Source organism: Chiloscyllium plagiosum, unplaced genomic scaffold (genome assembly GCF_037043375.1).
Source record: "Chiloscyllium plagiosum isolate Xiang-an unplaced genomic scaffold, Cpla_swu_hap1 HiC_scaffold_49, whole genome shotgun sequence".
In the NCBI taxonomy this organism is placed as follows: Eukaryota; Metazoa; Chordata; class Chondrichthyes; order Orectolobiformes; family Hemiscylliidae; genus Chiloscyllium; species Chiloscyllium plagiosum.
The window spans coordinates 8,347,107-8,888,845 of record NW_028270187.1 but is presented as its reverse complement, the minus strand read 5'-3'; the positions used below and the strand labels follow the sequence as shown (position 1 = coordinate 8,888,845).

General features: G+C 43.2%; 12 protein-coding genes, 3 long non-coding RNA genes and 3 pseudogenes across 34 annotated transcripts; 9 read left to right on the top strand and 9 right to left on the bottom strand.

Moving 5' to 3' along the window:
• Positions 1-106,939: 106,939 nt before the first annotated feature.
• On the bottom strand, positions 106,940-172,014 carry LOC148135482 (uncharacterized). Of its 7 annotated transcripts, none has more exons than XM_087984821.1 (10): positions 171,716-172,011; positions 127,732-127,834; positions 126,243-126,278; positions 123,126-123,416; positions 119,009-119,338; positions 117,430-117,525; positions 110,352-110,379; positions 110,127-110,179; positions 109,177-109,211; positions 106,940-107,806 (listed from the first exon to the last, which is right to left on the bottom strand). In XM_087984821.1, the coding sequence occupies exons 2-10, from the start codon at positions 127,760-127,762 to the stop codon at positions 107,669-107,671; spliced, it is 1,038 nt and encodes a 345-aa protein (XP_087840947.1). In that variant the 5' UTR covers positions 127,763-127,834; positions 171,716-172,011; the 3' UTR covers positions 106,940-107,668. The 7 variants fall into 7 exon arrangements, with proteins under 7 accessions (XP_087840947.1, XP_087840945.1, XP_087840946.1 ...); XM_087984819.1 differs by having other exon boundaries at positions 127,732-127,855; positions 171,716-172,010; XM_087984820.1 differs by lacking the exon at positions 171,716-172,011 and adding an exon at positions 131,870-131,997.
• LOC148135483 (uncharacterized) lies at positions 137,685-148,834 on the top strand (annotated as a pseudogene).
• Positions 172,015-220,940: 48,926 nt separating the features above from the next.
• Positions 220,941-241,656, bottom strand: LOC122544655 (uncharacterized). The gene is made up of 3 exons (XR_015755246.1): positions 241,266-241,656; positions 227,014-227,121; positions 220,941-221,861 (listed from the first exon to the last, which is right to left on the bottom strand). It is a non-coding gene; the product is annotated as an uncharacterized LOC122544655 (long non-coding RNA).
• A 29-nt stretch (positions 241,657-241,685) lies between these two features.
• On the top strand, positions 241,686-264,263 carry LOC148135481 (uncharacterized). Of its 3 annotated transcripts, XR_015755242.1 has the most exons (7): positions 241,686-242,302; positions 244,085-244,211; positions 244,288-244,379; positions 249,420-249,510; positions 256,236-256,267; positions 260,847-261,034; positions 261,881-264,263. It is a non-coding gene; the product is annotated as an uncharacterized LOC148135481 (long non-coding RNA). The 3 variants fall into 3 exon arrangements; XR_015755241.1 differs by lacking the exon at positions 260,847-261,034; XR_015755243.1 differs by lacking the exons at positions 244,288-244,379; positions 260,847-261,034.
• Positions 243,957-503,347, bottom strand: LOC148135475 (uncharacterized). Of its 9 annotated transcripts, none has more exons than XM_087984818.1 (6): positions 503,129-503,347; positions 501,019-501,102; positions 260,066-260,186; positions 257,777-259,517; positions 249,799-249,903; positions 243,957-244,491 (listed from the first exon to the last, which is right to left on the bottom strand). In XM_087984818.1, the coding sequence occupies exon 4, from the start codon at positions 259,126-259,128 to the stop codon at positions 258,358-258,360; it is 771 nt and encodes a 256-aa protein (XP_087840944.1). In that variant the 5' UTR covers positions 259,129-259,517; positions 260,066-260,186; positions 501,019-501,102; positions 503,129-503,347; the 3' UTR covers positions 243,957-244,491; positions 249,799-249,903; positions 257,777-258,357. The 9 variants fall into 9 exon arrangements, with proteins under 9 accessions (XP_087840944.1, XP_087840941.1, XP_087840942.1 ...); XM_087984815.1 differs by lacking the exons at positions 501,019-501,102; positions 503,129-503,347 and adding exons at positions 279,551-279,633; positions 285,639-285,842; XM_087984816.1 differs by lacking the exons at positions 501,019-501,102; positions 503,129-503,347 and adding exons at positions 279,551-279,633; positions 284,782-284,863.
• LOC148135480 (histone H4) lies at positions 286,027-286,901 on the top strand. Its single transcript, XM_087984855.1, has one exon. It carries the CDS (start codon positions 286,058-286,060, stop codon positions 286,367-286,369), a length of 312 nt encoding a protein of 103 aa, XP_087840981.1. The 5' UTR covers positions 286,027-286,057; the 3' UTR covers positions 286,370-286,901.
• LOC122544576 (histone H2A-like) lies at positions 287,187-287,588 on the bottom strand. The gene has a single exon (XM_043683893.2). The coding sequence runs from the start codon at positions 287,577-287,579 to the stop codon at positions 287,187-287,189; it is 393 nt and encodes a 130-aa protein (XP_043539828.1). The 5' UTR covers positions 287,580-287,588.
• Positions 290,684-291,104, bottom strand: LOC122544594 (histone H2B 1/2-like). Its single transcript, XM_043683913.2, has one exon. The coding sequence runs from the start codon at positions 291,087-291,089 to the stop codon at positions 290,709-290,711; it is 381 nt and encodes a 126-aa protein (XP_043539848.1). The 5' UTR covers positions 291,090-291,104; the 3' UTR covers positions 290,684-290,708.
• Positions 294,316-294,753, top strand: LOC148135479 (histone H3). The gene has a single exon (XM_087984843.1). It carries the CDS (start codon positions 294,317-294,319, stop codon positions 294,725-294,727), a length of 411 nt encoding a protein of 136 aa, XP_087840969.1. The 5' UTR covers position 294,316; the 3' UTR covers positions 294,728-294,753.
• LOC148135478 (histone H2B 1/2-like) lies at positions 297,240-297,654 on the bottom strand. Its single transcript, XM_087984859.1, has one exon. It carries the CDS (start codon positions 297,637-297,639, stop codon positions 297,259-297,261), a length of 381 nt encoding a protein of 126 aa, XP_087840985.1. The 5' UTR covers positions 297,640-297,654; the 3' UTR covers positions 297,240-297,258.
• Positions 300,866-301,303, top strand: LOC122544565 (histone H3). The gene has a single exon (XM_087984841.1). It carries the CDS (start codon positions 300,867-300,869, stop codon positions 301,275-301,277), a length of 411 nt encoding a protein of 136 aa, XP_087840967.1. The 5' UTR covers position 300,866; the 3' UTR covers positions 301,278-301,303.
• Positions 304,887-316,428, top strand: LOC122545918 (histone H2B type 1-O-like). Of its 2 annotated transcripts, XM_087984848.1 has the most exons (4): positions 304,887-305,070; positions 305,674-305,782; positions 311,863-311,944; positions 315,211-316,428. In XM_087984848.1, the coding sequence occupies exon 4, from the start codon at positions 315,396-315,398 to the stop codon at positions 315,774-315,776; it is 381 nt and encodes a 126-aa protein (XP_087840974.1). In that variant the 5' UTR covers positions 304,887-305,070; positions 305,674-305,782; positions 311,863-311,944; positions 315,211-315,395; the 3' UTR covers positions 315,777-316,428. The 2 variants fall into 2 exon arrangements, with proteins under 2 accessions (XP_087840974.1, XP_087840973.1); XM_087984847.1 differs by having other exon boundaries at positions 311,863-316,428.
• Positions 316,862-317,472, top strand: LOC148135477 (histone H2A type 2-B-like; annotated as a pseudogene).
• LOC148135476 (uncharacterized) lies at positions 325,818-357,076 on the top strand. 2 transcript variants are annotated; one of them, XR_015755238.1, is made up of 6 exons: positions 325,818-326,001; positions 333,010-333,129; positions 336,998-337,124; positions 349,722-349,879; positions 354,347-354,531; positions 354,950-357,076. It is a non-coding gene; the product is annotated as an uncharacterized LOC148135476 (long non-coding RNA). The 2 variants fall into 2 exon arrangements; XR_015755237.1 differs by lacking the exon at positions 349,722-349,879.
• Positions 503,348-503,546: 199 nt separating the features above from the next.
• On the top strand, positions 503,547-504,318 carry LOC148135474 (histone H4). The gene has a single exon (XM_087984854.1). It carries the CDS (start codon positions 503,584-503,586, stop codon positions 503,893-503,895), a length of 312 nt encoding a protein of 103 aa, XP_087840980.1. The 5' UTR covers positions 503,547-503,583; the 3' UTR covers positions 503,896-504,318.
• Positions 504,319-504,336: 18 nt separating this feature from the next.
• LOC148135473 (histone H2A type 2-B-like) lies at positions 504,337-506,230 on the bottom strand. Its single transcript, XM_087984851.1, has one exon. The coding sequence runs from the start codon at positions 506,215-506,217 to the stop codon at positions 505,840-505,842; it is 378 nt and encodes a 125-aa protein (XP_087840977.1). The 5' UTR covers positions 506,218-506,230; the 3' UTR covers positions 504,337-505,839.
• A 682-nt stretch (positions 506,231-506,912) lies between these two features.
• LOC122546834 (histone H2B 1/2-like) lies at positions 506,913-532,139 on the bottom strand. Its single transcript, XM_087984845.1, has 4 exons — positions 532,119-532,139; positions 527,408-527,489; positions 510,798-510,912; positions 506,913-507,738 (listed from the first exon to the last, which is right to left on the bottom strand). Exon 4 carries the CDS (start codon positions 507,349-507,351, stop codon positions 506,971-506,973), a length of 381 nt encoding a protein of 126 aa, XP_087840971.1. The 5' UTR covers positions 507,352-507,738; positions 510,798-510,912; positions 527,408-527,489; positions 532,119-532,139; the 3' UTR covers positions 506,913-506,970.
• LOC122541881 (uncharacterized) lies at positions 512,927-532,167 on the bottom strand (annotated as a pseudogene). Its single transcript, XR_015755201.1, has 3 exons — positions 532,119-532,167; positions 527,408-527,489; positions 512,927-515,344 (listed from the first exon to the last, which is right to left on the bottom strand). The product of XR_015755201.1 is annotated as an uncharacterized LOC122541881 (transcript).
• Positions 532,168-541,739: the final 9,572 nt, after the last annotated feature.

The window sequence follows — 541,739 nt, the reverse complement described above, 5'->3', positions numbered from 1 at the left end:
GTAGATCTTTCCTGCACTTTTTCCAATTTAATAACATCCTTCCTACAGCAGGGCGACCAGAATTCCATGCAATAATCCAAACATGGCCTTGTCAATGTCTTGTACAGCCATAAATTGGCAACCCAACTTCAGTCCTCAATTCATTTTTCCATCGCCATTCGGATAATAATCCACCTTCGTGATCTCGCTCCCACATTGGCTAACCAAATGTTGACCCATATTAAACTGCTTCTGTCTTGCGTTTTCCCACTCACTCAATTTGTCCAAAGCACACGGAAGCATCTCTGCATCCTCTTTCGCAGCCCCTTCCCCACTCCGCACTCTGTGTTGAGATGGAAAACACAATGGAAACATGATGGATGCGGCATTTATTAAGCAATGGGAGCTTCCCTTCATGGATGGTGTACATGGGATGGGTCTGATCTATCTCTGAGTTACTCTAAATGCAATTTCTTGGTGGGCTTTGCTTTTGTATACATTAATTATGTATTCAGTAATAAACAAAATTCCAGTTCATAACATATTGGGACTTTTTTTATTAAGTAGATGTAAGCTAGTGAAACCATGTTGATGTGATGTGAGACAGTTATCACAGAGTGAAAAACTAAAAGAATTGTGAATGCAGTAAATCAGAAACAAAAACAGCAATTGCTACAAAAGCTCAGAAGGTTTGGTCGCATTTGTGGAGAGAAATCAGAGTTAAAGTTTCAGGCCAAGTGACCCTTCCTCAGAACTGTTTGGGTGTAAGAGAGATAGAATGGGGAGAGTTTGGAGAGAGAGGAAATGAGAGGAGCTGGGATGGAGTTGGAGCGGGGGCAGGGAAAACACGAGAGTGGCACTGTGTCGAGGGGGTACGAGAAACAGGGGAGCGGGATACCTTGTGAGCAGGGCAAACAAGGGAGGAGGATAGAGTGGGGGATTGTAGGCGAAACGGGAGGAGGATAGAATAGGGGCAGAAGAAAGAGGGGAGGGGGATAGAGTGGGGCGGGGAAACAGTGAAGGGCGTTAGACTGTAGGGTGGCAGGGGAAACAGGGGAGGGGATAGCGTGAGGGTTTCAGGGGAAACACAAGGGTAGGGTGGGGTAAGGGCAAACGGGGACAAGGGGAAGGGGATTCTTGGGGGGAAACGAGTGGGGGTCAGATGAAACATGGGGGGTATAGAGTGAGGGGTAGAGGAAGCAGGAGAAGCGGATAGAGTAGGGGCAGGGGAAACGGGGGTAGTGGTAGAGAGGGGTGCACATAAAACACGAGAGGGGATAGAGTGCTTGGCAGGGGAAACAAGGCGGGGAGATAGAGTGATGGGTCGGGGAAACAGGGGATGTAGATAAAAATGTGGGACGGGGCAGCAGGGGAGTGGGATAAAGTAGGGGCCAAGGGTAACAGTAGAGGGATAGAGTGGAGGCAGGATCAACAGAGGAGGGTGCTAGGGTGGAGTGCAGGGAAAAAAGGGAAGGGGACAAACGATCCCCCTCCCCACTCCATCGCTCTCCATCCCATGCCCCCTCTTTCTCCCCCAACTCTATTCCCCTTCCCCATTTCCCCTCAATAAACCTTCCTATGAACCTCACTACCCCACTCTATTCCCGACCCCCATTTCCCCATCTCATTTCTGTTGAGCCCCGCTCTATCCACTCCTATTTCCTCTGCCCCCCCCCCCCCCCACTTTATCCTTTATTTATGGGTGACACGGTCTCTCAGTGGTTAGCTCTGTTGCCTCACAATGCCAGAGACCTGGGTTCCATCTTGTTGAATGGGGGGTGGGTGGGTGGGGGGGGGGGGGGGTGTGCGCAGGTTGGTAGGGCCTATTCCTGCTTCTATTTGTGATGTGTCTATGATTTGTTGTGTTCACGTGAGGTAACTTTACACAGAATCAACATTCCTTTTCCCTGTCACCTTGGCGTTGTGACTGTGATGGGCAGAATATTTGATTTGTGTTGTCTCTCTCCATACACCACAGACTGGTTAGTGTGCACACTCCCACAACACCGCCGGCTTAACCTGTGGCTGGGGAGCACATTGATGACATTACTCACCGTCATTTCCACACCGAGCTGCCTCACATGACACCAGTGCCTTTAAAGTTCAGTTTCACCCGGCTGTCGGGCACATATTTCACAGCAGGCAGGTTACTGTCGGGGCATTGGGGGGCGAGCTCATCCAGATAGATTTAAGCAGAGATCGATCACAAAAGATTCAATTGATACTCAAAACTGTCCTGCACAAGGGCAATGGGCTGAAGGTCCTCCTTCAGTGCTTTCCCATCTCCATCACTCCAAAGGTCAAATCCTTACCAATCCCGGGAATGTAACTCACTCAACTCACTTCACGTTGAAAAAAGATTTTATTTTTTTTTACATTCGATCATGAGAAGTGTATGTCACTGACTGGGTTAACGTTTATCTCCACATCCCTAATTGCCCCAGCGGCAGGGAGTCTGCAGCACAGAAAAAGGCCCATCGGCCCATCGAGTCTGCGTGTAAATAGTTACCACTTAACTATTGTCTAATCCCATTTCCCCAGCACTTGGTTCATTGCCTTGGCATCATTAGTGAACATCTATCCTTCTTCAATGTGATGAGGGTTTCTTCAAGGTGATAGGGGAGAGATAAGAAAGAGTACAGTGGCGGAATTCTTTCACACAGAGGGCGGTGAGTGTCAGGAACAGGCTGCTGGAGGTAGTGGTGGAAGCGAGTGCAGTTTTGTCATTTCAGAAACATTTAAACCTGTACATGAAAGGGATAGGTATGGAAGAATATAGACCAAACACAAGCACATGGGACTAGTTGAAATTTTGGGCACCACTGACAATTTGACCCAGAGGAACTGTTTCCATGTTGTAAAAATCACTGACACTATGTCTCTAACTTCTCGCATACTCATAATCTGTCTCTCTCACTCACAGATACACACAGACACACGCACAGTCACTTTCTGACATACGCACACACACACTGCTTCACACACACACTCTCAACCAAAAGCACACTCTGTAAACTCTCTCTCTCACACACACAGTCTCACACCCCTCACTCTATCACACACAGACACTTTGTCTCACACATACATTCTCTCAAAAAACACACATCTGTCTCACACACACTCCCTCTCTCTCACACATACACACACACGCTCTCTCTCAACTAAACACACACATTCTGTCTCACACATAATCTCTCCCTCTCTCACACACACACTCTGTCTCACACATTCTTTCTCTCTCACACACTCTCGCACACTCTCTCACACAAACACACTCTGTCTCGCACGCACTCTCTCTCTCACACGCAAACTTTGTCTCTGTCTTTCTCACACACACTTGTTCCTCTCTCCCACACGTTTACACACACATACTTACTCTCAGCAACTCTCTCTCTTTGTCTCACACACAATCTCTCAGAGACGCAGTCTGTCTCACACACACTCACACAGACACACAGTCTCTCGCACGCTCTCTCTCTCACACACATAGTCTCTCTCTCACACACATGCACACACAATCACACATACATTCTCTCACATACACACTCTCTCACACACACATACTCTCTCACAAACAGTCCCGTTCACACAATGTCTCAAACACTCTGTCACTCTGTCTCACACATAAAGTCTCACACACCCACAATGTCTCATACACTCTCTGTGTCTCTCTCACAGACACACACACTCACACATATACGCAGCGCCACACGTATTGTATCACACACACATTCTCTCATACACTCTCTCACACCGATAAGCAAACATGCACTCTCTCACACTCAGTCTGTCACACACTCTCTCTCACACATACACACGCTCTCTCACACGCATACACACATGTACTCTCTCACACACTCTCTCTCTCTCACAGTTTCTCTCTCTCTGTCACGCAGACACTCTCACATATACACACACTATCTTTCTCTTTCTCTCCCTCACATACACACACACAATGTCACACTCACAGTCTTTCTTTCTCTCACACACAGAAACTTACACCTACACTGTTTCACACACACGCTCTCTCTCTCTCTCTGACACACACTCTCTCAAACAATCCCGTTAACACAATGTCTCAAACACACTCTCTCACTCTGTCTCACACGTAAAGTGTCACTGACACACACACTGTCTCACTCACACTCTCTCACACACACACAGTCTGTCACACACACAGTGTCACACACTCAATCGCGCTCTCTCACACACACTGTCACATACACTCTCTCACACAATCACTATCACACACGCTATCCTTCACATACAGACTGTTTCTCTCTCTCACACACACTTTTTCCTCTTTCCCACACTTTCCCTCTCATCCTGACATGCACACACATGCTTACTCTCATCAACTCTATCTCTCTTTGCTTTCTACACACTCTCTCACAGACACACTCTGTCTCACACACACGCTCAGACACACACTGTGTCTCACACACTTTCTCACCCACAGTCTCTCTCTCTAAAACATACGCACACATTCACATATACACTCTCTCACACACACTCTCTCTCACGCACACACTCTCGCACACACGCATTCTCTCACAAACAATCCCGTTCACACAATGTTTCAAACACACTCTCTCACACATAAAGTCTCACACGTAAGTTTCTCACACACCCACAATGTCTTTCTCTCACCCACACACATTGTCACACACACGGTCTCTCTTTCTCTCACGCACACACGCTCAGACATACACTCTCTCAAATACAGTCTCACACACACGCTCTCTCTCGCACACACTCTCTCACAAACAATCTCGTTCTCACAATTTCTCAAACACACTCTCTCACACATAAAGCCTCATAGATAAGTAGCACACCCACACACAATGACTCTCAATTTCTCTCTCTCTCTCTCACACGCGCGCGCACACACACACACACGTACAGTGTCACACACATATTCTCTCACACGCGCACTTTGTCTGATACACTCTGTCACACCCACCAGCACACAGGCGCTCTCTCTCACACACAGTGTGTCACATAGATTCTCTCTCACACACACACATGCTCTCTCTCACACACGTACACACACATACTCTCTCACACACATAGTTTCCCTCTCTCTGTCACGCACACACTCTCATATATAGACACACTATCTTTTTCTCTCTCACACACACACATACAGTCTCACACGCACGTTTTCTCTCTCTCACACTCTCTCACAGGCAATCCCGTTCTCACAATGTTTCAAACACACTCTCTCGCTCTCTCTCACACACACATACACACAGAGAGACTGTCACACACACAGTGTCACACATACTTTCTTTCTCAGACACATAGACACACACCATGTCACGCACACATACACACACATACTCTCGCATGCTCTCTCACACACAGTTTTTTTCTCTCTCTGTCATGCTCACACTCCCACGCATACACAAACTATCTTTCTCTCTCTCACACACACACACCATGTCACGCACTCTCACTCTCCCTCAGGCACCACCCACACACACACAATCTCTCTCTCACACACAATCTGTCTCATGCAGTGTTTCACACCCACATGCACACAAGCGCTCTTTCTCACACACAGTCTGTCACACGCACACTCTCACACAAGTACCTTCTCACTCACTCTGTCTCACACAAACAGTTTCTCTCTGTCACGCACACACTCTCACACATACACATACTGTCTTTCTCTCTCTCTTTCTCTCTCATACACACACACAAACACTCTGGCACCCAAACGTTATTGTCAGCCACATCTCCTTCTCACCCTCACACGCATACACACACGCATATTTACTCTTATCAAATTTCTCTGTCTTTCTGTCTCAGGCACACACTCTCACACAGACAAACTGTCTCTCTCTCACACACTCTGTCTCATAGACTCTCTCACAGACACATTCTTTAGCATGCACACTCTCTCACACACATTCTGTCCCTCACGCACACTCACACGTTTTCTCAGACGTCTGTGCTTTTTCTCACTTTATTCCACTCTTCCTCGCACACCCTCTCTCACACATGTCCTATTCATCCGTGCCTTATATCAAAAACAAGCCAGCTGAAGATACAATGACTGGAATGAGCAGAAACCTCCGAATTCTGTAAATAAAATTGACTTTCTGTTCAGCCAACAGTTAAACCGCCCAAGTACACAAAACAGAGTGCTAAAGTAATAGCCATATGGATAATTTGCAAAGAAAGTGTAATGAACCGATTAGCATTTTTTTAAGAAGTCAAAAGAAAGGGGAAGAGCAAATGTTTGCTTTAAACATAAATAGAAAAAGAGAATTAAATCGAATCAGGGACAGATTAGGGACAAAAAGAGGGGACAGCTAATGCAGATTTGTGGTGAATGCTGATTTTACAGAGGGGTGGGAACGAGATTATCTTGTTCCTCAGGGAGAAAATATCGCCCACTGGATAGGATTAGCAAAAGATCTGCCCTCTGGAGATCTCAAATCATACTGTCACACTCTGCAACGCTGTCTGATGTTGTGGTATATGAGCAACACATTCAGAAACACCAACTGCACTTTGCAAAGGTACACCGATTCTTTGAAGTCCTCAATCAGTTAAGAAAACTAATTCTTACGATTCTTGTGTTGCTTGGATTCCAGAGGCTGAAGCAACTTCTAACAAAGTTGAAACACATTCCCTTGGATAATTTCCTTATCCGAGGGATCAGGAAGTTATTAATTGTGAATAACAAGCAAATCAAAGTTCAGCAGGTCATAGGGCAAGGAAACAACTTTTATTTCAAAGGGAATGTGGATAAAAGTTCGGACGTTTTACTTAAACACTATACCAGGCACAGGTCATACCACAGCTTGGAGACTGTGAATAGTTTTGGGGATCCTTTTTTGAAAGATATACTGGGAATGGAGGCAGTCCAGAGAGAGTTTACTTAGCTGATCCCGGGTATGGAGGGACAGTCTGACGAGGGAGGAGGTTGGGTAGGTTGGGCCTGACCTCATTGGAGTTAAGAAGAATGAGATGTGATCTGATTGAAGATTCTTAGAGTGATTTGGCAGGGGAGATGTGGAGAGGGGTTGTTTCCCCTTGTAGGGGAGAACATGAGACCAGAGGAGTGTCATCACAGAATCTGGGATGGGTCGCCCATTGAAGACAGAGAGGTGGAGGAATTTATTCTTTCAGAGGGGATAGAATCTGTGGAATTCTTTACCACAGAGTGCTGCAAAGGCTTGGTCTTTCTGCATATTGAAGACAAAGATAGAGAGATTTTTAATCAGAAAGGGAATCGAGGGTTATCAGGGAAAGGTGGTGAAGTGGATTTGAGGATGATCAGATCAGCCACAAATTCTTTGAATGGGAGAGAAAACTCGATGGGCTGAATTGCTTAATCATAGTCCTATATTTGTATGGACCCCATTCCCATCAAATGTAGTCACATAATCCTGTGCTTCCTTTCTGATAGAGCGATGCATTTTATGTTGAAATGTGCCAGCCCCGTCATTCCTCTTGATTGAACAGCCGTGGCCACACTTTCACCAGGAGCGGGGCCATTGGCATCTGATACAAAGAATATATTTTGTCAGGTTCCAAAACCAACGCAGTGCAGGATTCTGGAGATCTGAAACCAACATAGAGAGCACTGGGTAAACTCAGAAGGTCTGGAGGCATCTCTGGAGAGAGAGAAAGACAAAGAGAGCGAGAGAGAAGACAGAGTTAGAACATAGAATATAGAACAGTACAGCACAGAGCAGGCCCTTCAGCCCACGATGTTGTGCCGACCATTGAACCTCATGTAAGGTAAACCTAATGTACGAACCCTCAAATGTCTGTGACCATATGCATGTCCAACAGTCTCTTAAATATCCCCAGCTTCCACAACTGCTGTTGGCAATGCATTCCATGCTCTCACCACTCTCTGCTTAAAGAACCCGCCTCTGACGTACCCTCTATACTTTCTGCCAAACAGCTTAAAATTATGACCCCTTGTGTTAACAATTTCTGCCATGGGAAAACGTCTCTGGCTTTCAACTCTATCTATGTCTTGCATTATCTTGTACACCTCAATTAGGTCCCCTCTCTTCCTTCCTTTTCAAATGAAAAAAGTCCGAGATCAGTCAACCTCTCTTCGTAAGATAAGCCCTGCAGTCCAGGCAGCATCCTGGCAAACCTCCTCTGAACCCTCTCCAAAGCATCCACATCTTTCTGATAATAGGGCGACCAGAACTGGACACAGTATTCCAAGTGTGGTCTAACCAAAGTTTTATGGAGCTGCAACAAAATCTCACGGCTCTTAAACTCAATCCCCCTGTTAATGAAAGTCAAAACACCATATGCTTTCTTAGCAACTCTGTCCACTTGGGTGGCAATTTTATGGGATTTATGTACCTGCACACCAAGATCCCACTGTTCCTTCACACTGCCAAGAATCCTATCTTTAATCCTGTACTCAACTTTCAAGTTCGACCTTTCAAAATGCATCACCTCGCATTTATCCAGGTTGAACTCCATCTGCCACCTCTCAGCCCATCTCTGCATCCTGTCAATGTCACGCTGCAGCCTACAACAGTCCTCTATACTCTCAATGACACCTCCAACCTTTGCATCGTCTGCAAACTTGCTAAACCATCCTTCAATCTCTTCGTCCAAGTCATTGATAAAAATTACAAAGAGTAGAGGCTCAAGAACAGAGCCCTGTGGAACACCACGCACCACTGACTTGCAAGCAGAATACTTTCATTCCACTACACTCGCTGTTTTCTGTCGACCAGCCAATTCTGTATCCAGACAGCTAAATTTCCCTGTATCACATTCCTCCTAACCTTCTGAATGAGCCTACGATGGGGACCCTTATCAAATGCCTTGCTGAAGTCCATATGCACCATATGCACCTCTCGACCCTCATCAACTTGTCTAGTAACATGCTCAAAAAACTCAAAGAAATTCGTGATGCATGACCTGCACCTCACAACGCCGTGCTGACTGCATTTAATCAAGCCATACTCTTCCAGGTGGTCATAAATCCTATCCCTTAAATCCTTTCTAACACCTTGCAGACGACAGACGTGAGATTGACTGGTCTGTAATTGCCGTGGATTTCCCTATTTCCTTTCTTGAAGAGAGGAATTACATTTGCCTCACTCCAGTCCTCAGGTACGACTCTGGTGGAGAGCAAGGATGCAAAGATCTTCGCAAGCGGTTAAGTAATCACATTTCTCGCTTCCCAAAGCAGCCGAGGACAAGTCTGGTCTGGCCCTTGGCGACTTGTCAATCTTAACGTTTGTCAAATTTTTCAGCACATCAGCTTCGTCAATCTCTATCCGTTCTGGCATGCTTACCTGCTCCTCAATGGTTTCATTCACTACAAGGTCCTTTTCTTTTGCAAAGACAGAAGCAAAAAAATCATTTAGGGCTTTCCCCACCTCCGCAGACTCTGTACACAAGTTCCCTATGCTATCCCTGATCGGCCCTACTCTTTCTTTGATCATTCTCTTATTCCTCACATACGTGTAAAATGACTTTGGATTCTCCCTAATTCTTCCTGCCAAGCCTTTTCCGTGCCCCCGCCTGGCTCTCCTGAGACCATTTTTGAGCTCTTTCCTCGCCTGCCTGTAATCATCTAGAGCTGAGCAAGACCTTTGCTTCCTCCACCTTATGAAAGCTGCGTTCTTTCTTTTCACGAGAAGCTCCTCCGCTCTCGCCTACCAAGGTTCCTTTATCTTAACCCTCCTTACCTGTCTCAGAGGAACACATTTATGCATCACTCTCAACAACTGTTCCTTAAACAGTCTCCACATGTCTATAGTGCCATTTCCATGGAGCAACTTCTTCCAGTCCATGCTTCCCAATTCACGTCTGATAGCATCATAGTTTCCTTATTCCCAGTTAAATATTCTCCCATTTTGCCTGTTTCTCTCCTTCTCCATAGATATGTAGAATGTAAGGCAGTTGTGGTCACTATCATCAAAATGCTCTCTCACCGCAAGATCTGACACCTGACCCGGCTCAATGCCGAGCACCAAATCCAAAATGGCCTCTCCCCACGTCGGCCTGTCAATGTACTGAGTTAGGAAACCTTCCTGAACACACCTTACAAAAACAGCTCTTCCAAACCATATTGGGAAGGTTAAAGTCACCCATTACAACAGCCCTACTACATTCACACTTTTCCAAAATCTGCCGACCTCCCTGCTGCTATTGGGAGGCCTGTAGTAAACCCCTAATGAGGTGACTGCTCCCTTACTGTTCCTAATTTCCACCCATACTGACTCAGTAGGCAGACCCTCCTCGACAATGGTAACTTTTGTAGCTGTGATACCCTCTCCGATTAGCAGTGCTACACCCCCTTCTCTTTTTACCCCCTCCCTATTCTTTTTAAATGTTCTAAACCCTGGAACATCCAGCAACCATTCCTGCCCTAGAGAAACCCACGTCTCTGTTATGGCCGCAACATCATCAACCAGTGGGCGGCACGGTGGCACAGTGGTTAGCACTGCTGCCTCACAGCGCCCGAGACCCGGGTTCAACTCCCGCCTCAGGCGACTCTCTGTGTGGAGTTTGCACATTCTCCCCGTGGCTGCGTGGGTTTCCTCTGGGTGCTCCGGTTTCCTCCCACAATCCAAAAATGTGCAGGTTAGGTGAATTGGCCATGCTAAATTGCCCGTAGTATTAGGTGAAGGGGTAAACGTAGGAGTATGGGTCTAGGTGGTATACGCTTCGGCGGGTCGGTGTGGACTTGATGGGCCGAAAGGCCTGTTTCCACACTGTAAGTAATCTAATCTAATATCATAGCACCAGGTACTAATCCATGTTCTAAGCTCATCACTTTTATTCCTGATACTCCTTGTATTAAAGCAAACACATTTTATATCAGTTATAAACACAAAATACTGCAGAAGCCCATCAGGTCTGGCAGCATCTGTGCAGAGAAAGAGAGAGAGAGAAAGAGAGACAGAGTTAACATTTTGAGTGTGTTGACTCCAAGTCAAACCTGTTGCCTTGCTGGTAAGTGTTTCTATCAGATAAGGAGTTTGCTGTGTCAACCAGTGATGCGTAGTTCCTTTTTCTTAGTGTTTCAGTTACAGGCAGTCCATCAGACTTGTCTTTACGTGGTTAGTATCATTTCCTGTTCTCTCTAATCCAAGGTCACCCCACAGACGCCTCTAGAGTTTCCTTGTGACCCCATAGCTAATGATTCAGAGCTGCAGACCAATGTGCAGAAGCCAGGTTCCTGGGGTGGGAGGCGTGGGGCTTAATCCTTTCAGGGTCAGGTACCATTTGGAAAGGCCGTGCATAGGTCAGATGTGTTTGTCTGGCTTACTGATGGGAGAGAAAGGGGTAGGAAAACTGGAGGCAATTCACTCTCTGAAGATCGATTGGAGAGATTGATCCTGGTGAGAAATCCTCCAATGAATGAAATAGCAATGCCTGAGGTGCTACAGGAAAGATGTTATTAAACTGGAATGGTGCCGAAAAGATTGACAAGGACTGGAGAATTTGAGTTGTAGGTCGAGGCTGGATAGGCTGGGTCCTCCTAACCCTGGGGTGTAAGAATATAAATGTCTCTAATATCATGAAGGAAATGGATAGGATGAATAACCAAAGTCTTTACCCCGGGAGGAGAGTCCAAAGCGAGAGGGCATAGGTCTAAAGTGAGCTGGGAAAGATTTAAAAGGGATCTGGGGCGTACATTTTTTCACAACTGGTGCTGCATATTTGGAAAGACCTGCCAGAGGAAGTGATAGAGATAGATAAAATTACAACATTTAAAAGGCATTTGTAATGGATTGTATTGGTTTCGATTAGAAAGGTTTCACAGGATAGGGCCCAATCGCAAGCAAATGGGGCTAGTTCTGTTTGGGAAGTCTAGTCAGCATGGATAAATTGTGCCAAAGGGCCTATTTCCGGACTGTATGATTCTATGTTTGCTGAACTCCCTTTATTTGGTGCAGTTAAAGGGAAAAAAAAATTGGAAAAAGGGGAGGTGGGTAGAAATCAATTTGTAATGCATAGATTGCAAGTATCACAGATTACAAATGTCCACGATGGTAGATGGACCGAGTGGCCTCATTCCCTGCACAGTGAAGCCACAAATCCATTTACTTTCAGCCTCAGGAAGACCGGTGAAGACATTAAGTGCCTCCATGTAGTAGTTACCCTCCCAAAAAGAGAGAGGTCGAGTTTGTTTTGGATTCCACGTGATATTTCATATGAATCCGTTTTGCCTGCTTGTTTTCTGTAAGTGGTTGTTACAGATTTATATTTTACTGAAATATTGTGTGTGCTTGTCTCCAGATTAATGCGATGCTTGAGCCATGCTGTTAGGAGGAGCTAAAATAATACAAATTGGTTTGTATGTTCTAGATTGCAATTTTTTTTTTGGAAGAGAGGAGGGTAAGGTGAGACAGATAGAGAAAGAGGAAAGGGCAAGATTGAGCGAGAAAGAGAGTGATGGAGCAGGATTAAGAGAGGGGTGAAGTGGAGATAGGATTGAATGTGTGTGAGAGAGAGATGGGGTAGAATTGAGGGAGAGAGATTATATGGGGTCAGGATTGAGAGCTAGAGAGAGAGAGATGGAGCAAGGTTGAGGGAGCGAAAAGGATGGCGACAGGTCAGAGAGACACAGGGATGGGGGAACTTCAGTGTTTTGGCCCTGACTGCTTTCAGTGTCAGAGTATTCCACAGCCTCCCCAACTCTCTGGGTGAAGCAATTTCTCCCCATATTAGTCCTACCCTGTCACAATTAGACTGTGACCCTGGTTCTGATCGCCTCCACCCGTTAATTGAGAACATCATTTAGTGTTGGCAGGTCCAGTTTGGATGGGTAAAAGGGCCTCGCCAGTATTGTGAGAGTCTCTCGTATTAAAGTGCACATTGCTTATCATGTAGTGTTGTCCATAACAACAGGGCAGAGGTTTAGGGTGAGAGGGCAAAGGTTTAATCAGTAACTGAGGGTAACATTTTTAGACAGGCGGTGGTGCATATATCTAACAAGCAGCTCGAAGAAGTGGTAGAGACGGGTGCAATAAAAACATTTAAAATACATTTTGATAGTAGATGGATTAGAAAGATTTTGACTGATATGGGCCAATCTGCAGGCTAGTGGGACAATTTCACTTTAGGAAACTTGGTCAGCATGGATGAGTTAGGCCAAAGGGATTTTTTTTTTGTGCTGGATGACTATTGTGTGTTTCCCCGAGCTATGGATGTAAACGGATTGAAGAGACATCTCCATTCAATGAAGCTATGTGCCCAGCACTCTTCCCTGTCTCCTCTTGGTTAAACTCTCTAACTTCTTTTTCAATTGTCTATTGTAAAATACTTCCCCGCTCCATTCTGACGTTCCGGAATCAGCTTTCCATTTGGACATCAGTCTGTGGATCCCCTGAAAAACAACATATCGTTTTCTCGTGGGTTGTGGTGCTTCTAACACAAACGTACAAACTCAGGGTAAAAACAAACGGCATATCCCTTTGACAAACAGAAATCCTGCCCCAAATCCTGCAGTTCAAGATTTCAAACAGCAAATTCCTCTTTAAGCAAATGATACACGATCACATAGGCGTGTGTGTCATCTCACAGAGTTTACAATCATAACTAAGAACTTTTTTAGATGTAACGGCGAATTCTCTCTCTTTTCCTTCAACAGGAGAAACATTTTATAGCTGGAGGCACATGGTACGTTGAAAATATTACATTACAAGATTTACACACAAAGTGGAGTGGGGGGACTATTGGATATCTCGCCGACAAACCGCAGTGGAAACTTGATTAGATGTTAGCTTTCAATCTGAGAGAGTTTGCATTTGCTAAGGTATTAATGGGTTGGGGCCAAAGAAAGGTCTATTGATTTAGGCCACATATCAGCCATTGAATGGCAGATCAGACACAGGGGATGACACGGGAGCTCAGTGGTTCGCACTCCTGCCTCACAGGGACCCGGGTTCAATCCCTACGTTGGGTGATGGCCTGTGTGGACTTTGCACATTCTCACCTTGTCTGAGTGGGTTTATATCCGGATGCTCCGATTTCCTCCCATAATCAAAAGATGCGCAGTGGACTGGCCATAGGAAATTGTCTATTGTGCCCAGGCATGTGAAGGTTAGGTGGATTAGCCGTGGGAAATGCAGAGTTATAGGATGGGGTAGAGAGATTGGTTTGGGTAGAATGCCCTTCAGAGAGTCGGTGTGGACTTGATGGGCCCAATGACTTGTTTCTCCACTGTAGGGATTATGAGTTCCTCGGGATCCGCACTGTCAAGAATTGATTGTACTTGCTCTTGACATTGTCGCTCGTTACTCACACAGTGTGGAAATTCTCCACTGTTGTTCATTGCGTGTCATAAATGCATAACAGCTAGTAGTAGGAGGCCATTCAGACTCTTGGAAGCCTGCTCTCCCATTCCATTTCATCATGGAGAATCCCATACCGACCTCAACTCCACTTTCCTGCCCTTGCTTTCTTTAAGTTGTCACTGATTAAAAATTTCTCTGTCTCCCTTTTCAGTTTATTCACTGTCCCCAACACACTCTTGTGGTGGAGAAATATTCCCACAGATTCACGGCTTCCCGGCATTGAACGAACCCGCTACTCCCCATCTCTGATTTCAATCTGCCCCAGCCCCTTCTCCTGAAACGATTACCTCTCGTTCTAGATTGTTACATATGAGGAAACATCCTTTCTCCACCTCCTATGTCAACCTCCACTTTAGCATCCTCTATCCCTCAGTTAGATCTCCTCTCGTTCTTCTAAACTCCAGACAGTATCAGCCAAAACTGCTCAATCTCCGGGATAAATCATTCCCTTTGTCTCCAGTGATGTTGGGGGTGGGGTGGGGGTAATGTTATTTGAATTGTAATTACCCTACTCCAGATCAGCCCCCATTCTTGCCTGAGACAGAGGGTGTGTGTGAATGGGGGTGGCTAGTTAGGATAGTTGCATTGTAATACATTGGAAGGCCAACAGCATGGGTTCAGTTCCCACAGTAGCTGAGGTTACCATGGAGGACTCTCCTTCTCAACCTCTGCCCTCACCTGAGAAGTGGTGACTCTCAGGTTAAACCACCACCTAGTAATCAGTCATGAGAAAGTAGCCCAATGGTCTTGTAAGACTAGTGAATTTACCATGATCAATAACTGACAACAATCTTCCAAAGACGTCTTTCTTCTTAAACGTTCAAAATTGACAGAAATCTGTATTTTGCATCAGCTGTTACTGTGAACATGGATCTCCTTGATGTTGAGAGCACCCTCTTGCTCCAGTTGAATAATTAATTAGATAGATCCCGGCCACCTTGGGAAGTTGGTAACCTTTGCCACAACCACTTGGCATTACTGCACTTGGAAACTGATTGATTCTGTTTGAAATTTCTCACCTCGTATCAATCAGGACAGGAACGCAAAAATGCCTAACTTCAACATCTTAGCAGGTCTGTGGGGGGGGCGGTGCGGTGTGATGGGAGCGGCTAGTGATGAGAGAGGAACAGAATTAACATTACAGGTTATAAACAAAGAAAGTACTGGAGAAGCTCAGCAGGTCGAGTAGAATCTATGGAGAGAGACAAACAGAGTTAACGTTATTGGTCATAAACAGAAAAAGTTCTGGAGGAACTCAGTAGATCTGGCAGTATATGTGCAGAGAGCGAGAAACAACGTTTACATGCCGAGTCATGTAACCATTTATCAGGGTTGACCCATAACTCGCCTTTGAAATGTCCGAGCAAGCCATTCAGTTGTATCCATCGCCAAGAAGTCTCAACAATGAAAGAAATCTGGACGGATCACCCGGTATCACATTAGAAATCGGAAAAAGAAATGGCAGAAATAGTCCTACCGACCCTGCAGAGACCCCCTGACTAACATCTGGCGTCTAGTCCTAAAATTGGGAGTCATTGTCAAACTCACAGAATCATACCTAACAGACATTGTCCCAGACACCATCATCACCATCCCTGGTTATGTCCTGACCTTCAGCAGGGCAGACCCAACAGTGGGATACAGTCTGGGAGGTACCTTGTGAGTCGTCGGCATTGCCTCTGGACAATATAAGGTCTCATGACTTCAGGTTAAACATGGGCAAGGAAACTTCCTGCAGATTACCATGTGCTAGAACATAGAACATAGAACATAGAAGAATACAGCGCAGTACAGGCCCTTGGGCCCTCGATGTTGCGCCGATCCAAGCCCACCTAAACTACACTAACCCACTATCCTCCATATACCTATCCAATGCCCTCTTAAATGCCCATAAAGAGGGAGAGTCCACCACTGTTACTGGCAGGGCATTCCATGAACTAACGACTCGCTGAGTGAAGAACCTACCCCTAACATCAGTCCTATATCTACCCCCCCTTAATTTAAAGCTATGCCCCCTTGTAATACCCGACTCAATACGCGGGAAAAGGTTCATACTGTCGACCCTATCTAACCCCCTAATCATCTTGTACACCTCAATCAAGTCACCCCTAAACCTTCTTTTCTCTAGTGAAAACAGCCCCAAGTGCCTCAGTCTTTCCTCATACGATTTTCCTACCATACCAGGCAACATCCTGGTAAACCTCCTCTGCACCCGTTCCAATGCCTCCACATCCTTCCTAAAGTATGGCGACCAAAACTGCACACAATATTCCAGATGCGGCCGTACCAGAGTCTTATACAACTGCATCATGACCTCAGGACTCCGGAACTCAATTCCTCTACCAATAAAAGCCAGTACGCCATATGCCTTCCTCACCGCACTATTTACCTGGGTGGCAACTTTCAGAGATCTGTGTACATGGGCACCAAGATCCCTCTGCTCATCCACACTACCAAGTATCCGACCATTAGCCCAGTACCCCATCTTTTTGTTATTCTTCCCAAAGTGAATCACCTCGCACTTAGCTACATTGAATTCCATCTGCCACCTTTCTGCCCAGCTCTGCAGCTTCTCTATATCCTGCTGTAACCTGCCACATCCTTCCTCACTGTCAACAACTCCTCCGACTTTCGTATCATCCGCAAACTTGCTCACCCAACCTTCTAACCCCTCTTCCAGGTCATTTATAAAAATGACAAACAGCAATGGTCCCAAAACAGATCCTTGCGGAACACCGCTAGTGACGGCACTCCATGAAGAAACTTTGCCATCAACTACTACCCTCTGTCTTCTTCCATCCAGCCAATTCCTAATCCAAACCTCCAACTCACCCTCAATGCTGTCCTCCTTCAGCTGATGAATCAGTATTCATCCATGTTGAACAACATTTAGAGGAAGCACTTAGGATGGCAAGGGCACAAATTCTAACATAAGTGGGGTTTCAGTGTTCACCACCAAGAATGGCATGGCAGCAGCATTACTGATTGAGCTGTTCGGGTCCTAAAGGACATAGCTGTTAGACTACATTTGCAGCACGTGGAGTGGGAACCAACAAGAAGGAAAAACAACCTGACATTATCCTTACCCATCTGCCAACTGCAATTGCATCTATCCCTGACTATATCAGTAAGAATGATAAGATGCTCAGTAAGATGATCAGTAAGATGATACACACTGCTGCTACTGAGCATCGATGGTAGTGGGAGTAGATATTTGTCAATATAGTTTAAATCAAGTGGGTGCTGATTTGTCCCGAGAATTCCCTGCACAGTCCTTTTGGAGATGGAGCCCCATTGAAGATCATTTCTGCTTATTAGATATGGGTGTTGCTGGTTGGGCCCAGCATTCATTGCCCCCGTCCCTAGTTGCCCCCTTGAGAAGGTGATGTGAGCTGCTCTCATGACCCATCGCAGACTATATGCTATAGGTAGACCCACCATGCCCTTAGCGAGGGAATTCGGGATTTTTACCCTGCAACTCTGAAGGAATGGCTGATACATTTGCGAATAAGGAAGGTGAGTGGCTCAGAGGGCAACTTGTAGGGTGTAGTGTTCCCATGTGTTTGCATACCGTGTCCTTCTAAATGGAAGTGGTTGTGGGGTTGGAAGGTGCTGTCTGAGGTTCTTTGGCGAATGTCTGCAATGCATCTTTAGATGATATACACTTTTGCTACTAAGCATCGATGGTAGTGGGAGTAGATATTTGTCGATATAGTTTAAATCAAGTGGGTGCTGATTTGTCCCGAGATAGTGTTAATTTTCTCTACTGTTACTGGAGCTGCAACCATCAAGGCAAGTGGGGAGTATTCCCTCACAATCCGGACTTGTGCCTTGTCGGTGGTGAACAGGTGTTGATGAGGCGAAACGTTGATTAATCGACCAATTGCATATTTTGCATTGGGCAGAAAAATCAAAGGCATGAACTGCGATGAAGAGTGAAAGGTTTCGCTTGATGTTTCATTCATTAGAAATGATTGTTTTTGTTCTTCGGCAGGCCAATATTCAGAGGTCGTCATAACTAATCCCAGGGATGGTGTCAACAAGAAGGAGAATGGTTCACTCTGAAGTATCAGTGCAACAACAGATTTATAAAGACTTCCTGGTATAAGAAAAACTATTACAAGTTCAAATCTTATGACTTCAGCGGAAGAGTTTGCAGTAAAACTAGAGGCTCTTACCAGTGTCTAATTGCGAACATGTTTTCACAAAGTGAACCTTTCCAAGTGGTGACTATAAGTACGTCAACGTTGAGTGTTGATGTATGTACTCTGTGTCGAACAACAATCCTGTTTTTGCAGAGAGACCACGCAATATATCATACTGTTCCATTCATCAAGTCCTAAAGACACAGCGATGAATGGAGTGCTTCCATCCTACTTCCCAAGGAAGGGAATTCTCGAGCTCTCCAGATTTTAATGTTGACCATCAGGACCAGAAAAAAAAATCAGAATAGTAGGAGGCCTCTTGGTTTCTTGATAGTGATCCACTTTTCAGTCGGAGACACAAATGATCTGGGAACTGGTTTCAAGACCTACCTGCTCCTGAGAGATTTACCCACATTGTTGACGAGGCTGGGCTTCATTGTAAACTGGGACCTAAAGTAAACGTGACATGATCCTAAACTGGGCCTCACCCTAAACTGGGCCTCACCCTAAACTGGCCCACATTCCAAACTGCGCCTCACCCAAATTGGGTCCCATCCTAAATTGGGACTAAGTGTAAACTTTGCCTCATTCCCAACTTGGCCACATTCTGAACTGGACCAAGATTCTGGCGGCACGGTGACACAGTGATTAGCACTGCTGACTCACAGCGCCAAAGACGGGGTTCAATTCCTGCCTCAGGTGACTCTCTGCGTGGAGTTTGCACATTCTCCCTGTATCTGCATGGGTTTCCTCGGGATGCTTCGGTTCCCTCCCACAGTCCAAAAATGTGCAGGTTAGGTGAATTGGCCATGCTAAATTGCCTGTAGTGTTAAGTGAAGGGGTAAATGTAGGGGAATGGGTCTGGGTGGGTTGCTCTTCGGAGGGTCGGTGTGGACTTGTTGGGCCGAACGGCCTGTTTTTACACTGTAAGTAATCTAATGTAGTCTAATCTAATCTAAGATTCGAAATGGGCCACATTTTAAACTGGACCACGTCCCAAACCGGGCCAAATTCCAAACTGAGCTACTTTCCAAACTGGGCTACATGCCAAGCTGGTCCACGTTCCAAACTGGGCCAAATCCCAAATTGGGCCACATCATAAACTGGGTCATATCCTAAACTGAACTTCATTATAAACTGTGTTACATCGTAAACTGGACCTCATCTGAAACTGGGCCTCGTCCTAAACTGGATAACATCCTGATCTGGCCCTCATCCTAAACTGGGCATTATCATAAACTATACAACATCCTAAACTGGATCTTGTTCCAATATGTATTACATCCTAAACCTGGAAATATTCTACGTACGCCACATCTCAATCATCCTCAACTGGTACGCCTCATCCTCAACTGGGCGTATTATAAACTGGGTCAAGTCCTAAGTTGGGCCTTATTTTCACTGGGCCTGAAACCAAGCTGTGAAGCATCCTATACTGGACCACATGCTAAATTAGATGAGATCCTACAGTCGGCCACAATGGAAACGTAGCCACATCATAAACTACGTTGCTTCCTTCACTGAGTCACATCTTAAACTGGGCCTCACATTGCACTCGGCCAATTCCTAAACCGTGCCTCACCCTGCACTGGCCTCGCCCTTCACTTCGCCGTATCATACATTGGACCTCATCCTGCACTCTGGCATGTCCCTTTCTCCCTACACTGTGTCAACATTCTATCCTGACATGGCTGAATCGTACACTCTGTCACATCCTAAATATTGCTGAGAGCCCAGCTGATTATGGAAGCAGTGTCAAACCAGCTTCACCATCTCCCATGGTTTGCTCACTGTTCCCAGTTACAATACAGCGAGGGAGTTCCTGTTGATCTGGAACAACCAGGCCTTTTCATTTCCAAGTTACTTTAGCTTCTCAATTACTTTAGTGAGTGAATCATAGAGTCGTGGTCACATACAACACAGAAGAAACATTTCGGCCCATCAGCACTGCACTGACCTATACACTAGCCCCACTTTCCTGCACTAGGCTCACAGCCCTGAATGTTATGACATTACAAAGCGGTGACCGTGAGCATTTTAATGGCTGGGAGGTACCCCGCCTCAACTATCCTCATAGGTAGTGAAATCCAGATCCTCTTACCCTCTGGGTGAAACTATCCTCAAATCCCTTTCTGAATCTCCTGCTTTTCACTTTAAAATCATGCCTCCCCTCCTTGTTACAGAACCTTTGACTAAAGGAAACAACTGCTTCCTATCCCCCTATACATGTTCCTCTTAATCTTACACACCTCAATCAGATCGCCCCACAGTCTTCGCTGCACAAAACAAAACAACTCAAGCTTATCCAAAAACTCTTCATCGCTGAAATGTTCCATCCAAGGGTACATGCTGGGGAATCTCCCCCCATACCCGTCCAACGCAATCGCATCCTTCTATTGTGCAGAGACTTGAACTGCACACAGTTTTCCAGCTGTGGCGTCATCAAAGGCTTGTCCCACTCCAACATCACCTCTCCACTCTTATAACATACACTTTTACAGATGGAGGAAAGTGTCCCTTCTCCATTCTTAAAAAGACTATTAACCTGTCCTTCCACCTTCTGGAATCTGTGTACAAATACCCCAAGATCCCTTTGTGTCCTATCATTCTTTGAGTCCGCCATTTTTCCAAAGTGCATCAGCTCCCATTAACCAGAATTCAACTCCATGTGTCACTGAACTTTCCATCTGACTGAATCAACTGTAACCTAACACATTCCCTCTCAATATTAACCATCCGGCAGTCTTCATACTATTTGTATTATCGTTTGCATGTTACTAAAATGGATGATTAACTTGTTGCCTCGATATTCCATCCCAATACCTTTTTAGCTGTTTGCCAATGAGAGTTGATTGGCAATAGGCTGGCACCTATCGCCTATCCCTAATTGCCCAGAGGGCAGTTAAGAGTCAACCACATTGCTGTGGGTGTGGAGTCACATGTATGTCAGCTTAGGTACTGCTGGCATATTTCCTTCCCTAAAGAACATTAGTGAATCAGATTTTCTTTTTCCCCTGACAATCAGCTGTTAATTTAAGGTCATCATTAGACTCTTAATTACAGATTTTTACTAACTGATTTCAAACTCCAGCATCTGCCATGGCGGACTTTGATCCCAAGTCACTGGATTAATAATTAATAGTCAATAATACCACTAGGCCATTAGCACCTCAGATGGAAGGCATTCTCGGATCAGAATTGAGATGATAGAGTCTTTACGTGCTGATTATCCCGAGATTTCCCAAGCTTCTGTCTCTCCTGCTCTGCCATCCAGCAGGATCGTGGCTGATCCAAAATTCCTCATGTTCCCTTTCCTGCCCTTTTCCGTTGATTCCCCAGTTGATCAAGAATCCATTTGTCTTCGCCTTCAACGTACACAAGGAGTCTGCCCCCACACAGTCCAGTGCAACAAAGAGTTACAAAGACTCCCAACCCTGTGAGAGAAGAAATACCTCCCTGTCTCATTCTTCAATCAGTGTCGCTTTAATCTGAGACTATGCCCTCTGGTCCTGGACTCTCCCATGAGGTGAAACATCCTCTCAGCATTGATCGTATCCTGACACGTTTCAATGAGATCACCTCTCATTCTTCGAAATTCCTGTGAGTAGAATCCCAACTTGTGTTGCCTTTGCTCATAAGACGGACCCTACATCCCGAGGATCATCCCAGTAAACTTTATGTGAACTGCCTCCAAACACACAATGCAGTTGCAATAAGACTTCGCTAAACTTAAACTGTAATATGTGCTAGTAAGGCTTGATAGATCTTACAAGTTGTACTTTCGTCTTTCAGCTTTGGGTGTGACATTGATTTTGCAAGTCAGTTCAAGGACTCTACTGTTTAGTGAAACCAGACATTCCCGTGGATCTGAAAGAAATTACATCTTCCTTTGGTATCGAAACAATCCCTTAATTGAAGAAAAACATGAACCAGAGTACACGATAGCAAGGGCGAGTTTTCAGACAGAGCAACTTATCGATGTGAGTTGGAGCATCAGCCATGGGCAGGCAGACTGGATGGGCCGAATTATATCCTCCTGATATTTTCGCTGTTTCTCTGTGAATGGTCCAGTTTCCACTGACAGGTGGATGAGAAAGGAAAGTTTTGCTTTGATATATGCAGGCAGTGAAAATGAGAGATAATAATTTCTAGTCGACAATTTAGAGAATGTGGGTGCAGAGCGATCTTTTGAGTTTAGCATCGAATAGTCTGTGTTGAATTGGTGGGATATTGTTAATGAGAGTGACTGCACAGAAACAATGATGTCATTGTGACAGTGAGGGTTTGGAGTGAATTTCACAGAGACAAGGGTTTCCTCCAAATGGACTGGTGTGGGCAGGGGGTCAGGGCAACAGTGAACAGGAAACACTGGGTTTGTGTTTGCTGAAGGAATTATGATATTGACAGGAAATTCCTCTCTGATTACAGCACAGACAAACGCCGCTGAGATGGCAGCACTCATTGTCCCACTGTTTCTGATCCTTTCTCTCCTCACATTGCTTCCCACTAAACTCTGCTACAGGAACCAAGGTGTGGAACACTCCAGCAGGTAATGCTAGCGATCGTTCTCCAGTCGGGATTCAACACGGGTTTCAAACTAACGTTGCTGATGTAGTGTAGACTTGAAATTGTGTGTGCGTGTGCGTGTGTGTGTCATGGCATCTATAAAAATTCTCTCCCTGCATCACCAACGCTCAGTAACACCACTGTATACCATCCACAAGATGCACTGCAGAACTTCAGAGAGCACCTTCCAAACCTATGACCACTTCCATGTAGAAGGGCAAGGGCAGCAGATAGATGGGACACCATATATCTTTTGAGCCACTTACCGTCTTGATTTGGGATATATTGGCTGTTCCTGGGGTCAAAATGATGGAATTCCCTCCCTGAAGGCATCGTGGGTGTACCAACAGCACATGGACTGCTGCAGTTAAATAATGCAGGACCAGACTAACTTCTCAAGGAATCAACTAGTGATGGGGGTAGTTTGCACATTTTCCCCGTGTCTGCATGGGTTTCCTCCTGGTGCTCCGGTTTCCTCCCACAGTACAAAGAGGTGCTGGTTGGGTGAATTGGTCATGCTAAATTTCCCATAGTGATAGGTGCATTAGTCAGAAGGAGGTGGGTCTGGTTGGGATACTGTTCGGAAGGGCGGTCCAAACTGGTTGGGCCGAAGGGCCTGTTTCCACACTGTATGGAATCTAACCTAATCTATGAAAAAGAAAAGACAAATCATACAACATCATTTGGGAGGTGCGTTGTGCAGATGTGGGCAGGTTGGATGACTGGCAGATAAATTGAAAGGGCTGATATACAAAGTTATGTGTTGTGGTCAGACAATTGGTCAGCACATATACAAACGAAAGATGACCATAAGAGTAATTGCTGCTTGCACAGTAGTCAAGGAAAACAGATTCATTTGCAAACAGGTGAAACGGAATACTAACGGTAAAACATCCCCGTTTTTCTGTCTTATTTTCTCCAGCTGATTTTTCCAGCAGTTCCCAGTAGCACAGGTAAGTTAGTGAAGTGGTTGGCAACTTCTAACAGCATTCAAGCAGTCTGAGTAGGTTGAAAATCACTCTGGGTTGCAAAACCAGACATTTAATATTTGTCGGACAAATTGGAGTATATGGACTTTTGTGGCTGACTATTTTGCGGATCTCAAACACAAAAGTTCAAATCGAGGACACTGAACTGTGCGTGGATCAGTCCCATCAGTAGTGAGGCTATCTAGTGTGGAAAAAAATATTGAAAAAGGCAACTTATCATGTGAATGGGAGAGAAAGTTCAAAATATATTGGTCACAGGGATGTGGATGTCCTTGTGCATGAATCTCAGAAAATAGTATACAGTCACAGCAAGTAATAAGAAAGGCATTTATTGCTAAAGGAATGGAGAATGAAAGTGTTGCAGTGTTGCTGCAACTGTACAAGGTATTGGGGTTTCCACATCCAGAGTGTTGCGTACAGTTTTGGTCGCCATAATTGAGGAGGGATGTAATTGAATTAAAGGGAGTTTAGAGGAGATTCATTGAATTGATTATCAAGATATAAGGTTAATCTTATGAGGAGTGATTGCTTCAATTTTGATCTCTTTAATTGAGGACAGTTAGAGTCAGTTCAGAGGAGATTCTCTCGATTATTTCCAGAGACGAAGGGGTTGTCTCAGATCAGAGATTGAACGGTTTCTTGGCATTTGGCCGAGATGCGATCTAACTGAGGGACATAAGGCCTAAAGGGGGTATTGAGAAAGGAGATGGAGAGAGGATGTTTCCTCATGTGGGATAATCTAGAAAGAGGAGTCATCGTTGCAGGAGAAGGGAGTGAGGCAGATCAAAAACAGTGATAAGGAAGAATGATTTCTCCCAAATGTGGAGTGTGTTATGAATCTGTGGGAACGCCCAACCCTGACCCCCAGGACACAGAATATATTGAAAGAGGGGATAGATACATTTTTAATGAGTCATTGGTCAAAGGGAGTGTCGTCAGAAAAGTGGAGGTGAGGCTGAGATGAGATGAGCCGTGGTTCTATCGAATTGGGGATCAGGCACCTGAGGGGTTACATAGACCCAACCTAACCCTATATGTTAGCCCCATAAGCCTATGTGTTCTTGTGGAGTGATATTGTTAGTTAGTAGAAAGGCAATTAACAAAACCACTGAACATTTGTTATTTAAAAAAAAAACAACAGGTTTTAACTCGTGGATATCAGAAAATGCGGCATGGTGGCTCAGTGGATAGCATTGCTGCCTTACAACACCAAGGTGGCAGGTTCGATTCCAGCCTTGGGCGACTGTCTGTTTGCACGTTCTCCCCGTGTCTGTATGGGTTTGCTCCGGTTTCCTCACACTCTCCAAAGATGTGCAGGTTAGGTGAATTGGCCATGCTAAATTGGCCATATTGTTAGGTGCATTAGCCAGAGGGAAATGGGCCTCGGTGAGTTACTTTGCGGAGGGTCGGTGTGGACACTTTGGGATGAAGGGCCTTGTTTCCACGCTGTAGGAAATCTAGTCATCATAAAGACAAAAAGATTCAACACAATTTTCGCGTTGGGTGGAAGAAACTGAAATGTAGGGGGTTGCAATTCGAATGGGGTTATAGGAGCAAAAGGAGTTGTGGGTACATATGCAGAGATCAATTAAAGTAGCAGGACAGGGGGAGACTGATTAATAAATCACACAGAATTATCATCTTTATTGATAGCGATATAGAGTCCGAGAACAGGGAGATGACGTTGAACATGTTTCAGACACCTGCTGGGCCTCAGCTGAAGTGTCTGAGAGAGAGAGAGAGAGAGAGAGAGAGAGATTTGCAGGTGGTTCTTTAACCTCAGGGTTACCATACCTCAGACAGGGGGGGACGCGAAGAAGGAGGGTTCTTTATGGTTAGTTCAGCTGGTGAGAGATTCAAACCCATGCTGTCAATTTTACCGGATATCCAAACCAGCTATCCAGCCAACTGAGCTAACCCAACTTGCAATAGAGAGCAAAAGGCTGAAAAGAAATGAATTCTAGTGAGGGAACATGCATTGAATGGAGAATATTAAGTCATGATGATCAGTCAAAACGTGGGGAACATTTCTTTGATCCGTCGGACATTTCTTTGTGTGTGTGTGAGACACCTTACCTTTGTAGACAACTGAAGCTGAATGTAGAAATACGGTTTAGGAAGGGAATTGGCCTTCTATTACCCAGCCTGGTTATGTTCAATTCTGGACACCTTATTGAAGGAAGGATGTTCCTACCCTCGAGGGAGTGAGAAGGAGATTTACTAGAATTAAACGAGTAATGGGGGATTTTAGATACAGAGGAAAAAGTTAGAGAGATTGAGCTTATTCTCTTTGGTGCAGAGAAGGTGAAGTGGTGAACTTTTTCAGTTGTTGAAAGTTATGACCAATTCTGACAGGGCAAAGGAGGATATTCTGTTTCCCACTCGCAGGCCTACCAATCGTTAGTGGGTCAAAATTCCAATTATTGTCAATAAGAGAGTGGGATGACGAAAAACGTCTTCATGTAGAGGGTCGTTGAGTTTGTAATGTGCTGTATGGGAGATTGGTGGAGACGGTTGCACAGGTTTCAAAAGAGAGCTGGATATATGTTTGAAAGAGATGATGCGAGAGGACTGTGGAGATTGGGCTGGATAGTGGTATCTCTAGCTGGGTATCTCTTTCAGGAGCTGGTACAGACAAGAATGATCATTCGACGAATATAGACGTTCTTAGCCACATTCCAGACAATTCCAGGACGTCGTTCCTTAGGACCTTGGCTCAGTTACCTTGTTGCCACGGATATTCGGACATGACAGCAGCAAATTGTTGTCGCGAACGGGAGTGGAACTTGCTTTGGAAATGATCCAGATTATATCATTCCAAGGGAGGCGATGGGAAATCGAGCTGAGGGCACAACAGAGGACGAACCTGCAGGAAATTTTGAATATGCAGACATCAGGCCAAGTCGATTGAATTGTGAGTGTCAAACTGTGAGCTGCCAATTCAACACCATCACATATTGGTCAGCTGATTGTGGATTCATCTGAGTGAGAAGATCAACAGAAACAATGAACTTTCTGTAAGTGATGGAGAGAAGTTCGAGTTGCTTCCTTTACAATAGAGAAGGTTCATGGGGGAGGGGGACATGATAGAGGTTTGTAAGATGGGTAATTTTGTCGAGCACAAATACCTCGGGGTTCAGTCACATAGTTCTTTGGCATTTGTGTCACAGGTAGATAGGATGTTTGAGAAGGTGTTTGGCACACTTGCCTTCATTGCTCAGATCATTGAATATTGGAGTTGGGACGTCATGTTTCAAATGACTAATCCAGCATCGAATATGGATTTTGGAAGACAGTTCCATACCTCTCCCACAAGTAGTGTGGTATATATTTTCGGTAGACTATTATTCCCAAGACGCAGGTAATGGAGAGCTGGGTTCAAATCCTCCCACTGAACTGAATTTAACTGTTACATGGAAATTAGAGTGTAATGATGATCAAGCAACTAATGACAATTGTCAAGAAAAATCGAACTGATTTACGAATGTCCTTCTGGGAAGGAAAGGTGGTGTCCTTACTTGAATGGGCTACACGTGACTGCCATCTGGGCCATTAGGGACGAGCAATACATGTTGCCTCAGTCAGCGATACCGACATCCCTTGAACAATTATTTTTTCAACTTAAATGCTTCCCAGCATCTCTCCTAAATTGTTTGACCTTAATTTTTAGAATCCACCCCCCCCCCCCCCAGGGACGATAAGTGTGAAAGATAGAGGGAGATGGTATTCAGAAACAGAGAGAGAGAGAGAGAGAGGTGTAGGCAGACTAAGGGCTGGTTAATCAGAAGCCAGTGAAGAAGAGAGGCTGGACAATAGTGATCGCGAGGAGTGGACAATGGGTTGGCAGTGTTGAATGGAACCTATACAGATTTTGGGGATGCGGTTAACATTCCCTGTAAACAACTATCAACAAGTTATTTGTCTGCTTTCCCCTTGTTTCTCTCCGGGCACTGTCTCCATCTCTTCATTTCTGAAGAACAGTTACTGGACTGCAAACGTTAACTCTGCTTTATGTCTCCACAGACGCGCCCAAAACTGCTCATTTACCCTAGTACATTCTGTTGTTGTTTCAGATGTCCAGTGTCCCCAACCCCTTCACCTATTTTAGTATCTCCACCTGTCTGCCTCTCTATTCCAGCACTCAAAGCATTGTTTAGGAATCAGGAAGGCAAGAGTAACCTTAAACCTGTTCCACCATTCAATGAGATCGTGCAGATTGTGGCCTAACTCCATTTGGGAATTCGGTCTAACAAAAACGTTTTTCTCTTAGATTGAAATAACTGATCCAGCACCAACTGCTGTTTGTGGAAGAGAGTTCCAAACGTATGCCACCCCTTGTGTGGAGAAGTGCTTCCAAATATCTTTCCTGAACGCTCTTGACCTCATTCTCAGACTATTCCTTCCTTAGTTCTAAAATACACCCATGAGTGATAATATTTTATCTTTACCTACCCTGTCTTTTCCAGTTAACATCTTCGATTAGGTCTGGAAATGTGTTGCTGGAAAAGCGCAGCAGGTCAGGCAGCATCTAGGGAACAGGAGAATCGACGTTTCGGGCATTAGCCCTTCTTCAGGAAGGGCTAATGCCCGAAACGTCGATTCTCCTGTTCCCTAGATGCTGCCTGACCTGCTGCGCTTTTCCAGCAACACATTTCCATCTCTGATCTCCAGCATCTGCAGACCTCACTTTCTCCTCTTCGACTAGGTCACCGAATAACTTTCTAAATTATAGAGCCTAGTGGTCTAATCTGTCAAATATCACCTCATTACTTTGCATCCTGAAGTCCAAGCATCATTGTTGTGAACGTCCACTGTGCCATTTTATCCGATCTAAGGTGTGGTTCCCAAAAATGCTTCATATGGGGCCTAACCAGGATTTTGTATTACTGCAGCACAAATAATGCATTATGATACTCCAGTCATCTCGATGTGAAGGCCAGCATTCCATTAGCTTTCTTTATTATTTTCTTCTGTGTGAATGAAGATTGGCGAATTAAACCATTATCAGGCTGAGAAGCTGTAACTAGTAACAGTACTTAGTACACTTAACGTCATGAGCTAGATAAATGGACTTCGTGCACTGTAGTGAAAATGCTTAATTCTTTTCAAACTTAAATGGGGTAACAAGGTGTCGGGAGGTCACAATGTTGGTTCAATGAGTTAATGATAGATTAATTTAATGCGCAATAAAAGATCCTAATGTGAGATAATAGGAGTACAGTTCATGCCACTATAATGTGCAATTCTTTAACATGGATTCGCTGTAATGCAATTGATAAATTACGAACACGGTTTCTGAAGAGCAAACTCTGAAAATTGTTTTGTCTGTAATGGAATTACTTCGCCAACACTTTAAGCACACTTTTAAACCAGTTATTTTTCGACATTGCGGGGTTGCATAAGAATGCAACCATCACATTATAGATTAACTGCCTATATGCAATTGGGAAGTGAAAATTAACTACCAGGGTATGATTCGGATGAGGTGTGGACTAAGATTTTTATTTCATTAATTCATGGAATGTGGGCATTGTTGTCTGTGCCAGCAATTAATGGCCATCCTTAATTGCACAGAGGACAATTAAGAGTCCATTACATTGCAGTGACCTGGAGGCCCAGACCAGGTAAGGATGACCGATTTCCTTCCCAGAAGGATATTAGTGATTGCGCCAGATGGGTCTTACGCCAATATTCAACAATGGTTTCATGGTCATAACTAAACTCTGATTTCCAGATTATTATCGGGTTCAAATTCCAACATCAGCCATGGAGGGATTTTAATACTAGTCTCCCAGGACATGATTCGGTCTCTGTATCAACACTGTCTAGTGATGATACAGCTATGGCACAGAATAATCTAGTAGCAAACACTTCATTTTATAAGTAAAAGGTCTCAGCAAGTTTTTAAAGAGACAAGTTGAATGTTGGAATTTGTTACATGCTCGATTGGAATATGGTATTTTGAAATCTGCTGTTGGACACACGTGCAGAAATACCCAACGGTTATATTGCTTTTGTCCCACTTATTTAGCTAACAGGTCCACCTGCATTGTGAACCATCATAGAAAATTCATCTGCTGTTTCCAGGGCTGAAAGTGTGTATCTTAGAGTCAAAGATTGTCCAGTTTGGGCCTATTCACAAAGTGGCTAAGAGCATGAGAGATGAAAGCTTAAAAATTGACACTGAGTTGTTGAGACGCTTGAGATTATAGAGAAATCTCGAGCAGAAAAGGGAAATAAGGTTGATTTATGATGAGGATGAGAAGGAATTTCTACCTGTGGCAGAGTTACTGATCTTTGCAATAGTTCATCTGAAAGCATTGGCAGTTGTGTTACTGATGGGAATGCAGAATTATGGTGATCAGAAACTAGTTTTCACACCAAAACACATAGGAACAGGAGTAGACTATTCTGCCCCACGATCCTGCTCTCCCAACCAACAGGATGGTGGCTGTTTCCTCACATCCACTTTCCTGCCCATTCCCCTGATTCTCCGACAGAGCTAGAATCGTGGCACAGTGGTTAGCACTGCTGCCTCACAGCGCCAGAGACCCGGGTTCATTTCCCACCTCAGGCGACTGACTGTGTGGAGTTTGCACGTTCTCCCCGTGTCTGCGTGGGTTTCCTCCAGGTGCTCCGGTTTCCTCCCACAGTCCAAAGATGTGCAGGCCATGCTAAATTGCCCGTAGTGTTAGGTAAGGGGTAAATGTAGGGGTATGGGTGGGTTGCGCTTCGGCGGATCGGTGTGGACTTGTTGGGCCAAAGGGCCTGTTTCCACTCTGTAATTGCCTAATCTAATCTAATCTCTAATCTACCTTTCTCAGCTTGAATTATACCAAAGGGCTTTGGAAGATGTTTCAAAGACTCCCAAAGACTCTGAAAGAAGAAATTCATCCACAGCTCAGTTTTCAATCTGTGCCTCTTTATTCTGAGACTATGCCCTCTAGTCCAAGACAATCGCATCAGGGGGAAACATCCTGTCAATATTGACATTGTCAAGCCCATAAATGTATCAGTGAGATCACCTTTCATTCTTCTAAACTCCAGTGAGTAGAGTCCCAAGTTGTTTAGTCTTTGCTCATAAGGCAATCCCTCTATAGCGGGGATCATCATAATGCAAACTGTCTGAGCATACTCCACTGAAATGCAATTTTTCCTTAACTAAGAGGAGCAATACTGCTCTCTGTGCTCCACACGTGGTCTGCCCAGCATCTTGTATCGTTGCAGTATGACTTCCTCCTCTAATACTCCAATCCCCTTGAAGTAAGGGCCAACATTCAATTCTCCGTCCTGATGACCTCATTACAAGAGCGAAAATTGTAATCACATTACAGCAAATGCGTTTTCAATGCACGATCAGAAAAAAAAAACATCCTATTGATTAGATGAAGAAGGTTCAATGTCCGAAGTTCACTGCGTCTGTTTCTTTCCGCTTGTTTTGTATAGGGCAACATGCACAGCACAGCAAAAACTGAGGACAGCAGATGCTGGAGACCAGAGTCGAAGAGTGTGGTGCTGGAAAAGCACAGCCTGTCAGTCAGCATCGGAGTAAAAGGAAAATTGGCGTTTCGAACGTAAGCTCTTCATCAGGCTCCTGCTCTTCGGATGCTGCTTGGCAAGCTGTGCTTTTTCAGCACTACAAACTTGGAACATGCGCTGCATGTTAATTCAGAAAATATTATTTGCTTATTGGTGTTTTGGAAGTCCGTTTTCCTCTGTTTGTTCTCTAAACAAAACCATGCAACACGCATCTTTAATGAGTATGTTTCAAAGTCAACGCTTGTCATCGACTTTAAATATTGTGGGCGGCACGGTGGTACAGTACTTAGCACTTCTGCCTCACAGTGCGAGAGACCCGGATTCAATTCCTGCCTCAGGCAACTGACTGTGTGGAGTCTGCACATCCTCCCCGTGGCTGTGTGGGTTTCCTCCCACAGTCCCCAAATATGCAGGTTAGGTGAAGTGGCCATGTAAATTGCCCGTAGGTTTAGGCAAATGTAGTGAAATGGGTCTGGGTGGGTTGTGCTTTGGCGGGTCGATGTGGACTTGTTATGCCGAAGGGCCTGTTTACACACTGCAAGCAATCTAATCATTATGATGACATAAACCAGGCCCAAGGGCGGTATTGGGATTCCAATCGAATAATATCAACTTCTTCTTTTGAAACTCAGATCTGCATGCAAAGCAAAAGACTGATAATGACGTCCAGATTAAGCAAAAGTCCCAGTGACTCGAATGCCATTAAAAGAATATCAAATCATAACGGTCCCTGAAGACTCTCTGAGGTTATTTTAGGGTTCTGCCTGATGCACGAAACGGAAGAGAATTGTTTGCCAAAAGCAGCTTACAAACATACACTGTGTTCTGAGTAATGCGAGTTGCACCTATCTCTCCTAAACCAGTCCCATTAGCTGCAGCGCGACAACATTACACTTCCACAAGCAATAACGTCGAAATGAAGTGGGCAACTGACTGTGCACATTGTGAAATTGTTTGGGACATGGAAGAGACAGTCTCCTCAGCAATTCTATTTGGTTTCGTTTTTTTCTGTGGAAATTGCTGTAAGTTGTTCATATCGAACTGAACTGATGCCTTGACTGATAAAGCCAAGTGTGCCTACTTTACACTCGATTAACTTGTACCGCCATCTCCAGTGATTTGTCTACAAAGATCCCATGATCCCCATGTTTCTCTGAGTTCCTCGTGTCCTGCCATTCATTTGTTTTATTCCTTCTTGCAAGGTGGAGCGGCACGGTGGCTCAGTGGTTAGCACTGCTGTTTCGTAGTACCAGGTTCGATTCCAGATCCTTGGCTGACTGTCTGTGTGGAGTTTGCACATTATTTCCTGCGTTGGTTTCCTCCGGGTACTCCAGTTTCCTCCCACAGTCCAAAGGTATTCAAGTCAGCTGAATTGGCCATGCTACATTGCCAACAGTGCTAGGTGCGTTAGTCAGAGGGAAATGGGATTGGGTGGGCTCCTCTTCGGAGGGTCAGTGTTGACGTGTTGGGCCGGAGGGCCTGTTTACACACTGTAGGGAATCTAATCTTAACTTGTAACTTAATAAGCAGTCGATCATGCGGAACCTTATCAAAGGCCTTGCAAAGGACGACTATGCCAGTACTGAGGAAGGGAAAAGCCTGGGAACTATATTCCAGTGAGTGTGAACTCAAGTGGCATCTAAGTTGTCGGAGGGACTTCTGAGAGATAGGACTTACATGTATTTAGAGAGGCACGGAATGATGAGGAATAGGCAGTGTGCTTTTGTGCGTCGGAACCTGTGAGTCATGAATTTTTTTGTGTGTTTTTTTAAGAGGTGACCAAAAAGATAAATGAGGGCCGTGCCTCAGAAGTTGTCAGGAAGCAGTAAGTTTTGGAGTACAGTGTATAGTTCTAGTTTCCCTGATGTAGGAAGGATGTTATTATGCTCTAAAGCTTCACTTGGATGTTACTGAAATTGGAGGGTTTGAGTTAAAATGAGAGGCTGGATCGACTGGGACTTAGTTTCTTTTGGACTTCGGAGGATGGGGCGGGGCGGGGGGAGGGTACCTAATTGAAGTTTACCAGATCACGAATACCGAAGGTCATGGCCCCAGAATAGGAAAGTCCAAAACTACAGAGGACATATTTTGGTGAGAGGTAAAAAGTTTAAAAGTGACCTAAGAGGCGACATTCACTCAGAGGCTGGTGCATATAAGGAAGTGTGAGAGGTGGGTGCAATTTAAAAGGAATTTGGACAGGAACATGGATATGAAAGTTTTTAAGGGCCAAGTGCAGGGAAATAGGACTAGTTAAGCTTAAATTTGACTGGCATGGGCAAGTTGGATTGAAGGACTTGATTCCGTGCTGTATATATTTATGACTCCATTCCTATCAAGGCCTCAAAAAAGTTATGCATAATTTCCCTTACTCAAAAATGAAGTTTTATAATGTGATTAAAAATATGCTAAACTTTGCATGCGTCAGAATGCAGTTTTGCCACATATTAAAATACTCTTTGTGGTATTCATGATTTGAAGGTTCCAGCGTTGAATTGTCATGGACCAAGATAAAAATCACACAAGAAGAGGTTGTAGGCCAACTGGTTTATTTGGAAGCAGTAGCTTTCAATGCGCTGCCTGTTCATTGGGTTTTTGTATGATGAAGACCTGATGGTGAGGCAGCGTCTCGAAGGCTCGTGCTTCCAAACAAAGCTGTTGGACTATAACCTGATCATAGAGTCATAGAGATTTACAGCTTGGAAACAGACCCTCCGGTCCAACCGTCCATGCCGACCAGATATCCCAACCCAGTCTAGCCCCGCCTGCCAGCATCTGGCTCATATCCCTCCAAACCCTTCCTACTCATATACACATCCAAATTCCTCTTAAATGTTACAATTGTACCAGCCTCCACCACATCCTCTGGCAGCTCATTCCATACACGTACCACGCTCTGCGTGAAAAGATTGCCCCTTAGGTATCTTTTATATCTTTCCCCTCTCACCCTAAACCTATGCCCTCTAGTTCTGGACTCCCCAACCCCAGGGAAAAGACTTCGTCTATTTATCCTATCCATGTCCCTCATAATTTTGTAAACCTCTATAAGGTCACCCCTCAGCCTCCGACACTCCAGGGAAAACAGCCCCAGCCTCTTCAGCCTCTCCCTGTAGCTCAGATGCTCCAACCCTGGCAACATCCTTGTAAATATTTTCTGAACCCTTTCAAGTTTCACAACATCTTTCACATTGGAAGGACACTAGAATAGCATGCAATATTCCAACAGTGGCCTAACCAATGTCCTGTACAGCTGCAACATGACCTCCGAACTCCTGTACTCAATGCTCTGATCAATAAAGGAAAGCATACCAAACTCCTTCTTCACTATCTTTTCTACCTGCGACTCCACTTTCAAGGACCTATGAACCTGCACTCTAAGGTCTCTTTGTTCAGCAACACTCCCTCGGACCTTACCATTAAGTGTATATGTCTGCTAAGATTTGCTTTCCCAAAATGCGGCACCTCGCATTTATCTGAATTAAACTCCATCTGCTACTTCTCAGCCCATTGACCCATCTGGTCAAGATCCTGTTGTAATCTGAGGTAACCCTTTTCGCTGTCCACTGCATCTCCATTTTGGTGTCGTCCGGAAACTTACTAACTGTACCTCTTATGCTCGCATCCAAATCATTATTAAATGACAAAAAGTAGAGGGCCCAGCACCGATCCTTGTGGCACTCCACTGGTCACAGGCCTTCAGGCTGAAAAACAACCCTCCACCACCACCCTCTGTCTTCTACCTTTGAGCCAGTTCTGTATCCAAATGGCTAGTTCTCCCTGTATTCCGTTAGATCTAGCCTTGCTAATCAGTCTCCCATGGGGAACCTTGTCGAACGCCTTACTGAAGTCCATTTAGATCACATCTACTTTACTTTCGTGGTGTTGTAGAACTTGGGATGAAATTTCCTGTTCCCTCATGTATTCTGTTTCATTGATTAAATTAAATAATGTCATAGTTTGCACATACGCCTGCAAGAGGATTAGAGTGCTCTTCTAAAGAATGAAATTGTGCGGATAGCATGCATCTGATACAAACACAGAAAGTGTTGGAGAAACCCAGCAGGTATGACGACATCTGCAATGGGGTAGAGAGAGAGAGAGTAACAGAGTTAATGTTTTGTTTCCAGTGACTCTACTGCAGAGAGACATTTAACAGGATGTTGTCTTGGAGCTGGAAAGCTCATCTACCAAGACAGGTTAGACAGACTCAGATTGTTTTTATTTCAGCAGAAGAAATTGAGGGACATAAATGAGATGAATAAAAGTATGAAAGGCACAGATCGAGGAGACAGGAAGAAATGTTAGTTATTACATGCAATGTTAACTTATTTTTAATGTCTGTCTCCAAACTAATGCCAGAGCTATTGAGCTTCCACATGACGTTTTGTTTATATTCTGTAACGATAAGCTTTTTCTCTCGTTCTCTCGCTCTCTTTCTCCACCACCCCCCCCCCCTCCCACCCACCTGCTGAGAGTCTCGTGTAATTTATGCTTTTGTTTCAGAATTTCAACGTCCACAGTTCTTTGCTTTATATTTGGGGATAGATTTTTGTTTACTGTGTGCAATGCTTTATGCTGTTATGTTTCTTCTTAGTGGAGAAAAGATTTTCTAGCTGCGGAGGGAGTGCAGGGAAGGTTTCCCTGCTTGTTTCCTGGCTTGGCAGGTCTGATGAATGAAGGGACACTGGATGGATAATAATTATATTCACGACAATACTAAAAAAAAGGGAATATCTCAGAGAAACCTATGAAATGTTAACCGGAGAAGACAGGGATAAACAAAGGAAGGATGTTCCTGATGACCAGGGTGGGACTGGGGTTTGAGGGCAAGGTTGGGGGTTGAGTAGAAAATCCAGGATCAAAGGATTGCAATCTAAAGCAGATGGGTGGAAGTGAGATAAGTTCAAATATCTTCTAAGTGAATAGGGAGCCTGTGAATTTCTTTGTCATAGAAAATTGTCGGGGCCAGAATGTTGAATGTTGTTCAAGAAGGAATTGGATAGAGTTCTTAGAAGCCGAAGCAGGTGACGGGGGAATCGCAGGCCAGGAGCACATTTTCCTACTGCTGCTCCTATTTTTTCTGTTTGTCATTCACAGTGTCAAATGAGGAACGCATGGCACAACATTGTAGCAATAACACAAACACGCAGGTCTGCTGCAGTTCCTCAGTGTGGCAGAGATTGAAGGAAAAGGCAGCAGTTATATTTCCAGGTGCCAATAACACGTATTGAGATATATTTTTCATTTTGCTGATAAGAGAAAAGGCCTTACTGGGTTTTCAACCTGCGCTGTGAAAACTGCTCTTTTTTTCCAACTCAACATGAGTGTACTTTTACAATGAAGGCACATGAGTACTGCAAGCCAACTTATGGTTGCAGTGGATGAACCACAACCAAAATGCCTGGAAATAGGATCACAACGGTCACATTGAAAGTGATGGAATTGTTTTTCAGTCGAATGTACTTCTCTCCTCATATCATAGAGTCATAGATTAACAGAGCACGGAAACCGTCCCTTTTGCCCTTTTCTTTACCCTTTCCAATGTAATGATATTCTTCCTATGGCGGAGTGACCCGAATTGAATGCAGTATTCTAAAAGTGGCCTCACCATCAACCTCTACAACCACAATTTGACGTCCCAATTACTGTACTCAATGATTTGAGCAGTGAAGTCAAGCGGGCTAGATACCTTCTTCGCCACCCTGTCTATCTATCACGCAACTGTTAAGGAACTTTGTACTTGTTACCCTAAGGTTTCTCTTTTCGACATCACGCACCAGGTCCCTACCATTAACTGTGTTTGCTTTCCTGAAACGCAAAACCTCATGTTTCACAAAATTAAACTCCATTTGCCACTTCTCGGCCCATTGGCCCAATTGATCAAGTTTCGTTTATAATCATAGATAACCATCCTCTGACCCAGTATACCACACATTTATCCAACAGGAAGAACAATTGCCACAATAAACACAAAACTCTTCCGCCTACATTCATGACTGAGAAAGAAAGTAAAAACAAATGAGATTCAGGGTGCATTTGCAAGTTGGATCCAAAATTGGCCTCGTGTCAGAGGTTGGGGGATGTGATGGTGGTGTGGTAGAAGGCTATGTAGCTAGAGATTATTGTACAGTGGGGTACCACAGTTTTCAGTGTGGGCTCCCTTACTTTTGCAATATTCATAAACAATTTCAATGAGAAGGTGTGGGGAAAAATAAATCGGTTTTGTGGATGCCACAACAATTGGTAGGGTAGTTTGCAATGAAGACGGAGGTGTTGCGTTATATTTAGATATAGATAAATTGGTAAGATAGGCAGATCCTGCATTTATGTCAAAAGAAGTCCCTGAGCTTTTAACAGACTGAACATTGTCAGATGGACAGATGGATTTCAACTCCGATAAATGGGAGATGGTGCACTTTGGAAGAAGGAACAGGATAATGGGATACAAAATGGATCCCTTTCAATCAATGTATCAAGGACATTAGGAAGTTCAGCGTAATAGAGGGATATTGGTGATTATCCACAGATCTCAGAAGATGGTAGATCAGATTAATAAGGAATTTAAGAAAGCATACTGTTTGATTGAATTTAAGATCAAATTTCACAATTTGTAAGTGACACGCATGAGGGTTAGAGGGGGATTGTTGGATTGCTTCGCCCAGAGGGTGAAGAGTGTGTGGAATGCATTGCCTAGAAGGGTAGTTGAGGCGGGAAACATCCCAACTTCAAAAAACAACTTGGACAAGACAGATCAAATTGGTTGGGCCAAATAGCCTACTTCCTTTCCTATTTCTTATGGTTTTATAAAGTGCTTGGACTCTTGTGGACACAGAGAAGCTTTAGCAGTACAGTCTCAATTGGCTAAAGGGCCTCTTCTGTACTGTACAATTCTACAATCTGATGGATTGTTTTTTCCCGCTCAGACATTATATAGAATCTCTCACTTTAAATCCAAACTGAGTTTATTTACAAAATCCAGCTTTTCACATCTGGATGCATCTCAGATGATTTGTAATAACTCGACATGCTTGTTCTTGGTCAACAATATTCTCCAACTCATCTCCTTCCATCGACTGAATGATCGTGTCTGTCAAATTCGTTTGGATTTCTTGAGGTGGTAACCAGGAATATTGATGGGAATTATGGAGTTGATATATGGACATCAGTGAGACTTTTGATAAGGCATCTCATGATATACTGAAGGGAAAAATAAAGTCCACGGAACCCATGGGAAAGTGAACCATGGCATCCATAATAGGGTGAGAGGCAGGAGGCACAGGGTGCATTCTAGGACTGTTTTTAGATTCTGACTTGAGTTGTGAGTCAAGAGCTGTTAAACAGGATATCTGTAAATATTTATTGGTTGGCCAGCACAGAACAGGATGGACCAAATGGCCTCTGTCCATGCTGTGAACATCGAGGAGTCCAAAGATTGGATGGTGATTTCTTATGGATGCCAAACAGTTTCTGCCAAGCACATGACCTTAGAACATAGAACATAGAACATAGAACAATACAGCACAGAACAGGCCCTTCGGCCCACGATGTTGTGCCGAACTTCTAACCTAGATTAAGTACCCATCCATGTACCTCTCCAAATGCCGCTTAAAGGTCGCCAATGATTCCGACTCTACCACTCCCACGGGCAGCGCATTCCATGCCCCCACCACTCTCTGGGTAAAGAACCCACCCCTGACATCTCCCCTATATCTCCCACCCTTCACCTTAAATTTATGTCCCCTTGTAACACTCTGTTGTACCCGGGGAAAAAGTTTCTGACTGTCTACTCTATCTATTCCTCTGATCATCTTATAAACCTCTATCAAGTCACCCCTCATCCTTCGCCGTTCCAACGAGAAAAGGCCGAGAACTCTCAACCTATCCTCGTACGACTTCCTCTCCATTCCAGGCAACATCCTGGTAAATCTTCTCTGCACCCTCTCCAAAGCTTCCACATCTTTCCTAAAGTGAGGCGACCAGAACTGCACACAGTACTCCAACTGTGGCCTAACCAAAGTCCTGTACAGCTGCAACATCACTTCACGACTCTTGAATTCAATCCCTCTGCTAATGAACGATAATACTCCATAGGCCTTCTTACAAACTTTATCCACCTGAGTGGCAACCTTCAAAGATCTATGTACATAGACCCCAAGATCCCTCTGTTCCTCCACCTGACTAAGAACCCTACCATTAACCCTGTATTCCGCATTCTTATTTGTTCTTCCAAAATGGACAACCTCACACTTGGCAGGGTTGAACTCCATCTGCCACTCCTCAGCCCAGCTCTGCATCATATCTAAAAAATGTCTTGGAACTTTGCCTGAAATGTGTAGCACAGTATTAAATGTGGAGCAACATTTGTCCTCAGTATCATTCAGAGTCCTGGATGTGAGATTGCACATAATGCAAAGTGAGCTTGCTTCTTTCTCTCCTGTAAAATGAATGATTCTAAAATTGTGCAAATAACCATTGACTTCCACAAGCCCTTTGGTTTCTTTGGTACGAGCTACCGAGCTGTATTGTAGAAGCTTTCAAATCGTTTACATGCAGAGTGGACAGCAGACCAACATTGTCCTGTTCATACTGCTGGACAGCGCCAAACTATTTGCATCACTCCATCAAATCATCAATTCAGATTGTGTGTCACTCACTACAATGCCTTTAGTTGAATTGGTCATCTGTAAAATTGTAATTGGTTGTCTGACTTGTTTATATTTAATCTATACTGTTTCTATCAAGATGCATCTCCTTATCGACTACCCCACACTAACCCCGGAGGTGATTGTACAGTTAAGGTTGACAATCTGTACGGGGTTAGACCGCCAGACTATCAGAATAGGCTGTGAGTTCCAAATGGCCGATCACACTCTGGGTGAAAGCGTTTGCCCTGACATCTCCCGGTAAACCTCTTATCCCTTACAATCTGTGCCCCACCCTTGGTCATTGATCCCTTAATTAAGCGGGAAAGTTTCCTCCTTGTGACCGTATCTAAAATGCACATCGATATTTATCCTTTTGCTGTGCTGTTGTCGTTTCAACTATGTGATAACCGCTGCACAAGTTTTTTATTTTGTTATTCTGGATATTTTCCACAACCTTTCTCTGCATCTACACACGTCTTCGTGAAACCAGAGACATTTCAGGAGGATTCAATTTAGTGCACAACAAATTGTGTACGTGTTTCGTCTTATTGCAAATCAATACGGAGAACAAAGTCAATATAGATGCAGACGTTAACTCGTTTCACCTTGTTTTTACTTTTCTCAGGGGATGTAGGTGCTGCTGGCTGGGCCCAGCATTGATTGCCTCCTTTCCGAGTTTCCCCTCTTGCGAAGGTGGCAGCGAGTTGCCTTCTTGAACTGTTGCAGTCCATGTGCGGTAGGTAGACACACAATATCATTACGGAGGAAATTCCAAGGATTTGACCCAGTGTCACTGAAGGAACAGTGATATATTTCCAAGTCAGATGGTGATTGGCTCAGAATGAAAATCGCAATGGATGCTGTTCGCTTGTCCATCTAGACGAAAATGGACATGTGCTTTGAAGGTACTGCCCAAAAAGGCTTGGTGAATTTCTGCAGTGCATCTTGTAGATAGTACACCCTGATGCTACTAACCACCAGTAATGGATGGAAAGGATGTTTGAGGGTGTGATGCCAATCAATTGCCTCTGAATGGTATCAAGCTTCTCAAGTATGAGATTAGATTACATTACAGTGTGAAAACATGCCCTTCAGCCCAACATGTCCACACCGACCCGCCGAAGCGCAACCCACCCATACCCCTACATTTACCCCTTACCTAACACTATGGGCAATTTAGCATGGCCAATTCACCTGACCTGCACTTCTTTGGACTGTGGGAGGAAACCGGAGCACCCGGAGGAAACCCACGCAGACACGGGGAGAATGTGCAAACTCCGCACAGTCAGTCGTCTGAGGCGGAATTGAACCCGGGTCTCAGGCGCTGTGAGGCAGCAGTGCTAACCACTGTGCCACCGTGCCGCCCAAATTGTTGGAGCTGCATCCAAATGAGACCTGTGGACACTATATAAGCAATTCAGTGACTTGATAGACACTTAGGACAGACCAGATAAGGGTGGCAGCTCCCTTTCCTAAATGGTATGAGTAACCCAGATGGATTTTTCCAACAATTGATTCATCGTCGTCATTAGACTCAAATTAGAGATTTGTATTGAATTGAAATTTCAACATTTGCAGTTATGGGATTCGAAACTGATTCCCACATATATTCCTGTGGTCTTTAGTTTAATAGTCCACCCAGAATATCACTAAGCAATCACCTTCCCTTACTGTAGATGTCCAAAAAAGAAATCATAGCCAGCAGTGCAGACAGCGTTTCATTATCCTCAGTAACGAATTCAAGCAATCACAACTTCCTTGAAGGTTATTTTTGTGTAGATTTCTTTCTTGTCCCTGAAATTTCAAACTTCCAATGACAGTGGTTCACAAATAGGTGCATTATTGAGTATACAACAAGACAAGGCAGCAGCTCCCGGTCGTCGGGACTGTATGCTGGGACATCATAGAATCACATAATCATCCACTCTTACATTGCAGCAACAGCTCTTCAGCTCATCCCGTCTGTCCCGCCAAAGTATATAAACTACCGACACTAATCCCAACCTGCCGCACTGGAATTTTGACTCTGTTGATGCTGCCCATGGATAAAATTAAAAATGAAATGGCTGTGTTTTTTTTTTTCACATAAGACGGGCATAAGATTTCCAAAGAAAATTGATTGCTGAACACAGCCAGAAAATGTCTCTTGGGAATCTTGGTACGAAACAGTGACAGAAGGTTGGAGAATTTTGTTTGCAGGCAAATGGACCTCTGGCAAGTGGGACGTGTTTAAAAGTGAGATAAATAGAGTTAAAAGTCTATATGTTCCTGTGAGGGTGAACGACAAGGTTGGCAGGAATCGGTTACCCTGGATTACAAGAGACATTGAGGCTGTGACAAGAAATAACGAGGAGGCATGTCTCAGGTAAATGCAGCGGGGATCGAGCGAATATGTGAATGCATACAGGGAATCCAAGAGTTTACTGAAGAAGGAAATCAGGAGGGCCAAAAGCGGACATGTGATAGCTTTGGTTGAGAATGTTAGGGTGAATCCAAAGAGGTACTTCAAATATATTAAAGGATAAAAAGAAAAACTAGAGAGAATAGGGCCCCTCAAGGACCTAAGTGGGTATATATGTGTAAAACCGGAGGTGATGAGCAAAGTTTTCAATTAAAATGTCTCCATTTTCTTTGCAATGTAGAAAGACATGAAGTCTTGGGAACTAGGTGAAGGTACTGGTGACATCTTGGGGACAGTCCATGTCACAGTTGACGTGTTGGATGTACAGTACTACAATGTATAAAGGCGGAAAAATATTCTGCTCTGATCTGATATATGCAAGAACACTGTAAGAGGTTAAGGATGAAATTGTGGGCTCCCTTGCTGACACTTCTGCATCATCGTTAGCCGCAGATGAGGTCTCAGAACAATGAAGGGCGCCGAATGTCGTGCCGTTGTTCAAGAAAGGCTGCAAAGAAAAGCCTGGAAACTATAGACTAGTAAGCTTAACATCTGTGGTGTGTCTGTTACTTGAGGAGATTCTGAGATAAGATATACATGCATTTAGAAAGACAGAGTTTGACTATGAGTAGTCAGCATGGCTTTGTGAGTGGGAGATCATGTCTCACAAATTTCTTAGAGTTTTTGATAAAGTGTCCAAGAAGGTTGCCTGGAGCATGGCAGTAGATGTAGATTATATGGATTTCAATAAACCCTTTAATAGGGTTCCATATGGTAGGCTGCTCTGGAAAGTTAGATTCGACCGAATCCAGGGCGACTTGGCAAATTGGGCACAAAATTGACTTGAAGGTAGGAAGGGAATTGTACTAAGGGAAATGTGCTTGTCGGACTGGAGGTCTCTGGCAAGTGGAGTGCCTTAGGGGTCGGTGCTGGGCCCATTGCTGTTTGTTATCTATACCATAGATATGGATGTGAATGTACAAGGGATGTTTAGTCAGTTTGCTGATGACACGAAAATCACACGAAAATGACACGTTATTGTGGACAGTGAAGAAGGTTATCAGAAATCGCATATTGATCAGCTGGGGAAGGGAGCCGAGAAATGGCAAATGGAGTTTAATATAGATAAGTGTGAGGCCTTGCACTTTGGAAAGTCAACTTAATGTAGCAGTTTAATGGTGAATGATTCGGCCTTTAGGAGTTTAATGGAACAGAGTGATCTTGGAGTTCAAGTTCAGAGTTTTCTGAAAGTGGAGGTACAGGTAGAGAGGGCCGTGAAGAAGGCCTTTGGCACACATCATCAGTCAGGGCATTGAATATATAAGTTGGGAATTTAACTTGCGTATATACAGTACATTGGTTGGGCCACACTTGATGTATTTTGTTCAGTTTTGGTCACCTTGTTACAGGAATGATGTTATTCAATTGGAAAGAGTGCAGAAGAAGTTTGCAAGAATGAAGTCTGGACACAATGGTCAACGTTATAGGGCGAGGTTAGACAAGCATAACTTCTTCCTTGGAGCATAAGAAACCGAGGGTGGACCTTGTCGAGGTAGATAAGGTCATGCGAGGCATGGATAGGAAGAAACCATTCAGTCACTTTCCTAGGGTTGGTGAATAAAGGATTCGGGTGCATCAGTTTACTGTTAGTGGGGAAAGAATAAAAGGTAACCTTATTGGCATTGCTTTACACAGAGGGTGGTATGCATATGGATTGAGCTGCCAGTGGAAGTGGCTGAGGCGAGTACATTAACAATATTTCAAAGAAATTTGGACAAATACATGGATAGGAACATTTTAGAAGGATATGAGCCAAGTGCCAGGAAATGGGGTAAGCGTGGAAGGACATTTTGATCGCATGGAGTAGTTTGGGCCAAAGGGCCTGTTTCCATGCTATAGAACTCTATGTCTCACATTTCCATTCGGGGAAATCGGATGTCAAAATTTTAGCAATCCAAAATAAAGTTTATTGTTTGTTGTGGATAGAAAGCATAAGGTGGGATTGCACCATAATCAAAGACTATTGAGGTAATTGCCATGGCAGACAAGTCGGCAGCTGAAAGGACACAACAAGTCAGGCAGCATCAGGAGGCTGAGACGTCAATGTTCAGGGTGCAACCCTTCTTTTGGATTGGAGTGACTGTATGGGTAGCTGCAGATAAAGGGGTTAGGGTGTTGAAGTCGGGATACATGAAGACAGGCAGAGGTTACAATCTGGTAGGTCGATGAGAGGAATTAATCCAGTTGGTAGCAGGAAAAGAAGGGGGAATGAGAGGAATGAAAGGTGCAGGAGGAGGAGCTGAGAACGAAGTTGTGTGATAGGAAGTGAGGTTATTTGAAATTGGTGATCTTAATGTAGTGTTCTTCGGACTTCAGACAGTCCAGATGGAAAAGTATCTGTTGTTCCTCCAATTTTCGGCCTGGCAAAGGAGGATGCCGAGGATGACCACTTTGGAAAGCGAATGGGAAGGGCATTTAAAATAGACAGTGACTGGGAAGTCAAGTTGGCCCCTGTGGGACAAGCTAAGATGTTTAGTGAAACATAGGACATCGAACAGTGCAGCATAGTACAGGCCCTTCAGTCCTTGATGTTGTGCCGACCTTTTTGTCTTACTCTAACTGTAAAGTAGTAGAGTAGAGTAGATTATATTTGTCATTCCTACCATTTACAACTGATACAATAATAATCGAGATAGGGTTCTTTCGGGAACAAAGTGATATATGGACAACACAATCTACACGATCATACAAAGGGTCATCTGAAGTGCATAAGAATGGTAAAACACGAAATTTACGGTGTAATAAAAGAAGGATAATTGATAGACATTGTTTGGGCAGTAATTCGAAAAGTCGTGCAAAGAATTGCAGGTGAAATGAAGAGTGATTATACAGTGTTAAGGAGCCTGATGTTTTGGGGGTAGAAACTATTGCTTTGAGAGATCGAATGCTCTCGTACATTCTGCCAGATGGAGGAGGGAAAAGAGTTTGAATGAGCAGTGTCTGGGGACTTCCACAATGCTCATAGCCGTTCAGGTGCAGCGTGTGGTGGAAATATCTCTACTGGAGGGGATAGAGACACCGATGATCTTCTCAGCCGTCCTCACTACCGGTGTAGGGTCTTATAAATCTTCCTCCAATCACCGTAAAATTATTTCCCCTTGTAGTAGCCATTTCCGATCTGGGAAAAAAGTCTCTGACTATCTAATCTATCTTTGCCTCTCATTATCTTATACTCCTCTATCAAGACACTTCTCACCCTTCTTCACTCCAGTGAGAAAAGTCTTATCACGCTAAAACTTTCTTCATAAGATATTCCATCCAGTCCAGGCAGCATCCTAGTAAATCTGCTCTGCACCCTCTCTAACGCTTCCACATCCTTCCTATAATGAAACAACCAGAACTGAACACAATATTCCAAGTGTGATCTGACTAAGTGTCTATAGAGTGGCAACATAACCTCATGGCTCTTAAACTCAATACCACTGTTAACGAAAGACAACACGCCTCACGCTTTCTTAACAACTCTTAACAAACCCAGTGGCAACTTTGAGTAATCTATAGACACGGACCACAAGTTCCCTTTATTCCTCCACACTGCCACGAATCCTGACATTAACTGTATTCAAATTCGACCATCCGAAATGATTCACTTCACATTTTTTGCCAGCTGAATCCCATCTGCCACTTCTGACCCCGGTTCCACAACCTGTCAATATCCCGTTGCAACATACAACAGCCCAGAGTTTACAGTTGGTCTCCCTGATGTAGAAATAACCACATCAAGAGCACTGAAAACAGTTAACTAGGTCGGAGGAGAGGCAGGCGAACCTCCGTGTCACCTGAAAGGACTGTTTGGAGCCCAGGTTGGAGATGAGGTGGGTGGTGTGCCGGCAGGTTTTGCATATTTTATAGTTACAGGTAAAGATATTTCGGGGCTCAGTTGGTTGGTGGGGACACTGGCGTGAACAACGGATTATCAGAGGGAACGGTCCTTGTGCAAAGCAGATAGGGGTGGGGAGGGCAAGATTTTCTTGGTGGTAGTGTCCAGTTGAAGAGTCAGAAGTGTTCAGGAATGATAATTTGGATGTAGAGACTGGTGGGATGTTAGGGGAGGACAAGAGGTTCCGACATTCATTGTATTCAGAGAGGAGGACGGAGGGGATATGGAGGATGTGTGCTGGATGGGTGTCAAGATAACAGAGAGGGAAAAGGCACTTTTGACAAGGATATCAGCCAGGCCCGCACGGGATGATGTGTCCTCCCAGTGACAGCCCATTTTAATTGCCATTCCCACTCCCTTTCCATCGTTGGCCTTTTCCATTGCCACAGCAAATCATACGGCAAATACAAGAAACAATGCCTCCTCTTCGCCTGGGCAGCTTACAGCCCGGAGTACTCAACATTTCGGTCTCAATTTAATGTAACCTCCCTTCCCAACACCCAAATCCCTTCCCAGCCCTTCCCATCCCCTCCATTTCTTTTACAGATCCTTCATTTAAGCTACCAAGTGGATTCATTGTTCCCAAATGCCAACCAAATTATGCCCTCGAAGTGTGTTCACCTATCCCTACTTCCCAATCCCCCCCCCCCCACCTCCCTTTTATCTGCAGCTCCCCTTATACCCATCTCCTGATGCTTCCTGGCTTGCTGTGATCTTCTCCTACTCGCCTACCTTGGATTCCAGCATCTTCATATTTTTGTCTCTTATTTATTGCCATGAGATATTATACATGCAAGTATACTGAAATTATAAATGCAATTAGTATTAATGAATTTAGCTGAATTCCTTTATACAAATGGCTTCAGACAGTAGAGTGAAAGCTCTATCCTGCTGGCAGACGTAAGTCTTGAATTATCTTATAACTGAAATATCCCAGACAGCAATTTGTAGAATCACTGCAGTGCAGAAAGAGTCTATTCAGCCTATAAAAACTGCACAGACCCTCCAAAGAGCATGCCACCCTGGCCTCGCAGCTACAGACTTACCATTGCTAACCCATATTACTTGCATACTGAAAGGTAATTGAGCACAGCCAATCCAGCTAACCTACATATCTGTAGAAGAAAACTAGAGCAGCAGATGGAAACCCACACAGACACTGGCAGAATATGTAAACTCCACGCAGACAGTCTCCAAAGGGTAGATTCAAACCTGGGTCCCTAGCCCTATGAGGCAGCAGTGCTAACCATTGATCCATTGTGCTGATAACAGGGAGGATTTATAGCAGGAAGGATGAATAATGGGAGCGTGCCATTATGAGATAAGAATCTCTCACAATCATGAGAATACAGGAAGATGGAGGACGCTCCTTGAAGTTTTCCATCCTTGATTGATTGTACGTTCAGATGTGTAGGCTTCAGGGAATGTGACTAACACTTTTGTCACTGTTGCACATCATCATCGTAATGTGGAATGCATTAATATCCTGTAATTTATTGGAAGTGAGATCGAGTGGCTTAGAGACATTGTATAGAGGCCTTTCCCACCCGGTCTTGGTAAGGAGCACAGAATAAAGACCAATTTGTCCTCCAAAATCCCCCTCCAATATCAGTCGACAAATTGAGAAGCATATCTCTAGCAGTAAAGTTTGTGCCTTCCCCACCAGTGAGTCAAGGCAATAGCTGACAGGTTACAGCAGTGTGCAATATAGTTATTTTTTTTATCTGCCTGCTTGTTTAGTTTCACAGCTTTGGCTTCCACTTTGGCTGGCAGATTTCAATAATCTCCTGCATCCAGATTGTCCTCTTCTGTGCTTTGGTCATCTTCTAATCTCATTGTGATATTTTAGTGCCTAAGAGTGTTTTACAAGACGTGCTCAAAATTTGGGACTGCTTTTTTTCTATTTGTGAAGAGAAAACATGGTGAAAGCTCTCATATTTCACCGACAATCCAAGCATTGCTGATTTGGTGGAATCTTGCAGAATGCATAAGGCCAATGTCCTTAATAATGTCCATGCTCACCATCCAAAGCCCCAGCCACTCATTTCAGATTAAGCAGCGCACTTGTACCTCTTTCAATTCGGTCTATTGCATTCGTTGCTCCCAATGTGGTCTCCTCTATATCGGGGTGACAAAACGCTGACTGGGTGCTCGCTTTGCTGAGCAACTTCGGTCTGTACACAACCAGGTCCAGGACCTTCCTGTGGCTTGCCACTTCAACACACAATCCAGCTCCCATGCCCACATGCCTCTCATTGCCCACATTGCCTGCTGCAATGTTCCAGTGAAGCTCAACGCAAAGTGGAGGAACAGCATCTCATTTTCTGACTAGGCACGTTACAGCCTGCCAGTCTCAACATTGAATTCAACAACTTCAGATGATTATACCATCTCGACCCCTCCGTTTTCATTCTGCTCAGTAATTTTACTTCATTTATTTTCTTTATCTTTTTATTATATTTTTCACTGTTCTGTATCCCTTATTTCTTGATTGTCTCTCTCTTTCTCTTGCTCCCCACCCTCTCATCACTTTTTCCCGCTCCTCTTCCCCCTTTGCTAACCTTCTCTCATGTTTTCCATTTTGCCTCTGCTTCACTCCACCCCCATCCCGCACATATTTTTTCACATAGCACTGGCTTCAGCCTTGGTCATTCACAGCTCATAATCTCCCTATAATCTCTCTATGCACTGTCATTATCACCTCTTTATTGCTACCTTTGCTTCTGGAGCCATGACTCACCTTCTCTCAGCCTAGTGTAAATACCTCCCCATTTCTCCCAATTTTTTTAAGCTTTGACAAAGGGTCAGTTAGACTCGAAACGTCAACTCTCTTCTCTCCTTACAGATGCTGCCAGACCTGCTGAGATTTTTCAGCATTTTCTCTTTTGGTTTCAGATTCCAGCATCGGCAGTAATTTGATTTTGTCCTTGATATAGTGACAGGTTTATACTTGGGTGCATAGATTATAGAGTCATTGAGTCAGAGAGATGTACAGCATGGAACAGATCCTTCAGTCCAATCCATCCATGCCGACCAGATATCCCAACCCAATCCAGTCCGACCTACCAACATCCGGCCCCTATCCCTCCAAACCCTTCCTATTCATATACCCATCCAAATGCCTTTTAAATGATGCAATGTACCAGCCTCCACCACATCCTCTGGCAGCTCATTCCATACACGTATCACCCTCTGCGTGAAAATGTTGTCCCTTAGGTCTCTTTTAAAATTTCCCCTCTCACCCTAAACCTATGCCCTCCAGTTCTGAACTCCCTAACCCCAGGAAAAAAACCTTTGTCTATTCATCCTATCCATGCCCCTCATGATTTTGTAAACCTCTATAAGGTCACCCCTCAGCCTCCAGCGCTCCAGGGAAAACAGCCCCAGCCTGTTCAGCCTCTCTCTATAGCTCAAATTCTCCAACCCTGGCAACATCCTTGTAAATCTTTTCGGTAGCCTTTCAAGTTTCACAACATCTGTCCGATAGGAAGGAGATCATAATTTTACGAAATATTCCAACAGTGGCCTAACCAAAGTCATGTACAGCCACAACATGACCTCCCAACTCCTGTTCTCAATACTCTGACCAAAAAAAGAAAGCATAGCCAACGCCTTCTTCACTATCCTTTCTACCTGCCACTCCACTTTTAAAGAGCTATTAAACTACACTCCAAGGTCTCTTTATTCAGCAGCACTCCCTAGAACACTACCATTAAGTGTGTAAGTCCTGATAAGATTCGCTTTCCCAAAATGCAGCACCTCGCAATTATCTGAATTAAAGGCCATCTGCCACTTCTCAGCCCATTGGCCCATCTGGTCAAGATCCTGTTGTAATCTGAGGTAACCCCCTTCGCTGTCCACTACACCTCCAATTTTGGTGTCATCAACAAACTTACTAACTGTACCTCTTAAGCTCGAATACAAATCATTTATGTAAATGACAAAAATTAGAGGACCCAGCAACGATCCTTGTGGCACTACACTGGTCACAGGCCTCCAGTCTGAATAACAACCCTCCACTACCACCCTCTGTCTTCCAGCTTTGAGCCAGTTCTGTATCCAAATGGCTAGTTCTCCCTGTATTCCGTGAGATCAAACCTTGCTAACCAAGCTCCCATGGGGAATCTTGTCAAATACAACACTGAAGTCCACATTGATCTCATCTACCGCTCTGCCCTCATCAATCTTCTTTGTTACTTCCTCAAAAAACTCAGTCAAGTTTGTGAGACATGATTTTCCACACACAAAGCCATGTTGACTATCCCTAATAACTCCTTGCCTTTCCAAATGCATGCATATCCTGTCCCTCAGGATTCCCTCCAACAACTTTCCCACCACTGACTCATGCTCACTTGTCTATAGTTCTCTGGCTTGTCCTTATCACCCTTCTTAAACAGTGGCACCACGTTTGCCAACCTCCAGTCTTCCCGCACCTCACTGTAACTATCAACGATACAAATATCTCAGCAAGAGGCCCAACAATGATTTCTCCAGCTTCCCACAGAGTTCTAGGGTACAACTGATCAGGTCCTGGGTATTTATCCACCTTTATGCGCTTCAATACATTCTGCCCTTACTTCTCTGTAATATGGACATTTTGCAAGATGTCACCACCTATTTTCCTGTAGTCTATATTTTCCATATCCTTTTCCTCAGAAAACACTGAAACAAAATACTTAGTCAAGACAAAAAGCGTTTTTTACAAGATCATGCAGTTGTGGGACGAGTGCGTCGCTGGCCGGGCCTAGCGTTTATTGCCTCAGTCTCTTGTTGTTCCCTTGAGGATGTGATGCCGAGCTGCTTTTTTCAACGACTGCAGTTCATTTGTTGACCTACAATGCGCTTAGGGAGAGAATTCTAAGATTTTGACACAGTGACAGTGAAGGAATGGCAGATATATTTGCAAGTCAGTATGGTAAGTGGCTTATAGGTGAACCTTCAGGGAGTCATTTTTGCATATATCTTCTGCATGTGGCCTTCCAGATGGCCGTAGTTCTGAGATCGGAAGGCGCTGAGCATCTTTGGTGAATATCTGCATTGCAAATTGTAGATTTTACGCACTGCTGCTACTGTGGTTGTTTGGGAATGTGGTGCCAATCAGGAGAGGCCTGCTTTGACTCTTGGTGGTGTGGATATTCTCGAGTGTTTTTGGATCTGAACTCATCCAATCAAGTGGGAAATCATACTCCTGACTTGTTCCTTCTGCTCCAATTATAACTTGTTTGAAATTGCGAAATGGCTTTCATACTAATGAGTGTAGGGTAAGTTATGAGACCATCAGATGTAGAAGCAGAATCAGACCATTCGGACCATCAAAACTGCTGCACCAATCAATAATGGCTGATAGGTTTCTGAATCCCATTCTCCCACTTTCTCCCCGTATCGTGGGAATGTCTTCTCCATGTCGACTCTATCTGGACCTCAGTATATTGTAACTTTTAATCAGATGACTTTCTCATTTTCTAAACTCCATCTAACACTGACCCAGAGCTCTCAAACTATCCTCACTTGACAACCTGATTCTAGGCTCTCCTTCCAATCAACTCTGTCTAGCTCCTCTCTCATGTCTTTGAGTCACTTTTAGTCGATTGTTATCCCCTTACATCTTTATTTCAGCCTGTCCCTCTCAAACTGTGTGGAAATGCGATCATATTGGTGTCACATTCCATCCCCCCACCCCTCCCGATGGGCTCGTACACCTTGTGTTGCCTGACCCTTTCCCACTTTATATGTTATTAACTTGGAAAGTCTTGATGCATGGGCTATTCTTGCACTGATAAATTTATGTTTTTATGGTGTAGACAATTTCGTTTCATTGCAGAGAATTCATTAATTGAAGACTGAATCGAGCTCAATTGATATGGAGCTGATAAAAGTATTTCGATTTTGCTGTTCAAGGAAAGGGCAATCTCCAAGAGGCAGTGAGAATTTCCTTTTTAGTCCTAGCAAGAAGCTGTGGAGTTCCTATAATGACAAATTGTAAGAGAATAGGAGGAGGATGGGAGCATTGTGCAAGTTGAACTGGGATTAATTGCTTCCAGTCTCGAGGTGATTCAATTTTTGTATCCCATCTCTGATCATTCCTTACTTGGTTCTCCCCTGAGTCGACAATGATTCGCATCTGTGAAAAAAAGTGAAATCGTACAAAGCTCAGGAGAATCACATGTAAAGTCACAGATTTGTACAGCATTGAAGGAGGCCCTTCGGCCCATCTCACCCATGCCAACCAGGTTTCCTAAACCGAACTATTCTCATTTAACTGATTTGACCTATATCCCTCTCAATAAGTTTTGAGAAGATTTGAGAATATCCATCCCTCTCAATCTTTGCTATCAACGGATCTATGCAAAAGTCTTTTCACTGTAATTGTACCCAGCTCCACCACTCCCTCTAGCAGCTAGTTCCATTTGCACACCACAATTTGTGTGAAAGCTATGCCTTCTAGTTTTGTTTACCCTGGGGAAAAGAACTTGGCTATGCACCTTACCTATGCCCCTTGTGATTTTGTGTGGGGAGTTTGTACATTCATCTCCACAGCTTTTGACGCTCCGGGGGTGGGGGGGGGGGGGGGGGGAGGTGGGGGGGAAGCCCCCGACGATCCAGCCTCAATTTACTACTCAAATCCTCCAGTTCTGGTAATATTCTTGCATTTTTTTCTACCCTTTCAAGTTTAACAACATCTTCCTGCAGCAGAGAGATCAGACCTGTACGCAATATTCTAAAAGGATAAAAGCGAGCCTGCAGGTGAAGCTTTGGACAGGACTGAAAATGTTACCTAGTATGATGACGAAACGTCTGAAAATGGACCTTCCAGCTCAGCGAGCAATCCCACTTCCACAACCTTCTACATTGCCCACTATCAATTGCTTGCATATTTTAAGCAATTGCGCTCTGAGCAATCTGGAGTTACGGCAACTCCATCTTTTTCTGAGGCACGTCTAGCACTCAGGAGTGATATATTACCCCGTGTTCGTTACTCTCAACCAAGACCCCGAGTGACCACCTTCCATCATAAATAGGAGCTCATCATAAATAGGAGCAGAAATAGGCCGCTTGGCCGTTAAGCAAGCTGTAATATGCAATGGGATCGTGGCTGATCTGACACTGTTACCAGTTTGCATCGATGGCACCTAGCAAAATTATCATCGAGTCATCCTTCTCTTTGACACCTGACCTCGCATTTACCACTCTCTCCGCTCATCACCAGCAATCCTTTAGGTTGCCTTTCCTTTTTTTAAACCTTATTTTGTATCATAGCAGCGGCTCCGTCACTGTCTGCTCTCCATCACTAGGAACTGTCTACTGTATCGATACCACTCTTTTACAAATATCTTCAGCTCTGATGAACTATCACTGGACTCAAAATGCCTATTTTTCTTTCTCTGGGTCCCTTTACAGATGCTGACAGATGTGTGGAGTATCTCCAGCACGTTCTGCACTTAACATCTGTAACGTTAACTCAGTTTGGCGCTCCACAGATACTGTCAGACATGCTGAGTTTCTATAGCACTTTCTATGCTTATAATCGATAATGTTAACTTTGTTTCTCTTAGCAAATCAGATTTAATGCGCCAAGAACTCATAGTAATTTGGATAAGATGCTATTTATGCGTGAGAGAAGAGTTAGGGGAGGGTTGAAATATATTCCCCCAGTCATTAATCCCTTCATCAATGGGGAATGTATTTTCTCCCTCAACGTTCTAGTACTTACCTTCAATCTACGCCCCAGTCATCAATCCCCGCATTAAGGGTGAATGTTCCTTCCTGTCTGCCCTCTCTGTGCACCTCATCACTTTATACATGTCAATCATGTCACCACCGCCACCCTCAATCTCCTCTGCTCAAATTGAAACAAACTCAGTCTGCCCCATCTTTCTCCATCACTTTCTCTCCAGACCCGCGGTAACTTCTTGGTAAATCTCTGCCTGCACCCTCTCCCAGTGGTGACACATCCATTCTGGAATGTGGATGCCAGAAGTGCACACAATACTCTCGTTGTGTGGTCTAATCAATACTTAACTGAGATTTACGAGGCACACATGTTACACAAAGAATGGTGGGTGTCTGGAATATGCTGGCAGTGGAGATGGCAGAAGCAATATTTCAGAGGCATTTGGGCAGACACATAAACACGCATGGAACAGAGGGACTGTGTGCAGGCCGGTGGGATTAGTACAGAATGGCATCATGATTAAGCACAGACTTGGAGGGCCGAACGGTCTGTTCCTTTGCTGGACTGTTCTCTATTTTATGTAGTGAGGGATGACTGTTATATTATGATTCACCTTCCTCTATTTTTAACACAGCGTTCACATTGTTAATGATTTTGGTTTTCACTTTTTGACCTGTACTCTATGTTCAACTAACTCTTTTGATTTTGACATCACTTCAAACAATTAAAACCAGTGAGACAAGTCAGCAGAAGAGAAAGCAACTACAAAGGAAGGCAAAGAACGTTCGACTGATTTCACTACCCTCGGACAAACATGATTCTCACCTCAGTTCCTCTTGGGAAAAGCGATTGGGAATCTTATTTTTAATTCACCGTTGAATTGCAGAAGGTCAACAGTTGTTATTTCAATGGAATGGAGAAAGACTCCAAAATCAGTGATTTGATGGATGCATCAGGTTAATCACACAGGGCGAGAGATTCATGTTATTTCGGTGAGTGGCTTTTGTCTGCTGGAGAGGTTATGGGCTGAATAGCCTTTTTTCCCTGTAGGACTGTCGATGTCAGTGCAATTAGGCTTGTGCAAGTAGATTGTTTTGATTTGTTTAATTGTGTGTGATTGAACTATCTGTTAAATCGTTTGATTAGTGACACTATCCCATTGGTTGTATCGCAGGTTAATGACTGATGCTCGTGGTACAAATTCTAGTTGGAAAACACTAACATTTTTGTATCTACGTCCTGCATTTGTGTACTGTCTTGTCATAAAGTCACACAGATTGGCAACACAGAAATAAACAATGATCAAACTGACAAGATCACATTTTTCCGTCACTTGGCACATAACCTCGTATGTCTTGGCATTGCAAATGTCCCTCCAAATATTGCTTTAATATTCACTTTCTCAGGAAATTGGCCATTTTGATTTCACTCTATGCATCCGGCCTTCCTTTAAGCTCGACTGATGATCTCTTTTCACACTGCAACCTCTCACTTTTTGTCTATAATCAGTCTGCTGTCTGTTTTTTTTTTGTTCCACTTGTGACACTTCCTATTTACCCTTGTTTTTCTCTCTTACTCCCAGATTTTTCATGTTTCATTATATTTAATTGGAGGAGGTGTTAACTTGTATTCAGAACGTGTACTTAAATTTGTCTCCGTCTGGAAAGGAGACACATTCTAGCATATGCAATAAAATCAGCAAGACGTTTGCACGTGGTTTCACATTTTGGATATTTGAAACCAGAATAAGTGGAACATATGAACAACAGTAATATATCCAGTCCCTTGAGAGCCTCGCTGGGGGGATTGATGACTGGGCACAGACGATAGTTAAGAATCAAAAAGTTTTAGGAAGATGTGTTACAAACTCATCATCCTCCCAACAGAGTGAACTAACTGGCAAGCATTCCTGGAAAAAAAAAATGAGTTTGTGGACTGCATTAGGGACTGTTTGCTAGCCTGAAAGAGGTTATTTTAGCGATATGCACATGTAGTAAAGCTAGATTAGTAATAGATCACATGGTTAACAGTTCTCTTGGGCGGATTGATTAAAGTATGCTGAAGTTTCAAACTAAGTTTCTCTTAGAACAAGAGAATTCCTCAAAATGATGTTCTCAAGTTAATTCAAGGCAAGGAGAGAGAGGTCAATGAAAAGAGTCTGAGGGGATTCTGCATGGATAAGCAGTGGCCAACTTGGAATCAGTATTTCAAAGCCATCGCTGAGAATAAAGACTCAGTTCAAAATGCAGACCTCAACAAGAAAGTGGAATCACCTGATCTTGAAAAGAGGGATTAAGGAGCACTCTTCAATTCATTAATTTAAGTGGACAAAGCAGCAAATTGTAGAGGTAGAGATCAGAGAATTGGACATATTTCAGGAACACTGACATTGTGAATAAAAACAGAGAAACAGGACTATGAAAGTAAAATTTTAAGAAACATTAAAAAATGCAAAGGTTCTGTGTGTTTGTGAAAGAAAAGAGAGTAGCAAGCTGCAGGGAATACTGCAGAGTCCGCAGATTGTTGGAAGATGATCATCAATGCATCTAGTGTTTCAATATCACTTCATTTCCCACTCTGGAATGTTGATGATCAGGTCCCGGTGTTTGTCCAACATTAATGGCATTACTTACTCCAGCATCAACTCCTTCCTAATAATGATTTTTTCCCTTTGCCTGCTCATTCCACCCTTGGTTCTCTAACATTTCTAAGGCACTTACTTCTTGTTTGATAAAGACAGAAGAAAAACGTTTGATAACATTTCTTTATTCCTCAGTATAATTTCACTTCAATTCTGACAGCTTTGGACCGCTATTTACAAACTACTTCTTCTCATATATTTATAGATGTTTATACAGTCAATTTCTATGTTCAATACAATTTTACTCTCCGACACTATTTTTTCCTTTGAGTGTTTATTTTCTGCTAATTTCTAATATGCTCCCAATCCTTGTTGTTATCTTTGTTCTGACAATTTTACATCTCTCCTATTTGAAACTGTGTTCTCGGTAATCTCTTTTGAAAACCAAATTGAGCCACCTTTCTTTCATTTGTTTAAAACATTTTCCAGATCAGAACGTGTAATTGTTGCATTTCATAGGGTGCTTTCTTCAAGCATGAACCATTCCCTATCCACCATCGTTCACTTGAGTATGATTCCACAATCCATTCTTGCCAATTCATGGCTCTAAAGTTTAATGCTCCCTTCATTTAGGACCCTAGTTTCTAGTTGACTACTTGGCTCGTCATCTTAATGAATAATGCTGTCATATTGTTGTAACTATCCCAAGTGACCCAACCATAACATAATCGTTAATGCATTGTTTCTCATTGCACATTATCTCATCTCGAAAGATAATGTGCAATGGCTTTCAATGTTGTTATCGATCAGACTAGACCCCCTGAACGCATTTGAAAAAAGTAGCCTTCTCTCTAACTTTGCTAGTTGTTTTAAGCAAATATGGAGTGGATATTCCAAGAGTGATGTAGCTGGCCCAACCCACTTAGTTTTCAATGAAATAGAATTTATTTGAAATATTTCTGAATGAAACACAAACAAAAGACAACAGAATGTTAAATATCTTAACCTTTCTGGAAACCTAAAAGATGATTGCAATATACTGATACTGGTCCAAAGACTTGCCACAATACCTATGAACTTTTCCTTGGCAAAAAAAAAACACCTCAGGTTCTTAGAGGAGAGAGCAAAATGGCAGGGAGATTCAGCATGGGAAAACCTCTTCCATGTAGTTGTTACTTGGACCAGTCGTCTCAAACCTGACTGACTAGCTGTTTTGATCCCAAACAAACCAGGATTAAGGTGAGCAGGGAGAACTGGCCATTCCCCTTTCATTGTACAAATATTCCTTTTAAAACGTCGTCAAGTAGATGAGATGAGATTTCCTACAGTATGGAAACAGGCCCTTCGGCCCAACAAGTCCACACCGACCCTCTGAAGAGTAACCCACCCAGACCCATTTCCCTATTTATACCCCTGACAAATGCATGTAATACTTCAGCATGGCCAATTCACCTGATCAGCGCATCGTTGGACTGTGGAAGGAAACCGGAGCAAACCCACACAGATACAGGGAGAATGTGCAAACTCCACACAGACAGTCGCCCAAGGTGGGAGTTGATCGTGGGTCCTTGGCGCTGTGAGGCAGCAGCGCTAACCACTGAGCCATGGTGCTGCTAACCTTAGATCAAGACTGACATTTTGCAACCCGTGCATTTGATCCCTTGTTTCACATTCACCATCTTCTCAAGGATAACAGGGATGGGCAATAAATGTGATGCCTAGACAGCGATTCCCACCTCCAACAAATGAATACAACACACGCACACGCGCGCGCACACACACACACACACACACACACACACACACACACACACACACACACACACACACACACGGAAATACACCACCAGCTTGTTATTTTTCAAATCTATATGTAAATTTAGTCATCCAGGTTTACTGTCGCACTGTTATTGCAGAAATCTCTGTTGCCTTCCTTAATGCCTGAATACGCTTTTGGGAAGAAAATTGGAATGTTAGCACTAGCTGCAAGAAGATTTGAGTACAGGGCAGTGAAGTCTTGTTTCACATTGGCTCTCATCAGGCAGTCTGGATTAGTGGTGCTGGAAGAGCACAGCAGTTCAGGCAGCCTCCAAGGAGCAGCGAAATCGACGTTTCGGGCAAAACCCCTTCATCAGGATCCTGATCCTGATGAAGGGCTTTTGCCCAAAACGTCGGTTTCTCTGCTCCTTAGATGCTGCCTGAACTGCTGTGCTCTTCCAGCACCACTAATCCAGAATCTGGTTTCCAGCATCTGCAGTCATTTTTTTTACCTCTCTAATCAGGCTGTACCTGCAGGACTGTGTGCATGTTTGTGCCTCCATATCTCAGGAACGATGCTATGCTCGTGCAGAGAGGGCCATGAAGATTCACCAGACTTCGTGAATCTCCAGACTTGGGGCACTATCCAATGAAAGACGCTGGGCAAATCGGGACTGATTTATCGAGGGATTTGATAGATGTTCGACGATACCATTGAAAATACAATAACACAAACCTGAAACCGAGATGGCATGGTATATCGGTTTACTGGTTGGGGGAGATGAGAACCAGGCAGAATTTTAAAATATGTAGGACTTCAGTCCAAGATTAGCGTTTATTTTGTTTTGTTCATCGGTTTATAATCATTTAGAATTTAGTACCTGCAGGAGGCTAGGGTCATTCCATTACTGTGTATGTTTAAGGGAGAGGCTGATAGATTTGTGATTACCAATCATTAGATGCCTTATGGGAATGGAGTGTTTAAAATGCAGTGAAGTGCTTGATTAGTCATAATCATATTCAGTTGGATTGCAGGTTGAAGGGGCTGATTGTCCCACTGCTGTTCCTCCAGGTACGGATTCTTCCAAGACAAGAAAGAGTCAGCAGCTAGCAGTCTGTTAAAGCGCCTCCCTCCAGACAGAGTGTACGAACCACACTGACAAACAATCTACACGCTCTTTATTTTTTGTAAATCTTTGGATCTTGCACTTTGTTTTTTCATGAGATACTTGAAAGCAGTGTTGCAATTGCAACAAAATAAGATAACATTTGCACGGAAATAATGTGCATAAAATATTGGTATATCAGATGGATGGTGATCAGTGCTTCTTGGAATTGTATCTCATACAACGGGCAGAACTGTGTCCAAAAACTTGTTTTAAAAAAAATCACACATGGTTCTGGGTGGGTTACACTTTGACGGGTCAGTGTGGGCTTGTTGGGCCAAATGGCCTGTTTCCACACTTTTGGGATTCTATGAATCAAGTTACATTGAGTTTAAATTGTAAGGCGGCACTTTGGCTCACAGCACGAGGGATTCGGGTCCAATTCCAGCTTTGGTGGGCAGCACGGTGGCACAGTACTTAGCTCTGCTGCCTCACAGCGCCAGAGACCCGGGTTCAATTCCTGCCTCAGGCGACTCTCTGTGTGGAGTTTGCACGTTCTCCCCGTGTCTGCATGGGTTTCCTCCGGTTGCTCCGGTTTCCTCCCGCAGTCCAAAACTGCGCAGGTTAGGCGAATTGGCCATTCTAAATTGCCCGTAGTGTTAGGTGAAGGGATAAATGTAGAGGAATGGGTCTGGGTGGGTTGTGCTTCTTCGGGTCGGTGTGGACTTGTTGGGCCGAAGGGCCTGTTTCCACACTGTAATGTAATCTAATCTAATCAAATTCGGGCGACTGTCTGTTTGGCCTTTTTACATTATCGCACCGTCTGAGTGGGATTCTTCTGGGTCCTCCAGTTTCCTCCCAATGTTGAAAGTTGTGCAGGTTCGGTGAATTCACCATTCTAAATCGCCCGGTGTTCAGGGATGTGTCGGTTAGGTGCATTATTCAGAGGATATTTAGGTTATTCGGGTAGCGGAATGGATCTGGGTAGGTTACACTTCAGAGGGTCAGCATGGAACTTGTTAGGCTGTAGAGATATTATGTCTATGTCATACTGATTAGTCAGAGTACGGAATGTAATAACAATGATTGGGTAAGTACAACGCAGCACTCTATGCTTGTTTCTTACCCTGCAGCAGGAAGTTTGCAGACCAATGTTAACTGACTTAACATATTACATTTACCATAGTCAAACATTAGTTTGTCGTGGCTCATCCAAATGATAAATTAGAGATTAAAGGTAAATCCAAGTTGGAGAACACAGTCTTATGACAGATATGCAGTCGTTATTTCTCCACGCAATAAGTTTCTGAGTTTTCAGAAAGCTGAACAAAGGCCAAGGGAATCAAATGACTTTTAGTAACACTGAGTTTGAAACTGAATAACAATAGCTCAGGTACAACTTAATTTCAGATGTTGAATTCCGTGTTATAAGAAAACTTTATTCATTTTGAATAAGTCTCCTAAGCTTGCTTCCTCCGCCACCACATGCAATCGTTAATCCTACAAAAACATGACCAAGTTTTTCTGGAGTATTTCTTAACCTCAATAAAATCAAATTCTTCAACACAGTACAGCAGTATGTTTTCGCATCTGCAGTTTCATTTGGTCTATTATTATTTCTTGTATGAACTCACACATCCCGGATTTATTTCATGGTCAAGAGTCTCTCATCTTCCGCATTAAATACATTGTGAAGAGTCAGACAATGACAGAGAGAAAGTGCAGAGCTCAGGTTCTGCAAACTATTCCAACTTAAAATGGCAGCCTTGACATCATAAAATTGACAGAGTAGATTGCAAAAAGAAACTGAACTGTGCAGTGGTTAGACACTGGATTGTCATCTCTCGAACCGACATTCTTCCAAAGCATAGAGTGAAGGCTGAAGGCTTTGTGGTCGGCTGCCTACAAGAATTCCGAAATAGATTATTTATACAACATAGAACATAGAACAGTACAGCACAAAACAGGCCCTTCAGCCCACGATGTTGTGCCAATCATTGATCCTCATGTATGCACCCTCAAATTTCTGTGACCATATGCATGTCCCCAATGACCTTGCTTCCACAACTGCTGCTGGCAACGCATTCCATGCTCTCACAACTCTCTGTGAAAAGAACCCGCCTCTGACATACCCTCTATACTTCCCTCCAACCAGCTTAAAACTATGACCCCTCGTGTTAGTCATTTCTGCCCTGGGAAATAGTCTCTGGCTAACGACTCTATCTATGCCTCTCATTATCTTGTATACCTCAATTAGGTCCCCTCTCCTCGCCCTTTTCTCCAATGAAAAAAGTCCGAGCTCAGCCAACCTCTCCTCATAAAATAAGCCCTCCAGTCCAGGCAGCATTCTGGTAAACCTCCAAAGCATCCACATCTTTCCTATAATAGGGCGACCAGAACTGGACACACTATTCCAAGTGCGGTCTAACCAAAGTTTTATAGAGCTGCAACAAGATCTCACGGCTCTTAAACTCAATCCCCCTGTTAATGAAAGCTAAAACACCATATATTTTCTTAACAACCCTGTCCACTTGGGTGGCCATTTTAAGGGATCTATGTACCAGCACACCAAGATCGCTCTGTTCTCCACACTGCCATTAATGTTATGGAGTGCCCACGATTAAGTGTTGCAATCGTCTCTTGCCTTCAGCCGAGGAAGAAAAAACACGTTGAATTCTACTGACTCAAAGACCAGGCTTTGAGTTTGCATTGATTGCTGAGAGGTTAAAACAAAAGTTTGCTTTGTCTGACAATGATAAACAATGCGTGTGTGCACACATAAACACACTTTGCACACACAAAGATTCAAAGGGAGTGTGATTCCTTCAATAGTGCACGTTGGATCTGCTTTCATTTCTTTCCCTCTCGAATTAACCACAGCCAGTTCCATACTCATTAAATAATCCGTGTGTAGAATCAGCAAGAAGATGTTATTTGCATTCTGGGTAAGTTCTGACAGAGTGAAAAAAAATAACAGAATGCTGGATTATTATCTGAATGAGTGAGGTGAATTTTAAACGAGATTTGGTATCAGTTGTACACCAGTCACTGAAATTGTGCGTTGCACATGGAACAGACAGTAAAAAAAGTAAACTATAAGCTGGCCTTCATAGCATGAGGATCAGAGTACAGGATCAAGCATGTCTAACTGCAATTGTACAGTGCATCTATGAGGAAATCATGAATATAATGTATAGTTTTGGTCTCTTTATCTGAGGAAGCATGTTCTTGATATGGATAGAGTGCACCAAAGTTTTCCCAAACTAATTGCTGGAATGGCAGGACAAATGGTTGAATGGAGATCGAACCGTTCAGATTTTATACACTGGTGTGTAGACGAATGAGAGGTGGGCACACCTCAATAAAAACTACCAAAGTCTGATAGCACTAGACAGGTTAGATGCAGGAAACATGTTCATGATCGCTGGGTGAGTCCAGAAATAGGGGTCATAGCTTAAGTATAGGGATAAACCTTTGAGAACTGAAGTGAGGAAATATGTCTTTACCCAGAGAGTGTGTGGGGAGGGGGTGGGGGGAGGAGGCCGGGAGTGGGGGAGTTCTGTGGGATTCGCATTGACGGAAAATGGCCACGGCCAAACTTTTGTGTGTTTTCAAAAGTGAGGTAGGTACAGCTGTTGTAGCTAAAGGGTCCAAAGCATAGGAAAGGAGGGCAGCATTAGGGTATTGAGCTCGATGTTCAGCCTCAATGCCATTTAATGATAGAGTAGGCTCAAGGGGCCGAATGGCATATTCTTTCTCCTTCCTTCTATGTTTCTATGCTTTCTTCTTGTAAATGTAATCCTGGGATTAACAACTCCCACCTCTTCAGCGAAAACGTCTCAAAGTGTTTCCAAAAAAAACGGTCATCCTCAAACATAATCTTCTTGTACTCTTAAGACAATTCCAACGAAGAACAATATGTATGCTGCAGGAGAACAGCGTGTTGATTGCTTTGCGAGTGGACTATGGCTTTCAGAGGTGCTGCAATTGAGAAAGCAGCAACTAATGCTGATTGATTCCAAATAGCAAATATTGTTTACAGAATAATAATCGTATTCAGGATAAACAGACACCAGTTGAAGACAGAGATTAGGAGGAATTTCTTCTCTTAGGTGATTGCGGATCTTATTATAGACCAGACCAGGCCCGTTCAAAAGAAAGTAGCCAAGCCTTAACTTTGCTATTTGTATTAAAAGGGTCAGCATGTATCTGCTTCTCTTTGGTCAAGCAACTTCAAGACTGCTGGACTGCTTTCAGTGAATAACCAGACTGCAAAAGAAAAACAAATCAAAACAGAGAAAAACTGACCTGGGAGAACTGGCAACGACTCTCTCATTATACAAGTGTTTTTTTTTTACCTAAAAGCCTTTTGCCTGTGGGAGCATCTGTTAGGTTTAATCAAATTGTCCCTAAATCCCTAAAACTTAGACTTCGGAATCTGTGTCTTTTATGACCTCTTTCAAAATAAAACCCACGGACACCATAACCTTGTTAATGGAGCCTCATCGTCACAGTCTTTGTAACTCCGTGCAACAGACAGCTGTGTGACAAGGTAGAATTCTTGTGTACGTTTAAGGCTGAGATAAAATTTTAATCAGTCAGGGAATCAAGGGAAAGGGCAGAAAAGTTACCGTGAGGAATATGGGATCAGCAATGATCGTGTTGAATGTAGAGTAGGTTCAATGGGCTGACTGGCCTACTCCTCATCCTGTTCCGTTTGGGCTTATCACCTGCAAAATAAGCCCGACCCATTTTGTTTCTAGGAAAGGCATTTCATACGATAAGAAATCTCTTATTTTTTTGTGTGCCAAGGGAAGCAGACCATGGATAGTAATAAGATTTTGATTGTTGTACACACACACATTGTGTCAAGCCGTCCCTGAAGTGCTGGATGAACAAAAAGAATAATTATATTCACGCATTTGCGAGTGTTAGAGTACTTTGGAGACTAACTTGAAGCTGCTCTCCAGCGGCCATTTTAAAATAAAACGTCCAGTTTATGCATTGCCCATGCATCCAACATTCAAGTTTTAAAAAGAAACTCTCAGCTGTTAGCGTCACTGCCTCGGCCAGAATTTCTTGCTGATCCGTTAAGAGCGAAATATTATGGGGCTCCTTGTGGCACAGTGGTAGTGTCCCTACCTCTGAGGTCTAGTTTCAAGACCAATCTGCTCCAGAAGTATATAATCTGTCAACAGGTCGAATAGAAAATCCATAAGTATTGTCCTTCCTGAGGGATATGCAGGCCATACAAGGGAAGGATGGCAAATGACCTTCCCTTGTCTGATAGGGTGACACTGAACCAGATGAGTTGTTTTTACTCCTCCCCAAAAATCAACAGCATCATCATTAAACTTATAATGATAGATTTTTAAAAAATATATATTCAAATTCCACCAGCCATGCCCAGGATTTGAACTCAAGTCCCTCGAACAAAAAGGTACATCGCTGGAACAACAATCCAGCAAAAGTGACATTGTGATACCCCTTCTGAGGCTCAATGTGAATAATTAATTAATCTCCTCATGGAGATCACTGACTGCTAGTTCACTTGGTAACATGTAATGGGTTGCCCATTTGGAACTCATCACCTGAGAAGGGCTCATGCACAAAACATCAATTTTCCTGTTTCTTGGACGCTGCCTGACCGGTTGTGCTTTTCCAGCAGCACACGGTTCGGCCCCTTTATAAATCAGACTCGAGATGAGTCTATGGAACTGTGTACTTTGGACTGCCACTAGTCTATGTAAACGTGAGTAGTGACTACATTGTGGTGTTTAACAACAAACAATAGCCCATTTCCAGTTAATCTTAATGAGTTATTAAAGCCAGCAATGCCACCATTGTTCCTCATACATATGGGAAAATGATTATCATTGAAATGTGTTCCTTCATTCAGAATTCCGCCTTTCTTTTGTTTATTGTGCATTTCCGAATTGTGCATAGGTTTCACTTGTTGTTTCTCTCTTTACCTTCAAAGCCCAATTCTTTGGAATGAAACGGTTTGGGGTAATAAAAGTAATCCTGAGGTCTTAATGTAAATTTTCTTGATGTGCATTATATATTGGAAAAATTTCAGTGTGATAGGCTTTTGTTAATAAAAAAAATGTACCCCTGTAGTGAATGAGTGCCTTGGTTCAGTCTTGACATAAGCGTTCCGTCCAACCTCCGTTGGGTCATCATGGGGATAATGTTATAGTACTGTAGTCATAGAGCCAACAGCACGAAAACAGACCGTTCGGTCCAACTCATCGATGCTGACCCGGATTTCCAAACTAAAATCGTCCCTCTTGCCTGTCTTTGACTCATATCCCTCTAAACCTTTCTGCTCATGTACCCATCAAATGTCATTTATAATTTGCAACTTTTAACTGTGTCCACCACTTCCTCAAGAAGTTCCTTCCACACACAAACCATCATCTGTGTCAAAACCACCCGGTCTACCACTGATGCAACTTTCAAAGAACTATGTATCTGAACACTCCACACCCCTGCCATGTCTCCCGGTTCTACAACACAGCCCAGGATCCTAATGTTAACTGTACAAGTCCTGCCCTTTTTTGTTTTAGCAAAATGCAAGCCCTTGCTTTTGTCCATACCTCTCTCATACATACACTCTCTCATACAGACATGCATGCAATACCCCACATGCACGCCCTCTCAGAGACATATACTCCATCACACTCACACATTACCAGGCATGAGCACACGCAAACCACACTGTTTTACGGGCACTCTCACGCACAAACTCACATGCACATACTCACACTCTCTCATGCATGCACGCACACGTATAAGTCTATGGAGTGAATTTGCATTTGCAGAATTATATTTGTAGATATATTCAATTTTGCTCTGAATATAACAGTGAAGCTTTAAAAGAACAGAAGTTTGAAACATGAGTTCTAACTATGAGAAACATACATACTGACATATATCCTGACTAACTGATCTCTCCCGGAATAGATAATCTGATAGCGGCTAGGAAAAGATGGTATATGTGCTGGCGTGAATGGGGTGATGGAAAGGATTGAGCAGATAAGTAGAGACATAGGCCAAAGAGAGAGAATGAAAGTTTGACAAAGAAAGAAATAATAAGTAACCAGCCTAGGGTAGGGGATGGATTGATAGTGGGGACAATGTGTAAGCGAGAATAGGTCAGTCCTGTTGAAAGCAGCCCATGTTATAACAAGGCCTGGGGTATGGGGCTTGGGTAAATGATGTGGAAGGAGGTATATCAGGCTCTGAAATAATTAAACTTGATATTGAGTACTAAAGGCTGCAGGCTCCCCAAGCTGGAGAAGAGATGCTGTGCTTCCAATTTGCTTGGAGCATCACTGGAGTGCTGTCGCAAGACTCCCAAATGGAAATGCTTGTTATAGAATCACACAGTAGAAAAACATACCAGACTCCCAAATCTAATCTAGTAACACTTGTCAACAGTTGGCCCATACCCCTCTAAACCCTTTCTACTCATATAGCCATCCAGGTATTGTGATTGTACCAGCCCCCATCACTTTTCCTGGCTGCTTATTCCATACATGCACCACCCTCTGTGAGAAAATGTTGCCCCTTAGGTCCCTTTTAAATCTTTCCCCTGTCACCCCAAATCTATGCTCTCTAGTTCTGGTCTCCTTCACACCGGGGAAAAGATACCATCTATTTACGCTATCCATGACCATCGTGATTTTATAAACCTCTATAAGGTCACTTCTCCAGAGAAAAGTGCGCCAGTCTATTCCTTCTCTCCCCATACCTCAAACTCTCCAATCCAGGCAAGATAATTGTAAATCTTTTCCCAACCGTTTCAGAAGTTCCATCCAATAGGAGGAAGATCAAAATTGTACCGGAATACTCCAAAAAAGGCCAAACAAATGTCCTGTGCAGCCACAGCATGACCTCACAATCCTAAACTCGATTCTCTGACCAAAAAAGGAAAGTATGGTGAGTGTGGAAAATGGTGAGTTGTTGAAGGAGCGGGCTTTGGGAAGCTCGGGGTATTTTTTAATTATTGTCAGACCATAGGCATTCCACAATGTGAACGCGCAGTCTGTATTTTTCTCCCATGTGTGGAGGAGATCACATTGTTTACCATGAATACAGTTGAGTGAAGTGTGGGTAGATTACTGGTTCATCCAGAAGCTGTGTCTGAACCTTTGGATATTGTGGAGGGAAGTGATAAGTGAGCAAAAGTTCCGTTTTCCGCAGCTCGCAAGATCTGGCAAGAGTTTGGTTTTACTTCCTGCATTCTGCTGTGGTCAAACAGAGGAACTGTACTCAATCACTGGACGGGGACAGTTTGTGGTTGGGGTGAGTCAGCAGTTTTCTTATTTTCAAAAACAAGACCTATATTATGCTGCCTTGGAATTACAAACACTATTTTTTTTCCTTTCTTTCCAGCTCTCTCCATCTATCTTTATATGTTCACAATGATCATTTCTTAAGTTAGACTCCAAAGCACATGCACGTTACAATAAATGAAGAAGTTGCAAATGCTTCTTTTCCAGGCCAGGATTTATATAAAATCGTGTTGAAGCTGTCATTTAAAGAAACACAGATTTGCCACGTAAATTACTGGACATTCTTACTTAAATGAAATAGAACTCAGTCATTGCTAATTTTCAGTCCGTCCCTCAGACAAAGGACAGCTAGGGTCTAATCTGACACATTACATTATAATAGCTACTGCGTTCATTCAATGAAGAAGTCTTCAAGACACTATGACTATGCAGTTCCATAATTCTGTTCACACAACATTACTGCAAATATGTTCCCAATATATACATTGTAAGGGAATAATGCCTTCTTTGAAGTATCAACACAACAGCGAGCAGCTTGACAAAATGTGGTCAAATGAATTCACAATGCTTTGTGTTTAAAGAACGAGACTTTGGTTAATGACTGATCTGCAGAGAACGTGAACATGGCTAATTTATCGGTCATTGTAATGGTACAATATTGTTTTCTTTTTAATTCTGATTAACCACTCCTATCTCTCTCGATTTTAGCTAAATCTAGAAAGAAAAATGTTCACTTTGTTGCAGAATTGCAATTGGCCATGGAAAAATGAATAATCTGTGTGCTGTCCCACGGTGGTAAGCAGTACAGCAAGAAGTCATTCGACCAATTATGTGTGCTTCTGACCATGACGCTGTTCATACAAATTCCGTCTGCCTGCACATGGTCTGTCTCTCTATTCTCTGCCTGCTCATGTGTCTGTCTGTATGCCTCGAAAACGTTGCAACCATATCTGCTTCTACCACCTCCCCGGCAATGCGTTGCAGGCAATTACAACATTCTGTCTAAAATAAAGTTACCTGGCACAAATCCTTTACTTTTGTTTTCGATTTCACCTTAAACCTATCTCCACTTGCCCCCTCTATTCCCCCCGCTACTGTATTTGACATTTCGACCTTTGGAAGAAGACTCCGAATATCCACCTTTTACTTGTCTCTCATAATTTTATATACTTTTATGATGCTTTCCCTCAGCCTGCAACATTTGCTAATGAAAACAACCGTGATTGTTCACATAGTTAATGCACTGTAATCCAGGCAACGTCCTGCTAAATCTATTTTGCATCCTCCCCAATGTCTCCACAACATTTCCCCAAAGCCTCTACAGATATATAAGATAATCAGAGGGTTAGATAGGGTGGACAGTGAGAACCTTTTTCCTCGGTCGGTGATGGCTAGCACGCGGGGACATAGCTATAAATTGAAGTGTGATAGATATAGGAGAGATATCTGTGGTAGTTTACTAACTCAGAGAGTAGTAGGGCCATGGAACACACTGCCTGCATCAGCCTTGCCTGAATAGACTCGCCAAGTTTAAGAACATATGTGTAGTCATTGGATAATCATATGGATTAAAATGAAATAGTGTAGGATAGATATGTTTCAAATTCGTTGCACAGATCGGTGCAACATCGAGGGCCAAGGAGCCTGTACTGCATGTAATGTTCTATGTTCTATGTAATCTAGTTACAGTGTGACAAGCAGAACTGCATACAATACTCCAAATGTGGCTAAAGTTAGTTGTGATAAAAAAAAAATCGTGCGTTCATATTCTAAACATCTAGCTCTGAATTGGGAATATTTCCAAATGAAAGTAGAATCTTGTGAAAAACAATACTTTTAAAGATTAAACTGGTTGTGGTTAGGTATAAAGTACGAAAATGTGTTTTTAAATCTTCTTTTAAAACTCATCAATATTGTGAGCAAACCTGATTCAGTTATCTTTCTGTCAGTTTGACCTCTTGTGGGAAAACACAATCTGTTAAGAAACGATGAAGATAACAGTCAGTATAAAATTACCCAATCATAAGGGATGCTCTCACATTACAGGAACATGACCGGTACTGGTTTAACCTGCGGGTCACTACGCCTCAGGTGAGGAGAGAGATTAGAAAGGAAAATCCTGAAATGGTCAAAGAGTCATACGTTTATACAGTGTTGAAATAGGTCCTCGGAATTAACTCATTCATGCTGACCAGGTTTCCCAAAGTGAACTATTTTGATTTGCCTGCATTTCGTTAATATCCCTCCAAATATTTCCTTCTCACGTGTCTGTCCAAACGTATTTTAACTGTTGTAATTATACCTGTTATGATTGTAACGAGGTCAGGCAAGTGAATATCAAAAGCACTTAATAGGGCTCTTAACTTTGTCCAATCAAGGAACCCTGGCTGACAGATATTTGATTAGATTAGATTACTTACAGTGTGGAAACAGGCCCTTCACCACCCACCCATTCCCCTACATTTACCTCTTTACCTAACAACACGGGCAATTTAGCATGGCAAATTCACCTAACCTGAACATCTTTGGACTGTGGGAGGAAACCGGAGCAAACCCACGCAGACACGGGGAGAATGTACAATCAGTCGCTTGAGTCAGGAATTGAACCCGGGTCTCTGGCACTGTGAGGCAGCAGTGCTAACCACTGTGCCACCATGCCGCCCACATAAATGTGAGTGACAGGAATTCTTTACACTCTGTAAGCTGGCTCTGAAGAAGTCAGGCCAGTGTCAAGTACTATGCAATTGCGTTAAATAAAGGGTGACTTGTTCGCAAGATACCAGTCTTTGTGGATTTTGTTTTTCAACACAAGAATTACGCTTAGTGTATAAAGGTGCCTGTTTTGACTGACAAAGACCCTGCCTTGGGGTTGAGACTGAACTGTTTTGTGGCAAGACCTGGACTTGGTCATTATCACTCAACAAAGAGGAAGGCCTGGGAAACTGTTCAGAATGGCAATGCAGCACACACTGTCAGATTCAGAGTAGTATACGTAAGTGGTATTTCCAACCTCTTGGGAACATTCACTTAGGGGACGTTTCTGCATTGATCAGATTTCATGGAACTTTGAAAGTGGGATTGAGCTCGAAGTGCTTGAAGTCACTCAGATTTGAAGACAGGGAAGTGAGACCCGCTGGTCGAACACATCTGACGTAGGTTATTCTCATATATCATAACACAGGTTAAGCTAATAAATTTGCAATATATCAAGGTGTACTACTTGCAAACATTTGGATCAGATCTGACAGAATCCACTAGGCTCTTTCAGGTTAACATTTGAATTTCAAAACTAAAATAATGATATGAACAAGTTTGCTCCAGTTGCTGTTTCTACCTTCCCATTTCGAGGCAATGAATAGAGGGTCGAGTTGTTCGATTCAATTAGAATTGGATTGGGGTAAGTCTGAACAAAGTCAACTTTCCCCCATGTTGCTTTTGACTGTATGCTGGCGAGTTTAAGAGAAGGTCACATTGTCACATAATCTATGACAACGATTAGATTAGATTAGATTAGATTAGATTACATTACATTACAGAAACAGGCCTTTCGGCCCAAAAAGTCCACACCGACCCGCCGAAGCGCAACCCACCCATACCCCAACCCCTACATTTAAATTTACCCCTTCCCTAACACTATAGGCAATTTAGTATGACCAATTCACCTGACCTGCACATCTTTGGACTGTGGGAGGAAACCGGAGCACCCGGAGGAAACCCACGCAGACACGTGGAGAACGTGCAAACTCCGCACAGTCAGTCGCCTGAGGCGGGAATTGAACCCGGGTTTCTGGCGCTGTGAGGCAGCAGTGCTAACCACTGTGCCACCGTGCCGCCCACGATCTTGAAAAATAACAAGAAACACAGACACGTTCCATAGGAACAGCTTCAACTTTTGTGATTTCTTGGTACACGTCCGAAGATCTACACTGCACTGAAAAACACAACACAGTTCCTTTGAGATATGCAATGCCACAGCATCACCCTGGTATCAAATGCACCGTGATTTTGTAGTCTTTCATTGCAATTTTGGACTCGTGCCAGACTTCAGAGTTTAATTCCTGTTCAGCACCTAGATCAGCCAATAACTTGGCAGTGTGATCGCTCTTAGTAAGAACGCAAAGACAACAAGCTTAATCAACTTCGCTATCATTCCATTTACAACCTCGTGAAATAAAAATATTCAATGTTTCTCAAAATTGCCCAACAGTTCCTAACCAAACTCTAAGAATAACAAACACCTGATAGCAAATTTATAACTTGACCAAAAATTAACAATTTTGTATTAATGCTATACTATTAGTGCAGCCATGTTATACAGCAAAATGTCTGCGATCTAAACTTAGTTATGAGTCTGAAATGCCTTCAACATTCTTCGAACTATAACTAACCTGCAGTTACCTTTCCAGGCCATTTCCCAAATGCAAGCATCCGTTTCTTTTTTATTTTAAAAATAATACAGAAGCAAGCTGCTGATCAAAGTTCCAATTTCAATATTCAACTCCAGCTCACAGCTGCAAAAGTGAAGAGAATCAAATCGGACCAATTTGACATACGTGTACGTTCTTACATTGTGCAAATATATTCGTCATTAGATTCACTGACCCCACAAGTATCAGCTATATCCTTGTTGAATAATTGTAATTCCTTATTTCACGTTTGCGACAATTCTCATTACCATTTGTCTTTTTTCATGGATTAGGGTATCTGTACCCAATATCTTGAGATGGAATTTATTTGTTCTTGAAGAGTCAATATTCTGCCAGCTTCTTGGAATCCTGCACCTTGCAGTTGATGAAGAAATATTTCAATGTGCCATTGTGATGCAAGAGAGTGAAAGTCCTGGGTGAATTATTGATTCACTGAAGGGATTTACTGCTCAGTCAGTTGTCTGGCTTCTTGACTTAGCTGGAACTGCAGGAAGAAAAGAAATCCTTTCCAAGCAGGCAGTGTCTACAATCTGTTTCAGATTTAGTCCCAAATTGTTCAAAACTCTAAAACAACAACTGATCATTTCGATATTGTCAGAATTGTCAAATGGAACTTTCAGAGAAAAGAGTGAATCCTTTGACAAGAAAAGAGAAAGGAGCAACCATTCACTCAACCAGAGTTCCTGAAATTATTTTGAAGAGGGGTCACTGGACTGAAAACGTTAACTCTGTATAAGGAATACTGGTAAATTCACCAAAGATCCTTAGACAGCACCTTACAATCCAACAACTACTTGCATCTAGAACAAGAGCAGCTGGTACATGGGAACACCATCCCCTGCAAGTTCCCCTTCGATCCATTCACCATCCCGACTTGGAAATGTATCGCCTGTTCCTTCAATGTTATTAGGTCAAAATACTGAAATTTCCTCCTAAAGAAGATTTAAAAAAACACAGGATCAAGTGTAGTCCAATCAGGCCTGTCGAGCTTGCTCCACGATTGAGTACGATTATGGTTGATCTTTTCTTGGACTTAGCTTCACTTACCCACTAGGGACGTTGTGGGTTAACTTACAGTGCACACACCTCAAGGGGCAACTAGGAACAGAGAAGTTAATGTCGGCCAGGTAGCGATGCCCACGTCCCACGAGAAAACTTATAAGTTTAACCGGTGTTGATATCCAACAAAATTTCTCTCAAACTATCAAGTTTATTATTTCAAGATATTGACCTGAAGGTAACTTCAGAGTTTGACGAATTTACTCCCATAATGTGTAGCATTACGATCCATGATTCCAAATTCGTGAACTATTGCTATTAAGAAATTTTAAAAAGGTGATGAGAAACTTTCATAATTAATAGGATTTTCACCTTTATTACGATTTAAACTGTACAAGAGCTACAATTTATTTATCAGTTACAACGCAAGGAAGATTGTAAGCAGAACCAAAACAATAAATAGACAATAGACAATAGGTGCAGGAGTAGGCCATTGAGCCCTTCGAGCCTGCACTGCCATTCAATATAATCATGGCTGATCATTCCTAATGAGTATCCTGTTCCTGCTTTATCTCCGTAACCCTTGATTCCACTATCTTTGAGAGCTCTATCCAACTCCTTCTTAAATGAATCCAGAGAGTGGGCCTCCACTGCCCCCTGTGGCAGAGCATTCTACACAGCCACCACTCTCTGGGTGAAGAAGTTTCTCCTGAGCTCTGTCCTAAATGGTCTACCCCGTATTTTTAAGCTGTGTCCTCTGGTTACGCACTCACCCATCAGTTGAAATATGTTTCCTTCAGCTAAAGTGTCCAATCCTTTCATAATCTTATACGTCTCAATCAGATCCCCTCTCAATCGTCGAAACTCAAGGGTATACAAGCCCAGTCGCTTCAGTCTTTCAGTGTAAGGTAATCATGCCATTCCAGGAATTGACCTCGTGAACCTACGCTGCACTCCCTCAATAGCCAGAATGTCTTTTCTCAAATTTGGAGACCAGAACTGCACACAGTACTCCAGGTGTGGTCTCACCAGGGGCCTGTACAGCTGCAGAAGAACCTCTTTGCTTCTATACTCAATTCCTCTTGTTATGAAGGCCAGCATGCTATTAGCCTTCTTCACTACCTGCTGTACCTGCATGCTTGCCTTCATTGACTGGTGTACAAGAACACCCAGATCTCTCTGTACTGCCCCTTTACATAAATTGATTCCATTGAGGTAGTAGTCTGCCTTCCTGTTCTTGCTACCAAAGTGGATAACCATACATTTATCCACATTAAACTGCATCTGCCATGCATCTGCCCATTCACCTAACTTGTCCAGGTCACCCTGTAATCTCCTAACATCCTCATCACTTTTCACCCTGCCACCCAGCTTTGTATCATCAGCAAATTTGCTAATGTTATTGCTGATACCATCTTCTATATCATTAACATATATTGTAAAAAGCTGTGGTCCCAGCACGGATCCCTGCGGTACCCCACTGGTCACTGCCTGCCATTCCGAAATGGAGCCGTTTATCACTACCCTTTGTTTCCTATTAGCCAACCAATTTTCAATCCAATCAAATCCAGTACTTTGCCCCCAATACCATGCACCCTAATGTTATTCATTATCAAAAGCTTTCTGAAAGTCCAGGTACACTACATCTACTGGATTTCCCTCGTCCAACTTCATAGTTACATCCTCAAAAAATTCAAGAAGATTAGTCAAGCATGATTTCCCCTTCATAAATCTATGCTGACTCTGTCCTATCCTGTTACTACTATCCAGATGTGCAGTAATTTCATCCTTTATAATAGACTCCAGCATCTTTCCCACCACAGAGGTCAGACTAACTGGTCTATAATTACCTGCTTTCTCTCGCCCACCTTTCTTAAAAAGTGGTATAACATTAGCCACCCTCCAATCCTCAGGAACCGACCCCGAATTTATTGAACTCTGGAAAATAATCACCAACGCATCCACGATTTCCCGAGCCACCTCCTTCAGTACCCTGGGATGCAGACCATCAGGCCCCGGAGACTTATCAACCTTCAGACCTAACAGCTTCTCCAACACCAAATCCTGGCAAATATAAATTCCCTTAAGTTCAGGTCCTTCAGCCACTGTTACCTCAGGGAGATTAACGGCTGCACTGCACAGGAAAAACATATGTTCAATGGAATAACGACCTGCAGCGAAATCTAAAAGGACACACCCTGGTAAATTTGGGGACGCTAGCATGAAATGAGTTCCAAATTTGCTTCATTTTCTGATAAGTCTGTTGTTATGATAATCCACAGTTACTGCATAAGGACTTGAACTTGCAAAATCTGAACCAGTAAGAGACATTCTCTTCGTGCACTGCAAAGTGGATCTCTTACGAGCATCAAATGGCCTAACAGTATTATTATTGCTCTAATAACACACCCAGGTTACTTGCTCTGGAAAAACGCAACAATCCTGTCAATCAATCTTGTATTTTTGAGATGAAAACTGCAAATTCCTGTAAAATCTCACAAAAAAACAAAGAAGAATATTACCAGTTTCACATCAACTTTTGAAATTATACAAGTAGTTGTTAGATATAGAGTGAAAGACGAGATCAACAGTATGATGGAGAGTATGGCACTCAAAATTGACAAATGAGGGATGCTTGCTGCTCTCTATGGAAGTGGCAAGATGAAAATCCGCAGGGACAGAATTAATTTTACCAATGTTAGGGCCACAATTCAGGTTTCTTTGCAAGGAAGTGTACGATTAAACTAGAAAGAGTGAGGAAAGGTTTTCAAAAAAAATTGCTAAGACTGGAGGTTTGATTCCTAACGAGAGGTTGGATATGCCAGAATGTTTTTTGGCAGGAGTGCAGGAGGCTGAGGGGTGGCTTTTGAGAGATTTACAAAATTGTGAGAGGTATAGATCTGGTGAATTTCAGAATTTCAGAATCCAGAAGTTGAGGGCATAGGTTTAAGGTGAGGAAGTGTTGCATATAATGGAACGAGAAACTGGAGGAAATAGTGGAGGTGAGTACTACTGCAACATTTAAAAGACATTTGGACAGTTACATCGGCTTGTATGCTTACAGGGGCATCGACTAAACAGAGGCAAATGGGACTACTTTAGTTTTGGAAACCTAGTCAGCAAGTTATGAATTGTGCCAATTCATATCCTGCTGTATATCTCTGTGACTCGATTGTTTAGAAGGGGGCAGGGACTGGTATATAAAGAGACCTTGATTATCCAAACGAGATGGGTAGGCAGTATTTCGTTTCGATAAATGATTATTCTGTTAATTGTTTCAATGCCTCTCCTCTGGGGCTCGGAGCTTTCTGAAGTTTCTTTTTTCCTCGCTTTGCCTGCCTTGCCCTTGCTCCCTCTCTCTGTCTCAGGGTTTATATCGAAGCAGACACACACTTTTATATAAGGGACCTGCAGGATTGATGAAGACTCCAGCGCCCTCGCCCCCCAGCCCCCAATCAGTTCAATGAGATTGACACGGTGAGCACTTACTAAGTCAGCTCCCCGTTCAGGGGACGAGGCAGCAGCACCCAGGCAAGAGCCTCCGGCCCCCAAAAATTGCACCCCTTCGACCCGCGCCCTCCGCCCGTGCCCCTACCTCCCTCTGACCCGGCTGCACTGTCCATCGTCCTCCCACAAACCAGCCCGTGCAATTCCCCTCACCCCCCCCCCTCCCCCACTCTGGGACACCAACAGTAAGACTGCTGATGCCTTTGGGGCGGTGAGTCTCAAATATCACAAACAAACACAGAACTTATTCCTGCTTTATTTAACAAGTTCCACCTTTGCCCTATACAAGACAATGTTTGAGATATTATCTGGGGAGCGGGGGGGGGGGGGGTGGTGATGTTTAGAACACCAGGGAAAGTGTGGGAGGAGAGAGAGGGCGGTCGGTCGGTCAGTAATTTGGTGACGGTGACTGGGGTCTTATCGATGTCCAGGAGTGTTCTCATCAGCATTGCAATAAGCCAAATTCACTATTAATTATTGTAAACAAAAGACGTGGAAACACCTCTTTGATACAATGTTTCAATCGGTACCTTGGGATCTTCAGATAATCTGAAATTCAGATAATTGATATTCAGGTAATCGAGGTTCATATGTATTTAATAGAGCACCTCGTTACAATTGTCCTTTCTACCTACCTCTCATGATGATCTTTGTTGCATTGCTAAAAGGTGAAACTGCCAACTGGCCTTGAATTTCATTTTGATATTAACACGTGTAATTGCCATCAGCTTGACTGTTTCGAATGATGACGGTGAAAACTAGTTTGATCAGTGTCAGAAATGTTACAGGGAAGTATAGGTGCTTGTGCATTGTTTCTGTGTAAGAAATATGTACACCCTCTGACATACGTGCCCTTGGCAGGAAAGTTTAACCTTCTACACAACACAAACCACACCACCAGATGGATCACAGAATTCTTGCAGTCTGGAAGCAGGCCATTCAGTATTGAATTCACACCGATCCTCCAAACACTATCAAACCTATCCTACGTCCTATCCTTGTAATTCTGCATTTCCTATGAGTAAGACGCCTAGCCTGCACATCTCTAGACACTGTGAGCAATTTAGCGTGGTCAATCCACCTAACCTGCACACTTTCTGACTGTGGGAAGAAACCCACTCAGACACGGGGAGAATGTACAGACTCCACACAGGCAGTCAGGCAATATTGAATTCGAATGTGGATCCCAAGCATTGTGAGGCAGTACTGCTAACTACTGACCCAGCAAGTCACTTGATTAAGATCACTTTGATACTCAGGGCTAAGGCATAACATAATATAATATATAAAACAATATAATATAATATATAAAACAATATAATAATAATGATACTGAGCCAGCATTAAATAAACAGAGCAAAATGATTTTAAAAATGAAACTAACGTGAAGTTATATCGAGTGAATCAGAATCATAGCATTTTACAATACAGAGGAGGCCCTTTAGCCCATTCAGACTGTGCCATGAAAACTGCACTATTACACGCACTAGTCCTCACTTTCCCGCACTGACCATCCACATCGTTAAATGTTATGAAACTTCGAGTGCTTATCCAACTATATTTTGATGGTTTTGAGGTTTCCCTCCTCAATGACACTCCAAAGCTGTGCATTCCAGACTCCCATCACTCTCCGAATGGAGCAATCCTCCAAAGCCTCTCTGAATCTCCTGCCCTTCACTTGAAAATAATGCATTTCGAGCTCAATCTCACTTTCCAAGTTCCATAAAATCTGACCAATGCATAAACGTCCCCTACGTAAAGGGTACCAAAAGGTGGGAAATGCCACTAATGTATACTACTCTGAATCTGACAGTCTGTGCTGCATTGCATTGCGATTCTGAATACGTTCCCAGGCGTTCCTCCATGCTTGGTAATCACAAGCAGCTTCCGGTCTTGCTGTAAAACAGCAGTCCCAACCCTAAGACCGGGCCATTTCCAGTTAAAACAGGCAGCTTTATACACTAAGCCTTGTTGACAGAACTCCACAAGGGCTGGTACCTTGTGAACATGTCACCCTTTATTTATAGGCACGTGCATAGTACTTGACAATGGCACGACACTTCAGATCCAGTTCACAGAATGTCAAGAATCCATGTCACTCCCATTTTTTTCTTATTTTATTAAAACATTACAAAACAGTTTACAAAAAAAGAAAACAGTTAACATTTACAGCTGTATACAATAGCAATTTTACAAGGGAGAGGAGCAGCAAAGCTAGGCCCCAAACCCTATGGTTCAACCAGTTTACAGAAAGATGAGGACAAACCGCAAAACCCAGTTTCACATATTAAAAGACAGCGACAATGACATTTGTACATGCGACAATACTGTTACATACAAAAACTGCAGACAATACAGACCCAGCAAGCCCCTGTTCCTCCCACCTTCTGGCCACTCTAAGGCAGCCCACGCACCTCCGGCTCTCGGTCCAACCCATGCCCTTCCAGTTCTCGGTCCACCCTGACACACCTTTCGACCACGTCTAGGACAGCCCGCCCCGGTACCCGCCCGGGGTGACAGCGGTCAGGACGGCCTACCAACCTTCCGGCTTCATTAACCACCCTCAGCACCTTTCGACCACCTCGAGGAAGCCCGCCCACGTGACAGCGCTGAGGACAGCTAACCACCTTCTGGCTCTCGGTCTGCCCCTATGTACCAGTGGGCTCTCACCCACCCCGATGCACCGTCCGGCCAGTGGGCTACTCTGACACACCTTCCGGCCACCCCTAGGACAGCCCATACCTTTCCCTAGGGACGACAGCCTGCAGGGTAGCCCACAAGCCTTACGGATCTCAGCCTGCCCCTACGCACCTTCTGGCTCTCGGCTACTCTGACACACTTTTCGACAGCTCGTCCGGATTACCCCTTCTCGGGACGACAGCGCTCGGAAAGGCCTACCCACCCTCCTGCTCTTGGGTTCACAGCTTTCAGGACGACCCATGAGCCTTCCAGCTCACGGTAATACCTGCCAGAACCAGGGACACGCAAGACAGTGCAGGTGATAACCCCAACAAAACATATGACAGTTAATTACCAACAAACAGAGTCCTTTCCAGTACAGAGTCCATTAGCACAGACATTTTTCTTCAAAATGTAGAGTCCATTTCCAGGAACAGAGTCCACTCCAGTATAAAATGTGCATTCTCGGAAATAGAGTCCACTCCAAACTGCAGAGTCCGTTGCTAAAAACAGAGTCCGCAACCAAGGGGTGAGCCCACTCCCAAAGGCAGCAAATGCACACACCACAGCACATAGGTGTTCGGTCTCCATGGAGCCCTGGCACATCCTTGGAGAGCCAGGGCCACTCACAGGAACACAGTACATTTTAAAGGTGCAGTTAACTCACAGGGGTTTTTTTTCCACTCCTGAAGGAAAGGTTTTCTCCCAAACTACAGGATACAGCAAGTGCTCACCTCCCAGCACACACACAGGTGTTCAATCTTCAGAGGCCCAGTCCCAGGGCTAGGCCTCCCCATAGGAACAGCTCCTCTGATAAACTGTATGTTTTCTATAATGGCTCAGTCCAAGCATCAAAAAAAGTGAAGACACGAACAAAAATCAAAGGAAACTAGATTCCAAGCCCTACCATAAAATTCACATTGTCCTTTTCTCCAAAAGAAAAAAGAGTAACACACAGGCTGTAACCAGCCAGTGAAACAACAATCCCCTAATGAGAACTGAGTCACACCTGAAACATATTGTGTGCATCAGGAGTTTAGTAATCACTCCTCATTAAAGAAATACCAGTTACCAAACTGACTAAATAATTCAGCCAGTTCAGGAATCAGGATTCCAACCCCCAAAAAGAGAAGCAGAAAGTAACAGTAACACACTGACTGTAGCACCAGCCAGCATAGTGTCAGTCCCTAAATGGAGGGGAATCTAAATCTCATGTTTATTTTATTAAAACATACAAAACAGTTTGCAAAAAACTGTTAACATTTACATCTGTATACAACAGCAATTGTACAAGGGAAAGGAGCAGCAAAGCTATGCCTCATACCCTACTGTTCAATCAGGTTATAGGGAGATGAGGACAAACCTAAAATTCCAATTTCACATCTGAAAAGACAGCGATAATGATATTTGTACATGAGACAATACTGTTACATACAATAAGTACAGATAATACAGACCAAGCAAACCCCTGTTCCTTCCACCTTCTGGCCACTCTAAGGCAGCCCGCCCCTACACACCTTCCAGCTCTTGGTCCATTCCATGCCCTTCCAGTTCTCGGTCCGCCCTGACACACTTTTCGACCACGTCTAGGACAGCCCGCCCCGGTACCCGCCCGGGGTGACAGCCGTCAGGACGGTCTACCCACCTTCCAGCTTAAATCTCCTGTTTACACCTGTCAGCCTGGGCTCTCTGATTGGATCAAGTCAACAATGCGAATCAGGGAACTCGTTTCATTTGATATTCATTTGGCTGACCTCGTTGCAATCACAACAGGTATAATTATATCATTTGGACCGATAAATGAATAGAGAAGGTTTAGAGGGATATGGACGAAACGTAGGTGAATCGAACTAGTTCACTTAGGGAAATCTGGTCAGCATGGATGAGTTGGGCCGACTGGCCTATTTCCATGATGGATAACTCTATGACGATATGACTGTATGACCAGTTCAGGATTTTACTTAAAATCTCTCTCCTCACCTGAGGTGTGTGATCCTTAGGCTAAGCCAGTACCTCTCATGTTTCTGTAATGACCGAGCATCCCTGATGATTGGGTAATGTTATGCTGACTGTTAACTTCGTCGTTTCTTGGCAATGTATGTTTTCCACAAGAGGTAAAACCGACTCAATGAAAACTGAACCAGGTGTCTTAAAAGTTTTAAAAACACACTTTCTTACTTTATACCTAAACACCGCCAGTACTTTCAATACTTCTTGTGAAGTACTGCTTTTTGCAAGGTTCTGTTTTCATTTGGAATCATTCCCAATTCAATGGAAATCGCTAAAATGTGAAAATATGACATTTTATCAAACCTTGTTTTGCCCACAATTGAAGTATGGTGTGCAGTTCTGGTTGCCACACTGTAGGAAGTTTGTGGAGGCTTCAAAAGAGATTTACCAGGGTGTGCTTGGATGAGAGTGCATTAACTATGAAAAGAAGTTGTACAATGTGGGTTGTTTTTATGAGCAAATGTTGGAGGCTGAGGTGATATCTCATAAAACAATGTAAAATTATCAGACGCAAGGAGAAGGTGGATAATCGGAGTTTATTTCCCAGGATAGAAATGTCAAAGACAATGGTGGGGCGGGGTGGGGCACAGATTTAAGGAGACATAGGATAAAAATTATATGATATATGCGAGGCAACATTTTTTTCACACAGAGTGTGGTAAATGCCTGGAACATACTGACAAGGGAAATGGTAGAAGCAGATACGATTGCAAGGTTTACAGGACATTTCGACAGACACACGAACAGACAAAGAAAAGGGAAACAGACATTGTGCAGACAGACGGAATTAGTATAGAATGATGTCATTGTCAGATACACACATGGTGGGCTGAAGGGCCAGATGCTGTACTGTTTGCCTCGGTGGCACATCGCATAGATCACACACAATTTTGGATGGCGAATTGCAATTTTTTCTTCTTGTATTTAGCTATATCGAGAGAGGGGAGGGGTCAATCAGATTTTAAAAATAAAATCAGTATTGTACCATTACAATAACTGATAAATTAGGCATGTTCATGTTCTCTGCAGATCAGTTATTAAACAGACTGTAGTTCCATTAAACGCAAAGTTTTGTGTATCGATTTGGCCATTTTGACAAGCTGATTGCTATTCCATGGTTCCTTTCAAGGAAGGAAGGATTCACTTCCAAAATATGCATTGGGAACATATTTGCAATGATATTGTGTGAAGAGAATAATGGAACTACACAGACTTGTTGTCTTTAAGATTTCGACACTGATTGAATGAAATGGGTATAAAAATGAACTGCGTGAGATGAGACCCCAGCAGTCCTTTGTCTCAGGATGGGACTCAAAATGAGCAATGACTGAGTTCTGTCTCACCGAAGCAAATATGTCCAGTGAAGATATCTGACAAATATGTGTTTCTATAAATAACAGTTTCAATACGTTTTTATTTAACACCTGGCCTGGAATAAGAGCATTTGCAAATTCTTTATTTCTCTGAAAGTGTAAGTTCGTTGGAGTTCAACTTAATAAATGATGCCTGTGAAGATAGAGAGAAAGATAAATAGAGCTGGAAAGAAAAAAAAGCAGATGTTTTAGTATTTGCAAGGCTGCATATACCGGACTTGTTTTTGAAAGTCACAAAACATCTGACTCACTAAAACCACGAACTGTCTCCGTCCAGTGATTGAGTGCAGATCCTCTGTTTGAACTCTCCAGAAGGCAAGAAGTAAAACTAAACTATTGTCAGATCATGCGAGCTGCAGAAAATGGAACTTCTTCCCACTTACTACCTACCTCCACACTATCCAAATGTCCAAACACACCTTCTGGGTGAAGCAGCAATCTACCAGCAATTCACCCAACTGTATTCATTACACACAATATGGTCTCCTCCGCACAAGGCAGACAAAATATAGACTGGGCCATCATTTTGCGGAGCGCCTGTGTTAGATCTGTAAAAGTGACCCCGAGCTTCACAAAGCCCGCTACTTCAACACCCCACCATTTTCCACGCTGAACATGCTTTCCTTTATAGGATTCGGAGGTCATATTGCGGCTGTACAGGGCATTGGTCGGCCACTTGTGGAATATTCCAGTACAATTCTGATCTTCCTCCTATTGGAAGGATATTGTGAAACTTGAAAGGGTTCAGAAAAGAATTACAAAAATGTTGGCAGGATTGGAGAGTTTGAGTAATGGGGAGAGAATGAATAGACTGGAGCACATTTCCCTGGATCTCGGAGGCTGAGGGGTGACCTTATAGAGGTTTATAAAATCATGAAGGGCATGGATCGGATAAATAGACTAAGCACTTTCCTGGGGTGGGCGAATCCGGAACTAGAGTGCATAGATTGAGGGTGAGAGTGGAAAGATTTAAAATGGGGGTACTGTGTCAATGGGAAAACTTCCAGAAGAAGCGGAGGAGGCTGGTACAATCACAACATTAGGTGGGTACGTGAGTAGGAAGGAATTAGAGGGATATGGGCCAAGTGCTAGCAAATGGGATTAGATTAGGTTAGGATATCAGGTCTGTTTCTGTAGTGTATGAAACCATGACCAGCATTGCGATCTTGGGTCTTGCTGCAGCGACTCAGCGGTGCTCTGAGCAAGCTCGAAGAACAGCATCTCATCTTGGAGACTCTGACATCTTCAGTACTCAATATCGACCTCAATCATTTCAGAGCCTGATGCACCTCCTTCCATGTCATTTATTCATTTAACACATTCCAGACCCTATAATGACATGGGGTGTTTTCAAAAGAACTGACCTATTTCACTTACTCATTGACCCCACAATCAACTTTTCCCCGTCCATAGGCAAAATACTTATTATTTCTTTCATTCAGAATAGAACAGATTACTGCAAGGAAGTGTACCGGCAACTGAACAACCAGGAACACTATAGGCAACTACCAGCTGATCCGACCAAAGAACACACCCGAGAATTAAACACAGTGATCAGAACTTTGGATCCAGTCCTTCAGAGTTCCCTTCGCGCCCTCATCCCACGTACTTCTCGTGTAGGCGACTTCTACTGCCTTCCAAAAGTACACAAAGCCAACACACCGGGGCGTCCCATCGTGTCGGGCAATGGGAGAATCTCTCTGGATATGTGGAAGGCATCTTGAAACCTATTGTACAGGGGATCTCCAGCTTCGGTCGCGACACTACGGATTTCTTACAGAAACTCAGCACCCACGGACCAGTCAAACCGGGAACATTCCTCGTCACAATGCACGTTTCCGCACTCGACACCATCATTCCCCACAGGGATGGCATCGTGGCAACAGCCTAAGTACTCAACACCAACAACTGCCAGCCTCCAAACACCATCCAACAACTCATCCGCTTTATCCTCGATCATAACATCTTCACCTTTGACAACCAATTCTTCATCCAGACCCACGGAACAGCCATGGGGACCAAATTTGCACCCCAATATGCCAACATTTTTATGCACAGGTTCGAACAAGATTTCTTCTCTATGCAGGATCCCCAACCAACATTGTACACTAGGTACATTGATGACATTTTCTTCCTCTGGACCCATGGCAAGGAGTCACTGATAAAACTACACAGTGACATCAACAAGTTTCATCCCACCATCAAACTCACCATGGATTACTCTCGATTGTCTGTCTCATTCTTGAACACGTGCGTCTCCATTAAGGACAGACACCTCAGCACCACACTCTACCGCAAACCTACAGACAACCTCACAATGCTACACTTCTCCAGCTTCCACCCAAAACATATTAAAACAGCTATTCCTTATGGACAAGCCCTACGCATACACCGGATCTGCTCAGATGAGGAGGAACGTGATGGATACCTGGAAGTACTCAAGGATGCCCTCACAAGAACGGGGTATGATGCTCAACTCATCGACCGCCAGTTCCGACGTGCCACAGCAAGGAACCGTAATGACCTCCTCAGTACTTCCCAGGGGCTGAAAAATTACGCCATGTTCTTCGTGACCTGCAACACATTATCAATGAGGATGAGCACCTCACCAAGACCTTCTCCACACCTCCACTACTTGCCTTTAAAAAAGCGCCAAACCTCAAACAGATCATTGTCCGTAGCAAACTGCCCCGCTTTCAGGACAACTCCATACAACCCTGTCACGGTTGACGCTGCAAGACGTGTCAGTTTATGGACATAGATACCACTATTACGTGTGGGAACACCTCCCACCTTGTACATGGTAGGTACTCATGTGATTCAGCCAACGTTGTCTATCTTAAACGTTGCAGGCAAGGATGCCCGGAGGCATGTTACATTGGGGAAACCGAGCAAAGGCTATGACAACGAATGAATGGGCACCACACAACAATCACCAGACAGGAGGGTTCCTTCCCAGTTGGGGAACACTTCAGTTGTCCAGAACATTCAGCCTCGGACCTTCGGGTGACCATCCTCCAAGGTAGACTTCGGGACAGGCAGCAGAGGAAAGTGGCCGAGCAGAGGCTGATAGCTAAGATCGGTACCCATAGGGAGGGTCTCAACCGGGACCTTGGTTTCATGTCACATTACAGGTTATCACCATTGCACTACACACACACACAGATATTCCTACACACACACACTCTCACATACACACGGACACAGATACACACAGACGCGCACACAGACACCCACACACACCCTTATAGACACACACCCTCCCACACTCACACATGCACCCCCTCACAGATTTAAGACACTCTGCACTCACTACACACACACTTTCTCACACTCACAACGCCACCCCAGACAGACAGACACACACACACAGACAGACAAAGACCCACAGACACACATATATTTTGTGGGGCGAATTTGTACTTCCAGAGTTACATTGCACTTTGCTCAAAAACTGCATACATTCATGTAGAACTCTGAGCTCAAAAACTGCATGAAATTATGTAAAACTTTGTTATCTCACTTTTTAGATTAGAATCAATCTAAACATCAGGTTATAGACAGAGAACACAGGGGGGTAACACCTTCAACATATTGTCTAGCTATCACCATTGTTAACAGCTAACCCGAGAATGCAACTTTAAAAAAAAAGGTTTTGTGATTTACACGTGAAAGAAGTGAAACTATCACTGTATTCTAACAGATGAAAGGCTTAACAGACAAAAAATCTTTCAATGTAAAATTTCAGTTACATCACACTGCAAATTTCTGCTATAAATTCTGTGTTACGATCGAGCCCTCCACTATCACCTGCTTCCAATTAAACCTGTTGGACTATAACCTGGTGTTGTGTGATTTTTAACTTTGTACACCCCAGTCCAACACCGGCATCTCCAAATAATGACCATTATTTCTTTGGTAGTCAAACGTTCATTCAGTCTCTTTGGGCCATGTGTCCACTTATCTGTTCAATCTTTTCCATCATATATATCAGTATTCATGCATATTATAGTTAGAGATCATTTTAAAAAGTTCTGTTCCTTTCCAAGCTTCATTGTTGTATTCAAAGCAAAATATATCTACAAATATAATTCTGCAAATGCAAATTCACGCCATTGACGTATATGTATGTGTGTGCATGCATGATAGAGTCTAAGTGGATGCATGTGAGTTTGTGCTTGAGCTTTCGCATAAGAGAATGTATACTTGCGTGTGTGCATGCTTTGTAAAGTGAGTGTAATGGAGTATAAATATGTGAGAGGGTGTGAGTGTGGTGGAGGTTGAATGCTTTTGTCTCTGAGAGCGAGCATGTGTACGAGAGAGGTATGGATAAAAGTGAGGGATTGCATTTTGCTAAAGCAAAAATGTCAGGAATTGTACAGTTAATGGTAGTACCCTACAGTCGTGTTGTAGAACAGCGAGACATGGGGGGGACGGGGTTTAGGTACAAAGTCCTTTGTAAGTTGCATCCCTGGTAGACTGGGTGTTTAAGAAGGCGTTTAGCACACTTGCTTTTATTGGTCCCACCATTGCGTACAGGAGTTGGACGTTCTTGTGCAGATGTTCTTGAAGCCACTTTTGTATAATGCCCACAGCTCTGGTCGCCCTGTTATAGGAAGAATACTATTAGAGATGGTTCGGGAAAACAAACGAAGATGTTGCCAGGACTATGATAGATAGGATAGTAAAGAAGGGGTTTGGTATTCTTTCACTTGTTGAACAAAGCATTGAGCACAGGAGTTGGAAGGTCCTGCTGCGGCTGTACAGGACATTGGTTCGATCAATTTTAGAATATTGCGTGCCATTCTGGTCTTCTTCCTCTGGGAAGGATGTTGTGAAACTTGAAAGGGTTCATCAAATATTTAAAAGGATGTTGCCAGGATTGGAAGATATGAGCTGTAGGGCGAGGTTGCATAGGCTGGAGCTGTTTTCCCTGGAGCACCGGAGGCCGAGGGAAGACCTTATAAAGACCTTAAAGGTTTATAAAATCATGAAGGGCACGGATAGGATAAATATACAAAGTATTTTCCTGGGATGGCGAGTCGAGAACTTCAGGACTTAGGTTTATGGTTGGAGGGCAATGATAAAGTAGATACCTAAGAGACAACCTTTTTCTTTTCATGCATACATGTATGGAATGAGATGCCAGACGACGAAGTGGTAGAGGCTGGTACAATTGCAACCCTAAAAAAGCCTGTGAATGGGTATATGAACATGAAAGGGTTTGGAGGGAAATGGGCCAGGTGCTGACATGTGGGACCAAATTAGTTTGGGATATGTGGACGGCATGGACGAGTTGGACTGAAGGGTCTGTTTCCATGCTGTACATCTGTATGACTCTAAATTCTATTTTTCTTTTAGATTCCCTATGGGGTGGAAACAGCCCTTCAGCCCAACAAGTCCTCACCGATCCTCGAAGAGTAACCCACCCAGACCCATTTCCCTCTGACTAATGCACCTAACACTCTGGGCAATTTAGCAAGGCTAATTCAACTGACCTGTACATCTTTGGACTGTGGGAGGAAACCAGGAAACCCACGCAGACACAGGGAGAATGTGAAAACTTAGACAGACAGTTGCTGAAGGCTGGACTTGAACCCAGGTCCCAGGCGCTGTAATGCAGCAATGCTAACCCCTATGACTGGAGGGTTTGAGTTATAAGGAAAGGCTGGGAGCCTTTTATTTAAGTGGAGCCTAGGAGGTTGAAGGGTGACCGTATTGTGAATTATAAAATTATAAGTTGCCTAGGTAAGGTCTTTTCCTTAGTGTTGTAGAGTTCAAAACTAGGGGGCAGTTTATTTTAAGGTAGGAGGAGAGAGATTTAAAAGGAATGCATGGGGCACCATTTTGAGAGAGCGGATAAATGATGAGTGAAACTAACTTATTGAGGAAGTGGCAGACATATGTACAGCTACAACGGGTTTAATGGTAATTTGGATAGGTACATGAATAGAATCTAAAGATGGATATGGACCAATTGCAGGCCAGTGGGACTAGTTTAGTTTGTGAATCCTCGTCGGCATCAACAAGTTCGACAGAAAAGTCTGTTCCTGGGCTGTATAACTCTACGACTATGATACAAAGATATTATCCCCACTATGACCCAACGGAGTTGTACAGAACATTTCGGTCGAGACCAAACAAAGGCACTCATTCATTACATCCGTATTTTTATCATAAACAAACGCCCATCATACTAAAAGGCTTATAACACATAATGTGCATCACACAAATTTAAATTCGGTCAGTAGGATTACTTTTTAATACACCAAGCTCTTTCATTCCAATGAACTGGGCTTTGAAGATAATGACAGAAACAACAAGTGAAACCTACACTCAGTCTTAAAATGTACAATAAACCAAACAGGGATGGAATTCCGAATGACTGAATACATTTCAGTGATAATCATTTTCCCATCAGTGTGAGAAACAATGATGGCACTGAGAGCTGGAATACCTCATGATGAACTACGGGAAAAGGACCATTGTATGTTGTTGAACATCATAATATAGTCACTACTCGCGGTGAACATGTGCTCGTGGCAGTCCAGGGTGCAAAGTTACACAGTCGCAAACCGAGTCTGATTTATAAATCTGGGGGGGGGGAGAGAGAGTGTGGTGCTGGGAAAGCGCAACCCGTCAGGCAGCATCCAAGTAACAGGCGAATCAACCTTTTGGGGATCAGCCCTTCTCAGGTGCTGAGTTCCAAATGGGTAGATCATTGCCTGTTTTCAAATGGACCAGCAGTCAGTGACCTCATGAGGAGATTAATTAATGATTCCCCATAGGCATTCCAAAGGATAACACAACAGTCTAATACCACAATGGCTGGTTTATTATTCCAGAGATGTACCTTTTATTCTGGGGAGCTGGGTTAGAATCATATGCATGGCTTTTGATGAAATTTGAATTCAATTGGGAAGAAAATTTATCATTAAAATTTTAATGATGATGCGGATGATTGTTGGGTAGGAGTAAAAACCAATCATCTGGTTCATTCTATTCTTACCTTGTATGGCCTACATATCCCTTAGGATGTGCAATGCTTATGCGTTTTCTACCAAATTATTGACAGATTACATACTACTGGAGCAGATTGGACTTGGAATCAGGCCTCGTGGATCAGAGGTAGGGACGCCACAACGAGCCCCTTTACATTTCACTCTTAACTGCCCATTTAAGGATAGACAGGAAATTCTGGCCTAGCCAATAACACCTATAGGCCTGAGTGATTTTCTTTTTAAAATCTGCATTTTAGACATATGGCCAGTGTATGAACAGAATGGTATTGTTTTAAAACGTTGAAGAGTAGCTCCAAATTAGTTTCCAATGTACTTAAACACCAGTAAATGCATGAATGTAATTATTCCAATACCTAATTCAGAACTTCAGAAACAGCTTGCCACAATATGTTTATGTACAACAATCAAAATGTTATTACTATCTACGGCTTGGTTCCTTTGAGACTAAAAATACATTTCTTATTATGTGATGTGTCTTTCAACCGCAGCAAAATGGGTAGGACTCGCTTGTAGTTCATAATCCCATATGAAATAAGATGAGGAGTAGACCATTCGGCCCCTTGAGCCTACTCTGCCATTCAACAGAATCATAGCTGATCCCATATTATTCACCTTCACCGTCCTGCCCTTTCCTTTGATTCTGCAGCTGATCAAAAGCTTATCTTAGTCTTAAATATACACAAGCACTCGACCCCATCACACAGCTGTCTGTGGTAGCCAGTACAAAGACTGAGACGATACAGATCCTTTGACAAGTTTATGTTGTCCTTGTGTTCTTTTCAGAGAGTTCACAAAAGACCCAGACTCCAAAACGTCTAAGTTTAACGATTTTAGGGACAATTTGATTAAACCCAACAGATGATGCCTCAGGCAGAAGGCTTTTAAGTTAAAATAAAACACTTGTACAATGAAAGAGGAATGACCAGTTGTCCCAGCTCAGCTTTCCACTGGTTTGATTTGGTTTGTGGCAGCTTGGATATACACTGAACGTGTTCAGGCAGTTTTAAACTGCTGGACTTAGAATAAACAGGTCCATGCTGACCCCCCCCCCCCCCCCCCCCCCCCCCCCCCCCCACCCACCCCCCTCCTGACATCACTTTTGTAAACTTCTGTGTTTGATTATTCTTTTTTGTGGCAAGGATGTTAATCGGCGTTGTTGTAAGTATTGGAACAGCTTCATTAGCGTGGGATAGTCTGAAGGTTTTTCGGATAAGATGAGTTATTCTGTATTCTGTTCTCTTTTGGTAATCTCGTAAATAAATTCTGTTTTGTTTAAAACTAAACTGTTTGACCACCTGCATCCCTCGTGGCATATCCATTCTACTTCTGTTTAAAACAACGAACAAAGTTAAGGCTACCCTACTTTCTTGCAATGTCTATAACAAGACAAGCTAGCCTCTTAATGAACAAATTCCTTCCCATTTCTGTCTTCAATTGGTGTCTCTTTATCCTGAGGCTGTGCCCTCTGAGCTTAATCAGAGCAAGCCCTGACCAATTAGTGTTATTCAAAACTGAAGGAAAATCTGCTATTTGAAGTCAATTAATATTAGTGGTGGTATTCACCATTACAACACCTCTGCAAGCCATAATCCACTTGGTAAGCAATCAACCTGTTCTTCTCCTGCAGGGAAAATGTTGTTCTTCTTCGGAATTGCCATCAAGAGTACATGAGAATTATCTTTGAGGATAAGCAAAATTTATTCTGGAGCACTGTGAGACATTTCTGCTAAAGGAAGTCGGAGGTGTTAATACCTGAATTACATTTACAAGAAAAAAACATATAATTATAGAAAGTGGGTACAGGAATAGGCCATTTCGTCCCTTGTGCCTCCTCTACCTTTCAAAATGTTTGTGGCAGATCATCGAGATTTTTCCCCTCATCCTGCTCTTCTCCCATATGTTTTCGTCCCTTTAGCTACAACAGGTGTAACTATCTCTTTCTTGTAAACGTACAGTGAGTTGGCCGTGGCTACTTTCTGTGGTAGAGAATCCCAGAGACTCCCCAATCTCTGGTTGAAGACATATTTCCTCACTTCAGTTCTAAAACGTTTATCTCTTAACCTTAAATTATAACCCCTGTTTCTGGACTCCCCCAGTCATAAAGAATAGGTTTCGTGTATCTAACCAGTCTCGTGCAGTCACAATTTGGTCGGTTTCCATGACATGTCCCCCAATCCTCATACGTCTAAACACCAGTAAATATAATCTGATCTGACATGATCTCTCCTCAACTATCAGTCGTGCTATTCCAGGAATCAGTCGAGAAAATCTTTGGTGCCTCGGTCCAAAACAAGAACAGCCTTCCTCAGATAAGGAGACGAAGACTACACATGATATTCATGTGTGGCCTCAACAGTGAACTGTACATTTGCAGAAGGACATTCTTGTTCCTGTACTCTAATCCTCTTGCTATGAATTCCAGCATTGAGTTTGCTTTCTTTACCGTTTGCTGCATCTGCAATATACACTTTCAGTGGCTTTTGTAGTAGGGAACCTAAGTAATGTGTAACATCCCCATCTCTCAATTCATAGCCATTCAGACAAAAATCCACCTTTGAATTTTTGCTGTTAGAAGCTACCCAGAATTTAAACATCATTTGCTAGCACGTTCTTGACACGGATTACTTATTGAGTGGAGAACTAAATGCGGACAAATACGAGTGAGAAAGAAATGAAACGTCATCCAAGGTGCAGGAATGAAGGAATCACACTCTCTTTGAATCCTTGTGTGCATGATGCGTGTTTGTGTGCGTGTGCGTTTGTCTGTGTGCGTATGTGTATGGCACGCGTGCATGCATTGCCAGACAAAGCAAACTTTTTTTTATCTCTCAGTAATAAATGCAAGCTCAACGCTTGAACTTTGTGCCAGTGGAATTCAATGTTGTTTTACTCCCCCAGCTCAAGGCAAAAGACGATTGCAACAAGGCAATCACTTAATTGTGGTCATGATTCGGAGATGCCGGTGTTGGACTGGGGTGTACAAAGTTAAAAATCACACAACACCAGGTTATAGTCCAACAGGTTTAATTGGAAGCACACTAGCTTTCGGAGCGACGCTCCTTCTTCAGGCATCACAATCACCTGAAGAAGGAGCGTCGCTCCGAAAGCTAGTGTGCTTCCAATTAAACCTGTTGGACTATAACCTGGTGTTGTGTGATTTTTAACTTAATTGTGGGCATGCTATAAAGTCAGAAGTCATACGATGTCTGGTTATCGTCCAATGGTTTAGTTTGAAATTACAAACTTTTAGACTGCTGCTTGTTCATCGGGTGAAATGCAGGTAAAAGATAACGAAGGTGCAACGCTTCGAAAACTTGTGATTTCAAATGAATTTGTTTGACTCTAATCTGGTGTCATGTGACTTCTGACCTTGTACATTGCAGTCCAACACCGGCCTCTCCACAGTATTCCATAAATGTCGAGATTTTGCTTCCAGTGAGACACATCTCTGTCAGGGGTAAATCATGTGGAATTTTGCACGGTGTCAGCACACATAAATTCCCCACAGTCCCCACTGGCCATTTAATACGTTGAGTTCACGTCTCACCCTCTGCCTGTAACCCGACATTTCGCATGGCCAACCCATCTAATCTGCACATCTTTGGACTGTGGGACGAGCACGCAGAGAAAACCCATGCAGCCATGGAGAGAATGTGCAAACTCCACACAGTCACATGAAAGTAAATATTAATCCATTATCTCTGGCGCTGTGAGGCAATGGTACTAACCTCTGAGCCACTGTTCTGCCCCTTCGCGATTCTGTACATTGTACCCATCAAAATTTGAAAGACTGCCGCACATGAATGGTAGAATGTTTTGTTTTAAGGATTAAAAATAAACTGAAAATTTTCCTTCTTGTTGGCGTACGACCAGAGGTTTTCAGCCTTCACTATATGTTGTGGTAGAATGTCGGAATGTTCAGTATAAGCCCACTGTGCTGCTCAGTTCTTTTCCAATCCAGTCTATTGATTTTATGATGCCAAGGCTGTCATTTTAAGTTGGAGTAGTTTGAGGAACCTGAGCTCTGCAGTTTCTCCCTTTATTGTCTTGTTCTTCACGATGTATTTAATGCAGAAAATGAGAGAGACTTCACCAGGAAACAATTCCATGATGTATGGAGTTAATGAAAGGACTAACAATAGGCCAAATGAAACTGCAGTTGTGAAAACATATTGCTTATCGTGTTAAAAACTTGAAAAGTTTCATTTTATTCAAGCCATAAAGTTCTCCACAAAAGCTCAGCTCTGTTTTTGTAGGATTTACGATTGGAGGTGGAGGTGAAGGAAGCCAGTGAAGGAGGCTTATTCAAACGGAATAAATCTCTCTTCTAAGGCAGCATTCAACATCTGAATTCAAGTTGCACCCAAGACATTGCTATTTAGTTCCAAACTCAGTATTACCAAAAGTCCTTGAATTCTGTTGGACTTAGTTCAACTATCTGAAAAACCAGAAACACATTTTTTGAAGAAACGAATGCTGCATATATGTCATATGACTCTGTTTTGCAACTTGGCTGTATTCAATTTCCTTTAAACTCTCATGTAGCCTTTGGATAAGTCACGACAAAGTAATGTTTGACAACAATAAAAGTAATCAACAGGAGAGTGCACTTATATCAAGCTGTTGATAGTGGTCCCATGATCGTATAAACACAAAACACACAATGTCCTGTAGGTCAGGCACTGCAGATGAAAAGTGCACAGATTATATTTAATATCAAAGCATTACTAATTTTCTTTCACATCAGATTCAGGATGTTCCAATATCCTTTCTATCAATTACTTTCTTTTTGACACCCCTATCCACCTTCTTCCGTCCCCTTTCTATTTGGTACCGAATCACTAAATGCTTATTGCTCTTTGGCTTTGCCTCCCTCCAGAATTAGAATCCCTACAAGTGGGCAAACAGGACCTTCAAACCAACAGGTCCGCTGTGACACTCTGAAGAGTAACCAACTCAGACCCAATTCCCTACCCTCTTACGGTACATTTACACCGACTAATGCACCTAACATAAACACCAAGGAACATGGATTCAGCATAGCCAATTCACCTAACCTGCGCATCTTTGGATTGTGGGAGGAAACCGGAGCACCTGGAAGAAACCCACACAGACATGGGGATAATGTGCAAACTCCACACTGATTTTCGCCCGAGTCTGCAATTGAACCTGGCGCCGGGTCCTGGAGCTGTGAGGCAGCAGTGCTAGACACTGAGTCACCATGCCGCCTGAAAATTAAAACCAAATGTGACGTGATTCATAGAATCCTTAGAGTGTGGAACAGACCATTTGGCCCAACAAGTCCACACTGACCCTCCAAAGGGTAAACCACTCAGAACCATTCCCTACCTTATTTTCCTCTCTTTACCCCTGACTAATTCACTTAACCTACATATCCCGAAGCATTATGGGCGATTTAGCCTGGTCATATGTGAAAACATTTTTTAAAAATGTTTCTGGACACATTTCTGTCTATTGCTCGAGATGAAATTCCAAGCAGCTTTGATACCCATCGACCTGAAATACCAATACAGTTTTATTTCGGTTCACATTTTCTCTTATTTTGTGGGAATTGCAAAACTACTTTCACACATTTCAAGAAAAAAAAGTCTGTTGGTTTCAATGTGTTATTGGAAGATACTAAGAAATAACGTGGAGATTCTTGCATCATTTGGCAACGCGGTTCACACACTCTGAGAGGAAAGAGGCGCCTGAAGAGGCTGCTAGCTTCACGACTGTTTTGTTTTCCGGGAAGAATCCATACCTATCTCTTCTTGACACGGGTGTCGCATGCAAACATTAGCAGGATTCTCCAGTTCCATCACAACAACGGTTTAAAAAATTGAGAAAATAAGTTTTATGCCTCTGAATTCTGACACAAATTCAGTTGGAAGCTTTGCCAGATTGTGTAACGTTTCAGTGCATTACTTGATCAGCATTTCAACAGCGTTGCGCTACTCTGTAATCTAACCGGAGCCTTTTTGTACACACAGGTTAAAATTGAACTTTTGTGATTCGAACATTTTTAACTTTTAAACTTGCTGAGGGGAACTCTATTTTTTTCACTTTGTTCAACTTTTTTTTATATTTCTTAACTAATGTTTTAACCACAGTGGGTAAATATATGACGGTATAAATTAAGTCATGTACATTATACCAGGGCTCAGGAGTTACAGTGTTAATGGAATGATGTAATACTGATGGGTGTGCACTTCATTTGAAAAACGCTGTTTGAAATTTAAGCAGCAAATGTTATGTTTGTCTATCTTTCTGTATTCACATGTATCGTTTCTTCAGTTGAACTCCACCTTACTTGCATTTTACGAAAAATAAAAGTTACCGATGCTGCTTTTCCGGGTCAGGGGTTAAATAAGCTGAATTGAATTGAATTTATTTTCACGAAATGTGTTGAAGTTGTCATTTACAGAAACACAGATCTTTCAGATACCTTTCCTGGGCATGTTTGCTTCGATGAGGCTTGACTCAGACTTTACTAATCTTCAGTCACTTCCTGACACAAGGACAGCTGTATTCTTACACAGTGCTTTTCATAACTATTGCATTAATTCAGAAAATAAGTATTTGAGCTGACAAGACTGTTTTTTTCATTTCTCAGCAGAGTTTTATAATTAGGGATGGAAAATATTTGAGTTCTTTTCCGAGAAAACAAAATAAACAGGAAGTGCTGCTTCCAACAAGAGAGGAACGTAGAAACAGGAGATTCAGCCATTCAGCCCATTCAACGTCCATCCCATTGAACATAATCACAACTAATCAAGCACTTCACTGCATTTTACACACTCCATTCCCAAAAGGCAGTTAATGATTGGTAATTAGAAATCGATCAGCTTCTACCTTAAACATACACAGTGATGGGGAAACCCTACCCCCCTGTAAGTACAGATTTCTGAACGATTATGATCCATTGAGCAAAACAAAGTAAATCCTCATCTTGAACAGAAGTCCCACTCATTTCAACAATCTGACTAGTTCTCGGCTCTCGCAGCTAGTAAATAATAAACCTATATACCATATCCTTCCCTTTAAGGATTGTGTTACGATATTTTCAATGACATCGCTGCACATCCATCATATCCCTCGATAATACAGGCCCAGTTTGGCCACCTCTCTTCATAGGATATTGCTCCAAGGCTGGTTATTCACGAAGTCTGGTGAATCTTCATGGCTTTCTCTGCACAGGCAGTACATCTTTCCTGAGATATAGAGACAAAACTGCACAAGTTCTGCAGGTGCAGCCTGACCAAAGTCCGTTGTGAAATAAGACTTTACTGCTCCTGTACTCAAATTCTCTTAAAAGAAATGGTAGCATTCCATTTTACTTCAAAACAAGAATATTCAGTCATTAAGCAAGACAACAGAGATTTCTGTAGTAATGGTGTAACCGTAATTCTGGGTGACTAACTTATATATGGTTAAGAAAAAAAGACAAAATGATGTTGTATTTCCAAGTTTGTGTGTCTGTGTGTGTCTGTGTGACTGCGTGTGTGTTTTACTTTAGAAGAATAACTTGTGATGATGATGCTCACTTAAACAAGGTTACATTGTCCTTTTTTTCAGGGGTCACATAGGTTGCAAATTTGCTGCGTTGATCTACTTTAGCAAGCTTTCAACTTTTAAAAACAATACTTGTGCAATGAAAGGTGTATGGCCAGTTCTCCCCGCTTAGCTTAACGCTGGTTTGCTTTGGGTTCAGAACAGCTACTCAACCAGTTTTGAGGCTGCTGGTAAAAGAAACAGCTCCATGGAAGAAGGTGCTCCATGCTGAATATGCCTACCATCTCTCTGTCTCATGTAACAACCTGTGGTGATTTTCTTTTTTAGCAAGTGTATGTGCATGGGAATTGTTGCAAATATTTGCAATAACATCATTAAGTTGGGGTCATCTGTTAGATTTTTGGAATGACAACGATATTCTACATTATATTCTCTTCTGCTTATGTCTCATTCGGAAATGGTGCAAAAAATTATGTTTTTTTAAAAAAATAAGTGCATCACTCCTGGAATATTCACACTAAACCTGCTTAAAATATCTAGCAAAGTTGGGGTCGGGGCTACCTTCTTGAAATATGATGATGGCGTCTGGTTGTTCCAAAACAGCTTTGAAGAACCAACTAGCCAACAGACTGTTCTCGATGGTACAATGCGCGATGAGAAACAATGCATTAACAGGCTTGTTATGGCCGGATACTTGAGATGGATTGCAATTATATAACAACATTATTCATGAAGATGAAGAATCAAGTAGTGAACTAGAAACTAGAATCCTAAATGAAAGGAACAATGAGTGTAAGAGACATGAATTGGCAAGGATAGATTGTGGAGTCTTATTAAAGTGGATTACGACGGATAGGGAATGGTTCATGTTGAAGATAGCACCCTATGAATTACAACAATTACTCGTTCCCATCTGACACAATTTTTTTTGAAAAGGTGGTTCACTTATGTGTTGCCAAAGAGATTACGGAGAGTAGTGCTTCAAACAGAGAGATGTAAAATTGTCAGAGCAAAGATAACAGCAAGTCTAAGGATCGAGTTCATATTAGAAAGCAGCAAAAATAAATGTTGAAGAAGGAAAAGTAGAATGGAAGAGCAAATTGCACTGAACATAGAAATTAACTTTAAAAACACCCATAAATATGTCAGAAGAAGCAGCTTATAATGATAAATGGAGGTCCAGTGCTGTCAGACGTGAAGTGAAATTATACTGGGGAATAAAGAAATGGCAGAAGATTTTATCAAATGTTTTGCTTCTGTTTTCATAAAAGATGAAGTCAGTTCCCAGAAATGTTAAAGAACTAAAGGTGGAATGGTCAGGAAAAGTGAATAGTATCATTATTAGGAAGGATTTGGTGCTGGAGTAAATAATGGCATTAATGGTGCATAAACACTAGGACCCAGGCGAAATTGAGGACTGGAGATGCTGGAGATTTGAGTCGAGAGTGCAGTGCTGGAAAAGCATAGCAAATCTGGCAGCATCCGAAGAGCAGGAAAATCTACGTTTTGGGCAAAAGCTCTTCATCAGGAATCCTGACGAACTTTGATTTACCTGCTCCACGGATGCAGCCTGTCTCTCTGTGTTTTCCAACACCACACTCCACACCCCAGGACCTGATAATCAACATCCGAGAGTGGGGAATGAAGTGATCTTAGAAACATTAGATGCATTGATGAGCATCTTCCAAAATTCTGCAGACCCTGCAGCATTTTCTACAGATTGCTACTCTCTTCTCTTTCACGAAAACATAGAAGTTTTGTGTATTTTTATGTTTCTTAAAAATTTTCTTTTATCATCATACTTACTTGTGTTTAATCACCATCTCAGTGTTCCTGAAATATGCCCAATTTTCTGATCTACCTCGAGAATTTGCTGCTTTGTCCACTTAATTTTTTTTATATTGAATACCTTTCCTTAATCCCCTTTGTCAACAATATGTGATTCTGCTTTCTTGTTGAGTTCTGCATTTTGACCTGAACCATTTATTCGCAACGATGGCTTTGAAATACTGATTCCACGTTGGGCACTGGTTATCCATGGATCTTCCCTTTATTCTCTTTTCTTTGTCCCCTCTGACCTTACGTTGTTTAATCTTGAGGAAACATTTTGAGGAGTTGAGTTGTTCTAAGAGAAACTTAATTTGAACCCTCAGCATATTTTAATCAATAACCGCAGAGAACGGTTAACCATGTGATCTATTATCAATCCAGCCTTTTTATATGTGCCTATTTTTAAAATAACCTCTTTCATATTAGGTTATCAAATAGTCCCTAATGAAGTCCACAAAACCATCTTTCCTATAACACTTGCCAGTTAGTTAAGTTAGATCGGAGGATGGATAATTTGTAATGCATCCTCTCAAAATTTTGTGACCATCACCGTCATTCTATTCGCCCAGACATCAATCCCTCCATTAGGCTCGAGGGGTTGAATGACGTAGTCTTATTCCTATGTTCCATTTATCCTGCTGTCAAATATCCAAAATCTGAGACCAAGTGCAAACGTGTTTCTGATTTTATTGCAGATGTTAGAATGTGTCTTTCTTCCAGACACAAAGAAATTTAACATAAGCCTTCTTCAGTTAAATATAATGCAACATATAGTATTTGAGCATAAGAAAGAAAACAAGGGTACGTCGGAAAAGGGTACAAGTGTAACAAAAAGGCAGAGAGCGGGCTGATTACAGAGAGAAAGTGAGAGGATGCAATGTGTAAAGAGATCATCGAGTTTAAAGCAAAGCTGGATGGATAGAATGAAATTGAAATTGACAATTTCCTGAGAGAGTGAGTATTAAAGAAGCATTTAGTGGGACATTTGCAATGCCAAGACACACAATGTTATGTGCCAAGTGCCGGAAAAATGTGATCAGGATAGATAGATCATTGCTTATTTTTCTGTGCTGTGGATCTGTGTGACTGTGACAAGACGGTGCACAAATACCAGACGTAGATACACAATTTTAGTGTTATCCAACTAGATTTTGCACCACAAGCAAAGGTTTAGTGTCAGGATGCGCAAGGATTCAACAGATAGTTCCATCATTCACATCTAAACATGTCAAAAGAATCTACTTGCACAAGTCTAATTGTAGTGAGATCGACAGTCCCACAGGAAAAAAGACTATTCAGTCCATTATGACTGCACCATAAAAAAACCCACTAATCAAAATAACATGGATCTCTCTCCCTCTGTGTGAGTAGACTGAGTTTGTTTTGCTTTGGACAGAGGAGATTGAGACGGTGGGGGAACATGATTGAGATGTATCAAGTGATGAGGTGCATAGACAGTGTAGAAAGGAAGAAACTTTTACCCTTGATGGAAGGATTGATAATGGAGCACATAAGTTGAAGTCAAGGGCTAGAAAGTTTTGGCAACCTGTATTGCAAACTGGCCATCCTGCCAACTACGTTAACTAACTGGCAAGTATTACAGGAAAGAAAATACCGTCCCTCTTCATGGACAGAATAATGACTGGGTGAATACATTTCTGCCCTCCCCCCACCCAATCCCCTGTCTTCAGCATAAATATCATTTTATCCAAATTACTATGAGTTGTAAAGCAGGGTGACTGTACTTGAAGCATTAAATCTAATTTATATTAGAGAAACAAAGTTAACATTATCATTTCAAAGAAAGTGCTTGAGAAAATCAGCATGTCTGGCAGAATCTGTGGAGTGAGAGGAAGAAACAGTTAAAGTTACAGATTACAATGACAGAACGTATTGGAGAAACTCAGCCCGTCTGGCGGCATCTGTAAAAAGACAAAGAGAGAGAGAGATAAATAGGCATTTTGAGTTTTGTGACCATTCATTCGTCTGAAAACAATCGTGAAAGAGGGACACTGATGCTGTAGACAGTTCCCAGAAATAGAAATCGTGACAGAGCAGCTGCTATGTGAGAAAAAGATAGAAAATAAAGGAAAGAATTGCTGGTGATGAGTCGAGAGGGTGATAAGTGCTAAATCAGGTGCCAAAAAGAAGAATGAATGGATAGTTATGGTGCTAGGTGCAATCGATACAAACTGCCAGTAGTGTCGGATCAGGCACTATTCCTTTGGATGGTGGAGCAGGCACAGGGGCCAAGTGCCTTATTTCTGTTCCTATTTATGATGGGCTTGAAATTGGAACTAGAAGGGGTGACTGGCAGGGGTCTTGGTCGAGAGTAACGAACATGAGATTGTGTGTCACTGCTGATGACTGGACGTGCCTCAAAGAAAGATATAGCTGTCGTACCTCCAGATTTCTCGGAGCTCATGCATTCAATATGTGCATCAAAATTATAGTGGACAAGAGTACAATGTGATCTTGATCAGCTGGGCCAATGGGCTGAGAAGTGGCAGATGGAATTTAATTCAGATAAATGCAAGGTATTGCATTTTCTTAAGACAAACCAGGGCAGGGCTTATACTGTTAATGGTAGGACACGATGGAATGTTGTCGAACAGATAGAGTTAGAGGTTCAGCTGCACAGTTTCTTGTACATGATAGACAGGATGGTAAAGAAGTCATTTAGCATGCTTGCCTTCATTGGTCAGAGCACAAAGTACAGGAGTCAGGGTTTCTGGCTGCAGCTGTATAATATATTGGTCAGGCCACGTTTCGAATACTGTGTACAATTCTGGTCTCTTTGTTGAAGGAAATATAAAGTTTGCACATTCTCCCCGTGTCTGCGTGGTTTTCTTCCTGGTGCTCCGGTTTCCTCCCACAGTCCAAAAATGTGCAGGTTAGGTGAATTGGCCATGCTAAATTGCCTGTAGTGTTAGCTGTCGGGGAATGGGTCTGGGTGGGTTGCGCTTCGGCGGTCGGTGTGGACTTGTTGGGCCGAAAGGCCTGTTTCCAGACTGTAGATAATCTAATCCAATCGATAAAAAACAGGAATGGGTGAAAAAAATGCCATAGTGTTATCAAAACTGGATGGGTTCAGTAGTAAAGAGAGCCTGGGTAATGTGGGGCTTTTTCTTCTCCCTGGTGCGTCAAAAGCTAACGGGTTGAACATACAGATGTCTCCAAATAAACTCACAAGGGACATAGGTAAGGTGAATAGCCAAGTTTGTTTCCCCTGGGTAGCAGAGTCCAAACCTAGAGGGCATATTTGAATGTGAGAAGGATAGATTTAAGAGGGAACTGAGGGGCAACTTCTTCACAGAAATTGTGATGTGCATATGGAACTAGCTTCCAGAGACAGTGGTGGAGGTGGATGCAATTATTTTTAAGACATTTGGACAGATCCTTAGGGAGCAAAGTTTGAGTGGGATGTACGTCCAATGCAGGAATATGGTAATAGTTTATTTTAGGAAAGTTGATTGGCATGGATGAGTTGGGCCGACTGGCCTGTTATCATACTGTATGACTCCATGACTTTATGTACAACTCTTCTCAGTTTTGATCAATTTCACTTTACTTTTACAGATGCAAATCACTGGCGAGTGATGGGAGGACCGAGTAAGTAATCGTCAGAGATATGAAGTAGAAACTGTATCGCCTTGATACTGGGAGCAATAATTTCCAGTTGAGTTTACACAATGCCCCACCTTCTCCCATTCTCTTCCCCTCTGCCGTTATAGGAACTCAGCAGCTTTTTATAGGCCTGAAAAGGAAGCTGTCACAGCCTGTTGGAGATTGATCATTTCTTGAATGATACAGCAAAATCAAAATAATTATATCAGTTCTATTTCAATTCAGCGTGTTTCAGTCTTCAATTTATGAATCGTACCTTACTCTCTGCAATAAAGTGAAATCACTGACATCATAAAAACAATAATCTAACAGTACAATAATAGCCCATGCCTCAAAGTCTTTCCAAGATTACTATACATAGTATAGGGGAGGATCAGAGAACATAAAGGGTAGGAACCCGTAGAGGGAATGACCCCAAAATGATCTCATTTCCAATACAGTTTGAAAGGATGAAGCTGAAATAAAGACGTGAGTATACCAATCGACTAAATGTGACTACAAATATATGAGGGAGGAGATTCACAGAGTTGAATCGAAGGAGAGCCTAGAATCGGGTTGTCAGGTGAGGAGTGTTTAAGAGCTCTAACTCTGTGCTCGATGAGGTATAGAAGATGAGGAAGTGATCTGATTGAAATTTGCAATGTATTGAAGTCTGGATAGAGTGGACATTTAGAAGATGTTTCCTTAATTAGGAGAAATTAGGACGAAAGGGCACAGCCGCAGAGTGAAGAGATGACCATTTTGATGAGGAGGAATGCTTTCAGCTGGAGCAGCGTGAATCTGTGGAGCCCATTGCCGTAGAAGATTGTGGAGGTCAGGTCATTGAGTTATTTTAAGACGGTAAGACTTGAAAGCTTTAAGCAATAAAGTGTTTCTTGATTAGCAAGGGATAAAGGGTTATGGCGAGAAGATGGGAGAATAGGATTCAGAAACATATCATCCATGATCGAGTGCTGTAGCAGTTTGGATGGAGTGAATAGACTAATTCCGCTCCTATATCCTATGGTTTTATAGTATCAGCTTATCTAGACCCAGTACATCCCATGGACAAAACCAACATCATCTACAAAATTCCATGCAAGGACTGCCACAAACACTACATAGGACAAACAGTAAGAAAGTTAGACACCAGAATACACGAATACCAGCTATCCACAAAAAGATACGACCCTCTCTCCCTCGTAGCCCTACACACGGATGAAAAAAAGCCACCATTTCGTCTGGGACAACACATCTATCCTGGAACAGGCTAAGCAAAGGCATGCCAGAGAATTCCTGGAGGCCTGGCACTCCAACCACAACGCCATAAACAAAACACATAGATCTAGAGGCCATCTATCAACCCCTCAGAAAACGAACAGGAAATGACATCACCACAGACCAGAGAAACCCCATTCAGGAAAAAGTTATAAATAGAAAGCAGGAGACAACAGCTTCGCTTCACTTGGAGGTCGTCACTGATAATGTTACCTAGCCAAGTAATGAAACGTCTGGATATCAAACCTACAGTTCAGCGAGCAAACTACACCCTAAAGGAAAGCATACCAAACGCCTTCTTCACTATCCTATCTACCTGCGATGCCACTGTCAAGGAGCTATGAACCTGCATTCCAAGGTCTCTTTGTTCAGCAACACTCCCTAGGACCTTACCATTAAGTGTATAAGTCCGGCTAAGATTTGCTTTCCCAAAATGCAGCACCTCGCATTTATCTGAATTAAACTCCATCTACCACTTCTCAGCCCATGAGCCCATCTGTTCAAGATCCTGTTGTAATCTGAGGTAACCCTCTTCGCTGATCACTACACCTCCAATTTTGGTGCCATCTGCAAACGTACTAACTGTACCTCTTATGCTCGCATCCAAATCATTTATGTTAATGACAAAAAGTAGAGGGCCCAGCACGGATCCTTGTGGCACTCCACTGGTCACAGGCCTCCAGTCTGAAAAACAATCCTCCACCACCACCCTCTGTCTTCTACCTTTGAGTCAGTTCTGTATCCAAATGGCTAGTTCTCCCTGTATTCCATGAGATCTAACCTTGCTAATCAGTCTCCCATGGGAAACCTTGTCGAACGCCTGACTGAAGTCCATATAGATCACCTACTACTCTGCCCTCATCAATCTTCTTTCTTACTTCATCAAAAAAGTTAAACAATCTTTATTCACACTGAGGATAATAATCAAGAAAACTCATGGTTTGGTTGCTTTTCTATCTTGAGGACTGGAGTACAAAGATGCAGAAGTGATGCTGCAGTTAACCAACACCCTGGTTAGGCCCGACTTGGAGCAGTTCTGGGCACTACACCTGAGGAATAATAGTTTCGCCTGCGAGGGAGTAAAATGTCAGTTCACAAGAATGATACCTGGACTTTGCGGTTAAATTATAAGGAGAGATTAGACAAACTGAACCCCTTCTCTCTAGAATTTAGGAGACGTTAAGGATGACCTGATTGAATTTTTCAAGATATTAACAGGAAAATACAGTGTCAAAAAAGAACAATTTTCACTGTCAGGGCGATTTGACAACTAAGGAGGACAGAGTCTGAGAATGAGGCACAGACTATTCAGTAGAGATGTTAGGGAAGCACTTCTCCACACAAACGATGGTAGAGGTTTGGAACTCTCTTCCACGTACAGCAGTGGATGCTAGACCAGATGTAAATTTCCCCTTCCCCCACCTCATCCTAGCTTCTAACCTCCAGCAACTCGATCCCCTGACCTGTCCGGACTTGTCCGACCTGCCCAGCTCCTTTTCCACCTATCCACTCCACCCTCTCCTCCCTGACCTATCACCTTCATCTCCTTCCCCACTGACCTATTGTACTCTATGCCACTCTCTCCCCACCCCCACCCTCCTCTAGCTTATCTCTCCACGCTTCAGGCTCTCTGCCTTTATTCCTGATGAAGGGCTTTTGCCCGAAACGTCGATTTTGCCTGTCCTCAGATGCTGCCTGAATTGCTGTGCTCCTCCAGCACCACTGATCCAGAATGTGGAGAGAGAAAGCCGATATAACGTTTCCAGTCCAGTGACCCTTCTTCAGAACCGATTAGATGAAGGCAGTGTCCAGAAAGAAACACGGGAAAGCAAAGGAAGCATCCATAGTTGTTGATAGTGAATGTTAACCACACTCCAAAAACTGCATGCGTTACTTTCAGCACTGCCAACCCATTGTCAATTCCTCATCATCTTTATTATTCAGCTTCTCTTCTTCCCTAGCTTCCGATTAACCAACCCTTTGTCTGGCTACCTTATTCTCTTTCCCTAAATAACATCTCCTTCTATGTTTTACACTCCTTTACCACCTACTACCTTTTTCTAAACGTTTCTAGGTCTGAGGAAAGATCACTGGATGTAGAATATTAACTCTCCTTGCCTATCTCTCCAAATGTGACCAGACCCGCCCAATTTCTTAAGTCTACATCCAATTTCTCCAAAGTGAATTCACTTACTTTGACCTTGACTGATATTCAATGTCTCTGTCAGTTTTGATAATTTATTTTCAACAGTTCTCTGAATTTTGTTATTTTAGTGTCGTGTATGATAAAGACAGACAAAAGAGATCTTGTTTGTCTGACACGAATTTCATCTTCACAGTTCCACAGATTCTCACACTGGGGCTCAGAGTTTAGGCATTAGGACCAGTGTATTCAGGAGAGATGATGGGAAACCCTTTTTATGCATAATTGTTCATGGCATGCTGGTATCGCCGGCTGGGGCGGCATTTATTGCCCGTGCCTAATTGCCCAGAGGGCAACAACATCACTGTTGGTCTGGAGTCATGTGCAGCCTGTAAAAGTAAGGACAATAGAGTGTCTTCCCTCAAGGAGATTCGTGAAACAGATTGATTTTTTCTCTCACAATCAGAATTAGTTTCATCATCATCATTAAACTCTTAATTCCAGATTATCATTGCATTAAATTTCTAACCCCTGCCATAGCAAGATTTGAACCCACTCCACAGAACATTATCTGATTCTCTGGATTAATAGTCTAATGAAAATACGTATCACACGAAGTGTAGGATTGTTGTGGAACTGTCTTCCACAAATCATTTATTTTAGATCAATTATTTGAAATAAATCTGAGAGAGATTTTTGTTTTCTTGTTAAGCAGAGGTATTAAGGAGTTACGGGATAAAGGCAGGTCTATGAAGTTAGGTTACAGGTTTGCCACAATCTCAATGAATATCAGAATGGCCTAGTCCTGTTCTTCTGACATTCAACTACTTCTATTTTTATATAATTGTTTAGAATGTTATGCGTTTGTTTTGCTGTAATTTTCTTGCGTATCTGCATGCTTTCACGTGTTCTGAATTGTTTTCTGCTGTCTAATAATTCTCGAATGTTCTGACGGACATGAACCTTCGCAGCATTGGATCCCTTTGGCGTAGACATTGCTTATTGAGATGGAAACCTTCAGAAGCAACTCTTAAGCAGAAATTAAAATCTTTGTGATCTCTCTCTCTATCTATCTATCTATCTATTTCTATCTCTATCTTTTACTCTCTGTCTCGTCGTCAAGCCTGGTTCATCTGGGAGCGGAGGGGAATGTTTTGCTTTATTTTCAATCCAGGAAATGTTGCAAAGAGACTTTGAGAACTCGGGGAACCAGGAGCGGATTTTCGCTGCGTCAGTTGATGTAAAGGAGGATGGGGTATTGAATTGATTCACCGGTTGTGCTTCAGTAAACAACATGACAGACAAAGGAAGCAATGGCGATGAAGGGGTTGGGGGCGGTGAAAACGTTGTTATGTTTTCACGTCCATATACATGCACAGCTCTTCCCTGACGACAGAGGCAGATGTATTTTGATTCGAAACTTCTATGTTCAACGCAGCATAAGTAACGCTCTCACAATTGTTGTCGTGTACTTTGGAATACTCGCCCTGCATTGAACAACATAGAAAGTAGTGTTTGTAAAGTATAAATTGATATCTTGTGATTTTGCTCCTCTAGAAAGGCTTTTTAAATATAATTTGTCCATCTATCACAACCTTTTGGTTCCTGTCAATCTCTTTCTCACTACCTCCACACTCTGCTCTTTTTTTTGCAGGCTCTCAATTTAGCTGAGATCACAGTGGTTAGTAAGATTGCGAATGTCATCAAAATTAGTAGAATCTGTGAAGAAGTTTATCTAAGAGTACAATCGGATCTTGATGAGATGGGCCAATGAGCTAAGGAGTGACATGTGTAGTTTAATTTGGATAAATGCAGAGTATTGTATTTTGGTAAGACAAACCAGGGTAGGACTTACATAGTTAATGGTGGGGTCCTGGGGAGTGTTGTTGACCAGAAGGCACTAGTAATGTAGGTGTATAGTTCCCTGTAAGTGCTATCACAGACAGACAGGGTGATGAAGGTTGTGTTTCCACAATTGGCTTCAATGACTGGCACATTGCGTGCAGGAATTGGGGCGTCATGTCGCGGCTGTACAAGACAATTTCAAGGCCATTTTTAGAATACTGCGTACAATTCAGGTCGCCCTGCGTTAAGAGAGATGTTATTAAACCAACGAGGGTACAGAAAATAATACAATAATGTTACTGGGATTTAATGATTGACTTATCGGGATAAACTGGACATTTTTCCCTGGAGCGTAGGAGGCTGAAGGGTAATCTTATAAAGGTTTGTAAAGTCATGAGGGGCATAGAAACGGAAAATAGTCAAGGTTTCTTCCTCATAGTGAGGGAGTCCAAAACTAGAAGGAATAGGTTTAAGGTCGGGGGGAAGATTTAAAATGGAGCTGAAGATGATTTGTGTATGGAATGTGCTCCCAGAGGAAGTGGTAGAGGTGGATTCAATTACAAAGCATTTAGGCAGATACATGAATAGGAAATATTTAGAGGGATATGGGACAAATACCGAGTTCGGTAAATTGGACCGAGTTTGGTTTAGGAAACATGGCTGGCATGGAAGATTTGGGATGAAGGCTCTGTTTCCATGCTGTACGAACCTATGACTCTTTCACTTTGTAATGTGCTTCCTATGTTTATCTCTACCTCATTATTTCATTGACTTTAGTCCCACTCTCTTCACCGTCTGCCCATTGTTCCGCTGTTTGTGTTGATTTTCTGCATCCCTCCCCGTTTCCCATTCTCTGTTAATTAATCCATACTTGTCCTAATCTTCGTCACCCTCCAAGTATATTGTTTATCCTAAGACTCTCTCTGTCTACAGGATAAACTAATTAGACTTTGTATAACAAGAAAATAATAAAATAAAATGCTTTGAGTTTGACTAATAATGGTGTGCTTACCATGGAGTTGCAATAGATCAAGTTGGCGTTGTCGTCTGGTATAAAGGAAGCACAGATATTTAGATTTATTTTTCCCTATTTCAGCAATGAGACTTGGTGATTTATGTTGTCAATAGTTTTTGTGTGCTAAAACCTGGCGCCCAAAATAAAATGTGTCGAAATATTTTAAAATCTCTCGCCACACCCTTGCCTTGGAGTGGGAGAGGGATATCTGGTGATTCAAACTCAAGGTGGCCATTGCTCAGAACAGAGAGATGTTGAGATGGAGTCCTCAGGAAGCCGGTGAATAGAACCCACTTCGTCGACATCACTCACAAGCCATTCGAGAGAAACACCCTTACCAAGCATGTAGGCTATTAAAATGATGACAAATAATATCTTTGAATTTATATTCTGTTGAACAGGATTTGCCTTGGAATGGAGGGATTGCCTTATGAGTTAAACAGATTGGGATTGGGAGTGAACGCAAACGCAATGGCATCACCTCAAACGCTTGTTTCTAAGATGCTATGCTTGAATTAACTTGAAGTGAGTCTCCAAAAAGATATTCACTGTGTCCCAAATTAAATGGCTTGTGTTTTGTCTGGAAGACCTTTAGCTAGCACTACTCAAGAAGGGTTACTTGACTAGAAACATTCATGCTGTCACTCTCTCTCTACAGATTCTGCCAGACCGACTGAGATTCTCCTGCATTTCTGGTGTTATTTTCTTTAGCTTTTTGACCTCTGCAGTATCCACTACAACAGGAACCAAGTTATTTCAATGCTTGTTTCTGATGTTGAGACTCTCACTTAACTGAGAGTGAATAATCATACAATGAACAGGAATGAGGTTTAGGAATTCTCCACTAAAACCATTTACACATTTATCACCTTAATAATCACAAATAAAGATGTTACTTTTTTATCGCAGTCATTACAACCAGTCACTAACTTCTGCAACATACTTACAAATGCCATCTTGGTCTTTGCTGTCTGTAATTTGAACTGCTGTGGATGCAGTCCTGTAAAATAAAGACATATATTGGCTCAAACGTTCTCCCGATGTAATGGGAATTAATGTCATAAAAATCAATAAGGAACAAATACTCGATATAACAATGTTTTAATAAACATTTCTCGAAATGTTGCATATTGTCAAATGCCAGATTATCACGAGTCATATAACATCCTCACCTCGGAATATTTTGACGTTTATTCTGACCTGTGAGATATGAAACAATAATGCAAAGTTGAAATGCCTCAAACATGATGGTCAATGTCAATAATACAAAACAAAGAACTGCAGGGTGTTAGATAATAGAATTAAAACGGAGAATGGTAAAGAAGCACAGCATGTCTGACATTACCTGTATACCATTACAAATAGAAATCTGAAGCACAAAGTGACATGGGACTCTGAGTTCCGGATTCTCTTCAGGTTAACAGAGAGGTTCAGTTGGCAGTTAGGAAAACAAATGCAACGATAGTTTTCATTTTGAGCAGATAGAATGCAAGACCAGAAATGTACTGATGAGACTGTACAAGGTTCTGATCAAACCACATTTGGAAAATTGCGAGCAGATTTCGGCCCTGTATCTAAGGAAAGATGCGTTGGCCTTGGAAGGGGTCTCCAAGAGCGATCCAGGATATAAAGTGCCTTTCTTTTGGGAAGCGATTGAGTACTTTGTGTCTATACTCCATGGAGTTCAGAAGGATGAGGCTGGAGACCAGATTGAAGGTCACAGAATACTGAGAGGCCAGAATATTGCGGCCAAGGAGTCGAATTTCCACGAGCAAAAGAGAAAAGGACCGGAGGGCACAGCCTCATGGTGAATGGACGGCTCATTAGAACTGAGTAGAGGATTTCTTCAGTTAGAAGATGGTGAACCTATGGAACTCATTGCCGCAGAAGGTGTGGAATATATTTTTTTAAATGACTGTATTTCTATAGGTTCATGATTGGAATGTCGATCAAGGCTTACTGGGAGAAGGCAGGAGCATGGGATTGAAATGCATGTCATCCATGATCGAATGGAAGAGCAGGCTGTATGGACTGAATGGCCTAATTCTGCTCCTATGCCCTACAGTCTTATGGTCTTTGCCAAAGAGATCTGTGCGCCTTCGCGTTTTGGGGGACAAGGGCGGGTAAGGCAGAGCCCTCATGTGTTTTTAAGGCTGCAAAAGACATTTTATTCATCAGTCAAGGAATCAAGGAGAGGTGCAGGAAAGAGAATGTGAGCAGTGTCCGATCAGCCACAATTCTATTGAATGATGAAGTAGGCTCTATGGAGTGAAAGGCCTGCTCCTGTTCCCATTTCTTATGGCGCTATGGACTTGAAATGTTAACTCTGTTTCTCTCCCACTCTCCATAGACACTGCAAGAATTCTTCAGTTTCTGCTGCAATTTCGTTTTTTTTATGAATCCAAAACATTTGGTGTCAAACTGGACAGAATCAAACATTTAAACTGAAATCTCCCAAAAAGAAAAAAAAACAATACGCATTAAGAATATGAACATTCGAAACATAAGGAGCAGAATAGAAGACAAAAAAGTCATGCTTTTCCTGTTACAGCTTAGTACCCCCCGCTGCGCAGATACAGGCCATTTGCCCCTTCCAATGAACATTCCAGCCAGACCTACCCTGACCCTCTGCCTGCATACCCAACTTTCCTACAGCTAATCCACCGAGACCACACACCCCGAATACTTCGGGATAATTTAATAAAGCCAATCCGGCTAACCTGCACAACTTTGGACAGTAGATAGAAATCCAACCAGTCAATTAGGAGAACATGCAAACACCATTCAGATAGTCATAGAGTCATACAGCACAGAAACAAGACCTTCTCTCCAACCAGTTCAAGGCCAAACCGTAGTCCCAAACTAAACTTGTCCCACCTGCCTGCTCATGACCTATATATCTCCAGACATTTCTTTATCATGTGCTTATGGAAGTGTCATTTAAACATTGCAACTATATCCACACACGCCACTTCCTCTTGAAGTTCATTCCACACAAAAGACACTCTGTGATAACGATAATACCCCTCAAGTCATTTTAAAATATTTCTCCTCTAACCTTAAGAATATGCCCTGCAATCTTGAACTCCCACCCAACCCCCGCCCCACCTTAGCGAAATGACACCCGCTTTTCATCTTGATTATAGTTATCTATAAATCGCAATAAGGCCACCTCTTAACCTCCTGCTTTCCAATGAAAGATCAACGACTTAGAAGTCCTACAGTGTAGAATCAAGCCATTCAGCTCACCAAATCCGCACTGACCTTCTAAAGAAGATCTCAAATCCATACCCTGTCCCGCTAACCCTACGTTTCCCTTACCTAATCCACCTAGCCTGTACTATATGAGCAATTTAGCATGGTCAATTTACCTAACCTACAAATCTTTGGTTCGTGGGAGGAAACTTGAATACCGGGAGATAACCCATGCAGACAAGGGGAGAATGTGCAAACTCCACACAGGCAATCGCCAGCGGGTGGAACAGCTTTTGGGTCCCTGCCGCTGTGAGACAGCAGTTTTAAACACTGAGTCCAGGAGTGATGCTAATTGCCCACAGCATCCATGGATGCGTAGGTTAAGCGTTTTAGTTATGTGGAATTCAGGGTAATCGAGAACAGGTAGGAGTATGGGCCTCAGTGGAATGCTTTTCAAACGGTCGGTATGGACATATTGGGCCCAATGGCCTGTTTCCACTGTGTCGGAATTCTCTTGAAAAAAAAACCCCAGTCTCTCAGAACTCAAGCTCTCCTTTGCTTGCAACATTCTGGTAAATCTGTTCTGAACCCTTTCCAGCTTTATAACATCAAAAACTAGTGTGAAAGAAGTCACCCAAGGAAGGAATTGAATCCAAATCATTGGTGCTGGGAGGCGTTAGTGCTAACCACTGAGCAACTGGCCTGCCCTGTGGAGACTGGATATTGTTAAGGACAGTGAGTGAGTGATCCATCCTAACTGCTTCAGAAAGACTGCTCCCTCGTGAAGTTTGTGAAATGACTGCACTGAACGGAGTGCTTGACAATATATTTAAAGCATACAAGGAGCAGATAAATCGACGGTTAGGACTGGAGTCCTTCATCAGAAATGAGGCCGAGACCATCAGGGGTGGAGAGATAAATGGGAGGAGGTGGCATTGGCGAGAAGGGAGCTGAGAGTGCAATAGGCGGATGGAGGTGTGCGTAAGGGTGATAGGTCAGGGTCGAGGGTGGAGCGGATAGGTGGGAAGGAGGATTGACAAGCGGGACAGGTAAGGAGGGCGGTATTGAGCTGGAAGGTTGAAACTGGGGTAAAGTGCAGGTAAGGGAAATGAGGAAACTGGTTAAGTCCATATTGATGGACATGGTGTTTTATGAGTGTCAAGGTGGAAGATAAGGCTTTCTTCTTCAAGACGTCGGGTGGGAGGGAGTGGTGACGGAGGAGGCTCTAGAATTTCTATATTCTTTGTTCTAGGCCCAGGGCCTGCATGCCCTCAGCAGAGCAGGAGTGGGAGTTGAAATATTCGGCCACTGGGTGGTGGAATGGCTTGGTGTGAGTGGCCCGGAGATGTTGTCTAAAGTACTCTGTGAGAAGGCATCCAGCCTCCCTAATGTAGAGGAGAATACATCGCGAGCAACAGAAACAATAAATAGCATGTTTCGAAGTACAGGTGAAACTTTGATGAATGTGGAAGGTTTATGAGGCCTTGGGTGGATGTAAGGGGGGAGGTGTGGGTGCAGGTTTTACAATTACTGCGGTGGCAGGGGAAGGTGCAAGGATGCAAGGAGGGGATGGTCACTTGTTATGGCGTGGACCTGACCAGGTAGTCATGGTGGGAACAGTCTTTCTGGAAAACAGATAGGGTTTGGGAGGGAACTACATCCCTGGCGGTGCGGTCCGTTTGTAGGTGGCGAAAATGTCGGCAGATGATGTGATTTATGCGGATGTTGGTGCAAGAGAAGGTGAGAAGCAGAGGGGTTCTGTACTTACTGCAGTTGGAGGGGAGATGAGGGCGGACGTGCGGGACGTGGATGAGATGCATTGAAGGGCATCTTCAAACATGTGGGAGGGCAATTGGGTCTTCTGGTGTGTTCTGTGGTGGGACTGATACTCCTGAGAGCAGATGTGGCGGAGGTGGAGGAATTGGGAACATGGGATAGCATTTAATCAGGAGGTTGGGTGGGAGGAGGTGTAATCCAGGTAGCTGTGGGAGTTGATGGGTCTGTAAAATGTCAGTGTTAAGTCGGTCCTTCTGGATGGAGTTGGAGAGGTCTAGGAAGGGGAGTGAAGTGGCAGGGATGGTCCAGGTGATTTTAAGTTTGGAATGGAATGTGTTGGCAAAGTTTATGAATTGTTTGACCTTCTCATGGGAGCACGATGTGGCACTGATGCAGTCATCAATGTAGCAGAGCAAGAGGTGGGGAGTGGTGCCGGTGCATCTCTCGAAGATGGACTGTTCTACGTCGCCGAAAAAGAGACAGGCATAGCTGGGGCCTATGCGGGTGCCCATGGCTACTCCTTTTGTCAGGAGTAAGTGGGAGGAATGGAAGGAGAAATTATTGAGTGTGAGGTCCAGTTCAGCCAAATGAATAAGAGTGTCAGTGGAAGGGTACTGGTGGGGACAACGGGAGAGGAATAAATGGAGGGCTTGGAGGTCCTGGCCATGGGTATTGCAGGTGGAGAGAGATTGGATGTCCATGGTGAAGGTGAAGCATTGGTGGTTGGGGAAACGGAAGTCTTGGAGGAAGTGGAAGGCGTGGGTGGTCTCCCAAACGAATGTAGGGAGTTCCTGAAACAAGCGGACAGGACAGTATCAAGGTAGGTGGAGATCAGTTCAGTGGGGCAGGAGCAGGCTGAGACGATAGGTCAGCCTGGGTAGGTCAGGGTTGTGAATATTGGGTAGGAGGTAGAATCTGGCAGTGTGAGGTTCCAGAACTATGGGTTTGGACGATGTGGGTGGGAGATCCCCTGAGATGATGAGGTTGTGTATGGTCTGGGAGATGATGGCTTGGTGAGGTCATGTTTGAGGGGGTCGTAGGAGGAGGTGCATTCGAGTAGGTGCCTGGCTTCAGCGCTGTAGAGGTCAGTGCGTCAAATGACCACCACACCCCCTTTGACCGCAGGTTTGATGGTGAGGTTGGGGTTGGCGCAGAGGGAGTGGAGGGCTGTGCGTTGTGAGGGCGAGAGATTGGAGTGGGTGAAGAGGCTGGACTGGTTCTAACTAGGATTCTAACTCTGGTTGAAGTCAAGGTAGAGAGATTGTAATTTTGACCCAATACATTCTGGTGCAGTTGCCAAATATTTTGTTTTGTTTATCGGCCACCCATTGCTTTTGCACTTAGGAAAGTAGCGACATCAGCAGGCTGTTCAGCCCTCAAGCCTTTTGTGCCATTCAAGAACATCATGGCTGATCAGTGGACTAACTCCACATACCTGCCTCTGGCTCCTGTCCCCTTCACAGCTTTACTTCACAAACGCTTCTCTATTAGATTTGAGAATACACCATCCCCTGTCTTTTTGAGTTAAGCTGTGGCTCTGTATGGAGGGAAAGCGACCGCGATTGGACACCTCCTATGAATGTATCAAAGGCCAAGAGGGCTAAAAAATACAAATGTACTGAATGGTTACTATGAGGCCCTCATTGCCAACACAAAAACGTCTCTCTATATCTGAATGTTACTGGGGCACTATTGCAGAGTTAAGGACAAAATGCCTGATGGCCCCATGTACTAGCTCTTGCAACCTATGCCTAATTTCTGGAGTTACAATTGAAAGTTAGTGATTGACTTATCGTTAATTGTCTTTCAAGTCTGATGGCTATTGTTTAAATACATTCATGTAATGTGGGCATCACTGTTCAGGTCAGGATCTATTACCTCTGCTCTTCAGAACCTCGTCTCTAAAAGTGAATTGACCTCTCCTTCATTTTTCTGAAAAAAACATTCTTTTCGGACTCCTTTTTGTACCTATCAACTGCTACTTATCCTCACGTCTACCTTTTCTGTCTAATGAACTGAACATTTTACATCAGTATTTTAAAGAGCCCATTTCAAAGAATATGAACAGAACAAATCTCCAGATGCGCCAGTGTCATTCACTGAATAAACCAAAATGAAAGTAAACTCTGTGTCTAGCTGATCTGAACACACAAAACTAAAACCTTTAGAACCTTAGAGTCATACAGGCCCTTAAGTCCCATTTGTCGATGCTGACCAGATTTCTCAAACTCTACTCGTCCTAATTACTTGCATTTGGTGCATATCCCTGTAGAACTTTCCTGTCCATGTACCTATCCAAATGTCTTTTTAATGTTGTAATTTTGCTCACCTCTACCACTTCCTCTGCAAACCCGTTCCATATACTCACCAGCCTCTACTCAATAAAGTTGAACCTGAGGTCCCTTTTGCAGCATTCTCCCCTCACCATAAACCTATGCTCTCTATTTTGGGACTTCAATACTCTTTGAAAAAGACCTTATCTATTCACCCTATCCATACCTTAGATTATCTTACCATCATAAGATCACCCCTCAGCCTTCGACACTCCTGAGAAAAAAAAAATCCCAGTCCATCTTGCCTCACCTTATAACACAAACCCTTCAGTCCCAGCAACTTCCTTGTAATTGTTTAAATATATTTATTCTAGTTTAACAACATCCTTCCTATAGCAGGATGACCAGAACTCTATGTATTATTTCAAAAGTGGCCGAAACAATATCCTTTAAAGCCACAATAAGAAGTCCCAAATCCTGTTCTCAAGGCTCTCACCAATACAGGGTAGTGTGCCAAACACTTTATTCACCACTCTGTCTACCTGTGATGCCACTTTAGAGGAATTATGTGCCTCCACACACACCCCCACCCTCAGGCACCTCTGTTCAAAACACTCTCAGGCACCTCTGTTCAAAACACTCCCAGGGCCTGATTGAACCTATATTTTCAAACAATATTAATACGACATAAACCTTGATCACAACTATCTGTTCACGTTTCCAAGTTTCCCACTAAACTGTCACAGTTATACAAGTCTACAGCACAGGAAAATACACCTCAGTCCCATGCTGATCTGTGCTGGTCAAAAACGTTTCTAATCCCATTTCCTCAGCGCTTGACCGATTGCCTTGGCATGGCAACGGCACATCTAAACCGTTTTCTCCCACTTTTCCAGGCAGCAAGTTCAAGATTCCCCACTGTCCCTTAGTAAATCTTCCTCTTCACCCTCTCCCAATACTATCGCATCCCTCCTAACCAATTATATTATACTTTTGAATAAGTTACCTTTCTTGACAATAAGAAGGCACAGCACCACAAGTAAAACAATGATCACAGCAGCACATCCCAGTCCAACGAACATATATAATCTCTTCTGGGCAGCTATGTATTGCAAAAGAATGAGTCACATTAATGAACGGCAAAGAAACATCAGTATGTCCCACTGAGAATAATGAGGAGAAAGTGAGGTCTGCAGATGCTGGAGATCAGAGCTGAAAATGTGTTGCTGGAAAAGCGCAGCAGGTCAGGCAGCATCCAGGGAACAGGAGAATCAACGTTTCGGGCATAAGCCCTGAAGAAGGGCTTATGCCTGAAACGTTGATTCTCCTGTTCCCTGGATGCTGCCTGACCTGCTGCGCTTTTCCAGCAACACATTTTCAGCTTCACCACTGAGAATAATATCCATTTTGAAACAGTAGATGGTCCTCTTTTGGACATACATTCCAACTTAAACAAGCAATATAGCTAATCAATATTTAAAAGCTTACTGTTCCTGAGAATTGAGTAGGAGCGAATATCTGGTCTGTCCCATAACAGTCACTACGTGTGGCTGTAGAGGAAGATTTAATAGAATGTTGCCTTGGGGGCCTGGAGAGTTTTCGTGGAGAGAGATTGGACAGACTGCGTTATTCTCCTTAGAACAAAGAATATTCAAAGATTGTGACATGATTGACATCCATAAAATGATGCTGGCTGGGATTAGTTTGACAGAAGAAACTTTGCCACTTGACTGTAGCAATGACTGGGGAGACGGTGAGGGGGAAATGGATTGAAGATAACGGGCAGACAGTTTACAAGCGATGAGAGGATTTTGTGAAGACCCAAAGGGTTGTGGGAAATCTGGAACTCACTGCCTGTAATGGTAGGAGAGGCATAAATTCTCATCCCATTGAAGGGGGCTGTGGATACGTATTCACAATGCCAAGGCAAAAAAGGCTATGGGTTGGCCAGTGGGAGTAGAGAATAAATAAGCTGTTATTCATTAGCACATATTTTATGAGTGGAGGGGCCTGTTTCGGGACTGTAGGACATGAAATTTGAAATCTCCCACTCATCCATTTTTGCACAAAAGCATTCACTGGGCATGTCCACTGTTTGTTATTTTGATTATTTCCCCTACTCTGGGGGATAACCTCGGAGACGTTTCAGCTGCTCTGTTGAATTCACAAAAATGCATCCTTCTGTGCAACTCAAAATTAACCGTGCTACGAAAATTGGGGCCCTGGATTGTCGAATGGTTATGCCTGACAATGCACAGACAGTCTCTGTCAATGCCCAAGTGTTATATCCCATTGAACAATGGCAGTAGTATCTGGCATTGTTTGTGCATCAAGATGACGTCATCCAATTCAGAATTAGGGAGACGCCTAACAGGAGAAAGGGCTTATAACCCACGCTCAGACCTTTGATCAAATTGCATCAAGTTACATCAAGGGCAGAGGACAGACATAAAGCCTGAAGCACTATCAATCATTGAACAGAATTTCTTGCAACTATCAAATTGGATTAAAAAAAACTAGCAGTAAATTTCTTTACCTGCATGTATTTATGAAAATGAGGAAGAATTTCACGAACATATAATTACCTTTTGATGTGTGATCGTCCTTTCTTTTCTCTGTGACTGAAACAGATTGGCTGAACGGGGAAAGAATGGAACGTCCGTTTACCTCTGTTTTATATCGACAACTGTAGTTTCCTGCAGAGGAATGTTCATGGATGTTGATGGTAATGACCGCAGTATCTTCAAGACCAGTCACATGATGTTCCTGTCTAAAATCTTTCCTCCGACTATTGTAAAAGGAGAATATTCCTCCACTGGGCCGAATATCACCTTGGCAGGAAATCGATACAATGTCCCTGCTTGAATTGGCATCGGAATCTGACAACGCTTTGATATTCGGTTTGGAGAGTTGATCTGTTCCATAATTTTAAAGTAGACTTTTACAAAAAAGAACAATCGTATTTTTTAAAAAATCAAAACACTCGAAAGAAGAAAGTGTGGAAGAAAACAATTGCAAAGTCCAGAAAGAGAGATCTTCATAGCAAAATTTTTAAATCAAATGCATAAACATGTTGCAAAGTAAATGTTAACCAAAAAAACCTTAACTGATATCATCCTATAAAATAGTACACTACATAATGTTAGTATTGAGTTTTTGTTTTTCATTTATGGGACTTTGGCATCGTTAGCTGGCCAGCATTGATAGCCCGTCCCTATTTGCCCTTAAGAAACTGGTGGGAACTGCTTTCTTGAATCGCTGCAGTCCATTTGCTGTCGGTTTACCCACAATGCCGGTCGAGAGGGAAATCCAGGATTTTGTCCAATGACTGCGAAAGGAAAGGTGGTATATTTCCAAGTCAGGGTGGTGAGTGGCTTGGAGGGGAACTTGCTGGTAGTGATGTTTCCAAGTATCTCCTGCCCTCGTCCTTCTACATGGAAGTGGTCGTGGGTTTGGAAGGTGCTAAGGATATATGGAGAATTTCTGCAGTGCATCTTGTAAATAGTACATGCTGCTGTTACTGAACACTGGTGGTACTGAGATTGAAAGCTTGTAGATGTGCCAATCAAGCGGGTCGCTTTGTCCTGCATGATGTCAAGTGTTTTAATGTTGTTGCGGCTGCCCCAATTCACGCATGTGGGGTCGTTTCCATCACACTCCTGACTTGTGCTTTGTGTATCGATTTTAGGGTTTCAGGAGGTGAGTTACTCACCGTAGTATCCCTCATCCCCGAACGGCTGTTGGAGCCACTGTGTTTTACGTGGTGAGTCCAGCTGACCTTCCTGTCAATGGTAATCTCAACCATGTTGACAGTAGGAGATTCCGTGAAGGTAATACCATTGTACGTCAAACGGAGGTGGTTAGAGCATCTCTTACTTGCGATGGAACATAGAACAATACAGTCTAGCACAGGCCCCTCGGCCATCGACGTTGCATTGACATGTGAAACCGATCTGAAGCCCATCTAACCTACACTATAACATTATTATCCATATATTTATATAATAACTATTTAAATGCCAGTAAAGTTGGTGAGTCTACTACATTTGCAAGCAGGGCATTCTACGCCCCTACTACTTTCTGAGCAAGGAATCTACCTCTGAAGTCACCCATCCTTCAATTTAAAGCTGTGTCCCCTCGTGCTAGCCAGCATCGCCCGAGGTAAAAGCTCTCACTATCCACCCGATCCAATCATGTGATTATCTTGTATGTCTCGAATAAGTCACCTCTCAACTTTCGTCTCTCGAACAAAAGCAGCCTGATGTCCCTCACCCTTTGCTCATAAGGCCCCCCCACCATGCCAGGCAACATCCTGCAAAATCTCCTTTGCACTCGTTCAAATGCCTCCTCAACTTTCCTATAATGCAGCGACCAACATGTACACATGACTTCAAGCGCGGCCGCACCAGAATTTTGTCCAGCTGCAACATGACCTCATGGCTCCGAAACTAAATCCCTCTACCCACAAACCATACGCCTTCTCAACAAAACTATCAACCAGGGTGTCAATTCTCAAGGATCTATGCACATGGACACCGAGATCTCTTTGCTCACTGATACTACCAAGAGTCTTACCATTATCCCAGTAGTCTGTATTCCCGTTACTTCTCACAGTTTCCTTTGGCCATTGTCTGGCATTTGTGTGGTGCGAATGTTCCTTGCCACTTGTTGGCCCAAGCCTGATATTGTCCAGAACTTGTTGCGTTTAAACATGAACTGCTTCAGTACCTGAGGAGTCACAAATGACGCTAAACTCTGTGCAATCATTGCCGAATATCATCACTTCTGTCATTCTGACAGAGGAAAGGCCGTTGATGAAGCAGCTGAAGATTGTTGCGTGGAAGACGCGACCCTGAGGGACTCCTGCAGTGATGTCCCGAAGCTGAGATGACTGACCCTCCATAACCATAACCATCTTCTTTTGTGCGAGGTATGAAGCTAACCTCAACCATGGAATTCAACTCTTTTTTCCACGTTTGAACTGAGATTGAGATTTGTATTGAGATCTGGATCTGATGGATCCTGGCCAAACCAAAACGGGGCGGCACTCAGCAGATTGTGGCTGAGCAGGACCTGCTTGATAGCACATTTTAGATTACATTACAGTGTGGAAACAGGCCCACACCGACCCGCCGAAGCGCAACCCTCCCATACCCCTACATTTACCCCTTACCTAACACTACGGGCAATTTAGCATGGCCAATTCACCTTACCTGCACATTTTTGGACTGTGGGAGGAAACCGGAGCACCCGGAGGAAACCCATGCAGACACGGGGAGAACGTGCAAACTCCTCACAGTCAGTCGCCTGAGGCAGGAATTGAACCCGGGTCTCCGGCGCTGTGAGGCAGCAGTGCTAGCCACTGTGCCACTGTACCGCCGTACCGCCCACAATTTAATGGCCCCTTCCATCACTATACTGATGACGGAGAGTAGACTAATTGGGCGGTAATTGGTCGGTTGGATTTGTCTTGCATTTTGTGTACCGGATGTACCTGGGCACTTTTACACATTGTTAGATCAATGTCAGTGTTTTAACTGTCCCCAGCAGACATCACTATGCTCATCCCTGGAACTTCTGGATAGCAAGGACACCTACGTCAGTGTCTGACTACAGCTCCGCGTTCAACACCATAATTCCAAACGAACCCATTTCTAAATTCTGAGACCTCGGTCTCGGCTCCTCCCTCTGTAACTGAATCCCGAACTCCTGATACATAGACCACAATTAGTCAGAATGTGCAGCAATGCTTCCTCTATCATAATCCACAATACCGATTCCCCACATGGTTGCGGTTTCAGCACACATCTATACTCATAACACACTCACGACTGTGGGGCCAAATTCTCACCCAAATCCATTCACAGGTTATCTGACCGATAACCACCGTTATCGGTCAGATGTGAAACAATGATGAGACGAAATACAGAAAAGAAACTGTGTGCTTAGCAGCATTTTGTAAAGACAACAACATCAGCAAAATCAGCAAAATCAAGGATTTCAGCATTGACTTCAAGAATCAGAGAGGAGGGCATGCCCTCAGATGCATCAATAGTGCTGAAGTAGAGATGGTCGAGGGTGACAAGTTCCTGGCAGTGATGATTGCAAACAATCTGTCACGCACCTCGCATGTCAACGCGATGGTCAAGGATGCTTAACAGGTTCTCTACTTCCTCAGGAGGCTAACAAAGGGCAGAATGTCCACAAGCTGCCCTTAATACTTTTTTTATAATTGCACCATATTTGACTGCAGCACAGTATAGCAAGTGCTCAAGAAATCACAGAGAGTTGTGAACGACGTATAAACCAACCTTCCATCTTTTGATCTCTTCGATACTCAGGACAGCAACCAAAATAATCAAGAAATCCCCACCACCGTAATTTTATTGTATGCCACTCTTTTTCGTCAGGTAAACGATACAAGGGTTGGAATACATGATTGCACAGATTCAAGAACAACTTCTTCCCCATTGTTACCAGACTTTTGAACAGACCTCTCAAATATTAATTCTGGTCTCTCTCTGTACCTTCTCTGCAGCTGTATCCCTGTATTCTGCACTCTACTCAGTTACTCTGATGCACATTGTAAGGCACGATCTGCGTGTAAAGCTTGTGAAGCTACACTTTTCACTTTATCTCAGTGCATGTGACAAAATTAAATCAAGCATCAAATACAAAGTAAACGTAGGTTTCATGACATACCTCCGACATGTATCTGAACAGGATCAGTCAATCCTGATCTTCTCCATGTTCCATTCTCCAACAGAAATAAACATTCACACATGTAACTTGCTTTGCCTCTGTTTAAGGGTGTTAACGGTAAAGATGTTTCACATTGTCCTTCATGAAGATCTTTGTGATGACATATGGAATTGTAAAAAAATTGTACCCTTGTGACTGGACATTGGCAGCTACAATTCACTGATGTTGCCTCTCCTTCCAAAAACACTCCATATGATGGATTCAGGGATACTATTGGCTTGGGGAAATCATCTGCGGAATTCAGTTAAAACATTTCATCTGTAGAATATGTTTAATCAAAATGTCTGAACTGTTACAATAAGCTGACTTCATGTGAACTTTATTGAAAATGTTTGTGCATCGATTTGTAGCCTGGGTTCTCAGCTGGGAATTGATTTGCAGATGTTTTGTGCCCTCTCCAGGTGGCATCTTTAGTGCATTGGAAACTCCTGTGAAACATTATGTACTGTTTATCTGGTTCTGTTTCTGCTGCTTCTGATTGCCAGTTATGGTTGTTCATTGTAGTGGCCGTTATATTGAGTCCAAGTCAATGTGATTATTGATAGAGTCCGTGCCTGTTTCTATCAAATCTCTCACTGTCCTCTGTTTAGCGTGTGCTTTGATCGTTGTATTGTCCCAGTCAAATTTGTGGTCCTTGTCGTTTGTGTGTACGGCTACCAGGACAGCTGGTCGTGGCATTTAGTGGTTAGTTGGTGTTCGTTCATCCGGATTGTTAGTCTTATTCTTGTTTGCCCTTTATCGTGTTTCAGGCTGCCTTTGCACGAAGCAATGGTCTCATTTGATGTAACAGCACTGTTTATGTCACTTGACAAAACTCTGGCTAGAGAGACTATTTCCAATCTCCTGAACAGGCAGAACAGAAAACATGATGTGGAAACCTACCAACAAGGACTGTGTACTCAAAATACTAGACACACTTCGCATTCAAATATATGAACAGATCAATGGGACACCTATGGGCTCACCCATCCCTGGGCTCATAGCAGAAGCAGTGATGCAAAGATTGGAACAAGCAGCACTAGCACAAGACTAACCCAAACTCTGAATCAGATACAGCGATGCCACATTTGTCATCAGTAAGAGAACATAAATTGAGAATATACACCGGATCATTAATACCATATTCACAGGAATCACATTTACAGGAGGAGGAAAGAAACAATCGATTCCTATTCCTGGATGCGATGGTACAAACAACACAGAACAGTGAATGCACCACAAAAGAGTACACCCTGACCAGATCTTGAATTACAACAGCAACTACCCGAACATCCACGAGACAATCTGTATTAGGGATTCAACACTCTGCAGCACTCCCGGCCTACAAAGAGAATAAAAAACACGTGCACAGAGTCTTCACCAAGAACGGATATCACTACAACTACATTCGCAGATGGCTAACAACCAACGTGACAAGGACATGCCACGTCCTAACAAATTAGCCACGCTACCTGATTTTAAAAAATGTCTCCGAGTTGACATCAGACTTCTCCGACCATGAGGTTTCATGTCAGCCCATAAATCGACAGCCATGCTCAGACAACTCACAAGGACAAAACACCCTTACCCAGCATGTGCAAGACTAAAATAATTTACAAAATACCATGCAAAGACTGCACGTAATAATGTAGATGATGTACAGACAGACAACTAGCAATCTGCAACCATGAACACCAACTGGCCGCTAAACACCACGACCAGCTAACCCGAGTAGCTATACACACAGAAGACAGGGAAAACAAATTTGAATGGGCCAAGACAACGATCACAGAACAAGCTAAACAGAGGTCAGCCAGTGAATTCTTCGAAGCATGGACACGGACTCCATCAACAAGCACCTTGACCTGTACCCAATATACCGGTCACTACAACGAAGAACTGGAAGCAGCAGAAACGGAGCCAAATTCCAGAAGACACAGTGCAGCACGACTTCACAGGAGGCTACAAAGCACTGAAGATGTCACCGTGACAGAGGATGAAATATCTGCAAATCAATTGCCCATCTCGGCGAACATACTCACAACCAAGACTGCATAAGGATTTCAGACTAAAGTTACTCAGTTTTAGCTGATAGTTCCACTTACTGTTTGAAATTAATCAAAGTGTACGGGAATACTTGCCTTTAGAGCACAGAGTTTTAGAGCAGGGAGATGATGCAGGGACTGTATAAAGTGTTGGTTCGGTCATCGAACGAGGGTAATGTGCCCAGATCTGGAATCCACATTCTAGAACGGATGTGACAGCACTAGGAGAGGGTGCAGAGGGATGTTACCTTGGGACTGTAGAGTTTCAGTGAGAGGGCGAGTGGACAAACAAGGGTTATTTTCGCTGCAGCAGAGGATATTTAGAGAGGATCATTATTGGGATGCATAAGGTAGACAGGAAGAACTTTCTGCTCATTGACGGAGAGATCAATGAGTACGGGAGAGGGACAAAGATTGAAGGTAAGGGCAAGTAGGATTAGAGGGGATGTGAGGAAACATGTTTTCACATCAGTGGGGAATCTGAAACTCACTGTCTGTAAGGGTGGGAGAGGCAGAAACCCTCACCACATTGAAGAAGAATTTAGATGAACACTTGTGATACCAAGGATTTTGACCAAGTTCTGGGAAAACGGGTTTAGAGAATAGTGAGGTGGCTGCTTTTGACTAGAATCGATCTGATGGCTGTGTCATATATCTCTGGGACTGTACGACTAATGTTTATAAAATTTTGTTTAATCTTCTTATGGTCATAATATGATTATAAAGTTTCAAACAACAGAACCTGATCGTGCCACGAGGTTCATATTATTCATTATAATTCTCACACTATTTCTTCTGTCCACTGCCAGGAAATATAATCAACCAATCGGTGACACTCCATGATAGACGGACAATAAAAAGACGCACGATAACATTAACTTTCAAAATGATGTCGATAAAGCTGGATACAAATTTTAGCCGTACATTTGTTTAAACTGTTTCTCATCAATCAATCTGATAATCAAGTGGAAAAGCATTTAGACAGTTAAGTATATGTAAAAGAATTAAATGCATTTTAAATTCTCATACTCACATATCTCCTGCATTTCGACCAAAATGTGGAAGTGGACTATTGGGAAGTGATAAAGGAATTGATTAATATTAATATGTTACTATTTAAAAATCTGGAGACAGACAGAGATGCAAATTTCTGTAATGACACATTTGGAGGTCGGACCACGAAAAGGGATTGTATTGTTTTTGGAAGATGTGGATGTAGGTTTGCTCGCTGAAGCTGGAAGGTTCATTTCCAGACGTTTCGTCATTCTACTAGTAACCTATTCAGAATGTCTCCGGGAAAGCACTGTTGATAATTCCTGCTTTCCATTTAGATGTTGGGTTTCTTTGGGTTGGTGATGTCATTTACTGTGGTCACATCATTTACTGTAGTGATGTTATTTCCTGTTCTTTTTCTCGGGAAATAGTGACCATAACAGCATAGAGTTGTTGGAAATTGTGACCATTATACTACAGAGTTTTATTTTAAGTTTGAGTGTGACATCATTCATCTTAAAGCTGAACAATGGAAAATACGGCACAACCAAAGAACTGGAATAAATTTTGAAAGTACACAAAAAATGGTCAATAGGAGATGCGCAAAATTATAAATAAACATTTCAGGTTCCACAACAATAGCCAGTTCCTTTCATGGACAATATCTAATGGGAACTTGGACTTAGTATGTTTTATGAAAGATATCAGAATTTCTAGAGTTGAAAGTAAGTGGATTATAAGAGTGCCAGAAACATAATTGCTGCATTGTTGACCAACTTTCATAATTCTATAGATATTGAAAATGGTCATGCTGACTCGATAGCCTTTTAAATAGCGAAGAAAATGTGTCAATGCAGTTCTTTGTCAGCTTGGCAAAATGGCAAAATTGGACAGAACCAGTTTGGCTGCTTTAAATACTGAACATGCTTCAGAAATCTGATGGACCTTTTTGAGGATATTTAAACATAGAACATAAAATAGTACTGCACAGTACAGGCCCTTCGGCCCTCCATGTTGTGCGGACCTTTTATCTGCCACTAAGCCCAAACTAACCTACATACCCATCATTTTACTATCAATCCACGTGCCTATCTAAGAATGTCTTAAACAACCCTAATGTATCTGCCTTCATAGAACTGTTGGCAGTGTATTACACACTCACACCATTCTGTGTAAAGTACCTACCTCAGACTTCTCCAGTAAACCTTCGTCCAAACACCGTAAAATTATGTACCCCTTCCCCCCATGATAGCCTTTCACCCTGGGAAAATATCTCTGGCTATCCACTGTGTCTGTGCCTGTCATCATCTTGTACACCCCTATCAAGTCACCTCTCTTCCTTCTTCGTTCCAATGAGAAATCCTGAGCGCCCTCAAACTTTCTTCATAAGATATACCCTCCAGTCCAGGCAGCATCCTGTTAAATCTCCTCTGTACCCAGTCTAAAGCTTCCACATCCTTCCTTTAATGAGGCGATCAGAAGTTAACTCAATACTGCTATTGTATCATCTTCGAAGGCAGGCTACTTACCAGTTGTAAGAAAGATTGAAAATGCGAACATTTTCCGACGAAATTTCCACCTGATACTTTGGACGTTGAGATCTGAGTTTGCCTTCTTTCTTGCTTAAGTATCCTATTAGTTGAAGCCAACAGTCTGCATTGAGCATTTTGAAACAGGAACAGAGATGATAAATTGTCATGTGGTTTCACAAAATTATTTCTATTGCGCACGCTATTGCTCATCATGAAAAAAAAAACATGGTGTTGAGCAGTCAGCGCAGATGCAGTCTGCATAACTAGGAGCCTTCAGGCCATTCAGCCAGATTACACAGGGGGCTAGCTCAGTTGGCTGGCTAGCTGGCTTGTGATGCAGTCACACTAAGAGCACGGGTTCAGTTCTCACATCCAACTGTCATTACTACCATCTCATCCCTCTTTTTAGACATGCTGACCCGCAAGATAAGCTCCCCCCTCCCCAAGTCATCTCTCTCTCAATAGGAGAGAGTGGTACTATGACAATATTATCATTACCCAGTGGTTAGAAGCCAAAGTGCATCATTATCTGAAGATTGCAAGCATTGACTGTCAAAGAAAATGTATATATATGATGTCTATTTGAATTCTACTGTAATTTATGAAATCAGTTGCTACATCATGTGCTGGTATAACTTTGAGGACCAGTTATAGGAAGGATGTTATCAAGTTGAAGAGGTCTCAGAAGAGATTTAATCAGGATGTTGCTGGGTATGGAATGTTTAAGTTATAAGGAAAGGCTGGGTTTTTTTTTTCACTGGCACGTAGGAGGTTGTGAAATGATGTTGTAAAATCACAAGGGTACAAGTCAGGTTAATGGGAGTTGTCTTTTCCCTAAATTAGGCAATTTCAAGACAAGGGGGCATATTTTTAAGGAGAGAGGAGAGATATTTTAAAACAGCATGTTTTTGTTTTACACAGATGTTGATTCGCATGCAGGATGAGAAATTTATGCTTGTGAGCAAAATTACAACATTTGAAATACATTTGGATAACTACATGAATAGGATTGATTTTGAAGGGTGCGGGCCAGGAGCAGGTGGAAAGTTTAGTTTAGTATCATGTGTGGCATGCACTGGTTCGACTGAAGGATTTGTTTCTATGCTGTGATATTATAACAATGTGTTTCCTCAGGAGAAGAAAAGATGATTTTGCATTTCGTAAGTTTGTTCCGGAGACATAAAGTTTATTTTTATTTACTCATGGCCAGCAATTATTACCCATCCTGATCTGCCCTTGAGCATGTGGCAGACAGCTTGTTGGAGAATTGCATCCTCATGTCTTGCTCTCAATGCTGTGTCTATTCAAATTTGTTACTCTTATTATTGTTATTATTATTAGTTCGGTGATAATGGCCAGTAATGCAGAATACGTAACGTAGAACCACAATTGCAAAAGAGGTTTCAAGATAGTTGAAGATTCATCCTATTCTAACGCAGGTTAATTATAAACTGCACATATTTTATTAGATCTCAACCATATTGATATTATAGGGTCATAAAGATGTACCGCATGGAAACAGACCCTTCAGTCCAATTTGGCCATGCCGACCAGATATCCAAACCAATCTAGTCCCATTTTCCAGCACTTAGCCCATATCCCTCGAAGCACTTCCTACTCATATTCCCATCCAGATGCGTTTTAAATTGCATCAACCTCCACCACTTCCCCGGCAGCTCATTCCATGCATGCTCCACCCCCCACGTCAAAAAGTTGCCCCTGAGAGAAAAAAAAATCAGGTTGTCAGGTGCATGTTGGTTTTAACGAATATAGAGAGTATTTTAAAGAAATAGTTTTAAGCTAAGAAATAACTTTGAGTGTTGTAACTGACCACAAAAGAAACAGGAAGGGCATTTCGCAATAAGCTCATGGTTTGTAGGCCTGCCTTTTGGACAATCAAAATAGTAAAGGATGATCTCAGAAGTCAGAAGGTTAGAAAAGAGGAACTGGATAAAATAACAGGAAGAGTGTAACGAACAGTGACAGCCAAATGAGACAGATTTAAAAGGAAAACAAGTGTGGTAATTAATAAGTATGATCGGCTTAGGCTTGGGTGCAGGGAATAACCAAATAAGGGGATAAAATGAAATAGACACTTATGATAGGTTTATTGCTTAGTGTATGGGTGTTGAGAGACCCCTCAGAAAGTATAAAAAACTCTGTATTTCACTGTCGGGTGTGACTCTCCTCATAGAGCCACCCATCTTTAAAGATGTTCGAATAAATGTATTGCTTTGGAACTCTTTGATGGGACTGAAAATTATTGATTAAGTGGGTTCGTTTCTCACACCCCTAAGTCCATTTTATATCTTTCCACTTTCACGATACACCTATGCCCTCAAGTTCTGGACTCCCCCACCCCAGCGAAAAGATATTGCCTATTTATCCTATCCATGCTCCTCATGATTTTTAATCATTTATTAGGTCACCCCTCAGCCTCCAAAGCTCCAGGGAAAGTCGCCCCAGTCGATTCAACCTCTCCCTACAACACAAATCCTCCAACCCTGGCAACATGCTTTTAAATCTTTTTTGAACCATTTCAAATTTCTCAATATCCTTCTGACAGGAATAAGACAAGAATTGCACGTAATATCCCAAACAAGTGGCATAACCAATGTCCCGTAATGCCACAGCATGACGTTCCAACTCTTATTCTCAATACTGGCCAATAAAGGAAAGTATAATAAATGCCTCCTTCACTATCCCATCTACCTGGGACTCGGCTGTCAATGAACTATGAAACTGCACTCCAAGGTCCCTTTGTTCAGCAACACTTCCTAAGATCTTACCATTAAGGGTATAAGTCCTGCTATGATTTGCTTTTCCAAAACGCATTTATGGAAAATACATCTGCCACTCATCAGCCCATTTGTCCATCTCGTCATGATCCCATTGTAATCTGAGGTAACCTTCTTCGCTCTCCCCTACGCTTCCAATTATGGTGTCATTGGCAAACTTACTAACTGTACCTCCTATGTTCACATCCAGGTATTTTGTATAAATGATGAAATATATTTTAGTAATATTTCACCTTAATAAAATAGCTCCATTTCACCTTTCAATTCGATGAACAGAACCCAGGTTAAATTATTTCTGCCACAAACTTGTTCAATGAATTTAATTTATCAACTTCATTATTAATCTTTTCTCCATTGTATGGTCAGAAGTGAGGATGCTCACCCATGATTGTAAAATGTTCAGAACCATTTGATACTCCTAAGCTACTGAAGCAGGCTATGTTCAAATGTAACAAGATCTGGACAACATCCAGGCTTGGGCTTACAAGTGGCAAGTCACATTCACGTCGCACATGGCAAGCACTGATCATCTCTCTCCACAGATGCTATCACATCTACTGAACTTCTCCAACAATTTCTGTCTTTATAATGTTTACTGTTAACTGTTCTCTATGTCCACAGATGCTGCCAGACTTGCTTAGTTTCTCCTGTACGTTGTGTTAAAGGAATAAACTTTTACAACTGAGATGAGAACAAGTTTGTTCAGCCAGAGAGTGATGAATCTGTGGAACTCATTGTCGCAGATGTCTGTGAAAGTCAAGTCATTGAGTGTCTTTAAGATAGAGATAGATAGCTTCTTGATTGGTATGAGGATCAAAGGTTAAATGGAGAAGGCAGGAGAATGGGGTTGAGAAATACATCATGATGGAATGGCAGATCAAACTCAATGAGTTGAATCGCCTATTTGTGCCTCTCTATATTATGACCTTATGTCATCCAGACCAGGTAAAGAAGACAGACATATTTTCCTAAAGGAAAATAGTGAATACAGGGAAAATCGAACAGGGCAAACAATTTGAAGAAAATGATAATCTCCCTTACGGGACTTTAGAATAGTTAAGGCACAAATGATGGTAATTCAGGAAGATTTTTCAGTTGTCTGTATCAGTAAATATACCTTGATCTATTCGCAACGACAATTTCTGATATCTCCACACAATTATTTTCTTTGGTACCTTGTCCATTTCCCTGCTGAGATCCAGAATTGGATCTTATGTTTATGGAAATGGAAGCAATTTCAGCTCCTAACTTCTTGCAGTGTGGGAAACAAAATAACATGCATGAATTCAGCTTGAATTCATGATTCTAGGAACTTCCCCAAATGGAAACTTGTGCACCTCTCTCTATATTTTCCTAGAACAGCAATAGTACTGATCAGCTCCCACAAATATCCTGTCGAAGTGGATTTTTTCAAAAGTGTGAATTCCATTCCCTCGTATCCATCCATCTGAACGGAGGCATTTTGTCCTTTAAACTATTGTCTGTCGTTTCCATTCGAAAATTCTCTAAAGTCGTAAAGTAAAACAAAACAAAACAAAAAATCTGAATGAACACTGGAGATCTGAAATAACCATAAAAAGAAGTGTGAGAAGAATTCCAAATAATTGTGAATAACTAAAAGCTTCTAATAGGCTTTCGAAGCCAAAATTGACCTCGCCTTGTTAATCACTATTAATCCCATCCTAGTCTCGTTCTGCGAGGGCTATCAGTGCCTCGTTCCATTGCGTACTCATTCGTGTTATTTGTACATCTTAAGTGCACCTAATCTGTCCACATTATATTTTTGACTCTGAATATTAAAAACAAAAAAAGAGCCAGCTTTAAATTTCATGCTGGGCATAATCACAAGAGTTGAAAAAGTTGTTTGACTTCTATGCAAAACGTGCAGCATTCAACAATAAATTAGTGACCCCACAGAGTTTGCAGCTCTAAACGAAAACTCATAAAAAACACCCGTTTTTAATACATTACTCTAAAAATATGTGCATTTTTGCACACATGAATTGAAAGTAGCAACTATAGCACGTTTAAAACTTAAAGGGATACAAATAAAATCATATCAAAGATGTGGGACGAATTTTAATGGATTAACAAGTAAATGCTTACGTCGAGTTCTGAAACATGTGCATGTCCATCACTGGGTGTCAACACTGTCGGTATTAACTTGGCGAACTATTCTGGTTACAAATTTCACTGTTCATTTTATTTAAATTTCCACAAATACATGAAGACAATGTTTTGAACTGGGGGTTTCAAAGAGTGATGAAATCCCATTACACAGGAAACATTGCTGTGCTTGTAAGTTGACCAGGTCCCAAAAGAGAGTGAAGGGACGTCCCTTTAGAACGGAGAAGAGTAAGAATTTCTTTAGACAGAGGCTGGTGATTCTGTGGAACTTATTACTGCAGGCTGCTAGGGAGGTAAAGTCATTGAGCATCTTCAAGACAAAGATGGATTACGTCATGGTTTGTGAGGCGATTAAGGGTTATGGCGAGAAGACAGGAGACTTGAATTGAGAAACAGCCATGATCAAATGGTGGAACAGACTCAATAGGCCGAATGGTCTAACTCTTTGCCAATATTTGATAGTGTTATATGCTTGTACATCATTGCGTGCTCTGTCGTGGTTTATGACAATGTTATGTCTTAGGACTGAACGGAAGCCACTCATTGTTGTGTAAACAAATGCTTTCACACCAATTATTAGCCTCGTAGAGATCTACAGCACATTAGAGGTTCTTTGCCCACCAAATCTGCAAACAACGCTAAATTTTCCAATCTCAATTCACCAGCACTTGTCCCATAGCCTTGGCATTGCAAGTGCACATCGAAACCGTTCTTCAATGTGATGAGGGTTTCTGCCTCTCCACACTTACAGAAAGTGAGTTGCAGATTCCCAACTACCTTCTTAGTGAAAAGGAGTTTCCTAACAGCTCCTCTAAATCCCCTGCCTATGATGCTACTCTATGAGTGATGAACATGCTTGTGAGCGAGTACACTACACTATTGTTTATCTGGAGACAAGTTGAAGCATTCGACTGTCTCTCAATCCTGCAATACTGATTTCATACATCATAGAGCTTAGGCAAAGCACACACAGCAACAGAAAATGTAAACTATTGTGGAAATCTTGAATCTTACAGGAAATTGAGGCTATTTTTACAATCTCTCTAGGAGACGTTAACATTTAGCTAGAAATTCCTGAAAACTGATTTAACCAAAAGAGCATTAACAAAACAAAAATCTTTATTGAAAGGAAACGACCTTTGCAAAAAAAAAGAAGCATTGCTAACCTATGCACATGCTTCATTCCTGTACATACTATACATTCAGATTCAATTCTTAATTCCCTGAGTTATGATCAGAGAAGGTAGAAACTTATATTTTTCCCAAAGGTAGAAAGATAATATTACTAGAATCCTTGAGAAAATTCTCAAAAACTCCAGGTTTTTTCACAGAAACTAACATCCATTTGCAGCTATTCGTGAATGTAAGTCTCCCAGTTTCTCACAATAATCATTTTCAATGTTATTGGCTTTTTGTTTCTTTTGGAGGTTTATTTTGCTCTATTCAGAATATCGATGGTTGAGGGGTGATCTGATCAAATCCTTCACCGTGTTAACAGGACAAGACAGCGCTCACTAACGAGGGCCGCATAGTGGCTCAGTAGTTAATAGGGCTGCTTCCCAGCGTGTGGAACCTGTTTCCAAAGGTAGCCTCCAGCAACTGCCTGCTGGGAGTTTGCATGTTTTCCCTGTGTCTGTGTGGGTTTCCTCTGGGTGCTCCAGCAACATTCCACAGTCCAACGATGTGAAGCTTAGGTCGATTGCCCAAGACTAGAATTGGGTTAAGGGTTGTGCATCGTTGGACAGCTAACCATGGCATGAGATATGGGATGGTCCTTGTAGCATCAGTGCAAAATAATGGACTGAATGATATCTATCTGCAGTTTAGGGATTCTGGTTGCTGAATCTGTTTCCATATTGTGTTCTTCTTTTAAATTCTTTGATCAGATATGAACATTACTAGTAAGGCCAGATATTGTTGCCCATTCCAAATTGTTCCTGATCTGGTTTGCTTTAGAGACTGTTTTTGTGGGCTATGAAGAGGTTTTAACTATAAGAGAGCTTCAACCCTCTCGAGATGTTCCTTCCCTTTTGAGAAGCAGAGGGGCAATTCATTCAGAATTTAATTAAACAAACCATTTCTTAACTCTTTAGGTATTAACGTGAACGTCTACCCATTGCAATATGTATTTCTCACTTCATCTCACTTAACTTGATAATTAACACATTTTATTTGACTTTACCTCACTTTAATTTAATTCACATTTAACTGTTGCTCTAACATTATAAGCTTGACTTCAAATAAATACTCCTGTGATTTGGATGAAGTAACCAATTATACTCTCCGTGTAGTTCTTGCCTCATGTTTTGCTGTCTTTTTTGAAGGTAGCATCAGATCACGTACTTCTCAAATGTTGATCTTGAGGGCTCACTCCCGAACAAATCCTTTGTTCTGGTAGCTATCATCTCAATTTGTGCTCATCCTCCAGAAACAACGTGGCACTCAGCCAATGAATTGTCCAATTTCTGATCAGGATGTCTGATCACAGCTAATGGTATTTTGTTGCTAAACAAATCACAAATACAGTATTCACTTAGAGACAAAAACAGCCACAAAACATACTGTATATGAACCTATTCTGGTATCAGTCTGTCTACAGACAACCATAAAGTATCCCTTATATTGTCAATACAAGAACCTTCAGGTCACAGGTTACAGGAATGTTCACAACATACCTCAGCTACACTTTTAACAAACGTCAGAGTTTAAACAGAGCGGGACTTGACATGTGGAAGTTGAGGACAATGAGAAGTGATCACAATGAAACATGCAAGGGCTTGACATTCTCATTGCTGAGAGGATGTTGCCCCTCATGGGATAGGCTAGGACCCGAAAGTACAGTTTCAGAATAACGGGGCACTGATTAATGACAGAGGAGGCCAAGGAATTACTTCTGTCAGAGGGTTGAATGTCTTTGGAACTCCTTGCCACAGAGACGTATGGTGGCATCATTCTTGTGTATTTTAAGGGTAATGGTGACAGTTGGGGAAACCACGTTTTTGGGGAAAGGACAGGAAATTGGACGCGAGAAATATCGGATTATCCACGATCCTATTTAATGATGAAGCAGGCTGAAGGGGCAGAATGGTCTACTCTTATTCTTATTTCTTCATGATTTTAAAGACTTGATATATCCACTCTGTCTTTATGTCCAAAGTTGTTTCTAGATCTGCTGTCTTTCCTCAGCACATATTATTCTCCCAACCTGCTTAAACTTTGCTGATGAGAAAATTCCTCTGATGAGAAAAGTCTTCTCTGAACTGCCTCCAATGAAATAATGTCCTTCCATAAATAACGGTAGTCTCCCCAGCACCGTTTACAGTTGCAGTAACACTTCCCTACGCTAACACTCCGACCGCTGTGAAATAAGACCGAGACTCCTTTAGCCTTCCTGATGATCTCATTACAAGAGATATGCATGTTATGGAGAAAGTGAGTGGCAGTAAAGTTTTTTTCCAAAACCCAATCACAAGTAAAATCATAATCGTTTGTGAACCTTGCTAGATGCACCATTCCATTTGAATCTTTATACTCAAGGAATATGCATCTGTTATCGAACGTGAAGTGTTTATTTATAAAGCTGCCCAACTCCTATTGGCACAATTTACTCCCGATGACCTATCCCTTGGATGTCCATACTTCCTTTGTTCAGCTTTCAGATGAATGATGTCGCATTTAAACTTGAAATAAAACCCGGTAATATTATAATCACTACTCCACAGAATTCTACGATCTCATGGTCACTACTTCCTCATAGGCATTTTTAAAGAACAGATACTAATTAACTCTAAAGTATTACATTCTAACCTCGTCCAATCCCAGATTGGTGCCTCAATGCAGTAGCCTAGGAAGACATCTTGTACACACGCTACATATTAATGTTGATTTGATTGTTGAGTCTCCACATAAACTGTGTAATTGCTCAATATTAATTTATTACTGATTAGCAGTCCCTGTGTGTATTATAGAAAATGGCTGTCCCCAATAGTTTTGTTTCAACTATCACTTTACTAATGCCGTATCTTTATCGCAACATCTCTGAAATTTCTTTGGCACCTTGTGCAATTATCTGCATAATTTACACAGGGATAATTTTCTGGATCATTTTCCATGAGGGTTAAACAGGTGTATTACGGAGAATGGTGGCCCTCAGAATAACCAACGGTGTGTTTAATATAGATGATAGCAGTCCCTTTATGTATTTGAGAAAGTGGCCTGGCGTGACAGGTACATCGTTGCTTAAAAGTCGAGTCACAGGTGGACAGGGTGGTGAAGAAGGCCTTTGGCATGTTTGGCTTCATTGGTCGCTACATTGACTATAGGATTTGGGATGTCATGTTGCTGCTGTACAGCAATTTGTTGAGGCCACTCTTAGAATACTGGGTACAATCCCAGTTACCCTTCTGTTGGAAAGATTGTGTTAAACTTGAGTAGGTGCAGATAAGATTTCCAACTTTTAGAATGAAGAAAAGCTTGTAACAGCAGAACGGGACAGTTTGAGTTATAGCTAGAGACTAAATGGGCTAGGGCTTTCTTTCTCTGCAGCGCTGGAGGCAGAGGGGAGATATTACAAGAGTTTATAAAATGACGTGGGGCATGGATAGAGTGAATAACCAAGGTGTGTATCCTCGGGGTGGCGAATCCAAAGTTAGAGGGCATACGTTTAAGGTGAGAGAGGAAATATTTTAAAAAGCACTTGATGTGTAATATTTTCATGCACAAAATGGTGCGTGTATTGAGCGAGCTGTCAGTGTAGATGGTGCAGACATGTCCAATAACAACATTTAAAATGCATCTGATGGGTACATAAACAAGAGGGTTTAGAGGGGTACGGGCCACATGCTGGCAGATGGGGCGAGGTCAGATTGTGTTGGCGGGTTGGCGTGGGTGAATTGGACAGCAGGGTTTATTTCCGTGCTGTCTGCCTGTGCCTCTGTGACATTATCCACATTCTATGTCTGTCTCCAGATTTGACATGAGGAAAATATTAATATTAAGGTATAATTTTATTATTTTCCATTAATTCATTTCCAAGTGCTGGTCGAAATACAGGAGATATGTGAGTATGATAATTTGTAATGTATTAATTCATTAACATCAAAATTATTTCATTAATGTGTTTCCGCTTGATTATCAGTAAAACCTATGATAACCAACTTACCAAACTTAATTCTGAAATTTGTGTACAGCTTTATAGACATCATTTTAAAAGTTAATCTTCTCATTTCTCTCTCTTTTGCATCTGTCACGAAGTCCATTGATTTGCTCATTATATTTCCCAGCAGTTTCCATAACTAACATTGTGAGAATTCCAATGTTCAACATGACCATAGTTACTTTGTCAGGTTCTGTTGTTAGAAACTTCATAACTGTATTATGACCATTAGTATACTTTTTAAAATTCTAACGCTTAGAGGCTTACAGTCCTCGAGATCTGCAGTACCGCAAAAGGCTGCACAGTGGCACAGTGGTTAGCACTGCTGCCTCACAGCGCCAGAGACCCGGGTTCAATTCCCGACTCAGGTGACTGACTGTGTGGAGTTTGCACGTTCTCCCCGTGTCTGCGTGGGTTCCTCCGGGTGCTCCGGTTTCCTCCCACAGTCACAAAGATGTGCAGGTCAGGTGAATTGGCCATGCTAAAATTGCCCGTAGTGTTAGGTAAGGGGTAAATGTAGGGGTATGGGTGGGTTGCGCTTTGGCGGGTCGGTGTGGACTTGTTGGGCTGAAGGGCCTGTTTCCACACTGTAATGTAATCTAATCTAATCCATAGGATCGGCTCTAGTCAAAAACGGCCACCTCACTATTTTCAAATCCCATTTCCCTAGTACGTGGCCCCATAGCCTTGGCGTCTCAAGTGTACATCTTAACACTTTTTCAATGTGATGACAGTTTTTACCTCTCCTACCGTTACAGGCAGTAAGTTTCTGATTCCCGTCCATCTCGGAGTAAACAAGGTTTTCCTCATATCCCTCTCTAAACCTTCTGCACCTTACCTTGGATGTATGCACCTTCCTTCCCCTCACGCCCACTCCCCACCCCAGTTATTACGCCCTCCATCAAGGGCGAAAGGTTTCTTCCTGTCTATTCTATTTCTGGCCCTCATTTTACATGTCAACCATGTCCCCCCCTCAATCTCTTCTGCTCTAAGGAAAACAACCACAGTCTGTCCAATCTCTTTCCATCACTGGAACTCTCCAGCCCTGAGATAACATCCTAATAAATCTCCCTCCCCATCCTCTCCCAGTGCTATCACATCTCTCCTGTAATGTTGATTCCAGAACTGCACACGTTAGTCTCGTTGATTGGACAAATCAATGTTTCATACAATCCCAGCACCAACTTCCTGCTCTTAAACTCTCAGCTAACAAAGGCAGGTGTTCCCATGCACATTCAATTAATTTCAAACAGAGATACCTTTTTAAGAATTCACACATCCCACACACTATTCATGAGTGTGGGATCTTTAAATGCACAAAAAGTCAGCATATTATAACAGGTTCTATCATTTTGATTAGTCATATTCTGCTGATAAAATGCTTCAATTGCATTCCTCAGATGATTTACCAAAGCCGGTTTTGTCTCTGAATCCAACGTATGAGGTATTTTTAGATGAAGAGACAGCATCAATGAAGTGTACCTGTCAATGTCCAGTCACAAGGATACACTCTTGTTACAGTCACGATCCCGGTTGCAGTGTCATAGATCTTTCTGAAGGACAATGTGAAACATCTTCACAATTAAAACCCTTAAAGAGAGGTGAATCAAGTTACACGTATGAATATTTATTCATGTTGGTGAATCGAACATGCAGAACATCAGGATTGACCGACATCATTCTGATACACGTCAGAGGTATGGCATTAACTCCACTTCTCCCCTGTTTTTTTTTTAAATTTGTTGTTGTCACATGTACCGAGATACAGTGAAAAACATGATGTTTTGCATGCTCTACAGGCAGATCTTACCATACAAAGTGCTTCAGGGTAGCAGAACAGAGTGAAGAATAGAGTGCAACAGCTGTAGAGAAAATGTATAGTGTGAAAGAGAGGTCACTATTAATATTTTAGACAACTATTTAGAAGTCTCAAAATAGCAGGGAAGAAGCTGTTCGTTAATCTGATGTCACATATATTCAGACGTTCATAGCTTCTGTCCGGTTGAATAGGATATACCTGTGATGGGAGGAGTCTTTGATCATGTTGGCCATTTCCCGGACGCAGCAGGAAGTTTAGATGGAGTCAACAGATGAAGGCAGATTTGTGAACTGGATTGAGCTGTGTTTAAGACCTAATTTCTTGAGCATTGCCATGTCGCGCTTTGATGCCTCTAAATAGGATGCTTTCAGTGGTCCCTCTATAAAAACTGGCAAGAGTGCTTGTGGACATACCCAATTTATTTAGCATCCTGAGGAAGTTGAGATGTTGTTATGTTTTCTGGACAATTGCGTCCACGTGGGTGGACAAGAACCTGATTGTTGATGACAATCACTCCCAGCAGCTTGATACTGTGCACCATCTCCAGCTAAGCACCTTTGAAGCACACAAGAGGTGCCCAATACTCTGCTTCCTGATGTCAATGTTCAGCTCCTTCGTTTTGCTGATGTTGATGGAGAGATTGTCGTCTGCGCATCACACAGGTAAGCACACAATCTCTTTCCTGTGTTCTGTCTTCTCATTGTTTGAGATCCACCGTACGAGCGTGGTATTGTTTGCACATCTGTAATTGGATTTGTGGTGGAATGTAATTAGACAGTCATGATTTTATAGGGAAGTATAGTAGGATGCTGAGTACACAGCCTTGCCGAGCACTGGTGTTGAGGATTACGGTGAAGGAAATATCGTTGTCTATTCCTACTGATTGAGCATCCAGGTCAGGTTGTTTAGAATTATGGCGTTTGATGTGGAGCTGTAGTCAGTAAGTAGGAACCCGACGTTAATGTCCTTGTTATCCAGATGTTCCAGGGATGAGAACAGGGCTAGGAGGTGATGTCTGCAGTAGAGCTGTTGTGCCGCAAGGTGAATTGTAAAGAATCAAGGTAATTGGTAGGCAATAGTTAGTGTGAGCCATGACTAAATACTTGAAGATAATGGATAATTATGTGGGTCACAACCATCAAGCGGTAGCATGATTTTTCTTTGGCATCAGAATGGTGGTGTATTCTTGAAGCAGCTGGGGATGTCACATCACAGTAAGGAGAGGTTAAGGATGCATTTGAGTACTCCCCCAGCCCCCCCCAACCTGGTCAGTACAGGGTCTGAGGGAATGTCCGAGGACTCCATTCGGGCCAGTCGCTTTACATGGGTTCACTCTGAAGCAGGCTGATCTGATGTCTGTGATGGTGACTGTCGGTACAGGTTCATCCGAGACTGTTGGGAAAGGTGACATTAATTCACTGATCTTCTGTTAAAAGCGAGCGTAGAATACATTGACCTCACCATTTGAGGTGTACACTTGTCCGTGATTCTGTTCAATTTCGCTTTACGTTGTGTAAGCTTTGCCACAAGTGACAGGTGTCTGTGTGGTTGGTCTGAATCTTGTGCTGAGCGTGGTGTTGCCTCTCAGCATTCCGGGTTTCCTTATAGAGGTTGCACCTGGATTTCCTGGACAGGTCAACGTTGCCGAGTTGAAAACCTCAGACCTGCAGTAGGGAGTGGACTTCCCTGTACATCCCTGGTTTCCCGTAGGAGAACACTGGATTTAACATCTTTAACACCCAGTCGTCTACATGCTTACTACTGATGTCTAAAAATAGTGGCATTTTGCTAGGTTGGCCGCTACGTTTTTGAATTTGGACAGTCCAGTGACTGTCAGCAGTCCGCTAGAAGTTTTTCCTTGTCTCAGACCAAAACTGCATTAATTTCTCTACTGGATACTCTCTCTTCAATTTCTGTTTGTCAGTAGGGAATAGGCGCACAGCATTATGATCTGGTTCAAAGAAATCCGGATGGAATGGAGCATTCGGCGCCTTTGATGGTTGTCTTACAACGAGAAAGAATTTTCAGGCCTCCAGTGTGACAGAAGATGGGCTGATGGTATGTTGGGGGAATGTCCTTGAAGTTGGCCTGGTTGAACTTACTGGCTATGAAGAACAGGGTCTCAGAGTATTCTGTCTCAAGACTCTTTGCAGCGTTGTACTCTCAAGTACACTCTTCATTTCTGCATGGGATGGGATGCAGACCGCTGTCAGCAATCACTAAATTAAGATGTCCCAACATCAATCTCATTACGGTCCATTTAACATTTCGCAACCTGATCAACGGGGATTTAATAGAGGTTCGTGATCACAAATGATCACAGGCAATCAGCCATTTGTAATAATTTTTGATTCAGTGCAATCATTAATTAGACAAAGGAAGGACATATGCTACCTACACAGCAGACGTAAACTATTTTCACAAGCCGGAGCCATTCTGTAGGAAGGAGGTGCTGAGCCAGCACACTCACACGTCAGTGTGATCCTGTTGTCTTTGGTGGAGATCTCTCGTAATCTTCGGAACCAACACAGTATGTTCTACCCTGGAGCTGATGGAGGGGAAACTCTGTTAGTACCCCCTTTTCACATCGATTCACTACATTGAAAATGGAGTAGGGAGTCACTTGAGTCAAATCCTTGGTGCTTCTTATGAATTCTCCTCGGTTTTCATGCAGAGACTTGCTCACTTTTGCAAAAGCCAAGTTACTGATATGACAGAGTTACATAAAGTCTGATTCTAAACAGGAAATGCAAGAATGGTATGCTGAGGTAACACAGGTTTAAGATGACTCCTAATTCTTAACACAGGATTAAGGTGACTCCTAATTCTCAACAGCCATAAAACTTTTCAAATATTGTTGCATTTTTTCAGGAGTATTATGTATTGCAATATTATCCTGGCACAATGTGGGAGGCGTTTATGATGCTTTACACAGAACATTTGTTTTCGAGTAAGAGATGTTGACTAACATTATATTGCTTTGTGTCATAGTATGATGTAAGATGTAAGATGATATTAATTAAGTTATTAGTTTTTATGCAACTGATTATGTTATTATATGATATATTTGATTCCAAAATTATTGCTGTTAAGATCTCTCTCCGAACTTTGCAATTGCTTTCGTCTGCACCTTTCAACTTTCAAGGGTTTTGCTTTTAGAGCCAAAACTAAATGTTTTGTAAAAGACTTCATTTTAAAATGATGTGACAGATCAACTCTCCAAACCAATTATCAACGTGCTGGCAAATTCCGCTGCGAATTCAAACAGGGACAATGTCATGATTTCCTGCAAAGGTGAGATTCGGTCCAGAGGAGGAATATTATACTTGTATAACAGCCGGCAGCAAGGTTTTATACAGCATCGTCATGTGACTGGTCTCGAAGATAACTCCGCCTTTACCATCAATGTCCATGAACATTCTTCTACAGGAAACTACAGTTGTCGATATCAAACAGACGTTAATGGGCGGGCCATCCTTACCCCGTCCAGCCAATCTGTTTCAGTCACAGAGAAAAGAGAGGTGGAACACCCATGAAAAGGTAACTACATGTGTTAGCGGTTTTGAGAAGATTTGTAGCTCAGGTTGATGTTCAGGCTGTACGTTTGCTTGCTGAGCTGGCAGGTTTGTATTCAGATATTCCATCACCATGTGTTAGGTAACATCATCAGTGAGCCTCTGGTGAAGCACTGATGTTCTGTCAGCTTTCTGTTTGTGTATCTTAGATTGTTAAGTTGGGTAATGGCGTTTCCGGTTCTTTGACTCAGAAGTTGGTAAATGGGTTCCAAATCGATGTGCTTATTGATGGAGATTTGGTTTGAATACCTGGCCTCTGGGAATGCAAATCACATTCATTTCCACATTCATTGACGCAGTGAGCTGCGTTCCTCATGCCTTTCACTCCTATGAGGCACATCTTTAAAATAAGTATGCTTATTAAATGTTTATTATTATTTTTCTTTTCGGTCTGTTTCTCACCAGAGACAAATGACCTGGACCGCACGTACACTCCTCGGCACCACAACACTTACCTGCACGCTTGTAGTGACCGACATTGGTGTTGGCGTGTGTGCATGCAACATGATGTGAAAGCTGTGCAGAATCCCATCCTGGAGGCGGCTCGGGAGAGTCGCCCCATCAGAAATGCAACAGCAGTTTGCAACAAAAGAAGCAGTTAATGAAAAACGTCAGAACAGGGTCGATAGAAAATCAACACACACACATCAGCTACTCAAATAGAGAAGCAATCATCCCAAATGGAGCTGCATCAGGGCATTAGTTAAACGGGCCACAACACACTGTAGTACTCAGGGGCAGGAAAAGAAAGATATCTATACAACATATTCAAGAAGAATATATATCCAATAAACACAGTCCTCCTATTCCTAAACAACAAACCAAAACAAACAGACATAATGCACCCAGAAACTCTAGCTACATTGCCATACATCATTTCTGAAATGATGACCAGACTACTCAGACTCCTTGGCATCGCAGTAGCCGACAAACCTACCAACACGCCATAAGTGAGGGCTGCAGATGCTGGAGATTAGAGTCTAGGTTAGAGTGTTGCTGGAAAAGCAAAGCTGGTCAGGCAGCATCCGATGAGCAGGAAACTCGACGTTTCGGGAAAAAGCCCTTCATTGGGACCTAACAACACACTGAAACAACGGGTCAGAGATTAACCTAAAGAACCCTAAGCAAACAACCAGCAAAACGAATGTCATCTACAAAATACTATGCACGGACAATAACAAACACTTCACCAGACAAACAAGCAGAAAACTGGCTTTGAACATACATGGACACTAACTAGCTACCAAAAGACATGACGCACCATCACTAATATACTTACATACAGACGAAGAAGGACACGACTTCGACTGGGACAACAGAGCCATCCTAGGAAATACTAAACAGAGACAGAGTTCCCAGAGGCTTGGCATTCAAACTGGAACTCCATCAATAAACACATCGATTTGAACCCTATTTACCAACCTCTGAGAAAAATAACCAGAAATGTTATCACATACCTTAATTGACCAAGAAATATAACTAAAAAGCGGGACATAACACCAACGCTTCACCGGAGGCGAAGGTAACCATGTCAAGGTAACTGATGATGTTACCTAGTATAGTGACGAAACGTATGAAAACAAATCTTCTAGCTCAGCGAGCAAACTTACAGCCTGGTAATTACGAGCTTTAGTATGTGAAAGTCTTCCTCGTTTTCATAAATACGTAAGAATAGGAGAAACTATTAGTTTAATTTGTGTCTGATTTGATCTTTACAAAAAGACTGTTCAATGATTCGTGGTACTTCAGATTTTAAGCCTGTCTTATGCCCTCATTTTAATTGCTTGCAATTTGATCGAAAGTCTGAGAGTAGGTTATAAACCCCTTCTCCTGGTAAGTGGCTATCTCCTTCTGAATTGGCTGACTTTATCTTGATTCACAATCAATGCTAGATGCTGCTGCCATTGTTCAGTAGGGCATAACCCCTGGGCTTTGACAGAGAGGTTTCCATGCATTGTCAAACAAGACTATTAGATCATTTCGTGTCCCCAATCTTCAGCAAAGTTTCCTCCGTTGCTTTTGAGTTGGGTGGAAAGATGCATATTCGTGAATTAACCAGAGCAGGTGAAATTTCTTCAAGAATATCTGCCAGAGGAGCAGAAGTAATCAAAATAACGAACAGTGGACATACTCAGGGAATGATTTTGGGTAATACTCGATTTGACTGGGAGTTCTGGAATTGCATGTCCTTGGGTCATAGAGAGCTACAGCATAGAAACAGGACCTTTCACACATCGAATCTGTGTTGGTTAAAAACTAACACCTCTGATTCTCTGAACCCATTGGCCAACCCATAGCTTAGTCTGCTTTGGCATCGCAAGTGCACATCCACCTCCTCCTTCAGTATGATGAAGGTTTGTGCTTCTTCCATGTTTACAGGCAGAGTGTTCCAGATTTCCACTGCTCTCTGGGTGTTCCCAAAAATTCTCACATCACCTCTCAGATTTCTACCCCTTACTGACAAAATAGCACTCCCGTCTCTCCCGGCATCAATCCCTTCTTCCTGTCTACGCTAACCATGGCCTTTATCAATGTATGCTACTCAATCATGTCCATTTCTCTTAAACTCTCCTGCTCTAACGAACAGAATCCCTATCTGTGCAAATTATTTCCATCACTGAAACTCGCCAGCCTCCAAGACAACATTCTAGTAAATCTCACTCTGCAGCCACAAAATGGTGAACACTCTATGATAGAACAGATATACTCTCCGAATTAAATTTCAAGAACATTAAGTTGTGAAAGGCTTTGAAGTGTCCATTTGTTGTGTTTGCTGTTTAAGTCAGAATGTGTGTGATAAAATACAACATGTGATGCTTGAGGATGGATATTATTGTCAGCGGGACATGTTGATGTTTATTTCCTTTTCATTAATGTCACGCCATTGCTTTTCATTGCATAGGTGCCAAGCCAGGATTATATCTGTAAATCGGACTGGGATCTGCTGCCGTGATCATTATTTTACTTGTGGTATGCCTCATAATTTTCAAGAAAGGTAATTTATTGAAATGTGTAATGCAACTGGTTAGGAGGGATTTGTTAGCAGTGGAAGAGGGTGTGGCGACGAATTACCAGGATTAATCTAGATTATAATGAGGAATGTAGAACTCACTTCTCTAAGGTGGGAGAAATGTATTTTGATGTGCAGTTGTGATGCCAAGGCTACAGGCCAAGTGCTGACGAAATGGTATTAGAATAGTTCTAAACCAGACTGATGGGTCTTTTCCTGTTCCTGTGTTTTCTTTCGCTCTGAAAATTTATCCATTGTAAAGGGAATAGATAGATGTGATCAAGTTCAATAAGGTATTGATGCTATTTGAAAATATGGTGCCAAAGGGGCTCTGGGGAGTATTGTTGACCAGAAGGATCCAGGGGCAAAGGTGCACAGTTCCTTGAAAGTAGGGTCACAGGTCGACATGTTAGTGAAAAAGGCATTTGGCACACTCACCTTCATTGGTCAGAGCATTGAGAATAGGAGTTGGGATGTCAAGTTGCGGCTGTACAGGATATTGGTGAGGTTCCTTTCGGAATACTACTTACAATTCTGGTCGCCCTGCTTTAGGAAAGATGTGGTTTAAGTAGAATAGGTTAAAAAAATTGCTGAGGCATAGTTCCATTGAATCCCGACACTGTGGAAACAGGCCCTTTGCCCCAATAAGTCCATATCGACCCTCTGAAGAATATCCTACCCAAACACATTCCTCTACCCTAAAGCACCTAATCTGCACACCCTTTAACAACATGCGCAATTTAGCATGACCAATTCACTTGCCCTGCACATCTTTGCATTGTGGAAACCAGAGCGCACAGAGGGAATAGACACAGACACAGGAAGAATGTGCAAACTCCACACAGAGAGACACCCGAAGCTGAAATCGAACCCAGGTCCCTAGCATTGTGAAGTAACAGCGCTAACCACTGAGCCACCGTGCTAGGATGCTTTTGAGATGCTGCTGGGATGTTGCTGGGATTGGAGGGTTTGACTTACAATGAAAGTCTGGATAGACTACGATTTATTTCTCCAGATGTCAGAGGCTGAATGGTCATCTTACAGAGAGTTAGAAAATCATGCGAGGCATTGATAAGATAAACAGTCAAGGTCTTTTCCCCAGGGTAACGGAGACCAAAAAAAGAGGTGCATAGATTTAAGATGAGAAGTGAAAATTTTAAAAGAGACTTTAGGAGCAACTTTTTCACACAGTGGGTCGTGCATATATAGAACGAGCTGCCAGGAGAAGTTTTGTAGATGCGAGTCCAATTACAACACTTAAGAGACGTTTGGACAGGTACATGGATCAAATGCAGGTAAATAGGACTAGCTTAGTTATGGAAATCTGGTCGGTATGGACAAGCTGAACAGAAATGTCTGTTTCCCTGCTGTGTCACTCTCCGATTCAAATAATTTTAGTTTCGTGTGCTCAGATGAGCAAGACAGTTTTTAAAAAAAAAAATCGTGTTAGGTGATTCAGCGAAAATGACACTGGCATATCTGGAGATTTTTCTGTTCACACACATCGAAATGGGGTCTTTAAAACCCTGATGTTTAAGTGTTTACATTAGAGAGAGAAAGGTAGACGTGAGGAAAGGTAGCAGCTGATGTGTTCAGAGAGGAGCACAAAAATGTGCTTTTTTCTGAAACCTCAGGAGAGTCAATTCACTTTGAGAGAAGAGGTCCCTAAGAGCAGAGATAATAAATGCTGGCCGGGACAGAGATGCCCACATCCCACGAATGAATTTTAAAAAAATATAAATCAGCTTTCAACCACAACTTAGAAGAATTTCATCATGAACTTCAAGATGGAACCACGTGGTATGTTGCTATCAGTTCTGGAGAAGTGTCCAATAACACTGTCAACACACAAACCCCTCAATGAAGGTCTCATAGCAACCATTCTGTGCACAGAAAGGCAAACAAATTATGGGTGTTAAAGAACGACCCATGTGGTTTGTCCAGCCGTCTGGGCCATTAATATATTCATAGCAGATGTCCAGTTGAGGTCCTTTTCCTTCCATATAGACACAGAACTTAATTCAAAAAGGCAGTGGATGCCGCATCAGTAGCCAATTTCAAATGTGAGACAGAGAATTATTTGTTGAATAAAGCTCTGAAGGGGATATGGACCTGAGGCAGTTACATGGATTTCAGCCTTTGTCAACTGTAGCTAAGAATATTTTCATCAAACGGTCTGTTCCATACAGTCATTTCACCGTGATACACTCTTTTTGAAGCAAGGGATGATGGTTTGTTGATTGGCTAATCATCTAGACATTAAAAAACAATAGAGATGAATAGATTAGGTGAATGGCCATGCTAAAGTGTCCAGGGATGGTGTGTGGTCTAGGTGGATTAGTGATGGGAAGTGTGGAGTTACAGGTATATGGGATGCTCTTTGAAGGGTCAGGGTAGATTCACGGGCAATCATCTCTATCTCCTCTGCGGATGTTCTAAATTGTAACAGGAAAACGTGTTTTTTTCGCTTTTGGTCTCCTCTTTGTACGTTTCAGTGGAAATATCCATAGTTTTATTTAATGTTTCGTTTCAGGAGGTTTCATTTAAATGTCCAAATTAACGACTTACATGTTGTATTCAGAAAATAATTCAGAGAAAGAGAAATCACTGGAGTAACTCAGCAGGTCTGGCAGCATCTGAGGAGTGAGAGAGATAGAAACAGAGTTAACATTTCAAGTCCATAATACTAAAAGAAATAGAAACAAGAGTATACGTTGGTGTCCTGGAGCCTGATCCACCAACAGAATGATCGCTGATCCTATGGTAAAGAGATTTTGCGCGAAACATCGATTTTCCTGCACCTCGGATGCTGTCTGACCTGCTGTGCTTTTCCAGCACCACTTAATCTTGATTCTAATCTCCAGCATCTGCAGTACCCACTTCTGCCATGTCTGCCCCTCCCCCCAGTCCTCATGTCCACTTTCCTGCCTGCAACCCATCATTCCCCAGTTGGTGAAGAATCTACCTCAATCTTCAATATACACAAGGATTGTGGACACCACCCAACATATGCACAAAGAAACACACACACACACACACACACACACACACACACACACACACACACACACACACACACACACACACACACACACACACAGTGAGAAAGAGAGACTCTTGAACGTGGAGTTCTAAAAACTCTCAACTCTCTGACAGAAGAAATCGCTCCTCATCTTATTCTTCAACTGGTGCCCCTGTATTCTGAGACTGTACCCTCTGATCCTTCACTCTCACATGAGGACGAATCATCCTCTCAGCAATGAATTTGTCAAGCACCTTGAACAGACTATAAGACCTTAAGACATAGGAGCAGAATTAGGGCATTCAGTCCCTGTTTGTCCTATCTATCGATCGTGACTGATAAGTTTCTCAAACCCATTGTCCTGCCTTTTATCTGTAACCCTGGATCACCTTTCCCACTCAACACACGATATAATTCTGTTCTCAAGGAAGTCAATGACCTGGTCTCCATAGCCCTCTGTGACAAACATTTCGACAGATTCACCATCCTCTGTTTGAAGAAATTCCTCCAGGGTTACTTCCTCACTCTAAGCCTCCTGCCCTCGGATCCTTATCTCTCCTACTCCTGGAAACATCTTCTCCATGTCTACTCTTTAACCATTTGTCACATGGCAAGCCCTTCATCTCTGGGATCTTTCTTGCGAACCTCCTCTGGACTCCCTCCAAGCTCAGTACATTCTTCCACACATACAGGGTCTAAAGCTGCTCCTAATGTTCCAAATGTGGTCTGACCTGAGCCTTATACGGCCACAGTAGTACATCTCTGCTCTTGTATTTCAACCCTCTAGCAATGAGTGCTAACAATGCATTTGTCTTCCTAACTGCCAACTGAACCTGCCTGTTCACCTGAAGAGAATCCTTTACCCGGACTCCCAACTCCCCCTTGAGCATTAGATTTCTGTTTGTTCTGTGTATACAGATAGTTTCATAGCTGCTGTGTTTTTTAAACATTCTCTGATTTTTGATACTGATATCCAATACCCCACAGGCCTTTGTGTTATATTATTGACATTGACCATCATGTTTGATGTATTTCACCATTACATTATTGCTCTATATCCCTCAGGCCGAAATAAATATCGAAATGTTCAGAGGTGAGAATTTTAAATGACTCTTGTTTTTTTTCTGATACTTGACTTTATGCAACAGATAGACGTGCATTAATACATCTTTAGATCTCGTATTTAATCCTTGATGATGTTTGTGCCATCAACTCCCTTTGCATCTGGAGTACATTTGAGCCAATGTTCCAGGACTCCATCCTCAACAGTTCAAAATAGACAAAGCAAAAACAATGATGGCATTTGTAAGTATATCACTGGTGCTAATGACTAGTTGTAATGATCGCTATAAAAAGTGACATCTTTCTTTGTGATTATTAAGGTGATAAATGGGTAAATCGTTTTAGTAGAGAAATTCTAAACTTCATTCCTGTTCACTCTATGATTATTCACTCTCTGTTAAGACAGCGTCACAGCATCAGAAACAAACATTGAAATAATCTGAATGCTGGGGTCGTGGATACTGTTGCGGTCAAACAGCGAAAGAAAATAACACTAGACAATGCAGGAGAAACACAGTAAGTCTGATAGCATCTGTGAAGAGACATGGACAGCATTCATGTTTCTAGTCCACTGACACTCCTTCAGAAAAGCTAGCTCAATGACTGGCAGATAAAACACAAGCCATTTCATTTGGGCCACTGTGTGCATCATGTTGAAGTTAAACACATCACGTTGAAACAAGCATTTGAGGTGATACCTTTGTGTTTGCATTCACTCTTGTTCTATTCTGTCCTCAAAATAAATCAGAAATGTCAATGATAAAGCTGTAATCCATTCCTACAGCCTGATTTTCCAATACCGTGTCAGGGCATTGGAGAATTTAATCATCTCATAGAGAAGACCCAGTGCGCTGGAATGAGTAGTGTGTGGTTTGTTTTCCTCTGTGTGAAGGATGAAGAAAAACTATCCAAGTTATGTTGCTTTTCAGTTTCCATCTGGACTCTGGTTTGCACAGACAGGGCAAAGATGCAACTTACAGAACATGTTCAGAATTTATCTGGAACCGTGAGATTGGGAATATTCAATGGGATCATAGGAACATACGAACGGGCAACAGTAGTCAGGTATTCGAACCATGGCTGATCCGACATCTCTCACAACCACTTGATTCACTGATTAATCAATAATGTATCTGTTTCAGCCTTAAATATACACAAGGACTCTGCCCACTCATGCATTTCTCTGTGGTAAGAAGTTCCAAAGACACCAAAACATCCGATAGAAGACAATCTTGCTCATCTCAGTCATCCATTGACACCCCTTGATTCTGAGACTTTACCTTCTGGTCCGTGACGCTTCAATGAGGGGGAAACATTCTCCCAACATACAAAGCTCTCCCAGCAGCACGGTGGCTAAGTGGTTTCCACTGCTTCCCCACAGCGCCAGGGATCCAGGGTCGATTCCAGCCATGGGCAACTGTCTCTGTGGGTTTCCCCCGGTGTGCTCTGGTTTCTTTCCACAGTCCAAAGATATGCAGGTTAGGTAACTTGGCCATGCTAAGTTGCCTGTCGCGTTAGGTGCATCAGACAGGGTGAATGTAGGGTATGGGTCTGGGTGGATTGCTCTTCGCAGGGTCGGTGTAGACCTGTTGGGCCGAAAGGCCTGTTTCAAACTGGAGGTAATCTATTCTAATGAGATTGCCTCCATTCTTCTAAACTCCAGTGAGTAGAGTCGCAATATTTTTAACACATAAGACAATAACGCCATCCCAGGAATCATCCTAGTTGAGAGATTATATATCCAATAAATAAACATTGTCACCATTTAATAGATTGAAGGCTATGCAAGGGAGATTCGTTGTAATGACTGGTGGGTGCCTCCAATAATATGGGTTCAATTTCAACGCTGCCTGTGAACTATCCATCTCAATGTTTCCATCCACTGAGGTGTGATAACCAGCTGTTTGAAACACCAGATGTCTCTCTCTCTCTCTCTCTTTCTGTACACAAAGCAAGATTGGGGCTACAGTAAAAAAAAATTGGGCCTATATTTCAATGGGCATCAGGAATAAGCACACACAAACAGTTGACAACATGAACTACTGAGTGTCACTCCTAAAACAGGCAGAGAAAAACTCAACTTCTATGCTTCCTTTTTCACAGGTGGCAACGCCAATTTGATCTATTACAATCCCATGATAAGCACACAATTATTAACCAAACTTTAATCACTTTTATTTTTTTGCTACGCAAAGTCTGATTAGATTTCGAGAGAGAGTCCTGGAATAAAAAAGTCATACTTGGAGTTTGAGGAAGTTTAGGACAAGTATAGATTGATTAACAGAGAGAGTGAGATAGTGAGGGATGCAGAAAGTCAACACAGAATCGAGGGATAATTGGGCAAATAGTCGTGAGAATGAGGGTTATGGCAATGAAATATTGAGGTAGAGATAAACATAGGAAGCACATTGAAAAGCGAGAGTCATAGAATTGTACAACATGTGCACAGACCCTTTTGCCCAACTTGTCCATGTCAACGAGATTGCCTAAACCAAACTAGTTCCATTGGCCTGTATTTGACCCATATCACTCTAAAGCATTCCTATTCATATAACTATCTAAATGTCTTTCAAACTTTGTCATTCTATCCACCTCTACCACTTCCTCTGACAATTCATTACATATACAAACCACACTTAGCTCCCTTTTACATCATTCCCATCTGACCTTAAAGCTATGCCCTCTGGGTTTGGACTCCCCGGTTCTGGGGAAAAGACCTTGTTTATTCTCATGAACTCCGCCCCTTATAGTTTTACAAACCTCTATAAGGTTGCCCCTCAATCTCCGACGCTCCAGGAAAAAACGTCCCAGCCTATGCAGCCTCTCCCTATAACTCAACCCTCGAATTCTGGTTACATTCTTGGATTTCTTTTTCTAATTTAATAACATCCTTCCTATCACATGGCGGCCAACAGTATACAAGTATTCTAAAAATGACCTCATCAATATCTTGTGCAGCTGCAACATGTTGACCTAATTCCTATACTCTGGCAAATGAAGGCAATTTTATCAAATAACACCTTCACCACCCTGTATACCAGCAACGTCATTTACAGGGAACTACGTACCTGCACCCGGAGGTTCCTCTGATTGGAAACATTCCTCGGACCGTTCCATTAACTGTGTAAGTCCTACCCTGGAATACCTTAGAAAAATTATCCAAATTAAACTCCATCTGCCACTCCTTGGCCCATTGTCCCATCTAATCGAGATATTATTGTACTCTTAGATAACCTTCTTCACAAATAACCCTAATTTTGGCGTCATCCGCAATCTTACTAACAATACCTTCTGGAATCCTCATGCAAATTGAGAGACTGAAAAGACAAAAATAAACAATAGTGTGTAGGGTTGGTGTGAAGGGGATTGACAGGAAGCAATAGGTTTGTTTAGATAGGCAAACAAACTTTCGTGAGTAACAGAAGTGCAAGATATCAGTGCATACTTTACAAACACCACTTTGCATGTTTGCTGAATGCAGGGCGAGTATTCCCATGTGAATGACAAGAAATGTGAAGGAGTTACTTATGCAGTCTTGAACATGGATCATATGAGTAAAAATGAATCAGCCTCAGTCGTGAGGGAAGAGTGTACATGGACGTGAAAACATAACAACCTTTGTACTCTCGCCTCCACGGTTGACGTCTGCTTCTGTCATGTTGCTTCCTGAAACTCATCCTGTGAATTAATTCAACCAACATCCCACTTTCCATCCACTGATACAACGATTATCCACCCCTGGTTCCCTGAATCCTCAAAGTCACTTTGGAGCATTGCCAGAAGTTGAAATACAGCAAGATTTCCCCTGGAGGCCTCATTCTGCACTCAGAAGATAGATCAGGCTGGAGTATGAGAGAGAGTGAGGTCAGAAAGATTTTCATTTCTCGTTCAAGGGATGTTTGGAAAGGTTTCCATCTCAATTAGAAAAGTAGATGCCAACGATGTCCAGTGCTGCCAAGATTTATGTACACCAGAGAATTCGGGGACTATGACGTATGACAAAAAGCTTCCAAACAAGTGAAAGCATTTAGATACACAAGAAATATAGAGAAAAATAATAGACTGATAAATTCCTAAAATATATTTAAAATAAAAACAAATAGCAGATGTTAGAATATCAAAGGAACAGGAGTAGGCCATTCAGGCCCTCCAGCCAGTTCTGCCAGTAATCTGTTACCCAACTCCGTAGAGCTACCTTTGGTCCCTAACTCTTTAATACCTCTGCTTAACAAAAAAACAAATGTCTCTATGATATAAATAAAATAAATCAACCAGCATCAAAAATCAACCAGCATTAGTTTGGGATAAATATAAGGTAGGAGAAATGTGTCCAGGTGGGTTACTCGTTGGAGGGTTAGTGTAGACTTGTTGGGCCGAAGGGCCTGTTTCCACAATGTGGGGATTAGATGAGCACACTCCTATGAAATCGCTTTTTCCCTTAAATACGAGGAGCGAAACTGCTCGCAGTGCTCCAGATGAGGTCTCTCCAACACTTTGTACAGTTACAGGAAGACTTCTCTACTCTAATACTCCAATCACCTTGAAGCAAGGATTAACATTCCATTAACATTCCTGATGACTTCATTGTAACAGTACGAATTGCTATTGCATGGCAGAAACGTTCTTTGTAATGAACAATCAGAACAAAAATCATCATAATTATTAGGTAGAGAAGGTTTGAGGTCCCAAGTTCACTGCATCTGCTGCTTTTCTTTATGCTTGTTGTGAATTGGTAAAACTGTATAACATGTCAGTTCAGAAAATATCATTGGCTCATTGATGTTTTGGGACTCCGTTTTCCTCTATTTGTTCTCTGAACACAACCATGCAATAAAGACCTTTGTTACATGTGCTTTAAAGACAGCCGTAGCCATCTGCTCTAAACAATAATAGACATAAACCATGCCCAATGGGGGTACTGGGCGGCCAATGGAATAATGTGAATTTCTTCTTTTCAAACTCACATCTGCTAAAGAAGCAAAAGAAATGACATTGACATTGACACCCAGACAATGTGAATGTCATATTGAGTGCTGTGATATTAAAAGAATATTAAATCATGCCAGTCTCGCAGGTGTCTCAAGCCTCTGAGGTTATCTTGGGTTTTTTTGTAATGCGCAAAATGGCAGAGAACTCTTTTGACAAAAGCAGCTTTCAGAAGGACTGCTCCAAGGATTGCTAGTTGGACCTTCCCCTCCTCAGTCAGTTTCATTGGCTGCAGTGTGACAAGACCACAATTACAGAAGCAATACCGTTGAACTGAATTGCAGAACTTCCCGTCCACATTGTGCAAGTGTTTGGGGCATGTGAGGGGCAGTCTCCTAAGCAATTGTCTTTGGTTTTATTCCCTTCGGTGGAAATTGCTGTAAGTTATTCACATTGAACTGAACTGATGCCTTGACTGGTAAAGGCAAGTGTCCGGTAGTCCTTCTTTACACTCCATTAATCTGTCCTGCCACCTTCAGGGCTCTGTGGGCAAGTACCCCAAGATCCTGCTGTTTCTCTAAGCGTCTTAATGTCCTGCCATTCATTGAGTAACTCCCTTCTATTATTCCTTCTTTCAAAGAGCATCACCTCACATTTATTTTGCTCACCAGTCTATCATGTGAAACATTTTCAAAGGTGTTACTAAAGTGTAATGTGCCAATATTTAGGAAAGGAGAAGCCTGGGAGTGTCTGAAATCATGTAGTGTATAAGTTATTTCAGGGAGTTCTGAGAATTGGAATTTACATGTATTTGGATCCAAGGACTGATGAGGAATATGCAGTATGCCTTTGTGTGTAGGAAATTGTGAAATTGTGTCTCACAAACTTGTGTGTTTTCAAGAGGAGACCAAGAAGATAAATGAAGGTTGTGCAGTAGTCATTGTCGACATGTAACCACGTTTCGAGTAATGTGTACAGTTCTGGTTCCTGTGATATAGGAAGCATGGTATTACTTTAAAAACAAAATCACAGGGATTTAACTCAGATTGGACGATTTGAGTAAAAATAAGAAGCTGGATAGGCTGGGACAGTTTTCCCTTGAGCATCGGGGACTGAGTGATGATATTAGATTACTTACAGTGTGGAAACAGGCCCTTCGGCCCAACAAGTCCACACTGACCCAGCAAAGCGCAACCCAGCCATACATTTACCCCTTCACCTAACACAACGTGCAATTTAGCAAGGCCAATTCTTCTGACCTGCACATCGTTGGAACTGTGGGAGGAAACTGGTGCACCCGCAGGAAACTCATGCAGACACGGGGAGAATGTGCAAACTACTCACAGTTAGTCGCCTGAGGCGGGAATTGAACCCGGATTTCTGGCGGTGTGAGGCAGCAGGGCTAACCACTGTGCCACCGTGCCACCTTATGGATGTTCGTAAAGTCATGAACACTTAAAGTCATTTCCCCAGGACGGGGAGTCCAAAACTAGAAAGGAGATGTTTAAGGTGAGAGATAAAAAGTTTAAAAGTGACCTGTTGGGCGACCTTCAGACGATGGTGCCTCTAACATGAATGTGAACTTGATAACAATATATGTGACTTTTATTATCAAGTTTAAATTCATGTAAGAGTTAAATAAGTAACCCCCTCTGAAACATGTTAAGCATTATTTTCACTTAGTCAGAATGAAGTTTGATGATATGATTTTAAAAATACGCTAAACTTTGCATGTGTCGGAGTTTTAGCACAAAACAAAATACTCTATGTAATGTGATACAACTTGGAACAAAAACTTCTGTTCCCTCAAAAGCTTGGTTTCCTTGGCAAAATTACATTTTTTCATAGTTTGCACAAACAGCTGCAAGACGATAAGGGTGGATTTCTAAAAACGAAATCGTGCCGATGCCAAAAATCTGAAACAAACACAGAAAGTGCTGGAAGAAATGAACAGGTATGACAGCATCCTGAGGGGGTGGGGTGGAGGGGAGAGTGAGCGAGATAGAGATAGAGATAGAGAGAGAGAGAGAGAATGAGAGAGAGAGAGAGAGAGAGAGAAAGAGAGAGAAAGAAAGAGAGAGTTCATGTTTGGGCTCCAGTGACCCGTCTGCAGAGGAGGATTTACCAGAATGTTGTCCTGGGGCTGGAGAGTTTCATTTATGAAGTCAGATTGTATAGAATGCCATTTTTTTCTTAGTGCAGAGGAGATTGAGGGACATAATAGAGATGTATAAAATTATGAAAGACAATGGGAGGTAGGACAAACCTTATATATAACATGAAATATGAAATATTTTTTTCTCTCTCTCTTGCTATCTAGCTCCAGCAACCACCAAACCCCAACCTCACAATGTTGCCAGAATTGCAGAGTTCGTCATGTCATTTCTGCTTTTTTTTTCAGATCTTAAACAGCCACAGTTCTTTGCTTTATATTGGGCAATATATCTCTGTTTTTAATAGCTGAGGAAGGATGTTCTGGCTATGGAGGTAGTGCATTGGAGGTTTTCCACACTGATTCCTAGGATAGCAGGACTAATGTATGAAGGGATACTGGTTAGATTAGAATTACTTTCAATCGATTTTTTTTTGAATGAGGAGATATCTCATAGAAACCTGTAAGGGGACATAAGTTTAAGGTGAAGGGTGGAAGGTATAGGGTGGATGTCAGGGGTAGGTTCTTTAGCCAGAGAGTGGTGCGGGCATGGAATGCGCTGCCTGTGGGAGTGGCAGAGTCAGAATCTTTGGTGACCTTTAAGCGACAATTGGATAGGTACATGGATAGGTGCTTAAGCTAGGACAAATGTTTGGTACAGCATCGCGTAACAGGTGAGCTGGATGATCCTATTGAATTGGCAGCCCAGGCCAGTACAAACGAATGGCCTGCACCTACTCCTATTTTCGGTGTATCTTCGTCATAGAGTCAAATAAGGAATTCATGGCATCTCTGCAAAACTAGCAGGCAGATATGCAGCAGCTTCTCAATGAGAGAGAGAGAGAGAGGTTAAAAAAAAACTGGCCTCCACAGAGATCTGAGCATGTCATTATGCTGCACAGGACACTGTAACAGTTAGATTTTCAGCTATCAGCGGCAAACATTCAAACATATTTCTCTTTCTGTGGACATGTGAAAAGGCCCTTTCACTGCTTTCAACCTTCAGTCTGGAAACTGTCTTTTCCTTCCTAACAGGAGGTTACTTTTACAAAGAAGGCATGTGAGTACTACCAGTTAACTTATGATTTAAGTGGATCAACCACAACGGAAATGATTAGAGATAGGGTAACAACGGTCGCAGCAAAACAGATGGGACTGTGTTTCAGGCGGATGCACATCCCGCCGCAGATCATAGAGTCACAGAGTCATGAAGCAGCAATAAGGCCCTTCGGTCCAACTCATCTATGCTGGTCCGTTTTTCCAAACTGAACCAATGCCATTTGGCTGGGCTCGGCTCTCCAAACCTTCCCCGTTTATGAACCTGTCCAAATGTATTTAATCACGGTAATTGTACCCACGTCTACATTTCCTCTGGCAGTTCATTCTACATATGAACTACCTTTTGTATGAAGAAGTTGCATCTCAAGTCACTTTTTAAAGCTTCCTCTTGTTACATTAAAATTATGCACTCTGCTGCTGAAATCCCCTACTCTGCAGAAAGACTTTTGCTATTCATCTTATTAAGGCTCCTCAAAATTTTATAAGCCTCCATAAAGTCACTCCTAAACCTCTTTTGCTATTAAAATGCCGCAGCTTGTCCAGTCTCTCCCGATAACTCAAGCCCTCCAGTCCTGGTAACACCCTCGTATATCATTTGTTCATCCTTTCCAATTTGACAATATCCTTCCTATATTGGGTGATACGATCGCTCAGTGGCTAGTGATGCTGCCTCACAGTACCCAGGGACCCAGGTTCGATTTCAGCCTCAGGTGACTGTATGTGTGGAGTTTGCAAATTCTCCCCCTGACTGAGTGGGTTTCCTCCGGGTGCTCTGGTTTATTCCTACAAACCAAAGATGTGTAGCTTAGGTGAATTGGCCATACTAAATTGCCCATATCATGCTGTGATATATAGGTTAGGTGCATTACTCAGGGGCAAATTAATTGTGTAGGAGAATGTGTCTGGGTGGGTTATTCTTCAGAGGATCCATGTGGACCTGTTAGGCCAAATGGCCTGTTTCCACACTGGAGGGATTCTATGATAGCAGGAAGACCAGAATTGAGTGCACAATTCTAAAGGTGATCTCACCATCATATTTGATTAACGTGCAATAAACAGCCAGGCCACCTTGTGGTCGAATGTCTTAATTCCCTCTCCCACCACCGAGGACATGGAGGTCCGGAGTCTCCTCCAGTGCCAAATGCAAGCCACCCGAAACCTGGAGGAGGAGTGCATCATCCTCTGTCTTGGGACCCTCCAACCACTCGGGATCAGTGTAGATTTCACCAGCGTCTTCATTTTCGCTCCCCCACCTTAACCATGATCCAACCTTCGAATTCAGCACCAACCTCGAGCTATCCTACCTGTCCATCTTCCTTCCCACCTCTCCGCTCCACCCTCCTTTCTGCCCTATCACCATTACCCCACCACGTCCATGTGCTTACCACTTTCCCAGCTACGAACCCACCGGCCACATCCCTCTCCCATTTACCTCTCAGCCATCTCGGGCCACCCCAGCATTCATTATTTAATGATGTGCTTTTGCCCGAAACGTGGATTCTCTTGCTCCTCGGATACTGCCAGACCTGTTGTGCTTTTCCAGTACAACACCCTTCGACTTTGATCTGCAGCATCTGCAGTTCTCACTTTCTCCCTGCATCTCTATAGAATACTGGCAAGACCACACTTATAATATTGTGCTCAGTTCTGGTCCTCTCGTTACAGGAAAGATGTGGAAGCTTTAGACAGGGTTCAGAGAAGATTTTTCAGTATGCTTCCCTGGAATGGAAGCTATGTCTTATGAAGAAAGGCTGAGGGTGCTAGAGCTTTATTCATTGGATAGAAGAAGAATGAGAGGTGACTTGATACAGGTGCAGAAGATGATGAGAGGCTTGAATAGAATAGAGAGCCAGAGACTTTTTTTCCCATAACAGAAATGTCTCTCACGAGGGACCATAATTTTAAGGTAATTGGAGGAAGAATTAGGGGAGATGTCAGAGGTAGATAATAGAAGGGCTTCAATGGGTCTGCAGGAATGAGGGGGTGGCCCAAGGGGGCTGAGAGATAAATTGGAGAGGGGTGGGGGTGAGGTATGGTAGCTGGCAATGTGTTAGGTAGATAGAGGTAGTAGGTGATGGTAATAGGTCAGGAAATAGGGTGGAGTCGAGCTGGCAGGAAGTAGCTGGGAATGTGATAGGTAGATAAAGGTGGAGGTGAAGGTGATAGGCCAGAGAGGAGGGTGGAGTTGATAAGTGGGAAGGAAAGTGAACAGGTAGGACAGTTCAAAAGTGGCAGCCGAGTTGGAAGGTTTGATCTGAGATAAGGTGAGGGGAAAGGAAATGTGAAATTAATGAAATCCAAATTGATCCCGTGTATTTGTTTCTGTCCTAAGACAGAAGCTGGACCATTCTTCCTCCAGGGGTCGAGTGGCCAGAGTTTGGTGGTGGAGGAGGACGAAGACTTGTATGTCCTTTGCAGGGTAGGAGGAGGAGTTGAAGTGTTCGACCACAGGGCGGTGGGGTTGTATAGTGCGTGTGTCCCAGAGATGTTGTCTGAAATGTCATCTACTGTGTCCATTGCTCTCCATGTGGTCTCCTCTATATTTCAGAGATAGTACGACAACGTGCATAATATTTTGCGTCGTTTGGGGAATTGTAATGAGTCAAGGCAGTTGATAGGCTGGATTTGATATAAAACATGACCAACTTCTCGAAGCACTTGATATGTATGGAGGACACAGCCACCAGGCAGAAGTCATTGAGGCACATTCCATGATTTGCTGACACCAGGAGAGTGCTGCTCATCTTGACGCAGATGGTGAATTCACGTCGCTGTAAGGAGAGGTTAAATATGCCTGTGAAAACTCTCAGCAGCTGGTCCATGCAGGATTTGAATGCATGGCTGAGGACACCATCCGGGTCAGTAGCTTTCCATGGATTCACTGAAGCAGACTGATCTAACACCTGTGGCTATGAATGAGGGTACCAGGTGCATCCGAGACTGTTGGGATAGGTAACATAGATTCATTGACCTTGTGATTAAAGCGAGCGTAGAATGCACTGAGCTCATCGCGTAGGGATGTACTATTGACCATGATTCTGTTCAATTTCGCTTTGCAGACCGTTATGTTGTGCAACCCTTGCCACAAATGACGGGGTCCGTGCTGTTGGTCTCTGTGTCACACTTAGTTTGGTATTGCCTCTTGACATCACTGATGGTCGTAGAAAGGTCGTAACTGGTTTTCCTGTATAGGTCAGCGTGACCCGAATTGAAAGCCTCAGGCGTGGACTTCAGTAGGGAATGGATCTCACAGTTCATGCATGATTTCTAGTTGGGGAACATTTGGTTTGATTTCTTGGCAACACAGTCTACTACACGCTCGCTAATGAAGTCTGTAATGTTAGTGGCACATTCGGTTAAGTTGACCACTGACTTCTTGAAAATGACCCAGTCCACCGACTCGAAGCAGACCCATTGAAGCCCTTCTATTGTCTCAGATCAACACTGGACGACTGTCTGCATTGGGTACTCTTGCTTCAACTTCTCCTTGTAAACCGGGAGAACAGCACGACATTGTGATCTAATTCCCAAAAAATACAGGTAGGTGATGGAGCGGGAAGTGTTTTTGATTTGTATATAGGCAGTGTTAAGGAATCTGTTAAGTGTGTGCAAGCAAATGTTCTGATTCAATATGTGGATGCACCTAGTAGAGAAGATGCAAAACTTGACCTACTCTTGAGAAATAAAATAGAGCAGGTGACTGAGGTGTCTCTGGGGGAGCACTTTGGGGCCAGCGACCATAATTCTGTTAGTTTTAAAATAGTGAAGGAAAAGGCTAGACCAGAACTAAAAGTTGAAGTTCTACATTGGAGGTAAGCTAATTTCAATAGTATTAGGCAAAAGTTTTGAAAAGCTGATTGCGGGAAGACGTTTGCAGGTAAAGGGACAGCTGGAAAATGGGAAGCCTTCAGAAATGAGATAACGAGAGTCCAGAGACTCTCGTTCGATGAGAGATCGAATGAAATCTTAGCAGAGTAAAAAGGCAGTAGGAGTATATTTAAGAGGGAAGTCGGGGTGGCAAAAAAGGGACACGAGATAGTTTAGGCAAAAAGAGTTAAGGAGCATCCAAAGGGTTTATACAAAGACGTTAAGGACAATAAGTTTACTAGGAAGACAATAGGGCCCCTCAAAGATCAGCAAGGTGGTCAGCAAGGTGGAGCCACAGGAGATGGAGGAGATACTAATCGAGTAATTTGCTTCGATGTTTACTATGGAAAAGGACATGCAAGATATAGCATGTAAGGAAATAGATGGTGACATCTGCAAAATGTCCAGAAAACACAGGAGGAGGTGCTGGATGTCATGAAACACATAAAAATGGATAAATCCCGAGGACCTGATCAGATGCACCTTAAATCTCTGTGGGAAGTTGCTGGATCTCTTGCTGACATACTTATATCATTGATTGTCACAGGTGAGGTACAGGAAAACTGGGGGTTGGATAACGTGGTGCCACTGTTTAAGAAAAGTGGTAAGGACAAATCAGGGAACTATACACAAGTGAGCCTGATGTCCGTGGTAGGCAGGTTGTTGGAGGGAATGCTGAGGGAAAGAATGTACAAGTATTTGCAAAGGCAAGGACTGACTAGGGTAGTCAACATGGCTTTATGCATGAGAAATCATGTTTCACAAACTTGATTGAGTTTTTTTGAAGATGTGAAACAGGGGGTTGATGTGGTTGGAGCGGTGGTCGTGATCTATATTGACTTCAGTAAGGCGTTCGACAAGGTTCCCTATGGGAGACTGGTGAATAAGGTTGGATCTCATGAAATACGATGAGAACTAACCATTTGGTACAGCACTGGCTCAAAGGTAGAAGACAAGAGTGGTAGCGGAGTGTTGTTTTTCAGACTGGAGGCCTGTAACCAGTGGAGTGCCACAAGGATCAGTGTTGTGTCCTCTACTTTTCGTCATTTACATAAATGATTTGGATGTGAGCATAAGATGTATAGTTTTAAGTTTGCAGATTACACCAGAATTGCAGTGTAGTGGGCAGCGAAATAGGTTGCCTCAGATTATAACAGGATCTTGATCAGATGGGCCAGTGGGCAGAGAAATGGCAGATTGAGTTAAATTTAGATAAATGGGAGTTGCTGCATTTTGGAAAAGAAATCTTTGCTGGACTTATGCAATTAATGGTAATGTCGTATGGAGTATAGCTGAACAAAGATACCTTGGAGTGCAGGTACATACCTCCTTGAAAGTGGAGTTGCAGGTCGATAGGTTAGTGAAAAGGCCTTTGTTTTTCCTTTATTGGTCAGAGTATTGAGTACCGAAGTTGGGAGGTCATGTTTCGGTTGTATAGGACATTGGATAGGCTACTTTTGGAAAATTGCCTGCAATTCTGGTGTCCTTCCTACCTGAAAGATGTTGTGAAACTTGAAAGGGTTCAGAAAAGATTTTCAAGGATGTTACTAGGGTTGGAGGATTTGAGATATTAGGAGAGTTTGAGTAGGCTAGGGTTGTTTTCCCCGGAGCGTCGGAGGCTGAGTGGTGACCTTATAGTGAGGGGATGGATAGTATAAGTAGACAAAGTTTTTTTTTTTCCCCTGGGATAGGGTAGTCCAGAACTAGAGGGCATAATTTTAGGGTGAGAGAGGAAAGATAAAAATAGATCTGAACGGCAACATTTTTATGTCGAGGGCGGTACGTACTTGGAATGAGCTGCCAGACCAAGTGGTAGAGGCTAGTACAATTGCAACATTTAAAAGGCATCTGGATGGGTATATGAATAGAAAAGGCTGGGAGGGATATGAACCGGGTGCTGGCAGGTGGAACTAGATTGGGTTTGGATATTTGGTTGGCATGGACAAGTTGGACTGAAGGGCCGGCTTCCGTGCTGTAAATCTCTGTTACTCTATAACTCGATGACTCTATGACCCAGTAGCCTGGAATGAGTCAAGTGTGTTATGTTTTCCTCTGTACAAATAAGCAGCCAAAACTATTATGTTGCTTTTCAGTCTCCACCTGGGCACTACTTCGCACTGACGGGACAAAGATGCAACTTACAGAACAGGTTTGAATTTTTCACGGAAGTCCCATGATTGGGAGTTGTCCAAAGGTCGGTTGGGAGCACAAGGACGTTCAGCACCTCGAGACTGCTTTACAATCCAATAGCATCATAGCTGATCGAATATGAGTCACGTTGAATTTCCTGTCCTTTCCCTTGATTCCTCACTGATCAAGCATCTAGCTCTCTCAGCCTTTGCATACACAATAACTCTGCCCCCACACAGCTCTCTGTGGTGAGACTTTCCAGATACATTCAACTTTCAGAAGCACATTGAAAAGTGAGAGAGTCATAGAGTCGTACGGCACAGAAACAGACCCCTCAGTCCAACTCATCCATGCCGATAAAGTATCCTAAATTGAACTACTCCCATTTGCCTGTGTTTGGCACATACCTTTCTTATCCACGCACCTTTCCAAGTGTTCTTTTTTTAATGTTGTGATTGTATCACCTCTATTACTTCTGCTGATAGCTCATTCATATACACACCACCTTCTATGTCAAAAAGTTGCCCCTCAGATCCCTTCCAATTTTTTCCACTCTCCCATTAAAACTGTGCCCATTAGTTTTAGACTCCTGAAATCTGGGAGAAAGATCTTATCTGTTTACCTTATCTATGCCCCTCATGATTTTATAAACCTCTGCCTGGTCATCCTTCAGCCTCTGACACTTTATGGAAACAGGTGTCCCAGCTCATTTATCATCTCCATATAATCAAAAACCCTTCCAGTTCCAGAAATAAGTTTGCAACATTTTTCTGTACTCTTTCTAGTTTAACGACGTCCTTCCTACAGGAGAGAAATCAGCATTATATTCCAAATTCTAAAAGTAGCCTAATCGATGTACTGTCCAGCTGCAGTATGATATCCCAACTCCAATACTACATGCTCTGAGCAAGGAAGGCAAGCATGTAATGCCACTTTCAAGGAACTATGCACCTGCACACTAAGGTCCATTTGTTCGACAACGCTTCCCAGGGCCCTGCAATGAACTTTCTAAGATTTGCCCAGATTCTTTTTACCAAAATGCAACACTTGACACTTATCTAAATTAAACTCCATCTGCCACCCCTTGGCCCATTGGCCGAGCTGATAAACGTCCCGTGAGACTCTGAGATAACCTTCTTCATTGATATCACCAAACTGCAAATTTACTCACCATATCCCCTATATTCCAATTCAAATGAAGAGACCAAACAAAAAAAAAGTGAAAAGAACTAGGTGAGAAAGGGATTGACAAGAAGTAAGAGGTTGAGATAGGTGGACACACAAAAAAAAACCTTTATAGAGTGTTAAAGGCAAAAGATATCAGCGTATACTTTACAAACAGCAATTTCCATGTTACTGAATACAGGGCGAGTATTCTGATGTGCACAAGACAAATATGAGGGAGTGACTTACGCTGCCTTGAATATGAATGGTTTGAATCAAAGTGAATCTGCCTCAGTCATCAGGAAAGAGACACGCATTTATATGGACATTAAAACATAACAAATGTTGTCCCAAACACCCTCCACCAAACTACACTTCACCGTTGCAGTCTGCTTCTGTCATGTTGCCTGCTAAAGCTCAACTGGTAAATCAATTTATCACCGCACCACCCCCCGCGCACACTCTGCCGCCGATCCCGCCTGGCTGAAGTACGAGATAGATAGATAGAGAAAGAGAGAGAGAGAACGTCACCGAGTATACATTTCTGGCGAAAGAAGCGTTTGTGAATGTTTTCATTTCAATAAACAGAGTCTCCGCCCCTTTGAAAGAAGCAGGGTCCAACGGCGTGCAGACTAAAGCACGCCAGAAAATTGGGGAACTATTAGATATCAGAAAGGTTCCAGAATAAGTGAAAGCATGCAGATTTAGAATAAATGTACAGAACAAAAATAAAAGACTAATTATGTCCTAAATTATGTGAATCCAATACAAGTAGACGTTAGAAAAATTGACTGAAGCAGAAATAACTGAAGAAACTCAGCAGGTCTGGCAGTATCTGTGGGGTGAGCGAGAGAGATACAGAATTAACGTTTCAAGTCCATAGCACTCTAAGAATTAGGAGTAGTCCATTCAGCCTCTTGAACCTGTTCCACCATTCAATCAAATTTTGACTGATAGCTCCACAGCCCTACCTTTGGCCCCCTAGCTCCTTTAATACATCTGCTTAACACAAAAGGTATCTCTCTCAGTTTTAAATCAAATAACTTATGAATGGTTTGAATCAAAGTAGTTTGTGGTTTGTAGAAGTTAATTCCATATGTCTCCCGTACTTTTTGTGATATGTACTATCACCAGTCAATTAAGCTCGAGACCCTGGTAATGTCCATGGGAACTGGGTACAAATCCTGCCACGGCAGATGGAAATTGAATTCAATGATCGACTGGAATTAAATATTTAATGATGATCATGAAACCAATGCTGATTGTCAGAATAAAAACAATTTGGTTCACGGCTGTCCTTCAGGGAAGGAGATCTACAGTTCTTAATTGTATGGTTTCCGTCTGACTCCAGACCCATGGTGATGTGATTGACTCTGAGCTTCTCTCTGGCTAATTATGGTTGGACAACAAATGTTGCACCAGCCAGCGGCACTCACGTTCCATGAGCAATAATAAAATGCTTCCCAGAACCTCCCCTGGATTGTATGGCCCTAACTTTTAGTCATTGGCCCCTCGTGTGAGAATCTGTGGAAAAGCATGAGCATGAAATTAGCGACAGACAAAATGGGCGGACCTCTCCGCTCTGTCTTTATCGTAGAGGACAGTAAAATAACAAAATCCTGAGAATGGTTGAAAAGGAATTTTCCAAAGGGAATGAGAGACAGAGACCATTGATATCATTTTAAATAATGCTAATAGAATTAATATTGGATAAATTAGGGTTACCCTTGAAAAACTCAGCAGGTCTGGCAGCAGCTGTAACGAGAGAGAGAAAGTGTTAACGTTTCAAGTCCAGAGACCCTTCTTCAGAACTAGAAGAGTCTAGATAAAGATAGTATGGAGGGATGGAGAGTGTGAGAAATAGATGGAGACAGTGCCCAGAGAGAGAGAGATAAGAGTGAATGCAACCAAAGGGCTGGTTAGTAGGAAACCAGCGAAGAAGAGAGGTTGGATAATAGAGATAAGGAGGAATTAATAAAGGGTTTGCAGTGCTGAAAGTAGCCATATCGGTATTGCAGATGGGTTTAATATTGCCTGTCAACAACTATCAACAATTCCTTTGCTGCTTTCCCCTTATTTCCCTCTGGTCATTGTCTTCAGCTGCTCCGTTCTGAAGAAGGGTTGCTGGACTGAGAACGTTAACTTTTCATGCTCTGTCCACAGATGCTGCCGGACCTGCTGCGTTTCCCCAGCATTATATGTTCTTGGTTCAGATCTCCAGCGTCCACAGCTTCTTGTATTATTTTAGCGTCTCCACCTGTCCATCTCTCTCTCCCAGCGCCCAAACCATTATTTAGGAATCAGGAAGGCAGAAGTAGGCCATTCAGCCCCTTGACGTTATTCACTATTCAATTGGTAAATGGCTGATCTATGGCCACACTCCCTATGGGAACGCTGCCAAGCAAAAATGTAATTGAAAACAAACAACTGATCTGTCATCTACTGATGTTTGTGGAAGAGAGTTGCAAACCTCTAACAGTCTTTGTGCGGTGAAGTGTATCCTATCAACTCTCTTGAATGATACAGACCTCATTCTCTGACAATGCCCTCCCTTGTTCTGGAATCCCCAAACAATGGAAATAATTTACATTTATCTACCCTGTCTTTCACTGCTAGTATCTTGAAGACTTCAATCAGGTCATCTATTAACTTTCTATATTCTAGAGAGAGCAGCCCTAATTTGTCTAAAATCTCTTCACAATTTAAGCCCCGAAGAGCAGGCATCATTCTTGTGAACCAACGTTGTATTCCCTGCAAGGCCAATCTATCCATCCAGATCTGCTGCAAATGAGGCCGAATCAGGGCTTTGTATAACTGCAGCATAACTTCTGCATCATTGTCCTCCAGCCCCCTCGATGTAAAGGCCAGCATTCTATTACATTTACAGATTGTTTTCTTAAGTGCCAATGAAGATTGGCTAACCAGGCCATTATCAGATTGAGAAGCTGTAACAAGTGACCTGTCACAAGGATCAGTAGTAATTATCAGTAATAATTATAAATGATGTCATGAACTGGATGAATGGACTTCGTGCATTGAAGCAAAAAGGTTTTTTTTACAAACTTGGGTGGAGATAACAAGTTGAAGGGGATCACAAAGCTGGTAAAATAGGTTAGAGATAGACCATGTGAATGGCTAGGAAAAGAACAGATTATAACGTGGAAAAATGGGATATTAAATTTGATAGTACAAATTAACTATCAGGTATGAGTTGATTGGGGGCAGCAGTGGTGGACTCTCCCTCTTTATGGGCATTTAAGCGGGCATTGGATAGGCATATGGAGGATAGTGGGCTAGTGTAGGTTAGGTGGGCTTGGATCGGCGCAACATCGAGGGCCAAAGGGCCTGTACTGCGCTGTATTCTTCAATGTTCTATGTTCTATGAGACTGAGTTTTTAAAATTAGTTCATGGATGTCAGTGGCTAGACCAGCATTTATCCCCCATCCGCAACATGCACAAAGTGCAGTTAAGAGTCATTTGCATTGTTGTGTGTCTAGAATCACGTGTAGGCCCAGACCAGGTAAGGATTGCAGTTTCCTTCCCGAAAGGACATTAGTGAACCAGATGGGTTGTTGCACCAATTGGCCATTAAACTCAGAATTCCAGATTATTATTGAATTCAAATCCTACATCTGTCACAGAGGGGTTTTAACGTAAATTCCAGAGGAAATGATCTAGTTTTCTCTATTAAGAGTCTGGTGGCTAAAGCCGGCAGCCTGTGTACAAAAAAAAAGTTTGCTTTGAAAAAAAAACTAAAGGCACAGAAAGCTTTGTAATAACCAAATAGATCAGTGAATTATGTTGCCAGCTGAGATGAAACATCACATTGTGAAATTTACTGCAGGACACTGGTCAGTATCCCCAATAACTGTATAGTTTTTGTCCCTTATTTAACAGTCAATCCATTTCCGTTGTCGACTATTCATACAAGATTCACCGGGCTGGTTCCAGGATTGAAAGGGTGCCCTTATGGCCCAAGATCGTGTAGGTTCAAAATGCAGTGAAGATATGTGAGAGGTGATCGTATCAAATGTGTGAGCGCTGACGTTTTAAAAAATAATAAAGGATACTGAGTTGCTGAGGCATTTGAGGTTTTGGAAAAATTTGAAGCTGCTGATGAGCAGGAATGGTATTCAATTCAATGAATGGCTGCATAGGTAAAAGGAGGATGAATTTTAATTTCTTTTAGTAGCAGTGAGATGGGGTAGGATTGCTTAGCTTTGGAAATGTTAACCTCAGAAAGCAGTGGGAACGGAGTTACTGATGGGCATGCAGTGTTCAGGTCATCAAAAGCTAGTTTTCAGACAGTAAGATGTGGGAACAGGACTCAGCCATTCAGTTGTTTGCTCTGTCATGGCTGACTCCACATTCCTTCTCGAGTCATAGAACTGTACAGCACGGAAACAGACTCTTCAGTCCAACTCATTCAAGCTGACCAGATATCCTAAAATAATCTAGTCCCATTTTCCAGCACTTGGCCCCTATCTCTCCAACCCCTCCTATTCATACACACACCTAGATGCCGCTTAAATGCTGTAATTGTCCTAGCCTCCACCACTTCCTCTGGCAGCTCATTTCATACATCATCCTCTAGGTGAAAAAAGTTGCCCCTTGGGGCACTTTATTCCTCTCTCACTTTTAACCTATGCCCTCTACGTTTGGGATTCACTATTATTGAAAATGGCCTTGGCTACTCAACCTATCCATAAACTTTTAAATGGTGACCAGTAATACTCCATCGCTCCACAGATAATAGCCTATGCAAGGGAATCTCCAATAAACATGTTTCAAAGGGAACATTAGTCATCTATTTAAAGCAATATCAGGACGTAACCAATGCACAGAGGTGGTTTTGGAAGACCCAATGGTAATTAATTCCTTATTTTGAAACTCACATTTGCAAATGGCACAAAGAATGTAATATTGACAATGGCATCCGGACAATATAAATGTCACAGTGAGCCTGGTGCTATTAACTGAATAACAAATCATAAGGGGTGACTCTGAGAGGTCTCAAGTCTCTGAGGATAATTTGGGGTTTGCCTGACTCAAAAACCAGCAGAGAATTATTTTGCCAATAGCAGTTTTCAAAACGATTGAGTATTCTGCTTAATGCTACTTGCAAATACCCCCCCCCCCCCCCCCCACCTTGAGCCAGTCTCATTAGCTGCAGCATGACAAGACTGCACTTATGCAGGCAATACGGTTGAACTGAAATGGGAACAAACTGTGCACATTGCGTAACTGTTTGGGCCACGCAAGGAAGCAGGCTCTTAAGCAATTCTCTCTGGTTTAATTTTTCTTTGAAATTTGCTGTTCTTATTCACATCGAACTGAGCTGTAGCTCAATGCACTTATTCAATCAGCAGGACAGCGGTGTGATGCCCGCTCTGGGATGCCCGCTCCATGATGCTCTGGGACACCCGGACCAACCAACCCAACCACCCCGTGGCTCAAAACTTCAACTCCCTCTCCCACTCCACCGAGGACATGCAGGTCCTTGGACTCCTCCATCGCCAGACCATAGCAACACGATGGTTGGAAGAAGAGCGCCTCATCTTCTGCCTAGGAACCATCCAACCACAAGGGATGAACTCAGATTTCTCCAATGTCCTCATTTTCCCTCCCCCCACCTTGTCTCAGTCAAATTTAGGGCGGCACGGTGGCACAGTGGTTAGCACTGCTGCCTCACAGCACCAGAGACCTGGGTTCAATTCCCGCCTCAGGCGACTGACTGTGTGGAGTTTGCACGTTCTCCCCGTGTCTGCGTGGGTTTCCTCCGGGTGCTCCGGTTTCCTCCCACCATCCAAAGATGTGCAGGGTCAGGTGAATTGGCCATACTAAATTGTCTGTAGTGTTAGGTAAGGGGTAAATGTAGGGGTATGGGTGGGTTTCGCTTCGGCGGGTCGGTGTGGACTTGTGGGCCGAAGGGCCTGTTTCCACACTGTAATCTAATCTAATCTAAAATCCCTCGAACTCAGCACCGCCTTCCTAATCTGCAATCTTCTTCCTGACTTCTCTGCCCCCACCACCACTCCGGCCTATCACCCTCACCTTGACCTCCTTCCACCTATCGCATTTCCAACGCCCCTCCCACAAGTCCCTCCTCCCTACCTTTTATCTTAGCCTGCTGGACACACTTTCCTCATTCCTGAAGAAGGACTCATGCTCGAAACGTCGATTCTCCTGCTCCTTGGATGCTGCCTGACCTGCTGCGCTTTTTCAGCAACACATTTTCAGCTCTGATCTCCAGCATCTGCAGTCCTCACTTTCTCCAGCGGTGTGATGCCAATAGAGTCGGTTCAATGCCTGCGTCAATTGACGTTACTGTGAAAGGCTGTCCATCTCAACCTCTTCCCTCGACTGAGGCATGGTGACGCTCAAATTGAACCACTAGCCAGTCATCTCTCTCTGTCTGTAATGAGGGAACAGTTGCTCTCGTCCACTAACACTATGGTGACTTCACTTTTTACATTGAATTGTAAAACAATTGGAACCAACACGGATCTTGCACAATCTCTGTACCATTGGAAACCTGCATTTTCAGCATTGTCAATGGGAAATCAGACAGTGGAAGTGAGAAATGCTAATTTTTCTTTTGTACAAATTTGCATTGGATCGTGGCATGCTATACATTGAAACTAAATGGAGAGACGCCTGCCCTTTCATATTCCCTGGTCAAGTTCTACCTCTCAGTGTTGTTCCATGTTGTTGATTTTAGCTCCCTACATCATTGCCCTCCCTCAACACTGCCCCGTGCTGTTGATATCCAGCTCCAACAATCAGTGTCCTCTTCACCATCGCACCCTATTGTGGAGCACAAGCTGGAATACAATATTGCCGCGCTCGACGCTTGCCCTTATCAACATCCCCATTTGTGGAGGTCCAGCTCCTTTGTTCACTGTCCTCTCTCACCATTGCCATCTGTTGCAGAGGTCTGTTTGACTGTCCCATTGTTTCCGCAGTGGCCTCCTCATTATCAGCCCATGCCTTGGAGGTCCGTTTGGATTGCACAGCTCCTTCGCTCACAACCCTCCCTCACCATCATGCCCTGTTGTGGAGGTCCTGTTGTGGCCGCTCCTTTGCTGAGTGCAAAACACACCTCCTCATAAAGTGCGCTGTAAACTTCTTTTCAAATGTTTAATACAATGAGGGGGAAGACACTCAAGTTAGTTGGCATCTGAAATTTACTTTAAATTGTGTAAGGAGAGTTTTAATACATAAAAATGTTTTTATGGGCCCACTTTATTTCATTAGTGTAAGAAGTTTCTGTTCAATTGTTTAATAAATTTATTTTCAATTGTCTGATTAAAAACCTATGTCCCTTTGTGAAATAAGCTTATGTGATACTGTTTATGCATTAAATTTGTACCCACTTAGCTAACAACGTTGTTTCCTCCTTTTTCAGGTCTAGGAAAGCAGCTTTGTGTTCTGCCTGCTCTGGGTGTTGTGAAGTGAGGAAGGGAAACAGAGAAGGAAAGGTGTCCTACTGGTTTCTCCAAAGCACGCTCTGCATCCACTTTCCAACTCCACAAGGATTGACTCTTTGCTTTATGTTTGTATTTGGCAAAGGTGTGTTTAACGTGAAGGAAAAATCTTGCCGAATTGTGATTTTGGGAGAGATGGCAAATGGAGTGAGTGAACTGGGTATAAATTCATGATGAGTCTGGAAACCATGACTTCTTTCTGTTGTGTGGATCTCCAAGCATGATAAATATTTTAGGAGAAAGTTACTGCAGTTGCTGGAATCTGTACTGAAAACAACCAATAATGGAGATCAAAGCGAGTCGGACAGCATCACAGAAGATGTAACATCTGCCATTTCACATCCTCCCAGCTCACCATTCAAGAAGTCGAGTGGAAAAGAGAGAATTTGGAGATAAGGCAAAGGTTCTCTGAAGCTGGAGTGACAAGTGGACAGAGCAGTGAAGAAGGCTTTTGGCACGCAGGCCTTCATAATAAGACCATTAGACATAGGAGTGGAAGTTCGGTTATTCTGCCCATCGAGTGCACTCCGCCGGCTGGTGGGCATTTCACCTCCACTTACCCGCACTCTCCCCATAGCCCTTAATTCTTTGTGAGGTCAAGATTTTATTGATCTCTGCCTTAAAGGCATTTAACCTCCCAACCTCTACTGCACTCCGTGGCAATGAATTCTGCAGGCCCACTACTCTCTGGTTGAAGAAATAGCTCCTCATTTCCGTCCTAAATTGACCTACTCTAAGTCTAAAGCTGTGCCCATGGGTCCTAGTCTCCCTACCTAACCGATACAACTTCCCACAGTCCACCATTTCTAAGCCATGCATTATCTTGTATGTTTCTATTCGATCTCCTTTCAACCTTCTAAACTCGAAGTAATAAAATCCCAGGGGATCCTCATGTTGGGCCCAGTGCTAATCACTTATCCATGGCAGAAGTAGGTACTGCAGATGCTGGAGATTAGGGTCAAGATTAGAGTGGTACTGGAAAAGTACAGCAGGGCAGGCAGTATCCGAGGAGAAGGAAAATCAACGTTTCGGGCAAAATCTGGAATTAACACCTTTATTTAATGATGACTGTTTAAACATTCAGCTCTTGTAATAATCCTAATGGTTCACGATAGACTTTATGGAAGGAAATGTGCTCCTCTTACCTAATTACTGTATGTGACATCCAGGTCAGTGGTCACCTCTCAAGTGTCCTCTGAAATGGCCTTGCAAGCAGACCAACCCTTATTAAAGGACAGTTTGGGATGGACACTAACTGCTGGCCAACCAGGGTTTCCTATGTCTCACAAGTGAATACAAAACAATCCCCTGATGAAGAGTCCTGACCAGAAGCATCGACTTTCCTGCTGCTTCAATACTGTCTGACCTGCAGTGCTTTTCCAGCTCCACGTTTTATCGAGTCCGACGCCTAGTATCTGCAGTTCTTACTCTTCCAAGGATTTTCTCCTCCCTCAGAAATGATCTCAGTAGGTCTCTCTTATTACAAACCCCTGGTTATCTCTTCCGTCCAAAAACTCTTCGACCACATCCCGAAACATTCCTGTTACTTACAGCCACATGATCCCGATGAACGGTTCTGACCCGAAACGACAACTTTCCTGCTCCTCTGTGCCTTTCCTGCTCCACGTTTTATCGACAAAGAACATGTGCTTGTTTTGCTGAATGCAAGTAAAAGGTTGCCTCTCGTAACCCCTAGCAGAAGCTGGTACAACATCCAAAAAAACTCCACTATTCATCGAGCGTTGTTACTTGGAAAGAAAGAACAGTGATAAAAAATTACTAATATTCAGTTACAAACTGGTGCATATTCAAGAGTAATCTGTTTTAACGCACAGAACCATGCCACAAAATTATGCGTTTCTGTCTGTGCAACAACTTTATTGTTACAATGACTTTAACAAACCATGTACTGTTTGGTGTCACTCTGTATCAAAACAAGCCATCTCAACCACTGAGCGAACTAATCCCCACACCAACTGAGGTTACCATAAGTGTCGAACCTCCTTGAACTTCTCCAGCTACCTGAGGCATGGAGACCATGAGGTTAAACCCCACCAGTCATCTCTCTCTAATGAGAGCAGCCTGATGGTCATCTAGGGCTAAGATGACTTTCCCCTAACCTAACGGCCACAAATGTAGCACAGTTTGCAAGGAGATGTGTTATGCGAACAGGTTTGCGTATATCTATCCACCAGCACTACCCTTTAAAATGACAAATCTTAAAGTTACTCCCTGCTGTCAAGGGCACCCAGAATTATTGTTCAGTCCTCTAGAAACTTGTGATCAATGCCAGCCACTATCACTGGTACAGTTCCTGTTTATAATCTCATCTCTGTGGATCATTCAGCCGCTTGTCCCTGGTTATAAATCGAAATCTCCAGCCTGATCTGTGCATCGATTTCATGGACACAAATGTCTGTGGAAAGCTGCTGAACAATATCGCAGAGGTTTGGAACAAGTGAAACCGAAATCACGCACCCTCCACATTTCGAACGACAAGTGAAAAAGTGAGTTTTTAAAATTCGCCTCTGCCCGCAGCACATATCCAAGAAACTGCCGTGAAATCACACTGTCTGACAGCGAGATGCAAACGGTCTAGTTTGAGGATGACTTGACATAATGACCCCAGCCATCAGCAATTTTTGATACAGGAGAACCTTCCTGAGCTTCATAGATCAAAAGAGCGAGTCGCCCATTCTGAAATGTCCTTCCATCACATTTAGTTGAATGACTGGATTATGATATTCATAAATCATGTGAGGGGTGATATTTGATTTGATATGTTATTGTCATGTACCGAGATAAAGTTAAAAGTTTTGTTTTGCACGCATCCAGACTTATCACACCACCTAAAGTAAACAACACCGGGTTATAATCCAACAGGTTTATTTGGAATTAGTAACTTTCGGTGAACTGCTCTTTCATCAGGTAGCTGTGGAACTGGACCATCAGGCTCAGAACTAATAAAACAATTCACAGTGCCATGCAATTGAAACGATCTATTGAACAAACCTAGATTGATGTTAAGCCTTAAGACTGATTTGCCGAGCCAGGGAGTATAAACAGAGTCAATGGATGGAAGGCTAGTTTCAACAATGGACTAACTCGTGGATGATATGTGAATGATATGATATGATGGTATCAATGTAACTTTTATGGACGACAGGAAGACTGACTGGGTGGTTGGAAATGACGAAGAATGTGTTTGGTGACAGGAGGATAGGTCAGATAGTGAAATCAGTGGCAGAAGGATATGAACTCTGATAAATGGGAGGTGATGCCCTTTGGCTGAAAGAACAAGACAAGGAGCACTGAAACGAATGTCAGGACAGTAGGAAACTCAAAGGAACAGATGGATCTTGGGGATCTAGTCCACAGATCTCCAAAGGTAGTAGGACTGCTTAATTGGGTCTCTAAGAAGGCATACAGGATGCATGACATTATCAGTCAAGGTGTAGTTTATATGAGCGAGGACCAGGACTTTGGTGAGTCCACAGCTGGAGCACTGTGTGCATTTTCAGTCTCCACACTATAAGAAGGATGTGATTGCAGTGGAAGGGGTACAGAAGAGATTCACCAAGATATTGCCTGGGAGAGAGCATTCATGGATGAAGAGTGGCTGAATAACTGCGCTTGTTTTTATTTTGAAGCAGAGAAGGCTGAGGGGTCCGTGGTAGAGGTGCGTAAGTTTATTAGGAATTTTAGGGAAAATAAATCACCCAGAGAACGATGAGTGTCCAGAATTTTTCAAGGTCAATGTGCTTGTTGATAGAGTTTGTGGCCGAGTATCTTGCTTCAAGGAATTATCTGACTGTCTTTCATTTAGCTCGTACAATGATTGCTGTGTAACCCAATCGAACTTGTGGTTTCTCTCATCTGTGTGTGTATGGCTACTAGGGACACTGGTTGTCGCATTTAGTGGCATGCTGGAGTTTGTTGTTGCAGATTGGTAGCTGTCTGCCTGTTTGTCCTATAAAGGATTTCGTACAGTTTTTGAATTGAATTTTGAAAATTATGTTTGTCTTTCACATGCTGAGTACAGAATCCTTCATTCTGGTGAGTTGCTATCTGAGCGTAGCTGCAGGTTTATGGGCTGTCATGAATCCCAGTGGTCGGTGGAGTCTGTCTGTCAGTTCTAAGCTTTGTAAGGTAGCGTGACAAACAGGCATACAACTAGCAATCCGCATTCAGGAACGTCATCTAGCTACAAGACGCCGGTTACCAAAGACCAGGTTGAACGGCCTGATTGGGCTCTCTCCTAGAAGACGAGACTTCGTCTCTTACTGCGTTGTACAACAATCGGACTAAATGGGCTATAGCACTTCTTCTCCAATACTTTCGATGGGATTAATGACTTCCCCACATTCCTGTGAAACCGGCTTGAGGTGTTGAATTAGCTCCTTTTCACAATGCAGAAATGAGCAATGTCGAGCAGGGCTGTTACATGCATGCTACTTACTCTTTAAAAACATAAAGTGAATGTTGTCTTGTTGCACATGGACACAGACTATTTCAGGAGCTGAGAGGTCACAAATTGTTCTGATCGTTGCGTGAACTTTAAAGAACATCTCCGCTTTTGATTTCAGAATAGCAAAAGCCACTAAATGTGTTTGTGCTGAGGAAGCTACCCTGAGGATATTCTGCAGAGATAATTGATGGTCACTAACCACAAGCATCTTCCTTCGTGTTTTACATCACTTCACCCTGTGGCCTCTTGATGGCATCCTCAATCAAATTTTGCCTTGATGTCATCACCAGTCACTCTTAATTGAGCCCACGTGTTCACCTCCTTTGTTCCTGTCAAAAGGGCATGGTGCAGAGTTGGGTGCAGTGTTCTCTTCTCACAGAAGGTAATAAATATCATGAATACTCAAGCTCGTGAGATAAACTAGATTATTGAAAACGTTTAAAGAGGATTTATGACCTGTAAATGAATTGAGGGATGTGAAGAATTTGTCACCAAACAGAAGTAATAGTGTCTTAGAGTCATACAGGAGAAAGTGAGGAGAGCAGATTCTGGCGATCAAAGTCGAGCAGTGTGATTCAGGAAAAGCACATACGGTCAGGCTGCATCCGAAGAGAGGAAAATCCACATACGTTGTTTTATAAGTCATTATGCTCCTTGGATGCTCTCTGACCTGCTGTGCTTTTCCAGAACTACACTTTTCGACTCATAGAGACTTACAGTCATACAGTTTTGGATAAAAAAATCATCCCAACTCGTCCATGGCAACCAAGTTTCCTAAGCTGAACAAATCCCACAGGACTGCCTTTGGTCCATACTCCAAAACTTCCCAAACCACATACCTTCTATGTCTTCTAAATATATTAAATTATACTCGCCTCTACCTCTTCATCTGGAAGCTTATTCTATGTATACACCACCGTCTGTTTGAAAAGGTTGTCCCTGGTGTCCCTCTTAAATCATTTTCACCCTCAGCTTCAACCTGTGCACTACAATTTTAGATTCCTGTACATTGGGGAAAAGACCTCAGTTAGCTATGTCATCTATGCCCCTTATTGCTTTACAATAATGGTCATGGTGGTGGGTTTAGAAGATGGTTTCTGAGGATCTTTGGTGAATTTCTGCAGTGTGTCTTGTTGATATGAGACACTGCGGCCACCGAGATTCAGTGGTGAATGGAATGTATTTTTGTAGCTGTGGTGTCAATCATGAGGGCAGCTCTGTCCCGGGATGGTGTCAACTTTCTTGTGTGCTGTTGGGTCATTCCAACACTCTCCTGACTTTAACGTGCAGATGTTGGACAGATTTTGGGGATTCAGTAGGTGAGTTCCTGACCACAGTATTCGTCCCCTCTGATCTACTATTGAAACCACTGAGCTTCTGTGGATTCCAGTTCAGTTTCTGTTCAATGATAACCCCGAGGATGTTGATAGTGGGGGATTCAGTGATGAAAAATCCATGGAATTTCAAGGGGTGGTGTTTACATTGTCTGGTACTGGTGATGACCAAGCCTGGCATCTTTACGTCGTGAATGGTTCTTACCATTTGTCAGTTCAAGCCTTGATATTCTCCAGTTTTTATTACGTTTGGATAAAAACTGCTTCAGCGTCTGAGGATGTGCGAATAGTGCTAGACATCGTGCAATCATCGACGAACATCTGTGCTTATGATAGAGGCAATATTATTCACATGGTGCATGTGAAAAAGAATTATATGCATTACTACAAATGTAGCATTATCATTGCCTTGCAGAGCCGTAAGATGACATTCAAATACCTGTACTCAATACACTGATGGATGAAGGCAAGTATGCCAAACTACTTCTTCACCGTCCTAACTACGTGTGACACCCCTTTAAGGAAATATGTACCTCAATACATTTGTTTCTCTATTAATAATACTCCACAAGCTGTCTTGTTTCTGAGCAACAAACCCAAAGAAACAGACACAACAAGTCCACAAATCCTAGCCACTCTCCCTACATCAAAGACATCTCGGAAATGACTGCTAGGCTACTCAGACCTCTTGGCATCATGGCAGCCCACAAACCAACCAACACACTAAAACAGCAGCTAATGAACTTGAAAGACCCTATATTGACAACAATCAAAACTAAAGTCATTTACAAATTAACTTGCAAGGACTGCAACAAACACTACATTGGACAAACAGGCAGAAAAGTAGCCACCAGGATACATGAACACCAACTAGCCACAAAAAGACATGACCATCTCTCACTAGTATCCTCACATATGGATGAGGAAGGACACCAGTTTCACTGGAACAACACATCCGTCCGAGGACAAACCAAACAAAGACACGCACGAGAATTCCTAAAAGCATGGAATTCCAACTAGAACCCTATCAACAAAGACATCTAGTTAGACCCCATCTACCACCCCCTGTGAAAAGGACCAGGAAGTGACTTCACCACAGGAAATAACATCACCACAGGAAATGACATCACCAACCCAAAGAAACCCAAAAAAAAATAGAAAGCAGGAATTCTCAGCATTGCCTCTCCTGAGGCCCATTGAAGATGTTAACTAGTAGGGTAACGAAACATCTGGAAATGAACCTTACAGCACAGCGAGTAAACCTACGTTCATAACCTCAACCTCAGCTACAAATCTTCTCAAGACTCTCTACCAAGTGTTTCCTAAGCTTCCTTTCTCTTAATGGCACATTACATGGCTCCAACTCCCCAACATTATACTGTTCCAATAAAAATTCGAATTGTGGTCAAAACTGCAATCAACTCAGGTATGTATTTTACAAGCAAATGTTATATATTTTAAATTTATAGTACGCTCTGAGACTGCTAGCTAGTGATCTGACAGGTGCTTGTAACCTCTCAGCATTCACTCTCTCTTAAATGTATAGTACACGCTTCATAACACCGCCCTGCATAAGAAAAAATGAATCATCACAAAGAAAATCGGGCTTCTTTTTTTTTAATTCTTAATCGCTTAACAATTAAATACATGGGACATTAATCTAAATTAATGTTAATTTCTGCATATATTTTGTTAACACACACATACATATATAAATATATAAGACTGATATCTGTTCTATCTTTTTCTGTATAATTTTTCGTTAAGTACAAGAAAATGCATCTCTATCATTTATTTACGAACCGCAACACGTACAATTTGTAACCTAAAATTCTGTAACATAAGAATTCAAAGAAATAGTCACCTATTCTTGATTTAAATCGAACCAAGAATGTAAGAGGATTCTGATTTATGTTCGCAACTGTCTATGACACATTGTACATCACATAAACATTACAATGTTTGAGGAATAGTATCAAACTCAAAAATTCGTTTTACATGGTAGATTAATTTAACTGGTGATGTTGAGCTTCTTTGAAAAGTAGCTGAAAATGTGTTGCTGGAAAAGTGCAGCAGGTCAGGCAGCATCCAAGGAGCAGGAGAATCGACGTTTCGGGGATGAGCCCTTCTTCAGGAATGAGGAAAGTGTGTCCAGCAGGCTAAGATAAAAGGTAGGGAGGAGGGACTTGGGGGAGGGGTGTTGGAAATGCCATAGGTGGAAGGAGGTCAAGGTGAGGGTGATAGGCCGGAGTGGGGTGGGGGCGGAGAGGTCAGGAAGAAGATTGCAGGTTAGGAAGGCGGTGCTGAGTTCGAGGGTTGGGACTGAGACAAGGTGGGGGGAGGGGAAATGAGGAAACTGGAGAAATCTGAGTTTATCCCTTGTGGTTGGAGGGTTCCTAGGGGGAAGATGAGGCGCTCTTCCTCCAGCCGTCGTGTTGCTATGGTCTGGCGATGGAGGAGTCCAAGGACGTGCATGTCCTTGGTGGAGTGGGAGAGGGAGTTGAAGTGTTGAGCCACGAGGTGGTTGGGTTGATTGGTCCGGGTGTCCCAGAGGTGTTCTCTGAAACATTCCGCAAGTAGGTGGCCTGTCCCCAATATAGAGGAGGCCACATCGGGTGCAGCGGATGCAGTAAATGATGTGTGTGGAGGTGCAAGTGAATCTGTGGTGGATATGGAAGGATCTCTTTGGGCCTTGGAGAGAAGTAAGGGGGGAGGTGTGGGCGCAAGTTTTGCATTTCTTGCAGTTGCAGGGGAAGGTGCCGGGAGTGGAGGTTGGGTTGGTGGGGGGTGTGGACCTGACGAGAGAGTCACGGAGGGAGTGGTCTTTTCGGAACGCTGATAGGGGAGGGAAATATATCCCTGGTGGTGGGTCCGTTTGGAGGTGGTGGAAATGACGACAGTTGATACGATGTATATGGAGGTTGGTGGGGTGGTAGGTGTGGACCAGTGGGGTTCTGTCCTGGTGGTGATTGGAGGGGTGGGGCTCAAGGGTGGAGGAGCGGGAAGTGGAGGAGATGTGGTAGAGGGCATCGTCAATCACATCTGGGGGGAAATTGCGGTTTTTGAAGTAGCAGGCCATCTGGGTTGTACGGTATTTGAACTAGTCATCCTGGGAGCAGATGCGGCGGAGACAAAGGAATTGGGAATATGGGATGGCGATTTTACAGTGGGCTGGGTGGGAGGAGATGTAGTCTCGGTAGCTGTGGGAGTCGGTCGGTTTATAGTAAATGTCCGTGTTGATTCGGTCGCCAGAGATAGAAATGGAAAGGTCTAGGAAGGGGAGGGAGGAGTCTGAGACGGTCCAGATAAATTTGAGGTCAGGGTGGAAGGTGTTGGTAAAGTGGATGAACTGTTCAACCTCCTCGTGGGAGCACGAGGCAGCGCCGATACAGTCATCGATGTAGTGGAGGAAAAGGTGGGGGGTGTTGCCAGTGTAGCTGCGGAAGATGGACTATTCCACATATCCTACGAAGAGGCAGGCATAGCTGGGGCCCATTCGGGTGCCCATGGCTACTCCTTTGGTTTGGAGGAAGTGGGAGGATTGGAAGGAGAAATTGTTCAGGGTGAGGACCAGTTCAGTCAGTCGAAGGAGGGTGTCAGTGGAAGGGTACTGGTTGGTACGGCGGGAAAGGAAGAAGCGGAGGGCTTTGAGTCCTTCCTGATGGGGGATGGAGGTGTACAGGGGCTAGATGTCCATGGTGAAGGTAAGGTGTCGTGGACCGGGGAATCGGAAATCATGGAGGAGGTGGAGGGTGTGGGTGGTATCCCGAATGTAGGTGTGGAGTTCTTGGATTAAGGGGGACAGGACTGCGTTGGAGTATGCAGAGATGAGTTCGGTGGGGCAGGAGCAGGCTGAGACAATGGGTCGGCCGGGGCAGTCAGGTTTGTGGATTTTGGGCAGGAGGTAGAAACTGGCGATGCGGGGTTGTGGGACTATGAGGCTGGAGGCGGTGGATGGGAGATCCCCTGAGATGATGAGGTTATGGATGGTTTGGGAGATGATGGTTTGGTGGTGGGAGGTGGGGTCATGGTCAAGGGGGCAGTCAGAGGAGGTGTCTGCGAGCTGGCGTTTAGCCTCAGCGGTGTAATGGTTGGTGCGCCAAACTACTACCGCGCCTCCCTTGTCTGCTGGTTTGATAGTGAGGTTGGGGTTGGAACGGAGGGAGTGGAGGGCTGCGCGTTCTGAGGGTGAGAGGTTCACTCCAACATCTCACTCTCGGAACGTGCAGCCCTCCACTCCCTCTGTCAAACTGGCAGACAAGGGAGGCGCGGTAGTAGTTTGGTGCACAGACCTTTACACCACTGAGGCTAAATGCCAGTTCACGGACACCTTCTCCTACTGCTCCCTTGACCATGACCCCATCTGCCAACACCAAACCATCATCTACCAGACCATCCATAACCTCATCACCTCAGGGGATCTCCCATCTACCGTCCCACAACCCCGCACCGCACGTTTCTACCTCCTGCCCAAAATCCACAAACCTGGCTGCTCCGGCCGACCAATTGTCTCAGCCTGCTCCTGCCCCACAGAACTCATCTCTGCATACCTCAACGCGGTCCTGTCCCCCTTAGTCCAAGAGCTCCCCACCTACATTCGGGACACCACCCACACCCTCCACCTCCTCCATGATTTTCGTTCCCCGGTCCCCAACAACTTATCTTCACCACGGACACTGTACACCTCCATCCCCCATCAGGAAGGACTCAAAGCCCTCCGCTTCTTCCTTTCCCGCCGTACCAACCAGTACCCTTCCACTGACACCCTCCTTCGACTGAATGAACTGGTCCTCACCCTGAATAACCTCTCTTTCCAATCCTCCCACTTTCTCCAAACCAAAGGAGTAGCCATGGGCACCCGCATGGGCCCCAGCTATGCCTGCCTCTTCGTAGGATATGTGGAACAGTCCATTTTCCGCAGCTACACTGGCACCACACCCCACCTTTTCCTCTGCTACATCGATGACTTTATCAGTGCTGCCTCGTGCTCCCACGACGAGGTTGAACACTTTACCAACACCTTACACCACGACCTCAAATTTATCTGGACTGTCTCAGACTCCTCCCTCCCCTTCCTAGACCTTTCCATTTCTATCTCTGGCGACCGAATTAACACGAACATTTACTATAAACCGACCGACTCCCACAGCTACCTGGACTACACACCCTCCCATCCTGCCCACCGTAAAAACGCCATCCCATATTCCCAATTCCTTTGTCTCCGCCGCATCAGCTCCCAGGAGGACCAGTTCCAATACCGTACAATGCAGATGACCTCCTTCTTCAAAGACTGCAACTTCCCCCAGACGTGATTGACGATGCCCTCCACCACATCTACTCCACGTCCTGCTCCTCCGCCCTTGAGCCCCGCCCCTCCAATCACCACCAGGAAAGAACCCCACTGGTCCTCACCTACCACCCCCACCAACCTCCATATACATCGTATCATCTGTCGTCATTTCCACCACCTCCAAACGGACCCCACCACCAGGGATATATTTCCCTCCCCACCCCTATCAGTGTTCCGAAAAGACCACTCCCTCCGTGACTCTCTCTTCGGGTCCACACCCCCCACCAACCCAACCTCCACCTCTGGCACCTTCCCCTGCAACTGCAAGAAATGCAAAACTTGCGCCCACACCTCCCCCCTTACTTCCCTCCGAGGCCCCAAGGGATCCTTCCATATCCGCCACAAATTCATCTGCACCTCCACACACATCATTTACTGCATATGCTGCACCCGATGTGGCCTCCTCTATATTGGGGAGACAGGCCGCCTACTTGCGGAACGTTTCAGAGAACACCTCTGGGACACCCGCACTAACCAACCTAACCATCCGGTGGCCCAACACTTCAACTCCCCCTCCCACTCCACCAAGGACATGCAGGTGCTTGGACTCCTCCATCGCCAGACCATAGCAACACGACGGCTGGAGGAAGAGTGCCTCATCTTCCACCTAGGAACCCTCCAACCACAAGGGATAAACTCAGATTTCTCCAGTTTCCTCATTTCCCCTCCCCCCACCTTGTCTCAGTCAAATCCCTCGAACTCAGCACCGCCTTCCTAACCTGCAATCTTCTTCCTGACCTCTCCACCCCCACCCCCACTCCGGCCTATCACCCTCACCTTGACCTCCTTCCACCTATGGCATTTCCAACACCCCTCCCCCAAGTCCCTCCTCCCTACCTTTTATCTTAGCCTGCTGGACACACTTTCCTCATTCCTGAAGAAGGGCTCATCCCCGAAACGTCGATTCTCCTGCTCCTTAGATGCTGCCTGACCTGCTGCGCTTTTCCAGCAACACATTTTCAGCTCTGATCTCCAGCATCTGCAGTCCTCACTTTCTCCTCCTTCTTTGAAAAGTAGCCAAGGGGCCGCTCACTTCCGTCATCAACTTGCTGGACCAGTACATCTCAGGCTCCTGTATTGCTATCATCATTTGCACCTTTGAAGCGTTTCGGAAAATTTGTTGTAGCAACAGCTTGTGCGGTGGTTGTTACTGTTTTTAAATGATCAAATGATTCCTGGCTTTGTTCTTACCGCCGAAATTTAATGTTCTTCTTCATAATTCTGCAAGTGGTGCCACCCGACTGCTGAAGTTTGGAACAATCTTCTGGTAGGATTTGCTTATTCTCAAAGTCTGAAGTAGCTCTTTTCTCAAGATTGGTCGTGGGAATGTCTCGATAGCCTTTGTTTTGGCATTCCTTGGTGTCAACCTTCCATTACCGATGTTATATCCAAATAAAGTCACCTCTGCCTTCGCGAAATCTGTATTCTTTAAGTGTATTACCGGTTTTGCTTCTCATCGTCGATCAAAGAGCTCTGCCAACTGTAACATGTGATCTTTCCTTAACTAATTTTAAGTCATTATATAACCAAGGTAAACACCACAGTTTGTTAACACAGCTCCAATTTTGTTCACGAGTCTCCGGAATGTGGCTAGTGCTTTCTTCATTCCAAAGTGCATCACTTTGAATTGATATAGCCCATTTTGAGTTACATGTGCAGAAACGTCTTTCACTTTCTCTGATAACCTCGCAGTAAGTCCAACGTTGTGATACAACTGGATTGTTAAAACTTCTCTATACAGTCGTCACATATTGCTGTTGGGTATGAGTTCGATGTTGTTACGTTTTTTTTTAGATTACTTACAGTGTGGAAACAGGCCCTTCGGCCCAACAAGTCCACACCGACCCGCCGAAGCGCAACCCACCCATACCCCTACATTTACCCCTTATTACCTAACACTACGGGCAATTGAGCATGGCCAATTCACCTGACCTGCACATCTTTGTGACTGTGGGAGGAAACCGGAGCACCCGGAGGAAACCCACACAGACACGGGGAGAACGTGCAAACTCCACACAGTCAGTCGCCTGAGTCGGGAATTGAACCCGGGTCTCTGGCGCTGTGAGGCAGCAGTGCTAACCACTGTGCCACCGTGCCGCCCACAACTCTCAGAAGTCCAAACATAATCATTATGTCCCATCAGGTTTGTGATGAAGATGATAGATGAAATCTATTCATTCGGAGTCGGTTTGATGATATCTTCAATGATAATCGCGTCCACTTCTGTCTGGAACTGTGTGACTTTGAAAGGAGAAAAAGTGGGGAGGAGGATAGGACGAAATGCAAATAGAACTGGAAAAGTTAATGAAGCACTCCACGCCCTGCGGTGTCCACTTCTCCATGAAGACCTCGAGAGAGTTGGTGGACGCCATGTGCCCCTACTCTGGGTACACCCAGGCCAGAACCTAACCTAATTGTGAAAAGAGGCAGCCAGTCGTCGGGAACATTCCATACCCAGTATCTTTTGTGAACCTCTAGATGTCAGTAAACTGAACTAGAGCTAAGCGTACCAAGGAATCCTTCGTGATCGCAACGTCTTTACTCTCTGTATTAGCAACTGTAAAGATGTGATCGCTATCTGCCCTCAAGTAATCCAGCGTGTGAGAATGTTCTAGAAATCATCTTTTCTGTTGACGTGTTTGGCTGGTTTTAAGGAGGGAGTATGGCTTGTGAATTGCTTCACATTCGGGTAAATAATTCAAAGGTTAACATTTATCATTTCAGCTCTAATTCTTCCAAAAAATCTCTTAATAAAGTAACATATTTGAAAATTTGACTGGACCCTTAATCAAATGGGTAACTTTGTTTCTAGATTGTTTACACTTTGTTTGCATACTTTCCTCACAGTTAACATAGTGACGATCATCGTTCTGCTTTATGAAGATTGTGGACTGTCTCCATGTGTCAGTCATTACCTGATGGCCTTGGCAGTGGTAGATCTACCGGTCATTATCCTCTACCTGATATTGAGACACATTCCAATTGTTTATTGGCAGCAATTTTATTTCCTGAACAACATGCTTGTTTGTAATATCCACGCCATTCTGGCCCATACCGCTCCAAACCCTTCATATTCATATTTACATCCAGATGCCTTTTAAATATCGCAATTATACTAGCCTCCACCACTTCCTCTGGCAGCTCATTCTATACACGTACCACCCTCTGAGTCAAAAGTTGCCCCTTAGGTCTCTTTTATATCTTTCCTGTCTCACCTGAAACCAATGCCCTCTAGTTCTGGACTCTCCCACCCCAGGGAAAAGACTTTCCTATCCATGTACCGCATGTTTTACTTACCTCTATAAGGTCACACCTCAGCCTCCGCTGCTCCAGGCAAAACGGCCCTCGATTACTCAACCTCTCCCTGTAGCTCAATTCCTCCAACCCTGGCAATATCCTTGTAAATCTTTTCTGAACCCTTTCAAGTTTCTCATCTTCCGACAGTAAGGAGACCAGAATTGCATATAATATTCCAACTAATGTCCTGTACAGCCGCAACACGACCTCCCAAACCTGAGGTTCATCATCTTATCTTGTCCTTCTTTTGGAACAGAAACGATCATTGCTAAGCATTAAGAAATATTTGCCTAAATTCCTGCAACCGTACTTCCACTGACCTTCCTTGGGACTATTTTCACATCCCGCTTTAGACTAGATGTCAGACAAAACTCTCCAATTTAGATTATTTGTTCCGTTCACTCCTTCAGGCACAACTTCCACATTTGGCTGAAAATGTGAGGATTCGTGTCTCCATTCTACCAGTTTCTTCACCTGTGTCATTTCTTTTTGATGATTTCATATTCCATTGAGAAGCCTCCTTTTCCCTCAAATGAGAAACCCCACCAATTCTGATAGACAGGGTCTTCAGTTGTGACGGGCACTGATCTGATCGTTCTGTTGTCACCTCTTCCCCTTTTTCCAGCAGAATTTTAGAGATGCCCTTTGTCTTCACTTCCCATTTCACAGGATCCACTTATGAAGAATTAACCTCTGCCACTTCCACCACTTCCAGGAGGACAACACCATCAAACACATCTTCCCTTCTCGTCCACTGTCAGCATGTCACAGACATCGTTCTCTTTATGATTCCCTACCACACCCTGAACACTTGCCGATTCCTTTATGGCTCCATCACGTGTAATTGCAGAAGCTGACACACTTGCCCATTTACCTCTTGCCTCCTGTATGTCATAGGTCCCAAACAGACCATCCAGGTGAGGCAGTATGTCTCTTTACTCTTCCAATCCAGTCTGTTGTCATTGCTGCTCACAAGGCAGTCTCCTTTACATTGGTGAAACTAAACAGAGAGTGCATTGAGGAACACTGCTATCTGTCTGTAGGCATAACTCTGACCTACCTTGCGCTCATGTTAATATTTCGGTCCTGGGCAGCTGCAATGTTCCAATGAAGCACAGCCCAAGCTCGAGTAACACATCACTTTATGCTTTGGTACGAGACAGCCTGTCGGACTTAATATTCAAAACTACAACTTCACAGCCTGTTCTCCATTTTAAAAAAAAGATTCAAGTCTCCCTCGGACGCCGTCTTGTTTCTGTCTTGTTTATAGTGCCCTCAATAGAGAAAACACATTTTCCTGATTCGCAACTTAATTTAAACCTACATTACTTCTATTTCTCTGTCATCCAAAGATGTGTAGGTCAAGTGGGGTAGTCCTTTGACTCTTGCTTGTGGTGGAGGATGATTGTTACCAGGAGGTTTATCCCAAGTGTAATAGGAGTTCTCAGGGTAATTCTCATGAAAGCTTCCTTGGTTCCACTGTGTGGCCCTTTTAGGGCAATTAGAGGTCCAATGGAGGGTGCTGCCACAAGTAAGGCAGTTTCGAGTCGGACAGTCACGAGTAAAGTGATATAGGCTGTTACAATTAAAGCAGGCCGTGAATGGACGCCTGGGCGATTCCCTCTGCCATACCCACGACTGTGGCCTCGAATTGATGCAGGGCCACTACTATGACACACTTGGGTGTTGAGGTTCCTCATTTTGGACTACAAATTCTGCTTTTACACGGATTGTTGGACTGTCTTCATTCTGCCGATTCCACAAGGCCCTAATAAAACAATGGAGTTGATTAGGGGTGGCATCAATCCAGTCTAGATTGTTTGTTTTGACTGCAGTGACTACAGAAGGCGGCAGGCCGTTTAAATCATAGAATTATCCTGAACATTAATTGCATTCAAATTCCAAGCCCAATCGTTGGAATAGGACCCATAACATTCTCTAAAACGGTCAAGGAAATCTTAAGCAGACTCCTTATTTTTGGGGCGAAGTTCAAGGATGCGAGCAAGGTCAATAGGTTTTGCTAATATAGCAGATGCAACAGCGCGAATATTATCTTGTCGCTGTTTTTCCTGGACTACAGCATTCGCGAAAGCAGTAAAGTTATTGTGATTAATATATTCAGTAAAACGGATATAATCAGAGCGGGTAAGCACTTGTGGAAGTAGGACCCAACGGTCATTGGCATTACTACCATAAGTTTTAATTGTGGTGTTTAAAAGTCAACGAACTGCTGAGGAGTCTTGTGGCGGTCGAGTGCATTACTGAGAATGGACATACTTTTGTGGGGCTTCCGTGGACAATAAAAACGGATATTAGTGTTAGGAGAAGCACCTTGTCGGTTCGGTAGTTGCCTGACATAGAACATTCCTAATGTGGGTGCTTCGTCTTTCGCATTTTAAGAAGAAGAATTTAAAGTGGTTTCTAATTGCTGCATGAGTTCTTTATTAGAAGATCTGTACTGTTTCAATATTTGCTGACTGCGAGTGTTGAAAGCAACAGCGTCAGTGAACTGGGGAGGGGATGGGGAAACGGGAGTTTGATTAGTGACTTCTCATGTTGTTTCTGTTGGCGGGGTTTTGTTCAATCACATTCGTTTTTTATGACCTCAATAGATTTCATGGCTCCATCAGCAGTTAGTTCAATTCCCAATTTAGTGGCATTATTTTGCCATGAACACAAAACTGACTCTTTATGAGTTTCATCATAGCATTGTCTCCACAGTCTAATTAGTTCCTTTATCTTGGAATTCTTGTTCCTTTGTCAAATCATTTGCTGGGCTGACTTGATTAATTGAATACTTCTAGGTCCACTGAGTGGCCACTACTCATCGCCCAATGCTTTATTTAGGGAGGCAGAACATTTTCGAAAGGCTTTGGATTTTTTCCAGAAACATCCCACATGTTTTTACTAATGGTGAAAACGGAGCTTCCATCTCATCTATGTGATGACCCATCTTTAAACAAACTTCCTTATCTCACAGTATAACTTCAGTGCCAATTTAAATCATGCCAATCCAACCGAATCAGAGTTTCTCAGCTCTGAGAGGTTCACGACTCTCTCTCTCTTTGTTTTCAGATCCGTTTCTTAAGTCTGCCCTTAGATGTCACTCCCTCCCTTTTTAAATACAAGGTTCTCTTAACCCTTCCTTTGACAAGACCCGATCCTTTCGGGCTGGACTAGAAAATAGACAGTAAGGGGTCAGGTCAGACACAAATTGAGTGAGGAGGAAAACAAAACGTATATAAAATACTCACATCTGGCCGGCCATATTCCTCAACCTCAACAGTGAAGGACTCAAGTCTTTTACACCGCTGTCTATAATCTGTCCGTGCCGAACCAAGAGTCCCGGCACCAAATGAAGATCTAGACCCCTTTGCAGGGCCTCTCGGTTCACGATCGGTCAAAAGAATCACTAGGAGTACGGTCTGTTTAAAGTAAGGTTAACAGTTTAATAAATTAAAGCAGCCTGGCGCAGATTTTTACAGCAACACGGAGGTTAAAAGCTTCTGTGTTCCGTGGAGAAATGGCGCAATTATATTCGAAAATTACATAGTATCTATATTTTTTAAGAGATAGTACAGCCTTAATTACAAGAAGAGACCAGTCACATATAATAAGGTGACGTGATTTACAGCAGGTTAATCTAATGATATTTCCTGGGAAAGGGTTCTTAATTACAAGAAAATTCCGATTAATTGTAATATGGTGACATGATTAACAACAGGCTAATCCAATGATATTCCCTGGGAAAGGGTTCTTACTTTACGTAGATCATCATCTCATGTCGGCAGTTCAAGATTAGTTGGAATACCAAATCACTGTCTTATGGTTCATATTGTGAAAAATCCATTGTTCTGTCTTATCTCTAAACACAACCAACTTAGCAAAGCATCAGTTCAAATTCAGAGAGTCAAATCATTACTTGCAGCCAGATTGTTGTGTTATTTTAAATGGAAAAGCCATTTATGGTTAATGAAAACCTGCATGTACTTGTTGATTCTGACAACAGCCTAAATTCAAAATTTAGATCCTCAAGTGCATTCACCGTAACCAGGCCTCTCATGATCCTATACTCGTCGATAGCATCCTTCCTCAGTCTCCTAAGCTCGCAAGGAAAAAGGGTCTCATTTGTCCAACCTCTCCTTCTAACTCCGTTCTGGCAAGACTCTTGTAAATTTCTTCTGCACTCTTTCCAGTTTAATAACATCCTTTCTATAGCAAGGCGATCAGAACTAAACAGTACTCCAAGGGCAGCCTCACTGCAATACAACTTCGCAGCTTCTATACTCAATGCCATGATCGAAGAAGGCCAGTGATTCAAAAGCGTTCTTTACTGCCCCGTCTACCAGTCTCTCAATTTTCATAGAACCGTGCACCTGAACTCCAAGATCCCTCTGAACCATTAAACTTTTTCCGGCTCTACAATTCACCTTGGAACTCCGAACTTGATTTGATTATCCAAAATGAAAGATCTCAAACTTACCTATATTAAACTTCATTTTCCATTTCTCAGGCAATGTCCCCAAGGTGGGATTAAGGTCCTACTACAATTTCTGATAAACTTCCCCACTGTCCACGACACCTCCTAGTTTACTGTCATCTGCAAAATTACTAATTATGCCTTGTGCATTCTCATCCAATGATGTGGATAAGAAACAGAGATCCAGAAACACTAAGAAGTCTTTCTCACTCATGTATTCCAGTAGTTTGCATTACATTTCGCAAGCCTCCATTTCCTGTACATCTGGAAAGAACCCTGGGTCTGTGTCACACCACTCCCTCATCATTGATTCCTTGCTGTCCAGCTACCATTCTGGTGTATCTATGCTGCACTCAAATTCACACGGACTCCACAAGTCCATATTTTTTCTTGTCTTTCTATGTTTAAATAGTGACTGTCACTGCTGTGCTAACATGAAATGGCTGCCGTGAACAGACTTAAAATAGCTAAATGACGGAGAGGTTCTGAAGAATTCATCCTGGCTTTGCAGATTAAATTACAATTTACACTTTGAGAATTATCACTTATCAACTTTCTACAGATGAAACATGGTGAGTTGTAAACCGATTCTGTTTGGTTGTCAGACTGAGGAGTGACAATATAAGCTAAATGTTACACTATTATCAGCGTCCAGAAACAGTGAAAGCATCAGTATGGTGCATGAGGAGGTGCAAGTGTAACCAAAATTGTTTCCTTTTCGGAATCCCTGCGCTCTAAGAATGTCAGCAGAAGCAGAATACTGAAAACTCTTTCAGAAAGGATGAGCAAGTTTCAATTCATTAAGATGCAAATTCCACAATCTGTTTGAAGTGAACGCCCTGAGAGAATTAAATGTGACTGGCCAACTTCTGAAACTACAGGCAGGCAGTGCGATTGAAATATTCAAAAGCTAACTTGTCAGTTCAGCTACTGAATTCTACCAATGAGGCCTTGTGCAGAAAAAAGTATCAGAGTTCTTACTGGGAGTCAGACTGTTCACTCATGGAAACAGAATTTCCCACACACCACACAGACACACAGTGTCTTCTAACAGTCCGCTGTTTAAAAAGAAAATAAAGCATTGGCCCTGCAAATAAACAAAGTTCTTGGACCAATAGATCTATGTGAGGAAGTGAGTACAACAGTGGGTCAGAGTGAGGGATTGATTGGGAGGAAGTCAGTGCAACAATGAGGGATAGAGTGTTACAGTGAGAGAGTGAGAGTGACAGTGGGGAATGAACCTGACAGCGGAGAGGGAGCAAGCCAGAGGAGGAAAGAATATGACAGTGGAGGAATGAGGACATCAGTGAGGGAGTGAGTGTGACAGTAAGAGTGTGAGAATGACTGTGAAGGAGTGACAGTGAGTGAAAGAGAGTGAGGCTGAGTGTAAAATGGTGAGAGTGAGAGAGATGGATGTTTAGTTGGAGTGAGGAAGTGAGAGTGACTGAACGAGTGAGAGTGAGGTAGTGAGCGTGAGAGTCAGGGAGTGAGTGTGCGTGTGATGGATTGAGAATGTGGGATAAGACTGAGAGCAGAAAAATGTGTGTGGGAGTAAGTGTGAGGGCATGCAAGTGAGAAAGTGGAAGAAAGTGTGACTGTAAGGGAGTGAGTATGACTGTGAGCGAATGTGTGCTACCATGATAGAGTCAGTGTGTGAGTGAATGAGTCAACATGACTGTGATGGAATGAGAGAGAGTGTGATGCAATGAGACAGAGTGTGATGGAGTAAAAAAGAGTGTGATGGACTGTTAGACAATGACGGTCAGGGAGTTAGATTGACAGTGAGATTTACAGAGAGAGTAAATGAGTGACAGTGTCAGTGCCAGAGTGGAAGTGACAGTGAGGAAGTAAGTGTGAGGGAGTAAGATTGTGAGGGAGGGAGAGTGAGATGGTAAGAGTGACAGAGTGAGTACAATATTGAGGAACTGAGTGCGGCTCTGAGGGATGGAATGTGACTGTGAGAGAGTGAAAGAGTCTTACATAGTGAGAGTGAGTGTGATGGAGTGTGAGTGACGGTCAGGGAGTGAGAGTTGGAGTGAGAGAGTAAGATTGGAAATGAAGGAGAGTGAGGTAGTGAGCGTCAGGAGGTGAGGGTGACTGTGAAGGTGTGAGAGTGACATTGAGGCAGAGAGAGTGAGAGAGAGAAAGGGAGGGATTGACAGTGAGGGTATGATAGTCAGAATGAGAGTATGAGAATGAGGGAATGACTGTGAGATTGTAGAAATTACAGTGAGTGTGATAAGAAAATTTTAATGCAGAGTAAATGGAGATACTTGAATTTTGAAATATTAAACAAATTCCATCAAACAATACATCAGTGTTCAGACGATTGCAAACCACAAGAATGACCCACAGCAGCTTCTTCCTGCTCTGTCTCCCTCAGCAGGGAGTAAGTGCGGACGGCTGATGCTGGATGTCAGATTTAAGAGTCTGGTGCTGGAAAAGCACAGCAGGTCACGAATCATCTGATAAGCAGAGGAATTAACATTTCGGGCATAAGCCCTTCATGGACGAAACGTCAATTTTCCTGCCCCTCGGATGCTGCCTGACCTGCTGTGCTAGTCTCCATCAGCAGTCCCACATACAGCTCGAGAAAGGTCTCTCGCTTCACCACCCCCCCCCGCCCCGCCCCCCGCCACCCCCCCCCCCCCCCCCCCACACACACACACACACTCCCCGCAACCCAGTAAATTCAAGTTTATGGACCAGTTCCTGCCCGGCTCAGCTTCTTATAAAAAACTCCTGGTTCTTCCTGAAGTAACTGAGAATCAATCAAGGTGTCGCAGCCCCCCCCCCCCCCCCCGTGTGTCCCAAGCTCACATCCTGATATGCTGCTGGAAGGAGCCTGCTGTTCCCACACTTCCCTGGGCGCTGATCTCTCCATTGCGGTCTGTTTCAAACAAACCTCTTGCACTCATTGAATAAATGCTCCTCAATGGCATCGCTGGGGGAATGCCTCACGCCTGCGCTCCTTTAGTCAGGAACAACTAGCATTGGGGAGAAAAGGTTTAATTATAGATACACTTTGGTGCTGGTGTTAGTTGGAGGCGGATGAAAGTCTGCTCTACCTGTCAAACAGTTTCCTCTCCGGGCTGCCTTTCACTCTCTGTCTTCTATTTCTCAGTCAGGTTGGGCGAGTCTCTATAAAAAAAGGAAGGGGAGGCACTTCTAATGTCATTCAGCAGCCATTGAAAGGACGAAACGTGATGTCTCGAGGAGGCATAGGCCTGGGAAAAGGTGGAGCAAAGCAGCGCCGCTGTGTGCCATTATAACATCCAGGGAATCATGGAACCAGACATCTGGCGCCTGGCTCGCTGTGAAGGGTTCAAACCCATCTCTGAATTGATCTACGAGGAGACCCGCGGGGTGCTGAAGGTTTTCCTGGAGAATGTGATGCGGTCATCTACACCTAGACTGAGCACGCCAAGCGCAAGACGGTCACGGCCATGGATGTGGTGTATGCTCTGAAGCTTTAGGGCCGCAGTCCGTATGGATTCGGAAGCTGAGCAAATTAGTCCCTTTCCAGCAGAACAAAAGGAAATTTTCCTAGGTACCCAAACCCTCCGATTGAGAATGGAGACTTAAGGACGGGGAAGGCAGCACATAGCGAGAGGATAGTGTAATGTACCTGATTATTTCATGTATCATATTGCGACTTGTCATGCTGCCCACACATTAATATGACTTATTGCAGTATTTGTAATTCCTTGACCCTTACATGAGTGATACTTTGTTCAGTTTTGCTTCTGGGACCCTGTGGATGTTTTAATTACCTGTTCTTTCCATCTGCCTGTTACAGACCTTTCAGGCTCCAGTTAAGTTGTCTCATTCTCATTATATTCTGAGTGAAATAAAATGCACCGGTGCATGGGGAGGCGATGGCTTGGTGGTATGATTGCTCGATTGTTAATCCAGAAACCCATCATACAGTTCTGGGGACGTGGGTTAGAATCCTGCCCTGGCCGTTTGTGGAATTTAAATCCAAGCATTTAAAAAAAAACTGAAATTACGAGTCCACTGATGACCATGAAAACATTGTATAAAATTCCAACTGGATCATCAATGCACTTTAGGGAATGAAATCTGTCATCTCTACCTGGACTGGTCGACATGTGACTCCAGAGCTACAGCAATGTGGTTGACTCTCAACTGCCCTCTGAAACGGCTTAGCAAGCCCCTCAGTTGTATCAATCAATAGAAAGTCGCAACAAAAAAAAACTGAAACCAGACGGACCGGAAAAGACAATGACATAAACGCAAACGGTCCTGCCGACCAGGCGGAACCGGAAAAGACAATGGCATAAACACAAACGGTCCTGCCGACCATGCAAAGTTATCCTTAACAACATTTGGCGACGAGTGCCGAAAGTGGGAAAGCTATCTCACAGACGAGTCAAGCAACAGCCTGACATAGACATTCTTACGGAATCGTACTTTACAGATAACACCCTAGACTCCATCATTACCATCCGTGGATATGTCCTATCCCACCAGCAGGACAGGCCTAGCCGAGGTGCATACCATCGGGAGGGTGTTGTCCTGGGTGTCCTTGCCACCGACCCTGGACCTCATGAACTCTCATGACTTCAAGTTAAACATGAGCAAAGAGTCATCTTACTGGAGGAAACACTGAGGATGACAAGGGCGCAAAATGTACTCTGGGTGGTGCATTTCAATGTCCACCACATAGAGTGGCTCGGCAGCAGCATTACAGATCGAGCTAGTCGGGTCCAAATGGATAGAACTGCTAGACTGGGTCTGCAGGAGGTGGTTAAGGAAGCAATAAGTGGGAAAGAGAAAACAAACTTGTCCTCATCCATATTTATCTGCCAGCTGGAGAAGCATCTGTCCATGACACTATAAGTAAAATGTTACCACTGCCCGCCTTGTGGAGATGTAGTCCCCTCTTCACTTTGAGAATAACCTACATCGTGTTGCATGGTGCTATCACAATGCCAAATGGGGCAGACTTTGAAAAGATCTAGCAACTCAAGACTAGGCATCCATGAGGTAACGTAAGCCATCAATAGCAGCAGAACAGTACTCCAGCACAATCTGCAAACTCACGGCCTGGCATATTCCACACTCAACATTTACCATCCAGCCAAAGGATCAACGCTGGTTAAATGGAGAGTGTATGGAGGCATGCCAGGAGCAGAATCAGGCATATCTAAAAATGAGGCGTCAACATGGTGAAGCTCACAAACAGGACCTCTTGCGTGCCAAACAGCATAAATAGCAAGTGATTCGCAGAGCTAAATGGTCGAACAAACAACAGATGGGATCTGAGCTCTGCAGTCCTTTCTCATCCAGCCATGGATGGTGGTGGACTATTAAACAACTCACTGGAGGTCGAAGGACCACAGATAACCCCATCCACAATGATGGAGGAGCCGAGAACTGCATTGCAAAAGATAGGACTGATACATTCGCAACAATCTTCAGCCAGACATGCCGACTCGAATATCTAGCTCGGGCTTCTTCAGTTGACCCCAGCATCACAGATACTATTCTACATCAAATTCGGTTCACTCCATGTGAGAGGCTCCAATCGGTCAAGTGGAGGAGTAATTGGTCTACTCTCTAACATTAATAAAGTGATGGACGGTGTTATCAACAGTGCTATCAAGCAGCACTGCTCAGCAACATACTCCTCACTGACGCCCATTTGGTTTCGCCAGGGTCACTCAGCTCCTGATGTCATTACAGCTTGGGTTCAAACAAGGACAAAACAGCTGAATCCCAGAGGAGAAGTGAGAATGACAGCCCTTGACAGCAGTTGACTAAGTATGGCATCAAGGAGCCCTGGCAAAACTGAATTCAATGCGTATCGGGGGCAAACACTCTGCTGGTCAGAGGAAGATGATTGTGGTTGTGGAGGGTCAGTGATCTCAGAGGGTAAAAACAATGACTTCAGATGCTGTAAACCAGAGTCTAGATTAGAATGGTGCTGGGAAAGTACAGCAGTTCAGGCAGAATCCGAGGAGCAGTAAAATCGACTTTTCGGGCAAAAGCCCTTTATCAGGAATACAGGCAGAGAGCCTGAAGGGAGGACAGATAAATGAAAAGAGGGTGGGGGTGGGGGGAAAGTTGCATAGAGTACAATAAGTGAGTAGGGGAGGGGATGAAGATGATAGGTCGGGGGGGAGTAGAGTCCATAGATGGAAAAGAAGATAGGCAGGTAGGACAAGTCATGGGGACAGTACTGAGCTGGAAGTTTGGAACTGGGGTGAGGTGGGGGAAGGGGAAATGAGAAAACTGTTGGACCTGGAGGAAGAACGCCTCATCTTCCGCCTCGGAACACTTCAACCCCAGGGCATTAATGTGGATTTCAACAGTTTCCTCATTTTCCCCTTCCCCCACCTCACCTCAGTTCCAAACTTCCAGCTCAGCACTGTCCCCATGACTTGTCCTACCTGCCTATCTTCTTTTCCACCTATCCACTCCCCCCTCCCCCCTGACCTATCACCTTCATCCCCTCCTCCACTCACCTATTGTACTCTATGCTACTTTCTCCCCACCCCCACCCTCCTCTCATTTATCTCATTCCCTTCAGGCTCTCTGCCTGTATTTCTGATGATGGGCTTTTGCCCGAAGCGTCGATTTTACGGCTCCTCAGATGCTGCCTGAACTGCTATGCATTTCCAGCACTATTTTATCTAGACAGCGATCTCAGTTCTAGGGCATCTCTGCAGAGGTCCCTCAGGCCATGGCATAGGCCAAAAATCTTCAGCGACCTTCCCTCCAACATAAAGTCGGACGTGATGGCGTTTGCTGATGATTGCAGTGTTCAGTACCATTCGCAACTCCTCAGACTCAAAAGCGCTCCGTGCTCAATTGCAACAAGATCTGGACACTATCCAGACTTGGTCAGAAAAGTGGCAAGTAACATTCGCGTCACAAAAATGCCACACAATGACCGTCATCAGTAAGAGATACTTTAACCACCACGCCTTGACATTCTACGATATTGCCATTACGAGACCTCAACTGTCAACATCCTTGCGGTAACTATTGACCAGAAACTCAACTGGATTCATCACATAAGCACAGTGACTGCACGAGCCGATCAGAATCGAGGGACATTGCAGCAAGATTTTGGGGTGTCCTCCTGACACCCCAAAATCTATCAACAATCTATACGGCACAAGTCAGCAGTATGATTTGAATACTCCCCACTTGCCTGGATTGCTGCACTCCAACAACACTCAAGAAGCTGAACACCATCCAGGACAAATCAACCCGCTTGATTGGCCTCATATTCACAAACATTCGATCCCTCGACCCCCAGCGCTCAGTAGCAGCTGTGTGCGTTATCTACAAGAAGCACTGAGAAATTCGACACAGATCCTTAGCGCTTTCCAATCCCATGACAACTTCCATCTGGATGGACAAGGACAGCAGGTCCTTGGGAACACCAGCATCTGCAAGTTCCACTCCACTTCACTCACCAGCCTGACTTAGAAATATAACTCCATTATTTCACAGTCGTTGTGTCAGACTCCTGTAATTCCCTCCCTATCAACATTGTGGGTCACCCACAGCAAATGGACTTCAGCGAATCAAGAGGGCAGCTCACCAACACCTTCTCAAGGGCAAATAGGGATGGGCTATCAATGCTTAGAGAATACGAGCCCAAGACTCAAAAATGAATTTAAAAAATACAATGGCATTCAACATTATTTACAGAATTAATAATTGGACAGAGATATCAACAATAGCGAGGAGGGGACAGTAACCTGCCTGAATTATCAGCAGTACAGCTTCCATCTGTAATATTAACCATAAACTGTCATAAGAAAGCCAGAAAAAACCCAAAAATAATTTCCTTTCTATTGTACCATTCCAGTTTGTTGTTCTCAGATTCTGATCCATTGTATGAATATCCCAGTTTATTGTTCTCAGATGCTGATGCTTTGTTTTAACATTCCAGTTTACTGTTCTTAAATTCTAATCCATTGTTGGATCATCCAAACTATTCTCACTTTCTTATCTCTTCTCTCCCATTTTTTGGGAGCTGCCTATTCCAGTGGTATGGATAATGATGTATTTGATACAATTGGATAAGACATTTGAGGCAACCCTTTATTAAGATAAGAGGGAAACGCTCCAGTAACACTATTAGGATCTTTGGAGATTGAACTCAACTGCAGACACTGAACAAACTTCTACCTTTCCATACAAGCATATTTAGTATGACAACAAAACCTGGTCTTTTTTGGATATTGACATCACTAGCTATTGGTCCTATCCTTCACCTCCAAAAACTCTACCAAGTTTAGAGATGTTATTGAAAGGTGATGCTTTCTCTTTCTTTGGAGACTTTGTTGTGTTGTCCACATGCAATGTTCAATGTAACTACCTTTCCAAGAACTAATCAAAAGTCTCATCCAACACAATAACTATCGATGTAAAGACTGTTTCTGGGTACAAATGCCCTGAAGAGAAGGGGCGGAGTGAGTGGTAGGTAGAATGTGAGGATTCTAGGAGAGATAGACAGAGAGCACTGGATTTTTGGCGTTTAGAATAGGACAGAATGCTATTTAGTGGGCATCGCCATAGGAAATGATTTCAATGAAGGATTTCAGGGCCAAATAAATGCGTTGCGTATTTCCTTGGCATTTATCCTGACATTTCTACCCTTCTGACGTCGTGGCAATTTCTCTCTCTTTCTTTCCCTGTCTCCGCTTTCATTTCTCTCCTGAGTTATCACTATCACTCTTCGCTTCTACTTAGTTGATGACAGACAGCGTTTGTGCAATAGCGTTAGAGAGATGTTTCCAGTAAGTATTGAGGGTTGGTGTGCAATGTGGAGAGGGCAGGTTTCCTTCGCGTCGCTGGATCATTCTACTTGCATTGCAGCATCATTCTCGCTCTGTCTACATCACTACCTCAGTGTTTAAAATCTCTCTATTTCTCCTTCCATGTCTGCCATGTTCTTATCGCCTTGCGTTCTCTCTCTCTCTGTCGCTTTCTCTCTCTGTTTTGATTCTGTTCCGGGGGATTGGGCTGTCCTGTTGATCTTTGCTGGCACTCACTGTGACTTCCACATTAGAGTGTGGAACCTACAGAGGGAAGGCATTGTATTGAATGGAGATACAGATTGCTTTTCATTTATGGTGGTTGGGTAATGAGGAATAATGCAGGAGAGGCAGTTCGGGAGGATGGGGAAGGGGAATGAAGTTTTAATGTGGAGGGCAAATACACAGGAAATTTTCCTACTTAATTTCTGAGGACAAGATGAGACAGTGTTTGACTGAGAGTTGGCAGTGACAGAATGAGAGAGGTTGACAAGGATGTTGCAGGAGAAGCTGACTGAGATTGGCATGGAAGGTATAACAGATAATAGAGAGATTGACAGGAAGGATATGAGCGAGGCTGAGAGAGATTGTCGAAGATGGTATGAGACAGGCTAAGCGAGAGTGACAGGGAAGGTATGAGAGATGGTCTGAGAGATTTAGAGGGATAATAGGAGACGCACAGAAGACAGGGAGACAGCGCGATGATGGCAAGTGTGGGGCCGGGGAGGGTATCATGGATTGTGCAGCCACATACGAAGAATAATCGATAAGACTGTTCAGGGACATCAGACAGGCGGAAAATCAGATATCAGCTCTTTCACAGCTTGGGATTTGTACCTCTACCTTTCTCCCCTATAAATGACAGACTGGGAAAATCCAGCCCTCCCACGGATTGTACGCAAACGGGATTGTACAACGATGGAGATTGAGAGGGCATTTAAATACAGTAGGTATGTAATGGGCAATCTGTTAGTGGATGCAGTCCGATGAAATGAAGCGGAATATGTGAGGGCAATCGGAGAGAGTCATATTCAAGAGGAAGCAAGTTCTGATACAGATTTGACCGTGAAGGTATGAGAGTGGCTGGAACAGAGAGAGGGAGAGTTTGACAGGAATGAGACAGAGAAAAAGAGAGCAAAATGACACAAGAACAAGGAGTGTAGCACGGGGCAGGGTAACATGGAGTTAGTTTGCCACATAGGAAATATATTAAATGAGACTTTTCAGGGGCTGTTCTTCTGGGATTTCTCGTCCTACGTTTCTGTCCTTTCTGAAGGCTCTCACTCACAATTTATCTGCCTTTCTGTCGCACCTTCCCTGTGGATCGTTGGTTTCTGGTATTTCCTTCCCTCTCCCCGACCACGTTTAGAACATTGAACATAGAACAGTACAGCAGAGGAGAGACCCCTCAAAACTTGATGATTTGCCGACTTTTTATCCCACTCTTTCTGACTCTCTGTATAAAGAACTTACCTCGAACATTTCCCTTAAACCTTTCCCCAATCACCTTAAAAAATGTCCCCTTGTGATGGCCATTTCTTTCCTTGGAAAAGTCTCAGACTACTCACTCTATCTATGCCCCTCATCAGCTTCTTCGCTCCAAAAAGTCTTAGCTCCCTTAATCTTTCTTCATAAGACATGCCTACCAGTTCAGGCAACATCCTGGTAAATATCCCCTGTATCCTCTCTAAAGATTCCACATGCTACAAAATGAGGTGAACACAACTGAACACAATGTTCCGAGAGTGGTCTTACCAGGGTTATATAGAATTGCAACATAACCTCACGGCTCTTAACCTCAATCCTCGTTAATGAGAGCTAACACATCATTCACCTTCTTAACAACCCTATTAATTTGAGTAGCAAGCTTGTGGGGTCTATACAGTGAAGAATCCTACCTTTAACCCTATATTCTACATTCAAATGCAACCTTCCAAAATGAATTACTTCATACTTTTCCATTTTGAACTCCATCTGCCACTTATCAGCCAAGTTCTGCTCCTGCCAATGTCCCTTTGCACCCTATAACAGGCCTCGACTCTATACACCAGTCCACCAACCTTCGTGTCACCAGAAAATTTACTAAAACTCGCTTCCACTTTCTCATGCAAGCCACTTAAAAACACTTACAAGAGCAAAGGTCCCAGAACAAATCCCTAGGAAAAATCACTGAACACCCTCTGTTTTCTGTGGCCCAGCCAATTCTGTATCCAGACAGCCAGATTTCCCTGTATCGCATGCCTCGTTACTTTCTGAATGAGCCTACCATGAGGAAACTTATAAAACTCCTTGCTTAAATTCAATTACACCACAAACTTAACCTTCATGGATGGTATTTGTTGCATCTCCAAATAATTCAATAAGGCTTGTGAAGTATAATCTACCTCTCTCAAAGCCATGCTGACTATCTCTAATCAAACTATGTTTTTCCAAGTAATTATACCTCCTGTCTCTCAGATTCCTCTCCAATAATTTGCCCACCATAGACTGAATGCTCTGAAATTCCCAGGATTGTTCATATACACTTCCATGGAAAAACATTTACTAACATTTCCCATCCTCTAATCATCTGGCACTACTCCAGTGGACAGTGAAGATGTAAAAATATTGGTCAAAGGGAAAAAATGCTTCACTCTTCCAGCCAAATACACCTACTAGTATCCTCTGACCAAGTCCAACTTATAAATGCAAGTTGCATGTCTCATCTGTTCGATACAGTCTTCCAAACGTGGAACAGGATAGGATACATTGACTTTGCGATCGCCCACACATAACTGTTGTGTACCATCTGACTTTGGCACCATTACTATGGGTGAGCGCCAGTCACTGCAACTCACTTCTAATATGTCATATTGGAGCATGCTTTCAATCTCCTTTTGAACCTGTGCCAACTTTAGAAGGTTAGGCATACAAGGATGTTTCTCAATCAGAACACCATTTCCTATGGATATATCATGTATAACTAGGGTAGCATTTCTTAGTTTATTTCCACATGTCTCCCCATGTGATAGCAATAACTCTTACAGGTCATTTCGATTTTCCTCTGGAAGGTAACTCAATAAGTTATCTTAACTTTTGACAAACTCATCATTGTTCAATTAATTTCAGCAATGTCCAATTTCGATTCCTCTAAACTTCATTCATCACTTTGTGTTGTAATTGATAAAACATTCTCCTTTTGCTTTGTTCCCCGTCAAAATGCCTTTTGGGCATATTCACGTGACACACGGTATGAGATTTCTTTCTGCCTGCAGTCGTTTTCAAGTAGCTCACCTCCATTAATCTCGTTTCGAGTTGATAGAGTCCACTGCACATTATTTTAAAGGTTCATTTACTACAGGAAGTAACACTAACACCTTATCTCCGAGAGCAAAATGGCACGTTGTTGATTTCTTGCCTCCTTCCGATTTCATTGCGTGCTGTGGTACTTTTAAATGTTGTCTCCCCCGCTCTATTTCACCATTCTCTAAAATTTGACATTGAGTCCTAATATGCGGTCTCTGAATTTTGATTTACCAATTTCTCCTTAATCAATTTTAGCAGTCCTCACAGTTCATGCCGAAAAACTAATTCAACTGGACTGAATTTCGTCGATTCATATGGTCCATTTCTGATGGCAAAGAGGACAAATGGAATTCCTGCATCCCAATCATGTGGCTAGTTTAACGATAAGCGCTCAACAAATTATTTTATGTCTCATTCAAACTTTCTCACGCTCTCTGCGATTCTGGAAAGTGCGCAATGGATTTGAATTGTTTCATTCCGATGCTGTCCATATCCTCATTGAATTACGTTGATTGAATATTGACTCTTGATCTGATTGTATCTCTGTGGATAATCCATATTTGGTGAAACATTTGAGTAACTCCTCTATAAAGATTTTAGTTTTGATATTACGTAATGGAATGACTCTGGAAATCATTCTTGTGAACAAATACTCTTCCCCACTTTTTCTTTGTTTTAGATAAGTGTCCTACGCAATTAGTTCGATCTCTTGTAAGAGGTTACTCAACTACAAAAATGGGTATTAAAGGTACGCGTTTTATTACTGCCTGTGGCTTTCCAATTATCTGACAGGTACGACATGTCTGGCAAAATTGAAGTGCATCCTTGTACAGTTTAGGCCAATAAATATTTTTTGTATTTTAGCTTCTGTATTTAGCTTTCTTACGCTAACCTGTTATTGGTAGTTCACGTGCTACCCGCAATGCATGCTTTCTACAACCCACTGGCCACAGGATTTTATGAATTTCCGCACATTTCTCATCTGCTTGAATATGTGGTGGTCTCCAAATCCTCATTCAGACATAATTATTTGGAAAGTAGCATTCAGGGATTTATTCAGATTTTTTTTGTGAATACCTTTTGATATAATTGCTTTAGTTTTTCATCAGTCTTCTGTAACTCAGTTAATTTCTCTGAGCTAAAGGTGTCTGCTTTGTCAAACATCTGCTCTTGCTTTGTCTGGACCATTTGACCAAATAGGATCTCTGATAATTCCAAATCAACTTTCTTATTTGTACTATTTGATCTCTCCTGTTCCAACTGGTCAGTTTGTGACCTCGTTACCACACATTCAGGAAATATCCCAGGATATGTTTCCTGGACTACCTCAGTTGCCTGATGTTCCACTGCGTTTTCAAACACAGTAGGCAGCACTCCTACCGTTAGCAAAGATAAATTGTATTCCTGGAGCGAAGAGTTGGTTCAGTATTCTTACCACGACGTCTCCACTCTTCAGAGAACACCCCAACCTCACTCTGAGCACTTGTTGTCTCATCCTGAAATGCTCTCACTGGAACTTTTTCTGGCACTAGCCCTTCAGAGGTGTATGTCTTTGCATCATTCAACATCAATATTTGAGAGGACGCTGTACCTCTTATAGTAGCAACCATTTCCTTTTTAGTCATGGCCTATGCGACTAAACTTTTCCTTTGCAAGAATACGGTTTAAGAAGATCTGGCACTTCGTCCTTGACCAACTTCCGACTAGGCTGTACATTCTGGTGCAGACTGTTAGCCTCCAGTGTGCTTTCCATTACAACAATAACAAAATTCACTGGCTTATCCATTTTGTTTTCTTAGTGGCTTCCCGGTGCTTTTTGAATCCCATCAACACTGTCATTTCACGTGGCCTACTTTATTGCATTGAAATCACCGGCAATTTTAAACTCCTCTTTCTAATTCAAGAGTTTCCTTTTTATACTGTAGGTTATATTTATGATCTTCAATGTGGTCCTTTACCACGTGAGGATTTCTCTTTTTCAGAATTTCTATCCCTCAATTAATGAAACTGATGTTTGAAGCCAAACCTTAATTAATGAACCAATTAATAATCATCAGCCATTGCAGCTACTAATCTGTCCATTTTAAATCTTTGTCTTCAACGTGAGTTCTGACTATCTCAGGAAGGGAATTTTTGAACTCAGAAATTATTGCTTCTCCAAGATCTTCATAGGTTAACTCTATTTTTAATACCCATATCCAAATTACGTTGTTTGATCCTCTCAAACGCAACGTAGATTAGATCAGGGTCACACCTTAGTTTCCTGAAAAGTTTTCTGTTGACTTCTGGCACAAGCTCATGTGCACTTCAATGGCTTTCTTTATCTCCTCATGCGCACCAGATACCAAATCTGATCACGACCTAAAGACCTCACTAGCATTACGTTCAAGTTCTGTTTGGATCAACAAAACCAACATAATCAGTGGCTACTGCATTCTTTTAGCCACCTATTGAAAAGGTATGAAAAAGGCTTCCACATGCTTTTTATCAAACTTCTGCAATGCTTGAAAACGTCTAAACCGATTCCCACCAGAACGGTGGATTTTCTCATCGTCACTCTCTTCCTCACTAAACTTACCTTCAGCCTTCATCTTCACACTTTTAAGCTGACTTTCCTGCTTAAGTGCCAATTTCTGAAGTTCAAATTCCCTCTTTTTTCTTTTCTCTCTCATTCATTCTCTTCCTTCTCTCTCTCTCTCTTTCACACTGTTTCTTTTTGTTCTGCTAGGGCCTTTTGTTCTTTTGCTCTTCTGCTTTTAATCGTAATTCACATAGTTTCATTTTCTTTCCTTTTCTTTATTTTGTCTCAAGATCAAGCTGTTTCGATTTCAATTGAATTTCAACCATCTCCAAAGATTCCGGTGGCATTTCCAGCAAGTTGAAATGCTGAGATATTACTGCAATTATCTCTCCTTTTCAAATGGATGAAGGAAGCTCCATCTCCATCTTGACTGCCAATTCCAGTAGCTTTTCCTTGTTTAAAGGTTTGATAGAGCCTTTAAAGTCACTTCTTCCACCCTTAGAAAACTCTTCTGGAAGAGTTAATACAAGATAAAGTTAGCTTTAATTTTATATTAAAAGAGTAAAGGCAGTTTTATTTACAGTTTGAAAGATTAGATTTAGATTTACTTTTAGTGTGAAGGAAAAGAGAGTGATTTGAAGAATATCTAACGTTACGCTGAACGCAGCCTGTGTGTTTGAAGAGGGCTTTCGGAGGGGAAGTTTTATTCTGCATCTAACCCAAGCTATACCTGTCTTGGGAGTGTTTGATGGGGTCAGTATGGTTTAAGCATTGTTCTGTATCTAATTCTGTTATAGTCCTGGAATTATTCGGCAGCTATTCCACATCACAATTCTATATTTAACCGCATGTTGCACCTTTTCGACTATGCTTGTACCTCTGCTGGACACCTTTGATTTACAGCATAATAGATGGAGCTTAATTCTCCTTCAAACTCTTGCCTAACCTGCCTTTTAGCCCTAAATGTGGGACAGCGCAGATGCTGCTTTATTCTGTATAGATCCCCGTACTCTACCTGCCCTGGGAGTTATTTGATGTCGCTTGAGTTTTATTTTGTGTTTGAATTAATGTTTGATTGTCTGAACGTGAATTCCAGTTACTAGCTCTATTCTGGCAACAGTCTTTCAGAAGTACACATCTCCTCATCTTGTAACAGATTGAGAGGAAACTGTATGTCGTAATATTGTAACTTCTTTATCTGCTGCTCCTTGTCTATGTGAATAAACATTATCTTCGCAGGTATATGGTTTAAGAAGGTCTGACACTTCCTCCTTAACCTACCTCCTAACTGGTTGTACATTCTGGTGCAGCTTTCTAGTCTCCATTGTACTTTCGTACCACTCCAATAAAATACACTGACTTACCCTGTTTTCCTACATCTAGTTTCCCAATGTTTTTCCTAACTCACTAAGACTGTGATATCATGTTGCCTACTTTATTGCAGTGAAAATATTGGAGCTATTCAAATTCTCTTTGCCTTTCAAGTGTGTCCTTTTTACACTGTGGTAAGTTATCCTTATGATTTTCTCAGAGATCCACAAATTCCTTTCCTAGTGAGAATTTTTCTTTCCCCAAATTTCTATCCCTTACTTGTTGAAATTGATTTTCGAAGCCGAATTTTGCTTTATGGACCAAATCATAATCATCAGCCATTTCCGCTGCTCATCTTGCCATTTGAACCCTCTAATCTTCCACATGAGATCTCAGTACTTCAGGAAGTGAAATGTTGAACTCCTTTAAAATAATTGTCGATCTTAGAATGTCATACATTTGGTCTATTTTAATGCCTTATCCACCTGTCGAATTTACTTTGTTTGATTCTTTCAATCTGAATGCATGTTTAACCAAGGTCCCTCTTTAACTTCCGGAAACGATGTCTGTAGGATTCTGGCACAAGGTCCTATGCACTTAAGATGGCTTTCGCCACTTGCTCATGCGTCGAAGTTACCTCCTCTAATAGTGATGCGGATATGTCACTGGCTCTACCTAGAACATTTATTTGGGTTAATAAAACCCACTTGCTTACTGGCTACCGCATTTGTTTAGCCACCTTTTCACATCAGATGCAAAAGTCTGTCACATCCTTCTCATTAACTTTAGGCAATGTTTTTTATATATTTAAACTGTTTATCACCAGGCCTTTGGCTGCGATGGGTTTGGTCATTCTTATTCTCTTCCTCAATAAGTTACTTTCAGCCTTCATTTCTACCTGTTTCAGATGGCTTTCCTGTCTAAATGCTAATTTCTGAATTTCAAACCCTTTCTTCCTTTCCTCTTTCTCCAGGTCTTTCTCTTCTCTCTCTTTCCGTTTCTCATTTCTCTCTCTCTTTCTTTTAGTTCGTCTAAAGCGATTCATTTCTTTTTTTTCTTTCCCATTTGCTTTTAACCATAATTTCTTGTCTTTTGCCTCTAACGCAAGCTGCTTCATTTCGAATTTAATTTGAGCCATTCCTGAAGATTCTGATGGCGCTTCTCGCAAATTTAGATGCCAGGCTATTCATGTAATTATCTCTGCTTTCCTCACTGAATCAGGCAGTTCCAATGCTAGCTTGTCTGCTAATTCCAGCATCTTGAACTTAGTCACCTTTTACAAAATCCTAAGGTCACTTCCTCCACCTTCAGTAAACTCCTGGCGACGGAAAGAGCCGTTACTGTCACAAGCACTGTTTAAAACAACTAAATTCAATACCTAGAACAAAAGACACTAACCCCTACTACTCATTGCCCTCGAGTCCAACAACCCTAATCCTAAAACATAACAACACAGCTGAAAGACCTGAAATGACTAACTAATGCGGTCACTGTTTTAATTGAAGATAGAAGGTAGATAATATGTGTACAGTCAAATCCCAAAGTTAGCAACAGGTTATCCGCCGTTCTGGTGGAAGGTATTTATTGATGCCAGCGCAATGGGAGTAAATGTCAAGGTCTGCTTCCAAGAAATGTTCGAGGTTGGTGGAGCTTAATCAACATTTAGATATTGTGATGGAAACAGGGAGACGGTTGAGCTTGAGAATGAGGAAAATTGCTTTCAAGGCTGGTCAACTGTGTCCTGCTGCATGAAGGGAAGCTGGAAACTCACTTCGTCATGCAATGAAAAGTTAGAAGTACATGTGTCACCGGTAAGAAAAGACACCGATGAACATTTGTAGAAAGGCATAAACTCTCAATCTCTTCCAAAAATCTAAACAGATCATTCCCTGCAGAATTGCAGTGGATTAAAACAAAGAATATTGCTGCTTTCTCTAATGCTAATAGTGGCCTGAACAAGCAGCAGCCATTCTTAATTCTGATCAAAACATTGCTACAATTTTGAAGTTGGTTTTGTGCTTTCCACATATGAATAGGAGCTGTTGCATATGAACCCAGACCTTCTTGATGAGACATAGGAACTTTTGCACACCACCACAAGAGCGTTTAGTAACGTTCCTGTTGTTGTTAGCTCTTTGTGGGTGAGAATCAGCTACCGACGAATTTCGCCTCAGGGAAAGAAGAGTGGGCTAAAAGCCGGGAGTGTACACAATTTACAGAAGTGCTTTCATTTCAGAGAAGTGAGGGGAAACAATGTCTGATCATTGTGGACAGTGGATTGCTCCGATAAATGTTTGCCTCTAACGCGGATCTCGCCGGTCACAATGCTCCATTCAGTCTCTCAGAGATCAACAAAGGCTGTGTTGTCTCACCGCAAAGACTGGAAAATATCGAATATCTCATTGAATGTTTGAATGTTCCATTCACAGGCTGCACACAGCGGAACATCCAAATCTCAGTTGTTCCACAGTACAGATATGTATTACTGTTGACAGAACACTTTGCACACTGCTGAGTCTTCATAAATTGGTTATTTCACAGTACTGTCAATATTGTTTTACCGAAGACAACACGACTGAGTATCCAAATATCAGCCATCCCACACAGTAACCATTGTACTGTTACAGACAACCCAGCAGCTGAATGCTGCTGAAAACTCAAATATGAGTTATCCAACACTGTCTCCAATGTGTCAGACGGTCTTTTTGTGTGTGAGTTTAGAATGTGTTTCAGCATGTGTTTGCATCTTACTCTGTGTGTTTATTTATAACACCTGTGTGGGAATGCGTGAGAGTGTTTGCGTGTGCCTATGTGTTTCTTTCTGGTCGTTTAATTGATATTTATGTGCCTATGTAAGTCTATGTTACTTTTTGTGCAACACTGAATCTGTATGCCTTTGTGTTTGTGAGTATGAAATTCTGTGTGTCTGTGTGTGTGTGTTTGAGCGCATGTGTATGACTGGCTGAGTGAGTCTTCGTGTGTTACGGCACATTTGAGATTTCGTTTATGTAAATGTATGAAGGTCATGTCTCGTCAACTTCATAGAATTACTTGAGGAAGTGACAAAGTTGATTGATGACTGAAGGGCTGTAGTTGTCTTATACATGGATTTTAGTAGGGTATTTGATAAGGTTCCATGGTACGCTGATGGAGAAGGTGAAGTCACATCGGGTCCATGGTGGACTCGCTAGACTGATAAAAAACTGGCTGGCAACAGGGGACAGAGAGTAGTAGTAGGAGAGAGTTTCTCAAAATGAATACCAGTGATCATTGGTGTTCCACAGGGATCACTGATGGGACCACTGTTGTTTGTGATATACATAAATGACCTTGAGGAGTGTATAGGTGGTCTGATTAGCAAGTCTGTAGATGACACTAAGATTGGTGGAATAGAAGATAGTGAAGAACATAGTCAGATTGTAGATTAGGCGGAGACATGGCAGGTGGAGATCAGTCGGGGCAAATGCGAGCTGATGCACTTTGGCTGATCCAATTCAAGAGTTAACTGTACAGTAAATGGAAAAGCCCCGGAGAAGATTGATGAACAGAGAGATCTGGGTGTTCAGTTCCTTTGTTCCCTGAATGTGGCAATGCAGGTCAATAGAGTGGTCAAGAAGGCATACGGCATGCTTTCCTTCATTGGATGTGGTATTGAGTACAAGAGTTGGCAGGTCATGTTACAGTTGTATCAAACTTTGGTTCGGGCACATTTGGAATACTGCGCCCAGTTCTGGTCGCCACGTTCCCAAAAGGATGTGGATACTTTATAGATGCGGTTCACTGGAATGTTGCCTGGTATGGAAGACGCTAGCCATGAAGAGAGGTTGAGTAGATTAAAATTATCTTCATTAGAAAGACGATGGTTGAGGGGGGATCGATTTGAGGTCTAGAATGTCATGAGAAGTATTGACAGGGTGGATAACAAGAAGCATTTTTTCCCCACAGTGGGGCATTCAACTACTAGGGATCACGAGTTGAAAGTAAGCAGGGAAATGATTAGGGGAGATATGGATGGAATTTTTTAACGCAGAGTGTGGTGGGTGCTTGGGACGTATTGTCAGTGGAGGTGACAGAGGCGGATACGATAGCGTCATTTAAGATGCATCTAGACAGCTACTTGGATAGGCAATGAGGAAAGGGATACCTACCCTTAGAAAATAGGTGACAGGTTTAAATAGAGGATATGGATCGGAGAAGGCTTAGAGGGCCGAAAGGCTGTAATTTTCTTTGTTCTTTGTTCTTGTCATTGCACATTAGTGTGTGTGTATATTTGTGCATGTGATTGTGTGTGGTCATGTGTTTTTGTGTGTGAATGTCTCTATGTGCACGTCAGTGTGTCTTTGAGTGTTTGTTTGTGTGTGTGTGTGAGAGACTCTGTACCTGTGAGAGTCTGAGTGTGTTCCTGCTTGAATCATAAGCGAAATGGCCCCTTCACATACGCATTATGCATTCTGTCCATGTTGTGGATTTTGCAATTATTAATCACAGGATCGTCTGCGTTATCATTTCAGGAGCTTTCATCCTGTAGATAGCTTCGATTGCAGCAGAAAATCAGGGAAGCATGAGAACCATTCTGTTCTTAGTTCTTGAGCTCTTGATGATGATGCAGCCCGGCACTGTCGATGAAGGAGTAACATTAATTATTGCCTCTCCAAGTGAGTCCATATCTCCTCAAGTAACCGTTCTAAACTTTCAGAAGGGCGGATTGACGTCATTTATTCTTCTGAAGACCAAGTTCCATTCTGTTAGCTTTCGGCTGACAAGTACCTCAAATCATCATTTGAAATGAATAGTAAGCGATCTTGGGACGCAGCCGTCGCTGGCAAAGTCAACTTTTATTGACATACCTTATTGCCCATTGGCATTTAGGAGTGAAACACATTACTTTGAGTCTGCAGTCAGACATAAATCAGACTAGGTAAGGGTAAAGGTAAACCTTTGCTTACGGACATTAGTCAAGTACATATTCCTTTCCTTCATTAGGCCATTTGAATATGATTCAAATTTTACCATTTGCGAAGGTGGGATTCAATGGAAGCTCCTCAGAACATGAGCTGGGTCGTCCTGGATGGCGAGTCCATTGATAGTTCCAAAAGTCCACAATCGTGTCACCATGTGTTTGGTGAAGAGTTGCGGATATTTTCCATGAGTGAACAACCCCAATTCAGATCTTAAATGTTTTGTGAATATTTTTTCCCTTCATAATAAATAAACAGTATATTGTCTCCATTAAAACACACCATGTCACCACCTGTACTTATTCGCATCATAGCTGCAATCGACAGATTTACCCCCCTGGGGATATCCTCTTTTCATTATATACAGTTTGCTCATCAGTAGCTCAGACAACATTTGTCTCTACAGTTCATGGATAACTCTCCTGAGATTATGTGAAAGTTGCAGCCAATGACTGTGGCGCTCAATGAACTCCTTGCCTTTGTTTTCCAGTTAAATCCATTGGCTTCCAAAAGAGCCAGAGGGATGTGCAGAATTATAGGATGTCACGCTGGTGAATTGGAGTTCTGGAAGTTCTTTTCTATTGCTGCATACGTTATACCCATTGAACTGTGAAAGACTAAATGTGTGCCACAGCTAGGAGCATCTCAGGGCATGCATGAAGTTAACTGCAGTTTCTGCAGTCTGGGTCTCTATTGATATTGCACATCCTCATGAGCCCTTACCCACTGGTTTTGAATTGTGAATAAATCTGTTCACTACATTGTTCATATTCCGTGTTTTCCTTAAATAGTTAATTGATTTCAGATGACAAATGTTGTGCAGCATATTGCAATCAATGCCCATAAGTGGCACAGACCCAATCACCTCTGTCGTCTTTAAACTGACTAGCTTCCTAGAGTCACAGTTTCGAGTCAATGCCCCTCTGCCATGTCTCTGAAGTAGGAATGAGGGGTTAACAGGCAACACCTTCCAAAACCATAATAACTTCCATCCAGAAGGGCAAGGGTGGCAGATACATGCGAATTGATTTGAATTAGATATATTGTCACATGTACGCTCATGAGTTAAAAACTTAAACATTATATTCCTTCTTTCTAAAAAGACTGCAACGACTCAAGGAGTTCAAATCCCCTCCTCCACCCAAATTGCTGAAGGGCAAAAACGAGTCATGGGCGACAAATGCCATCCCAGCCACAGCCACCCACGAACCATGTATGAATAGCAATGAAAGGTTGTTGAAGAGAGCGGAGCTGTGGTTTCAGAGAAGCTGATCTGTGTGATGCCCTTGTGTTAACCCTTGCACTCTGACTGCCTCCCCGTCTTATTGTCCCCACCCACCCCATCACTGAAGGATTTCCCATCTTGTGCCCTGCTCCCCTCTCGAGACCGATTGCATCTTGTAAATAATAGGGACTGCTGCTACTGAGCGGTGGTGGTGAATGGATTGAATATTTTATGGATGTGGTGCCAGCTAAGCATGTTGCTTTGTCCTGGATGGTGTCAAGCTTCCTGAGATTTGTTGATGCCGTACCCATCCAGGCGAGTGGGGTTATTTCATCACACTCCTGACCTACGCAAATAGTGGATAGACGTTGGGGTGTCAGGAGGTGAGTTACTTGCCGCTGTCTCCCTGGTCTCTGACCTGCTCGTGTAGCCACTGTGTTTTGTGATGAATCCAGTTGAGTTTCTGGTCAATGATAACTCCAAGGATGTTGACAATGGGGGTTTTCGTAATAGTAACACTGTTGAAAGTCGCGGAGCGATGGTTAGAGTGTCTCTTATTGTTGATGGTCATTGTCTAGAATTTGTGTGGCGTGAATGTTACTCGCCAATTGCCGGCCCAAGCTTGGATATTGTCCAGATCATGTTGTATTTGAGCACAGACTGCTTCAGTATCTGAGGAGTTGCGTAGCATGCTGAGCATCTTGCAATCATTGGCGAACATACCCACTTCTGACCTCATGACAGGGAGGGTCATTGATGAAGCAGCTGAAAGTGGTTGGGCCTTGGACATTACCCTGAATGAGGAAAATTCAGAATAGACTTTCTTGTGTTGTTGAAGGGGAAGGCAATGGACCTTGTTATTGATAGATTATTAATTAATAAACTATTGTTATTTTCATTTTTATCCAACTGTTATTTATCCATAAAGTCAACAAAACACTCTCAGGTGTTCGATTCTCACCATTCAGATGGTGACATTTGAATTCAATAATTAAACTGAGATTGAGACTCTGCTGTTTATAAATTCCTGCCTCTGGTTTCTCACTTTCTTTCAATCCATTCACTTTATACCAGGAAATAAATACATAAATATTCTCGGCTCCTGGCTCCTGTAGACAAGCAGGAGGCTGGAAAAACACAGCGAGTCAGACATCACCACTAGGCGGAGAAGTTAACGTTTCGGATATAGCCCGTTTTTGAACAGCTCATCTTTGTTTAATTAATGGAGATAAATGTCTTGGTCTGAGTCAGAAGGAACATGCCACTATTTTGCACAAACAGAAATTGTACAAAGGAGCACAGCAAAGTAAGACTTCCCTGAATAACAAATATGGAAGAAGTTCATCTACTTCTGCACATCATCTCTTTTCCTCCACTTTGCCATCTCCTCATTGATGTGATCGGGTCGTGATCCCACACCTTGAGGAACAGGGTGATCAACATGTTCGGATGCTGATCCATTCCCTCTGGAGGACTGTCTCATCAATGAGTTCGGGATATTGATCTATCCACCTGGAGCACCAGGAAGCAGATGCAGGAAAACAGCAGCATGCTACCATGAATTAAGTCAGGCTGGAGCAAATGGAAGCTCCTTTGTCGATTTATAGTGTCCATTCATTCCACCTTTCAATATCTCTTATCGTTGCACTTCTTTTCACACTGCTAACCATAATATCTCCAAATAATAAGGTAAATGATTGTTGATATGGACTTCTGTGCTACCACGTCAGCAACGCATTAGTGCATACTATGAACAGTTGACCTCCCTTAATAAACCCATATTAACAATACTTATCCAATAACCCGAAACAAATCTAAACGTTACACAATCTAGACAATATCTAGGCTTGGCCTAACAAACTGAAAGCAATGTTTGTGCCACATAGCTGCAAATGAATCGTCATCTCGAACAAGGGGGATTGATTTATTATATTTTGCCTTTCAGGGAAATTGCATGATAAAAAAATCAACGTTATTAACAACCTGGCGTTACCTTTGACGAGGAACAGAACAGAAGCAGCGATACGTGTGTCATGTCTGCAAGTCTATACAGAAGTAGGGAATCATGCGTCAAGCAACTCATGCTCCTAAAGACACACAAAAGCCAGGCCACCAACTATAAGGCAAAAGCCAGAAGTGCGCTGTTTGCCTGGATGAACACAGCTCCAAGAATGCTCAGGAAGCATGATACTATCCAGAACAGGCCAAATGATATGTATCACATTAGGGGCATTAATTCCCTACACCAGCCATGCCCACTGTCTTGTAAGAACCCTACAGGTTTTCACTTAAATTTGCAAGTATATTATGTAAAAACGAAACTGGCATGAGGAAGATTATGTAGCAAAATGTGAATAAAAACAATTCGATTGTATATAATAGCAATTTAATTCAATTTAAACAATAATGCATTGCAATATTGATAGCAATGTATTATGCGAAGAGAAGTCAGAAGAAAGAGTGATATTTTATTTTGTTGAAAGGAAGGGACACATGTTGAAAGGTAAGAAATAGCTCTGATGGAACAAACGTCAAGCACACACTGGTCAAGAAAAAAGTGAGCATCATTGAGGCAATGAAGCCAATGGCAGAATAGCAAACGATGTAGGTGAAGATAGAATTGGAGAAGGTCAAAAAAGACACGAAAGGATGTAAACATTATAGCACATTGAAGACGCAGCTGTAATTGTAATATATGAAGAATATTATAGATGTAGCAAAAAGTTCTAGATTGAGTAAGGTATAAGATGGCATGGGCTCCAGGAGTTGGAGAGGGCGGAGAGTTATGAGGGTTTGTGAGTCCGAAATCTGACAATCATTGTGAGTAGGGCAGGAAAAAAAACAAGTCACAGAGACAGATCCTTAGATTTCTGCAGTGTCAAGTTCGCAGTATAGAGATGAGGCTGTGAATATGTGATATTCACTCTGTTCCACAACAGGAGATGAAGGTGAGACTGTAAGTTTATGTGGATGCATGATTGTGATTTTTCTGGGTTTTTTTTGTATGTGTGTCATTATAACAGTGCCCAGCAGAGTGAGATAAAGGAGAGACTGCATGTGTGAGGCATACCAAACAATCCAGCAGATTGCTGAAAGTCACGGTCTCACTGGGTATGCAATGGGTCACGGCACTGTGTTTGACAGTCTGTAGGTAAATCTGTGTCACTCAACGACTTCTAATAATGATAGAGGGATATGCAAGTGATGAAGAAACACAATCATTTAATGGACTTCGATACACTTCACGGGTGATGTTTAATTTTATAACATTCACGTCTCACTGCTCAAGGTTTGTGACTATTTCGATGTTTAATTGCAGGGTTTCGCAGCAGATGGTGAAGTGGCAGTCATTGCCCCGACAATACTAGGCGGCAATGCATGTCCTGCATCACAGACGCAAGCCACAATGCTCACTAGAAAAATGACATGAGCAAACGTTGCCGTTCAATCCAATCTTCTTTCATTTGAGGTTATTACTTCCGGTCTACTCATATTGTCCATCCCATTCTGCAGAAGTGTCCTTTCCTCATTTTGGCGATCCAGAGTTTTGAGGAAAGTATAAAATGATGGAGACGTCATTGTGATGTGCCGAAGGCAACGGACTGACAAAGGGGGAATAGGTAAACGAGAGTTGACACCAGAAGGACCTGAAATCGGTTCAGACGGCACCAGGTGGCCAGGACGGCCTACAATCGCCAGACCCTTCCTGTGAACGAAGGTCAGCGGAGTCCAATAAAGCCTTCTTCTTCCTAAATTTGAACTTTCAAGACTTGTACCAGAATACTTTTTCTCCCACATCATTCTCATTTCTGATCTTGTTCTGATCATTTTTTATCATTTCTCCCACATTATTCTAATCATTTCTGATCCCTTTCACCTTGATTTCCTGCTCGATCTAAGTTTCAGAAATGATTACCTCCTTTACAGCATTCAGACACATCTGTGAATAGTCAAAACAACAGGCATTTTTGGACACCATAAGTTTCGTTCATTAAAAAAAGCCACATGAGAAAAACGAATCTCATCCCCTCAACAAGTCTGCTTCTCAATAATTGACATCCTGTTTATTCTAACAATCCTTAATTGCACTTTACTGCTTTTTACTCTTGACGTTTAAATTCCTCATTACCCAAAAGGAAATTATTACACTTCTTGAACTTACCGAATGACGAGGCTTTAACATCATCTGCACTGTAGAATTTCAGGGATTCAGAACCCTTTGAGATATAACCTCTGTCTTATATGTGCAACCACAAATTCTGCCAATTGCCCCTTCACTCCTAATAATCTGACAAGGGGAAACAACCTTTCTGTATCTACCCCTTATATTTTTGAGCAATTTTGCATTTTAAATCAGGTAACATCCCTTTTTTTTACATTTCAATGAGCTCAGATCCTGTGCTCAACTTCCCTCCATAGCAACTACCAACCAAGTGGAACTTCTTTCGCTTAGGTTCAATGGCAGACTATTTTTCCTGAGTTAAATCTACTTACAGTATTCGACTGATAACCTGACTAGACAGGCTTCATTCCCTGGATGTCACAGCCAGTTTAAAAGATGTGCACAGTATGGTGAATAGTTTCGTTCTAAACAGGATACCAGCAAAGCAGACAGTAATTATAAAGAGACCATTAACAACAGGTAATTGGAACAATTTGAACACAGCTACCAGAGAGGAGCAGCAAGTTTAACAATAGCGTGAAGAGAGGGGATTTCATTCAATCTAAGCACAGTACCTAGATTTAAGCTCCAAACGCGATCATAGCAGGACCCAAAGCTGCAATTGTTTGTAACACTACGCATATTATTTATTAGGCAATCACTAGAAAAGTCCTGATGACAATAATATGCTCTGGCATCGTGAATAAGGCTCTGTTCATAACCACCAACCACATCACACATGGCAGAAATACAACAAGCTCACCCTGTGCAAATGCAATGAGCAGATTGGTTTATGAGAATAGGTTAGAGAGGTTAGGCCTGTATTCCTCAGAGTTTAGGTGGATCAGAGGTGACATAACTAAAACATATAAAATCCTGAGGGGCGGTTTTGGAAAATATGACAGTGGAGTAGGGCTCCTTAGCCGAGGCTCATCCATTCCAATAGGTTTTCTTTTCTTTCTTTCTCTCTTTTATTTTCTTCTGCTCTTTTCATTTACTTACCTACTGTCTTCAGCATGGACGTTATCAGCGAGGGATTCCAGCTTCGACTTGAGTGAGCCCAGAGTGGAACTCGTGGTCTTATTTATATTTCCAGCTAAGCACGACACGTTGCATCAGAATCAGCGGTGGCTACAGGGACAGAGGCGACATCTTCAAGGTAGGTGCAGTGGTGAAAGCTTTTAGCGACTAATTGTGGGTCCAGTGCTAATGGTAGCAAAACGGGAGTGCAATGAGCATCACAGTGACATTGATGGCGTGGGCCGAATGGCATTGGAGTGACTAACATGGGTGACGCTGAGGTGATGGCACAGAAGAATCGGCCCAGCAGAAAAAGATGTCACCACACAAGTGGCAACTTCGATGTTGATTGGGTCCTGTATAGATCGCTGTTTGGCACTATGTGAAGGAGGGACAGCAACAGAGATGTTGTTGATGCTAAGTTGGCTCAAGACTGACTGATTATTTTTATAATAGAGAATAAGATCATACAAACAAGATGTCATTTTCCAATGACTTATCCATTATTTTGATATTTATTTATCCATTGACTTATCCATTATGATTAAATACTTTCAAACATCCATTATCATTGATGTCAGGTGGCTCAATTGTGCAGGTTTAAATCTTGCCTTCATGTTGACTAAACAGGCAAAATGTGCAGCCCTTTTATCCGATGCAATTACCTCTGTAAAATTACTCTAAATACTTTACTCCTATTGAATAATTTTCTCCATACTTGTTTGCAAAAATCTCTACAACATTCATGTCAAAGTTCTAATGTTTGGTGGTGTAAAACTTGTTTGTTTCAAAGGATTTAATATCAATTGCAGTTCATTCACTGGAATTATTGCCTGACAATTTAAAAATAATTGTGGCTCTGGGGGAGGTGTGAGCTGCTTCACCGACTACCGCTGTGTCTGCATGGGTTACCTCTGGGTGGTCTGGTTTCCTCCCACAGTCCAAAGATGTGCAGTGTCGGGGGGATTGGCTGTGCTAAAGTGCCCAGGGATGAGCAGATTAGTGTGGATTAGCCATAGGGAATTGCAGAGCTGTAGGGTAAGCATGTAGGGTATTGGTGGGATGCTGTTCGGAAGGTTGCTGTGAATTTGATGGGCCAAATGGCCTGCATAGATTATATGATGCTATATTGAGAAATGATTGCCCCAAGTCTGCTGTGGGAGGAGTGGATACCAGTTCATGGGACATTGACACCAGGCCTGGGGAAGATGCAATTTGTGCTGTCTCTCCCCCCACTCTCTGTCCATTTTCTCTCTCCTTACCCTCTGCACCCCCAATCCTCACTCTCTGCTCCCCCATTTTCTTCCCCTACCATCTGTCCTCCCACTTTTTCTTTTTGCCCCATCCTCTGTCCTCCTGTCCATTTTCTCGCTCTTCCCCCCTATCCTTTGCCCTCCCCATTTTCTCTCTCCTCACACTCTGCAACACGCCCCAATTCTCTCTGCTCCTCATTGTATGCCCCCTCATTCTCTTTCCCACCACTTTTTGCACCGCCAGTCTTGCTCTTCCCCACCACCCTCTGCCCCCCAAGTCTTTCTCTACCCCCCCATCTCTCTTCCCCGCCCCCCAGCCTCCACTTCCATCCATTCTCTCTCCCTTATGCCATAACCGCCCCCCCCCCCTTTCTCATGTCTTGAGGCCTCTTGATTGATGTATCAAGTCCTTGTGTGTGTGTATGTGTGAGAGAGAGAGAAAATATGATGGTGATGACTCTACCTGGGAGACAGGTGCATGAAAGGTTGCTGACACTTAAAACTGAGAATACCTAAGATACCTTCAGAAACATGACTAAAGTCTGAAAGCGTTTTCAATTATTTTAGGAAGCTATGGGCATCTTTTTGAAACTTGCATTGAAATATGCAGTTAGGCCACACAGTTGAGGACAGGCTGGAAGGGGTGATTGGTCTATTCTTAGTCTTGTGAAATTGGTTCTGGCTATGTAGAAATAATGTCATAAGGTTGAGGAGAATGGAAACCAACATTTCGGTCCGTTCCAATCAGCTATCCTAAATTAATTTAGTCCCATTTGCCTACGTTTGGCCCGTATCCCTCTAAACCCTTCTTATTCATATATCCATCCAGATGCCATTTAAATGTTGGAACTGTACCAGCCTCCACCACTTCTACTGGAAGCTCAGTCCAAAAACGTACCACCCTCTGTGTGAAAACGTTACCCCTTAGGTTCCTTTTAATTTTTTCCACTTTCACTCTCAACCAATACCCCTCCAGTTTTGGACCTCCTCTACCCTGGGGAAAAGACATACAAAAGTTGAGCAGCCAGACAAAATGCAAAAGGAATAAAATGTCGACTCCCTGTGTGTGTGTGTGTGTGGAGGGGCGGGGGGGTGGGGGTGGGGTTGGATTCCGGGTCCAGCCTTTTTTTTTCTGCTGTTGGCATTTGGACATTTAAAATCTGCCGGTAACACCAGCATCTTCACATGTCATATTGCGCTTGTTCACCAGTGTCAGTGAAATCCTACGCATGCTCCTCATTCTCCACAGAAACATCCAGCATCCTTCTTTCCATTGACCAATGGATCCTCCTGCCAATCAGAGACAACCTGTAGTGCACAAATGCAGAAGTTCACCAGGAGCTGCAGAACATTGATACGTGGGATTAGTTTAGTCTGAGAATATAGTCAGCATGGACACGTTAGACTGAAAGGTCTGTTTCTGTGCTGTGTGACTCTGTAACTGTTCTGTACAGGTCTTCAAACCATTTTCTTGCCTTCCCCCAGAAACATCAATTCTTTGTTGTTCAAAAATCAGATAAACTCAGCTTTGAATATATTCAATGACCCCCTAACTGCAGGAAGACATCCCCACTTCTGAACTCAATTCCTCTTGCTAATATACTGTCTTTTAAATATCGTAACTGTACCTGCATCCACCACTACATCTGGACATTCATTCCACGACAAATCACTCTCTCTGTAAACAGAAAGAACTGGTGCTCCTCATATCTTTTAAAAATCTTTCTCCTCACACCTTCAAAATTTTCTCCCTAATCTTGAAACCTCCAACCCAGGAAAAGGACACCCACTGTTAACCTCATCACGACTCCTCATGAGTTTGTAAACCTGCATAAGGTCACCTCGCAACCTCCTATGCTCCAGTGAAATAAAGTTCCTCTAAATGTAGGTATATTCCTCTAAATGTAGGTATATTCATATGAGCCTGGTGCAGGCTCAAAAGACCAAATGGCCTCCACCTGCTCCCATTTCTCATACTATGTCCAGTACAGCAAAAGACCATTAGACATCGGAGCAGAAATTAGGCCTTTCAGCACATCAGGTTTGATCTACCATTCAATCATAGCTGATGAGTTTCTCAACACCGTTTTCCCCATAACCATCGATCCTCTTGACACTCAAGAACCTATCTATCTCAGTCTAAAATATACTCAATGACCTGGCCTCCACAGCCTCTTGTGGCAACGAATTCCATATATTCCCCACTCCTCTGCCTGAATAAGATTCTCCTTATATCCATTCTAAAAGATCTCCCTTATACTCTAAGGCTGTGGTCTCGGGTCCTAGTCTCTCCTACCAATGGAAACATCTTCCTAAGATCCACTCTATCGAGGCCGTTCTTTATTCTATAAGTTTTAATTAGATCCCTCCTGAGTGTGGGCCTGTTAATAAGCATGAAGAGACCCTTCCGGATGAGGTACAGCAGGGATTAGGTTCAGCAAAGTGAGAATGGAGGGAGTGTGTGTGGGATGGAGATTTTCAGCTTTTAGTAAATGTGAGAGGAAAGAAAGTTTGATTATAAATAGAATTGATCAGATGGGCTGATGGGCGGAGGAGTGGCAGATGCAGTTTCATTTAGATAAATATGAGGTGTTGTAGTTTGGTAAGGCAAATCAGGGCAGGATTTACACAGTTAATGGGGAATGTCACAGAACAAAGCGACATTGCAGTGCAGCTTCATATTTCCTTGTACGTGGAGTCGCAGTTAGACAGGATAGTGGAGAAAGCGTTTGGAATGTTTGCCTTTATTGGACAGTGCATTCAGTACAGGAGTTGGGATGTCATGTTGCGGCTGTACAGATTTTGATTGGGCCACATTTGGAATACTGCATTCAATTCTGGTCTTCCTGCTGCAAGAAAGATGTTGCAAAACATTGAAAGGGTTCAACAAAAGATGCACAAGGCTGTTGCCAGCATTGGAAACTTTAAGCTATAGGGAGAAGCTGAATAGGCTGGGAGTGTTTTCCTTGGAGCGTTGGAGGCTGAGGGGTGAACTTATTGAAGATCATAATGGGCCACCTTATTGAAGTTCATAAGGGGCAGGGATAGGGTGAATAACCACGATCAGCGTAGGGGAGTCCAAAACTAGAAGCATAGGTTTGAGGTGTGAGCGGAAAGATCTAAAAGGAACCTGAGGGTGGTGCATATATGGAACGAACTGCCAGAGGAAGTGGTGGAGGCTGGTACAATTGTAACATTTTAAATGACATCTGGATGAGTACAGGAGCAGGAAGGGATTAGAGGGATTTGGGCCAAATGCTGGCAAATGATACTATCTGGTTGGCACAGACGAGTTGGACAAAAGGGTCTGTATCTGTGCTGTCTGACTAATGTGTTTGGTAAAAGAAGTGTTGTGGTAAACATTGGACTTTCAGAGCAGCTTTCAAAGATGCTTTGCCCTTACTGGGAGCAAAAGAAGTTACAGTGAAATATTTCGTTTGTGAGACAGCAACTGAGTGCGTGAGTAGATCTGGGATTTTTGTGAAAAGTGGGAATTCATTGCATTGTAGGGATGAAGTGCATTAAGGTTTAGCGGTAGTAAGTGAAGTGTTAGGTGGGTATTTGTTTTAAATTGCTCATTTGTTTCAGCCTCGGACATTGTAACTTGTATCGTTAGAAGCGTTATGATTTTCAATACTACAGGTATTGTTTCATCAGCATTGTAAAGTTTACAGGCAGCAGCGGGAGATGGGCTGTATTCACTAGAAATTATTTAAGCAGTTAGGTAACTCAAAAAGGGGAGGGCAAGTTGGGACTTGTCTTTCGATTTGCAGACGGTGGGAGATTCTGGGCACTGTGACCCAGAGCAAACAACTGCGGTAAATCATAGAAGCACGACAGTGCAGGATCAGGCCATTCAGCCCATCAGGTCCACACTGACCCTTATGAAGAACATGCCAATCTGACCCAACTCCAACTTCTCCCACCTTATCCACTTGTTTCTGCTGGTGAGTGAGACTGGACTAGGAGACATTGGCCTCAAGGTTAGGGGGAATAAATTTAGCACAGAGATGGGAGGAACTGCTTTTCCCAGACAGCAGTGAATCTATGGAATTCTCTGCCCAAGTAAGCAATAGAGGCAGCTTCATTAAGTAGATTCAAGACACAGTTGGATGGGTTTTTGCATGGTAGGAGAATTAAGGGCAGTCAGGATATTGCAGCATAATGAGATTATGGATAGATCAGCCACAATTTTAATGAATGGCCGAGCAGGCTCAAGAGGCCAAATGGCTTACTCCTGCTTCGATTACTATGAAACTATAACCCTGCATTTCCCACGGCTAACCCACCTAACCTGCACATCCCTGGGCAGTGTGGCAATTTAGTTATGGCCAATCCAAATCAATGCAGGTGAGCAAGTAGTGATGTGGAAAATAAATGTCAGAGAACGACAGACAGAGACAAGGAGAATAAATGTGCTTGCGATCGAAGCTGGATTAAAAAAAAATCACAAAAATTGGAACTAAAAGCTGTGGTGGCTGAACGTGTACTGCATCGTAACAAAAGTGAATGAATTGGACTGCACACATTAAAGAGAATTATGCTCTGACACCCCTTACAGAGACGTGGCTTCAGGATGACAAGGACTGAATCCTGAATATCGAGGGGGTATGTGGCATTCAAATCGAATGGGAAGCTAAGTTAACGTAGAGGGTAGGCATTGCTAATCAAAGCATTGATAACATGGTAGTCTGGTGTCAGCCCAGATTCAGGTCCTGTTTTCTCTGTTTTCTGTTGATCTCCCTGGTCCCACAGAGTAAGATGTTGTCTATTCTCAGCTGTGCTGGATTTCTGCTGAAGCTTTGACCCCCCCGTTAAACCTTGCAGAACAATAAAACAGTAAATCAGTCGATCAAGGCCCAACCCACAATCTCCCAGCCTGTCAACCATCCAGACACAGTGCTATCATAGCAGGGAATAAAACAAGAAAAATGAAACAAAATAAATGCACAATTGGTGCTTGTGGTTAATATTTGTTCATTAGAAAGTAAACCAGAAATCAGGCTCTATTATAGTGCCCTACTTGAGGAATTCTCTCTCCCTTACATCTAAATATTAGTACCTTGCTCTGATTTATCACAATATTTAAGTCAACAGAAATAAAGCATCTGTTATCAAATAGATAGAGATGTACAGCACAGAAATAAACTTCTCAATCCAACACATCCATGCTGACAAGATATCCGATGCAAACTAGTTCCATTTACCAGCATTTGGCCCATATTCCTTCAAACCCTTCCTATTCATTTACCCATCCAGATACTGTTGTAATTGTATCAGCCTCCACCACTTCCTCTGGCAGCTCATTCCATACATGCACCATCCTCTGCATGAAAGATTTGACCTTGAGGTCCCTTCCAAATCTTTCCCCTGACATTCTAAACTGATTCCCTCTGGATTTTGCACCCTCCCCCCCGAGGAAAAAGAGCTTTCCTATTTATCCTATCCATGCCCCTCAGGATTTTATAAACCCCTATAAGGTCACCCCTCAGCCTCTGCTCCAGCGTATTCAGCCTCTCCCTGTAGGTCAAATCCTCTAACCCTGGCAACATCTTTGTAAATCTTCTGAATTGAGTTTATTGTCACGTGTACCCAGGCACTGTGAAAAGTTGTCTTGCGAGCAATACAGGCAAATCACAGTTAAATAGCATAGATAAGTAAATAATATATAAACAGCAGCAAAACAAAAACACAGGTACATGCAAATGTTAAAAGTTTGAGTTCATTCAGTATTCTAAAAACAATAGAGTAGAAACTGTTTCACAACCAACTGGTGCGTGTGTTCAGGCTCCTGTACCTTCTCCCCATTGGTAGAGGTTGTAGAAAAGCATTGCCAGGGTGGGATGGATCTTTGAGAATGCTGGTGGCTTTTCTTTGACAGCAGGCTTGGTAGATGGATTCCATAGATGGGAGGTTAGCCTTTGTGATTGTCCAGGCAGAGTTCACCATTCTCTGTAACCGTCTCAGATCTTGAATGGTACAGTTATTTCCACCCCCCCCACCCCATACCAGGTAGTGATACATCCAGACAAAACACTCTCGAATAGCGTACCTATAAAAGTTGGCAAAGGTATTCATCATCATGCCAAATTTTCTCAGCTTTATTCTTTTCTGAACACTTTCAAGTTTTACAACATCTTTCCTAAGCTATAGCAGGGAGACCAGGATCAAATGTACTGACCAATAAAGGCAAACATACCAAACACCAACTTCACTATTTGGTTTACCTGTGACTCCACTTTCAAGATACTATGACTCTACGGTTGTGAATGATAACATTTATTGGAAATGGGGTGATAGGAATTGAGATTGGAGAGTGATAAAAAAAATTATAATTGCTTGGTGGTATTTCACCCTTGCTTTGAAAAATTATCATTGGAAATTGAGCTCAATGTGTGTCTAATTCAGACCGCTTTGTGACAGCTAAAGTATATTCTTCAGTCTGACTGTGATAACATACCTGCTGTTTGTTAGAAGGAATTGATCACACTTGGCTTCGTACCGAGGGGATGTTACATTGTCTTGGTCCTTCAAGTAATTGTCTGGAGGAAGAGAGAAGAGACATCTCCTGCAAATCAACATTGAAAGGTTTGATACTGTCAAACTCACTTAATGTAACATTCATTTTATAATCATTAGGCTGTGTTTCTTTCAGGCCAGCAATTCAAACAGAACTGCAGGTCTGACTCCATTCTTGGCCCGAGTTGCTTTTTGTCTGGTGATTGTAGCAAAAGAACTCTACCCCAATTCACTGAGAAACAGATACTAACCAACACCACTACAGCTTCACAAATGGGACTTCTCAATGCAAGTGCGTGTCTGGATAGGAGAGTTTACTTATCAATCCATACCTGTTAGTTCCTGCTAGGTGAATGTGTGAGTACAGTTTTCAACATGTACCTGTTAGTTTCTGGTCTGTGAATATCGGAGTGTAGTTATCAAACTGTACCTGTCAGTATAAGCTGTGCGAATGTATGAATGAATGTAGTTATTAATCTGTCCCTGTCACTCTCTGGTAAATACATTTTGACATTGCAGAGACTGAGAGGGACTGATTGATAACTACACTCATGTATTCACATCGCATAAACTGACAGGTATAGATTGATAACTGAACTCATATCCACATAGTAGAAACTGGCAGGGACTGGTTGATAAATACATTTTATACATTTTAAATAAATAGAATTGGTCCCTATGTGTTTCTCTGATGGGGATGTGCGAGTTCAGTTATCAATCTATACCTGTCAGTTTCTGCCATGTGAATGTGAGCGTTTACTAACTAATCTTTCCAGAGCAGTCTCTGCTATATATCAACCTGTCGGTTTCAGCTATGAGAACAGCAGTGTCACTATCAGTATGTCCCTGTCAGTTTCTGCTGTATGAATATTACATGTAGTCATCAATTTGTACTGGTCAGTTTCTTTTGTGAGAATGTAGGTATTGACCTCTACCCATCGGTTTTAGCTATATCAATATGTGAGTGCAATTATCAAATAGTACCTGTCAGGTTTTGCTATTTGACTCCAGAGTGTCATTGTCAATCTGTTTCTACTATGTCAGTATCAGAGTCGATACTAATCTGTCCCTGTCAGATTATTCCCTGTTAATATATGAATACAGTTATTGATCAGTACCCATCACATTCTCTTGTGAATAGGAGCATTTAAATCAAACTGTAGCTGTCAGTTTCAGCTATGTGAATGTGGGAATATAGTTATCATTCCCTACCTGTCAATTTCTTCTTTGTCAAAGTGAGAGTGTAATTGTCAATCTGTACCTTTTAGACTCTGCTGTGTGAATACGTAAATATAGCTGTCAATCTGTACCTGTCGGCTTCTACGTGGTGAACACGTTTGTGTAATTGCCAGTCTCTGCTATGTGAATGTGTGAGCTGAGTTCTCATCTGTCACTATCAGTGTCTGCTTTGTGAATGTGAGAGTTTAGTTATCAACCTTTCCCTGTCTGGCTCTGTAATGTCAGTGTTCAAGTATTTATTAATCTTTTCCTGTCAGGTTGTGTAGTTATCAGCCTGTAACTCTCGGATTCTGCAAAATTAACATGAGTTTAGTTATCCATTTGATTTGATCCGTTTTATTATTGTCACATATACAGAGATACAATGAAAAGTATTGTTTTGTTTGCTTTACAGGCATATCAAATCATACAAAGTGCATTGGGGCAATAGAACAGAATCTGGAATAAAGTGTTAATGGTGCAGAGAAGGTGCATAGAGAGTGATCAACATTAAAATTTGAGAGGTCCATCCAAAAGTCTAACAACAGCGGAGAATCAGTTCTTGAATCTGTTGGACGGTATATGCAACCTTCTGTATTTTCCACCTGACAGATGAGGGTGGAGGAGAGTATAACCAGGGTCGGATGGTCTTTGATTATGTTGGTTGATTTCCGGAGACAGGGGAAGTGTAAATGGAGACTTTGGATGGATGGTTGGTTTCTGTGATGGACTGGGCCGTGTTCACAACTCTCTGTAGTTTGTGGTGGTCTTGGGCAGCACAGTAGCCACACCACGCTGTGACACATCCAGATAGGATGCTTTCTATGGTGCATCTATAAAAATTTGGAAGAGTCTTTATGGACATGCCAAATTTCCATAGCCTCCTGAGGAAATCTGCTTGGTGAATGTATTTGGGAAACTGTCAATTTAAACCTGCCAGTTTCTGCTATATGAATGGGAAAATTTAGTATTTAACAGTCCCTGTCAGTTTTCCCTTTGTGAATGTTTAGTTAAGAATCCTTCCCAGTCAGGCTCTAATGTAAATCTGAGTGTATTTATCAATGTTTGCCTAACAGCTTTTCTTTTGTGAACATGTGAATGTGGTTATCAATTGTACCTGGCAGTTTCTGCTTAGAGTATGAAAATATAGTTAATCTCTAAATAAAAACCCAAACAACTGCAGGTGCTGTAACACAGAAACAGAAGTTGCTTAAACAGCTCAGCAGCTCTAACTGCATTTGTGGACAGAACTCAATTAAAATTTGAGCCAGTAACCCTTCCTCAGAACTAATAGTAGCTAGGAAAATATTTGCTTTTATGCAGAAGATAGGTTGGATGGAAGGGTAAGGAGTAAATAATAGGTCCGAAGAGAGAGAAGAACAGTTGGACAGACAAAGGAGTGGGTAACTGTCAGATTAGGAGGGCGAGTAGCTATTAATAGGGGCTGTTAGTGGCTAACAATTGGTGGTGGAGAATAGCAGAAAATGTGTTCACAAGGCCGGGTGTGTGGGGTTTAGGTAATGACTTGGGAGAACTCTAGCCCTAAAGGTGTTGAACTCAGTATTGATTGCAGAAGGCTGTAGAGTTCCCAAGCAGAAAATTAGGTACTGTTCTTCTAGCTTGCATGGAGCTTTGCTGGGCTGCTGCAGGAAGCCTGAGACAGATATATTGGCCAGAGTTCAGGGTGGTATGTTGAAGTGGCAGGCAACTGAAAGCTCAGTCTTTTTCTGGACCCTGCAAAGCGGACACCCACTCTATACTCAGTTTCCCCAACATAGATGAGACCACATTGTGTGCATTTTCCTAGCTAGCATCAGTTCTGAGGAACAGTCACTAGACCTAAAATGTTAACTCTGATTTCTCTGCACAAATGCTGCCAGGCCTGTGGATTTTCAATCAATTTTTGTTTTGTTATTAATCTCTGTCAGTTTCTGCTCTGTGAATATGTAACTGTTGTTATCAAAGTGTACATGTCAATTTACGTGATTTGAAATTGGGAGCATAATCAATCCAGTTTTTGCTTTGTGAATATGAGAGTGTAGTTATCAATCTTTCCCTGAAATTTACTGCCACCTGCAAGTGAGCTGTTTACCAATCTGTCCTTGTCAGATTCTGCTCTGTGCATTTGAGAGTGCAGTTATTAATGTGTATCTGTTAGCTTCTTGTTCATATTTGCACAAATTAATTTATCATACTGTACCTGTCAGGATTTGCGATGCAAAGGTGTTAGTCTTGTTATCAAACGGTACCTGTCGTGTGTGTGTTTGAGTGAGAGTGAGAGTGAGAGAGTATAGTTCTCTTCCTTTCAGTTGTTGCAAAGTGAGTATGAGAGAGCAGATATAAATCTATGACTGTCAGTTTTGATTGTGTACAGATGAGAGTTTAGTACATGATCTTTACATGTCAGTTTCTGCTGTGTGACTGGGAGAGTGAAGTTCTCAATGAGTTCCAGTCACTTTCTACTCTTATATATCAAAGTTGCTCAATTCTCTGGCAGCCAATAATATTCTAAGGTCTAATGATGTCCATGAATATCTTGTTGATTGTCAGAAAAAACTCATTTGGTTCAATAATGTCCTTGAAGGAAGGAATCTGCCATCTTTACCTTGTCTGGCCTACATGTGACTCCAGACCCACAGCAATGTGGTTGACTCATAAGTACTGCATGGGTTGTTTGGATGGACAATAAATGCTGGTCTCGCCCGTGATGCCCCCATCCCATGAATGAAGTAGAGAAAAAAATCTCTATGGCTGTGATTCAATCTGTGATAGCAGTTTTTAAGTGTTGAGATTGTGTCATAAATCACAAAATGCGAAGAGATTACAGCCCAATCACTGAATTGGTACCACTATTCAGCTCATTGTGTCTGCATTGGGACACTCTATTCTTCATCTGTATTCCATACTAGTTTCCACTAATCGTTGGGATTCTGAGCTTCATCCACTCACTGCCAGTGTCTCGGTGTAAATGCCAATTTGAAATTAGTTCTGTAGTTATCTGCCTTTGAATACATGTAGTGCCAGTTTTGCTTTGGCGGTGATAAGTCGAGTATATGGATGCCATTCTCTTTCTATATTCAGTTGTGTTTTTTCAGTCAGGGTGTAGGATAAACCTGTTCAATAGTTGCTAAACCTGTGATTGAGGAATTAACGTTGTTTCAATACTTATCTTTGCCAGGAATCTGAATTTTATTGTATTCAATCTTCGTTTTTTTTTACATTTTGTGTGTGCAGTAGTCTTTGTCAGTTGCTGCTGGGCACTGCAATAATGTAACATCTAATACTAAGATCTTCTGAAGCAATTAATAATTTGGTTAGTCAATTTATAACTGCTCATGTCTGGAAGTACTTCTGGGCCTAAATTGCAATTTGTTCGCTTTCACCAGCAACTGGCCGTGTGAGAGTGAATTTTCTGTTGTGCTGTCAATCTGCATTACGGGTGCTACTGGTCTATATCCAACTGACATTGTCTGTATGTCTCCTTGTGTTTCCAGTTCTGCATGTCATGATCTAATATACTTTGAGGTGTGTTTAATGCCTTATAAAATAGTGTTTCGTATGTTGAGAAAGTGTGGAAATGCTTCTGCATTTCTCTGGTTCCCAACCAGTATGTAAGTGTATGTTGTGTGTGTTCATCAGCACCAGGCTGAGAGTGAGAGTGGGATTTATTCAGTCTCTGATACTAGATATCAACATGCTCCTTATTATTGGTTATTGTATTTCACAGTGCTTATGTGCCATCTAAATTGAAACATTTCACCTGTTTTAACTGTTAGAGTACTTCATTGTTCAAACTTCTGCTACTTGACAGGTATTACCCATTGCCACTGGAGTCACTCCCATGAGTGAAAGTGAATGTGTCTGGCACTGTACACGTAGTTTTTTTTTGTAAACCTTTATAAGGGCAGCCCTCAGCCTCCGACGCTCCAGGAAAAACAGCCCCAGCCTCTCCCTATAGTTCAAATCCTTCAACCCTGGCTACATCCTTGTAAATCTTTTCTGAACCCTTTCAAGTTTCACAACATCTTTCCGATAGGAAGGAGAACAGAATTACACACAATATTCCAACAATGGTCTAACCAATGTCCTGTACAACCCCAACATGACCTGTCAACTCCTGTACTCAATATTTTGACCAATAAAGGAAAGCAGACCAAACACCTTCTTCACAATCCTATCTACCTGCAACTCCACTTTCAAGGAGCTATGAACCTGCACTCCAAGGTCTCTTTGCTCAGCAACATTCCCTAGGACTTTACCATTAAGTGTATAAGTCCAGCTAAGATTTGCTTTCCCAAAATGCAGTACCTCGCATTTATCTGAATTCAACTCCATCTGCCACTTCTCAGCCCATCTGATCAAGATCCTGTTGTAATCGGAGGTAACCTGTCCACTACACCTCCAATTTTGGTGTCATCTGCAAACTTACTAACTGTACCTCTTATGCTCGCATCCAAATCATTTATGTAAATGACAAAATGTAGAGGACCCAGTACCGATCCTTGTGACACTCCACTGGGCACAGGCCTCCAGTCTGAAAACCAACCCTCCGCCATCACCATCTGTCTTCTTCCTTTGAGCCAGTTCTGTATTCAAATGGCTAGTTCTCCCTGTATTCTGAGAGATCTAACCTTGCTAACCTGTCTCTCATGGGGAACCTTGTCAATGCCTTACTGAAGTCCATATAGATCACATCTACCGCTCTATCCTCATCAATCCTCTTTGTTAATTCTTCAAAAAACTCAATCAAGTTTGTGAGACATTATTTCCCATGTACAAAGCCATGTCAACTATCCCTAATTAGTCCTTGGCTTTCCAAATATATATACACATCCTGTCCCTCAGGATTCCCTGCAACAACTTGCCCACCACTGACGTCAGGCTCACTGGTCTATAGTTCCCACGCAGAGGGTGGTACGTGTATAGAATGAGCTGCCAGAGGAAGTGGAGGCTGGTACAATTGCAACATTTAAGAGGCATTTGGATGGGTATATAAATAGGAAGGGTTTGGAGGGATAGGGGCCGGGTTCTGGCAGGTGGGACTAGTTTGGGTTAGGATATCTGGTCAGCATGGACGAGTTGGACCGAAGGGTCTGTTTCCATGCTGTACATCTCTATGACTGTGTAGTTGGATAACCTCCACAGCCAATGTTCTTTAGTTTTACTGCCTACAGGATCCATGGAAAGGTGCACAGACAACACATTGCAGCAGAAGAGCATCTGTGCTACTCTTCAGAATCAAGGAGAGAAAAAATCAATGGACCTTTGCAACTCCTATAGTGCAGAGTCTAACTGGGAATTGTGGGATGCTATCAATATTTGCATAGAGACATACTTTACTGATGAATTATTGATCAGTAATAAGTAAAGCCATTTGTAACTAAGTGAAAGGGCAATGAACAATTCATCAGCATTGCAGCTGACTGACCGCAGGGTTCTTTGTGCAGGGAAGAGAATTGGCCAATTCTATTCTATCTACCGATCTGGTGCAAGCCATTACCAGTACTCTTGTGTTGCTCTATGATAGGAAGGAGGAAGGCTAAAAGGACTTTTATTTTGCCATGTAGTGAAGAATATTTAAACTGTCAAATTTAATTCATTGAACTTGATTGAGTTTTTTGCAGAAGTAACAAAGAAGATTGATGAGGGCAGAGCAGTAGATGTGATCTATATGGACTTCAGTAAGGCGTTCGACAAGGTTCCCCATGGGAGAGAGGTTAGCAAGGTTAGATCTCATGGAGTACAGGGACAACGAGCCATTTGGATACGGATCTGGCTCAAAGGTAGAAGACAGAGGGTGGTGGAGGAGGGTTGGTTTTCAGACTGGAGGCCTGTGACTAGTGGTGTGCCACAAGGATCGGTGCTGGGCCCTCAACTTTTTGTTATTAACATAAATGATTTGGATGCGAGCATAAGAGGTACAGTTAGTAAGTTTGCAGATGACACCAAAATTGGAGGTGTAGTGGACAGCGAAGAAGGTTACCTCAGATTACAACAGGATCTTGATCAGATGGGCCAATGGGCCAAGAAGTGGCAGATGGAGTTGAATTCAGATAAATGCGAGGTACTGCATTTTGGGAAAGCAAATCTTAGCAGGAGTTATACACTTCATGGTAAGGTCCTAGGGAGTGTTGCTGAACAAAGAGACCTTGGAGTGCAGGTTCATAGCTCCTTGAAAGTGGAGTTGCAGGTAGATATGATAGTTAAGAAGGCATTTGGTACGCTTTCCTTTATTGGTCAGAGTATTGAGTACAGGAGTTGGGAGGTCATGTTGCGGCTGTACAGGACATTGGTTAGGCCGCTGTTGGAATATTGCGTGCAATTCTGGTCTCCTTCCTATCGGAAAGATGTTGTGAAACTTGAAAGGGTTCAGAAAAGATTTACACGGATGTAGCCAAGGTTGGAGGATCAGAGCTACAGGGAGGGGCTGAACAGTCTGCGGCTGTTTTCCCTGAGCGTCGGAGGCTGTAGGGATGACCTTTACAAAATTATGAGGGGCATGGATAGGATAAATAGGCAAAGTCTTTTCCCTGGGTTGGGGAGTCCAGAACTAGAGGGCATAGGTATAGGGTGAGAGGAGAAAGATAGAAAAGAGACCTAAGGGGCAACTTTTTCACGCAGAGCGTGGTAGGTGCATGGAATGAGCTGCCAGAGGATGTGGTGGAGGCTGGTACAATTGCAACATTTAAGAGGCATTTAGATGGGTATATGAATAGGAAGGGTTTGGAGGGATATGTCCCACCTGCCAGCACCCGTATCCCTCCAAACACTTCCTATTCATATACCAATCCAAATGCCTGTTAAATATTGCAATTGTACCAGTCTCCACCACTTCCTCTGGCAGCTTATTCCATACACATACCACCCTCTGCGTGAAAAAGTTGCCTCTTAGGTCCCTTTTATATCTTTCCCCTCTCACCCTAAACCTATGCCCTCTAGTTCTGGACTCCCCGACCACAGGGAAATGACTTTGCCCGTTTACCCTATCCATGCCCCTCAATTTTGTAAACCTCTCAGTCTCCGACGCTCCAGGGAAAACAGCCCCAGCCTGTTCAGCCTATCCCTACAGCTCAAATCCTCCAACCCTGGCAACATCCTTGTAAATCTTTCTGAACCCTTTCAAGTTTCATAGCATCTATCCGAAAGGAAGGGGACCAGAATTGCATGCAATATTCCAACAGTGGCCTAACCAATGTCCTGTACAGCCGAAACATGACCTCCCAACTCCTGTACTCAATACTCTGACCAATAAAGGAAAACATACCAAACGCCTTCTTCACTATCCTATCCACCTGCAACTCCATCTTCAAGGAGCTATGAACCTGCACTCCAAGGTCGCTTTGTTCAGCAACACTCCCTAGGACCTTACATTAAGTGTATAAGTCCTGCTAAGATTTGCTTTCCCAAAATGCAGCATCTCTCATTTATCTGAATTAAACTCCATCTGCCAGCCACTTCTCAGCCCATTGTGTGGAGCTGCAGAAAATGGGGGAGTTACTAAATGAGTATTTTGCATCAGTATTTAACTGTGGAAAAGGTAGGGAAATAGATGGTGACATCTTGCAAAATGTCTATATTACAGAGGAGGAAGTGCTGGATGTCTTGAAACGGTTAATGGTGGATAAATCCCCAGGACCTGATCAGGTGTACCCTAGAACTCTGTGGGAATCTAGGAAAGTGATTGCTGGGGCCTCTTACTGAAATATTTGTATCACTGATAGTCAAAGGTGCGGTGCCAGAAGACTGGAGGTTTGCTAATGTGGTGCCACTGTTAAAGAAGTGTGGTAAGGACAAGCCAGGAAACTATAGACCAGTGAGCCTGACGTCGGTGGTGGATAAGTTGTTGGAGGGAATCTTGAAGGACAGGATGTACATGTATTTGGAAAGGTAAGGGCTGATTTGGGATAGTCAACATGGCTTTGTGCGTGGGAAATCATGTCTCACAAACTTGATTGAGATTTTTGAGGAAGTAACAAAGAAGATTGATGAGGGCAGAGCGATAGATGTGATCTATCCGGACTTCAGTAAGGCATTTGACAAGGTTCCCCAAAAGAAGACTGATTAGCAAGGTTAGATCTCACAGAATACAGGGAGAACTAGCCATTTGAATACAGAACTGGCTCAAAGGTAGAAGACAGAGGGTGATGGTGGGGGTTTGTTTTTCAGACTGGAGGCCTCTGACCAGTGGAGTGCCACAAGGATCAGTGCTGGGTCCTCAACTTTTTGTCGTTTACATAAATTATTTGGACATGAGCGTAAGAGGCAAGTTTGCAGACGACACCAAAATTGGAGGTGTAGTGGACAGCGAAGAGGGTTACCTCAGATTACAACAGGATCTTGAACATTTCCCATCAACTACTACCCTCTGTTGTCTTTCAGCTAGCCAATTTCTGATTGAAACCACTAAATCGACCTAAATCCCATGCCTCCATATGTTGTGCACTAGCCTACCATGTGGAACCTTATCAAATGCCTTATCAAAATCCACATACACCACATCAACGGCTTTACTCTCATCCACCAGTATGGTCACCTTCTCAAGGAACTCTAAGGTTTGTGAGGCACAACGTACCTTCACAAAACCGTGTTGACTATCACTAATCAACTTATTCCTTTTGCGATAATTATAAATCCTATCTCTTCTAGCCTTTTCCAACACTTTACTCAACCAAAGTAAGGCTCACTGGTCTATAATTACCAGGGTTGGCTCTACTCTCCTTCTTGAACAAGGGAATGCTATTTGCTATCTCCAGTCTTCTGGTACTATTCCTGTAGACAATGACGACACAAAGATCAAAGTCAAAGTCTCGGCAATCTTCTCCGTGGCTTCCCAGAGAATCCGCGGATGAATCCCATCTGGTCCAAGGTATTTATCTATTTTCACACTTCCCAAAATTTCTAGTACCTCCTCCTTATGAAACTGGATCTTAACTCGTCTCGTAACTGTTTCTCAGCCTTCTCCTTGACAACATTGTCTTTTTCCAGTGTGAATACTGACGAAAAAATCATCATTTAGCGTTTGCCTTATCTTCTCTGACTCGACAACTTCATCCCTGCCTGACAGTTACATACTTACCAAGGACACAGTGTAGCTGTTCCTTGAAGAAGCTCCATATTTCTATTGTGCCCTTGCAGTTTCTTCCCCATGCTATGCATCTTAAATCTTGTTTAATCACATTGTAAGTGACTTTCCCCCAGCTGTAGCTCTTGCCCTCCGGTGTATACGTATCCCATTCCATCACTAAAGTAAACATAACTGATTTGTGATCACTATCACCAATGTGCTCAGCTACCTCCAAATCTAACACCTGGCCAGGTCCATTATCCAGTACCAAATCCAATGTGGCTTTGCCCCCTGTTGACCTGTCTACATACTGTGGAAGAAAACCCTTTTGCACACAATGGACAAAAAACTAACCCAGCTAAAGTACTTCAACGATAGTATTCCCAGTCAATATTTGGGAAATTGAAGTCCTCCATAACAACTACTGTCACTCTTGCTCTTATTGAGAATCATCTTTGCTATCCTTTCCTCTAAATCTCTGGAACTATTAAGAGGCCTATAGAAAACTACCAGAGTGACCTCTCCTTTCCTGTTTCTAATCTCAACCCATACTACCTCAATAGACGAATCCTCAAAATGTCATTTCTTCAGTCATAATACTGTCCTTGACGAACAATGCCACACCCCCATCTCTTTTGCCGTTTTCTCTGATCTTACTGAAACATCTAAATCACGGAACCTGCAGCAACTATTCCTGTCCCTGCTCTACCCATGCCTCTGAAATGGCCGCAACATCGAAATCTCAGGTACCTACCCATGCTGCAAGTTCACCTACTTTATTCCGGATGCTCCTGGCATTGAAATAGACACACTTCAAACCAACTACTGGCCTGACAGTGCCTTCTTGAAACCCTGAAACCTTATTTCGGGCCTCCTTTCTCTCAACTTCCTCTATACTTGAACTATAATTTAGGCTCCCATCCCCCTGCTGAATTATTTTAAACCTATCCGAAGTGCATTAGCAAATTTCCCCTTCCAGGATATTGTTAACCCTGTGGTTCAAATGACAAGCATCCTGTTTGTAGAGGTCCCACCTACCCCAGAAAGAGCCCCAATTATCCAGGAATCCAAAATCCTCCCTCCTGCACTATTCCTCTTGTTAAAGTACACATTTGAGACCGCACAGGGAATTCCTTATGAATTCAACCTGTAAGCCTCTCTTTTGGTTTGTACCAGAGATCATACTCTTTGGTGGTCTGGAACATATTAAAAAAAACTCTCACAGACAGTTTAGTTTAATTTTAATCATCCCCTTCATTTACTAATACCATCACTGTTACATAACATTGATACCTATATCAAGCTAACTGGATATTGGCCAGCTACTCCGTCCTACTATCAAAAACAGACTATTCTTATACACAGATTTACAAAGGAGTTATTGTCACAAACACAAAAGTTAACAAAAGCACTGCATATTCTGAACTAGACAGGTAATAGCAAAGGACAACAATTTGGGAGATGAGTTAATCGATACAGAATTTCGTTCCGAGATCAGAATTAAACATTGCGAAATTAAATTCACAAAGGAACAGCCGTGAATGTTATCACTCAGTGTCTTGTTTATACAGACTCGCTCCTGCCATGACATTTTCTAGTATGCAGCAAATGTGTTCCATAATTCAAAATTACATTTTAGTCTCAATGATTAAGGACAACATTTAAGGCTATAAACTTTCTCACCCATTTTCCCTATTCCATGCCTCGCTCGCATGGGGCATGGGCGACAAACCAGAGATAACAGCTCTGTTTGTCCTAGCTCGAAGTTTCCATCCTAGTTCTTTGAATTTCTGCCTTAAATCCCCATCTCTCTTCCTACCAAAGTTGGTAGTGCCTATGTGAACTGCTCCGCCTCGCCTGCAAAGATCCCAAAAGCAGGATCAAAGACATCACGAACCCTGGCACCCGGAAGGCAACACACCAACCGTGAGTCTCTCTCGTTCCCACAGAACGTCCTGTCTGTCCCCTAACTATGGAGTCCCTAATGACATGCTCTGATTCTCTTCCCACTTCCCTATCGAACAACAGGGACAGGGACCTGTACCCCATTGCTTACCCCCAGTAAGTCGTTCCCCCAACAGTATCTCAGTTCTAAAGGGACGTCCCTTCAATCTGAAGTTGGGCCATTGGGTCCTAGTCCGTCCTACTCATTGAAACATCTTCACCATGTCCACTCTATCTGGGCCTCTCAATAATCTGCAAGTTTCAATCAGATTCTCCCACACCTTTATAAACTCCATCGATTTAAGTACCAGAGTCCTCAACCTCTCCTCATATGATAAGTTCTTTATCCCTGGGATTTTTCTTGTAAACCCCCTCTGGACCCCCTCCAAGTTCAGCACATCCTGAGATAGGGAGCCCAAAACTGCTCACAATGTTCCAAATGTGGTCTGACCAGAGCCTTACACACCGTCAGTAGTACATCCCTGCTCTTGTATTCTAACCCTCCCGAAATGAATGCTAACATTACGTGGGATAATAGGTAAAGTAGTGGTACTTCTGCAATCATATTTACTTATGCAAGGTAAGTGAACTCACACCAGTGTATAATTGTTTCAGCCAAGAGCTGAGTCAACAAGACTGAAAACTATGTGAAGGAAATACATAATTGTTTTTGTATTAGCTAAAATGTACATGCAAGAACGAAATGTGCCTGCAACAATGGTAGATGTTACAGACAAATAGATAAGGTGCTGTGAGGGGAGGGGGTTAAGCTAGATATGCCTCTACAAACAGTAGTTATAAGCATCTGTTTCCCGCTTCTGCAAAAACAAGAACAAACCACAATCAAGTAGTCATGAGGTCATAAGGTCATAACAAGTAAGGGAGGATATACCTAACAATGGCCCACAGCAGGATGTGATCAAATGGCCCTTTGAGGCCAGAAATAAGCATTTTGTCACAGACAAGGCCGGATAAGGCAAGAGATAAACAAGAGTAATGGGCGCCGGTCTTAGAGAAGTGGGAGATGTAAACAGGGGAGGAGCAATGGGATGAAAGAATAGGAACCAAATTACATAAATGTTGTGTACTAGTTGAATTCAGTGTGTGTCTGTCTGTCTGTCCCTGCCTTGTGGACAGTGGACACCACACCCTCTTGCAAGGGTGCTTATTTCTGGCCTCAAAGGGCCATTTGATCACATCCTGCTGTGGGCCATTGTTAGGTATACCCTCCCTTACTTGTTATGACCTTATGACCTCATGACTACTTGATTGTGGTTTGTTCTTGTTTTTGCAGAAGCGGGAAACAGATGCTTATAACTACTGTTTGTAGAGGCATATCTAGCTTAACCCCCTCCCCTCACAGCACCTTATCTATTTGTCTGTAACATCTACCATTGTTGCAGGCACATTTCGTTCTTGCATGTACATTTTAGCTAATACAAAAACAATTATGTATTTCCTTCACATAGTTTTCAGTCTTGTTGACTCAGCTCTTGGCTGAAACAATTATACACTGGTGTGAGTTCACTTACCTTGCATAAGTAAATATGATTGCAGAAGTACCACTACTTTACCTATTATCCCGCGTAACGTTAGCATTCATTTCGGGAGGGTTAGAATACAAGAGCAGGGATGTACTACTGACGGTGTATAAGGCTCTGGTCAGACCACATTTGGAACATTGTGACACTACTGATTCAGGTTTTGTGTAGGACTGAAATTATTGACGTGTGAGTTTCGTTTCTCACAATTACATTTGCCTTCCTAACTGCCAACTGAACCTGCCTGTTAACCTGAAGAGAATCCTGAACTCGGACTCCCAAGTCCCTTTGGGCTTCAGATTTCCGAAACCTTTCCCCATTTAGGAACCAGTTTCCGCCTCCATTCTTCTAATCCCATTGCATACCCTCCCACACTGTCATCCATCTGCCAACCGAACCTTAATAGGATCCTGAACTCGGACTCACCCCCGAGGACCTTGTTTGTGCTTCAGGCCTGGCAGCATCTGTCCAGAGACAGACAGAGAGAAAGCGGAGTCAACGTTTCGAGTCCAGGGCAGCCGTCCTTCGGGAGAGTGGCCTTTGGTCTTGATATGCCGCCGCACGATTTCTTGTTCACTCCCACCTCTCTGTCTCTGTGTATTTGTCATTATTATTGAGTTTGGCGAGTCCCGGAGCCGGCCCTGTTGTTTCTCTCTCCTGAAAGGGTTGTCCCTTTAAAGAGCCTTTCCCCTGAAGCAGCTGCTAACGGTCACTTGGGGCACGAGGCGGCCGTTAACCGCCATCTCGCGCGGGGCCTGAAGCTAAAATGGCGCCGGGGCCACGCGGGAAGGAAAAGCGCCGAGGGAGAGCGGACTGTGTCAACATGTCCCGTTCCCGAGGGTCAGGATGGTGGTTATTGGGGGGTGGAGGGGGACAGGAGGGATTCCCCCTCCCAGTAAGGCACCTTGTACAAACCGCGTGGTCTTTTTTTTAATGTATCTCTGTCTCTCTCTCTCTGTTTGCCTGTCTATGACTTGCTTTAACTCTGTCGGTTAATCTCGATGACGCTGTGATTTTGTGCCTCTTTCTGACTCTGTTTCTTTAAAACTCTATGTCCCTCTGTATGTCTATGTTTCTCCCTGCCTCTCTGTGACCCTGTGTCTCTCTCTGACTGTATGGTGGAGTACTGTTTCTTGCTGAACACAACAACAACTCCTGCCTTAGAAAAGTGTCCAACAGTTTGCTTTAATCACAGGCATCCCTGTGTTAGTCCTAGAGCTGATTGCCCACACTGGAAATGAGGTAGTGGAGGGAGACACTACCTGATTAAACTGCTCTGTTTGACCCCAATTGAATATATTTTCTGTAAAGATGGTGAAGAGATTTACTGGGAATACTCCAACCACTGCAGAACCGTACACACAATCATCAACATCAGCAAAAGTCGAGAGGACAATTAGCACTGTGCTGTTTCTAACCAGCAGGCAGAGTCTCTCCTGAATAGCAAATATATCGCCATTTCAGTGAGTTTTTAAGCAACTCTCTACAAATTGACATTATCAGAGCAATGAGATAGCACTGGGGAAAGCATGCAGAGGGAGATTTACCAGGATGTTGCCTTGGGGGCTGGAGAGTTTCAGTGATGGAGAGAGTTTGGACAGACTGGGGTTGTTTTCCTTAGAGGAGAGCAGATTGAGAGTGTGGGGACATGATTAAGATGTATCAAATGATGAGGAGCATAGATAGTGTAGACAGGAAGAAACCTCCTCTTCCCCTTGATGGAGGGATATAGATTTAAGGTAAGGGGCAGGAAGTTCACAGGGGAATGTGAGGGAAAACATTTTCACTCAATGGGTGATGGAGATCTGGAACTCACTGCCTGTAAGGGTGGGAGAGGCAGAAATCCTGATCACATTGAAGAACGATTTAGATGTGTACTTGCAAACCAAGGCGAGACTCAGATTAAATGGCCTTTTGATGTTTCATCTGTATATTGCTGCAGAAATAGGGGCTTGTATTAGGTGAATAATCAAGATCTTTTCCCCAGGGTAGGGAGTCCAAAACTTGAGGGCATTGTTTTAAGGTGAGAGGGGGAAGATATAAAAGTGACCTGAGGGGTAACGTTTTCAGAGGTTGGTGTGTATTTGGAATGAGCTATTTGTGGGTGGTACGGTGGCACAGTGGTTACCACTGCTGCTTCACAGCGCCAGAGACCTGGGTTCAATTCCCGCCTCAGGCGACTGACTGTGTGGAGTTTGCACGTTCTCCCCGTGTCTGCGTGGGTTTCCTCCAGGTGTTCCGGTTTCCTCCCACAGTCACAAAGATGTGCAGGTCAGGTGAATTGGCCATGCTAAATTGCCCGTAGTGTTAGGTATGGGGTAAATGTCGGGGTATGGGTGGGTTGCGCTTCGGCGGGTTGGTGTGGACTTGTTGGGCCGAAGGGCCTGTTTCCACACTGTAATGTAATGTAATGTAAAAAAAAAATGTAATGAGCTGCCAGAGGAAGTAGTAGAAGTGAGTACAATAACAACCTTTAAGAGAGATTTGGAAAGATACATGGATAGGAAAGGTTTTGACGGATATGGGCCAAACACAAGCAAATGCGGCTAATTCTGTTTGGAGACTTGGTTAGCATGGACGTGGTAGGGCAAAGGGCCTATTTCCGTTCTGTGACCTTACGACTGGGAGTATGGTGTTAGAGAACAGAGAGGTGATTGCTTTTGACTGGCATGGAAGATGTTCAAAGTGGGGTGAGGGATGGGAACAGTGATGATAACCCCAGGATGTTGACAGTAGGTGGGGGTGGGGACAGTGACAGAAACCCCTAGAATGTTGACAGTATGGGGGGGGGGGTAGAATCAGTGATGGTAACTCCCAGGATGTTGACAGTGTTGGGGTTGGGGTGGGGGTGGACTGTGACAGTAACCTCCAGGATGTTGACAGTGGGATGGGGGTCTGGAAAGTGATGGTAACTCCCAGGATGTTGAATGTGGTGTGGGGGTGGGGACAGTGACAGTAACCCCCGGGATGTTGAAACTGTGGGGGGGTGGGACAGTGACAGTAATACCATTGAACATCAAGAGGGCAATGGTTGGATAATGTACCATTTGACCATCCATAGTTACACAAATCTGTCGAAGTGTAGATTTTACAACAGATGGAAACTTTGCGACGATGTAAAATCACAGTTGTTTTATTTCTCCTTTCTGTCAGTTATTATCTTGTCATAGAAGATAACATCTGCGAAAAGAAAGACAATTTCAACATCCAATCTTTTATTTCCTCTTTGTCTTGTTTTGTTCCAGTTCCTGTTGCTGGGATTTTCCTCACCCCCAGAGTCAATAAAATGGAGGCTCCGCTTGGGAATCGTCTTGTTTGAGAGTGTGTATTGTGTCAAGGTACAGGACTGTACTTTCAATGGTGCTTTCAAAGGTAAGCCTTAAACAATGCCAGCAGGAATTACAACTTTAGCTCAGACAGGAGAAAACTGACCATTGAATCCTTTCAGTCCCAGCACCAAGGCAGATACCTTGTTGCGATCAACAGGGGTTGGAACAATATTTAATGTGACCAGGAATTCCATCAACCTCACAGAGCCAGGTAATTCATTCTTCATATTTGATCTGTGCTCGTTCTTCACTGGGGTCCAGCTGAAGTCTTGGCATGAACACTCTAAAAAGATTGCTTCAGAAGCTCAGCAGGTCGGCAGCATCTGTGGGGGTAAGGGAGAGTGAGAGTAATTCGTCAGATAAGGGAGGCCTCCATAGCGAGAGGATTCAAGTCCAAGTGCAGGGATGTCTCGTTACAAATGGACAAGGTGAGACCACACCCTGGAAAACTGCGCGCAGTTTGGGGTTTCCTTATTTTAGGAATGATATTGTGCCTATGGAGGGAGTGCAGCAAAGTTTTCCCAGAATGATTCCTCGGATGGCAGGACTGACAGATGGAGAGAGACTGGAATGGTTGGGATGATATTCACTGGAGTTTAGAAGAATTAAGGGGGAATCTCCTAGAAACCTATAAATTGAACAAGGACAAGACAGAGTAAGCATGGGGGAGGGTGTTTCCGGTGACCGGGCGGAGAGTCCAGAACCAGGGGGTAACAGTCAGAACGAAATGGAATGGGACTGAGATGGGGAGAAATATCTTCATGCAGAGAATGGGGCGCCTGTAGAATTCTCTGCCACAGAAAGTAGTCAGGGCCAGAACACTGAATGTTGTTCAGGAAGGAGTTGTACTGAGTTCCTTGGGCGTTAAAGAGAGACAAGGGACTGTGTGTTGGGTGATCAGCCATGATCCCTTTATGTGGGCGGTGCAGTTTGGAGGGGCCGAATGGCCTCCACCAAATGGTATTTTTGATGTTTCTCTGTGATTGCCCCATTTCCGCTGACAGGTGGAGGACAAGGGAAGTTTTGCCTCAATATATGAAAGCCGTAACAATGAGAGACAGTAATTTCTAGTCGACAATTGAGAGAGAGTGAGTGCAGAGTGATCTTTTGAGTTTAGCATCGAATAGTTTGGGTTGGATTGGTGGGATGTTATTAATGAGAGAGGCTGCGCAGAAACAATGATGTTACTGCAATGCTGAGGGTTTGGGCGGGATTTTACAGACACGAGTGTTGGCAGGGGGTCAGGGCGACAGGGAACAGGAAACACTGGGGTTGGTATTTGCTGAAGAGATGATGTTATTGACAGGTAATCCCTCTCGGAATCCAGCACAGGCACACAGCACTGAGATGGCAGTACTCATTGTCCCACTGTTTCTGATCCTTTCTCTCCTCACATTGCTTCCCATTAAACTCCGGAATTGGAAACAAGGTGAGTGAGACCTCCAGCAGGTAACACCGGCGATCGTTCTCCAATCTGCACTCGATGTAGGTTTCAAACTAATGTTGCTCACATAGTGTACGAGGGTGTGCGTATGAGAGAGTATGTGTGTGAGTGCGTTTGAGTGAGAGTATGAAAGTGTACATGTCTGTGTGTGTGTGAGAGAGAGAGAGACATATTCTCATTGACACTTACGCATAGTTTCACATGGGCACACACATGGGCACACACACAGTCAGTCAGTCAGTCATGTAGACCACACTTGAGAAGCCGAACACAGTCCAGGGACAATGCAGCCCCTGCTTGACTGGCACCACATCCACTCCATCCACCACCTGTCCTCAGTAGCAGCTACGAGATGCCCTGCAAAAATTCACCAAAGATTCTCAGGCAGCACCTTCCAAACCCACAACCAGGTCCATCTAGAAGGACAAGCACAGCAGATACATGAGAAAACCACGTCCTGCAAGTTTCCCTCTAAGCCACTCACCATCCCAACTTGGAAATATATCAGCCACTCATTTAGTGTCACTGGGTCAAAATCCTGTAGTTCCCTCTCTAATGATATCGTGGGTCTACCTACGGCACAGGAACTGCAGTGGTTCAAGAAGGCAGCTCACTACCTCCTTCTCAAGGGGTCAACGAGAGATGGATAATAAATTCTCGGCCCAGCCAGTGATTTTCACATCCCACCACTGAATTAAAAAAGAAATAAAGCACTATTTGGAAAAGTGCTTTGTGAGGATGGGGACAGGCTGAACAAGTAGCAGACGAAATTACTTGGGGAGACATACAAAGTAATGTGCAGTGTTCAGAGGAATAGTCAGCACAGATATAAACTAAAGGTTAAAATTGGAATTATTGTTGTTTGCGCATCAGTCAAAGAATCCAGATTTATTTGATAGCAGGAGAAGCTGAATATTTGCAGTAAAAATTTCCCATGTTCTTTCTCTCTTATTTTCCCCAGCTGATTCTTCCAACAGTTCCCGGTGGCACAGGTAAATTAGTGAGGTGGTTAGCAACTTCAAACAGCATTCAAACACTATTTGAATGGGCTGAAAAATCACTCTGGGTGCAAAGCCAGCAACTTTACATTTGTTAGACAAATTAGAGCAAATGAACTGTTGTGTCTGACAATTTGCAAATCTAAAGCACAACAGTTCAAATTGACGACACACTCACAATTTCTGTTAGACAGTGAACTGAGCGTTGGTCAGTCCCATTAGCGGTGAGGTTATCCATTGCAGTTGGAAGAATTAAAAAAGGGAACTTATCATCTGAATAGGAGAGAAAGTTCAAAAATATCAGTGCACAGGCTACAGCAGGTCACAAGGAAGACATTTATTGCGAAAGGAATGGAGTATGGAAGTAGGTAATTGTTACTGCAACTGTACAAGGGATTGGGGTTTCCACATCCGAATACTGCAGACAATTTTGGTCTCATTACTTGAGGAGGGATGTAGTTGAATTGGAGGAAGTTCAAAGGAGATCACCGAATTGATTGCCCAGATGAAAGTTTAGTCTTATGAGAAGAGACTGGTACAATTTTGATCTCTTTACTTGAGGACAGATGCAGTTTATACTGGAGGTAGTTCAGAGGAGATTCACTCAATCATTTCCAGAGATGAAGGGTTTGTCTTAGATGAGAGATTGAGCAGTTTCTCTGGGGTTTATAAGAGAGGAGATCTAACTGAGGGTTATAAGATGCTAAAGGGGGTATTGACAAAGGAGTTGGAGAGAGGATATTTGCTCATGTGGGAGAATATAGAACAAGAGGTTATCATTTGAGGGTAAGGGGCTGGGCAGACTGAATACAGAGGGAATGAATTCTCTCAAATGAGGACAGGGTTGTAAATCTGTGGGATCACTCCTCCCAACCCCCACACTGCATAAATTGGAGGAGGAGACAGACAGGTTATTAATCAGTGATGGCTCAGAGGGAGTGTTTGCAGGAAAGTGGAGTTGAGGCTGAGATGGGATCAGCTGCAATCGTATGGAATAGTGGAGCAGGTTCCTGATGGACCAAATGGACTCAACCTGATCCTAGCCTGCATGTTCTTGTGGACATAGAACATAGAACATAGAAAAATACAGGGCAGTACAGGCCCTTTGGCCCTCGATGTTGCGCCGATCCAAGCCCACTTAACATACACTAGCCCACTACCCTCCATATGCTCATCCAATGCCCGTTTAAATGCCCATAAAGAGGGAGAGTCCACCACTGCTGCTGACAGGGCATTCCATGAACTCACGACTCGCTGAGTAAAGAATCTACCCCTAACATCTGTCCTATACCTACCACCCCTTAATTTAAAGTTATTCCCCCTTCTCCATACGTGGAAAAAGGTTCTCATGGTCCATGTTCTCATGGAGTTATATTATTATTTAGCAAAACTACTAGGAGGGAGAAAATCAAGTTTGATTTAACAAAATAGGTTTTAATTTATGAACATTGGAAAATAAAGACAAAAGTGATTCAACACAAATTTGGTGAAGGTTGTTGGTTGAAAGAAACAAAAAGACAATACAAAGTAGGGGGTAAAATTCTAAACGGGGTGCAAGAGCAGAGGAATTTGGGGGTATATATCCACAGATCAGTGAAGGCGGCGTAACAGGGGCGAGAGCAGTGAATAAAACACACAGCATCCTCGGCTTTATTAATAGGGGCATAGAGTCCAAGAACAAGGAGGTGGTGATGAAGTTGTAAAAGACACCTGTGGACCTCAGCTGGAGTGTCAGAGAGAGAGGGAAGAGAGTGATAACTGCTAGATGGTGGTTCAACCTGAGGGTTACCATGCCTCTCATAAGGGGATGAGCGGAGGAGGACAGTCCTTCATGGTAACCTCAGTCAGTGAGAGATTCAAACCCACGATGTTGATTTTACTCCACATTTAAAACCAGCCATCCAGCCAACTGAGCTAACGAACACAACACAAAGCAGAGAGCAGAAAAGAAATTAATTCCAGTGACAGCACAAGCACTGAATAGAGAATATTAGATCATAGTGGAGATAAGCCTTTGATCTATTGGGTATTTCTTTGTATCTGTGTAACACCTTACCTTCACAGGCAATAGTAGCTGAATTTAGAAATACATTTGACAAAGGGAGTTGGCCTTCTATTACCCAGGCTGTTTTTATTCTGTTCTGGACACCTTACTTAAGGAAGGATGTTCAAACCCTGGAGACAGTGTGAAGGAGATTTACAAGGATGATCACAACGATGAGGGATTTTAGATTCCGGAAAAGGTTCAAGAGATTGAGCTTATTCTCTTTCAAGCAGAGAAGATGACATGTTGACCTTATTGAGATGTTGAAAGTTTGAACAATTCTGACAGGAAAGCAGAATTTCCCACTCATTGGTCTATTAGTAACTGGCTGGTCAGAATTTCAAGATTGTCAGTGAGAGAGTGAGATAAGGAGAAACTTATTTGAGTTGTTGGGTTTGGAATGTGCTGCTTGGGAGAATGTTGGAGGTGGATTCCAAAGGAGGTTTGAAAAGAGAGCTGGATATAAATTTGAAAGGGATGATAGTAGAGGGCTATGGAGATAGGGCTGGAGGGTGGGACTAGCTGGGTAGCTCTTTCAGGAGCTGGTACAGACATGAGTGGCCTCCTTCTGTACAGTAAAATTTTATGATTCAATGAACGTACAAGTTCTGAGCCACATTCTGGACAATTCCAGGAGGTCATTCCTTGGGACCTTAGCTCAGTGACCTCGCTGCCAGGGGTTTATGTACACAAACAGCAGTAAATTGTTGTCATGAGCAGGATTGGAACTTGATTGGGTAATGATCTGGAAATATTTCATTCCAGGGGAGGTGATGGAAGATCAAGCTGAGGGCGCGAGTGAGGACAGACCTGCAAGAAATTTCGAATACACAGATTGGGTCAAGCCGATTGAACGGTGAGTATGATTCTGTGAGCTGCTGATCCTACACCGTCACTTATTGGTCAGCGTTCATGCTGGTATTTATCTGATTGGGAAGGTCCACAAAACAAATGTCTTCCTGGAAGTGTTGGAGGGAAGTTTGCGTTGTTTCCTTTACAACAGAGAAGGTTGATGGGTGAGGGGGACATGACAGAGGTGTGTAAGATTGGTAGTGTTGTCGAGCAGAGTGCCTGATGAGTTCAGGTCCATAATTCTTTGGAGTTTGTGTCACATTGTGTTTGAGAAGGTGTTTAGAACACTTGCCTTCATTGCTCAGCCCATTGAGTGTTGAAGTTCGGACACCCTGTTGTGGCTGTACAGGACACTGGTGAAGCCTGTTCTGGTTTATTGTGTCCAGTTCTGGTTGCTCTGTTAGAGGAAGGACATTATTAAGCTGAGAGGGTTCAGAAAAGATATATCAGAATGTTGTTTGAAATGGAGAGTTTGAGTTATAAGGAGAGGCTGGATGGACTGGGAATATTTGCACTGGAGAGTAGAAGTTTGAGGGGTATAGAGGTTTATGAAACCATGATGGGCATAGATGAGGTGAATGGCAGGTGTCTTTTCCCTAGGGTGGGGGACTTCAAGACCAGGCAACATATTTTTCAGTTGAGAAGAGAAACATTTTTGAAAATGACATGATGGGTAACCTTTTTTGATTGAGAGTGGTTCACGTGTGGATTGAACTTTCAGAGAAAGTGGCAGTTACGGGGTCAGTTACAATGTTTAAAAGACATTTAGATTAGTACAAGAATAGGAAAGGTTGGAGAGATAAGGGCCAAGTGCAAACAAGTTGGATTGTTTAGTTTGAGATTATGAACTGCATGGACTAGTTGGACCGAAGGGTCTGATTCCTTGCTCTGTGACTCTATGACTCTATTATGAGGGACATGGACAGGGAGGACAGGAAGCAACTGTTAGTCGAAGGGTTAGTAACGAGGAGGATATCATTTTAAAGTGAAGGGTAAGAGGTTTTGAGAGTGATTTGAGGATTGTTTCACCCAGAGGATGGAATGTGTGAAAATAAAATATTTGGACTTTCAGTTTCTGTTTGAAATCACTAATTGTGTGGGATTGCCACTTTGGAACTGCAGGTGGTTCCATGATTTATAAATGTGGAATATTTGTATAAAGGAGCAGGAGGAGGCCATGGAGAAGGCCCTTGAGCCTGTTCCACCATTCAATGGCTGATCTGTGACCTGACTCCATAGACCTGCCTTTGGTCCTTATCCCCTTAAAAACAAAAAAACTTATCTCTCAAGATTTAAAACTAACAACTGATCCAGCAATGCCTGCTGTTTGTGGAAGAGAGTTCCAAACCTACCCCAGCCAGTATGCGTAGTAGTACTTCCTAACATCTCTCCTGAACAGTCTGGTCTTAACTGTCCGGCTATGCCCTCTCTATTTCTAGGATCCCCAAACAGTCGAAACACTTTCAATTTATCCACCCTGTCTTTTCCTATTAATATCTTCAATCAGATCATCCCTGAATCATGTAAATTCTGGACAGAACACGCTTAATTTGTGTAATCTCTCCACATAACTTAACCCCTGAAGCCTAGGTATCATTCTTGTAAACTCACGCTGTACTCCCTCCCAGGCCAATCTATCCTTCCTCAGGTGTGGTGCCCAGATCTGCTCCAAGTGGGGTCTAACCAGGGTTTTGTATAACTGCAGCATCCCTTCTGCATCCTTGTACTCTCATCCTCTCGATATAAAGGCCAACATTTCATTAGCTTTCTTCAGGCACTCAGTGTAAGAAATAAAAGGAAACACAGAAATCGTTGGAAAATCTCAGCAGGGGCAGATTGTTTGCCACCTGGGGACTGACTGTTTCCTGTTGAAGACAGCTTTCCATCCAATGTGTGTCTATCTACAGCATATGGACTGCAGCAGTTTAAGAAAGTAGCTCATATCTACCTTCTCAAGGGAACAACTAGGGATGAGTTGGGCAATAAGCGCTGGGTCCAGTGGGTGATGCCCATGTGCCATGAGTGAGTAATAAAAAAAAATGTAATTTACCCCAGGGCCTCCACCTTCCCTTTGTGAGCTTGTTCTGGGAGGAGAGCTGCCAACTTTGTAGTGAATATTGATGCAAAATACCCATTTGACGTTATTGAGTCACCTGGTTCATGAACTGCTTTGAAAAGGTTGGTATATAGCCAAGAGCTTAGGTTTGTATTCCTGCTAGGTTGGGTCTGTGACCTTAATTATCATTCCGTATTTAATTTTGAGGTGTCATTTGCTGTTGGTTTAATATTCTGATCTCTAACCTTTTGGTTCACTTTGCTTATTGTTACTTGATTGTAGATGACTCCGAAATAGACAGCAGTTTGGTGTACTCAGTTTTCATAATCTCCAAACCAAGAAATGCTGGTACAGGATACAATATATATATTTTCATAACATTTCTGGTTCAGTGAAATTGGAGATTTTCTCTATCTTAATCCTCAAAAACCCAGCCACTTTTAAACCTCATTAGTGTTTCTCTTGCTTATAGCATGGATTGAAGGTCTGCCCACACTTTTTGAATCTTTTTACATCATTTGAATTTATTAATAATGGATAGTGTTTGCAATTATCTAAATCATAGACATGTTCCATCTGTGGCAACTAAATTAACAACAGGGCAATGTGAATTGGAAGAAGAAACGTTACACCGATGGCTAATTGCTTTATCTGACATCTTGTTTTGAGGTGATGCCTAAATTTTAGACCCTAGGACATCAATCTGTTGATTGCCTCAGTACAACAGCTTATTGTTTGAGAGTGGTCCCTCTGGCCTTGGTCTTTGGGGCAAGGAGTCATTCACTTTGGGTCTAGCATCATTCACATGAGAAGAATTGCCATTTCATTGTCTTGAGTGTTTCTTTGATCATAGTGTTGAGGGAGGGGTGAGGCTGCAGAAGAATTTGACAGGCTTGGAGATTGGCCTTAACTGCTCAATCTCTCTTTTGAAGACAAACCCCTCATCTCTGAACATGAAATATACAAAATCACTTTAGATGGTATCTTGGAAGTAAAATACATAGTCATAGTTTCCGAGTGGTCTGCAGCCCAGAAAAAGGCTAATTGAGCCTGTACTGGTCAGAAACAACCACCTCATATTCTCTAATCCCATTTCCCCAGTATTTGGCCCCATAGCCTTGGCGTCACGAGTGCACATCTAAATCAGTGTGATGACGGTTTCTGCCTCTCCCACCCTTACAGGCAGTGACTTCCAGATTCCCCACCACCCTCTGTGTGAACAAGATTTTCCTCACATCGCCTCAATCTCCTGGCCCTTACCTTCAATTTATACCCCTCCCCCCACCTCCGTCAAGGGGAGAAAGTTTCTTCCTGCCTCCCCTATCTTCACCCCTCATCATTTTACACATCCCTCTCTTTCAATCCACTCTGTTGTAAGGACAACAACCCCAGTCTGTCCAACCTCTCTCAATCATTGAAACTCTCCTGCCCCCAAGGCAATATGCTGGTAAATGTCCCTGTGCATCCCCGCACAATTCATTCAGATTCCACGAGATGGTGAGATGAGTAACAGTCAGCGAATGCAGCTTAACACGTGGCTGCGAGGCTGGTGCAGGAGGGAGGACTTCAGATACCTAGACCATTGGGATACCTTCTGGGGAGAAGGTGGGACCTGTACGTGAGGGATGGATTGCACCTGAACTGGAGGTGCACAAATATCCTGGGTGGGAGATTTGCTCGTGTGATTCGGGAGGGTTTAAACTAGTTTGGCAGGGGGGTGGGAATCAGAGCCACTTGTCTGAGAGGGGGTCAGTTGCTGACGGGATATTGACAGGATATATTGAATCTATCGGGAAGGTTTCTCACGTGATGAAACAACGGGATCGGTTAAAGTGTGTCTTCTTTAATGCAAGGAGTATCTGAAATAATGAGTGATGAACTTAGATCATGGATCAGTACTTGGGGACTATGATGTTGTGGTCATAATTGGAGACATGGGTTTCACAGGGGCACGAATGGTTGCTTGATGTTCCAGGGTTTAGAACGTTTAAAAAGAACAAGGAGGGTGGAAAAAGAGGAGGGAGTGTAGCATTGCTAATCAGAGAGTGCATCACAGCTACAGAAATGAAGGTTATTGAAGAATGTTTGTCTACTGAGTCAGTATGGGGTGGAAGTTAGGAACAGCAAGGGACAGCCACCGCATTGGGGGTTTTCTACAGACCACCTAATAGGAGTAGAGAGATTGAAGATCTCATAGGCGGGCAAATTCTGGAAAATGCAAAAGTAGCAAGGTTGTTGTTATGGGTGATTTCAACTTTCTCAATATCGACTAGAACCTCCTAAGTGCAGATGGTTTGGATGGAACCATTTTTATCAGGTGCATTCAGGAGGGTTTCCTTACTCAGGATGTAGACAGACCGACGAGGGGAGAGGCCATTTTGGATTTGGTGCTCGGCAATGAGCCAGGAACGTTGTCAGATCTCATAGTGGGAGAGCACTTCGGTGAAAGTGATCACAACCGACTCCTATTTAGCATAGCCTTGGAAAGTGAAAGGAGTAGTTACCAAGGGAAGATATTTAATTGGGGAAAAGGAAATTATGGCGCTATCAGACAGGAGTTGGGAAATACAGGCTGGGAGCAATTGTTCCACAGAAAGGACACAGCAGACATGTGGATACTATTTAAAGAGCAGTTGTTGCGAGTGATGCACAAATTTGTTCCTTTGAGACAGGTAAGAAGGGATAAGATTAAGGAACCTTGGATGGCGAGAACAGAGGAACTTCTCGTCAAAAGGATGAGAAGACAGCTTACGTAAGGTGGAGGAAGCAAGGGTCTAGTACAGCTTTAGAAGATTGCAGGCTTGCTAGAAAGGAGTTCAGGAATGGACTGAGGAGAGCCAGGAGGGGGCACGAAAAAGGCTTGGCAAGAAGGATTAGGGAGAACCTAAAGGCATTTTACTCATATGTGATGAATAAGAGAATGATTAGGGAGAAGGCAGGGCCAATCAGGGATAGAGGAGGGAACTTGTGCATGGAGTCTAAGCAGCTAGGTGAAGCACTAAATTAGTTTTTTGCTTCAGTTTTCACCAAGGAAAAGGAACTTCTTGTAATTGAAAACTTAGAGGAGCTGGGACACATGCTTGACCAGATTAAGATTGATGAAGTTGATATGCCAGAAATTTTGGAAAACATTAAGATTGATAAGTCCCCAGGGCCAGACCAATTTATCCTAGGCTGCTCTGGGAAGTGAGAAAGGAGGTTGCTAAGCCGCTGGCTAGGATATTTGCCTCCTCAGTCTCCATGGAAGTCGTACTGGAGGATTGGAAGGAGGCGGATGTTGTTTCTCTTTTCAAGAAGGGTAATATGGAAATCCCTGGCAATTACAGACCAGTCAGTCTTGCGTCTGTGGTCAGCAAAGTTTTGGAAAGAATTCTGAGGGATAGGATTTATGACTAGTTGGCAAAGCATAGTGTGATTAAAGGCAGTCAGCATGGCTTTGTGAGGGGCAAGTCATGCCTCGCAAATCTTATTGAGTTGACAGGTTAACGACAGTCGAGCAGTGGATGTGGTGTATATGGACTTCAGCAAGGAATTTGATAGGGTTCCCCATGGTAGGTTTATTCATAAAGTCAGGAAGTATAGGATACAGGGAGATTTGGCTATCTGGATTCAGAATTGGCTGGCTGACAGAAGGCAGAGTGTGGTTGTAGATGGAAAGTATTGTGCTTGGAGGTTAAGTGTTGAGTGGGTTCCCTGAAGGCTCTGTTCTTGGGCCTCTGCTCTTTGTAGTTTTTATAAATGACTTGGATGAGGAGGTTGAGGGGTGGTTTAGTAAATTTGCAGATGACACAAAAGTTGGAGGTGTTATCGATGGTTATAGAGGCTACTGTAGGCTGCAGCGCAGAGCTGGGCTGAGAAATGGCAGATGGAGTTCAAACTGGATAAATGCAAAGTGATGCTTTGCTGAATATAGGATTAAAGACAGGATTCTTGGCAGTGTGGAGGAACACAGGGATCTGGGTATGCAAGTGCATAGATCCCTCAAAGTTGCCACCCAAGTGGATAGGGTTATTAAGAAAGCATATGGTGTTTTGGCTTTCATTAACAGGGGGATCGAGTTTAAGAGCCGCGAGGTTTTGCTGCAGCTCTACAAGTCCCTGGTGAGACCACACTTGGAATATTGTGTCCAGTTCTGGTCGCCTTACTATAGGAAAGATGCAGAGACTTTGGAGAGCGTGCAAAGAAGGTTCACCAGGATGCTGCCCGGACTGGAGGGCTTGCCTTATGAAGAAAGGTTGAATAAGCTTGGACTTTTCTCTCGGAAGAGAGGAGACCCGAACGAGGTGTACAAAATAATGAGAGGAATAGATAGAGTCAATAGCCAGAGACTTTTCCCCAGGGCAGATTGACTGGTACGAGAAGTCATTGTTTGAAGATATTAGGAGGAAGGTATAAAGGACACGTCAGAGGTAGGTTCTTTATGCGGAGAGTTGTGAATGCATGGAATGCATTGCCAGCTGTGACGGTGGAAGCAGAGTCACTGATGACATTTAAGCGACTGCTAGACATGCACATGGATAGCAGTGAGTTGAGGGGTGTGTAGGTTAAGTTACTGTATTTTACATTAGGATTAAATCTTGGCACAACATCGTGGGCCAAAGAGCCTGTTCTGTGCTGTACGTTTCTAAATTCTATACGTACTGTTGGTAAAATGTCTTTTCTTTCATTTACAGGTCCCTCTCATGGTGCAGCAGGAAAGAATCACGTAAGTTATATTGCAGTGAAAAAGACAGCAGTTAATTTTTAATCAGCAAAGTTATGTTTTTACCAGGCGGTTAATGTAAGTTCACCATTGTCTCATGAGAGAGAGAGAGAGAGAGAGGTGTGGGGGAGAAAGAGAGAGAAAAAGCAACAACTGTTTATGGTTTAACCTGAGGGTCACCACATCGAAGGCACAGGGAATGATCATTCACAGCAATCTCAACCAGAGCAGCAATTGAACCGCAAGCTGTCAGCCTGACTATACATTGTAAGCCAACTGTAGAATCAACTGAGCTAACCAACCCCTACATGGCCAGTGGTAAAATCATTGGGTGGCACAGTGGCTCAGTGGTTGGCATTGCTGCCTCAGCACCAGGGACTCAGGAGCAATTCCAGCCTTGGGCGACTTGTCTATTGGGAGTTTGCATGTTCTCCCCTTCTCTGCGTGAGTTTTCTCCGGGTGCTCCGGTTTCCTCCCACAGTCCAAAGATGTGCAGTTTAATAGTGAGAGTTATGCAGGCTAGGAGGATTAGCCATGGTAAATGCAGGGTTACAGGGATTAGAGAGGGTGGTGGGTCGGAGTGGGATGACATTCAGAGGGTCAGTATATGGACTCGATTGGCTGAAATGCCAGCTTCCATGTACAGCTGAGGGGGATTGGCCATGGTTACTGCATAGTTACAGGAGTAGGGTTGGGGTCTGGGTGGGATCCTCTTCACTGGCTTGGGACAGATGGGATGGGCTGAATGCTCTCTTTACACACTATATGGATTCTGTTAAAAATCACACAACACCAGGTTATAGTCCCAACAGGTTTAATTGGAAGCACACTAGCTTTCGGAGTGACGCTCCTTCATCAGGTGATTATGGAGGACTCGACCGTAGCACAGAAGTTATAGCAAAAATTTGCAGTGTGATGTAAGTGAAATTATACATTGAAGAATTGATTGTCTGTTAAGCCTTTCATCTGTTAGAATACAGTGATAGTTACACTCCTTTCATGTGTAAATCACAAAACCCTTTTTTTTAAAGTTGCATTCTCGGGTTAGCTGTTAACAATGGTGATAGCTAGACAATATGTTGAAGGTGTTAGCCCCCTGTGTTCTCTGTCTATGACCTGATGTTTAGATTTATTCTAATCTAAAAAGTGAGATAACAGAGTTTTACATAAATTCATGCAGTTTTTGAGCTCAGAGTTCTACATGAATGTATGCAATTTTTGAACAAAGTGCAATGTAACTCTGCAAGTACAAAAAAATTCACCACGCAAAATATATGTGTGCATGTGGGTCTTTGTCTGTCTGTGTGTGTGTCTGTCTGGGGTGGGGGTTGTGAGTGTGAGAAAGTGTGTGTGTGTAGTGAGTGCAGAGTGTTTTAAATCTGTGAGGGGGTGCATGTGTGGGAGTGTGTGTGTCTATAAGGGTGTGTGTGGGTGTCTGTGTGCGCGTCTGTGTGTACCAGTGTGTGTGTGTAGGAATATCTGTGTGTGTGTGTGTAGTGCAATGGTGATCACCTGTAATGTGACATGAACCCAAGGTCCCGGTTGAGGCCCTCCCTATGGGTACCGAACTTAGCTATCAGCCTCTGCTCGGCCACTTCCCTCGGCTGCCTGTCCCAAAGTCCACCTTGGAGGATGGTCACCCGAAAGTCCGAGGCTGAATGTCCTGGACCACTGAAGTGTTCCCCAACTGGGAGGGAACCGTCCTGTCTGTTGATGGTTGTGTGGTGCCCATTCATCCGTTGTCGTAGCCTTTGCTCGGTTTCCCCAATGTACCATGCCTCCGGGCATCCTTGCCTGCAACGTACAAGATAGACAATGTTGGCTGAGTCACATGAGTACCTGCCATGTACAAGGTGGGAGGTGTTCACACGTGTAATAGTGGTATCTATGTCCACAATCTGACACATCTTGCAGCGTCCACCGTGACAGGGTTGTATGGAGTTGTCCTGAGAGCCGGGCAGTTTGCTACGAACAATGATCTGTTTGAGGTTTGGCGGTTGTTTACAGGCAAGTAGTGGAGGTGTGGGGAAGGTCTTGGTGAGGTGCTCATCCTCATTGATAATGTGTTGCAGGTCATGAAGAACATGGCGTAATTATTCAGCCCCTGGGAAGTACTGAACAACGAAGGGTACCCTGTCAGTTCCAGCACGTGTCTGTCTCCTGAGGAGGTCATTACGGTTCCTTGCTGTGGCACGTCGGAACTGGCGGTCGATGAGTTGAGCATCGTACCCCGTTCTTGTGAGGGCATCCTTGAGTACTTCCAGGTGTCCGTCACGTTCCTCCTCATCTGAGCAGATCCGGTGTATGCGTAGGGCTTGTCCATAGGGAATGGCTGTTTTAATATGTTTTGGGTGGAAGCTGGAGAAGTGTAGCATTGTGAGGTTGTCTGTGGGTTTGCGATAGAGTGTGGTGCTGAGGTGTCTGTCCTTGATGGAGACGCATGTGTCAAAGAATGAGACAGACAGTCGAGAGTAGTCCATGGTGAGTTTGATGGTGGGATGAAACTTGTTGATGTCACTGTGTAGTTTTATCAGTGACTCCTTGCCATGGGTCCAGAGGAAGAAAATGTCATCAATGTACCTGGTGTACAATGTCGGTTGGAGATCCTGCATAGAGAAGAAATCTTGTTCGAGCCTGTGCATAAAAGTTTTGGCATATTGGGGTGCAAAGTTGATCCCCATGGCTGTTCCGTGTGTCTGGATGAAGAATTGATTGTCAAAGGTGAAGACGATATGATCGAGGATAAAGCTGATGAGTTGTAGGATGGTGTTTGGAGACTGGCAGTTGTTGGTGTTGAGTACTGAGACTGTTGCTGCGATGCCATCCTTGTGGGGGATGCTGGTGTAGAGTGCGGAAACGTCCATTATGACGAGGAATATTCCCGGTTCAACTGGTCCATGGGTGCTGAGTTTCTGTAAGAAATCCGTAGTGTCGCGACAGAAGCTGGAGATCCCCTGTACAATAGGTTTCAAGATGCCTTCCACATAGCCAGAGAGATTCTCACATAGGGTCCCATTGCCTGACACGATGGGACGTCTCGGTGTGTTGGCTTTGTGTACCTTTGGAAGGCAGTAGAAGTCGCCTACACGAGAGGTACGTGGGATGAGGGCGCGTAGGGAGCTCTGAAGGACTGGATCCAAAGTTTTGATCAGTGTGTTTAATTCTCGGGTGTGTTCTTTGGTCGGATCAGCTGGTAGTTGCCTGTAGTGTTCCTGGTTGTTCAGTTGTCGGTACACTTCCTTGTATATGGATTCTGTGGACATCAATGTTTAACTCAATGGTGTGAGGCAATTTATTCTGATATCAATTTTGAAGAGATTCACTTTGAGTTTCTGAAATAATGGGGAAGCAAAATCCTGTTTTCAGCTCCCCAGGGTATGCCCTGCAGATGTGATTTTGAATTTTGCTGTGGCAGGTGGTGGATTTGGAATTTGATTTTAAACAAAAACAGATCTGGAGTTAAGACTCTAATAATGACTGTTGTCAGGAACAAACAACCATCTGGTTCAAAATTGAAGACTGAGGTGAGGAGGAATTTCTTATCTGAGGTTGAGAGTCTTTGGAATTCCTTGCAACAGAGAGCTGTGTGTGGGGACAGTGAATAGGTTTAAGGCTGGGATAGATAGATTCTTGATCAGTCAGGGCATTGCGGATTACATGTTAAGTGCAGGAAAGTGAGCGTGAGGAATCGGGCATCAGCCATGATGTGATTGAATAGCTGAGCAGGCTTGAGGGGCTGAATGGCCTTCTCCTGTTCCTGTCTGTGATTGTCCTTAAGGGAATGAAATCTGCCGTCCTTACCTGGTCTTCTTGACTCCTAACCCTTTGCAAATTCTTCACTGCCTCTGGCTGAGCAAGTCGATTGGTTTAAGGACATTTCAGAATTGGAACCACTTCCCACCTTGGCAGAGATGGCCACGTCCTGTTCAGAGTACAGAGAAATAACATTTGTTAAGGTCAGTTTTAGGCTTGTTCCAGTCATGTGCTTTGCCAAGAGAAACTGGTCTGTAAAATGACCCCAGATTTTCACAGCTCCTCCTGTACACTGTTTGTATTTGAGGCAAAGTTTGTTCTTCTCATCCGTTTTCATAGAGTCATGCAGCACGGAAACAGGCCCTTCAGTCCAACTCGCCCATGCAGACCTGGTTTCCCAAACTCAACTGCATTTGGCCCATATCTCTAATCCTTCCTTATCCATGTACCTTTCCAAATGTCTTTTAAGTGTAATTTTACCTGCCTCTACCACTTCCTCTGGCAGCTCATTCCATATACACACTGCCTTCTGTGGGATAGATTTGCCTCTCAGCTCCTGTTTTAATCTTTCCCCTCTCACCTTAAACCTATGCCCACTAGCTTTGGACACCCCTACCCTGGGTAAAAGACCATTCCTATTTACCTTTTCTGTGCCCCTCGTGATTTTATAACCTGCCTATGGTCACCCCTCAGACTCCAACGCTCCAGGGGAACAGGAGAAGGCCATTGAGTTATAAGCTTCTCCTTATAACTCAAACCCTGCAATCTTGGTAACATCTTTGTAAACCTTTTCTGTAACCTTTCTAGCTTAACAACATCCTTTCTACAGCAGGTTGACCGAACTGCACGCAGTATTCTAAAAGTGCCCTCACCAACATCCTGTCCAGCTGCAACAATGATGCCCCAACTTCTGTCGTCAATGCTGTGACCAATGAAGGGAAGCGTGCCAAATACTTACTTCACTACAGTGTCTTGCTGCAATGCCACATTTAAGGAACTGTCTTTCTGCACCCCTAGGTTTGTTTGTTCAGAAACACTCCTCAAACTTGTACTATTAACAGTATAGGTCCTGCCCTGGTTTGCCTGACCAAAATACAACACCTCGCATTTATCTAAATTAAACTTCATCAGCCATTCCCTGACCCACTGGCCCAGTTGATCAAATTTCCATTGTCCTCTTAGAAAACCTTCTCCTCTGTCCAAAATGCCACCAATTTTGGTCCTGCTCCTACTACAATAGGTGCAGGAGTAGGCCATTCTGCTCTTCGAGCCTGCACCACCATTCAATATGATCATGGCTGATCATCCTTAATCAGTATCCTGTTCCTGCCTTATCTCCATAACCCTTGATTCCACTATCCTGGAGAGCTCTATCCAACTCTTTCTTAAATGAATCCAGAGACTGTGCCTCCACTGCCCTCTGGGACAGAGCATTCCACACAGCCACCACTCTCTGGGTGAAGACGTTTCTCCTCATCTCTGTCCTAAATGGTCTACCCCATATTTTTAAGCTGTGTCCTCTGGTTTGGCACTCACCCATCAGCGGAAACATGTTTCCTGCCTCCAGAGTGTCCAATCCTTTAATAATCTTATATGTCTCAATCAGATCCCCTCTCAGTCTTCTAAACTCAAGCATATACAAGCCCAGTCACTCCAGTCTTTCAGCGTAAGGTAGTCCCGCCATTCCAGGAATTAACCTTGTGAACCTACGCTGCACTCCCTCAATAGCCAGAATGTCTTTCCTCAAATTTGGAGACCAGAACTGCACACAATACTCCAGGTGTGGTCTCACCAGGGGCCTGTACAGCTGCAGAAGGACCTCTTTGCTTCTCTTTACTACGTTTCTTGTTGATCTGTTTTCAGGCTGACCAAGCGGAACAGCAACCACCCTGCATCACATACGCCACCTGAGGCACACAGATACAGGAGGGATGAGGAACCAGATCAAGACTAAGAGGGAAACGTTTATGCCAACCTTCTACGGACATAGTGAGACAGCACAGAAGAAAGCCTGCGAAGCTTCATAAATCGGTCAACAGCAAATCTATCTTCCAGTACATAAGGAGGCCAAGGCATAGCAATGTCACATTTCTGCGCCTTCCTAGGCTTTGTCTCAACTCACTCAACAAGATGGCAGTTCCAAAGGTGGACTTGTTTTGAGAAACCATCTGAATTATGGTCTCTCCCAGAAGTCTCAGTGGGTCAATTTATATCACTGTAGCACAATCTAACTGTTGATGGCAGAGATTTGAGATTTTATGGTGTCCTTTCCTAACTTGAGCATCCATTTGATTTCCTGGTGAATGGGTCGAGGCAGACTAGACAATGGTTTGAATGTACTCTGCACATCTTTTATTTAAATTGTGGTGAGCTGGAAATAATTCAAGACAGGATCATTCATCCGCCCTATCTTCATTGCCCTCCAACTTCATCACTTAAAACACACATCCAGCTTTATTATCATACCTCATATGGAATCTATCTCCACCACGATCCCAGGCTGCACAATCCAAACTCCTAACAACTCTGAGCAAAGACATTTTTCTTCATGTCACTCCTAGCTTTCTTACTGACAGTGTTGAAATTGTGACCCCCTAGTTACTAACATACCAAGTAATGGTAACAAAATATTCTTCTTTGCCCTGTCAAAATTCTTCATAATTTTGAATACCTCTATAAGGTCCTCCTCTTAGTCTTCTCTGCTCCAAGGAGAAGAAGCCTGATGTCACTAATCCTTCCTTGTATGTAAAATCCTTCATTCCTGTTATCATTTTAGTAAATCTCCAATGGACCCTCTCCAGAGCTTGAAGATCCTTCCTTAAATAGAACTGAACACAAATGTAGTCTGACCAATGATTTGTAGAGGTATAGCATCAGTTCCTCAGTTTTATACTCAATGCCTTTATTTATAACCGCAAGGATCCGATAAACCTTCTTCACAATAGTTTCAGCTTGTCTGGCCACCTTCAGAGAATGATACACATGAACTCGGAGGTCCCTTTGTTCCAGTGCTCCCCTCAAAGATGTACCATTGACCCTGTATTGTTGCTCTGTGTTTCTGTTACCAAAATGCATTTCATTTGTCTGCAATGGAATTCATCTGCCAGATTTCTGCCCATTTGGCCAACTTGTCAATCTCCCTGTGAAGTCACTCAGCATCCTCCTCACAATTCACTCCTCTCCCTGAGTTAGTGTCAACTGCAATTTAGAGATTATGTCCTTAACACCCAACTCCTAATTATTTATAGAATCAATGTAGTTTAGATTACATTACATTGTGGAAACAGGCCCTTCAGCCCACAAGTCCACGCCGACCCGCCGAAGCACAACCCACCCCTACATTTACCCCTTACCTTACACTACGGGCAATTTAGCATAGCCAATTCACCTTACCTGCACATCTTTGGACTGTGGGAGGAAACCGGAGCACCCGGAGGAAACCCACGCAGACACGGGGAGAACGTGCAAACTCCACACAGTCAGTCGCCTGAGGCGGGAATTGAACCCGCATCTTTGGCGCTGTGAGGCAACAGTGCTAACCACTGTGCCACCATGCCGTCCGAATTCAATCTGCCAGGTTCCAGTTATCAATGTGTAAGTTTCTTTTATGTGCATGGAAATATCAATTCTACCTGTCTGTTTCCCCTATGTGAATATGTTTACCAGTCTGTTCCTGCTCTGTGAATTGAGACCGTCAATGTTGACCTGTATTTGTCCGTTTCTTACGTGAATGTGTGGGTGTATTTACTGGTCTGTCCCTGCTGTGATTTGAGAATGTTGATACTAATCTGTATTTGTCATTTCTCCTATGTCAATATGGGAATGATATTTTTATACCAATATACAACACAATAGCATGTCATCTCCTTTCTCACCAAAATCAGAATCACTGATATGGTACGGTACAGCACAGAAGCAGACCATTCAGCCCATTGTGCCTGTATTGGGACATTCTGTTATGCTTCAGTTCTGCAGTAATAGTTGGGAATGTGAACTTCATCCACTCATTGTCAGTGTCTATATGGAAAGGACACTTTGACATCAGTTCTGTAGACAGCTGACTTTTAATAACTGTAGTCCTTGGTTGGTCAGATCACAGTTCTGGGCAATTTATTTAAGGAAGGATCCTCAAGCTCTGGAGAAGAGTCATTGGAGATTTCCTGGATCTCATTCACGTGTGTTCAGTTGTGGTTTTGTCTGAGTGTAGCACAAACTCTATAAATAAACTTTTTTCAATGATGCTTAATTGTATTGCATTTCAGTCTGTTTTTTTTACATTGTGTGCGCATGCTGTATAGTAGACTTTATCAGGCGCTGTTGGGCACTGTATGTCCTCAGCTGTGATAAGTAATGTTGAGAATCAATTCATATCTGGAAATAATTGAGGCCAAATTTTATTCTTTTCCTTTCAGCATCCAGTGGCTGAGTGTGAGTTTGCTCTTGTGCTGCCACTCTGTTTCTCTGTTCATGTCTCCTGTAGTGAATGGGAAACAGCCGAAGTTCTTTAATTGTTAGTGCCTGTAGGAATCACGTGCTAGTGAAAATGTAACACACTGCAACAGAAGGGATTCTGTGCTGTTCTTCAGAGGCCAGGTAGGAAACACAATGGACCTTTTGTATCTTGTATAGTGTGGAATCTAATAGAGAGTAATGATGTAAAATGTTGGTCTCCAGAAAGCCATCAGCTTTTGTTTCAGTGCAAAGTGATGTTCTTTTATGAATACTGGTGAAGTACCAATCAGTGCTGAAAATGTGTTGCTGGAAAAGCGCAGCAGGTCAGGCAGCATCCAAGAAGCAGGAGAATCAGCGTTTCGGGCATTCCTGAAGAAGGGCTCATGCCCTAAACGTCGATTCTCCTGCTCCTTGGATGCTGCCTGACCTGCTGCGCTTTTCCAGCAACACATTTTCAGCTCTGATTCCAGCATCTGCAGTCCTCACTTTCTCCTCAAAGTAACAATCGGTGTAAACTGAATCCATTTGCAACTAAGTGACAAACAATTCAACTGCATTGGAGCTGACTGACCTTGTACGAAAAAGACAATTAGCTAATTCACTTCTATTTCCTGATGTAAACAGAACATTACCCTGCTCTGTAGTGTGATGATACACCATTAGCAGTAGTTTTATGTTGCTCTAAAGTATGGAAGAGGAAAGGAAAAGGACTTGTTTTTTTTTTGTCATGCAGTGTAGAATGTGTAAACTGTCAAATTCAATTTATGAAATAATCAACACTGTTCAACTCTGCTTGAAAATAAAATGTGCAATTCTACAAGTCTACCAATTTTGGCTTCGCCCCCCTCCCACTTTTCTCCACTGCTTTGAGGGGTTGGTTATTAGATTCCATTGATGCATTGTGAAAATTGCACCCAGATTTCATGCTTTTTTGGAGAGACATTTCAGGGAGAGGAGGAGGGAGTGAGGAATGCAGAGCTCCTTGTAGAAAATTGCAACACTTACGAAAGAAGTACATAATTACCTAAAAAAAGTTTCTGGGAGGACTGAAACAGACAAAATAAAGTCTTCTACTGCAATATGAAGAAATGCAGAATGATGTTGTGAGAAAGATGGGGATGATAAGCTCCTCTGCACCCATGATCCATTTATGCAAATAGATGCTGGCTGATCAGGAAGAAAATTGTTAGCTGGTTGTTTCTGATCAGTGCAGACTCAAAAGTTTCAAAGGGCCTGAGTGTGTGCTATAGACAATAGAAAATAGGTGGAGGAGTAGGTCATTCAGCCCTTCGAGCTTGCACCGCCATTCAATATAATCATGGCTGATCATTCCTAATCAGTATCCTGTTCCTGCCTTATCTCCATAACCCTTGATTCCACTATCTTTGAGAGCTCTATCCAACTCTTTCTTAAATGAATCCAGAGAGTGGGCCTCCACTGCCCTCTGGGGCAGAGCATTCCACACAGCCACCACTCTCTGGGTGAAGAAGTTTCTCCTGAGCTCTGTCCTAAATGGTCTACCCCGTATTTTTAAGCTGTGTCCTCTGGTTCAGCACGCACCCATCAGTGGAAATATGTTTCCTACTGCCAGAGTGTCCAATCCTTTCATAATCTTATATGTCTCAATCAGATCCCCTCTCAATCTTCGAAACTCAAGGGTCGCTTCAGTCTTTCAGTGTAAGGTAATCCTGCTATTCCAGGAATTGACCTCGTGAATCTACGCTGCACTCCCTCAATAGCCAGAATGTCTTTTCTCAAATTTGGAGACCAGAACTGCACACCGTACTCCAGGTGTGGTCTCACCAGGGCCCTGTACAGCTGCAGAAGCACCTCTTTGCTTCTATACTCAATTCCTCTTGTTATGAAGGCCAGCATGCTGTTAGCCTTCTTCACTACCTGCTGTACCTGCATGCTTGCCTTCATTGACTGGTGTACAAGAACACCCAGATCTCTCTGTACTGCCCCTTTACATACATTGATTCCATTGAGGTAGTAGTCTGCCTTCCTGTTCTTGCTACCAAAGTGGATAACCATACATTTATCCACATTAAACTGCATCTGCCATGCATCTGCCCACTCACCTAACTTGTCCAGGTCACCCTGTAATCTCCTAACATCCTCATCACATTTCACCCTGCCACCCAGCTTAGTATCATCAGCAAATTTGCTAATGTTATTGCTGATACCATCCATTGGCCTCTCTGACAAAGGATCTGTGGGTAGAAATAATTTTGAATGTAACACTCTGTGTTACTTGCAATGTCAATGGAACTGCATGGCTGTTAGACATTGTACTGTGTGTCAGGATGGTGTATGTTTTTGAAACTCATCGTAAGTCGGAGAGAGAGAGAGACTGTGTGTGTGTGTGTGTGTGTGTGGTGGGGGTGGGGGGATTGGGGAAAACGTTTGGTTGCGTACCTACATATCAATCATTCTATGTAAGGCTTTGACACAGATTGTGTATTTGGAATTCATATTATTTGATTGCTCTGTCAGTGTATGTGACAAAAGATTCATTGTCCTTCACAGTTACTGATAACAAATATATCCTTCAATTCAATTTGTACTCAATATCTACTTTACATATAGTTGTTCAAAGTAATCACATCAGCAATTTGTTCACCTTGATTGTAACATTTAAATTATCATTACTAAATGCAGACAATATAAAGATCGGTGGACTTGTGGGTAGTGTAGAAGTTTGTCAAAGGATACAGCAGGATATAGATCACTTGCAGATATGGGCGGAGAAATGACAGATTGAGTTTAACCTGGCAAGGTGTAAGATGATGGACTTTGGGAGATCAAATGTTAAGGAAAGGTATACAGTTAATGGCTGGACTCTGAACAACATTGACGTACAGAAGGATCTTTAGGGTTCAAGTCTATAGCTCCCTGAAAGTGGCCATGCAGGTAGATTGGGTGGTATCTAGAAGGTGGCGTATGGCGCACTTGCCTTATTGTTTGACTTTCCTTGGGCCATACTTAGAGTATTGTGACAAAAGATTAATTCTGTCCTTCTCAGTTACTGATAGCAGAAATGTTTCCTTCAATGTGCTCACTATCTACCTCACATATAACTACAAGCTAACAGCATCGTCTATTTGTTCACCTCGATTGTCACGTTAAAAGTATCCTTACTCAAGTTCAGAACCTGAGAGGACAACCTCAAATTGAGACCTTGGGTTCCTGTCACACTACACACACACATACACACACACACGCAGACCCTCTCTTATCCACACGTTTTCCCTCATACGTACATTCATGCACCTCCCACACTCAAGCACACAACCTCTCACAGGCTTATATTCTACCACACTCATACACACACTTTACCAAGCATACATACACACATTCGCATGTCGACTCACACTCAAATGCTCTCTGTCTCTGTCTCTCTCTCTCACACGCAAGTGCACACATGCAAGTCTCTGGGGAGAATTTGCATTTACAGAATTATGTTTGCAGATGCATTGTATTTTGCTCAAAAAGAACACAATCTACAGGCAGTCAATCCATGTAATAGTTTATAAATTCCTACTTTGGCTATAGAACCAGTCTAATTCAAGATTGGGATACAGACAGACTCTAACCTCACACCTTTAATACATTGTCTGAGCTGAGATGTTACTCTTTTTTAAATAAAATCTGAAGTTATCTTGTGAATGTGATTTAAAAGTTTAATGAACTGAAACCTGCAACCCTTTCTAAAAGATGAAACACTGAACAGCAATCTGGGTTTCTTCAAAATATCATTTCAGTTGCATGACACTATAATCTTTTGCGGTAGATTCTGTGCTTCATGATCCTGTTTCACAGCTACCTGATGAAGGAGCAGCGCTATGAAAGCTAGTACTTCCAAATGAACCTGCTGGACTATAATCTGGTGTTGCGTGATTTTTCAATTGTGGTTGGCACATTACAAGAAGGATGTGAAGGATTCACAGAGGGTGCAGAAGACGTTTGCCAGAATGTTGTCTAGCGGGTATGAGCTATAAAGAGAAGCTAGAAAAACCCAAATAGTTTTCTTCTGAGCAGCAGAGATTGAAGGCAGACTTAATGGAAGTCTGTAGAATTTTGAGAAGCGTTGTAGCTCAGGTTGAGGTTCTGGATCTAGGTTTTCTCGCTAAGCTGGAAGGTTCATTTTCAGATGTTTTGTCACCATACTAGGTAACATTATCAGTGAGCCTCCAGATGAAGCACTGGTGGTGTGGCCCACTTTCTATTTGTGTCCACTACATTGGACAAACAGGCAGAAAACTAGCCAACACGATATATGAACATCAACTAGCCACAAAAAGACATTTCCCACTCTCACGAGTATCCTTACATACAGATGAGGAAGGACACCACTTCGGCTGGGACAACACATCCACCCGAGGACAGGTCAAACCAGACATGCAATAGAACTCCAACTGGAACTCCAACAAACAGATTGACTTGGATTCCATTTACCACCCCCAGAGAAAATGAACACTAAATGACATCACCACAGGAAATGACATCACCAACCCAAGGAAACCTAAACATATAAACAGAAAGTGGGCCATACCACCAGTGCTTCATCCAGAGGCTCACTGATGATGTTACCTACAAAACGTCTCAAAGCACATCTTCCATCTCAGTGAGCAAACCTACATCCAGAAGTCTATAAAATTATGAGATGCATGCTTAAGGTTGATGGTCAGAATCTTTTTCCAAGAGTTGAAATGTGTAAAACTAAAGGGCATGCATACAAGGTGAGACAGGGAAAGTTCAAAGGAGACAGAAGGTGCAGTTTCTTTTAACATAGGAGTGGAACACACTGCCACGGGTGGTGATGGAGGCAGATACGATAAAGGTATTGAAGGGACTTTAAAATAAGCAAATTAACATGCAAGAAATGGAGGAATATGGACAATGGGCAGGCAGAAGGGATTAAATTTCATTCAGCGTCATGTTCAGCACAACATCGTGGGTTGAAGGACCCATTCCTGTGCTGGACCATTCTATGTTCAGATTTTAATGCAGTGTACATTTCGGATGACGATTCATTCAAATTGATTGGAACTGGGTAGCATTCATTGAGAATATAGATAAAAAATATAAACTTCTATTTCCTTGGTGGTGTTTGGCTCTTGGTTTTAACATATCTCTCTGGAAATGGAGTTCAGTGTGAGTCTGACTCAATCCACTCTGTGACTGTGGAAAGGATGTTCTTCGCTCTGACAGCAGTAACATGCCTGCTGTTTGTTTGAAGCAGCTGGTCACACTTGGCTCTGTACTGAGAGAATATTACATTGTCTTGGTCCTTTGAGTACTTGCCTGGAGGAAGACAGAAGCGATACCTCCAATATATCAACATAAGTTGTGATTGGCAACATCAATGTAACATTCAGTTAATGATCATTAGGATTAGTTGTTTAAAGCCAGCAATTTAAACAGAACCACAGGTCTGATTCCACTCCTGCTCCGAGCTGCTCCTTGTCCACTTTTTTCTTTAAATTCTATCACCAGTTGAGTGAGATTCCGAAACTAAACAACACCCATACAGCTCCATGAATGGGGCCACATGATGCAAGTGAGTATGTGGATATGTGAGTTTAGTTATTGATCTATACCTGTCAGTTCCTGCTTGGTGAATGTGTGGGTGTAGTTATCAAACTGTAACTTTTGCAGGGTACCCTTCGTTGTTAAGTACTTCCCAGGGGCTGAAAAATTACACCATGTTCTCCGTGACCTGCAACACATTATCAATGAGGATGAGCACCTCACCAAGACCTTCCCCACACCTCCACTACTTGCCTTTAAACCACTGCCAAACCTCAAACAGATCATTGTCCGTAGCAAACTGCCCGGCTCTCAGGACAACTCCATACAACCCTGTCACGGTGGACGCTGCGAGACGTGTCAGATTGTGGACATGGATACCATTAGGCATGGGAACACCTCCCACCTTGTACATGGTAGGTACTCATGTGACTCAGCCAACGTTGTCTATGTTATATGTTGCAGGCAAGGATGCCCGGAGGCATGGCACATTGGGGAAACCGAGCAAAGGCTATGACAATGGATGAATGGGCACCGCACAACAATCAACAGACAGGAGGGTTCCCTCCCAGTTGTGGAACACTTCAGTGGTCCAGGACATTCAGCCTCGGACCTTCGGGTGACCATCCTCCAAGATGGACTTCGGGACAGGCAGCAGAGGAAAGTAGCCGAGCAGAGGCTGATAGCTAAGTTCGGTACCCATTGGGAGGGCCTCAACCGGGACCTTGGGTTCATGTCACATTACAGGTGATCACCATTGCACTACACACACACAGATATTCCTACACACACACACACACACTCTCATATACACAGACACCTACACACACCCTTATAGACACACACACTCCCACACATGCACCCCCTGACAGACTTAAGACACTCTGCACTCACTACACACACACACACACCCCTGCACTCACTACACACACACACACACACACACACACACACACACAATCCCCACCCCAGACAGACACACACAGAGAAAAAGACCCACATGCACACATATATTTTGTGTGGTAAATTTGTACTTGCAGAATTACATTGCACTTTGCTCAAAAACTGCATACATTCATGTAGAACTCTGAGCTCAAAAACTGCATGAATTTATGTAAAACTCTGTTATCTCACTTTTTAGATTAGAATCAATCTAAACATCAGGTCATAGACAGAGAACACAGGGGGCTAACACCTTCAACATATTGTCTAGCTATCACCATTGTTAACAGCTAACCCGAGAATGCAAATTTAAAAAAAAGGGTTTTGTGATTTACCCATAAAAGAAGTGAAACTGTCACTGTATTCTAACAGATGAAAGGCTTAACAGACAATCAATTCTTCAATGTATAATTTCAGTTACATCACACTGCAAATTTTTGCTATAAATTCTGTGTTACGAACGAGCCCTCCACAATCACCTGGTGAAGGAGCGTCGCTCCGAAAGCTAGTGTGCTTCCAATTAAACCTGTTGGACTATAACCTGGTGTTGTGTGATTTTTAACTTTGTACACCCCAGTCCAACACCGGCATCTCCAAATCATAACTTTCGGTATATGGAAAATATATTTACATATTCACCCAGCAGGTCTGGTCTCATTGATAACTAGAGAATCATAAAAATAATACAGCATTCGTGGGGTTGGAGGGTGACATTCAGCCCATCTTGTCCATGCCCATGCCAATGCCAACACACCCAGGTGCCCATTCTCATCCCACCTTTCTGCCACAGCCCATAACCTTGCTGTTTACAACACTTGGTGCAGTTCCAGGGAATTTGTGTTTAAAAAAAATGTAAGGTCTCGGCCTGCACCACCAAATTAGGCAGCGAATTACAGATACCCACTGCTCTCTACATTAAAAAAAACATTTTTCCACATATCATCTAATCCTACACCACTGAGTTTGAATCAGTGATCCCCTGTTTTTGAACTCTCCTCCTGTCTAATGTCTCCCTCTCACGAGTTAGTTAAAAATCATGCAACATCAGGTTATGATTCAACAGGTTTATGTGGAAGTGCACGCTTTCAGAGTGCTCGTCCTTCATCAGCTAGCTCACTATTTAGTTCTGTAGACCCCCCGTACCTGTGGGGATATATTCCAGGACCTACAGCGGAAACGCAAAACCGCAGATAGGTGCAAAACCATTAATTTAAATGGGAAATATGCCTTCCCGGCAACCTCCTGGTCCGTGGTTCGGGAACATTCCCTTTGATATACCCGGTCCACGGTATGCAGCTATAACTGGACTCGCAAATATGGGGTCTCCCTGTATTCCTTAGCCATGGCATCTTTGTTCCAAGGAATACAACTCCAGTCTCTCCTGATAGCTACAATTCTGGCAACATTCTAGTAAATCTCCTCTGCATTCTCTCCACAGCAATGACGTCCTTCCTGTAATGTCGTGACCCGGCTGCACACAAAGTCCTGGTGTAGCCAACAGTGCCTCATACAGTTTCATTGTTATTTCCCTATTTTTGTATTCACCCCTGTATCCACAATGAGGGAGAGCATTCCATGTGCCTTCTTTACAACCCTACCTATCTTTAGGGACCTGTTCATTTACACACTAAGATCTCTCACTTCACCTGCCCCTCTCAGCATATTCCCATTTATTAGCTATTCCCATTTACCATCTGACTTCCCAAAATGCATTCCCTCACACTTCTCAGAGCTGAACTCCATCTGCCACTTTCCTGCCCACTCCACCAAACCATCTATATAGTTTAGGAGCTTACAGCTATACTCCACACTATCCACTACTCAGCCAATTTTTGTATCGTTTGTAAATTTCACAAATTTGCCAATCATATTCAACTCCAAATCATTAATGTATAAAACAAACAGCAGCGGTCCCAACACTGAGTCATGCAGAGCATGACTTGTAACAGATTTCCATTCACAACCACCACCATTGACCATTATCCTTTCTTTCCTGTGACTGAGCCAACTTGGGATCCAATTCAACACATTACCCTGTATCCCATGGGCTTTTACTTCTTGGACCAGTCTACTGTGATGCTGCTGCTCCTTTAACAAGCCTGTAAAAGACACAGGCTCTGAAAAGCCGGAGTTGATGGGTTTTAGGGCCATTTTGATTATAGTTAACAGATAATGCCTCAGGCAAAAGGCTTCCACATTTTTAAAAAGAACACTTGTACAATGAAAGGGGAATGTCCCAGTTTTCCCAGCTCAGCTTTTCTCTGGTTTGATTTGGTTTTTGGCTGTCAGGCAGTTGAAAAAGCTGCTGAACCCAAAGAAGCAGCTCCATGATGGTACTCCTCTCTCTGATATTTCTACCGTAAGATCATGTTTTTGATTTTACCTTTTGTGCCAAGGGGTATTTATGGGGATTGTTGTAAATGTTGGAAACACCATTAAGTTGGTAAAATCTGTTGTTTTTTTCAGATTTTTAAGTTATTTAGTATTTTGTTCTCTTTTGTTTGTGTATCATTCGGTAATTTTGTAAATCAAACTGTTTTGTTTAAAACTGCGTGGTTTGACCAACTGCATCCCTCCTGGAATATCTTTTTTACACTCGCTTAAAACAACTAGCGAAGTTAGAGTCTGGGTTACTTTCTTGAAATGTTTGGAGGGGGTCTGGCCTTTTCCATAACAGATAGGGGGCTGGTTGCAGGCTTTATTCTGTAGTTCTGATTTGGGATTTGGTTTGTTGGACTCAAAGGCAGGGAGTGGTAAGTATTAGCGTTTTGTGTTCCGGGTGTTGAATTCATTGGTTTAAGCAGCGCTTGGATAAAGTGAGGATGGCAGATGTTGGAGATCAGAGACGAGAATGTGGTACTGGAAAAGCAAGCAGGTCAGGCAGCATCTGAGGAGTAGGAGAATCAATGTTTTGGGCATCAGCCCTTCATCAAGAAACAGTGTTTGGGATAGCAATGGCTCTTTGAGTCATCAAGCGTTTTCTGGGTGTGGAAGAAGTGACTTCAGATTTTTGCAAAAAGTGATTAAGGCCAAGCTGCTGGAATTAGCAGACAAGCTGGAGCTCAACTGCATTCTTCTATGAGGAAAAGGGCGATAATTACAGCAATAGCTCAACATTTAAATTCGCTGGAAATTCAAAGTTTGTGAGAAGATTTGTAGCTCGGGTGCTCGTTGTTGTGGTTCTGTTCGCCGAGCTGGGAATTTGTGTTGCAGACGTTTCATCCCCTGTCTAGGTGACATCCTCAGTGCTTGGAAGCCTCCTGTGAAGCGCTTCTGTGATCTTTAATACAAATGCCGGAGGAAAGATCACAGAAGCGCTTCACAGGAGGCTCCCAAGCACTGAGGATGTCACCGAGACAGGGGATGAAACGTCTGCAACACAAATTCCCAGCTCGCTGGAAATGCCACCAGAATCATTAAAGATGGCTAACATTCAATTGAAAATGAAGCAACTCGAGTTAGAGGCAAAAGTCAAGGAAAGGGCAACAGAAATGAAAGAGTTTGAATTACGATTAAAAGCAGAAGAGAGGGAGACGAGAGAGAAAAGGAGAGAGAGGGGAAAGGAAGAAAGAGGGAGTTTGAACTTTGGAAATTGGCGCTTAGACTGGAGTTCAAAAATTCACTTCCTGAAATAATAAGAACTCATGTGGAAGAGCAGAGAGTTAAAACAGCAAGACTGGCATCGGAAATGGCTGATTATTGAGTTGATCAATAAGTCAAAATTGGCCTGCCAAAATCAATTTCAATCCATGAGGGATAATAATTATGCAGAAGAGAAATTCTCACTTGAAAAGGGAAAAGTAGATCTCGGTGAAGATCATAAAGATGATTTACCACAGGGTAAAAAGGAAACCCTTGAAAGGGAAATAAAAGTGAAAAAGCTCTGGTGTTCTCACTGCAATAAAGTAGGCCACATGAAATCGGTGTTGATGGGTTAGGAAAAGCACTGAGATGTAGGAAAACAGGATAAGCCAGTGAATTCTGTTGCAGTGGTAACAGAGCACTGTGGAGACTAGAAAGCTGCACCAGAATGTACAAACTGGTTGGAGGCTGTTTTTGGAGGAAGTGCCAGATCATCTTAAACCAAACACCGTGAAGGTAAAGTTTACTCGCATAGGCCAGGAGCAGCAGGTAAAGAGGTAACAATATTCAGAGATACAAGGATCGTCTCAATCTGTAATGCTAAAACATGAGAATATATGTACCTCTGAAGGACTATTGCCAGAAAAGGTAGGAGTAACAGGAATTCACATTGAAATAAGAAATGCTCAATTATAAGACATGAGGTTAGAGTATCTAGTGAAGAGTGGAGAAGTCATAGTAGGAGTACTGAACAAACTTTCAGCTCGAGGAATACAATTTGTCCTTGCTAATGATGTTGCTAATTCACCGGTTGGAGTGCTGCCAACTGTGGTTGAAAAGCCAATGGAAATTCAGGTAAATGAACTGAACACAAACCCTGGGATGTTTCGTGATTGTATGGTAACGAGGTCACAAAGTCACCAGTTGAAACAGGAAAGTTCAAAGAGTACAGGTGGGGAGGGCGGTGGGATCCAGGGAGATAGTGAGGAAAGAGATCAATCTGAGACTGGTACACTTGAGAACAGAAGTGTGTCAGGGTAGGCAGGGACCAGGTAGGACTAATAAATTAAATTACATTTATTTCAATGCTGGGGGCCGAACAGGGAAGACAGATAAACTCAGGGCATGGTTCGGAACATGGGACTGGGATATCATAGCAATTACAAAAACATGGCTCAGGGATGGGCAGGACTGGCAGCTTAATGTTCCAGGATACAAGTGCTACAGGAAGGTTAGAAAGGGAGGCGAGAGAAGAGGGGTAGTGGCATTTTTGATAAGGGATAGCATTACAGCTGCGCTGAGGGAGGATATTCCTGGAAATACATCCAGGGAAGTTATTTGGGTGGACAGAGAAATAAGCGGCATTGGAGGCAGATGTTCGCAGGTAAAGGGCCGGCTGGAAAATGGACGGCACGGTGGTACAGTGGTTAGCACTGCTGCCTCACAGCGCCGGAGACCCGGGTTCAATTCCCGCCTCAGGCAACTGACTGTGTGGAGTTTGCACATTCTCCCCGTGTCTGCGTGGGTTTCCTCCGGGTGCTCCGGTTTCCTCCCACAGTCCAAAGATGTGCAGATTAGGTGAATTGGCCATGCTAAATTGTCCGTAGTGTTAGGTAAAGGGTAAATGTAGGGGTATGGGTGGGTTGCGCTTCAGCGGGTCGGTGTGGACTTGTTGGGCCGAAGGGCCTGTTTCCACACTGTAATCTAATCTAATCTAATCTAAATGGGATGATCACCTTATTGGGATTGTATTATAGACCCCCTAATAGCCACAGGGAAATTGAGAAACAAACTTGTAGGGAGATCTCAGCTATCTTTAAGAATAATAAGGTAGTTATGGTAGGGGATTTTAACTTTCCAAACATCAACTGGGACTGCCAATAGTATTAAGGGTTTAGATGGAGAGGAATTTCTTAAGTGCGTACAAAAGTTGAAGTCCTAAGTTGGAGAAAGGCCAATTTTGATGGTATCAACTTTCGAAAGCAGATTCGAGTCAGATGTTCGCAGGTAAAGGGCCGGCTGGAAAATGGGAAGCCTTCAGAAATGAGATAACAAGAATCCAGGGAAAGTATATTCCTGTCAGGGTGAAAGGAAAGGCTGGTAGGTCTCGGGAATGCTGGATGACTGAAGAAATTGAGGGTTTGAATAAGAAAAACAAGGAAGCATATGTCAGGTATGGACAGGATAGATCGAGTGAATCCTTAGAAGAGTATAAAGGAAGTAGTAGTATACTTAAGAGGGAAATCAGGAGGGCAAAAGGGGGACATGAAATAGCTTTGGCAAATAGAATTAAGGAGAATCCAAAGGGTTTTTACAAATATATTAAGGACAAAAGGGTAACTTGGGAGAGAATAGGGCCCCTCAAAGATCAGCAAGGCAGCCTTTGTGTGGAGCCACAGAAAATGGGGGAGATACTAAATGAATATTTTGCATCGGCATTTACTGTGGAAAAAGATATGGAGGATATAGACTGTAGGGAAATAGATGGTGACATCTTGCAAAATGTGCAGATCATAGAGGAGGAAGTGCTGAATGTCTTGAAACAGGTAAAGGTGGATAAATCCCCAGGACCTGATCAGGTGTACCCGAGAACTCTGTGGGAATCTAGGAAGTGATTGCTGGGCCTCTTGCTGAGATATTTGTATCATCGATAGTCAAATGTGAGGTGCCGGAAGACTGAAGGTTGGTAAACGTGGTGCCATTGTTTAAGAAGGGCGGTAAAGACAAGCCAGGGAATTATAGACCGGTGAGCCTGACTTCGGTGGTGCGCAAGGGAATCCTGAGGGGCAGGATGTACATGTATTTGGAAAGGCAAGGACCAATTGGGGTAGTCAGCACGGCTTTGTGCATGGGAAATCATGTCTCTCAAACTTGATTGAATTTTTTGGAGAAGTAACAGAGGATTGATGAGGGCGGAGCAGTTGATGTGATCTGTATGGACTTCAGTAAGGTGTTCGACAAGGTTCCCCATGGGATCTGATTAGCAAAGTTAGATCTCATGGAACAAGGGAGAACTAGCCATTTGGATACAGAACTGGCTCAAAGGTAGAAGACAGAGGGTGGTGGTGGAGGGTTAGTTTTCAGACTGAAGGCGTGTGACCAGTGGAGTGCCACAAGGATCAGTGCTGGGTCCTCTACTTTTTGTCATTTACATAAATGATTTGGATGTGAGTGTAAGAGGTACAGTTAGTAAGTTTGCAGATTACACCAATATTGGAGGTGTAGTGGACAGCAAAGAGGGTTACCTCAGATTACAACAGGATCTGGACCAGATGAGCCAATGGGCTGAGAAGTGGCAGATGGAGTTTAATTCAGATAAATGCAAGGTGCTGCATTTTGGGAAAGCAAATCTTAGCAGGACTTATACACTTAATGGTAAGGTCCTAGGGAGTGTTGGTGAACAAAGAGACCTTGGAGTGCAGGTTCATAGCTCCTTGAAAGTGGAGTCGCAGGTAGATAGGATAGTGAAGAAGGTGTTTGGTATGCTTTCCTTTATTGGTCAGAGTATTGAGTACAGGAGTTGGGAGGTCATGTTGCGGCTGTACAGGACATCGGTTAGGCCGCTGTTGGAACGTCTGAGGCTGAGGGATGACCTTATACAGTTTTACAAAATTACGAGGGGCATGGATAGGATAAATAGGCAAAGTCTTTTCCCTGGTGTTGGGGAGTCCAGAACTAGAGGGCATAGGTTTAGGGTGAGAAGGAAAAGATATAACAGAGAGCTAAGTGGAAATTTTTTCATGCAGAGGTTGGTACGTGTATGGAATGAGCTGCCAGAGGAAGTGGTGGAGGCTGGTACAATTGCAACATTTAAGAGGCATTTGGATGTGTACATGAATAGGAAGGGTTTGGAGGGATATGGGCCGGGTGCTGGCAGGTGGGACATCTGATCGTCATGGACGTGTTGGACCAAAGGGTCTGTTTCCATGCTGGACATCTCTGACTCTATAAGGAAGTTGATGGGAAATTAGCAGAGACCCTGTTTGATCAGATGGCTGAGACAAACAGATGACAAAGCAGACTTCTTTAGCTCAGGTATATTAACTGAGTTACAGCAGAAAGATGAAAATTTAAAGCAATTCTATCAAAAGGCATACACATAACAAATCCGAATGTATCCCTGTATGTTATTATCTTAAAAATCATGTCTTAATGAGGAAATGAAGACCATCACAAATTCAGGCAGATCAGAAATGGGCAGAAGTTTATTAAGTTGTAGTGCCAGTGGGTTATAGAAAGGACATCTTGTTTGAAATTCACATTATTTAATTGTCATCTCTGTATGTGAAAAATATTCAGCAAAGGATTAATTCTTTCCTTCTCAGTCACACACAAACTCCATGTAAATATGCTTCATCCGGGTTGGAGAATTTGAGCTATAAGCAGAGGCTGAATAGGCTGGAACTGTTTTCCCTGGAGAGTGACCTTATAGAGGTTTATACAATCATAAGGCGCATGGAGAAGTGGTGGAGGCAAGTACAATTACAACATTTAAAAGGCATCTGGGTGGGTATAATGAGAAACGCCTTAAAACTTGTCCTGAAACATTTAGTCTAAATGTAATGTTGAATTATAGAATATACTTGCTGCACAGGAGAAAATAAACAGGGTAGGCAGGGAGGCATCAGGTCACAAAAGGTGGAACCCAAGATGTGCAGCAGATAAAAACATCAGTTCTCACCAAGTGATAACAGGATGCTCTGAAACAATTAAGAACATTTGCCCTAGCATCAATGAATTTGTGTAAAAAGGACACAGAGTGATAACATTCACAGTTGTTAACTTGTGAAATTAATAAGTGTTTGATTGTGATCTCAGAAACTTTGTATCATCTTAGAAGCATGTCAAAAGCCTTGTAATAAACAGTCAGGTCCTATCAATAATAATGGGTTCTTATTACCCTTATGAGAGAGAGAGATGCATGTTTTGAATTTATTTGCATTTTGAATTTATTTGCATTTTGAACACTGCTGATTATGAAATACAAACTCTGTAAAATATAATATTGATGAAGCTTTAACTTACTTAGTGTTCTTACAGACCATGCCTGCCCCACTGTCAATTTAACTCATCAGATCTTCTGTCTTCTTTGAATTTGAATCACAACCCTGAAAAGAAAGCATGTTTAATTTGAGACTAATGAATCATTTAAAATTCAACCTTGTGGTAACATTTCAGCCCCAGATACAGAATGATGCTGTGTCTAAGATAAAAAGCAGGAGTCTGCTCCCAGTTTAAAAATTATTCTAAACCTAACATTGAAGAGATTCTGACACAATCTGTTAGGAAGCCATTTTATGGTCAAAGCTTGCACTGCTCGCTAAAAAGCCATTTTGTAAATCAATGATATCTGACATGCGAGCTGCGCAAGGTTACCTTATGACCTCTTACACTTAGTTTAGACTGGTAGCTCTTTGTGATAGGGACTTACCTCACCAAAAGGCACCTGACTTGGCTGGATCAGTTTTTCTCACCTGATGGATGGTTAAGGACCTACAGGAGTGATCAGTTAAGCGCACACAGACCTGTTAATTAACTTCCCTTTCTTACGAATTATTGCCTTTCCATTGTCTGTCTAATTAAGAACATGCAGTGCTTTTTGTGAAGTTTTGTAAAAAGGAAGCCTATTTGAGACAGAAGAGTGGAGTAGCCTGTGAGGGCTCTTAAAGGAAGAGCCGGTATCCTATTCTTCTAAAGTTTTAGAACCTTAGCTAGCCCTTAGGTGTCAATGTTACATTGTAACAGTGATGCTATTGGTAAATAAAGGGGAAGGCTGAAATTAAACTAAACTGTTTGTAAAAGGTTTTCATACCAGACTACCAAAGAGTACGATTTTCATGATGAACCAAGAGAGGCTTAGAGGTCTGAGTCCACAAGGGATTCTCTGGGCCGTCTCAAATCTGTACTTTAACAATATGAATTGGAATGGTTTAGAGAGAGATTGGCAAAGCCGGGTCGGGAAGGTAAGTGATTGTTATTTGAGTGGGTGTGTTCTAGACCCCAGGTCTTACAAAATAGGGCCTCCCTCCCACCCTCCTCCTCTAACCTAAATTAAAAGTCCACAGACTTGCCCCAAAAAGAGGGTCTAAGAACGTTCCTGTGGATTGAAGAGTGAGGCTTTAGCTCAGGAGTCTTTGACAAGGAGGTTGAATGAAGTGATTACGCCACAGTTGAAGAGGGTGAAGACATGACTGCCAAGCTGGTTCAGTGTGCTACGTGCTTGATGTGGGAGGTCAACGACTCTGCTGTGTCTGGCTCGTATAAGTGTGGAAAGTGTGTGCACGTTCAGCTACTGACAGAGCATATTGCAGCACTGATGAAAGAACTCGAGGACCTTAGGCTCATCCGAGAGAACGAGATCTTTCTGGACAAGACCTTCAGCGAGGTTATTACACCGACCATACCAGAAGAGAGCAGACGATGAGGAAGGCAGAGAGGAGACAGGTGCAAGAGACCCCGGGGGAAGTACCTGTCAGGAACAAGTTGAATCTTTTGGAAACAGCAGACAGATGAAACTGCCAGTCCGCAAGGCGGCCAGGTCTGTCAATCAAAAGTTGGCGTGGAGGCACAGCAGAAGACTCGGACATCGCACAGAGCCATGGTAATAGAGGATTCCATAGTGAGGGGAACCGACCGGGGTTTTTGTGGCAGCAGGCGGGACTTAAGGATGGTGTGTTGCCTTCTTGGTGTCAGAGTTAAAGACATCACAGACAGAGTGCAGGAAATCCTCAAGGACAAAGGTGAAGAGCCAGAGGTGGTGGTACATGTCGGCACAAATGATGTCGGGAAGAGGAGGAGGAACATAGTACAGCGGGACTTCAGAGAACTAGGAAGAAGGCTGAAAAGCAGGATGTCCAGGGTGGTTATCTCCGGTTTGCTTCCAGTTCCTCGGGCTGGTGAGGCCAGAAACAGGGAGATAATGGACTTGAACGCGTGGTTGGGGAACTGGTGCAGGAAGCAAGGATTTAAATTCTTAGATCACTGGGATATGTTTTGTGGTAAGCATAAATTATACAAGAGAGACGGTTTGCACCTTAATAGGTTAGGGACTAGCATTCTGGCAGGCAGGTTTGCTACTGCAACACAGCTACGTTTAAACTAAGTAGCGGGGGCGGGGGGGGGGGATGGGACAGACTGGATGTTTAAGAAGGAAATTGAAGGGAAACTTAGAACAAGGGAAGTCAAGAAAGATAACTAGCAATGAAGCAGAAAACTCAAAAAGGGATCATGCTGTAAGGTTGAGTGAAATAGGAGTTGATGGGAAGGGTGAGGGCAGTAACAAATTGAAAATACTATATATGTATGCACGAAGCATTAGAAATAAGATGGATGAGCTGGAGGCTGTTTTGGAAATTGGCAGATACGATATTGTGGGGATAACTGAGACGTGGCTTCAAGTGGACAGGGCCTGGGAAATGAATATTCAAGGCTACACATGCTACCGTAAGGACAGACTGACGGCAGAGAGGGTGGGGTAGCCATGTTGGTAAGGGATGATATTCAGTCCCTTGGGCGGGGGGACCTAGAATCAGGGGATGTAGAGTCAGTATGGATAGAGCAGAGAAATTCTAAGGGTAAAAAGACTCTCTTGGGAGTTATCTACAGGCCCCTAAACAGTAGTCTGGATGTCGGATGTAAGTTGAATCAGGAGCTGAAATTGGCCTGTCGCAAAGAGGTTACTACAGTTGTTATGGGGGATTTCAACATGCAGGTAGACGAGGAGAATCAGGATGGTATTGGACCTCAAGAAAGAGACTTTGTGGAGTGCCTCCAAGATGGATTCTTAGAACAGCTGGTGCTGGAGCCTACCAGGGAGAAGGCAATTCTGGATCTGGTATTGTGCAACGAACCAGAATTGATCAGGGACCTCGAAGTGAAGGAGCCATTGGGAAGTAGTGACCATAATACAATAAGCTTCAATCTGCAATTTGAGAGGGAGAGGGTACAATCGGAAGTGACAATATTTCTGTTGAATAAAGGGAACAATGGAGCTATGAGGGAGGAGCTGGCCAAAGTTCAATGGTGCAATATCTTAGCAGGGATGACAGTGGAGGAACAATGGCAGATATTTCTGGCTATAATGCAGAAGATGCAGGATCAGTTCATTCCAAAAAGGAAGAAAGATCCTAGGAGGAGGCATGTGTAGCCATGGCTGACGAGGAAAGTTAAGAAACATATAAAGTTAAAAGAGAAAAAGTATAACATAGCAAAGATAAGTGGGAAAACGGAAGATTGAGAAACTTTTGAAGAACAGAGGATTACTAAGAAGGAAATACGCAGAGAAAAAATGAGGTACGAAGGTAAACTGGCCAAAAATATAGAGGAGGATAGTAAAAGTTTTTTTAGGTATGCGAAAGGCAAAAAATGGTTAAGACTAAAATTGGGCCCTTGAAGACAGAAACAGGGGAATATATTATGGGGAACAAAGAAATGGCAGAAGAATTGAATTGGTACTTCAGATCTGCGTTCACTGGGGAAGACACAAGCAATCTCCCCGAGATAACAGTGGCTGAAAGGCCTGAACTTAAAGGAATTTATATTTGCCAGGAATTGGTGTTGGAGAGACTGTTAGGTCTGAAGGTTGATAAGTCCCCGGGACCTGGAGGTGGCTCGAGAAATCGTGGATGCGTTGGTGATTATTTTTCCAGAGTTCAATAGATTCGGGATCAGTTCCTGGGGATTGGAGTGCTAATGTTGTACCACTTTTTAAGAAAGGTGGGGGAGAGAGAAAGCAGGAAATTATAGACCAGTTAGTCTGACCTCAGTGGTGTGAAAGATGCTGGAGTCTATTATAAAGGATGAAATTACGACACATCAAGATAGTAGTAACAGGATAGGTCAGAGTCAGCATGGATTTATGAAGGGGAAATCATGCTTGACTAATCTTCTGGAATTTTTTGAGGATGTAACTCTGAAGATGGACGAGGCAGATCCAGTAGATGTAGTGTACTTGGACTTTCAGAAAGCTTTTGATAAAGTCCCACATAGGAGGTTAGTGAGCAAAATTAGGACACATGGTATTGGGGGCAAAGTACTAACTTGGATTGAAAGTTGGTTGGCTGACAGGAAACAAAGTAGTGATAAATGGCTCGACCAGTGGGGTACCGCAGGGATCAGTGCTGGGACCGCAGCTTTTTACAATATATATTAATGAAGATGGTATTAGTAATAACATTAGCAAATTTGCTGATGATACTAAGCTGGGTGGCAGGGTGAAATGTGAGGAGGATGTTAGGAGATTACAGGGTGACCTGGACAGGTTAGGTGAGTTGTCAGATGCATGGCAGATGCAGTTTAATGTGGATAAATGTATGGTTATCCACTTTGGTGGCAAGAACAGGAAGGCAGATTACTACCTAAATGAAATCAATTTAGGTAAAGGGGCAGTACAAAGAGATCTGGGTGTTCTTGTACACCAGTCAATGAAGGGAAGCATGCAGGTACAGCAGGTGGTGAAGAAGGCTAATAGCATGCTGGCCTTCATAACAAGAGGTTCTTCTGCAGCTGTATAGGGCCCTGGTGAGACCACACCTGGAGTATTGTGTGCAGTTCTGGTCTCCAAATTTGAGGAAAGACATTCTGGCTATTGAGGGAGTGCAGCGTAGGTTCGCGAGGTCAGTTCCTGGAATAGCGGGACTACCTTACGCTGAAAACCTGGAGCGACAGGGCTTGTATATGCTTGAGTTTAGAAAACTGAGAGGGGATCTGATTGAGACATAGAAGATTATTAAAGGATTGGACACTCTGGAGGCAGGAAACATGTTTCCGCTGATGGGTGAGTGCCAAACCAGAGGACACAGCTTAAAAATACGGGATAGACCATTTAGGACAGAGATGAGGAGAAACGTCTTCACCCAGAGAGCGGTGGCTGTGTGGAATCCTCTGCCCCAGAGGGCAGTGGAGGCCCAGTCTCTGGATTCATTTAAGAAAGAGTTGGATAGAGCTCTCAAGGATTGTGGAATCAAGGGTTACAGAGGTAAGGCAGGAACAGGATACTGATTAAGGATGATCAGCCATGATCATATTGAATAGTGGTGCAGGTTCGAAGGGCAGAATGGCCTACTCCTGCACCTATTGTCTTCACTGATGGTTGTTGAAACAATGCAACAATGTGGCCTATTTGTCTATCTTCATTGTAACTTTGAAACTGTCCTTAATAACTGCAAATTTTAATGCAGTTTCTGAATGTCTATTTTGAATGAGGATTCAGTTTATCTATCTTCAAAGCTGTGTGTAAACTTCAATGGGCTCCATACCTTGTGTTTGTTAGAGGCAGCTGGTCACTCTTTGCTTTGAACTGAGGAAGTATTGCAGTGTCTTAGTCCCTCAGGTGTTTTTCTGGAGGAACACACAGGAACACCACCGTAAAGCAACATGAGGCTAGTCTGGCAATATTGAACTGATCCATGTCACATTCGTTGCATCTTCATTAGGATGTATGTTGTTTTTTTCTTTAAAGCCAACAACTTAACCAGAACCACGGCTCTGATTCTATTGTTGCCCTGAGCTGCTCCTTGTCTGGAGATTGTGTTTGTTTTTCATGTGATTCAATACCAGTTGATTTGGAGATGCTGGTGTTGGACCGGGGTGGACAATGTTAAAAATCACACATCAGGTTCTTCCAAAAAAAAATCTGTTGGACTATAACCTGGTGCTGTGTGATTTTTAACTTGATACCAATTGAGTCAGACCCAGAAACTGAGCAACAACTGCCCAGCACCATGAATGGGAGTACTCAACTATCAGAATGCTTACAGAGTTCAATATCCAACTCCCCAGCTACGTGTTGGAAATAGGAAAAACGGCGCTATTTCTAATGTTTTTACCAAGACCCCAGTGTATGTCCTTTTACAAGAGTATCACATTCTTGCAGTTAGTCCAAACAACCTCAAGAAAAAGCGGGAAACAGATTGAAATTAAAACAGGGGTCAGAGCATTGCAAACCACAAGAATGACCCACAGCAGCTTCTTCCCGCTCTGTCTCCCTCAGCAGGCCCACACACAGCCCGAGAAAGGCCTCTCTCTTCCCCCAGCCCGCTCACTCCAACTTCCGGGACAAGTTCCTGCTCCGCTCGGCCTCTTACAAACAGCCCCCGGTTCTCCCTGAACTCACCCCCGAATCAATCCCGGTCTCGGAGCCCCCTCTGTGTCCCAGGCTCCCATCCCGATGTGCTGCTGGAAGGAGCCTGCTGTTCCCTCGCTTCCCTGGGCGCTGATCTCTCCATTGCGGTCTGTTTCAAACAAACCTCTTGCACTCACTGAGTAAATGCTCCTCAATGGCAGCGCTGGGGGAGGGCCTCACGCATGCGCTCCTCTACTCAGGAACAGTCAGCTTTGGGAGAAAAGGTTCAATCCCAGATCCAGTTAGGGCTGGAGGATCAAAGCCTGCTGTGTCTGTCACTCAGTTTCCTCTCCGGACCCGCCCCTCATTCTCTGTCAGCCTTTTCTCAGTCAGGTCGGACCGGGCTGTATAAAAAAGGAAGGGGAGGCAGCTCTGCTCTCATTCAGCAGCGATTGGAGTGAAGAAGCGTGATGTCTGGAAGAGGTAAAGGAGGCAAAGGCCTGGGAAAAGGCGGAGCAAAGCGGCACCGCAAAGTGCTCCGTGATAACATCCAGGGCATCACGAAACCAGCCATCCGGCGCCTGGCTCGCCGTGGCGGGGTCAAGCGCATCTCGGGCTTGATCTACGAGGAGACCCGCGGGGTGCTGAAGGTTTTCCTGGAGAATGTGATCAGGGATGCGGTCACCTACACTGAGCACGCCAAGCGCAAGACAGTCACCGCCATGGATGTGGTGTACGCTCTGAAACGCCAGGGCCGCACTCTCTATGGTTTCGGCGGCTGAGGAAAACGCGACTCTTCCAACAAACCCAAAGGCTCTTTTAAGAGCCACCCAAACCTTCAGAAGAGAGCGGAGACTTGAGGACCGGGGAGGCAGCGCATACTGAGGGGATTGTTACTATAGGCCGTTATTTCCCGTTTATCGCGATTTTTAAAATTTATTTCCGTTCCGAAAATATACTAATACCGTGTTCTGCAGAGACCATTCAGAGTGGACGATTCACTTTTTTGCTGTTTACCGGATGCTGCCTGAACTGCTGTGCTTTTCCATCACTACACCCATCTAGGCTCTAGTTTCCAGCATCTGTAGTCCTTGTTTTTCCCATAGACGGTAACAATATCCAATTAAATGGATTTAGATTTAGATTACTTAGTGTGGAAACAGGCCCTTCGGCCCAACAAGTCCACACTGCCCCGCCGAAGCGCAACCCACCCATACCCCTACATCTACCCCTTACCTAACACTGCGGGCAATTTAGCATAGCCAATTCACCTGACCTGCACATCTTTGGACTGTGGGAGGAAACCGGAGCACCCGGAGGAAACCCACGCAGACACGGGGAGAATGTGCAAACTCCACACAGTCAGTCGCCTGAGGCGGGAATTAAACCCGGGTCTCTGGCGCTGTGAGGCAGCAGTGCTAACCACAGTTCCACCGCGTCGCCCATGGAGCATGAAATTTATTGATATCCGGTACAAAAGCGAGCGCTCTCCACGTTAAAAGGAAAAGAATCAATCGAGAAAAAGTTTAACCCCTTTCACAGATGCTGGGAGTGGCTCTTAAAAGAGCCTTTGGGTTGTTAGATTCAAGAATGGTCTCTTCACTTTTTAGCGGCGCCCCCAGCGGTAGTTTTCTTGGGCAGCAGCACGGCCTGGATATTAGGCAGCACCCCGCCCTGAGCGATGGTCACCCCTCCCAGCAGCTTGTTGAGCTCCTCGTCGTTGCGCACGGCCAGCTGCAGGTGCCTGGGGATGATGCGGGTCTTCTTGTTGTCCCGGGTCGCGTTGCCGGCCAGCTCCAGGATCTCAGCCGTCAGATACTCCAGCACCGCAGCCAGATAGACCGGCGCTCCGGCACCCACACGCTCAGCATAGTTACCCTTTCTCAGGAGCCTGTGAACACGGCCCACCGGGAACTGCAAGCCAGCCCGAGACGACCGAGATTTCGCCTTGGAACGAGCTTTCCCACCGCTTTTTCCTCCTCTTCCAGACATGAGTACAATCCCTCAACCACTTTCAGAGAGATTGCTGCGCCCCGCCCATATTGCGGCCTCTTATACCTTCGGGAGGAATGATGGGTCGGCCATTTCTGACTGGTCCCACTGTTCAGCGCCTCCTAATGCTGTTCCAATTCCCAATCAGATATCTGCCTCATTCCCCAATCCGCAGAGGGCACGGGGAGGAGGGCGGAAAGTACCGGCGCGAAATCATCAACCGCCCTCTTTCCAATTTGAAAAGCCCGCCAATTTCCAAATTAAGGAGTATGTTTTACATGAAAAATGGAGTACAAAAAGTGTGGAAGTTTAAAAAAAGTAATACAATTGTTAACTTACTTTTAGTTTACAAATATATAGTTCTTTGAGGATGTGACTAGACAAGTTGATGAGGGTCGAGGTGTGGATGTGGTGTATATGGACTTCAGCACGGCATTTGATAAGGTTCCCCATGGTAGGTCGACGATGCCCTCCACCGCATCTCTTCCACTTCCCGCTCCTCTGCCCTTGAGTCCCGCAGGACAGATCCCCACTGGTCCTCACCTACCACCCCACCAATCTCCATGTTCAGCGCATTATCCGCCGTCATTTCCGCCACCTCCAAACGGACCCCACCACCAAGGATATATTTCCCTCCCCTCCCCTATCAGCATTCTGTAAAGACCACTCCCTCCGTGACTCCCTCGTCAGGTCCACACCTCCCCCCTCACCTCCCTCCAAGGCCCCAAAGGAAACTTCCATATCCGCCACAGATTCACCTGCACCTCCACACACATCATCTATTGCATCCTCTGCACCCGATGTGGCCTCCTCTATATTGGGGATACAGGCCGGCTACTTGTGGAGCGTTTCAGAGAACACCTCTGGGACACCCGGACCAACCAACCCAACCACCCTGTGGCTCAACATTTCAATTCCCCCTCCCACTCCACCAAGGATATGCAGGTCTTTGGACTCCTCCATCGCCAGACCACAACAAAACAACGGTTGGAGGAAGAGCGCCTCATCTTCCGCCTAGGAACCCTCCAACCACAAGGGATGAACTCGGATTTCACCAGTTTCCTCATTTCCCCTCCCCCCATCTTGTCTCAGTCTAATCCATCGAATTCAGCACCGCCTTCCTAACCTGCAATCTTCTTCCCGACCTCTCCACCCCCACCCCAGTCTGACCTATCACCCTCAGCTTGACCTCTTTCCACCTATCACATTTCTGACGCCCCTCCCCCAAGTCCCTCCCCCCTACCTTTTATCTTAGCCTGCTGGACAAACTTTCCTCATTCCTGAAGAAGGGCTTATGCCCGAAACGTCGATTCTCCTGTTCCCTGGATGCTGCCTGACCTGCTGCACTTTTCCAGCAACACATTTTCAGCTCTGATCTCCAGCATCTGCAGACCTCACTTTCTCCTCATTCAGGAGGAATGGGATTCAGGGAAACAGAGCTGTCTGGATACAGAATTGACTGGCCAACAGAAGACAGCGAGTGGTAGTAGAAGGAAAATATTCTGCCTGGAAGTCTGTGGTGAGTGGTGTTCCACAGGGCTCTGTCCTTGGGCCTCTATTGTTTGTAATTTTTATTAATGACTTGGATGAGGGGATTGAAGGATGAGTCAGCAAGTTTGCAGATGACAAAGGTTGGAGGGGTCGTTGACAGTATAGAGGGCTGTTGTAGGCTGCAGTGGGACATTGACAGGATGCAGAGATGGCCTGAGAGGTGGCAGATGGAGTTCAACCTGGATAAATGTGAGGTGGTGCATTTTGGAAGGTCGAATTTGAAAGCTGAGTACAGGATTATGGATAGGATTCTTGGCAGTGTGGAGGAACAGAGGGATCTTGGTGTGCAGGTACATGGATCCCTTAAAATTGCCACCCAAGTGGACAAGGTTAAGAAAGCATATGGTGTTTTGGCTTTCATTAACAGGGGGATTGAGTTTAAGAGCCGTGAGATTTTGTTGCAGCTCTATAAAACTTTGGTTAGACCGCACTTGGAATACTGTGTCCAGTTCTGGTCGCCCTATTATCAGAAAGATGTGGATGCTTTGGAGAGGGTTCAGAGGAGGTTTACCAGAATGCTGCCTGGACTGAAGGGCTTATTTTATGAGGAGAGGTTGACTGAGCTCGGACTTTTTTCATTGGAGAAGAGGGGACCTAATTGAGGTATACAAGATAATGAAAGGCATAGATAGAGTCGATAGCCAGAGACTATTTCCCAGGGCAGAAATGATTAACACGAGGGGTCACAGTTTTAAGCTGGTTGGAGGAAAGTATAGAGGGGATGTCAGGGGCGGTTTCTTTACACAGAGAGCTGTGAGAACATGGAATGCGTTGCCAGCAGCAGTTGGTGGAGGCAGGGTCTTTGGGGACATTTAAGAGACTACTGGACATGCATATGGTCTCAGAAATTTAAGGGTGCATACATGAGGATCAGTGGTCGGCACAACATCGTGGGCTGAAGGGCTTGTTCTATGCTGTACTGTTCTATGTTCTATATACTTCACACCGTCTTACTCTCCCTCATTTGCCGACCTCCATCTGTCCACTTCTGATTTTATAAGCGGATTATTTTCTAAACCTTAAGAAGCTGAAACAAAACGGGCCAAACATTGCAGTCTGTAACCGGTCTTTTCACTTCACATTTCTTTAGCACACCCAACATGCTAAGAAAGCGGCACACAACGTTCTTCCGGCTCAGGATCAATGGAGAACACGGGTTTTAGACGATCTTTTAAAGTCGTCCTCCCTTGTCGTACTCGATCAGATTCAGCAAAAGCCCCACATTTCAGTCCGGAAGCAGTGTTGGTGTTCTCTCGGTTCACTTTGAAAGTCTCTCCGACAACAGGGAGTGGGACTGAAAGATGTCGGCACTTTTTGTCTGCGACGGGTGCAGAGACAAGATGAAAAATGACTCACTGGCGCTTAATCCACTTTCTCCAACCCAACCCCCATTAATTCGCGAAGTACTTGCAAAAACAAATGCATATCGCACTAAAATTAAAAATACCTCGTCAAGAATCATATGCAATCAAAACAAACAAATCGTAAACAATTGGTTCAACTGTCTCGGGGAAGTTGTGGGTGGCTCTTATAAGAGCCTTTGGGTTGTGGATGTGTGTTTTAGTGCAATGCGGCCCTTCACTTGGAGCTGGTGTACTTGGTCACCGCCTTTGTGCCCTCCGACACGGCGTGCTTGGCCAGCTCCCCGGGCAGCAGCAGCCGCACGGCGGTCTGGATCTCCCGGGAGCTGATGGTGCTGCGCTTGTTGTAATGGGCCAGGCGGGAAGCCTCCCCCGCGATGCGCTCGAAAATATCGCTGACGAACGAGTTCATGATGCTCATGGCCTTGGAGGAGATGCCGGTGTCGGGGTGAACCTGCTTCATCACTTTGTAGATGTAGATGGAGTAACTTTCTTTCCTGGTCCGCCTCCTCTTCTTGCCTCCCTTCGCTGGCGCCTTCTTGATGATTTTCTTCGCGCCCTTCTTGGAGGGTTGCTGTACTTTCTTCTCATCAGCCATAGCACCACTCACTTTCAGACACAGAATAAGGGAAAGCGGACTCGGAGTTCCCTTTTTATAGACTGACGGCATCAGCAATGCTCATGCCGGATGGGGGAAAGCCTGATTCCTGATTGGGTAGTTTACACTGACGATATTCACAAAATCTCAGTCTCTCTGGTTACTATGATTTGCAATGTGATTCTGTCAGAATTTGCAATGAAATGTGAAATGGATGGTTATTCTGTTCCTGTCAGTCTGACTGAGGGAGGTTTATTGTGTCCCTGTCACTCAGAAAGCGACTGTGGTGTTGTCCTCTGTTTCCTTTTGCTCGTTGTTGTGATGATATGGGAGTGGAAGGGTATGTTTCTAGCTCCACACTCTCGACTCCAATCTGTGCCCGTCTGTTTCTGGGATGTATTTTTGTAAACTCTACTCCACAGTCTTTACATGTCAGTATGTTACTGGACTGTAATTCAAACCTTCTTAAGCGTAAATTGTTGTTTTACTCTATCGGTGTCATCCATTGACTTTGGACAGACTCAGGTGGGACTGACTACCCTGCACTTCTATACCCTATGAAAATCAACTTCTGCAAATTGAAGTTGGGTTTGTAATTATAACTCCAGCATTTTGATAAGGAATAATTCTTTGTATATTGTTACTGACAATATCTGCAATGTCACTGCTGATGTTACATTGTTTATGCCAGTTTCTAGCTAATCCTATTATATCCTAACAATTTATTACTTTGCAAATGACTCAGTACTTCATGCTGTAACTGCCAGTTTGTTGTTTCTAATATTGTGTTTACTCAGTTTCAGTCAATCACTGGCATGTCAGAGAGCAAATAACTCAACATTTCAAAGTTTCTGATAAAATGGATGGCTAATCTTTTTTCACTCCATCCCTGATATGTCTCGGTAACTTGTAACTGAATCGATCAGTATGTGATCTATGAGCACACACATCAGTAAGTTACAGATAAAGTGTTTGGTGAATGATGCCTCCCATTCCTGTCATGCAGATACAGTGTCTATGCTGTTGTTATTAATTTCTTTCAATCTTGTCACTTTAAATATCTCAGAGCAGAAGACCATAAGAAGCATGAGAAGTCTGTGGCATTTTTATCTGCCTGTGTACTCTGTCATGAGAACAGATCACAAAGGCTTTAGTTATGATCTTCATCTCATTTTGATGTTTAGCACCCATAGCCAAAGACACTCTCATGTATCAAGTCTCTCTTTCGAAACTCAAAAATATTTTCAATTCAAGGCAATATATTTGTTGGTTTCAAGATTTCGGTCCAAAAGTAGCGACAATGTCGCCGCTCAGCTCAGAGAGCCCCATCAGTGCATCAGCAAAATGCATCTAACTCGACAACGGAGCCATCGATTCGAGTGAAAACTTTTCGGGCGTAAAGCTTCCGTTGTCAGGGTAAGGAGCGATCGAGTCTGCCTCTCTGGAGATGCGGAATTTCAGAGGAATCGGAGAGTTTAGCCCGTTAGAGAAACACAGAGAGGCACCAGGAGCAAGTTGTCCCTGCGCCGTCCGCTCGCTGCCTTGAAGTTGCTTAGTGCCGCCGCCAACAGCTTCATTGTTGACCCAGTTCAGACTGACCCAGAGAGATTCAGCGCAGAGTTCTCAACATGAGCGACAGAGCCGCTGCTCCCACCAAAGCCAAGACTCCCAAGAAGAAGGCGGCGGCTCCCAGGGGAAAAAAACATCCGGTCCCGGGTTGGGAGAGCTGATTCTGAAGGTTGTCGGGGATATCAAGGATCGCAAAGGAACGTCTCTGTCTGCTACAAAGAAGGCGCTGGAGAGAAGCGGGATCGATGTGGGAAAGCGAAAGGCACAGATCAGGGTGAGTATCAGGAGGTGCCTGGCGAACGGCTCCCTTGTTCTGGTCAAGGGCCAGGGCGTCTCCGGCTCCTTCAAACTCCCTAAAAATCCAATCAAGGCAAAAGCGGGAAAGAAGGCGGGAACATCAGCCGCCAAGAAACCGGCCGTGAAGAAATCCCAGGCCAAGAATGCGACAGCCAAGAAGTCCCCAGCCAAGAAAGCGAGCGGCAAGAAGGCGGCACCGCCAAAGAAAGCGGTGAGCAAAGCAGCGCCAAAGAAACGGACTCCTGTGAAGAAGGTGAAAAAGACCAAGGGCCCTAAAACCCCCAAACCCCTCAGCAAACCGGCTAAAAGCAAGGCCAAGCCCAAGGCGAAAGTGACCAAGACAGCAGCAAAGAAGTGAACCAGTCAGTGTAATGTATAACCATCTGAACCCAAAGGCTCTTATCAGAGCCACCCACATCTCTCAGGAAAGAGCTGAGCCCGGATCCAATGATCCCCGTCCCAGCGCCGAGCGCAGACCTGCCTTAGATATTAATTGATCTGAATTACTCAAATAAACACTCCCCACGGTGCCATGGTTTACGAAAGCGGAGACCTGTGAATGCGGAAGGTATCACATACGGAAGGTTTATTGATCTTCACCTGGTTATTTCACTTTGCGACTTATAACTGTCCCGAGTCACGAATGTGACATATTGTAGTATTTGTATTTCATTGACCCGTTCAGGGATGTTACTTTGTTCAGTTTTGATTCTGAGACGCTGCGGATGTTTTCATGGCGTGTTCCTTCCATCTGCCTGTTACAGACAGTTCAGGTAGCAATTCCACATTGTCTTCGGGCTAATTACAATCTGGGGGTAATTAAAATAATAACAGATAAAGTGAGATTCTGTCCTTTTATCGTATCCACTGTATTAGCTTTTAAGATGTTTAAATTGGCGGGGTTATTTAGATTAAAGGCCGATACAAGTTCGGTTGTTCAGTTTGTCTGGGCTGTTTTAAACCCCGCGCTTTCCTCCTGCCTGTTACAAACAGGTCAGGCAATGATCCCGCCTCCTGTCCGCGCTGCCAGCTAACTAGGTTTTAAAGAATTACTATAAAATATTAAATTTCATCTTAGTTGCTTTGCGTTTGAATGGTTAATTTAATTTCAGGGTTTGTGAGGGTGAATTTGGCGGGCATTTTCAAACTGACCAACTGTCATTTCACGTTACCCAATCAGACTCCAACAATTCTTTTCCTGCCTTTTCTGTGCCTTCCGGAGCTGTTTCTGTGGGTTGAGGGACAGGGCTGTATCCAATCCCAGCTCTAGGGCGGGCTCTCCATTCCCTTAAATAGGCAGCACCGCAGCAGCCTCAGCATTGACAGCAGTAACCTGTGTGTGTTACAGAGAGTTGAAGAGAATGGCCAGAACCAAGCAGACAGCGCGCAAATCCACCGGAGGGAAAGCTCCCCGCAAGCAGCTGGCGACCAAAGCGGCCCGCAAGAGCGCTCCGGCCACGGGCGGAGTGAAGAAGCCTCATCGCTACAGGCCCGGCACGGTGGCTCTGCGGGAGATCCGCCGCTACCAGAAATCCACCGAGCTGCTGATCCGCAAACTGCCCTTCCAGCGCCTGGTGCGAGAGATCGCTCAGGACTTCAAGACCGACCTGCGCTTCCAGAGCTCGGCGGTGATGGCCCTGCAGGAGGCCAGCGAGGCTTACCTGGTGGGGCTGTTTGAGGACACCAACCTGTGTGCCATCCACGCCAAGCGGGTCACCATCATGCCCAAAGACATCCAGCTGGCCCGCCGGATCCGCGGGGAGCGCGCCTAAACGGAGCCTGGCCGGTCTGGCACATTCACCCCGAGAGTAAGAGAACAACAACGGCTCTTTTCAGAGCCACTAAACCATCCAGAGAGAGCGGGAAGCGATAGGGGACCTGAGAGCATAGCATTAATTTGTTCTCGCCGCACTAAGTCAATTCTGTTGTTATTACATATACTTTGAATCTAGCCGAGCCGAGGGGAGTTAGTCGGAAGACACGGCTTTCAGCAGCAGTGATTAGTACATTGCCAATGAATGTTATGTAATTTTCACACAATATATTAGGTCGGGGAATGTTTATTCCGGATGAAATCCCCTCTCTCCTCACTGTCTCCCTTGGTGTTCCCACCAGCTGTAACTATATGGCCATTGCTGAGAAAGCAGGCGGGAAAACATGGCGCCAAATCATCAACCTTTTTCTTTCACATTTGAAAATCCCGCCACGATGTAGATCAGAGAAGGCCGTTTTACAGAACACAACGCATTCGTACTGAGTCATTAATTTGCTTTTCGATTTATAAAAGTCCAATTCACACAATCTTTCTTTAGTGTACTGAGTCCAGAAGCTATTTAAAGGATTCGAGATTCTCTTCGAAGGGAAGGTTCAGACTCGATGGGCCGAATGCCCTCATTCAGCCCTGTCAGGATTTCATGAACGTTCTTTGCCATGAGCGCATTAATAACGAACACCGCTCTTAGATATTATTTTAATATCGTGCTCCTTTATTGCAAAAGCTCCACATTAACTTCCTGTCCGGCAACTGTTCTGGTTCTGGTTTGATCTCGTTCATTTTGAAAGCTTCTAGCTGACAGCAGAAAGCCTCATTTAAATCATTCAATCATCATTCCCACCCAACAGAACCCGCGCGGAGTTTTGGAAATTGAAAAATATCAGTGTGTAAATGTATTTACCCGTGGGTCTGTTTCCCGGGGGTGACAATCAGGGCTCCCATCCCAACCGGGGCTTGTAGCTCCTGGAATAATCAAATGTTAGAGAGTAACTTGAGCAAATAGCAGCAAACCGGAAAAAAAAGATTTACTGGTGTTTAATATGTTCCAATTTGAAAAGCCCTCCGATTTACAAACAACGGAGTATGTTTTGCATTGAAAAAGAGGACGTTGTTCAGAGGAGAATCCATCAATTAATTCTGTCTGAAGCATATATTTGTAACCAAGTTAAAAATCACACAACACCAGGTTATAGTCCAACAGGTTTAATTGGAAGCACACTAGCTTTCGGAGCACTGCTCCTTCATCAGGTGGATGTCTCTGAAAGCTAGTGCTTCCAATTAAACCTGTTGGACTATAACCTGGTGTTGTGTGATTTTTAACTTTGTACATCCCTGTCCAACATCGGCATCTCCAAATCATACTTCAGACAATCTCTCTCGCTCATCCATTTGCCTAACCGCATCTATCTCTTTCTACATTTTTTTTTCTTTTCTGGACCTGAAGAACTGGCAGAAACACAAAAGAAGCTCCAAGAACTGCAATATGCAATTAATCTCTTCATTTTACATTTCAAAAACACTCCGGTATGTTGATCAAACATCACAGAACGTTCTTCCGGGTGAGCTCATTAATCGTCTTTAGACAATATTTTAATGTCGCCCTGCCCTTTCGCACTAGTTCTCACATCAGCAAAAGCTCCACATTTGCCATCCCAGTCCTGCAGCTGTTCTGGTTTGATCTCGGTTCATTTTGAAAATCTCTCACCGACAGCAGAAAGCCTCATTTACTGTAATCTGAAATCAGACAAAACAGCGCCGAGACCCAGGTTCGAGTCGACCAGGCATAGAACTAAAGACTTAGACCGCCAATCGTAGGATGCCCTTCAAGAAATAGAAACAGCTGAAAAATGACTCACGAATGCTCCACAGCAAGGGGAAATGGTACTGAAGACACAATAATTAAATAATGTGCAACAATAAAAAAAAGCAAGATGAATAGACAAATGCAGAATAAATCTCATTTTCAAACAAAAGAAACTTCAACAATGTCTCCGTTCAAGTCGAAACCAAATGTCTCCGTGATAACACAGAACCCTGAGCAAGATGAGGTCCTAGGGAGTGTTGGTGAACAAAGAGACTTTGGAGTGCAGGTTCGTAGCTCCTTGAAAGTGGAGTCACATGTAGATAGGATAGTGAAGAAGGCGTTTAGTATGCTTTCTTTTATTGTTCAGAGTATTGAGTACAAGAGTTGGGAGGTCATTTTGCGGCTGTACAGGGCATCGGTTAGACCCCTGTTGAATATTGCATGCAATTCTGGTCTCCTTCCTATCGGAAATATGTTGTGAAATCTGAAAGGGTTCAGAAAAGATTTACAAGCATGTTGCCAGGGTTGGAGGATTTGAGCCATAGGGAAAGGCTGAACAGACTGGGGCTGTTTTCCCTGGAGGTGAGTGGTGACCTTATAGAGGTTTACAAAATTATGAGGGGCATGGATAGGGTTCAACTGGTTCAACTGTCTCGGGGAAGTTGTGGGTGGCTCTTATAAGAGCCTTTGGGTTGTGGATGTGTGTTTTAGTGCAATGCGGCCCTTCACTTGGAGCTGGTGTACTTGGTCACCGCCTTTGTGCCCTCCGACACGGCGTGCTTGGCCAGCTCCCCGGGCAGCAGCAGCCGCACGGCGGTCTGGATCTCCCGGGAGCTGATGGTGCTGCGCTTGTTGTAATGGGCCAGGCGGGAAGCCTCCCCCGCGATGCGCTCGAAAATATCGCTGACGAACGAGTTCATGATGCTCATGGCCTTGGAGGAGATGCCGGTGTCGGGGTGAACCTGCTTCATCACTTTGTAGATGTAGATGGAGTAACTTTCTTTCCTGGTCCGCCTCCTCTTCTTGCCTCCCTTCGCTGGCGCCTTCTTGATGATTTTCTTCGCGCCCTTCTTGGAGGGTTGCTGTACTTTCTTCTCATCAGCCATAGCACCACTCACTTTCAGACACAGAATAAGGGAAAGCGGACTCGGAGTTCCCTTTTTATAGACTGACGGCATCAGCAATGCTCATGCCGGATGGGGGAAAGCCTGATTCCTGATTGGGTAGTTTACACTGACGATATTCACAAAATCTCAGTCTCTCTGGTTACTATGATTTGCAATGTGATTCTGTCAGAATTTGCAATGAAATGTGAAATGGATGGTTATTCTGTTCCTGTCAGTCTGACTGAGGGAGGTTTATTGTGTCCCTGTCACTCAGAAAGCGACTGTGGTGTTGTCCTCTGTTTCCTTTTGCTCGTTGTTGTGATGATATGGGAGTGGAAGGGTATGTTTCTAGCTCCACACTCTCGACTCCAATCTGTGCCCGTCTGTTTCTGGGATGTATTTTTGTAAACTCTACTCCACAGTCTTTACATGTCAGTATGTTACTGGACTGTAATTCAAACCTTCTTAAGCGTAAATTGTTGTTTTACTCTATCGGTGTCATCCATTGACTTTGGACAGACTCAGGTGGGACTGACTACCCTGCACTTCTATACCCTATGAAAATCAACTTCTGCAAATTGAAGTTGGGTTTGTAATTATAACTCCAGCATTTTGATAAGGAATAATTCTTTGTATATTGTTACTGACAATATCTGCAATGTCACTGCTGATGTTACATTGTTTATGCCAGTTTCTAGCTAATCCTATTATATCCTAACAATTTATTACTTTGCAAATGACTCAGTACTTCATGCTGTAACTGCCAGTTTGTTGTTTCTAATATTGTGTTTACTCAGTTTCAGTCAATCACTGGCATGTCAGAGAGCAAATAACTCAACATTTCAAAGTTTCTGATAAAATGGATGGCTAATCTTTTTTCACTCCATCCCTGATATGTCTCGGTAACTTGTAACTGAATCGATCAGTATGTGATCTATGAGCACACACATCAGTAAGTTACAGATAAAGTGTTTGGTGAATGATGCCTCCCATTCCTGTCATGCAGATACAGTGTCTATGCTGTTGTTATTAATTTCTTTCAATCTTGTCACTTTAAATATCTCAGAGCAGAAGACCATAAGAAGCATGAGAAGTCTGTGGCATTTTTATCTGCCTGTGTACTCTGTCATGAGAACAGATCACAAAGGCTTTAGTTATGATCTTCATCTCATTTTGATGTTTAGCACCCATAGCCAAAGACACTCTCATGTATCAAGTCTCTCTTTCGAAACTCAAAAATATTTTCAATTCAAGGCAATATATTTGTTGGTTTCAAGATTTCGGTCCAAAAGTAGCGACAATGTCGCCGCTCAGCTCAGAGAGCCCCATCAGTGCATCAGCAAAATGCATCTAACTCGACAACGGAGCCATCGATTCGAGTGAAAACTTTTCGGGCGTAAAGCTTCCGTTGTCAGGGTAAGGAGCGATCGAGTCTGCCTCTCTGGAGATGCGGAATTTCAGAGGAATCGGAGAGTTTAGCCCGTTAGAGAAACACAGAGAGGCACCAGGAGCAAGTTGTCCCTGCGCCGTCCGCTCGCTGCCTTGAAGTTGCTTAGTGCCGCCGCCAACAGCTTCATTGTTGACCCAGTTCAGACTGACCCAGAGAGATTCAGCGCAGAGTTCTCAACATGAGCGACAGAGCCGCTGCTCCCACCAAAGCCAAGACTCCCAAGAAGAAGGCGGCGGCTCCCAGGGGAAAAAAACATCCGGTCCCGGGTTGGGAGAGCTGATTCTGAAGGTTGTCGGGGATATCAAGGATCGCAAAGGAACGTCTCTGTCTGCTACAAAGAAGGCGCTGGAGAGAAGCGGGATCGATGTGGGAAAGCGAAAGGCACAGATCAGGGTGAGTATCAGGAGGTGCCTGGCGAACGGCTCCCTTGTTCTGGTCAAGGGCCAGGGCGTCTCCGGCTCCTTCAAACTCCCTAAAAATCCAATCAAGGCAAAAGCGGGAAAGAAGGCGGGAACATCAGCCGCCAAGAAACCGGCCGTGAAGAAATCCCAGGCCAAGAATGCGACAGCCAAGAAGTCCCCAGCCAAGAAAGCGAGCGGCAAGAAGGCGGCACCGCCAAAGAAAGCGGTGAGCAAAGCAGCGCCAAAGAAACGGACTCCTGTGAAGAAGGTGAAAAAGACCAAGGGCCCTAAAACCCCCAAACCCCTCAGCAAACCGGCTAAAAGCAAGGCCAAGCCCAAGGCGAAAGTGACCAAGACAGCAGCAAAGAAGTGAACCAGTCAGTGTAATGTATAACCATCTGAACCCAAAGGCTCTTATCAGAGCCACCCACATCTCTCAGGAAAGAGCTGAGCCCGGATCCAATGATCCCCGTCCCAGCGCCGAGCGCAGACCTGCCTTAGATATTAATTGATCTGAATTACTCAAATAAACACTCCCCACGGTGCCATGGTTTACGAAAGCGGAGACCTGTGAATGCGGAAGGTATCACATACGGAAGGTTTATTGATCTTCACCTGGTTATTTCACTTTGCGACTTATAACTGTCCCGAGTCACGAATGTGACATATTGTAGTATTTGTATTTCATTGACCCGTTCAGGGATGTTACTTTGTTCAGTTTTGATTCTGAGACGCTGCGGATGTTTTCATGGCGTGTTCCTTCCATCTGCCTGTTACAGACAGTTCAGGTAGCAATTCCACATTGTCTTCGGGCTAATTACAATCTGGGGGTAATTAAAATAATAACAGATAAAGTGAGATTCTGTCCTTTTATCGTATCCACTGTATTAGCTTTTAAGATGTTTAAATTGGCGGGGTTATTTAGATTAAAGGCCGATACAAGTTCGGTTGTTCAGTTTGTCTGGGCTGTTTTAAACCCCGCGCTTTCCTCCTGCCTGTTACAAACAGGTCAGGCAATGATCCCGCCTCCTGTCCGCGCTGCCAGCTAACTAGGTTTTAAAGAATTACTATAAAATATTAAATTTCATCTTAGTTGCTTTGCGTTTGAATGGTTAATTTAATTTCAGGGTTTGTGAGGGTGAATTTGGCGGGCATTTTCAAACTGACCAACTGTCATTTCACGTTACCCAATCAGACTCCAACAATTCTTTTCCTGCCTTTTCTGTGCCTTCCGGAGCTGTTTCTGTGGGTTGAGGGACAGGGCTGTATCCAATCCCAGCTCTAGGGCGGGCTCTCCATTCCCTTAAATAGGCAGCACCGCAGCAGCCTCAGCATTGACAGCAGTAACCTGTGTGTGTTACAGAGAGTTGAAGAGAATGGCCAGAACCAAGCAGACAGCGCGCAAATCCACCGGAGGGAAAGCTCCCCGCAAGCAGCTGGCGACCAAAGCGGCCCGCAAGAGCGCTCCGGCCACGGGCGGAGTGAAGAAGCCTCATCGCTACAGGCCCGGCACGGTGGCTCTGCGGGAGATCCGCCGCTACCAGAAATCCACCGAGCTGCTGATCCGCAAACTGCCCTTCCAGCGCCTGGTGCGAGAGATCGCTCAGGACTTCAAGACCGACCTGCGCTTCCAGAGCTCGGCGGTGATGGCCCTGCAGGAGGCCAGCGAGGCTTACCTGGTGGGGCTGTTTGAGGACACCAACCTGTGTGCCATCCACGCCAAGCGGGTCACCATCATGCCCAAAGACATCCAGCTGGCCCGCCGGATCCGCGGGGAGCGCGCCTAAACGGAGCCTGGCCGGTCTGGCACATTCACCCCGAGAGTAAGAGAACAACAACGGCTCTTTTCAGAGCCACTAAACCATCCAGAGAGAGCGGGAAGCGATAGGGGACCTGAGAGCATAGCATTAATTTGTTCTCGCCGCACTAAGTCAATTCTGTTGTTATTACATATACTTTGAATCTAGCCGAGCCGAGGGGAGTTAGTCGGAAGACACGGCTTTCAGCAGCAGTGATTAGTACATTGCCAATGAATGTTATGTAATTTTCACACAATATATTAGGTCGGGGAATGTTTATTCCGGATGAAATCCCCTCTCTCCTCACTGTCTCCCTTGGTGTTCCCACCAGCTGTAACTATATGGCCATTGCTGAGAAAGCAGGCGGGAAAACATGGCGCCAAATCATCAACCTTTTTCTTTCACATTTGAAAATCCCGCCACGATGTAGATCAGAGAAGGCCGTTTTACAGAACACAACGCATTCGTACTGAGTCATTAATTTGCTTTTCGATTTATAAAAGTCCAATTCACACAATCTTTCTTTAGTGTACTGAGTCCAGAAGCTATTTAAAGGATTCGAGATTCTCTTCGAAGGGAAGGTTCAGACTCGATGGGCCGAATGCCCTCATTCAGCCCTGTCAGGATTTCATGAACGTTCTTTGCCATGAGCGCATTAATAACGAACACCGCTCTTAGATATTATTTTAATATCGTGCTCCTTTATTGCAAAAGCTCCACATTAACTTCCTGTCCGGCAACTGTTCTGGTTCTGGTTTGATCTCGTTCATTTTGAAAGCTTCTAGCTGACAGCAGAAAGCCTCATTTAAATCATTCAATCATCATTCCCACCCAACAGAACCCGCGCGGAGTTTTGGAAATTGAAAAATATCAGTGTGTAAATGTATTTACCCGTGGGTCTGTTTCCCGGGGGTGACAATCAGGGCTCCCATCCCAACCGGGGCTTGTAGCTCCTGGAATAATCAAATGTTAGAGAGTAACTTGAGCAAATAGCAGCAAACCGGAAAAAAAAGATTTACTGGTGTTTAATATGTTCCAATTTGAAAAGCCCTCCGATTTACAAACAACGGAGTATGTTTTGCATTGAAAAAGAGGACGTTGTTCAGAGGAGAATCCATCAATTAATTCTGTCTGAAGCATATATTTGTAACCAAGTTAAAAATCACACAACACCAGGTTATAGTCCAACAGGTTTAATTGGAAGCACACTAGCTTTCGGAGCACTGCTCCTTCATCAGGTGGATGTCTCTGAAAGCTAGTGCTTCCAATTAAACCTGTTGGACTATAACCTGGTGTTGTGTGATTTTTAACTTTGTACATCCCTGTCCAACATCGGCATCTCCAAATCATACTTCAGACAATCTCTCTCGCTCATCCATTTGCCTAACCGCATCTATCTCTTTCTACATTTTTTTTTCTTTTCTGGACCTGAAGAACTGGCAGAAACACAAAAGAAGCTCCAAGAACTGCAATATGCAATTAATCTCTTCATTTTACATTTCAAAAACACTCCGGTATGTTGATCAAACATCACAGAACGTTCTTCCGGGTGAGCTCATTAATCGTCTTTAGACAATATTTTAATGTCGCCCTGCCCTTTCGCACTAGTTCTCACATCAGCAAAAGCTCCACATTTGCCATCCCAGTCCTGCAGCTGTTCTGGTTTGATCTCGGTTCATTTTGAAAATCTCTCACCGACAGCAGAAAGCCTCATTTACTGTAATCTGAAATCAGACAAAACAGCGCCGAGACCCAGGTTCGAGTCGACCAGGCATAGAACTAAAGACTTAGACCGCCAATCGTAGGATGCCCTTCAAGAAATAGAAACAGCTGAAAAATGACTCACGAATGCTCCACAGCAAGGGGAAATGGTACTGAAGACACAATAATTAAATAATGTGCAACAATAAAAAAAAGCAAGATGAATAGACAAATGCAGAATAAATCTCATTTTCAAACAAAAGAAACTTCAACAATGTCTCCGTTCAAGTCGAAACCAAATGTCTCCGTGATAACACAGAACCCTGAGCAAGATGAGGTCCTAGGGAGTGTTGGTGAACAAAGAGACTTTGGAGTGCAGGTTCGTAGCTCCTTGAAAGTGGAGTCACATGTAGATAGGATAGTGAAGAAGGCGTTTAGTATGCTTTCTTTTATTGTTCAGAGTATTGAGTACAAGAGTTGGGAGGTCATTTTGCGGCTGTACAGGGCATCGGTTAGACCCCTGTTGAATATTGCATGCAATTCTGGTCTCCTTCCTATCGGAAATATGTTGTGAAATCTGAAAGGGTTCAGAAAAGATTTACAAGCATGTTGCCAGGGTTGGAGGATTTGAGCCATAGGGAAAGGCTGAACAGACTGGGGCTGTTTTCCCTGGAGGTGAGTGGTGACCTTATAGAGGTTTACAAAATTATGAGGGGCATGGATAGGGTAAATAGACAAAGTCTTTTCCCTGGAATTGGGGAGTCCAGAACTAGAGGGTGAGAGGGGAATGATATAAAAGCGACCTAAGGGGCAACATTCTCACACGAGGATGGTGCGGGTATGTAATGAGCTGCTAGAGGAAGTGGTGGAGGCTGGTACAATTGCAACACTTAAAAGGTATATGAATAGGAAGGTTTTGGAGGGATATGGGCCGGGTGCTGGCAGGTAGGACTAGATTGGGTTAGGATATCTGGTCGGCATGGACGGGTTGGACCGAAGAGTCTGTTTCTGTGCTATATATCTCTATGACTCCATGCTAGCAAATGAGATTTGATTAGTTTAGGGTATCTGGTCAGTGTGCACTAGTTGGATCAAAGGCTGTATGTCTCTACAACCTGAAAGTTACAGGTTGATAAGTAGACTCTCATATATATACACAGCAAAAACTTGACAGGTGACATATGATAAATGCAATTACATAGTCAGAAACCAAAGACTGACAGGTACAAATTAATCACTGCACCCTGAGCAAAAGCTGACGTGCATATACTCATACAGCACAGAAAAGCCCTTCAGGTATCGTGTCTGCACCCACAATATCTACCACTGAAGGTTTGCTAATTCCCTGCACTTGTCCCATATCCTTAAATGGTATGACATTTCAAGTGCTCATCCAAATACTTTTTCAAGGTTAAGGTTTCTGGGCTCCACTGCCTTCCCAGGCAGTATTTTCCAGATTTCCATGACTTGCTGAGTGAAAGAGATTTTCCCTCAATATATTTACCCCTTACTCTACACCGTAGTGAGAATCCATATCCTTTGCCATATTCGAACCCAATCATCACTTGTGATTGATCGCTCAAACAAGGGAAACGGCTTCTCTACATTCACCCTCTCCATACGCCTCATAATTTTCCACACCACAATCATGTGCCACCACCTCAGACATCTCTGCTCTAGAAAAAAACAATCCAACCTCATTTAGTCTCTCCTTTTTTTTTTGGAAGTAATATTTGTGTTTTGATCCTAACCCCCATACTGGGTCGGGGTTTGACATTGCTGCTATCACTGTCGGCTCATTGTGAATGATTTGTTCTGGCAACCTGAAGCAGCGCATGCGCAATGCTGCCCCTTCCCCAATGTTGACTGTTCCTGAGTAGAGGAGCGCATGCGTGAGGCCCTCCCCCAGCGCTGCCATTGAGGAGCATTTACTCAGTGAGTGCAAGAGGTTTGTTTGAAACAGACCGCAATGGAGAGATCAGCGCCCAGGGAAGCGAGGGAACAGCAGGCTCCTTCCAGCAGCACATCGGGATGGGAGCCTGGGACACAGAGGGGGCTCCGAGACCGGGATTGATTCGGGGTGAGTTCAGGGAGAACCGAGGGCTGTTTGTAAGAGGCCGAGCGGAGCAGGAACTGGTCCCGGAACTTGGAGTGAGCGGGCTGGGGGGAAGAGAGAGGCCTTTCTCGGGCTGTGTGTGGGCCTGCTGAGGGAGGCAGAGCGGGAAGAAGCCGCTGTGGAACATTCTTGTGGTTTTTAATCCCCTAAACTCTGATGGGAATTCTGTTTGGCTTCTGTTTCACGCTGTTTGTTGATATGGGGCGGTGAATAATGGAAGCACAGACCATAATTTTGTGACAATTCTATAAAGGACATTAGACATAGCGTCCCTTGTTCTTTCCTTCAACATTTAGTGTATTGGCATCTTGCTATTGATGTATGTCAGCATTGTAGCTGCTTCAGGAATTCCCATTCATGGATGTGTGCAGATGTTACTTCTGGATCTCACCCAATTGTTGCAAAGATGCAAATAAAAGAAAAGGAGACCAGGAGCAACTCGGAAAGAGTGGAATTGAAACCTTGTTCTGATTAAATTGCTAGGATTAAAAATACCTTAATGATTATTAACTGACTACCACACTGATCAGTTTAATGTTGCCTAACTTGACTTATGTTGATTTACAGCTGAAACATCTTCCGTCTTCGTCCAAGCAAGTATTTGAATGATGAAGACAATGTCATATTTCCTAAGTACAAAGCTGCTTTGTGACCAGCTGCTTCAAACAAACAGCAGGTATGTGAAAGTAGAGAGCAACCTTTCCACAGAGCAGACTGGATCAGACTTAGTTTGAGCTCAATTTCCAGAGATGTATCCAAACAAGCAAACAGTCAGACTCAATTGCGGAAAGACAAGTTCCTTTTTTCTCTGCATTCTCCATAGACATCTTCCCAGTTTCAATTAATATAATTCATAGACCACTACCATTCACAGCATTTTTGAAGCTGACTGGTTGTCTGAAGTAGGCAATTGGTGTACTTAATCAAGTTTACATTTTAAAAGGGCATTTTAAATGCCACAAACCAGATAAACAATGAAATTATATAAAAGTATGATGTCAACAGCCATATGTGACAAGTAGTGAATAATTACTGAGAACACACACATACACAAAGGTACTGACTGATTCAGATTGAACCACCATATCAACACACAAGATACAGAGACTAACAGCGATGTACACACATTTACACTGTAGGAAACAGAAATGATAATATACAAAATGTTTACTCAAAACAAGCAACTAATCCCATTCAGCCAGCATTCCATTTCAATAAGTGTGTCATGGCAGCAGAGGAGCTGCCAACCCCACCTGATCTCAACATATTCACCTTGCATGGATAGAAATTACATTTTCACACTGTCCAGTATTAATTTTTTTTATTTAAAAAAGTGTGACTTGGTCTCAAATTCTACAAAGAATCCCAAATTCCCCACCCTATGAAATATCACAAAAAATCAAAAAAATCAAATGTCATATCAATTTAACAATATTATCAAGTAATCACCCTTTAATTCAACAAAGAAATTTAGCCAATTTTGTAATTTGTAAATTTTTTTTTTGCAAGAAAAGATCAACCATGTTCAATAAATTTGCCTGAATGATTTAAATCTTCTCCACTGTATGACAAAAATACAAGTCTTTTTGCTTTCCTCATTGCTCCATAGAGCATCAGGAGAGTACTGCTAATGGCTTGCACCGTCACACCACAGAGCAGGATTATGTAATACTCACAATAGAATAATGAAGTGAACTAGCCAATTCTCTTTCCTGTAGCAGGAACATTGTATTGTAGCTGACTGACCACAATTTATTCGTTTGTTCCACTTTCCTTTTGACACTACCAAAGGAATGTAACACCTATCCATTTCTCAACATTATTCACAAAAGTATGTAGCGATGCATTGAGGAAAAACTGATGACATCCTGAAGAACAGCCCATGGTATCATTCCTGCCAGTTCGAGTCTGCGCTACAGGATTTGTAAAACTCTTTAATTTCCCATTGCACAATCCATGACACAAATCAAATGCACTGAGCAGAAACTAACAGGTGCATATTGATAAGTGCACTCACACATTCACATAGCTGAAATTGACAGGCAAAGATTAATATCTAAATTCAGAGTCACAAAGCAGAAGCTGGCATGTACAGTTTGATGACTGTACTTATACATTTACAGAGCAGTCAGATTGGTAACTATATTCTGATGTTCACATTGCAGAAAAGTTCATGTACAGATTACTAACTGCACACTAACACAAATAGGAGAAATCAACAAGGAGTAATTGAGGACAATATTTACATATCGGAACTGGCAGGTACAAATTGATAAGCATATTCACAACACAGAAGTTGATAGGATAAATGCACTCACACATTCACATGGCAGACACAGAGTTACAGATTAATAACTGCACACTTAAATACACAGAGCTGAAACTGATAGGAACAAATTAGTACACCCTGACATTCACATTGTAGTGACTGACCGAGAAAGTTTGATAACAAATGTATCATATCCACAAAGCAAAAACTGACAGGAACAGATTAGTAATAACACTTGTTTCATATTGCATAAAGCACGGCAGAATCTGACAAGTATAGATCAATAACAATACTCAGTTTGACAAACGAAGCCTGACAACTACACTCTCATATTCAACTCATATTCACGTGGCGGAAACAGTTACAGCTTGATATCTACTCTCAACCATTCAAATTGCAGAAACTGACTGGGATAGATTGATGATGACACTCACACATTCGCTTGGCAGAAACTAACAGAGGTTCAGCTCCATAACTAACATCACATATAGATGTTGGAGAAGCTGACAGCTCGAGACTGATAATTATACTCTCATTTACATTGCAGAAACTGAAATGGGTAACTGCACCCACATATTGACATAGAAACTGACAGGTACAGATTGATAACCACAGTCACACATTCCTATTGCATTAACTGACAGGGATATATTGACCCTCCCTTTGAGATATTCTAAAAAAAGTAATAAAACAATATCATTTATTCAAATTACCAATACAGCTTCCTACAACATCAAGGGATATACTTGATCAGGTCTGAGAGTTTGATACACCTTTATGTTTTTTTAACATCTCTAACACCTCCACTTTTGGCATGTGGACTGATATCAAATATTTTTCAAGATATCAATATATATTTCCCCAAGTTTCCTAGCCTCCACTCCTATGTCTCCAGGCATAGAACAGTAACTGTACTCCCATATTCATTATACAAAAAATTGCAGATTCAGATTGACAAATGCATTCATGCATTATCAAATCAGAAACTGATGGGGAGAGATTAATAACTAATCAATTTATATTTAATAATTCATCTAGCAGAAACTTTCAGGTATGGACTTTTAGTTAGAATTAGAATCCGTACAGTTTCAAAACAGGACGTTCAGCCTGGCAAGTCCACACTGACCCTCTGAAGATTATCTCAACCAGAAACATTCCCTTATTTTATTATTCCTACATTTACCTCTGACTAATGCAACTAACCCACACATCCCTGAAAACTATGGGCAATTTAGCATGGCCAATTCATCTAACCCGTTCTTTGGACTGTGGGAGGAAACTGGGGCACCCAGACGAAACCCACAGACTCTAGGAGAATGTGCAAACTCCACGCAGACATTCACCCGAGGCTGGAATTGAATCCAGGTCCCTGGCGCTGTGAGGCAACAGAGACAACCACTAAGCCACTGTGCCGTATAATGTGCCGCATTATACAAGAATAATCACACTGCAGAAACTGACTGGTACAGATTGATTACAACACTTGTATGTTCACAGAATGGAAACGGACAGTTACAGATTGATAACTACATTTTCATATTCACTTTGCAGAAAATGACAGGAATATATTTGCATTTTTATAAGTAGAAACATTCAGGGATATATTAATAACTGCATTCATACATTCACATATCTGAAACTGACAGATACAGATCAAAAATTTAACTTGCTTATTGACGTAGCAGAAACTGAGACACACAGATTGATACTTGCACTCATATATTCACATAGCAGAAACTGACCGGCACAGATGGATAACTGCACTGACTTTGAGGAAACTGACAAGAACTTTCCCATAACATAACTGAACAGGTAAAAATTTATTACTACACTTCCAAGTTCACAGAGGGATAAACACACTGTCATGTACAGTTTGATAACGATACACAAACATAACAGATCAGAATCTCAGAGGTACATATTAGGAACTACACTCTCTCATTCACCTCGCAGATGCAGACTGATACCTACACTGACACATTCACAGCACAAACTGACAGGAACAGGTGGGCAACTACCCTCATTCATTTGTGAAGCAGAAACTAACAGGTACAGATGATAACCACCATTTACATATTCACAGAACAGAAAGTTACAGTCATAAATTGATGACTGAACTGATAGATTCACATTACAGAAACTGACATACATTTTGATAAAGGCATTCGAACGTTACCAAACCAGAAACTTACAGCTATATGTTCATGTCAACACTCTCATAGACAGACAGCAGAAACTCACAGGGGTAGGTTAGGAAATACACATGTATTCACATAGTGGAAACTAACATGTCCATATTAATGACTATATTTGGATGTTCACAAAGATCCATATACACAGAGCAGAATCTGACAGGTATATTTCCATGTGTATATGTCTGAAACTGACAGGTTTACAAATTGATAACCTCATTCACATATTCACAACACAGATACTGACAAGGAATGATTGATATACGCACTCACATATTCACCAAGCAGAAACTGACTGGTACAGATTGATAACTAAACTCACATGTTGAAATAACAGACACTGAAAGGTACAGACCGATAGCAACACTGTCTCACAACTCATACTGCCAGATATTGGTTGAGATGTGCACTCTCATTCACATAGCAAAAACTGGCAGGCATAATTTAATTACTTCCTCGGATATATGGAGGAGACACTGACAGGGAAATTGGAAATTACACTCTTCTAGTCTCATAACAGAAAATCACAGGTACAATTTGATAACAACACTTCCACTTTCACTTAACATAAATTCTCAGATACAGTTTGATAAGTACACTCAATTTCACACAGAATCTGACAGGTAGAGATTGAAGACTGCACTCTCATATTGACTTGGCAGAAACAGATAGGCATAGATTCAAACCTGTGCTCTCATATTCGCATTGACAAAACTGACTGCTAAACTTCTGTATATGCAGTGAAAATTTTCTGACAAGTATAATTTGATAAAGACACTCAAATATTCATAAGGCAGAATGTATTGATCACAGCACTGTCTCACCGAGCAGAAACTGTCAGGGAAATATTGATAAATACACTCTCATATTCACATTGCAGAGACTGACAGGAAGCGTTGCTTATGAATTTCTCATATTCACACAGTGGAATTGGTCAGGGAGAGACTGACAATTTCACACACATATTCAGCCAGAACAACTGACAGGTATGGATTGGTAACTACATTTACAGATTCTAACTGGGACAGATTAATCTAAACTCTCAGAAAAACTTAAAGCAGAATTTGATAGGTACAGAATGATAAATGCATTTACACATTCACAAAGCCAAAAACTGACAGTTACTCATTGATAATTAAACACTCTGATTCAGAGAACAGAAACTAATGAGGAAAGATTGATCACATTGCAAACACTGACAGCAATAGATTGATAAGTAAACCCACAGACACAGAGCAGAAACTTAGGTATAGGTTGCACGCCTGTATGCATATAGCAGAAAGTGACATGGACAGATTGATAACTACAGTCACACATTCTCATTGCAGCATCTGACATTGAAAATGACAGTCACATTCACACAGCAAAATCTGACAGGTACAGATTGATAACAGCACTTCCACATGTACACTGACTGAAACTGGCAGGTATATGTTGATAACTGCATTCATCTATTAACAAACCAGAAACTGACAGGTACAGGTTATTACTGACACTCTCAGATTAACAGAGCAGAAACTGACAGGGATAGGCTGCTCAATAAACTCACACATTCACATTGTAGAGACTGACAAATATGTATTTATAACTGTATTTTGACATTTACAAGTAGAGATGGATAACTCCATTCAAATATTCATACAGGAAAAATTGACAGGTCCAAATTGATAGCTATAATGATATATCCATGAAACAGAGACTGGCAGGAACAAATTGAAAAATAAATTCAGATTGCAGAAATAGGCAGTACTCTCAGCTGCAGGGTTATGGGTTGTTAGCAGGAAGATGGGATTAAATGGCCATCTGGTGTCTTTGGGTTGGAATGGACAAGTTAGGCCAAATGGCCCTCTTATGTGCAATGACATTTCAATGGATCTATAGTTCTATATCAATCTGTCACTGAGTCACTGCTATTTGAATACATAATTAATTTAAGCAAAGCTTAGAAGTACAGAATATGAGGGTGTGGTTGTTATTCACAAAGTATAAATTGACATGAGTAGTTCAATAACTAAACTCATATTCACAGACCCACTTGTATTGGATAGTCCCATTCATGGAGCTGTACAGTTATTGGTTCGTTTCTGGACCGCAGTCAATTGGTATTGAATTAACAAAAAGAAAAATCACCAGACATGGAGCAAGAGTAGAATCAGACATGTTGTTCTGTTTGAATTCCTGGCTTTAAATACAATATCCTCATGATTATTAACAGAATGTTGCATTGATCAGTTAAAGATGGTCAAACTGGGCTGATGGTGATTTACAGGAGATTTCACTTCTGTCTTCCTTCAGGCAAATACTTGAAGGATCAAGACAATGTAATATTCCCTCGGTACAGAGCCAAGTGTGACCAGCTGCTCCTAGCAAACAGCAGGTATGTTAGTGCACTCAGAGCGAAGAACATTCTTTCCACTGTCGGAGCGAATTGAGAGAGCTACACATTGAGCTCAGTTTGAGAGAGAGATGTTCAAACAATTGAGAAAATATCAGTTTGTTTTTTTTCTCACAATTCACAATGCACATGTGTCCAGTTTGAACAAATTCACCATTCACAGCTCATTGATATTTGTACAATTTTGAAACTAGAAAGTCTGAATTCTTGTCCAAAATATGCACTCACGAACTGAAACAGATCTGTGTCTAAAATCACCCTCATAACAAGTATCACATAACGAATCACACCCTCACAGAGAATATTAGTGGCTGCCAGAGAGATACGTCCCTTTACCAAATAGAAACTGACAAGCATGCATTGCTACCTTTGTTCACTTGTTCACTTTGCAGAAACAAGCAAAAACGCATTGATGACGACACGTATTAACAGGGCAGTTACACACACACACCCCATCTTTTGCAGGCACTGTCATGGATAGATTCACACTCTTATTTTCATTGCACATACCAACAGGAATGGGTTGACAACTACACTTTCATATTCAGATATCAGAAAGAATCGCCTACAGATGAATAACTGTGCTCAAATGTTCACCTATCAGAAAGTGGCATTACAGATCAATAACCAAACTCAATGGCTGTCAGGTAGACACTGAAGGTGACACTCTCATTCCCAGAGATAAAAGAAAACCTGACAGGTACGTTAGGATAGCTAAAATTACATTCAGATGTCAGAAACTGACACAGACAGATAGGTAAGTACAGTCACACTTTTGCACAATAGTAACTGTCCTAGAAAGATTAATAAGTGCACTCCCATATTCACAGTGCAGAAACTGACAGGAACAAGTTGATAACACTCCCATTTCACAGAACATGAACTGACAGGTACAGTTTGATAACTAAATGCATTTGAATATCTAAATTTGGCTTAATCTGTTCCTGAATGTTTCTCTGGTGTGCATATGGCAGTGTAGTTATCTATCTGTACCAGTCTGTTTCTGTTATGTGAATACGAGGGCAGTTATCAGTTAGAATGATTCAGAGTTGCCGGTTTTGGACTGGGGTGTACAAAGTTAAAAATCACACAACACCAGGTTATAGTCCAACAGGTTTAATTGGAAGCACACTAGCTTTCGAAGCGATGCTCTTTTATCAGGTGATTGTGGAGGGCTCGATCGTAACACAGAATTTATAGCAAATATTTGCAGTGTGATGTAACTGAAATTGTACATTGAAGAATTGATTGTCTGTTAAGCCTTTCATCTCTTAGAATACAGTGATAGTTTCACTTCTTTCATGTGTAAATCACAAAACCCTTTTTTTTTAAAATTGCATTCTTGGGTTAGCTGTTAACAATGGTGATAGCTAGACAATATGTTGAAGGTGTTAGCCCCCTGTGTTCTCTGTCTATGACCTGATGTTTAGATTATTCTAATCTAAAAAGTGAGATAACAGAGTTTTACATAAATTCATGCAGTTTTTGAGCTCAGAGTTCTACATGAATGTATGCAGTTTTGAGGAAAGTGCAATGTAACTCTGCAAGTACAAAACAATTCACCACACAAAGTGTGTGTGTGTGTGTGTGTGTGTGGTGGGGTATGGTATGCCCGGAGGCATGGTACATTGGAGAAACCGAGCAAAGGCTACGACAGTGGATGAATGGGCACCGCACAACAATCAACAGACAGGAGGGTTCCCTCCCAGTTGGGGAACACTTCAGTGGTCCAGGACATTCAGCCTCGGACCTTCGGGTGACCATCCTCCAAGGTGGACTTCGGGACAGGCAGGAGAGGAAAGTGGCCGAGCAAAGGCTGATAGCTAAGTTCGGTACCCATAGGGAGGCCTCAACCGGGACCTTGGGTTCATGTCACATTACAGGTGATCACCATTGCACTACACTAAACTGAGATACTCACAAAACAGAAGCTGACAGGTACATGTTGATAACCACATTGACATATTCCCAACAGAGAAATGGACAAGGTAATACTGATAAAAGCATTCCCACATTAATATAGCGGAGACTGAAAATTACAAAGACAAATTCATTGAGGAGAAAGAAACGGGTACAGATTGATAAAGCCAGTCAAACAGTCTCATAGCAAAGACTGATAGGTTATTTACCATTGCAGTGCCTAACATATTCTCACATCAGAGACATTCTGGGATTGTGATAATTACACTAATGTAATCACTGTGGAAGAACGGACAGGTACAGACATACAACGACACTCACACATTCAGATGGCAGAAACTGACAGGGACAGATTGAGAGAGAATAATAATCATTCACCTCCCGAAAGCTCACATGGGCAGATCCAAAACCATACTCCCGTTTTACACTTCCAATAACGAGAGGTAAACTAACCCTTAACCAACCTGAAATTCTGAACAACACTATCTCACAGTGTAAGCAGGGAATCACAGTGATAAAACAAATAACACAAGATTGTCACAATTAAAATTCGCACAAGTATCATGTTCAAAATAGTCCTTAAATAACAGTGACCAGTTCAGAGTGAGTACAAATGACTTGTGATCAAATAAAGTTCAGAGAAAATCCACATAGCAAAGTTCATAATGAAAAAAAAAATCTGCTAGAAACTGAAATGCACCAAATAATATGTATTCTAATGTAGTGCAAAGTAAGATTTCAGGAACTGAAATATTGGCAGGAGGCTGCTGACACTGATTGAGGAGCCAAACAAACAGTCAGGGAGTAAAATTCATGTTGTCAACAGAAAGCAAAAGGCACAAGTCACAGTACGTCAGTTCCCTTTACTCATTCAGGTAATCAGAGTAGATCTGACAATCATACACACGCTGGTAGCTATTCTGAGTAATGTATGAATACCTGGGTTGATACTCATTGGAGATTTGAAGAATAGGGGAAAAGATAACTGAAGGGAGTTTACAGAGTAGATGATGATAGAATGTCCTTCAGCTTCAGAGTGTAGAGCAAGAAACAAGCAAAAGAGAACATTGCTTAACTCCCATGTTCCTCCAACGCGATGCATTTGTCAAGTAGTTCCATCACTTCCAGGAGTAAAACACACTCCCTGTCAGATTGCAGTGCATTTTCTCACTTGACAACAAATGTGATGCCATTTTAAAATGGAAGAGAAAAGAAAACCATTATCAAAAGATGCAGAATACATTACAATTAGAATCTCACATTTTAGAGTGAGCTCGGAATTTGATCCCTTCACAAAATTTCGGTTTGTGTTTCCGATGGTATTGCAGATTTTCCCAGATTCACATTGAGTCCCAAACTAACCAATCAGACAGAAGCTACCATGCCTACAATGTAGCCAATCAGGAGGTAGGCCTTCCCCCATCCTTCATTAGCATTGCTGACACCGTCGGTCTATAAAAAGGGAGCTCCGAGCCCGCTTTCCCTTATTCTGTGTCTGAAAGTGAGCGGCGCTATGGCTGATGAGAAGAAAGCACAGCAAGCCTCCAAGAAGGGCGCGAAGAAAATCATCAAGAAGGCGCCAGCGAAGGGAGGCAAGAAGAGGAGGCGGTCCAGGAAAGAAAGTTACTCCATCTATATCTACAAAGTGATGAAGCAGGTTCACCCCGACACCGGCATCTCCTCCAAGGCCATGAGCATCATGAACTCGTTCGTCAAAGATATTTTCGAGCGCATCGCGGGGGAGGCTTCCCGCCTGGCCCATTACAACAAGCGCAGCACCATCAGCTCCCGGGAGATCCAGACCGCCGTGCGGCTGCTGCTGCCCGGGGAGCTGGCCAAGCACGCCGTGTCGGAGGGCACAAAGGCGGTGACCAAGTACACCAGCTCCAAGTGAAGGGCCGCATTGCATTGAAGTTTACACGTCCACACCCCAAAGGCTCTTTTAAGAGCCACCCACACCTTCCCCGAGACAGTTGAACCAATTGTTTTGGAGTATGTACAATTAATGTTTGCGGTATTTGTTGTTTATAAACTCATGAGTGATCGCTGAGACGGTGTACGTCTTATTCATGCATGTGGTCTTGTATATCCCATAGTCCCTGCCTGGGGAGAGATCTGCTAAACGCCAATGAGTCATTTTCAGCTGCACGTATGTGTCCGTGTTACTCTTTGTTATTTGATCAGTTCAGGAGCTACAAGCCCCGGTGGCGCACGAACCTGCAAAGTGCCCCCGGCAAGCAAAACGAAAGGTCTCTGTGTCCGGTTTTACTTTATTTTTAATTTCCAAATCTCCACACGGGTATTGTCCGGACGTAGAACCTTGCAAAATGCACTGAGACTAAAACAGCTGCAGAAGTAGCAGAGCAAATGTGGAGCTTTTACTGATCTATCATCGTGTGCAATAGGGAGGGCAACTTTAAAATATCCTCGAACGATCGTGTTCACTATTAATGCACTTACGCTGGAGGTCGTAATCTCATGTTTTGTCAGTATATCGGGGTGCTGTTGAAATGTGAAATAAATGATTAGTTGCAGAGTTTGGCGCCTTTTTTGTTTCCGCTTGTATTTAATGTTTACAAAATCCCAATTCAAGATCACAAATGGGCCAATGTTCGAATAGGCCAGGGAATGAGGTAGAGAGTTAATATAAACGGTACACTTTTCATGTAAAAGTAAATTATCTCGAGAATTCGTGCATTCTTCTGTTTAAACTCTCCACTTGTTGGTAAATATTGGCGGGCTTTTCAAATTGTAAAAAAAAAGCGGTTGATGATTTGGTGCCGGTACTTTCCGCCCTCCTCCCCGTGCCCTCTCCGGATTGGGGAATGAGGCAGATATCTGATTGGGAATTGGAACAACATTAGGCGGGGCTGGACAATGGGACCAATCAGGCACGGCCGCCCCACCATTCCTCCCGAAGCTATATTAGGATGGCAATGTGAGCGGAGTGCAGCATTCTCTCTGAAAATATTTGTGACCATGTCCGGAAGAGGAGGAAAGGGCAGTGGGAAAGCTCGCTCCTAGGCGAAGTCTCGGTCGTCCCGGGCTGGCCTACAGTTCCCGGTGGGCCGTGTTCACAGGCTCCTGAGAAAGGGTAACTATGCTGAGCGTGTGGGTGCCGGAGCGCCGGTCTATCTGGCTGCGGTGCTGGAGTATCTGACGGCTGAAATCCTGGAGCTGGCCGGCAACGCGGCCCGGGACAACAAGAAGACCCGCATCATCCCCAGGCACCTGCAGCTGGCCGTGCGCAACGACGAGGAGCTCAACAAGCTGCTGGGAGGGGTGACCATCGCTCAGGGCGGGGTGCTGCCTAATATCCAGGCCGTGCTGCTGCCCAAGAAATCCGCCGCTGGGGGCGCCGCTAAAAAGTGAAGAGAGTGTTCTTGAATCTGAGAACCCAAAGGCTCTTTTAAGAGCCACTCACATCATCTATGAAAGGAGCTAAACTCTCCCCTCTGTCAAATTGAATTACTTTTCTTTAATTGATTCCGGTTTCAGTCCCTGCTTTGTTCGATACTGTACTGTCGCTGTTTGTGTGATTTAATATGAAACCTTCCCTCAGCCATTCATCGTTCGAGCTGTGACACAGGGAGCGTGAAATGTTTTTCGTGGATAAATTATACACCACAATTCGAACAAGGGTCCCAGTGCATCATTTTTATTGGTCAGTAATTGTCGTCCGATAAGTGAATCACTCAGTCCCTGTGCTCCTCGCTCACAGGCAGTTTCAAGTTATCTTGAACTGCATTTAGAAGACAATAGGTGCAGGAGTAGGACATTCTGCCCTGCGAGCCTGCACCACCATTCAGATTAGATTAGATTAGATTAGATTACAGTGTGGAAACAGGCCATTCGGCCCAACAAGTCCACACCGACCCGCCGAAGCGAAACCCACCCATACCCCTACATTTACCCCTTACCTAACACTATGGGCAATTTAGTATGGCCAATTCACATGACCCTGCACATCTTTGGACTGTGGGAGGAAACCGGAGCACCCGGAGGAAACCCACGCAGACACGGGGAGAACGTGCAAACTCCACACACTCAGTCGCCTGAGGTGGGAATTGAACCCGGGTCTCTGGCGCTGTGAGGCAGCAGTGCTAACCACTGTGCCACCGTGCCGCCCATTCAATATGATCATAGCTGATCCTCCTTAGTCAGTATCCTGTTCCTGCCTTATCTCCATAACCCTTGATTCCACTATCCTGGAGAGTTCTATCCAACTCTTTCTTAAATGAATCCAGAGACTGGGCCTCCACTGCCCTCTGGGGCAGAGCATTCCACACAGAAGGGTGAAGAAGTTTCTCCTCATCTCTGTCCTAAATGGTCTACCCCGTATTTTTAAGCTGAGTCCTCTGGTTTGGCACTCACCCATCAGCGGAAACATGTTTCCTGCCCCAGAGTGTTCAATCCTCTAATAATCTTATGTCTCAATCAGATCCCCTCTCAGTCTTCTAAACTCAAGGGTATACAAACCCAGTCGCTCCAGTCTTTCAGTGTAAGGTAGTCCCACCATTCCAGGAATTGACCTCTTGAACCTACGCTGCACTCCCTCAATAGCCAGAATGTCTTTCCTCAAATTTGGAGACCAGAACTGCACACAGTACTCCAGGTGTGGTCTCACCAGGGGCCTGTACAGCTGCAGAAGAACCTCTTGCTTCTATACTCAATCCCTCTTGTTATGAAGGCCAGCATGCTATTAGCTTTCTTCACTATCTGCTGTACCTGCATGCTTACCTTCATTGACTGGTGTACAAGAACACCCAGATCTCTTTGTACTGCCACTTTACCTAAATTGATTCCATTTAGGTAGGAATCTGCCTTCCTGTTCTTGCCACCAAAGTGGATAACCATACATTTATCCACAATAAACTGCCTCTGACAACTCACCTAACCTGTCCAGGTCGCCTTGTAATCTCCTCACATCCTCCTCACATTTCACTCTGCTCCCCAGCTTAATATCATCAGCAAATTTGCTAATGTTATTACTAATACCATCTTCTATATCATTAACATATATTGAAAAAGCTGCGGTCCCAGCACTGATCCTTGCAGTACCCCACTGGTCGCTACCTGCCATTCCGAAATGGAGCCGTTTATCACTACTCTTTGCTTCCTATCAGCCAACCAACTTTCCATCCAAGTTAGTACTTTGCCCCAATACCATGTGCCCTAATTTTGCTCACTAACCTCCTATGTGGGACTTTATCAAAAGCTTTCTGAAAGTCCAAGTACACTACATCTGCTGAATCTCCCTTGTCCATCTTCAGAGTTACATCCTCAAAGAATTCCAGAAGATTAGTTAAGCATGATTTCCCCTTCATAACTCCATGCTGACTCTGAGCTATCCTGTTACTATTATCCAGATGTGTTGTAATTTCATCCTTTATAATATACTCCAGCATCTTTCCCACCACTGAGATCAGACTAACTGGTCTATAATTTCCTGCTTTCTCTCTCCCACCTTTCTTAAAGAATGGTACAACATTAGCCACCCTCCAATCCACAGGAACTGATCCCGAATCTATCGAACTCTGGAAAATAATCATCAACGCATCCACGATTTGTTGAGCCACCTCCTTCAGTACACGGGGATGTAGACCATCATGCCCTGGGGACTTATCAATCTTCAGGCCGAACAGTCACTCCAACACCAATTCCTGGCAAATATAAATTCCCTTAAGTTCAGGTGCTTCAGCCACTGATACCTCAGGGAGATTGCTTGTGTCTTCCCCAGTGAACGCAGATCTGAAGTACCAATTCAATTCTTCTGCCATTTCTTTGTTCCCTGTAATATATTCCCCTGTTTTTGTCTTCAAGGGCCCAATTTTAGTCTTAACCATTTTTTTGCCTTTCACATACCTAAAAAAGCCTTTACTATCCTCCTTATATTTTTGGCCAGTTTACCTTCATACCTCATGTTTTCTCTGCGTATTTCCTTCTTAGTAATCCTCTGTTCTTTAAAAGCTTCCAAGTCCTCCGTTTTCCCACTTATCTTTGCTATGTTATACATTTTCTCTTTTAACTTTATATGTTTCTTAACTTCCCTCGTCAGCCATGGCCACCCATGACTCCTCCTAGGATCTTTCTTCCTTTTTGGAATGAACTGATCCTGCATCTTCTGCATTATACCCAGAAATATCTGTCATTGTTCCTCTACTGTCATCCCTGCTAAGATATTGCACCATTGAACTTTGGCCAGCTCCTCCCTCATAGCTCCATTGTTCCCTTTATTCAACAGAAATATTGTCACTTCTGATTGTACCCTCTCCCTCTCAAATTGCAAATTGAAGCTTATTGTATTATGGTCACTACTTCCCAATGGCTCCTTCACTTCGAGATCCCTGATCAATTCTAGTTCATTGCACAATACCAGATCCAGAATTGCCTTCTCCCTGGTAGGCTCCAGCACCAGCTGTTCTAAGAATCCATCTCGGAGGCACTCCACAAAGTCTCTTTCTTGAGGTCCAATACCATCCTGATTCTCCTCGTCTACCTGCATGTTGAAATCCCCCATCACAACTGTAGTAACATCTTTGCGACTGGCCAATTTCAGCTCCTGATTCAACTTACATCCGACATCCAGACTACTGTTTGGGGGCCTGCAGGTAACTGCCAAGAGGGTCTTTTTACCCTTAGAATTTCTCAGCCGAGGACATGGAGGTCCTGGGCCTCCTTCACCGCCGCTCCCTCACCACCAGACGCCTGGAGGAAGAACGCCTCATTTTCCGCCTCGGAACACGTCAACCCCAGGGCATCAATGTGGACTTCAACAGCTTCCTCATTTCCCCTTCCCCCACCTCATCCTAGTTTCAAACTTCCAACTCCGCACTGTCCCCTTGACTTGTCCGGACTTGTCCGACCTGCCTAGCTCCTTTTCCACCTATCCACTCCACCCTCTCCTCCCTGACCTATCACCTTCATCTCCTCCCCCACTCACCCATTGTACTCTATGCTACTCTCTCCCCACCCCCACCCTCCCCTAGCTTATCTCTCCACGCTTCAGGCTCTCTGCCTTTATTCCTGATGAAGGGCTTTTGCCCGAAACATCAATTTTGCTGCTGCTCCTCGGATCCTGCCTGAACTGCTGTGCTCTTCCAGCACCATTGATCCAGAATCTGGTTTCCAGCATCTGCAGTCATTGTTTTTACCTCAGCTCTATCCATACTGACTCTACATCCCATGATTCTAGGTCCCCCCGCACAAGGGACTGAACATTATCCCTTACCAACTTGGCCACCCCACCCCCACTGCCCATCAGTCTGTCCTTACGATAGCACGTGTAGCCTTGAATATTCATTTCCCAGGCCCTGTCCAATTGAAGCCACGTCTCAGTTATCTCCACAATATCATATCTGCCAATTTCCAAAAGAGCCTCAAGCTCATCCATCTTATTTCTAATGCTTCGTGCATTCATGTATAGTATTTTTAATTTGTGACTGCCCTCACCCTTCCCATCAACTCCTATTTCACTCAACGTTACAGCATGATCCCTTTTTGAGTTTTCTGCCTCATTGATACAGTTGTATTTCTTGACTTCCCTTGTTCTAACTTTCCCTTCAATTTCCTTTTTAAACATCCAGTTTGTGTCCGGCCCACCCCGCTACTTAGTTTAAACGTAGTAAGAGCTGAATTGGCTCAGTTCCACAAGTAAGTTTATAATGAGTGGTCGCTGACCGTCTGTGCTTTTAACTCTGATGTGTTCCTGTGTAGGGCGTTCTCCCTGTCCGTAGAGAGGGAGTATAATGGAGGCCGCAGAGTCATCTGCAGCTTCTTCGAGTTGTTCAGGTTGCTCGATAATACTGGACCAGTTCAGGAGCTACATCTCCTGTGGGGTATGAACTTGATTTTGATCTCTGGCAAACAGGAAAAGTGCCCTATCTTTGAATTTCACAGATTCATTTTATGCTTAAATTTCCAAACACTGAGGATGCTCTGAATGAAGCTTTCTGCTGTAGTTTAGATGCTTTCAAAGTGAACTGAGAACAAACTAGAACATTTGCCTCACAGCAAGAGTCAGTTAAACAGCATTGAAACAGATCATTCTGTCGTAGCAATCCATACCCACTATAAACTCAAACTAGATTAGTCCCACGTGCCTGTTCTTGGTCCATAACTCTCCAAAACTTTCCTAATCTTGTACTTATCGAAATGCCTTTCAACTATTGTGACTGTACCCACATGCATCACTTCCTTTGGAAGCTAATTCCACACAAACCACATTGTTGTAAAAAAAGGTTGCTTTTAAAAATCTTTTTCCTTTTACGTTAAAAGTATGCCTTGTAGTCTTGCAATCCCTGAGCATATGAAATACATACCTACCATTCACCTTATCTATAGTCTTCATGATTGTCAAAATTCTTATCACCCATCAAGATCTTAGGCTCCAGAAAAGAAAAGTCACAGCCTATTCTTATAATGGAAACCCTACATTCCCAGTATCACCCTAGTAGATCTTTTCTGAACCATTTCAAGCTCAATAGTATCCCATAATAACAGGCCGACCAGAATTTGATATGGTTATCCAGAAGAGGCCTCACCAACATCCTATACAACCTCAATATGATCTTCCAACTCCTGTACTCAAAGGGCTAAGCAATAAAGGCAAACACCACACCACAAGTTTTCTTCACCACACTGTCTACATGTGATACAAACTTCAAGAATATGCAGCTGATCCACAAGGTCTCTCTGTTCTACAGCTCTATCCAGGGCCCTACTTGTAGTTGTATAAGCCCTAACATTGTTTGCTTTGTAAAAATGCAACGGCTCAATAACTCCATCTGCCATTCCTCAATTGCAACTCAATTGATCAAGATTTCTTTCCAAGCTTAGATAGCCTTCACTATCCATTATACTACCAATTTTGGTGACATCAGCAAACTCACTAAGCATGCCTACTATATTCTCATCTATATCATTTACATATGAAAAAACAAACAAACAAGAGTGCACCCAGCACTGATTGGGGTGGAACGCCATTGGTAACAGGCTTCCAGTCTGAAAAGCAACTGTCCACCACCTCTCAGTCTCCTGCTGTTAAGCCAATTTTATATCCATTTGGCACGCTCAACCTTAATCCCATGTAATCTAACCTTACTATTTAGTCTACAATGCAGAAACTTGTCAAAGACTTTACCAAAGACAAAGTCAATAATGTTTACCACTGTGTCCTCAACCTTCTTAGATACTCCCTCAACAATGTCAATCAACCTTGGGAAATATAATTTCCTTCTACCAAACCATCCTGACAATTCCTAATCATTCCTTGCCTTCTCCCAGCACCCCTCTCCAAACCGTATATTTGAATCCTATCTTTCAGAAGCACTTCCAACAATGTACCCACCACGCAAGTCAGACTCACAGGTCTATACTTCCCAGATTCTCCTTATTTCCTTTCTTAAAACAACTGCAAAATATTACCCAATACCTAGTCATCCAACACCTCAGCATAGTTACAGATGATACAAATATTTCTGCAATGGGAACCGTTATATCCTCCTTAACTTCCCACAATGTCCTGGGATTCACTAGATTAGATCTCTGAGATTTATCCAACTATATGCTTTCAAAGACCTCCAGTATTTCCTCATCTATATTGTGTACTGTTTTCAAAACATCAATATATATATATTTTGCTTCCCAGTAAAAAAACTGATGTGACAATCCATTTTCTGCCCCTCCCACCTTCTGAAATTCAAACAGAACTGCAGAGGTGAACTGGATCTGCTGGTAGCAAAATGGTCCATGTCTGCTCACACAAAATGGCTGACAAATAAAAAGGCAACCTGCTTTAGAACTCAGATGCAAGATGGCTGAAAGGAGATGAATGTGACTAACAGTCTGTCCCAGCCTTAAAGTAAAGAAAACAATGAGACCGTTGAACAAAACTACTCCAAAGACAGTTGCCTTGAGCAGCAACCATCCCAGATCTGAACATGCCACCAAGACAAACAAGGCAATATACTCAGCTCAGTAATAAAAAGGTGATTATACTATCCAATGAATAAGCTCCAGGTGCGAGACATAGCTAACTGTTGGTCCTGTAGCTACTTAGGGAGTTTAGTATGCTATTTCATATTAAACAGTTGTTTCTTAATTAATTTGCAATATTAAGCAATAATTTTAGTTAGAGTTGATACATGGAACCAAAACATTTATGCCTACATGTGAAAATTAGTAAGTTTTCAGAAGTAGACTCATTTGCCCTGGACAAAATAGATTACTCACAGTCATTAACCACAATTTACTAAGAAATATTTATACCTAAACTAACCAGAACATAAAGCATTATCACAAATCCTTTAGCAACTAGTTAAAACTAAATGCTTTTGGTAGTTTTAACGCAAATAATGAGAACAGTGGATAATAAAAGAGGAATAACAGAATTTCATAAAGAAAGCACATGAGATCCAATAAATAACAGAATTCAAACTGACTGCAGATAAAGCCAGCCTGTCAGGCCTGAAGGAGCAATTAACTTTGGAATGTGGTGAAGAGGATACATAGCAAGATGGCAAGGACTAGTCATTATAGTGTCTGTTTAATGCCATGAGGCCATGGGAAGCCGATGTCTGTTAAAGGAATGCCCATCATTGATTAGATGTCTTAAAGGATTTGGTTCACAAAGTAAGAGGGAGGAGCAAAGTGATCAAGTTGTATGTGATTGTTAACAGCAAATTTATAAACATACTAATTTTTTGTTATAAATTCAGAGTGTGTCATGGATTTCCCTTCAAAGGCTGGCCTCTGGAGAGGATCCTTTGCCTCTGTTCCTGCCTTAACTGGGTTTCACATGACTACACACCCTGAGTTCTGCCTGCCTGCTGAGTTTGCATTCTCTTTCAGGGGAAAAGGCTCTGACGCCAACAACGACTACTTCTTTGATCTTTAAGGTGTCTTTCTCTCTCTCTCTCTCTAATTGCTAACTTGCTCTGCATGAACTTGTAGCATCTCTTTGAACTATGTTTAACCTTACCTGCCAAAACTATCTCATATCCCCCTTTTTGCCTTCCTAATCTCCCTCTCAAGAGTGCCCCTACTATTTTCATACTGTTCAAGGGATGCATTTCACCCCAGTTGCCTATGTTTAATATATGATTTATTTGTATTTGCAAATAAAACATTGACTTTCCTGCTTCTCCGATGCTGTGCCTTTCCAGTTTCATTTTCATTTTCAATTTCACTTTCAATTTCCCTGGAATTCCCAGTTCAGTGGGCAGCACATGGACAACAGCTGTTCCAGAAGATGGCTCACCACCGCCTGCTCAAAGGGGAATAAATGCTAGGCTCAGCCAGCGACGTCCACGTCCCCAGAGTGAATAAACAAAAACATCTGGGGTCTCCCGTTGTGACATACAATACATCACAGCATACCTGACACGAACATCTGTTGTCCACTGTAAACTGGATCGAGGCCTAGAGATTTTATTGCTACTGCTCCAGGTTCGATTTTTGCACACGCCTCCTGAACCAGAAACAGGGACTAACAGTGTGATGCAAGACTCTCTCAAACAGTTACATTCTGCCTTGGTAAGAATGTTGCACTTATGTTACTTTCGGAAAGGAATTAATATTTGTGGATGAAGGTCAGCAGGATTGAATACCACAGTTAACATAAGATCAGACGTGATGTTATTGAATGGTGAGCACAGGGGATGGGCCGAGTGGCCGCCAGTTTCCCGCCCCCTGATTATTAACATGACCCGGGAATGAGCTCCATTTGAGCTTCCTAAAGGGGCAATGTCCCAGCTTGAAACGTTCTCTGCCCTTTCCCTACAGTCCCAGTTCCTTTGGTCAAACTGGGAGAAAAGGGAATTGGGGGAAATGACCAATTGATGTTTGTTGCTGGGAATCAGTGGGAAAACAGCGCATGCGCGATACTGTCCCTCCTCCAAACTGCTTGTTCCTGAGCAGAGGAGCGCATGCGTGAGGCCCTCCCCCAGCGCTGCCATTGAGGAGCATTTACTCAGTGAGTGCAAGAGGTTTGTTTGAAACAGACCGCAATGGAGAGATCAGCGCCCAGGGAAGCGAGGGAACAGCAGGCTCCTTCCAGCAGCACATCGGGATGGGAGCCTGGGACACAGAGGGGGCTCCGAGACCGGGATTGATTCGGGGTGAGTTCAGGGAGAACCGGGGGCTGTTTGTAAGAGGCCGAGCGGAGCAGGAACTGGTCCCGGAACTTGGAGTGAGCGGGCTGGGGGGAAGAGAGAGGCCTTTCTCGGGCTGTGTGTGGGCCTGCTGAGGGAGGCAGAGCGGGAAGGAGCTGCTGTGGGACATTCTTGTGGTTTACAATCCTCTGAACTCTGTTGAGATTTCATTGTTTCCCACTGTTTGTTGAGGTTGTGTAGCCATTAGCTGCTGTCGGACATTCTTGGGGTTTATAATCCCCTAAATACTGATGTGAATTCATTGTTTGGCTTCTGTTTCCCGCTGTTTGTTACGAATAGATATTGAATTGTTGGGAAATAAAGGGGAGTGTATCTACATGTGATAAAAGTGCCCCTTGTTCTTCCTTCAGCAGTTAGTGTTTTTTTGGGAGCTGGATATTGAACCGTGTAATCATTATATTTTTGGAGCTGCGCTTATATTGGTTAGTTTTCTTTTATCTAAGTAAATTGTTTCAGAATTTCGCAAACAGAAAAAGACTAGGAGGAGCTCAGTGTTGCTTTGTAACCAGACCTTGCTCTGTTTTAAAGCAGAAGTATCATGATCATGACCTGAATGTTGCATTGATCAGTTGATGTCTTTCTACTCAGGGAAAAAGTGAGGTCTGCAGATGCTGGAGATCAGAGCTGGAAATGTGTTGCTGGAAAAGCGCAGCAGGTCAGGCAGCATCCAGGGAACAGGAGAATCGACGTTTCGGGCATTCAATCCAAGAGTTAGACATAACTGATGAAATATTTTTTAAAATTTATCTTTATACTCCGTGCACAACAGCTCAGTTCCAATAAATGCCATTATGCATAGCCAGTTATCATTCGCAACATCAGAAGAGGGATAGACTGTACCTCATGAAATATACATTCAGGAATTACATTAATGTAGTAAAGGCAATTTTAAAGTTACAATCAAGGTGAACAAACAAGTCATGCTGTTACATTGTTATAACAGGAATATATGAAGAAGATATTGAGTGCAGATGCAGAAGGAAACTTTGATATTTTCAGTAATTGATATTTTCGATAAAATCATTGTCCTGGAAAAGACACAACAATTAAAGTTTGTGCGAAGATTTGTAGCTCGGGTGTTCGTTGTTGTGGTTCTGTTCGCCGAGCTGGAAGTTTTTGTTGCAAACGTTTCGTCCCCTGGCTAGGCAACATCATCAGTGCTTGGGAGCCTCCTGCGAAGCGCTTCTTTGATGTTTCCTCCAGTATTTATAGTGGTCTGTCCCTGCCGCTTCCGGTTGTCAGTTTCAGCTGTCCACTGTAGTGGTTGGTATATTGGGTCCAGGTCGATGTGTTTGTTGATGGAGTTTGTGGATGAATGCCATGCCTCTAGGAATTTCCTGGCTGTTCTCTGTCTGGCTTGCCCTATGATAGTAGTGTTGTCCCAGTCGAATTCATGTTGCTTGTTGTCTGCGTGTGTGGCTACTAAGGATAGCTGGTCGTGTCGTTTCGTGGCTAGTTGATGTTCATGTATGCGGATTGTTAGCTGTCTTCCTGTTTGTCCTACATAGTGTTTTGTGCAGTCCTTGCATGGTATTTTGTACACTACATTAGTTTTGCTCATGTTGGGTATCGGGTCCTTCATTCTGGTGAGTTGTTGTCTGAGCGTGGCTGTTGGTTTGTGTGCTGTTATGAGTCCTAGGGGTCGCAGTAGTCTGGCTGTCAGTTCTGAGATGCTCCTGATGTATGGTAGTGTGGCTACTCCTTTTGGTTGTGGTATGTCCTCGTTCCGTGGTCTTTCTCTTAGGCATCTGTTGATGAAGTTGCGCGGGTATCCGTTTTTGGCGAATACCTTGTATAGGTGTTCCTCTTCTTCTTTTTGCAGTTCTGGTGTACTGCAGTGTGTTGTGGCCCTTTTGAATAGTGTCCTGATGCAGCTTCGTTTGTGTGTGTTGGGGTGGTTACTTTCATAGTTTAGGACTTGGTCTGTGTGTGTGGCTTTCCTGTATACCCTTGTAGTGAATTCTCCGTTCGGTGTTCTCTGTACCATCACGTCTAGGAATGGGAGTTGGCTATCCTTTTCTTCTTCTCTCGTGAATCGGATTCCTGTGAGTGTGGCGTTGATGATCCGGTGTGTTTTTTCTATTTCCGTGTTTTTAATGATTACAAACGTGTCATCAACATATCTGACCCAGAGTTTGGTTGAATTTGTGGTAGGATTGTTTGTTCTAACCTTTGCATAACTGCCTCTGCTATGAGTCCCGAGATTGGTGATCCCATGGGTGTTCCATTGATTTGTTCGTATATCTGGTTGTTGAATGTGAAGTGTGTTGTGAGGCACAAGTCCAGTAGTTCAAGTATGCCGTCTTTGTTGATAGGTTCAGCGTCCTGTTTTCTGTTCTGTATGTCCAGTAGGTTGGCTATTGTTTCTCTGGCTAGGGTTTTGTCAATCGAAGTGAACAGTGCCGTCACGTCGAATGATATCATGGTTTCTTCTTTGTCTATGTGTATATTTCTGATGATGTCCAAGAATTCCTGTGTTGATTGTATAGAGTGTTTGGATCCGCTGACCAGGTGTTTCAATTTCTGTTGTAGTTCTTTGGTTAGTTTGTATGATGGTGTCCCTGGTGGTGATACTATGGGTCTGAGTGGAATGTCTGGTTTGTGTACTTCAGGTAATCCATAGAATCTGGGGGTGTTGTTGCTTTCCAGTTTCATTCTTTGTAGGTCAGCTCTGGTCCACTCTATAGGACAAACAGGAAGACAGCTAACAATCCGCATACATGAACATCAACTAGCCACGAAACGACACCACCAGCTATCCTTAGTAGCCACACATGCAGACAACAAGCAACATGAATTCGACTGGGACAACACTACTATCATAGGGCAAGCCAGACAGAGAACAGCCAGGGAATTCCTAGAGGCATGGCATTCATCCACAAACTCCATGAACAAACACATCGACCTGGACCCAATATACCAACCACGACAGCGGACAGCTGAAACTGACAACCGGAAGCGGCAGGGACAGACCACTATAAACACCGGAGGAAACATCAAAGAAGCGCTTCGCAGGAGGCTCCCAAGCACTGATGATGTTGCCTAGCCAGGGGACGAAACGTTTGCAACAAAAACTTCCAGCTCGGCGAACAGAACCATAACGCAACAATTAAACTATGTAAATTCCAAATGAATCTCTGGGCCAAAGCCAGATGTCGAGAGAGTGCTCATCTCGTGTGTACACACCCACAACCACCATCTCCATCCCACCCCCATATGTGTGCTTGCACATGCACACACTATTCTATCTCACACAGAGCTACTGACTGATGAACAATAGTTGCAAATTTGTACACCATCCTGAAATACATATTACAAGATCTAACAGTGACGAAAATCCATATACACCGCAACGAGCAGAAAAAATTATCAAACTGATTTCTACTCTGAGATTAAAAGTCAAAGAGATCGACAGCACAGAATACGTCTATTCAAATTATTAAGTCTGCACTGATCAAAAACAGTCTATAACACAGTTGATTGAAAGGGATTAGAATTGTTAACTCAATGAGTATTCCATTTCCTTAGATTTTTCATGGCAGCAGAGAAGTTGTCATCCCCATCTGTATCATAACGCCATTCTCCATTTCATCATTTTGTAGGTGGGTTTTTTGTTTCAGTCCAGGAAGAAAGTTTTGCTTATTCTGTATGTCTTTCAAAATTTGTTTCAAGAAATCTATGAAGAACCCTGCATTCATCTTGACTATCTCTTCATTAAACAATGAAAAAAATTCAAGGTATCAGTTTTGTAAATAGAATCAGATCATTACTGTTTAAAGCAGTGCAGAATGAAAGAAAAAGCTAAAATTGATAGGTTTGTCAAGCTGCTCCTTTATTTTAAACAACTAGAGTTGATTGTTCAATAAATTGAATTTGACTGTTTAAATACTCTTCACCGATAGTGGAAAATAAAAAAATGTCTTGTCTTGTTTTCCCCGCCATACCAGAGAGCAACACAAGAATACTGCTAATGGTTTGCACCAGATCCTGTCCAGATTGGTAACTAAAATAGAATTGGCCAATTCTCTTTTCTGCACAAGGAGCATTTGGTTAATACTGATCATTAATTCATTGGTAAAGTATGTCACAATGCAAACATTGATAGCATCCTGAAAACCAGACCTTGATATCCCCACTGTTCCTGGTTAGACTCTGCACTATAGGAATTACAAAAGTCTATTGCTTTTCTCCCCTTGATTCTGAAGAAAGGCACAGATGCTTTTCTGCTGTAATGTGTTGCATGTTCACCTGTCCATGGATCCTATAGGCTCTAAAACTAAAGAACACAGGCTGTGGACATGTACGAGGCCAAATATTAGCAGATATAGAAACACATCCACTTTCACTGATGGGAGCTGACTCCAGTGGCAATGGATAAAACCTCATTCATGTCAAGTAGTAGAAATTTAAACAATTAATTATGCTTGCAGTTCCTAAGTGACATGTTTCAATTTAGACGACACTGAACCACTGTGAAATAAATAACCAAGAATAAGGACAGCATTGGTATCAAGTATCAGAGACTGATCGATTGAATTCAGTTCACACTCTTGGCCTGGTGCTAATGCAAACACACTTTATCCACACTCACATTCTGGTTGAGGGCCTGAGCAATGCAGAAGTATTTCCATACATTTTAATGAATGAAACACTGATTGATTTATAAGGCATTAAAGCTACCTCAAAATATCAGATCATGACATGCAGAACTGGAAACATTAGGAGATAGACAGACAGAAAATGTCAGTATGGTATAGACCAGTACTGCTACTTTAAAGTGGTACAGATTGGCAGCACAACAGAAAACTCACTCACACTCAGCTAGTTAATGGTGAAAGGGGAAAAAAGAATGAAATTTCGGCCCAGGTATTTCCAAATATGGACAGTTATAAATTGACTCACCAAACCATTAATCGCTTCAGTTAGTGTTAGATGTTACATTTTACAGTGTCCAGCAGCAACTGATAAAGACTCCTGCATACACAAAATGTAAAAAAAAGTCTGAAAATAATAACAATAATGAGAATGACGAGAACGAGGGTAGATCCAATCAAGGACAGTAGTGGGAGACTGTGTATTGAGTCGGAAGAGATAGGAGAAGTCTTGAATGAGTACCTTGCTACAGTATTTATGAACGAGAGGGACCGTATTGTTGAAGAGGAGAGTGTGAAATGGACTGGTAAGCTAGAGGAGATACTTGTTAGGAAGGAAGATGTGTTGGACATTTTGAACAACTTGAGGATAGACAAGTCCCCCGGGCCTGGTGGGATATATCGTAGGATTATGTGGGAAGCAAGAGAGGAAATTGCAGTACCGTTGGCAATGATCTTTTCATCTTCACTGTCAACGGGGGTGGTACCAGGGGACTGGAGAGTGGCGAATGTTGTGCCCCTGTTCAAAAAAGGGAATAGGGATAACCCTGGGAATTACAGGCCAGTTAGTCTTACTTCAGTGGTAGGTAAAGTAATGGAAAGGGTACTGAGGGATAGGATTTATGAGTATCTGGAAAGGCACTGCTTGATTAGGGACAGCCAGCACGGATTTGTGAAGGGTAGGTCTTGCCTTACAAGTCTTATTGAATTCTTTGAGGAGGTGACCAAGCATGTGGATGAGGGTAGAGCAGTGGATGTAGTATACATGGATTTTAGTAAGGCATTTGATAAGATTCCCCATGGTAGGCTTATGCGGAAAGTCAGGAAGCATGGGATAGAGGGAAATTTGGCCAATTGGATAGAAAACTGGCTAACCGGTCGAAGTCAGAGAGTGGTGGTAGATGGTAAATATTCAGCCTGGAGCCCAGTTACAAGTGGAGTTCCGCAGGGATCAGTTCTGGGTCCTCTGCTGTTCGTAATTTTTATTCATGACTTGGATGAGGGAGTCGAAGGGTGGGTCAGTAAATTTGCAGATGATACGAAGATTGGTGGAGTTGTGGATAGTGAGGAGGGCTGTTGCCGGCTGCAAAGGGACTTAGATATGATGCAGAGCTGGGCTGAGGAGTGGCAGATGGAGTTCAACCCTGCCAAGTGTGAGGTTGTCCATTTTGGAAAGACAAATAAGAATGCGGAATACAGGGTTAACGGTAGGGTTCTTAGTGAGGTGGAGGAACAGAGGGATCTTGGGGTCTATGTTCATAGATCTTTGAAAGTTGCCACTCAGGTGGATAGAGCTTGTAAGAAGGCCTATGGTGTATTAGCGTTCATTAGCAGAGGGATTGAATTGAAGAGTCGTGAAGTGATGTTGCAACTGTACAGGACTTTGGTTAGGCCACATTTGGAGTACTGTGTGCAGTTCTGGTCACCTCACTTTAGGAAAGATGTGGAAGCTTTGGAGAGGGTGCAGAGAAGATTTACCAGGATGTTGCCTGGAATGGAGAATAGGTCGTACGAGGATAGGTTGAGAGTCCTAGGCCTTTTCTCGTTGGAACGGAGAAGGATGAGGGGTGATTTGATCGAGGTTTATAAGATGATCAGATGAATAGATAGAGTAGACAGTCAGAAACTTTTCCCCCGGGTACAACAGAGTGTTACAAGGAGACATAAATTTAAGGTGAAGGGTGGAAGGTATAGGGGAGATGTCAGGGGTGGGTTCTTTACCCAGAGAGTGGTGGGGGCATGGAATGCGCTGCCTGTGGGAATGGTAGAGTCAGAATCTTTGGTGACCTTTAAGCGGCAATTGGATAGGTACATGGATGGGTGCTTAAGCTAGGACAAATGTTCGGCACAACATCGTGGGCCGAAGGGCCTGTTCTGTGCTGTATTGTTCTATGTTCTATGTACCTCCAAATCTAACACCTGGCCAGTTTCATTACTCATTACCAAATTTAATGTGGAATTGCCCCCTGTTGATCTGTCTACAAATGGGCAACAAACCAGAGATAACAGCTCTATTTATTCTAGTTCTAAGTTTCTATCCTAGTTCTTTGAATTTCTGCCTTAAATCCCCATTTCTTCCTAGCAATGTCGTTGGTGCCTATGTGGACTAAGTCTTGGGACTGCTCCGCCTCACCGGCAAAGATCCCAAAAGCAAGATCAGAGACATCACGAACCCTGGCACCCGGGAGGCAACACACCAACCGTGAGTGTCTCTCCTTCCCACAGAACCCCTTGTCTGTCTCCAACTATGGAGTCCCTAGTGACTCATGTTCTGCTTCTCTTCCCACTTCCCTATGGAACAACAGGGACAGAGACTAGTACCCCATTGCTTACCCCCGGTAAGTCATTTCCCCAACAGTATCTCAGTTCTAAGTGGACGCGCCTTCACTCTGAAGCTGGGCCATTGGGTCCTAATCTGTCCTACTCATCGAAACATTTTCTGCATGTCCACTCTATCTGGGCCTCTCAAATAATCTGCAAGATTCAATCAGATTCTCCCACATCGTTCTAAACTCCATCGATTTAAGTACCAGAAGTCCTCAACCTCTCCTCATATGATAAGTTCTTTATCCCTGGGATCTTTCTTGTAAACCCCCTCTGGTTCCCCTCCAAAGTTCAGCACATCCTTCAAGAGCTAGGGGCCCCAAAACTGTTCACAATGTTCCAAATGTGGTCTGACCAGAGCGATATACAGCCTCAGCAGTACATCCCTGCTCTTGTATTCTAACTCTCACGAAATGAATGTTAACATTACATTTGCCTTCCTAACCGCAAACTGAACCTGCCTGTTAACCTGAAGAGAATCCTGAACTCGGACTCCCAACTCCCTTTGTGCTTCAGATTTCCGAAACCTTTCCCCATTTAGGAAACAGTCTCCGCCTCTATTCTTCTAATCCCATTGCATACCCTCCCACACTGTCATCCATCTGCCAACCGAACCTTAACAGGATCCTGAACTCGGACTCACCCCCGAGGACCTTGTTTGTGCTTCAGGCCTGGCAGCATCTGTCCAGAGACAGACAGAGAGAAAGCGGAGTCAACGTTTCGAGTCCTGGGGCAGCCGTCCTTCAGGAGAGTGGCCTTTGGTCTTGATGTGCCGCCGCACAATTTCTTGTTCACTCCCACCTCTCTGTCTGTGTGTGTATTTGTCATTATTATTGAGTTTGGCGAGTCCCGGAGCCGGCCCTGTTGTTTCTCTCTCCTGAAAGGGTTGTCCCTTTAAAGAGCCTTTCCCCTGAAGCAGCTGCTAACGGTCACTTGGGGCACGAGGCGGCCGTTAACTGCCATCTCGCGCGGGGCCTGAAGCTAAAATGGCGCCGGGGCCATGCGGGAAGGAAAAGCACCGAGGGAGAGCGGACTGTGTCAACATGTCCCGTTCCCGAGGGTCAGGATGGTGGTTATTGGGGGGTGGAGGGGGACAGGAGAGATTCCCCCTCCCAGTGAGGCACCTTGTACAAACCGTGAGGTCTCTATCTCTCTTTACATCTATCTCTCTCTGTAACTTGTTTGTCCATGATTTGCTTTCATTCTCTGACTAGGTCGATTGATCTTGTACAAACCGCGAGGTCTCTCTCTATATGTATCTCTGTTTGACTGTCTATGACTTGCTTTAACTCTGTCGATTAATCTCGATGACACTGTGATTTTTGTGCCTCTTTCTGACTCCGTTCGACTGTTTCTTTAAAACTCTATGTCCCTGCTTATGTCTATGTTTCTCCCTGTTTCTCCCTGCCACTCTGTGACCATCTGTCTCTCTCTGACTCTCACAGTGACTCTGTAACTCTCTCTGACTGTATGATGGGAGTACTGTTTATTGCTGAGCACAACAACTCACCCACACGGTGGCACAGTGGTTACCACTGTTACCTCACAGCGCCGGAGACCCGGGTTCAGTTCCCGCCTCAGGCGACTGACTGTGTGGAGTTTGCACATTCTCCCCGTGTCTGCGTGGGTTTCCTCCGGATGCTCCGGTTTCCTCCCACAGTCCAAAGATGTGCAGGGTCAGGTGAATTGGCCATGCTAAATTGCCCGTAGTGTTAGGTAAGGGGGCAATGTAGGGGTATGGGTGGGTTGCGCTTCGGCGGGTCCGCGTGGACTTGTTGGGCTGAAGGGCCTGTTTCCACAATCTAATCTAATCTAAACTCCTGCCTTAGAAAAGTGCCTAACAGTTTGCTTTGATCACAGGCATCCCTGTGTCAGTGCGAGAGCTGACTACCCACACTGGATATAAGGTGGTGGAGGGAGATAGTACCTCGTTAAATTACTCTGTTCGATCCCCAATTGAATATATTTTCTCCAAGGATGGTGAAGACATTTCCTGGGAATACTCTAACCACTGCAGAACCATACACACAATCATCAACATCAGTAACCGTCAAGAGGGCAATTAGCACTGTGCTGTTTCTAGTCAGAAGGCCGAGTCTCTCCTGAACAGCAAATTTATCGCCACTTCAGTGAGTTGTTAAGAAACTCTGGTTAGCACTGCTGCCTCACAGCGCCAGAGACCCGGGTTCAATTCCCGCCTCAGGCGATTGACTGTGTGGAGTTTGCACATTCTCCCCGTGTCTGCGTGGGTTTCCTCCGGGTGCTCCGGTTTCCTCCCACAGTCCAAAGATGTGCAGGTCAGGTGAATTGGCTATGCTAAATTGCCCGCAGTGTTAGGTATGGGGGTAAAAATGTAGGGGTATGGGTGGGTTTCGCTTCGGCGGGTCGGTGTGGACTTGTTGGGCCGAAGGGCCTGTTTCCATACTGTAATGTAATCTAATCTATATAAATCGACATTATCAGAGCAATGTGATGGCACTGGGGGAGTATGCAAAGGGAGATTTACCAGGATGTTGCCTTTGCGGGCGGGAGAATTTCAGTGATGGAAAGAGATGGACAGACTGGGGTTGTTTTCCTTAGAGCAGAGTAGATTGAGTGTGTGGGGACATGATTGAGATATATAAATGATGAGGGAGGAAGAAACCTCCCCCACCCCCTTGAAGGAGGGATCAATGACTGGGGGAAGGTCATAGGTTTAAGGTAAGGGGCATCAGGTTCAGAGGGGGATGTGTGGGAAAACATTTTCACTCAAAGGGTGGTAGGGAATCTTTAACTCACTGCCTGTAGGAGTGGGAGAGGCAGAAATCCTCATCACATCGAAGAACAATTTAGATGTGCACTTGCAATCCAAGGCTAGAGTCGGATTAAGTAGTCCTTAATGTTTCATATATATATTGTTGCAGAAATAGGGGCTTGGATAAGGTGAATAGTCAAGGTCTTTATCCCCAGGACAGGGAGTTCAAAACTAGAGGGCATTGGTTTAGGGTGAGAGGGGAAAGATTTAAAAGCGACCTGAGGGGTAATCTTTTCACATAGAGAGTGGTGCGTATTTGGAATGAGCGCCAGAGGAAGTGATAGAAGTGGGTACAATATCAACCTTTGAGACATTTGGAATGATACATGGATAGGAAAGGTTTTGATGGATATGCCCCAAACACAAGCAAATGCGGCTAGTTCTGTTTGGAGACTGGTCAGCACAGATGTGTTGGGCTGAAGGGCCTATTTCCGTTCTGTGACCTTACCACTGGGAGTATGGTATTAGAGACCAGAGAGGTAGTTGCTTTTAACTGACATGGATGATGATCAAAGTGGGGTGCGGGATGCGGACAGTAATGGTAACCCCCAGGATGTTGACAGTGCAGTGGGGTGGACTGTGATAATAGCCCCCCAGGACGTTGACAGTGGGGTGGGGGTGGGGACAGTTAGAGTAACCCCTGAAATGTTGATACTGCGGGGGGTAGGAACACGATTTAACACTGTAGGGGTTGGGGACTGCGATGGTAATACCATTGAAAGTCAGGAGGGCAGTGGTTGGATGGTGTACCATTTGGCCATCCATAGTTAACACCAATCTTTTGAAGTGTAGATTTTACAACAGATGGAGACTTTGCAACGATGTGAAATCTCAGTTGTTTTATTTCTCCTTTCTGTCAGTTATTATCCTGTCATAGAAGATAACATCTGTGAAAAAAAAGACAATTTCAACATCCGGTCTTTTATTTCCTCTTTGTCTTGTTTTGTTCCAGTTCCTGTTGCTGGGGTTTTCCTCACCCCCAGAGTCAGTAAAATGGAGGTTCCGATTGGGAATCATCTTGTTCGAGAGTGTGTATTGTGTCGAGGTACAGGACTGTACTTACAATGCTACTTTTAAAGGTAAGCCTTAAACAATGCCAGCAGGAATTACAACTTTAGTTCAGACAGGAAAGAGCTGGCTATTGAATCCTTCCAGTCCCAGCACCAAGGCTGTGCGTCACGATCAACAGGGGTTGGAACAATATTTAATGTGACCAGGAATTCCAACAACCTCACAGAGCCAGGTAATTCATTCTTCATCATTGATCTGTGCTCGTTCTTCACTGGGGTCCAGCTGAAGTCTTGACATGAACACTAAAAAATTGCTTCAGAAACTCAGCAGGTTGGCAGCATCTGTGGGGGGGGGGGGGGGGGGGGTGGTGGTGGTGATAGAGAGAGAGAGTAATATCCTTTGTCAGATAAGGGAGGCCTTCATAGCGAGAGGATTCAAGTCCAAGTGCAGGGTGTCTCGCTACAATTGAACAGGGTGAGACCTCACCCTGGAGAACTGTGTGCGCAGTTTGGGGTTTCCTTAGTTGAGGAAGGATATTGTGCCTATGGACAGATTGCAGCAAAAGTTTCCCAGAGTGATTTCTGGGAAGGCAGGATTGACCGATGGAGAGAGACTGGAACGGTTAGGATGATGTTTAGTGGAGTTGAGAAGAATTAAGGAGGAATCTCATAGAAACCTATTAATTTGAACAAGGACGAGACAGAGTAAACACGGGGAGGGTGTCCCTGGTGAACAGGTGGAGAGTCCAGAACCAAGGGGTCACAGCCGAAAGGAAGTGGAGTGGGACTGAGATGGGGAGAAATGTCTTCACCCAGAGAGTGGGGAACCTGTAGAATTCTCTGTCACAGAAAGCAGTCAGAGCCAGAATACTGAATGTTGTTCAGGAAGGAGTTGGATTGATTTCTTTGGGGCTAAAGGGAGAATACGGGGAGACAGGAGACTATGTTGGGTTATCAGCCATGATACGATTGAATGGGTGAAGCAAGCCAGAGGGGCCAAATGGCCTCCTCCTGATGATATTTTCGATGTTTCTCTGCGAATGGCCCAGATGTCGCTGACTGGTGGAGGACAAAGGGAAGTTTTGCCTCGATTTATGTAGGCCGTGAAAATGAGGGACAGTAATTTCTAGTTGACAATTTTGAGATAGTGGGTGCAGAGCGATCTTTTAAATTTAGCATCGAATAGTTAGGGTTGGATTGGTGGGATATTGTTAATGAGACAAGCTGCACAGAAACAATTGTTACTGCAATGGTGAGGGTTTTGAGGGAATTTTACAGGCACGTGGGTTTCCCTCCAAACGAACGAGTGTTGGAAGGGGGTCAGGACGACAGGGAACACTGGGGTTGGTGTTTGCTGAAGGGATGATGTTATTGACAGGAAATCCCTGTCTGAATCCAGCACAGCCATACAGCACTGAGAAGGTAGTACTCATTGCCCCACAGTTTCTGATTCTTTCGCTTCTCACATTGCTTCCCATTAAACTCCGGAATTGGAAACAAAGGTGGGTCAGAACCTCCAGCAGGTAACCCCGGCGATCGTTCTCCAGTTGGCACTCGATGTGGGCTTCGAACTGACGTTGCTCACATAGTCTCTCATACGCACACCCTCATACACTATGTGTGCGAGTGCATTTGAGTGAGAGTATGAAAGTGTACATGTCTGTGTGAGAGAGAGAGAGACACACACACATTCTCATTGACACTTACAGATACTTTCACGTGCACGCACACACACTCACTCAGTCATGTCTGCAGTGCACCTTGTAGACCACACTTGAGAAGCTGAACACCGTCCATGGACAGTGCAGCCCCTGCTTGATTGGCACTGCATCCACCACCTGCGCTCAGTAGAAGCTACGAGATGCCCTGCAGAAATTCACCAAAGATCCTCAGGCAGCACCTTCCAAACCCACATCCATGTCCATCTAGAAAGACAAGCACAGCAGATACATGAGAATACCACCTCCAGCAAGTTTCCCTCAGCCACTCACCATCCCAACTTGGAAATATATCAGCCATTCATTTAGTGTCGCTGGGTCAAAATCCTGTAGCTCCCTTTCCAATGGTATTATGGGTCGACCTACAGTACAAGGACTGCAGTGGTTCAAGAAGGCAGCTCACTACCTCCTTCTCAAGGGGCCAACTAGGATGGGTTATAACTTCTCGGCCTAGCCAGTGATTTTTAAATCCCACAAGTGAATTAAAAAAGAAATAAAGCACTATTTGGGATTGTGCTTTGCGACGATGTGGACAGGCCGAACAAGTGGCAGACAAAATTACTTGGGGAGACATACAAAGTAATGTGTTGTGTTCAAAGGAATGGTCAGCACAGATATAAACTAAAGATTAAAATTTGAATAATTGTTGCTTGCGCATCAGTCAAAGAATTCAGATTCATTTGCTAGCAGAAGAAGCTGAGCATTTGCAGTAAAACTTTACTATGTTCTTTCTCTCTTATTTTCTCCAGCTGCTTCTTTGAATAGTTGCTGGCGGCGCAGATAAATTAGTGAGGTGGTCAGCAACTTCAAACAGCATTCAAACACTATCAGAATGGGATAGAAAATACTCTGGGATGCAAACCCAGCAACTTTACATGTGTTAGACAAATTGGAGCAAATGAATTGATGTGTCTGACTTGTTTGCAAATCTAAAGCACAACAGTTCAAATTGACGACACACTCACAATTTCCGTTAGACAGTGAACTGAGCGTTGGTCAGTCCCATTAACGGTGAGTTATCCATTGCAGTTGGAAGAATTGAAAAAGGGAACTTTTCATCTGAATAGGAGAGAAAGTTCAAAATGTCAGTACAAAGGCTACAGCAGGTCACAAGGAAGACATTTATTGTGAAAGGAATGGAGTATGGAAGTAGGTAATTGTTAATGCAACTGTACAAGGGATTTGGGTTTACACATCCGGAATACTGCAGATAGTTTTGGTCCCTTTATTATAGAGTCATAGAGTCACAGAGATGTAGAGCATGGAAACAGACACTTTGGTCCAACCCGTCTATGCCGACCAGATATCCCAACCCAATCTAGTCCCACCTGCCAACACCCGGCTCATATCTCTCTAAACCCTTCCTATTCATATACTCATCCAAATGCCTTTTAAATGTTATAATTGTACCAGCTTCCACCACTTCCTCCGACAGCTCATTCCATACACATACCACCCTCTGTGTGAAAACGTTGCTCCGTAGGTCTCTTTTTCTATCTTTCCCTTCTCACCCTAAACGTATGCCCACTAGTTCTGAACTCCCCGACACCAGGGAAAAGACTTTGCCTATTTACCCTATCCATGCCGCTCATAATTTTGTAAACCTCTATAAGGTCACGCCTCAGCCTCCGATGTTCCAGGGAATACAGCACCAGCCTGTTCAGCCTCTCACTATAGCTCAAATCTTCCAACCCTGGCAACATCCTTGTAAATCTTTTCTGAACCCTTTCAGTTTCACAACATCTTTCCAATAGGAATGAGACCAGAATTGCACGCAATATTCCAACAGTGGCCTAATCAATGTCCTGTACAGCCGCATCATGACGTCCCAACTCCTGTACTCAATACTCTGACCAATAAAGGAAACATACCAAATGCTTTCTTCCCTATCCTATCTACCTGCGACTCCACTTTCAAGGAACTATGAACCTGCACTCCAAAGTCTCTTTGTTCAGCAACACTCCCTAGGACCTTAGATTAAGTGTATAAGTCCTGCTAAGTATTGCTTTCCCAAAATGCAGTATATTGCATTTATCTGAATCGAACTCCATCTTCAACTTCTCAGCCCATTGACCCATTGGTCAAGATCCTGTTGTAATCTGAGGTAATCCTCTACGCTGTCCACTGCACTTCCAATTTTGGTGTCATCTGCAAACGTACTGACTGTGCCTCTTATGCTCGCATCCAAATCATTTATGTAAATGACAAAAAGTAGAGGATCGAGCACGGATCCTTGTGGCATTCCTGGTCACAGGACTCCAGTCTGAAAAAACAACCCTCCTCCCCCACCCTGTGCCGTCTACCTTTGAGCTAGTTCTCCCTGTATTCCGTGAGATCTAACCTTGCTAATCAGACTCCCATGGAGAACATTGCCGAACGCCTTACTGAAGTCCATATAGATCACATAGAACATAGAACAATACAGCACAGAACAGGTCCTTCGGCCCACGATGTTGTGCTGAACATTTGTCCTAGCTTAAGCACCCATCCATGTACCTATCCAATTGCCACTTAAAGTTCGCCAATGATTCTGACTCTGCCACTCTGACAGGCAGCGCATTCCATGCCGTCACCACTCTCTGGGTAAAGAACCTACCCCTGACATCTCCCCTATACCTTCCACCCTTCACCTTAAATTTATGTCCCCTTGTAACACTCTGTTGTACCCGGGGGAAAAGTTTCTGACTGTCTAGTCCATCTATTCCTCTGATCATCTTATAAACCTCGATCAAATCACCCCTCATCCTTCTCCGTTCCAATGAGAAAAGGCCTAGCACTCTCAACCTATCCTCGTATGACCTATTCACCGTTCCAGGCAACATCCTGGTAAATTTTCTCTGCACCCTCTCCAAAGCTTCCACATCTTTCCTAAAGTGAGGCGACCAGAACTGCACACAGTACTCCAAATGTGGCCTAACCAATGTCCTGTACAGCTGTAACATCACTTCACGATTCTTGAATTCAATCCCTCTGCTAATGAATGCTAATACACCATAGGCCTTCTCACAAGCTCTATCCACCTGAGTGGCAACTTTCAAAGATCTATGAACATAGACCCCAAGATCCCTCTGCTCCTCCACCTTACAAAGAACCCTACCGTTAACCCAGTATTCCGCATTCTTATTTGTCCTTCCAAAATGGACAACCTCACACTTGGCAGGGTTGAACTCCATCTGCCACTCCTCAGCCCAGTTCTGCATCATATCTAAGTCCCTTTGCAGCCGACAACAGCCCTCCTCACTAACCACAACTCCACAAATCTTCGTATCATCTGCAAATTTACTGACCCACCCTTCGACTCCCTCTTCCAAGTCATTAATAAAAATTACAAACAGCAGAGGACCCAGAACTGATCCCTGCGGAACTCCACTTGTAACTGGGCTCCTGGCTGAATATTTACCATCTACCACCACTTCGACCGGTTAGCCAATTTTCCATCCATCTGGCCAAATTTCCCTCTATCCCATGCCTCCTGACTTTCCACATAAGCCTACCATGGGGAACCTTATCAAATGCCTTACTAAAATCCATGCATACTACATCCACTGCTCTACCCTCATCCACATGCTTGTTCACCCCCTCAAAGAATTCAATAAGACTTGTAAGGCAAGACCTACCCTTCACAAATCCGTGCTGGCTGTCCCTAATCAAGCTGTGTCTTTCCAGATACTCATAAATCCTATCCCTCAGTACCCTTTCCATTACTTTGCCTAACACTGAAGTAAGACGAACTGGCCTGTAATTCCCGGGGTTATCCCTATTCCCTTTTTTGAACAGGGGCACATCATTCGCCACTCTCCAGTCCCCTGGTACCACCCTTGTTGACAGTGAAGACGAAAAGATCATTGCTAACGGCTCTGCAATTTCCTCTCTTGCTTCCCACATAATCCTAGGATATATCCCGTCAGGCCCGGGGGACTTGTCTATCATCAAGTTATTCAAAATGTCCAACACATCTTCCTTCCTAACAAGTATCTCCTCTAGCTTACCAGTCCATTTCACACTCTCCTCTTCAACAATACGGTCCCTCTCATTTGTAAATACTGAAGAAAAGTACTCATTCAAGACCTCTCCTATCTCTTCCGACTCAATACACAGTTTCCCACTACTGTCCTTGTTTGGACCTACCCTCGTTCTCGTCATTCTCATGTTTCTCACATATGCATAAAATGCCTTGGGGTTATCCTTGATCCTATCCGCCAAAGATTTTTCATGCCCTCTCTTAGCTCTCCTAATCCCTTTCTTCAGCTCCCTTCTGGCAATCCTGTATCCCTCCAATGCTCTGTCTGAACCTTGTTTCCTCAACCGTACGTAAGCCCCCTTCTTCCTCTTTACAAGACATTCAACCTCCCTCGTCAACCAAGGTTTCCTCACATGACCATCTCTTTCCTGCCTGACTGGTACATACATATCAAGGACACGTCGTATCTGTTCCTTGGAAAAAGTTCCACATTTCCACGACATCCTTCCCTGACAGCCTATGCTCCCAACTTATGCTCCTCAGATCCTGTCTTACAGCATCGTATTTACCCTTCCCCCAATTGTAAAACCTTCCCTGTTGCACGCAACTATCTCTCTCCATAACCAAGGTGAAAGTCACAGAATTGTGGTCACCATCACCAAAATGTTCATCCACTAACAAGCCCATCACTTGTCCCGGTTCGTTACCAAGTACCAAATCCAATATGGCCTCCCCTCTGGTCGGGCAATCTACATACTGAGTTAGAAAAGCTTCCTGGACACACTGCACAAACACCGCCCCGTCCAATCTACTTGATCTAAAGAGCTTCCAATCAATGTTTGGGAAGTTGAAATCACCCTTGACTACTACCCTGTGGCTTCTGCACCTTTCCAAAATCTGTTTCCCAATCTGTTTCTCCACATCTCTGCTGCTATTGTGGGGCCTATCATAAACACCCAACACGGTGACTGCACCTTTCCTATTTCTGACTTCAGCCCATACTACCTCCAAAGGCAGATCCCCCTTGAACTGCCTTTCTGCAGCCGTTATACATTTCTAATTAGCAATGCCACCCCCCCCCCCCCTCCTTTTTTACCACCCTACCTAATCTTACTGAAACATCTGTAATCAGGAACGTCCAACAACCACTCCTGTCCCTCTTCTATCCACGTTTCCGTGATGGCCACAACATCGTAGTCCCAACAACATCTACCGCTCTGCCCTCATCAATCCTCTTTATTACTTCCTTAAAAAACTTTTATGCGTTTCAAGATATCCAGCACTCCTCCTCTGTAATATGGATATTTTTCAAGATGTCACCATTTATTTTCCTGCAGTCTATATCTTCCCTATCCTTTTCCACAGTAGATACTGATGCAAAGTACTCATTTAGTATCTCCCCCATTTTCTGCGGCTCCACACAAAGGCCGCCTTGCAGATCTTTGAGGGGCCCTATTCTCTTCCTGGTTTCCCTTTCGTCCTTAATGTATTTGTAAAAACCTTTTGGATTTTCCTTAATTCTATCTGCCAAAGCTACCTCATGTCCCCTTTTTGACCTCCAGATTTCCTTCTTGAGTATACTCCTACTTGCTTTTTACTCTTCTAAGGATTCACTCGATCTATCCTGTCTATACCTTACGTATGCTTCCTCCTTTTTCTTAACCAAACACTCAATATCTTTAGTCATCCAGCATACCTACCAGCCTTTTCTTTCACCCTAACAGGCATATACTTTCTCTGCACTCTCGTTTTCCCATTTCTGAAGGCTTCCCATTTTCCAGCCGTCCCTTTGCCTGCGAACATCTGCCTCCACTCAGCTTTTGAATGTTCTTGCATAATACCGTCAAAATTGGCCTTCCTCCAATTTAGAACTTCAACTTTTAGATCTGGTCCATCCTTTTCCTTCATTAGTTTAAATCTAATAGAATTATCGTCGCTGGCCCCAAAGTTACCAGTGGTTAGCATTGCAGCCTCACAGCACCAGAGACCCAGTTTCAATTCCTGACTCAGGCGTGTCTGCATGGATTTCCTCCGGGTGATCCGGTTTCCTCCCACAGTCCAAAAAAAATGTGCAGGTTAGGTGAATTGGCCATGCTAAATTGCCCGTAGTATTAGGTGAAGGGGTAAATGCAGGGGAATGGGTCTGGGTGGGTTGCGCTTCGGCGGGTCGATGTAGACTTGTTGGGCTGAAGAGCCTGTTTCCACACTGTAAGTAATCTAATCTAATCTAATCTAATCTAAAGTGCTCCCCCCAACTGACACCTCAGTCATCTGCCCTGCCTTATTTCCCAAGAGTAAGTCAAGTTTTGCACCTTCTCTTGTAGGTACACCCACATACTGAATCAGAATATTGTCTTGTACACACTTAACAATTCCTCTCTATCTAAACCCTTAACAGTTTGGCAGTCCCAGTCTATGTTTGTAAAGTTAAAATCCCCTACCATAACCACCCTATTTTTCTTACAGATAGCTGAGATCCCCTTACAAGTTTGTTTCTCAATTTCCCTCTGATTATTAGGGGGTCTACAATACAATCGCAAAAAGGTGATCATCCCTTTCTTACTTCCCAGTTCCACCCAAACAACTTCCTTGGACGTATGTGCAGGAATATGCTGCCTCAGCACAGCTGTAATGATATCACCTATCAAAAATGCCACCCTCCCATATCTGTGGCCTCCTTTGCTATCCTTCCTGTAGAAGTTGTATCCTGGAACATTAAGTCCTGCCCATCCCTGAGTCATGTTTCTGTAATTGCTGTGATATCCCAGTCCCATGTTTCTAAGCATGCCCTGAATTCATCTGCCTTCTTTGTTAGGATCCTTGCATTGAAATAAATGCAGTTGAATTTATTAGTCCTACCTTGTCCCTGCCTGCCCTGACTGTTTGACTCGCTTCTGTTCTCAGGTGTACCAGTCTCAGATTGATCTCTTTCCTCAGTGTCTCCCCTGGTCCCACCACCTCCCCACCAACATACTAGTTTAAATCCTCCCGAGCAGCTCGAGGAAATCTCTCTGCCAGTATATTAGTCCCCTTCCAATTTCGGTGCAATCCGTTCCTCTTGTACAGATAACCTCTACCCCAGAAGAGATTCCAATGATCCAAAAATGTGAATCTTTCCCCCATACACCAACTCATCACCCATGCATTCATCTGCTCTATCCTTCTATTCCTGCCCTCACTAATTCGTAACACCGGGAGTAATCCAGAGGACCTCCTTTTTAAATTTCTGCCTAACTCTCTGTCATCTCCCTTCAAAATCTCAACCTTTTCCCTTCCCATGTCATTGGTTCCAATGTGGACAATGACCTCTTGCTGACCCCACTCCCCCGTGAGAACATTTTGCACCCTCTATGAGACATCCTCTATGGCACCAGGGAAGCAACATACCCTTCTGCTTTTTCGCTGTTGGCGACAGAAACATCTGTCTTTACCTCAAACTAGAGAATCCCCTAACACAATTGATCTCTTGGAACCCGATGTACCCCTGTTGCAGTAGAGCCATTCTCAATACCAGAAACTTGACTGTTCATGCTACATTCCCCTGAGAATCCATTACCCCTTATATTTTCCAAAACAGCATACCTGTTTGAAATGGGTATATCCACAAAAGACTCCTGCACTAGCTGCCTACCTCTCTTACCTTTCCTGGAGTGACCATCTATGTGACTGTATCTGAGACTTTTTCCCCTTCCTTTAACTGCCATCCATCACATACTGTTGCTGTTGCAAATTCCTCATTGCTACTAACTGTCTCTTCAACCGATCCATTCGATCTGATAACATTCTCAGCCAGCAGCATTTATGGCAGATATAATCCACAGTAACCCTTAAACTCTCTTTAAACTCCCACATCTGACAAGAAGTACATATCACTCAATTAAAGGCCATTTTTGCTCCTTCACAATCTACAGACCCAGAAAGTAACACTGTCTTATTCCTCTACAAACACTGCCCCACGTTAAATTAATAGTTATGGCTTGTATTTTAAGTTTAATCAAGAGACATATCTCCAAAAACATATAATGAAGAAAGAGCCTACTCTACTCAATACTGTAGATTCTCTGTAGACCACATTTAAAACAACGATTAACTTATCTGATTCTGTGCTGTGAACTTCGCCCAACAGTTCCTCCAAGATCAGTTGTGAATTTCGCTGTTCGATAATTATCCCAAATGCACTCCAATGGCCAGCGATACACAAATTCAAACATCAATGGCAATAACTGTGCAGGTTCTCTCTCTCTCTCTCTCTCTCTCTCTCTCTTTCTCTCTCTATCTATCTCTCTCTCTCTCTCTCTCTCTCTCTCTCTCCTCTCTCTCTCTCTCTCTCTCTTTCTTTCCCCCCTCCCCCCACATTGCCCTGACCATGTTCTTCTCCCTTTTGGCCATGCTAAAGTGTTCTGAGATATGCAGGTTAGGGTGTATTAGCAATGTGGAACTGCAGTGCTGTCGGATAAGTGGGTGGGTCTAGGTTGAATTGTGTTCAGAAGCTCGTTTTCTGCTGTGGGAGGAATAGATTCCAGTACGTAGGACACTTGACATCAGTCCTGGCGAAAATGGGATCTGTTTTGCCTCACCCTCCACCCACTGACCCCCGTCCCTTCTCTCCACTCCCTCTCTTCCCACACTCTGCAATCCCCCCATTCTGTCTCACTCCAACCCTCTGGTCTCCTTCTCTCTCTCTCTCTCTCTCTCTCTCTCTCTCTCTCTCTCTCTCTCTCTCTGTCTCTCCCCCATTCTCTTACGCACCCCTCATCCCCTCAAGCAAAAGCATATGAAACAGTAATTGCTGCTCCTGCAATTAGAGGAAATGACCTCCAGCACCTAAAATACCTCAAAAACGGAGCAGCTGTTACGGCCAGAATTTTTTCCTGTCCTCCATTTGGATTACCCAGAATCCTCCTCTCATTCCTCTAAACTCCAGAGAGTAGACTTAAACTGCTCAATCTCTCTTTTGAAGACAAACCCCTCCCCTCTGAACATGAAATGCACAAAATCATGTTGGAGTTGGATGGTATCTTGGATGTAGAATACACACCTCAAAGTGAGTTAGTCATAACTTCTGAGAGATCTGCAGCCCATCGGCCCATTGTTTCTGACCAGCACAGACTCGATCACCTCACTATTTTCTAATCCCATTTCCCCAGCACCTGGCCCCATAGCCTTGGCGTCATGAGTGCACATCTAAATCCTCCTTCAATCTTCTCCCACCCTTACAGGCAGTGAGTTCCAGATTCCCCACCACCCTCTGGGTGAACAAGATTTTCTTCACATCCCATCGAAACCTCCTGGCCCTTAGTTTCAATCTATGCCCCTCCTCCACCTCCTGTCAAGGGGTGAAAGTTCCTTTCTATCGTCACCCCTCATTGTTTTTTACGTCCCTCTCTTTCGATCTACTCTGCTGTATGGATTACAGAAAAGTTGTGGAAGCATTGGAAAAGGTGCAGAGGAAATTTACCAGATTGTTGCCTGGTCTGGAGGGAAGATCTTAAGAGGAAAGGCTGAGAGACTTGGGTCTTTACTCATTGTAAAGAAGAAGGCTAAGGGGGGAATTGATAGAGATATACAAGATGATCAGAGGATTAGATAGGGTAGACAGAGCAAGACTTTTTCCGAGGATGATGATGTCAGCTTGTACGAGAGGGCATAACTACAAATAGAGGGGTGATAGATTTAAGACTGATGTTAGAGGCAAGTTCTTTATGCATAGAGTGGTAAGGGCGTGGAATGCCCTACCTGCTAAGGTAGTCAATTCAGCCACATTAGGGAGATTTAACAAATCCTTAGATAAGCACATGAATGATTTTGGGATAGCTTAGGGGGATGAGCTGAGAATAGTTCCCAGGTCGGCGCAATATCGAGGGCCAAAGGGCCTATTCTGCGCTGTTTTGTTCTATGTTCTAAGGACAACAACCCCAGTCTGTCCAACCTCTCTCAATCACTGAAACTCCAGCCTCCAAGGCAATATGCTGGTAAATCTCCCTGTGCATCCTCTCTCAGTTCATTTAGGTATGTCCCGTTGGTAACATGTACTTTCAGGTCACTCCAGTGTTGCATCAGGAAGAAAACACGTATTTTGCAGTAAAAAAGAGGGCAGCTAATTTTTAATCAGTAAAGTCATGTTTTAAGCAGGTGGTTAATTTAAGTTCATCATTGTCTCATTAGAGAGAGGGAGAGAGAGGTGTGGGGGAGAAAAAGAGAGAAAAAGCAACAACTGTTTATGGTTTAACCTGAGGGTCACCACCTCTAAGGCACAGGGAACGATCATTCACAGCAATCTCAACCAGAGCAGCAATTGAACTACAAGCTGTCAGCCTGACTATACATCGTAAGCCAACTATAGAATCAATTAAGCAAACCAACCCCGGTTTGGTCAATGGCCAATGGCAAAAACATTGGGTGGTTGAGTGGTTAGCATTGCTGCCTTACAGCGCAAGGGACCCAGGAACAATTCCAGCCTCGGGTGACTGTCTATTGGGAGTTTGCACGTTCTCCTCTTCTCTGCGTGGGTTTTCTCCGGGTGCTTCGGTTTTTTCCCAAAGATGTGCTGTGTAGATAGGTTGGCCATGCTAAGTTGCCCATAGTGTGAGGGACATGCAGGCAAGTAAGGTTTAGCCAATGCAAAATGCAGTGTTACACGGATAGGGTAGGACAGTGTGTCTGGGTGGGATGTTATTCAGTGGGTCAGTGTGGACTCAAAGGACTGAAAGGCCTGCTTCCACACTGTAGGATTCTATGATGTGCAGGTTAGGGGGATTGGCCATGGTTAATGCAGGGTTGCCGGGATAGGGTCAGGGTTTGTTTGGAATGCTCTGCACTGGTTTGGGGAAGACTTGATGGGCTGAATAGTCTCTTTCCACACTGTATGGATTGTGGTCACATCAATGTTTCGCACAAAGATGTGGTGAAATTTATTCTGAAATTAATTTTGATGAGATTCATTTTCAGTTTCTGAAATAATGGGGAAGCAAAATCTTATGTTTTTAGCTCCCCAGGGTGTGCCCTGCAGATGTGAATTTGAATCTTGCTGTGGCAGGTGATGGATTTGGAATTCGATTTGAAACAAAAACAAATCTGGAGTTAAGACTCTAATGATGACTGTTGTCAGGAACAAACAACCATCTGGTTCAAAATTGAAGACTAAGGTGAGAAGGTTGTGAGTGTTTGGAACTCCTTGCCACAGAGAGCTGTGTGTGGGGGAGCAGGTTTAAAGCTGGGGTAGATAGATTCTTGATCAGTCAGGGAATTGAGGGTGACATGTTAATTTCAGGAAAGTGACGGTGAGGAATGGGGCATCAGCCACGATGCTATTGAATGGCTGAGCAAGCTCGAGGGGCCAAATAGCCTTCTCCTGTTCCTGTCTGTGATGGTCCTTAGGGGAATGAAATCTGCCCTCCTCACCCAGTCTGCTCTGCACATGACTCCTAATCCTTTCCAAATTCCTCACCACCTTCTGGCTGAGCAAGTCGATTGGTTCAAGGACATTTCGGAATTGCATCCACTTCCCACCTTGGCAGAGATGGCCGCATCCTGTTCAGAGTACAGAGAAAAAATGTTTGTCAGGGTCAGTTTTCAGCTTGTTGAAGTCACATGGTTTGCCACGAGAAATTGGTCTGTATAATGACCCCAGATATTCACAGCTCCTCCTGTACACTCTGTCTTTCAGGCGAAGTTTGTTATTCTCATCCAAATTTAGAGTTATACATGGAAACAGGCCCTTCGGCCCAACTCGCCCAAGCTTAACAGGTTTCCCAAACTCAACTAGTCCTATTTTTCTGCATTTGGTCCATATCGCTCTAAACCTTTCTTATCCATGTACCTTTCCAAATGTCTTTGAAATGTTGTAATTGTACCTGCTTCTACCACTTTCTCTGGCAGCTCATTCCATATACTCTGCCCTCTGCGTTATACATTTGCCTCTCAGATCCCTTTTTAATCTTTCCCCTCTCCCCTTAAACCTATGCCTACTAGTTTTGGACACCCCTACCCTGGGGAAAAGACCATAGCTGTTTACCGTATATATGCCCCTCATGATTTTATAAACTCTCAATTCACCCCTCAGCCTCCGAACAACTGGAAGAAAAGGTCCCAGATTATGCAACTTCTTCTTATAACTCAAATCTACAGTCATGGTAACATCTTTGTAAATCTTTTCTGTACCCTTTCAAACTTGAGAACATCCTTTCCACAGCAGGTTGACCAACACTGTAGACAGTATTCTAAAAGTGACCTCACCAACGTCCTGTACAGCTGTAACATGATGCCCCAACTCCTGCCGTCAGTGCTCTGACCAGTGAAGGGAAGCATGGCAAATGCTGCCTTCACCACAGTGTCTAGCTGTGACACCACATTCAAGGAACTGTGTTCCTGCACCCCTAGGTCTGTTTGTTTAGAAACACTCCCCAGACTTGTACTATTAACAGTATAAGTCCTGACCTGGTTTGCCTTACCAAAATGCAGCACCTCACATTTATCTAAATTAAACTTCATCTGTCATTCCTTGACTCACTGGCCCAGTGGATCAAATTTCCATTGTACTCTTAGATAACTCTTCCTGTGTCCAAAATGCCACCAATATTGGTCCTACTCCTATCTACTTTATTTTGGTGTTGTCCTGTTTTCAGGCTGACCAAGCAGAGCAGCAACCACCCAGCATCACATACGCCACTCTGAGGCACACATACAGGAGGGGATGAGGAACCAGGTCAAAAGGAAGAGGGAAACGTTTATGTCAACCTTCCACAGATATCGTGAGACAGCGTAAAAGAAAACCTATGAAGCTTCAGAAATCGATCAATAGCAGGCCTCCCTCCCAGCAAATAAGGAGGACAAGGCATAGTAATGCCACGTTTCTGCGACTAGGCTAGGCTTTGTCTCAATTCAGTCAGCAAGATGTCAGTTCCAAAGGTGGACTTGTCTTGAGAAACCGTCTGCATAATTGTCTATTCCCACTGTAGCACAATCTAAGTGTTAATGGCCGAGATTTAAGATTTTATGCTAATCATTCCTAACTTGGACATCCGTTTCATCTCAATGAATTGAATGTATTCTCCATACCTTGTTTAAATTGTGGTGAGGCAGCATCCAAGGAACAGGAGAATCGACGTTTCGGGCATAAGCCCTTCAGGAATCCTGACGAAGGGCTTATGCCCGAAACGTCGATTCTCCTGTTTCTTGGATGCTGCCTGACCTGCTGCGCTTTTCCAGCAACACATTCTCAGCTCTGGAAATAATTCAAAGCAGGACTGTTTTCCAGCGCTGTCTTCATTGCCCTCTAATTTCATCACTTCCAGTACTTATCCAGCTCTCTTTTCATACCTCATATGGAAGCATACCTCTAACACGATCTCAGGCTCCACAATCCAAATCCTAACAACTCTGAGTAAAGATATTTCTCCTCATCTCACTCCTAGCTCTCTTGCTGACAATCTTGAAATTGTGACCCCTGTTCCTGAACTACCAAAATTCTTCATAATTTTGAACACTTCCACAATGTTCCCCTCTTAATCTTCTCCGCTCCAAGGAGAAGGAGCCTGATATCACTAATCCTTCCTTGTATGTAAAATCCTTATTTCCTGCTATCATTCTAGTAAATCTTCAATGAACCCTCTCCAGAGCTTAAAGTTTCTTAAATAAATTGCCCAGAACTGTACACAAATGTAGTCTGACCAATGATTTGTGGAGGTGGAGCATCATCTCCTCAGCTTTACACTCAATGCCTCTATTCATAATGGCAAGGATCCTATAAGCCTTTTTTACAAAGGTTTCAGCTTGCCTGGCCAACTTCAGAGAATGATACACATGAACCCAGAGGTCCCTCTGCTCTAGTTCAAAGACGTACCATTGACCCTGCATTGTTGTCGTATGTTTCTGTTAGCAAAATGCATTACCTCACATTCCTCTGCATTGGAATTCATCTGCCAGATTTCTGCCCATTTGGTAAACTTGTCAATCTTCCTGTGAAGTCACTCAGCATCATCTTCACAATGCACACTTCTCCCTGGGTTAGTATCAACTGCAATTTAGAGATTATATTCTCAACACCCAACTCCTAATCATTTATATAACCAATGTATTTATCAATGTGTACTTGTCAGTTTCTCTATGTGTGCGTAACTATCAATCTCTACCTGTCCGTTTCCCCAATGTGAATGTGTGTGTATATTTGCCAGTCTGTTCCTGCTCTGTGAATTGTGACTGTCAATATTAATCTGTACTTGTCAGTTTCTCCTAGATCAGTACGCAAATGCAGTTACCTTTCTATGCTCCAACAATGTCTGCATTGTCAAATGTGAATTTACTTATCGACTTCTACCAGTCAGATCCTGTTTGGTGAATGTGAACAGTGCAGGTACCAATATGTACCTGTGAGAAGCTACTCCTTGAATATAAGACTGTACTTGTCAGTTTGTGCTGTGTGAAAATGGAGTGTACTTACCATTCTGTTCCTGTCAGTTTTAGCTTTGTGAATGAGAGTGTAGTTATGAATCTGTCTCCGGCAGTTACTGCAATGTGAATGTGTGACGAAAGATAACTGAAACTGACCGATGGAGACTGTTAGTCACACATTTGCGTCGCAGTAACAGTGTCGTCATCATTTGTTTGTTTCTGCAACATGAATAAGTGTGTAATTATCAGCCTGTACTTGTCAGTGTCTACTCTTGTGTATTAAAGTGGACGCTAGCAATATTCTGTGTCTGTGCAATACATCCTGTGATAGTTGTTATTAGGGTGTTGAGACTGGATCTTAACCTTTTCTGTATTTTGTGTTTTCTGAGTTGACTGTCAATCTGTGGCGGTGAATGGGGAAGAGAGGAGATAAGGTGATGGCAGAAGGGAAACTGCTTTACTCTTGAGAACCATTCCGAATTATGGTCACACATTTCTTGTTTGGGGAGAGAGTCTGGGATCTGTGGTATCACCAAGACATTTAGTTTTAATTTGTAACCAGGCATTGTTGGTGTTTTTGTTTGTGAAAATGAGTTTTATTCTGCATGTCAGTCTATTTTTGTATGATATTTTAATATCAATATGCAACACAACAGCACCTTTCTCACCAAAATCAGAATCACTGATATGGCACAGTTCAGAAGCAGATCATTCAGCCCATTGTGCCTCTACTGGGGCATTCTGTTATGCATTAGTTCTGCAGTAACTGTTGAGAATGTGAACTTCATCCACTCATTGTCAGTGTCTATATGGGAAGGACAATTTGACATCAGTTCTGCAGACATATGATTTTTAATAACTATAGTGCTAGTGTTGATCTGTTTCCCACAATCTCAATTACACATCATTGGTCAGATCACATTTGTGTTCAGTTCTGGGCACTTTATTTCAGGAAGGACCCTCAAGCTGTGGAGAGGGGTCATCGGAGATTTACTGGATCTCATTCACCTATGTTCAGTTGTCGGTTTTTTTGTCTGAGTGTAGCATAAACTCTTTTCAATGATGCTTAATTTTATTGCATTTCAGTCTCAATTATTTCTTACATTGCGTGTACGTGCACGTAGAGTGGACTTTATCAGGCGCTGCATATCCTGATAAGTGATGTTGAGAGTCAATTCATATCTGGAAATAATTGAGGCCAAATTTTATTATTTTCCTTTCAGCACCCAGTGGCTGAGTGAGAGTGAGTTTACTCTTGAACTGAGATACAGACTGACCCCACATGTCTCCTGTAGCGAATGGGAAACAGCCGAAGTTCTTTAATTGTTAGTGCCCGTAAGAATCATGTGCAAGTGAAAACTTAACACACTGCAACAGAAAGGATTCTGTGCTGCTCTTCAGTGTCAAGGTAGGAAACACAATGGACCTTTTGTATCTTGGATAGTGCAGAATCTAACAAAGTAATGATATAGAATGTTGGTCTTCAGAATGCAATCAATTTTTGTTTCAGTGCACAGTGATGTACTTTTCTGAACACTGCTGAAGTAACAATCAGTGTAAACTGAGTCCATTTGCAACTTAGTGAAATGGTGGTGAACAATTCATCTGCATTGGACCTGACTGACCATAATGTTCCTTGTACAGAAATGACAATTCATTTCTGTTTTCTGATGTAGACAGAACATTCCCCTGCTCTGTATTGTGATGATTAGCAGTACTTCTGCCATGCTTTAGTGGTAGGGAAGAGGAAAAGGACTTTTATTTTTTGTCATGCAGTGCAGAATATGTGATGATAAAATCTTTGAAAAGAATTCTCCTTCTCCTAGGTGAAAAGGCCCATACCTCGTCTCCTCGTGACCCGAATGGCGGAGTACCTGAATGGACACACGCTACCCATTGCAAAAGAGCGCCTTCGCCTGAACAACCTGACCAGAAAACACTTGAACAACAGACACCGGAAGTACCAGCATGCCCGCTGGCTGTGGCATCTGGGGAGTGACAATCTGCTTCTTCTCTGTGTCCCTCCTAGCTCTGTATCCCCTGGTGGGGTTTGAATGGGCACTTTATCATTCGCGAGTTACATACTAACACCTTCCTGCATATGACTTATAACAATGCGAAAGAGATTAACCATTCCCACTGCTGGGTATGTGCTCACATTGCCATTCATTCTCAAGTAGAATCCCTCTCCAACCCATCCCATTCAATGAATCTAACATCGCTGAATGGTGATTGGAGCAGAATCGGTCCTCCGAGGTGGCCACGATGCGGCTTCCCAGTGGGTTCCAGAGATTGGGCCTTGCCCAGAAAGATAACAGTAGTCCTCACTGGAAATCAGCGGTTTATACCTTGGACAAGTACAAAGGCTGGTTCCAGCCCCGGTATAACCTCTCTCCTACACCGCCTGCCCTGGTCCTTACGAATACCACGGGGCTGGGTACACCCCTGGGAACTGTTTGTTTTAAGAGAGACTCTTCCGGTGGGTGAGTTGCTGGATACAGCACTTGCAACTATTCCCTGCTCCTTACCTCAAAGCCTATCCTGTCCACTATGAGGCAATATATTCAACCTTAAGACCCCGAATAAGATTTTGGGTAACACCACTTTTAGAACCTTTTGGACTGGCACCCAGACGGACCGTCTAGGTACCTATAATTGCACCTATTTCATTTGTGGCCATGAGGCCTACCTTTGGCTGCCAGTCACCTAGGTTGGTAGCTGCTACGTTCGGTATGTAGTCCCCTTCATCTACCATTTCCACTTATCCCCATTCGAGCAGCTCAAGACTCGCTCCAGAAGAGGCTTTACCTTCATTGAAACAGTTCCTAGCAGTATCCACCCCTTTCTACGGGACCTACCGACTGACCATCAAAGCCAGGCACCTGGCATCCCTCCTCGAGAAGGTGGCCAATTACACAGCCTTAGCCATTAAAGTGTTTAATACCGAGATGGTTACCCTTCGCACGGTTGCCCTCCAGAACCGGAATGGTCTGGATTACCTACTGGCCGAGGAGGGGTGCACATGTGCCCTCATTGGCTCTGCCTGTTGCCAGTGAAAATATCACCAATCTTCCTGACCACATCCGAGAGGCGGCCACTAGGCTTCATACTGCCAACTCCCATTGGGATCTTTGGACCTGGGTGGGCAGGTGGTTCGGGTCTTTGGGGAGTGCCGTTTTTCAGGGTCTCGCAGTGCTGTTTATTGCCCTAGTGGTCATCATGCTCCTGATTGTTTTCCTCAAACAGTGCTGCGCACGCTGGTGCTCATTACTGCTACCCTCTACCCCACCTATAGCTCAGTTATTTAAGGTTATCTTCCCGATGAGCACTCGTGTCACCATTGAGCCTCATAGCCCTATGCCGTCAAACCTCCGCTCTACTGATTATGAAAAGGAAAAGGAGGGATTACAGTACTGGAAGGCATTTTCCTAATCAGGCTGAGAAACCATTTTGTGTCCCCAGAACTTTGCTGGCTGTGCATTCCTTACAATGAGGTAATGTGAAAGGTAGGCCTTATGTTCCTAAGGTGTCAAGATAGTGTTTCCTCTCTTTGATGAATGATCAGTGCAGGCTGTAGAACCAGTCAAGCTGACATCGACTTGCCAATTAGTCCCACTTCCTTCATGAGTTATTGCCACTTCATGGTCATTCAGCTAATTAGGGACATTTCTGCTTAGTGTTGGCAATCTGTGTAACTAGCATAGGTGGTGATTCCATTTGTTCTGTCCACTTGTAGAATACATAATAGTGCTTTAGTTTTGACCTTAATGACTAACCTCTGATTTAGTACCAACTTGTAAGCATACCAAACTGTGTAATTAACGATCAGCTCCTATATGTTTTCTATATATAATCCTGTCGTATCCTGATATACTTCAGAATAACACCGAGCCACAGTTAGGACGGTGAATTCCCCATGATATATTGTGTAATAAACTAATCAGTTCTCAGGGTCTGAGTTTTGACAGTTTTCGTCAACATTGTCCAAGGCTTTCTTGGTCCTGAATTTTTTGGATCCTCACGTGCAGCTTTCCAAAAAATAAGTTCCTCATGATAAAAAGAGAGAAGGTTAGTCGAAAAGGGGAGAGAGAGTGTTTTGAAGGAAAATTACGAAGATCCCAGTGCACATTCACACACAAACACATACTCTTTCATATTCACACTCGCAAACACACACACAAATGCTCTTCCTCTCTCTCGCTCTCACTCTCTTTCCTGCACATGCACACAGATGAAAGTCTGTGAATTTGTGTGTGTAGAATTATATTTGTAGATCCATTCTCTTTTGCTCAAAAATGCATAACAAAGGACAAAGAGAACAAAGAACACAGAAAATTTACAGCCCAGTAACAGGACCTTCGGCCCTCCAAGACTGAGCCGATCCAAATGTACTGTCGGTTAATTCCTAAGCAGCTGTATCCCTCTACTCCCCACATACTCATGCATCTGTCCGACGCATCTTAAATGAATCTACTGTGCCTGCCTCTAACACCTCTGCTGGCAACGTGTTCCCAACGCCCATCAGCCTCTGTGTGAAGTACTTACTGCATGTAACCCCCTTAAACCTTCCGCCTCTCACTTTGAAAGCATCACCTCTCGTTATTGAATCCTTCACCCTGGGAAAAAGATTGTCTCTATCCACCCTGTCTATACCCTTCATGATTTTGTAAACCTCAATCAGGTCTATCCTCAATCTTCTTTTTTCTAGTGAAAATAAACCTAACCTACTCAACCTCTCTTCATAGCTAGCACCTTCCATACCAGGCAACATCCTCATAAACCTTCTCTGCACCGTCTCCAAAGCGTCCACATCCTTTTGGTAATGTGTCACCTAGAACAGTACACAGTATTTCAAATGCAACCGAACCAATGTCTTGTACAATCTTAAAATGACTTTCCAGCTCTTATACTCAATACCCCGTCCGATGAAGGCAAGCATACTATATGCCTCTCTCTCCCTCCAGCACATGCATGCACCGTTTCTCTCGCTCTCATGCGCATTCCCTATTTCCCTCTTTCTCACCATGCACAAAGTCTGTCTCTCGTGCTCACTCAAACACTTTCCCTTACACAGGCACAAACTTCTCTCTCGTGCATGCACAATCTCATTCACGCATGTACAGTATCTTGCTGTCTCATTCACATGCAAAGACACTTTCTCGCACGCAGGCAGACAAAGTCTATCACTTGCATGTACACAGTTTTTCGCATATTCACACGTGCTGTCTCTCACACACATGCACTGTCTCTCTTGTGCACGTATGTTCTGTCCCTCTCATGCATGCGTACACTGCATCTCCTGTGTATGCACACAGCACTTCACACGCGCACACACACACTACTCTCACATAAATGCACATATTTTCTCTCATGTGCACATACACTGTCTCTCATGCGTGCACACACACCGTCAAACATGTACATGCGCACACAGTCTCTTTCATGTACACACACACTGACTCTTACATGCACACACTGTCTCTCTCCTGAATGCAAGCAGTACATCGCACAAGCATGCACATATTGTCTCTCATGTGTACGCACACACTGTCTCTCGTGCATTCACAGAGTGTCTCTCAGACTCAAACGCACACTGTTTCTCTTGGACACACACACATTGTCTCTCTTGCACACATGCACACACTCTCTCATGTGCAACCACACAATATCTCTCACACACATGGACACACTATCTCTTATGCACACTCTCACACTGTCTCTCTAGTGCATGCACAAATTGTTTTTTCATGTACATAGACACATTGTCCCTCATGCGCATGCACACACTGCCTCTCATGCACACAAACATTTGCGCTCACACACAGGCACAATGTGTCTCTCGTGCATACACACACTGTTTCTCATGACAATGCACAAGCTATCTCATGCACGCAAACACTGTCTCTCACACACAAGAACACACTGTCTCTCCTGCACATGCACAGATTGTCTCGCAAGAGCACGCACACACACAGTCTTTCCCACGCACACACTCCCTCTCTTACACACGCACAAATCGATTCACATGCACAGGCAAACACTGTCCCTCATGTACATGCACACATAGTCTCTCTGGCATGCACACGTCTCTCATATGCATAGACAAACTGTCTCTCTTGAACAAACACACATTGTCTCTCATGCACACACACACTCTCATGTGCAAGCACACACTTTCTCTCACTTGCACGCACATACTGTCTCACCTGCACGCGCACATACTATCAGTCTAGCACATGAACACATTGTCTCTCATGCATACGCACAAACCATCTCACAGATGCACACTGTCTCTTGTGTGCACGCAAACAATGTGTCTCACGCATACACACACCCTATCTCACATGTGCATGCACACACTGCCTTTCCCTTGCAAGATCACATTGTCTCTCATGCTACGCACACAGTCTCCCTCGTGCATGCACACATTGTCTCTCATGCACATGCATGCTTTCATTCATGCACAAGCACGCACTATCTCTCACATGCATGTGCACACTGTCACGTACACATGCACACATTTTCTCTCATGCACATGCACACACTGTCCCTCTCATGCATGCACACAATGTTTCTAATGCTCACACACCACAGTTTCTTTTCTGCATGCAGATTATGCGTCTAATGCACGCACACACAGACAGACACAAACACACAGTCTGTCATGCACGCAAACGATTTTCCTTGCACATATATTCACCATGTTTCTTGCACGCACACACCCTCTCTCATGCGTGCAGACACTACCTCGTGCATGCACCAGCACAAACTATCTCACGCATGCACTCACTGTCTCTCTTGCACATGCATTCACTGCCTCCCTAGCGCGCACACGCACTGTCTCGCGCATGCACACGTTTTCACTCGTGCACACACTCACGCACACACACATTGTCTCTCACATGCACTCACATTGCTGCCACTCTTGAGCGCCCACACTGTCTCTCACGTGCATGCCCAGATTGTCTCTCAGGCACACACAGAAACTGTCACTTTCACAAACGCATACATTGTCTCTCTAGTGCACGCAGACACTGTCTCTCTCACATTAGCACACAATACCTCTCACATGCAAGCACTGTCTCACGTGCGCATAGACACTGACTCTCTCACAAATGCACACACAATCTCGCAAACACATGCACACACTATCTCTCACACGCATGCACACAATTTCTCTCACGCACACAGTCTCATGCATGTATTACATATTGTGTCTTGCATGCACACACATTGTCTCTTATGCACATGTGCACGCTGCCACTCTCGTCCATGCACACACTGACTCTTACACAAATGCACATTTCCTCTCTCGCGCCACACACATGGTCTCTCACATGCATGCACTTGCTTTCACACGGACACACACATTGTCTCTTGTGCACGCACGCATGCACATACTGCCTCTCACATGCACACACACACTGTTGTTCATGTGCATGAATACAGTATCTCTCACGTGCATGCACACAATGTCTCCCACACGTATGCACACATTGACCCTCTCGTGCATGCATTCAGTATCTATCTTGCACACGCACATGCTGTCTCTCACATGCGCCCACACACTCTCTCATGTGCATGCACACAATGTCTCTAATGCTTGCACACAATGTCTCTAATGCTTACACACAAACTGTTTCCCTTCCGTGTACAGACAATGTTTCTAATGTGCGCACACACACACACATACGAACACACTATCTCTGTCATGCATGCAAACAATTTTTCTCGTACACATATGCACACTGTTTTTCTCTCTCTCTCTCGCTCTCTCTCTCACACACACACACACACACACACTTTCTCGCACACGCACACTCTATCTCTCTGATGCATGAACACAGTGTTTTGGCCACACATACCAACACTCTCTCTTGCACATAAGTCACACACTTTCTTGCCCACGCATTCCCTCTCTCATGCATGCACACACTATCTCTCGCATGCACACACTGGTTCTCGCACGCATGCAAACACTGTCTCTACAAGATATTATCACTGTCTCACTCGTGCTCGCCCACACTGTCTATTAGATTTCTGGTTCTGAACATTCACTTGGACAGTCGGCCTAATCCCATGTTCTGTAACCTGTTCCCAATCTGAGCGTTTGATCCCAATCTGGAGTCTGATATATGAGCCTCTCAGTGTCGGGGAAAGTTAGCCTTGAGCCTGACAAAGGTGTGGAAAAGTTTTGTGTACATTTGACATCCAGGGATTCTTTAATGCAGCTTTAAAATTTGAAAATTAGATTACTAGTGTTTTTTTTTTATTCCATTTCGCTCATTAACTCTGTGTGTGTGTGTGTGTGTGTGTGTGTCAGAGAGAGACAGAGAGAAAGGGGGCGGGGGAGAGAGAGAGAGACAGAATGTGCATGTATTACCAGATACCTGTACGATTGTCACATGTACACCTTTATTCTTGTTCTTTCTAAGGTATTACATTTACTTTCCAGATCTGTCCACACAAATCTCTGAAGCTAACCTGATGGTGTCACCAACTATGAGGGGAACAGCTGATGGACTGCCAGTTATTCCCAGAGGATTGAACAAGGGAAGTGAGGAATCTTTACGTAATTGCACAGTAGAAATGGACGACATGAACTAAATCAAAATGGCTAAAGGAAAGAGGTGGCAATTTACAGATATTCCAGGAGAACAGAGTAAAACATTCACACGCACACACGCCAAAGGACATTCGAATGTAGAGATGGGAACTGAGCGGGTAAAGCATTGTCCAAGCCTGAAATCTAATTGAGGGGTTTAGATTGCATTTATATCCATTAACAGATATTGGGAGTGAGCTACAAACTGCAATGCACTCAAGGGGTTTGGGTGTTTCATGCACACAGTCAAATATATATGTGAATGAATTACAAATTGGAATCTAATCGAGGGGGTTCGGGTAGTTTATATATATACCCGGGATTGAGTTGCAATTTGGATTCTAATCAAGAGGTTTTTCATGATTTCTGTATGGAATAACAGATATATATGAGTGAGTTACAAACTGGAATCTAATTGAGGGCTTTGAGGTGGGTTACAGGCAGAATAACTCATACCAGGAAGTGATTTAGAGTCTGGAATCTCGTCGAGGGTATTGAGGTGTTGCATGTACATAACAACAGAGACTCAGGAGTGAGTTCAATATTAGAATCATAACGAGGAGTTCGGGTTGTTTTTATATATGGAATGCATACACACACAATTGAGTTTAAGTCTGTTGGCTAATCAAATGTTTAGAGGCTGTCTAAACATATAATAACAGATAGCTGTTTCTGTGTTTATCTATTCCAATCTTTCTGACGATTCAAGCTTGGAAAGTCGGCAGCATTGATAAAATGTGCGTTTATCTCAGGCATTTACTGTAAACAAGTTCTGGAACTTGCATTTTAATCATCATCAAAGAGCTGTGTCCATTTCCTACGTCTACAAAGATAATTCATATTTCTATAGTACATCAATGTAGACAGAAATAACCTTTGAGACATTGTGCACAGTGACAGTATTTGAGCCACAGACTGAAACATGGAGATATGTAACAGAACAGAATAGAACCAACATCGTTCTGTGTTGTTGCGCCCAATTTAACATTTGAACGTTTAGTTTATCTTGTCTTCAGTCTAACTTCCATCAAGCATGACTTCACATCTCACATTATTTCAATTCATCTCTCATTTCACCAGACCACCCACCCCCCGCCCCATAACTAAAGTGCCCCATCCAAATTTCCTGGGAAGGTAGAGAATGTGGTTAGAAATAAAGTAAATCTACCTCTCTCCTGCAGCATTTCAGATTCCCAGGCTATGTTAGAAATGGAGTTACATATTGATTACATCACCCACTTCCCCCATCCTAGTCCCATCAATCACACTTAGCCCAGCTCCATCACTGGTTACATACAAATTATCTGCCCCTCTACCTTTGCTGCATTTGAATCTCCTGCAGTCTGGGGAGAATGGGATTAGATACAGAGTAAAGATTCGTCTACTCTGTCCACACCGAACACTTTAAGGACAGGCACAACAAGGGGTTAGATAGAGAGTAATGATCCCTTTACACTGTCCACCATCAAACTCTCCTGGACCAGCAGAACATGGAGACTAGGTGCAGAGTAAGGCGCCCTCTATACTAATCTTACCAAATACTCCCAGGACAGGCACAGCACGGGGTTAGATATACATTTAGACAGCATGACAGACAGTGTAGGTGGTATGTTAAAATTACAAAGGGACATTAATAAAATGAGTGAATGGACAAAACTGCCTCAGACAGAGTTAACTACGAGTAAGTGCGTTGCGATCAGCTGGTGCACAAAGAGGGTCCATAAAGGAGGTTTACAAGAAAAATCCAAAATTTGCGGGGTTAAATTCTGAGGCCAGGTAGTACAAATGATTCATCTAGAATTGAGTTAAGGGGTGATCTGATCAAACCCCCAAGATATAAACAGGATGCGACAGGCTAGATCAAGATCAATGATTCTGATTGCTTGGAGCTTCTCGAGCAAGAAGGAGCAAAGTCTGAGAATGAGGGCCCAGAGCGTTCAGGAGAGATGTCAGGAAGCGCTTTGACAAACAAAGGATTGGAGAGGTTTATAATCTCTTCCACAAACAGTAGTCGATCCAGGAAAGGGTCTTCCATTTATGTCTTAGTTAATTTCTTATTCAGTAAAATTGTGAAGGGACAAATGAAGGGCTGTGAAGTTAAGCCACAGATCAGCCATGATCCCTTTGAATGACGGAACAGGCTCGAGAGGTTGAATGACCGTCTCCTGTTCTAATGTTCCAAAATAAAGTCACAATCAAGCACTCTCAGGACAGGCACAGGATGGGGTTGGATACACAGTAAGGTTCCTGTGACTGCATCTGCATCAAATATTCTCAGCTTGGGAGCAGAACACGATTAGATACTGAGTAAACCTGCCTCGACACTGTCCCCATCAAACACTCGAGGAGAAAGTGAGGTCTGCAGATGCTGGAGATCAGAGCTGAAAATGTGTTGCTGGAACAGCGCAGCAGGTCAGGCAGCATCCAGGGATCAGGAGAATCGACGTTTCGGGCATAAGCCCTTCTTCAGGAAAGCCCTAAGAAGGGCTTATGCCCGAAACGTCGATTCTCCTGATCCCTGGATGCTACCTGACCTGCTGCGCTGTTCCAGCAACACATTTTCAACCCACCAAACACTCCCCCGGCAGGTGAAGCATTGTATTTCATATAGATGATATCCCAAACTCTTTTTTAGAAAAGGTGTAATCTAACAAGAGATAATAATTTAACTGTATTTCTCCGCATATAAGATGCTACGCTATGCATTTTATACGAGGACACATGCATAGCAAGAACTGGACTTCTCCCCAATTTCAACAACAAATTATTTGCTTGATTCTCCCTGTTCTGTTCTGACTCCCTGTCAGATTTTTGGTTCTGAACATCCACATGGACAGTTGTCCTCATGTCATGTGCCATGTCCTGCTCCCAAACATAGTGTCTGATTCTAATCCGGTGGCTAATACAGGAGTCTCTCGGTGTCAGTTGGAGGGGAGTCTTGAGCCTGACTGTCCTATGTTCATCTGACATCCTGGGATCGTTTAATGGAACTTTAATGTTTGGAAATCCCAATATTATCTTGTCATTCCATGTGCATTAGTAACTCTGTGTGTGTGTGTGTGCGTGAGAGAGAGAGAGAGAGAAAGAGTGAGAGTGTGTGAGAGATAGCGAAATCAGGGCCACGTCCTCTTTTACTCCAGTACTTATTGAGTATTAACATTATTCTCCAGATCTTTGTACACAAATCAGAGAAAGCTAATGTGATACTGTCAGCAAATATTAGGATGGTTTGCCAGTTATTATCAGGGGGTGAGATTGCGTAGTGAGGAAGCCTTGCTTCCTCTGGAGACTTTGTGGCAGGAACAGTGACTGATTAGGAATACAGGGAAATTGTTTTCTTCATTCGGTCATGGAATGTGAACATCACTGGCTGGGCCCAGCATTTATTCTCCATTACGATCACCCCTTGAAAAGGTGGGAGTGAGCTGTCTTATTGAAAAGCAACACTGTATAAAAATAATTATTTTAGAGAAACAGAACGTGGTAGAAATTAAACTCCAGCTTTCTCTGTTCCCACTCCCAACTTAGTATTCAAATAGTTAGTTTATACTGAGTTAGAGACTGGAATTTTATAGGTGGAATTAACAAGTTTATGTTTTTCATAACACAACGTGGACTGAGTTTCAGTCTGAAACCTAATTGAGGATGAAGGTATTTATTGGTATGTGACAAATGAAGGAATGTGGTGTTAAGCCACAAATCACCATGACCTCGTTATAGTGTCATAGAGTTGTGCAAGATGGAAACAGAGCTTTTGGACTGACATGTCCATGCCAACCAGATATCCAAGTTAATTTAGTCCCATTTGGCAACACTTGGCTCTTATAACTCTAAACCCTTCTTATTCATATACCAATCCAAATGTCTTTTAACTGTTGTAATTGTACCAGCCTCCGCCACTTCTTCTGCCAGCTCATTCCAGACATGCACCATCCTCTGCATAGACATGTTATTCCTTCGGTGCCTTTTAAATCTTTCCCTCTCACCTCAAACCTATTTGCGCTAGTTCTCGATACGCCCAACCTAGGGAAAAGAGCTTTCCTACATCTCCTATTGATGCACCTCATGATTGCATAAATATCTGTAAGGTGAACCTTCAGCCACCATCATTACAGGCCAAACAACACCAGGCTATTCAGCCAGTCCGTGTTTCTCAAAACTTCCAATCCTGGCAATATCCTTATAAATCTTTTTTGAACTTTTTCAAGTTTCACAACATTCTTCTTATAGGACGGAGTTCAGAATTGCACATAATATTGCAAAAGCGGCCGAACCAGTGTCCTGTACAGCCACAACATGACCTCCCAAAACTTATGGTCAATGCTCTGAAAACTAAAGGAAAACAAACCAAACACGTTTTTTACTACCCTAACTACCTGAGACTCCACTTTCAAGGAATTATGAACCTACACTCCAAGTTTTCTTTGTGCAGCAACACTCCCTGGGACTTAACCATTAAATACAGAAGTCCTGTCGTGAAATATCTTTCCAAAATGCAGCACCTCGCTTTTATATAAGTTAAACTTCATCTTCCAAAACTCAGCTCATTGGCCCACCTAGTCAAGATTCCATTGCACTCTGAGGTTATCTTCTTCGCTGTCGACTACATTTCCAATTTTAGTCTCATCTGCAAACTTCTTAACTATGTCTCCTATGGTCATATTCAAATCATTTACATTAATGACGAAATGCAATGGATCCAGCACTGATCCATGTGACACACTACTTGTTACTGGACTCCAGTCTGAAAAAGAAATCTCCAGCAGCACCCTCTGCCTTCTACCTTCGAGACAGTTCTGTCTCCAAACGGCTAGTTCTGCCTGTATTCCATGAGATTCAACCTTGTTAACCAGTCTCCTATGAGGAATCTTCTCCAACCTTTTGTTGAGGTCCACATAGAGTGCGTCCACTGCTCTGAGCTCATCAATCCACTTTGTTTTTTATTCAAAAAACTCAATCCAGTTATTGAGACATGACTTGCCATGCACAAAGCCATGTTGAATATCCGCAATGAATGTAACTGTTATAATAAATGTAAATCCTGTCGCTTTGGGTTCCTTCCAACAACTTGTGCACCACTGATGCCAGGCTCACCGGTCTACAGTGTCCTGGCTTCACTTTACTACATTTCTTTTAACAAGTGGCACCATGGTAGCCAACCTCCAGTCCTCGAGCACCTCACCTGTGATTATTGATGATATAAATATGTTACATGGTGCCCAGCAATCACTTCCCTAGCTTCCCACCGAGTTTTAGCATACACCTGATCAGGACCTGGGAAATTCTCCACCTTTATGCATTTCAGACGTCAAGCATCTCCTCCTCTGTAATATGGGTATTTTTCAAGTTGTCACTTATATTTCCCCACATTGTATATCTGCAATCTCCTTTTTAACAGTAATCATTGATGCAAAGTACTCATACAGTATCTCCCCAATCTCCTCCAGTTCCATACATAGAATATCTTGCGGCCCTTTGAGGGGCCCTACTCTCTGCCTAGTTACTTTTTTGTCCTTAATGTATATATAAACTCGCTTTGGGCATTCCTTGGCCCTATTTACCAAAGTTACCTCATTTGCCCTTTTGCCCTCCTGATTTCCGTCTTAGGTGTATTCCTATTGCCTTTATATGCTTGAAAGGATTCACTCGATCTCTACGTTCTGTACCAGAAATATGTTTCTTATTTTTTCTTGACTGACACCTCAATTCCTCCAGTCATCAAGCTTTGTCCTTCATCTTAACAGGAATATATTATCTCTGGATTCTTGTTACCTAACTTTTGAAGGCAGCATACTTTCCCGCCCTTATTTTACTGGTGAACATCTGCCCCCAATCGGCTGTTGAAAGTTCTTTCCTAATGCCATCAAAGTTGGCCTTCCGACAATTTAGTACTTAACCTTTTAGATCCAGTCTAGCCTCTTCCAAAACTATTTTAAGACTAATAGAATTATAGTCTCTAGTCCGAAAGTGCTCCTCCACTGACACCTCAGTCACCTGTTCTGCATAATTTCCCAAGAGTAGGTCAAGATGTGCACCTTCTCTAGTAGGTACATCCACATACTGAATAAAAAAAATATTTTACGCACTTTCCATCTAAACCTGTAAAACCTGGCAGTCCCAGTCTGTGTTTGGATAGTCAACATTCCCTACCGTAACCACCCTATTGTTCTTCCAAATAAATAAGATCTCCTTCCAAATTTGGTTCTCAAATTCACACTGATTACTGCATTGGCGGGTCTATAGTCCAAACCCAATAAGATAATCTTGCTTTTCTTATTTATCAGTTCCATCCAAATAATTTCCCTGGATGCATTCCCAGGAATATCCTCCCTAAGTACAACAGCACTTAGGGAGGATATTCCACACCCCCTCCTCTCTTGTCCCCGTTTTTTTATTCTCCCTTTAGCATTGTCTCCTAAAACATTAAACTGTCAGTCCTGCCCATCCCTGAGCCATACCTTTGTAATTGCTATGATATCCCAGTACCATATTCCTTTTCGTGCTTTGAGTTCATCTGCCTTCCTTGTTCGGTCTCTTGCATTGTAATAAATGCAGTTTAATTCTTCAGTCTTATCTCAATGTCTTCTTTGTTCCTGCCTGCCCTCACTGTTTAAATTGCTCTGTTTCCCAAATGTACCTGTCTCAGACTGATCTCTTTTGCCATTATCTCAGTAGGTCCCATTCCTGCACCATAACAATTTAAATCCTTCAGAGCAGCTCTAGCAAATGCCCCGGCAAATACAGTATTCCCGTTCCAATTCATTGCAATCTATTCTTATACGGGTTATGTCTACCGCATAAAAGATTTGAATAATCCAAAACGTGAACCCTTCTCCCCTGAACCAGCTCCTCAGCCAACCATTCGTCTGCTCTATTCTACCCTCACTAATTCATAACAACGTGAGTAATCCAGAAATTACGAGCATCTTCTACCTTCAAGCCAGTTCTGTATCCAAATGGCTATTTCTCCCCGTATTCCATGGGATCTAAACTTACTCATCAGCCGCTCATGAGGAACCTTGTCAAATGCCTCCTTTTTAAATTCCTGCTTTTCTTCTTAGATTCTCCCTTCAAGAACTCATACTTTTCCCCTTCCTCTGTCATTAGTTCGTTGTGTATAAAAATCTCCTGCTGATTTCACTCTGTTTGAGAGCATTCTGCATTCTTTCTGAGATATCCATGATCCTGGCACCAGGGAGGCAGCAGACAATTCTGATTTGTTGCTGTCCGCCACAGAAATATCTGACTGGAGAGTCCCCTATCACAATCGATTGCGTGGAACTTGACACATCTCTTGGTACATTAGAACCAGTCTTGATGTGTGGCACGGTGGCACAGCAGTTAGCACTGCTGCCTCACAGCGCCAGAGACCCGGGTTCAATTCCCGACTCAGGCGACTGACTGTGTGGCGTTTGCACATTCTCCCTGTGTCTGCGTGGGTTTCCCCCGGGTGCTCCGGTTTCCTCCCACAGGTGAATTGGCCATGCTAAATTGCCCGTAGTGTTAGGTATAGGGGTAAATGTAGGGGTATGGGTGGGTTGCGCTTCGGCGGGTCGGTGTGGACTTGGGCTGAAGGGCCTGTTTCCACGCTGTCAGTAATCTAATCTAATCTAATGGTGCCAGTTACAGTCAGTGCTACATTCCCCCAAGAGTACATCATATTTCCCAAGCATCCTACTTGTTTGAGCTGTAGATAGCCATATGAGATTCCCATACAACTTGCCTCTTTTTCTTAACTTTTCTGGAGGTAACCCATCTACCTGACTATATCTGCTGTTTTTTTTTCCCATAACTAACACACCCCCTAGCTCCAGTAAATGCCTCGAACTGCCGCTCCAATGGATCCATGTGATCTGCACAGATACTCATGAATAGCACTTTCCCTATTCTCGCACATCCAACACGAAGAGCACATTACTCTACTGAAAGCCATCTTTTCACCTTAACAATTTACAGACGCAGAATATAGCACAGAGTTATTACTCTGACAAAAAATACTGCTCCAGGCTTCTTTAGTACAAATGTCTTTTATTTATTTTAATCAAGAGACAGATCTCAATAACACATATCATGACAAAAGAAATCACTACTCACTATCGTAGACATACAAATAAGGTAAGCGTGGTTTTAGTTGAAACACTTTAAAACTATTCACTTCACTGTTATGAGCTCTGTCACATGGGTTCCTGCAATGTCAGCTGTGAATTTCGCTATTTGTTATTTTTCTTGACACACTCTGATGTCAAGCAATATTTCAACTCGAATATTAAAATAAATAGCTGTGTCAGACAGCAGTGTAGTTTTCTTTCTCCTTTAATTCACTGACCATGTGGTCCAGACTTTGTCTCTCCTTCTTCGATTAAGGGGGTAACTGTTTTCTTCATTTTTTTCCCCAAAGTTCCAAAATAATGCAATAATTGCTGCTCCTAGAATTCGAGAAAATCACCTCCAACACCTAATATACCTCAAAAAAGAGTATTTCTTACAAACACACTTTCCCCCCCATGGTCTATCTTGGATTACCTAGAATCATGGGCAAATTAAATAAAGAAAGGGAGTGAATTAGGATCAGTTCAGGGGGAACTGAATGAAAACAAAGTTTTGCTGAAATTACATGTATAATTAACAGACACATTTTATACAGTATGTTATTTAATGTTTTTAATCGGCAGCTTCTCATGCTTTTGTAATTTTTCCTGATGTGTGGATCATAGAATTCCGTGAGGAAAAGTGGACAGGAGCCTGTCTTTGTCTTTCCTAATCTGGTCTGCAATGAAGGAGGATCCTTTCGCCAGCTCATTTAGTTTGTATCTGCTTCACTTAATGTGAAGTGATTGCTTCGGAGAATTCTTTCTTTCTCAGGCCTAACTAATTCCTCTTGTCATTTTGTTTTTGTTGTTTTGCTTTCTACTATAACTGCTTTTGTTGCTTTGCTTTCTACTATAACTGCTTTCGTTGTTTTGCTGTTCACTGCCAACAGCACCGTATAATGGCTTGGCTTCTCTAGTCTCTTTCGTTTTGCTCCTCAGATGAAGTCATTCCTCAAACATTAGGAAAGAAATGTTATCATGATGCTGCTCTCCCTTCTCCTTTCGGCCCATTCCTCACGTGTACTCCTTGTTTCAGTATCTGCTGCATCTAATGTTGGCTTATAGTTACTTGGATTTATTCAGCAAGTGAATTAATTTTACAACCGGATATTTCATGGCGTACTTTAACTGGTCTCTGAAATGTTTCTGCGTCACCACATAAATAAATGCATGTGTGCAGCAACTTATGTTCCGCAGCATAAATGCGACTTGTTCAAATAGATAAAAATCGTCCATGTAATAACCGATATAGACCATATATAAAACGTACACAAACCAGAGAATAATAAAATTGGCCGATGTGGCAAAGAGTAAAATCACAGATTTCTTTCTGCTCTCTATCTCTGGGTCAATCTCTGTTTTTGACCACCCCCTCAGCCCTTTACGTGTTTTAACGGCCTCAAAGATGTGTCTGACAGTCAGAATATTGAGGAAGAGAATAAAAATGAATGGAAGGAATGGTGTTAAGAAGATTTCAATGTATGTATAACTCACCCAATGAACATTATGATAATAACTGGCTCTGGTGTAACAGTACCGTGGAAGGTTGCTCATGATCCTTCCAGGTTCAAATATAAAATAATTGGGAACATTCTTTAAAGGAAAGAAAATGCAGATTGTGGCGAGAACTCTCTTGGCAATTTTGTCGGTGCAATACTGAGGTTTCATCTGCTGAATACAAATGGCTACAAATCGATCAAAAGAAAAAGCAACAGTGAACCAGACAGAATAATCAATAGTCACATATCTCAGGACATGGATAACACTACAAACAGGAGTGACCGTCCAGCAAAGACATTGGATAATGATAGTAAACAAACTTAACAAGCATGATATCAAAAATAATGAACAGTAGATCAGACAATGCCATGGCTACCAGATAGTGAATAGTGCATGTTGAAAGGCCACACTTGCCCTGAGACAAGAAGACAATTGTCACCAGACTAACTGTAAGAGAAAGAATGGAAGAGGTTTGAAGTTGCTGATCAAATATACTCTATGCATGATGGATTTTCGTACAAAGGTATTTGTTCTTGTATTATGTCATCTGAACCACGACAGTAGCTTCTCTCAAGTGAGATTATTTACACTTTTAAAAGACATATGGAATGACATGAACAGAAAATCCCTCCCAGAAACACGGTCATGTACTCAATACTTTTTGGGCTCAGCTGAAGTTTTTTCTTTTGCTTTATAGATTACTCTGGCTAGCTGTCGTTTCCATAACACCACAAAGCCCTCACACCCCAACACACACACACACACAAACAAAAAGACCCAGGCTCGGTTAAAAAAAATGGAGACTCTTGTTGGGGCAACTTCTTTCACACAGATAGTCGTTTGTATCTGGATTTAACTGTCACAGGAAGTGTTAAATGCAGGCACAGATATAACATTCAAACAGCATTTTGTCAGGTGAAGGAACAGGAAAGGTACAGAGGGCCATGGGCAGCACAGTGATTCAGTGATTAACACTGCTGCCACATATCACCAGGCACCCGCGTACGATTGCAGCCTCAGGTGACTGCCTGTGAGGAATTCACACCTTTTGTCCATGTCTATATGGGTTTCTGTAGGTGCTACGGTTTCCTCCCACAGTCCATAACTGTGTAGTTCAGGTGGTTTGGTCATGCTAAATTTTCCATATGTCCAGAGATATGTAGGTTAAGCACATTAGACATGCAAAACGTAAGGTATAAGGTAAGGAGTTGGATCTGGGAGGCATCATTGGAGAATAAGTTCGGACCTATTGGGCCAAATGTCCTGCTTCCACCCGATGGGGATTCTATGATTGCCTGAAATGCAGGACGAGTTTAGTTTGGGCAACTTGGTCGACATGGACAAGTTGGTCGCAAGTGTCTGTTTCCATGCTGTAAAACTCCATGATTCTATTCACGCAAACAGTGATGGTAAGGTCGTTGTAGATCAATGGGAGGTAGGTAGTTTCTCATTATTTGAGATTATTAGTATCTGGCGTTTGTGGGATGCAAATGTTATTTGTCAATTATCATGCCAACTTGGATGCTATTTTGATGCATATGGACACAAATCTCTTCATTATTGAAGGAGTTGTAAATGGTGTTGAACATAGGCCAATCATGAGTACACATCTTCACTTTGGAGATGACAGTGAAGAAAAGGGGAGTGATGAGGCAGCACTCGTTGCATATATTGGGGCAAAGGGCACAACCCTTAAGAGTTTGTGCAGCAATGTCTAACAGCTGAGACGATTGCCCTCGAACAGCCGGAACAATCTTAACTGAAGGCAGTGTTATACAAAAGAGGGTTGTGGTCTCACTGACTCCAGTTTAATCACGGGTTCCGATAGTGAGCACGTGTTCATAATTTACATATGCTTAGAATGTTTTATTACATTTTAGTTCGATAATAAAAATATAACTATAAAAATAGGCACCTCTGATTAAGGGAAAATACTTTTCTGTGATTGCAAGTCAAACAATTCTGAGTTTGTCACACTTTAGAGTTTAACACGTGATTATGTTGGAATGTCAGAAGCTGTGGAACAAAGATGGGCAAAGTGTAATGAGGTTGGACACCTGGCAGAGTCAGAATGTTTGTCATTATCACACAAAACGATGAGAAACGTTCACAACTCTGAAAGCTAGGTTTGTGAGCTTTGTTAGTGACATAATGTATGCAGACAGTGTGCAGAATCGACTCATTATGTCTGGAGGCAAACATCTCATTCACGATTTTCTGTGTTATTATACCACATTTTGTATTCTGTTCTATTTATTCTCTGTAATGCTCTTCAATTCATTTATTAATCATAATCATAATATTGCAGGTGCTGAAGACCGTTATTCAGTGAAACAGACTTTCTTCCCTATCATATAATTATCAATATTGCCATAAAACTAACTGCTGCACAGTTCTCATCAAAACCTATTCCTTCCAACAAAGATGCACATCACAAATAAAGGACACTGATCACTGTAAAATCAATCGTCAATAGATTATGAATTACCAATTCAAACATTGTTAATCAAAATCGAATCAGATACAGATGAGAAATATTTTCAATACTTGTTGATCTAGATCCATCTTTATTAAAGTCTCTATAATGAAATAGGGTAGCCATGATGCAGAACTTACCTAACCATGCTGGAATATTTAGTAGTCCCAACATATTGTTTAATTAAACATTATATGTCCATAGGACAAATGATTGAATTAACACTACTGTTCTGTTATCGTCATTTTATGCAAATATTTTGCAACTGTGTATCCCCAATGAAATATTGTGCTTTGTAAATTCAGGATTGAATATATGCAACTAACGATTTTTCCCATTTGCAATCCATCATATTTACAAGGTACATTGACAATTCTATCAGTGAACACATCAGAAACGAGAAATGTAATATAAAAGAAACATTGAATGATTTCGATAAATTTATGGTCCTAGTTATGAACGAAGTGAGATTCTGCCTTTAATTTATTTCACCACAAACAGTTAAATTCAACTTGTACAAACTCATTGGGGTAAATTGTTCCCCTCCAGTTATTAATCCCCATATAGTATAACTTTATTTTGAGAGAGCCTAACAGTAACACTTGGGCTAGTTCCTAGTCCCTTTGACTAGGAACCTGTGCCACTGAAAGGTTCTAATTGGAAGATGCTAACTGAATCTCATTCCCTGTGCAATTGGGAGTTGCCTTCAGGCTAATGACTCACATGCACAACAGTTATGGAGTGAAAGGCATTCCAAACACAATTTGCAGTCGAGGTAACGGGTATTCTCCCATTCCTGCCATAAACCTAACCAGATGCTACATTTACGGATACCACATAGAAGCAAGAGTACTGAGTCAGATGTTCCTATTCGAGCAGATACCCACACGCACTACAATTCTACAATGATAAACCCTCTTAGCAACATGAGGCCACAGCAAGCAGATGTCCATGCTGAGTTTTGTGATCCCCATTCAGTATAATTCCACGATCAGTAATACCTTCACTGATTCCTGGAGATCTGAATCAAAAGTACACAACACTCCATAAACCACCAGATAATGCTGAGTGGTTGTGAGCTACAGGTGAGCTTGATTTTCTATCGTAAGAAATTATGCAACACAGTTTTCCAGTGCTAACTGCGTATGCTAATAACACACATTGGGTACTTGTATTAACCCAATGATCTGTCCTTACACATATCATGTCTCTACCCATCCATGACTAACAAAAACACATAGGATAGTCAAAGCCATCCATGCTGAGCATCATGTATCACTCCAAAACGGCGTGTTCCACCTACCATAGGCCACGTTGTATCCGTGCTCCAATTTGGATCAAGCTGCCTGAGCAGATGTCACCAACAAAATGTCTTTACATCAAGGAATGGGAAACACCAGGTGTCACTAAGCGGTGGTTTGTTAATACAAAAGACCTGTCTGGCCGATAGCTGGCTTTGAACTACTACAGAGAGTGAGTAGTCTTGCTAAACCAAACCAGCGAGGGACTGTAATAAGCCAAATTTCATTAACGAGGCCTCAGTGCAAAGCGATTCTGCACAGTATAAAGAAACAGTCAATACTGCATATTACTGAGGGGGGGGGGGGGGGGTTCAAACTGACCAACTATTTGCTTTAAACGTAGTAAGTAAGGGAACTATCATCTGACATTATCGTTTGTCTAGGTAAATGGAAAAAAATAATAATCAGTCGTGGAGTGAAATCACGCATGAGTTAAATGCACACTTTTACAACAGAAGTGCACCAAGACTTACCAGGAGCACCAACAACAGTAAGGACGGTGTAGTACACTTTTTTTTTTACAGTTTCCCTTGAAAGAGGTATTTTGTTATCTGTGAAACCACTCTCCCTTCCTGCTGCTGTCAATCTTTTGGAATTGGCGAATTCTTTCGGAATTGGAGCTGATACAGTTACCGAGAATTTATTTCATAATGTGTGGTATCTCCTCTGGAAAACTGCGATTGCAGTTTCAACTTTTTATGTCATTTTTAACAAACAGATTACTGTAACAGGTTTATTTTGATGATGTTTTTCGTGGAGATTTAAATCTGTATTTGAATACACCAAAGACTACATTAATCTGATCTTAGGTCTCAACTGTAAATTGCATCTTGCCGCCAAATAATAAGACTTGCATTAATTCACTTACTATCAGTCCCTTCAATATCTAAGTTTTTTATACTTATTTCAGGAATGACCTTTATTTTGCTGAGGCTATCTAGTCATCCAGTGCTTCATGGTGTAGCGCTCCTTGAGAGCTGTTCGTTTGCACACCGCTTTCCTTTCAATTCAGTTTTACAACTCATTTGCGAAATTCTGTCTGTGAATGAGCTGTCCAGAACCTGAAGCTGATACTGACCATAACAAGAGCTTAAATTTACACTCGTTAACATTTCCTCAAAACAAAGGAAAAACAAAACAGAAATTCATTCAGAGCCTCAACTTCACAATCAAAGAATGTTGGCATCATACAAGTCAGACTTGGCACATCCACCCATTGAGTTTATACCTTATTTACATTACATTACAAAATTATGCTATAAACGACGTGTCCCAGTTCTTTAGTGTAGAAAACGGCTCTCCTTACCTGGTCTCGGCTACACATAACTTCAGACCCACTGAAATTGGTGTGGATGTTAGAGGGAAGCCATCTGAGCTCCAAGACATCACTGCAGGAGGTCCTCAAGATTGAGCACTAGGCCGAAATATCTTTAGTGACTATATAATTGACCATCCCATCAATCATAATGTCGTACGTCAGAGTCAATTCGCAGAGTGGGCTGGAAATTGGTGTGAAATGCAGAGAGGTACGGTAATCCTTCGGTTAAACTCACCATCAGTTCTCTCTCTCTCTATGTGTCAGAATAGCCCTCTGGGACTAGGGTGACTCCTTCAATGTTCCTTTGTCAAAATCCTTGAAATATTCACCAGAGCATATTTCAATTTAGATCTGATGAAGACAAATCAATTTCGAAATAAACACAGGAAATGGGAGTAGTGTAGATCACAAGGGCCAAAACGTTTTAAGTTCAACATCTAAATTGAAAATATCTGATCTGAACAGGTACAGCAAAGAGTGGTTCTGTTGTGTCTTGAAAATAGAGTTACAGACATGATACAAGACAAGTTCCCCCTCTTCCTTTGACATTCTCGCTGTATTTGAGGGTGTTTGATGTTCCCCAAAAACTGTTGATGAATGCTGGCATCACAGGAGCGATTCTTTGAAAATAACAGACTGAACATTACAATCACCACAGACACAATGCCTCAACGCATGCTCCCAGTAGCTGAGACTCGCCGATGGCAGCTCGTAATTAGAACATTATGGACTTGGTGAAATAATTTGCAGAGGCCAGTGTTCCATCCTAAAGTCACCCTTCATTTACATGGGAATTCCTGACACGACCCCAACTCCTTCATGATGTCTGATAGTCCTTTTTTGTAATGCGGAGGTGAAAATGTCGGGCTGGCGTGAACAATTTCAGAAGTCACACAACATCAGGTAATAGTCCAAAGACTTATTTGAAATAACAAATTTTCACAGCTCTGCCCCTTCCTCAGGTGAAAGGATGAAGGACCAACGCTTTGACAATTTCTGATTTCAAATCCACCTGTTGGACTGTAAACTGGTGTCATGTGAGTCCTTTTTCAAAACTAGGAGAAAGTGAAGATTGCAGCTGCTGAAGATTAGAGTCGAGGTTGTAGTGCTGGAAAAGCCCAGCAGATCAGGCAGCATCCGAGGAGCAGGAGAATCAACGTTACAGGCATAAGCCTTTCATCAGGCATCTTTTTTTAAACTGTCAAGTAGGGCCCCCTGACCGGATCCGATTAACAGCACCTCTCATGAAACTCAATTTCTATGAGGTCCACCTCGCTAATCTCAGGACATGACTTCCAGTTTTGCAGATACCACACAAATTGACAATGCAGTGGACAGGAAGAGAACCATTGCAGAAATGAGGACGACACAGACAGAAGCTGTTTACAGTCAATCTGAAGATAAAAAGTCTTCACAATGTTACTAATATTTTCTCAGTAGTGGTCTGACAGGTGTTGGGTAAATGTTTTATTGCGATAGAGAATAATGATTGGTCTGCAAATGGATTTAATGAGTTAATCAAAGGAAAGCTCTGCTTTCGAACAGACAATTAAGGCAAACGTAGCGAGGAACAACGCCGTTTCTCCTGAGAAGGAAACAAGGTGCAATCTCAAGCACTTCCGGACTCTAATTCATATTTTGAATGAAACAATTCTAAGGAACCGTCAATATTTTACGTCATAGACCTGAAAGTTTGAAATTGCATTCTTGTGTCACATCCGAATAATGCATGACTAAAATCTTCCTCATTATCTCTCGTATGATCATTTTTTTTTAAGAAAAATCACTCAAGTCCACAAATCCTTAACTTGGGTACGTTTTCAACTGAGGGACAGTTGGATATTTATGACGGGAAATCAATTAAATGCAGTAGGATGGAATATGAATAACAATTGCATGAATTAAGCATTCAGGAAAATAATGGGCTTCATTGAAATAACATGAAAGGCTGACGTCGAGAAAATAGATCTTGCTTTAAAGAAATGTGTTGAATTTTGTTGCAACACTCCAGAAACAATGCAACCAATGGAAAGTCTGCGTTTTGAAGGAACTGAATTCCCATTACATTGATGTCCTTGCTCTGGATGTTTTACCCAGGACCCAGGTTTGGAAATTCCTACCATGAATTGCTTTTGTGCATCTTAGGGCTGGTTTTCATTACCGTTACTGGGCGCTGATCGATTGATTAATAATTTCTGGTGCTCAGTTGTAAGTCCATCAAGCAGTTTGCACTCATTTTGCTCAGTTCGAGACTTTGAGTATAATTGTAATTGTGTTCATGAAGCAGGACAGAGATTACTCCAACGTACGTCAGACGTTTCATATAAAGATGGATAACAGATGTTAATTTTCCTTCTGAGTTTTTCGTAAATCACATCCCTGAACACAATGCACAATTTATCATTGCCAATCGCACCTTTCTAGTGCACCAAATGATTACTTTTTATTTTCTACAGATGATTTAGCTTCTAAATGCATTAACGCTAGTTTCTTAGTGCAACAGCAGTGCATGCTGCCGTGTACTTTCTGGCTGCTCGGCCTGTTTGCATTTATATAATTTTTATTTCTGCCTGCCATGCGAATCAAATGGAATGATCTCTTTTTTTTCCCGCAATCTCAGTCATTATACAATCTCTGTACAATGTTACTGCAACACCGTTTGGTACTGCGTGGAATTGAATTCCAAAGATACATCACTCTCTGGCTTAAGACGTTTCTCCTTATCTCCATTCTTAAAGGACTTCCCTTGACTCTTGGACTGTACCCTCAGGTCCTAGTCTCTCCTCCCAATGGAAACATCTTTCCAACATCTACTCTGTCCAGGCCATTCAGAACTGTACTAATCCATACCGTATTGTACCCCACTGGGGGTGGCACGGTACCTCAGTGGTTAGCACTACTGCCTCACAGCGTCAGAGATCAGGTTCTATTTCAGCCTCGTTAATTTCATTATATTGCCACTATTGTGATGATACTACTGCTTTAACATGGTTAGATTCATAGAATGATACTGCAGTGTGGAAACAGGCCGTGAGGCCCAACAAGTCTTCACCAACCCTCTCGAACGACTCTCACTACAGACCCAGTTCCCAACGCAATTATTCTACACTTACCCCTGACTAATGCACCTAAGCAACACATCCCTGAACACAATGCACAATTTATCATTGCCAATTCTCGTAATCTACACATCTTTAGACTTTGGGAGGAAACCAGTGCACCCCGAGGAAACCCAGGCGACATAAATCCCACATAGACAGTCTCCAAGGCTGCAATTGAACCCGGATCCCTGGCACTGTGAGGCATCAGTGTTAACCACGGAGCCACCGTGCCGCACTTGAGGTTGATGTGATGTACTTGGGCAGTTGGCACAGCAAACCAGATTTTTGGTTGAGTCAGGAGGTGTGATTTTGCTCGTAATGTGAAGTTTTTCTTTTTATCTTGTCACTCATTGTACCTTGAGGAAGTGGTCTGGAGGGATCTGCTTGACTCGGTGCACTCTTGTGGTGTTTGTGGTCTTATGGTGCAGTTGGTGAGTTTGTGTGGAGTTTGCGCATTCTCCCCGTGTCTGCATGGGTTTCCTCTGGGTGGTCCGGATTCCTCCCACAGTCCAAAGATATGTAGGTTAGGTGAACTGGCCAAGCTAAAATGCCCAACCTGTTCGGCAGATTGTGCAGGGTGACTCTTCAGAGGGTCGGTGTAGACTTTGGTGGGCTTAATTGCCTGGTTCCACATTGTAGGGAATCTAATCTAAATTTCAGCAGTTTTTTTCACGTTGTTTTGTGCTGTATTGAATTATTGCTGTGACTTGCTTTGTCGATGCATTTGTTAGTTTCATGTTGTTGCCAGTTTACTGGTGCCATTATGTATTTAGATGCCTCGGAATTCAATGTTGCTTTGTTGCTGGCTCAGTTTCTTTGTTCCATAGATCCATACAGATGAGGAAAATCCCTTTGTTCTGTCACAACTGATTTGTCATTCTAATTATAAATGCAGCTAGATGTTTTAGTGGCTGGGTGATTATCTTGCTGCAGACATAATCTGTGAGTGTTTGTTTTTTTTGCATTGTTTAAAGTGCGTGTGCACAGTTCTGTCTGTGCTGCCTGATATTCCGCATGAACTGGCGCCAGAGACCAGGGTTCGATTCCAGCCTCGGGCGCCTGTCTGCGTGCTGTTTGCACATGGCCCCCACCCCGTCTGTGTGGGTTTCCTCTGGGGCCTCTGGTTTCTTCCCAAAATCCAAAAATGCGCAGTTCAGGAGATTTGGCCGTTGTAAATTGTCCATGACGTTCAGGGATGTGTGAGTTAGGTGCCTTAGTCAGGGGCAAATGTGGAATAATACGGTAACAGAATGGATTTCTCTTCGGAGGGTCGGTGTGGACTTGTTGGACCAAATGATCTGTTTCCACACTGCAGGGATTCTATGATATCTAAGTTCCCCAGAAACGATCGTGGTGATCATTTTACTTAAACGCTGTCGTCCCTTCTGCTACAAATTGTATGTGATGTTGGTCGAAGATTGGTCATGAGTGATGAAACAGGGAGAGTGGAAGAAAGGCGACATTTTATCAAGCCATGATTTCAGGTGTGCATTTAAAAGGAATTTGCAGGATATGTTCACTTGCTCACTTTGTCATTTCAATTCGTGGTGGTCCCTCTATGAGATGGTTCTTCGGGCGTTAATTTCGTTATATTGCCACTATTGTGATGATACTACTTCTTTAACATGGTTAGATTCATAGAATGATACTGCAGTGTGGAAACAGGCCGTGAGGCTCTACAAGTCTTCGCCAACCCTCTCGAACGAATCTCACTACAGACCCAGTTCCCAACGCAATTATTCTACACTTACCCCTGACTAATGCACCTAAGCAACACATCCCTGAACACAATGCACAATTTACCATTGCCAATTCTCGTAATCTACACACCTTTAGACTTTGGGAGGAAACCAGTGCACCCCGAGGAAACCCAGGCAGACATAAATCCCACATAGACAGTCTCCAAGGCTGCAATTGAACCCGGGTCCCTGGCACTGTGAGGCATCAGTGTTAACCACGGAGCCACGGAGCACTTGAGGTTGATGTGATGTACTTGGGCAGTTGGCACAGCAAACCAGATTTTTGGTTGAGTCTGGAGGTGTGATTTTGCTCTTAATGTGAAGTTTTTCTTTTTATCTTGTCACTAATTGTACCTTGAGGAAGTGGTCTGGAGCGACCTGCTTGACTCGGTGCACTCTTGTGGTGTTTGTGGACTTATGGTGCTGTTGGTGAGTGATATCAAAATGTTGACACAGTGAAAATGAAAAATCAGCCAATGGATTTCCAAACAGATTTTTGCGTCCCTAAGAGACACCCTCAAATTTGTTGTCTTCACTTGTCCATCTTACCTTCTTACTTCAGGAAAACAAAGTAACAGAAATCTATGGATCTAAAAAAAAGTACAGAAGAACGGACGAACTATGAACAGGACTAGGCCATCTGTCTCTTTGAGCCTGCTCCAACATTCAATAAGTTCATAGCTGAATTTTCTGTGGGCCTCAGCCACACTTGCCAGCCCTCTCACTGTCACACTATATTGTTCAATAATCTATGTACCTTAGCACTAAAATCATTTACTGAAGTCGTGTCAACCACTTCACTGGGCGGGGAATTGCATAGATATACAACCCTCTGGGTGAAGAAGGTATTTCTGAATTCAGTCTTAAATCTGCTGCCCCTAATTTTCAGGCTATCCTTCTTGTTTTCGTTTCACTTGCCGGTGGAAACATCCTGTCCACGTCTCTCTTATCTATTGCCTTCATGATTTTATCCGTTTGTATGAGATCTCCCCTCATTCTTCTAAATTCCAATGAATATAACCCCAGTCTACTCAATCTCTCTGCAAAAACCAACCATCTCAAGTCCGGAAGTAAAATAGTGTAACTCCTCTGCCTCCTTGCTCAAGTAAGGAGACCAAAACTGCACGCAGGACTCCAGGTGTGGCCTCAACAGCACCCAATACAACTGCAACATAACCTTTCTGCTTTTAAACTCAATCCCTTTCGCAATGAAGGACAAAATTCAATTTGACTTCCTAACTACCATTTGTACCTGTAGACCAAAAACAAGCAGAGCCTGTGTTACAGAAATTGCATTTATCGACAATTGACGGATCTGACCGTTGGCTCTTAGGACAAACAAGAAAGGGAACTCATGATGAACAGTAGGCATCTAGAAGCACAGAGGATCATAGGGTCTGGATATTCATCAGCATTTGTTCTTTAAGTTATCCGAGCAGCCATATTAAGTATTCAAGAAGGCATATCTTATACATACGTTTATTGGCGAGGCAAAGATTTTCAGAAAAGAGAAATGGTGCAAGCACAACATAGTTCATAACTGAAATATGTTGCATCCCTCTGAAATCCACAGACAAGAAGGACTGTGATAGCACAAGAGAGAATGCATAGAAGATTTATGGGATCTTGCATGTACTTGCCAATCTTAGACAGACAGTTTGAACGGTTTGACTTTTCATCCTCAGATAATAGAAGTTAAGGGGAAACATGATCGAGAGAAATAAAATTAGGAAAGGCTTAGATAGAGTAGACTGGATGAAAATACTCTCTTGATGGAGTGACTATGAACCAGGGATATACATTTTTAGTAAGAGGCATGATTCAGAGAAATTGTGAGGGAAATCTTTCACTCAGAGGGTGGTGACAACGTGGAAGCTTGTGCATGTGGTCAAGACAGAAAATAAAACTGTAAACGAGTATTTAAATGCTCACTTACAATGCCAAAGCAAACAAATAAATGGGCTAAATGCTGCAGAAAAAGCTTGTTGGTTTGAAGTTAGCTAGAATTACTGATCATTTCTGGCACCAGTGGTCAAAGCATACCATACTTGGTATACAATCAAATTTCCAACACTATGACGTGCACAGAGAAATTGCCAAATTTAAAAATCAAAATTTCGGTAAGTCAGAGCAGCTTCTCTCTTATTTCTTCAGCGGGATATCTTTACTCACGTGTAAATGAAACATTTCATCAGGAGCTATATCTGTTCAAATCGTATTCTAAGAAGCAACGTGAGAGGAAAACATTCTTAGTTTTGGTTTGTAATTGCACAGAATCGCAAACAAATTTGGATTCTCATTGGAAAGATGCAGACATCTTCAATCAATCATACAACTGAAGTACTTCCAGGAGGGCTGCCCATCCAGTTTTTAGGAATGACTAACTGCTATTAAAGACACAAAATGATAATCAAACATACATATGTGAATTTCCATCACTGCAATGAAACTTACGCACTGTTCTTGCTGTATTTAATTGTCTCAGACTTTTCATTTCAAAGTCGATGAGTATGGTTCTGGAAAAGCACAGGCAGTCAGGCAGCATCCCAGGAGCAGGAGAGTCGACGTTTCGAGCATGAAATCGTCATCAGGAATGACAGCGTGGTCCAAGGGGGCTGAGAGATAAATTGGATGGAGTACCGCTGGGTGGAAGGTAGCAGGGAAGGCAATGGGGAGATGAAGATGGGGCTCATGGTGATAGGTCAGAGAGGAGGATGAAGTGGATAGGTGGGAAGGAAGATGGACATGTACGACAGTTCAAGAGGGCGGTGCCAAGTTGAAAGTTTGGATCTGGGAGAAGGTGGGGGAGTGGAAATCAAGAAACTGGTAAAGTCCACATTGATGCTGTGTAGTTGGAGTGTCTGAAGGCGGAAGATGAGGCGTTCTTACTCCAGGCCTTGGATGACGTGTGTATAGTGGTGGAGGAGGCCCAAGACCTGCATGTCCTTTTGCGGAGTTGAAAAGGACATTAAAGTGTTTGGCCACAGACAGTGGGATTGTTTAGTGTGGGTGTTCCAGATATCATCTCTGAAATGTTTCCAAGTCAGCGTCCTGCATTCCCAGTGTAGAGGAGACTATATCAAGAGCAAAATAGATGTACGTGAAAGTACAGTAAATCGCGGTCGGATGGGGAAGTATCCTTTTGGAGGTGAGGGAGGCGATGTGGGCCCAGGATTTGAACTTCTTGCATTGTAGGGGAAGGTGCCCGAAGTGGAAGCTATGGTGGTGGAGGGTGTGAACCTAATATGGGAGTCTTAGAGTGAATGGTCTCTCTGGAATAAATATCAGGATGGAGAGGGAAATATATCCCTGATTGGGTGGGTGGGGGGGGGGGGGGGGGGGGGTTGGTCTGCTTGTATGTGACGAAAATGGTGTAGGATGATGCGATGTATCTGACAGTTTCTGGGGTACAAGGTGATGACCGGGGTTTCTGTCCTTGTGGTGGGAGGGAAAATTGCGATCTTTGAAGTAGTAGGCCATCTGCGATGTTCTATTGTGGAATTGGTCCTCCTGAAGTGAGGCGGAGGAATTAGGAATGAAAGATAACTTATTTACAGGAGGTAGTGTGGGAGGAGGTGTAGTCGTGGTAGCTGTGGGAGATGTTGGGTTTGAAGTAGATTTCCGTGTTGAGTCGTTCACCAAAAATTGAGATGGAGAAGTCTAGAAAGGGGAAATAGGTGTCCGAGATGGTCCACATGAGCTTGATCTCGGGGTGGAAGGTTCTTTGTGAAGATGACGAACTGCTCAACCTTCTCATGGGAGAACGAGGTGGCGCCAATGCAGTCATCAATGTAGCAGAGCAAAAGGTGGGGAATGGTCCCAGTGTAGCTGCGGAACATGGACTCTTGAAGAGTCAGCCATAGCTGGGCTTCACGTTTGTGCCCATGGCTACCCCTTAGGTATAGACGAAGTGGGAGGACTCAAAGGATTTCACAAACTTGCAGATCCATTCAGACTACATCTCTGGGAGATCCACATTAAAAAAAATCCCACCGCCCGTTGCTGAAAGCTTTAATTCCCCACTCCGCCAAGGATGTGCAAGTCCTGGGCCACCTCTAGCGCCAAACGCTAGCCACTGGACATCTGGAGCAAGAAAGCCTCATCTTCCACCTTGGGAACCTCCAACCATACGCGATAAATTTTGATTTCACAAGTTTCTTCATTTGCACTCTCTCCACCTTAATCTAGATCCATCTCAGCACAGCCCTCTTGATCTGTCCTAACTGTCCATCTTCCTGCACACCTATCTGCGCCACCCTCCTCTCCGAACTATTGCTTTTTCCCCACCTTCATCTACCTATCGAATTCCCAGCTACCTTCCTCTCAGCCCCCTCCCTCTCCCATTTATCTATCAGTCCCCTTCTTATTGAAAAACGTATGCTCGAAACTTCGACTCTCCTGCTCCTCAGATGCTGCCTGACCAGCTGTACATTTGCAGCACCATACTCTTCGATTCAGATCTCCAGCATTTCCAGTCTTCACTTCCGTCATTTTTCAATCGAACTTATTGTGCCTTTGTATGCAATAATGTTGCAGTTGCCAATTGCTGTTGTGTCCCATTGTTCTTCCATGTTCATGGAAGTTCCTATGACAACTTATCTTATATTAAGTACGTTTTAACACTTTCGGCTTGGAATGAATTCCTTGTGCTACTGGAGATCATTCATATTTCATTGTCTTTTTAAATGTAATTGGCATTAATGATAATTTTCTTCAGGATAGCCACACTGTTAATTTGTTCTTCTTCGTTATTTCATACGCAATGAAATGAAAATGTGCACGAACATGGTTTTCACAATATCGTGCAACATGCTTAACGTAAAACCAGCCTCTTCAAACTTTGTGTACTCTCACAGAAAGGTAAAGTGAATTTGAATGACTAACATTTACTCCCAATCTGTCCTGCCCACTGATAATTTCTCGGTTCCTGGTTGGGATGTCAAATCTTTAACTGACTACAAACATCTCCCAGAGGAAGGAAGTGAAGACAGATTTAATGAATGCATAGCAGATTTATTTCAACATTATATAGTTTCTGGTAAAAGTATTTTGCAATGGAACAGGCCAAACATACTCAAAGCAATTTAAGAATGTAGCTCAGATGCTCAGTTTTATTCCTTTTCGAGCAAATGTAGAACGGACATTACAGGAGTGATGCAGCTGGTCAAACCATTCAGCTTTAGACAGAACAAGATTTATTTAAACACTACGAATGAGACAGAATTTAGACAAACTTGACGTATTTAATATCCCAACTGGTTCTTTCGTAATTCAACGAAGTTGTTCCAATCCTGCAACATACCAAAAACACATCCCTTGGCAAAAGATAAATTTCAGCACAGGTTCTTACAGGCAATTGAGTTTTCAGAGACAAAGTTCAGGAACGATCTTTGTTGAAGCATGTAATTGCTTCTCCAGATCCTCAGCATATTTTTGACTGCTTGCTAAAACAAATCAAACTAAAAAAAAAGAACTGAGTGAACTGCCACTGTTCGAAATAACCCTCCCCAGACAACTCGTCACCTCTGCCTTTGAGACCCTTTTTGAAAAAAAAAACAAAGGACACCATGATCTTGTAAAAGGAACAGCATCGTCATAATGTGCAGATCAGACAGAGATGTGTAATTGGTTTGTTTTCATGTCAGTAAGGGGAATGTTAGAATATATTGTAAAGGCTGACTTAATTGGACATTTACTGTGATAAAACCTTAATTTGAGGTCTATTCTGCTCGTTGTCTTATAGAGTCACAGAGTGATACAGCAGAGAAACGAGCCTTTCCGTACAACCACTCGATGCCGACTATAATCCCAAACTAAACTAATCTCAGCTGCCTGCCTTTGGGCCATATCTTGCACGCATTTCTTATTCATGCACTTATCCAAATATTTTTTAAATATAGTAACTATATTCGCATCCATTACTTCCTCTGGAAGTTCATTACAATCACGAACATTCTCTGTTTAAAGGAAAATGCCCCGTGTATTCTTTTATAAATCTTTCACCTCTCACCATTAAAATATGCCCCTTAGTCTTGAAACAAGAGCACAAGACACCCGGAATTCACCATTTCATTGTAATGATACGAGTTTTGCGAAGATTTATGGCTTAGGTTGAGGTTTTGAATGTAGATTTGCTCGCTGAGCTGCAAGGTTAATTTCCAGACGTTTCGGTGTCCTACGAGGTAACATCTTCAGTGGGCCTCAGGCGAAGCAATGCTGAGAATTCCTGCATTCTATTTACATGTTTGGGTATCTTTGAATTGATGGTGTAATTTCCTGTGGTGATGCTATTTCCTGTGGAGAAGTCACTTCCTGTTCCTTTTCTCAGGGGGTGGTAGATGGGGTCTAACTTGATGTGTTTGTTGACAGACCTGCGGTTGGAATGCCATGCTTCTAGAAATTATCGTGCATCTCTTTGTTTGGCATTTCCTAGGATGAATGTGCTGTCCCAGTCGAAGTGGTGTACTTCCTCATCCGTATGTGAGCATATTAGTGAGAGAGAGTCATGTCTTTTTTGTGGCTAGTTGGTGTTCATGTATCCTGGTGGCTAGTGTTCTGATTGTTTATCCAATGTAGTGTTTGTTACAGTCCTTGCACGGTATTTTGTAAATGACTTTAGTTTTGTTCGTTGTCCGTATTGGGTCTTTCAAGTTCATTAGCTGCTGTTCTGGTGTGTTGGAGGGTTTGTGGGCTACCATGATGCCAAGGGAACTGAGTAGTCTGGCAGTCACTTTCGACATGTCTTTGATGTAGGGGGAGAGTGGCTAGGGTTTCTGGATGTGTTTGTCTTCTTATTTGGGATTGTTGCTAAGAAACCGGTGGACTGTGTTCATTGGGTATCTATTCTTTTTGAATACACGGTATAAATGTTTTTTTTCCCTCTGCTCTGCGTAGTTCCTCTGTGCTGCAGTGTGTGTTGGCTCTAGAGATAATATTCTGATGCAACTTCGTTTGTGGGTGTTGGGATGATTGTTTCTGTAGTTCAATATTTGGTCTGTATGTGTTGTTTTACTGTAGATGCTGGTTTGAAGTTCCCTATTGGTTGTTTGCTCTACTGTGACATCTGAGAATGGCCGTTTGTTGTTGTTTTCCTCCTCTTTAGTGAATGTTATGCCAGTAACGGTATCATTGATGGTCTTGAAGGTTTCCTCTAATTTGTTTCGTTTAGTGATGACGAAGGTATCATCCACGTAGCGAACCCAAAGTTTGGGTTGGATGTTTAGCAGAACCATTTGTTCAATTCTCTGCATTACTGCCTTAGCTAAGAACTCTGATATCGGAGATCTCATGGGTGTTCCATAGGTTTGTCTGTAGGCGTTGTTGTTGAAGGTGAACTGTGTGGTAAGGCATAGGTCCACTTGCTTGTTGATACTGTCCTTGTTGATGAAGTTAGTGGTGTTGGTGTATATGTCTTTGGATCTTCTAATAGTGTAGTCACTGTTTCCTTGGCCAGATTAATGTCGATTGATGTAAGCAGGGCTGTTACATCAAAGGAGACTATTATTTCATCCTCTTCTATCTAAGCGCCTTTGATGGGCTTCAGGAATTCTTGGGTGGAGTAGATGGAGTGGTGTGTGTCTTCTACTACGTATTTTAAACTTTGGTGTAGCTCCTTGGCTAATCTGTAAGTTGGTGTTCCAGGTAGTGAGACCATGGGTCTGAGGGGGGCTCCTGATTTGTTATTTTGGGTAATCCATTGAAGCCTGGTGTGTTTGATCCGTCTGGTTTCATTTTTTGGAAGTTGGTCTTATTTATTTCTCCAGATTTCTGAAGTTGTTTGAGTGGGGCTGTGATTCGGTTCTCTACTTGTGGGGTCGGGTCTATCGCCATTTGTTGGTACGTGTTGGTATCTGTAAGTAGTGCGTTCGCTTTTTCAATGTAGTCTCCTCGATTTAGAATGACTGTCAAGCTTCCTTTATCTGCAGGTAGGAGAACAATGTTTTTATCTTTAATTTAGTCTTTCTAGTGCCTTCCTTTCTTGTGTATTGAGTGTGTTTCCTTCCTTTTTTCTGCTTAATGTTGGTGCGACTAAATGTCTGATGGTTTGCTGGGTTTCTTCTGTGAGTTGGAATCTTTTTGCGTTGCTTCTAATGCTGCTTAGAAATCTTGTCCGCATCCTGGCAGCTGTAATTTAATCCTCTTACTAGGACGGCTTTTTCAGTGTATGTTAAGGGTCGGTCAGATAAGTTTTTTATCCATACTTCTGTGTTGTCAGTGTTGTTTCTTTGTTTAAGTTTGTCTAGTTTTTTTTTTTCTGCAGGGCTAGTTTTCTTTCATTTTCTGTGTTTGTCGCTGTATAATATCTATAGTTTGTTGTACTGTATCTATCCAATCGTGGTCTGTTGCATGACTGAGTAAGGACCTTTGACGCAAATTTTCCCAGTTGTATTTACGTAGACTGTTGTGGGCTTCATTCATCATTTCTCAAAGCATTCTGTTGCTGTTTTGCTCTGCTATTCTTATGGTTAATGAAGTGTTAAGCGGAGGTTCGTATTGAAAACATTTAGGTAGTACCTGTTTCCTGAGGCATTCGTGCAGGAAGTACAGCTGTTCGCGGGTGCCACTCTGTCAGATGGCATTCGTTTCCCATTTTAGGGCCATTTTAGCGTATTGAGCCCATAAGTCTTAGTGAGTTTTGAGAAGATGTGTAGCTCAGTTTGAGGTTTTGGATGTAGGCTTGCTCGCTGAGCTGCAAAGTTCATTTCCAGACGTTTCATTACCCTACTAGGTAACATCTTCAGTGGGCCTCAGGCGAAGCAATGCTGAGAATTCCTGCTTTCTAGTTATATGTTTGGGTTTCTTTGGGTTGTTGGTGTCATTTCCTGTGGTGATGTTATTTCCTTTGGTGAAGTCACTTCCTGTTCCTTTTCTCAGGGGGTGGTAGATGGAGTTCAACTCGATGTGTTTGTTTATAGAGTTCCAGTTGAAATGCCATGCTTCTAGGAATTCTTGTGCGTGTCTTTGTTTGCAGATGGTCCGGGTCAGAACGGAAGAGTGTGGTGGTGGAAAAGCACAGCCGGTAAGGCAGCACCCGAGTATCAGGAGAATCGACATTACGACCATTTGCCCTTCATCCTCAATTTTTGCTTCCTGTTAGTGCGAGTTCTCTGCTCACTTCTGAAGCAAAGGTGTGACTTTCTGGCTGTGAGAGTGAAACCTTAGATAGTGGGACTTCCTCTTAAATATCAAAAGGATCAGATTGTTTCTTTCCTCCAGACTATGAAGGACTCAAGGAAAACTAAAATGCCTTGCTGAGTTGGATTTTTGCCAAAGGATGTGTTTGATGGACACTGTCTATACTGGAACAGTTGATAATTAGTTGTTAAAAATGCATTACATTGTTAAGTACTTTAACAGATTTAAAGTTGTGTCTTTTTTTGGTATATTAATTGTGCACTAAGCATAGAGTGTGTTTTTATTTAGTCGTAGACTGGTTGAATCATTACTGGAAGCTACTACCTTGAAATAAATGTAAAAGTTACAGTCTAGGTTATGTAATGAAAACAATTTGGGGGATATGAGTTTTAGTCCGGTCTATAACTAATGGGGCATCTGGTCTGGAATCAAAATCTCTAATTCAATATTGGAGTTTGAACTTTTGGATTTAAAGAATTTTAGTGGTCCGGGTTGGAATTCTCTATTCTTGCGTAGATTTCGGCTGATTTACATGATGAGTGCCTTGACAAAGTTTGCGGAAACGTCGGCTTACCTACCAAACGTGATGAAGGCAGACTTTTTAAAATTGGCAAACAAGCTGGAGATGGAGGTTATTGTTGTAACAGATTAGCGTTTAAAATTGCCAGAAATGCATGCAGAGTTAATAGAAATAGTTAAAATTCAAACGCAAATGAAACCGCTTAAATTCCAGATGATAGCAAGGGAAAAGCAAAAGAATGAATAGCCCAAACATAAAAAGAGAGAAACAAACAGATAAAGTTAGAAGAAGAAATTGAGAAAGACAGACTGGAAAGTCCAAACCGACTTAGCAAAGAGCTAGGTAAAATTTGATGTTGGGACTAATGATGAGGGCAGCGATTTACAGGAAAAGTATCGTAAACAAAGGCCTGCATGGGGTCTGGTTAAATACACACGAAGTGTTATCAAGTTCGAAGAGAGGGAAGTGTGTTTTTTCAGTTAGTTTGAAAAAATGGCTTGATAAATCACATGTCCACTGAATATTTGGATATTGTTAATTCAACCATAATTTAGGAGATAGTGCAAATGAGGTCGTTGCTTCACTATCGCAGCAAGTAGCTATGGAGCATGATGAGGTTAAAGCAAAAAAAAAAACGATTTTATGCGTTTATAAATTCGTTCCAGAAGCATACAGGCAATGTCTTTGGAACCTAAAGAAGGAATCTGCTCTGACATACCTACAATTTGGAAAGTCCAAACAATGTAACTTTGAAAGCTGGATAAAGACATTGAAAATAATTCAGATTGCATGACCCACTTAGCGAGACTGTTACACTGGACATGTTCAAATATTCATTCCCTTAACCAGTGAGAACTCTTGTGGAAATGCAGAGGATTACGAAAGCAAGTTTCTCGACAGAGATTGCAAATGGTAATGAGATGTTCATTTCTTAAAGTTTGACCTCCGACATGAATTTCAGTCAGTCATGGACAGAAATTGGGATAAAAAAACAAGAAACTCAAATGGTAAAGGAAAAGGAAATACCTATAAAGATACAAAGAAGAGTTTACCACAGGTTTAAAAAGAAATAGACGCGTGTATTACAACTGGAAAAAACAAATCACAGGTATTTTCTCTGTAATACAGTTGAACCATGCATCACAGTTTTCGTGGTTTTAAAAAGCCACTGGAAGAACTGGAGTGTTTAAACAGAATAAGATAGTGAGGTTTTTTAAAGTGGGAAGAGAAAGCGCAAGGAAAGTTAAAAACCTGCAAACGAAGTGCAAGGAAAGTAAAAACTCTGTTCAGAGGTTATTTAGTAACAAAGTGCTGGATCTCTTCAAGAATGGATTTGTATGGGTAAGTTTTAATCATGTGTATCAGGAAACAATTAAATAAATTATGATTCAAGCGGATATGGAGTAAAGGAACCTTTAATGGCGAGAGACTACGAGATATCGTAATGCAGAAGATTATTGGCAGAAAAAGGTGATAATACACAGAATTATGGTGAGAAGAGCAGTGTTCCATTACATAAGGTGAGTTAAGAAGATTTAGGTGAAAAGTAGTGAAGTGACAGTAGCAAAGTTGTGGAATTCTCTGTTCCAGAAATACAGTTTATCCTTATCAATGATATACCAGTAGCTGTTTCGAAGTAGGAGTGATGACTACTGTGATTGAAAAACCTGTACAAGTGTTATAGGAAGTAATTCCACGGCGTTTTCCTGCCTGTGTGGGAAAAGGTCAGAAAGCCTTGGGTTAAAACAGGAAGGAATTTCAAAGAACAAAATTGGGAAGGTGAAGTTCCATGATCTTTTTTGATCAAGTGAGTGAGAAGAAGACGGAAGAACAAGCGAAAGCCAGATTGGGCAATATAGCTCAGAAAACGTAGATGAATTACAACAGAAAGATGGAAAGACAAAACAGAAGTTTCAAAAAGCATACACAAAAGATTAATCTGAGTGTATCCCGAAATGTTGCTGCCTTGAAATGACATTTTTGATTTTCAGGCCATTACATTTTTAGTTGGATGAACAGAAGCTCATAAATTTGTATTACCTGTGGGTTATACAAAGGGGGTATTGCTGGTACACCATGGGTTACTAATAGGACATTACTTCAGAGTATGAAAATCTGTATTCAAGATACAAAACGATTTAGTTGCTTGGACTGCATAACGGCGTGTTTGAATTTTGATGAACACGTCACAGATGTCAAATAATAGGAAAAACTCCGACACTGATAAAACGAATACGCTTAATACTGATCCCAGCAGTTGAGGAACCTTTTGAAAGAATCATTGTTGATTGTTTAGCACCCTTCCTTAAAACAGAAAAAATGTGAATCAACAGTTATTAACGATAAAAGATATGACCACTACATTTCCATAGGCTTTGCTTTTCACACAATACCACAGCTAAAACGATTGTCAAAAAGTAACATATTTCTATCGTTCCTGTGTGACGATTCCCCACAGAGATACAAATGAATCAAGGGTCATATTATTCCATAAACTGATTCAGGGTTATTATGGATAGCTTAAGAATTAAATAATTGAAATTAACTGCAGAATCACAAGGAGCAATAGAACAGTGGCAGCAAAATTAAAGCACATATAGACGGGCAACAGACAAGAGTAGCCAAGTGCTTGGGATAAAGAAATTCAAATATACTTACTGAAAACAGGGACGCACATATTGGATCAAATAAATTCAGTCCAACGGACTTAGTGTTTTTTAGACATCAGGTGAAAGGAACACATAAACCAAATGACGAAAAATTAGTGAGTCAGAGTTCAGAGACTACGTTATTAGACTTGGTGTCGCATTTTATGGAGACGCTAAATAGTGTCGGTAAGTTAGCAAAACAGCATTTAAAAATAGCAAACCGAATGATGAAAGGGGAAGCAGAAAAGCGTTCAAAAAGTAGTAGTGTAGCAAGTTGAGGATACATTGTCGGTATCATTCCGTATAGGATATACATCTTTAGAAGTGAAGGACTGCTCAAACCGAAGAAAAGAATTTCATTGATTTCAATTATTTGACTAGAACACCAGAACGACCGAAAACTGAGAGAGTGTGTCATGTTAATACGCTCAAGCAGTATTTTGCTTGGGATGGAAATCAAAAGGACAATGTAGTACTTACTACAGGTTCAAGTGAAGAATCGCATCCAGATAGTCATATAATCATAGAGATAATTCTGAATTTGATATTGCTAAAATTAAATTGGACAACGAGGAAGCAATGAGAATTTGGAATAAATTGTTCAATAAACATCTAGACGAAAATCACTTTGGCAGATATATGGGAATAGGCTGGGAAGAGCTAATTGTAATTGTGGAAGATGTAGATATCTGAAACACTGTGCCAATTAAGCAACATCCTTATGGGCGTAACCCTCTAAAATTCTCTCAGACTCGGTTTCCTGTCTCTCTCTTCTCTCTGTCTCTTTCTCTTTCCTTCTCTATTTCCTCTCTCTCTCTTTGTTTCTCTTCTAACTCCATTTTCTTAAATTGTAATTTAAGTTTCTCCACCAGTCCGTGCCTGTTTCTTCGACACACTTAAGTGTTTGACTATGTCCTTTACAATTTCAGCTTTGCTATTATTCTTGATCAAACCCAAAACCTAACTTATTTGCTAATTCTGAAAGTATGGCTTTTTTTTCCTTTCTTTAAAAACGTTTTGGCAAATTTAAGAATTATCTTCAAATCCCAGAACGTATCTAGCAATTTTAAGGGTCATATCTCTCACTTCTAATTTAATCAATCGTAAGTCCCCGAAATTAAACCAGTTGTCTCACCTATGTTTCATTTAAAGATCTCAGACGCTCACGTGCAAGTAGTTAAATCTGCTGAGATTTTTTTGTACCCCAAATATATTCAAACTAGTTCAGATTACGGATCCAAGCACCCCAACTATCACGACATGCTTAATTTAAATCCAGCGACACAGACCAGATTTATCCCATGCAGTAATCTGTAAAACTTCGAGTGACCAAGAACTACTTCAAGTAAAAATTAACAACTTTATTTCCTATGGTATAACAGAGAATAATTTTAACAATTATGTACAAGTCCTTACTCTAACCTCTATTTTACCTCCCCTTCCATCACACTAGTCCCATAAAACTTCCATTTAAGATTTACAAAACAACACATCTAATCGCAAAACCAGGCAGCTTTTGGTTCTTCTATTTGGACCTTCCTGTGTCTTAATTTCTTCTTCTTAGGGATTTCTACGTCACAGGTTACTGATTGAGAAGTACCTTTCAAAACAACGCTTTGCAAACAGTCTGTTTGCATGTTGGGCTTGCAGTCCTCCTCTCAATTGTTCAATTTTCCCTGGTCTTATACCCCTAAAACGTCAGATTGTATCATTGGCTTTTAAAATTGTCAATACAGTGATCGCTCCATGCTAGCATGAAGTCAGCAACTATCTCATTTGTCTTGTCCACCTTCAGAGAAAGGTTATTTGCCCTGCACAAGTCTGGTAAACTCTGCATCTCCTCTCTGAATGCTGTCTCGTCGTTTCTGCTGATGGGACCCACTACAGCCGTGTCATCGTTGTACAGTTGAGTTTCAGCAGGGTGAACAGCAGTGAACTGAGCACATAGCCCTGGGCAGCCCCAGTGCTCAGGATGATGGTGTTGGAGATGTTGTTGTCAATTTAGAATGTCTGCGGTCTCCCAGTCAGGAATCCAGGATCCAGTTAAAAGGGAGGTAGTTAGAACAGAGAACAAAGAACATTATAGAACAGTGCAGCCCCTTTGGCCTTCAAGTGTTGCTCCTACTACTCTCTGACTAAAGCAAATACCTCTGACATTTGTTATATAACTATATTCCCTGAACTTAAAGCTATGTCCCCTCGTACTAGCCAACACCATTCGAGGGAACGGCTCTCAGTGAACACCCTATCTAATCCTCTGATTTTCTTATATGTCCCAATTAATTCTCTCGAATGAAAACAGCTTCATATCCCTCAGCTTTTCCTCATACGACCTTCAATCCATACCAGTCAACATTCTAGCAATTCACCACTAAACGCTTTGCAAAGCTTCCACATCCTTGTATAATGCAGCAACCCAAACTATAGGCAAATTACTACGTGTAGCCGCACCAGACTTTTGTGCAGCTTTAACATGACCACATGGTTTCGAAACTCAATCCCCGTGCCAATAAAACCTAATACACCATATGGCCTCTTAACAACCTATCAACTCGGTGTTTACTTTCAGCGATCTGTGCACATGAATATCGAGATCTCTCTGCTCAACTACACTGCCAAGAATCTTACCATTATCCCAGTACTCTTTATTCCTGTTCCTCCTTCCAAAGTGAATCACCTCCAAGTTTTCCACATTAAACTCCATCTGCCAACTCTTGGCCCATCTCTGCAGCTTATCAATGTACGTTTGTAAACTACAGCATTCTTCGGCACTGTCCACAGCTCCAATGACCCGACTATCATCCGCAACTTTACTACTCTATCCTTCTGCACCCTCGTCCAGGTCATTTATAAAAACGACAAACAGCAGTGGCCCGAAAACAGATCCTTCCGGTACCACACTCGTAACTGAACTCCAGGATGAACATTGCCCATCAACCACCACCCTCTGTCTTCTTTCAGCAAGCCAACTTTTGATCAGAACCGCTAAATTATCCACAGTCACATGACTCCATATTTTGTGTAATAGCCTACCTTGGGGAACACTGTCAAACGCCTTACTGAAATCCAAATACATCACATCAACCTCTCTGTTCTCATCCACCTGTTTGGTCACCTCCTCAAAGAAGCCAAAACGTTTTCTGAGGCACAACCTACCCTTCACAAAACAGTGTTGACTATCCCCAAATGTACTTATTTCTTTATAGATGATTATAAATCTTATCTCTCATAATATTTTGAAACAATTTACTCACAACCGAAGTAAGGCTCACTGCTCTGTAGTTAGCAGGATTGACCCTATTCCCTCTCTTCAACAAGCGGGCAGCAAGTCTTCTGGCACGATTCCTAGAGAAAATGATGATGTAAAGATCAAAGCCAAAGGGTCTGCAAACTCCTCCCTGGCTTCCCGGAATATCCTAGGATAAATCCCATCTGGCAGTAGGAAATTACCTATTTTCACACTTTCCAGAATTGCGAACAGCTCCTCGTCAATCCTGCCTTGTCTAGGAGCCTGCATCTCAGTATTCTCCTCGCCAACATTTTGTTCCACTGTCAATTCCAACGAAAAAAAAATCGTTTAGCGCTGCTGCTATCTCCCGATTATTACGCACAAAGTCCCACTACTATGCTTAACTGGCCCTAATCTTACTCTAGTCATTCTTTTATTCCTGAAATACCTGTGGAAAGCTTTAGAGTTTTCATTGATTCTATGTGGCATCGACTTCTTATATCCCTCCTGCCTCTTCTTAGTTCTCTCTTTAGGTTTGTCATTCTCATACGCTCTGACAAAGCCTTCACGTCTCATACTAAAATAAGTCTCTTCTTCCTCTTGACAAGAGATTCAACTGCTTTATGAACCACCACTCCCCAGTTCGACAAATTCCTCCCTGCCTGATGGGTGCATACATATCAAGGTCATGGCGTAGCTGCTCCTTGATTAAGCTCCACATTTCAATTGTGCCCATTCTCTGCACATTTCTCCCCATCCTAAGCATTCGAAAACATTCCTAATCGCATCATAAAATGCGTTTATCCCAGTTATAACTCTTGCCCTGTGATATATATCTATCCCTTTCCATCGCTAATTTAAACATAAACAAATAGTGGGCACTTTCATCAAACTGTTCACCTAACGACAAATCTAACACTGGATCAGTTTCATTATCCACTTCCAAATCCAATCTGGCTTCGCTTCTTCTGGCCTATCTACATACTGTGTCAGGACACCCTCCTGCACATTTTGGACAAAAACTGACCAATCTGAAGTCCTCGAACTATAGTATTTCCTGTCAATATTTGGAAAGTTAAAGCCTCTACGGCAACTACCCTGTTCCACAAGCTCCTATCCAGAATCATCTTTGCGACCCTTTCCATCACATCTCTGGAACTTTTTGGAGGCCTATACAAAAATCCAACAGGGTCAACTTTCCTTTCCTGTTTCTAAACACATCCCACAATACCTCATTAGACCAGTCCTCACACAGCCTTTCTGCCAACAATATACTGTCCTTGCCTACAATGCCACACCTCCCCCTCGTTTACCATCTTCTCTGGTCTAATTAAAACATCTAATACCGGAACCTGCACAATCGTTCCGATCAATGTCTCTGAAATGACCACAATATCGAAGTCCCAGACCAATCTACGCTGCAAGTTTACACAACATATTCTGGATGCTCCTAGCATTAAAGTAGACACACTTCAGGTCACATTCCTGATTGTCAGTGTACTGTTGCGACCTTAAAATCAGATTTCTGACCTCACTCTTCCAATCTCCTGAAAACTTGAACTACAATTTATGTTCCCATCCCCTTGCTGGATTAGTTTTAAACTCTCCCAAAGGGCAATAGCAAATTCCTCACACCCCCAAGATATTGGTTCCCCTCCAGTACATGTGTAGACCATCCTGTCTGTAGAGGTCCAAACCAGAATGATCCCCAATTATCCAGATTTCAGAAACTCTCCCTCCCTGTAGGCACGTGTCCAACTCCTCTGTCTCCCCATTCCTCGCCTCGCTAGCACGTGGCACTGGCATCAAACCAGAGATAACAGCTCTGTTTGTTCTCGCTCTGAGTTTCATCCTTAGCTCCCTGAATTTCTGCTGTCAATCCCCATCCCTTTCCCTACATATTTCGATAGTGCCTATGTGGACCACGAATCGGGGCTCCACCCCTTACCCTCAAGAATCCCGAAAACATGATCTGAGAGATGATGAACGCTGACAGTTGGGAGGCAACATACCAATCGTGAGTCTTTCCCGTCCCACAGAACTTTGTATCTATTCTGTCTAACTATGGAGTCCACAATGATTAATGCTTTGCTCTGCACCCCCCCCTGCACTTCTGAGCAACAGTAACAGACTCTGTGCAGAAACCTGTTTTGAGAAGATTTGTAGCTCAGTTTGAGGTTCTGGATGTAGGTTTGTTCGCTGAAATGGAAGGTTCATTTTCAGGCATTACATCACTATGCGAGGTAAGAACATCAGTGATCCTCCAGATGAAGGGATGTTGGCCTGGCCGACTTTATGTGTTAAAATTTCCTTGGGTTAGTGACGTCATTTCATATGGTGACGTCATTTCTGGTTGCGGCGTCATATCATGCTATTTTTCTCAGGGGGTGGTGAATGTGTTTGTTCATCGAGTTCCGGTTGGAATGCCCATTTTTCTAGGAATTCTTGTGCGTGTCTCCGTTTGGCTTGTCCTAGAATGGATGTGTTGTCCCAGAAACGAAGCTGCATTAGAACATTATTTCAATGCGCTACCACACACTGCAGGACAGAGGAACGATACAGAGCAGATGAAAACCACCTATATACTCTATTCAAAAAGAATGGGTACCCAACGAATACAGTATGCCGATTAAAAGCAACAAGCCCCAACCAGCAGACAAAACATATCCAGAAATCCTAGCCACTCTCCCCTACATCATGGAAATCTCGGAAATAACTGCCAGACTAGATTAGATTACTTACAGTGTGGAAACAGGCCCTTCGGCCCAACAAGTCCACACCGCCCCGCCGAAGCGCAACCCACCCATACCCCTACATGTACCCCTTACCTAACACTACGGGCAATTTAGCATGGCCAATTCACCTGACCTGCACATCTTTGGACTGTGGGAGGAAACCGGAGCACTCGGAGGAAACCCATGCAGATACGGGGAGAACGTGCAAACTCTACACAATCAGTCGCCTCAGGCGGGAATTGAACCCGAGTCTCTGGCGCTGTGAGGCAGCAGTGCTAACCACTGTGCCACCGTGCCGCCCACTACTCAGGCCTCTTGGCGTCATAGTATCCCACAAACACACCTACACACGAAAACAGCAGCTGATGAACTTGGAAGACCCTATACAGACAACAAACGAAACTACTATAATTTACAAAATGACTTGCAAAAACTGTAAAAACACTACATTGGACAATCAGGCAGAAAACTAGCTACCGGGATACATGAACATCAGCTAGCCACAAAAAGACATGACCCACTCTCACTAGTATTCTTACATACAGATGAGGAAGGACACCACTTCGACTGGGACAACACATTCATCCTCGGACAAGCCAAACAGAGACACGCACAAGAACTCCTAGAAACATGGCATTCTATCTAAATCTGTATCAATAAACACATTTACTTGGATCCTATTTACCAACCTCTGAGAAAAAAGGAATAGGAAATGACATCACCACATGAAATGGTGTTACAGGAAATGCCGTCGTCAACACAAAGAAATCTAAACACATCAATAAAAAGCGGGCCACGCCACCAGCGCTTCATCTGATGCTCACTAGTATAGCGACGAAACTTATGAAAATGAACCTTCCAGCTCAACGAGCAAACCTACATCCAGAAACCTTTACCCATGGCCTACCCCGGACAGTGTCCCTCTATCAGTAGCCACAAAGGTATACTTGTTGAGGGGAACGGCCACAGGGGACTACTGCACTGAGTTCATGGTCCCTTTCCATCCTTTGACTGTAACCCATCTGCCTTTAGTCTTGTACTTGAAGTGTGACTACCTTCCTATACACCTCTCAATTACTCCCTCCGACTCCCAAATGATCCGAAGTTCAACCAGCTCCAACTCCAGTTCCCTAACACGGTGTTCTAGGAGCTGGAGTTGTATGCACTTACCGCATATGAAGTCAGCATGGACACTAGTGGTGACCCTTAACTCCTACATTCTGCAGGAGCAACATTCAACTGTCCTAACCGCCATTCCCACTATTCTAAATTCTTATAGAGACTATTCAAAAATGAAGAGCATAAAAAAAGTTCCATTACCAATCCAGCACACAGCACCTTTTCTTTGGTTAGAGGAGGAGGATGGGCGGGAAACACTACCTCAATAGCGTTTCAGGAAACTCAACCGCCCAAATATAATATTTCACTTCCTCAGCAGACCCGTTTCTGCTCGTGCTCAGTGTGCACATCGCCTATTCACGAGGTAAGTTTTTAAAGCAGTCATTTACCTTCCGGCAGCCCATGCCCTTCTATCCTCTCTGCACCCAAAACATATGGAGGCCTGACTCTCGAGACAGGCAATGTAAATGGGAAACTTACCTGGGGGCTGCTCCTCTCTCCCTCTTGCCTCCCTGCTAACAAAAATGTCTAGTCCCAGTGAACTCAGCTTTCCAATCAGGTGCTGAGGAATGATAGTATGAATGCTTAACTGAAGTCTATGAACAGTAGTGTGATGTCAGTGTCAGTCTTCTTCAAGTTGGTGCAGGCCAGATAGAGGCTGATGGAAATAGCATAATCTGTTGAGTGGTTGGATCAGTTCGTGAACTGCAGAGTGTACAGTTAGGGGGCAGCAGCAGGATCTTGATATGCCTCATCTCGACCTATCACTCCTGGACACAGATTGAGGTTCTTTCCTTGTCACCAAATGTGGTTCAAAGCCTATCACAGACTGAGGTTATATCCTTGCCTCTGACTGAGGTTCAATTCCTGCAACTGACTGAGTTTCACTCCAAGTTACTGACAGTGATTCGATTCCTGCCACTGACTGTGGTTCACTCTCCGTCATTGACTGAGAATCACTCCCTGTCACTGACTGTGGTTCAAATCCTGTCACTGCCTGATTTTCACATCCCTGTCACTGACTGAGGTTCAATCCTTCTAATTGACTCAGGAACAATCACTGTCACTGACCAATTTCTGTCCCTGTCACTGACGGAGGTTCACTACCTGTCCCTAACTGATGTTAGCTCACTGTCACTGGCTAAGGTTCACTCTTGTGCCTGATTGAGGTTAAAATCTCGTTTACTGACTGATTTCCAGTCCCTGTCATCGACCGTTGTTCAATTCTGGTCACTGACTAAGGTGTCACTGACCCTTGTTCAATTCTGGTCACTGAATGAGGTTCAATCTCTGCCCATTTTGCCATATGTTTCAGGAGCTGTAGCGATAGAGTGGACCAGAGACGTGCCAGGAAGGAAAATTTAATCCTATAAAAACATACCTCATGATTTCAGTGGTCTCCATTTTCTGCAGCAGTATAAGTGGGTGCAGCGACAGCAAGGACCAAGGCCTGCCGGGAAGGTAAACTTAATCCTTTATAAACTTAACTCGTTTGTGAGCGTGAATGGACATGGGACGGCTAGGTAATCAACGGAATATATTTGGACGGTTTAATTTCTGTCACTGTCTAAGAATCATTCCCTGTCACTGAGTTGAGGTTCACAGAGGTTCAATCCCTGTGTCTCTCTCTGTCTGAAATTTAACCAACTCAAGTTTTATTTTTGTAACTGACTCACTTTAATCAGTTAAGATGGTCAACACATGAACTAATATCCTATGGGGGAAATTTTCTAATGATCTTTAGGAGGGTATAAACGAATTCAGTAGCGGAATGGGAACCTACATTTTGTCCCAGTGTCCAGGAGTTCGAGAGTAGCAAGGTCAGAAATAAGGCTTCAAGTCGCAAGAGTGCTCTACAGGCAGGAAGATGGTTTGATGTGGGCCTATTTCAACGCTAGGAGCATCTGGAAAAAGGTCGGTGAACTTGCAGCTCGGTTGATACCTGGGACTTCGATGCTGTGGCAATTTTGGAGACATGGATAGAGCAGGGACAAGAATGGTTGTAGCATGTTCCATCTTTTAGATGCTTCACTAACAGCAGGGAAGGTGGTAAAACAACATTCTTACAGAATCATACCTCACACCACAAACAAAACCATTACCATCCCTGGATATGTCCTGCCCCACTGGCAGAAGTGGTGGCACAGTGATAAACAGTTGGGACGGAGTTACCAATGGAGTCCTTGACATTGACCCCAGACGCCATGAAGTCTCGTGACTTCCAGTTAAACCTGGACAAAGAAACCACTTACGGATTTTCACGTACCATCCTCCTTCGACTGCTCAATCAGTACTACTCCATGTCGAACAACACTTGCAGGATGCACTGAGGGTGGCAAGAGCGCAAACTGTGCTCTGGCTGGGGCATTTTAATGTACACCAGTGACTCAGCAGCAGCATTACTGATCGAGCTGTTCGGGTCCTACAGGATATAACTGCCAGACAGGGTCTGCAACAGAAGGTGAAGGAACCAAGAGGAGGAAGAAACCATACTTGACCTCATCCTTACTAATCTGCCGGCCGCAGAAGCATCTTTCCATGACAGTTTAGATAAAGGTGACCACTGCACTGTCCTGGTGAAGACGAATCCCCTCCTTCACATTGAGAATAAGCTCGTGTTCTGTGGCACTATGTGACAAACTTTGAACCGATCTATCAGCTCAAGACTGGCTATCCATGAGGCACTGTGGGCCATCAACAGCAGCACAACTGTACTCCAGCACAATTTGAAACCTCATGGCCCGGCATATCCCTACTCAATCATCACCATCAAACCTGGGGAGAAACCCTGGTACAATGGAAAGTGCAGGAAGGCATGCCAGGACCAACAGCAACAGGTTATCTTAAAAATGAGGTGTCAACCTGCTGAAGCTACCAAGCAGGACTACTTGCTTGCCAAAAGGCATAAACAGCAAGTGAGAGACAGAGCTCAGCGATCCCAAAACGAACAGATCAGATCTAAGCTTTACAGTCTTTTCATATCCAGTCGTGAATGGTGGTGGAATATTAAAGCACACGCTGGAGAATGAGGCTCCACAAATATCCCCGTCCACAATGATGGAGAAACCCATCAATGCAAAAGATAAGGCTGATGTATTCGCAACGATCTTCAGTCAGAAGTGCCAAATGGATGATCCATCTCGGGCTCCTCCAATGCTCCCCCTCCCCCATCACAGATACCAGTTTCCAGCAATTCGATTCATTCCAGGTGATATCAAGAAAAGGCTGAAGGCACTGGACACTACAAAGGCAACGGACACTGATAACATTCCGGCAATAGTACTGAAGACGTGTGATCCAGAACTTGCCAGTCAAAACCCTGAGTCGAAAATATACCAGCGTTCCTTCACAGTCTTTGGGGTCAAAATCCTTGAATTCTCTCTCTAGCAGCATTTTGGATCAACCCACAGCAAGTGGACTGCAGCGATTCAAGAAAGCAGTTCAGCACAACCTTCTCAAGGGATGGGCTATCATGCTGATAGCAAGTAAATCCCAAGTGCCACAAAGGAACGAAAAAAAAAGCCCACTCCATATCGCTGTCAGGAGGACCCCCCAGGCTTCACAAGGCTGCACCATTTTACTTCCAGGGTAACACTCTGGGCTACACCGACATACCCCATGTCGTGGTCAGGGGGACATTCTGAGCGAGACCAGTCCATGCCATGTAGCTGACAGCGGCACACTCTGGGCTACAGTAGTCAAGTCATGTCACTCTCCGGGGCCCACTCCGGGCTGCACCAGCCCCTGCTATGTCACTGACAGTGGCAACTCCGTGCTACACCAGCTCACGCCATATCATTGTGTGGGCCCACTATGGGTTACACCATGCCCTGTCGCTGTCAGTGGGACATTCCAGGCTACATCCACTTCTGACATTTCACTGACAGAGGCCCATATTATGCTATACCATCTGACGCCATGTTGTTGTCAGTGGCCCATTCCAGGCTACATCAGCCCAGACCATGTTGCGGTCAGAGTGTCACTGTGGGTTATACCAGACCAGATCATGGTGCTATTAGGGCTACACCAGCACACACCATGTCGATGTCAGGGGCACGCTCTGAGCTACACCAGCCCATGCCATGTGATTGTCAGAGCCACACTCTGGCTGTACGAGCCAATATCATTTTGCTGTCAGCGGCACATTCCACGATACAACAGCCCACACAGTGACACCCTAAGTGGTCCATCCTGGGCCACAATAGCCCACACCATGTCGCAGTCATGACCCCATTCCCGGCTACATCAGCCCAAGCCACATCATTGTTAGGGGGACATTCAGGGCTACACCAGCCCATGCTATGTCACAGAATGAGGTCTACACCAGCCCACACCATGTCACTGTCAGTGGCTCACTCCAAGCTGCACCAGAGTACACCATGTCACTGTCAGGGCTCCCCTCTCAGTAGCGCACACTAATGGGCCGACTCCAGATTACACCTGCTCACAGCATACAAAAGCCAGCGGCCAATTCCGGGCTGCACCAGTCAATGTCGCTGTCAGGGGCACATTCCAGGTGAGATCAGCCCACACCGTGTCACTCTCAGGCTCCCACTCTGGACTGTACCAGCTAACACCATGTCACTGCTCAGAGAATCCTCCAAGCTACAACAACACAAACCATGTCACGTTCAGTGGGACCCTCCAGGCTGCACAAGCCCACGCTATGCCTCTGACAGAGGCCCTCTCTGTGCTACACCAGCTCACGCCATATTGTTGTCAGTGTTCCCTTCTATGTGCACCAGCCCACCCCATGTCGCTGTCAGAAGCTCTCTCCGGTCTACACCAGCCCACTCCATGCTGCTGTCAGGTGCCCACTCCGAGCTACACCACTCAACACACCATGTCACTGCCCAAGCCCCACTCCTGATGACAGCAGACCACATGAAATCGCTGTCATGGATTCATTCTTTGCTACACGAGCCCACACTCTATCAATGTCAGTGGTCCACTCTGGGCTACACCAGCCAATATCATGTTTCTGTCACTTGCCCTGTGTGGGTTCACATGCCCACACCATGTCGCTTTCACGTATCTACTCTGGGCAGCACCAGCTAACACCATGTCACTGTTGGGTCTCACACTGGGCAACTCCAGCCCACACTGTGACGCTCTCAGGGGCCCATTCCTGGCAGTACCAGCCCACATTACGTAACTGTCAGTGGCCCACTCTGGGTTACAGTAGCCCATGCCATGTCACACTCAGGGGCCAACTTCAGTATAAACCTTCCCATGGCACACTGAAGCCAGAAACTCATTCCAGGCTCACACCAGCCCATTCCATAACGCTGCCAGCGGCCCACTCGCCGCTCCACAAGCCTACAGCAAACCACCACCACAATCCCACTCCAGGCTAAACCAACTCCCACCATGTTCATGTAAAGTGCCCAACCCGGTCTACACTAGCCCAAACCATGTCGCTGTTTAGGGGCTCACGCTGTGCTAGACCAACCCAGGCCACGTCACTGTCAAAGGCGCACTCTGGGCTACACCAGGCCAAGCCATGTTGTCATCAGTGCCCCACTCCGGGTTACAGCAACCTACGCCATCCTTCCACCAAGGTCCCACTCCACACAGAAGTGTGACTCCCAAGCCAGCCTTCAACAGACTAGCTACTCTGTAGCCATGCTGTCTCTGATGATGCCACCACCGCTCGAAACGCCATCAAAGCCACTTCCTTTGATGACATCTCTTTATCAGGTAGTTTTTAGAAGAGGTGGAAAGAAGAAAAATCAAGAACTGAAATGCAGACACAGTTGAATGTCCGTTTGTACGTAACCACATCCGTGTGCGTTGTGTCTGTTGGTATACATACATCCGTGTTTGAGTATCTCTGCAGCTTTGTGAAATGCAGTCTCTGTTGTTTTTGAACTAATTTCATTGAATTTGGGATCAAAGCTGATCCCCACCCTTGATCCCCCTTTCGGTTCCTGTTGTGTTTCAAATCGTACAATGCATCCCTTTTCTGGCCATCACACAGCACAGCACAATAGGCAGATGTCTTTTTTAAAAATATATGTCAAATATGGTAAATCTTTCTGATTGAACGTCTGTTTCGTTGTTCAAAAAGATGTCTTTAGATATATAGAGCATTTTTCCGTAGACCTAGCGATATTGTTCCTGAGATATCACCACCACTGTCGTGTCTATTTGAAGACGTATCAATACTTTCACACTTATCTAAGTGACATTGCAAAACATTGCAAGGTAAAGAACATTGCAATACAATTCATCTCATCTTCTTAAAAATATTATTCACTCAACGTGGCTTGGATAAAGTTGCAATGGAAATGCTGTTTGTACATTCTTTATCACGATTAATAGTCAAAAAGAAATCGTTTCCACGTTGCAGAGCGAGCTGCATTTTCTCTATATGGCCAATTTCCACTCTGAGCGGGCTTCAGTGAAATTGCAATCCTCCCTGTATCTATGTGTGTGTGTGTGCCCGCGCACTGTCGTTTGGATGGTGCTATGAACTGCTTCCCTCCCTCTCTCCCTCCCAGACACAATCCCTGATGGTTGACGCACTCCACCGCTGTTGATGCAGTAGAATGTGCAGGCCAGCCGGGGATTGCATCATTCTAAACATCACAGAGACTGTCAGACCCGTCACACACAGAGAGACAGAGGCGAACGCAGACACGCAGATACAATCATTAATTCGTTGTTGATAACCTTAAACATCTGCAGGCGAGATACACTGAAACAAGCAAGAAAATGGGAAAGCGATGCCAACCACCTTAGCGCGACCTACAAAAATCTCCGCTTTCTTCACGGATGCTTAAGAAACCAGATATTACTACTCAATATCAATTATAAACCACCAATCACCAACCCAAAAGCTTAAGAGACAGCCAGCCAAAATGGCTACAGGATGATACAAGTCATGATAACAGATGCACACAACAGATAGCAATGATAAATTATGTGCCAAAGGTAATTAATAATAAATTCAACCAATAAACAGTGGACTGTGAAGTTCCAACAGGCCATCACTATTGGAGAGTACAGAAGCAGATGTAAGAAAAGAACCGCACGATATGAAAAAGTAACCAATCTAACACAAACCAAAGAAAACAAACTAACAGACACTTGTGTGAGAAACATGCCAAAGAGACAACGATCAGACACCGAGAAAGCTGTACTAGTGAGAGGACGCAATTACAACTACAAGGACACAACAAAGACCACCTTCTTAGCAGCACCAGAATGCACATCGAAAACAGACGGAGTGAAAGATGAAATGCAGCACCTCCTCAGACAAACCATAGCACCAGCTAACAAAGGCCGAATGACAGTGGTAATAGACAGAGCACGTGACATCCCAAAGGCTGAGAAACCGTTTGCAGATACCAACACATACCAACGGAGCGAATCAAACCTGACAGCAGTAGTAGCTAACAGAAATAACACAGGACAGAACTTGCAATGGAACGGACTCATTACAAAACAGAACTTACAAAATTTGAAACCATAAGGTACGAACACACTGCAATTCTACGGGCTCGCAAAGATACATAAACCTGACACACGCCCTCAGATCCATTCTGTCCCAACTGAGAATGCCTTTGCTCAGACATGCCAAGGACCTACAACGAAGGTATCAACACCTCATTACTGGACTACGCCCTCCATATACTAATTACAGGAATTTCTGGAAACATCAGCAACATGAAAATCGACAAACATGAGATTATGGTCTCCTTCGCCATTACGGCACTTTTTACCAATTTACATAACTTTAGCTAAAGAAACCACAGCAAAACTCTTGGACAACAAGAGCAGACAAACCGACTATAAAACCAGCAATAAAGACACCATATTAAAACTGTGTCCGACCATGCGTTTCATCTTCAACAGCCAGGTATATGTGCAAATCACTGGGACATCTATGGCGCTCATAGCTGAAGCAGTAATGCAAAATTCCGAACAGACAGCCGTCCTGCAGATCAAATCCGATCGATTGGTCAGGTGCGTGGACGACATCTTTATGATAATCAAAATAGCTGAAACCGAGAACACACCCCAGAAGATAAACAACATTTTCTATGGAATCAAATTTATTACAGAGGAGGAGAGCAACCAACTCCCATTGCTAGATGTCATTGTTACAAGGACACAGAATGTTGAACACACAACAGAACTGCACAGAAATACGACACACACAGCGATCAGATCCAAAATTACTACAGCAACCGCACGACCACCCGCCAGAGGAGCTGGATTAGGATCCTGTTGAAGAGAGCAACAACACACCGCAGCAAACCAGAACTGCGAGGAGAGGAAGAATACCTGTACAAAGTATTTGCTAAAACGGATACCCCCACAGATTCCTCAATAGGTGCTTTGTGGACAAGCAACACCAAGAAGACAAGACACGACACCCTCCACGCCCACCACCACCACCCACTGGCTGCTCTCCCATACAGTAAAAAAAAATTGGAACTGACAAGACCGCTCTGACCACTAGCGGGTCTGGGCAGCACACATGTCGACAGCCACACTCAGAGAGCAGCAGCTCACCGGAATTAAGGACCTGATATCCACCAATGTAACTCACAAAATCAATTGGCACTAAGCACTGTGTAGGACCAACAAGAAGACAGAGTCATGCTGGAAAAGCACAGTAGGTCAGGCAGCATCCGAGGAACAGTCAAAAGTATCCTGATAGAGCGGGGAAGGTTATCGATGCTTGTCCTATACTGCTGGGCATTTTTTTCACACTGCAGATACTACACTGTTCTGGGTGGTGAACTCAGACCATGCTCGATGGGTCTGGTGATGTAGACCCTTCTGGGAAGAGAATGGTTTCCCTCTGTACCAGCTCATTCACCAGGAACTCTCTGCCACTGTCGACAAATCATAGTGCAATTGCCCCTTATTTGACATACTCAGGACAAACTGCACAGAGCAGTTCCCAACTCAGAAAGCTCGGCAATATGCCCATTGCTGTTTTGAACATGGCACCAGTGCCAGGGATTTTGGAATATCCAGGAGTATCCATGCGATGGCCAGTCCCTCCAGACATGATTGGTGGGTAAATGGAGCTAGCATTAAATGAGATGGCCACCATGGGTTCGGGTAGGTAGTTAATGAGGTGAGTTTGAAACAATAACACCAAAAGCTAGCTTGGCGTCGTGCAGACGACCCCCACCCGATATTCAATGAAAATTTCAATGAGACAAATTATTGTTAGATTCAGCGCAATGAGTCGAAGACTGTGCTGACCCCACTCCCCACAAAGCTGCAGAGCAAATTCTGATCCAAACTCTCCACCATAGGAAAAGTTGACATTTTTGAAAAAAGGCAGGGCAAGTGATAAAGGTGTGAGGGTGGGAGCACTTTGGGAGTCGGCGATCAGAATTCAAATTGTTGTCAAATAGAAATGGAAAAAGGTAAACTGCACCTAAAAAAATTAAACTTCTGCATTGGAGGATGGCCAACTCCGATGTCATTGGACAACTACTTTCAAAAGTTGATTGGGGCAGATATTCGCAGGTAAAGAGGGAAGTTGAGTTTATGGTCAAGAATAAGATAAAAAAAAAACATTTGTCGGTTGTAGACAGCATGGATCCAGTGAATCCATCGCAGGGTATAAGGACAGTAGGTCAGAGGGAATCTTAAGAGAAGTATCAGGCGAGCAAAATGGGAATATGCAATAGCTTTGGCAAATAGGGTTAAGGAGAATCTAAAGGGATTGTACAAGTACATTAAGGACAAAAGAGTAACTGGGGAGAGTATAGGGCCCATCAAAGATCATCAAGGCCGCCTATGGAGGGACATACTGGCACTGGAGCATGTCCAGCGGAGATTCACACGCATGATCCCTGGAATGGCAGGATTAACATACGGGGAACTGCTGAAGGTACTTGGATTGTATTCATTGGAGTTTAGAAGGTTAAGGGGATATCTAATAGAAACGTACACGATAATACATGGCTTGGAAAGGGTGGACGCTAAGAAATTGTTTCCGTTAGGTGAGGAGACTAGGACCCGTGGGCACAGCCTTAGAATTAGAGGGGGTAAATTCAGAACAGAAATGCGGAGACATTTCTTCAGCCAGAGAGTGGTGGGCCTGTGGAATTCATTGCCGCGGAGTGCAGTGAGGCCGGGACGTTAAATGGCTTCAAGGCAGAGATTGATAAATTCTTGATGTCACAAGGAATTAAGGGCTACGGGGAGAATGATGGTAAGTGAAGTTGAAATGCCCATCAGCCATGATAAAATGGCGGTGTGGACTCGATGGGCCGAATGGCCTTACTTCCACTCCTATGTCTTATGGTCTTATGGCCTTATGGTCTATGTATGGAACCACGGGAGATTAGTGCCATACTAACCGAGCATTTTGCAGCAGTGTTTACTGTGGACAGGAATATAGAAGCCAGAGAACTTGTGGAAATAAATAGTGATATCCTTAAAAATGTCCATATTGTAGAGTATGATGCGCTGGACATTTAAAGCTTAAAAATTGGATAAATCCATCAGATTTGATCAGTGTACCCTCAAGCATTTTTGGGAACCTACAGACGAGGTACGTTATCCTTGCTGAGATTTGTATCATCAGATATGAGGTGCATGAAGACTGGAGTTGGTCAGTGGCAATGATACCACTATTTAGGAAAGGTGATAGAGAAAATTCCAGGGAAGCAAAAACCAGTGAGCCTCTCATTTGTGGTGTGCCTGTTGTTGAAGGGGTTTCTGTTGAAGGGGTATTTGGATGTATTTTGAAAGGCAAGGGCTAAAAAGTAGTAGTCATATCAGCTTTGAGCGCAGGAAATCGTGTGTCACTAAATTGACCGAGTTTTTTGAAGAAAGGACGCAGAGGATTATTGAAGGCAGAGTGGTGGACATTGTCTGTATGAACTTCAGTAAGATGTTCGACAAAATAATGCATGATAGACTTTTGAAAAAAAAGTAAACATCGTACGGAATACGAGGAGAATTGCCCATTTGGATACGAAATTAGTTTGAAGATAGGAGACTAGGTGCTGGAGGTTTGCATTTCAGACTAGAGACCTGTGACCAGTGGCGTGTCACAAAGATCAAAGCTGGGTCCACTGCTTTTCGTCCTTTATAGAAATGATTTGGATATGAAGCATTTGGTTAATGAGATGGCAGATGACAGCAAAATTGAAGGCGTAGTGAACAGTGAAGAAGTCTATCACAGCCTACAACGGGATCTTGATCAGATAGACCAATATACCGAGGTGTGGCATTTTTCACAAATGGATAAATGTGAGATGCTGCATTTTCGAAAGGCATATCACTACAGAACTTGTACATTTATTGGGAAGATCCCGGATATTGGCTTAATAAATATAACAGTTTCATAATTCCTGAAAAATGGAGTCTCAGGTATACAGGATAGTGAAGAAAGCTTTTCGTTTGTCTACTTTTTTGGTCAGTGCGTTGAAGAGAGGCGTTAGGTGTCATGGTGTGGCGGTATACGACATGGTTAAGTCACTTTTGGTATACTGCTTTTAGTTACAGTGTCCATGCTATAAGAAAGATGTTGTGAAACTTAGACGGGATCAGAAAAGATTTATAAGGATTTTGCTAGGATTGAAGAGTTTGACCTATGGGGGAAGCTGAAGAAGCTATGGCTGGTTTACTTGGAGCATAGGAGACTGAGAGGTAACCTCATAGAGCTTTACAACATCGTGAGGGGCACACATAGATTAAATTGACAAGGTTTTTTCTTCCCCCGGGTAGGGGAGATCAGAATCAATGGACATACATTTAGAGTGAGAGGGGAATGATATAAAAGGGACCTAAGATTATGGTGTCTGTATGGAGCGAGCTGACAGAGGTAGTGGTGGAGGATAGTATGATTACAACATTTATAAGCCATCCTGATTGGTACATGAATAGGAAGTGTTTAGAGGGTATTATGCATATATTGCCACATTGGACAGGATTAATTTATCTTGTCGGGTTAGCATGAACGAATTAGACAGATAGATCTGTTTCTATAATTCTACAACTCTACCTGAATACGCACCAATATCCCATTCTTCCATCATCCCTGGGAGCTGGTCTATAACTCAAGATGCTATAGAAATGTCTTCATTTCATTTCAACCTTCCATAGTACTGTCGCTCAGGCTCCCCCGTCTACTGATGTCAAAAATCCCTCCCATTTGTTGGTATTTAAACTCATTCCTTTGACTTCTCTCTCTAACAGTGATATTCACAACCAGAGCAGCCATTTCCATGGCACAATGGAGGTCTAAATGAATGGGAGCTGCACATCCGGTATCTTCCAGCATGGGCTGCACGTTTCTCACTCTGGGCAGCAATCTAACACAGTGTTACTGAGCAGTGCACTGTGGTCGTGTACACCAGTGCACATGCTGGGAAGGCAACTGCTCCAGGTTTACCTATCAATGCACAGATCTAATTTGTACATTGTTCCCCTCTGGAAAGCTTGGTAGGTTGCATTGAGAAGCACACTACACTCGCAAATTTATCCATGCTGAACATATATTTCATCTGGATTTTTGGTGTCTGGGCTAGTTTTGTGAAGTGGATTAAGAATGTGATACAACTACCCGTTTCAGCTGTTCTGGCAGTGGCTTTATTTTATGTTTTCATTATTGTGTTTGGAAACTCTAAAGTCTGACTCCTTCAACTAGTCCCAAACCTCTGTTTACAATGATGTTTCTGCAACTTGCTGTCCATTATGTAGCTGCCCAGATGTAATGTGAATAATTGTTCTGCATCTTTCCCTGGACAATTGGGTTCCATTGTTGAGGAGCTTAGAAGCGATAAGAAAAAAAGGCTCACGCTTTTGCTTACTTCCCAGTGCCCTGGTGTGCTGCGTGTTGGGGACGGGTTTTTCAGCAGCTAAGAGACACGTCTTTGAAACTTGGTCAGTGCCTGTACACTGAACGCCAGAGTTAGCCATTCCCTGCTGACCATGTGTTCAGGAACATGAGTAATCCACACGACTGTTAATAATTCAGGCAAGTGCTTTAACTTAGAGTTGAATGGCGTTTGACTTAATTCTGGATTTGGAAAGTTATTGGAAACGTTGGGGACGGTTTCCTGGAGATTGTGTTAAAGCCGATGCTAACATACATGAGATATCCTTAGTGAGCAAGGTGAAGAAACCCCCCCAAAGCCTTTAATTAAAATAAGGAGCAAGAGAATAACTAGGGAAAGAGTTGGCCCACTCAAGGACAAAGGAGGAAAGACATGAGTAGAGTCAGAGAAAATGGGTCTAATTCATAATTAGTACTCTGCATCGGCATTCCCTCGAGGAGAGGGACATGGCAGAGTTGAGGTCATGTATAGATCCGCCATTGCGCGAGGTAAAGTTGACATAAGGAGGGAGGAAATGATGTGTATTCAAAAAGGCATTAAGGTAGACACGGTGGCACAGTGGTAAGCACTGCTGCCTCACAGCGCCAGAGACCCGGGTTCAATTCCCACCTCAGGCGACTGACTGTGTGGAGTTTGCACGTTCTCCCCGTGTCTGCGTGGGTTTCCTCAGGGTGCTCCCGTTTTCTCCCACAGTCGAAAGATGTGCAGGTCAGGTGAATTGGCCATGCTAAATTGTCCGTAGTGTTAGGTAAGGGGTAAATGTAGGGGTATGGGTGAGTTGCACTTCGGCGGGGCGGTGTGGACTTGTTGGGCCGAAGGGCCTGTTTCCACACTGTAAGTAATCTAATCTAATCTGTAAGTAATCTAATCTAATTCCCAGGTCAGAATTGGATCTGTCCCAGATTACTGATTGAAAGAAGAGAGGAAATAGCTGAGGGTTTAACAGATTTATTTGCAACATCCTTGAAAACTGGGGAGGCCCCAGAGGACAGGAGAATTGCTAATATTTCCCCTTGTTTAAGAACGATAATAGGGATAATCCAGGCAACTGCAGACCTGACGTCAGTGGTAGGGAAGCTATTGGAGAAGATACTAAAGGACAGAATATGTACCTATTTGGAAGAAGATGGGCTTACCGTTGATAGACAGCATGGTTTTGTTGCAGGAAAGGTCATGTCCTAAAAGCCCAATAGATTTCTATGAAGATGTGACAAAGTTGATTAATGAGGGAATGGATGTAACTGTCAGATACCTGGACGTTAGGACGGCGTTTCATAATGTTCACCATGGAAGGCTGATGAAAGTGAAGTCGCATGGGGTTCAGGGTGTTCTAGCTAGATGGATTGAGAACTGGTTGGGCAACAAAAGTCAGAGAGTAGTAATGGAAGGGAGCTTCTCGAAGTGGAGACCTGTGACCAGTGGAGTCCTACCGGGATCCGTGCTGAGACCACTGCTGTTTGTGATGTGCATAAATGATTTGGAGAAAGGTGTAGGTTGCCTCATTAGGAAGTTTTCAGACACTAAAATTGGTGGTGTATCAGATAGTGAAGGACCTGTCAGAGAATACAGCTGATTATAGATAAATTGGAGAATTGGGCAGAGAAATAGCGGATGCAGTTCAATCCAGGCAAATGCTGGGTGCTGCAGTTTGGAAGATGCAATTTCAGAGCGAACTCTGTAATAAATGGAAAAGTCCTGGGAAATTAATGTACATTGATATCTCGGTATTCAGGACCATTATTCCCTGAATATAGCAACGAATGGCAGTAGAGTGACAAGAAGGCATAATGCAAGCCTTCCTTCATCAGACGGGGTGTTGCATACAACAGTTGGCTGGTCATGTTGCAGTTGTGTAAGATTTTGGTTTGTCCACATTTGGAATACTGCGTACAAATTACCAAATTACCAAAATCATGTGGATGTTTTGGAGAGAGTGCAGAGGAATTTCGCCTGAATGTATGGGTGGGGGGCGGGGGGGGGGGGGGAGGAGTAAGGCGTGATAGTTATGAGTAGAGGTTGAGTAGATTACGATTATTTTCGTTGGAAAAAAAGGTGGGGGCACGATTAGGGCCTACAAAGTCAAGAGAGCGTAACAGGGTGGATAGCAAGAAATATTTTTCTGAGTGGGGGATTCCCTTTCTCTGGGTCTCGAGTTCAAATTGAAAGTGGAAAAATTTAGTGGAGATATACGTGAAAAGTTCTCCACGCAGAGATTTGTGGGTGCCTAGAATGCGCTGTCAGTGGAGGTGGTATGGGCGGAATTGATAGCGTCATTTAAGATATATCGAGACAGATTCATGAGTGGACAGGGAGCAAAGGGATACAGATCATTAGAAAATAGTTGGCAGCTTTAGACAGATGATCTGGATTGGCGTCAGCTTGGAGGGCTAGAGAATCTGTTCCTGTGCTGTAGTGTTCTTTGTTCTAAGACCAGAAAATTAGGTTACCCACTCTCTGTGAACCACTCATGATAACTGCAGATAAAGCATCTAAGTTGGCAATATGACCAGCAAATGGAGCAGAGGCTGCAGAGAGGGGAATCTCTGTAAATTGGAATGAGGAGTCGCAATTAGGTTAGCCATGGTGTTATTGAATGGGAAATCAGGATTGAATGGCCCGCTCATGCAACTTAAACATGCATTTCTGCTTGTAATAAGCCCATTGCCCTTCTCTCCAAATATACTATACTGGTGGGGAGTGAGTCACCGCCTCCTGCTCCTGGGTTACAGGATCCTCGGGGATCACTAGACTCCAGATTTTGCTGCATCCCACTCTCGAGAAGTTGAATGATTACCTCTTGTTCCTGTGTACGAGGTTTTGAAAGTAGATATCCTCCTCTTGCTCCTGAGTAACAGGTTCCAATAGTTGTCTTGTCTGCTGCTGCTCCTGTGCGATGGGACTGAGGGACTGAATGGCCTCTTCACTTGCGTTACAGCTTCTATTGACTGAAATCCTTTCTCTTGTTTCTGTAAACTAGTCTCAAAATCTGAATGATATATTAGTATTTTTTGTTTCCCTCACTGCAGTTGAACAACAAACTGACTAGTTGTGCTTTTGTATGGCAAATCCGAGAAGCTGAATGGCCTCATCCTGTTCCTGTGTAACAGGCTCGAGAGGCTGAAATACCTCCTCTTTTCCCTACGTAAGATGCTCAATAGGCAGAATGGACGACTCCTGTCCCTCTGTAATAGTCTCCAGAGGCTGAATGGTCTCCTCCTGTCCCTCTGTAATAGGCTTGAGGAGCCAAATGGCCTCTTCCTCTCCCTCTGTAACAGTACTGAGACAATAAATGACACAGCAGCCCATGCATTATGAGCAGCCGGTAAACTCTATCAGACGGAGGTCCTTCCCTTCAGAGTTACATTCGCACAATCAATACAATATACTCCAAGTGTCCTCCCAGTAATAACTTATGCAACTGCAGTAACAATTTCCAAAGTTTTGAATGATTCCCTTTGCAAAATGTGCCAACACTCACGTTTTCCACCTCTTCAAGTGGTAATAGGTTAGTGTGGGTTGAATGGACTCATATTATCCCTCTCTGATACTTACATGGGACAAAATTACTCCAGCGGTATTCCTGAGCCACAACCTTAATGGTCTTGATGATGATTTGATATTTTTAAAATAAGAAGCAGCATTAACCAAAGTCATTAGCAATAAAAATTGTTACCCCTGGTTTGTGATCTCTGAAAGATTTCCCAAAGCTATTTTAAGTAGCTGGTCTGTCATTTCATTCCTGTCTCCGATTATGAACAGAGTGGGACACATACGTACGTACAGTATTCTCCCACATCCAATGAAGAAAGATTAAAAAGATTAAAAGATATATACTCATCCCTCAACAACCCTCATACATTCTATCCAGACTGAGTAGATTTTCCGTTTTATTGTGTTATAAGAAGTGTTGTAAGGGAGGGGTTAACTGAACCTGTTTGTTTTGTGACTGATTAATTTCTGTCTCCATGGATTCTACTTATCCAATGGGGAGGGGAGTTTCCATCTATTAATGATAACTGAGCTCCGTTCAATATGTTATCAAAATTGTATGAGCAGGACCATCACAGACAGCACTAACAGCGATCAGCAGCTCCAGACAGAGGGGTGGAGACATCATAATCTGAGAAAACTAGACCGGAATGTTACAACAATGGACCAGAATCTGGGAACGTCAGACGGGAATGTTATAACAATGAACAGGAAGTTTTCTGGGGCTGTTTGGATGATTGTGACGTATTATGACCGGTTGTCATTAGCACCGCGGATCTATTACACACTAACGGTTATTCATTATTTATACTATCCGATCCTGGCTATCGTTGGTGTCCCTGGTAAGTTTCACTGTCCAGAAAGTACTTCTACAATCAATATTTAACTGCAGTTCGTTTCATAACTCTACAATCCTTGCTGCTGTTATTGTTCTAGATGAGGCGCTGAGCCCCAGTATTCACTCTACAAAACAGTACTAACTGCATCAGTGCACTTGTTCATTAGCTCTCTCCGTCTTTGCTTCTCGCAGTGTCCCTTGTGGGTCTTTCTGTTCTCCTGTTAAGTTTCAGCTGTTAACCACGATTCTTTGATAACTTCCCTTATTATTTAAATGTTGTGAGCATAGCGATCACTGTCTTCTATGCTGGTTGCGATCTATATTTCCTTCATCTGACTCGATCCCGTTCTTGGCCAATATCTGAGGCTGAAACAGACAAATCACAGCTGTGGTGATTCCTTTGGGCATGAAATGATTTCTGGCACAATAACCTGACCATTCCTAATTTTAATGACTGACACCTCCGGAATGTACTTCAGTGGATTACCCCATCTGCTATTTGAACCTTGAGCTATGAACTGCAGTCCTAATGTTGTAAGTAATCTTCTTCTGACACTCCCAGTTCAAAAGTGCGGAAGCAAATCTGATTGAATACTCCATGGCTCGTATTCTAACTCAAACTCAAATCCCATCCATCCATCATTTCTCTGTGCACTAATCTATATTGGTATTGTGTCTGGCAACGCATTCACTTTAATGTTCTCAGCACCACATCACATCTATCCATGAAACTCCATCAATCTCGCTTTGTCTATTACCCAAACCTCTGCTGGTTGTTCAGCTTTAAGATGTTCCCTCTCAAACACCAACTTCCACGTAAACCACCGTCATACCCCATTTTCCCAAATCTCTCCCTCTCCTTCTCTCTCCACCTTTCTCTCAACATTCTCTCTCTCACTCACTCCCCCACCACCCCACGTCCCCCCACACACAAACAGTGAGAGACACGCACCCCTTCTTGCCTTTTACTGATGCAATGGAGATATAGAGACAAAATGTTGTAGGGTCATCATTTACTGTCACCCTTTGCATAGTCTACAAATTTCCCTGATTGAGACAGTTATCTACTGCAAATATAGTTCCAACAAACTAGCAAAGGTTAACAATTGTACCTTTGCTAGCCAGGTAGTCCAGTTTTTTTTAACAATACACGAGCAAATGTTTCATGCTTCCCCATGCTGGACTGTCATTTTGTCCCCGTGTAATATGTTTGGGGTGTTTCTGCGATGCAAATTAAGAATTTGGTATAACCAACCATTTCAGCTGATCTGCCAATGCCTTTGTTCATCTTCTCCTTCTTGTGATTGGACGCTCCAAGTTCTCAGTTCTCCAAGTAGTCTCACACCTCTGAACTTTTGTCCATATTTACACACCATGTCTCAGCTAATTAAATGACTCTTTAATGTGAATCTCGCTGTCACTCTGTGTCTGTCCCTGGTCTTGGTTCTTCAGCTTCTAGTATAGCGAATGTTGGCACTGCGAAGCTCAGAAATAATGAAATGTTTTGTATCGAACTGTTCACTTTTTGACGTGTGATAATTGGTCCTCCAAGTTGGACAGTGGGTTTCAAAAGTTTTGGTTCACATCTTCGAAACTTGGTCTGTGCCAGCCCACTGAATGCCTGTGTTTGTCCCTCTTAGCTGATCGTGTGGTCAGTACAACAGCAAAGACCCTCGGGTATTATTGTAAAGGACTAGACATCCAGCTTGAAGCTGAGGGGCTTCTGACTGACTCCTGTTTTTAAAAAGATTAGTGGAGGTTTGTGGATGGTTTGCTGAAGGTTGTGTTGTGAGCTGATGGAGACATCCTGGGCGAGTGGAGTATATGGTTCCCAACTCGGGATGGAGCATGGGGATTGTAGTTACAACATCTGGGTCTGTAACACGAACAAGAAATGCAGCAGAATCTGCAGAGAGAGGAAGCTCTGAAACTAGGGAGTGATTGCATGTGGGGAAAGCGATCTGCCATAACCACCCCAGGCCTTCCAAGAACAGCTTTCCAAGCTGCACTTAACGCAGGAGCAGAGTGCGAAGGTCCCTGAAAAAAAACCAAGGAACTGGTCACGGAGCGGTGTCACCTCTTTCAACACGACCTGCAGCTTCACGCCATGTGGAGGTCGGTGCTGCCAGTGGCTGTTAGGATCACAGTTTCATTCAGCTTCTATGATCCAAAACTTTCTAGTCAGGAGTGGGTGACAATCCTGCAACTCACAGAATGTCGCCCACTCGTTGATGGAAGATATATTTGATGGATGATTAAGTACAATGTTTTCTCCCTCTGAAGGGAGCGGTCGGACGTATCCTTGTATTCCCGGTTTAGAGTGATTCCCGAAGGTGTGTGCTTCTATAATTTCCAGTGATGCCCGTATAAATGTTGAGACGTAGAGGTACCGAAGAAGCTGTTAATTAATTAATAAAAACCGAAAGAATTGAGGATGCTGTAATTCAGAAACAAAAACCGAAATTTCAGCAGGGAAAGCTCAGCAGGTCAAGTAGCATCTGTGAAGAGAGCTGTGAATTAATGCTTTATCTCGAGTCGCTCTTTCACAGAACTAGAGCTTCCTTTTCAAATCTTTCCCGTTTAACTTGTGCCCATTTCTCTGCCACGCGCGTTGTCTCTTTATCGTATTCATGCCCATCATGATTTTAAAACCTCTATAAAGTTAGCCCTCAGCTTCCGACGTTCCAGGGAAAATCGGCCCAGCTAGTTCAGCGTCTCCATTTAGCTCATACCCTCCGAACATGGCAACATCCTTGTAATCTTTTCTGAACCGTATCAAGTTTCACAACTTCCTTTCTTTGGCAGTGAGAACAAAATTGCATAGAAGTGCCCAAAACGTTGCCCTGTCCAGACACAACATCACTTCCTAACTTTTATATTCATTGACCTGACCAATAAAGTCAGGCATACTAAATGACTTCATTACCCTGCTTACCGGACAACCTGTCCAACTCCAAGGAACTATAAACTTACACTCCAAGATCTGTTTGTTTGGCAAAACTTCCCACGTTCTAACCATTAAACGTATAAGTTCTGCCCTGATTTACCTTTTTCATCATGTGACACATCACTTTCTTCTGAATTGAATTGTCACTATTTGGCCCATCTGATCCGGATCCCATCGTACTCTGTGATAACATTCTTCACTGTCCAAACTCCACCAATTTTGGTGTCATCTGCAAACTTTATAACCTTTCTTCCTGTATTCTCATTAAAATCATTTCTATAAATGACAGAAATACCACGGAACCCACCTTCGATTCCTGTGTTACACTGCTGGTCAAAGGCCTCCAGTCCGAAAAGCAAGACCCATTAGCACCCTCAGTTTCCTATCTTCAAACGAATTTTGTATCGAAATAGGTAGTTTTCTACGTATTGCATGTGATCTAACTATTTTAGACAGTCTATCATGAAGAGCCTTGCTGAATGCCTTGCTATAATTCATTGACATCCAATCCTAAAGTCGTTGCCGCACACAGCAGACCATTCTGGAAAACAAATATTCGAAAGAACTTAATTTTTCACGTGGAAAGAGGCCGTTCAGTCCAGCGGCAAATACCTGATCTCTGAGCAAAGGAATAGGAGAATAGACCAGCTGCATGTTTGCTTAGAGGGATTGAATAGAGGTAGGGGTTTCGATTCTTCAGGACTGGGACTGACTCAGGTGAAGGTTGGATGTGTACAATCCACATAGTTTGCACAGCAGTAACAGTATCAACATGCTTGCAGGGACACTCCGACAGACTGTGGGAGAGGATTTACACTGGAGTGGAAAGGAGATGGGAAACAAAGCTGGGAGACAGGATTCAGGGAAACACAGATGGAAATGAAAGATAGGAAAGTAGAAAGCAAAGAAAGGCAGAGCAAACAAGCGTATCAAGCTGCATACAATTTTTCAGAGAGTGGCCTGGAGTGTTGTGAAGGTGGAATTGATGCAATGGTGTAAGAAGGTATTGGAGCAGGAAATCTCGATATGGAATCAGTCTGCATGCGGATAAGAAGCGACGAGAGACAAAATGCTATCGTGAAGTTCTTCATGATCTCCAAACAGTACTAATGACGTAGGAGATAATACTAAATTAGAGATGCATACAACTAGGATGCCACAGTGATCATCATTTCAATTTACATAGAGACTGGCAATCCACAAACGTAATAATACTGTGGCAATTAATTTCTGGAGTGTGCATAAGACCAGGAAAGATTACCTTATATTGGGTTTCTGTAATGGTGAGGGTTTGATTAAAAATCTCGTGATGAGACGTGCTTAGGGAAAGGTGACATGATATGACATAATTGTTCATTGGGGTAGAAACCAATGTGTTTCCATCCAAAACCAAGATCTAAATGCAAGAAAAGGAAATCACAAGCATGTGAGTTGGCTAAAATAGACTATGTAACTTCATTAGTATGCACAACAGTGGATAGGCAATGGTTAGTATTATAGGAATGCATGCATACATTGTAAGAACGATGCATTTGTTTTGGAAGAAATAGCGCAAAAGGAATATTGGCCCAACCATGGCTAATAAAATAAATTGATAATTGTATTATCATCAAAGAGAAGCCATATAAAGATGCTAGAGAAAGTAGCATGCGTAGGACTTAGGAGCAGTACAGAATTTAATAAAGAAGGTCCATGATGTTGTTTAAGAGGGTAAAAATAAAGTACGAGAAGTAAATTTTCAAGGTACATAGAAGTTTGAGTACGGGATCTCCCAGAAGTATGTAAAAAAAAGTCATGAAATTTATTTTCAAGACTTTTCATTATAACAGTCTGAAATAAGTTAAACTGATAATGATACAAGGAAATGACAGAGCAGTTCACCAACTACCTTAGTGCTGCTTTCACCAAAGAATACAAAGATAATTTCCAAGAAATGCAAGGGAGATAAGGCTATATAGGGAAGGAAGCATTGAAGGAGACTAATATGAATAGGGAACAGTGATGGAGAAATTAATCGGAGTGAAATGATGTGAAATGACATTGTGTTCGAACTCTTCCTCATTATTCATTATTTGCATTTATTCTTTTATCAATTTTGGTTTGGAGCTAAAGCTGATTTATATACTTTGGCATACTTTTAAATAGCTTGTCTCAAAACGAAAAAAACAAGCATGTGTTTGTGTTATTAATGAATGTCCACTGTCCTGGCATCAGCCAAAGCCTCTTCATTTAGAAGCAGTCAGCCATTCCCAACGTCTTCGGGTCTCCACGGAGAAAAAATATAGCCTCTGGGATAAAGACCGTCGTCTTGATACACCCTCCCCCCCCCCCCCCCCCCCCCCACCCAGGACTCTCTACCGCCAACCAACCACATCAACATATTGCATGTGTTTTGAGGACAATGGGCCGCTATGAACATCAGGGAGCAGACAATCACGGAGACGAAGCAATACTTCTGATGTCTTGACGATACAGATTGAACCCTCTAGTAAACGCTGTGTAACATACTGCCTTCATTTTTTTCTGAAAAGAAATTGACAGGTTATGTATTATGTTATATTCTACCTGCCAAACTATTACCCATTAACTTCCGAAGAGGTAGGCGAGGCATTAACTGAATAGTTTTCGTCAGTATTCACACAGGAAAAATGACAATGTTGTCGAGGAGTATACTGGGATTCAGGCTACTAGACCAGGCAGGAATGAGGTTCATAAGGAGGGTTGGGGGGGCGGGGGGGAGGACAGGGGTGTTAGCAATTCTGGAAAGAGTGGAAATAGATAAGTCACCTGGGCTGGATGCGATTTATCCTACGATTCTGTAGGAAACCCGTGAGGAGATTGCAGACCCTTCAGCTTTTATCATTATGTCGTCATATTCTTCAGGAATAGTGCCAGAAGACTGGAGGAAAGCAAATGTTCATGTGGGGAGTAATGACAACACTGGTAATTACAAACCAGTGAGCGTTACTTCTGTTGTGAGCAAAGTTTTGGAAAGGGCTGTAAGAGATAGGATTTAAAATGATCTAGAAATGACTAATTTGATCGGGAGAGCTTTTCTCAGCAGAGAGCGGCGCGAGCTGGGCGGAAGTGAGGTTGGAGCGCAGAGCTGGTCGGGAAAGTAAGTGATTGATATTTGAGTGGATGTTTGAGGTAGGGGTGACCACCGATACTCCTGCCGACTTCATCTGCAGGAAATGCAGTCAGATCCTGCTCCTCACAGAACGAGTTAGGGAACTAGAACTGGAGTTGGATGAACTGAGGATTATTCGAGAGGCTGAGAAGGTGATAGAAGCTACAGGGGCATAGTTACGCCAGAGAACAGAGGTAGCTGGGTAACAGTTAGAGGTGGGAAGGGGAGGAAGCAGGCAGTGCAGGGATCCCCTGTGGTCATTCCCCTAAACAATAAGTATACCGCTTTGGATACTGGTGGGGGGGACAGTCTAGCAGGGGTAAGCTGCAATGACCGGGTCTGTGATGTGAGGTCTGGCTCTGAGACTCAGAAGGGAAAGGGGGAGAGGAGCAGAGCGCTAGTGATAGGAGACTCTCTAGTTAGAGGGACGGACAGGCGGTTCTGTGGGCATGGGCGAGACTCTCGGATGGTTTGTTGCCTCCTGGGTGCCAGGGTCCGAGACATCTCGGAACGTGTCTTCAGAATCCTTAAGGGGGAGGGTGTGCAGCCAGAAGTCGTGGTGCACGTTGGCACCAACGACATAGGTAGGAAGAGGGGTGTGGAGGTCATTCAAGAGCTCAGGGAGTTAGACTGGAAGCTAAAAGCTAGGACAGAGAGTCGTCATCTCTGGGTTGTTGTAGGTGCCACGTGACAGTGAGGCAAGGAATAGGGAGAGAGTGCAGTTGAACACGTGGCTGCAAGGATGGTGGAGGAGGAAGGGCTTCAGGTATTTGGACAATTGGACTGCATTCTGGGGAAGGTGGGACCTGTACAAGCAGGACGGGTTGCACCTGAACCAGAAGGGCACCAATATCCTGGGGGTAGGTTTGCTAGCAATCTTCGGGGTGGCTTAAACTAATTTGGCAGGGGGATGGGATCCGGACTTGTAGTCCAGCAAGTAGGCTAGTTGTTTGTCAGGATGTCCACGAATGTAGGGAGGCTGTGAAGAAGGTAGCACTGACAGGGAATACTTGTGGACACAGATGGGTTAAAGTACGTATACTTCAATGCAAGGAGTATCAGAAATAAGGTGGGTGAACTTAAGGCGTGGATCGGTACCTGGGACTACGATGTTGTGGCCATCACGGAAACGTGGATAGAAGAGGGACAGGAATGGTTGTTGGAGGTTCCTGGTTACAGATGTTTCAGTAGGATTAGGGAGGGTGGTAAAAAAGGATGGGGGCGGGGGGGGGGACGTTGCTAAATAGAAATGGTATAACAGCTGCAGAAAGGCAGTTCGAGGGGGATCTGCCTTTAGAGGTAGTATGGGCTGAAGTCAGAAATAGGAAAGGTGCAGTAACCTTGTTGGGTGTTTACTATAGGCCCCGCAATAGCAGCAGAGATGTGGAGAAACAGATTGGGAAACAGATTTTGGAAAGGTGCAGAAGCCACAGGGTAGTAGTCATGGGCGATTTCAACTTCCCAAATATTGATTGGAAGCTCTTTAGATCAAGTAGATTGGATGGGGCGGTGTTTGTGCAGTGTGTCCAGGAAGCTTTTCTAACTCAGTATGTAGATTGCCGACCAGAGGGGAGGCCATTTTGGATTTGGTACTCGGTAATGAACCGGGACAAGTGATGGGCTTGTTAGTGGATGAACATTTCGGTGATGGTGACCACAATTCTGTGACTTTCACCTTGGTTATGGAGAGAGATAGGTGCGTGCAACAGGGTAGGTTTTACAATTGGGGGAAGGGTAATTACAATGCTGTAAGACAGGATCTGAGGAGCCTAAGTTGGGAGCATAGGCTGTCAGGGAAGGATGTCGTGGAAATGTGGAACCTTTTCAAGGAACAGATACGATGTGTCCTTGATATGTATGTACCTGTCAGGCAGGAAAGAAATGGTCGTGTGAGGGAACCTTGGTTGACGAGGGAGGTTGAATGTCTTGTAAAGAGGAAGAAGGGGGCTTACATAAGGTTGAGGAAACAGGGTTCAGACAGAGCGGTGGAGGGATACAGGATATACTGAAGGGATCTGAAGAAAGGGATTAGGAGAGCTACGAGAGGGCATGAAAAATCTTTGGCGGGTAGGATCAAGGATAACCCCAAGGCATTTTATGCGTATGTGAGAAACATGAGAATGACGAGAACGAGGGTAGGTCCGATCAAGGACAGTAGTGGGAGACTGTGTATTGAGTCGGAAGAGATAGGAGAGGTCTTGAATGAGTACTTTTCTTCAGTATTTACGAATGAGAGGGACCGTATTGTTGAAGAGGAGAGTGTGAAACGGACTGGTAAGCTAGAGGAGATACTTGTTAGGAAGGAAGATGTGTTGGACATTTTGAACAACTTGAGGATAGACAAGTCCCCCAGGCCTGATGGGATATATCATAGGATTATGTGGGAAGCAAGAGAGGAAATTGCAGTACCGTTGGCAATGATCTTTTCATCTTCACTGTCAACGGGGGTGGTGCCAGGGGACTGGAGAGTGGCGAATGTTGTGCCCCTGTTCAAAAAAGAGAATAGGGATAACCCCGGGAATTACAGGCCAGTTATCTTTCTTCAGTAGTAGGTAAAGTAATGGAAAGGGTACTGAGGGATAGGATTTATGAGTACCTGGAAAGGCACTGCTTGATTAGGGACAGCCAGCACGGATTTGTGAAGGGTAGGTCTTGCCTTACAAGTCTGATTGAATTCTTTGAGGAGGTGACCAAACATGTGGATGAGGGTAGAGCAGTGGATATAGTATACATGGATTTTAGTAAGGCATTTGATAAGGTTCCCTATGGTAGGCTTATGTGGAACGTCAGGAGGCATGGGATAGAGGGAAATTTGGCCAATTGGATAGAAAACTGGCTAACCGGTCGAAGTCAGAGTGGTGGTAGATGGTAAATATTCAGCCAGGAGCCCAGTTACAAGTAGAGTTCCGCAGGGATCAGTTCTGGGTCCTCTGCTATTCATAATTTTTATTAATGACTTGGATGAGGGAGTCGAAGGGTGGGTTAGTAAATTTGCAGATGATACAAAGATCTGTGGAGTTGTGGATAGTGAGGAGGGCTGTTGTCGGCTGCAAAGGGACTTAGATATGATGCAGAGCTGGGCTGAGGAGTGGCAGATGGAGTTCAACCCTGCCAAGTGTGAGGTTGTCCATTTTGGAAAGACAAATAAGAATGCGGAATACAGGGTTAAAGGTGGGGTTCTTACTGAGGTAGAGGAACAGAGGGATCTTGGGGTCTATGTTTATAGATCGTTGAAAGTTTCCACTCAGGTGGATAGAGCTTGTAAGAAGGCCTATGGTGTATTAGCGTTCATTAGCAGAGGTGTTGAATTCAAGAGTCGTGAAGTGATGTTGCAACTGTACAGGACTTTGGTTAGGCCACATTTGGGGTACTGTGTGCATTTCTGGTCGCCTCACTTTAGGAAAGATGTGGAAGCTTTGGAGAGGGTGCAGAGAAGATTTACCAGGATGTTGCCTGGAATGGAGAATAGGTCGTATGAGGATAGGTTGAGAGTGCTAGGCCTTTTCTCGTTGGAACGGCGAAGGATGAGGGGTGACTTGATAGAGGTTTATAAGATGATCAGATGAATAGATAGAGTAGACAGTCAGAAACTTTTTCCCCGGGTACAACAGAGTGTTACAAGGGGACATAAATTTAAGGTGAAGGGTGGAAGGTATAGGGGAGATGTCAGCGGTGGGTTCTTTACCCAGAGAGTGGTGGGGGCATGGAATGCGCTGCCTGTGGGAGTGGTAGAGTCAGAATCTTTGGTGACCTTTAAGTGGCAATTGGATAGGTGCATGGATGAGTGCTTAAGCAAGGACAAATGTTCGGCACAACATCGTGGGCCGAAGGGCCTGTTCTGTGCTGTATTGTTCTATGTTCTAACACGGTTTTGCGAAGGGCAAGTTTTGCCTCACAAATCTCATTGAGTTCTTTGAAAAGGTGACCAAAATGGTGGGTGAGGTAAACGATTTTATGTGGTGTATATGGATTTCAGGAAAGCGTTTGATGCGGTTCCCCACTTTAGGTTATTGTAGAAAATAAGGAGGCATGATATTGAGGGTGATTTAGTCGTTTGGATCAGACATTGACTTGCTGTAAGATGACAGCTGGTGGTTGATAGGAAATGCTCGTCCTGGAATTCAGTTACCAGTAGCGTACCCCAAAGATGCTATCTGGGGCAACTACCGTTTGTCATTTTTACAAATGACCTGGATGAGGGCATGGAGCTTGGGTTAGTAAGTTTGCAGATGACGCAAAATTTATTGGAGTGGTGGACAGTGCCGAATGATATTGCAGGTTGCACAGGGACATAGATAAGCTGCAGAGTGGGCAAATGGGGAAGCACAGAGAGGTGTCTATCCCTGAAAGTTGCCAATCAGGTTGGGAGTGTTTTTAAGAAGGCATACGATGTGTTAGCTTTTAATAGTAGAAGGATTGAATTTCGGAGCTATGAGGTCATGCTGCAACTGTACAAAACTCAGATGCGGCCACACATAGAGCATTATGTACAATTCTCGTCGCTGCTTTATGGGAAGAATAGAGTCAAAGATGTACAGCATGGAAACAGACACTTCGGTCCAACCCGTCCATGCTGACCAGGTATCCCAACTCAATCTAGTCCCACCTACCAGCACCCGGCCCATATCCTTCCAAACACTTCCTATTCATATACCTATCCAAATGCTTCTTAAATGATGCAATTATACTAGCCTCCACCACGTCTTCTGGCAACTCATTCCATACACGTACCACCCTCTGCATGAAAAGGTTGCCCCTTAGATCTCTTTTATATCTTTCCCCTCTCACCCTAAACCTATGCCCTCATGTTCTGGACTCCCCGACCCCAGGGAAAAGAGATCTATTTATCTATTTATCCTATCCATGCTCCTCATAATTTTGTAAACCTCTATAAGGTCACCCCTCAGCCTCCGACGCTCCAGGGAAAACAGCCCCAGTCTGTTCAGCCTCTCCTGTAGCACAGATCCTCCAACCCAGGCAACATTCTTGTAAATCTTTTCTGAACCCTTTCAAGTATCACAACATCTTTCCGATAGGAAGAAGACCAGAATTGCACACAATATTCCAACAGTGGCCTAACCTGTGTCCTGTACAACCGCAATATGACCTCCCAAATCCTACACTTAATACTCTGACCAATAAAGGAAAGCATACCAAACGCCTTCTTCACTATCCTACCTACCTGCAACTCCACTTTCAAGGAGCTATGAACTGCACTCCAGGGTCTCTTTGTTCAGCAACACTCCCTAGGACCTTACCATTAAGTGTATAGGTCCTGCTAACATTTGCTTTCCCAAAATGCAGCACCTCGCATTTATCTGAATTAAACTCCATCTGCCACTTCTCAGCCCATTTGGCCCATCTGGTCCAGATCCTGTTGTAATCCGAGGTAACTCTCTTCACTGTCCACGACACCTCCAATTTTGGTGTCATCTGCAAACTTTCTAACTGTACCTCTTATGCTCGCATCCAAATGTGGAAGCATTGGAAAGGGCGTATTGGAGATTTACCAGGATGTTGCCTAGAACATAGAACAATACAGCACAGAACAGGCCCTTCAGTCCACGATGTTGTGCCGAACATTTGTCCAAGCTTAAGCACCTATCCATGTACCTATCCAATTGCTGCTTAAAGGCCACCAATGATTTTGACTCTGCCACTCCGACAGGCAGCGCATTTCATGCCCCCACCAGTCTCTGGGTAAAGAACCTACCCCTGATATCCTCCCCATACCTTCCACCCTTCACCTTAAATCTATGTCTAATATGGAAGGAAGGTCTTATGAGGAATTGTTGAGAGACCTGAGGCTGTTTTCGTTGGAGAGAATACATTTAAGTGCTGACTTAACAGGCGCATCCACGATGATCAGAGGATTTGAAGGTGTGCATAGTGCATTCCTGAAGAAGGGCTTATGCCCGAAATGTGGATTCTCTGCTCCTCGGATGCTGCCTGGTCTGCTGTGTTTTTCAAACACCACACTTTTCAACTCTGTGCATAGTGAGAGCCAATTTCCCCTGATCGTGATGGCTAGCGTGAAGGTACATAGTTCTAAATTATGGCTTGATACATATAGGACACATGTCAGAGGTAGGTTCTTTACTCAAAGGGTGTGGAATATCGTACCTGCAACAGTAGTGGGCACACTAGCATTAAAGGCATTTCAGTGGTCATTGGATAAAAATAGGGATGATAACATAATCGTGGAGTTAGATGGGCTTCAGGTTTGTTTCTCAGGTCAGCACGACATCGAGGGCCTAATACTTTGTACTGCGCTGTATGTTCTATGTTCTGTGTTCTATGTTATGACTTTACCTGACTATGTCCATTTGCATGTTCTGCACCTTCTATTCTTGACTTAAATTCCTGCTTAACGTAGAAGCGTCACCAAATTAGTTGCAATACATCTGTTCCATCACTCCACGTCATTGATATAGATTTTACCAGCTATTTTACTGTCATCTGTCCTTTTGGTTGCAGTATTTTCTATCCCCTCATTCATGTAATACAATACATTGCAAATACTGGGGGCTTGAAACTCTGTCACTCATACGTTGCTAACCACAAAACTGTCTAACTATTCAATCTTGCTGTATTTTGTTGGCTCACCAATCCTCTATCTAAGCTGATCAATTCCTTCTAACCCCATATTGGGGATAAATCTTTTGTGCAGCACATCATTCAATTTTGTTTTGAAGTCCAGATGTATTACTTCTGCAGGACCCCCATTATGCACTTGGCATGTAGCATCTTTAATCGACTCGAACAAATACTTCAGACATGATTCATCCTTTATAAAACCATGGTGACTCTGATCGATTGTGCTTTATCTTTGCAAATATCTTGTTATTAATTGCTTCAAAATGGATTCAAATAATTAGTCTTCAATCCCAATAGTTTTCACACTACTCTTTATCCCTCAGTTTTAGGGACTAGACCAGACCCCCTCAAAATATTTAAGAAAGTATCATAGAATTTTTTAATTCTTTTAAATGTAGATGTGAAATGCGTGTTCCCAATGTGATGTAACTGGCCCAACTTTTCGACATTAAGCAAAACACAATTTATTTAAACACTATAGGTAAAGTACAAGCAAAGGAAAGATAATTTTTAGAATGACTTATCCATTGAAAAAAATAACTGAACAAACCATGCAGTACCTATTACGAATTAACTGTACAAACATAGCAACATTCTAGAAAACATTCTTTGGCAAAAAGTTACACTCAGGCATAAACCTTCACGTGCAGTTCTCCAATCTGGAAGGAAGAAACATTTACTAAAATGCGTCCAACCCTATTGAGTCTGCAAAGACTGCTGACGTTACTGAAACAAAGAAACAAAACCCAGAAATATGGAGCTGCGAGAGGTTGCTTCAATTGTTCCAAACTCAAAAACAGCAAGAAGGCCTTACAAGCTGTTTACTTCAGTCATCTTCAAGTAGATAGTTCTACACCTCTGTTTTAAACCTCTCTTCAGTTAAAGCTAAGACAAAAATGCCCTTTTCAAAATGACAACATCGTCACATAGAATCATAGAGTCAGAGAGATGTACAGCATGGAAACAGACCTTTCAGTCCAACCCGTCCATGCCGACCAGATATCCCAACCCAATATTGTCCCACCTGCCAGCACCCGGCCCATATCCCTCCAAACCCTTCGTATTCATATACCCATCCAAATGCCTCTTAAATGTTGCAAATGTACCAGCCTCCACCACATCCTCTGGCAACTCATTTCATACACGTACCACCCTCTGTGTGAAAAAGTTGCCCCTTAGGTGTCTTTTATATCTTTCCCCTCTCACCCTAAACCTATGCCCTCAAGTTCTGGACTCCCAACCCCAGGGAAAAGACTTTGCCTATTTATCCTATCCATGCCCCTCATAATTTTGTAAACCACTATAAGGTGACCTCTCAGCCTCTGACGCTCCAGGGAAAACAGCCCCAGTCTGTTCTGCCTCTCCCTGTAGCACAGATCCTCCAACCCAGACAACATCCTTGTAAATCTTTTCTGAACCCTTTCAAATTTCACAACATCTTTCCGATAGGAAGGAGACCAGACTTGCACACAATATTCCAACAGTGGTCTGACCAATGTCCTGTACAGCCGCAACATGAACTCCCAACTCTTGTACTCAATACTCTGACCAATAAAGGAAAGCATACCAAACGCCTTCTTCACTATCCTATCGACCTGCGACTCCACTTTCAAGGAGCTATGAACCTGCACTCCAGGGTCTCTTTGTTCACCAACACTCCCTAGGACCTTACCATTAAGTGTATAAGTCCTGCTAAGATTTGCTTTCACAAAATGCAGCACCTCGCATTAATCTGAATTAAACTCCATCTGCCACTTCTCAGCCCATTTGGCCCATCTGGTCCAGATCCTGTTGTAATCCGAGGTAACTCTCTTCACTGTCCATGACACCTCCAATTTTGGTGTCATCTGCAAACTTACTAACTATACCTCTTATGCTCGCATCCAAATTTGGAAGCATTGGAAAGGGCTTATTGGAGATTTACCAGGATGTTGCCTAGAACATAGAACATAGAACAATACAGCACAGAACAGGCCCTTCGGTCTACGATGTTGTGCCGAACATTTGTCCAAGCTTAAGCACCTATCCATGTACCTATCCAATTGCTGCTTAAAGGCCACCAATGATTTTGACTCTGCCACTCCGACAGGCAGCGCATTTCATGCCCCCACCAATCTCTGGGTAAAGAACCTACCCCTGATATCCTCCCCATACCATCCACCCTTCACCTTAAATTTATAACCCTCTTCGCTGTCCATGACACTTCCAATTTTGGCATCATCTGCAAACTTTCTAACTGTACCTCTTGTGCTCGCATCCAATTCATTTATGTAAATGACAAAAAGTAGAGGGCCCAACACCGAACCTTGTGGCACTCCACTGGTCACAGGCCTCCAGTCTGAAAAATAACCCTCCACCAACACCCGCTGTCTTCTACCTTTGAGCCAGTTCTGTATCCAAATGACTAGTTCTCCCTGTATTGCATGAGATCTAACCTTGCTAATCAGTCTCTCATGGGGAATCTTGTCGAACGCCTTACTGAAGTCCAAATAGATAACATCTACTGCTCTGCCCTCATCAATCTTCTTTGTTACTTGCTCAAAAAACTCAATCAAGTTTGTGAGACATGATTTCCCACGCACAAATCCATGTTGACTATCCCTAACTAGTCCTTGCCTTTCCAAATACATGTAACATCCTGTCCCTCAGGATTCCCTCCAACAACTTGCCCACCACTAAGGTCAGGCTCACCGGTCTATAGTTCCCTCGCTTGTCTTTACTGCCCTTCTTACAAAGTGGCACCACGTTTGCCAATCTCCAGTCTTCTGGCACCTCACCTATGACTGTCGATGATACAAATATCTCAGCAAGAGGCCCAGCAATCACTTCTCTTGAATCATCAATATGTAGGGATAGCCTCGTTTTTAAATCCCTCTGTCTTACTCGACGTGTTTGCTAAAATACGTACTTATTTCTTTGCCCCGAAGAGTGCAAACATTCACTACTGCATTCTATTTCAATCTGTTTATTCTTGCCAGGAAACGCCTCCATCTTTTTTCATCAAAGTCTCAATAGTGCGTCAGCAATTATGTTTTGTTGTCCTGCCACAAGTACAAATTTCAAATTAAAAGGCTGCAATAATAAGCTCTATCGAAAAAGTCTGGAATTTTTGTCCTTAAATTTCTCCAAGACGTTTAATGGGTTATAATGAGCATATACTATTATTTCAGACACCTTTCTGACTATATAATTGCTGCTATGGTGTTACGCCAAATTCAAACCTAATGTTTCCTTCCCAGTTCTGGAATATGTCTGTTCATGAATATTCAATTTTCTGGAGGAATATCAGGTGGGTCTTTCGATCTTCTCGTTGTCTTCTCTAATGAGTACAGCACCGATAATCACACAACTCTCAACTATGGCCTCCTTGAATGGTCTTGTATAATTTGATATGGCTAACATTGGACCAGTGGATTACACAGCTTTCGCGCTGTCAAATGCCTTCTGACAGTCGGTCGTCCCCTGAAACTTTCTGCATTTCCTTTGTAAGTCAGTCAGTGAAGCAATCATACTGCTAAAATTCGATAGGAACTTGCAATGAAACCCATTTAATCTCAGGAATCGTTGTAATGCTCTCTTTGTCGACTGTATGTAGAATCCCCCAATAACCTTTTTTTCACATTCCATTGAGCCATATGTTTAAGACCGTTAACGTGATCTCGGACTGTGACATGCACTTTGGCAAATTCACTCTTGGCTAGGTTTATAACCAAGCATGCCTGGCGTAGTCAATCAAATAATTCTGATAAATGTTGCAAACATTCATTCCATGTATGACAAAACGTTACCAGGTCGTCGATATACATCACACAATTGTGTAGCCTGGAATGATGTAGCTGGCACATTTTCCCCCATACCAAATTGCATGATTTCAAATTGGTAGTCCATTCGGTGTCACAAATGCCAAAAATGTGTTCACTCTTTCAGATAAAGGTAAGTGTCGGTAGCTTTGGAGTAAGTCCAACTTAGAAATATAAGCTCCTTGCTACACCTTCTCAATACAGTCTTCAAACGTGGAATCGGGTATGAATCAGACTTTGTAAGTGCGTTGAATTTGTGATAGTCCACAATTTACAGTTGGTAACAAAGTGGTTTTGTCATCATTACTACCAGTGAGCTGTAACATGCTTCCATTATGTCAAATTCTTTTTGTACCGGTGCCCTTTCGTAGGTCATGTATCTCAAGATATTGCTAACTGGAAAACCATTACTCATATCTGCATCATGCATGATTAGATTGGTATTTCATAGCTTATTCCAAAAACCTCCCGATGCAATAGTTATAACTCTTTCAGCTCATTTCGATTTTCCTATGAAAGGTAACTCAATAATTTATCCAATTTTTGAGAACTTCCTCATTGTCCACTTTAAATTGAGGAGTGTCCAAATAAGAATCCTCGGAACTTGATTCTTTGCTCTCTGCTATAACCAATAACACATCCTCCTATTGCTTTCCTTCCCTGTCAAAGTAAGTTTGGAGCATATTTCCATGATACACTCTGTGTGACTTTTTTCTATCTGGTGTTCTTATCAAATAATTCACCTCATTTAATCTACTTTCGACTTGCAAGGGCCCACTTAATTGTTTTTTTCATGGTTCGCCTATCGCTGGAAGTAACACAAACATTTTTATCTCTATTGGCAAAGTTGCAATTTTTTTTAGTCTTCTTCCTGTTTCATCATGTGCTTTGCTACTTTAAAATACCAACTCCCTCACTCTATTTAATCGCTCCCTAAAATTTGGCAAAGATCCCCAACTAAATGGACCCATAACTCAAAATATCCACGGTGCCCTGCACCTTTTATTTTTCTCAACCATTTGATATAATATGGTCTCCAATAATTGCACGTTAGCTTTCTTTTCTGTATACTTTAATTTGTCCTCCTGCTTCAACGAGTAGATTTGTGATCTTGATATCACACAGTCTGGAAACTTACTGGGAGATACTTCCTGGCATACCGGAGTTGCTTCGTTTTCCACTGAACAGGAGCACGTATACCTGAGACAAAGCTATATTGTTACCAAGGACAAACTGCATTCCTAAGGCTGAGAGTTTCTCCAATACTCATGTCATTACTTCGCCACTTTTCAGTGAATGCTCCAAGCCCGCATTAAACAGTGAAACAATTCCAGTCTTACCATGAATTCCATATCTTATCACTATTTTATTTCCAATAGTTCTTCGAAATTACATATCTCCTCATCAGTCAAATTTAACTATTGACAGGGCTGTGCTGACAAAGTCCATGATGGGAACTCGTTTCATTCTGGAGCTTCCCGAGAAGGGGTCGGTGGAATATCCATCATGTGCTAGAGTGCTGTTCTCTAATGTATTCACAAAATGACACAGGCCATCTCTGTCCAGTGATGTGAGCATATTGGTTCTGTCTCTCCAGCGGAAGGAACAGACAAGCTTCCATAAATATTATGGAATCCGGTGCTTGCACTGAAACAGACACAGACACATGCACAGGGTAACACACAGATACACACAGACACTTACACATTTACGCACACAGACACACGTAATAAATCACATACAAATGCACATGCAGACATACAATCAAGCACACAGAGACACATTCGGAGTTACGCACAAGCATACCCACAGAATTAAACACACAGTCACGCACAGAGTCGCAAACAAATACACATGCAGAGTCGAGGACACAGACATACACACAGGGACACACCCACAGATATGCACACTGACATACACCGAATCGCACAAACACATACATACACCGAGTCTGCATACAGACGCACACATAGACTGACACAAAGTGACACAGATGCACACACAAGGTCATGCACACAGACACAGGCAGAAACATGCAATGTCGCACACAGACACAGACACAGTGTCACGCACACTGATACACAAATCGAGTCAAACACAGATACACACACAAAGTCATAATACAAATACACAGTCACACACACACGCAAGTGGATTTACATGCACAGATGCACAGAGTCACACATGCAGACGCACACTCAGATATGCACACAAAGTCAGGCAGACAGAGTCATGCACAGATACACAAGGGCACAAACACAGAATCACATACACAGAGTCAAACACAGACTCATGCATGGAGTCACACACAGGGAGTTACACACAAATACACACGAATATACACACTGAGACACGCACACAGATACACACATTCAGAGACGCACGCACAGTTATGTACAAAGACACACACACTGAGTCACACACATATATACACATAGAGTCATGCAACATAGACACAAAAAGACACACACTGAGTCACATAGATAAGAATAAAACGTCATGCACAGAGATACAGACATGCATAGAGCCACACAAACAGATACACAAGCAGGGTCACGCGCACATACACTCTCAGACATGCACAGAATCACACGTACAGATTCACACACACAGATACACACACGGTCACATACAGACACAAACACAGTCACGTACAGAGACAGGCACCCAGAATCACGCATATATACACACAGACACACAAATAGTCATGCACACAGATACACGCAGAAAGTCATGCACATGAATGCACACACAGAGTCATTCACCAAGTCTCGGATGCACACGCAAATTCACATACACAGGCACACAAAGACATTCACAAAGTTACGCACACAGATACACACCCAGAGTCAGACACTAAGATACAAACAGACACATACATACGCACAGTTACACATACAAACAGATGCACAGGATAATACACATGGATACACTAGCAGAGTCATACATACAGGTAAACAGTGTTTCGTAGACAGACACACAGTAAGATCCACGCAGACAGAGCCTTGCGCACAGACGCACACACAGATTCACACGTACAGACACATGCACGGAGTCATATGCATACATGTACACAAAGAGTCATGCACACAGACACACATTGAGTCATGAACACAGATAGACACGCACACAAATACACACGTCGGAAGACAAACAAGGAAGAGTAAACTCTGCAAAGATTGTTGTCCAAATAATAGTTAAACTCATGGCAAAAATGAAAAATGAGATTGTCACAAATGCTATTCCACATCTAAGGTTACTCTGCTCACACAAACTATTGGTATTTTTTTTCCTTGGGACAGTTTGATTTAGCTAAAGGTAGTAGGGAGATTCCAATGAATTGTCCACCGGAATCTTCCACGCGAGGTAAAGACGAGTCTTGGGTTTTCACCTCGCATATGCTGTTGTCAGGAGAAACAAGTAAATAGAGTGAGAAACAGGCTGTTCATTTTCAGGCAGTTCATATTTTCTCCTTCTCTTAGCTGAAACGTACAATCATTTAATCCGACCCAAAACTGGACCATGTGAGGTATCCTTGAAAAGTATTTGGATTGTATGACTCCATCCTGGTTCCCTCCTCGATGTTGGAGCAATTTATAATTTGAAAATATGTTCATCTGTGTTCTCCTAATTTTTGCCCAATAAATTCCTGACTTCGTAATGTCTGTGTTAAAAGGAAAATATTGTTTTCTTAAAATTGAATCCTTAGTTCTGGTCTCCCATACCCATGGAAAAGTCCATCAGCTCTATTCTCGATTGACTGTTCTGAAGATCTTATATGTTCAATATAAAGAACCCACGCTAACTTATCTAAAGTTGTATGTTTTTGTAAAGGTTTTTAAAATCATGAGCGGGAGAATATAGTGAATAGACGAGGTCAGTTTTCCCACAGTAGGCGAGTATGAAACCAGAGGGCTGATGTTTAAGTTTGGATGCTAAGATATAAAAGGGACCTTTTGGCAACTATTGCACAGCGAGTGTGATTTATGTATGGAATGAGCTACCAGAAGAAGTCGTGGAGGCTCATCCATTTGCAAAATTTGAAGTTAAGCATAAAATCCGTAGTTGACCACATTTGCATGTCTGCCCTCATCAATAATCCTCGTCACCTCTTCAAACATTCGATAGGTTTGTGAGACATGGCCTTCCCTTTACAAAACCATGCTGCCTGTCACTAAAAAACAAATTTTCTTCCAAAAGTGCAAGTACCTTGTCCCTCTGTATCTTCAATGACTGCAGATGCTGTATCCTCGCCAAGAGCTTCCCAACCACAGACGTCAGCATCGCCAGACTATAATTTTTCTAGATTATCCCTGCTTCCTTTTCTTAAACAAGAAAACAACGTTGGTTAATCTCCAATCCTCTGGAACCTTACCTGTAATCAATAAGGATGCGAAAAATACTGCTATTGCCCCAACTATTTCTTCCCTTGCCTCTTACAGTAACCTGGAATAGATCTTATCTTGTCCTGGGGACCTGTCTACCTTAATGCAATTTAGGATACCGAAAATTCTTCCTTCAATGTATTGACATTCTTTAAAGTATTCACAGCCATCCCTGACCTTCACATGAGTCATGTCATTCTCCTTAGTGAATACCGATACAAAGTACTCATTAAGGATTTATCGCATTTCCTGTGGCTCCAAGCAGTGGTTCCCTTCTTTGTCCTTGAGTGGGCCTATTCTTTCCTTGCTACGCCCTTTCTTCTAATAATGCATAAAAACCCTAGGATTCTCTTTGACCCTGTCTGATAAAGGCAGTTCACGGTCCCTTTTAGTCTTCCTAATTCCACATTTAATTTTCTTCCTAATTTCTCCATACTCCTCAAGAGCTTCCTCAGTTTGTAGCCGTCTCGACCCTTTCCTTTCCTTTGGACTAAGATTACAATTTCCCTTATTATCCACAGTTTCTGGATCCTGCTTTTCCTATCCTTCTTCTCCTGCTGAACACTCTCTGCTCATTCCTGAAGAAGGGCATGTGCCCGAAACGTCGAATCTCCTGTTCCCTGGATGCTGCCTGACCTGCTGTGCTGTTCCAGCAATAAAGTTTCAACTTTGATCTCCAGCATCTGCAGACCTCACTTTCTCCTTTCCTATCCTTCAATTTTGCAAAGACATTGTTACCCTGCACTTTAATGAACTGGTCTTCAAAAACATCCCACATGCCAGATGCAGCTTTACCCTCAAATGACTGCTCCTTATCCACATTCCCAAGTTCCAATTTAATTGGGTGTAATTTACACTTGACCATGTAAGCATCCTCACACGGCAGCCACGCCTGTCCTTGTCCAAGACGATTCGAAATCTTAAGGAGTTATGGTCACTGAGCCCAAAATGCTCTCCTACTGAAACATCGATCAACTGTCCTGGCTCATTCCCTAATATCATGACTAGTGTTGCCTCCTCGCTGTTTGGATTTTCAATGTACTGTCTAAAAAAGGCCTCCTTGACATATCTATCAAATTGCTCTCCATCCAAGTCCCTACCTCCGAGGGAACCCCAGTCAATAATAGGAAAATTGAAATCACCTATCATAACTCCACTGCTTTTATCACACCTGTCCCGTATCTGTCTGGATATCTGCCCCTTTATCTCCCATGGGCTTTTTGGGAGGTCGACAGAAAACTCCCAAAATTGTGACTTCACCCTTTTTATTCCTGAGATACACCCATAATGCCTCACTGTAAGATCCCTCCAAAGTGTCTTCCCTAAAACACTGTGATGTGATTCCTAATCAGCAACGCAATTCACACATATACTTTTTGTTTGTCTTTTTGTACCATTTAAATCAGTGATATCCTGGAATATTCAACTGCCAGTCCTGTCCCTATTTAACAATGTCTCCGTAACAGCAATAACATCATATTTCATGCAGTAATCTGTGCCCTTGGTTCATCTGTCATACCTGGTATACATTTTGCATTGAAGTAAACACACTCCCGACATCCAGTCATTCTGAGCCCCACGACGTCCCTTTGCCTGCTTGATAGACAACATAAAATAGCCTGTACCTTTATAGATGGGATGAAGAGGGACCTGGACATATATAGGAGAAAGTGAGGACTGCAGATGCTGGAGATCAGAGCTGAAAAATGTGTTGCTGGAAAAGCACAGCAGGTCAGGCAGCATCAAAGGAGCAGGAGAATCGACGTTTCGGGCATAAGCCCAGAAGGCCTTATGCCCGAAACGTCGATTCTCCTGCTCCTTTGATGCTGCCTGACCTGCTGCGCTTTTCCAGCAACACATTTTTCAGCCCTGAATATATACAGCGCAGATTATTGACGATGTCGGGACAAATGGGGACAGCAGTAAATATCACAGATGAGTTTCAGTGTCGGGTGTGTCGACAGGAGGAGGTGTAGCAGGGTGGCTCCATGAGTCCTTCCTGTGAGGTGGTCGAGACGATGTGTTGTGAGCCCACCCTCCTGCCCACCAAGACCACGGGGATTCCATTCGTACTGGCTCATCACAACAGGGAATTGGCTTTAAGACTACGGCTTTTAAATTGTACCAGTTGGAAACGGATTTGGCAGTCAGTTTAAAGTGAGAATTGCTCTTCACCGAACATTGCTCCTTGGTCGCTGGTGGGGTATGGATTTATCAAAATCTCCACACGTGTCATCCCGGTCCTCCCGACATGACTGGAGGAGATGGGTGAGGGAATGGATATTGGGCATTCCACCACCGGGCAAAGACACAAAACATTAACTTCACTTTTAGTCACAAACTCTACTTCCTTTCCAAGAATTTTAAATCCTGAGTCACAAACATCTAAGAAGGAACAAGACTGTTCAGAACCTCAAGTCTACATTTTATCCTGGAATGTTTTAGTCTCTGTATTGTCTTGGTCATCAAACCTCCCTGCTCCCACTTCTATCATATCCCCAGTCTACAGCTCTGCCTCAGTGCTGTTGCTGAATTAATCATCATCGATCCTTCGTAAATTTCACATTTTACATCTCCAATTCTCCTCTAACCATTCTTCCAGAGATATCTTTCTTTTTTAATCACAAATTTATTCTTTTTTTCTACAGTTACTTCATAACACGGTCTCTTTATCAGAGTAATAATGTCTCTGGATGGGTAATTCAGAGAAACAGGTAGTGACTCAAAAGACATAGCTTCAGGTTCTAATGCAGGCAATGACAGAACTTAAATTCGAATGACAAAAATTGGAATGAATCTTTATTTCCCTCATGACAGCCATAAAGCATCAGGAAATATTTTATTGAGGTCGATTCACTCATGGCCTTTAGTAAAGAAACTTAAAGTTACTGGAGATGGTAAGAACTTCAGATGCTGAAAGTCAGAGTCAATAAATTGTGGAGCTGGAAGGCAGAGCAGCTCAGAGAGCATTGGAGGAGCAGGAAAGTCGACGACGGCTCCTCATCGAAATCGTTGACTTTTCTGCTACTCCAAAACGTTAAATCTATGGTCCTCCAAAAATGTGGTTGAACAAAGAACATGGAACATAGAATCTTACAGTGCAGTACAGGTGTTTCGGCCCTCAAAGTCGTGCCGATCTGTGAAACCAATCTGAAGCCCATCTAACCTATCCTATTTCAGTACCATGCATATATTTTTCCAATTACCAGTTAAATGCCCTTAATGTTGACGTATCCACCACTGCTGCAGGCAGACTCTTCCACGCCATTATTACTCCCTGAGAAAATAATCTACCTCGGATATCTCTCCTAAATCTTTCACCCACAATTTAAAGTTATATCCCTTCTTGTAGCCATCGCCGTCTGATTAAAAAGGCTCACACTGTCACCCTATTTAATCCTCTGAACATCTTTTATGCCTCTGTTACGTCTTTTCTTAACATTATTCTCCCTAACGAAGCAGCCTCAAAACCCGCAGTCTTTCCTAATAAGATGTTCTCTCCAAACCAGGCAACATCCTGCTAAATTTCTTCTGCATCCTTTCTATTGATTCGACATGCTACCCAAAATGTGGCGACCGGAGCTGTACATTTCAATCTTTCAAGTGCAGGCACAGCAGAGTTCTGTACAACTGCAACATGACCTCATAGTTCCAAAACTCAATCCGGCTACCAACACAAGCTAACCCACCAAACGCCTTCTTCACGAACCTATTCAACCTGCGTGGCAACTTTCAGGGATCTGTGGACATTAACACCGAAATCTCTCTGCTCATCCACACTACCAAGAATCTTACTATTAGCCCAGTACTCTGTATTCCTGATACTTCTTCTGAAGTGAACCACCTTCTGCATTAAACACAATTTGCCCCCTCTCAGCCCAGCTCTGCAGTTTATCTGTGTCCCCTCTATGATCTGTAACATGCTTTCATACTGTCCACAGCTCTACCAAATATAATGTAGTCAGCAAATTTAAAAGTCCATCCTTCTACGCCCTCGTCCAGGTCTTTTATAAAAATGACAAACAGCAGTGGACTGAAAACATATCCTTGCGGTACATCACTAGTAACTGAATTTCAGTAACCATCAACCACCACACCCTGTTTTATTACATGTAAACAATTTATGATCCAAACAGATAAGTCTCCATTAAAAACCATGCCTCGCATTTTCTGTAAGATCCTAACCTGGGAACCTGATCAAGCTTTTTACTGAAATCCACATCAACTGCTTTACCCTCATCCACCTGCTTTGTTACCATCTCAAAGAACTTAATAGGTTTTGTGAGGCACGACCAACCCTTCACAAACCTGTGTTTACTATGCTTATTCTAATTATTCCTTTCTCGATTACTATAAATCCTATCTCTCATACACATTTTCAAAACTTTGCCCGTAACAAAGAAAGGCTTAATGGTCTATAATTACCCAGGTTGTCTCTACTGCCCTTCTTGAATAAGGGGGCAACATTTGTTATCTTCTAGTCTTCTGGCACTATTCCTGCAGACAATGAAGGTATGATGATCAAAATCAAAGGTTCTGAAATCCCCTCCTTGGCTTCCCAGAGAATCATAGGATAAATCCCTTCCGGCCCAGGGGACGTATCTATTTTCACACTTTCCAGGGTTGCAAACAACTCCACCTTATGAACCTCAATCCCGTATAGTCCAGTAGCCTCTATCACAGTACTCTCCTCGACAACATTGTCTTTATCCTGTATAATACTGATAAAAATATTCATCCCAACCTGTCCAACACTTCGGTCTCCACGCAGAACTTCCCACTACTGTCCTTGAATGTCCCTAGCCTCACCATGGTAACCCTTGTATTCTTGACACATCTACAGAAAGCTTTAGAGTTTTCCTTGATACTATCTACCAAAGACTTTTAATGTACCCTCCTAGGTCTTTTAGCTCTCTCTCTTTAGATCCTTCCTGTCTATTTGTAACTATCCAGTGCCCTAACTGAGCCTTCACGTCTCATCTTTACATCAGCCTCCTTGACAAGAGAATCAACTTCTTCAGTAAAACATAGCTCCCTCGTTCGACCACTTCCTCCCTGCCTGACAGGTACATCCTGATCAAGAACACGCAGTAGCTGTTCCTTGAACAAACTCCACATTGCCTATGTGCCCATTCCCTGCAGTTTCCCTTCCTTTCCTATACAACCTAAGTCTTGCCTAACCGCATCATAATTTCCTTTCCCCCAGCTATAATTGGGTGGCACGGTGGCACAGCAGTTAGCACTGCTGCCTCACAGCGCTAGAGACCCGTTCAATTCCCGCCTCAGGCGACTCTCTGTGTGGAGTTTGCTTTCGCCCCGTGTCTGCGTGGGTTTCCTCCGGGTGCTCCGGTTTCCTCCCACAGTCCAAAAATGTGCAGGTTAGGTGAATTGGCATTGCTAAATTGCTGGTAGTGTTAGGTGAAGGGGTAAATGTAGGGGAATGGGTCTGGTGGGTTGCGCTTCGGCGGGTGTGGACTTGTTCGGCCGAAGGGCCTGTTTCCACGCTGTAAGTTATCTAATCTATAATTCTTGTTCTGCTATATATACCTATCCCTTCCCATTGCCAAAGTAACTGTAACCAAATTGTGGTCACTGACACCAAAGTACTCACTTATCTCCAAATCTAACATCTGGCATCGCCTCTTGTTGGCCCATTTACATACTGTGTCAAGAAACACTCCTGCACACATTGCACAAAACCTGACTCAGGTAAAGTATTGGAACTATAGCGTTTCCACTCGATATTTGGAAAGTTAAGATCCCTCAAAACAACTGCACTATAACTTTCGCTCGGATCTCGAATCACTTTTGCAATCCAATCCTGTACATCTCTGCAACTATTCGGAGACCTATAGAAAATTCCCAACAGGGTGACCTCTCCTTTCTTGTTTCTAATCTCAGCCCATATTATCTCATTAGATGACTCCAATTCAAACATCCTTTCTGCCACCGTAAGACTGTTCTTTACAACAAATCCACACCTCCCCTTCCTTTACCACCCTCCCTGAACTTACTGAACGCCTGAACTCCGGAACCTGCAACAACCATTCCTGTCCCTGCTCTACCCATGTCTCTGACATGACCACAACTTCGAGGTCCCATGTTGCAAGTTTGAATACAGTGAGGGCTGCAGAAGTTAGAGATCAGAGTTCAGAGTATATTGCTGGAAAAGCACAGCAGGTCAGGCAACATCCGAGGAGCAGGATAATTGATGTTTCAGGTCGGACCCCTTCACCAGGAATTCCTGATGAAAGGTTCCGGCCCGAATCATCGATTTTCCTGCTCCTTGGATGCTGCCTTACCTGTTGTGCTTTTCCAGCAACACACTCTCCATGCTGCAAGTTCACCCACTATATTCTGATTGCTCCTGGCATTGAAGTCGACACACTTCAAACCACTTCCTGCCTTTTGGTACACTCCTGCGATCTTGAAACATTATTCCTGACTGCATAACTCTCACTCTCCTGCACACTGGAGCTACAACTCAGGTTCCGATCACTTGCTGAATTAGTTTTAACCCGATGACGAGCAACAGCAAATTACTCTGTCCCTCCCCAATTATATTGATACCCCTTTCATTCAGGAGTAGGCTACCTTTCGTTTTTCGATGTCCCATCTACCCTAGAATGTGCCCCAATTATCAAGGTATCTGAATCCCTCCCTCCTGCACCATCCCTGTAGCCATGTGTTTAACAGCTCTCTCTCTCCCTCTTCCATTTCTCGCTTGTACGTGGCATGGGTAACAAACAAGAGGTAACAAATCATTTTGTTCTAGCTCTAAGTTTCCACCTTAACTCACTGAATTTCTACCTTACATCCCAATCCCTTTTCCTACCATATCATTATTGCAAATGTGGACCGCGACTTGGGGTTTCTTTCCCTCAAATTCAAGGATTCCACAAGCACGATCAGGGACATCATGTACCTTGGCACCTGGGAGGCAACACACCAACTGCAAATCGTTCTTGTTCCCACAGAATCTCCAGCAGTCCCCTAATTATGAACTCCACAGTGATTAATGCCCTACTCCTCTTCCCCCGCACCTTCTGAGCAGCAGGACAGACCGTCTGCCAGAGATGTGTACATCATGGCTTACCATAGGTCATCAGCAACAGTATCCAAAAAAACACTTGTTATACAGGGGAATGGCCACAGGGATCACTGCACTGACTGCTTCTTCCCCGTTCTAACAGTCACCCAACTATTTTCATTTCTCGGGGTAACTACTTCGGTGTATTTCTTTCTCAAACTGCCACTGCCATCCGAATGTTCCTGAGTTAATCCAGTTCCAGCTTCGGTTCCTGAACACGGTCTTCAAGGAGCTAGATTTGGGTGCACTTCCTGCAGGTGTACTCGGCTAGGACACTGATGTTGTCGTCCACCTCAAACATCCAACAGGAAGAATATTGCACTTCCTGAGATACCATCCCTGCTCAGGTTGTTTAATTGTATTGAGGGAAACAAAAGCCTCGTAGTCAAGGGCAATTAGTGATGGACAACAAATGCTGCCTTTGCCAGTGGAGCTGACATCCCGTGAGACAACAACATTAACAGTGAAATAAACAAAGAATGTTCGAGATCAGAAACCAAGTTCTCCAACGTCTGAAAGTGTGTGAGAATCTCAGCAGCTATGGCAGCCTCTGTAAGCAGAATAACTTTAAATTTACAAGTCCAGTGAACCGTCGTCAGAACTGAAAGCAACAGAGAGAGAGAGAGACAGAGAGACAGAGAGGGAAGGAAAGAGAGAGAGAGAGAGAGAGAGAAGCAAAGGCATTGCAGATAATGAACTGGAAAAACAATAAAATGGAAGTTTATTCTAACATTTCCCTTTTTCCCCACGTTCACGAATACAAGGTCTGTTTTGTTATCTCCCTGTTGAAAGTGAGTGATGTTCCCTCTGTCTCTCTTTTCTGAGTGTACTATCCAACTACACCAGCAACACTGGTGCTGCCGTTCTCGGTGCTGAAATACAGAGAAAGGTAACATTTCAATGTCTACAATATCTGCGCACAGAGGAACTGTTATTGTGGGGCAGTGTAGGGATGCAATGCCGTTTTTTCAGCCAGACGAGATACTGAGGAGAGGCAAGAATTTTCAACACTGAACACAGACACCGTGTTTGTGTTTATTTGATCTGGTCCTGTCATTGGAAAGTCAGTGGACATACCGAGTAGAGTTGAGGAAAACGCCAAAACATTTTATTCATACAGAAAGAGCAAAAGGATAAGGAGGGAAAGGGTTGGTCCACTCAAGGACAAAGGAAGAAAGATAAACGTGGAGTCAGAGAAAATTGGTGAGTTTCTTAATGAGTACTTTGCGTTTGTATTCACCGTGGAGAGGGACATGGTGGATGTTCCGGTTAGGGATAGATCGTTTGTTACTGTTTTTCAAGTCGGCCAAATGAGGTAGGAAGCATTGTATATTCTAAAAGGCATTAAGGTGGACAGGTTCCAGGACCGTATGGAATCTATCCAAGGGTACGGAGGGAAGCGAGAGAGGATGTAGTTCGGTCTTTAACAAATATGTTTGCAGCAGCCTTGAATACGGTGGAGATCCCAGAGGACTGGAGAATTGCTAATATTGTTCCCTTGTTTCAGAAGGGTAGCAGAGATAACCCAGGTAATTACGGACCTGTGAGTCTGGCGTCAGTGGTGCAGAGCCGTTGGCAATAATCTTTTTGTCTTCACTGTCAACGAGGGTGGTACCAGGGGACTGGAGAGTGGCGAAAGTTGTGCCCCTGTTCAAAAAAGGGAATATGGATAACCCCAGGAATTACAGGTCAGTTAGTCTTACTTCGGTGTTAGGCAAAGTAATGGAAAGGGTACTGAGGGATAGGATTTATGAGTATCTGGAAAGACACTGCTTGATTCGGGAGAGCCAGCACGGATTTGTGAAGGGTAGGTCTTGCCTTACAAGTCTGATTGAATTCTTTGAGGAGGTGACCAAGCATGTGGATGAGGGTAGAGCAGTGGATGTAGTGTACATAGATTTTAGTAAGGCCTTTGATAAGGTTCACCATGGTAGGCTCATGCGGAAAGTCAGGAGGCATGTGATAGAGGGAAATTTGGCCAGTTGGATAGAAAACTGGCTAACTGGTCGAAGTCAGAGTGGTGGTAGATGGTAAATATTCAACCTGGAGCCCAGTTACAAGTTGAGTTCTGCAGGGATCAATTCTGGGTCCTCTGGTATTTGCAATTTTTATTAATGACTCGGAAGAGGGCGTCGAAGGGTGGGTCAGTAAATTTGCAGATGATACGAAGATTGGTGGAGTTGTGGATAGTGAGGAGGGCTGTTGTCGGCTGCAAAGGGACTTAGATATGATGCAGAGCTGGGCTGAGGAGTGGCAGATGGAGTTCAACCCTGTCAAATGTGAGGTTGTCCATTTTGGAAGGGCAAATAAGAATGCAGAATACAGGGATAATGGTAGGGTTCTTAGTAAAGTGGAGGAGCAGAGGGATCTTGGGGTCTATGTTCATAGATCTTTGAAAGTTGCCACTCAGGTGGCTAGAGCTTGTCAGAAGGCCTATGTTGTATTAGCGTTCATTAGCAGAGGGATTGAATTCAAGAGTCGTGAAGTGGTGTTGCAACTGTACAGGACCGTGGTTAGGCCACATTTGGAGTACTGTGTGCAGTTCTAGTCGCCTCACTTTAGGAAAGATGTGGAAGCTTTGGAGAGGGTGCAGAGAAGATTTACCAGGATGCTGCCTGGAATGGAGAATAGGTTGTACGAGAATAGGTTGAGAGTGCTAGGACGTTTTTCATTGGAACGGCGAAGGATGAGGGGTGACTTGATAGAGGTTGATAGGATAATCAGAGGAATAGATAGAGTAGACAGTCAGAAACTTTTTCCCCGGGTACAACAGAGTGTTACAAGGGGACATAAATTTAAGGTGAACGGTGGAAGGTATAGGGGGGATGTCAGGGGTAGGTGCTTTACCCAGAGAGTGGTGGGGGCATGGAATGCGCTGCCTGTGGGAGTGGCAGAGTCAGAATCATTGGTGACCTTTAAGCGGCAATTGGATAGGTACATGGATGGGTGCTTAAGCTAGGACAAATGTTCGGCACAACATCGTGGGCCGAAGGGCCTGTTCTGTGCTGTATTGTTCTATGTTCTATGTTCTAAGCTACTAGAGAAGATTCTAAGTGATAGGAAATATACTCATTTGGTCGAAAATTGCCTTATCAGTGATAGAGAGCATGCGTGTGTGCAGAGAAAGCCATGTCTTACAAACCTAATAGAATTCTTTAATCAGGCGAAAAGAATTATTGATGAGTAAAGGGATGGAGATGTCATATATAAGGAATTTAGCAAGCAGTTTAATAAGGGTCGTCATGATAGGCTGATGAAGAAGGTGAAGTCGCATGAGGTCCAGGGTGTTCTAGCTAGATGCATAGAGAACTGGTTGGGCAACAGGAGACAGAGAGTAGTAGTAGAAGGGAACTTCTCAAAAAGAGGATATGTGACCAGTGGTGTCCTACAGGCATCCGCGCTGGGACCACTGCTGTTTGCGACATACATATATGATTTGGAGGAAGGTGTAGATTGCCTCATTAGCAAGTTGGCAGATGATACTTAGATTAATGAAGTATTAGACAGTGAAGGAGATTGTCAGAGAATACAGCAAAGTATAGATAGACTGGAGAGTTTGGTAGAGAAATGCTAGATGGATCTCAGTATGGTCAAATGTGAGGTGATGTATTTTGGAAGAAGGAATTCAAGAGCGAAATATATATTAAATGGAAACATTACTGGGGAAAATTGGTGTACAGAGACATATTTCAAACATGAGGGAGTCACTGAGCTGTGTTCCCTTCAGCTCCACCTTCAGACTAACTTGATGTGATTCATGAACCAGGACACACAAATCCTTCTCTACCACCAAGTTCTCCATTCTCTCTCCAGTTATATAATTAGCTGTCATTTTATTCTTTTGACAAAACACAAACTTCCAACAACCCACGTTGTGTATTCTTTTTTGCTGAAAGTTTTCTCATGAAACTCCCCTGTCTGCACGCCATTGCAAGCGCTTTAGTCACAACTTGACATCATATTTAAATACTATTCTAGCGTATGAGCAAATTGAGCTCCAATTCAAGCCCCTATTCTGAGTCATTAATCTAGATTGTAAATTGTTGATGACTACACACTGACCCTTTAGGAATTGCACGAAGTACAACTTTCCAACCTTGAAATCAATAATTCTGTCTACTTGGTCTTCCCTGCTGGCTAACCTCAGCTCCCTGTTCCTGAGTTAGCAGCCTGGAAAGTTTACATGGACTCCTGCTATGATGTTTTGCTGGTTGTCGAGATGTTTCTGATCTCAGCAAACCTCCATTAGAGCTATTTGCTCTCAGATCGTCAGGTAGATGTCGTACTATCAATCATCATGATCCACGAGAGTTTAAAAGACGAGCACAACATATGTATTAACATTTGAGTAGACCGTTGCACGGTCCAAAAATATTGTCTTTCAGATGCAGCAAAACATCATGTCTTCCCTCACAGTCAGGTGCTAAATTTTCCCTGAACATGTGTTCAGGATGAGGGGAGATTTCCTATCAGCCTAGTGAAGATATGTTTTTTTTAACAACAACACCAATACAGATAATCATCATCATTAATTTGATTTTTGGCTGAGGGCGTTGTGTGGAAAAATTGCAGCAGTCCCTACACATTGAAATAAAAAGAAGCTGTCTTTGAGTGGTGACCTTATAAAGGTTTTGAAAATCATGAAGGACATGGATAGAGTTCTTTTCCCCAGATTGGGGAAGTCCAAATCTAGGGGACATAAGTTTAAAGTGAGAGGGAAAAGCTTTAAAAGAGACATAAGGGACAACTTTTTTTTTCCCGCAGAGGGTGGTGTGTGTACGAAATGACCTGCCAGAGGAAGTGGTGGTGTCTGATACAATTGCAACATCCCCCACGATGATGGCATTGCTATAACAGCTCAACACTCAATACCAACAATTGCCGATCTCCGAGCACCAGTCTACCACTTATCTGCTTCATCCTCACCTTTGAGAACTAGCTCTTCGTCTAGACACACAGAACAGCATTGGGTCCAAATCTACACTACAATATGCCAACATAATCATGCATAAGTTTATTGTTGCACAGGAACTCCAAACAGCACTGTGCAACAGATAAAATGACAACAATTTCTTCCTCTGGATCAACGGCGAGGAGTTACTGAAGCACATACACAGTGACATCAAGAATTTTCATCCCACCATTAGATTTACCATGGACTACTATTTAGCATCAGTCTCATTCTTCGATACACGCATGCCCATCAAGGGCGGGCACCTCAGTGCCTTACTATACCACAAACACACAGATAACCACAAAATGCTGCACTTCGCTAACTTCCACCCCAAACACATTAAAACTGCCAACACCGATATAGAAGCCCTACTCATACACCGTGATAGTTCAGATGAGAAGGAACGCAGCAGAGACCTGAAGGGATGTGCAACAGGGAGTAGTCGAGCAGAGGCCAATCGCGAAGTTCGATACCCGTGAGGATGGCCTCAACCGGGACCTGGGGTTCATGTCATTCTGCAGGTGACCACACTACTCTCTTCACTTTCTCTCATAAACACATAAACAGGCACACAAACTCACACGTTCATGCAGACCCTCTCACATTTCTCTCTCAGATTTACACACGTGCATCCTACACTCACACCCACGTGCACACCCTCTCACAGACTTCTACTCCGTCTCACTCACGCACACACTCTACCAAATACTCACACACACACACTCACACGCACACAGACTCGCACTCTCTCATGCACGAGCGTGCTCTCTCTCTCTCTCTCTCTTTCTCACGCTCACATTCACATATACACATATCAGTATGTGTGGTGAAATTGTACTTGCAGAATTATATTTGCAGATACAATATGTATTGCTCAAAAAGTCCACAATTTGCAGGCCGACAACGTAGATAGTCAATACATGTCACATTTTGTAACATCCTAGTTTGGAGATAGAATCAGAATGACTGTTGTTTTGAATGTGGGCAGATTGTAACCTCACACATTTAACGCCTTGTCTGAGCTGAGGTGTCACCTTTTTTCTTATTAAGTAATCTCGGGAATGTGACCGGTAAGAAGTTCTGAAATTTACATATTAATAAGTCGAAACCTGCAATCCATTCTAAATGATGAAAGACTTAACAGCAAGTTTGGTTTGTTTAATGTATCGTATCAGTTGCATGATCTTGTGCTTTAAAATCTGTGTCTTATGATCTTGCTGCAGTAACTACTGATGAAGGGGGCAACGCTTTGAAATCTGGTGCTTCCAAATCAACCTCTTGGCCTATAACCAGGTATTATGTGATTGTTATCATTTAAAATGAATCAGGCATGTTTTATAAATAGGAAGGGCTGACAGGGATATTTGACTAAAGAAATTGAGGGTTTGGTTAAGAAAAAAGACGGAAGCATATGTAAGGTAAAGACAGGATAGATCGAGTGAATCCTTAGAACAGTATAAAGACAATTGGAGTTATATTTAAGAGTAAAATCAGGAGGGCAAAAAGGGGGCATGAGATAGCTTTGGCAAATAGAATTAAGGAGAATCCAAAGGGTTTTTACAAATACATTAAGGACAAAAGGGTAACTAGAGAGAGAACAGGGCCACACAAAGATAAGCAAGGCAGCCTTTATGAGGAGCCGCAGAAAATGGGGGAGATGCTAAATGAGTATTTTACATCAATATTTACTGTGGAAAAGGATATGGAAGATATAGATTGCAGGGAAATAGATGGTCACACCTTGCAAAATATCCAGGTTACAGAGGAAGAAGTGATGAATGTCTTGAAACACACAAAGGTGGATAATTCCCCAGGACTTGATCAAGCGTACCCTACAATTCTGTGGGAAGCTAGAGAAGTGATTGCTGAGGTATTTGTATCATCGATAGTCACAGGTGAGGTGCTGCAAGACTAGAGATTGGCTAAGGTGATGCCATTGTTTAAGAGGGGTGGTAATGACAAGCCAGGGAACTATAGACTAGAGAGCCTGACCTCTGTGGTGGGCAATTGCTAGAGGGAATCCCGAGGGACAGGATGAACATGATTTTGCAAAGGCAATGACTGATTAGGGATAGTCAACATGGCTTTGTACGTGGGAAATTATGTCTCACAAACTTGATCGAGATTTTTGAAGAAGAAACAAAGAGTATTGATGAGGGCAGAGCGGTAGATGTGATCTATATGGATTTCAGTATGGCGTTCAACAAGCTTCACATGGGAGACTGGATAGCAAGATTCGATTTCACGGAATACAGGGAGAACTAGCCATTTGGATACCTTTGACTCAAAGGTAGAAGAGAGAGAGTGGTGGTGGAAGGTTGATTTTCAGACTGGAGGCCTGTGACCAATGGAGTACCACAAGGATCGGTGCTGGGTCCTCTACTTTTTGTTATTTACATAAATGAACTGGATGCGAGCATAAGAGGTACAGTTAGTAAGTTTGCAGATGACAGCAAAGTTGGAGATGTAGTGGACAGTGAAGAGGGTTACCTCAGATTACAACAGGATCTGGACCAGATGGGCCAATAGACTGAGAAGAGACAGATGGAATTTAATTCAAATAAATGCGAGGTCCTGCATTATTGGGAAAGCAAATCTTAGCAGGACTTATACACTTAATGATAAGGTCCTAGGGAGTGTTGCTGAACAAAGAGATCTTGGAGTGCAGGTTCATAGCTCCTTGAAAGTGGAGTCGCAGGTAGATAGGATAGTGAAGAAGGCGTTTGGTATGCCCACCAACTTGTCCACCACCGATGTCAGGATCACCAGGCTATTGTCCCCTGGTTTTTCTTTCTCAGTTTGTTTAATAACGGCCCAATATTCGTAACCTAATGTCTTCCAGCACCTCATCTATGGTTATCGTTTGATCAAAACATCTCAGGAAGGAACCCAGCAATCTGTTCCACAGCTTTCCACAGAGTTCTTGCGTATACCAATCAGGCTCCAAAGGCGCATTTCTTTTTTAACATAGCATGTGGTTCGTATATGGGATGAAATTCCTGAAGATGTGAAGGATGTGGGTAAAGTTACAATGTTTAAAAGACATTTGATTAAATACAAGAATAAGAGAAAGTTTGGAAAAATATGGGCCAAATGTAGGCAGGTGTGTCTGGTTTAGTTTGGGATTATGGTCAGCATGGGCTGATAGGTCTGTTTCCAAAACACCTGTATAACACTAAGACTCTGTATGTGTTGTGTGTCCTAGTACGTGCCTGCATAGTTCTGTCCCTGTTTGTCTCTTTCCATGTGTATATATATGTGTGTGTACCTGTTTCTCAGTGCATCTTATGTTATTCCTGCATTAGTGTGTGTATGTATGGTTGTATCTCTGTCTCTGCATCGCTCTGTAATGGAAACCCGTTTTGGTTATGGGTGAATCATTGAAATGGAGGTCAAAGCCTCTCTCCCTCCCTCTCCCTCTGTCTGTCCCTCTTTTGTTTAAAATAAAACAATGTTACAATCTGCTGGTCTGTTTTAGGACTTTTCAATCGTTTTTCACATGCATGAGTAGTTTAACAGTAATTCGCTAAACATGACAAGTTATGGAAAGTGCAATAAAATTAATCTCATCTCTTTACAAAATGGTTCTCTCAGACTTTCTTGGATATAAGTGAAATGGAAACGCTGTTTAATATGTATAATATGTGCCAGGAATACTGCCCAAAGACAAATCATTTCCACATTGCAGATGGAGCACAGGCATTTCACTATATGTGCAAGTTCTGCTCTGACGTCCTCAGTACCATGACAATCCTCGCCAATCCAACTGTGTCTGTGTGTGTGTGTGTGTGTGTGTGTGTGTCTGTCTGTCTGTCTGTCTGTCTGTGTATGTGTGTGTGTATGTATATGTGTACGTACGTGTGTGTTGATGGTGTTGTCAGTTTGGATGGTGCAGTGAGCTGCTGCTCTCCCTATCGCCCTCCCGGCCTGATACCCAAAAGGTTTTCACCCTCTGCCCAAACACCTTGAATAGTGGCGAGGGGAGCTCAACAAAGTCTGACAACAGAAATCTCTAAGGTCTGGTAGCATCTGTAGAGAGAAATGAAAGTTAACATTCCGCATCAAGAGACTGTTCCTCAGAACTCATATCAAGGGGATATTACATCACTTTAAACACAACAGAGACTGCCAATAGCCCCATACATATACACACAGACACACACACACGAATTCAGAGACATAGAGACATTCACTAATACACTGACTCTAATGCAGACATGTAGAGTCTGTCAGTACATTTCTTGCTGCATGGCGGGCTTTTCAATATTTCAGTCGCTCTGTGTGGTGCGATGTCAGTATTGCAGTCTGTCCTTGGGGGATCTATCAGCATTGCACTTGCTCACACTAATAGTTGTGTCAATATTTCTGTGTCGAGTGTGACTGTAGTACAATTGCAATGTTGATAGATACCAAACCTGGACGAATTGTAAAGTGAATGGACGACAGTGTGGAACTCCAACAGAACAGCAACAAGTTAATGTAGCGTTCATATATATGGCAGATGAGGATCAATACAGAGCTGTGTGAGATGATGTTTATTGGTAGCAAGAACATTGAAAGACAATATAAACAGACTGCACAGTTATAAAGATGCTGCAGGAGCAGAGGGCGCTGGGTGTATATTAGCACAGACTATTGAAGATGTCAGGGCTAATAGGGAGAGCAGTACTTATCGCAGATCAGTTTTAGAATCTGTGCTGTTTACTGGAAGATGTGCAGAAGGGACCCTCCGTACACCCTTCCTGGGAGGTGGTGGAGATCAAGGCCATGGAGACTTCATTTACACTAATTTGACACAAAGAGAGGTGGCATTAGGTCAACGGCTTCTAAATTGTGCCACAGGGAAACAGAACTGATAGTGGGTTTAAAGTCAGAATGGTTCTTCACTGAACATTGCTCCTTACTTGGTTTCTTTGTTAAAGTAGATGTTGGGAAACTGTTTCCATTGAAAGGAGTGACTCGGACCCGAAGGCTTTGAGTAAAGAAAAGAGTTTTTAGAACAGAGATAAGGAGACCTTTTTATGCCAGAGAGTAGGCAATCTGATGAATTCACTGCTACCGAAAGCGGTGGAGCCAGGTTACTCAGTATACCTAAGACAGAGACAAATAGTTTCTTGAGTATCAAGGGAATCAAGGGTTACAGTGAGAAAGCCATGATTGAATAGCGAAACGGACTTAATGGGCAAAATGGCACTACTTGCGTTCCTGTACCTTATGGATTGTAGTTTATGATGTGGATGTTTCAGAATCTCCACACGAGTCGATCTGGTCCTCTGCAGCTCGTGCCGGTGTCCTCCCCACGTGGTGAGGGGGGAAGCTGAGGGAATGAATATCAGTCACTCCACCACCTGGCTTGCCACTTTTGCCCTATTATAGGGTCTATCTTCTGGAATGGGAGAAACGAAGAGAGGGAGTGAGGGTGTCAGTGGGTGACCCTGCTGTCAGTGCTCGTGTAGGTAGGGAGGGAAATGCTGAGGTATCTGGGCAGAGTTAGTCAGCAATGTTGTATCTATGCTTTTTTTTTCGTGTGGATGTACAGTGGAGGGGAGCGAGCGAGAATAGTGGACAGAGAAAGAGACAGAGAGAGAGAGAATGTTCGGCATGCAGTGGTAAGAGTGGTGGAGCATGAGCCTTGCTCACGGGTCAGTGTTGTAACAGATACACAATGATTGTGAGGCAGCAGAGATAATATGTTGGTACTTATCCTGGCAGAGCAGGGAATGTTATTGATGCTTGTTCTGTAGTGTTGGACAATTCCTTAGACTACAGATCCTGCACAGAATTCGATGGTGAGCTCAGAATATGCTTGGTCGGTTTGGTGTTGCGGCATCCTCTGGAAACAGAATGGTCCTCCTCTGTACTAGCGCATCCACCAGGACGTCTGTCACCCTGTCAACAAATCATGATGCAATAGTCCCTTATCTGCCATATTCGGGGTAATCTGTGCAGGGAAGCTCTGAACAGAGAAAGCTTAACCATGTGCCCATTGGTCTTTTACTGAAGGCACCTGCAGAGGCGTCTGGGAGGTGTTGAGTACAATCAGCAATGATTTTTGGGAGGTTCGGGCTGGCATTCAATGAGATGGACTCCATGGGGTGGGGTAGGTAGTTAATGAGGTGGTTTCGATAAAATAACACTAGGAAACTAGCTCGTCTTCGTCCAGATGATCTCTCTGCCACACTCAGTGAAAATGACGATGAGACAAATTATTGTTAGATTTAGCCCAACGAATCCAAGACTCTGTTGAAACCACTCCCAGTTACAAAGCTGCATCTGCTTGTCAATACTCTCCATCACAGAGAACGAGCTAAACTTGACCTACACTTGGGAACTAAGGCAGGGTAGGTGACTGAGCTGTCAGCAGTGGAGCACATTATAGAACATAGAACATAGAACAGTACAGCACAGAACAGGCCCTTCAGCCCACGATGTTGTGCCAGCCACTGATCCTCATATATGCACCCTCAAATTTCTGTGACCATATGCATGTCCAGTAGTCTCTTAAATTTCCCCAATGACCTTGCTTCCACAAGTGCTGCTGGCATTCCATGCTCTCACAACTCTCTGTGTAAATAACCCGCCTCTCACATCCCCTCTATACTTTCCTCCAACCAGCTTAAAACTATGACCCCTCGTGTTAGTCATTTTTGCCCTGGGAAATAGTCTCTGGCTATTGACTCTATCTATGCCTCACATTCTCTTGTCTACCTCAATTAGGTCCCCTCTCCTCCTCCTTTTCTCCAATGAAAAAGGTCCGAGCTCAGTCAACCTCTCTTCATAAGATAAGCCCTCTAGTCCAGTCAGCATCCTGGTAAACCTCCTCTGAACCCTCTCCAAAGCATCCACATCTTTCCTATAATAGGGCGACCGGAACTGGACACAGTATTCCAAGTGCGTCTAACCAAAGTTTTATAGAGCTGCAACAAGATCTCACGACTCTTAAACTCAATCCCCCTGTTAATGAAAGCCAAAACACCATATGCTTTCTTAACAACCCTGTCCACTTGGTGGCCATTTTAAGGGATCTATGTACCTGCACACCAAGATCTCTCTGTTCCTCCACACTGCCAAAAATCCTATCCCTAATCCTGTACTCAGCTTTCAAATTCGACCTTCCAAAATCCATCAGCTCGCATTTATCCAGATTGAACTCTATCTGCAACCTCTCAGCCCATCTCTGCATCCTGTCAATGTCCCGCTGCAGCCTACAACAGCCCTCTATACTGTCAACGACACCTCCAACCTTTGTGCTGTCTGCAAACTTGCTGATCCATCCTTCAATCCCCTCATCCAAGTCATTAATAAAAATTACAAACAGTAGAGGCCCAAGGACAGAGCCCTTTGGAACACGACTCACCACAGACTTCCAGGCGGAATATTTTCCTTCTACTACTACTCGTTGTCTTCTGTTGGCCAGCCAACTCTGTATCCAGACAGCTTAGCTCCCCTGTATCCCATTCCTCCTGACCTTCTGAATGAGCCTACCATGGGGAACCTTATCAAGTGCCTTGCTGAAGTCCATATACACCACATCCACGGCTCGATCCTCATCAACGTTTCTAGTCACATCCTCAAATAAGTCGATAAGGTTTGTGAGGCATGACCTGCCCCCACAAAGACGTGTTAACTGCATTTAATCAAGCCATGCACTTCCAGATGGTCATAAATCCTATCTGTCAGAATCCTTTCTAACACCTTGCAGAGACAGACGTGAGACTTACTGGTCTGTAATTGCGGGGATTTCCCTATTTCCTTTCTTGAAGAGAGGAATTACATTTGCCTCTCTCCAGTCCTCAGGTACGAATCCAGTGGAGAGCGAGGATGCAAAGATCTTCGCAAGTGGTGAAGCAATTGCATTTCTCGTTTCCCAAAGCAGCCGAGGACAAATCTGGTCCGGGCCTGGCGACTTGTCAATCTTAATGTTTGACAAACTTTTCAGCACATCAGCTTCCTCTATCTCTATCCATTCCAGCATGCACCCCTGCTCTTCAAAGGTTTAATTCACTACAAAGTTCGTTTTTTTTTTCCTAAAGACAGAAACAAAAAAAAACTCATTGAGGGCTTCCCCTACCTCCTCAGACTCCACACACAAGTTCCCTATGCTATCCCGGATCGGCCCTACTCTTTCTTTGACCATTCTCTTATTCCTCACACACGTGTAAAATGCCTTTGTGTTCTCCCTAATCCGTTTTGCAAAGCTTTTTTTGCGACCCCTCCTGGCTCTCCTAGGACCATTTTTGAGCTCCTTCCTCGCCTGCCTGTAATTCTCTAGTGCTGAGCTTGACCCTAGCTTCCTCCACCTTATGTAAGCTACCTTTTTCCTTTTGACGAGAAGCTCCACCGCTCTCGTCATCCAAGGTTCTTTTATCTTACCACTTCTTGTCTGTCTCAGAGGGACATATTTATTCATCACTCACAACAACTGTTCCTTAAACAGTCTCCACATGTCTATAGTGCCTTTACCATGGAACAATTGCTCCCAATCCATGCTTCCTAACTCATGTCTAATCGCATCATTGTTTCCTCTTCCCCAATTAAATGTCCTCCCATTTTGCCTAATCCTCTCCTTCTCCATAGCTATGTTATGGAAAGTACTCATAATGCTATTAGTTTTGCAAAGAAATGTAAAAAGATGAACCAGATGTAATAGTTAATGTTCTAATTTGGATGAGGGTTAATTTTGATGATATTGGTCAAAAACGTTCACAAATCAATTGGGACAAATATTCGCAAGTAAGGGGCCAAATGAGAAGTGCGAAGCCTTCAAAAAATAAGATGTCAAGTGCCAAGAGACAGCATGTTCCTATTAGGGTGAAATGTAATGCTGATTGGTGTAAGGAATGCTGGATGATTAGATACATTTAAGTCCCAGTCACCGATAAGGGGGAATCATATGTCAGGGAGAGAGTAAGTGTCGAGTTTTTCTTTCAATATCCATTCACGGGATGAAGGTGGCGCTTGCTCGACCAGCCTTCCCATTGCCCATCCCTAACAGCCCAGACGGCAGTTAAGTGTGAGTCGGATTGCTTTGGATCCGGAGTCACATATAGGCCAGTCCTGGTAAGGGTGGCAGCTTGCTTCCTCACAGAAGATTAGTGAACCAGATGGGTTTTCTGAATTCGAAAATGGAATCATGATCATCATTGGACTCTTAATTCCAGATTGAAAGTGAAACCGTAGAAGAATCTAAAGACATTTGGAGTGCATTTATGAGGAAACTCGGGACGCCAAAAATGGAACATGAGTAGCTTTGGCAAATAGGGTTATGGAGAAACCAAAGGAATTCTGCATAAGGACGAAATAGTAACTCGGGGAGATAATAGGCTTCCTTCATGATCAGCAATGTTGCCGATGTGCAAAACCACAAGACATGGGGAAATACTAAGCAAGGGTTTTTCATTCATGTTTACTGTGTAGGAGAATATGGAAGCTTGAGAACTTGATAACTAAATAATGACATCTTGAAAAGTGTCTGTATTAGAGAGGAGGAGATGCTGGAGATCTTAAAATGTATAAAGTTGGGTAAATCCCCGGTGAACTATCGTGTGCATCCTAGAACTCTGTGGGAAGCTAGAGAAGTGATTGTTGAGACCCTTGCTGAGATAATTGTATGATCGATACCCACAGGTGAGATCCCAGAAGACAGGAGTTTCGATAACGTGCAGCTATTATTTAAAGAATTTATGAAAGTGGTAGGGAAAATTGTGGGTACTATATCCTGGTGAACCTGACGTCTGTGGTGGGCAAGTTATTGGAGGGGATTATGAGGCACAGGATTTACATGTATTTGTAAAGTCAAGGACTGATTAGCGACACCCAACATGGAGTTGTATTTGCAAAATCGTATCTCACTAACTTGATCGAGTTATTTTTTCCGAGAATTAGATACGTGTGCCACTGGAAACGTAAAACAGGTCAGACAACATCTGAGGAACAGGAAATTCGACGTTGCAGGCATAAGTCTTTCATCAGGAATTCCTGATAAAGCAGTACTTATTTTTACCCTTATTTATGGTCTTCAGAAATTTCTCGACTAGATGTTGCATGCAGCTGTCTGTTATTTCATCCCGTCTCCTTTTACAAACAGAGTGGAATATGAACTCCTGCAGTGTTCTGGATCTACTCTGGAACACCGAAGGTGGAAAGGTTAAAAGGAATGGAATAACTATGCTCCATCTCTCAGCAAGCCTCACACATTCATCCAGACAGAGTAAACGTTACCTTTCATTTTGACATGATAAGTGATGCAAGGAAGGGGTTAACTGAACCTGTTCAGCGATTATCATTGATGTCAATCTCTGTGGATTTTTTTTTTAACCCGAGTGGAGGGTTTCCATCTTTTAATGATAAATTGGCTCCGTTTAATGAATTATCCCATAATATGTGCGGGAGCATCACCAACAGCACTAACAGGGATCAACAGCTCCAGAGAGAGGGAGAGGAGATATCAGAATCTAAGAACATTAGACTAGAATGTTACAACAATGGGTTGGGTTGATCCAATCATATTTGAGCGATTTCTGCATATTATTAGGTGTCATTATTATTGTTGATCTATTTTCTACCTTTGATTGCTTAATATTTTTACAACTGTATCCTGGCTATCCTTGGTGTTGCTGATAAGTCTTAATGTCCAGTAAGTATTTGTATAAAAAAGTATCACTATATTACTGTTCTTACCTTTTACTTTCTTTGCCACCATTGTTCCTGCAGGGACTCTGAATCTAGATATTCAGTCCACAAACCGCTACAAACTGCAACAGTGAATATATTCATTCGCTCTGTCCTTCTGCTTCTGACAGTGTCCTGGGTGGGTCTCTCTGCTGACCTACACAGCTTTAGCTGTATACAATGATTCATTGTACCACTGCCCTTGTAATTTAAATATTGTTAGCATGATTACTGCCTTCTGTTCTGGTTACAATCTCCATTTCCTTGCTCTGACTCCATACCATTCCTGGCCAATATCTGATGCTGAGACAGACGAATCACAACTGTGGTGATTTCTTTGGCCATGAGCTGATTCCTGACAAAATCCCCTGACCATTCCTAATTGTAACTATCATCCCCTCCAGAATATGCTTCACTGGGTATTTGAAACTTGATCTATGAACTACAGCCTCAATGATACCACTAATCTGCTTTTGACTCTCCCAGCTTCAAACCTGCAGAAGCAAATCTGAGTCGATACTCCACGGCTCGTATCTGAACTAACACCTAAATCTCATCCATCTGTCACACTGTGCACCCTGATCTGTATTATAGAGATGCTGGAGTTTGACTGGTGTAGACAAGGTCAAAATCAAACTGTACTAGGATACGGTCCAAGAGATTTATTCCTGATTTCAAGCTTTTGGAGTGCTTATACTTCCTCCAACCCTGAGGATTGAGCTCAACTCCGAAAGCTTGCAGTCTTCAAATAAACGTGTTGGACTACAACCTGGTGTTGTTTGATCTTTAAACCCAACGATATTGCTATTGGGTCTGCAACATCTTTGTTTTAATATTCTCAAGGACGTCATCATATCTGTCCATGAAATGTCCCTCAGTTTGTCTGTCAATTACACAAACCCCTTAGAACATAGAACATAGAACATAGAAGAATACAGCGCAGTACAGGCCCTTGGGCCCTCGATGTTGCGCCGATCCAAGCCCACCTAAACTACACTAACCCACTATCCTCCATATACCTATCCAATGCCCTCTTAAATGCCCATAAAGAGGGAGAGTCCACCACTGTTACTGGCAGGGCATTCCATGAACTAACGACTCGCTGAGTGAAGAACCTACCCCTAACATCAGTCCTATATCTACCCCCCCTTAATTTAAAGCTATGCCCCCTTGTAATACCCGACTCAATACGCGGGAAAAGGTTCATACTGTCGACCCTATCTAACCCCCTAATCATCTTGTACACCTCAATCAAGTCACCCCTAAACCTTCTTTTCTCTAGTGAAAACAGCCCCAAGTGCCTCAGTCTTTCCTCATACGATTTTCCTTTCATACCAGGCAACATCCTGGTAAACCTCCTCTGCACCCGTTCCAATGCCTCCACATCCTTCCTATAGTATGGCGACCAAAACTGCACACAATATTCCAGATGCGGCCGTACCAGAGTCTTATACAACTGCATCATGACCTCAGGACTCCGGAACTCAATTCCTCTACCAATAAAAGCCAGTACGCCATATGCCTTCCTCACCGCACTATTTACCTGGGTGGCAACTTTCAGAGATCTGTGTACATGGACACCAAGATCCCTCTGCTCATCCACACTGCCAAGTATCCGACCATTAGCCCAGTACCCCATCTTTTTGTTATTCTTCCCAAAGTGAATCACCTCGCACTTAGCTACATTGAATTCCATCTGCCACCTTTCTGCCCAGCTCTGCAGCTTCTCTATATCCTGCTGTAACCTGCCACATGCTTCCTCACTGTCAACAACTCCTCCGACTTTCGTGTCATCCGCAAACTTGCTCACCCAACCTTCTAACCCCTCTTCCAGGTCATTTATAAAAATGACAAACAGCAATGGTCCCAAAACAGATCCTTGCGGAACACCGCTAGTGACGGCACTCCATGAAGAAACTTTGCCATCAACTACTACCCTCTGTCTTCTTCCATCCAGCCAATTCCTAATCCAAACCTCCAACTCACCCTCAATGCCATATCTCCGTATTTTCTGCAGTAGCCTACCATGGGGAACCTTATCGAACGCCTTACTAAAATCCATATATACCACATCTACCGCTTTCCCCTCATCAACCTCCTTCGTCACCTTTTCAAAGAATTCAATAAGGTTTGTGAGGCACGACTTGCCCTTCACAAAACCATGCTGACTATCCTTGATCACATTATTCCTATCTAGATGTGCATAAATCCTATCCCTTACAATTCTCTCTAAGACTTTGCCCACAACAGAAGTGAGACTCACCGGCCTATAGTTACTAGGGCTATCCCTACTCCCCTTTTTGAACAAGGGAACCACATTTGCTATCCTCCAGTCTTCTGGGACTACTCCTGTAGACAAAGAGGACATAAAAATCAAGGCCAATGGCTCTGCAATCTCCTCCCTTGCTTCCCAGAGAATCCTAGGATAAATGCCATCAGGCCCAGGGGACTTATCTATTTTCACCTTTTCCAGGATTTCCAACACCTCTTCTCTACATACCTCAAAGCCATCCATTCTACTTATTTGTGCCTCAGTATTCTCATCGACAACAATGCCCTGTTCCTGAGTGAATACTGAAGAAAAGTATTCATTCAGTGTCTCCCCAATCTCTTCCGCCTCCACACGCAACTTCCCCCTACTATCCTTGACTGGACCTATTCCTACCCTAGTCATTCTTTTATTCCTAACATACCTATAGAAAGCCTTAGGGTTTTCCCTAATCCTATCTACTAAGGACCTTTCGTGTCCCCTCCTTGCTGCTTTTAGCTCTCTCTTCAGGTCCTTCCTGGCTACCCTATAACTCTCAATCGCCCCAATTGAACCTTCACGTCTCATCTTGAGATAGGCCGCCCTCTTCCATTTAACAAGGGATTCCAATTCCTTATTAAACCACGGCTCCCTCGCACGACCCTTTCCTACCTGCCTGACAGGTACATAATTATCAAGGACACTCAATAGTTGCCCCTTGAACAAGTTCCACATATCATTTACACTCTTGCCTTGGAGTCTACTTTTCCAAGCCACACATCCCAAGTCATGCCTCACCGCATCATAATTTCCCTTACCCCAGCTATAATTCTTGCCCTGTAGTACACACTTATCCCTCTCCATCACGAGTGTAAAAATCACCGAATTATGGTCACTATCCCCAAAGTGCTCACCTACCTCTAATTCTAACACCTGGCCTGGTTCGTTACCCAGAACCAAATCCAGTATGGCCTCACCTCTTGTTGGCCTGTCTACATATTGTGTCAGGAAACTCTCCTGCACACATTGAACAAACACTGACCCATCTAACGAACTTGAGCTATAGCTTTCCCAATCAATATCAGGAAAGTTAAAGTCCCCCATAACAACCACCCTATTACTGTCACTCATCTCCTGAATCACCTTCCCACATTGAAACATATTTCCTGCATCAATGTTCTATCTCAAAGAATGATTTTTACACCTAAAACCGCACACAGACACACACACTTCTGTGAGGAGAAATTAAGGTCTGCAGATGCTGGAGATCAGAGATGGAAATGTGTTGCTGGAAAAGCGCAGCAGGTCAGGCAGCATCTAGGGAACAGGAGAATCGACGTTTCGGGCATTAGCCCTTCTTCAGGAATGTGGAGAAGGGCTAATGCCCGAAACGTCGGTTCTCCTGTTCCCTAGATGCTGCCTGACCTGCTGCGCTTTTCCAGCAACACATTTCCAACACACACTTCTGTGCCTAGTTGTCGTGAACTGGAGATAGAAGAACATAAATTACTGGAGACCCCACTTACTGTCACTCACAGTATGAGCTGTGAATTTTCCCAAGGTATGTGGTTATCTTATATAAACATAGTACTAATATTCTGGCAAATGTTTGCAATGCTCCCTATGCTGGACTGACAGCCTAGTTTATGGAACAATATACAGTACTAGCATGCTCTATATAGCTCTCCATACTGGGCTCTCCACATTCTGTTTCCATTCGGTGACCGTGGATACATGATGGTGGATGAGGTAAATACAATGTTATTTTTTTCCCTCAGCATGGACATTGTGGGTACATCCTTATTTTCCCAGAATAGCAGGATTCCCGGTCTTGTACATGGCTCTGCGGAGTCCCACTGTCAATAGGAAGAAGTAGAGGAACTGAAGGAACTCTCTTACCATTAATGTTGCAGTATAACCATGTATGTTATATTATGTTGGTGCATACATATTGTCCTGGCAGCAGCCTCAGTCTCTTCATTCAGAAACAGACAGGCATTCCCATCATCTTCGGAGCTACACGTAGGAAGAAAGGTTGGTATATTTGATAATGTCCAACGGTCCCCTTCAATACATATCACAACTGAACAACCACATCAAAATATCCCGTTTGTACGGAGAACACTTGGGTCACTGGGAACATCAAGGAGCAGACCATCAGGAAGATGGAGCAACACTTCTGATGTCTGAACATGTCAGATTGAAGCAAACGGTACCCACTGTATCGCTAAGTTCTGTAATCTCTCTCCATTTCAGTAACATACCGCCTTCCATTCTTCCTGAAAAAAGACAGGTTATATTTCACGTTTTGTCCACCTGCCAAACTCTTATACATTGACTTTTCCTATCTCTATCTATTTGCGGATTCTCCACCTTCTCTTGATCATTTAATTGTCTTCTCAGCTTCGTGCCATCACCAAACTTAGTTCGAATACAATGGTTACAATCCTCAAGATCATTGATGCATTATAAATTGTTGAGGACTGAGCACTGGTCACTGTGTGACTCCACTGGTTACGTTCTGTCAAACTGATGAACTCTGGGTTATCCCGATACCTACTTTCTGTTTGATAACCAGTTCTTCCCCATTCCTGTGTAGCACATATGGGCTGAATAAGAGCTAGGAGCATCAGTCGGCAATTCAGCCACTCGAGCCTTCTCCATCATTTAATACGATTAAGGCTGATGCCATGTTGGCTTCAGTTCCACTTTCCTGCTCGCTCTACATAACCCTACAATTACTCAATGCCCTAGCATCCTCTGCATGCTGTAGCAGTAAATTGCACAGAGTCACAAACCTTTGAGAGAAGTAATGTTCTCCTCATCTCTGTTTTAAATCTTCTCGCTCTTATCCTAAAACTATCGTCTCTTGTTCTAAATAGCCCCACATGAAGAAACGTCCACTCCATTTCTACATTGTCAATCACCTGCAGTATCTTCAGGACCTCAATGAGATCTCTCATCCTTCTAAACTCCAGAGAATATAGGACTGAGATACTCAATCTCTCTTCACGAGATAAACTTGTCATCTCTGGAATCAATCTAGTGAGTCTCTTCTGAGTTGCCTCTAATGCAACTGCATTTCATCTGCAGTCAGGGCAGCAAAACTACAAAGTATTCCAATTCCAGTTTCACTAATACCTTGCAGATTTGCAGCTATTGTTCTCTTGTTTTATAGCCTATTCTTTTGCAAAAAACATTGAAATTTAACTTGCCTTCCTCATGACCTGCAGTACCTGCATGTGAGTTTTATGTGATATGGATGAGGACACCCAGATACTACTCCATGTAAGCACTCTGAAGTTTCTCTCCATTCAGATAATAAGTTGCAATTCTGTTACTCTGATCAAAAAGGACAGACCCATAGTTATTCATGTTAAATTGTATCTGCCAAAACCTGGCTCATTCATCGAAACTCTTCAAGTCATTTTGGGTTTCTTTTCACATATTTACTGCATAAACCTACCAATTTTCGTATCATCTGACTGTTTGGCGGCAGTGTTTTCTACCTCTCATTTAAATGATACAATAAATGAAAAAAAGTAAAGGCCTGTTGTCTGAACACTGAGGCACCCCAAAAGTTGCCAACCAGGCTGGAGAAGTGAAATGGATTCTTGAATTTACTGTGTGTGAGTCAGCCTTCTGTTGCTGACTCCTTCTGGTGTTCTTTGTAAAAATAAGACCATCTTTCATTCTTGTAGCTCCAATATTGGATCAACGTGATTCTCCTGACCTTATAAGTTAACATCATCATTACAGAGGTCAACTGAGGGAACCATATCTGAGCTACTTCCAAAACAACAATATCATTTCCTCACTGAGGAGACCAATTCTGAACACAATACTGCAGATGTGATCTCACTAAGACCATGTATAGCCGGGGCAACACTTTGCCAGCCTGCTGTGAGGTTCCCATTTAGGTTATAACAGTCTCATTTCTCTGGGGGAATGCACAGCATCGTTGAAAGGGCATGTCCTTCTCTAATCTACAGGCATAACTGTATTTCTGGTGATAATGTCACAATGAGATCATCTCATCATATCTTAATCATTCTTCTCGTGTATCAATGTCTCGACAGACCTCGCCATATACCTCGCCTGTATCTGTCATTAATCTCCCCAGTGGCCATGTCGCTCATATTATATAGAATCTGCTAAGGCAGAGGTTAGAAGCAGCAAGGAGAAGCAAACATTGATGAGAGCTATATGTCAAAGTGAAAACTGCAACACAAATGGGCATGCTGTAAAACAGGAAATTAGATATACAGGTTTGTGCGTATTGCAGTAGTAATGGACAGCTTCAACTTATATCTAAACCATCTTAACCCAACTGAATGCTATTGCTGGGGAAAATGGATTTATTCGCATCTAAGAGCTTTAACATTATTTTGAGCACCAAGGTAGATATTGGGCGAGTTTGGAAATGATGCCATGTGATCAGAAGAGCTAATTTAAACCTTGCCATAAAGGAACTTTTGGGAATAGTGGTGATAAAAATTTTGTATGACATCTGAATGCAAAACACTTTTTTATAACGGTAAGACACCTGATGCGTGCAAGCTATGATAAGGACCAAGTTTACTTCAGCGAATTAGAAAAGAACATTAAAAAAAAGATTTAATGGAAGACAGGACATGGCTGTTGTTCAATTAAACACCGCAAGATATGTAATATGCATATTCCCACAACAGTGAGAAGAGCAAAAAGATAAGGTGACTCAATGATGGTTAACAACATAAGTTAGCGATTGAATTGGATCTAAGGAAACGGCTCAGAAAAATGCCTGATATAGTCAGAAGCCATGGATTTAACGTCATTTAGGACCCAGCAATGGTGCACCAATAAACTGACATGGAAATCAAAAAGAATAAGAATGCAAACTTAGAAGAAACACAAAGAAAGGAAAGTGAAGGCGGAGTGGTGAATATCCGGACAGGATAATTTATTCCAGAGAACTGAGAAATTACAGAACAACTAAGCAGCTATTTTCATGTCTACCTTCATAGGAGAAAGATTCTTTGATGTGGAAACTCTATCTTTGTTCTCTCGTGATTCAGAAAATGCAAGGTGATCTCTGAGAAACTGAGAAAATTCACACAGATAGGATTGACTAACACAAGGCATGGGGAATTACAAGCAGGCAACGTAAGAGAGAATGCCAGGATACTCTAAAAGTGCATCAAGCAGAACAGAATACCTTGGGAACAATTAGGGCCGATTGGAAATCAAGGGGGCATCAACGTGTGTATCTGGAGAACATTGATATATAGTTATATGAGCGCTTCACATCTGTTGTATTTGGGAGAAGGAGGTTGCAGGTACAGAATTCGAGAAATTGGACTTTGAAGCTCTTGAACACATTGATGGATAATTAGAGTAGGGATTGGAGGCTTTTGCTGGTCCAAAATTGGATCAATCACCAGGTCTGAATGAGTTGTATCTCACGCTGCTCTTTGACACAAAGGAGTAAAGGCACTGACCCAAACATTTCAGTAGAATCTGTCCACAAATGAGATGCGAGAGGATTGGAGAACAGCTAACGTGGAGCGATTTAACAGGAAAATGTAAACCAGAGAGCATCAGATTAGTGTTATGGAAACTATTGGAGAAAATATGGAAAACGAAAATTCATCTTTATTTGAAGAGACAATGATTGATCAGAGATCGTCATCGTGACTCCATCAGAGGGAACTCATGCCTAACGAGGAGGTTTTTATATACATTTTCAACAAGGCTGTTGACAAAGCCCCAAAACAGAAGCTGAATAATAAAATAGAATCGGAAGGTATCAAGGATAACAACAAGTTACATCCAAAATTGACTTTGTTGCAGAAGACAGAGTGTGGTAGTAGAAGGCTGTTTGTGTGACTGGAGGCGACTGTTCGGCAGTGTATCAGCTGGATCAGTCCAGTGTTCCATATTGTTGTTCTATTCATAAATGAGGTAAATGTGAGTGTGGAAGGGGGAGGAGGGGTGCAGCGGGAGTGTGATAAGTAAACTTGTGTTTCACACAAAGATTGTTTGAGTGGCTGGCAGTGAGGACAAACATCTAATGTACACAAAGTTTTGTGTATGGATTTTAGCAAGGCATTTTATAAGATTCCCCATGGTAGGGTCTTTCAGAAAGTAAGAAGGCTTGGGCCACAGGGACATTTAGATGACTGAATACAGCATTAGTTGGTCCATAGAAGAAAGAGCGTGGTAGTAGGTGGAACGTAATCAGCCTGGAGATCGATGACCAGCTCTGCAAGGACCTGCTCTGGGACATCTGTTCGTTGTGAGCTTTATAAATTATTTAGATAAGGAAGTGGAAGGGTGGTTTAGTAAGTTTGCCAATGACACGAAGTTTGAGGGAGTTGTGGATGGTGTGGAGGGTTCTTGCCGGGTTAAAGGCAGGACTCTTGACAGTGTGGAGGAGTAGAGGGATCTTGGGGTCAACGTCTATAAATACCTCAAACTTGTCACCCAAGTTGAATGGGTGGTTAAGAAGGCTAGGTATTTTCTCGTTGGAGCGAAGAAGGATGAGAGGTGAGTTGATTGAGGTGTGCAGGATGATAAGAGACACAGATAGAATGAATAGCCAGAAAAATCTTCCTAGGGTAGAAATGGCTAACATGAGGGGACATACTTTTAAGATGATTGTTGGAAGGTCTGGGGAGATGTCAGAGGGGTGTGATATGTGCCTGCAATGCACTGCCAGCATACGTAGTAGAGTCAGATACGTTAGGGATATATAAGCATCTCTTAGATCTGCACATGGATGAAAGTAAAATGAAAGGTATGTCGCTTGGTTTGATCTTAGAGGAGGATAAAAGGACTGCAGAATATTAAGTGCTAAAGGGCCTCTACTCCTCTGCGCTGTTCTTGTTCTATGTTCTATAGAATTTGAAAAGTCAGATGGGCAGATCAATGACAGATAGAATTTAAACCTGACCTCCAAGGTACACGCAGGGCAGTGAGTTCTGAAGACAGGAGCCAATACTGGGAATGGCAATAGCACGCTGACCAGTGTACATAGTCCTACCAAGTGGGTAGCTGTAACACTGAAAACAACTGGATCTCCTGGTACACTAGACAGTGAAAGCAATATTGCAGGAGCAGAAAGCAGTTAGGAAGATAGGTTGTGTGTTGACCTTTATTTCGAGGCGATTTGAATACAGGAGTCAGGGTGTCTTACTGTAGCTGTACCACCTCAAATATTGTGCAGTATTGCATGCAGTTTTGGTCTCTTTATGTAATAAAGAACAAACCTGACACTGAGGAAATGTGGCGAAAGATGACTGGACTGATCTCTGGGATGACAGGCTTGTTGTGAGAGCAGAGATTGTTCGACTGGGCCTGTATTACATGCGGTTCAGGAATATGAGTTGAGATCTCAGTGAAATACATAAATATTTTCATCCCTGCTTCTAACGTGTCTCACCCTCTGACAGGGTGAGACATATTGGAAGCAGGGATGAAAATCCCCCGGCTAAGACGTCTAAAACAATGGCCCACAGGACTAAATACAGACATTCCATTCTGCATTGAGATGAGAATGAATGTCTGCTCTCACAGAATTTTCTCCCACATAGGTCTGTGGAATCCAAGGGACTGAATATAAATAAGGATTTTTAGGCAGTGAGGGGATAGGGGTAGAGCAGGACTATGGAGTGGTGAAAGAGGACAGGCATCATTATATTGAAAGGAGAGAAAAATGATGGACAGAGGAGAGTACAGCAGTTCCTTTTCTTCCCCCCGTTTGTTGATCACATTAAGGGATGTGTACATTTGTGGGAAAAGTACATTTGGGAGATGTTAGGCCATGAACTCGAATGGGGAAGGCTCAGTGCGTTGAATGGCCTACGCCTTACCCGATGTTTCTGTGCAGTCTGTGGGAAAGATCTGTAAGTGTTGCCACAGGCTCTCATATGTTAGGAAGAAGGCCTCTGCAGGGTCAACAGGGCTGTGTTTCCGGTTCCCTTTTCCGATACCGAGGCTGGTGCTGCATGTACAGTCTGTTTTATACTTTAAGACCTTGGAGCAGTTTGATGCAATTGAGTATCTTGCTTGGCCATTCCAGAGACCATTGAAGTGTTTATCCCATTTCTCTGTGCCTGGAGTCACTTTTAGGCCAGACCAGGAAAGCAGGAAAGATTTGTTTCCTGAAAATATTTTGGAGAAGCAAATTTGTGTTTACAATCGACATTGGCTTCAAGGTAACTATTACTAACACAAGATTTTCGATCTCGAGACTTTATTAGTTGTTTTTAATTTCCGCCACTTGCCAGAACATTAGCCTGATCTGGATTTGTAATCCAGTGGCATTTCCACAACAGCAGCTACGCATGAGACCTATCAGAAACAGAGTTATTTCTATGCTGCTCGTCAGCTGTTGTCAATAAAACAACTTCCACCAATTTTATTATTGTTAACTGATTATGTGGCATCGATCAGATTGTAATTATTCCCCTCTGAGGGGACTGGACATCGTTGTGTAATTTTCAACAGGCCAGTTAGATGTCAGAGTTGGAGCTGGAATGAAGCAGCTTCTGCAGGAACATGGCTTGTTGTGCAGGACTAGTCCTGAGTCCTATTGCAGGGGGCAGATCATTGTCTTGTCGTATCAGCTATGTTCAGCTGTTTCTTGATGTCACGTACAGCGAATCGAATTGGTTGAAAACAGACATCTGTGATTCTGTAGGCATCATGATGAGAGTGAGATGGATTATCCATCAACACCTCTGGTTGAGGAGTTTTCAGATACTGCATCCTTGTCTTTGACACAGTTGCGCCAGCTTCTGTGTGTAAAGTGTTTGTGTTTCCCTCTGTTTCTCTTTCCGACCCCGATTAAGAGCTGTGTAGTGCCAGTGATGCCAGTCATATGTAGCTCCAGAACTACTTATTAGGATGGGCAATTTGTGGAGCCCTCTCCTCCAGTATGTTGCTTAATAGTCCATCATCATTTATGACTGGCATTTCGCAGGACTGCGGAACTTCGATCTGATCTGTTGACATGTGGATCATTTTGTCCTCTGTATCAGATATTATTCCTGCTGTTTGGGATGTAAGCAGTCGATTGCGGTAGTTTTAACGGTTTAACATCAGGTTTAGGTACGCATAGTTCTGATCCTGGCATGTTCACCCACACTCGTCACTGAAACTTAGATCAGATTGTTGACAATGATAGATTATGGGATTATCCTGGGCGAAAAGTTGAAGATTGTGGTTGAAAATAATTCTGTTTCCGTTCTGCTGTGGTCTACAGCACCACGTGAATGCTCAGTTTTGAGGTGCAACTTCTGCAATACAATTATGCTGCCTGTCCCCCAATTCACACCTAGTCCCATTCACCCATCAGCCCTGTACTTAGTGACCTGCTCTGTTTTCTGATGTGTAACACTTTCATTTTAACATTTTCAATCTGCTGGGTGTTATCTCCATGTTGTCAATCTTCTAATTTAACACATTCCTCAAAACTGTTTAAAATATTCACTTCAATCTTTTCCCTTCAGTGATGCCATCTTGCATTTAAAGTGAATGTGTTTCTCTCTCTTTCTCACCCTGACCATGTTTAAGAGCTCTGTAGTGTCAGTGATGTCAACATCATGCTGTTTCAGAACCAGTTAATTTGTGCACCTTGCATTATCGCTCACTACCCATGCATAGCGCTCCATGTCGACTATGGAATAGAAGCAGCTTTGCCACAGGAAGTGCCATTAAAACTTGTTCAAAACAGAAACAATTGGCGAAATTAAGAGGTCAAGCAGCATCAGTTGAGTGAAAGTAGAGTTAATTTTTCCAGACCTGTGACCCTTTTTCAAAGCTCCCAGTTTCTCCAGCAACTTTTTGTTTTCGTTACAGATTTCCAGTATCCACAGTACTTTGTTTTACTGAAAATGTTTCCTTGCCTGTCCATTTCTGGAGAAACTCAGCAGGTCTGGCAACATCTTTGGAGGCAAGAAACAGACTTAACATTTCAACTCCAACGTGACACTTCGTCAGAACTAATCGGAATTGTAAAATAGACTCTTTAATCCTGTCATAGAAGTAAAGGGCGGGTGACAGAAAACAGAGGGTGTTGTGGCGCAGTGCAAAAGACAAATGGGCTTTAATTGTGGTGAAAGAGAAACAGATGTAAAATGTATGTAAATTCAGGTGTGAATGGGGAAAATGGACTTGGGGAAATGTGAATGGCCACTACTGCGTGTAAGAGAAAGAAGATGCAAACGAAACGATGTCATTTGAAGTTCGGTGGGAGAACGTATGAAAAAAAATGGAGAGAAGTCATTTTAATCGGACAGGCTGTGAAATTATGGAATTGAATATTTTGCCCGACAGGCTGTAACAAATTGTAAAGTGTTATTTGTACTTGGGTTGTGCTTCGTTTGAACATTGCAGCAGTCTCGGATAAAAAAGTTAGCATGATAGCAAGGCAGGTTAGTGGAATGGGCAGGACTGAAAAGGAAAGGATTATACCTATGGATAGAGTGGAAGTGTTTCTCAAAACAGTCTCTGTTTGCTCTCATCAATGTAAAGAAGACGGCAGTGTGAGCCATAATGAAAGAAGATTGGATTGAAAGAATACAAGTGAAATGCTGCTTCAACCCGAAAGTGTGTTTTGGGTTGTGAAGCAATAAAGAAAACTAGTCAAATACCTGGCGTTAATCGTGCGTAATTGAGTTCTTTTCGTCTATTTACTCACAAGCTGTTTCCTTACACCCTAAAAATCAGGGCTAAGCTGCAGTTTGTTGCATATGCACCTATCTGCTCGAAACAGTTTCCTTTGTTTAAATAGCACTTGCTAGTCTGCTCCTTGCAATAACATCTTTAAATTTAATGCTTATTATGCTTTGGCTTAAACACACAATTTTCAACCTAATCCACAACTTCCTAGCTTTTATGCACTGTACCTCTTTATAAAAACTTAAGGAACCATTAAGACTTCTTAAGAACAGTTTCAACTTGCCTGATCATTATAACTTCCTGTCGTCTGTATCCGTCTCATCTTAAACTGAGGATGTTAAATTTTTGGCAACCCACTTGGACGCTCCCTATATCTCTGGTGGTGGGGTCAAACTTTAGGTAGCAGAAATGGCAGAGGATGATATTGTCCCTTACTTCACTTTTCAACCACTGTTACCTTGTCCACTCCTGAGTATGTTTCTTCTTCTTTGGGATGAATGCCAACTATACTTCTGAATTAACCCCAGAAACTCCTGCAATTGATCCTTCATTGCCAAACCTCCCTTCCATTACCGTTTCAGGCATAAACCCGTCATCAGGAATGTTCGGGGTGTGGTACGGGATAGAGCTGAAAGGCAAATTGAGGACGCTCCCTGATTCCCATGATTCCTGAAAGACCACTATAAAGGCCTCCACAATCTCCTCAGTTACCATCTTAGAAAAATGGGGTGTAGTCCAACTGGTTTTGGGCGACTTGTGTACCTTCAGAACTTTCAGCTTCTATACCCACCTCTGTCCCCTGACATTTTTGAAGTTCTGGGAGGATGCTGGTGTCTTCCACCGTAAATATTGATGCAAAGTAACTCTTCAGCTCAACTGACATTTATTTGTTTCCTATTAGTACTCCAGACACATTTCCCACCAGTCTAACATTTTTTATTGTTTCCCTGTCCTCCTTTTTATTTATCTAAAATCCTCATGCAGTTTTCAATTGCTTTATGGGGCGGCATGGTGGCTCAGTGGTTAGCATTGCTGCCTCACAGCACCAGGGATCCAGGTTCGATTCCAACCTTGGGTGACTGTCTGTGTGGAGTTTGCACATTCTCCCCGTGTCTGCGTGGGTTTCCTCCGGGTGCTTCTGCTTTCTCCCACAGTCCAAAGACGTGCAGGTCAGGTGCATTTTCCATTCTAAATCGCCCATCGTGTTAGGTGCTTGAGACAGAGGGAAATAGGTCTGGGTGGGTTTCTCTTTTAAGGGTTGGTGTGGACTTGTTGGTCCGAAGGGCCTGTTACCACACTGTGGATAATCTAATCATATTAACAAGTTTATCATCTCCTCCTTATTTTTTCTCTTAGTGTTCTTCCACTAGTAGTTAAAGCCTTCCTAATCCTGCGGATTCCCAATAGCCTTTACCACATTGTATGATTTCTCTTTTGTTTTGATATTGTCCCTTACTTCACTTTTCAACCACTGTTACCTTGTCCACTCCTGAGTATGTTTCTTCTTCTTTGGGATGAATGCCAACTATACTTCTGAATTAACCCCAGAAACTCCTGCAATTGATCCTTCATTGTCTACGCTGCCAAACCTCCCTTCCATTACCGTTTCAGGCATAAACCCGTCATCAGGAATTTTCGGGGTGTGGTACGGGATAGAGCTGAGAGGCAAATAGAGGGCGGGTGGAGACGGGTTGAAGGCAGCTTGGAAGGCGATCGGTAGATACAGATGGGCGGTGATGGTGGTAGGTTGGATCAGGGGGTGGAGCGGATAGGAGGAAAGGAAGATGGATAGGTAGCACAGTTGAAGAGGGCAGTGCCAAGTTGAAAGATTGGATTTGGTATAAAGTGGCGGGAGGAGAGATGAGAAAATGGGCGAAATCAATGCTGATGCCATGTGGTGGGAGGGTCTTCAGGCTCAAGATGAGGTTTTCTTCCTCCAGGCTTGAATTTGGCGGTGCTGGAGGAGCAGGACTTGAATATCCTTGGCGCAGTGGAGGAGGATTTAAAGTGGTCGGCCACAGGGCAATGGAGTTGTGTGTTGTGATGTTCCCTCAAATGTTCTGCGATATGTCGTTCAGTCTCTACAATGCAGAGGAGACTACATGGACGGCAATGGACAGTGTCAATGAGGTGTTTGGATGTGAAGGGAAATGTCTGCCGGATGTCAAACAATCATTTGGGACCGTGGATGGAGGTGAGAGGGGAGGTGTAGGCGCAGGTTTTACACTTCTTGCGATGGCAAGGAATGGTTTTGGGAGTAGGGGGTGGGGAGTGTGGACTGATGGAGGGATTTGTGGAGGAAATGGTCTGTGCGGAATGCTGAAGGGAGTGGGGAAGAAAATATATCTCTGGTGGTGGGGTCAAACTTTAGGTAGCAGAAATGGCAGAGGATGATGCACTGTATCCGGAGATTAGCGGGGTAGAAGTTGAAAACCAGGTAGAATCTAACTTGTTGCGGTTGGAGGGATGGGGTTCAAGGGCAGAGGTGTGGGAAGTGGAGGAGATGCGCTGGAGGGCATAGTTGAATACCTGCGTTGTGAAATTGTGACCTTTGAAATAGAAGGCCATCTGCGTTACTCTGGAGTGGAATTGTTCCTCCTAGGAGGAGATGAGGCTGAGGTGGACGAATTGAGAGTAATGGATTGCGTTTTTTCACAGGATTGGAGGTGGGAGGAATTGGTTTGGGAAGAGGTGTAATCCAGTTATCCATGGAATTCGGTGCGTTTGCAGTAGATATCTTGTGTTGAGTCGGTCACTGAAAATGAAGACAGGAAGTTCCAGAAAGGGAGAGAGGGGTCCGAGATGGTCCAGAGGAACTTGGGATCAGGATGGAAGATATTTGTCGATGTTGATGAACTGTTCAACCTCCTTACCTGCAGCAAGGATGCCTCATCTTCTTCTTTGCGACCTTCTAACAACACAGCGCCCATGTCGATTTCACCAGTGTCCTTACCTCCCCTACACCCACCTCAACCCAGATGTAACCTTCCAACTCAGCACTGCCCTCTTGATCTGTCCTACCTGTCCATCTTCCTTCATGCGCCATCCTTCTCTCTGATCTATCATCATTTTCCCCACCTGAATCGACCTTTCGCTTTCCCAGCTACCTTTGTTCCAGCCCCACATATTTCTTTTTATCTCTCAGCTCCCTTCCTTTGCAACCCCACAATCCTGATGAAAGGCTAATGGCCGAAACGTCGATTCCCCTGCTGCCTGAGATGCTGTGCTTTTCCAGCGCCATGCATTTCGACTCTGACGCCCAGAATTTGCAATCTTCAATTTCTCCCCTTCCAAATGACTCCAGACAGCTCAGCTCCTCCCTCTTGTCCATATATTTACATTACTCAATTTTAATCGTGTCTCGTCCAAAAGTTAACAATAGCTATAACTGAAAGAGGAAGTTTTCAGAGATGGGGCACGGAGAATGATTAGAGATCTATTAACTAGATGCAAAGAGAGAAAGAGAGAGGGAGAGAGAGAGAGAATATAGATGATGAGAAAATCTCATAAAGAAGCAAATACTAGATTGCCAATAGAAGTACATGTACTTCCTATTTGTTTCGGCAATTCCCATGTGCTGTTGCACTTTGTACAGTGTGTACCGCAGAGCAATATGTTCAAAAGCTGGGTCTGATGATAGAAATTTTATCACCAATAAAATAACACGCACCAGTTGTTGGCAGAACTCAGCAGGCCAATATATTGATTTCCCGGTAGGAAGTAGATTAATTGAAATAAAGTACGACATTAGCATCAGGAATTTGTAACTCACATCCTGATAAGAATGGCAGGCGACAGCAGGGAATACTTGAAAGCGGAGGGGGTGAGGGTTGGGAGAACATCGAGAAAATGGGGACTTAAGATCACAGCTGAGAATTAAATAATGTTTTAACATTTTCTACATTTTGTACATTATTTGCAGCATATTTTAGTAACTGTATCTCCATTGCTCATTCTGAAGGTCTTGTGCACATATTGACAATTCCATCTATCTTCACACGCACTGATTAAACAGTGTGTATTAAATGATTTTCCTCCATTCCATTTGAAATTACGGTTTTGTTGAGATTGTCACTTGCCATTCCTTATTTCATGCATTTCCGTTTCTTTCTCGATATTTTACTTTATTCTGTCTATCAAGAGGATATTGATGATTGGGGATATCTCTTTACTCCCGACCAGACTCGACAGGCACTGTTTCCGATTCTTTTCTGTTTGTAACCAATGGCAGATACATACTGGCTCTGAGTCTTTAATCTCAATAAAGAAGACAATTGTTAATACAACGGTTCCTTTTGGGCTCAGGCCAGAAAAGCTGAAAAAGAAAAGGCATGTATGCGTGCAATAATATGTTTGCAGCTTTAGAAATTATTGACGTGTATTGTGTTCAAGATACAATGTTGCCTTATTAAAGCAGTGAGCGGGGAGTTCAGAAAAATACTCACTTCCTGTGTGTGTTCAGGCAGTTGTGTCCAGACACAGTTTTTATATTGGTTGCTGTGGTGGGAGGAGATTTCAGTGCAGTAACAATCTCTCGATTAGCTCCTATACGTGGTCACTTAGATCACTGCATGGAGATAACACAGCAGAATAATCGAGCTTGTGAAGAGAAACCAGAACCTTTCTCCTTTACTTGCAACATTGTTATTCTCATTGGAAATGGGCGATAAGACCAATAACAGGCGATGTCAACATTCCACCCAGACCAGGTTGTTGCATTAGGAGTGCTGTAGAGAAAAGGGATTACTGGAGCTGTTTGTTCAGTTACGTTGATTGATGTCAGTCTCCATGGATCAGAACTGTGCCACTGGAGGGTTTCCCTTTCTATTAAGGGGCTTCGTTCACGTATTATCACTGGATCGACGACAGCATCATCCTCAACATGATTGGGATCAGCAGCTCCAGAGGGAGGTTAAGATTAGAATCTTAGAACGTTAGACTGGAATGTTCAAAATCGGATCAGAATCTGACAAAAATACACTGGAATGTTACAAAAATAGACAGGAGTTTATCCTGCGGTCTTCAATATCTTTCTAAGGATTGAAGATCGTTAACATTGCGAAATCGAAGTGTACTGATGATTATTCAGGCAGGATACGATCCCATTCTTGCTAATTATTGTTCCCCTGCTAAGTGTATCACTGTCCATTTCATAATTCTGCAAACCATTCTGAACGCCATACCTAATTCTGTCGTCTACATTTGACGAAGATGTAAACTATTTTATCCACTTCCAATCAAAAACTCCATTGCTATTCCATGAATTTCTTACCTTTAACTTAGAATCATTAAAGGAGGGGCAAACGTTTCCACAACCAACGTGGCCAATTTTGGCTGATTTAAATCTCAATAACCCCTCTATCACTTAACCTGCTCACAAGCACCTCCACAATATCCCCAATCTTCACTTCTCCCTCAAAGGTGTTTCTGAGTAAACCATTATCTACACCTGTCCGGCTGCAGTTCTCTTCTGGCCACACTTCGAGTCACATACACATTCATCGTGAACTTATTCTTGACTCTCCCTGGACTCATGCCAAAAGGAAAATATGAAGCCAATTTGATTTGAAATGAGGCGATCACACATTTAGAACAGAGAACATATCGTATTACAAAGCCTTACAGGCCCTTCATCCCTCGATATTGCGCCAACCTGCGAAACCAATCCAAAGCCACCCAACCTATACTATTCCATTTTCATCCAAATGTCTATTCAATGACCATTTAAATGCCGTTAAACTTGACAAGTCGACTACTGTTGCAGGTCAGGCAGCATCCAAGGAGCAGGAGAATCGACGTTTCGGGCATAAGCCCTTCTTCAGCTCTGATCTCCAGTATCTGCAGTCCTCACTTTCTTCTACTACTGTTGCAGGCAGGTCGGTCCAATCCCCTACTACTGTCTGATTTTTAAAAAATCTATTTCTGACATCTGCCTTATATTTATTTCGCCTCAATTTAAAGATATGTCCCCTGCTGCCAAAGATTATCATTCAAGGAGAAAGCTTTTACTGTCCACGGTATCTAACCCTCTGATTATGTTTTATGTCTCACTTAAGTCACCTCTCAACCTTCTTCTCTCTAAAGAAAACAGCCTCAAGTCTCTCAGCCTTTCCTCGTAACTCCTTTCCTCCATACTAGGCAACGTCCTCATAAATCCCAGTCTTTAGTGCATAGGATCAAGGAAAACCATTCGGTTTTCTATTGGTATATTATGAATAAAAGAATGACTAGAGTATATATAGTGCCAAGTAAGAATCGTAGTGGGAAGTCGCACATGGAGTCAGAGGATATATGGGAAACATCAAATGAATATTTTTCGACACTATTCACACTAGAAAAAGACAATGTGTCGAGGAGAATAGTGAGATAGAGGCTACTAGCCCAGATGAAATTGAGGTTCACAAGGAGGAGGTGTTAGCAATTTTGGAAAGTGTAAAAATAGGTAGGCCCCCTGGGCCGGATTGCTATTATCCTAGGATTCTTTGGGAAGCCAGGGAGGAGATTGTAGAGCCTTTGGCTTTGATCTTTATATCATCATTGTCTACATAAATAGTGACAGTTGATGGAGGATAGCAAATGTTCAAGACAGGGAGTAGAGGCAACACTGGTAATTATAGACCAGTTAGCCTTACTTCAGTTGTGGATAAAGTGTTGGAAACGGTGATGAGAGATAGGATATATAATCATCTAGAAAGAAATAAGTTGGTTTGGGGATTGTGAACACGGTTTTGTGAAGGATAAGTCGTGCCTCAGAAATCTTATTGAGTTCTTTAAGAAGGTGACCAAACAGGTGGATGAGAGTAAAGCTGTTGATGTGGTGTATATGAATTACAATAATGCTTTTGATAAGGTTCTACACGGTAGATTATTGCACAAAATACGGAGGCATGGGATTCAGGGTGACTTAGCGGATCAGAAGTTACCAAGCTGAAATTGGCTAGCGGTTTGGATCAGAAATTATTCAGCTCTGCAATACTGATTGGCAGGAGAACGATGAAAATTGAAATCAGTTCCATCAGAAGGCAAACACCAAAACGCATTCTGAATGTATCCCTCAGTGTTATTGCCTGAAAAATGATGTAATAAGGAAATGGAGACCATCACGTATTCTAGCAGTTGAGAAATGTGTAGAAATCCATCAAATCGTATTACCAGTGGGGTATAAAGGGAGGTGTTGAGAGTGGCGCATGAACTACCACTTGGAGGTCGTTTAGAAGTGAGGAAAACGCAGTTTAATATACAAACACATTTTGGATTTCTCAAAGATGTAGATGAATTTTGCTGTACACCTCATACATTATATGACACGTATCAGAAAACTGCAGGAAGGAGCAATAGACATGCACCTTTAATACATATTCCAGCATATGGGGAACATTTTACAAGAGTCTTAATTGATTGTGTTGGTCCCCTATCTCAGAAATTGGGAATCATTATGTGTTAATACTAATGGATATGTCTACTAGGTTTTCTGAGAGCATCCCATTAGACAATATCACAGCGAAAAGGATCGTGTAGGAATTACTCTTTTTTTTTACTAGATATAGACCATCGATATGGATACAGTCAGATTAATGTCAAACTTCACATCCAAACTATTCAAGGAAGTTATTGGGCAGCTCAGGAACAAAACAAATCAGATCTACTGCGTACCATCCAGAATCGCATGAAGGGCTTGAAAGATGGCATCAAATACCAAAGACCATGTTGAGGGCTTAAAGTCAGGGCAATCCAGATGATCGGTACAAGGGACTTCACCTGTGCTTCTTGCGATCCGAGATGCAACAAATGAATCAAGCAAATTCAATCCATTTGAATTAGTTTGTGTGCATGAAGTGAGAGGACCATTAAAATTGATTAAGGAGAACTTAGTAAGTCAAAATTCAGGGACTACACATTTGGACTATATGTCAAATTTTAGAGAGTGATTGCATGTCTCATACCATCGTGGGCGGCACGGTGGCACAGCAGTTAGCACTGCTGCCTCACAGCGCCGGAGACCCGGGTTCAGTTCCCGCCTCAGGTGACTGACTGTGTGGAGTTTGCACGTTCTCCCCGTGTCTGCGTGGGTTTCCTCCGGGTGCTCCGGTTTCCTCCCACAGTCCAAAGATGTGCAAGTCAGGTGAATTGGCCATGCTAAATTGCCCGTAGTGTTAGGTAAGGGGTATGGGTGGGTTGCGCTTCAGCGGGTCGGTGTGGACTTGTTGGGCTGAAGGGCCTGTTTCCACACTGTAATGTAATGTAATGTAATCTAATCTAAAAAATCTAATCTAATCCATCGACAAAAACGTTTCCTGTGCCGCCCACGATGGTATGAGACATTTCCTAATTACTTTCGTCTTCACATCCCATGGGGCCATCTGCCCGTGTCCAATAGCATGGCCCAGGAAGGTGATTTGGGCTTTGGCAAATTCACGTTTATGCAGGTTTATTGCATCATTTTTTTAAGCTGGGGCATGTCACAATGCTGGTCTTTTTTTTTAACAAGAATATTATGCCCTTGGGTAGTTTTGAAACGAGCGTGGGGCTCCAACTAGGCTGGGTTTGAAAGATTTATTGGCGCCCTTTTTGTAAACCTCTAACAGAAAATGCCTCTGGCCTAAGGCTTTCATGTCTTAAACAAAACTGATTTAATCAAAGGGGTGTGGTGCACTAGCCTTTCTTTAGGTTAGACTGTTTGATTCATTTCATTCACAGTGTGTGTGTGTGATGAAAGGCTGCTGGGGCAAATCTCTCTCTCTAACTTAATGCCTGTAAGCCCTGTTTCATTTTTACTCTTTGTGCGAAGTGATGTGTTTATTAGGACTTTTGCAAGTATTTTCGAAACAGCATCACTAAGTCAGGGTAGCCTTTGGCGGTTTTCGGACAGGATCAGGTATCCCGTAATCTATTTTCCGTACTTTGTGTTTCATTCCGCAATCTTGGACAAAAAAAAAATCTGTTTGTTTAAAACTGGGCAGTCGTTTTCTGTACTTTGTGTTTCATTCCGTAATCTTGGACAAAAAAAAATGTTTGTTTAAAACTGGGCAGTCGAGTTTTCGGACAGGATCAGGTATCCCGTAATCTATTTTCTGTACTTTGTGTTTCATTCCGCAATCTTGGACAAAAAAAAAATCTGTTTGTTTAAAACTGGGCAGTCGAGCAAACTAACTCACTCGGGGAAAATCCAGTGTACGCTTACCGAAAGAAAACATAATAAATTTACGTCTGGGTTACCTGCTTAAAAGTGTTTTACGGTATCAGGCCTGGTCAATAACAGGTATAACATGTCTCAATGTTTGGATTATTGCCATTTACAAGGTATACAAATGATATGCATGTGAGCAACAATCGCATACATCTCATTTTGAATCGATTAAGTGGCGCAAGGTTGGGAAATATTATTGTCCAAAAGGTCCTGCATGTCCTTAATCACATGTCTCACCAAAATAGTTCAAACAGAGATGTAAGTAAATCGGGCAGTAAAAAGTTATGTTGTCCTTGATTATAAAATCTGAAAATGTGTTGCTGGAACAGCGCAGCAGCTCAGGCAGCATCCAGGGAACAGGAGAATCGACGTTTCGGGCATAAGCCCTTCTTCAGGCACAAATGGATTCCTGAAGAAGGGCTTATGCCCGAAACGTCGATTCTCCTGTTCCCTGGATGCTGCCTGACGTGCTGCGCTTTTCCAGCAACACATTTTCAGCTCTGATCTCCAGCATCTGCAGACCTCACTTTCTCCTCCTTGATTATAAGATGATTCAAGTATGTAAGTAAAGCCATATTCTTGATATCGTGAACACTTGATGAGGAAGTATTTGGGGCACTGCATACAACTTTCATCTCCTTTGTAAGGAATGAACTCCTTACCACAGACACAGTTCAAACAACTATCGCCTGTTTAATCCCTGAGGTGATAGCATTTTGAGAAGCGAGTGAAGAAACTGAGTGTTTATTCTGTAGAGCTGTGAGAGAAGAACAGATGATTGCACTGAAACTGGATGGTTTCGGCTGATCACTCATTATATTCCAAAGAGACATTGATAGAGTGAAAGGTTCCATAGTTTAAATTGGATAGGTCATTTCTAATAGTTTGTATGACGCAATGGATTGAGACAGAGGCACAGGCTTTGGGTGGACTCCCCTAAATTAATATGAAGTTAGTGTGTGACCCTGCACAAAACATCATGTTGTCCACAATCGCAATGGCAGGCACAAAACCTTCGTTCTCAAACATTCAGACATTCCCACCAGCTTCTGACCTCCATATACAACACAGTCTATCTTCTTGGAGATGGAAGATGCCGCATTGAGAATTCGTACAAAACATTTGGCTTCTCTCCTCACTGTTAAAAAAAACTATGTTAAAGTCCGACGTTTTTACCACGAGCAATAGAGGCATGAGGAACAACGTGGAGCAGTCAATATGTGCAGCCTCAGTTGCATTTGTTTGTCATGTTGTAACAGCAGTTACCTCATGGTCTCCCTGTGTAAGTGACTCGAGAGACTGAATGCCCTCCTCCTCTACCTGTGAACTTGACACAAGTGATTGAATGGGTTCTTCCTCACCTGATTGGGCAGGTCTATGGACCTGGATGGGTTTCCCTGGTTCCTGTTTAACAGCCCGATGTGTGAAGATGCTATCACCTTAAGGAGTTACTTTATTCTTATTTCTTTTAAGAGAGTGATCGAACGAGAGGTGAAAGCCTGGCTGGTTCAGATCACTTGAGCAAACAGCTGATGAGGCCTTGAATTTATTTCAGCCTGAATGAGTGTGGCCCACTCTCACAGATTACGAGACCTGCGCTTTGGCTTCTCTTTAACAGCAGAAACTATTGTGGTCTCAACAGAGTTGGAAGCTTCATTGAATGTCCATTGGCTGCTACTCTCTCTGAATATTCTCTTCATGTATTTTCTTGGATTGGAGAAGTGCATGCAACAATCTGCGTCTGGATGTTATTTTTTTCCAAAAGGTGTGTTTATGGGATGTTACTAATTTGGAATATTTCATGGGTAAGATGTACTGCCTCCATTATTACGTAAGTTTTCCAACGGTTACATTATTCTAAATTCTGTTTCCTTTTGTTGTATTTTAGCTATGAGAGTTTGAACAAATTGTTTTGCTTTACATCGAATAATGTGCCAGTCATATTGCATCTGGAAAAGACATTTTAATCTTGCCTTTAAAATAAGAAAACGTTACGGTCTAGAGTACAGCCTTAAAATAATGTTGAGTGGCTTTAGTCTGATCCATAACATTGTATTTCTCACCTTCCTGTGAAATAAGCTGGAAGGACTGAAGAGGCTGAACCTCTTTAGGTCGAATAGATTCATTAGGCTAAATGCCTTGCTCATATTCCTGTGAAGTGAGCTTGAGGTGCTGGATGTGCTCCTTCTTTTACTATGGAAATGTGCAGTGTCTAACAGCACTATAACACGAATGCTAACGTCACTTTAACAGCACATGCTTGAATATTGTCTAGGTCTTACTGCACACAGACACAGACTGCTTCAGGAGCTGAGGGGGCACAAATTGTTCTGAATCTTGTGTGACCTTCATTGAACATGATTACTTCTGATCTTCTGATGAGGGAGAGACATTTATGAAGCAGCTGAAGATGTTTGCACTGATGAAGAGACCCTGCTGATCACCTGCAGAGGTGACCGGTACTGAGAATATTGATTTCCACCAACCACAATCACCTTCCCTTGTGCTTGAAATCACTCCAGTAGTGGGCAGTTTATAGCTATTTCCCACGACCTGCAATTTCTATCAGGCTCCTTGATACTACCTCAGTTAAATACTGTTTGATATCAGGACCAGTTAACTCTTACCAGAGCCTCCTCTGTTCACATCAAAAATTCATGGTGTGGGGCAGGGAAAGTTTCTTTTTTTAAACAGACAGCAGTGAATGTCAGGAATTCTCTCTTCCAGAGAGCTAGTGGTGCTAGATCACTGCAAGCGTTTAAAGAGGAGGTAAATGGATTTTGACCTGTCAGAGACGTGAAAGCAGTGAAGAATTGAGCATTAAAGAGGATTTGAGACTTCGAGTATATCAGCCATGATCTTAGTGAAAGGCGAGACAGGCTTAAGGGTTGGCGGGTTGGGAGGCGGCGCTTTGGTGAACCTCCTGCTTCTATTTCTAATGTTCTCATATTCTGTTATTGGAAATTTAGCGGGCTTTATTTTCCTCAAGGTTCTGTTATTGAATGTTGCAGGCAGGAAATCTTGTGGATTTTGAAAGCCATATCTGGGTTACTCATGGGGCCTGTTATCACAGTGAATCTGGGTCTTCAATATAACCAACAAATGAAGCACAAGTTGCATAGGGGGAAATCTCTGTAAAGAGAGATGAGGTGCCTCTTTCATACCCAGCCTGGGTTTTCTAACTACATTTTCCAAATTTTGCCATAACGTGTGTGAGAATTTTGAGAGGCTGGATTTCTCCTCAAACCTCTTATAGAATCAGCAAGTCATACAGCATGGAAACGCCCTGTCGTCCAAGCTGTCCACGCCAAACAGTCATTCTAATCTGATATAGTCTGACTTGCCTGCAGTTGGTCCCGTTCCCTCTAAAAGCTTCCTATTCATGTACCTGTCCAGATACATTTTAAATGTACAATTGTACTGGCCTGCACCTCTTCCTCTGACAGCAATTTCGGTACATGCACTTCGTTGCGCATGAAAAGGTAGCTGCTGAGATTCCTTGTAAATATTTCCCCTTCTCACGTTTAACCTCACATTCTCTATCCTGAGAAAACGACTTTGACTATTCAGACTATCCATGCCCTTTTGATTTTGTGCACGTCTATAATGTTCCTTCAACCTGAAAAACTCCAGGGGGGGGATAAACTTCAGTCTGTTCAGCCTCTCCTTATAGCTCAAACCCTCAGTCTTGGAACATCGTTGTAAATCATTTTTGTATCCACTCAAGTTTAACAAAATCCTTCCTTTGTCAGGGTGAACTAAATTGCATGCAGTATTCTTAAAGTGGCCTCACCAAAGTCATGCAGAGGTGCAACATGCCAGCCCATTCCTCTACTTAGAGCTCTGACCCGTTAAGGCAGGCGTGCTAAACACGTTCTTAACCACCCTGTTTACCTGAGACGACACAAGAAAATATGCACCACTACCACTCGGTCTCTTTGTTTCGCAACACTGTCCAGAACCATACTATTCAGTGTATGAACCGTGCCAAGCTTTATCCTTACAAAATGCAGCACATTCATCTATGTGTACATTTGCCTGCGTAATATAAAAGTAATCTGTTTAATGTGTTCAGAATACAGAACCTGTGTTAAATGGATACATCTTATTATTTAACAAATACAGATATTGATATAAAAATGCTCATCAGGTCTGGCAGCATCCAGATGTCTTTTAAATGTTGTATTTGTACCAGGTTCCACCACTTCGTCTGGCAGCTCATTCCATAAACATACCACCATCTGAGAGAAAACGTTGACCCTCAGTTCCCTTGTAAATCTTTCTCCTCTCACCTCAAAACAATGCCTTCTACTTTTAGAATCCACTACTCCCGGGAAAAGATTTTGACTGTTCAACCTTTCCAGGGCCTTCATGATTTTATAAATCTCAGTAAGGTGCATCTTTGACTCCAATCAATACGAATGGCTGGGCTTTGAATCAACCCATGCCTAAATTCTGAAATTCAAAACTGTCAACTCTACCTTTTCAGTCAAGTCACAATTATATAAAACAAAAACTCAATGTGTTCAGACATAAAACGAAACACATCTGTGGGATTTGAACATAGACATTTGTGTCCAGTTTTAGGAACACTGCCACCACTCAACAATACCCCCTAAAGCTGCAACATTACAGCCCTGTATGTTGTTCATCAGCCTGCTCTGAAATGCTGTGACACACCTCTGCAACAGGCAGGACTTGAATCCAAACAATCTGGCCTAGTGTTAAGGACGTTATCGTGCAAATTCAAGGACTGGAACCAAATCCAGCGCTCTGGCTCAGAGGCAGAGCCGCTACCAACTTCACAGCATCTAAATCATGCTGAGATGTCAGGTGACATTTTCAACGTACTATAGATTTATTAAAATCTGGTTAACTTTACTGAACTACATGAAACATCTTGCATTCTTAAGAAAACACATATTTGCTTCATCGGTAGGATGTTGAATGCTTGTATTGTGCTATTGCTATAAACTTTTAACATCTTTACTTGTTTGACTATGTTTTCCAGGTTCAATGCCTATTACGTGTAGTCTGCAATATTAGGAAAAGAAATCCTGCAGACACACTCCGCACTATGAAGGGTCTCGATTAGATATTTCTAGAACACCAGGGAGGAAGCAAGAGTAGAATTTCTGGCACCAAGCACCGATAACTATCTCTTGCCTCGAACTTGTGACTGCCCTCATCCGAAAACCATAAAATGACACAACGCAGCTGATTGCGTTCTAGCCTCCCCGCCCCATTGACTGGGTCGACCATCCAACCCGTTGAGTTATAAGGTGGTTCCATAGGCTGCAACTTTTTTTTTCACTGGAGAGTAGGAGGTTGAAGCGTAACCTTATAAAGGTTTATAAAATCATGAGGAGTATTGGTAAGTTGAAGGACAGGGTGGGAGATTTGAAGACTAGAGTGATATTTTATTTTAAGAGGAGAAAGTTTTTAAAAGGAGATGGGGGCAATTATTTTGCACAATGACTTGCTTGATGAGGAATGAACTTCCAGAGGAAATGTTGGATGCCAGTGTGGTAACAAGGTGCAAAAACAGATGTACAGTGAATCTGAGGGAACAGAGAGAATATGGTGATACAGAATGGGAAAGGTTATTGATGCTGGTGCTGCCTTGTCAAGCAGACCTTCAGAACGCTGACACTGCACTGATCTGCGTGGTGAGCTGAGACCATGCATGGGACTGGTGGTGTGGTCTGCTCTCAGAAGAGAATTGAGCCGTGAGGTCGCAGTTCTAACCAATGAGCCACTGGGACACCCTAATAATTCAATTAATCTAAATTGTTGATGTCAGTTTCAAATAGCTGAGGACCCAGCACTAGTTATTACAACTGGTATTTTTATGTTTAAGTGACAAAGATCAGTTTATCCCTAATGTAACCTTGCTTCTGGCTCAGTAACCAGTCTTCCCCGTATTTTTGTGCAGCAGCATTTAAATGGCGAAAATTTCGTTCCATTTCCTGTGTAACAGTGATGTGAGATTAAACTATCTGCTCCAATTGCTGAGTAACAAGATCAAATGTCTGAATGGCCTCATTATGTTCCTGTTTAAAACATCTGATGAGCCCAATAGCCTTTTCAGTGCAAGTGCTGTTGTGAACAGTGCTGATAATTTTGGAACCATGACAGAACAGCACACTTCTGACGTTATCAAAAATGGAAGGTCATTGATGCTGCAGCTACTGATGGCTAACTGTTGTTCATGGATGTCCAGTTTTTTATTTATTCGGTCCTTTGGAAATATGTCCTCCTTTGCAGGAGGTAGTTCAACATAACACAATTTTCAGTATCTTCAGTATGAGGCTAAGATGTTCCCTCTACTCAGACAGTGTGCTGGGTGCTGTTAGTGACAAATACATCTCTGAGAAATGTGTTGAGAATGTTTCCCTCTAGTTGGTTCACCCATCACTTCCTACTGTGTCTTTGAAGCCTCGCCCTTAGATTAGATTATATTACAGCGTGGAAACAGGCCCTTCGGGCCAACAAGTCCACACCGACCCGCCGAAGCGCAACCCACCCATACGGGTAATTTAGCATTGCCAATTCACCTGACCTGCACATCTTTGGACTGTGGGAGGAAACCGGAGCACCCGGAGGAAACCCACGCAGACACGGGGAGGACGTGCAAACTCCACACAGTCAGTCGCCTGAGGCGGGAATTGAACCCGCGTCTCAGGCGCTGTGAGACAGCAGTGTTAACCACTGTGCCACCGTGCCGCCCACACCGTGCCGTGCTGCAGTCAGCGGTGGGCCTGTAGAGACACTGTTAGTGATGGACAGTGAAGCAACACACCCAGAGTACTTTCTGTGTACTTGTCCCCATCAGTGCTTCCTCAGATTTGTTTCAACATCGAGGGAGCAGGTTTATCACCGGGGGCTGTGTGGGGGCAGGAGATGCCCTCCACCATAACGAGATTTGCTTCACTATCTTTGACCTGTTGTCATGAGATGTCCCCGGTCATAAAAAGTAACCCCTTTCCTTACCGTATAGCATGGCGACCCCACCACTGGTGGGTCTGTCCTGCTGGTGGGACAGGAGATTTACCCCGGGATCGTGATGGCACTTCATGAAACATTACTCATCAGGACTGATTGTGTGAGTATGACGGTGTCAGACTGCTTTCTGACCAGTCAAATTGTGGAATCAAGTTGATAATAGAGCAGGGAATAACGGTTTAAAAAGCTGAGTGAACAACACTCTGAGTGTCCATTGTATTCTCAAAACAGTTGGAGGAATTCAGTGTATCCATCGAGGTAATTGGTAATGTTATAATGGCATTAGAGAGACATTTGTGATCGATATTGGGAACTGAAAAACCAGACCATTTTGCAGCTGGGAGGGTGATATAAAATTGAAAAGGAGGTGGGGGAGGTCTCGGAATAAAGGATGACATCTGTATGATCGTAAATGGGTATCTTACATCAAATAATTGTCTTCATCTTATTGTTTTCGTATGCAAAGTGCCAGTTGAGTTGGCTTTAGAGAGAGTGTCCCATCGTGAGGCTGAGTGAGAATGACCACAAGTTATGGGCAGAAGGGCCTTTATGATGTGGGTCTTTATGGCTCTATTATATTCCATAGTCGACATTCTGCAGAACATTGTATACCCCACATTCACCAGAACATTCTATACCCAACATTTCACGGAACATTCTGTACCGAACATTCCCCGGAACATTGTATGCCCGACATTCCCCGGAATATTCTGTAGCCAAAATCCCAGAACATTCTATATCTGAATGCGCCAGAGCATTCTATAACAGCCATTCGCTGGAACATGCTATACGCGACATTACCTTCAACATTCTATAGCCAAATTATTTGAAACATCCTATAACCGACATACCCGGTAATATTCAAGATGTGACATTTCCCAGAACATTCTGTATGCGACATTCCATGGAACATTCTATATTCAACATTCCCTGGATTATTCTAGAGCTAATATTATTTGTGAACAGCCGGACGCCCGTGAATTGAACAAATGATAGGATCCTCAAGGGAAGACAACCTCTTCCAGGGAGAAGAAGGCACTGTTCCGAAGCCAACTCAGGCAGTTAAAGGGGTGAATACATTTTACCTGCATTTAACTTTCTTCGTATCAGAGGGTCAAATACAATTTAGACTAGAAAAAAAGGAATTTCCAAATTGCACTTGTCTTCAAGGAGCTGGGAGCGAGTCTTTAAGGGCTGCTATGTTTTCAATCTCCGTCTTAGTAACTGTAAATAAGTGGCCTGTGTCTGCGCTCGAGTGATTGAGGGTGTGGGAATGTTCTAGAAACTATCTATTCTCATGCATGTTTGTCTGTGTGCTTGGGGAAGGAGGGTATATTTTGACTTACATCACATTTTTCTAAGTAATGCAGAAAATCCCACTTGTAATTTCAACTCAAATTATTTCAGTACATCTCTGAATGCGGTGACTTGTTTGAAAATCTATCCCTACCCTTTAGCAAATTGAGAATTTTGACTACAGGCTGATGTATAAGTTGTTTGTTTTCCTTCCTCACAGTTAACGTAATGACGATCTACATCCTGCTTTATAAAGATTGTGGATTGTCTCCATGTGTTAGATGTTACCTGGTGGCCATGGCAGTGGCGGATCTGTTGGTCATTATCCTTGATCTGATTTTGAGACACATTCCCATTGTTTATAAGGAACAGTTTTATTTCCTGGAGTCCATCCCCGTGTGTAATATCCACGCTGTTCTGCTTTATGCAGCCACTGACTGTTCTGTCTGGTTCACCGTCGCTTTCACCTTTGATCGATTTGTGGCCATTGGTTGCCAGAAGCTGAAAATGAAATATTGTAATGAGAGAACGGTGGCTGTGGTTCTAGGAACACTGACTGTACTGAGCTGCTTAAAGAATATTTACTGGTACTTTATGGTCTCAGGTCAGTATTGGATGTGGAACTCCCCCTGGTTTTGTGAGGGAAGAATTGGTGTTCTTGAATCTCGTGCCTGGGCCGCAATCAGGTTCCTCCACCACATTCTAAACCCAGCACTCCCATTTCTCCTGATTCTGCTGCTCAATGTTTTCACCGTCAGACACATTTTAGTGACCAGCAGAGCACGCAGGAGACTCCGGGCTCCCACCAACAGGGGTGCTCAGTGTGACGCAGAAATGAGAAATCGAAAAATGTCAATCATTTTACTGTTTGCGATCTCGGCCAATTTCATACTGTTATGGTCAACGTTAATGGTGTATTCTATATGGATAGAGATGAAGTGGATTGGGTATCGTTCTGTTCATCTCCGTCCTTGTATGCGGAAATTGGGATTCACACTGCAGCTCCTCAGTTGCTGCACAAACACCACGATATATGCCGTGACCCAGACAAAGTTCAGAGAGCAGCTGAAGCATGTGCTGACACATCCCTTTAACAAAATTCATCAAGCAATCAAATTCATTCATTAACCAATCTATCCATGTTTTTCTCATTCCAGCAATGAAGCAGCAGTGGCTGTGGTGAGAGAGAGAGAAACAGTTTTGCTGGTTTGTCCAACCATATCCCATACGGCGTAACAGGGACACATTTTAATGTTTCTCTCAACACAAGGCACAGTGAAAGACGACACCATCCCACTGAATGTATCTATCACTTGAATTTGTGAACAATAAAAATGTCAATCAAAAGTGAAATACATTGATGTTTGTCTTCGTGTTGAAGAATCTGAGCTGAAGAGAGGCAGACTCAGAGAGTAGTAGGAGAGTGCAATGCGCTGTCTGTATCAGCAGACGTCTCATCAACTTTAAGGGCATTTAAGTAGAGTTTGGATAAACACATTTATGAAAATGGAATAGTTTAGGTTGGATGGGCTTCAGAGTGGTTACACGGAAACCGTGACATTGAGGGCCGACGGGCTGTAATTCACTTTAATGTTCTATATTGGGCCAAAGGCCTGTTTCTACACTGTAGGGAATCTAATCTAATCTAATCTAATCTAGACACAGATCTAAATTCTGGTTCTCAGGGAAGGGCAGGGTTTTGGGATGGAGCTCAGGATTTTCTTTTAAGTCACTCTGCCCTTGCTTTCAAACCTGCTCCATCCAGTCGGACCTGGCCTCATCAGAATTAATCTTAACGCCTTTGTTCTCTCTCAACTCATAGTGAATGTGACAGTTGGCGAGAGTGAGGAGAGCGATGTTTGGTGTAGGCATGTATGGGGAAGTAAGCCTGACTTTGGATAAGTGTGCGGGTAAGTGAGCATGATGGTGGTGAGTGTGCAGGGATGTCAGCATGACTGTGGGGGACTGTGTGGGGAAGTGAGCATGATGCTGGTGGTGTGTGGCGTGGGGGAGTGAGAGTGACAGTGGAGGAGTGCATGAGGGTGAAGGTGAGAGTGGGGCAGCGTGCACGGGAGTGAAGGTGAGTTTGGGATGTATGAGGAACAGTGAGTGTGATGGTGTGGGAGCGTATGGGTGAGTCAGGATGACAATGGGACAGTGTGCTGGTTTGTGAGCATGACGGTGGGGCTCTGTATGGGAGTGTGATGGTGTGTGAATGTGTGGGCAAGTAAGTGTCACCGTGTGGAAGTGTGTGGGAGTGTGAACGTGACAGCGGGCGAGTTTGTGGGAGAGTGAGCATGATGGTGGGCGAGTGTGGGCGGAAGTGAGCATGAAGGTGAGGAATGTGTGGGTGTTTGAGCGTGACAGTGTGGGAGTGTGTGGAGGAGTGAGCATGATGGTGAGGGATTCTGCAGGTGTCCCAATGGAGAGGATCGCCCAACAGCGAACGCTGCCTGGGCTTTGGCTGATGCTACATGCAAATATGCTGAGATAGAGAAGGTTTGGCAGTCATCTTTGGGGTAATAAATTTCCAACAATATTTTTATGGACTTGAACTTGGCAATGGACCACATACTTCTGATGTGCGAGGTAAAGAAGACAAAGCTGTGTCACCCATTAGCTTCTGGTCGAATTCACCTGTCGGTCCTTATTCTCAGTGCCTCAGATCACAAGTTGCAGAACCCCCCAGGAGCCAACTGGCTGCTGTGGATGTCTTGAGCTGCCTCACACTATTGGATATAACTTTAGTCAACCTCCCTGGAAGAGGCCATTCTGTTTTTAAACTTTCAGTCCACCCGTCCACTCACCACCAAATCAGGCAGTGAATTACAGATACCCACCGCAGTCTACATTTTAAAAAAAAATTCCACATATCATCTAATCCCACAACCACTGAGCTTGAATCAGTGATCCCTGATTTTTGAACTCTCTGCTAAAGTAAACATGTTCCTCCTGTCTAATGTCTCCCTCTCACAAGTTAATTAAAAATCACGCAATATCAGGTTATGATTCAATAGGTTTATATGGAAGTGCACGCTTTCAGAGTTCTCCTCCTTCATCGGGTAGATTAGATTAGATTAGATTACATACATTGTGGAAACAGGCCCTTCGGCCCAACAAGTCCACACCGACCCGCTGAAGCGCAACCCAGCCATACCCCTACATTTACCCCTTACCTGACACTAGCATGGCCAATTCACCTGACCTGCACATCTTTGGACTGTGGGAGGAAACCGGAGCACCCGGAGGAAACCCACGCAGACACGGGGAGAACGTGCAAACTCCACACAGTCAGTCGCCTGAGGCGGGAATTGAACCCGGGTCTCTGGCGCTGTGAGGCAGCAGTGCTAACCACTGTGCCAACGTGCCGCTCACTATTTAGTACTGTAGACCCCCCGTACACGTGGAGATATATTCCAGGACCTACAGCGGAAACGCAAAACCGCAGATAGGTGCAAAACCATTAATTTAAATGGGAAATATGCCTTCCCGGCAACCTCCTGGTCCGTGGTTCGGGAACATTCCCTTTGATATACCCGGTCCATGGTATGCAGCTATAACCGCACTCACAAAACGGGGTCGCCCTGTATTCCTTAGTCGTAGCACCTTTGTTCCAAGGAATACAACTCCAATCTCTCCTGATAGCTACAATTCTGGCAACATTCTAGTAAATCTCCTCTGCACTCTCTCCACAGCAATGACGTCCTTCCTGTAATGTGGTGACCCGACTGCACACAATACTCCTCTTGTAGCCATCACTGCCTCATATCGTTTCATTGTTATTTCCCTATGAGGGAGCGTATTCCATGTGCCTTCTTTACAACCCCATCTATCTTTAGGGACCTGTTCATTTACACACTAAGATCTCTCACTTCACCTGCCCCTCTGAGTATATTCCCATTTATTAGCTATTCCCATTTACCGTCTGACTTCCCAAAATGCATTCCCTCACACTTCTCAGAGCTGAACTCCATCTGCCATTTTCCTGCCCACGCCACCAAACCATCTATATAGTTTAGGAGCTTACAGCTATCCTCCACACTATCCACTACACAGCCAATTTTTGTATTGTTTATAATTTTCACAAATTTGCCCATCATATTCAACTCCAAATCATTAATGTACAAAACGACCAGCAGAGGTCCCAACACTGAGTCATGCAGAGCACGACTTGTAACAGCTTTCCATTCACAAGCGCTACCGTTGACCATCATCCTTTCTTTCCTGTGACTGAGCCAACGTGGGATCCAATTCAACACATTACCCTGTATCCCATGGGCTTCTACTTCTTGGACCAATGGCGGGAGGGGGATCGGAGACCCAAGGAGATAGTGAGGAAAAAGATCAATCTGAGACTGGTACACTTGAAAACAGAAGTGTGTCAGGGCAGGCAGGGACAAGGTAGGACAAATAAAATAAACTGCATTTATTTCAATACAAGGGGCCTAACAGGGAAGGCAGAGAAACTCAGGGCATGGTTCGGAACATGGGACTGGATATCATAGCAATTACAGAAACATGGCTCAGGGATGGGCAGGACTGGCAGCTTAATGTTCCAGGATACAAATTCTACAGGAAGGATAGAAAGGGAGGCAAGAGAGGAGGGGGAGTGGCATTTTTGATAAGAGATAGCATTACAGCTGTGCTGAGGGAGGATATTCCCGGCAATACATCCAGGGAAGTTATTTGGGTGGAACTGAGAAATAGGAAAGGAATGATTATCTGATTGGGATTGTATTATAGACCCCTTAATAGTCAGAGGGAAATTGAGAAACAAACTTGCAGGGAGATCTCAGCTATCTGTAAGAATAATAGGGTAATTATGATAGGGGATTTTAACTTTCCAAACATCAACTGGGACTGCCATAGTGTGAAGGGTTTAGATGGAGAGGAATTTCTTAAGTGCATACAAGACAATTTTCTGATTCAGTAGGTGTATGTACCTACTAGAGAAGGTGCAAATTTTGACCTACGCTTGGGAAATAAGGAAGGGCAGGTGACTGAGGTGTCGGGGCGGGGGAGCACTTTGGGGCCAGCGACCCCATAATTCTATTCGTTTTAAAATCTTGATGGAAAAGGATAGACGAGATCTAAACGTTGAAAGTTCTAAACTGGAGAAAGGCCAAATTTGACGGCATTAGGCAAGAACTTTCGAAAGCTGATTGGAGGCAGATGTTCTCAGGTAAAAGGACGGCTGGAAAATGGGAAGCCTTCAGAAATGAGATAACAAGACTCCAGAGAAAGTATATTCCTGTCAGGGTGAAAGAAAAGGCTGGTAGGTATAGGGAATGCTGGATGACTAAAGGGCGGCACGGTGGCACAGTGGTTAGCACTGCTGCCTCACAGCGCCAGAGACCCGGGTTCAATTCCCGCCTCAGGCGACTGTGTGGAGTTTGCACATTCTCCCCGTGTCTGCGTGGGTTTCCTCCGGGTGCTCCGGTTTCCTCCCACAGTCACAAAGATGTGCGGGTCAGGTGAATTGGCCATGCTAAATTGCCCATAGTGTTAGGTTAAAAGGGGTAAATGTAGGGGTATGGGTGGGTTGCGCTTCAGCGGGTCGGTGTGGACTTGTTGGCCCGAAGGGCCTGTTTCCACACTGTAAGTAATCTAAATCTAATCTAATAAATTGAGGGTTTGGTTGAGAAAAAGAAGGAAGCATATGTCAGGTATAGAAAGGATAGATCGAGTGAATCCTTAGCTGAAAATGTGTTGCTGGAACAGCGCAGCAGGTCAGACAGCATCCAGGGAACAGGAGAATCGACATTTCGGGCATAAGCCCTTCTTCAGGAGTCAAAATGTGTTGCTGGAACAGCGCAGCAGGTCAGACAGCATCCAGGGAACAGGAGATTCGACGTTTCGGGCATAAGCCCTTCTTCAGGAATGACTCCTGAAGAAGGGCTTATGCCCGAAATGTCGATTCTCCTGTTCCCTGGATGCTGTCTGACCTGCTGCGCTGTTCCAGCAACACATTTTCAGCTCTGATCACCAGCATCTGCAGACCTCACTTTCTCCTCGAGTGAATCCTTAGAAGAGTATAAAGGAAGTAGCAATATACTTAAGAGGGAAATCAGGAGGGCAAAAGGGGGACATGAAATAGCTTTGGCAAATAGAATTAAGGAGAATCCAAAGGGTTTTTACAAATATATTAAGGACAAAAGGGTAACTAGGAAGAGAATATGGCCCCTCAGAGAAGGGCTTATGCCCGAAACGTCGATTCTCTTGTTCCCTGGATGCTGCCTGACCTGCTGCGCTTTTCCAGCAACACATTTCCAGCTCTGATCTCCAGCATCTGCAGACCTCACTTTCCCCTCAGAGATCAGCAAGGCGGCCTTTGTGTGGAGTTGCAGAAAATGGGGGAGATACTAAATGAATATTTTACATCAGTACTTACTTTGGAAAAGGATATGAAAGGTATAGACTGTAGGGAAATAGATAGTGACATCTTGCAAAATATGCAGATTACATAGTAGGAAGAGCTGGATGTCTTGAAACAGGTAAAGGTGGATAAATCCCCAGGACCTGATCAGGTGTACCCGAGAACTCTGTGGGAAGCCAGAGAAGTGATTGCTGGGCCTCTTGCTGAGATATTTGTATCATCGATAGTCAAAGGTGAGGTGCCGGAAGACTGAAGGTTGGCAAACGTGGTGCCACTTTGTAAGAAGTTCGGTAAAGACAAGCCAGGGAATTATAGACCGGAGAGCCTGACCTCGGTGGTGGAGGGAATCCTGAGGGACAGGATGTATATGTATTTGGAAAGGCAAGGACTGATTAGCGGTAGTGAACACGGCTTTGTGTGTGGGAAAACATGTCTCACAAACTTGATTGAGTTTTTTGAAGAAGTAACAAAGAAGATTGATGAGGGCAGAGCAGTAGATGTGATCCATATGGACTTCAGTAAGACGTTCGACAAGATTCCCCATGGGAGACTGATTACCAAGGTTAGATCTCATGGAACACAGGGAGAACTAGCCATTTGGATACAAAACTGGCTCAAAGGTGGTGGTGATGGAGGGTTGTTTTTCAGACTGAAGGTCTGTGACTAATGGAATGCCACTAGGATCGGTGTTGGGTCCTCTACTTTTTGTCATTTACATAAAGGATTTGGATGCGAGCGTAAGAGGTACAGTTAGTAAGTTTGCAGATGACACAAAAATTGGAGGTGTAGTGGACAGCAAAGAGAGTTACCTCAGATTACAACAGGATCTGCACCAGATGGGAAATAGATAGTGACATCTTGCAAAATATGCAGATTACATAGTAGGAAGTGCTGGATGTCTTAAAACAGGTGAAGGTGGATAAATCCCCAGGACCTGATCAGGTGTACCCGAGAAGTGGCAGATGGAGTTTAATTCAGATAAATGCAAGGTGCTGCATTTTGTGAAAGCAAATCTTAGCAGGACTTATACACTTAATGGAAAGGTCCTAGGGAGTGTTGCTGAACAAAGACACCTTGGAATGCAGGTTCATAGCTCCTTGAAAGTGGAGTCGCAGGTAGATAGGGTAGTGAAGGTGTTTGGTATGCTTTTCATTATTGGCCAGAGTATTGAGTACAGGAGTTGGGAGGTCATGTTGCGGCTGTACAGGACATCGGTTAGGCCACTGTTGGAATACTGCATGCAATTCTGGTCTCCTTCATATCGGAAAGATCTTTGAAACTTGAAACAGTTCAGAAAAGATTTACAAGGATGTTGCCAGGGCTGGAGGATCTGAGTTATAGGGAGAGACTGAACAGGCTGGGGCTGTTTTCTCTGGAATGTCGGAGACTGAGGAGTGACCTTATAGAGGTTTACAAAATTATGAGGGGCAGGGATAGGACAAATAGGCAAAGTCTTTTCCCTGGTGTTGGCGAGTCCAGAACTTGCATAGGTTTAGGGTGAGAGGGGAAAGATATAAAAGAGACCTAAGTGGCAATTTGTTCATGCAGAGGGTGTACGTGCATGGAATGAGCTGCCAGAGGAAGTGGTGGAGGCTGGTACAGTTGCAACATTTAAGAGGTATTTGGATAGGTATATGAATAGGAGGGGTTAGGAGGGATATGGACCGGGTGCTGGCAGGTGGGACTAGATTGGGTTGGGATATGTGGTCGGCATGGACAGGTTGGACCGAAGGGTCTGTTTCCATGCTGTACATCTCTATGACTCTATAAAAAAGTTGATGGGAAATTAGCAGAGACCCTGTTTGATCAGATGGCTGAGACAAACTAGGAACAGATAGATGTCAAAGCAGACTTCTTTAGCTCAGGTATATTAACTGAGTTACAGCAGAAAGATGAAAAATTAAAGTAATTGTATCAAAAGGCATTCACATAACGAATCTGAATGTATCCCTGAATGTTTCTATCTTTAAAATGATGTCTTAATGAGGAAATGAAGACCATCACAAATTCAGGCAGATCAGAAATGGGCAGAAGTTTACCAATTTTTATTGCCAGTGGGTTATAGAAAGGACATCTTGCGAGTAGCACATGATTATCTGTTTGAACTTCACATTATTTAATTGTCATCTCTGTATGTGACAACTATTCAGCAAAGAATTAATTCTGTCCTTCTCAGTCACACACAAACTCCATATAAATATGCTTCATCCGGGTTGGAGGATTTGAGCTATAAGCAGAGGCTAAGTAGGCTGGAACTGTTTTCCCTGTAGAGTGACGTTGTAGACGTTTATACAATCATAAGGTGCATGGAGAAGTGGTGGAGGCTAGTACAATTACAACATTTAAAAGGCATCTGGGTGGGTATAATGAGAAAGCCTCAAAACTTGTCCTGAAACATTTAGTCTAAATGAAATGTTGAATTATAGAACACACTTGCTGCACAGGTGAAAATAAACAGGGCAGGCAGGGACACATCAGGCCACAAAAGGGGGAACCTACGATGTCCAGAAGATAAAAAGATCTGTTCTCACCAAGTGATAACAGGATGCTCGAAAGCAATTAAGAACATTTGCCATAACATCAATGAATCTGTGTAAAAAGGACACACAGTGATAACATTCACAGTTATTAAATTGTGAAATTAATGACAGTGTTTGACTGCGATCTCAGAAACTTTGTATCATCTTAGAAGCAGGTCAAAAGCCTTGTAATAAACAGTCAGGTCCTATCAATAATAATGGGTTCTTATTACCCTTATGTGTGAGAGAGATGCATGTTTGAATTTATTTGCATTTTGGACTTTATGATGACTTTGCGTAGCCATCGCTAATTATGAAAGGCAAACTCTGTAAAATGTAATATTGACGAAGCTTTAACTTAGTGTTCTTACAGACCATGACTGCCCCACTGTCAATTCTAACTCATCAGATTTTCTGTCTTCTTTGAATTTGAATCACAACCCTGAAAAGAAAGCATGTTTAATTTGAGACTAATGAATCATTTAAAATTCAACCTTGTCGTAACATTTCAGCCCTAGATACAATTTGATGCTGTGTTTAAGATAAAAAGCAGGAGCCTGCTCCCAGTTTAAAAATTATTCGAAACCTAACATTGAAGAGATTCTGACACAATCTGTTAGGAAGCCATTTTATGGTCAAAGTTTGCCCTCCTCGCTAAGATGCCATTTTGTAAATCAATGATATCTGACATGCAAGCTGTGCAAGGTTACCTTATGACCTCTTACACTTAGTTTAGACTGGTACCTCTTTATGATAGGGACTTACCTCACCAACAGGCACCTGATTCGGCTGGAGCTGTCTTTCTCATCTGATGGATGGTTGAGGACCTACAGGAGTGATCAGTTAAGTGCACACAGACCTGTTAATTAACTTCTCTTCCTTACAAATTATTGCCTTTCCACGGTCTGTCTAATTAAGAACATGCAGTGCTTTTTGTGAAATTTTGTAAAAAGGAAGCCTGTTTGAGATAGAAGATTGGAGTAGCCTGTGAGGGCTCTTAAAGGAAGAGCCGGTATCCTAATCTTCTAAGGTTTTAGAACCTTAGCTCGCCCGGTCCTTAGGTGTCAATGTTACGTTGTAACAGTGATGCTATTGGTAAATAAAGGGGAAGGCTAAAATTAAACTAAACTGTTTGTAAGAGGTTTTCATTCCAGACTCCATGATGAACCAAGAGAGGCTTATAGGTCTGAGTCCACAAGGGATTCTCTGGGCCGTCTCAAATCTGTACTTTAACAATTTGAATAGGAATGGTTTAGAGAGAGATGGGCTAAGTGCTGACAAATGGGACTAGATTAGCTTAGGATATCTGGTTGGCATGGACAAGTTGGACCGAAGGGTCTATTTCCACACTGTACATCTCAATGACTCGACGACTCTTTGGTAACTCTTGCCCTGTCAGTGAGCAGTTTCCCTCCATCTCTGTACTTAACCCCAACTTCACTGATGGTTGTTGAAACAATGCAACAATGTGGCCTATTTGTCTATCTGCATTGTAACTTTGAAACTGTCCTGAATAACTGCAAATTTTAATGCAGTTCCTGAATGTCTATTTTGGATGAGGATTCAGTTTATCTATCTTCAAAGCTGGTGTGTAAACGTCAACGGGCTACATACTTTCCGTTTGTTAGAGACAGCTGGTCACTCTTTGCCTTGAACTGAGGAAGTATTACAGTGTCTTAGTCCCTCAGGTATTTGTCTGGAGGAACACACAGGAACACCACCTGTAACTCAACATGAGGCTAGTCTGGTAATATTGAACTGATCATTGTCACATTCATTGCGTCTTCATTAGGATGTATTTTTTTTTCTTTAAAGCCAACAACTTAACCACAACCACGGATCTGATTCTATTGTTGCCCTGAGCTGCTCCTTGTCTGGGGATTGTGTTTGTTTTTCATGTGATTCGATACCAATTGATTTGGAGATGCTGATGTTGGACTGGGGTGCACAATGTTAAAAATCACACATCAGGTGCTTCCAAAAAAATCTGTTGGACTATAACCTGGTGTTGTGCGATTTTTAACTTGATACCAATTGAGTCAGACCCAGAAACTGAGCAACAACTGCCCAGCACCATGAATGGGAGTACTCAACCACCAGGATGCTGACACGGTTCAATATCCAACTTCCCAACTACCTGTTGGAAATAGGAAAAACGGCACTATTTCGAATGTTTTTACCAAGACCCCAGTGTATGTCCTTTTACAAAAGTATCACATTCTTAAAGTTAGTCCACACAACCTCAAGAAACAGCGGGGAACAGAATGAAATTAAAACAGGGTTCAGAGGATTGTAAACCCCAAGAATGTCCCACAGCAGCTTCTTCCCGCTCTGCCTCCCTCAGCAGGCCCACACACAGCCCGAGAAAGGCCTCTCTCTTCCCCCCAGCCCGCTCACTCCAAGTTCCGGGACCAGTTCCTGCTCCGCTCGGCCTCTTACAAACAGCCCCCGGTTCTCCCTGAACTCACCCCGAATCAATCCCGGTCTCGGAGCCCCCTCTGTGTCCCAGGCTCCCATCCCGATGTGCTGCTGGAAGGAGCCTGCTGTTCCCTCGCTTCCCTGGGCGCTGATCTCTCCATTGCGGTCTGTTTCAAACAAACCTCTTGCACTCACTGAGTAAATGCTTCTCAATGGCAGCGCTGTTGGGGAGGCGGGGTGGGGGGTCTCACGCATGCGCTCGACTGAACAGTCAGCTTTGGGGAGAAAAGCTTCAGTCCCAGACACAGTTGAGGCGGGAGTGAGCTGGAGGTGGAGCTGGATGATCAAAGCCATTTCCCTGCTCTGTCTGTCACTCAGTTTCCTCTCCGGCCCCGCCTCTCACTCTCTGTCAGCTCTTTCTCAGCCAGGTCGGACCGGGTTGTATAAAAAAGGAAGCGGAGGCAGCTCGGCTCTCATTCGTCAGCGATTGGAGTGAAGTAGCGTGATGTCTGGAAGAGGTAAAGGAGGCAAAGGCCTGGGAAAAGGCGGAGCGAAGCGGCACCGCAAAGTGCTCCGTGATAACATCCAGGGCATCACGAAACCAGCCATCCGGCGCCTGGCTCGCCGTGGCGGGGTCAAGCGCATCTCGGGCTTGATCTACGAGGAGACTCGCGGGGTGCTGAAGGTTTTCCTGGAGAATGTGATCAGGGATGCGGTCACCTACACTGAGCACGCCAAGCGCAAGACAGTCACCGCCATGGATGTGGTGTACGCTCTGAAACGCCAGGGTCGTACTCTCTATGGATTCGGCGGCTGAGGATAAAGCGACCCTTTTCCAGCGAACCCAAAGGCTCTTTTCAGAGCCACCCAAACTCTCCGATAGAGAGCGGAGACCTGAGGACGGGGAAGGCAGCGCATAGGAAGAACGTAGTTAGTGTTGCTGGTTATTTCATATATGCCGTAATTTTAAAATTATTTCCATTCCGAAAATGTACTAATAACGTATTCTGCGGTGCGTCAGGGACCATTCAGAGTGGACGGTTCACTTTTTCTTTGCTATTTAACATGGCCAATGCCTTTCTAATTATAAGTATTCTTACAGTGTAAGTAAGAGGCTATTCGGCGAATCGAGCCAACTGTTCTGCCATCTGATTAATCCGTGTCACCAATCGCATCGTGACTTGTAATTGTAAGATGTAGGAGCAGTATTCGGCCATTCTGCCCATCCAGTTTGTTCTACCATTCGATCATGGCTGATATTTCTCAAACGTATTGTTGTGCCTGCTCCCCGTAACCTTCGTTCCTCTATCTCGTGAGTACCTGTCGGTCTCAGTAATAACGTCAATGTGTACTTGGCTGTCCATGCCATGAATTGTCTTATTTTTTTGTGGAACCCAGACGTTAATGTTAAAAATTACAGTATTCCTATTTCCGAAGCATAATATTCGGCTCAGTTTTGTTTGTAGGAGCCTATGGATATCTTAATGGTGCGTTCTTTCCATCTGCCCGTTCAGGCAGCGATTACAAATTGTCTTCTGGCAAGTAATAATCTGGATGAAATGAAAATGTATTGATAAAGTGTGGTTCTTTAATTTTTCGGTGTACACTGTATTGGCTTTTAAGGTGTTTCAATGGGCGGGCTTTTGATTGATTCACGGCGGATACAAGTTCGTATGCTCAGCCAGAGAAAGCGATAGGAGTCATTAGTATTTCTATAGAAAGTTAGTTAAAAATCAAAAACCACAGGAAGCGGCGGTGAAACTTACAACTAACGAGATCTTCATTTAGGGATTGCTGAATTTATCAAAAAATATAGGAATAAGAAATGTGATTTTAACATCAAAATGTTGGTATTGGGTTAGATATTTGTGGAAAAACCCCATCTCCTCATTGACTCCCTTTGCGTTAACATGACTTGGGGTGAGGTGGAGGCAGGAGAGAAAGGGATAAAATGGCGCCAAAAGACCAACGGCTCATTTTCAAATTGAAAATGCCCGCTATCACGTATAAAAAGAGCAGCAAGTTTCACAGAGGAGAACACACGAGTGTTGGATTTCTTTTTCGATTACGAAATTCAAGTTCAGACAATTTCACTTTACACCATTCCCGCCTTTACAGCTGAAGAATGCCTCACTGCTATTCAATTTGCTCTCTCTCTCTCTCTCTCTTCAGAGGCAGGGGATAAAAGACTGGATAGGAACCGAGCAGAGAATAAAGCGCAGAGGCTCAGGGACCGTTCCTTACTATATTCTGCAGCGCCTGACTCGTTACTGTACTTAAAGGAAATGTGAATCTAATGAGGTCAAACGCGATAGGGGACAGTCGAAACTCATAGGATATTACAACTAAAGACAGATCACTCAGACAGTGACCGTTCAATAAGAAATCCTGTAGTCCAGGACACTCTTACAATCGCATTTTATGATATAGTCTTTCTCTGATCCCATAGACAGTCTGATGAAGGGATTTTGCCCGAATCGTCGATTTTCCTGCTTCTTGGATGCTGCCTGAACTGCTGTGCTTTTCCAGCACTACACTCATCGAGACTCTGGTTTCCAGCATCAGTAGTCCTTGTTTTCCCATAGACAGTAACAGTATCCAATTAAATGGAGCGTGGAATTTATTGGTGTCCAGTACAAAGGCGAGCGCTCTCCACATTAAAAGGGTAACAATCAATCGACAGAAAGTTTAGCCCCTTTCACAGATGCTGTGAGTGGCTCTTAAAAGAACCTTTGGGTTATCATATTCAAGAATGTCCACTTCACTTTTTAGCGGCGGATTTCTTGGGCAGCAGCACGGCCTGGATATTAGGCAGCACCCCGCCCTGAGCGATGGTCACCCCTCCCAGCAGCTTGTTGAGCTCCTCGTCGTTGCGCACGGCCAGCTGCAGGTGCCTGGGGATGATGCGGGTCTTCTTGTTGTCCCGGGCCGCGTTGCCGGCCAGCTCCAGGATTTCAGCCGTCAGATACTCCAGCACCGCAGCCAGATAGACCGGCGCTCCGGCACCCACACGCTCAGCATAGTTACCCTTTCTCAGGAGCCTGTGAACACGGCCCACCGGGAACTGCAGGCCAGCCCGGGACGACCGAGACTTCGCCTTGGCGCGACCTTTCCCACCGCCCTTTCCTCTTCCGGACATTAATTCGCAAAGTTTGTGAGAAGATTTGTAGCTCGGGTGCTCGTTGTTGTGGTTCTGTTCGCCGAGCTGCAGTGGTCGGTATATTGGGTCCAGGTCGATGTGCTTATTGATTGAATCTGTGGATGAGTGCCATGCCTCTAGGAATTCCCTGGCTATTCCCTGTTTGGCTTGTCCTATAATAGTAGTGTTGTCCCAGTCGAATTCATGTTGCTTGTCATCTGCGTGTGTGGCTACTAAGGTCGTATCGTTTCGTGGCTAGTTGGTGTTCATGGATGCGGATCGTTGGCTGTCTTCCTGTTTGTCCTATATAGTGTATTGTGCAGTCCTTGCATGGGATTTTGTACACTACATTGGTTTTGCTCATGCTGGGGATCGGGTCCTTCGTTCTGGTGAGTTGTTGTTCTGCTGCAACGGACAGCTGGAACTGACAACCGGAAGCGGCAGATTCAAACCACTACAAATGCCGGAGGAAAGGTCACAGAAGCGCTTCAAAGGATGCTCCCAAGCACTGAGGATGTCACCGCGACAGGGGACGAAACGTCTGCAACACAAATTCCCAGCTCGGCGAACAGAACCACAACAACTTGTAAAAGCAAATATATATCGCACTAAAATTAAAAATAACTCATCAAGAATTATATGCAAACAATCAAATCGTAAATAATTGATTCAGCTCTCTCAGGGATGTTGTGGGTGGCTCTTAGAAGAGCCTTTGGGGTGTGGATGTGTTTTGTCTCAGTTCAATGCGGTCCTTCACTTGGAGCTGGTGTACTTGGTCACCGCCTTTGTGCCCTCCGACACGGCGTGCTTGGCCAGCTCCCCGGGCAGCAGCAGCCGCACGGCGGTCTGGATCTCCCGGGAGCTGATGGTGCTGCGCTTGTTGTAATGGGCCAGGCGGGAAGCCTCCCCCGCGATGCGCTCGAAAATATCGTTGACGAACGAGTTCATGATGCTCATGGCCTTGGAGGAGATGCCGGTGTCGGGGTGAACCTGCTTCATCACTTTGTAGATGTAGATGGCGTAACTTTCTTTCCTGGTCCGCCTCCTCTTCTTGCCTCCCTTCGCTGGCGCCTTCTTGATGATTTTCTTCGCGCCCTTCTTGGAGGGTTGCTGTGCTTTCTTCTCATCAGCCATAGCGCCGCTCACTTTCAGTCACAGAATAAGGGAAAGCGGGCTCGGAGTTCCCTTTTTATAGACTGACGGCGTCAGCAATGCTAATGAGGAATGGGGGAAAGCCTGGTTCCTGATTGGGTAGTTTACACTGACGATGTCGGACAATCTCAGTCTCTCTGATTGGTTACTATGATTTGCAATGTGATTCTGCCAGAATCTGCAATGAAATATGAAGTGGATGCTGATTCTGTTCTTGTCAGTCTGACTGAGGGAGATTTATTTTGTCCCTGTCACACAGAAAGCGACTGTGGTATTGGCTCGGTTTCCTTTTGCTTGTTGTTGTGATGATGTGAGAGTGGAAGGGTGTGTTTGCAGCTCCGCATGTCTGTTTCTGTTCCTCTGTATGGGCTGGAATTAACACAGAACTTGTCACTGTGTGAAAAAAAAACTCTCATCCGTTTGAAATTGCATTTGTTGTCAAGTTATACAATCCACTGGAACCTGACCGTGAGTGTTTTCTACACTTGGAGTTGATGCAACTCGTTCTCAATCGCACGGAGTTGAAGATAAATGAAAAGAAAACGTTTCTATGTAATATTTCTCTTGAGTCACGAGTTGAGTGACGTCTTGACTGTGGGATGAATATATTTCTGAGAACTTGATTGATAACTGTGGGCCCAGAGACCGATCGATAACTGCGCTTTGCAAGTACCTGCAGTGTAACTGAACCACGTTGCTGCACTTCTCATTTAGGCGTCTTGCTGTTTCATGTAGGGATTTATAGCATTTCTCAGTCTTACGCGAATACCTGTTAACCAGCAACTGTTAGCATGCTATGTATGTGTCACTTTAACTTTGTATCTGTTGTGTCCTTATTTACACATTTGGCATTAACTCAACATCTGTCCACTGAGGCTCTGGTCCTCTGTGTAATAGTCAATTAGTGTTACTTCAAGAGAGGTTTTATTCTCTAACCATCAAACACTGATGTAGAAATATTCCTCCAATCTGTACCCCTAGGCGAAAGTGAGGATTGCAGATGCAGGGGATCAGAGGGCTTATGCCCAAAACGTCGAGATGAAAGACTCGAAACATCGATTCTCCTGCTCCTCACATGCTGCCTGACCCACTGTGCTTTTCCAGCACCACACTCTCGACTCCGCTCTGTGCCTGTCTGTTTCTGGGATGTATTTTTGTAAACTCTATTCCACAGTCTTTACCTGTCAGTATGTTACTGGACTGTAATTCAAACCTTCTTAAGTGTAAATTGTTGTTTTACTCCGTAGGTGTCATCCATTGACTTTGGACAGACTCAGGTAGGACTCACTACCCTCCACTCCCACACCCTCTGAAAATCAACTTCTGCAAATTGAAGTTGGGTTTGTAATTATAACTCCAGCATTTCAATAAAGAATAATTCTTTGTACATTGATACTGACAATATCTGCAATGTCACTGCCGATGTTACATTGTTTGTGCCAGTTTCTAGCTAATCAAGTTATATTATATCCTAACAATTTATTACTTTGCAAGTGACTCAGTATTTCATGCTGTAACTGCCAGTTTGTTGTTTCTAATCTTGTGTTTATTCAGTTTCAGTCAATCACAGGCATGTCAGAGAGCAAATATCTCAACATTTCAAAGTTTCTGATTAAATGGATGGCTAATCCTTTTTCACGCCATCCTTGGTATGTCTCCGTAACTTATAACTGAATCGATCAGTATGTGATCTATGAGCACACACATATCAGTAAGTTAAAGATAAAGTATATGGTGAATGATGCCTCCCATTCCTGTCATGCCGATACAGTGTATATGATGTAGTTATTAATTTCTTTCAGGCTTGTGTCACTTTAAATATCTCAGAGCAGAAGACCATAAGAAGCATGAGAAGTCTGTGGCATTTTTATCTGCCTGTGTACTCTCTCATGAGAACAGATCACAAAGGCTTTAGTTATGATCTTCATCTCATTTTGATGTTTAGCGCCCATAGCCAAAGACTCCCTTATGAATCAAAAAAGATATATGGCTACATTAGCATAAATTAAGCTGATAACCCAACCCTAACTGCTCTCTGTGGAACAGAACAAGGGGAAAATGTTCTATATTTCTTTCTGAGACAGAAAGCTTCCTGCTCAAAACTGTGTCCCTTACTCTGGATTCTCTCATGAGCAGTGACAATCTCCCTGCATCAACTCTGTCAACTCCTTTCAGATCATTTTCTTTTGCCTTGAAGATGATAAATTGTTCTTCAAATCTTCAGTGAGAATATGCCCAACGATTTTATATTTACAATGAGAGCCTACATATCAATCTACAGCTCTACGTTTCTGCAATGTGAATATGAGAGTGCAGGGATCAATCTGTCCCAGTAAGATTCTGCTATGTGCACGCTTGAGTAAAGTTATCACCCTAAACCTGTTGGTTTCTACTGTGTGAATATGTCAGTTTCTGCTCTGTGAATGTGATAGTTTAATTATCAATCTGTCCATGTCAGTTTCTGCATCGTTGAAAGGTGAACGTAGTTATCAATGTCTACCTGCCATCTTCTGCTAAATGAACATGTGGGGGTCCGTATTGAAATTATTTGTCGCTGTGTGACACGAATGCATAAGTGTAGTTATCAATCTTTCTGTGTCAGTTTCTGCTATGTGAATGTATTGACATAGTTATACATCTGTACTGATGAAGGGGCTTTTAACCAAAATGTTGGTTCTTCTGCTCCTCGGATGCTTCCGGACCTGCTGTTCTTTTCCAGCACTACACTCTCAACTCTAATTTCCAGCATCTGCAGTCCTCACTTTTGCCCATCCATTTGTATCTGTCAGTTTCTGATCTGTGAATATGGAAGTTTGGTTATTGATCTGTCCATCAGTTTCTCCAATTTGAATATGACAACCTACTTATCTATCTACCTCTGTCAGTTTCTGTGATGCAAAGATGACAGTCCAATTATCTATCTGCCCCTGTCAGATTCTGCTGTATGAATATGAGAGTGTCATTATCAGTCTCTACCTGTCAGCTTTTGCAACGTCAATGTGACTTTAGTTATTAATCTGCCTTATTAGGTTCTCGGTGAATGTAAGAATGTAGTTATTATATAGCTGTGAGATTCTGCTCTGGGAATATGTGAGTGTTTTATAAAAATGTACTTGTCGTTTCTGCAATGTGAATGTGTTTGTGCAATCATCAGTCTATCCCTGACAGCTTCAACTATATGAATGGATGAGTGCATCTGTACCTGAAAGTGTCTGTGCCTGTCAGTTTGTGTTCTGTGAATAAGTGAGTGTACTTACACATTTGTCTCTGTTTAACATTACACTTGCAGAAACTGCAGGAGCTCTTTTTACTTCAAATCTCTGTTGCTCAACATGAATAAGATTTTATTTATTGCCATCCATGTCAGAGTGGCATGGTGGCACAGTGGTGCCAGGGATGCAGATTCAATTCCAGCCTTGGTTCATTACCTGTGTGCAGTTTGCATGTTCTGTCCATGTCTGCATGGGTTTCCTCTGGGTGCTCAAGGTTTTTTGCATGGTCCAAACATGTGCAGGTTTGCTGGATTAGCCATGGTAAATTGTCCTGTAGTATTCAAGGATGTGCAGTGTCAGTGGGTTAAAACAGGGTAAAAAAAAAAGGGCTGCAGATGCTGGAAACCAGATTGCCTGAAACATCGCTTTTCCTGCTCCTCGGATGCTGCCTGAACTGCTGTGCTTTTCCAGTACCCCTCTTCTGTCAGTGGGTAAACTATAGTAAATGTGGAGTTATGGGGATAGGGTGAGGTCTACATCTGGCTGGTGCGTTGTTACTGGGGGATGGGTCAAATTAACTCTATCTGCACTGAGAAATTATATTTACTGTCATTGAAAGTAAGACTTTTTTAATACTATTTTCAGTCTCTGACAGCGTAAAGCAGTTTGGATAATTTCCACAACTTTTATTCTATGGTACAGGTTATGATTGTAAGTTATATTCTGAATGTGCATTTTGAACTTATTGTTCACATGTTTATAACAAGACTACTTTATGAGAGCTTTTGCATTCTGTATCCAATAATCTCTGGGGATCTGTCTAAATGTGTACCTTTTCATATTAATATTTAATTTCCCTTTAGAGCACTTGAAAACAAAGTATTCATTCAGCCATTTTGTATGAGATGTGTTCTGTTTTCACTTTGTGGAAACAAATTAAATTGCAATATTTGTTTCAATCTGGCACTTGGCCTGCTATCTAATTCCTCCAGTTTGGACAAACAGAATTGATACATGAATTACATACAGTCATAGAGTCTGATAGAATAGACCATTCCAATTTCTTCCACTACATGAGAGAAAAATCAAAGTCCTTTTGCCTTCCTTCCACTCCTTTCCCCCACCCACCCCCACCCCCCATAGAGCCACACAAACGTCCCAATGATGATGAGCACCATCAGAATAGAGAGCAGGGTAATTAACAACTACCTTTACTTCAACAAGTTTCAAATAATTATATCACTGTGCACTGAGGAAAGAAAAACTAATTATGACCTTGATCAGATGGGTCAATGGGCCAAAGAGTGGCAGATGAGTTATGTATTCAAGAAGCACAAACTGACAGATATAGATACTTTCACATACAGATGCACTTATCCATTCATATAGTTGAAACTGTCAGGAATAGACTGATAATTGCACAAACACATTCGCATTGCAGAAACTGACAGGTACAGAATTAAAACAACATTCCCATATCCATTAAAAAAAACTGATAGGTTTTTGATAACACACACATTCCCAGAGTAGAATCTTACAGGTGGACGTTGATAACTACATTCTTACATTCACCCAATAGGGGCGGATTGATAACTAAAATTGCACTGACGTAGCAAAAGCTGACTGGTAGAGACTGATAATGATGCTCATATTCACACAGCAGAACCTGACAAGGGCAGATAGATAATTGGACAGTCATCTTCACATCACAGAAACTGGAAGTATAAACTTTTGGGCATATTCTCATTGGAGATTTGAAGAACAATGCGTGACCTTTTACTGGAAGAGAAAATGATCTGAACGGAGTTGACAAAGATGCTGGGTGAATGTCACTGCTCATCAGAGAATCCAGGGTAAGGGTTAAAGTTTTGAACAGGAAGCCTTCTGTGGAAGAAGGAAACGTAGAACATGCTGCCCTTGTTCTACTCCACATAGAGTAGTTTGGGTTGGTTTATCAGCTTAATTTCAGCTCAGGTCGCTATATATCTTTCTCGATACATAATGGAGTCTTTGGTTATTGACGATAAACATGAAAATGGGTTTAAGAGCAATTGTGATGTTTTCTTATGACTGAGCACACACAGGCAAATAAAAATGCCACAAACTTTTCATTTTCCTGATGGTCTTCTGCTCTGAGACATTTAAACTGACTTAAGCCTAACTATAGTGTATACCTTACAACAGCATGGCAGAAATATCTGTAACGTACTGATGTGTGTGTGTTCACAGATCACATACTGACAGATTTAGTTACAAATACCATACATACCAGGGATGGGGTGAAAAAAAGATTTTTTGGTTCTTTTCCTGAGGTTTCACACAAGATGCAATTCGTCCACACCAACTTCTGCAAACAGTTAAAGTTTAATAATGCTTGTACAAGTGAGGGGACTCCTCTGAAACTCTTTCCAGGTGTGCGAAGTCAAGTCAGAAGAGAGACCCTAAACAAAGAAAGTACATTTCCTCTATACAGGTCAGTTGACAATGTTTGTAGATACTCTGGCCACGCCCCCATAGTCACATGACACTTAGGACAACCCCCAGCCACACAGTCACATATTACGACAGGTACAATGGTAGGATGAGATCATCCTCGGAGATAATGGCAATGCTAATGCCGGGAATCATTATGCAGAAGATTTCCTGACTCAGTAATTCCCAAGGACAATGTAAGTGTGATGTGTCTGAACTTTGGAGTGGCCCTGAAAATGAGTTCTGGTCCTGCCTCTTCCTCAGACAAAGTAGGTGTGATGGACCTCAGCATTGGGGATGATCAAGCAACCGATCCTGATTGGCTGGGGATAGCTATAAAATTATGATAGAGATAAAACAATAGTTTAACTTGATAATAGGAAAAGTAGTAGCAAATGACTGTCTAATTGGAGTGGGAGTCTTTCGCATTCCTGCCTGACTGTCATCTCCCCCCACTTCCAGAATGGTCATTCAGTGTAGTTTAACCCTTAATATTACATCAATGTCCAGAGAGATATGCCCATTTAATCTTTCAACTCTACAGAATAGAAGAATCTGCTGATGGGGAGTTGAAGAGGGGAGGGTGAAGGCTCATGTGGAGCATATATACTGACTGAGACCAATTGAGTCGATTGGCCCGGCCCTGGGTACAAACTTAATGGAACAATGACACACATATTTACTTTTCATCTCATTGGAGTGGTAAGGAAAACATTATTTCCTATCCAGGATAAACTAAATGTCCTTCCTCAGGGGATCATTTCCGTGGGAATGTGCAGTTCCATGCTCAAAGAACATCAGCCTCATTGGAAGCAAAGTGGCAAGAATGGCCAGTCCAACAGAAAGAAACCATTTAATTTCTGACAGAAACCTTCTGTCAGAATGAACATGGCTTCGTCTTGAGCTGGATTTTCCCTCATTTTGATATCAATTCATGGGGTATAGTATCAATGTCTGGGTCAGCATTCATTGCCCATCTGAGTTGTTCTATTTGAGAAAGTGATGGTGAGTTGCCTTCTGGGACTGCAGTGCTTGTGGTTTTGGCTCACCCACAATGCTGTTAGGGAGCAGTTCCAGGATTTTGACCCATTTATAGTGAAGGAACAGCCAATGTGGAGACTTGATGTTCAAGTCCCAGTTATTTCAGTGACTCTATTAGATCTTCATGTACTCATTGTTTTGAGATTTCTGTCTGCAAATCCTCCCTTTCTAACATGCTGCTCATGAGAATGGCATGTGACATGGAGGGGAGCTTGCAGGTGGTAATGTTCCCAGGTAACTGCTGCTCTTGTTCTTCTATGTGGTGAAGGTGTGGGTTTGAAATGTACTGTCAAGCAAATTTAATAAAACAGATTAACAGCAGATCATGCCTCCACAGGCTGGAATACTGAGTGAATTCTTTCCCACATTCAGAACATATGAGTGACTTCTTCCCAGTATGACCTAGTTTGTGTGCCTGTAGGACAGATGAATCTCTGAATCACTTCCCACACTTGGAGCATCTGAATGGCTTTTCCCCTGTGTGGATGCTTTGGTGTCTCACGAGAGCTGATGACAGTGAATTATTTTCCACAATCAGAGCAGGGAAATGGCCTCTCCCCAGTGTGAACTCACTGGTGCATGTGCAGGCTGGATACCTGCGTGAATACCTTCCCACACTCCAAGCAGGTAGGTGGCCTCTTCCCTGTGTGAACTTGCTGGTGTGTCAACAGGGTGAAATACTCACAGAACGTCTTGTCACACTCAGAGCAGGTGAATGGTCTCTCTGCAGTGGCATCACGCTGGTGTATCCGCAAAGCAGACGAATCAGGGAATCCCTTCCCACATTCGGTGCAGGTGAACGGCCTCTCCCTGTAGTGACCACGTCGATGAAACTCCAGCGTTAACAGGGAATGGAATCCATTCCCACAGTCATCACATTTCCATGGTTTCTCCATATTAAGGGTGGCCTTGTTTCAAGTTTGTCAAAGGGTCAGTTAGACTTGAAACGTCAGCTCTTTTCTCTCCTTACAGATGCTCCCAGACCTGCTGAGATTTTCCAGCATTTTCTCTTTTGACTTTTGAATGCTTTTGCCATTAGACAAAGAGCCTGCTGTGATAACTGACCAATCACATTGAAGGTGCTGTCCCCGCCCCGACTTTGTACTTGCACATGCGCAGTACACGCTTTGTTGGTTCAGAGCGTGAACCTGTCACATTAACAGCAGCAACAGGGATTGTGGGAGTTGTAGTCCCCATGAAGCTCCTGGTGTCCTGTCTCTGGGAAGTGGATGAAAAGTATGGGTCGGAACCTGGTGGGAACAGGAGTCCTGAAACGTTAACTCTGCTTTCTCTGCACAGATGCTGCAAGACTTGCTGAGCTTTTCCAACAATTCCTGTTTTTGTTTCTCATTTACACCGGCCGCATTTTTGGCGGTTTTTATAAGGACTTAGGACCTGGGTGGCAGCTTTTGGGGGAGCAGCGAAATAGGTGACTGTGACAGTGAATACAAGAAGCATCTTCAGGGAAGGAGATTTGGGCTAATAGCAAAAAGGTCATCAGATGAATTAGCGGTCCAAAATTAGACAATGAGAGAATATGCGGGATATAGTGATTAATATATATAGACTGGGAAATATATTCAGACCCTGTAGAATAATATGTTTTGAATGTCAATCCTGTACTTACAAAATCATATTATTCTTCTTAAGCAGTGACTGTGCATCAAGGATGATTCTTTTTCTATGCGTCCTGGGATTGTTGAATGGTTTAATGCTGAATCCTCAAGTACTGCCCATGTGGGGCAGATGTTAGTTGCTGAAGCAAGTGTGGGTGTGATGGGTACATTTTCACATGCTTCTTCCAGTGATAACCTTTGTTTTCCATCTGGGGATACTTCAGATACTCAAAATTGACTTCTTCAATAATACTTCTTTGCCAAATTGCATGGTATTTGGCCAAAGATTACCCCAAGTGATTGGGGGCATTCCATTTTTGTTTTTAAGAGAAAACATGGAGTCTTACTGAACACACTTATCTGCCAACCTGGAAGTCTTTTTCCGTGAGGATGCTTGCTCAGATTACTGAGCTGCTTTGGAAGTCCTGTGTCAGATGTGCAATTGATGTGATCTACCTACAGCAGTTGATTGTACACAAGCAGTGCCTCACTTCAAAGCTCTTCAGTCTGATCCGTATTTTGAATAACCACTTTCCTGGAGGTCATTCAAGAGGGGAGAGCAAAAAGACAAGTGGTAGTTGTAGGGGACTCTTTACTGGGAGTATTGACAGCATCCTTTTTAAGCATGATCAAGAGTCTTGCATGGTGTATTGCCTTCCCCATGCTAGGGTGAGGAACATCTCTGGCCTCCTTGAAAGGATATTTAAGTGGGAGGACAAGGATCCAGTTATTCTGGTACACGTTGGTATAAACATCGTAGGCAAGGATAGGAAGGAGGACCTGTTTGGGGATTAATAAGCACGGGGAACAAAATTAAGGAACAGGTCCTCCAAGGGTTAAAATCTCCAGATTACTACCCAAGCCATGTGCAAAGTGGTTTAGGTAAAAGAAAATTAGGGAATTAAACACGTTCCTAAAAGAGTGGTATGGGAACGAGGGGCTCCGTTTCAACGGGCATTGGTATCAGTTTTGGAACAAGAGGGATCTGTACTATTGGGACAGTCTCCACCTGAACTGATCTGGAACTAAAGTTGTAGCGAAAAGGAGAAATGAGGTGATCACTCATGTGATGGAGGGTTTTGGGGGCGGCCCGGGAGGGCGTGGGGGGGGGAAAAAGAGAAACAACAGGAAGTACCATGGTAAATAGAAAAGAAAGAACAGGTTAGCATTTGTGCAGAAGGGTTTAACTACATCCAAGGCTATGAAAGATGTTAAAAGAAAAGGACAAGTCAGGAAATATTAGTCAAAATTAGAATTCAAAAAGGTGTAAAAAATGAGCATAAAGGCACTTTACCTGAATGCTCATGGCATTCAAAACAAGGTAGATGAGTTCATTGTGAATTAGTGTGATTTAGTAGCTATTATGGAAACAGGGTCACAAGATGGTCACGTCTGTGAGTTAAATATCCAAGGGGTATCAGACTGTTTGGAAGGAGAGACAGAAAGGGAAAGGAGGTGTAACTCTAATATTTAAGAATGATATTAGAGCTATGGTGATATAGGTTCCGTGAAGAATAAGGTTTAATCCGTTTGAGTGGAAAATAGAAACGCAAAGAAAAATAAGTCACTGTGTGGCATAGTCTACACGGCACCAAATAATAACATCACATCAGGGACAGCAATGAGCATAGGAATAACTAATGCCTCTAAAAATGATGTGGTAATTATCATAGGGGACTTTAATCTACATGTCAATTGGTGAAACCGGGTTGGTGAATAGAGCCTTGAGGAGGAGTTCATTGAATGTATCCACAACTGACGAGGGACTCAACTACTCTGGATCTGGTCCTGTGTAATAAGACGGGATTAATTAAAGATGTCATAGTTACGGATCCTCTTGGAAGGAGTGATCACAGTATGGTTGAATTTAGAATACAGATGGAAAGAAGGAAGATAAAAATCCAATACCAGAGTCCTGTGCTCAAACGAAGGAGACCACAATAGGATGAGGGAGGAGTTAGCTAAAGTAGACTGGAAGCAGACTTTATAGTGGGACAATTGCCGAACAATGGAGGACTTTCAAAGCAATTTTCCAAGGTGCTCCACAAAGGTATACACCACTGAAAACGAGGTTAATCTGTCATGGGTGTCTCAGGAAGTAAGTGAGACTCTCAAGTTACAAGAGAAGGCACACAACGTAGCAAAGACCAGTGGGAAGCTCCAACAGAAAGGCACAAAAAAAACTTTAAACAAAGTAAGATAGTTGAGATTAAAGTAGCTCAGAATATAAAAACAGCAAATATTTATTTAAATATATAACATGAAGAAGAGTGGCTAAGGTCTTTTAGAGGATAAGAAGGGGGATTTCACATTGAGATATGAGGAATTAGCCGAGGCATTGAACAGGTATTTTGTGTTAGTATTCACAGTGCAAGATACAAGTACCGTGCCAGTAATTGACAAGGAGATGAAGGGAGATGTCATGGAGTCCTACAGCACAGAGACAGGCCCTTTAGCCCAAACTCTTCAATGCCAACAAAAAGGTCCATCCAATCCCATTTCCCTGTAATTGGCCCAAATCCTTCTAATCATTTTCTATCCATGTATTTATCTTAATGCCTTTTAAATATTGCTAATGTATCTTCCTCAACCACTTCCGCTAGCAACTCATTCCATGCGTGTACCACCATCTGTGTAAAAACATTGATCCTCCAGTTCCCTTTTAATCTTTCCCCTCTAACATTAAACTGATGCCCTCTGATCCTCCATTCCCCCACCTTGGGAAAAAGACTGAGTGCATTCACCAAATCTGTTCCTCTCATGATCTTATACAGTTAGTTAAAAATCCCCCCTCAGTCTCCTATGCTCTGAAGAGTGAAGTCCTAGTTTGTCTACGTATAACTCAAACTGCTGAATCCTGGCTGCATCACTTCCAAATGCATGTATATCATATCTCTCAGAATCTTCAAGTAGTTTACCTACCATAGATTAAGGCTTACTGATCTGTATTTCCCAGGTTTTTCTTTGCAGCCATTCTTGAATAATAATGGACCAATTACAGGGAAATGGGATTGGATGGACATGGTTGTTGGCATGGAACAGTTTGGGCTTAAAAGGCCCGCCTCTGTGCTCTCGGGCTCTATGACATCTCCCTTCGTCTCCTTGTCAATTACTGGCACGGTACTTGCATCTTGTACTGCGAACACTAACACAATAACATTTGTCACCCTCCACTATTCTGTGGCCTCACCCATGGCTAACAATGGTGCAAAAATATCAGCCAGGTCCCCCCGCAATTTCTTCTCCAGCCAGTTGCAGTGAGGACCTAGAAATAATTATCACAAAAAGGTCAATGTTGGACAAACTAATGGATATAAGGGCAGACCAGTCACCTGGCCCTAACGGATTGCATCAGAGGGGACTAAAAGAAATGGCACTATTGGCAATTTTCTGAACTTCGCTGGACTCTGGGGCAGTTCCACAGATTGGAAAACAGCAAATGTGATGCCACTATTTAAGAAGGGAGGTAGAGAAAACAAATGAGGAATTATAGGACAGTTAGCGTAACATATGTAGTGGGCAAGATGCTCAAGTCTACTATAAAGAAGAAATAGCAAGACTTCTCGATAGAAATTGTCTCATTCGGCAGGCACAACAGGTCATGCTTAATTAATCTTTTGGAATTCTATTAAGCCATTATAATTGCACTGAATAACATGGACACAGTAGATGTGATATATCTAGATTTCCAAAAGGCATTTGACAGGATGTCAAGCAAAAGGCTGCTGCATAAGATAAAGGTGTTACAGGCAATCCATCAGCATGGATAGAGGATTGGTGAACAAACAGAAAGCAAAAATGTGGATAATTGAATGCTTTTCTGGGTGGCAATCGATGATAGTGGTGTGCCTCAGGGATCATATAGTCATAGAGATGTACAGCATGGTGTGATCCACATAGGCACTAACAACGTAGGTAGGAAAAGGGATGCGGATTTAAGGCAGAAAGTCAGGGAGCTATGGTGGAAGGTTGGAGCTAGAACAAGCAGAGTTGTTATCTCTGGTTTGTTGCCCGTGCCACATGACAGCGACAGGAGAGAAAAGAGTTGAACACGTGATGATGTGGGAGGGAGAGTTTTGTATACCTGGATAATTGGAGTAGGTGGGACTTCTTCAAAAATGATGGTCTACACCTGAAGCAAAGTGATACCAATATCCTGGGGGATGTTTGCGAATGCTCTTCGGGAGGGTTCAATCAAATTCAGTAGGGGCATAGGAATCTAAATTGTAGTTCCCGTGTCCAGAGGTTGAGCGTAGTTAGGTCAGAAATATGGTTTCAGTGTCGCAAGTGTGCACCGGCAAGCATGAAGGTGGTTTGAAGTGTGTCTACTTCAACGCCAGGAGCATCCAGAATAAGTGGGTAAACTTGCAGCACTGTTTGGTACCTGGGACCTTGATGCTGTGGCCATTTCAGAGACTTCGATTGAGCAGGGACCAGGAATGGTTGTCCTGGAATTTCGATGTTTCAGTTAGAACAGTGATGATGGTAAAACAGGGGGAGGCGTGACATTGTTAGTCAAGGACAGTATTACTGTAGCAGAAAGGACGTTTGAGGACTCATCTAATGGGGTAGGTGTCAAAAGGTAGGTGTTAATTACTCTGCACAGTATTGTGATGGTGCTCCGCATCATTGGGACACTTGTGTAGCTGAACGGAGGGGAGGAGAAAAGTAGAAGGGCTGATGTTAGAAACAGGAAAGGAGAGGTCACTGTGTTGGGAGTTTTCTATTGGCCTCAGAATAGTTCCAGAGATGTAGAGAAAAGGATTATAAAGATGATTCTGCATAGAAGCGAGTGTAACAGGTTAGTTGTTGTTGGAGACTTTAACTTTCAAAAATATTGACTGGAAATACTATACTATGAGTACTTAAGGTGTCAGTTTTTGTCTGATGTGTGCAGAAGGGTTTCCTGGCACAGTATGTAGACAGGCCAACCAGGGGCGAGGCAACAATGGATTTGGTACTGGGTAATGAACCCGGCCAGGTGTTAGATTTGGAGGTAAGTGCGCACTTTGCTGAGAGTGACCACAATTTGGTTAGGTTTACTTTAGCGAAGGAAAGGGATAGGTTTATACCACAGGGCAAGATTTACAACTGGGGGAAAAGGCAATTATGGTGCGACTAGGCAAGATTTATGATGCATAGGATGGGAAAGGAAACCACAGGGGATGGCACAATTGAAATGTGGAGCTTATTCAAGGAACAGCTACTGCGTGACCTTGATTAGCACATACCTGTCAGGCAGGGAGGAAGTGGACAAGTGAGGGAGCCGTGGTTTACTAAGGAAGTTGATCTCCTGTCAAAAGGAAGGCGGTGGCTTGTGTTACGATGAGACGTTAAGGCACAGCAGTTACAAACTAGCCAGGAAAGACTTAAAGAGAGAACTAAGGAGAGCCAGGAGGGGACAAGAGAAGTCTTTGGCAGACAGGATCAAGGAAAACCCTAAAGCTTTCTATCGCTATATCAGGAATAAAAGAATGACTCGAATACCTTTCGGGCCAATCAAGGACAGGAGTGGGAAGTTGTGCGTGCAGTCAGAGGAGAAGTGCGAAATGAATATTTTTCATCGGTATTCACAGGGGAAAAAGACAATGTTGTTGAGGAGAATACAGAGTTACAGGCTACTAGACTAGATTGGATATAGGTTCACAAGGGGGAGGTGTTAGCAATTCTGGGAAGTGTGAAAATAGATAATCCCTAGGCCAGAATGGGATTTATCCTAGCATTCTCGAGGAAGCCAGAGAGGAGATTGCAGAGCCTTTGGCTTAGATCTTTATGTTGTCATTGTCGACAAGAATAGTGCCAGAAGACTGGAAGATAGCAAATGTTGTCCATTGTTCAAGAAGGGGAGTAGAGACCACCCTGGTAATTATAGATCAGTGAACCTTACTTCGGTTGTGGGTAAAGTGTTGGAAAAGGCTAGAAGACACAGGATTTATAATCATCTCGGTAGGAATAAATTGATTAGGAATAGTCAATATGATTTTGTGAAGTGCAGGTCATGCCTCAAAAACCTTATTGAGTTCTTTGTGAAGGTGACCAAACAGATGGATGAGGGTAAAGCAGTTGATGTGGTGTATATGGATTTCAGTAAAGTGCTTGATTAGGTGTTTTCAGTAAGGTTCCCAACGGTAGGCTATTGCACAAAATATGGAGGCATGGGATTGAGGGTAATTTAGCGATTTGGTTCAGAAATTGGCGAGCTGAAAGAAGATGGAGGGTGGTAGTTGAAGGGAAATATTCATCCTGGAGTTCAGTTACTAACGGTGTACCGCAAGGATCTGTTTTGGGTCCATTGCTAACCCCTGGGTGAGGGCGCAGAAAGATGGGTTTGTAAATTTGCGGATGACACTAAGGTCAGTGGAGTTGTGGACAGTGCCAATGGATTTTGCAGGTTACAGAGGGACATAGATAAGCTGCAGAACTGGGCAATGGAGTTAATGTGGAAAAGTGAGAGATGATTCACTTTGAAATGAGCAATAGAAATAAAGAGTACCGGGCTAATGGTAAGGTTCTTGGCAGTGTAGATGAGAATTGAGACATCTGTGTACATGTGGTAGATCCCTGAAAGTTGCCACCCAGGTTGATCTGTTTGTTAAGAAGCATACGGTGGTTAGCTTTAATTGGGAGAGGGATTGAGTTTTGGAATAGAGACATATAAAATAATCAGAGGGTGAGATAGTGTGGACAGTGACAGCCTTATTCCTCCGATTGAGGGATGATAAATAGAAGACAAATGTCAGAGTAGTTTCTTTACTCAGAGTTTAGTAGAGGCATGGTATGTTCTGCCGGCAACTGTAGTGGACTCGCCAACTTTACTGGCATTTACATGGTCATTGGATAAACATATGGATGAAAATGGAATAGTATACTGTGCTGTCATGTTTTATGTTCTATTATCTCACTAAATCTTTCCTACTCCATCGTTTCAAATTACGATTATGTGATCGCATTGATTATTTGAGAAAATGGTATTGAGTTTTCTTGTATTTAATATCAGACTTCAAGGACTACTTGTAGGGCTACTTGTAGAAAATGAAAGTTAATTTGAAACAATGGCACAAGCAGCCTTTTTGGTGAAGATAGAGTCATAAAAAACATCTGTTCCTGCAAGTTGGAGAAATGGAGAATGACGTTGTGCTAAAGGTGGGGATGGCAGCTCCTCTGCCACCATGATACATTGATGGAAATGGAATGCTGTCTGAGTGGGAGTAGAATTGTTAACTGGATGTCTCTGACTGCTGCAGACCACAATGACTCCACATGAGAGTGATCATTTCCTGTTGCCTGCAGTGTATATGGAACTCCATAACTGTCAGTCCCTGTTCTGCAGTTATGATGTTTGTATTGTGAACTAATTCTGAATCAGGCAGTTGCTGTGTGCGTGTGCAGTAATTATTTTCCACTGTCAGGAACAACATTAGAAATTCCTGGAGAAACTCAGTTCTGAATAATAGTCACTGGCCCCAATGCATTAACACTACTTTCTATCAACGGATGCTGCCGGACGTGCTGAATTTTTCCAGCAATTTCTACATTTGTTTCCAGCCTCTAGCATCTTCAGTTTTATTTGTCAGGTTTTGGCACACAATGGGTGTTTGGAATTCACATTATTTAATTGCCATGTCTCTGTATGTGACAAAAATTCATTAAAGGTTTAACTCTGTCCTGCCCAATCACTAATAAACTTAATAACACTGTTTCATCCTGTAAATTGGTGACTTTTGTCTGGTTTCCTTCTATCTCTGTATTTAACATCTACGTTATATATGGTTTTTGAAATGATGTTACAGTCTGATTTTCTTTTCCATCTTGATTTTAACTTTAAAAATGTCATATTAAACATAGAGTTAACGCCTTTCCCAGGCATCTATTTCAGGTGGGTGGCACGGTGGTTAGCACTGCTGCCTCACAGTGCCAGAGACCCGGGTTCAATTCCCGCCTCAGGCAACTGACTGTGTGGAGTTTGCACATTCTCCCCATGTCTTTGTGGGTTTCCTCTGGGTGCTCCGGCTTCCTCCCACAGTCCAAAAATGTGTAGGTTAGGTGAATTGGCCATGCTAAATTGCCCGTTGGTTAGGTGAAGGGGTAAATGTAGGGGAATGGGTCTGGGTGGATTGCGCTTCGGCGTGGACTTGTTGGGCCGAAGAGCCTGTTTCCACACTAAGTAATCTGTAACAATTCAGTCTAAACCCCTTGAAAAATGGTGCAAAATATAATGGGCTTGACAATATTAAGCAAGAACTTTCAAAAGCTGATTGGCAGCAGATGTTCACAGGGAAAGTGATGGCTGAAAAATGGGAAACCTTCAAAAATGAGGTAACAAGAGTCCAGAGACAGTCTGTTACTGTTAGGGTGAACGGCAAGTCTGGAATTGTAGGGAATGCTAGATGATGGAGGAAATTGAGGTTTTGTTTAAGAGAAAGAAGGAAATATATGTCAGGTATAGACAGCAGAGATCAAGAGAATCCTTAGAAGAGGAAAAGACAGTAGGAGTATACTTAAGAGGGGAATCAGGAGGGCAAAAACGGGGGCATGAGATAGTTCTGGCAAATAGTTTTAAGGAGATTCCCAAGGGACTTTATGAATACATCCAGGACAAAAGGGTAACTTGGGAGATTAGGGCCTCTCAAAGATCAGCAAGGCGGCCTTTGTGTGGATCCACAGAAGATGGGGGAAGGTACTAAATGAGTATTTTGCATCAGTGTTTACTGTGGAGAAGGACATGGAAGATATACAATGTCAGGAAATAGATGGTGCCATCTTGAAAGATGTCCATATTACAAAACTAGTATTACTGGATGTCTTGAAATGCATAAAGGTGAATAATTCCAGAGGACCTGATCAGGTGTACCGTAGTACTCTTTGGGAAGTTACGGAAGTTTTTGTTGTGTCCCTTGCTGAGATATTTTTAACATCGATAGTCACAGATGAGGTGCCGGAAGACTAGAGGTTGGCTAACGTGGTGCTACTATTTAAGAAAGGTGATAAGGAAAAGTCAGGGAACTATAGGCTGGTAAGCCTGCCATTGGTGTTGGGCAAGATATTGGAGGGAATCTTGAGGGACAGAACTTACACATATTTCGACAGTCAAGGACTGATTCAGGACAGTGGACATGGTTTTGTGCATGGGAAACCATGATACACAAACTTGGTAGAGTTTTTTGAAGAAGTATCAAAGAGGATTTCCCCATGGGAGACTGGTTAGCAAAGTTAGATCTCATGGAATACAGGGAGAACTAGCCATTTGGAAACAGAACTGGCTCAAAATAGAAGACAGAGGGTGGTAGTGGAGGGTTGTTTTTACGAATGGAGGCCTGTGACCAGTGGAGTACGACAAGGATCAGTGCTACATTCACTACTTTTTCTCATTTATATAAATGATTTGGATGTGAGCATAGTAGGTATAGTAAGTACGTTTGCAGATGACACCAAAATTGGAAGTGTAGTGGACAATGAAGGAGGTTACCTCAGTTACAATGGGATTTTGATCAAATGGGCCAATGGGCCTACGAGTGGCAGATGGAGTTTAATTCAGATGAATGTGAGGTGCTGCATTTTGTGAAATGAAACCTTAGCAAGACTTAAACACTTAATCTGTAAGGTCCTTGGGAGAGTTGTTGAACAAAGAGACCATGGAGTGCAGGTGCATAGTTCCTTCAAAATAGAGTTGCAGGTAGATAGGATAGTGAAGACGACGTTTGATATGCTTTCCTTTGTTGGTCAGAATATTTAGTACATGTTGATGCCGTACTGTACATTGATTAGGCCACTTTTGGAATATTGCATACAATTCTGGTCTCCTTCCTATCAGAAGGATGTTGTGAAACTTGAAAGGATTCAGAAAAGATTTATAAGGATGTTGCCAGGGTTGGAGGATTTGAGCTAGAAGGAAAGATTGAATAGGCTGGGGCTGTTTTCCCTGCAACTTCAGAGGCTGAGGGGTGAACTTATCGAGATTTATAAAATCTCGAGGGGCATCGATAGGATAAATTGACAAGGTATGTTCCCTGGAGTGGAGGAGTCCAGAACTAGAGGGCATAGGTTTACGGTGAGATGGAAAAGATATAAAAGAGACTTAAGTGGCAAGGTTTTCATGCAGAGGGTAGTACATGAATGGATTGAGCTGCCAGAGGAAGTGGTGGAGGCTAATACAATTGCAACTTTGAAAAAGCATCTGAATGCGGATATGAATAGGAAGGGTTTGGAGGGATATGGGCCGGGTGTTGGCAGGTGAAACTAGATTGGTTGGTTTAATTGGTCTGCATGGACAAGTTGGACCAAAGGGTCTGTTTCCGTGCTGTACATCTCTTTGACTCTATGATCGATGAGGGTAGAGCGGTGGAGGTGATCTATATGGGCTTCAGTAAGATGTTTGACAAGTTTCCTCATTGTAGACTGGTTAGCAAGGTTAGATCACATGAAAATCGGGGAGAACTAGCAATTTGGACACAGAATTGACTTGAACGTGGAAGACAGAGGGTAGTGGTGGAGGGTTACCTTTCAGACTGGAGACCTGTGATCAGTGGTATGCCACAAGGCTGGGTTCACTGCTTTTCATCATTTATATAAATGATTTGAATGTGAACATAAAAGGTATGCAGATGACAACAAAATTGGCGATGCAGTGGACAGCAAAGAAGGTTCCCTCAGAGTACAACAGGATCGTGATCAGATGGGCCACTGGGCTGAGCAGTGGCAGATGGAATTTAATTCAGATAAATCTCAGGTGCTTCATTTTGGAAAGGCAGGAGTTATACACTTAATAGTAAGGTCCTGGGGAGTATTGCTGAACAAGGAGATGATGGAGTGCAGATTCATAGTTCCTTAAAGTAGAGTCACCAGTCGATAGGATAATGAAGAAGGCACTTAGTATGCTGTTTTTATTGGTCCGAGCACAGAGCATAGGGATTCAGATATCATGTTGCAACTGTACAGGTAATTGCTTCAGCTGCTTTTGAAATATTGTGTGCAATTCTGATCTCCTTCCTATCGGAAGGATGCTGTGAAACTTGAAACATTCAGAAAGGATTGGAGTGTTTGTGCGAAAGGGACAGGGTGAAGATGCTGGGCCTGTTTTCCCTGGAGTGTTGGAGGCTGAGGGGGTGACATTTTGGAGATTATAAAATCAGGAGGGTCATGGATAGGCCAAATAGACAAGGTATTTTCCCTGGGGTGGGGGAGTCCAGAACTAGAGGGCATGGGTTTCGAGTGAGAGGGGCAAGATTTAAAAAAGGCTAAAGGGGAAACTTGTTTATGCAGGTGGTGGTGTGTGTATGGAATGAGCTGCCAGAGGGAGTGGTGGAGGCTGGAACAATTCCAACATTTAAAGGGCATCTGGATGCGTACATGAGTAGGAATGGTTTAGAGGGATATGGGCCAAGTGCTGGCAAATGGCACTAGTGCTGCCAAATGGGACCTGATTTGTTTTGGATATCTGGTTGGCATGGATGGGTCAGACCGAATGGTCCGTTTGTGCTCTGCATCTTTATAACTCTCTGGCTGTGAATTATAACAATCATTGGCAAATGGGGTGAGTTATATAAAGAATGGAGAGAGAGAAAAATAATTGTAATTTGTCCAAGGTAGTTTACTCTTGATTTGAAAATTTCTCTCTGGAAATTGAGTCAACGTGTGTCTAATTCAATCTGCTCTCTAACTGTGGAAAGGATGTTCTTCAGTCTGACTGCAGTAACATACCTGCTGTTTGTTAGAAGGAACTGATCACACTTGGCTTCGTACCGAGCACATATTACACTGTCTTGGTCCTTTAAGTAATTGTCTGGAGGAAGACAGAAGAGACATAATCTGTAAATCAACATTAAGTCAATGGAATAGTTTAATAATCATTAGGCCTTTTTTTCCTTCAAGACAGCAATTCCAACAGGACCACAGGACTGATTCTATTCTTGGCCTGAGCTGCTCTTTGGTGACTGTATCAAAAAAATCTGTCCCAATTCACTGAGAACCAGATACTAACCAACTCCTCTACAAATGGGATATTCTGTGTCTGGATATGAAAGTTTCCTTTTCTATCCAAAGCTGTCAGTTCCTGCTGTGTGAGGACAATTATCAACATGTACCTATTAAATGCTGCTCTGTGAATATCCAAATGTAATTATCAAACTGTAATTATCAATCCACATAATCTGTGCAAACATGCGAGTGAATGCAGTTATCAATCTGTCCCTGTCACGCTCTGGTAAATATATTTACATTTTCTCATCACAGACTGCAAAAAATACGGAGGTATGGCATTGAGGGTGAGTTGGAGGTTTGGATTAGGAATTGGCTGGCTGGAAGAAGACAGAGGGTAGTAGTTGATGGCAAAGGTTGATCTTGGAGTGCCGTTACTAGCGGTGTTCCGCAAGGATCTGGTTTGGGACCATTGCTGTTTGTCATTTTTATAAATGACCTGGAGGAGGGGTTAGAAGGTTGGGTGAGCAAGTTTGCGGATGATACGAAAGTCGGAGGAGTTGTAGACAGTGAGGAAGGATGTGGCAGGTTACAGCGGGATATAGATAAGCTGCAGAACTGGGCAGTTAGTTATTATTAGTTATTGATCAGTACCCATCAGCCTCTGCTCTGTGAATGTGGGTGTAGTAATCAAACAGTAGCTGTCAGTTTCAGCAGTATGAATGTGGGAGTACTCTGCTCTGTGAGTACATAAATATAGTTGTCAATCTGTAGCTGTCAGTTTCTGCTTGGTGAATGTGTTTGTGTAATTGTCAATCCTTCAGTTTCTACTATGTGAATGTGTGAGCTGAGTTTTCACCTGTCACTATCAGTTTCTGCTTTATGAATGTGAGAGTTTAGTTATCAATCTTTCCCTGTCAGGCTCGAATGTCAGTGTTTGAGTGTATTTATTAATCTTTTCCTGTCAGTTTGTGTGACTGTAGTTACCAACTGGTACCTCTCAGCTTCTGCTCTCTGAGAATGTAGCTATCCGTTTGATTTGACCTGATTTATTATTCTTACACACTGAATTACAAAGGAAAGTATTGTTTTGTGTGCTTTACAGGCAGATAATATCATCCAAAATGCATCAGGGTAAAAGAATCCGCAATACAGCAGAGAGAGAGAGAGAGAGAGAGAGAGAGAGAGAGAGAGAGAGAGAGAGATTAACATTAAAATTTGAGCGAGATTAGAGTGGTGCTGGGAAAGCACAAATGGTCAGGCAGCATCTGAGGAGCAGGAAAAATTACGATTTGGGCATAAGCTTTTCATCAGGAATGCCAAAAACGTCAATTTTCCTGCTCCTCGGATGTTGTCTGTCCAGCTGTACTTTTCCAGCACCACTCTAATCTTGACTCTAATCTCCAGCATCTGCAGTACTCACTTTTGCCTTAAAATTTGAGCAGCCCATTCAAAAGTCTGATAACAGCAGAGAAGCTGTTCTTGAGTTAGTTGGGTGGTATATTCAGACTGCTGTATTTTCTGGGGGTAGCTAGGAAAATATTAGTTTATATACAGTAGATAGGGTGGGTGGAAGGGTGACAAGTAAAAGACAAATGGAGATATAGTCCAAAGAAAGAGAAGAACAGTAGGACAGACAAAGGAGTGGATAACTGTCAGACTAAGTGGGTGAATAGCCTCTTAATAGGGCCTGTTAATGGCTAACAATTGGTGGTGTATAACAGCAGACTTTATGTTAACAAGGCTGGATATGTGGGGTTCTGGGTAATGACATGAGAGAGCTCAAGCCTTAAAGTTGTAGAACACAATACTGAGTCCAGAAGGCTGTCGAGTTCCCAAGCAGAAAATGCTGTGCTGTTCTTCAAGCGTGCACTGAGCTTTACTAGAGCACTGCAGCGAACCTGTCACAGAGATGTTGGCCAGGGAACAGGATGGTGTGTTGAAGAGACAGGCAACTGGAAGCTCAGGGTCTTTTTGTGTGGATAGAATGTAGGCGTGCTGCAAAGTGGACACTCACTCTGCGTTCAGTTTCTCCAACATAGAGGAGATCACATTGTGCGCATTTTCCTTTCCACTATCAGTTCTGAGGACCAGTCACTAGACCTGCCACACCTGTGAATTTTCCACCAATTTTTGTTTTGTTATCAATCTCTACCTGTCAGTTTCTTCTCTGTGAATATGAGAGTGTTGTTACCAAAGTGTCCACGTCAATAAAGGTGATTTGAAATTGGGAGCATAATCAATCTCTACCTGTCAGTTTCTGTTTTATGAATACGAGAGTGTAGTTATCACTCTTTCTCCGAAATTTACTGCCACCTGCATGTGTCAGTTATTACCCAACCTGTCCCGGTCAGATTCTGCTCTGTGCATCTGAGAGTGCAGTTACTAATTTGTATCTATCAGCTTCTTGTTTATAAATATGCAAATTCATTTATTATACTGTACCTGTCAGTCTAGTTATGCAAATCTGTCAGTCTAGTTATCAACCTGTCATATGTGTGTGCATGATTATTGTTCTCTCCCTTTCAGTTGCTGCAATGTGAATATGTGAGAGCAGATATCAACCCATGACTGTCAGTTTCAGTTGTGTCCATACGAGAGTTTAGGACTTGATGTATACATGCCAATTTCTGCTGTGTCCATGTGTGAATTTAGGAATTGATCTACATATGCCAGTTTCTGCTGTGTGACTGAAGTTCTCAATGAGTTCCAGTCACTTTCAACTCTTATATATCAAAGTTGCTCAATTGTCTGGCAGCCTATAATATTCAAAGAGTCTAATGACGTCCATGAATCTATTGTTGATTGCCAGAAAAACTCATCTGGTTCAGTAACGTCCTTGAATGAAGGAAACTGCCATCCTTCCCTTGTCTGCATATGACTGCACACACATCAATGGGTTTGATTCCTAAGTACCGCATGGGTAGTTAGGGATGGGCAATAAATGCTGGCCTAGCCAATGATGCCCCCATCCCATGACTGAACTGGGGAAAAAAAAAGTTATCTGTGACTGTGATTCAATCTGTGATAGCAATCTTTTAGGGTGTTGCGATTGGGCCTGAATCTCTGATGTATTTGGTGACTTATGACTCAATCACAGAATTGGTACTACCACTCAGCCTGTTGTGTCTGCACTGGGACATTCTATTCTTTATCTGTTCTCCGTACTAGTTTCCAATAACTGTTTTGAATTTCTTCCATTCACTTCCAGTGTCTCAGTGTAAATGCCAATTTGAGATTAGTTGTGCAGTTATCAGCCTTTGAATACCTATAGTGCCAGTTTTGCTCTGTGTGCAGTGATGAGTCGAGTATATGGATGCCATTTTCTTTCTATGTTCAGTTGTGTTTTTTTCAGTCAGGGTGTAGGATAAACCAGTTCAACGTTCGCTAAACCTGTGTGATTGAGGGATTAATGTTGGTTCAATACTTATCTTTGCCAAGAATTTGAATTTTACTGTATTCAATGTCAGTTTTATTTTTACATTTTGTGTGTGTACTAATCTTTGTTAGTTGCTGCTGAGCACTGCAATAATGTAACATCTAACACTAACATCCTCTGAAGCAATTAATAATTTGGTCAGTCAATTGATGACTGTCCATATCTGGAAGTAGTTGTTGGCCTAAATTACATTTTTCTCCCTTTAACCATTAACTGGCTGAGTGAGAGTGAGTTTTCTGGTGTGCTGCCAATCTGTATCACTTTGAAGAGTGGTACTGGTCTATATCACACCGACATTGTCTATTTGTCTCCTTGTGTTTCCAGTCCTGCATGTCATGATCTGATATACTTTATGAGGTGGGTTTAATGTCTTATCAATCAGTGTTTCATACATTTAAAAAGTATGGAAATGCTTCTGCATTACTCAGGCCCTCAACCAGAATGGGAGTGTGGATAAAGTGTGTTTTCATCAACACCAGGCTGGGAGACAGAGACAGATGTGTATGCACGTGTGTGAATGGGCTTTAAGCATCCTCTCTGGAAGCATCCTCTGTAGATCAGGATTGACCAAGAGGTTCATCTGGAATTTACATTGTTCGATTAGTTGTCCTGTACAAAGACAATATTTATCAAAAGAATAAAATTTGTCCTGCTCAGTTACTCAATATTCAACTTTGCTTCTATATCTGCACTCAATATCAACTTCATATATACTTGTTATAACAATGTAACAGCATGATTGATTATTGATTATAACTTTAAAAATGCCTATTCTACATATGGATTTAATGCAGCTCAAATGTATATTTATAACAAGCATACAGTCTAACCTGCTTCTAATCTTATGAATGATAATTGTCTTTGAATAATGGAATTTACCATCACTGAGGTGGTATGCATTCAGAACAGGGTGAGATAATATAGATTTATATATCGTCAGTTGTGTTTAACTCTTGGATTGAATGTGTACTTCTGGAAATTGAGGTCAATGTGTGTCTGACTCAATCCACTCAGACAGTAGAAAGGACATTCTCCTCTCTGACAGTGGTAACATACCTGCTGGGTGTGAGAAGCAGCTGGTCGCTCTTGGATTGATCCATCAAATATTTGCCTGGAGAAAGACAAAAGAGAGAGCTCCTGTACATCACTAGCAGCTGAGTAGGAAGACATGATCAATGCAATATTCAGGTCATGATCATTATAATTCTTTGTTTTGAACAAGATAAGGTGAACAGAGCAGATCCTGGTTCCACTTGAGCCCTGAGCGCCTTCGAGTCTTTTTCTATTTGCGAAATTCAAAAATATTTTACTTTGATAAAAATAAACTAACCAACATATGGACATCTCCATAAATGAAATGATTACAATTGGGAGTTCAATATCCAACTCCCAATACACCACCTGTTGAAAGACGAACACTGGGCCCGATTTCACATACTTGGAGACGTTTCCCGGTGCCTGCTATATTTACCCTTCACAGGATTATCACATTTGATTCTACTGTCCTTTATTTTAATGTCTATTCGTAACAAACAGCGTGAAATAGAAATCAAACATTTAATTCCCATCAGAGTTCAGGGGATTAAATTCCACAAGAATGTCCCACAGCAGCTTCTTCCCGCTCTGCCTCCCTCAGCAGGCCCACACACAGCCCGAGAAAGGCCTCTCTCTTCCCCCCAGCCCGCTCACTCCAAGTTCCGGGACCAGTTCCTGCTCCGCTCGGCCTCTTACAAACAGCCCCCGGTTCTCCCTGAACTCACCGCGAATCAATCCCGGTCTCGGAGCCCCCTCTGTGTCCCAGGCTCCCATCCCGATGTGCTGCTGGAAGGAGCCTGCTGTTCCCTCGCTTCCCTGGGCGCTGATCTCTCCATTGCGGTCTGTTTCAAACAAACCTCTTGCACTCACTGAGTAAATGCTCCTCAATGGCAGCGCGGGTGGAGGGCCTCACGCATGCGCTCCTCTGCTCAGGAGCGATCATCGCGCATGCGATATTTTCCCAAAAATTCCCAGAAACAAACATCAATTGGTCATTTCCCCCAATTCCCTTTTCTCCCAGTTGGACCAAAGGAACTGGGGATGTGGGGGGAAAGGGCGGAGAAGGTTTCAAGCTGGGACACTGCCCCTTTATGAAGCTCCATAGAGCTCATTCCCGGGTCATGTTAATAACTCCTCCCTCCGGCTCTCTCACAATCTGATCGGGGGGCGGGGAAGCTGGCGGTCACTCGGCCCTATCCTGTGCTCCCCCATTCGATAACATCACGTCTGATCGAATGTTAACTGTGATATTTAATCCTGCTGACCCTCATCCACAAATATTAACTCCTTGCACAAAGTAACATACAGAGAGATGGAATAAGTGGAACATTCTTACGAAGGCAGAAAATAACTGATGGAGAGAGTCTTGAATCACAGTGTCTGAGCTTATTTCTAGGTCAAGAGGGCCGTGGAAAAGTCAGACCTGATTTTAGTGTCATGTATGCTGCAGACATAAACCTTGTGATGTATTGTATGCCACAACGAGAGACCCCAGCTGTTTTTGTTTATTCACTCCTGGAACGTGGATGTTGCTGGCTGAGCCTACCATTTATTCTCCATCCCTTTGAGAAGGCGGTGTTGAGCCACCTTCTGGAATAGCTGTTGTCCATGTGCTGCCCACAATGCCATGAACACGGAGTTCCAGGGTCTTGATCAAGTGACAGTGAAAGAAAGTGTTTTTATTTCCAAGTCAGCATGGTGACTGCCTTGGAGGGGAACTTGTCCGATATCAAGGCGGTGTTCCCTGACATCAGCTGCCTTTATCCTTTTAGATGGAAGTAGTCGCAATTTGGAAGGTCCACCTTTTACAAATTACAAAACTTGAATCTCTTTGACAGCGGCACAGACAGACGTCTCTACGGCCGACAGCGAGAAATCAGAATAATGTGTTGCCTCCCTGGTGTCAGGATCAAGGATATCTCGGAGAGAGTGCAGGATAATCACAAAGGGGCTTACACGTTGGAACTAACTACACAGGAAGGGAAAGGGATGAGATTCCGAAGGAAGAATAAGGAAGAGAGGCAAGAATTTAGAAAGGAGGTCCGCTCCGGTAGTAATATCTAGATTACTCCCGCTGCTACGAGCGACTGAGAGAAGGAATAGGATGATAGAGCAGAGGAATGCCCAACTCAGGAACTGGTGCAGGGGAGAGGTGCTCTCATTTTTGGATCATTGGAATCTCTTCTGGGGAAGAAATGACCAGTATAAAAAGGAAGCATTGTACCTGAATTGGAATGGATCTAATATACTGGTAGGGATATTTTCTTGAGCTGCTGGGGAAGGATTAAACTGGTAAGGTGTGGAGGTGGGGGAGGTCAGTCGAAACCAGGGAGATAGTGAACAAAGATGTCAATCTGAGGCTGGTAGTCGGTAAGTCAAACACCAATGCCAGACAGGTACATAGCAGAGAATGAGATAGGATTGATAACTTAAATTGCATTTATTTCAATGCAAGAGGCCTAACAGGGAAGGAGGATGAATCAGGACATGGTTAGGATTGGAATTGGGATATCATAGCAATTAGAGACATGGCTTAGGCATGACACAACTGGCAGCTTAATGTTCCAGGAATTAAATACTATAGGAAGGATGGGAGGAGGGGTCAGCAAGAGAAAGTGGGGAGTGACATGTTTGGTAAGAGATAAACTCACACCTTTACTAAGGGTGGATATTCCTGGGCTTATATCCATGGAAATTATTTGGGTGGAACTGAGAAATAAGAAAGGGTTTGATCACCTTATTGGGATTGAACTGTAGACACCACAACAGTCATCAGGAAATTGAGAAACAAATTTGTCAGGAGATCTTAGACAGCAGGAAGAATGGTGTGGTTATGCTGAGGGATTTTAACATTCCAGACATAGATTAGGACTGCCATATTGTTAATGGTTTAGACAGACAGAAATTTCTTAAGTGTGTACAAGAAGATTTTCTGATTCAGTATGTGAATGTACCTTCTAGACAAGGTGCAAATCTTGACCTACTCTTGGGATATAATGCTGTGTCAGTGGGGGAGCACTTTGGGGCCAGCGACCATAATTTTATTAGTTTTAAAACTGTGACGGAAAAGGATAGACCAGATCTAAAAGTTAAATTTCTAATTTCGAGGAAGGCCAATTTTGAGAGTGTTGTGCAAAAACTTTCAAAAGTTGACTGAGGGCAGATGTTCACTTGAGAAGGGATGGCTGAAAAATGGAAAGCCTTCAAAAATGACAAAAGGATGGTCCAGAGACAGTATGTTCCTGTTAGGGAGAAAAACTTGACTGGTAGATGTGGGAAATGCTGCATGAGAAAAGAACTTGAGGTTTTGGTCCAAATAAGAAGGAAGCATATGTTAGTTAAATACAGCAGAGTTTGAATGAATCCTCCAAAGAGTATAAAGGCAGTGGAGATATACTTTAAGAAGGAAATCAGGAGGGCAAAAAAGGGACATAACATAGCTTTGGCAAATAGTGTTAAGGAGAATTCAAATAGATTTTATAAATACATGAAAATCAAAAGGCTAACCAGGGAAAGAATAGGGCCCAACAAAGATTAACAAGGCAGCCTATGTGTGGAACAACACGAAATGTGGAAGATACTTAGTGAGTGCTTATTGAGGAGAAGGAAATGGAAGATATAGAACGTGGGGAAACAGATAGTGACATCTTAAAAAATGTCCGTAATACAGAGGAGGTGCTACTGAATGTTTTTAAATAGAAAAGGTGGATAAAGCACAAACACATGATCAGGTGTACCCTGAAACACGGTGATAAGCTAGGGAAGTGATTGTTGGGCCCCTTGCTGATATATTTGTATCATCAATAGTCACAGGTGAAGTGCAAAAAGACTGGAGGCTGGCTAATGTGGTGCCACTATTGAAGAAAGGAGGTAAGGAAAAGCCAGGGAACTATTGAACAGTGAGCGTAACATCGGCAGTAGGCAAACAGTTGAGGGGATTGTGAGAGACAGGATTTACATCTTTTGAAAGGCCTGGATTGATTAGGGGTAGTCAACATGGCTTTCTGCGTAGGAAATTATGTATCACTAACTCGACTGAATTTTTTTTAATTGGTAAGGAAGAGGATTGATGAGGGCAAAGTGGTGGGTGTGATCCATATGGCTTTCAATAAGGCATTTCACAAGGTTTCCCATGGGAGATTGGTTAGCAAGATTGGATCACATGGAATACAGGGAGAACCAACCATTTGGACACAGAACTTGTTTGAAGGTAGAAGACAGAGGGTGTTGGTGGAGGGATGCTTTTCAGACTGGAGGCCTGTGACAAGTGATGTGCTACAAGGATCACTGCTGAGTCCACTGCTTTTCATCATTTATATAAATGATTTTAGTTAAAAAATTACACAACTCCAGGTTATAGTCCAACAGGTTTATTTGGAAGTACAAGCTTTCAGAGTGCTGCTCCTCCATCAGGTGTCTGTATTTAGAAAGCTTGTTGGACTATAACCTGGTGTTGTGTCATTTTTAACTTTGCATACCCCAGTCCAGCACCAGCACGTCCACATTATTATGAATGATTTGGATGTGAGGTTGCAGGTATTGTTAGTAAGTTTGCAGATTACACAAAAATTGGAGGTGTAGTAAACAGCAAAGAAGGCTACCTCAGACTACAGCAGGATCTCGATCAGATGGGCCATTGGACCCAGGAGTGGCATATTGAGTTCAATTAATACCAATATGAGGTGCTGCAATTTAGAAAGGCAAATCAGGGCAGGACTTACACACTTAATATTAATGTCCTGTGGAGTGTTGCTGAACAAAGAGACGTTGGAATGCAGGTTCATTGTTGCTTGAAAGTGGAGTTATAGTTAGATAGAATAGCAAAGAAGGCATTTATATGTTTTCCTTTACTGGTCAGAGCTTTGAAAATGTGACATAGAAGAACATGTTGTGGGTGTACAGAACCTTGGTTATGCCACTTTTGGAATATTATGTGAATTCTGGTCTCTCTCCTATAGAAAGGAGGCTGTGAAGCTTGAAACTGCTATTCAAGATACTTTTTGGTGCAAAGAAAAGGCCTACAATTTGGGAAGAAATATAACAAAAGAAGAGAAGGCTGCAAACAGATCCAAATTCAGCAAATGACAGCAAAAAGGAATTTGACCAATAAAGAACAAATGAAGAAAAGAGTAATGTTGTGGAAGCTATTAAAAAAAAACTGCTAAAACACCAAGAAATGTGTAAAGAGAGAAATGAACATTAATAGGTTGGTAAAAAGGACCACATGTCACTTACATCATGAAAGAGGGGGGTTAAAAATGGGGGACGAAAATCTCCAAAATCACTAACATACTGTTGTTCTCTGTTCACAAATGTTCACACTACTAACACAGTAGTAATGTTGGGGAGTTTAGTGAGAGGGAGAAACTGAACCAAATCAGTATTATGAGGGAAATGATGTTGGGACAATGGATAGGATTGAACGTTGTGAAACACCAGGCCTTGATCATCTGCGTCCCAGACTATTTAATGTAGTGGGCTGAGCAATAGTGGATGCAGTGGTGGTCATGTTCCAAGATTCTATAAGCTCTGCAATAATTTACAGATTAGGGGCTAGCTAGTGTAAGCAATCCAATGGAAAAGGGAGGTAGGTATAAAATTGGGAACTATAGACCAGTCAGCCTGTAGGGAAAAATCAAAATGAAAGCTTCAATTGCAAAGTATTTGACAAAGCAGTATTCATTATCTGATAGAGCCAGCATGAACATAAAGAGCCAGTTCCAGTGCACACTGTTCTGTCTTCTAAGCTTGATAAACCGACTGGCCATCTTTGAGGATGTAAACATTAGAGCTGATGAGAGTGTAACAGTTACTGAGGAGAAAAACTACAACTAACTCCCTGGACACCGCAGCAAAGGCTGAAAGGTGGAGACATTCCACATTTACATTTGGTGATATTTCGGCGTGTGACTGTGTGAATGTGAATATTGTGTCAGAGAGACTGTAGGGAAAGGGCGGGCGGTTAATCTAACGTAGCTATGTTTGTGTGTCCGCTAATATTATGATATTTCCAAGTCTCTCTTATGAAACTCAAAAATATTTTCAATTCAGGTTATCCCCCTGCTCCCCTTCTAACCTCAAAAGTAGAATTGAGGGCAGTATATTTGTTGGTTTCAAGATTTCGGTCTAAAAGTAACGACAATGTCACCGTTCAGCTCAGAGAGCGCCATCAGTGCAGCAGCAAAATGCCTCTCACTCGACAACGGAGCCGTCTATTCGAGTGAAAACGTTTCGGCCGTAAAGCTTCCCGTGTCAGGGTGAGAAGCGATCGAGCCTGGCTCTCTGGAGATGCGGAATTTCAGAGGAATCGGATAGTTTAAGCCGTTAGAGAAACACAGAGAGGCAGCAGGAGCAGGGAGCTGACGGCTGGTTGTCCCTGCGCCGTCCGCTCGCTGCCTTGAAGTTGCTCAGTGCCGCCCCCAGTAGCTTCATTGCTGACCGAGTTCAGACTGACCCAGAGAGAGATTCAGGGCAGAGTTCTCAACATGAGCGACAGTGCAGCCACTGAAACGGCTCCTCCAGCCGCAGCTCCCACCAAAGCCAAGGCTCCCAAGAAGAAGGCGGCGGCTCCCAGGAAAAAAAAACACCCGGTCCCGGGTTGGGAGAGCTGATTCTGAAGGTTGTCGGGGATACAAAGAACATAGAACAATACAGCACAGAAGAGGCCCTTCGGCCCACGATGTTGTGCCGAACATTTGTCCTAGCTTAAGCACCCATCCATGTACCTATCCAATTGCCGCTTAAAGGTCACCAATGATTCTGACTCTGCCACTCCCACAGGCAGCGCATTCCATGCCCCCACCATTCTCTGGGTAAAGAACCCACCCCTGACATCTCCCCTATACCTTCCACCCTTCACCTTAAATTTATGTCCCCTTGTAACACTCTGTTATACCCGGGGAAAAAGTCTCTGACTGTCTACTCTATCTATTCTTCTGATCATCTTATAAACCTCTATCAAGTCACCCCTCATCCTTCGCCGTTCCAACAAGAAAAGGCCTAGCACTCTCAACCTATCCTCATACGACCTATTCTCCATTCCAGGCAACATCCTGGTAAATCTTCTCTGCACCCTCTCCAAAGCTTCCACATCGTTCCTAAAGTGAGGCGACCAGAACTGCACACAGTACTCCAAATGTGGCCTAACTAAAGTCCTGTACAGCTGGAACATCACTTCACGATTCTTGAATTCAATCCCTCTGCGAATGAACGCTAATACACCATAGGCCTTCTTACAAGCTCTATCCACCTGAATGGCAACTTTCAAAGAGCTATGAACATAGACCCCAAGATCCCTCTGTTCCTCCACCTCACTAAGAACCCTACCGTTAACCCTGTATTCCGCATTCTTATTTGTCCTTCCAAAATGGACAACCTCACACTTTTTGGCAGGGTTGAACTCCATCTGCCACTCCTCAGCCCAGCTCTGCATCATATCTAAGTCCCTTTGCAGCCGACAACAGCCCTTCTCACTATCCACAACTCCACCAATCTTCGTATCATCTGCAAATTTACTGACCCACCCTTCGACGCCCTCTTCCAAGTCATTAAAAAAATTACAAACAGCAGAGGACAAAAATTACAAACAGCAACTGATCCCTGCGGAACTCCACTTGTGACTGGATCGCAAAGGGGCGTCTCTGTCCACTGTAAAGAAGGCGCTGGAGAGAAGCGGGATCGATGCGGGAAAGCGAAAGGCACAGATCAAGATGAGTATCAGGAGGTGCCTGGCGAACGGCTCCCTTGTTCTGGTCAAGGGCCAGGGCGTCTCCGGCTCCTTCAAACTCCCTAAGAATCCAGTCAAGGCAAAAGCGGGAAAGAAGGCGGGAACATCAGCGGCTGCCAAAAAACCGGCCGTGAAGAAATCCCAGGCCAAGAAAGCGAGCGGCAAGAAGGCGGCACCGCCAAAGAAAGCGGTGAGCAAAGCAGCGCCAAAGAAACGGACTCCCGTGAAGAAGGTGAAAAAGACCAAGGGCCCTAAAGCCCCCAAACCCCTCAGCAAACCGGCTAAAAGCAAGGCCAAGCCCAAAGCGAAAGAGACCAAGACAGCAGCAAAGAAATGAACCAGTCAGTGTAATGTATAACCATCTGAACCCAAAGGCTCTTATCAGAGCCACCCACATCTCTCAGGAAAGAGCTGAGCCCGGATCCAATGTTCCCTGTCCCGGCGCCGGGCGCAGACCTACCTTAGATATTAATTGATCTGAATAACTCAAATACACACTCATGCCATGGTTTACGAGAGCGGAGACCTGTGAATGGGGAAGGTGTCACATAGGGAGGGTTTATTGCTCTCCATCTGGTTATTTCAATTCGCGACTTATAACTCTACCGAGTCACGAATGTGACATATTGTAGTATTTGTATTTCATTGACCCGTTCAGGAATGTTACTTTGTTCAGTTTTGATTCTGAGACCCTGCGGATGTTTTCATGGCGTGTTCCTTGCAATTACCTGTTACAGACAGTTCAGGTAGCAATTCCACATTGTCTTCGGGCTAATTACAATTTGGGGTTAATTCTGCCCTTTTATCGGTGTACACTGCATTAGCCTTTAATATGTTTAAATTGGCGGGGTTGTTTAGATTGATTCACGGCCGGTACAAGTTCGGTTGTTCAGTTTGTCTGGGCTGTTTTAAACCCCGCCTTTCCTCCTGCCTGTTACAGTCAGATCAGACAATGATCCCGCCTCCTGTCCGCGCTGACAGCTAACTAGGTTTTAAAGAATTACTATAAAATATTAAACTTTATATTAGTTGCAGACGAATGCTGTTTTGCGTTTGTTAGTTGGGGGTTAGTTGGAAGACACGCGGCTTTCAGCAGCAGTGATGAGTACATTGCCATGAATGTTATGTAATTTTCACACAATATATTAGGTCGGGGAATGTTTATTCCGGATGAAATCTCCTCTCTCCTCACTGTCTCCCTTGGTGTTCCCACCAGCTGTAACTATATGGCCATTGCTGAGAAAGCAGGCGGGAAAACATGGCGCCAAATCATCAACCTTTTTCTTTCACATTTGAAAATCCCGCCACGATGTAGATCAGAGAAGGCCGTTTTACAGAACACAACGCATTCGTACTGAGTCATTAATTTGCTTTTCGATTATAAAAGTCCAATTCACACAATCTTTCTTTAGGGTACTGAATCCAGAAGTATTTAAAGGATTCGAGATTCTCTTCGAAGGGAAGGTTCAGACTCGATGGGCCGAATGCCCTCATTCAGCCCTGTCAGGATTTCATGAACGTTCTTTGCCATGAGCGCATTAATAACGAACAACGCTCTTAGATATTATTTTAATATCGTGCTCCTTTATTGCAAAAGCTCCACATTAACTTCCTGTCCGGCAACTGTTCTGGTTCTGGTTTGATCTCGTTCATTATGAAAGCTTCTAGCTGACAGCAGAAAGCCTCATTTAAATCATTCAATCATCATTCCCACCCAACAGAACCCGCAGAGGAGTTTTGGAAATTGAAAAAAATCAGTGTGTAAATGTATCTACCCGTGGGTCTGTTTCCCGGGGGTGACAATCAGGGCTCACATCCCAATCGGGGCTTGTAGCTCCTGGAATAATCAAATGTTATAGAGTAACTTGAGCAAATAGCAGCAAACAGGAAAAAAAAGATTTACTGGTGTTTAATAT

Excerpts from the sequence above, each read along its gene's own strand:
- LOC122545918 (XM_087984848.1), top strand. The coding sequence starts at position 315,396 with ATGGCTGATGAGAAGAAAGCACAGCAAGCCTCCAAGAAGGGCGCGAAG.
- LOC122546834 (XM_087984845.1), bottom strand. The coding sequence starts at position 507,351 with ATGGCTGATGAGAAGAAAGCACAGCAACCCTCCAAGAAGGGCGCGAAG.
- LOC148135480 (XM_087984855.1), top strand. The coding sequence starts at position 286,058 with ATGTCTGGAAGAGGTAAAGGAGGCAAAGGCCTGGGAAAAGGCGGAGCA.
- LOC148135479 (XM_087984843.1), top strand. The coding sequence starts at position 294,317 with ATGGCCAGAACCAAGCAGACAGCGCGCAAATCCACCGGAGGGAAAGCT.
- LOC148135475 (XM_087984811.1), bottom strand. The coding sequence starts at position 259,527 with ATGTCCACAGAATCCATATACAAGGAAGTGTACCGACAACTGAACAAC.
- LOC148135473 (XM_087984851.1), bottom strand. The coding sequence starts at position 506,217 with ATGTCCGGAAGAGGAAAGGGCGGTGGGAAAGGTCGCGCCAAGGCGAAG.
- LOC122544576 (XM_043683893.2), bottom strand. The coding sequence starts at position 287,579 with ATGTCTGGAAGAGGAGGAAAAAGCGGTGGGAAAGCTCGTTCCAAGGCG.
- LOC122544565 (XM_087984841.1), top strand. The coding sequence starts at position 300,867 with ATGGCCAGAACCAAGCAGACAGCGCGCAAATCCACCGGAGGGAAAGCT.
- LOC122544594 (XM_043683913.2), bottom strand. The coding sequence starts at position 291,089 with ATGGCTGATGAGAAGAAAGTACAGCAACCCTCCAAGAAGGGCGCGAAG.
- LOC148135474 (XM_087984854.1), top strand. The coding sequence starts at position 503,584 with ATGTCTGGAAGAGGTAAAGGAGGCAAAGGCCTGGGAAAAGGCGGAGCG.
- LOC148135478 (XM_087984859.1), bottom strand. The coding sequence starts at position 297,639 with ATGGCTGATGAGAAGAAAGTACAGCAACCCTCCAAGAAGGGCGCGAAG.
- LOC148135482 (XM_087984821.1), bottom strand. The coding sequence starts at position 127,762 with ATGTTCGCATTTTCAATCTTTCTTACAACTG. Across the intron at positions 117,526-119,008 it reads GGACGATCACACATCAAAAG|CTGCCCAGAAGAGATTATAT; the intron begins GTAATTATATGT and ends TGCAATACATAG. Across the intron at positions 110,380-117,429 it reads CCTTCTTATTGTCAAGAAAG|GTCAGAATAAACGTCAAAAT; the intron begins GTAACTTATTCA and ends CATATCTCACAG.